Source organism: Capricornis sumatraensis, chromosome 13 (assembly GCF_032405125.1).
Source record: "Capricornis sumatraensis isolate serow.1 chromosome 13, serow.2, whole genome shotgun sequence".
Taxonomy (NCBI): Eukaryota; Metazoa; Chordata; class Mammalia; order Artiodactyla; family Bovidae; genus Capricornis; species Capricornis sumatraensis.
Window position 1 is genome coordinate 74817799 of NC_091081.1, and position 576716 is coordinate 75394514.

The following is a 576716-nucleotide window of genomic DNA, read 5'->3' on the forward strand; positions in this document are numbered from 1 at the left end:
TGAAATTCTTAAAATTCGATAACAGAAACATATCTGGAGAATCTCCAAATATGCGAAAAATGGGCTGTGAGACATAGCTAAAGTGGTGAAATATAAAATAAAGAAACAACAGAGAAATTTAATGGAACAATAAGCTGGTTCTTTAAAAAGATCACTAAAATTGATACTTTCAAACTGGACTGATCAAGGGGAAAAAAGAGAGAACATACAAATTACCAGCATGAAGTGTAGAGAAAAGACATTAGTACATATACTACAGATATCAAAAGGAAACAAGATAATATGAACATGTTTAGTCCAATAAGTTTTACAACCTAGATAACTTGGAGAAATTCCTTGAAATACATAAGTTAATTATAGATAAAATGTATAAAATTAAAGACTGACAGCAACAACCATTGACAAATGTATGAAATAACGGAACTTTCATACGTTGCTGCTGGAAATGCAAGATGATACAATCATTTGGGGAAGTATTCTGGTGGCTTTTTATAAAGTTAAACATACACTTATAAATTCCACAATTAGGCATTTACCCAAGAAAAATAAAAACTTAGTGTCTATAACAACACTTGGACATGAACATTGATAGGAGACTTATTCATGATGATCAAAAAAGTGGAAGCAACTCATTAGATGAATATCCATCAGTAGACGAATAAACAAAATATGGTTTTAATTCATATACAGAAATACTAGTTAACAATAAAAGGCAATAAAGTATTAATACACACAACTTTCATTAATCTTAGAATCATTATACTGAACAAAGAAAGCCACAGATGGGTATATACTATTTGGCTTTATTTTATTAAATAATGACAGGCAAAACAAACTTATAGGGATGGAAAGCTGATCCATGTTTTCCTGGTATAGAAAATGGGAAGCAATTACTGTAAGGGGGAAACAAAACTTTGAAGTGATGGAAATATTCTGTATCTTGAGTAGGTGGGAGCTACACAGGTGTGTACCTGTCCAAACACATGGAGCCTAAAGTGGTACATTTTATTGTAGGTAGATTATACCTCAATACACTTGAATTTAAAAGATGAAAAGAATGCACATTGAGATATTGACACACATCTGCTGGAATGGCTAAAATTAAATTTAAAAAAGCACTGACAATGCTAACTGCCAATAAGTATGGGAACAAGTGAACTCTCATCCATTGCTGATAAGTATGTAAATTGGTAAAATCATCCTGGATAGCTACTTTGTATTGATCATATATGTAACCTTTGACACAGAAATTCCTGTTTAAATACATCTGACAGAAATGTGCACATATACGCTCCAAAAGAATGCTCATAGCATCCATATCTTAAAACTGGAAACAATCTAATTGTCCATAAATCATAGAATGGACTAAAAACTAGTGGTATATTCATGATAGAATACTATCCAGTAATGGAAATGATTGAGTTGGGTATACACACAAAAAACACGGGCAAATCTCATAAACCTTGTATTGAGAGAAAGAAGCCAGACACAAAAGACTGCATACTGTAAAATTTCATTTATATAAAACTTTTAAATATGTAAAATTAATCCAGGATGTTGAAAGTCAAAAGAGTGATTTCCTTTGGCAAAAAGAGAAGGGAATATGAGACGAGCTTCTGAGAAAGTGGCAAGCTGTTTCATGAATCAGGTGATTCCTGGAGTGTATCTACTTTATGATGACTCACTGAATTATACACTGGTGATTTGTGTCCTTTTCATTGTGTATGTCATATGCATTTATACAAAAAGCTTTTTAAAAAGGACTTATAAGTGAATGAGAACCAAGGAAGCAGAAGAAGAAATATAGACTTTGTCACTAAGTTCATAGTAATGAAAGGATGCAAAAAGGAAGAAGCTTGGGGTGCAGTACTATTGTGCTAAAAGGTGTTTTTTGGATTCGAAAAGAGTTGCACATGCCTATATTCTGTTTTTTTTAAGCCAGTGAAGGGGAAGAATTAATGCTATAGGAAATAAATGATGAAGCATAGTTTTAAAAACTTTATGAAGCTGTTCATAAGAAACTCACTGTTCATGAGAAACAGTGGTTATATATAGAAGTGCAAATCCTGTACTTGTATATCTTGTAAAAGAGTGATTATTTTCCCTCCAAGTCTTAAAATAAAATAATTTAAATTAAAATAAAAACATGGAGCCACAGAGGGAACTCATAAAAGAGTGATGGGAAAATTGGGAAGCTGTTGGAACAAGGCTGAGGAAGTTTATATCTGACACAAGGCATACCACATGCTGAGAGGCTAGGAATCAGGATCTGCATCCTAAGGAAACAGTGATGAAAGTGGGTACCTCCACTGCAGGAAAAGTGAAGAATAGCTGCTTAAGGATAAATGAAACAAAAACTGAGCTATATGGAGGGGTCAGCTTAATTTGGAAATTACACATTTCTTGTTGTTTAGTTGGTACACTTGTTCTCTTGGGTACTCAGGCAGGAAACCTTGACGTAACTGATTTATGACATTGTCTTCTCTTCCTTCGTTTCACAGTCATTTTACAATCCAGCACTCTTTCCCTTTCAGTTCAGTTCAGTCGATCAGTCGTGTCCGACTCTTTGCGACCCCATGAATCGCACCACGCCAGGCCTCCCTATCTATCACCAACTCCCAGAGTTCACCCAAACTCAAGTCCATCAAGTCAGTGATGCCATCCAGCCATCTCATCCTCTGTCATCCCCTTCTCCTCCTGCCCTCAATCCCTCCCAGCATCAGAGTCTTTTCCAATGAGTCAACTCTTTGCATGAGGTGGCCAAAGTACCGGAGTTTCAGCTTTAGCATCAGTCCTTCCAATGAACACCCAGGACTGATCTCCTTTAGGATGGACTGGTTGGATCTCCTTGCAGTCCAAGGGACTCTCAAGAGTCTTCTCCAACACCACAGTTCAAAAGCATCAATACTTCAGCACTCAGCTTTCTTCACAGTCCAACTCTCACTTCCATACATGACCACTGGAAAAACCATAGCCTTGGCTAGACAGACCTTTGTTGGCAAAGTAATGTCTCTGCCTTTTAATTTGCTATCTCGGTTGGTCATAACTTTTCTTCCAAGGAGTAAGCATCTTTTAATTTCATGGCTGCAGTCACCATCTGCAGTGATTTTAGAGCTCCCCAAAATAAAGTCTGACACGGTTTCCACTGTTTCCCCATCTATTTCCCATGAAGTGATGGGACCAGATGCCATGATCTTCGTTTTCTGAACATTGAGCTTTAAGGCGACCTTTTCACTCTCCTCTTTCACTTTCCTCACTTTCCCTTTCAGTCTTTGGCAATCCACGCCCAGCAGGGAAAACCTAAACCACTGTAACCTTTTCCCAGCAGAGTTTCTGCCTCCAGTCTCTCCCTTCAATACTTATTTTCCTAGTACAAATATTTAGATGTCTGCATGCCCAGAGAGATGGTTTCTAGCATTGGATGTCAGTTAAACTAAAAACTTAGCTGAATCTCAATTACATTTCAGACCGTGATAGAATCTGGGGCACATGGCCCATCATGGACTGGACATTAGCCCAGCACAGCCAGCCCAGCACACAGTCAAGCCTTCACCCGGGTAAGTATAAACTAATGAGTACTGACATTTATTGAGTACGTATGATGTGGAAGATATGTTCAAAACTCCTAGCATATACTAGTCTGTTTCATTCTCATAACAACCTCTGGGGGTGGTGATAGTTTTCACATTTAATAGGCAGAGAACTGAAACATAGGAGGCCAAGTAAATTGCTCCACTTAGAGTTAGTAAATTTAAAGCCAGTTAGTTGGATCCAAAATTGTACATTTAATCCTTGCACTAAAAACAGGCACTTGTTTGGCTTCTAACACTGCTGTCTTTGGGTCTACTGGGCCAAGTCAAAAATCTTGGTTCTGAGACCCACCTTCAGCATGGCCCTAGAGATAGTTGGTTTTCCTTCTGGTTTCAGGAGCCCCTACTCAGTAGTGAGAAATGGTCACTAATTTTTAAATACTGGAAATAAATATTTAAAAAGTTTAAAAAGAAATAAAAAGGAAAAGGATTGGAGGGTGAATTCCTATCCTTGTAGTAAGTAAGTGGTCCTCTTAAAAAAGATTATTTTCTGTAAATCAATTACATGCCAATAAAAAGTAATTAAAAAAAAGAAACAAGCTACATAATAAACTTAGTTCAGAACCTGCCCCCCCCAAAAAAGTAATTTAAGAATAAACTATTTTTCGTACAGAAATAAAAAGATTTTTTCATCTCTCCCTTTGCCCCACCACCATGCACTGTCATAAGAATTTCAACGTAAAATTATCTTTAGCTATTTTATGAATAGTTTACCCTATTCTGTTGGATTGATTCTTATAAGCAAAAAGACTCTTTTATTCCATGCTTTTCTTAATGAAATGATCATTTGAACAAAGAAATATTTCAAGAATTGGTTCACCTTCCCCCCCAAAGTTTGCTTCCACTTCCCAAACTAAACAGTAACCCCATTTTTCCTCAACCCAGAACATTTTTTTTCCAGGCTTCTTTAAGCAAGTTCGAGGTTAGAACAATCTTTGCTGAGACACTCTTAAGATTCCATTGTAGATATAATCCTTATCAGTTTGACTGTGATTACCAAGTCGCCTAGTTCTTATACAGAGTCACAGATAAAGGCTTTATTCTACAGACTAAAATGCTGCAGGCTTTGAAAGTTAAGTTTTCCAGGCATAGCTCTGCCACTTAATGTACTTCTTTCTAACCACTCAAGACAGAGCGCAGGTTCTCTTCCTGAATAGCGGGAAACCTCTACCTTCCCACGCTCGCGTGTGAAAGCCCTACGGTAAAAACACGTTACATTATCCTTGAAACAAATTTCTCTCTGACTTCAGTGACACTAAAATGCACTGCAAACAATGGTTCTGGCACAGTTCCAGTATTTCTGGACACTGCTTCTTAACATGAAATGAGTTCGCAAAGGCTGGAGTTTCATTTCTGAGGATATCAGATGCTTTAAATACTGTACACTTTTGTATTCACACATACAAAGTAAAGTAGTGAATCGGGGCAATTATCCTTGTAATTCAAATGCACTCTTTCCTCCCCACATACATATTTTGACTTTAATCATCTGAATGTTTCAAATGAACAGTGCCTTTTCCCCCCATGGATAATGGCTTCATATCTCTATTTTGTACATGTAATTTTAAAGTATTCTCTATTCCGTGTAGAGAGATGAGAGAAAGGTTAGCAAAGAAATCATTTCTGAAGCAATACTTTTCCTTTTTCTAATGGAGAGCCACATGCATGCCCCTTCATGTCTAACTCTGCAACCCCTTGGACTGTAGCCTGCCAGGCTCCTCTGTCCATGGGATTTCCCAGGCAAGAATACTGGAGTGGGTTGCCATTTCCTTCTCCAGAGGATCTTCCCGATCAATAGTGTCTCCTGCATTGGCAGGCGTATTCTTTACCACTGAGCCACCCGGGAAGTCTAAACTATGGTTCAACAGGCAATAGATAGTTGACCTGTGAAGTCAGAATCCCACCCAGGCAGGGACATCCTGTCCCTATCCTTTAGTCCCGAGGAGCATAGAGGATAGTAGAGGCCCTGCCACCAGGGAGGTGACAGAAGCTGTCATCTAAGAGGCAGGAACACAGTTCACCTGTGGCCTGAGAATTATCATCAGACGTGTTGACAGGCATGGGGGCTAGAGAGGGGGGCGAGGTCTGTGCCAGCAGCTGGAAGGAAGGCCTGTCCCCCTCTTCTCTTCCAGCAGGTGTGAGATACTGCAGCCAGCATCACTGATGGTCTGAACCTTCTAAGGCATGGACGTAACATTCCTAGACACTTTGTGGAGATCCTGGTGGGGCCTGAGGGCGGGGGTAAGAGATCTGAAGGATGGGTTTGGAGCTTGTGCAGCATCTTCTACGCTGAAGCACACATATTATGTGACTCGCTGGTGCCCCAAGGGCCCGGATGAATCACCCATCCTAATGCACTCACATTAATTTAAGGACAAAAACGCTGAGGTTCGGCAGGTGAGCCAAGTAGTCCTTGACTGCTGTTGTTTGTCGTTTTCACTCAGCCATGAAAGGAATGTGTCGCCTTCTTTCCAGATTGTGTAGACAGAGATCAGGACTTTGTCTCAGGAAACCTTAACAGACTACAATTGAGTAAAAGGAACATACACTTAAAAATACATATTAAATTCATCCTCAGAATATTTAGAATAGGCCAAGATCTCTGAAAATGATGGATTTTTAGTATTATGAGACATAGGACAGGGGGAGAGCCACCCTAAAAGACCTCGCATAACAGAAGGAGAAACTGTATGGTTTTTATTGTCTCATGGCTATGATTCCAAAAGACTCTAAAATGTTCTTGGTATTGAGCAAGAAATTTTGTGGATTTCAAATAAATGCAGAGTGAGTGAGCATGGGTGTGTTCTGCCCGGAAGTCAGTGTCTTTGTACAGCAGCAGATAATGGAAACAAGATGCTTTCTGGAAAGGGGGACCTATGAAGCCAGATAACCAGGAGACATCAAGAAGCTTGACTCATGAACATTGTGAAGGATGAGGTGACTGACTGGAGTCATTTAAGATGAATGGCCCAGAAAAAGGTCAGTTTGCAAGTCCTGGGACTTGTCAACCATTGATGAGATGTGGCCACAAGGATGAAGGCAAGATAATTTCCTAATACTATGATTTTCATTTTCTGGTCATAAATCAATATTTGTTTATGTCTGCTTACCTTAAAAGCAATGTGTTTAGCCTGGCCCTCAAGGTAGGTGGCTTCTCAGGTCGTACTAGTTGTAAAGAACCTACCTGACAGTGCAGGAAAAGTAAGAGATACGGCTTCAGCCTGTGTTGAGAAGATCCTCTGGAAGAGGAAATGGCAACCCACTCCAGTATTCTTGCCTTGAAAATCCCATGGACAGAGGAGGCTGGCGGGCTACAGTCCACAGAGTCACAGAGTCGGACACGACTGAAACGACTTAGCACTCAAGGTAGAATCCCATCCCCAGGTGATCTGATTCCAAATACGTACTTCTCAACTCATGAGAGTCCCTTGTACAGCAAGGAGATCAAACCAGTTATTCCTTAAGGAAATCAACCTTGAATGTTCACTGGGAGGACTAATGCTGAAGCTGAAGCTCCAATACTTTGGCCACCTGATGCGAAGAGCCAGCTCCTTGGAAAAGACCCTGATGCTGGGAAAGGTTGGGGGGAGAAGGGGGCAACAGAGGATGAGATGGTTGGATGGCATCACTGACTCAATGGACATGATTTTGAGCAAACTCCAGGAGACAGTGTAGGACAGGGAAGCCTGGAGTGCTGCAGTCCATGGGGTCACAAAGAGTCAGACACGACCTAATGACTAAACCACTACCATGTGGCACTAGGAAAGAACCGGCGTGCCGGTGCAAGAGACATAAGAGACCCAGGCTCCACCCCTGGGTCAGGAAGATCCCCTGGAGGAAGGCCTGGCAACCCACTCCAGTATTCTTGCCTGCAGAATCCCATGCACAGAGGAGCCAGGCAGGCTACAGTCCATAGGGTCGCAAAGAATCAGATATGACAGAGGTGACTTAGCACGCACCAAGTTCATTCCCTGGAGGAATAAACTAACTTCTTAGGTACAATATCTGCACACCATACTCCAGAAAAAGGCACCCAATACAACTGTGAGCCCATCTCTCAACTCTGAAATCCACATAGCGGCCTCCTGCACTTCCAGCAGGTTTTTGTCAGAAAAGCTTTCTTAGTTGCCCTCTTTAAAATAACACTGCTCCATTGTCCTGCTTTAATTTTCTTTCTGGGGCTTCACACCACCTGGTATGTTATAGCTTCATTCTCTGTCCCTCCTGCACCTAGAATGCAAGATCAGTGAGAGCAAGGACTTCGTGTGTTTAATTTACTCTTGGATCCCCAGCACCTAGAACCGTGGCTATGCAAAGTGGACACTCAGTGACCATCTTTCATTTCAATCAATCAGTCATAATGAGGTTTCTTGTCATTTACCACCTCCGCATTCTTATCCAGGCAGCTCTTTCTACCTGGAATTTGTGAAGTGTCCATTTTCCACCTGACCCTGCAAACGAATCCAAAGTCACGCCACCTCAGTCCCACCCAATTCCTGAGCCAACTTTTGTCCTTCTTGCATGTCCCCAATCTCTCCATCTGCAACTGGGCTCACTGTCATCTACACCCCAATAGCAACATCCTTGTGTCTCTTTTATAGCACTCATTGCATCTTATCTGTGGATTGGATATTTGTGTGCGTGTCCCCATTGTCCAGCCAGGCCAGGCCACATTCTTCCAGAAGCAGAGACTTTGTATTATACCAGTTCCGGGTACTCACTTAGACACATATTATTTCTGTAAGTAGAATAATATTTATAAATATTATATATTATAGCATATATTATGAAGGCTTCCCTTGTGGCTCAGACAGTACAGATTCCACCTGCAATGCGAGAGACCCAGGTTCCATCCTTGGGTCAGGAAGATCCCCTGGAGAAGGGAATGGCAACCTTCTCCAACGTTCTTGCCTGGAGAATTTCATGGACAGAGGAGACAGAGGGTCTAGGGAGTCACAAAGAGTCAGACACAACTGAGAGACTGACATTTTCACTTTCACTTCATATGAGGGTATGATGGCATATTCAATTATATATATACATAAAAAAGTAAACATACATGAAAGATGATAGGCAGGGTGTAAGATTACAAGTCACAGAGGGAAGAGAAAAATAGAGGGGGAGAAGACCAAGAGCAGCACACATTTGTGATTCTTCCCCAAAGTGTAAACGGTTTTTTGTGTTCAACCCTATGCTTAAGAAAATGATCTGAGGATGTGACTGGTTAATTTAAGATGCCTTTATATCTGGGAAAAAAGTATAATTCAAACACATGCAGTCCTATATTCATAGCAGGAATCAAGACTTGGAAGCAACCTAAATGTTAAACAGTGTAATGGATGAAGAAGATGTAATACATGTATACAACGGAGTGCTCAGTTCAGTTCAGGCGCTCAGTTGTGTCCAACTCTGTGCGACCCCATGAACTGCAGCACACCAGGCTTCCCTGTCCATCACCAACTCCCGAAGTCCACCCAAACTCATGTCCATTGAGTCGGTGATGCCCTCCAACCATCTCACCCTCTGTCGTCCCCTTCTCCTCCTGCCCTCAATCTTTCCCAGCATCAGGGTCTTTTCCAATTAGTCATTTCTTTGCATCAGGTGGCCCAAGTATTGGAGTTTCAGCTTCAACATTCTAGTGAACACCCAGGACTGATCTCCTTTAGGATGGACTGTTTGGATCTCCTTGCAGTCCAGGGGACTCTCAAGAGTCTTCTCCAACACTACATTCTAAAGCATCAATTCTTCAGTGTTCAGCTTTCTTTCTAGTCCAACTCTCACATCCATACATGACCACTGGAAAAACCATTGCCTTGACTAGATGGACCATTGTTGCAAAGTAATGTCTCTGCTTTTGAATATGCTGTCTAGGTTGGCATAACTTTCCTTCCAATGGAGTACTACTCAGCCATAAAAAGAATGAAATATATGATACACTTACATGCGGAATCTAAAATGTGGTACATAGGAACCTATCTGCGAAACAGAAAGAGACTCACAGACACAAAGAACAGACTTGTGGTTACCAAGGGGGAGGGGAAATGGGAGGAGGAGGGACTGGGAGTTAGGGGTTAGTAGATGCTTCCAAGGTGGTGCTAGTGGTAAAGAATCCGCCTGCCAATGCAGGAGACATAAGAGACGCAGATTTGATCCCTGGGTCAGGAAGATCCCCTGGAGGAGGATATGGCAACCCACTCCAGTATTCTTGCCTGGAGAATCCCATGGACAGGGAAGCCTGGCAGGCTACAGTCCATAGGGTTGCAAAGAGTTAGACACAATTGAGATGACTTAGCACAGCACAGATGCAAACTACTACACACAGAATGGGTAAGCAAAAGGTCCTACTGTATATAGCCCACGGAACTATATTCAATATCTTAGGGAAGACCATAATGGAAAACAATATAAAAAAGAATGTATATATGCATGTAATTGAGTCACTTTGCTATATAGCAGAAATTAATCCAACACTGTAAATCAACTATACTTCAGTAAAAATTCCTCTTTAAAAAAAAGATACCTCAGCTTCAGTTTGCTCATTCAAAGTCAATAGCCATCATGGAAGCTGAGATGTGGACAGATAGCCATCAGTCTCCCAGGCGAGGAACCTGCTTTGCCGATGCTCACAATTGTCAGCACTTCCCCACTGGCCTGTGGCATTGTTCTGACAACCTAGTCACGCCAGAAAGGTCACTGACCCTCAACAAGCTGAGACCCTGGGTCTGCTTCCCTGTGTCACCAGGGATCACTCCAGGCTGTGCACTGACCCAGCTCAGAGACCAGGGTCAGCGAGATCAGCCGGCAGGGGAAGGGCAGGGGACAGTGACCCAACCAGCATCTGGCACCTTTACTGCAGAGCCCTGCCTCAGAGGTGAAAAATCAGAAGCCTGAGGTGGGGGCAGAGGTGGAATGTCTCCGAGTACTTAGGTAACAGCAGCTCTGGGCAGATGGGCTCAGAGTTAGGACCCATAGCGGGGAGCCGGCTGGAGTCTGCGCTGAAGGTGAACCGCGGGCGCTCAGGCAGGCCTGTCCAGGAGGCCTATGGTGGTTGCGCTGGCTGTGCTGGCAGCCGGTCAGCACCTGTCCCGGCCTTGTCCCCTGCTGGCCCAGTGCCAGCAACCTTCTACATTCACTTCAAGCTCGTCTGAAGCCCTCTTCTGTTCACTTTTACCCCTCCCTCCTTCCCATGAGAAGCAGAAACAGTGTGTGTGGCATCTGTAAAAATCCAAGGAGAGCCAGATTATATTCCCAGACGACAACTTTCCCATCTGCAAAATGGGTAGGGTGTTGCATGTCTGCTCCACGTCTCAAATAAAATGCTTATTTATGAACAATCACCTGGTAAACTCTTGGTTATGAGATTGCTGTTGGCTTTCTTCATCCTCCAATTAATTCATTCATCACTTTCCTCCTCTTTACTTTCCTGACCCTTTATAAATCAATTCTAACATCATCAAATCATATCTGTAAAAGTGCAATTAAAGCAATTATAAAGGTACCAATCCATCAAATGGGAGAGCTTTGTGCTCATGAACATGCCATGGTATGGCACTTGAGTCGTGTCTACTCTTTGAGACCTCATGGATTATAGCCCGCCAGGCTCCTCTGTCCATGGGGTTCTCCAGGCAAGAATACTGGAGTGGGTTGCCATGCCCTCCCCCAGGGGATCTTACCAACCCAGGGATCAAATCTGTGTCTCTTATGTCTGCTGCATTGGCAGGTAGGTTCTTTACCAATAGTGCCACCTGGAAAGCCTGCTTATGAACATAGGGGAACTTTATTTTTGTTCGAAATCTCAAGATATTATAATATCTTTAGATATAGTGCTTTAGAACATAAAAATGCGAGTTACTTAAACTTGATTGAAATGAAGTGGCACTCATTTTATTTCAAACCATCTTGGTGGGTGCAGGAAATGGAGTGTGTTCATTTGGTGGACCTGAGACCCAGAGTGACATTCACAACAGTGAAGTCCCAAGTGGCCTTTGTGCTGGCAGGAATGGATCTAGACCAATTTCACACCGCCTGCCCTGAAACTTCTCTCTCTCTTCCCAACACGCAGCATGAAAATGTTGCCACCATTTGGATGAGGCAAGAGCTCCAGGCTAGAATGTGGAACTGTGTTAACCCACTGACTGAGTTCTAGCTCCTGTCCAAATGAGAACACCTTTCCAGTGAAAGTGAAAGTCGCTCAGTCATGTCCAACTCTTTTCAACCCCAAGGAATTCTCCAGGCCAGAATACTGGAGTGGGTAGCCTTTCCCTTCTCCAGGGGATCTTCGCAACCCAGGGATTGAAACCAGGCCTCCCACATTGCAGGTGTATTCTTTACCACCTAAGCCACAAGGGAAGCCCATGCCTTTCCAGAGAACAACCCAAATGATAAACAGCTGTTTGTGCCCCTGACACAGAAGAGGGGGTTGTTTTAAAATGTTTGTGAAGATAATAAGGGAGGTAATTAGATACAGTTTTTGCTCTCAAAGAGTTTCTCAAGTTTTAAGGGTGTGTAGATAGGTGCTGCGGAGGGGGCAGTGGCACCCTACTCCAGTACTCTTGCCTGGAAACTCCCATGGATGGAGGAGCCTGGTAGGCTGCAGTCCATGGGGTCGCTGAGAGTTGGACACGACTCAGTGACTTCACTTTCACTTTTCACTTTCATGCCTTGGAGAAGGACATGGCAACCCACTCCATTGTTCTTGCCTGGAGAATCCCAGGGACGGTGGAGCCTGGTAGGCAGCCGTCTATGGGGTCGCACAGAGCTGGACACAACTAAAGCAAATTAGCAGCAGCAGCAGCAGCAGATAGGTGCTGTAATCAGGCTTTGTCTGGTGTGGCCATCTTTAGATGGAGACCCAGGAGCAGGACTTACCTGATCAGTCGAGCAGACTACAGAGGGGCCTGGACACTCCAGACTGGTGAGATGCGGCCTCAGCTCAGAGAGGAAAATGCACCACCAAGTCAGGGGGCATGCCACCTTGTCAGCGGCTGAATTTGAACAAACTAGATTAGAGGAAGGAAATTCGATAGCATATTTATCATGTCCTACTCTCATAAAGACAGCCACCATTTTTTTTTAATACTGACTCTGTGCCAAGTGCTTCTTTGCATGTAATCCTTTTTAGCAACTCTACTTACAGTTCCCATTTTACAGATGGAGAAACTGAAGCCCAGAGCTGTTAAATCATCCACCGCAGGTCTCCCAGGCAGTAGGTGACAGAACCAGGCTTTGAATCTTGGCCCTTGGGCTCCAGGGAGTATTCTCTCAGTCCGTTGCCTGCCTACCCTGTACAAGAGGGTTTACCTGAGGCCAATGGGAGCTTTCCCTCTCCTCAGGACATGGACACAGCCAGAACTCCACCCATCCCATTCTTGCCCTCACCTGCCAGCTCCCTGGGGCACAACAGAGCTCCAGCTCTTTGCCCTTGCTTTCTTCTGGAGGCTCAATGTGTTTTCCAGAGTGCCAAACACAAGGAGCTGGTCAGGGGAGGCTGCCTTCTCCATCTTGCCTCCATCCTAAGCTGGGGGCCAGTCCTTCAAGCCACAGGTAGGCAAGGACCCACAGGACCCAGAAGAGTCCTGTTTCTGTGGCCAGAGCCAGGTTCCTTCAGCCTTTCTAGCAAGGAAAGTGGGGAGAGGACCCAACAGCTATTGCTCCTTACACATGGACACAGGTAGGTTACTGATTTCTGCCTGCATGGTTGAATTGTTCATCTCGGTGTTAACTCTCCTCTCGGTGTTAGACTCCCCTCTGGGGTTCTAGCCTGGCCCATAGGTCCTGTGCAGAATGACTCTCCCTCCCAGCTTTGAGACACAGAGTTTGCAAAGAAGTCAGGCTCTCATGTTCCCAGAGCAGCTTAGTGCATGGAGACAGTCAGTATGGAAGCTGGATAATTACCAAACTTGTCAGGTAAAGACAATGGGCCCCAGGCTTCCACACCAACTGTCTCCACATGCTGAGCAGCTCTGGGAACACGAGAGCCTGACTTCTTTGCAAACTTTCAAATGATGGTGCTGGAGAAGACTCTTGAGAGTCCCTTGGACAACAAGGAAAAGACACTGAAGTTGGGAAAGATTGAGTGCAAGAGGAAAAAGGGGAGACAGAGGATGAAATGGTCAGATGGCATCATCGACTCAATGGACATGAGTTTGAGCAAACTCTGGGAGATAGTGAAGGATTGGGAAGCCTGGCGTGCTGCACACCACAGGTCACAAAGAGTCGGACACAATTGAGCAACTGAACAAGTAAACTATGAATTCCAGGAGCATAGGGACAAATCCTTGACCATTTTAATGTCTCCAGATTCTAGAATAAGGCCTAGCATGTGGGAAGGAAGGAGAGAAGACTTGTGTAACACACACCAGTTGCCTTTGAGGGCTCACACCTTCTCAGGGAGGATGCTAAATGTGTTTCTAACTAGACTTAGGGAGCCTTCAAACGATGGCAGGGGTCGGGGAAGGAAGAGATGGCATCTGGTTGGGTGAATTCAGCAAGACTAGATGAAGGCCCTGGCCTTGGAGTCTGGCCATGGAGGAGCGATAGGAGGCGGAGGAATCGGCGTGAACAAGGCAGGCTCCCGGAAAGCACGGGAATATTCAGGAAGCAAGGTGGTTTCCTTTGGCTGGAGCATGAGGTACATGGAACAGAGTGGTAGGAGCCAGAGGGAGGGTGGGGGATGGCCAGGCTGGGGAGGCCTGGGCACCGGCAGCAGCTCAGGCTGCTTCGGGAAGCAGGAAGGCCAAGGTGAAAGGGGCTGGCTGCCTTCCATGTTGTCCCGCCTCTATTTCTCATCTGGTTCCGAGAATCAATTGTTCAGCGTTAAGTGGATGGAGGGACTTTCCTAGCCTCCTATCTGTGTTCGTAACTAGACTCAGTGGAGCCTGTGACAATGGCTTTCTATTGAGAACCAGAAGTCGGGCTTTGTGATGGCCTTCTCCAAAGAGACGGGAGAACGGACTGTACTCTCCTTGCGGAGCGACCACAGGGAGGATGCAACATTTCTATCAAACGCTGATAGGCCGCATTCTTTTATTAACCACATAATCCGTTGGTCTAAAAGCACATCCTCAATGCCCCAAACCTGAGTTATTCAACTGGACTCAAGTGGAAAATGCTGAAGTGTAAGCCTGCAGAGGGTTCTAGGAATAAGGCAAATGAATAAATAATATTCTCCCTGCTCATGTGCTCATTTGCTTCAGTCATGTCTTACTCTTTGAGACCCCATGGACTCTAGCCCTCCGGGCTCTTCTGTCCATGGGGATTCTCCAGGAAAGAATACTGGATCGGGTTGCCATGCCCTCCTCCAAGGGCTCTTCCCAACCCAGGGATCGAACCTGTGCCTCTGAAGTCTCCTGCATTGGCAGGTGGGTTCTTTACCACTAGCACCACCTGGGAAGCCCATGTGAAATATTAAAATGTTAGAACAAATTCGGCTAATATCTCCTTTAACTAGCCATTTCTCCAGTCTTGTCTATCACCTTCCCCATCCCCTCTCCTGAGTCAGCCATTACTATCATTCTGTTGAATACATTTTCAGAACTTTTTCGTATGTGTTTACATATTTAGAAAATGTATTCTTGTGTTTTGTGTCCCCCTACCTAGATGCATGACTTCATGTGGCTTTGAGATTAGTTTTCTGAAAGCCCGAAGTAGCAAGTGACCAGAACTCTGAGTACGTGCTGCAGCCTAAATAGGAAGCTCTTCATATTCTCTAAATAAAGCGATTGTCCACTTGGATTTGGATTTTCCTTCCTTGTTCAGGAAGATGTGAAAGGACAAAGTTGATACTGCAATTCCCTGCTTCGATTCCTTACCTGCTTCTGAAAATCTATGCTAGATTCCCCACCCCACACAATCCTTAGCACCTCTGACAGGGGTAAGCAGAGTGAGAAAGCCAAGGATGAACAGGGCTGTCACCCATTCCGCCCAAACAGAGGTGGAGAACCCTTCCCCAATAACTGCCAGAGAGATACTGGCTTCCAGGGTCTCTGGACACTTTTACTTACCATTTATTTCAATAAGGAAACTCCATCTCAGCCCAAGGATGTGAGAGCTGTCTCTGTGGTTTTCTTAGATCCCCCAGTTTAATAGTGAGATTGTACAAGTTCTCTTGCTTTAAAAAAAAAAAAAAAAAAACCTCAAAATCCCCTTCTTACGCCAGGAAACACAGGATTTAAAAGCCTTGCAGATGGAGGCTTTCGTCGAGAAGGACAAGCAGGTTAGTTGGATAACTCATAGACTGGCAACATTTGGGTGAATTACTTATAAATTTAACAGTAAAGAAGATTTCTTTACTGAGAAGATAAAGCTCACTGCTGGAGCACTTTTGAGTTCTCTTGCACTTCCTGTGACCCTTAAGAGTGTTAATACTCATAACATAAAGCATGGAAAGTCAGAATGCATTCTCACATCACCTTTGCCAAGGATCAGCTCTCCCTCTGGCTGAATTAACCACTGATTCTTAGTCTGCTCTCCTAAAGTCACAAGCTAAAATTTATCCTGTGATCATTTCATTAGAGGGCAACCTAAGGCCACATCACCCTCCTGCCTTTATTTCCACGTAATGCACAGGGTCCATGTTGGTTATTGTCAAATATAACAGCAGTTTCTCCTGCTCTCATTGCAAAAGCAAATGACAAATTGCTCTGGGGTCAGGTTTTATGAAGAAGATAAAATCCTCTAATGGGTTTCAGGTGCATCTTGAAGTCACTGTATGGACATTATCAGAGCTCAGTTATGTTGAGCCTGATGTTTTGCTTGTACATATCTTTTTTAGGATCTCCATTAAAATTTGCCAACAAAGGTCCATATAGTCAAAGCTATGGTTTTTCCAGTAGTCGTGAATGGATGTCAGAGTTGGACCATAAAGAAAGCTGAGCACCAAAGAATTGAAGCTTTTGAGCTGTGGTGTTGGAAAAGACTCTTGAGAGTTCCTTGGACTGCAAGAAGATCAAACCAGTTAATCCTAAAGGAAATCAGTCCTGAATTTTCATTGGAAGGACTGATGCTAAAGCTGAAACTCCAATACTTTGGCCACCTGATGTGAAGAACTGACTCATTGGGAAAGACTTTGATGCTGGGAAAGATTGAAGGCAGGAGGAGAAAGGGACAACAGAGGATGAGATGGTTGGATGGCATCACTGACTCAATGGACATGAGTTTGAGCAAGATCCAGGTGTTGGTGATGGACAGGGAAGCCTGGAGAGCTGCAGTCCATGAAGTCACAGAGTCAGACACAACTGAGTGGTTGAACTGAACTCACTGAAATTTGGAGGTCATTAGATGCTGAGACTTGCTGTACAAAGGGAAACTGACTTTACCTTCCTAACTTCCTCAAAGATTCCATTTCTGATGTGACCCTATCACCCTTAAGAGCAAATTTCTCCACCACCTCTCTTGTGCTATGAAGTGATGCTTCTCTGCTTAGCACCAAGCATGGTTCCTCATCAAAACCTGGATGATGCCTGATGACAGTATCCCAGTGGCCTGACAAAGGCAGCCTCGGCTTTGGGTACCAGACAGTCCTTTGAGCCCCTGGAGCTTCTCTCTGGCATGCGAGTGAGTTTTGAGACAAACTGCAGATTCTGGAATCTGAGGTCCAATCCAATATGACAACATAGGAAACCATATTTTAAAAGAGAGAGGAGTGTGCTATTCTGAAATAGCATTTTCCATGTGCCAGCTTTGTAAATGACAGTGTGTCCATTACATTCAGCAGTAACTTTTGCTTAATTTTTACAGCTTCATACTAAAATGTTCAAGATTTATACTCAAATAGTTAATATCCAGGGGGATATAATCCCAAAGAGTGAAGGAAACAGGCTTAGTGTTCACTTTATCATGCCTCAAGGTGACAACACACCCAAGGGATGCCTCACAAACATCTCAGAGACTGAAATGGTAGAACTCTACTAATCCTGGCATCACGCTCAGAGGACCGAGAAGGGGTGGTGTTGCAGTGCTCCTAGAAATCAGCCTGGGATTCTCCAACTCCTTCTGGGCAAAACATCACTCTCATCCCCCACGCTAGCCCCCCACCCACCCCACCTCCTGCCCAGGAGACTGAGAACCCTGTTCCCAGCAGCTTCCTCTACGTGATTGCCTGGCAGCCCCCTCTGTGGCCTCTACAGCCAGAAAGGACAGGCCCCAGGTCACACCTCATCAAGAGCTGGGTCTCAAGCAAGCACAGCCAAAGGGTCTCCGGATAACGTCACTAGTCTGTCTGGTGTGGTTTCCTCTTCTGAAGAAAAGGCCTTTCAGTCTGTTTAGCCTGCCTTTAAACCACAATTTCCCCTCTATCAGAAGGCTATGACATGCCCTACATGTTATGTTATATACATCGCCTAAGTCACATCACCACAGCATCAGTGTCAAGTAGAACTGCTGTCAGCTGTGGCCCCAGGAAAACTCCAAACCTCTCTGGTGCTCCATTGCTTTATCAGCAAGAAGGTGATGGTGATAATAATAATGATGATGATGATGACATGATATGTTTCTTAAGGCTCTTTGTTGAGCTTCCCTGGTGGCTTAGATGGTAAAGAATCTGCCTGCAATGCAGGAGACCTGGGTTTGATCCCTCAGTCAGGAAGATCCCCTGGAGAAGGAAACGGCAACCCACTCCAGTATTCTTGCCTGGGTAATCCCATGGACAGAGGAGCCTGATGGGCCACAGTCCATGGAGTTGTGAAGAGTTGGACAACACAGAGCACCTGGGCACAATAGAGAGCTAATATATCTCTGTGTTCTCCACATATTGTTGCATTAAATGAATAAAATAAGCACTTAGCAATACCTAGCAGTACAGACGGAGAAGGCAATGGCACCCCACTCCAGTACTCTTGCCTGGAAAATCCCATGGGCAGAGGAGCCTGGTAGGCTACAGTCCATGGGGTCGTGAAGAGTCTGACACGACTGAGTGACTTCACTTTCACTTTTCACTTTCATGCATTGGAGAAGGAAATGGCAACCCACTCCAGTGTTCTTGCCTGGAGAATCCCAGGGACGGGGCAGCCTGGTAGGCTGCCGTCTATGGGGTCACACAGAGTCGGATACGACTGAAGTGACTTAGCAGCAGCAGCAGCAGCAGCAGTACAGAAACTCTCAGTACATAGTAACAGCTGTTAAACTTTCTTTTCCAACTCTTATGTTCTTTCATATAATACATAAGGAATATTTTTGCTCTTTTAAAAACATTATTTTAAAAAAGACAACAGGACGATAGACCATTTATTCATCGTCTAATATTAAATAGACCTCAGTTAAGCAGATTAATTGTAGGTGTTTTGTGAATGGAGAAAGCAGCAAACTAAGAGAAAATTGGAAAAGACCCTGATGCTGGGAAAGATTGAGGGCAGGAGGAGAAGGGGATGACAGAGGATGAGATGGCTGGATGGCATCACCGACTCAATGGACGTGAGTCTGAGCAAACTCCTGGAGATGATGAAGGACAGGGAAGCCTGGCGTGCTGCAGTCTGTGGAGTCACAAAGAGTAGGATAAGACTGAGGAACTGAACAACGAGAGAAAATATCCTGTCAGAGGTGCAGGATATATTTTAATATAACTTCTATGATGAGGCCTGAGTATCAGTGCAGGCTCTTCTCAGCATGATCATCCTCAGTATCACACAATGAGAATTAATATTCAGAAAGGTAACCCTGCACTGGGCTTCCCAGATGGCTCATGGCAAAGAATCCTCTTGCCAATACAAGAGTCACAGAAGATGCCGGTTGGATCCCTGGGTAGGGAAGACTCCCTGGAGGAGGAAATGGCAACCCACTCCAGTTTTTTTGCCTGGTGAATCCCACGGACAGAGGAGCTTGGTGGGCTACAGTGCATGGGGTCACAAGAAGTCAGACATGGCTGAGCAACTGAGCATGCACACACACAACCCTGCACTACAAGGCGTGTGTCAGTGAGAAAAAGATCCAATTATTTGAAGCTGCTATTTTAAGGCATCAATATCTGCAGATATCCTACATTATGTATTGCAAAGAAAAGGAGTTCTAGTGACCTCCAAATTCAATAAGGCATAGCACTCCATTTCCCAAGGTTTTATTTAATCCAGACTTTACTGAACTGAGTGAGTGAAGGACGTCTGTGGGTTGGAAGATTTCTGGCTGCATGTGGTTGAACGAGTGCACACCAAGACCATGTCATCAGTGATTATCTCTGGCTTAGGCCTTGGCGTAGGGCAGAAAATGCATAATCACTAGATAAGATTCCACTTAAAGCTTTTTCATGCTACCATATGAACCCTGCAAATACTCTCATGAGTATGCAGAAATTACTAATTAATGTGTAGAAATTACTAATTCTATTGCTGGAGAAATGAAGGATCGTAAGCAGTTGAAAGTCCACTTGAAATTCAAAATAGGAGCTCCTCTTCTCAAGCTATTTAATACCAGTATTTAGGCCTATAGATCCTCCCATCACCTACCACATTGCCTCTGAAGATTTGTGGAAACTTGCAGCTCTGACTGCCTCTTAACCTCAATTTTACTGATTTAGGGGAGACTGGCCATTTGGGGAGGGTCGCACTCTGTCTCCTGGTTTGAAGCACAGTAGCCCATTCACTGTGCGGATCTTCGAGTGACTGACTCATAAGGCAGCTGCCTAGATTTATGGTCAGTTGATTGATTTAAGGGCTGTTGGCTCTTTTGTTGAAATTCATATTAATAAAAAAGAGGGCTCTATAAATACTTACTGTTGCATGGAGGGAATGCATGAAGCATCAGGAGCAAGGATTATGATGTCTTTACAACTCAAGAAGTAGGGTAGAACCATGCTTCCTTTCATCAGGTTTTGCAGTCTTAAAAGCAAGTAGGCTCTGAGGGAATTTACCATAAAATTGGCAAGAGAAACTAAACTCTAGCAATTATATATAAACTCCTATTTTCCTCTTACCACCAAGAAGTTACTTTTACTGCCAAGACATAACATGTTTTCTTTTTTTTTAAGATCAGACATAAACACTCAAAGGTTGAATTCTGGCAAGTTAGTCTCTTGTCCAAGTTCTTAATTTACGCCAACATGTAGCATATACATCAATTTTCAGCTACTTAAGAGAAAACAAATGTTGGTTATGTAATATAATAGCATAAAACTCATCCAAACTTATAAAGGAGAGGACCTATTCCTCCCCTCCCCCAGGCGACCCACTGTTCCCCAGGCGTATCCTGGAAGCCTAATGGACCTTCTTCCCAGTGGCTACCCCTTCCTTCCTACCCCTTTGTACTGGCTGCAAACTTTCCCTCTGCCAGGAACACTCTTTCTGCTTTGTCCTTTCTCCTTTGACATGTTGACTCCTACTCATTCCGATCTCAAAAGACAATTTTAGGGACATCACCCCTGAATTTCCAGAGTAGGTTATGGAAGGCTGTGTATCCATCCTCAGATGCTTTACTTTCCACACTGGGCAATTGATACTGATTTGGGCATTGAGTCATTGCCATGGATTCTCCCCATTATATGGCCATGAGAACTAGAGCGCCATCTCTTTTGCTCCTCTTTGCCCAGAATGGTCCTGGCACATACATGGGGCTCAGCAAATATCAGATGAGTTACTAAATACACTATGCCTTTATGTATGCATGAAGTAATGTAACTACCTTTCAGGTAGGCCGGCCATTCCATTAAGTCCCTCCAAGAGGTCAGCGAGTGAAGGGACTTCGACATTTTTAGACTACATCTTTCTACCTACAGTCTTCTCATGCCAAGCCCAAGAAGTGAGTATAGGGCCTTTCCAATTAAACAACAAAAAATTACATTCCCACCTCTTAAAAATTAAATCCTTCTCAGTCCTCACTGGAAAGTACCCTGTACCCCCTGAGCATTTCCTCCTTTTCATGGGCTGTTGTGGATGGTATTTCTCATCTCCTCACAATGACAGCTTTACTGACAGATCCTCTGAGAAAGAGCCATGCTCCCCTCCCCCAGGCGCCCCACTGTGCCCCAGGCACACCCCCCGGAAGCCGCTGTCTAGACCAGGAGTCTTATTTGACTGGTGCTATCTCTTCACGTGGCAGAATTCAGTTATAAAAACTACCCCGCACATTTAGTCATTCACACATAAATTGGCATTTTTATTTTATTTTCCTGACATGAGCTATTTGGGAAATGGATTAAAAGTCTGCACTAGACTGCTCCTTTCCAGTTCTGAAGAAGCCTTTCAGTCTATGATTCACTAGTTTCACAATTCAGATGTAGCAGCCGTAGATTCACAGCATCATCTTATTCATTGACCAGGGCTTTCCGATTCCAGAAAGTTCTATGGGGATGTGGAGAATGCCTTGTTCTATGAAGAGGGGCATGAGTAACGTACTAAAGTTACTCCTCATCTAGTGTGAGCTACTTAACTCCCATGTATCTACCAAATAGCCGTCTAGTAAAAAATATTTTAGTAGAGAGGTTCTGATCTTAAAGAACCCATCAGAGAATGATTTTATTAGATGAATAACTACCTTCAATTATATCAGTTTTGTTTGTCGAGGTTTTTTTTTTTTAATGCATGCATGCAAACCTGACCATTTTGAAATCAACTGTCGCACCTGTCTTATTCTATCATTTTCAATAATCACACGTTGAGTGCACACCCAAGAAAGTAACTCGGTCCTTGCTGCAGTTCAGGGGGAAGCAGGTGTAGGTAATGCATGGCTTGTATATTCTGAGTGGGGAACTTATCCCTGGGGTGTTTAGGAAAACCCAGTACAAAATGTGGAACTAAAACTTCTCCCGGAAGGAAGGTCATGTCTCCTCAAAGAACACAAGAAAGCACATCCCATCCACAAACACAGAAACTTATGTGACATCATACGATATAGATATACTACTTATTGGTAGATCTGGTTAATTGAAAAATTGTGGTGGCATAAGAAGTAGAAGACAAGGACATCAAACAGGGGCTAGATTAATAGGTCTTAAATATTGGACTAAGAAATTTGAACTTGAGTTGAAACTAGGGAGGTATTGAAGTTTGGTTAAGGGGTGGCTGACGTGCGCATGAATATGTAAACAAACTGCAAATAGTATGCAGACATCCCAGTAAAATGTTTGAGCCTCTTACTAAGAAATTTGTAAGGCAAATAAGACTGACGTTGTGAGGCTTCATACCCATCATCATCTTTTCAGACAAATATCTTTGTCCTCAGACTGTCAAGCTCTTCTTTTTTCATTTTCCTGATTTAGGATAATTTGGTGATCTTGTTAGGTACCTAACTGGGACACGTTCCATGATAATCCGCAATAGATTGATTATCTTCTTGCATGGGAGTTAAAACTGAATATAATTCAGAGATCAATTCCCAGTTAAGTTTGCATCTTCTCCAAGCTAAATGTGTAAGCAGAGTCACTCCCTCAACTATAAGCCTAAACTCCTTTTTTCCCCACTTTACTCCTGTGCAAGCCTGGACAACACTGACATTTAATGAGGCATGTTCTCCTTCAAAGAGAGCTCTTCAAAACCACTTCTCCCAGCTTTGAGTGACAGCTCAGGGAGCAACTTCCATTCTGGACAAAAATGCAGCATTTGGAAGGGGGCGAGTCTTAGATGCCTCATGACTTGGAAAGAGTGGTGATCAGGGGCTGGTGGGGCAGGGGAATGGTTAGTGCATAGAGAGAAACACAGGTTGCAGCCTGTTGGGAAAGTCTCCCTGCTATTCAGAAGACTCTAGTCTTTGACTGCTGTCTGGGTCAACACTCCAAGTCCTTCCCAGTCACACAGCTTGGCTTTGCTTTTCACCCTTTGGGGGCCCTTTCTGTATTGTTAGCTATGCAAACAGTGACCCTTTGAAAGCAGGCCTGGAACCTGCACTGTGCAGGGGGCATGCAAGCCTGTAAGTGGACTTGTCCCCATCAGGAAAGCATGTGATGAGGACTCGAACTAAAACCAGAGGAAGAGGACCGGAAAGAAGAAATAGATGATGATATATGATATATACTATATATATACACACATAAACTTAAATTAAAATAAATTTTATTTTAATTTTTATTTATATTAGAGTATACTTGACTTACAATGTTGTATTACTTTCAAATGTAATGATGTATGGTATTTTTAATTATAAGATTACAAGAGTAGATGTTCATTAATTGAATTAGTCCACATCAAGGTTGTCTTATTTTTTTTTTTTTTTTACTTGCTGAATAGCTTTTAAAGTCCCCTTCTGTTCTTGAAAGGTGAAAGGATACATTTCCTAAAAGAAATAGGAGCTCAAAACATCTTGCTAGGAATGTGGGAGTCAACTCTCAGGAAACTATTCGGTTGCTGGAAAGTGATCATGAAACTGAGTTCTTCATAAACAAAGTCCTTCTGTAATTACAGAAAAACTTACTTTGAAGCCAGTATCCTAAATGTGCCTGGAGTTAATTGTATTACAAAGGACTCCGATCTACACTGGCAGCCGAATCCATGTATGGTGAATGAGTTGAGGAAAATTATAAAAATGAAGAAACCAATTTTTAAAAGAAGGACTTTTCAGATAACAAATTCAGACAAAGCAGGCTGCTTCTTTGGCTTCTGGTTTAATTTGTTTCATCACAAAATTCTGAAGAAGAGTGCAACATCTCGGAATTCATAGGCAATATGTTGACACTATTTAATCAGGTTTTGCTGAATCAAGCTGGAAAGAAAATGCTAATGGGAATAAGGATTTTGATAATATAAATAAAGTTGACTTTTTGAGGAAAAGGGGACTCAGAAATGAAAAGAAGAAAGAAAAACGAAGTCTAGAAGAACAGAGCAGTACAAAGAGTATGAAATAGACTTGCAAGTGTAATTTTGGTGGGAAGGGAGATTTCATTTCTGTTCTGAACAGAGTAATTCAGATAAACAGGAAATATCACCAGTCTTTAATGATACAACACATGATTCTAAATATTCAAGGTATGTGTGTGGGGGGGTGCTTAGTCACTCAGTTATTGTACAACTGTTTGCGACTGCATGGACTATAACCCGCCAGGCTCCTCTGTCCATGGGGATTCTCCAGACAAGAGTACTGGAGTGGATTGTCATGCCCTGCTCCAAGGGATCTTCCCAACCCAGGTCTCCTACATTGCAGGTGGATTCTCTACCAGCTGAGCTACCCGGGAAGCCCTATTCAATGTATACTCACTGACAAGCATGAAGGTACTAAGGACGGTGTTCCCAGAAATAAAAAATCTTTATCTTTCTCCAGTCACTGCTTAATTAACCTTTGTTCCCCTTATCATCACACTTTTTTCAAAGACTGCATTTTATAAGCCTGCTGATAACTGCTTCCTCCAGTATTCAACTCTGTTTAAATTTCAGGTGTTTGTATTTTCAAGTATCAGTGTTCCCCATTCAAAATGAATTTTCCTGCTTTTGAGAATTTCATGGGGTTTAATTTTTAATATAAGTATTATGTAATTTACTCCTTTTCCATAAAGCATTTATTATTAAAAAAGACCTAATTCACTACCAATAATTTTAAGACAATACCCTCCAAAAGTCAAAACTTTTATGTTAAAATAAGTCAAGTCATAATACTTATACTCAGAGAACAGCATATACTACATGGAAAAAAATTTTAAAAAGAAGCCACTTGAACATAGAATTCTGAAGAAGGGGCGCATACTTGGCTTGGGTTACTTTGGGCCCAGAATGTTGTCTATAAAGCAAGCTCAGCAAGTCCAGGCATGCGCACGCAAACACACACACACACACACACACACACACACACATATAATATTTACATGTCCTTTTAATTAGGAACTTTATGAGAATGACTAAAGGATTGATTCATGACTAAACCCATATTCTATAACAATAGGTATTTATGTTTCTAATTTGTACTTCTATATAAACTAGCTATACAATATTTAGCATTCTGACATTTGTCTCCAGTTTCTCCTCACTGATAATCCTTATCTAGTGAAGATCCAGAAATAGTCCTTGCCCCCTCCAGATCATCTTTTGAATGTCTTGTGTTGTTTTTAATTTTGCAGTTGTCTTACAGGATTGAGCTATTTTTAAAAGTTCATATTTTAAGACATTCACTATTTAATATGAAAATTCAATGCCAGATCATTTTATTCCTATTCCGAAACATTTTAAACAACATTTTGCAGGTGATACAAGAACAGTCTTGAAAGTTTGGTTTCGTTGGGACTTTTCCTTCTATAATTTTTGCTTGAAATAGGGTATTTTTTATTCTTTGAGAATCAGCCTGATACCATTTAAAATGGAAATTAAAAAAAAAAAGAAGTACATTGTACTGAATAGCCAAAGTCTCCAAATTTGCCAACAGCTTCTAAAGAGTTGTTATAAACCTCAATACTGGCCCTGGATAATTATTTCTACGATGATGTGTCTGAAAGAGAACTGCCAATTTACAGTCTCAGTAACCATTTTTTGGCATTAATGAATAAGAATAATTATGGGGTTTTCCCCCTTTTCCGCTGATCATTTTGTTCTCTATAATTAGTTGCCTGGTTATTCCTTTCTACAGCATGTGCACTCAGATCTTGAATGTAAAATTCCTTTTCTTACCAGTAGTAGGGTGAAGTATGAAGTTGTGTGGAAGAAATGAAAACTAGATAATCACTAAACTCTATCTCAAGGCAGTAGAGCACAGGATGTGGGTTTCAGTGGGCTAAAAATCTCCTACTCCCTAATCTGTGTTAGCTCATGTACTAACTGAGCCTCACATGTGCTCTTCCTTTAATCCATGCACTCCGACTGGGAAATAAGGTCTAAACCACCTGCCCGGTTGGGTGAGAAGAGGGATGGGACCTGGAAATCCCTGGGGCCAGCACCACCCCAGAGGGTGCCAATCACTGGTCCTTTTTTCTGCCTCTGCCTAATAATGTTCTAGACCCTGGGTTTCCAGTGGCCTTCAGTGAAATATCATTGCATGATAAAACCTTAACCTTACTATATCCCATGTCTTCCTTTAAGCCCTGAAAGAGCTTAAATTTTAGGTGCCCAGTCTGAAGGGACTTCTCCCAGTGCTCTTCAGGAAATGCTGTTGGTATTCAGGATGGAACTAACTTTTGTGGTGTAGGACTGTCCCAGATTGTAGAAAGTTTAGCCACCCTGGCGTCCAACACCAGCAGACTCCCCATTCCAAGGTGACACCCAAACACTCCTCCCATTTCCAAACAATTCTTCCTGCGGTGACCTTCTGAGCATAATTATTTTGAGAAATAAAGTTGAAAGTAATTCTTTCCTCTAACACACCTGACATAGAGAAAACAGCTCAAAGGATACAATAAATTTCAAGAACTTCCAAACATATGAATGTGAAAATAAAGCTAATCCTAAAGCAGAAACATAAATTGTCCATTGTTGCTTTATTTAGATCTAACGCCACGAGAATGATCTCTGCTATGCAAATATTCAGGCCATCTGCATAAAATAATATTGGCTTTGGTTAACTTTTCTCTGCAAATATCAATATTTACAAAACATGTACACACACATCTTACTTTACTCTATTGATCAAAACTGAGAATGTTTAGGCAATGGGCTCCAAAATCACTGCAGATGGTGACTGCAGCCATGAAATTCAAAGATGCTTACTCCTTGGAAGAAAAGCTATAACCAACCTAGACAGCATATTAAAAAGCAGAGATATTACTTTGCCAACAAAGGTCCATCTAGTCAAGGCTATGGTTTGTCCAGTAGTCATGTATGGATGTGAGAGTTGAACTATAAAGAAAGCTGAGCCCTGAAGAATTGATACTTTTGAACTGTGTTGTTGGAGAAGACTCTTCAGAGTCCCTTGGACTGCAAGGAAATCCAACCAGTCCATCCTAAAGGAGATCAGTCCTGGGTGTTCATTGTAAGGACTGATGCTGAAGCTGAAACTCCAATCCTTTGGCCACCTGATGCAAAGAGCTGAATCATTTGAAAGACTCTGATGCTGGGAAAGATTGAAGGTGGGAGAAGGGGATGACCAAGGATGAGATGGTTAGATGGCATCACCGACTCAATGGACATGACAGTGAAAGTGAAGGGCACTCAGTCGTGTCCGACTCTTTGCAACCCCATGGACCATACAGTCCATGGAATTTTCCAGGCAAGAATACTGGAGTGGGTAACCTTTCCCTTCTCCAGGGGAATCTCCCCAGCCCAGGGATTGAACCCAGGTCTCCCACCTTGCAGGCAGATTCTTTACCAACTGAACTATAAGGGAAGCCCCAGTGGACATGGGTTTGAGTGAACTCCGGGAGTTGGTGATGGACAGGGAGGCCCAGGATGCTGCAATCCGTAGGGTCACAAAGAGTCGGACACAACTGAGAGACTGAACTGAGGCAATTGAAGGAATAGATAAAATTGTGACGGTGGCTGTGAGCTATTTACAGTTCTTATTATCACATGTGTCTGTTATCCTGGCACATTTCTGTCATGTTTTTTGCATCACTTGACGCTTCTTTGCTGTCTTCTTGCCATTGCTGATATCTGAGGTCTTCTTGCTCTTCAGGGGCCTCTTTAGCAGCAGTCAATCATGTTTAAAGAATCCAATGAGCTCACTATGCTAGTCCAATAGTGGGTGGGATAATTATACACTATATTTATTATTCCTGATAAGTAATGAATTTACACTTACCTCCTAGACACCAGATCTTAACCTACTAGGCTACTAGTAAAGGGAAATTTGGGGCTTTTCTGGTGGTTCAGTGGTAAAGAATCTGCCTACAGTACAGGAAATGCAGGTTTGATACCTGGGTCAGGAAGATTCCCCTGGGGGAAAAAAAAATGGCAACCCACTCCAGGATTCTTGCCTGGGAAACCCCATGGACAGAGGAGCCTGGAAGCCACAGTCCTCAGGGCTGCAAAAGAGTAGAATATGACTTAGCAACTAAGTAATCACAAGGGGAAATTAGGCACTCTGTTGCAAACCAACAATGGAGATATTCTGACATATCAGAATTTCTAGGGAAACTCAAATTCCTCTACCTACTTTTAAGCCCAACTGATGGCACCCCACTCCAGTACTCTCGCCTGGAAAATCCCATGGACAGAGGAGCCTGGTAGGCTGCAGTCCATGGGGTCACTAAGAGTCAGACACGACTGAGCAACTTCACTTTCACTTTTCACTTTCATGCATTGGAGAAGGAAACGGCAACCCACTCCAGTGTTTGCCTGGAGAATCGCAGGGACCGGGGAGTGGGCTGCCGTCTATGGGGTCACACAGAGTCGGACATGACTGAAGCGACTTAGCAGCAACAGCAGCAAGCTAGGTACTAATGATTGTGAACATTTCTTATTTTCTCTTTCACTCTTTGAAGTTAGTATAGCACTTTGACTTTTAAGTTAGCTGATTGGAGGCTTGAGACAGGAGTGGCGGAACTGACTCTGATCGACACTCCTGGCTGGAGAGAATTTGAGGCACGTGTCATCCTGTGACACACTTGCTGATCTTCTTGGTTTGCTGTCTTCCCTACATGAGACTCTGCCATAAGTCCCTTATCTTACCTCAAATGCTTTAACACTCTCAAAATGTTCTAGATCCTTTTCAAACCACATTTGAAATAGGAACAGCTTTAAAATTCAAAAAGAATAAATGTTACCTGTGTTTGTTTCTGAGGTGCTCCTGTAACCCAGTGGATAGGATATTTCTGGTCTTGGGTGATCATAAATCCAGTGCAGCCATCATAAGCACCATAAAAGTTGTCACTCTAAGTCATAAAATGAAAGTGAGGCGTGATCCAGCCTTTTAACTCTATAAGCTTTGCAAACATTAACTCCCACATGTGTATGGATCAGTGACCCTGAAATGTGATTCTATAGGAGACTCTGGTCGCACAGCTTTTCATTAGGAACAGCTGAGTTAGTGGAACAAATGGAGAACCTGAATGCAGAGTCCTGCCCATGTTTGTAAGCCAATCCACCATGTACAGTGCGTGGCCTTGAGCGAGTCACTGAAACTTCCTGAATGGCAGTGACCTTGTACATAATTTAGAGGTTATAGGGCTTATGGCCCTGGGTTTGTATGAGGGATGAATGAAATGCCATAAGAGACAGTCAATGATCTGAAAAAGCAAAAACATTTCGTCTAGACTCGATCTTATTGGAGTGAGAAAAGGGTATGACCTGAGGGATCTACTAGGTCTCGATTGGTTGCCTTCAGATTTTTCTTACCCTTTTCCTGCTCAGTGTCACAGGATTGCAGGGGTGGCCTTGGGAAAGTCCCTGCAAACTGAATGTCCCAAGTTTCCGGTCAGTTGGATTCAACCAATGCAAAGTATTGGACTGGAGGGTGAAGGAAGGGAGAAGCCAGATATTTCCCCCCTCCCTGCCAGTGTGTAAGACAGTGGCTATTTCTCAGGCTCCCACAAAAAGTTTCCATCTGTAGTATATCCCCCCCCCCCCCCCCCCCCCCCCCCGCCGACCCTCCTGCCAGGGGTGATAGTGGCTTTTGGCTCTTGTGAATTTCTGGACTACCTCATGGTCTCCTGTTGAATTCTTGGTTCTTCCATCACTTATGGAGACAATCCCCTGCATAAAAGTCTCTCTTTATAAATACTTTAAGTGGTTTCTGTTTCCCTTCTTTGACCTTGACTGTTAGAAATAACGTTAGGAAGACCTTTCACAAAAAAAATTTTCCTAATACCGAATACATCATTAGAAAGCCATTCTTCGGATTCCATTGGATTCTTTTCCTCAAAGGGGGAGAATAGTATATTACAACATGGAATGTTACGTTGTATAACAGCATTTTCACAACTCTTATGTTATCATTTCATCCATCCATCCACCCACTGAACATTTCATATCTACTGTGAATTAGGAACTAAGCTTAAGTGCTGGGCACATATGATAAACTAGATACACAAAATGTCAGACCAGGTGATTTCAAGGCCACTTGCTAATGACCTGAAGGGCAGAGTGCACTTACTTGGGAATCAGGCATGATAATGTGGGTTAGGTGCCTAATGCTACACTTGGCACTCAGCATCAATAAGAGATTTCACAATCCTGTTTCCAGGAGCCACCTCCCACCTCATTAATAAACTGAGGTGAAATGAAGAGGTCTGGACAGGAAATATAATAACCATTACACAGATAAGGAACCAAAGTTCAAAATTGTTATCTGCAGCTAGCAGGTGGCAAAGTCTGCAGCTGATGGTCACGCCGCTTCACTAATAGCTTTAGTCAAAAGCTTTATTCAAAGTCATCTATGCTAAGAAAGCATGTGACTCTGTGGGCCGGGGAGAAGGTAGCAGAGAATGCATTTGAAAGAACCAGGAAAACCTGCTTCTCCTCCCTTCTTCTCCAAGCTGTCCCCAAACCCCATCTGTCAGGCACTAACATGGTCATCATTTATGCTCTTTGAACCTAAGGTTGTTGAGTGAAGGCCAGGACTAACTCAGATGATCGATAGAGACCATCAGTGAGGTCCATGCTGTATGGTAAGGTGTTCCTGCTCACTTCATGGGAAGTAACAGCATAGACAGACTGGCGAACAGGTGGGGTTTTGGGTGAGCTCCTGGTGCTAGAGAAGGTCTGATTCAGGCTGCCGAGTCTCCATATCCTGTGAAAGAACACTAGCCCCTGTCCTGCCGACATCACAACGGTACTGCAAGAGCAACTGAAACAGTGCTTTGAAGATGGCAAAAATCTGTTTGAGCTGCACTGCAAATCTTCCGTGGTAAATGCACCCGGAGCATAACCCAGCCTCATGGCTTGAGATAATACAAGTCAGTTGTGAAGACAAAATAAATTGTAAAACAGAATATAAAGTGCACGTTGCAGGGAGAGAACTGTGACACTGTGTGGCTCTGCTGCTCAAAACCTTATTTTATTTCAAATCTTTATGATAATTTCTATACATGCATCGGAGCAGATAAAAGGGGGATATCAACAATAATAGCTAATATTTATCCAACAAGTGTGCCAGGAACCTCCTAAACCTTTCCTGGAAATTGCCTTATTGAAATCACAAGAAGCGACTCTGTGAGGTAGGCACTATCCTCATTACCCCCATTTTACAGATGAGGAAACTGAGGCACAGAGAGGTCACATGATTTTCTTAAGGCCACACAGCTCCTAACTGCTAAAACTGAAATTCTGTGAACAAATCATGTAAGAATGTATTCTTACAAATCTAATGGACTCAACAGGCAAATACATATCGGTGCCTTGGAAAGGAAATGAGTGTTGGGAAATCACTGCTTGCCTTTGACGGTCACCTTAGGCACCTTCAACTCATCATCACACTACACACACAGCCGGGGCCTTTAACACCTCTCTCGATATTTCAAAGGTTAGTCTTGGCCTCCTTTTTTCACTTTTACTTTCTCGAAGCAAAGGTTAGTTGGTACATTAACTGAGGTGATTAGAGTAATGACACCTGAAAAACAGCTAGCTTCCTCCCTCAGTCCATAAGATTACCCCAGAGCTTCTGTGTTAATACTAAAATGTCTAACTAAAAGAATTATTTAGGGTACTCTTTTTACAAAATCATATGCAAAGTATCACGTTCAAGAAAGCTAAACCTGAGGATCCCGGGAAATGAAGAAAAGTGATCTGTCTGCGAAAACAGTAGCAGGGATTTTTTTTTTTTTGGTAATTTTTTTTCCCCCAGGGGCTGTAATTTGACTGCTCTGTTTGGCAACCCTCCAGAGACAAGTCCAAGTGCTTAATCTCTTTCTCTTTCTCCCGCTGCTCCCCACCGTGCTCGCCCCGGCCGAGGGGAGGAGGGACCCAAGATCCGCTGCTCGCGGCGACGAGGCCCGCAACCCTGCGCCGGGAGGGGCGGGTCGGGGCGCGGCCGGCAAGCGGGGAGCGCGGCCGAGCGGCGGGGCCGAGAGCGAGGAAGAGGAAGTCCGAGCCTGGCGGCGGTGCAGGGCGCTCGGCTGGCGCCGCAGCCGGCGCAGCGCAGCCGCACCTTCCCCCGGCCGACCTGCGAGCGCGGCCCGCGCCGGGAGCCGGCCCTCCCCGGGTAAGTGTCTCTTTCGCTGGACACCGGGTCCTCTTCCAGGAATGGGAGAGGACGGGAACGCCGGGATGGGGGGGACGGGAACGCCGGGATGCGGGGGACGGGAAGGGGACCCCGAGGGGAGCCCCAGATCCGCAGGTGGAGGCGAGCGGACCGGGGTGCCGGGTTCCTGTTCCCCGCGCGCTCCCTCCCGGGTGGGGGCCAACGGGGCTGGGGGAGCGCCCTATCGCCGCGACCCCGGCCCGCCGCTGCCCACCGCCGCCTGGAGGGGGCGACCCACGGCCGCCACCGCCCGGCTCCGGGGGCCCGGCTCCGAGTCTCCGTGCTCCCGGCCCTCCACCCGCAGCCGCGGGGGCCGGAGCGTTGGCTCCTCGGAGAAAGGATTCCTCAGTGCGCTCGGGACTGTTACCAAGTCAACCCTGCAACTCAAACGGGACAGTCCGAGAACGGGACCCGAGCGCCCGCCGCCCTCGGTCCGCTCCCGCCGCGGATCCCCGCTCCTGGCCCCCCAGACGGCGGACCGCGGTGGGAGTCGGAGGCCCCGGCTCTGTGGCGCGTTTGGTTTGGAGGGTCCCAGGAGGGTCCCAGCCTTTGTAGAGCCTTGGTGGAGGCTCTGCAAATATTTCCTGGGGCGGGGGTCGAGGGAGGGGACGTGCAGGGGGGCTTGGAGTCGAAGCCGGTGGCCGGCCCGTCACGGCGATCAATGTAACCGTTGGTCCACGGGGACTTTGTCGACGGTCCTCGCCTCGGAGGACCGCCGGGGTTTGCGGTGATGCCCGCAGCCCGCTCTCCCAGCCTTTGTGTCCTCTTAGTGAGAGTCTGGCTGTTAATCCAGAAGCCTAAGGAGGTTCTAATTGGGAAAAGTCGTTAAGCTGTGGCATTTCATTGCGTTTGGGAAACAATGAGGTGGATGACTTTTTAAACGCTCCAGTGGAGTCTTGCTTGTAGGGCTGGTATTTCATTAAGTTCTGGTCCTTAACCCTCCCTTTGTACCACCCTCAGGTGGCCACGGCTACTGCACATACTTTTGAAATTGTAGAGGGTGAGTCTGGGGGAAGGCTGTTTGCAGTCAGCATCACCCAAGACAAGGTCAGTCACAGAGCGAGAGTGGTTTGGGGGTTTTCCGAGGACTGGGTACAGAACTTCCTTGTGTTTCGTATTTAAACCAGGAGACCAGCATGTTGACTCTGGGTCAGATTCGCCTTCGAACAAAATCCCAGGCCTAGATAGATTGTGTAATGCCATAAAAACAGTTATCAAGTGTTAAAATCAGCGTCTTCGGGCTGCTCAGTTTCTGTGGCTGGCATACCTTTAAAGAATTTACAGGCTTTGGATTTCGATTAAACACTATTAAAACATTTCCAGGCCCATCGTGTCTGGGAGTAAGAAACTCCATCCTAATTTCGTCTTTGCCAAGTCAGACCGGAGCAAGCGGCTCCACCTCGGGTGGCCTTGGCTTCCTCCCTTAAGAAATGATTTAGAGAAACCAGACAGTTTCTGAAATTTCAAGCTCCCTCCTTGCTGCCCCTCCCCAGTAAGCAGTACTTATTTGGTCTACTATATTTAAGATTTAGATCCTAAAGGGATGATTTGGTATTATGGTCCTTTACCGTCCTTGAGTCTGACTTTCCAGTTCCTCATGTTGCTCCTAGTCCTATTTGAAGCCTTGTGTCTGAGCCGCCAAGCCACCTGAAGAAACATTTCCCCAGAGTTCTCTCTCCTCTTTGGTCCCATCCTCACTAGGTCATCAACAGCTGTCACCTCTTGACCTTCCTTTTCCCTGGTGTAGCTGCTCCCTGAAGCTTTCTGCTGAAGGGCAAAGCACAGTGAGAAAGTTACCTGGCAGGCAGATCCATGCCCGAATCCTGCTTCCCTTGATGGTTTTTTCCTGCTTATCTCCATCTTCACAATGGGCACCGGCTTCCTTCAGTGATGATGGTACCAAATACAAACAAATATTTCCCTGGGAGACTCAGTCTGTGCTTCAAAAAGGTTAAATGGTCACCTTTTAACAAATCAAGAGGAAGTGGCAGTGTAAGCTTTCAAAAGCAAGAATAACCAGTACTCTTTTGTTCTCCTCCTTTGAGGCTATGATTTTTTTTAAGTGACATAATTAAGATTTAATGATTTGTAGTCTGATACATAAATGTGGGAAATGCTTGAGCAGCACTAAATCTTTAGAGCCTTTAGTAAACTGGAAGCAATTCCTGGATCTACAGTCTGATTCTTCAAGGCTGCAGTCCACTTATCACAGATTTCTCTTCCCTCCCACCTTTCCTTGTGGATAGCTGATCTTTCACACAGTTGCCATCTTTGAATCCTCCTGCAGGCAAATTATCTCCATGGAATAGTAAAACTAAAAAGGCTCTTGGAAGATCTAGCCCAGCCCCTACATCTTAAAGATTTGGGGAAGCACTGGTGATTAAGAACAAGTGCTCAGAAACTAAGCTGACCTGTGTATCATTTGCTCAATAGCACTTTGACCTTGATCCCTCTAAGGAAATTCTATAGACATAGATTCTTTTATAATTGAGAAAATGTAACAGTCATAGTTGATCATTCTCTCTGGATTGTCTCACCTTTGCTCATTCCTTCCTCTGTCAATTTAGGAAATGGTAAGCCTTCTTCCTTTTTAAGTGGTACTATAGTAAGTGTTGGACACATTGTACGCTTCCAAGATGACTGCTTTTGATAAACCAAGTCCCGCGAGTGAGTGATTTTCCTGGTGATTACACAACTCTCAACTGAAAGAGCTGTGATTTAACTCATGTTCATGTCTCTTAGTTCGGAACAGTACTACCTAGAAATGGTGGTGGCATGGAGGCATATTTTAAATTAAATGTAATGATTCTTTGTTTCAGAAAAAAGAAAAAAGTCCCTTGCCTCTTTTGACCTACAAAGAACATGGATTCCAAATCAAAATATTCATTTTTTAAGTAGGAATGGGAATAGAAATATTTTCTAGACAAAGACCCTAACCAAGCCAGTACTTGTGTGTGGCAGGCTTCTCAAATATTAGTGTTTCATCACAATGTACATCCATCTTGCTTTATAAAATGAAGAGCTGACTCCAAACCATTTGGGCATTCAGGGCCATGGGCATCTGTGCCAAGGAGAACTTACTGACTGCAGGGCCCGGTTTCAAGTAATTATGAGAGGACTACAGGCTCTGCTTCGTGTTGCTTGTGCTAATGAAAAGCAACAGATGCTTTAGCAGAGATGATAGAAATATAGGCTGGCCATCCCAGTGAGGGGGCCTGGGTTTGCTGTCAGAGTAACTAGGCCCCAGATCATCCAGATGCTGTGGAACAACTTCATGGATGCCTGAGTGACCCCCATCCCAGGGATAAGGAGGTGCTGGTTGATCTAGCATAGTTTCCATATTCGAGTCATATCGGAGTATCTTTTCAATCTGTATGCACAAGAGTACCCAAAAATATTTCTCTGCTGAGATGCAAGGCTTGTAAAAATTTCCAACCCTAAACATCTCCTTTTGGTAACTATTGAATTACTGTTTGATGGAAAGCAAAAGTAGGCTGGATTCATGGATACAAAATGTCCCTAACTCTTGTCTGCTGTTTCCCTTCCCATATAATCCCAGAGGAAGGGCAACTTGAGGAGTGTTAATGTTAGGCTAAGTTTTACAAAGGTTCCAGCTACGCCCACTGGATGTACTAAACCGATGTCTTTAATTAAGAAAGCTGTTTGGGTGAGCTTTAATGACCAGGGTGCTGCCGAGCCTGTAGAAACCGCTTATCACCAGCATTAGGAAGATCAAACCATTGCAGCATTTGGCCGAAAGCTAGCAAGCCCTTAAGTGTGAGAAGGACATCTTTTTAAAATATCAAAGCTGAAATGGGTGTGAGTGTAATAATAATTGAGAACATAGACAAAACACTCTCTGACATAAATCACAGCAGGATCCTCTATGACCCACCTCCCAGAATACTGGAAATAAAAGTAAAAATAAACAAATGGGACTTAACTAAAATTAAAAGCTTCGCACAACAAAGAAAACTATAAGCAAGATGAAAAGAGAGCCTTCAGAATGGGAGAAAATAATAGCAAATGAAGCAACTGACAAACAACTAATCTGAAAAATATACAAGCAACTTATGCAGCTCAATTCCAGAAATATAAACGACCCAATCAAAAAATGGGCCAAAGAACTAAACAGACATTTCTCCAAAGAAGACATACAGATGGCTAACAAACACATGAAAAGATGCTCAACATCACTCATTATCAGAGAAATGCAAATCAAAACCACAATGAGGTACCATTTCACGCCAGTCAGAATGGCTGCGATCCAAAAGTTTACAAGCAATAAATGCTGGAGAGGGTGTGGAAAAGAGAGAACCCTCTTACACTGTTGGTGGGAATGCAAACTAGTACAGCCACTATGGAGAACAGTGTGGACATTCCTTAAAAAACTGGAAATAGAACTGCCTTATGACCCAGCAATCCCACTGCTGGGCATACATACCAAGGAAACCAGAATTGAAAGAAACACGTGTACCCCAATGTTCAATGCAGCACTGTTTATAATAGCCAGGACATGGAAGCAACCTAGATGTCCATCAGCAGATGAATGGATAAGAAAGCTGTGGTACATATATACAATGGAGTATTACTCAGCCATTAAAAAGAATACGTTTGAATCAGTTCTAATGAGGTGGATGAAACTGGAGCCTATTATACAGAATGAAGTAAGCCAGAAAGAAAAACACCAATACAGTATACTAATGCATATATATGAAATTTAGAAAGATGGTAACGATAACTCTGTATGCGAGACAGCAAAAGAGACACAGATGTATAGAACAGTCTTTTGGACTCTGTGGGAGAGGGAGAGGGTGGGATGATTTGGGAGAATGGCATTGAAACATGTGTAATATCATATATGAAACAAATCGCCAGTCCAGGTTCAATGCATGATACTGGATGCTTGGGGCTGGTACACTGGGATGACCCAGAGGGATGGTACAGGGAGGGAGGAGGGAGGGGGTTCAGGACGGGGAACACGTGTATACCTGTGGCAGATTCATGTTGATATATGGCAAAACCAATACAATATTGTAAAGTAATTAACCTCCAATTAAAATAAATAAATTTAAATTTTAAAAACAATAAAAAATCAAAGTTGAAATGGATGTGAGTGTAATAATGATTGAGATTTAGAATTCTCATAAAAGGAATCAGTAAATCAATGTCATTACACCCTTCAGCCGGCTCTAATGTTTGAAGTGGCAAATAGATCTTACCACTGTCCACTCTGTGTCCAGTCACATTAAACACTGACTTAAATGACTTGAGTCTGAATAAAGAGGGATGAGGAGGAGGAAGAGGAGAAGTTCTAGATCATGAGGTGGTGGACCTTTTCTTGTAAAGAGCCAGATAGTGAGTGTTTCAGGCTTAGTGGTCCATGTATATCCCCACTGTATATTCTTTGATTTGTAGAAGGGGGACTGGTTGTTTACATAAGCCTTGTTGTTTAAATATGTAAAAACCAGCCATTGCTTGAAAGCCATACAGGGTAGGCTTTTTCACTGGGAACCTAAATAAATGTTAGTAAACCAAAAAAGGGGCGGGGGGCGGCGGGAGGGGGGAAACAACCTATGGCAGCCATTGTTTTCCAGTTCTGTTCTAAGTGAAATATTCTGTTTGAACTATCATTCCCAAAATGACAAATCCCGTAGGCTCTATCTAAGCTGTCTGGCTGTAGACTGGCTTATAATCAAATCTCCTATGTTAATTTTTTTTTTCCCAGTCACCCTTCGTTATTTGCTCTTTTCACTTGGCTTAGAAGTCTCTGTTAGACAGTGATCAGTTGACAGGATTCTCAGCACCAGATTTCAACATTCAGTCTTGAGTGAGGTACGGAACAGGCAGAGAAGTTCAGCTGGGATGTAAGAAGTTCCACAAAGAAACAGGTCATTGATGAAGCTCACTGATAACATGAAATAAAGTTCACACCCACTAGGATGGTGTTCTCTTTTCTGCTAGTACCTTCCCATGTACACTCTATGGCCCTCTCATCCAAGATGACTCACAGAGCCCTAGATGGGCTGTGCTGTCTCTCACCAAAGGTGGGATCCTTCCATACAAAGTTTAACTATGTATCTCTTTCTGATCTTACTGGGGAGAAGCATGGGCTCCTGAATCTCTGTGCTAACACAGGACTTTATATGAGACTCAAGTAGGACAGAGAAATGTAGTGATCCCGAATGGACACACATTACCTTTCAAGGTTGCAGGGACTGTTTTATTCCTCTCTGTAGCTTTGGAGATCTTGTCTTATGTCTGTGGACCAGTCACTGAATCAGAACTGTTTCCGGGCTTTATATGTGATACCGAGTATAGCATGGCGCTGATGTGTCTGGATTTGAAGTCAGGCTGAGCTGACATCTAGTCCTGGTTTCTCTACTTCACCTGCTGCACCATCTCTCAAGTCGAGAATAAGACCTCTCAACTGCTAGGAATACAGAGTCTGACATGTAGTAGTGGCTTAGTAAATGGCAACTTTTGTTCAATCCATAATCATTTATTGAGAACCTGCTGTACCTGGAATGATGTTCAGTCCTGCTCTAGGCATAGCAGGGAATACAAGAGCCACAGTTTGCACAGAGATGTGATCAGGAAGTGGGGAGGAGTCGGGGTGAGGGATGGGTCACCTTAGATTGGTGTTTCAGGAAGCTGGTCAGATAAGGCAAGGTTTGAACGGCAACCTTAGTGATATTGATGAGTCCCTGTTTCATCTAATCTAAGATACTTTTGAAAATACTTTTTTAATACACCATTAAGAAAAAATTCTGTCAATAAAATTGACAGTCTCCTATAAGATACATCCCTAAGTTGTGAAAAATGTGCATCTTAGCACCAATAAGAGGCATGAATATTAGTGCTCCGTAAGTACCCATTGAATGTGGACGTGTATGCTAAGTTGCTTTAGTCATGTCTGACTCTTTGTGACCCTATGGACTGTAGCCCGCCAGGCTCCTCTGTCCATGGGGTTCCCCAGGCGAGAATACTGGAGTGGGTTGCTGTGCCCTCCTGCAGGGGGTTTTCCCCACCCAGGGATCGAACCCACGTCTCCTGTGTTGCAGGTGGATTCTTTGCCACTGAGCCACCAGGGAAGCCCACCCATTGAATAAGTTAGTGTTCCTCCATGCTTGCATACAAGGTTCAGCTCTGATGGTTTACATTGTGAGTTTGTCTCTTCTGTTTCTTAGTTCTGAAAGGTTGGGTTGGAGCTAGCAAAGAGTAAAATATGGTAATTTATTGTGAGATATTCATGATCCATTGCACTTTAAAAATAGTTTAAAATATTTGCTCTGGTCATCTCAATGAGCAAAGTGTGTTGGTGATTCCTGCTAAAGTGAAATTGGTCTGCACATAACTTGAGGAGGAGCAAAGTTGAGCAGCTCGTGCAGCCGATAATATTTGGCAGCTGTCCGTAGAGTTGTGTGAATCTTTAATGCACAGCAATGCCATCCTAAGGGCTGCGAAGGCATTAGCTGGAGCTTGCTTCCTTCTGTTCCCCAGATTTAATTGAACATTAATACTCCCCTCCTCTGTATCCCAAGGGACCGATCATTCCTCTAACCAAGCGGGTCCTCTGTGATAATGAAATGGGGGGAAGGCTCCCTTTAGAGCCACCGCCCTCCCCTCCTCTTGCAAGTCCCTGCACTTTCAAAGTCCGGGCAGTGTTCTCTTCTCTCCCTACTCCCTCCTTCCTGCTCAGAGCAAAAAGTACTGCTGAAGTCTTTGCTTCTGACCATCCTCTACACTCTGGTCCCTCATCCAGATCTTTTTCTGAACCCAGTCCGGAGCCTGCCCCAGCTCTCCCCTGCTGTCCAAGGTCTCAGCTTCTGCACGGATGACTCAATGGGAGCTTTGACAATACTCGGCTATTTCTAGCTGTAATGAAGTGTGCTTTCATGCTGTTTTGATTTTAATTTCGACATGTCACTCAAGGCCTGCGTGCATGTCACATGCAGGTCCCCCACATGTGGGGAGCGTGCCTTTCCTTCTGTCTGCCTGGAGTCTGTCAGCAACTTCCACCCTCTCCCTGCCCAGTGGGGAGGGGTCTATCAGCCCTGGCCTGGAAGGAAGCAAGTGAGCCACGTCCTCCCCTATCTTCTCCTGGGACTGAAGCCCTCGTGCTCTAGGAGTTCTTCAGGACCCACCGCATCTCCAGCTGCAACAGGAGTCCGTGGAAACAAGCAGATGCAAAGGAAAGGCCGTTTGGTTTGTAGGCATTCCGAAAATGCGTATTAACCACCATCTGGCCTCAGGGTGATTTCAGGCTGTCTCCAACCTGTGACTAGAAAGCTGGTTGAGGTGGGAGGGGTGTGTGAGGGTGTAAGGCCACGAGAAAGCAGGTGGGCACTGATCCAAGGCCATCACCGAGTTCCCCTTACTTCCCAGGGCCGTGTGATTACAGGCAGTCCTCAAACACTGACATCTGTGCTTCTCTGATGTGCTGGGAGAGAGGAAAAAACTGTAATCTGGGGCATAAATATATGATCCTGTGTTTGTTCCTTTTAACCAAGTAAACCTGTTATTAGGTTAAGCATCTGTGTTGCACTAAAATATTATAGCTGCTTCAAAGGAGGATATGGTTGCTCATCTGATACAGCTTACAGTTTAAACATTCAGCGGTCTCACACTGTTAAAAATTTGAATCAACTAAGAATATGAATTATGAAGCATATGAATCAAAATCCGGAATATAGGATTACTGAGTAGGGGGCAGAGGAGGAAATTAGAGGAGACATAGACTTAATATTTTTTACTTTTTATCTTGCACTAGAGTCTAGCCAATTAACAATGTTGTGATAGTTTCAGGTGGACAGCGAAGGGACTCTGCCATGCATATACATGTATCCTTTCTCCCCCAAACTGACTTAGACTTTAAAGAAAGACTTTAAAGTTTTTTAAAGAAAACTCTTTGAACGTTTGGGATTGACATGTACGCATTACTATATTTGAAACAGATAACAAACAAGGACCTACTGCATAGTACAGGGAACTCTGATCAATATTTTGTAATAACCTAAATGGGAAAAGAATTTGAAAAAGGATAGATACACGTATATGCATAACTGAATCACTTTGCTGTACTCCTGAAACTAAGACAGCATTGTAAATTAACTATGTAGTCATACTCCAATATAAAATACAAATTAAAAACAACAAAAAAGAGGAGAATCCTTCCATCCCCTTATGCCCTTCCCATCATAGATCAGTTTTAAGAGAATGACTTGCTAAGAATTAATGAGGGTGAGGCTGGAAGGGTGATGAGATGAGCAGGGAACAGGATGGGAAAGGGGCGCCCAGATGGGCGGATGAGGATTGGCTGTGTCTAGGAAAGTGCTTTGAGAGATATTTGCAAGCTTTTGCAATATAGTTATGGAACAAAATCTTGGTGGTCTTGGCCTTTTTCCACTTTTCTTAAATGTCTATATGAGATAAATGCTTCTTTCCCCTTCTTTTCTTTAACAGTTGTTAAAACTCTAAGGAATTGGTGCTTAATCACAATATTTAATGGTATCTGATCTTGACACTAAAATGGCAAGGAAAACAATGTGCAAATTATGTTTTGTGGCCTGTGGACCCCCTTTGGCCCATGGGTGTAGTAAGCACAAGGATGAATTACCTCGAGCAAGCTGGAATCCCTATGACTTCTTCAAACTGTCATTATTTGGAAACTCTCTTTCTTCCTTCCTTCCTCTCTTTCTTCTTATCCTGTTAGGAAAGCAAATGCTGAGAAGTTCTAAAAATTGAGTTGTGATGAGTGCTATAATAGCCATACCTCTCAGAATCCAGAATCTCCCTGAAGAGCAAAAGGAGACTTATTTCACTGAATGATCTAACACGTCAAGACATGAGACTAAATTTCCACATGGGAAGTTAACAGAAGCTTGTTTTTACCTTCTTACCAAATGAAGAAGAGAGCACATCTCTGTACTAGCTAAAGACAGAATAGCTAGCAGCAACTATTCTAAAAAAATACCTTTGGCTTTGGTTACAAATATGAGCAGAAAACATACTTTACAAATGTTCAGAAACAAAATGCTATGCTCTTAAGAGAGAAAATTCTTACTTGATGCTTCTATATGCATAACAGACGTAGCAGTCAAATCTAATACTCTTCTGCTTTCTTTGCGTGTGTGCGTGTGTGTGTGTGTGTGTGCACACAAGCACGCACTCAGTTGCTCAGTCATGTCAGATCCTTTGCGACCCCCTGGACTGTGGCCCACCAGGCTCCTCTATCCATGGAACTTTACAGAAAAGAATACTGGAGTGGGTTGACATTTCCTCCTCCAGAGGATCTTCCCCACTCAGGGTTTGAACCCGAGTCTCTTGTGTCTCCTGCGTTAGCAGGTGGATTCTTTACTACTGTACTACCTGGGAAGCCCGTTTCTTTGCTTACTTATTGTAATGCCAGTTCAAACACTGTTTCTGTGCCATTCATTATGGGAAAAATGGTGTGTAGAGGAGAGATAAGTTTGTTTTTCTAAGGTCTGAATATTGAGTTGAAATGTGGGAATAGTCTGAAATTAGGCAGTCTGTATATGTCATTTGAATGTTATTTGAAAATGCCTGCTAACCTAGGGGTAAAACCATGTAATAAAGATATTGTGAGGCTTGAATGCGTAATGTATATATAGCACCCCATACATAATAAACCCTTGATAAATAGTGGCTCTTTTACTGTGTTTACTGGGTGTCACACTTCAGTTTTATTCCCTGCTACTAGATGTCTGGAACAATAAACCAACATGAAAATAACTGAGAAAAAACATCTCAGTGGTAGAAGACAGCCTTTGTCCTGAGGCAGGGGTAAGAGAGAGGGATGAGGAACACTTTGTTCTGTTGGTTTTTACTATAGTAGAGACAGTACACATTGCACTTGGAAATTCAGATTAGAATGAGCATATCAACAAATATGGTTTCCTAAATTCTGGGGATGCAGTGATGAACAGAACAGACCGAATCTGGAGTGAAGGGAAAAACACTATGTGACAAGCACTTTAAAGAAAAAAGGGAAATACATGGCGGAGAGGGGAGGGCTAGTGGCTTGCCATTTGCTGGATGATCAGAAAGGCCTATCTGAGCTGGTCCTTGAAAAGTGGACCTTAAGATATGAGGGAAGAACATTCTAGGCAAACAGAGCGGGGGCGGGGGGAGGGGTGGGGAATAAGTATGGAGGCCCTAGGAGAGAAGTAAACTCTGTGAGCTCTTGGAAAAGAAAAGCAGGCTGTGTATATGCAGGGGGCGGGGGCAGAAGAAAGTGAGAAGTGAAGGTAAAGAGGGAGACAGAGCCCAGATCTCATAGCTCTTTATCACATTAAAGGTCTGTCAGTTCAGTTCAGTTCAGTTGCTCAGTTGTGTCCAACTCTTTGCAACCCCATAAACTGCAGCATGCCAGGCCTCCCTGTCCATCACCAACTCCCGGAGTTCCCCCAAACTCACATCCATCAAGTCTGTGTTGCCATCTAGCCATCTCATCGTCTGTCGTCCCCTTCTCCTCCTGCCGCCAATCCCTCCCAGCACCAGGGTCTTTTCCAATGAGTCAGCTCTTCGCATGAGGTGGCCAAAGTACTGGAGTTTCAGCTTCAGCATCAGTCCTTCCAATGAATACCCAGGACTGATCTCCTTTAGGATGGACTGGTTGGATCTCCTTGCAGTCCAAGGGGCTCTCAAGAGTCTTCTCCAACACCATAGTTCAAAAGCATCAATTCTTCGGCACTCAGCTTTCAGTGGATACATGTATATCAGCTATAATCAACTATATGCATTTGTGCTAAGTCACTTCAGTCATATTTGACTCCCTGCAACCCTGTGAACTGTAGCCTGCCAGGCTCTTCTGTCTATGGGAATTCTCTAGGCAAGAATACTGGAGTGGGTTGCCATGCCCTCCTCCAGGGGATCCTCCTGACCCAGGGATCAAACTGGAGTCTCTTATGACCCCTGCACTGGCAGGTGGGTTCCTTCTAGTGTTTGTTAACTGACTAGACCCCAATACAAAATAAAAAGGTGGGTTTTTTTTTTGTTTGTTTTGAAAGCATGATGCAAAGCCAGTGGAGGGTGTGGTGGAGGGGAGTGACAGAATCTGATTACTGATCATTCAGTTGGGAGCAGTGGTACCGAGAGGATGGTACAGAGGTGGGGGCGGGAGCTGCGGGTTGATTCAGAACTGGAACGTCGGCTAAGACAGTGCAGCTGAAGAAGAAGGAATTTATGGGACTCAGGGAGCAGCATGGCCTCTGTTATTTGTTTCAACCTACCTGCTTACCAGCCAGTCTCCATCTCCTACTTCCACTGCCCTCTCTCCTTCAGCTCCCGTAAATAAAGTAACTAAAGTAGCATGTGGCCGTGAGGAATGCTTTCCCTGAAGCCAGGACGGACCAGCTCACCTCCCCACAGCCCCCTCCCTTCTAGAACTCAGTGTTGCTGGTAACCATTAGTTGTCTGCCTTCCCTCACTAGACCACTGGCTCCTTGAAGGCAAGTGTCTGAACAAAACAAATTTCCCTTTTACTAGTTGAGATGAGCTTTTAAGAAGTCTGGACAAAAATCTCTGTTTTTCACAAATGAGTTAAAGAAATTTTGAGTAGGTGGCTAGTTGGAGAAGGACCAGGAAGAAGAGGAAGAGGAGGGAAGGAAAGAAGAGAAAAGGCTGAGAGAAAGAGGAGGAGACCCATTGGGGAGATCCAGAGGAGCTCTCATGAACACTTACAAAAGGTTTCTGCAGAAAGATGTTTTTGTTCAAAGGATTTTCTGTAAGAGGAACCTAGTAGCTACTGGTGTAAAACCTGTAGGGCCTGGGGTACGTGTGGTGCTTTAGGAATATGTAGGTACATGGTCTGCCTTGCCCTGGTTTGCAGGGCACTTGGAAACTCAGTGATGCTTATTCTGAAATAGGAACAACTGTAGAGAAATTGAGGTGCTCAGAATTCTTTCTGATGTTCCAAGTTGGGTGAGTGACTGATAATGCATTTCTAGACTGACTGACCCAGCCCTATTCCAACCCTATACCTATGCCTTCTTATGCATGGGGAGTGGGGTCACCCCAGACCCTTTGGTAGGTTTTGAGTCTCTAGGGGCATAGTTCAGTTCAGTTCAGTCACTCAGTCGTGTCTGACTTTTTGTGACCCCATGGACTGCAGCACGCCAGGCTTTCCCTGTCCATCACCAACTTCCGGAGCCTACTCAAACTCGTGTCCATTGAGTTGGTGATGCCATCCAACCATCTCATCGTCTGTCATCCCCTTCTCCTCCTGCCTTCAGTCTTTCACAGCATCAGGGTCTTTTCAAATGAGTTAGTTCTTTGCATCAGGTGGCCAAAGTGTTGGCATTTCAGCTTTGTGTTCCAGATGGGGAGTGTGGTCACTGACACACCCAACTATTTGACCTGAAGTTGAGTCCAGGTGTCTATTTCCACTGCGAAATGCACATGAGAAGTTTGATGTTCAGTGCTAGTGTGGGGGTTTTGGAGGAAAACCTTAACCTAGTTTAGCATCTTGAAGCTTAGAAATGTAAAAACGAATTTGAGAAGTCTATATTTACTATTCTCATATTCTGAATTTAGCATTCTTACTGGAAAAGAAAAGAGATGAATATAGCTAAACCACATTGTTCACTGTTATTTTTAAATGGTACAGTAATTGCTCTGTTCTTTGTAAATGTAGTTGATTAAGACCGGTCTTTCCCATCGCTTGGTGTCAAAAGGAAATGGATTCTGGTAGCCTAGTTTTAGTTACTACTCTTATTAGAAAATAATCAAATGAGAAAGCTCTCAAAATATTCTGATTTAAATTTCCTAGCTCCGATAGTGAGGCCCTATTGTGTTTCCAAAGAAATTCAGAGAAAAATCTTGCAGCAGCCGTCTGAGCCTCCCACTCTTACTCACACTCCTTCTGGGATTTATCTATTGGCTTTTGCACAATTGATTCCAAGTCACCCACCCAGAGCTGGGCTCATAATCTCCATTTCCAGACCCACCTCTAACTTCCTGGGGTTGTTTTTCTTTTCCCTCCTTTTCCAGTTCTTAGTTAATTCTTTGGTCAGAATAAGTCATTTTCCTTCCTTTCGTGCCTTGTCCAGTCTGTTAGCAGTGACTTCCTAAATAGCTCTCCATCCATGTTTACCTCTTCATGCCCCCTTTCCATCCTATGAGACGCTTCTCTCTTACCTAGCCCGTTAGCATGGCTGCTGAGCCAGCATGGATGGATGTATCTAGAAGACAAATCTGACCACTGAATACATTGTCACAGAGGCATCTCCTAATGGCTTAACCCAACAGAAAGGTTGAAGGTAGAGCACTGAGGGGAGATAAAAGTCTCCAGAAGAGGGACTTCCCTGATGGTCTAGTGGTTAAGACCCCATACGTCCTCTGCAGGGGGCACAGGTTCAATCCCTGGTAGGGGAACTAAGATCCTGCATGCTGTGTTGTGAAGCTAAAAGGTAAGGAATAAAGGGGAGGGGCTTCAGGTAGAGATCCTTTGGTGTTTCTGTGGTCATGTTCCTCCTCTCATATCTCAGGTCCAGTCCAGAGGCAGACTGGGCTCTTCCTCCAAAATATCCAGAATCCTAGGACTTGTCATGGTCTTCTCCACACTCACCTGGTCCAGCCCCTCTCCTCTGTCTCCCTGGTGCAGTAGGTTCCTAACTGGTCTCCTGGCTCAGCCTTGTTGCCCCCTACTCTAGCTTTCCCACACACCAGTCCAAAGGATCTGAATTCAAACATCTCCAATGATTCCCTTTTCCATTCAGAGTCAAAAGCCAATCCATGGAACAGTCTCCAAACCCCTCCCCAGTGGGGTCCCTGCCCATCCCCACGTGGTCACCTGGACCCAGCTCGCTGGCCTCTCCATTGGCCCCAGATACACCCAACAGGCCCCAGCCTTAGACTGTTATGCCCTCTGCCTGGAACGTTCCTGCCTGGGAATCAGAGCTTTACTGACTCACTTCTCTTTGTCCCCAACTCAAGTGTGCCCTTATCAAAGTCTTCCTGATGGCACTCCAGAAGACAGGAAGCCCACACCTTGGAGGCTGTAGCCTTCGTATCCCACTTCGTTCGTATGCCTAGCATTCATGAACACTTAACAAATATTTGTTTCTTGTCTATTCATCATGAGAAGAGAGGCCTTGTGCTGTTCACTCTGCATTTCCAGTGTTTTAGAACAGTGCCCAGTGTAGAGAGAAGCTTTCTTTTTCAAACAGATCAGTATCACCTTGGCAGCTGCCATCTCTTGCCTCTGAGTCAGGTAAATTCTGATTGTCTGATATTGTTCTATGTTCTAGAATGAGATCAGCACTTAAGGTGTTGAATGTGGACATGGATGCGAGGGTATGCGGGAATAGAAGTGGCGGAGAACCTGTCTTATGACTCCACCTCCCCCTTCCCTCCGTGCTCCATCACTGCCCTCATTCTCCTGGGCTTCAGAAGAAGCTTCCTTTGGAAGTCCACGTGGGCCTCTTGCCTGCAGTGGTGTCTGCTCCGTAGCACCATCCAGCCCGGAAAACCTGACTCTTGGCTGTTCTCTCGCATCTGCCTTATTCTTGCACAGTACCCACAGCACCACTCAGAAAATATCAAGGCAGTACTGGATATTCACCTTTCCTGTATCCAGATGCTACTTATCCATCAAGACAGCCAATGTCAGATGACACTTAAACATGCAAACTCTGGTCCTGGGCTACCTGGATTCAAACTGGGTAGTTTTCATGACCTTGGACAGACTTTTCACCTCCCTAAGCTTGGGGGCAGCCTCTTACAGATGAAGGAAACAGTACCAACTTCGGGGGTTGTGATGAGGACCAAAGCCAATCATTCTTGAATATGTTTGGAGAATCTAGTTCTAACATAGAGAGAAGTTAAGTCATATTCATCATTGTTTTCATTAACATTTCTTTGAAATGGGCATCTTTCAGAAAACTCAAATTGCTCTTATCTTTCTCGGAAATTATCTTTAATTATCACTGTATTCAACTTCATGTGAACTTCATGTGTATGAAGGTCTTATCCTTATGTACTTATCAACTCATCCAAGTTTTATTAAATTATGTGTATAAAATAAATATTGCCTGTGTGTAGAAACGCTATATTCATCCACCTTCCTCTTAGCATCTCTCTTCCCTGCTTTATTTTCCTGATTAGCACATGTATCTGCCTGAGAGATGCACCATAAATTATTGTTTATCTTTAAAGCTCCATGGAAGGAGGAATGCATCTTCTAATTAAGAGAATTTCCAAATAAACACAAATAGAGAGAATAGTGTAATGAACCCGCATGTACTCATCTTCCAAGTTCAAGAATTATAAACATTTTGCCAATCTTGTTTCACCTATTTCCCCATGCGGCCCCTCCCCCACCTTGTTGTTCAGTCGCTTAGTTGTGTCCGACTCTTTGCAATCTCATGGATCGCAGCATGCCAGGCCCCTCTGTCCTTCACCGTCTCCTGGAGTTCGCTCAGACTCATGTCCATTGAGTCGGTGATGCCGTCCAACCATCTCATCTTTTGTTGCCCCCTTCTCCTGCCTTCAATCTTTCCCAGCATCAGGGTCTTTTCTAACGAGTCAGTTCGCATCGGGTAGACAAAGTGTTGGAGCTTCAGCCCCAGTCCTTCCAATTAATATTTAGGATTGATTTCCTTTAGGATTGACTGGTTTGATCTCCTTGCTATAGAAGGGAATTTAAGGAGTCTTCTCCAACACCACAGTTCAAAAGCATCAGTTCTTCAGCACTCAGATTTCTTTATGGCCCAGCTCTCACATACATACATGGCTACTGGGAAAACCATAGCTTTAACTAGAAGGACTTTTGTTGGCAAGGTAATGTCTCTGCTCTTTAATATGCTGTCTAGGTTGGTCATAACTTTTCTTCCAAGGAGCAAACGCCTTTTAATTTCAAGGCTGCTGTCACCATCTGCAGTGATTTTGGAGCCCAAGAAAATAAAATCTGTCACAGTTTCCATTGTTTCCCCATCTATTTCCCATGAAGTGATGGGACTGGATGCCATGATCTTCATTTTTTGAATACTGAGTTTTAAGCCAGCTTTTTCACTCTTCGCTTTCACCTTCCTCAAGAGGTTCTTTAGTTCCTCTTCACTTTCTGCCATAAGGGTGGTGTCATCTGTATATCTGAGGTTATTGATATTTCTCCTGGCAATCTTGTTTCCAGCTTGTGCTTCATCCAGCCTGGCAATTTGTATGAGGTACTGAGCATATAAGTGAAATAAGCAGGGTGACAATATTCAGCCTTGATGTATTCCTTTCCCAATATGATGCTCTTGACAACAGGTGACCAAAATATTGGAGCTTCAGCTTCAGCATCCAGTGAATATTCAGCTTCAGCTTCTAGTAAATATTCAGAGTTGAGTTCCTTTAGGATTGACTGGTTTGATCTCCTTGCAGTCCAAGGGACTATTATTAGAAGTTGAAGCTCTTTAAACTGGCCCTCCAAAGGGCAGTAGGATTGTTCAGAAGTAAAACCAAAATACTGCTTTCCCACTGCACAGTGGACAAGAACAACAGTGAGAAAACCCGAAGCACCATCTGGACAGGAAGAGGGAGGGTCTGGACACAAGGGCAGGGAGGCCTGGGGAGGGCTGACATCCACTTGGTAAACCCTTGCCTCCATGCAACCTTTGAGGGTCTTCTGATGGTGACACAGACTCAATGGACATGAGTTTGAGCAAACTCAGGGAGATGGTAAAGGACAAGGGAGCCTGGTATGCTACAGTTCATGGGGTCGCAGAGAATTGGATGCGACTTAGCAACTGAACAACTTCTAACAAGGCCAAAAAAACCCAAACGCCCTCAAGTTCTACCTTCTCTTCTGAGTAAACACTAGACAAAAACAGTTCCATAAAAATCAGGTTTTGTGCCCTCCTGGCACTGTAGATGGTTGTGTCACGTTTCCAGAATTAGATCTCTGTTTCTACCAACCTCTGGAAGAATGATGGGGTAACACTTTAGATGCCTGTCCCATTAAGGTTACTGTCAGGCACATGGGGGACCATCATATATTCTGAAGTAACAACCGGTCTTATCAGTAACACATTGGTAAATCACTTCTCATAGTAGGTTTAGTTGCAAGATTGGTCTTCCTCTCCATCATTGGTCTGACATATGGAAGCACCGTCTCGACTTTATGATTTGAAGTAATTGCCTGTTTCCAAGGCCGCACCTTGCTCTGAGGCAGATTAGCCTGGAATTTGAGGTGAATAAAGCTTTGGATAACCCTATAACCTCAAGCAAAGTTCAGTGCCTCTCCACAGCACAGAGGGTTCCAAAGTGTTAGCTTTAAATCTGATAGCTTTGTACCTGAACATACACCCTTGAGCCCTTTTCTCTGTGACATGTCTGGGTCCCCACCTGTCCAGCCAGCCCCCAAGTCCCTGCAGAGTTCTGTTTGCTCCGGCTTGGCCTCCTTCGCCCCTCCAAAAGCTGTCATCTGCTTAAAGCGTCCCCTCCTTCTTCTTTCCAGATCTCCTCACTGGAAGTCTGGTCATATGCACGTCCTTGCATGTATGCTCAGTCGCTTCGGTCATGTCCAACTCTTTGTGACCTTATGGACGGTAGCCCTCCAGGCTCCTCTGTCCATGGAATTCTCCAGGCAAGAACACTGGAGTGGGTTGCCATCTCCTATTCCAGGGGGATCTTCCCGACCCAGGGATCTAACCCCCATCTCTTATGTCTCCTGCACTGGCAGGTGGGTTCTTTACCACTAGCACCACCTGGGAAGCCCTCTGTTTGCATACTCAAATTCTCACAATAGGAAAAATAATATAAATAGAAATTTATAGAGGCTAGAATTTTTTTTGTGAGAGGAAACAGATTGAAGAGGGTTTGCAGGGAGCAGTCTGCTGCTATATGACTAGAGGGGAATTCTAAATAAGGACCAAGGAGAAGGGAAGGGGCAGGGTATCTGGGATCAAGTATGGAGAGAATGAGAAGGCAAGGGTAATGGTTTTGAGGCTTTACCTCTGGTTCCCATTTGCCTCCTGTCTTATAGTTCCCTGTTGTATCAAGGAGTCCTGACTAGTTCAGGCAATGTTCTGGAGGCTTTGCATATATTTATTCATTTTGTGCTCACAAGCACTTTGAATACATGCAGTCATTCCCGTTTCATAAATGAGGAAACGGCTGCACATTCACTCGTGTCTGACTCTTTGTGACCCTGTGGACTGTAGCCCACCAGGCTCCTCTGTCCGTGGGACTTCCCAGGCAAGAATACTGGAGTGGGTAGCCCTTTCCTCCTCCAGGGAATCTTCCTGACCCAGGGATCAAACCTGCATCTCCTGAATCTTCGGCATTGGCAGGCAGAATCTTACCACTGAGTCAGCTGGGAAGCCCATAAAGAAGCTGAGGTGTAAAAACAGGTAAGGTGTCCAAAGACATTCAGCAGATCAATGGCAGCATTGGATCAGTGCCCAACAGACTGGCTTCAGATCTCATGCTCATAGTGTATGAGTTAGGACTGGATTCCACTGCAAGTGAGGGGGAGAGGGGCACATGGGACTCACAGGTCTGAGGAGGTCCGAGGCTAGTAGATATCTCTCTGCTCGTGGGTACCCAAGCTCCTTCTATCTCATTGCCCTGAGAAATGTCATCTTTATTATGGCTTCTATATCCCCAGGTGTTGTATCTATCTGTGGATCCACCCAACCAAGGATCGAGGTTGGCTGGTTAAATCTGAGGATGCAAAACCTATGGATTCAAAACATATGGATAGGGAGGAATGACAATATTAAATGTACTGCACTGTTTTATACAAGGGACTTGGGCATCTGGGAATTTGGGCATCTACAGGGACCTCCTGAAACCAGCCCTCCGAAGTTACTGAGGGACAAATGTATCTAGTTAAGACTGAGGATTGCATTACTGAAGAAGACTCTTTTCTCCTAGTGGCTAGTTGGGGTGCAACTTTCTTGATAGGAGAAAAGGAAAATGGCAGAGGAAAGGAAAGTCAACAGCCAGGGTCTCTGAACTCTACTGCTTGAGTACCTTGCAAATCTTGGCCCATGACAGCCACCAAAGCATTTGAGCGACTATTGGGGCATCTTCTCTAAAGGGAAAAAAAGACAATGTTTAACATCTGGCGGGATGCTCCACTTCATTACAGATAAATTAGATGCTGGTGTTTGATTAACAACTGGGCATTTCCATCAAACAGTTCATCCTGGCAAGGGCTGTTTACTAACTTAAAGTCAGAAGCGGTCTCTTGTGAAGAGGAAACTGCTAAAGATGTTAATCGTCATGGGATGTCAGTCATTCGTGGTGATGTCAGGAAGCAGCTGAAAACTGATCCGGTCGACTTGCCTCCTTCAGTTTAGTGTCTTGTAAGAACTTGCATTTCTGTCAAAGAGGTGTCCTAGTCAGACAGTTGCTTGAAGGACTTCATATTTGCACTGAATTAAAATCCAAGAGATGATTGAAGTTGCAATATTCTCAAGCTACTATGATAGGAAAAAAAATGGTAGATGCAAAGTTCTAGAAGTAAGACCTAAATTGAGGGAGGAATGATTGAAACATCAGTGAGAGGATTAGAAGGAAAATCAAGACATTGGATAACATTTTTTTTTTTACCAAGATTAAAAATTTGCAGAAGTGTAATTGAGTTAAATTATATATTTTTCAGAAATTTAGATTGAGTGAGTTTTCCTCTACTGCATGTTCCCAGAGAATTACAGGAAATCCTTTCTAACAGGGTATCCTGAGTCGGAGGGTTTGTTAAGTTTAAAAAAAACACGCATTTGGTGGTATGCTACTGGTGAAGATTATAGAATCCCTTATGCTTCACTGAGTTTGAAGAACTACAATCACTTTAATCACACTTGTTTTCACGGTGGCCCAGGGAAGAATTAAGAGACTTCCTTTTCAAAAAGTTTTTGCTAAGACAGCGCTTTTATTCTCCAGTTGAGTCAACGGAATTGTCTTCTATTGGAATTCCAAAATCAGACTTGATGTCGTAGTGAGGTTTAAAAGTAAATTGTTGAGAAGTAATTAACCAGTTAATTACTAGTGTGGCAAAATAAGCTTGTGCTTCAGAAGTGTTTTAACTACTCAGATGGCTGGGGAATTTCAGAAGAAGCCTGTTGGTTAATAGGAAGCCTTGGTAATACAGAACTCTAAGTCTCCCTGGCAACATTTCCCAAAGAACTCAGTTTGGGTCCAACTGGAGCTGCCCAAGAAAATTAAGAACGGTGATGCTGATGGTGAGTGGAGAATAAAGCTGCCAACTGGGGAGAGAGCCCTTGTGAGGCCAAGCAGCAGACCGCTCACCAGGGTTTATAAATGCAAAGGATTTCCTTCCATTCTCTGAGGACGTTTGACAGACAAATGATTGCAGTTTATTGATGGGCATATCAGCAAGCATTGTTTTGAGAAGGGCCTGGGGTGTGGGAACAGGTTTGAAAGGGTGATAGAAAGTGGTGTGAGTTGGTGAATGTTTAACGACCTTTGAGGTTGGGTGGCTCTGCGTGGGTGTGGGTGTGTTCACACAGGAGACACACATATACACATACATGCATATAATTTAGATAAATTGTACTGTAATAAGGGATGTAGAGCACACAATTTGCAAATAACAATAAAAACTGAATCTCATAGAATGTTTTTATTTGATGTTTGCTGAGCCTCTTATATTCATAACCAACCTATTAATAAGTAAGTGAATTTAGCCTCAACATGAATATTGTTAGATATTTTCTTTGACATTAATATGACAAAAGTGAAACCATGAAGACGTATGTCAGAGCTTCTTGCTGTTTGTCAATGACGTAATACTCCTCTGCTGAACTGAATGCTGGATGAATATTTCCTCACTTTTGGTGCTATTTTTTTTTTAACGGTATGACAGCTCCAGATGTAACACCCTTTTATGTTCTAATCTAGAGTATATGCATTTTCTCCATCCCTTTCTTAGACATAAAGAGAACAAATAAAAGCCCAGATTTGTAGTGTTTGCCAGCTTCCATGGTGTAAATATTCCTGCTGTGACTACTTTCAGAGATGGAGAGAAATGTTTAATACCATGACATTTTTAGTCATTAATATGCTATTTCGATCATATAGGGAAAACAGATGTCAACAGCCTCAAGAGCATAGATGACAGTAAAATAAGAAGTGAAGAGTTTGTGCAATGTCTATTTTTGTTTCTAAGGCATTTTGTTTAATTTTGATTACATTATTTACATTTTAATGATGACTTTAACAACTGGCTCACGAAATCCCTGAAATTTAATAGCTGGCTCTTGTGAGATGCTAAGGAACGGAGCATTGGGTGGGAGAGCGTCAGACCTCGCGATGCACAGAAGCATTGGGAGTGACCTGAGAGCGCACATCTGAGAGGTTTTTACCTGATGAAACATATTTTGAAAAGCAGTGGTGATTTCCCTCCATATATGGGCCAAATGCATTTAGGTACTGAGTACAGGGGGTCTCCAAGTTACTAAGGATAATTTCAGTCCAAAAGGTGGGGCAGCCCCTGCCCAGCCATTGCTGGAGATCTCTCTCTGGTTACCCCTGGCTTTTTATGTTCTAGGGGTGACAGGAGTAGCAGCAGAAAATGAGGAAAGAGGGGACTTCTCTGGTGGTTCAGTGTTTAAGACTCGGTGCTTTCACCGCTGAGGGTGTGGGTTCGATCCCTGGTCAGGAAACTAAGATCCCACAAGGCCTGGGACATGGCCACAAAAAGAAAAAAAGGAAAGAAAAACAAGGGAAAAAACTGTGGAGAGTGAAAATAGTTTAGACTTGTTTTGGGGACAGAGCCTGGACCTTTTGACTCAAATGATGATTTCTCTCAAAATTCTATCTATTGAGAGATCCATGTTGGTTAAAGACATGATGGGAGGTGGTTCAAAGGTCATCTCTACTCTGTGCTCAGGGTCCCTCTGCATAGCCTTAGCACTTCTGTTCGGTGGTCTATCCCACCTGTCCTCTAACCCTGTTATTGTTCAGTAGCTAAGTCGGACTCTTTGCAACCCCATGGACTGCAGCATGCCAGGCTTCCCTCTCCTTCACTATCTCCAACAGTTTGCTCATACTCACATCCATTGAGCTGGTGATGCCAACCAACCATCTCATCCCCTGTTGCCCCCTTCTCCCCCTTCCCTCAATCTTTCCCAGCATCAGGGTTTTTCCCAATAAGTCAGCTCTTCGCATCAGGAAGGATGTGAAAGATTGGAGTTCCTTCAGAGCCAAAGGATCGGAGCTTCAGCTTCAGCTTCAGCATCAGTCCTTCCAATGAATATTCAGGGTTGGTTTCCTTTAGGATGGACTGTTTTGATCTCCTTGCAATCCAAGGGACTCTCAAGAGTCTTCGCCATCAAGTGTGGTCATGTTCTTTCCCAGTCTCCCCTCTTCTGCCCTCACCAAGAGTTTTCCAGCTTTCTCCACCTTTGTACTTGCTCAGAGCCATCACACAGCTTAACAAGCAGAAGACCTCAGAACCCATGCTCCCTGAGAGACTCATGGAGGATTGTAATGGTAGACCTATTCTTCCGACACATTTTCATTTGAATTAACTCAGTGTTAATTAATATTCATTAATATTAAACTAGTTCAGCTTTATTCCCAATATCCACCGAGACCCTCTATACTAAGGGAGTGGATGATGAAGTAGAAAGGAAGTCAATTTGGAACAGGGAGCCTTTGAGGACCCAAGGGTGGCTTGTATGGAGCAGTGTTGTGTTAGTTGCTCAGTCATGTCCAACTCCTTGGAACCCTGTGGACTGTGGCGCACCAGGCTCCTCTGTCCATGGAGTTCTCCAGGGAAGAGTACTGGAGTGGGTTGCCATTTCCTTCTCCATGTATGGAGCAGGCAGAGAGATAAAATACTTGCTTCTAGATGCTTTGTTTCATCAGACATGAAGGAAGAAATGTTCTTTTTTTTTCTCCCTCCCACTTCACACTGCCCACAGCTCCAGAGACCCAAGGCTCAGAAAAACACCCATTTGCTTCTTGGACTGCTTGTAGTGTTTGGCATAAGTTGATTTCTTTTTTGAAAGATGTGTTTTGAGTTAAGGGGGTATTTCTGTTGTGTTAACACATGTAGGCTGTTGTATTGAGATTAACACTGACATTTAGGCTGCTGAGTCTTCTGTATAAATTCCATGTTTATTTGGTCACAGTCACACAACCATCTTTATATTTTTAGTGTATTTATTTTTGCCTTTGTGTTTATTCTTGCTGTTTATTTTATTGTGTATATTTTGATCATTTTATTGCCTTTTTAAAAGGGATGTTCGCATGCATGAAGAGAAAGAAAAAGATAAATTCCAGTTGGTTCATTAGAAAGAGTTCTAAACCCAGACTCCTTAAAGCTGTAGCCTGGCCATGGAGAGGAAGCCCCAAATGCTAGGCAGCCTGTTCGTGTTCTTGCCGCAGGAAGACACCTTGACTCAGTGGCCTGCCCAACTCTGCCTGTTCCCGGCCACACCTAGGCCAGATCTGGCAGGTCCCCATCCCTCAAGAGATTGCTGCAGGCTCCTGGCCTGTCCTTTGTCCCCCCAGACCCCTGCAGTATTTATGCAAGTGGGGCAGGACTCTGTATAAACACTGTCACTCCCTCTCTGACCATCGGGCACTCCACACCCTCTTAATCCAAGTGAGGGTGAAAAGGGCCAATTGTGTGTTCTGTTTTGCTTATCTTTTAAATTGCCAGATCTTTTTGACTGACTAAGCTTTTTTTTTTTAAGTTGTCTAGACTTCTGCTGTAATGAGGAGTATGTGTGTGTGTGTGTGTGTGTGTGTGTGTGTGTGTTCATTCAGTAAATGTCTATGTGCCTGCCTGTTCTGTGCCAGGCATCCTTTATTTGCCATGTCAGCACTTAGGATACAAGGGTGAACAAAACAGAGGACCTGCCCTCCTTCAGTCTGCATTCTCTGCAGGCGATAGATATCAAGTAAAGTGAAATGTTATCAAGAATGACCAGTGCAATGAAGAAGAGTCAGGCCAGGGTTACGGGGCAGAGAAGAAACTTGGATTGGAAGGGTGGGCACTTTCTCTGACTGTTGCCCAGGCCCATCTCATCTGTGGATGTTAAAAGTGAGAGCCAGAAGGAGAAATAAAACTCTGCTGTTTATTCTATTCTCTGTAAGGAAGAAAAAATCCAGCTTCTCTTTCTTGGAATGAATCTCCAATGTCCCTGACTTCAGTTTCTGGGCTTTAGTTTGCTAATGTTAAGATGCATTTAATAATAGTAACTGGCTCCTAGAATTGTTTCAAAGGGTGATGGAGTTAGTGCTTGTAATGGGCTTAGAACAATGCCTGGCAAATACGAGTCCTCAAATGGCAGCTCTAGTATGTACAGTAATGATATAAGTATCTAGCAGTTATGCCAGGAGTCTGTTCCAGAATGTCAGGACAGAGAGCTGCTCCTCTTCTGACCGCCCCCCTCCCCGCCCCCGCCCCAGGCCACAGTAAGTGAAGGACCTCAGCTTCCCTCTTTGTCAAATGAAATCCTCTTAGTACGCTAGCCTCACAGGGTTTTGTTGTGCAAATCAGTTTAAACAACATGAGATCCCAGTTTGAAAACTGGGAAATGCTGTTGGAAATACCACTACACAGGGTGGTATTGAGCACTAATAGGGCCCATAATAACCTACTTAAAGTCTCTAAATATGAATGCTATCAAAATACACATTGTAACCATTCATGCTGTACATCTTGTCCTCCTTCCCTTATGATGGGTTCCCCCTGGCTGACATCTCACCCCTGGTACAACCTCCCATTCACTATGTGGTTGTGGGGGTGATGCCTTATCACGTTGCGCTTGAATCCAGTTGTGCCGTTAGTGCGGTTGATCTTGACTTTGAATGCAACTCATGTTTGAGCCTCTCTTTCCCTTACTGGTCCCTCATATGAGTCTTTCCCCTGAGAACTCTGTCCATCTCTGGATCTGCTTGGTTGTGCCAGCCTGCACTTCACGTTATACCAGGTGGAAGGAAGCCAAAAGCCAGATGAGAATCATACTGTGACGCTGTCAGACGTGTATGTATATGTTGTGTGCACCTGCTCAGCCGCTCAGCTGTGTCTGACTCTGAGACCTCCCTGGACTATAGCCCACCAGGCTCCTCTGTCCATGGAATTTTCCAGGCAAGAAACTTCTGTCAAATGAATGAATCTCTTTAAAAGCAAAACTGTCATATGAACATTTATTATATGTATATAAAGCACTATTCCTTATGCTGAATGATGACTGGCTTTAGCCCCAAGACAGAGAATAATAGTTTGCTATTCTGTGTTCAGGGGCTTCCCAGGCGGCTTTAGTAGGAAAGAACACACCGGCCAAGGCAGAGGACATAAGAGAGGCAGGTTTGCTCCCTGGGCTGGGAAGATCCCCTGGAAAAGGACGTGGCAATCCACTCCAGTATTCTTGCCTGGAGAATCCCATGGACAGAGGAGCCCAGCAGCCTACAGTACATGGGGTCGCAAAGAGTCGAACACGACTGACACGACTTAGCACAGCACAGCACAGCATTCTATGTACAGAGACAAAGAGGAAGCATGCCCAGTGACAGACTTCTTTGGAAATGGCAAAACTTGAAGGAACTGAAGCCAGTTCTGCTGTGGGGGCAGCATGGTGGGGCAGCCCATCCTGTGTCCTGTCGCCTTAGCTCACCCCACCCCCGTGGGGCAGTCTTTGGTACCAGAACGTCTTAACTTCTCAGAAAGCATTGAGCTGTTTCAAGAATTCTTCCCCGACCCTGACCTTCCATCCCAGGCTTCTCTGGACCGCTGTTTTTGAACCAGGTAACTCAGTTGGACCCACCACAGAGACACTTGCCCCTCACTAGCTCGCCTCTCCCTGGAGTAGAGTCCACGAGACTCTCCCCTCTCATCCCCTCCGGACAGGTTTGTTACAGGGAGATGTGTCCAAAGGCTATGTTATTGAAGCTTCACTGTCACAGACATGCACATGGGGTTTTACCACCACAGGATGTCAGAAGCTTTTCCCTTGAATTGAAAAAAGAAATCAACAATTGTTTGCTTCAGTCCCTCCGAAGTGCCTAAAAACCAGCGAATTGTATCATAGCACCCTCCCCCTCCTAAGGATGAAGACCTTGTCAGCTGCATTGTTTCAGCCCCTCAACAAAGAGGAGGTGGCACTTCCTCTTGTGGCCAATAGATACGGAGTCTTAATTAGCATCTTTTGTTGTTCTTCTGTAGGAAATGAGTGATTCAGCTTGCTGAGGCCACTTCTGTCATTTGTTAGGTATCCTGTATGTCAGGGACATGTTCTTGAAGTTTCGCTTCTCTTTTCCTTGGCCTCGCCCTACCTAGTGTAATTCATCAAGTAGCCCTGAAGTCACATTTGATGTTATCATGCCTTAAACCACACAGGTGCAGCCGCAAAGAGGAAAACAGATGGGCAGGGTTTTTTTTTTTGTTTTTTTTTTTTGCTTTTTTCCCCACTTTGCAAGTTAAATAACCTGGCAAGGGGGGAGAGCATTACATAGTTTTGTGAGAGCTCCTGCCAATGGGCCAACGTCAATACCATCTTTGGTAGTACTCTGGGAGGATATAGGCACCAATTTAAACATTCTTCAGTAAAAAGAATGAGCAGGACTCATGGGGTTTCAGTCTTAGCTACATTTCCCCATCCCCCTCTCTTTAAAATTTAGGATGGGGCTTCCCTGATGGCTCAGTGGTAAAGAATCCACCAGTGCAGGAGATGTGGGTGGAATCCCCCATCCAGGAAGATTCCCACATGCTGTGGAGCAGCTAAGACCATGCGCCACAACTAGCCTGTGCTCTAAAGCCCGTGCTCCTCAACAAGAGAAGCCACCACAATGAGAAGCCCTCACACCGCAGCGAGGGAGTAACCCCTGCTCTCTGTATCTAGAGAAAAGCTCACACAGCAGCGAAGACCCAGTACAGTCAAAAATAAATACACGAATAAAATTATAGCATCTTTCCCTGGAGTAGGAAAGGGCAACCTACTCCAGTATTCTTGCCTAGAGAATCCCATGGCCAGAGGAGTCTGGTGGATTACGGCCCATGGGATGGCAAAGAGTTGGACACGACTGAGCGACTAAGCATAGCTTCCTTAGACTCTAGCACTCTTTCAAGTATGGTCCAGGGTCCCAGTAGGGGTCCCTAAGACCCTTTCATGGGTCCATGAGGCCAAAACTATTTTTATAGGAATACTAAGACCCTGTTTGCCTTTTCCCTCAGTTTTCTCCTGAGGCTGCAGCAGTGTTTTCCAAAGATGCCACGGCACATGAGAGTGCAAGAGACTGAGTGCAGAGTGCAGATGTGAGAACCCACATCTTTATCTTCGATAAAGCCAGACATTCAAGAGACTTCAGTTCAGTTCAGTTCAGTCGCTCAGTCATGTCCAACTCTTTGTGACCCCATGAATTGCAGTACGCCAGGCCTCCCTGTCCATCACCAACTCCCGGAGTTCATTCAACCTCACGTCCATCGAGTCCGTGACGCCATCCAGCCATCTCATTCTCTGTCGTCCCCTTTTCCTCCTGCCCCCAATCCCTCCCAGCATCAGAGTCTTTTCCAATGAGTCAACTCTTCGCATCAGATGGCCAAAGTACTGGAGTTTCAGCTTTAGCATCAGTCCTTCCAAAGAATGTCCAGGACCGATCTCCTTTAGAATGGACTGGTTGGATCTCCTTGCAAGTCCAAGGGACTCTCAAGAGTCTTCTCCAACACCATAGTTCAAAAGCATCAATTCTTCAGTGCTCAGCTTTCTTCACAGTCCAGCTCTCACATCCATACATGACCACAGGAAAAACCATAGCCTTGACTAGACAGACCTTTGTTGGCAAAGTAATGTCTCTGCTTTTGAATATGCTATCTAGGTTGGCCATAACTTTCCTTCCAAGGAGTAAGCATCTTTTAATCTCATGGCTGCAGTCACCATCTGCAGTGATTTTGGAGCCCCCCAAAATAAAGTCTGACACTGTTCCCACTCTTTCCCCATCTATTTCCCATGAGGTGATAGGACCACATGCCATGATGTCAAGAGACTTAGGAGACTGTAAAACAGTGACACTCTCCTCACGAAATGGTTTCGGTTTAAGAAATATTCAGTTCAGTTCAGTTCAGTTCAGTCGCTCAGTCGTGTCCGACTCTTTGAGACCCCATGAATCGCAGCACACCAGGCCTTCCTGTTCATCACCATCTCCCGGAGTTCATTCAGACTCACGTCCATCGAGTCCGTGATGCCATCCAGCCATCTCATCCTCAGTCGTCCCTTTCTCCTACTGCCCCCAATCCCTCCCAGCATCAGAGTCTTTTCCAATGAGTCAACTCTTCGCATGAGGTGGACAAAGTACTGGAGTTTCAGCTTCAGCATCATTCCCTCCAAAGAAATCCCAGGGTTGATCTCCTTCAGAATGGACTGGTTGGATCTCCTTGCAGTCCAAGGGACTCTCAAGAGTCTTCTCCAACACCACAGTTCAAAAGCATCAATTCTTCGGCACTCAGCCTTCTTCACAGTCCAACTCTCACATCCATACATGACCACAGGAAAAACCATAGCCTTGACTAGATGGACCTTAGTCGGCAAAATAATGTCCCTGCTTTTGAATATGCTATCTATGTTGGTCATAACTTTTCTTCCAAGGAGTAAGCGTCTTTTAATTTTATGGCTGCAGTCACCATCTGCGGTGATTTTGGAGCCCCAAAAAATAAAGTCTGACACTGTTTCCACTGTTTCCCCGTCTATTTCCCATGAAGTGATGGGACCGGATGCCATGATCTTCATTTTCTGAATGTTGAGCTTTGAGCCAACTTTTTCACTCTCCTCTTTCACTTTCATCAAGAGGCTTTTTAGCTCCTCTTCACTTTCTGCCATAAGGGTGGTGTCATCTGCATATCTGAGGTGATTGATATTTCTCCCGGCAATCTTGATTCCAGCTTGTGTTTCTTATTTTTCATTAAAATGTGACATATGAACTTGCCATGGGTTTACAGTGTCTCTTTTATAATTACTACATATTTTGAACTTTTTAAAGTTTTAGTTTCTAATATGTTCAATATTAGAATTTATAACCGTAAACTGAGGCATTTGGGGAGCCTCAGTCACGTTGAAGAAAGTAAAAGGAGCTTGAGAAGCACTGATGTCCCACGAGAGCCCTCTGTGGAGGAGTAGGAAGGTCTGGGTTTCCTTCCTCTTTAGGGAGGCAGCAGGCATTGCCCCAGAGAGTATGTCCCATGTGGAAACCCAAAGAAATTGCCCATGTCTAGAGAATTTACTGCAGATTCTCACTTGGCCCCTATGAGAAGACCCCAGCTTCTTCTTCCCACTCTTTCCCCCATTACTGTCCTGTTTGAAGTCCTATGTTGTGGTGCCTGGGACTTGGGGCCATCCTGCTCCTTGTCTTTGGGGTCCTGTCCCCCACCCCACCCCAAGGGCCCCCTGCTCAAAACCCTGCCTCCCTCCCCATCCCCTGAATTTTACTCTTTTCTATGTTCTGTCAGGAGAAAACAGTCCCCACCTCACAGAGCTACTGTGGTGAATAAGTTCATCTCCAAAATGCTCAGATGTTGCCTTCCATTGTGAATCAAATGATTTAATTCACTTCCATTCAGATTGCAACTCCCCATGGGTAAAGGTCTTCTATACTACATAGGGCCTGGTGACATGACTGCTGAGGGACAGTCTCTTTGAAAAAATTCAGCCAGGACAATTTTAGTTTGTGCGAAAAAAGCCAGAAGGTCTGTTATCATCCTCATCATTCTAACAGGTGTAGTCATCAGGGCTTCATCCTTACTTCACACAGAAACTGGGGGATTGGGAGGGACATTTACTGAAAGCTTTCTGTGCCCAGTCACTCTTCATAGTTTTATTTTCTTTTTCGGCCGTCACCACAAGCAGCCTAACTTCAACAGCATCAGACAAGGTTAGCTGTAGTCTCCATCCAGGAAATGGAAGCCCGGAAATAAGGAACTTGCTTACACCAAGGAGGAAATGCCTATATGAAATCAAGTTTGTCTAAAATAAAAGCCCATAATTTTTCCATAACAACCAAATATAGTGAGTGAGCCTTGACTGAGTTATAGATCCCCAAAATGTAGCATAATCTTAGGAGAGTGTATCAGTTTGCTTGGGCTGCTGTAGCAAAGCATCACAGACTGAGCGCCCTTAAACACAAGAAATTAATCTTCTCACGGAAGTCCAAGATCAAGATGTTGTCGGCACCAGTTTCATCCTGAGGCCTTTCTCCTTGGTTTGTAGATGGTCATCTTTCCCCTGTAACTTCACATGGTGTTTCATCTGTGTATGTCTCTCCAAACTTCCTTATCTTACAAGGACAAGAGTCATATTGGATTAGGACCCACCCTAATGACCTCATTTTAATCTACTTGCCTCTTTAAAGCCCCTATCTCCAAATACAGTCCCATTCTTAGGTTTTTGGGGGTTCAGATTTCAACATATGAATTTGGGGGAGATATGATTGAGTCCATAAAAGACAACTAGTTAACTTTGAACTTGGACTGGGTATGAGATGGTGTTATGGAACTCTTAATTTTCATGGATTGTGAATGTATAGAAAGTGCCACTTTGGGCGGATGCATGATGAAACCCAGAAGGATGGGGAGAGATATCTGTGCCTTACTTTCAAACAATTCAACGACCACAAAAAAAGTTGCAAGAGTGATTTAAAACACTGAAAAGATACCATGAAGGGGACAGATTGAGAGAAAGTACCAGCAACATAAACCATACATGGGTTTTATTGTCTAAAATATATATGAAAATGCTTGCAGTTCATTAAATAAAGACCAAAAAAAAAGGCCCACATTGTATTTCCAGGAAGGAAGGGTGTATAGAAACACTGCACATTTTCCCAGAGACAGGGTGTTATCCTCTGCAGAGGTCTTCAGGCAAAGGTTCACGGTTCCATGTCCTGGCTAAGTTTCAGTGTGGTCTTTCCTGAAGGCTAAGGCTTGAACATGCTGGCCTTGAAAGATCCGTCCAAGTCCTTGTGATCAGGAGTTGGTTTTGATCTCCTGTGTGTTTCCGTCTGTGAAGGACACTGGGAAGTCAGTTCTGTTCATTGCCTGGTGCTCTTGAGTGAAGGGGAAGCTCCCATAGCTGCTGTTCCTTCCCGGGTTACCTAACACTGCTTCAGACCTCCCAGGGCTCAGACATACTCTGTGGGCAAGTTGTCTTTTTTTTTTTTTTTTTTTTTGGAAGGGAAGCTATTTGTTTCTACGTTATTAAGATTCACCTATGACACCAGCCATGTATTATGGTATATATCTAAGGTAAATAAACCTTTGAATAGGTCATTAACAATTCCATTTCAAAAAGCTCAAAGGCACAATATCAGAGAAGTCAAGCCCTTTGGATAGTATGCTTGAGGAACAATATCCCATAAGTATTAGGAATAGTTTAAGTTTTATCCTGAAATTCTGTGTGTGTGTGTGTGTGTGTGTGTGTGTGGCATGTTTATCCTCAATTTACATCACAGCTATAAAAAATTATTTAAAGTTAAATGTCTTTGCCCTCAACTGTGAAACTCAGGAAAGCTTATGAATGAGAAGAAGCAAATAAGCCATGCTTTGTAGTGAATGGACACTTTGAGAGGCAGGGAAGATGGAAAACCACTGACTAGCCTCTCCAGTTCTCTCATCATAGATCAGGGAGAGAGTTTATCCCAAATCTTGTTTCCAGAGGTGTGACTGTTGTTGTTGTTCAATCACTAAGTCGAATCTGACTCTGTGACCCCGTGGACTGTAGCACGCCAGGCTTCTCTGTCTTTTACCATCTCCTGGAGCTTGCTCAAACTCATGTCCATTGAGTTGGTGATGCCATCCAACCATCTCGTCCTCTGTTGCCCCCTTCTCCTTCTGCCTTCAGTCTTTCCCAGCATCAGGGTCTTTTCCATCAAATCAGTTCTTGGAATCAGGTGGCCAAAGTGTTGGAGCTTCAGCTTCAGCATCAGTCCTTCCAGTGAATATTCAGAACTGATTTCCATTAGGATTGATGATTTGATCTCCTTGCTGTTCAAGGGATTCTCAAGAGTCTTCTTCAACATCACAGTTTGAAAGCAGAGATGTGACAGCACAAGTTAAATCAGGAAGTCCATGGACAGAAATGTTTGTTTATACCATGTCAAATTCTGGACAAAATATTTGTTTGAAGAATGAAAAACACTTATGTCTTGAAAGGCGTTGTTGAGACGGACAGTGATAGAAAGAAAATTTTTAATCATTTTTCTCCCTGAGCTGTATTAGAAGCTACAAAATTGGCTTTGAAATGACTCTCACTTATGAGAGAATGAGGGACATAGTTCTCACTACCCCTGAATCTTGCTAATGTGGCAACAATCTCTGATCCAAATTGAAATTTTTTCTTTGTTCAAAAGTAAGTTTATCATGATTTCTTCCATTAAGAAGAGTGAACATTTCAAGAGATTATTGTGGTGCAAATTTCAGGAGTGAGGAGAAAGAAACTTGAGCTTAAAAATAACGATAGTCTTAAAAAAAAAAAAAAAACCACTAACATCATTTTTGAGAAGAAAACTTAAACATCTGGTTTCCTTCTGGGAAACTGCACTTTTTTTCTTTTGGGGGGATCTTCATCTTTAAAAGAATAAATCCCTACTAGTCTAGTCTGCAAGTATAAAGTTAAGAAAATTACTACATACCTGAAAAATCCAACATTGGCACATTGATTTTGTTTATTAGGATTACAGGGTTAACAAAATTGGATATACATGTGTCCTGCCTGGCAAACTGAATATAAATATCTGTGTCAACATACGCTTGCCACAGTTAGAGAAGATTTCATCGGCACTGTTGCCTTGAGCATTGCTGGAGAAATTTATAACCATCTGCCATCATCAGGAACTTAAATCCTAGATTACACAGATAATGACAAACAATCGCTGCTTTTTTGCCTTCCAGACATGTTGCTCTGCACTGTGCAGGGAGTTTAATGGAATGCAGGCTTTATTCCATGTTTTAAGAACAGATATAGGCCTCCATTAATATTTATTTTAATGATATCCTTGTAACTACATGATAAAGGGATTTTTAAATAGAACCTGTTCTGGTGTAGGATCACTCTTGCACATTTAACTAGCCTTATGTCCACCATATGGGAAACAGAGTGAACCCAAAGTAAATGTTTTCAAGATTTGGTAATATTGGAATGATTGTCTGAAGGGATGCTGTTTCTGTAGTATAGCTGAGTGACGAAGCCATGATTTAGGCATTTGAACTCCCACTTTCAGAGGTTTGAAATGTAATATGTTTCAGGTTGTTTTCTTCTCTGAGCAGGATGTTCTGTTTTACTGTAAATTGCCACTGCCATTTAATCTGTGTATATTTTTCTTGGTGTAAACTTCAAAAGGGATGTTGACCTAGCAGAAAACCCCTTGCCTGAAGAATAGCATAAAAGTAGCAGCTTTCACACATAGCACTTCAATCCTGGTTTCTCTTTAGATTCCTTTGAGATCAACTTTCAAAGAGTCCTTAGCAAATGGACATTTGTTTTAGGGATGGTATGTAAGTAGGAAAACACACACACACACATACCTGTCCCTGCCTTGCTATGTTATACCCTCTCTACCTAGATTAGGTATTAACTTGACTCAGTCAGAGAGACTTGGGCTTGAATTCATCTAGTTCGACAGAGTTGGTTAATATTCTGCCCCTACTACTAATGGCCCTATAATCTAGCAAAGAGGACAGGATGATTGTGTAACCATTGTATTATTCTGTAGAATAGCAATCTTCGCTGTAACAATATCCCCAGTTGATTCACAGGCACATACAGTGAAGAAGTTCTGTCCAGTGGTGACAAGTGGTGATGGAACCACCACCCATGTGCAGGTGATGAGGCCTCAGAGGGGCTGGAAAGCAATGGAAATGGAGAAGCCCCCCCAAGAGAAAGCACATGTGTATGTGTGTGCACACGTGCATGTGCCCACATGCTGGGGGTGCAGGGAGACCTGCTGAGAGATTGATAGAGAGGAAAAAACTGAGGTTTCTAGCCTGGGAAACTGGACTGATGTGGGTCATGGTGGAGGAACTGGCCAGGGCACTGGCTTAGACACAAGGGTAGGATTCCTCAGCCCAGTTCCTGGCTTGTGATGATGTTAGTACATCCAGGGGGTATGAACTTGGCATAACTGGAGATAAAGGTTGAGCTCAGGGACATATTGCTGCTTGGAATGTAATGTATGTTCCTGCCATTTGACCATGTGTATCAGGCCTCAAATGTTCCTACCCTTTTACCTAATAATTCTATTTTCAAGATTATACCCTAAAGAAATAAAGCTTTCTGTACACCAGATTATGTGCAAGCTTTTATATTGCTGCAATAAACAACCTAAATTTTCAACAATGAAGAACTGAGTAATTGATGATATATTCATCCAAGGGACTACTGTGTATAATTAAAATTTCCCAAGATATTATCAATGATAAATGTTTAAGACATGTAAGAAAGAGGAAGACCAAATCAGCATAGAATAATCTACTTTTTGAAAAATGTCAATACAGCATAGAATAGAAAGGCAGGAAATTAGATCAAAATAGTAATGCTAATAATAGTTATCTTTTGGCTCTTTGACACTTTGATTTTTATTGTATTTATACTTTCCTTTTTTTTTAAGGATCTTTTGAGATGTCTACAATCATAAAAAAAATTAATTTTATATACGTAAAAATGAAGGATACTTATTCAGACAGCCTCTCCCCAGCCACAGTGGCTGGGGACATTGGAGAGGTTCCAGGCGAGACCATTCTTTATGTGAGACCAGTACTGCCCACTGGGTTGTCTTCAAAGCAGTCTCTCCCTTGTTCAGCTGGGAGGTGAATGGAGGAAAGGACCTCAGGACATAGGTCCTAATTAGGACCTTGGCTTTGCTCTGCATGTGATGGAAAGCCACTGGAGGGGTTTGAACCTGGGAGTGCCATGATTTGCACAGGAACAGAACTGCTCTGGCTTCTGTTTGTAGAATCAGCACTGGAGAAGCATGGTTATGGGCAGAGAGATCAGTGAGTAGGAGGTTTGTCCAGATGAGAGATGATAGGGTGGGAGTTGCAGAATTGGTGGACCACAGTTGGATGTCTGCCGAGCGTGGGCCCACTGAGGTTTATGGACAGCTTACTTGTGGGGCATCGGAAAGAAAAGGGTAAATGATGGAGTCAAGAATATTAGCCTGAACATCCTAGTGCATTTGGCATTAAGGGAGAGAAGCAGATTAGCAAGGATGAGAAGTTAGAAGTCCATGGTCAGGCTGGATCTTGAAAAGGCATCGCAGCTTTCAGGGGTGAAGCCAGGAACACACTGGGCATGTGAATCTAGTGTTTGGGACAGAGTTCTGGGGAGGAGCTGAACACCTGGAAACTCTCAGCAAGCCTGTGGCGTTTGCAATCTTGGGGCTAGGTAAGACTGCTTACAGAGAAAGTGTGGACAGAGAAAAGGCAGGAAGGTAGATCCTGGGGCATCCCAGCTTAAAGAATGGATGTGGGAAAGACCCAGCCCAGGATACTGGGAAGGAGCTGCCCATGGGGGGAGGAAAGCCAGGAGTCCTGTCTCTCAGCAGCCAAGTGGAGAAGGTGTATCACAATGGCTGGAAGGTCATTTGCACGTGAGCTACCATATACACCAAGAGTTACAGGGCATTATAAGCTCTAAGTGTGTATCTGAGAATACTTTTTGCCCTGCTCCAATGGATTCAGGGCCTCCTTTTTCTCCTACCAGCAATCACTCCCCGCTTGGCTAGCAGGAAGATTACAGAAGCTTCTGAGCATGGCTGGAGGCTCCTGAAGGTGGGCATGCAGGGTTGAGCCAGGTTAGTCAGAAGAACAGGATCTGGGCTGGTGGAGGAAGTGTAATGGGGAACAGGGCTTCGTAGGGGTCAGCTTCCTGCCAGAGTGAGCCTAGGGGCTGTCTGCTACTTTCTCTGCCACTGCCACCAGGCTGTCCACCGTGGTTCCCTGCTCTCTGGCCTACTTAGAATGGAAACAGTCTCCTAAGTATGCAACCTTTCTGACATTTTCTGAAGAGTTTTTGCTGCAAATAACAAACCATCCACAGTTTAAAGTTCTCTCCTAAGAAATGTCATTGTTATAATGCTTGGAGCAGGCGGGGAAGGTCAGAATACACTGAATTGTTTACCCTCCATTCTCTATTGTAAACAAATAAACTGGCAAGACTAGAAGGAAAGAACTGCTGTTTCTGTACCATGGTTCTTTCTGAGTTACAGGTGATGCTTTTTTCTTGCTTTCCTTTATTTACTCTCTAGGGTTTTTTTTACAGTGGGCATCTATTATATTTATAATATAAAATAAATATAATAACTAAAAATATATATATTTAAGCATTTCTTCCAAAGTTCAGTACGTTTTAACGTCTGCCTTGGTGAGTTGGGTACCCAGAGGGCTGTGGTCAGTCTGGGATACTGCAGTGGATGGTCAGACCTGCGGAAAGGGAGCCATAGACATACGAGGGTTAAGGTTCTACAACGTGTTTGGACATCCAGCCCAGCTTCCTTCCGCCAGCTCAGCAGGACAGGATTTATCTTTATGCCCCCCCCCACCCCTTCCCCCTGACTTGTCATTGGTCACAACTGTCCTCCCCACTCAACCACCAGCATCGTGTGTCTGGAATCTCAAGTGGGAGGCTGTGTGTTTGTGTGTGTCTGTGCACACTTCGACTGTGGGCATCCTTGACACCATCTAATCTATTTTTATTGAGCTCCCGATGTGTGCTGAACCCTTTGCCTGTTCCAGCTTACAAAAGTGATCAGTCTTTAAACTCTCAAGTGACTCTGTGGCTCCCTGGCCTGTTTTCAGCCGAAAGTCCCCCCAGACACCCCATCTGTGAAGCAACCAGCATGTTAATCATTGTCAGTGCTTTGGCCTAAGGCTGTATTAGCTGCTATGATCCCTAGTCTTGACGGTGGCCTCTCATGTCGAGCTCACTGCTGCTGCCTGGGTTCCCACAGGAGAGAGAACCCAACAGGCCTGCCAAAGGCCAAGTCCCCAGGGACCTCAGAGCCTGGGAGCCCAAGGGAGGAGGTCCAGGGCTGGGGCTGAGGCTGTGGGTGTCATACCTGCTGAGGAAGAAGGGAAAGCATCAGTGGACTTCCAGGAGCAGCTCTACAGAGAGTGCAAGGGAGGAGAGCTCCATGGCAGGCAGCGTGAAGGAGACAACTCTGGATTTCTAGAGAAGAGAGTAGATATTTGGGTGCACATGGCGGGATGCAGGTCTGCAAAGAAGGTTTGTTGGAGAATCTGCTTTGTCTCTAGAGGTCACAGATGATGCCCCGTCCTGTGTGGTAAAGTCTGGAGTAGCTTCTCTATTTCTCTCTGGGTAGGAATTACTTGTGGAGAAGGCAACGGCAACCCACTCCAGCACTCTTGCCTGGAAAATCCCACGGATGGAGGAGCCTGGTGGGCTGCAGTCCATGGGGTAGCGAAGTCGGACACGACTGAGCGACTTCACTTTCACTTTTCACTTTCATGCATTGGAGAAGGAAATGGCAACCCACTCCAGTGTTCTTGCCTGGAGAATCCCAGGGACGGGGGATCCTGGTGGGCTGCCGTCTATGGGGTCTCACAGAGTCAGACACAACTGAAGCGACTTAGCAGCAGCAGCAGTAGGAATCACTTGAGGCTCCGACTGCCTTTCCAGCAGCTCCTAGATGTCCCGCCTGGTGTCACACATTGAGTAGCAAGGCTGTGAGGGTGACCCAGGGTGGGGCTGAGGCCAGGGAGACCCTCAATCAGGCATATTTTAAGGTCCTCAATAAGCCAGCTGGAGCTGTCAGGAGTGATGGCTGAAACGGAAGTAAAGAAAGACAGAAACCCGGATGCGGAAGATGGGTGGTGCCACTGAGAGCCCCTCAGTAGGGACACACATTCTGAACTGAGTTGAGCACTGTGGGAACTCTTTAATGTTTGCGTTCTTCATCGTAGTCGTGATCCTTTCTTGACCACGAGTCTCACAGCAGAGTGTGTATGGCGCTGTATTATTTTAGTGACTAGCAATGCTTTGCTCAGAAGAGAGTCAGTTTGTGAGTATAAAGAACTTGTGATTTGCTAGAGAACAACTCATGCATACTGGCTATCAAATGTCCTGAATTTTAGACGGACCACTTGGCTGTGTGTCTGTACCATAGGCTTTGACTTCCAGAGCAATTATATATTTTTATACTTTATATATGTATTTATACACTTAAATATAAGTAATCTACATAATTGTTATGCATATGTATACATAAAAATCAAAGTAATTAAATCCTAGAATCCTGGTGCCAAACAGTAAAGATTAATTCAATACTCTTTTTTTTTTATGAACAATGATGATATAAGAAGAATAATTAATAAGTTGGCCATGTTCATGCAGTCCATGGGGTCACGAAGAGTAGGACACGACTGAGTGACTTCACTTTCACGCATTGGAGACGGAAATGGCAACCCACTCCAGTGTTCTTGCCTGGAGAATCCCACGGACTGGTGGGCTGCCATCTATAGGGTCACACAGAGTCGGACACGACTGAAGTGACTTAGCAGCAGCAGTTCATGTTTAGAAGTCTTATTGGTTCTTTTGAAATTTAAAGTACTAAGCTAGACCACATTATCACATTCTATTCTGAACAGGATGAAGAGGGCTCCTTTCCTTTTGGGAAAAGAAAAGTGGCTTTGGGCTAATAGTAAGGTCACATTTTGCATTTCATAGTCACCATCTGTCGATGGTATAGGCATCCAGTCCCTGGGAATAGTCATCCTTTGCATAAATAGTGTACTCAGGCTGTGATATTATAATTTTTAATATTAAAAAACTAACTATTCAGTCGTGTAAATACTTTTTCATAAAACCTCCCTTAATTATTACAAAACAAAATCGTCCTTTACTTGTGTGCAGAATGGACATTTGAAAGCTATGAGGATTCTGCTGGCCCTGGCTACTCTGAGGTTAGTGTCCACTCATGAGGGTCAGCTGCCTGGGGGACATGACTCAGAGAACAAGGTCTGTCTTTTGAATCATTTGCCTCTATTTACTTGCCTTTCAGTGATGGCAACAAAGCTTTTCATGTTTGCAAACACAATGTAAACTTGTTCTGATAAATACATGCAGTTCACTAAGTGAATAGTGAGGACCTCTGACTGTTTAGCTAGTGGAGATAAGGGGGGAGGTAAGGAAGGAGACCCCTCTAACAATAGATCTGCTAACACCAAGGTCCAGAGACCCGTGCAGGTCAATTCACTAAACCCTTAACAGGCAGCACAGGACTTATCATAGGAAAGCAGGGGTGATGGCCACCAGAGGCAGTACTTGCTCAGGTACTAAGCACCCCTTGACCCAGATGAGCCTGAAGTTGCATCCTTGACCAGAAAAATCACCCTGTCCACTGTTCTGTGCCCCACAGCTCCAGCACGGTTCTGTGTCTTCCATGTTAGGTGAGATTCTTGACAGACGTGAATCAATCCAACATGTTTGAGTACTACCCTGTGGATGGCACTTTGGAACTGCCCAGAATTAAAGTTATAGCACTGTTCTCTATGCTAGGATAAAGAACATAGCCTCATATCCATCTACAAAATAACATCAAGTTATGCAGGGTGCCATACACAATTTATTGTCAATATAGAAAGGGATCATTTACTTAACAGTAGGTAAAATCACTGTTGATCTGAACAGGAAAGATATATTCTTCCTCCCAGGGCCTCGATCTAAGAGGGACAAAAACAGAATAATGATGGTAAAGCTAGTGGAAGAGTTAGGCCAAGTGGGGAGAGTGGGGAAGTTTAGAGAGATGTGTGATCTTTGTCTAAACATACCATGTTTTTCCTGCCCCTGCCCTTGACCTCAGTGTTCCCCTTCTGAAAGTCTTGTCTTCTTTTTTTTCTCTCAAAGTTCTGCATGAACTTCAACTTACAACTTCCTGCTGCCTTCTCTAGGCTATCCCTGTCTAACTAAAAGGCTTCTAGACATTTTTCAGGCCAGTTCATTGAATATTCTGTCCCCACTGCTTCTGGGAAGGCAGGATACTGAATGTACATCATGCAAAGCTGAGCACCTGATGTACCTGGCATGGAGCAGAGTACTCTCTATGGGTGGATTAATTCATTCTGTTGATGGTTGCTGAATGTCTGTTGCCTCGTCAGGCACTGTTCTCTTGCTACAGGTGATAAGCAAAGAAGGAAAGTGGCCACCCACTTGGAGCACAGAGTCCAGCTGGGAATACAGACAGGAAGATAGTATTACAATGCAGGGGAGAGGATGCAGAAGTGATAGACATGTGCAGAGTTCAAGAACAAATAGGAAGGCTTGTAATCGAGTCTAAGTTTCTACTACTCACTGAACAACAGGCCAATAAATCAAGAGGCAAGGTGTTGGAGCAAGAAATAGCCACTTTATTTGGAAAGCCAGCAGGCAGAAAAGATGGTGGACTGGTGTCCCAAAGAACCATTTTACCCAAGCTAGAATTCTGGCTTCTTTTAAAAGGGGAGAGGGTGTGGTTGGCTGTTGCAAACTTCTTGATGCCAGAATCCTTTGTTCTTGCTGGTCATTGTTCCTATAAACTTCCAACAAGACAATCACTGTATTCTGTTCTGCATCTTGTTATCTCTATACGAATAGTAAAAATCAGAGCTTTGGGAATGGGCTATCATGTATATTTCAGGATATAGGAAACTCCTTTACAAAAGGTGCAGAGTCAGCGTGACCAAGCATAGACAAGAGAGCACAAGGGTTAGAGCTAAAGGAATAGACCCAACATGGAGTCAGGTTATTCTTCTATTACAGGACCTCAGCCCAAATCATACCGATCAGGGAAGGATTCTCAGATGAGGTTACATATGAACGGAGTTCTGGAAGAATTGGGCACTAAGTATAGATGAGAAAAGAGGCCAAAATGCAGTACTTGGGTGCAATCTCAAAAAAGACAGAATGATCTCTGTTCATTTCCAAGGCAAGCCATTCATTATCACAGTAATCCAAGTCTATGCCCTGACCACTAACGCTGAAGAAGCTGAAGTTGAACAGTTTTATGAAGACCTACAAGACCTCCTAGAACTAACACCAAAAAAGATGCCCTTTTCATCATAGGGGACTGGAATGCAAAAGTAGGAAGTCAAGAGATACCTGAAGTAACAGGCAAGTTTGGCCTTGAGGTACAAAATGAAGCAGGGGAAAGGCTAACAGAATTTTGCCAAGAGAACACACTAGTCATAGCAAACACCCTTTCCAACAACACAAGAGATGACTCTACACATGGACATCACCAGATGGTCAATACCAAAATCAGACTGATTATATTCTTCGTAGCTGAAGATGGAGAAGCTCTATACAGTCAGCAAAAACAAGACTGGGAGCGGACTATGGCTCAGTCATGGCTCAGATCATGAACTCCTTATTACAAAATTCAGACTTAAATTGAAGAAAGTAGGGAAAACCACTAAACCATTAAGGTATGATCTAAATCAAATCCCTTACAATCATACAGTGGAAGTGACAAATAGATTCAAGAGATTAGATCTGATAGCATGCCTGAAGAATAATGGACGGAGGTTCATAATATTGTACAGGAGGCTGTGATCAAAACCATCCCCGAGAAAAAGAAATGCAAAAAGGCAAAATGGCTGTCTGAGGAGGCTTTACAAATAGCTGAGAAAAGAAGAGAAGTGAAAGGCAAAAGGAGAAAAAGAAAGATATATCCATCTGAATGCAGAGTTCCAGAGAATAGCAAGCAGAGATAAGAAAGCCTTCTTCAGCAATCAGTGCAAAGAAATCGAGGAAAACAATAGAATGGGAAAGACTAGAGATCTCTTCAAGAAAATTAGAGATACCAAGGGAACATTTCATACAAAGATGGACTCAATAAAGGGCAAAAATGGTATGGACCTAAGAGAAGCAGAAGATACTAAGAAGAGGTGGCAAGAATACACAGAAGAACTGTACAAAAAAGACCTTCATGACCCAGATAACCACGATGGTGTGATCACTCACCTAGAGCCAGACATCCTGGAATGCAAAGTCAAGTGGGCCTTAGGAAGCATCACTATGATCAAAGCTAGTGGAGGTGATGGAATTCCAGTTGAGCTCTTTCAAATCCTGAAAGATGATGCTGTGAAAGTACTGCACTCAATATGCCAGCAAATTTGGAAAACTCAGCAGTGGCCACAGGACTGGAAAAGGTCAGTTTTCATTCGAATCCCAAAGAAAGGCAATGCCAAAGAATGTTCAAACTACCACACAAGTGCACTCATCTCACACACTAGCAAAGTAATGCTCAAAATTCTCCATGCCATGCTTCAACAGTACATGAACCAAGAACTTCCAGATGTTCAAGCTGGATTTATAAAAGGCAAAGGAACCAGAGATCAAATTGCCAACATCCATTGGATCATAGAAAAATCAAGGGAGTTCCAGAAAGACATCTACTTCTGCTTCATTGACTACGCTAAAGCTTTTGACTGTGTGGATCACAACAAACTGTGGAAAATTCTGAAAGAGATAGAAATACCAGACCACCTGACCTGCCTCCTGAGAAATCTGTATGCAGGTCAAGAAGCAACAGTTAGAACTGGACCTGGAACAATGGACTGGTTCAAAATTGAGAAAGGAATATGTCAAGGCCAAATATCATCACCCTGATTATGTGAAATGCTGGGCTGGATGAAGCATATGATTGCTGGGAGAAATATCAGTAACCTCAGATATGCAGATGACACCACCCTTATGGGATAAAGCGAAAAGGAACTAAAGAACCTCTTGATGAAAGTGAAAGAGGAGAGTGAAAAAGCTGACTTAAAAGTCAACATTCAAAAAACAAAGATCATGGCATCCAATCCCATCACGTAGTGGCAAATAGATGGTGAAACAATGGAAACAGTGAGAGACTTTATTTTCTTGGGCTCCAAAATCACAGCACAGGAAGTGGCAAGCCGTCCAGTATCCTTGGCTGGAGAATTTCGTGGACAGAGAAGCCAGGCGAGCTGCAGTCCATGGGGTTGCAAACAGTCAGACACGACTGAGTGACTAACAAACAAAATCCCTGCAGACGGTGACTGCAGCCTTGAAATTAAAAGACGCTTGCTCCTTGGAAGAAAAGCTATGACCAACCTAGACAGCATATTAAAAAGCAGAGACATTACTTTGCCAATAAATGTCCATCTAGTCAAAGCTATGGTTTTTCCAGTAGTCATGCATGGATGTAAGAGCTGGACCTTAAAGAAAGCTGAGTGCCAAAGAATGGATGCTTTTGATCTGTAGTGTTGGAGAAGGCTCTTGAAAGTCCCTTGGACTACAAGGAGATCCAACCAGTCAGTCCTCAAGGAAATCCATCCAGAGTATTCATTAAAAGGGATTAATACTGAAGCTGAATCTCCAACACTTTGGCCACCTGATGTGAAGAACTGACTCATTAGAAAAGACCCTAATGCTGGGAAAAATTGAAGGCAGGAGGAGAAAGGGACTTCAGAGGATGAGATGGTTGGATGGCATGACCGACTTGATGTATGTGAGTTTGAGCAAGCTCCAGGGGTTGGTGATGGACAGGCAGGCCTGGGGTGTTGCAGTCCATGGGGTTGCAAAGAGTCAGACAGGACTGAGTGCTGAACTGAACTGAACTGAAAGAAGAAAAAGGCCTTTCCAGGTGGCTCAGTGGGTAAAGAATCCATCTGCAATGCGTGAGAGCAGGAGATGTGGGTTCAGTCCCTGGGTGAGGAAAATACCCTGGAGGAAGGCATGGCACTCCACTCCAGTATTCTTGCCTGGAAAATCCCATGGACAGAGGAGCCTGGCAGGCTGTAGTCTATAGGGTGGCACAGAGTCAAACATGACTGAAGCAACTAAGCATACACGTACACACACAGATGAAAAATATTCATTGAACATGTAAAATGCATTTAGAAAATCTTGTCAGGCACAAAAATGCAAATACCTGAGTTTCAGCACCTTTTCTGCATGATTATGTTAAGCCATCAGGCTCTCAGCAGCATTATCTTTGTTTTCTTAAGGATCTGGTTGGTCTCAGGGCTGAGCTCAGAGCTCAAGATGATGTCTCTGCGGTAAACAGTGTGAAGAAGACTTAGAGGGTATCACTGAGGTCTCTGACATGCTTCTCAGTTATTTATTATTTAAAGAGCTTTTTACAATAGGGTATGTTAGTGATACATGATAATTGGGGGTGGGAAGAAAAACTTCATAGACTTAAATTCTACCAGCCAGAGTGGCTACCACTTGTAACATTTTTGTTTTACATCCTTCTGGATGTTTTCTTGACAGCTTGTCTTTTTTTATTCCTTCAAAAATAGGATCCTACTATCCTATACATCCTGGTTTACAGCCTACCATTTGCAGCCAATATTTTGTGACGATATTGAACGTTGATTGAAGTAAAAGCTTTGTAGCAAAGTGATTCCAAGTGTCTCATAATACCTACAGTTTGCTTTGTGAGTCCAGTAGAGATAAAGAGAATCAGTTCTCAAGTTTTTTATTCTTACCTAGCTGGTATTGGTTGTAAGGATACTGGTGATTAAAAGACAAGGAAGAGGGGAATGAAGAGGAGCTCTACCTCAAAGCGGTATTTTAAAGAACATTTTCTAAGACATTTTGCCATGAGATGGTACGTGTCACTAACCATTGGTTTTATTTTCTAGAAAGTTCCTGGAGAAACTAGCTGACTTCAAGTTAGAGAATATCAAAGATTCAAATTTTCATGCCCTTCTAGGATGACTTCATTTGAATTTCCCTTTCTAACTTAGTTGATATTTTGCCAATGATGTAATTATTTATTTAGGCTTTTAAACTATTCTGTGCAAATACCTTATGCAATGCTTTCTTCTTTTCAAGCACCTTTTATTTATTTTTACTAAGCCAAAAAGCACACTTCACATCTGGGAACAACTAACGAATGGACTTGTTTTCCTTTGAAGACTCATAATTCACTTTCACATTTTTAACAAGTGACTCTGGGCCCGAGGTCCCACGGATGAGACAGAGTTGCTGCCCTTGAGGTCACAAGGGCATCTTCTAATGAAGAATCCAGGCCAGGGCATCACCTGGAAAAGCACTGTTCAGGGGCACCCTCCTGAAGGAGGTCATTGGCATTGGAGCTTGACCAGGTGACAAAGGGTGGGAGTGATGCACCAGGCAGCAGCGAGAACAGGATGGAATCCCGGGAGGCAGGAAGACGTGTATCCAGCAGAGGTGGTACAGGCGGGCAGCACCAGCCTACCAGCGTGTGGAGTGCTCTGTGAGGCTCACAGGAGTCGGGGTCGAGCTGGTAGTGATAGCTTACAGTGAGCGATGTCAGATCCGTGATCTCCAAAGAGGAAGATATAGCTTTGGGACCAGGGACTAGGCTTGATCACTCAAGAGCTTTTGTGTAGCAGAGTTTATTAAAGTATAAAAATGTACAGAGAAAGCTTCTGACATGGACATCAGAAGGGGGATGAAGAGTGCCCCCCCTTGCTAGCTTTAGCAAGGCCTTATAGACTTTTGTCAGATCCACTCCCACAACATACATCTTAAGATAACAGGGTTAGAACTAACAATAGAAAGATCTTACCAGACACACTGCCACAGTATACAAGTTTTAAGATAATAAGATTAGTCAGAATGTTCTTGTTAAGAAGAAACATATCCTCAGGCGAGATACATTGTTATACTAAGACAAAGCAATGTAGGAAAAAAAAAAAAAAGTTCGTCCTTTTTTCCTTCTTGAGAGCCTCGGACCCCCTTCTCCTTCTCAGGGACCCTGGACTTCTTTCTCCTTCTCGGGGACCCTGGACTTCTTATCAACCTTCCTAGGAATTGACTCTCTCAGTAGGATGAGTAATTAACCAAGAGACTATTCTGAGCTGTTCTCCAGGCAGTTGAAGATAAAGGTCTTAAAGGAAAAGGAAAGGAAAGTGAAGTCATTCAGTCATGTCCGACTCTTTGCGACCCCATGGACTGTAGCCTACCAAGCTCCTTTGTCCATGGGATTTTCCAGGCAATAGCACTGGAATGGATTGCCATTTCCTTCTCCAGGGGATCTTCCCGACCCAGGGATCAAACCCAGGTCTCCCGCATTGTGGACAGACGCTTTACCGTCTGAGCCACCAGGGAAGACTAAAGGTCTGAAGACTTTGCTTAAAGCTATAAATAATGAATGATTCAGGAGCCTCTGAAGACCTTTGCCCTAGTCATCTCAGTGGCAGAACCAAAGAAGCACAGATGGAGTCAATGAGAGATGAGGAAATGAGTGGATCATAAACAATTACAGTGAAAAATATGGTCAAGTAAGGAAGCTGGGGAGGAGGGGGAGGCACAGAGTCCAAAGGGGAGGTTTAGCATGGTTGAGGACCATCACAGGTCTAGGCGGAGAGAAAACAGCCAGTGGAGGGGGGAGCGTTCGGACATATGGGGGAGAGTGATGTATGGATGCTGTCAAGAATGGTGGTGATGAGATGTCCCTCCTCACTTCTGACCATCATCTCCTCTGAACCTGCAGGAAGACAGCAAAGAAGAGAAGCCAGACATGGATTCAAAATGCAGGACTTAGGAAGTGGAGAGAGACAGAGAGTTCTGATGGCCTCGTTTTCCTTAACATAGCAGACTGCTTTCTGAGAACAGGGGTTGGGGTGAGTTAGAAGGTTTGTGGGGCAAAGTGAATGATAAACCTGCTGCAGAGAGGAACTCTAGAAGGAGCGGATAAGGGTGGATGCAGGAACAGCTATCCCAGGACAGTCCCTGGCACACAGTAGGTGCTCAGGTAACATTCAATTAAAAACATCATGTCAAAAGATGGTTGAATAGCATCAAGAACCCAACTGAGGCTGGCAAACACGGACTTGTTGTATCATGATGTGTATTGTGGTTTTTGCCTCACAGATACAGCAGAAAGATGGAAAGGAGAAAGATGGACACTAGCCTTGTGTTGTTCTTTTCCTGGGCATCTGCAGAGTTCAAGAGTGGAAGAGAATGAAGGGTATTGTTAAGAGAGTGGGTGAGCCAGGAGTATCTGATCTACTCCACCCCTCAGTTTGGGGGCTGAGGAGTGGAGGCAGTAGGGGTTACGAAAGTGAGACTTTCACTTTTTATTATGTGTCCATAATAAATGCCATATGTACAAAAGTTTGCTCATTTTTAAATGATGATATTCATATATTATTAAAGTTTTCTAAAATTTAAATGATGATATTCATGTTATTAATTGTAAGTTTTTCTAAAAATAAGAAGCCATCTAAACTTCCAATAACAAAATATACTTAGATATTCAAGGTGGTAATGAGAGAAACCCATGCATAATGTTCCCGGGAATTTGTATGAAATATCACATTTCAGTGGGGTAAATGTGGCTGTGAGAAGTCTCAATGTCCAACACAATATTAAAAATCCGATCTGGTCCTTTCTCCCTTCTGAAAATATAGAGGGCCATGCTGAATTCATACTGATAGTTACTACACACATTCACCCATTCAGGGACTAGCATCGTTCCTGTGTGGGTACCGCTTATGCACTGAGTGCTGTGAATAACTAGGAGACATGGAAGAGACTGCCTGATCATCAGACTGGTTTTCCCTTTGGTTTAGGAGGAAAGGTCAACTAACCTACATGCCTTTGGAAACAAAGTATGCCATCAAGTAGCTGCACGAATAGTAGAGAGTAATAAATGTGAAAATGATTTTGCAGTGTAGGAAAAACGCATGGCCTAGGGTAATCTAAGAGAGCTTGATGATCTGGTGAAATTGTAAACAGTAGTTGGAGAGAAAAAGTATGAAAAGCTCAAAAGGCAAATGGAATAAGTTCAAAAGGTTACCCACTGCTGTCTTGACTTCTGCAATTGAACCACATTCAAGGCTAACCTGAAAACTGCAAAGAGGCCTGAAACATAGCTTTGGGGATACAGCTTTAATAAATAAATGAAGTAAATAGATATAAAGGTTTAAAATGTTTTAGCTAAAGAGTAAATCAATTTCTCCAGGACTGGGTCAACTGGTTGAAATTCAGACATATGGAGAAATTTAACTTTTAATTCCAGACTCTAAGCTTAATTCTGGGAGAAAATCCATTAAAGTAATGAAGTAAGGAAACAACTGAGCAATGATTCTTCATTTTGTAGAGAACCCAGTGAAGGATGGGAGGTACATCACCATTTTCGTGCTTTTGGCTTATTATAAAAACCAACATCTTTGCCCAAGAGTTGCCAGGTTGCGGTTTGTCACTGACTTCAGGGTAGGAGTGGGTAGGAATTTATAGGATGTTCTCCTTCCAAGAAGAGCTAGGAGAATTGTTTTTTGGATGCAGAAACTTAAAACTACCCAGGTTTTAAAATAATTGAGTGACTTTTCCCCTGGAAAAATAATTAGTACTCTATCCTTTTTAACTTGAATAGTCAATAGAGCTGTCATTGCGATCCAAAAGAAATGAAAATATAGGTGGATATGGTTCCCTCCCATAAAGGGCTTATAACAACAGAATATTTTGAATTTTCACAAATGTTTTGCATTATTTCGTTAAGCTTACTCCAGTACATTTCAATTAGTTTCCTGGAGTGCAAGCAAATTGCAGTTTTCACTGCTTTCTGAAAAAAAAAATTGGGGCAGGGAGGTGGGATTGTAGAGATTTACCTATGGCAAATTTCACTTTTAATAAGTGACTTTGAAATGTTTTCAATGCCCTGGAATAACTGAATGACAATTTGAAGAACCTTATAGCTAAAATAAAAAATAGGGAAGCTATGGATGGACATTAGAGGAATCACAGTTCTGTTGTTTTTTTTCTCTTTTGAAATTTGTGGATCCACTATGTCATTCGTTGTTCCAAAGAATTAAGAAATGTGTCTGTTTAGGTCTAATTTTGTCCTTTTAAATATTTCTGATCTCAGTTGTCTTCACTCAGAGGACAAACATCTCAGCTTATCTGGTGCTACATTTTTTTATATTCCTTTCAAACATGTTAGTCATCATCACACACATTTCCAGTGAGTTACGAATATGATATCTTTGGATTTCCTCAGTTTCTAGACTTTGGATTTTTAAGATACTCAATCGATTTAACATTTTAACAAGGAACCTAAGTAAACAAGTTGTGTTAAATGTTCATGTTAATTGTCAGCTACATCCTGATTTCAGGTATGTTTGTATGTGTATCTTAAAATAAGGAAACTTGATAAGTATGCAGTGATTTGACAGCACCAATTAAAGCTGTCAGGCATATCAAGGGCCCTAGTTCCATGCACTGCATAGCACTCATGATGGATTTTGATTACGTGCCTTGCAGAAGGCAGCACTATGGGCTTTTCCTATTTAAAATTTTAAATAATATCATCATCTTTGGGGTGTTAACAGAGGGCATTTTTAACTCAAAGGAAATGAAGCAATTATTATCTTTCATGCTTGTGTTATCATTAGTAGATAAGTTAGTGGCTTCCTGTGCAAATAATTGAGGATTAGTATATCTAAGATTTGGGTTCTCTTGAAGACAAAAAAAAACATTATCTATAGATATGAATCCCTCTTCAGGGTCATTAGATAAACGTCAGAGTGTTAAAGTGCATGAAAATATGCCCTGTTTTGAATTTTTATACATTGTGTGAATAATAATTTGGCATAAAACTCCTGGATCATGGTATGTCATTTATGGATTTGTTTTGAAAAGTTAAGGTGATATATAATATAGTACTCATAAATGTCATGCTGACAGACAGTGAGGGAACAGGGTGTCTTTTGAGTGTCCATTACATGGAGAGAGCAGGGCCATCTGGTTTACCCGGCAGCAGCTGTGGGGAGAGTATAGCATCTGTTATGTCAGGGGTCCCCAACTTCCGGGATCTAATTACTGATGATCTGATGGAACTGATGTAATAATAATAGAAATAAAGTACACAATAAATGTAATGTGCGTGAATCATCCCAAAGCCATCCCGCCCAGTCCATGGAAAAATTGTCTTCTATGAAACTGGTCCCTGGTGCCAAAAAGGTTGGGGCTTGCTGTGTTAAGTGATTAACTCTGTTCAGTTAGTCCCTTTTTTTGGTTCACTGAGGACTTCCTCCTGTTCCTTTCCTGTGACTATCCATTCTTCACAGACACTGCCTCCAGACAAGGGAACAGATCTTCCTGTCCTTGGTTTTGTTTATACTCTTGCTTTCAAATCAGTGTTTAGATAAAAATCCTTTGTTTAATCATTTTCAGTTAGCTCGCCGTGTCTGGAGCCCTAGGTTTTTCACACTTTGAAACATGCTCTTTGTTAGCAGTTAGATGCCTCCTGAATAAGACTTGGCTTATTCTACTCTAAATGGGTGTATTGTTTTAGAAATGTAAATCATTTGGAAGGGGCTGAACATAGAAACATCATTCCTTAAGTGGCAGCCACTGCTAAGAGTTGCTGTATTAGTGTTGGTGGTCACCAAGATATTCTTTTCTAAAGCATCTATCAAACTTCTGCTCCGCAAAGTGAGCACGTGAGCATCTCTTAGCCATCTCTTCTCCTCATGACTAATGTGACAAACTAGTTCTGGTTTACCCAGGACTTTCCCAGTTTTTTAGTACTGAAAGTTCCACATCCAAGAACACCCCTCGCTTCCAGGAGGGTCAGCCCTCACCTATTAGCTCCCAATGTGTTAGACCACAATTGTTACAGGATCATGTTAATACTTGTTGTTAGAGCATAGCTATGAATACTTGTTTTGTTTATGTGCTTAGTCGCTTGGTTGTGTCCCACTCTTTGTGAACCCATGGACTGTAGCCAGCCAGGTTCTTCTGTACATGGGATTCTCCAGGCAAGAGTACTGGAGTGGGTAGCCATTCCCTTCTCCAGGGTACCTTCCCAACCCAGGGATTGAACTTGGATCAACTGCATTGTGGACAGATAGTTTATTGTCTGAGCCACCAGGATTGTTTCTGAAAATCAAAAGCTAATATGCAAACAGTATTCACTCCGAGGCCACAGAATATAATAAGATCCATAGAGAAAGAAATTCCGTACTGAATCACTGAGTTTCGCTGCTTGAAGGACTTTGTTCCAGTGGTTTCTGTTCTTTATAGACACTCTTCTGTTTGGGGGCTATATTTGGCTCCTATTGTTTTTCTGCATCTGTGTTGTTCCCTTCCTTAGATTCCTGTTTTGTTTTCATTTGGTAGACTATTGCCTCTGAGTAACTTTTTACATATAATATGTATGGTTGGTGAGCTCTGTTACTACATGTTTGAAAATGTCTGATTTTGCCTACACACTTGATTGATAATTTCAGTCTAGATTCAAAATGATAGTTCCTCAACCTTGAAGGCATTGCCCTTCTGATACCTACAATCTAGTATAGCCAGTACGTCTGCTGTTAGACTGATACTTCTTAGTTGACTGTGTATGCGTGTGTTTTTCTGCCTACCTCTTTGAAGCTTTGGGAAATTTTTACTTTATTCTTAGTTCTGATGTTTTACCAGTGATCTTTTTTTCCCATTAATCCTTCTTTTTTTTTTTTTTTGGCCTTTATGATCTGAAGTCTCCTATAGCTCTGGATATTTTCTCCCTGGTGGCTCAGATGGTAAAGCGTCTGCCTACAATGTGGGAGACCTGGGTTCGACCCCTGGGTTGGGACGATCTCCTGGAGAAGGAAATGGCAACCCACTCCAGTACTCTTGCCTGGAAAATCCTATGGACAGAGGAGCCTGGTAGGCTACCATCCATGGGGTCACAAAGAGTCAGACACGACTGAGTGACTTCACTCAATCCTTCTGCGCTCTTCACCTAAAACTCCGGGGGATGAACCAATCCCACCTGGAATTGGTTCTCCCTATCTTTCAGATTTTTCTTTGTTTTTGCTGTATGGTCTGGAGATTTTCTTGGCTGCAATTTTCCCACCTGCTGGATGAGCCTTAAGCTATATAAATTCTATTATTTAGTCCATTGAGTTTTCTGTTTTGGCATTTATTTGTTTAATAATCTGAGGATATTCCCATTCTTGCTCTTTTTTTTTCCATGAGAGGAATGTGAATATCTATGAACATTGTGAGCCCATCACTTCATGGCAAATAGATGGGAAAACAGTTCAAACAGTGACAGACTTTATTTTGGGGGGCTCCAAAATCACTGCAGATGGCAACTGCAGCCATGAAATTAAAAGATGCTTGCTCCTTGGAAGAAAAGTTATGACCAACCTAGAAAGCATATTAAAAAGCAGAGACATTACTTTGCTAACAAACGTCCATCTAGTCAAGGCTATGGTTTTTTCAGGCACGTATGGATGTGAGAGTTGGACTATAAAGAAAGCTGAGTGCTGAAGAATTGACGCTTTGGAACTGTGCTGTTGGAGAAGACTCTTGAGAGCCCCTTGGACTGCAAGGAGATCCAACTAGTCCATCCTAAAGGAAATCCGTCCTGAATATTCACCGGAAGGACTGATGTTGAAGCTGAAACTCCAATACTTTGGCCACCTGATGTGAAGAACTGACTCATTGGAAAAGACCCTGATACTGGGAAAGATTGAAGGCGGGAGGAGAAGGGGATGACAGAGGATGAGATGGTTGGATGGCATCACCAACTCAATGGACACGAGTTTGAGTAAACTCCAGGAGTTGGTGATGGACAGGGAGGCCTGGCGTGCTGTGGTCCATGGAGTCACAAAGGGTCGGACACGACTGAGCAACTGAACTGAACTGAACTGATGAACATTGTTCCAGCCCTTAAGAAAGTGTTATTCTTGACAATGGTGATCTTGACAGATGATCTTCTTGGATTGCTTAAACGTTTTCTTTTCCAGCATCAAACTTTTCTTTAATTTGTTTATTTGTAGATAGAATGCATCGCTGTTTTCCACCAAAACTCTTGCTCTGACTAAGTTACCCATCTTAGTTCCTTGGAATAATTTAGGCTTTCTAGTTCCCTGTGCTGCTCTCCCATTGTTTTGGAATGGCTTTCCTTCCATCTCCTAACTCTTCTCCAAATGTTATTTTGATTGCCCGCTTTGCACCTCATTTACGCAGAAGGTCTGAGACCTCTCCCTCCCACCGCCCTCAACCAGAAGCAGTCTCTCCTTTCTCTTAACATTCATTGAGCCTTGAGACTTCCCTGGTGGTCCAATGGTTAAGACTCCATGCTTCTACTGCAGGGGGCATTCAATCTCTGGTCAGGAAACTAAGACCCCACATGCCACATGGTGTGGCCAAACCCTATCTGCAGGGAGGGAGTGGAGACATATGGAGAGAATGCACTTGATGACATGGTGAGGGAAGGAGAGAATGGGGCAAGTGGAGAAAGTAGTGTTGACATATCCTCACTATCATGTATAAAATAGATATCTGGCGAGAAGCTGCAGTGGAACACAGGGAGCCCAGCCCGGCACGCTGTGATGACCTAAAGGGTGGGATAGGGGGAGGCTCTAGAGGGAGGGGATATATGTATAATTATGGCCAATTCACATTGTTGTACTGCAGAAACCAACACAATATTGTAAAGCAATTTTCCTCCATTTAAAGTCTTTTGGACTCTGTGGGAGAGGGCGAGGGTGGGATGATTTGGGAGAATGGCTTTGAAACATGTATAATGTCATATGTGAAATGAATCGCCAGTCCAGGTTCAATGCATGATACTGGATGCTTGGGGCTGGTGCACTGAGACGACCCAGAGGGATGGTATGGGGAGGGAGAAGGGAGGGGGGTTCAGGATGGGGAACACGTGTATACCTGTGGCAGATTCATGTTGATGTATGGCAAAACCAATACAATATTGTAAAGTAATTAACCTCCAATTAAAATAAATAAATTTATATTTTAAAAAAAACTAAAAAAAAAATAAATTTAAAAAAAAAGTAACTTAAAAAAACATTCATGAGCTTTGATTAAAACTCTATCATTGCCCCTCTCTCACTCTTGTTGAGGGTCACTACTGCTAGAGCAGGATTCCTGAAATGAAGACAAATAAGAAGATAAGACAATTCCCAGACATGGAAGGGAGAACAGGGAGTTCTAGAGAGCAGGTGTAGGCTGCCCCTGCCAGGTACCTCATGTGAAAACCAGCTAGTCAGTGGCTAGGGGCGCACGTGCCTAGCTCTCAAGGTAGCTTGATTGAATGAAAACTTAATTTTTAAAATTACTTTTATGTTCCAAAAGTCTTTTAAGTAACAATTAGTTGATAGATGACCAAAATAGAAACTGTTAAAATTCTCTTTCTGTAGCAGGAAATAGAATTACAGGACCTGGATGCATTCCTAAAATTTCTTTGTGGTTTGGCTGCAGTAAATTACTACTTTACATATAGCTTTTAAAATATATTTAGACTTAAGTTTAAAGGGTGAGAACCACTTGTATAAACATAGTTGAATACCATTCTTTTAATGAATGGAGTAATGTTATTTATATTCTTTCTTTACTTCCTCTGGAAAGCCCACGTCTTTAGGGGAGGGCTTTAACTTATATTCCCCCTGAAAAGTGAAAGGCATTCACCTTAATGTATTTTAATTCAGCCACAGAATTCTCACTATTGTTACTGAAAACTGCTTGGCCCAGATCTCTTAGTGTGATGATTTTTAATTGGACTGTCATAAAATAGCACATGACAGTGCATAGATCCTAAAGTAGTAAATTTACATGCTTAAGTAAATTTATATGTTTAAATTTATATAGAATAACTCTTACTTTATGTGTGCTTTTATATTGAAAATCCTCCCTTTCTCTCTCTCTCTTTTTTCTTTTTTTGAGAAATTTTGTAGTTAGTATTTCAGTGAAGCAGTGAAATGAGGCAGGAACTAGTGATGGAGGGCATGCTGGGTGGAAGTGAGGAGCCTGGGTTCATCAGTTAGCAGGGAGGGCGTGGGCTTTTGAAGGATTGAAGCAAGGAAGCCACGTGATCACATTTATCATGTAGATGACAAGATGGAAGCAGGATTGGAGGCAGCCCAGAAGGAGGTCATAGTATAACCCATTTCAGAGAGTAATGAAGCCACAGACCAAGACAAGAAAAGCGTTTCTGTCCCACTCTAAGATTTTGCACTATATCAATTGTGCTGCCATTAGACTAATTTCCTGGTTATTTTGTTAAGATTTGGCCCTTTTAGAGCTAGAAGGGATCTTGGAGATTCTTATGCAGTCCTTTTATTTTAGAAATGTAAAACCTGAGGCCTGAAGAAATGAAGTGATTCCTCCAGGTCAGGCAACTCATTACGTGCAAAGCTTGGGCTTGGGCCCAAGTCTTCTGATTCCAAAACCAAAGCTTTTTGGTGATGCTTCCCACCTGTCCTACCTGCTCTCGGCTAGGCACTTGCCCAAGCCAGCATCCCACCAGAACATCTATCACCTGGTGCTTGATGACACAGTGTGATATTGACAACTATCTTTCTCTAGTTAGCTCATACCCCGACTCTTCTAAATGACTTATTTCTAATCTTTCTCACTCTTCCCAAGTGCTCATTCTTGCCCATCACATTCAAAGGATGGTCTGTCTCCTATTTTCCAGAGGAAATAGAAGTTACCCAAGAACACACTGGGCAACTGCCTACCATCAAATCTACTAACCCCCATCTGCCTGCCCTTTGTTGTAACAACAAAATTGTCCCGCCTTATTTAATGCCGGATCCTGGGTCCCAGGTTCTCCTATCTTTTCAAGGATATTTTTGATAATTTTCCCTGTTCTAGTGTTTTCAACCATTTCTTCCCTAAAAGATGTATCCTGTCATCATTTAGGTATTAAACTGGATTTTTTATTTTAAAATGCTGCTTAGAATACCCATCCAGTGAGCACATTTCACTCAGTTTTTAATAACTACTCATGAGTGACCTCTATGTGCTTGATGTTGGGTATCCTGTCATGCACAGAAGAAGTGGGGTCTCTTACCGTCTCATGGGAGAAACAGATGCTAAAAAGTATCTGTACTTGCTGGACATTCCAGATTGGACGGTGCAAGTCTAACCAATTTTATGGTAGTGGGCGCTATATTGCAGTTTTGCCATATGCTGTTTCAGTTTCATAGTAAAATTTGTGGTTGTGAGTTCACTGTAGCATATCGTGCATTACCAGAGGCCTGGCCTTTGCTCTGGGTTTAATTTTAATATCACATGACCAAATGCCCATGCTGTTACAAGCTCGTGCACACACCCAAATACGTTACCTGAATCTAATGAAATATTAATCTGCTCATGGAGTTGGAAACTTAAAAGCCACATATTTATCCTGAATAAAATTTATTCTCAAATAAAAATACTTAATATAATCTAAACCTGAAAGATAGGTTGAAAAAGATCTTAAAGGCTTTCCTTTTAAAATTAGTGAAATAACTGTGTAAGCACACACTAGGTATGCTAATGACAAGTTTAATCGAAAGAAAAAGACTTCTCAAGTACAGATGTAAAATGACATGGTTTCTTTCCATGTGTCAGTTACTACCCTCCAAGTTTCCTCAAGGGCTACATAACTTAGCTTTAGCATTTCCCCTCTTTTTAGAAGTAAAAGCAGTCCACATTAGCAAAACCAAAGATTTCCAGGAAGCACTAGTTGCTGTAATGGTGGGGAATGTGTAGATGAATGAATCACTGTTTGTTAGGAACTGTAAAATACTTTATTGGAAGTCTGCCTTCTATATTCAGATTTCCTTGAGCCTGAAAGCCTATAGAGATATCCTCAAGATAAATGTTAAATAAAAACACCGCGATATATTTGGTAGTTCATTTTTTTAAAAAACTGGTATGTCAAAGACTGTTTTTCTTGACTGATGTGGAAAGGTTGGGGAAAAAAAAGGCCTTCAGTGAAAGGAAATTACCTTTCTAAATATAACATTCTAAAGTGATGTAACAGTTTTTTCCATATGTTGCTTGAATAAAAGTAGTGTTTTTACAGAAGTGTTTTATAGTACTCACCATTAAATAAACCGGCAACCACAAATTCAAATTTATAAAGCTATCTCCCAAAATATTAGTTTATTAAATAGCTAGTATAAAAAAGAAACATGATATCTTTGGTCTCCCTGTACCAAAATCTATTTTACTTTTGAGCCAGTCCAACTTTGAAAACCACAGCCATATGAATTCTATTCATTTTAGGGGATTATCCTGTGTAAACTAACATTGTGTATTTTTGTTCCTTGCTAACACATTCTGAATCACGTAAAGTTATTGGTCTAGGTTGAAAGAAGCTCTTGGACTCAAATCTATATTCCTCTAATCTATAAAAGGTGTTGCTTATAGAATGTTTCTGCTTAGAAATGCTTGTCAATTTCTACAGTTTCCTCCATTTTATTAAGTATAGAATCTGCCAAAACATTATTAACTTTCATAGTCACCTTCCATCTTTCTGTCTAGACTTGAGGATCTTTGGAAAGTCTTATCTTACTCATAATAATATTCCTCCACTCAGTTCAGTTCAGTTCAGTCGCTCAGTCGTGTCTGACTCTTTGCGATCCCATGAATCGCAGCATGCCAGGCCTCCCTGTCCATCACCAACTCCCGGAGTTCACTCAGACTCATGTCCATCGAGTCCGTGATGCCATCCAGCCATCTCATCCTCTGTCGTCCCCTTCTCCTCCTGCCCTCAATCCCTCCCATTGTCAGAGTCTTTTCCAATGAGTCAACTCTTCACATGAGGTGGCCAAAGTACTGGAGTTTCAGCTTTAGCATCAGTCCTTCCAAAGAAATCCCAGGGCTGATCTCCTTCAGAATGGACTGGTTGGATCTCCTTGCAGTCCAAGGGACTCTCAAGAGTCTTCTCCAACACCACAGTTCAAAAGCATCAATTCTTCAGCGCTCAGCCTTCTTCACAGTCCAAATCTCACATCCATACATGACCACAGGAAAAACCATAGCTTTGACTAGACGGACCTTAGTCGGTAAAGTAATGTCTCTGCTTTTGAATATGCTATCTAGGTTGGTCATAACTTTTCTTCCAAGGAGTAAGCGTCTTTTAATTTCATGGCTGCAATCACCACCTGCAGTGATTTTGGAGCCCCCAAAAATAAAGTCTGACACTGTTTCCACTGTTTCCCCATCTATTTCCCATGAAGTGATGGGACCGGATGCCATGATCTTCGTTTTCTGAATGTTGAGCTTTAGGCCAACTTTTTCACTCTCCTCTTTTACTTTCATCAAGAGGCTTTTTAGTTCCTCTTCACTTTCTGCCATAAGGGTGGTATCATCTGTATATCTGAGGTTATTGACATTTCTCCCAGCAATCTTGATTCCAGCTTGTGTTTCTTCCAGCCCAGCATTTCTCATGATGTACTCTGCATAGAAGTTGAATAATCAGGGTGACAATATACAGCCTTGATGGACTCCTTTTCCTGTTTGGAACCAGTCTGTTGTTCCATGTCCAGTTCTAACTGCTGCTTCCTGACCTGCATACAGATTTCTCAAGAGGCAGGTCAGGTGGTCTGGTATTCCCATCTCTTTCAGAATTTTCCACAGTTTATTGTGATCCACAAAGTCAAAGGCTTTGGCATAGTCAATAAAGCAGAAATAGATGTTTTTCTGGAACTCTCTTGCTTTTTCCATGATCCAGCGGATGTTGGCAATTTGATCTCTGGTTCCTCTGCCTTTTCTAAAACCAGCTTGAACATCAGGAAGTTCACGGTTCACGTATTGCTGAAGCCAGGCTTGGAGAATTTTGAGCATTACTTTACTAGCATGTGAGATGAGTGCAATTGTGCAGTAGTTTGAGCATTCTTTGGCATTGCCTTTCTTTGGGATTCGAATGAAAACTGACCTTTTCCAGTCCTGTGGCCACTGCTGAGTTTTCCAAATTTGCTGGCATATTGAGTGCAGCACTTTCACAGCATCATCTTTCAGGATTTGAAACAGCTCAACTGGAATTCCATCACCTCCACTAGCTTTGTTCATAGCAATTCCTCCACTAGGTACTACTAAGCCCCATATTTTAATATTAGAATTGTATTCTTTTTATCCTCTCAGGAACACACCAGGTAGCATGCTGCCCCTGGGCGTCATTGCTAGCTAACTCTGACAGCCTATCCCACTGGCTGGAGATTCCCTGAGGGTAAGAAAGAGGTCTGTCCTAGTCCGGGCTGGGTTCCCTGACTAGGGGGTGCATCCTCGGTACTCAGATGTTGGGTGCCTGCGGGTCATTTAAAGCGTAACACGGAGGACTTCCCTGGTGGTCCAGTGGTTAAGAATCTGTCTTGCAAAGCAGGAGACTCAGGTTCAATCCCTGGTCGAGGCACTAAGATCCCACATGGCACAGAGCAACTGAAGCCCATGCACTACAACGAGAGCGCTCGCGTGCCACACGGGAGACCTGCACGAGGCAACAAAGATCTTGCGCGCGGCAACTGAGACTCGCGGCTGAGACTCGACACAACCGAAGAACAAATAAAGAGGAACACAGGTTGCCTGGTGAGCAGCAGGTGAATTAGAAAAGTGTGGATAACTGTATTACAGCCCTTGGAGAATAGCCACCATGCAATCTGTTGACTTCAAAGCCTGCTTTCTTGGGTAGAGGCTCAGTAATTTCCTTTGTAATCTTGGTACCTTTAAAACCACTTGAATGAAGCTCATTCATTTAAAAAACATTCCTCCCAATATCCCCTCCAACACTGAAAAGTAAAGGAAAATAGTGTTGTAATCTCCAGTTCTGTTTGGCCAGCTTTTTTAATGAAGAGGTCCACTTTGCCCCAGGAATGATAAACAGAGGGACATAAGGGGAATGTAAGGAAGGAATCATCGAACTCCTAATCTCCAAATCAGTGTTAAAATTAAGGATTCTTTGTCAAGTCATTAAGCCAGCTCCTAGTCTGTTTGTATAAACAGGAAATGACAGAATCTGAACTCTGGGTCATCAGAATCTGGTGTGCAGAGTTTGTTGTCTAGTTGCTTTAAGCTTCCTTTCTAAAACATTCATAGCCAACTTACGTTAAATAAAGCCTAGCATTTTTTAATAATGTATGTGAAAGTGAAGTCGCTCAGTCGTGTCCGACTCTTTGCAACCCCATGGACTGTAGACCACCAGGCTCCTCCGCCCATGGGATTCTCCAGGCAAGAGTACTGGAGTGAGTTGCCATTTCCTTCTGCAGGGGATCTTCCCCACCCAGGGATCGAACCCAGGTCTCCCGCATTGCGGGCAGATGCTTTAACCTCTGAGCCTCCAGGGAAGATCCCCTGGAGAAGGAAATGGCAACCCACTCCAGTACTCTTGCCTGGAAAATTCCATGGACAGAGGATCCTGGTAGGATATAGTCCATGGGGTCGCAAAGAGTCAGACACGACTGAGCGACTTCACTTTCACTTAATAATGTATAAAGAGCTTTTATCGCACAACTGGTGTGTGATCTTTTGGAACTCAGGAATTGATACAAACTGAAGACTGAACTTGTCCTTTCATCATCTTCTTTCTGTGCAGTAGGTAGTTCCTGATGAGTCATGCAAACCTGATGTATAGCTTCAGAATTGAGTGGGTAGAACCTTCCCTTTGACAGTTGCATTTCAACGTATCTATTAAAGTGCCACTGAAAGCAATTCAACTTATTAAGAACTGCTCTATGTACGTAGTGTTGCCAAGGATACACCCATTTTGTAATATGAGATGTTTGGAGACTTTGCTTTACTCAGTTTATAACCTCTGTGCCTGGCACACATCAGACATTTACTATAGAATTTAATCCAACTTGGTTAAAATGAATATATTTACTGGCTAAGAAACCAAAAACAAATAGTTATCGAAAGATGTGCAACTATTCTCCATAGATTCTACTTCCAAATTCTAGGGTGTTGTTGCTTTTTAAGTGGTTGAGACCCAGTGAACCTCTTAAGAAACATGAAGGGGCCGATTGGAGATATCAAATTAGAAATAGAAATTGACTTGAGTTTGCAAGGAAAGCTACAGAGTGTCTGTCTTTGGAGGTCTCTATGAGAATAGAAGTGTGTGTCTCTGCATAATAGATCCTGAATACTTGTTGAATGGATAAATAAAAATTGAGTCTGAGGTATTTAAATAATTATCTGCTTGGATGAAACATTTCTGTGATTGCTTAACACTCTTATTCTAAAATATTTAAATAAGACATTTCTCACCCATTGGAATAACTGTAATTAAAATTTTATAGTATCAGATGTTGGCCATAATATGGAGTGAAAGGAACTCATATAAAGACATATGTCAGAGATGTTGCAGCTTCCCTTCCAGAGCATGGCAACAATGTTAGTATCACAATAAATCAAGTCACACAAATTGTTTGGTGTCCCAGTGCATATAAGAGTTATGCTTATACTGCACTGTAGCCTATTGAGTACATAGATAGCATTATGCCTAAAAAACAATGTATCTACCTTACATTAAAAATACCATAGTGCTAAAAAATGCTAACCATTATTTGACAACACAAAAATGCTAACCATTATTTGACCATTTGATACCACAAACCTTCAATTGGAAAAAAAAGGAAAATGCCATGTGTCCAAGGTGCAATGAAGCAGAGCACAGTAAAATGAGGTACGCCTGTCCTGTGGGTGGAGTTTAAATTGGTACAATTTCTCTTGAAAAAAAAAAATTTGGCATCACTCAGTAAAGCTCAACGTGTGTCTGATGAATAACCCAACAGTTCAGATTCAGGTAAATACAATGCAGAACCGTGAACACAGAGCTATGTACAACACTGCTTTGTAACAGAGAAGAAAAATAGAAACAGCTTAAAGGTGCGACAGTAGAGCTTATAAATACACCATGAAGTATCCAGTGACATTCAAAGAAATACTGTCTCTCAGCACAGACAATAACACTGCAAAGCCACATGCAGGAGTCTCACATACTATCGAGCTGGAAAAAGAAAGTCACCTTGGCGCATGTATAAGTCTGTTTTATAGTTCAAAAGCACACAGAATTGATCAGAATGGGATGTTGGCTCATTTTCAGCCCTTACGTGTTTGCAGGACGGCTACGTCACCGTGGGCCTCTAAATCCTGTCTTGTTCATGTCTAGCAGGAGCAAGAAAAGTTCTGCTTCACTAGTAATTTTAACAAAATACCCCCAATTAGGTCTCATTGGTCCTGATTGGCATGACTTGGGCCACATGCCTATCTCTGCACCAATCACAGTAATCCAGGAGAGGAGATACTCTGAATGTTTAGCCTAATTGATATCATTCAGAGCACCTGGGCTGAGAGTAGGACAAAGGAGAGGAAAATAGTGATGATTGCCAGAAGGAGGATAGATGGATGCTGAGCTTCTAAAACTATAGACGGTATTATTTCTCCCCCTTTCAGCAGCCAATTTAAGGTTTATATTTCAGTAACTATTGTGACTTGCTTATTCTCTACAAAGGAAATGAGGTGGCTCAAAGAAGGGCAAGTGGAAGGGAGAAAGTGGTTTTTATGTTGTGGTGGACCTGAGTCCCAGGTTACCTGCCTTTTGAAATCAGAATGTATGGATGTAAAGTGGCCCCCCATCATGGCAGGTGTGGGGCAGAGGCTGGACTCCGGTCTGAATACAGAGATTCTTTTTGGATTTACAAGATCAAACTGTATTCCCTCAAAACTACTTGCTTTGGTTTTATCAACTTTATCAGTTTTGTCTGTGTTTCTTAACTAAGCAATACTTTCTAGATATTTAGGGCAGGAAAGTTGTCCTTTTTTGGCCTGATTAGTTTTAAGTATGTTAGTTGCACTGGCCTAAAGTTTTATGATTTCTGGGAGCCTCGTAAGTGGATTTTTACCCTCTGTTTCTGTGAAGTTTGTGTGTTTAACTCCAGAAATAAAGATTTCATGCTTATCAGCAGGGGCTTCCCTGGTGGCTCAGCTCGTAAAGAATTCGTCTGCAATGTGGGAGATCTGGATTTGATCTTGGATTGGGAAGATCCCTTGGAGAAGAGAACACCTACCCACTCCAGCATTCAGGCCTAGGGAATTCCATGAACTGTATAGTCCATGCGGTTGCAAAGAGTCAGACTTGACAAGCAACTTTCACCTATGAGCAGATCTTTGGGGCTCCTGTATTTCAAATGGGCTTCCCTGGTGGCTCAGACGGTAAAGCGTCTGCCTGCAATGCGGGAGACCTGGGTTCAATCCCTGGGTTGGGAAGATCCCCTGGAGAAGGAAATGGCAACCCACTCCAGTAGTACTCTTGCCTGGAAAATTCCACAGACCAAATAGTTGACATTTTAGGGAAAATGTCTATGCTTTGGATATTTGCACAGTCATTATCATAAGGAGAAGTGTTTTTATTGGACATGACTTTAAATCATTTCTTGTTTAAACTATGCCTAACTTAGATCATTAAATCTGCTTTTACCTGTTACCTCAATATTCTCCTCCAAAGCTAACAGGCCTTTAACTTTGTCCTAATATAAAGAGTAAGTGTGGTCCCTTTTGTGGATAATTTTTATTAACATTCATTCTAAAATAACTAAAACTGATCCCCTAGTTTTTGTCAGAAACACCTGGCGTTCAGTTTCTCTCCTCACCTGTTGTCTAAAATGAAAGGTAAGCTTGTTTTAGACACTGCTAAAATGATATGGTGACATATTGGACTTCTGTCTCCTTTTTATGAAACCAACCCTGACATTTTATTTATTTTTAGTCTCAAACTCACATTAGTTGTGGCTTGCATATAGAACTTATTTTAAACATCACCTTGCATGTACTCCTGACTATAAACCAAGTTTCACATTGTTCTTTGGCCAAAAGCAATAAAATATGGCCTGTTTTATCACAGTGAAATGCAATTAGGATTTTCTTTTCAGAAATACAACATCAATGGCTATTTATAACATTGCTCCAACTTTTAAAAGCCTGGCAAAGTGTTGAGATGTCTTTATATGAAATTCTATTTGTATTTAATGCCATGGGTACAATCTATCAGTGCATTTTGCATTTAAGGCCGGATAATCAAATATTCTTAATGTGTTTCTTTTTTCTAAAAGTTCTATTGTGAATTTATAGAACAGCCTCTGAGATCCGTAAGTATTCACCTATAAATAAGCCTCACTGATTGTTAAAGCCTCTTGCCATTCTCATATTCCATAATGGTACTTCAGTTTCTACAGACCAAAGATAGAAACTCATTAGTTTACCTTATGTTGAATTTCATGCCTTTTAATCTTTTTCTTAAAAAGTACATTTATACTATTCAACTTTTCTCATGAGGAAACCGTTGTCCTGAAGATTTCCTTAGACACTGTCTACATAGGTTCTTTAAGCATAATTTTTTTGAATATGATCTGTTTTTAAATCATCTCTGTTTTCATTTGTTTGTGACTGGCCATTGCTATCCCTGGACAGAAAACATTGCTTTTTATGTATTTCAAATCAACTGATGCCACCTCTATTATATCCAACAGGGCATCTTTAAAAGAGATTTTTCTTGCTATCAGCCTGTCATCTGCTGATGGTGGTATTTGGCCTTTTCATTTCCTTTCACTAACGCTTTGTGAGCATCTTTTTATTTTATTCCTGACTTTATAGCCAATGTTATCCGTTGGTTTTAGATCTTTTTAAAAATCACAGTAGGCGATCTGTTTCTAGATTACTGAGAGGTTATCAGGTATAAGTGCTGTTTTGTCATCTTTGAAACTGGGAGTATGTGTTGATTTGACCTATTGATAGAGCATAAGAGATTTATTTATGTAATATTTATAGAATAAATCCAGTGTATAATGTTGTTATTGTTTTAATATACTAGAAATAGACTATTCTGAGCACTTTATTTAACATTCTTCCATCTTATTTATCTAAGTCATACAAGCCTCTTGCTTTTTTCCTTTTTTGTGGGTTATCAGGTTAGGTTATCTGATAAACTTCACCAAACAACCTGGAGTCTCATTTGTCGTATATCCTGAAACTTTTTTATATAGCCTGGGAACTGTCTAATCCTTGAAGTAAACTATATTTCTCTGGAGAAGGCAATGGCACCCCACTCCAGTTCTCTTGCATAGAAAATCCCATGGACGGAGGAGCCTGGTAGGCTGCAGTCCATGGGGTCGCGAAGAGTCGGACACGACTGAGCGACTTCACTTTGACTTTTCACTTTAATGCACTGGAGAAAAAAATGGCAACCTACTCCAGTATTCTTGCCTAGAGAATCCCAGGGAGGGGGAGCCTGGTGGGCTGCCATCTATGGGGTCGCACAGAGTCAGACATGACTGAAGCGACTTAGCAGCAAACTATATTTCTTAGCTTTTCAGCTTTTATGTTTTTAGTTCAGTTTTTAATAATTAAATAGCACCTTATAAAACTGTTTCCACTGAAATGTTCAAATTTATTCACAAGGATCCTTTTGTATGGCATTCTTAAGTTTATCATCTGTTCCATGTCTGTGATATATTCTTCTAATAATTCAAGCTTCATGTTGGGTTTTAAAACTAGATTTGCCTAAAATCTGTCTATGAGGTATTTCATTCTATATTGAACCAGTAACTGTTTTTTAAATATCAAAATCACAAATTCCTACATTTTCCTCCGCCTTTCCTATACTACATTTATTGCTATTTTTGAATTTAAGATTGAATATGTAGTTTGTTTCTTTGTTCTCTCCACTATAGGAAAATAATAAAGTTACTAGTATCACAAATAAAATTCCATTTCTTATTCTTCATACTAAATGAAATTAACTCACTTTTACCATTTATCCCCACTCATTTCCCCATTTTTCGTAATATGATCCAGGATTTCAGGGACTTCCCTGATGGTACCATGGTTAAGAATCTGCCTTCCAATGCAGAGGGAATGGGTTCAATCCCTGGTTGGGGAGCTAAGATCCCACATGCCGTGATGCAAAAAAATTTTTTAAAAATTGAAAATTGACTGACCCAGAATTTCAGACTTTGATGAACTTAATTATTATAGTAATGTTTTTATTAGACATTTTTTCAAAAATTTGAAGTTTGTACTCTGGACTGTTTTTTAGAGTAATTAGTGTACTTTATTCCCTATTTACTGCTTTTAATGCTTATTGCCAGCGCTACTACATGACTACTTTTTCACTCTTTTGTTTGGATTCATTCCTCAGCTCAGTTCAGTTCAGTCCCTCAATCGTGTCCGACTCTTTGCGACCCCATAGACTGCAACACCCTAGGCTTCCCTGTCCATCACCAACTCCGGAGCTTACTCAAACTCAAGTGCATTGAGCCAGTGTTGCCATCCAACCATTTCATCCTCTGTCATCCCCTTCTCCTCCCACCTTTAATCTTTCCCAGCATCAGGATCTTTTCTAGTGAGTCAGTTCTTTGCATCAGGTGGCCAAAGTCTTGGAGTTTCAGTTTCAGTATCAGTCCTTCCAATGTATAATCAGGACTGATTTCCTTTAGGATGGACTGGTTGGATCTCCTTGCTGTCCAAGGGACTCTCAAAAGTCTTCTCTAACAGCATGGTTCAAAAGCGTCCATTCTTTGGCACTCAGCTTTCTTTATAGTCCAACTCTCACATCTATACATGACTACTGGAAAAACCATAGTTTTGACTAGATGGACCTTTGTTGGCAAAGTCATGCCTCTGCTTTTTAATATGCTGTCTAGGTTAGTCATAACTTTCCTTCCAAGGAGCAAACGTCTTTTAATTTCATGGCTGCAGTCACCATCTGCAGTGATTTTGGAGCCCAAAAAGATAAAGTCAGCCACTGTTTCCACTGTTTCCCCATCTATTTCCCATGAAGTGATGGGACCAGATGCCATGATCTTAGTTTTCTGAATGTTGAGTTTTAAGTCAGTTTTTCACTTTCCTCTTTCACTTTCATCAAGAAGCTCTTTAGTTCTTCTTCGCTTTCTGCTGTAAAGGTGATGTCATCTGCATATCTGAGGTTATTGATATTTCTCCCAGCAGTCGTGATTCCAGCTTGTGCTTCATCCAGCCCAGCATTTCTCATGATGTACTCTGCATAGAAGTTAAATAAGCAGGGTGACAATATGCAGCCTTGACATTCTCCTTTCCCTATTTGGAACCAGTCTTCTGTTCCATGTCCAGTTCTAACTGTTGTTTCTTGACCTGCATACAGATTTCTCGGGAGGCAGGTCAAGTGGTCTGGTATTCCCATCTATTGAAGAATTTTCCACAGTTTATTGTGATCCACACAGTCAAAGGCTTTGGCATAGTCAATAAAACAGAAGTAGATGTTTTTCTGGAACTCTCTGCCTTTTCGATGATCCAATGGAGGTTGGCAATTTGATCTCTTGTTCCTTTGCCTTCTAAATCCAGCTTGAACATCTGGAAGTTCACACACCATCCCTCAGTCAACTGGAAATATTTTCAAGTAGCTTTTGTTCATGATGATACCTACCTGATACACTTATAGGCACATTTTGTTTATCTGTGGTTCTTTCTTTTTTAAAATAGTGACCAGAAGAAAGAAAAGCAATCCCCAATTTTATCCCATTTAAGCATCACCCCATGAATTCTCCCTTCCTACCCAGGTACTTTGCAAAGATGGAAACAGAGGAATGATTGGTTACAGCCATAGAGAGGAATTCAAGGATAGAGTGACCATGGTCCTTAGGAGGTGGTTCCCATCCTGTGGAGGACTTGGGTTTCAGAGATAAGAGATCTTATTGAGGCTGAGAATACTATTTTACTGAGTTGAGACTGAGTGAAATAATCCATTCTCCTTCTGCTTCTTGGAGTTTCATCTCTCTTCCTGGTATGGGAAATGCTTGTTACTTCTGGCAAGTCAATGAATTAATTTAGTTTTTATTGCTATTGAAAACTCTAGTCTTTTTTAAAATTTTCTGAGTATTTCAAGGGAAAGGAAAAATCAAGGACTGGACATCAGTGCCTTTCTAACACCACACCCTCTGGGTTTTTTTTAAAACTAAATAGTTGATTATTGCTATAGGTCCATTATAGACCAGTAGCATGCTGTGCTGTGCCCAGTCATGTCGAGCTCTTTGCAATCCCATGGACTGTAGCCCACTGGGCTCTTCTGTCAATCCATGGGATTTCCCAGGCAAGAATACTTAAACGGATTGTGATTTCCTCCCCTGGGATCTTCCCAACCCAGGATCCAACCCACATCTCCTGCATTGGCAGGAGGATTTTTTTTTTTTTTTAAACCACTGCACCAACTGGGAAGCCCATAGATGTGGCATTTTCCTAGGAAAATTATGTGTGTTTTTTTTTTTTAATCCAGTCTTCTTTTTTGCCACTTAAAATTGACCCAGATATTTCTTCCATATTCCACTGAAATCATTCTGGAAAAGTAACATTTAAGTAAAAAGCAATTTATCTTTGCATTTCTCCTCCAGGTGGAGGCAGATGTGAAGAGTTAGTGGATGAAGACATTGGAAAGGCTTCAACCGTAAAAGTGAGCTATTTTCATTTTTTTGCCACTTGAGTATGAAATGCACTAAAAGATTAACAAACTCATGAGTTTGTTAGGTATTTTTATATAAGTACCCTCTGTGAGCAAAATTTTTCCTGTTTTTTTTTTTTAACTGTTTTGTAAGATGGAATAACAACTATAACCAAAGGATGAGATACAAAAGAAAATTCATATTTCGAAGGACATGGGTGAAGAATAAGATGGAGTCAGGAAAAGTAAACCATGGTGTGACCCAAATTGGAGTCATTTCTTCCCATTGGCTCTCTGCTGTTAATGAGTCACTCTTTAGGTAGCATTTTAAATGCTTTTCATTGGACGGAAAAGTGCTTCCTGTTCTTTTTAAGTTTCTCTCTTTTCTTTAAGATTTAAAATCTCAATCTAATTTTGTGATGGCAGTACTTGAAAACCACACTGAATGATAAAAGGGAAGGGAAAGGACTTTTCTAAGTCCTTTAATTTATCACAGTCAGACCACATTATAAGCTATTTTCAAGACTTGAAAATGTTGAATTGACATTATTCACTTCCATATTAAATAATTACCAGAATGAAAGAAATATATAAAGACACCCAGTCCTGATAAGTATAGCATTATCATTTTTACTCTGGATTATTTTTTTCTTTTATACTTTCAATTTTACGCCAGGCCTTTTTTTTTAACCAAATAGTAAAATAAAAATAAAATTAAAGCGTAAGTGCAGCAGTGGGTTAGAGTTTGCCTTTAGCCAGCAAAATGATCATGCTTTATTGGAATCATGAATATTTAATACGTTGCATTATGCTTCTTGAGGTACTCAAATTATTACAAAGACAAATGATATTTTAATGGAATAAAGATGTCCTTGCGTGTGTTGTAGTTTAGAGTTCATTGGTGTTTTGTTAGCTGGTAAAACAATGGTTTTCTTACCACAGATCTTCATTCTTGGCAAGAAAGTCTTCATTCCTGGCAAGAAAGGAGTTTTTTTTTGTTTGTTTAATGTATGATTAGAATTCTGAGTAGTTTAAAAATCAAGAGTCTGAGGTACAGAGTTGACTTATCTACTACACACAGATATGCCTGGAGCCATGATACTTTTAGTGGCCCATGAAAATGTTTTAATTTTAATTCTTTCCCCCCAGATGAATAAAATAGCCTGCCAGGCTCCTTTGTCCATTGGATTTCCCAGGCAAGAATACTGGATTGGGTTGCCATTCCCTTCTCCAGGGGATCTTCCCAACTCAGGGATAGAACCCTGGTCTCCTACATTGCTGGTGAATTTTTTACCTTCTAAGCTACCAAGGAAGGCTGGAATATATAATAACAAACCCAGCCTGGATTACATTTTTCTTTATACCAATGGAGTCATAAAATGCCATTTTTAATACTCCCTTTTATGGAGGAAAAGGCCAGAGTGCCCCACAACCCAAGAAAGTCATCACATGCACCTACCGAGGTCGCAGTCAGGCACACTCTATATATGTGACCAATTCAGTCTTTTGAATACTTTTTTTTTTCTTTTTTTTAAGAGAAATAATCATTTCTTTTGCAGAAATGATTACATTCTCTGTAAATGAGCTTATCATAGACTTGTGTGCTCATCAGAGAGAGATACATGGTTCTGTCTCCAAAGAAAGAAATGACATCTTGTGAGGTTAGGTAGCTGTGATTTTTTATGATGTTTGCCTAGAATAAAATAAATATTTTCTCCTCTAAGAGATCCACTGATTTTCTGTTTGCTTTGTAATATGATATAGAAAATAAGGGAAGGGAAAGAGAGACTAGCTCAGGATTCTTGGGTCCCATCCTGCAAAATGTGTGTTCCATGAGAACATGTGATGACCCTGCCTCCTCTCTGCAGGAGGTGTCTAGAACTTAAGTTCTTGGATCTTCCATGATTACTGATGTGTATTATGGAGTACATTTCATTCTCAGTTACTGTGACTGATCTGGTTTTGTTTCTGAAGCCATGATCTAATGTTGGAGAAAATATTAAGATCTTTGTCAGTCTTCAACTGCAGTAACCATGTAAGATTATCTTCTAAAAGTCACTTTGATTTAAAGTAAGTATGTTGAATGTCTGATGAACTTCTTTTGCAGAACTGGTACCCAGTCAGACAAAAGCTCCCTGAGAGCCAGATCTTTGCATGTTTTGCTTGTTGCTGTAGACTCTAGAAAAAGCCAGACATCAGGGAAGCCCGAATATTTGCTGAAAGATTGAATCAGCTAATTTCCTTCTTTAGAAAAGTCATGTTTCCCCTTCTTGAGGACAAGGGCTCCAGATCTTTGGTTTGAGGTAACAACTGTGGTGATCAGATGCTGGAAGGGCCCCATCCTCAATGCCCAGAGAGATGGGTGACGCTGCATTGGTCATCCTCCATCTCCAGACTCAGTTTTGTTGTTGTTCAATAGCTAAGTCATGTCTGACTCTTTGTGACCCCATGGACTACAGCACACCAGGCTTCCCTGTCCTTCACCATCTCCTGGAGTTTACTCAAATTCATGTCCATTGAGTCAGTGATGCCATCTAACAATCTCATCCTCTGTTGTCCTCTTCTCCTCTTGCCCTCAATCTTTCCCAGCATCAGGGTCTTTTCCAATGAGTTGTCTCTTTGAATCAGGTGGCCAAAGTATTGGAGCTTCAGCATCAGTCCTTCCAATGAATATTCAAGATTGATTTCCTTTAGGATTGACTGGGTTGATCTCCTTGCAGTCCAAGAGGCTCTCAAGAGTCTTCTCCAGCAATACAGTGTGAAAGCATCCATTCTTTGGCACTCAGCCTTCTCTATGGTCCAACTTTCACATCTGTACATGACTGCTGGAAAAAACATAGCTTTGGCTATACAGACCTTTGTCGACAAAGTAACGTCTCTGCTTTTTGATACACTGTCTAGGTTTACCACAGTTTTTCTTCCAAGAAGCCAGTATCTTTTAATTTCATGGCTGCAGTTTCCATCTGCAATGATTTTGGAGGCCAAGAAAATAAAACCTGTCACTGTTTCCACTTCTTCCCCATCTATTTGCCATGAAGTGGTGGAACCGGATGCCATGGTCTTAGTTTTTTGAATGTTGAGTTTCAAGCCAGGTTTTTCACTCTCCTCCATCACCCTCATCAAGAGGCTCTTTAGTTCCTCTTCACTTTCTGCCGTTAGAGTGGCATCATCTGCATATCAGAGGTTGTTGATATTTCTCCCAGCAACCTTGATTTTAACTTGAGATCCATCCAACCCAGCATGGTTTAACCCTTTCACAAAAATAGTTGGGTTAGAAGGAACATTTTCACTTTTCTAGAATTTCTTAAAACAACAACAGAAAAGGTATTCTGATGGCCTCCTCCACCTTGGTGTCCCTCTAGAGTCCTCTTACCCCATGCTGGTCTCATGCTGGTCCAGGCCACTCCACATGCGCCTTTTCCTAGCCCTCCAAAAGGAAAAAGTACCCCTGTATTTGTAAAACAATTATTTATTTTAAATGTAAATATATATATATATATATAAAACTTGATAATGCCCTCCCCCAAAAAAGTCATGTTATATCTCTGAAGTGTTTTGAAATTGTTTGAGGTATGTAAGTAAACTGCAAAACCTCTGGTTCTTAGATTAGCAAGTATCTGGGCATGTGAACAAAAATGTATATAGTACATCACTATAATAATAATCTACCAGTCTGTTACCCATCAACTATAGATATGAGCTGTTCTCTCCAGGTAGCAAGACAGAGGATGCCACTGGGTACCAACTGATCAGATTAAGCTAGGAAAGTGAGAGAAATCTAAGGAGAAGCTCTGCTGTCTCCAGCTGTTGAAAACATAGTCTGGAGGTGTAAACAGAAGGAATCAACTGATCTGAGTTAGTAGTATTTGGTTAGGTAATCCTGATTTACAGAAATTTTTAAAATTTCAGAGGAATATAGGCCTATTTTGCAGTTTTTTGACCCTAAGTTTTTTCCCTTAGTATGACATGTGTATGTGTACATGTGTGTGTCTGTTATTCTGCTTCAAGACTATGTCTTTGATGCCAGCTATTGTACATAGAAAGGATAAACAGCAAAGCCCTACTGTTTAGCTCAGGAAGCTGTATTTAATATCCTGTGATAAACCATAACAGAAAAGAATATGAAAAAGCTTGTGTGTATATGCCTAACTGAATCACTTTGCTATCCAGCAGAAATCAACACAACATTGTAAATCAACTATACATCAATAAAATAAATTTTAACAAAGACTACATTATCTTTGAAATACCACCAAGAAAATATGTGTGTACCGATACTCATATAAGCATATTTTTTTTCCCTGAATAGACTTGCCCATACATTTTATTATTGGTGCCTTCTTGTCCAAGGTTTCACCTGCCCTATTCTTGATGAAAGGGTATCAGGGATGCAGGTAGGAGCACACAGCAGAGAGCTGCTCAGGGAGCTGAGAGATGCCAATTAAATGTTCCAAGGCACACTCCAGGCACTGGGGTGCTCAGGACATCTGGATCTTTACAGTGCTTGCTAGCATTTTCTGAACCCAACTATGTGGTCACGTTCTTGTCTGAAGGGTGTAAACATTACTCTAGTTTCTTCCATCTCTATCTGGGGATTTTCACAGCCCTGGAAGTGACCTTACCAGTGGTTTCAGATCCCTGGAAGTGTTTTACTTAGAGCTGATAGATTTGTTGGAAGCCAGCTAATAGACACATTATCGGGACTGCAGCATAAATGATTGACATTAAGAACAAATAACTCATTATATTGAGCGAGTCATTGCTAATAATATACCCATCCGGTGCAATTCTTGGCACAGTTTGAGGACAACAGCTAAATGCGGTGAGATCTTTAAAAAGTCATTGAGATGCCTTCCTTAAGTTTCTTCCATTGCAAACTACCCTGATTATCTCTTAATATGGAGGTGTCATGAAAATAATTTTTAAATGTATAATCAAAAATTAAAAGTGTTATAATAACCAATGTAGCGGTTACAAAAAATATACCATATGTAGCCCATATGGCACAAGATTACACATTCAGAAAGACATAGGGAAGGACTCTCTGACTTTGGACACCTCTTCCTCTATTAAAACATATCTCCTTTGAAGAGTTGCAGGGATGGGTTGCATAACAGCATAAATGTACTTAATACTACTGAACTGTATGCTTAAAAATGGTTACGATGGTAAATTTTATATGCAATTGCTACAACTAAAAATTTTTTTTTAATTTAAAATATCTTCTAGAAGTCTGCATACCTTAAGCTGGTATGGAGATCAGACACCCTTTTGTGGGGAGGAGGGCGAAGGAAGAAGACTTCCTCATTGTAGATCTTTCATTTTAGCTGTGAAAAGTATAAAGGGAAATCCCCAACTGTTTTTTAGGGAAAAATGATGTAAGTTAAAAAAAAAAAGTATTTGTTTTCTTGTGAAGGAATGACTTTTGGAATGAGGAACTAGCTCTCATTCTTGGCATTGAGCATAAGAGGATTCTCAGGATACTATGTGAAACTATGGCGATAGGTTTCTGTCAAAAACAGGGATGGGGAGGGGGGCTTCATGGTCAAGTAGGTTTGGGATTTAAGCAAGGTTTTGGTGCATCTTCAACAAAGAGGTGTTACAGACAAGGTTCCCAAACTTACTGAAACAGAATACCTCCTCCCTCCTCAAAGCCCCCTGCCCCACCTGCTAGTTTTTTGACCTATTACTGTGTTGTTCTGTGGAAGGTAGCATGTGCATGCGTGTGTGCTGAGTGCTAAGTCGCTTCAGTGGTGTCTGACTCTGTGCGACCCTATGGACTATAGCCTGCCAGGCTCCTGATACTGAATGCCAATTTAGTTTGGAAAGAGGAAGTGACTAACAAACCCACAAATGGGTTAGAGGGTTATAGGAAGAAATATAGATGAATTGAAGCCGTAACTGCAACCTGTCCCAGTAGGAGGAGCCAAGGAGGATATTTGGAGCGCAAAACTCTATACAGTTACTCCAAGAGCTCCGCCTGGATAACCAGTTATGGAGGCAGCCCTTGAGTTTGCTCATGAGCGGTTCCCTCCTCTTCTTCTCTCCCCTCAGACTGACCTGTATGTTCCATGCATACAACTTGTGAAGCATCTTGAGGCATTTAGCTAAGCCATTGGGCTTCCCCGATGGCTCAGTGATAAACAATCTGCCTGCAATGCAGGAGACACAAGAGACTCGGGTTCGATCCCTGAGTTGGAAAGATCTCCTGGAGGAAGAAATGGAAACACACTCTAGTATTCTTGCCTGAAAAATCCCATGGACCAAAGAGCTGGGCTACCGTCCAAAGGGTCTCAAAGAGTCAGATACAAGTATAAGCCATTGGCTCAGGGATCAGCAAAAGATGACATTCAGTATTCTGAAATTGTAATGTGGAAGAAAGTTTCTTTAAATCTTTTGCTGTTAAGCTACTTCCAACTTAATAACATTTGATAGATTCTGATGGACTCCTTATTGGAAGAGAAGTAGCATAAAATTATTTAGCATAGGTTGTTACTGATACATCATCAAAAGCGATCTGTTTTAGGATGATCGTTTTATAAATGAATGCATACTTTGTGTAGAGTGCTAAGTATTGAGAGGGATCCAAAGGCAAGAAGACAAGGCTTCTATCCTTGGAAACATTGTGAAGTGAGTCAGAGAAGGTAAACACTTAAAAGAGTAACCTTTCTATGAAGCAGTATGTGATTAAAACGTAATAAGAGAAATTTAGAGTACCAAACCTCTTAGAAATGTGATCCGAAGAGATGTACTTCTCATGTCAATGTCCCATGTCTTTGAAAATAATGCTTATTTTCTATTGGATACAGAGATACCAATTAAATCAGAATGGTTTAATTGTTATTCAAATCATCAAAATCCTTACTGAACTTTTTCTCTATTTGACCTGTCAGTTTCTGAGGGAGCTCTTTTGGAGCTTAATTGTATGAGTGGATTGTTGACATTTTCTTTTAGTTCTATCAGTTTTTTCTTTGTGTGTTTCAAAGCTATACAAGTTATTCGCTCACTGTGAAGCTAGGTGCAAGATAATTGTTGTGTTTTAGAAACCAGATACTATAGCCTGTCCCCATGAAGTGTGGGATCATAGAGGATTATTCAAAGTCTCATGTTTTTAGCATGTGCCACTGAGGATGATCCTTGGATAGGTAAGGGGCCGTCTAATAGGCACAGAAAGGCCGTCACATAAAATGTCAAAAGAACCAGATACATTCAGTGATGCCAGATCTGTTTTCGGCAGCTGTAGATAATGAACCCAGTGTCTGGAGCAGACAGTTGTAATATCTGAGAAACTTGTAGAAGCACTGGGCCAGAGTCACCACGCTTAGGAATCCGTACAGCAGAATGATCCACCATAGCTTTAGGTGATCAAGGCCTATATTCATGTTGACTGAGTAAAGCCGACATCTCCTCTGCCTCTGTCTTGGCCCCTGGCTTCCTGTCCCATTCCAGATCCCAACCATTTCTGTTTCAGTTGTATTTTCCAAGGTATGCATACCTTTAGAAGTCTGTGTTTTATTGCGTTATAGCATTGTGCCTTTCCTGTGCCATGCAGAAAGCCCTATTCTGGAGAAAGATTACACTTGTGATAAAGACTTTCGAGAGTTAAGTCGGGTATTAAAGCAGTCATTGTGTTTTCAATCGAAAGCCTGGCTGTTGCAATTGATCTTAAGTCCTGTATTAAGTAGAGTATTTTCTTTTAATATTCTCTGTCTTAAAAAGTATGGGATTGGGTTTCTTAAAATGTTGTAACTTCATATATATTCCTTTGATTTCTAAAGCATAGTCATTCAAAGAAAAACAGAGTTTAGCAATTTCACAAGTCCTCATAAATGGAACATTATAGCAACCAGGCTGTTCGACAAATGATCACCAAATCATTTTTCTTCGGTTCCCCTTCTCTCTCTAAGCCCTCTGTTTCATTTCTAACTCTTTACAGATTGTTTTCAATTAGGGATCTCCCAGTCACCTCTAAGGTCACTTATTCCTAAAACCATCTTTTAACTCCTATTTGAGGAAAATGAAGATATTTTTGTGCAGGCTTATCATTTCAAGTACACACCTGACATCTCTCTCCCTTCCTCCCCACCATCCCATATCTCAGTTGTCACCAGATCTCAGTAAACTTACTTCCCTACCTGTCTCATCCCTTCTTTTCCATTTCCACACCCTTGATAGAGGGGGAATAAAATGAACATCTGATTGCTTCCTACGTGCTACACACTACAGTTTTTTTATTTCATTCTTTTAGTTTTGTGCAGTTATCATCATGAATTGATCTTCACAGGTAAGGAAACTGAAGTTCTCAGAAATTTTAGTCATCAACAAAAGTTATACAACCAGTGGTTTTAGATGTGGGATGAATTATAAATATCCAAGTTCAATTTCAAGTCCACTGTCTTCTCTGGAGTTTGAGATACTGCCCCGCCTAGCCATGCCATGTGCCTCCAGGGTACCACCTCTGGGCAGAGGAGCCAGATTCTCTTTCTCTCTGTTTTTTCCAAATTTATGAACCTCCAGTTCAGTCTCTCCTCCAGCCTGGGCCACTCCCAGGGCTGGATTAATTATGTCAGGTGTCTAGTCTGAAATTCACAATGATGCATTGTTGCTTGCTCCAAAAACTCTGACCTATTTTTTCATTCTGTCTTTAAGTCAACTGTTGTAGAAAAGTGTATTTTCTGCCACCCAAAATTGTCTCCACTCCTTGTAGTCGGTGTGACGGAAACACAGTGGGCTCTGGGGTCAGTTTGACCTGGGTGTGCGTCACTGCTCACCTCCTTCCTGGGAGGCCGTGGGCAAATTTTTTGCCATCATCATCTGTAAAAGCATGACAATAAACTCACTTCAGGTTAGCTGTTGGGAGTGCATGTACAATGCCAGCTATAGTGAGAGTCTGGCAGGCTCTCAAATGGAGCTGGAGGGCAGTTGCAGTAATACTGTTATCAGGACCTTATCTTTCCTCTTAAACTTAGTTCAAATTCCTCTTTCTTTATAAATGACTCCGGCCTGATTTTATCTGCCTCCTCCTATATCAGTTAGCCTCCGAACAATTCATTTAACAATTTTAATCATGTAGTGCCTCTGGACACTGCTTTGTGGTCTTAAAAATCCTTCTTGAAATGCCTCCTTGAGAGTTGTTAATTCCTGCTCTAATGGACTAAAGTAGTTCAAAAGCAGGGCGAGGTCTAATGCATGTGATATATTGCCTGGTGCCTGATATGTAACCAATTGCTCACACACTTTTTTGATTCAAAATTATAACTGTGTTTATTTTAAGTACAAAGATGCCCAGTGCTCAGTCACTTAGTTGTGTCTGACTCTTTGCAACCCCATGGACTGGAGCCCACCAGGCTCCTTGGCCCATGGGATTGCCAGGCAAGAATACTGGAGTGGGATACTATTTCCTTCTCCAGGGGATCGTCCCGACTCAGGGATGGAACCCACGTCTCCTGCATTGGCAAACAGATTCTTGATCACTGAGCCACCAGGGTTCGTAGTTCTGAATGTGAAATATATCGCAGAGTAAACTTTGAAGCTCCAAAAAATCTTACTATCCAGCACTTGTAATAAACCTGTCTATTAAACAGTGAACAATCTTAAAACATGACTGTGTATATATTCATGTTTTATTTTCTTAGAGTACCTCCTGGTTAGGAAATATTGTAATTTTCTTCATAACTATTATTTTCTAGGCCTAACTCTTTTTTTCTTGGGCAGATTTTCATTTTTCTTCATTGCCTCTTCAATCTCAATAACTTTTTCTCCCCTCCTGGCCAGATTTTCCACTGAGAGTGTTTGGTGGGGAGAATGTTGCTGTAAAATAAGCCTGAGGAAGAGTCAGGGATCTGTTTCAGAGACAAAAATGTGGTGGCACTTTAAAACTGAAGGAAACATTCTGTTAATTATGGGTCTTTTAGCTTTATTTAGTCACCCCATATTCAGAGCCAGTTTTTAAAACTCTATACTTTAACATTTTAACCAGAGGTTTGGGGACCTCCTCCTTCCAAAATGTAAGTATTGGTGAAATAACCGTTTGAAACACATTGTAAGCAAGTTTCACCTGCCAAGGTGTGTGTTCCATCCTGAAGTCACATTTAAATGCATTTGCAAAGTTTATTTCCGAAAAAAATGTGTGCTACTAATTTGGGCAATATTTTGCCTATATGGAAAAGTTATTTGTTAAAGTATTTACTTAAGGAAAAAAAAGGCTCCTTGGTCTGCAGGCTTAAAGTTGTAAAACTGAACTGCGTGAGATCCTTTGGAAGAAAGCTTCCCAGGGGAATGGCCTTATTCCTTCTTGGGTCAGACGATGGGGTGAAGGGTTGCAAACCACATCCCCCAGCTGTGGAATGCCCCGCTCAGTGTGTTCATTCTCTGCCCTGTGCCCTCCTCTCCCTTGTGTGTCTGGGAGGTGATGCTAGATAAAACCTCAAAAAGTGTAGAGGTGCAGGCTGACTCTGCACGCACCTCTGTTGGGATCCAGCAAGATGCCTCTCTTAGCAAAATGAACTTTCCAAAGAAAATTTTTAAAATTCAAACATTTTCAAGACTATTTGAACATTCAAAACTAGAATTCTGTAGGGAAAAACTGGGAACCAGTTAGGCTTCAGTCAGTAAAACCATGTGTATACACAACATACGTTACATGCAGGCAATCTTCAATTTAAGCCAGGGTTGTTTTCCAAAAAGTTCACTTGAAAAATATTTCAGAGTGTATTTTTTCCTCATTAGACATAAAGCTATGCGTGGGAAGTCCTCTGGCAAACAGAGCCTGTTTAACCCGTATTATACCTGAAAAGCAGTTCAGGTCATTTGGGTGGCCAGTTGCCAATACTAATATTCTTCCCCACTGTTCACATAAACAATTGAAGTTCCAATGTTTGTAGAACTGCTTACAACTAGAAAATGTAGAAAATGTGGCATAAACATTTTTATGAGGCCATGTATCTTGATATCGGAGTTTAAAGAGACACATTCGCTATTAGTATAAAGCTATAATCATACAGACTTGAGTAATCGTGCATAAGATTGAGTCAGGAGAGCTTCATCAACATATCGAAGCAATAATAGAAGCACATTACAATTATATAACACTTTCAAGTCTGATATATTTATAATTTATGCCAGTTTGAATTTTCAAACTCTAAGATCCAGGCATTTTCATTTACTTTGTGCAAGAGCTAAGGCGGAATGCTTTGAAATGAGCAGTAAGATGGGGCCTAGTACCCTGAGGGGAGAATGAAGAGACCATAGGAATGATGGCCTATGTGGTCCTCAGAGGAAGAGGAGAGACGAGTACAGAAGGATGGGCCAAGGACTTCCTGGTGGTCCAATGGTTAAGGCTCTGTGCATCCACTGCCGGGGGGTGCAGGTTCAATTCCTGGTCAGGGAACTAAGACTCTGCATGTTGAGTGGTTATGCCAAAAAAAAAAGAATGATTTGTAGAAAGAAGGAACATGTATATCATGATAGTCCTCCTTCCAAAGTGAAAATTGGCTGGTTTTGGTAATACTTGGTTGAAAGAGAGACAAAGGGGAGAGTAAGGAAATCTTTACCTTTCACGTTGCCACCTTCCCAATCAGGGTTACCTCTTGATCTCTGAGACCTATTCTTCTGTAAAAACCCTGATAACCTGTGATTATATCCCACATTTGAGAATCATTATAGCTTCAAAGATCCTGATGCTGGGAAAGATTGAGGGCAGGAGGATAAGGAGGTACAAAAACAGATGGTTGGATGGCGTCACTAACTCAATGGACATGAGTTTGAGCAAAGTCCAGGAGATAGTGAAGGACGGAGAAGCCTGGCGTGCTGCAGCCAGTCCATGGGGTTGCAAAGAGTCAGACACGACTTAGAGACTGAACAACAAATGGCTAGAAAAGCTTTTACAGGCAAAGTTGGGAACCTTCTATACCATTAGAACCTGGAACACAATTTCTTTTATGTAAGTAAACAACCATTTACCAGGACTTTTTTGGAACATGCTCTATTTTTAAATTGGTTCTGCTCATATGTGTAGAGTTGAGTGAGCCTGAGAAGCAAAGAGTCAACAGCCAGATTCTCATGGGGAGAGCTTCGGTAATTTTCCTTTGGAACTCAGAGAGCTATTGTACCTCTCATACACCTTGAGGTCAGTCTCAACTGTGTGTTTCTTAGACACAAAATAACATTGCTAATTTTTTAACATTTATGATTTTTATGAACATAGCTTTCCTATCTAAGAAACTTTAAACACTTATGAAAATAATTATGATGCTCTTGGGGTGACTTTAGAACACAAAAAACAGATGGTTAGAGGTTCATTGACATGACCAACTGACCTGCCGTGAGATATTGAATGCTTTAATTTATTTTTCTTCCTTCATGATCATTCTTCTGAATATCCTGAAAGACATCCAAGAGAACTTTCTCTTCTAATTATTTCCAACTATTTCTCAGAAGTTCATTCAGACGTACAATTAAACGAATCATCCATACTTTGGGAGTGCCTATTTAAACATCAAATGTTTACATGTACATATAGAAAGAAGATTAATTATCTCTCCCCACCACCAGATTTTAATCTTAAAGGCAACTTATTAATTTTGCTCCCTCTTGTATGCTGAGCAGTTGCTCAGTAAATGGGTTAAATAATATGGTATCTTGATTCAGGAAAATGTGGTTCCCAAATGAACCATTTAGAGAAAACAGGATGTGACTGTGAGTAGAAGAGACAAGGAGGTAGATATCTCAACAAAGCAAGTTGTTGGAAAGGAAGAAGTAGAAGGTAGATTCTGGGTAAGCAACCAACAATGCCCATGAAACAGGCTATTATACTTAATTGTTGCACTCTTATTCCAAATGAAAGATTAGTGTATATATAATCTTTCCATCCCTGCCTCTTATCCCTGCATACAATTGCAGACTGTCTCTACTTCTACAAACTTCCTCAAGTTATTTCTTGGCACCTTGGAGGGACAGGGGGCACAAATCTTATTATGAACAGCTGTGGTGTCTTCATCTTCTGATCTAAGTTGCTCAGCTCTCCATGACTGAGAGGTGCCCAAAATCCAGACAATACTGCCATCCAGAATCACTCATGCACAGAGCCTACCCTGGGACAATTGGTGTTTTGTTCTTTGAAGCATGTACCAGAGTCATACTATATTCTGTGCAGAATTGGGACAGATGCTTCTAATATCTTATGGAGTTTTAAGTGAAAATAACTTTCTGATCTTGATTTCTCTGTCTTTAGAACTCAAACATAAACTGTAGAGACAGGGCCTGAAGACAGTAGACCAATAATTGAAGGATGGCTTCCACATTTCTACCTTGGATAGCTAGGTGAGAATAGGTCATAACCAGGAGGGCAGACTCCTTGTGATATTTAGCATCCAAGCTACATGTAGGCAATTTTGTTCCCTATTTATCCTTTATAATGTTGTATCCATGGGAAAATAAGTCCTCTTTCCACCCTGCAGCACTCTGGGTAAAAGAGGCAAGTTATATGAATATAATGCGAATGTGTACCATGGACAAAATGTATTAAGAGGGCCAGATGTTCCACTTTCTGCAGCCCAAAAGAGTTATAGTTGTCTGAACTAAGCTAATATACTCAGATTGGAATATTGCCAAGGGAAAAAAGTGTAAGAACAAGGGTAAACTTGGCCTTCCTCTCAATAAGCTGCAGTCAGTACAAGATAACACTGGCTTTCCCCTTCAGGGGCCTCATTGGTCTGACTCTCTCATGCAAATCTCTTGTTACTTCTCCATCCCATAACCTCTCTGCTACATTGGTCCATTTGCTGCTGACTTGGGTCTGTCATCTTTTCTCTTCATGAAATGCTCTTCCTCTCTGCTTGGGGTAGAATTCAACCCTCCAGATAACCAATAAGCCTAATGTCTCCACCACTCTCTGTGCTCACCTCAGCCATACCTGGGTGTTAATTTTAGACATCTGAAAGATCTAGTCCTAAATATATCATGTTGCTTATGAGAAAATTGAGGCATGAAGAAAGTTGGCGTCACCACCAAATTTGGGCAGCAAGTTTATGTCAGAGACTGAACTAGAATCAAGAAGTCTTGTCTTCTAACCTGGTATAGTTACCATCATACCCACTGCATTTACAAAGTTCTTTACTTTTTCTGCAAAGAGGTATGTATATAGATACACACACACACACACATTTTTTAAACTGATGAGCAATAAGAAAGATGGACTTTAAAAAATTGACTTACTATACATGAGTCTATTTAGAGCTGAGAATGCCAACCATTTAAATCTTACAACATGAAAATTAAGCCTGTTTAAGCATATATTAACACTGGGTTTGTATTACCTTTGGTCACCTAACTACTAACATTTCAAGTTTCTAGCATCCCCAACTATGGGATCATCAGACTTTTAAAATCTTGCATTGCTGTAGACATGACTTTTAAAAAGAATTTCAACATGTCAACTTTATGGGTAGCAGGCAGGGATTGGCACTAAGAAGGCTGCTTGTTTCTATTATGTGTTCAATCACATCTTTGTGTTTTCAGCAAACTTATAAGAGACAGCATTATGGTGTCTTATTGTGATACTCAAATGGGATTTGGGCAGAACGGGTGGGTGTCTGCTTGTAACACACAATCTAACATTATAGAGTGTCTCAGGAAAGACTAGTTTGAAGCACAACTTCCAGTGACAGTCTCCCAGAGTATCATTAATTTTCCTTGTTCAAAGCAATCTAGTTTTTCCTATTTGCAACAGATGTGTCTAAACAATACATTTTATTCACTCAAGCAGAAATATTTTCCTGCCAAAATGACCTAATATCACCTGGTTTTCCTTGTGTGTAAGGAGCATATACTGCTTGGGAACATTTAGAGAAACCAAATTCAGATGTGTGGAAAGATAGGAAGTGGTGAAAAGCAGAACTGACCACCCTTTAGAGCTAAAGGTGATATGAAATCCACCAACAGTAACAAGTAAAAATTTTGTGCATTGTTGTCGAGTGCTACCTGTCCCTTGAAAAGATTTCTCAATCAATGAGTATAAAGGGTTGCAAGATCTCCAGGGTTTTTGTGAAATGTGTATCTAAAGAGACGTAGAGACCAAAGAAGTATTTGAAAGTTGACTTGTAGACAAGACTGACTAAAATATTTATACACAAATAGGCTTCTTTCCAGGAATATGGAAGGGAAGATTGATTCAAAATGCTATTTTTTTTTTCAGCTGGTTTTTGAGGGCTTTTCTGTGTATTGGAGGAGGCTCAGGGTACCTAGGTCCTGTTGTGTCCTGGTGCTTCCACAAGGGCTGAGTGTGAACCTCATTGCTCTCTGTCCTGCCAAGAAAGCATGTAAAGCATTGGCTGCCCTTCCTGCAACTTTTCTGAAAACAAAACAAAAAGTTATCCTGGGAGCATTAAACACCAGAACACCTTCTAGACAAAGTGCAAAATGATTTGCTTCTTTACGGCTCCCTCAATTATTAGTCAACTCCCTGAAGTCTAGTTCCAAAGAAGGAATTATGGTTTTCTCTAAGAGCCAACAGTTCCCTTTGTAAATTTCTGGACTTCATGGGGGTGATATTTTTGAGTTCTTCTACAATAAAATTTAATGGTCCATTTGAGAAATTGTCCCTGTATTGAGCGTAGTTTCTATTTCAGGGTTGTTAGAGGCAATTCTTGAGTGCTAACCTTCTCTTTGATGTGTGGAGACTCACTGGTTTCCATGGAGTCTCACTGGCTCATGACCAAGTGAGAGCTCAGCATTCCTGTCAGCTGGGGTGCAATGTTCCCAATCAGATCTGACCTGAACTACTTGGACAAAGGACTTTAAAATCAGAATGCTTCATACATCAGCCCGAAAATACGTTGATTATTTTGGGAGAAGAGTGCAGTAAAGGTTTAAAAATGTGTGTTTCTTTCATTTATTTAAATTTTGATGCATTTCTGGAAAACGGTTTTAGTCTTCTGATGACACAAAATCCATACTTTCTCCAGTCCTCCTACTTTGTACAAAATAATACAAAGCAGAATATCTTATTTGACCTTAAATGTAAATACGATGAGAGCCAAGTTATTGTGACCAATGTATTTCACACATCTGGCAATAATCTTTTTATTTTATGGCATTGATGACTCAAAGCAATTGTTGATCCTAATTTATTTTTAAACCTTTTAGCTTAAGCCTTCTTCTTGGGGCTTTTTTTCCTCTCCCCCACCTAGTGTTGTAGGATGGCTAAAATAAGATAACTGTAAACACCAACATTCATTTTTTTAAGTCAAACATTTGCAGGACTGCACTGTGGATTCAGGAGAGGTAGCGGGAGATTCCTGACTTAGAGCTTGCCTTCAAGTAGAGGAGGACGGGAGCCCACAAGGCTCATAATTGTAGACAGCTGGGATTGTCTTTAGCGTGCAAAATGAATAGGAGCAAAGAGAAAGAAAATATGACTTTGACTTGGGTTTGTGGGCGTTGAAGAGGCATTGATGGCATTTGTGCTCCTACAGAGAGCATTCTCTGACCTACTTTGATGCCTGGTTCCCTTGCAATTACCACTGCTCAAATCCACAAGGCTTCATTCTAGGGAAGAATTAACTCTTTAGCTAACGTGGAAAACCATGAGATGTTCTTTGAGGGAAATGTTTATCTAAATTACTTTCAACACTCTACTTGATGTCAGAGTTACCCAAACTGTTCATTTAGATACTTTGGCAGAATCCTGTGAAGCAATTATAAAGAATGAGTCTTATACCCAATCAGGTTCTTATCAAGGTGTTCTCCATGTTGAAATCATGCTAACTCAGATTTTGACCTTGAAATGTATTTCTAATTTCCTTTTGAAACCATGCCTGAGATTACTAAGGGATTTTTGTATTTAAGGAAAAACATGGCTTTATTAATTTTTATCCCTGCTCCGTCAATGAAATAGATGTTTATTTTTCTTCATAAACCCAATGGATTTTGATAGAAATATCAAGAAAAACCATCAAAAAAAGATTTATATAATATTTTCACATGTGCTTATGTTTTAAAAGTAAATAAACAATGAGGAATCAATTTTCAAATATCAGTGATGTTGGTATTTTTTTAAATAATTGGCTTAAATTAAGTAGCTTCACTTCTCATACCTTCTCGCTGACTTTTATTTCATTAACTGTATAAGAAATATGATCCATTTAATCATATTTTTAAAGACATGGATAAGATAGATGTTGGGTTTTTAACAAAGAATAAACCCAGGGCCAAAGCATAGAACTAGAAGAATAGTCCAAAAAGGCAACATTAAGGAAATGAGCAGGGCCACTACCTACAGCTACACAGACCCACTCTAATCTACATATACCCATGCTAATCATGGACCCACCAGGAACACAGTGCCCCCTGGAGCTGTGCCAACCTACCAGCCCTAGACCTAAGGGTTATTTTTTAAAGTTTTCACATTTGGGGGTTCATTTGGCAAACTTTTAGGCTCCCTAATTGTTGGAGAAACCCTGGGTCACACTACATTTTTAACCAAGGACCTTTTTATTGTTGACTCTCAAGAGTAGACCATTTGGCCGAGGCAAATGGCCTAATGTTACAGCTCCTACATTGCTGCTTTTTCCTCATGCTAGAGAGTTCTCCTTTAAAGAGGAAATGGCAGAGCCATTATGGGCAAAAAGGAACCAAAGCCCCAGACTTTTGAGGATCTGGTCGAGTCAGGAGTCCTCCACACCTCACTTAACTCAGGCTTTCATGCAGCCAGCACTTATGGACAGGCTCCATATTCTAGGCCCTGGAGCAGATATTGAGTTTACAGTGGTTACTATGGAAGTGATATCTGCAGGAAGCCTAGAGCCTAGGGGAGCCGAAAGATAATTGTAAAGACCGTCATTAAGTGTATAATTCCACATTGGGTGAATGCTATGAATGAAAAGAACAGGGGACTCTTAAGAAAGTGGATTTTCATCGACAGGAAGGGCAATCCTAAAGTTGGGACATGAATGAATGAATGAAAGCCAGAGCGTGTAGACGCTGGTGAGTGGTGAGGAGTGGTGCAATGAGATAGGGCTGCGTGAGGTGATGAGGTGAGGGCTGTGCCGTGCCCAGGGCTGCAGGCCATGTTGAGGAGTCTGGCTTTTATTCTAAATTCAGTGGGAGCATACTTAATAGGTTTTAAGCAGGGGAGTTGATGTAATCCAGCTTAGTTTTTTGAAGGTTTGCTCTTTTGGGTAAAGAATAAATGAATTGCAGATAAGAGTGAGAAAGGGACAACCAGTTAGGAGCTTCTTCTTTTTCTTTTTTAATTGAAATATAGTTGATTTACAGTATTTGTCAGTTTCAGGGGTACAGCAAAGTGTTTTATATATATATATATTTTTCAGATTATTTTCCATTATAGGTTATTACAAGATATTGAATACATTAATAATTCCCTGGGCTATATAGTAAATCATTATTGCTTGTCTATTTTAGGTGTAGTAGTTTGTATCTGTTAATCCCATCCTTCTAATTTATCCCTCATTCTCTCTCTTTCCCCTTTAGTGGGCATAAGATTATTTTCCGTCTGTGAATCTATTACTGTTTTGTATATAGGTTCATTTGGTTCATTTGTATTTTTTTAAGATTCTACATATAACTAACACTATATAATATTTGTCTTTGTCTGTCTGACAGTTCACTTAGTATGATAATCTCGAGATCCATCTATGTTGCTATAAATAGCAATATTTATTTCATTCCTTTTTAATGGCTGTTGTTGTTCACTTGCTCAGTCATGTCCGACTCCTTGTGACCCCATGGACTGTAGCACACCAGGCTTCGCTGTCCTTCACCATCTCCCAGAGCTTGCTCAAACCCATGTCCATTGAGTCAGTGATGCCATGCAGCCATCTGGTCCTCTATTATCCCCTTCTCCTCCTGCCTTCAATCTTTCCCAGCATCAGGGTCTTTTCAAATGCTGAGTAATATCCAATCTTAAACCAATCATCTGTTGATGGGTATTTGGGTTGTTTCCATGTCTTGGCTATTGTAAATAGTAAGGAGGCTTTTCAAATATACTGATTATATAATTATGAACTGATTATATAGTATCAGTTATATGTGGAATCTAAAACATAATACAGCTAAACCAAATGAACCTATATACAAGTAGAACTAATGGCTTAACTAATGGTAAGAAGTAATGGCTCCTTGAATCAGTGGGATCCCTGATATTAAAGAAATTGTGCTCTGGGGCACACAAAAACTGTGCAGATGTTATCAAGCAGCTACTATTTAAATAGTGGAAAGAGCATGTGACCTTAACTACCTTCCTCCTTCTTCTTAGCTTTGCTACCTCCCCTTGATAATGACGCTGTCTGCCTGGGTTCTCTCTAAACCATGGAGAAGATTAGACCTGAATCCAGCACGCCCGCATGAGTCAATCAGGGTTACGAGGCGCTTTGCAGTGCTGTACAAATTCTAGAAATTGACGCTGCCTCCTCCACTTTCCCCTTTGTTCCTTGAAGTTCCTGGGGGAAGCCAGAGGGCTTTTATATTGTTCGTTCATGGAGATGAGTGAACTTCAAAATTAAGGATGATTTTGTAATTGTCTTAGAAGTTGAATCCTTTGAAAACATCTAATTAGTTGCTCATTGTAACCATAAGCCGATATTAAGGCTCTATTTCACAAATAGTAACATTGAGGCGAAAAGAGAATACAGAAAATTTTAAGTCATTATTGCTTTGACACATGTGTAATATAATTAGTATAAACTACTTACTATATAAATATATGAAGTAAATATACATAGTAAACATATACATGCATTAAGTTTATTATAATGTATAAGACATATATGAAGAATGTTTGCAATTATTATTTGAAGTACTATTGAAGCATTGATGCATAAGATCTTCAGCTCTTTGTCAGTGTACTATGATTTCTTTGCATCTTATGATAGACAATCATATCAAGGACTTTAGAATTAGAAAAAAAAATTTAAGATTATTAACAGGTGTAATGCTCTTTTTTTCTTAACAGAAGTAAATGACATAAAAGCACTTCATTATTATGGACTCAAAAAGTCATTCTCTACCCCTTTCCAGAAGTGAAGTACAGGCACAGGCCAAAGTAACTACACTTCAGTTGATAATTCAAAGAATGAAAGAGAAAAATAAGATATTTCTTTGTAGATGCTTAAGTTCATTTCCACACATAATTTTATAGTGAAAGGTGGGTGAGAACTCCTCAGGTTTCTAGTTTGGGTGAGAGGAAAGAGCACACTGATGGATAAAAAGGAAGATCCTTCCTACAACCCTCCTTTCTCTTTTAGTATTTCTGCAGGTAGACATACAGCATGAGTGTCTGCTTCTAACCAGCAGGGGGTAAATAACTCAGCATTTTCTGCTGCATATCAACTCTCTGCTTATTTTCCCCCTCAAATTACATATTTTGGCAAGGTTTCTCACTTGTTAAAACATTTAATTATTATGTTTGGCAGTCATGGTTGGTTGCATTATATAAACAGATGCCAACTTCAAACATCGAAACTGATTTTTTTCATAGTCTGCCAGAAAGTGAGACTATTTGATGTGCAGTTTGAATGCTCTATTTCTGATTATATAATTTAGGTCTGGGCATAGAATTTTGGCATTTGTCTGCAGTCTTTATGACATAGAAAATTAACCTTTAGCTTCCTCTTTAAAGGGCAAATCATCTTGGCTAAAAGTTCCAAAACTACTATAAGGTGAGCTGCTGCTAAGTCACTTCAGTCGTGTCCAACTCTGTGCGACCCCATAGACAGCAGCCCACGAGGCTCCCCCGTCCCTGGGATTCTCCAGGCAAGAACACTGGAGTGGGTTGCCATTTCCTTCTCCAGTGCATGAAAGTGAAAAGTGAGAGTGAAGTCATTCAGTCGTGTCTGACGCTGAGCGACCCCATGGACTGCGGCCCACCAGGCTCCTCCGTCCATGGGATTTTCCAGACAAGAGCACTGGAGTGGGGTGCCATTGCCTTCTCCATAAGGTGAGCACAGTTTCATTAAAAGATCCTTTTGTCTTCAAGCATGTGCGCATCTGTCTAGGACTACAATGTTTGTAAACACTCTGGGTAATCTGTGACCTCTATAAAGCTGTGGCTAACTTAGCTTCCCATCCTAGTCAGTGTTTAGATGAAGAGTCTGCTAGAAAAACTTGCTTTTCTTCTGCCTGTCTGTAGCCACTGCTTGCAATTAGATGCTGAAATATACTTAAGAATACTTCCCAGGGCACTTGACTCTTATTTAAAGCATATATCCACCTGTAGTCAAATAAAATTTAGATATCCAAAGCCCTTAATGGACTGTTTTCTTTCTAAACTCAAGTTTCTAAAAGAAACCTTCCCTCCCCATCACAAACACAAACTAGTTAGACATGAGGGATGTATTTAAAGAGAAAAGATAAACCTCCAGAAGTGTGTTACATGGTTAGTTCTCATCCAACCCTCTTCACCTTCTTCTCCTCCCAGAGTTTAGTCTATGCAACTGGTGGAGTTGACCCTCAGGCAGAACAGAGTCTGACTCATCAGAGGGAGGCTAAATTATAGTTTGGACACCATGCTTACTTACTGAAGTGGGAAGCTGTATGACTTAGAAAAAAATTAGCAAGAGTTGAAAGAGTTTTTTATTGTTAACCCTAAAATGACCAGAAAGTTCAGTTAGATAGAACTTTTCATCTCTTGAGGAGTTTAGGTAATTGCTTAATAACGATGACAGAACTAATGACCTCAGAGGCTAAACCCTCTTCCCCCTGACTTCTCCAGAATCAGCTTGCTACTAGGAAATTACAGAAGCTCATGCGACAGTGATATCCACTGAAATGAGGAGTAGAGAGAAGGTTGGGTTCAATCTCTTGTTGCACATCAGAAATAGACTCACAGACTTAGAAAGCAAACTTGTGGTTAGCAAAGGGGAAAGGCCATTGGAGGGGAGGGGCGGGAAAAATTAGGAGATTGGAGTTAACAGATACATGACTATAGGTAAAAAAGATAAACATGGACCTACTGTGTAGCATAGGGAACTATATACAATACCTTGTGATAACCTATAATGGAAAAGAATATGGAGAAAAGTATATTTCATTTGTGTGGGTGTGTGCGTGTGTGTGTGTGTAACTAAATCACTTTGCTGTATACCTGAAACTAACACATTTGATGTAAATCAGCTATTGTTGCTGTTTCGTCACCAAGTCCTGTGTGACTCTTGCGACCCCATGGACAGAGGAGCCTGGTGGGCTACAGTCCATGGGGTTTCCCAGGCAAGAATACTGGAGTGGGCTGCCATTTCCTCTTCCCAGAGATCTTCCCCACCCAGGAATCAAACCCACATCTCCTGTGGGTTCTTTACCGGCTGAGCCACTGGGGAAGCCTATAAATCAACTATATTTCAATATTAAAAAGAAGAAAAAGAAAGAGGCTCTTGTTACAGATTATTGTAGAACTAGGTTTTTGGTGTCTGGATTTCACTTCTATTTAAATTACACGATGCCAGATTATTCATACCTCTCCTAGAAAAGGTACACACAAACTGGGAACTGTTTTCTATTTGGAAATGGGAACGTGAAACTTTTGTTCAAGTTGATGATGTGGGGTAACTGACACATGTAACAATCACGGGCAATATCTGAGCAGCAGGCAGTGTGGGTAGGGGCTTCACAAGCTTGTGATTTCCTGGGTACCACCCTGTCTGTGATAACAGCCCCTGGCAGCTCTTCTTGCTCATTCTTGCACGCTTCATTCCACAACCCATTACATGCTTAGAGAACTTGGCTAAAGCCACACAGCTCCTAAGTGGCAGAAACGGGGCTCAGCCCCTGCCAGACACCATGTCTTTCGCACCTTCCCTGTCTCCAGTGTGTGTTCTTGCCCAGAATCATGTGTTCTTGCCCCCTTCCTTCTTTCTCTCATGCTGTCCAGGTGGGACAACCTCATCTTTCAGTTTTTTATATTTATAACCCATTCGAGGGTTTTTTCTTCCCTTTCTTTTTCATGGCAAATTCATCTGTATTCTGTTGAACTTTGGTGACATTCTAGGACATCCTTGATGCATTTAACTAGGTTCTTAGCCGCTTACCATATACTTGATCCTGTACAAACTGTTCAGCCCTTCTGAGCCCCAGTTTTCTCCTCTGTAATGTGAGTGTAATATTATTTTTCACAGTGGTTTTATGTAAAGCACCTGGCGTGGTGCTGGTGTACACCCTTTCTGAGATAATTTTGTTTTAGCCTCTTGTCTGTAATGATAAAATTTATTTCCCTTAGTGGAAGGTTGAGCACAGGATAATTTCAATTTAAGACAATAAAATTAGATAGGAAAAATGAGCCCACATAAATATTTCTTACAGATATCATATAGATGAACTGAGTAAAAACTAGTAAAATTACTAACCACAGGCTATACCATGAAAGAAAAATTCTCTAAGATTCAGACCACATACCATAAAAAAGTATGTGTGCCTCAACAAACTCTCAGCAATTAAAGAATTATGGATTTGGAGTAGCACAATTTCAGCTACAAAGGGGAAATTTTTGTTGAAGGAAATGACTGTTGAAAGGGAAAGGTGGGGAAATATATATATATATACATAAAATTTAAAACCTTTAAAGATTAAAATAGAATGAAAGCCACAAAATGCAAAAATATGCATGGCAAACTTTAGAAACCTGATAACACAGACACATTTATGTCAATGTGAGCACAATATCAGATTGTAATTAAATAAGGAAGGGGTTCAAGGAAGCTTTCAGCTGTTTCACTCAAAATAAAACAAATAGAAAATTAAATTTGTATATTCAACACATTTTAAAATGAATTTTACCCCTACCAAGTAAATGAAAGTTCAAGGCCAAATCTGGAAAGGTTGTAAGGAAAAGAAAAATAGCCTCATGCATTATTGCTGACAATGTAAATAGATGATCTTTTTGGATAAGACCTGGCAGCGTATAAATAGTAGGAATTATCAAAGTCTTCCTCTTTGAGCCAGCAGTGCTCTTCCTGGGAATTTATCCCAAGGGTATCATGAGATAAGCACTTATTAAGCCACTGCAGTGTGAGAAGCTGTGAGAAGCAGAGATGGAGGAGATAGACTCTCATTTGAAGGAACAACTAATGCAATTTAAAGGCACTAAAATAGTACATGTTCAAAAAAAGTTCTCAAAGCATTAATTATAATGGGGAAAAATGCAGGGTAGCCTAATTCTGAGAATGGGGAACTCATCGTTTCCCTGAATCACCTGCCGTCCCAAGACTAAAACTCCTCTGTTTTATGCGTACTCCTGTGAGCCCCATGGTGCCCCCACCATAGGTCTAATCTACCACTGGTTCCTCTCTCTGCTCACTCCCAACCCCATGGAATCAATTCCCAAGCCACATGCATCCCCACTCCAGCTGCCTTTATCCAGGCCACCATCATCCCTTTCCCATCTGGTCTTTATCTCCCTACTTGCATTCTTACTCCCTCCAATGTGTTTTCCAACTTCAGTTAGTGTCTTCTTTTCAAAATGCAGATCTGGTCATGGTGAAAGTGAAAGAAAGTGAAAGTGAAGTCGCTCAGTCATGCCCGACTCTTTGCCACCCCGTGGACTGCAGCCTATGAGGCTTCTTCGTCCATGGGATTCTCCAGGAAAGAATACTGGAGTGGGTTACCATTTCCTTCTCCAGGGTATCTTCCCAACCCAGGGATCGAACCCGGGTCTTCTGCATTGGAGGCAGACGCTTTCACCTCTGAGCCACCAGGGAAGCCCTCTGATCATGGTACTTAGCTTCAAACCTTTCAAAACTTTGTCACTGCTTTGGTATAAAATCAAACTCTGTTTAAGATATTCATGGCCTGGTTCCTGCTTACCTCTGTAGTCTTGTCTCTTATTTCTCCCCTTCTTTACAACACACACACACACACACACCAGTTTCTACCTCACTACATTGCTTGCAGTTCCCCCAGACACTTGGGTCTTTGCAGGCGGCAGGCCCTATACCTGCTCCTCACCTCATTCTGAAATTCCAGGCTGTTCTATCTATTCCTGTTTGTTCTTCTGAATTCAATTCCTGTGTCATCCCCTCCAGGGCATCTTCATGATATAGGCCACTTTCTGATACACATAGACACAAGATGCAGAGCCCACCTGTGTTCACAGCCTCTGACTACCCCTTGTGTAGAATACTCTTTATTGGAAAAGAACTTCTGAATTCTGAAAGCTCATATCCGAACACTGTTTTCCATTTAACTTGAGGCAAAATATATTACCCTATTTAATCTCTAATATGGTGAGTTGTAATACTATCTTTTATACTATTTTGTTGATAGTGATAACTACAAACCATTTTAAATTATGTAAAAGAATTGTATTTAGCTTGGGAGGTGAAAGGGAGGTCTCCCCAAGAAGGAGGTGATCCGGTTAAAGCTGCATCTCTCTGAGACTGCCCAAATCCTGTTAGTTAGAAAATTTAGTAAGTCAACTGCTCATTAACTTAAAACTCTATTATCAAATGTTTCCAGTAAGAGTAAAGAGGGGAACCTTTTAAGGTTTTTTGAGTGTGTTCCCTTGTCTTTAATGTAAATAGTATTTGTGACTCCTTAAAAGTTGGTATCGGAGAAGGCAATGGCACACCACTCCAGTACTCTTGCCTGGAAAATCCCATGGACGGAGGAGCCTGGTGGGCTGCAGTCCATGGGGTCGCTAAGAGTTGGACACGACTGAGCGACTTCACTTTGACTTTTCACTTTCATGCATTGGAGAAGGAAATGGCAACCCACTCCAGTGTTCTTGCCTGGAGAATCCCAGGGATGGGGGAGCCTGGTGGGCTGCCATCTATGGGGTCACACAGAGTCGGACACGACTGAAGCGACTTAGCAGGAGCAGCAGCAGCAGCAAAGGTTGGTATGAGTATTATCTGATACTTAGAGACCAAATGGGGCCCCAAAAAAGGTAAATATGTTTTCTTACTTTTTCTAGTCTAATATTTAAAAAACTGCTTCTAATGGACATCTAAACTGAGCAGTGCCTGAGAAAACTTTAATAATTCTATATAGTGAGCATGGAGACATCTAACTTATTATGCCATTAAGAACTCTTCACATGTAAACAAGAATTATTTCTTAACAGAAAAAAGTCCACGCTAACTTCAGATGCCATAGTAAACAAAAGTTTTTTTGTGTTAGGTTCAGCCTAAATTATCCACCTTGACCCAATCAAACTGATGGAAGCAGCAGGAATTACTTTTGTGCAGACGGGGAAAAAAAACTAACCCTGGTCCATCAGCACCTTGTAATTAATCCACACACTCGTTTTAAAAGAGAGAAATGTTGGCACTTCTCCGGTTTAAGGTTCTACACCAATCTCATATAGCATTCTACAACTATATAGGGTTTGATTTCAGGATAGAATTACATATAACAAAGGTTTTGCTGTACCAGATGGTTATTTCCAACTGCCAAGTATTGAGGCTTTCTTGGGAATCTTTTCTAACCATCCATGAGCAAATTTATGAGTAAATGAATTAAAGACAAAACATGGAGTTACCTTTTAAATTTGGCTTGAAAACCTGGGCTTTAACATACTAGCTTAACATTGATATTGTGGCTTTTAAAACATGAAATCTCTGAATACCAACTAATTGTAAATTGGAAGTCAGTCCGAACAATATCGCCTTTCATTTCTGAAAAACAGGTAATAAACTGAAAAAAAGTACAACAGTGTTAATAATTTTATAAACCAGTATATTAAACAAATTCTTTTAAAGTTGCCTATATAAATGAAGGTACTACTCTGAGGGATAGTAGCCTCACTTTACTTTGATGCAGAGGAGAAAATAAATGTAGAAATCACTTTTGCTGTATATTAAGTGTTTGGCATGAGAAGGCTCCATTGCCTTTTCTTTATTCTAGTTGCTGTGTTTTTAATAAAATGCACATTTAGCAGTTTTTAATATATTTTCACCTAGGTTTTAATCTTGGAATGAATACTAAGCTGCAAGGAGATGCTTAGTCATTTGTTAAACTTCTTGAGCCTTGTGGCTATATTCAGCAGTATTGGTAGGATTTCTAGGGGCGCAGAAGATGTGAATCTTAAATCTAAATAGGAGATCAATGCCAGGAGCCCACCTTTCACCACAGTGCTCTCTTTGAAGAATCCATATAATAAAGTAGGTATCATAAAGTAGATCATACTTTCCCCTGGGAATGTTTTTATAATCACTAGCTACTTTTTAAATCAGATCTTAGCATGTAATTATAACAGTAGCATGTTTTTAAACATTACAAAAACTGTGATAGAAGTATCAGGCACACTCATTATACCAAAGTCCCCAGTGTTCTACAGTTGTTCATTCATTCATCCCACAGATGCTATTGAATATGTACTATGTTCCAGGCACTATTCCAGGCTCTGGGGGTTTGATATGGGCAAAAAACACATGCCCCCTCCCCCATCAATATTACAGAATAGACTAGTGACAGAGATGACTATAAACCAAATATTCATTGCAAAATATAAACGCTGGAAAGGAAAAAATATACAGGCATTGCCTTGAGGAGGTGGTCCTTGAAGAGAGCTCTGACAGATCAGTAGTAGCTAGGGGGTAGATCGTTATGGCAGAAAGCAATGTGGAGAGAGCATGAACCCCTAGAGAAACTTAGAGAAGAGTAATGAGACTGGAGGGGTACAGAGGCCAGTAAGATGAGTAAGGAGGCAGAGACTGGGCTTTCGAGGTGTTGGAGGCCATGTCAAAGGCTTGCTCATTGTCCTTGAAGACAGGAAAGAGCTTGGGAGAGTCTTCAGTTGAAGGGATAAGGGTGAGGTGACGTCAGATTCACAATTTTAAAAGTTTGTAGTGCAACAGTGGAGAAGGAAATGGCAACCCACTGCAGTAGTCTTGCCTGGAGAATCCTGTGGACAGAGGAGCCTGGAAGGCTGCTGTCCATGGGGTCGCACAGAGTCGGACACGACTGAAGCGACTTAACATGCATGCATGCGTTGGAGAAGGAAATGGCACCCCACTCCAGTAGTCTTGCCTGGAGAATCCCAGGGACAGAGGAGCCTGGTGGGCTGCCGTCAATGGAGTCGCACAGAGTCGGACACAACTGAAGCGACTTAGCAGCAGCAGCAGCAGTGCAACAGCCCTACTCTCTCCATGAGGGACATTCTATTAGTACAAATGATAGATGAGCAGGCTAAAGATAGCGGAAAGTAAGTGCCGTTTGAGAGAGAGTTGTGCATGCGTGCTCAGTTGCTTTGTTCGTGATCGACTCTTTGCAACCCTATGGACTGTAGCCCACCAGGTTCCTCTGTCCATGGGATTCTCCAGGCAAGAATATTGGAGTGGGTTTCCATGCCCTCCTCCAGGGGATCTTTCCAACCCAGGGATCAAACCTGCATCTCCTATGACTCCTTCATTGCAGGCAAATTCTAAGAAAAAAAGAAAAATGGAGGTAGTAATAGTTTGATTTTCTGGAGTAAAAGTGGAAAAGATGATTCCAGCATTTCTGGCTAGTATATCCCTGCAAATGGGAGTGACATTCACTTTACTGTGAAATTTCAAATCTCAGATATCAGATAGTCATTTAGATGTACTGGTCTATTGCTCAGGTGTTTGGGCCACAAGTAAAAATCAGTGATTGGATGGTCCTGCAAAGGAAACTGAGAAGGGTTGTCAGTACAGGTGGAAGGAAAAACAGGATTATAAGAAATTGAGGTCCCCAGGGGAATACAGAGCTTCGAGAAGAAAGGAGTGGCCAAAAGTGTCAGGTGCTGCCAACAAGTTATAGGAGAAAGAGACTGATAATACCAATGGGATTAGGAAGCATAATACTACACAGAGCTGTTCAGGTGGTTGGAGAGGGTGAGGGGAAAACTCGATTGGACTGAGCTGGGGAAGAAATGAAGAGAAGCACAGATAACCCATTTGTGATTTTTTTTTTTTTTTTTACTAACCCTAACTGTTGAGGAGAAGAGACCTATAGCTGAAGGAGGAGGACACAGGGACAGTCAAGGGAACAGCTTCTTGGATGGGCACGTCTGAGCAAGTCTTCCTACTCTTAGGGCGGATAGAGAAGAGATGCCTTGGACAGCTAATTAACATCTCTAAACAGCAAGACTTGCTTGTGTATATGAGAATCCAAATTCTATGTGAATTCACAAATACATTTTTGAAGGATTATCAGCATTAGCAGCTGATAATTAGCAACATGTGCTGAATTTTTTCCCCTGTGTTGAGCTCTATGATGCTGCAGACTATATATGGCACAGGGGATTTATATTGTAATGCTTGGTGGATTTGAGTACAGCATCAATTTAGAGCCATTCAGCCTAGCTTGTTGTTACCACTTAGAGACAGGAAATGAGGATAGAGCATTGCCCATGACATGAGGCTCAAATCTGCTCACCAGATCACCCAGAAGCCAATGGCATGCCCATAAGAGCTAACAGTGGCACAAAACAATTTGCCGTAAATTGCAGGTAAACACCGGTGGCCCATACTTCGTACAGCATCTGCCAGAAGCGTCAATCTCCAGGAGTTATTTTGTTTCCCAAATGCCACGTCCTAGAGCCAACCCCCTAGATGTTGGGACTTGGGGAAAAAGGGCAATTAAGACCTTCTCCTTCCATCCAAGTTCTGAACCAATTTGGAATTTGAAACAAAGGAGCAAGGCAGATAGAGTCTAAACCTTCACCTTTATTACCGAGAAAACCAATGTTGGAGATTGTGTCTTACACCTGTGAGCAGGTGAGCATCCCGATACTAAACTCAGCATCAAAAGCCTTCCCGCCAGTGGGCTGAACAGGGACAACCCTACCCACATAGAAGCGGAGCTTTCCTGCAAGTAAAGCAAAACCGGTGCCACCTGTGGGTAGGTAGCCCTCTGTCAAAAGAATTAAAATCTAATTCCTGCTTCCTGCCCCCAAGAGAAATGTCTGTGAGGAGTCAGAGAGACCAGCAGCTCTTGGAGCCCTGCTCAAATGGAAGAAATTCTCCACATAGCCAGCCCTCTGCCCAGCAGCTCCTCTTGAAAGAATAGTGAGAGGTAATATATTTGCTTGCAAAGAGTCAGACATGACTTAGCAGCTGAACAGCAACAACATATATTTGCTACAGAGATGGAAGCTATTCTTGGTTCTGGTCACTCAGTGCACATTTTAGTAGCTGACAGCCGTATCATCACAGCTTGTCGTGCCTTTACACAATCAGCAGTTGCCAAGACCCCTCTGTGTGACCAGAACCAGGTCCTGAGACCTTAGGAAGAAGCACGTGGCCTGTTCAGCCCTCACGCTCTTCAGAAGGCGGATGGGGATGGTACTGATGTTTCTGAAATTTAGAAAATAGTTGGTAACTCATGGACACCACAGGAAATTAGAAGCAAATATCCGTGAACTGAAGTTTATCATGAGACGTATATTGGCTTCTCCAGAGCCTTCAGTATGACTCTGGGTTTCTAGATCTGCTGTCTAAAGAAAAAGTGTGTTTGCTTCCCCGGTGTGCCCCTTTTCAGGAGTGGAGGGGGAGGGTGTCTTATAAGAAGTCTGAGGGGGGGAGATGACCTCATGGGCTCGCGTTGTCCTTCGCTTCCTGGCGGGTGCACGGTGGCCTCTGGCGGGTCTCTTTCAGGAAGTGGATGTGTAGGACCTGGGAAGGGTGGGGTTGCCCTCCACAGGCAGGACATTACTCTTCTTCCTCTTCCTGACCACGTTTCCCACAGCAGTCCTGGTCATTGCTCAGCTTCCCGTCGGGGAAAACCTTGGCTAGTGAGCGTCCACCTGCTACCACCAGCAAACTAAGGACAGAGAGTTCCGAGCTGTGGCGAAAGCTTGAGTCCACACAGACCCTTTGACAATGGTACCCAGGGCCTCAGACATCTGAAGTGAAGATGGAGCCGGTTTTTTGTTTGGTTTTGTGTGGGGGAGGGGGGCGGTGAATGGGATAGGAAGCTGCCGCCTGGGCCAATCGTGTTCTGGGCGTGGAGTGTGGGGATTCCGAGGGCCCTGAGGCGGAGAAAAGACAAGGCGGTGTCGTGGGACGGCTGCTGCAGCCAGGGTGGCCTTGGGAGCAGAAGAAGCAAGGGGGCTTCTCGGGAGGATGAGGGGGCGAGGCAGCCCGATGCGTGTGCAGATGAGGGGTGAGCGTTGGTTTACCATATCGAGCACACTATGAGCTGGCGACACACCTGGCTCCCCTGCTGTCACCAAGGTAATGAAGGTCCCAGACTTCGGGAAGCCTGCATTTACGACTTTCCTGGCGGTCCAGTGGATAGGACTCTGTGCTTCCAATGCCCAGGGCGTGGGTTTCATCCCTGGTTGAGGGACTGGATCCCACACGCGGCAGGACATGGCCAAAGCAAATCAGTTGATTAATTAAAAAAAAAGAAGAAGAAGCCCACATTCAAGTAAGTTTATTTCTTCGGACCTTCCTTCATCCATTTCAGGCTGGCAGGGAGAGCTAGGGAAAAGGCAGGCTCCCGGGCAGTTTTAGACCTGGGAGAGCAGTCATTTCAGGGTGAGCCCCGGGAATCTGTATTTTATAAAATGTTTCTGATACGCACTGGATTTGAGGCAGCTGGCTGAGTGGGACAGATGGATGCCCCAGAGGGGGACAAGCGCTATGGTTGTGAGCATGAGGATTGTCTGAGAACAGAGGAGCCGTATACCGCCTTGAACGTGGAGGACTCAGGGCTGGCACACGGGGAGTGTTATTTCAGGTATCCGCTGGCTCCGTGTACTGCTTTTCTCACAGGTCCCCGTCTCACCTCAGGGACTGACAGCAGCTGTGCAGGGACCAGGCAGGGCCTGAGGTGGAGCAGTTTGCTGTACTTCCGACCCTGGCCCCTGTGTCTCCCGCCCTGGACTTCTGATTGGCCCGCTGGGGACTGGTGGCTGCTGTCTGCAGGGATCTCAGATACGTGGCAGCACTGATGATCGAGCCCCAGAGAAGAGCTCCGTTCGGGGCCATTAGTGGCCCTTCATAGAGCTGATCACTTGCTTTCAGCATCAATGGTATCTCCACCACCTCACCCTGAGGATGAGGCCGGGCAGCTTCTGCTCATCCTGATGGGTTCCTGGAATCCCTACCAGCCTGCATTCCCAGCCCACCCAGCCTCCTACGACTGGGACAGCGTTCCACCAAGAGATGGTTCAGAGCAAACACACTCTGTGCTCCTGCCTCCGGACTCTGTCCCCTGAGGAATTCCGAGTGACACTGGGCCATCCTCAAGACCCCTGCCTCTCGGCTAAGACCAGACCCCAGGCCTGAGCACCTGGCTCCCTGCTGTCCTTCCCTGAGGTCATCCCACTGCCAGGGGGGTGTCCCCAGAAAAAGGCAGATTCAGCTGTCTTTGGGACTCTGGGGGTCACAGGAACTGAGAGACTGCTAAAGACCTCTTTGCTCTTTTCCCTGAAGGGCAGGTAGTGTTTCCTGAGTGCCTCTCCCAGCAGAACCCAGCGGGGCCCTCGGTGGTGGAGGGGAAGGAGCTGTCCAGGGCAGAGGGAGCCCCTGCTCCAGTAAGGAAGCGGGGAGGGCACAGGACTGGGCCCTCTCAGCAACCACGGTGCCTCCCCAGAGTGACCCCACCCTGTGCCTCAGATGTGTGTCTGAACTCCTCCTGAGGTCACGAGCAGAGATCAGAGATGACAGCTTCCTGCTCTCAGGCCATTTCACGTCCCTATCCTTCGTTTCTACATTCCCTCCATCTGCCATGATACCAAAGTTTTCCTACTGTTTGGAAAAGTCAAAATAATTAGCAAATGAGGGAAAGTTCAGCTAAACGAATACGTAAAATATGTATCCCCAAAGCGCTACTGCTTTTTAGTACACTGGAGGCTTTTTTTTTAAGTATTGGGATGATTGTGGAGGGATTTGGGGAATTTGCCTACTTCCTGCAAAAACAACCTTGATCTTATCAGATAAGGTGTAGCTGGGAAAGAGAAATAGAGCCAAGTCAGGGAATGGATCATTCCATCTCCATCTGTGTAATCCATAGTAGTCATAAGGACAGAAAATAATGTCAAAAGACCCAGCCTGCCTACAGTTAATTCAGGCTGAGTGAATATAGTGTACCAAGGGATTCTAGAATTTTCTACTGCCTGACACCCCCCCCCCCCCAGGTTTAAGGCAAGCATTGGTCTCTAACCAATGTGCACCTGGAATCTTAACCAGTAGGGGGCATAGGTGAGCAGTGTACTCTATGCCCAATACACAAGTCCTACCTTCTCAGTCTGAGGCAATTCCAACTAGCTCACCAGGAGACAGAAAAGAATTAGGTCATCGGAATCTATTCTTTTTTTTTTTTAAGTTCTTGAGTATTTACATAATTGTGAAATTTTATTAAATTCCCTTAATCAACTTTCCTCATCCTCAAAAGCTGATATAATTCTGTGGCGTGAACACTCAGACATTAGAAATACTTTTCACATTTTGTAAACAAATTCTGTTTATCTAGACGACTGGTTCTCTTTAGGAAAAACAATTGCCCAAAAGCTGTTCCAATTTAGGGGAGAAAATAAGCTGGGAAAAGAGAAATAGATAGACATGTTCGTGCCCCCACCCCACAACTAGTCACTTTTGTCTGTTTGCCTGTGGGTTTGGGTTTTTTGTTTGGTTTTGTTTTGTTTTAATTTTATGGAAGTGTAGCTGATTTACAATGCTGTGTTCACTTCTGCTGTGCCACAGAGTGACTCAGTTATATATATGTATATATATTCTTTTTCATAATCTTTTCTTTTATGCTTTATCTTGGGTACATTTAAATTAGTCATTTTTAAATGTTGAAAAAGTAGGCTTAATTTCTTTAAGTGAAAAATGAAGAGTCAAAAGAACAAAGCACTTCCCCGCAGGAGATCGGTGCTTCCGTCACACTGAGCATCCTCTCCTCTGGATGGGCTGTCTGCGTAGTGCCCGTCTCTCTTTATTCTGTTTTCTGCCCTTGCTCGTCTCATCTCCCACTTTCCCTGGGCCTCCTGAAGGAGGATCCGCAACACAGGATGAGCGTGTGGGTGGAGGCCGAAGGCGGGTGAACTGCCCAGACCTGTCTGTCTGGGGTGTAGTTCCATCACAGGTGGACGGTGTTCTCCCGACGGTGGCAGCCAGACAGGGCTGTCCATCCCGTCCTGGGCACCCGGCAGGGCCGCGGCCACCTGGGGACATGCTGTCCACAACCATGGTGGGGGCTCTGGTCAGAGGGTGGAGAAATCGAAGCTCTCCTCGAAGGGCAGAATCCAAGCTTCTTATCCCTCAGAGCCAAGACGAAATTCAGACTCCAGGTAGGTTTGTGACTTTGCTATGACTGCCTAGTTTTCTTTTTAAAGGGTTCAGGAAGGTGATAATGAGCTTAGGAGCTTCCCCCCACACACCCCCCTTCAAAGAGAATTGATATATCTTTAGTCTGTTTTTCTTCTCAGGTTATTATAAATTATGGCTAACTCACTGGTGGAAGGTTTATTTTCGCTTTTCCAAGTCAAAGACATAGGGACCTCCAATGGTTGCACAATGAAATATCATCATCTCACCTATTTTCCTTCAAAAGCTTTTATTTTAACATGTATCCTGGTTCTATGATATGTATATTCGACTAGTAGAACAGAAAAGGTTTACTGGCTTTTGGCAAATTCTGGTCCAAGTTGTATCATTTTGGTACTTCTGGTGTGGGAAATGGTAAAAGTAGTTAGCTTCTGGCTTTCCTCATTCATTATTTTTATTTTCTGTTACTCTTGTTTTGAGGCAACAATAGAACTCATGACCAAAATGTAGCTTGCCTGTTAACTTCACTCCAAAGGCTTTGGTGGCCTTCTTTGAAAGAAATTTCCCTTGGAATGAAACTCTTTGGAAATTCCTGACCTCATTCTGTTCTGTCTGGACCTTGGACTTCTTAAGGATACTTAGAAGGGAACTCTTTGGGCTTGCTGATGTTTGACCTATGAGAGAAGCACAGAGCCGGCAGAGGAAGCAGGGATGAGCTCAGAAAAAATCGACTCCCGGGGGCTTTCTGAGCTGGCCCGCTACTCCTCAAAAGGCTTCTACCTGACTCAGAGATCTGAGAGGTTCCAAGCAGTGATGGCTGACTATCCCTTCATTTCAACAAATGCGTATGTGCCGCATTTTTCTAGATACTTTCTCTGGTCTCTAGCTAACCTACAGTTGAGAGGTATGAAGATTCAGGTTACAGTTTGTTTTGTTCTGCTGGTGGTTTCCGACCATAATTTTCACGCTGACGGTATTCAAAGTGAATCAAGTCAAGAGGCTACTGTGAACACGGTCTTACATGTTTATTCATAGCAAGATAGTCAATTCGTTGTTTAACCGGATATGAAAAAGATAGAAGGCTCTGCTGTGTTCTAAAGTGCCGAAAGAGTCAGTGATCACTGGTGACATCTGGCAATCAGAAAGAAATGTGAACTGTAGTGTTTCAAATGTTGATCACCTTGTTGCACTCCGCGTACATTTATTTAAGAATATTCAGAGCTTTACAAGATGACAAACTAGTATGCTAACAAGTGAGGGATATTTTTTTTTAACAGCTTTATTGAGATATAATTTACATGCCATACAATTCACTCATTAAAGGAGGCAATTCAATAATTTCTGGTACATTATATTATTCATTTTTTAAGCTATAGAAAAATCTTATATAGCATAAAATTTGCTATTTTGACTATTTAGAAGAGTACAATTTAGTGGTATTAATTACATTCATAATTCTATACAGTCATGACCACTGTCTACTTGTAAAGCTTTCGTCACCCCAAACAGAAACTCTGTAACCATGAAGCAGTAACTCCCTATTCTCTCCTGCCCCCACCTTTGGTCACCTCTAAATTGGAAAAGACTCAGATGCTGGGAGGGATTGGGGGCAGGAGGAGAAGGGGACGACAGAGGATGAGATGGTTGGATGGCATCACTGACTCGATGGACGTGAGTCTGAGTGAACTCGGAGTTGGTGATGGACAGGGAAGCCTGGCATGCTGCGATTCATGGGGTCACAAAGAGTCAGACACGACTGAGCAACTGAACTGAACCTACTTCCTGCCTCTAGATATGTCCCTAGGTTAGATATTGCATATAAATGGAATCATACAATATTTTTCCTTTCTCATCTGACTTATTTCACTTAGAGTAATGTTTTCAAGAGTCATCAAACACATATCAGAACTTCATTCCTTTTTATGGCTGAAAGGATAGTATGTTTTAATTCTATTTTATTCTCCCTTCCTTAAATATATCTTAATTTCTAACCTGGTCATAGAAAAACCTTGAGATATTTTTTGGTCTACTGGTATTTTTATGTTTATTTAAAGTCTGAAAGGACTTTTAGAAAGGTATTTGTTTTCAGTTAGCTTTTTAAAGGCAGGGGCCATAGATTAATCTTTTAAAAATCCTTTTTATCCCCTCATGTCTAGTCCAAGAACTGGTCTAAACTATCCACAAATTTATCTTGAGCTGGACAAGATGAATAGTTTATAAGGTTTTACTTTGACGTGAGTGAAGTCGCTCAGTTGTGCCCGACTCTTTGCAACCCCATGGACAGTAGCCTGCACCAAGCTCCTCCGTCCATGGGATTTTCTAGGCAAGAGTACTGGAGTGGGTTGCTGTTTCCTTCTCCAGGGAATCTTCCCGACCCAGGGATCGAACCCAGGTCTCCTGCATTGTAGACAGACGCTTTACCGTCTGAGCCACCAGGGAAGTAGGTACCAGCAAAGAGAATTTAAATAAAAAGTAATATAATCTTTATGCTTAGTTCTTTCTTTACTGGAGCAATGGTATTTTCTTTTAATGTAAAAATTTCCAGCTGCAGTTATTTCACACACCTAGAATTTTATTTCACATGCCATAGAATCACCAAATACTGAGAGTAGAGTGTTGGTAGAGTAGCAAATATAATATGTTAAACTGTGACAAGTCCAAAGTGAACTCAGGAAATCTGACAATGCCTAATTCATACTAGTGTAGAGCCTATTAGAGAAGGAAATGGTAACCCACTCCAGTACTCTTGCCTGGAGAATCCCATGGACGGAGGAGCCTGGTGGGCTACAGTCCACGGGTCGCAAAGAGTCGGACATGACTGAGCGACTTCACTTTCACTTTCAGAGCCTATTTGGTGATTTTTTTTTTTTTTAAGGTGATTAGAGAGTATCCCAGCTGCTTAGTAGTGTGATGTTAAACAAGTCTTTTCAGCTCATAGCTGCTCTTGGTGCTGTTGACCTCATTACTCTTTCTTGGTGCTGGGCTCAGAAATTAAGAGCAGTCAGACTGAAACAGAAACTCTTGCAAGTTGAAGAAGCCTTTTGACACCTCCCTGAAGTAGGGAAACTGGAGGCAAGGGTGGATTGGGATGATTCACAGGGTTTATCTTTAAATACAAAATTTACCTCTGTTTCTTCCAGTTCTGTCCAGATAACTAAGGATGTACATGTATGCTTATGTGGCAGCCCACACTTAACTAAAATGTGCTCTTATTATGTGCTTTGACTGTTTCAAAAGTTGTAAAGGACATGAGAAGGAGGAGGGATGCGAAATGAAGCCCTTGATGAGGACTTGGAAATAAGTCATCAAAGGATACCTTTGCTGCAGATGATTCCCAGGCTACTTTCTCAACATCTAACCAAGAACAAACTTTTGCACATTCATTTTTTTCCCTAATTTTATTGCAGTATAGTTGATTTACAATGTTGTGTTAATTTCTACTGTACAGCAAAGTGATTCATTTATACACACAGATACACTTTTGCATATTCTTTTCATTATGGTTTATCCCAGGATATTGAATATAGTTTCCTGTACTATCCCGTAGGACCTTGTTATTTATCCATTCAGTGTACTACGGTTTGCATCTGCTAATCCCCAAATCCCACTCCATCCCTCCCCCTCCCCTGGCAACCACAAGCCTGTTCTCTGTCTGTGAGTCTGTTTCTGTTTCAAAGATAAGTTCATTTGCATTTGCGTATTTTAAAAATGCAACAAAGTGACTTGCACTGTTGAGTGAAATCATGTCCATTTTTGTGTATGCGCTATTTCAGAAGTTCTGTTCCTCAATGAAGTGCCCGTGAATGCCCGAAAAACTTGGCCGTGTCACTCATTTCCAGCATAGCAGAGGCCACACCCACCATCCACTGGTCCTATGGGCCTCCGTTAGGTAATGAGCCCAGTTAGAGCCCTCTGGCTTGATACTCTAAATCCCCCATCATCAGTGATCTGTGATTGGTGCTCAGAGACTCTTTTTGATGGGAGGGCCTTCAGAAACATGAACTGCAAAATGTTATCAAGGCAGGAGCCTCATTTTTGTGGCCAACCTATATAATCTATCTTGATGCCTTATAAGTCATACCAGGTGCTTAAGTTATTATTGCTTTTCACATTTCAAAGGCATACAGACTACCATTGGCCTCAATATAAAATAATAATTTCTGGCTGTAGGACTCGACACCCTATAGTTGAAGAGAAAGCCTTTCCTTCCTCATTTCTCAGTGACAGCCTGTAATCATCTTTGAGTAATTTTTAAGATTCTTTCTAAACCACCATTTCCCTCATCATGTCGGCTGGGGAACAGCTTCTCCGTGTATGAATGGAATGGTTCTCATTCCTTTCCAAGCTCAACCACCCAGCTAGTAAGAAAAGGTAGCTGTAAATCTCCGTCAACTTTCTTTTTTTCAACAGTTCTGCTGGGAGCAGAGTCAGATGATAAAGTTAGCTCACCACCAGATATTGAGGACCTGCCAGGGGAAGTTTCAGGTAACCACTAAAGAAAATATGATTTTACCCACACCTGATCCCCTCATTCAGCTCCAGCCTATGCTTGAAGGAATGGGGACCAGGGCTGGATCTGGGCTTCTAGTTAGCTGGCCCATCTCCTTCTTTAGGCCTTGGGCAAGTTTCAGGTAGTTTGTCTGGCTTCTTTCAATTCCAACTGGAATTCTTAATCATACCCCATGTGTTATTATTGTTGTTCAGTCGCTAAGTTGTGTCTGATTCTCTGTGACTCCATGGACTGCAGCATGCCAAGCTTGCTAGTCCTTCAGCATCTCCCAGAGTTTGCTCAGATTCGTGTCCACTGAGTCAGTGATGCTATCTAACTGCTTCATCCTCTGCCACCCTCTTCTCTTTTTGCCTTCAATCTTTCCCAGCATCAAAATCTTTTCCAGTGAGTCTACTCTTCACATCAGGTGGCCAAAGTATTGGAGCTTCAGCTGCAGTATCAGTCCTTCCAATGAATATTCAGGACTGATTTCCTTTAGGATTGACTGGTTTTATCTCTTTGCAAAGGGACTGCTCTCATGAGTCTTCTCCAGCACCTCAATTCAAAGGCATCATTTCTTCAGTACTCAGCCTTCTTTATGGTCTCACATCTGTACACAACTACTGGAAAAACCATAGCTTTGACTATATGGACCTTTGTCAGCAAAGTGATGTGTATGGTTTCTAACAAGTTGTCTAGATCTGTCTTAGCTTTCCTTCCAGGGAGCAAGCATCTTTTAATTTTTTGGCTGCAACATTAGGCAAGAGTAAAATGAACCCTGAGAAATCACAGCTTGGTGTATGTTTTACCTATAAGATGAAATTGTTTCATCTTTATAAACCAAAATTAAAATTAACTCCATTTTATAATGAATGGTAATGACTAAATATGACAGTAATGATTTAAAATAATTTACTGTATCTGTGACTGTTTTCTGATGGGATTTAATAGACTCTTATACTCTGAATTGTACTAATTTTACTAGTTTAGACAAGCTATGTATCCCTTTCCCCATATTTCCCCATGATTAACTATCATTACCATTTGATAAGAGCCCCTTAGTTTAATTAGAATAATCATAGGGCTTATGATTCAATAAATATTCACTGAACTGCTTATATGTAAGAATAATGGGCGTGCTAGAAAGATTAAAGAATTACTAAGGCTTCTCCTTTTTTAAAATTGAGGTATAATTGACATATATCATTGACAGACACCATAATGATTTGATTTTGGTATGTTATAAAATGATCACCACACTAAGTCTAGTTAACATTCAACACCACATGTAGTTACAGATATTTTTTTTCCTGTGTTGACAGCTTTTAAAATCTATCTAAAAAAAAATAATAAAAAAAAAATAAAATCTATCTAAGGCTTATCCTTGACCCCAAAAGAGCATTTGGGACCTAGAGAAAACAAAGATAAAGAAATGCAACAAATATAATATGAATAAACAGAATTAAATACATGGTAAATGGATATTGGAGGAAGGAATGATTAATTTTAAGAGATAGTACGGTTTCCCAAGTAGATAAAACTTGAGTTGGGCCTTCCAAACCATTGAAGGTATTTTTAACTCTGAAATTAGGGCTAATAGAAAGTAAATATTTGCTCCTGTTACACTTCCAACCTTTTTTCATGCATGAAGTTTCCCCTAAGTCAAACCAAAGGCCTGAAATTAATTTGGCTATTTACTGTCAGGGCAATTATAGTATAGAAGCAAATTCACTCAGAGGCCACATGTGCCATACTTAGAGAAGAGTGGGAAGAGCATCCCAAGGGCAGACACCAGCCTGAGCAAGGGCCCAGAGGCATGAAAAGCTGGTGGTGCTCATGGGGAGCGCTGGGGAGTCTCATATGGCTGCAGTAACTGGCCAGACACCAGGCTAACTACCAAGGTTAGGAGTGTGGACTTGAGCTGCAGACCTCATGAAACTATATCAAACTTTCTTGGCAGAGTGTAAACCTGCATTCTGAGTTTTAGAAGAGAGCTGTGTAAAGATATGGCTTGAGGAACCAAGAAATTGAATTCAACAAAATATATTAAGGAGGTCATTGTCATGACTCACCCCAAAACCCTGAAACTGACAGTAAGGAAAGGAAAGGTGGAAAGAAGATACACAGACATAACATTATGTTTATGGCCTTTGTAAAAGTTTTATAGCAATTGCTCATAAGGTCCATCATCTCAATGACTGTACTCATGGGATCTTAGTTTATGGAAGTGACTGAATGATAACATGGAGGGACTAATGCCACTAAAAGATTCTTATTACTCACATTTCCCAAGGATGGGGGTGCTGGCATGCCATGTAAGGCCACATGGGGACACACCAGTTTTGTCCAAGAGGCAGAAAGAAATGAAAGGAAAGCCGAGGTCAGACTTGATTGGCATTTCCGTGGGGTTGCCCATGCAGGGCAGGGTCCACAGCTTAGGACTGGCTAGTTTGAATAATTCTAGCTGGCCTTGGGACATACGGGCTCCCCCTGCTTGTCGGATACCTAACCCTGGGGTTTTGTGTGAGAGTTAGATAAAGGGGTGGTTCAGGGTATACTCTGGGTCACAGGGGAGATGTAAACAACTCTGGCTGTTTGTTTGGCCCTACAATTGTTGCTGTTCAGTCGCTAAAGTGAAAGTGAAAGTCGCTCAGTCATGTCTGACTCTTTGCGACCCCATGGACTATACAGAAGGGAATGGCTACCCACTCCAGTATTCTTGCCTGGAGAATTCCATGGACAGAGGTGCCTGGCAGGCTACAGTCGATGGTGTCGCAAAGATTCAGATATAACTGAGCGATATCTGCGGCCGCAGAACATTTGGATACATACTTTATTACTTAATCCTCTCAACCATGTGCAGTAAGTGCCAGATTGTCCCCATTTTACACATGAAGCAACTGAGATCCAAAGGGGTTCAGCAATTTGCCCACATTCACACTAGTGAATGACTTTTCCAGCCAGATTCAGTTCAGGTCATGATCAGCTTCACCCCCTGCTACTAAGCTCTATCCCCACATGTCCTTCTCTATTTGATTATACTTCTCACTCTGGACTCAGCACGTGAGATTAGTTCTGTTGAAAAAGTGGTGGGAACTTTTTGAAGCTCCCTCAGAGCTGATTAGACTAGGGAACAGAAGTGGATATATGTGCTTCACTATCTCTCTGTAATTCTTTATGGTTCTACTTGCTTTCTCAGAAGAGTGCGAAGATGTATTTTCATACTGGTGGCCTCCCATGCAGCACATTATAATAAGAAAATATTATTAAGTAAAATGTGTGACTTCAGCAGTGTCTCCTCCATTCCCAGAAACTGATTCTAGACTTTGACTTTTTTTTTCGATCTCTTTGACTCTGGGACTTGGAAGCTCTCGTGTCAGCAAACAAAGCCCTTGGCAGACTCTTTTCCTCCCCTGTGTCATGAGCCAGTGATCCAAATTGGCTATGGAAGAGTCTCTGAATTCCCTGGGATAGACTCTGAGGTCCTGCATCAATAACTACCCCATTTGGTCATTGTCCAGTACTTCCTTGGATCATCCCACCACTCCCCGTGAGGTCTGTCTCTTCCCAGCTGCCAAGGCTTTGTTCTCTAACATTTGGCTGCCTTCTCACCCGTTCTTTCCACACATCTTCATGCCTCATTTCCACGAAGAGCCAGCTTGGTGCTCAGCCTCTGTGGGAGGGTGGCCGCAGAACATGTAAATCATACAGCCACATCCATGAAGCATCTGCTTTGCAAAAGCCATGAGGGGGATACAGGACCATGAATGGCCCAGGTCAAGATCTCAGGGAGCTTGGGACAGCCTGAGAGGCAGAGTGAAATGGTGAGTGAGTGAGTGAGTGAGTGAAGTCACTCAGTCGCGTCCGACTCTTTGCAACCCCACGGACTGCAGCCCACCATGCTCCTCTGTCCATGGGATTTCCCAGGCAAGAATACTGGAGTGGGTTGCCATTTCCTTCTCCAGAGTATCTTCCCAACCCAGGGATTAAACCCAGGTTTCCTGTATTGTAGGCAGACGCTTTACCGTCTGAAATGGTAAAAGATGCAAATAACACTTTAAAAAATGAAGGCTATATCAAACAAGAGTTTAGAAGCCATTCCCCACCAAATTGGTACTGCTTTGTATATGTTTATTGCTTCACTCATCTTCACCTTTCCATGTGCTCCCCGCAGTTTAGCTAGGAGCTTTCACTCTTGAACTGGGCTGTGAACCATCAGACAGAGGTGTCACAAATCTAGTCTATATAAGAGCCTTTGCAGAAGGAACATGGCAGCTATGTCTGTTTCCTACCCACTACTAGTCCAATTATGTGGGGATAATCCCTGTCTTTACATGCAGAGCTCAGCTGCAGGGAATTAGTGTAACGGAGGGAGTAAACGTTTCAGCCCCAGAGTTAGACTGTCTGGCTTATATACCAGTTACACCACTTCATAGTTAGATGACTTTGAAATCTACTTCCCTCCTGTGCGCCTCATTTTTCTTAAGTGCAAAATAGGATAGCAATACCTACCTTTTGGAATTGTTATGAGAATTAAATGAGTTAATTTTTTGTTTTTTTGGTTCATGGCAGCTTTATGCAGATTAGCTCCAAACTGGAAACTATTATACATAGTTTATTATACATACTGTTATCCATAGTCCATCAGAAGGTGAATGGAAGCACGAATTGAGGTATATCCATACAGTGAAATGCTAAAAGAACCACTGATGCACACAGTACGAATGGCTTGTAAAATAATTTTTCTGAATAAAACCGGACACGAAAGATTATATACAAATTCAAGAAAAAACTAATCTTTTAAAAATCTTTTTATTTTCTGTTGGTGTATAGCTGGTTAACGGGGCTTCTCAGGTGGCTCCGATGGTAAAGAATCTGCCTGCAATGCTGGAGACCCAGGGTCAATCCCTAGGTCAGAAAGATCCCCTGGAGGAGGAAATGGTGCAACCCACTCAAGTATTCTTGCCTGGAAAATCCCATGGAAAGAGGAGCCTGGCAGACTATAGTCCTTGGGGTCACAAGAGAGTCAGACACGACATAGTGACTAAACAACAACAGCAACACAGCCAGTTAATAACGTTGTTTTAGTTTCAAGCGGACAGCAAAGGGACTCAGCCATACGTATACATGTATCCATTCTCCCCTAAAAAAAATGAGTTAACTTTTTTAAAGCATAAAAGTGGTACCTGGTACATAGTAAAAACCCATTTTACTATGTGGTCCTCATGACTGAGTGATTCTCATCTTTTAGAGGTTTTCGAGTCCATTCCTGGAACAGTCTTGTAAGTCATCAGTTCCTTTAATCGTCTCTGTAAATTTTATAAAAACAGAGTTTAAAAGCTTGAGCATAAGCATTTCCCCTGGAATACCAGAATTGTTGGTATTTTATTACTTCTCCATGGACATTTGAATAGCCAACAATGGCTTTGAAAATAATTGGGAAGACGTGCAGGGTCTGTCGGTCTCCATATTGAAGTTTCTGTTGTGTTTTTGTTTCCATGTGAACTTTATTTTTTTTCTAAAGTTTGTAAGCCTTTTGCTCCATGGTGAGATTCAGCAACAAGTTTCCGTTCCAAAGAACAATATTTGTCCTACTTGAAAAATCGACCTGGTTTCCATTTTCTTTACAAAGAAGTTGCTCAATGCTTTATGCTTCCAGACTTGGATTTAGCTTGATGTTTTCACAAACGTAACTTTTTCATCTTTGATCATTTTTGAAAAATGTTTTAAAAGCTGCCAATATAACACATTGTCCGCCTTTGGGTTTTGTTTTGTTTTCTTCTTTTTGATGTTTTTATTTTTTGTTTTGTTGATGCTAAGTTGCCTCTAGTTGATCTCAGTTTGAAATAAGGATGTTAGGTGTTGAAATGTTAGGAATTCATTAGAAATATAGCTCTGATCTATAGAGCAGGATCCTAGACTGCAGAAAGTATTTCTTCCTTGTAGAGAAAACTGTTGATTCTCCTTTCCTTGAAATGTTAAAGTATAAGGCAGTGGTTAAGAACACAAAATCCTGGCTCTTGGATTTCCACTTGAGTCACTTTGAACTTGTCACATAGCTTGCCTAAGCTTCAAATTGCCCAGCTTTGAAATGGGGACACTTGAGTTTTAGGGACCAGACGAGACCTTGTAATTCTTATAAGAACTAGCAAGTGTTCATTGTAATGCTGAACAAATACAAAGGCACCCAAATCCATGATTGCTATTTTGCAGATGTCCAGCTTGAGAGTTTCCATGAGAAACTCTATCTGGCTATTGAAGTTTTTTTTGAAAATACAATGTGACCCTCTTGAATGGAGGAGGTTTTGTGTGAGAATATCTATAAAGTGACCCAAGGTGCTTATTGAAGTCACTGTGATGTGAAAGAAAGTGGGGAAGAAACGTTGAAATAAGAAGTCAGGGGACTTCCTTGGCAGTCTAGTGGTTAAGATTCCCGATGTTGGGGGCACCCATCTGATCCCTGATCAGGGAACTAAGATCCCCACATGCCACACTATGGTGTAGCCAAAAAATAAAAATTTAAAAAAAAAAATAAGAATTCAAATATAGAACCTTCACCTTAAAAAAATGTTATTTTATCATTTTCTTGACCACTTTCACAGTCAGTCAAATGAATCTGGGATATGTTTGTGTAAGTTATGCAAAGACTGCAGAAAACTAGTATTAGCCTAAAATAGTGTCCAGAGCCTCTGCTATATATCAAGGTTGTGATGAGGGAGAATTCAGATCACAGAGAATATCTTAGAATGTCTTTCCTCTGTAAATATTTTTAAAAGCCCATATATCTTTTTAATTATTTCTTTGCTAGCTTAAGTTGAAAGTCTAGGGAGTCTGGCAGTGGAATTCAGGCTAAAACCCGGAGACCGAAGGTGATGCCGCAGGCGGTGAGCGCTCCGTGTGTGAAGTCTCTTCCCTCCTCTTCCGAAAGCCCTGAGCTGCTTTAAGCCCTGTGGTGATGGCAGGCTGCCAGCTCTGGGGGAAAATCTGCAGTTTTCATTTGAAATCAGAGGATGGAATTTAGACACTTCTTAATCTTGCACTAAACACTTTGACTATCTAGTTACACACACATCACACCAAGGCACACACACGTCTCTTTAATTCGAGCAGCACCAGTGCTGAGTCCAGGGTCTGTTTTTCCTCAGCTCTGTTGGATCTCTCTGTGTGGATTTGTTTCTGAACAACAGCATCTCTATGCAAAATGCACAAAAAGAGTCTTTAGCTAACCAGGATTTGAAAAATAAATCACCAATTCAAGAGCATCATTTTACAAATGCTTTTTAAGTCCCAGGGATATAAGAAATCATCTGTGCAATACAAGGGACAAAGGTCTCAGGTGAGTGTTCTTTGTATGTTGAGATGGAGTGTGTGGGTGATGTTTTAGAAATCAAACTTGGAAGCTGCTACAGAAGTGATTGTCTCTTTACTTGTGATCCATAAGACTGTTGTATTTCCAAGAATATAGTTACTTTTGAATTACCAAGAAAAGATGCAAAAATTATGCTATGGCCAATGAAAAAAAAATTTTTAATTATTTTAGTAGGTTCCAATTTTATATGGGTGTGTGTATGTGTGTGTGTGTACATATAAACTGTGCTAAATTTTGCTAAAGATTGTTTGGGAACCATGCTAGTATCAGAAATCCTTTTAATATCCTAACAGTTTAAAGCATTTAAAAATTCCTCCAGGATGGGAGGGAGTTTGGGGAGAATGGATACATATACCTGTGTGGCTCTGTTCCTTCGCTGTTCACCTAAAACTGTTACCACATTGTTAATTGGCTACACCCCAATACAAAATAAAAAGCTCAACAAAATAAATAAATAAAAATTCCTCCAGGAGATGAAACAAAATGTATGTGATGATTTGATTCTGCAAGAATAAAGATCATTACAATTTGTCAATTCTCGAGCTTAAAAATATGAATAAAATAGTAAAATTTTAATCACTTAGGCCAGAGAACAATTTAATGTGCTGTAGGTAATGGAAAGAGCACCAAACTTGGAATCAGGCCTCCAGCTCTCTAGCTGTGTGCCTTGGGCAGGTTATTTGATCCATGTCTTGGCATCCTCAGAATCTTTGAGGGGGGCTGAGCTTAGGGCCCCAGCCCTTGAAGGAAGGCGTCCTGGGTGGGCAGGCTTGGACCAGGGACTGGGGAGATTTCAGGACACTCAACTGGGATGTAAGTCAGGGTGCCTAGGGATGGGGAGATGGCCAGTGTGGTCCAGGACAAGCTTCCTCATATTTCAAAATCTTGTCCAAGGCTGGCCCTAGAAGGGAGGAGCCTTCTACAATAGTTCTGCTTGGTCATTTAGAATTCAGATGACCCCAGCAGGGGTTGTCAGCTCTTTGTGTACCAGTGGAGGCCAGTGTGACTTCTCCACCCACTGAAACATCTGTTTACTCTGGCTGGCCTCAGTGGGGGGAGATTGACACAGACAGCTCCGATCGTCAAAGGGAAAATGCTGTGGTTTGTTTTCTAATACCAAAGATGCTTTTTTAGGGTGAAGAATCTAAAATGTCATCACGTTGTTACCACTCAAGAAAGTAGTTCTCTGAACTTCGGGTTACCAAGGAGGAAGGGTTGGGGAGGGGATAGTTGGGGAGTTGGGGATTGACATGGCTGCACTGCTATGTTTAAAATGATTAACGAACAAGGACCCAGTGTGTAGCACAGGGAACTCTGCTCAATGTTATGCGGCAGCTTGGATGGGGGTGGGGGGGAGTGGTGAGTTTGGAGGAAAATGGATACGTGTATAAGTATCCCTTTGCTATCCACCTGAAATTATCACAGTATTGTTAACTGGGTATATCCCAATATAATATAAAAAGTTAAAAAAAAAGTAGTTCTAGTCCTTTTTGACAGACCTGGAGAATCTGTTTCTTATGAAATTTTGAAGACATTTTGTTCTTCTGGTGGGCTACTGATGCTTTTTCTCTTTTTATTTTTAGTTATTTTTATTTTATTTTTTATATTTCAGATAAAGAGCAAATGTTGGCAGGTCAGTTGTGAACTACCTTGTGTTACTATCAATTTTTAAAGATAGTTGATAGTTAAGGAAGCTGTTGGCTTATTAATGGTTTGACTCCATAACCTGACTATATATTATTCAAATACCCTATTCCAGCTAATTGAAATATTCCATTTTAATAGTTCCAAATACGTATATAAGAAAATAGAGTATGCTCAAGGAAAAAGAAGACTTATTTAGAGTGAACACAATATGGAGAAATGTAACAAAATCCAATTATTCAAAGCCAGGCAATATAGAAAGTTCTAAAGCTCCTCATTTATCCTCTTAAAGCAGTTGTACAGATGATGTATGTTTGGGCAGGGTTAGGGTTTGTGTCCAAGTCTCGAGTTTACCTGTCACTTTAAAAGAGACTAGGTGGCTTCACCCATTGTCGTTGGTTGTTGTCATTTAATCACTAAGTGTTGTCTGACTATTTTGCGACCCCATGGACTGTAGCCTGACAGGCTCCTCTGTCCATGGGATTTCCCAGGCAAGAATACTGGAGTGGGTTGCCATTTCCTTCTCCAGGGGATCTTCCCGACCCAAAGATCAAACTTGAGTCTCCCCTGTCTCCTGCTTGGCAGGTGGAGTCTTAACTGCTGAGTCACCAGGGAAGCCCGTCACCCATAAATGCTCGTATCTAGAAATAATTTGGAAAACAGTTTGATCTGATTACAATTGTTAAGCTCAGTCTCTGAAAAGAAATTTAAGTTTTTTTTTTTTCAGGGAGAGTCATAATTTATACAGTTTATGCGCTTAACATTTATCTTTTTCTCACAATTAGTACATGCAAAGGCAAATTTCAGAGTAACATCAGGTGAGAGGGATTGTGTTCATCGCCTTCACACCTCTTTCTTTGCTCTTATGTCCTTCACAACTAAAGTGTAACTGTCCTCAAAACTGACGCCATTTGGGTGTGCTCCGTGGACTGGCCCGATGTCAATGTCCTGGTCTCGCTACCGGATGACAGTGATGCAAGTTGTTGGCGCTGGGGGCCCCTGGGTGAATGATACCGGAGAACTCCTTGTACTTTTTTTCAGGAACTTCTTATGGATTTATACATCTTTCAAAATTAAAAAAATTATTTAACCTAACTCTTCTCTAGAATATTTTCCTGAGGTCTCTAATGCCTAGGCAAGTATTCCAATTAGATGCTTTGGCTCCGGAAGTGACATTCTATAAGGTTTTGTGGGTAACAGATAATTAACTTGTAAAGGAAGATGCTCCATAAGTGACTTTGAGGTCCACGGTCTCTAATCACCCTGCTAATGGGGAAGAGAGAGACTTGGTGATGAAGTCTGCTACTTACTCAGGCCATGCCCTTTGGCCCCATCTACTTGCCCAAGCAAATGGGCCAGTCCCTGGGCTCTTTAAATACCAGGAGCAGTAATGTTGAGCGCTAGCTGACTCTATGAGCACCTAGTATGTGCCAGGCTCCATCAGGCCTTACACTCATTAAGTCTCTTAGACCTCAGAACACCCCAGGACAGCAGGAAAATGAAGCAGTTTTAAATGTAACAAGTTTAAACAGTCATTAAATAATATCCCTACTTTCCAAAGAGTTCAGTCTATTAGGAATCTTAATGAAAGGCAATGGATCCTCTCAGCTAAACAAACAAACAGAAAAATTTCCTTTTGATTTATAATGCAAACAAAAGAAAACTTTGAAATTGTCTAATCATCCTTCTCTTCTGAGAATAAATACTGGCAATTATCCATGACCCCTGCTTGTTGCTAATTCCTGCTATGTTTAGCATTGAAAGAGCCAAATTTTAGATCACAAGTTTTGGTAAATAGCTCAGGGTGAGAATAATATTTATTATTGGCAGTGAGCAGCTTTGTATTGTTTCAGATTGGTGATGTGTGGGGGTGGGTGCAGAAGGTAAGAAGGTAAGAAGTTCCAGTATCATAATGAATCATGGTGTCATGTGCCTGCCAGCAGGAACCTTCCAGATGTTTCAGCTAAATTAGGAGGAGGACTGTATTCCCTATCTGTGCTCAGGGCTGCCTGAGCAAGCGGACCCACCACCCTCTGTCTCTCCCATTATAGGGCAGCTGGTACCCACTGTTTATTGGGAAGATCTGAAGAGAGCGGAAGCCTCATTCTGGCTCAGCTACTAACTGGCTCACTGATTCTTTTTTAAAATGTTTTACTGATGTGTAGTTGACTTACAATTTGTGTTAGTTTCTGGTATAGATCAATGATTCTTAAAACATGTTCCCAAGACCGGCAGCATCAACACCACCTGCTGACTTGTTAGATATTCTCAGGCCCTGCCCCAGACCCAAGTCGGACACAGCTGAGCGACTAAGCAGACACACACCCCAGATGCACAGAATCAGAAACGCTGGCAGCAGGATCAGCGATCTATGCTTCACTGGTCTGGCAGTTGCTTTATCTTGGCACATCAGTGTTTTCATGTTCTTCAGATAATTCCTCAGAAGTGGAATTTCTGAGTCATATGGTAGTTCAGTTTTTAATTATTTTGAGAAACTCTGTATTGTTTTCTACAATACCTGTACCAATGTACAGTCCCAGCAACATTGTACAAGGGTTCCCTTCTCGCCACATTCTCACTATCATCTGTTATCTTTTTTGAGGATAGCCAATCTGACATGTGTCAGGTGCTATCTTATTGTGGTTCTGATTTGCATTTCCCTAGCAATCATGCATTGGAGAAGGAAATGGCAACCCGCGCCAGTGTTCTTGCCTGGAGAATCCCAGGGACGGGGGAGCCTGGTGGGCTGCGGTCTATGGGATCACACAGAGTCGGACACAATTGAAGCGACTTAGCAGCAGTAGCAGCAGCAGCATTCTTGAGCATATTTTCATGTACCTGTTGGCCACCTGTTGCCATTTCCAAAGCAAAACTTTTTTTAATAAAATCATGGAAGGGGACTTATCGATGCAGAGGAGAAAAACAATCCTCTGCTCTCCAACACTTGTCATGGGGACTCCAGAGGAGCATCCCAGAAGACAGAGGTGGGTACGAGTCTGTCCTCTTTGGGGCTGAGTCTCAGTTTTCTAGGCCTTACTCTGCTCTGGTTTTCACCCCAAATGTCTAGGCTTACCTGTGCTGAAAGCATGTGGCCTCGTAAACACACCTCAAACCCATGAAGAGAAACATCAGTAAGTTAAGTAGCCTGAAGTTTGTTGGACTTGCTTGATCCACCTCAGTCTGGAGGAGCTTTTTCCCTCAGGGAAGCTTTTAGCTTTCTGCTTTTCTACCACATCAGGATTAAGGGAAAGTAGTTGCTTTTGTTTTTCTATTCCCCCTCACCCTTCTCTCCCCCAATCCCTCCTCCTCACATGTGAGGGAAGAGATCACATATCAGAGATGTTGCTTCTTCAAAAGGGTTTGGGTATGTTCGCAAATCCTTGTTGAGACCTTCTGTGTATTAAAATTTTTATCTCCAGGGTTCAGAAAGAAAGAAGCAGCGGGCTGGGGTACAGGATGGGTTTTTGCCCCTATCTAGGAAAAATGCTGACGATTAACTAGTGCCTCTGGGCATCTTCTTAAACGCTCCTTGTCAAAATGAATAAATGCTCTTCCCAATGAGGGGGACTGCTTATGTCTCTTTTTTTTTCTTGCTTATAAACAGTCTTACAGCCCTTGTTTATTTTGATGGGACCAGGATCTCCAGTTTTAAGTCTTAACTAATGTCCTATTATTTTTTTGAAAAGTACAACAAAACCAGTATTTTATGAGCTTAAGATACAATATGTGAATTTTAACAATTGTAGTTGATCCTGGCTTTTCAGAAGTGATTCAAAAACCAATCCTGACTTCAAATCCTTGGATGAGGGTTTGGGTAAGGGAGCCTCAAGAATTATCTGACAACTCAATGTGTCATTCTTCTAGGGCTGTCGTTTATGTCTAGCTGTCCCAGTATTTTTAAATGTCCAAAACTATGATACCGTGTTACCTGGGTGTTTGGTTTGGCAGAATTATCAAATCAACCGCTTTTCCACCGTAATTCTTCCGTAGAGACCCTGAGGAAATTCTAACATTTATTGATATGTTAAAGGTTTATGAAAGTACTAGTAAAATAATGACTGTAATTATTAGTAAGAGTGGAAAACGAAACTAAAAGTTTGTGGAATTAAATGGTGGAGACAGTTCCAGGCAGTCCAGTGATTAAGACTCCACACTTTCACTGCTGAAGGCATGTGGTCAATATCTGGCTGGGGAACTAAGATCCTGCAAGCCACATGGCATGGCCAAAAAATAAAGTAAAACAAATTTAACTCCGTTATCTTAAAAAAAAAGAAGACGAAGAAGACAGTTCCAATTTCCTGACCTGCAATTTTACTATTCTTCCCACCTGCTACTATAAACATTTTCCCTTTACTCACTACACTGAGTATTTCCATGATGGTTTTGGTTTTGTGGTACTTTTTTTTTTGTCTAATCTTGTATAAAGTAACAAACAACTAGTGATATATTTAATCCTTCATGCTTCATTTTTATGTGACTTACAAATTGAAGAGAAATAAATTGTTCTTAAAACATCATTTCTAGTAATCTGGTTGTTCCAAGACCACTAACCTAGTACACAGTGTAGTGTCCAAGAGTCCATGAGTGTGACCCAGTGTCAAATGCTTTCAGGCTCCAGAGTCAGGCACGTCCTACAAAAGAGCGATTGGCGACGAGTGGGATACTGATGGGAGTGGCGGGGCCCGCGGCAAATGGGGACGTGCACAGTCAAGACGCAGGGAACAAGCTGAGCTCCAGCCATCAGTGCCGAGTGGAAATACAAGGCTAGGGGTAACCAAGGCTTCCTGTTTCTTTGGCATATCCTCCCCAAGAAGGAAAATCTGTATTTTTATGTGAAATATCCTGGTTTTTCCTTTTTCTATTTTTGAAATAGCTTGATTTTTAAAATGTGTTTTATCAGTTCAAACAAGGTAAACCCAGTGTTGACAAACAACAAGTCTTCAGGTTGCACTCTGCCTACTCAGCCTTATATCACAACTTCCTGGGGAGTCTTCAGCTCACATCAGGCCTCCATAGCCTGGTGGGTCTGGGTTCCGTCACACTAATAAGGGCTTCCCAGGTAGCATAGTGGTAAAGAATCAGCCTACCAATGCAGGAGACACAGGAGATGTGGGTTCGATTCCTGGGTCGGGAAGATCCCCTAGAGTAGGAAATGGCAACCTGCTCCAGTATTCTTGTCTAGAAAATTCCATTGACAGAGGAGCCTGGTGGGCTCCTGGGGTCACAAAGAGTCAGACACCACTGAGTGGCTGAGCACTCATACACTAAAGACTAAACTTTACCAGCTCAGTGTCCCTTCCCATCAACACAGGGTCCAAACCTCTCTCACCTTCCCTCTATTCCCAGGTAGTCCCTCCCTGGCTCCCCAACTTCCCTGCCTGTACTGTCACTGCCCTTTGTTCAAGGATATGTACCCTCCCAGGGCCCCTGCCCTGAGATATTTGGGGTCTCCACACTCCCCTGGGAGTTCACCTGGGGACCACCCAACCCCACCCCCAAGATGCTGATGTTCACTTCTCTCTCTTTATGGGAAAAGGGGTGCCTTTCTTATTATGTTTTCTTCCCTCATAGCTAAGATGTTATAGCTATTCCCTCTCTCTCTCTCTCTCTCCCTCTCTCTCTCTCTCTCTCTCTCTCTCTCTCTCTCTCTCTCTCTCTCTCTCTCTCTCTCTTTCTCTCTTTCATCTTTTTACCTCTCAATCTCTTCCTTCTCTAAGATATTCATAGGCTGCCTGGTTGACTGGGATGGTGTTACTGAATCCAAGCTCATACTACTCACCAGACAACAGGCCAATAAATCAAGAGATAAGTTGTTGGGGCAAGGAATAGCAACTTTATTCAGAGAGCTAGTATACTGAGAAGAGGGTGGACTAATGTCCCAAAGAACCATTCCATTGGAGTTAAAAATTGAGGCTTCTTTTATACTAAAAGGGGAGGGGTTGTGGTTGATTGTTGCAAACTTCTTGGTGTCAGAATCCTCTGTTATCACAGCTGTTCACATAGGTCAGTCACAACACTCCTGGAAACCTCCAACAAGACATGCTATTCTCTGTTCTGCAACTTTTAATCTCCATATGAATGGAAACGTGTTATACCTTTAAAGGCTAGAGCCTTGAGAATGGGCACTTCTGTATATTTGAGGCTATACGCAACATTCTTGAATGTCGCAAAAGCAATAGAATACAAAGGTTAAAGTTAAAGAAACGGATCCAATATGGAGTCAGGTCTACTCTTCCCTGTTACAGGGAGGCCAGCCTGTGTAGTTATTTATCAGGCCTCACTTCCTTCCCCACCTCTCCCAGGGCCACCAACTCTTTCATTACCCTCAGATCTCTCACCTCCAGCCCTATCCTCTGCTTCCCACACAAAATCTGAGATGTTTACTTGAAAATAGAGCTGAATCCCAATTTTGGATATTGTTAGGATTCTTTCTTTAAGAATCAATTAAACAGACCCCTTGAAAATCAGTCAGTCAGTTCATTCATTAATTAAAACAAGTAAACTGGGTTGGGGGCCACTATAAAGATTCTCCCAGTCTTCACCCAGTTTCCATGGAGGCTCAAGCAGGACACCCATTACAGTGAATTTGTTCTAATCCTCATCATTGCGTGTGTCCTTAAAGTATAATGAGCCCCTAGGTAATTTAGAACGAGCCATTCTTCCCATTATCTGTGGGTTATAGAAGCATAATTTTTGCAGTTACTCAGTGATATCAACCTTTATGTTACCACTATTCTGGGAGTATATTAGGACAGGTACTTGCCTGGAGTAAAGTGCAACCCCAAATTATATACCCTGTGGTAAAATGAGCTATTCCGTAATCTATGTTCTAACCTGGTTTCCAGAATGCAATTTTGCAGAAAGTGGAGATGATGTCAGAGAATAGGTAAAAAGCATGACCTTGACACTAGGCATTGGTCTACTGTCAGATAATATTGTTAAAATTTTTTGTAGGGAATCTTTCTGTTGATATCAGATGAGTTAAGATGTCTTATCATAAGTTCTGCTGCATGAGAAATTATAGATAATTTAAAGCAGTTTCCCTTTAAAAAGCCATATGCTCCTGGTTTTTGTTTCAATTCATGGTTATCTGACTAAAATAGTGGGACCATATTTAAGAACCTCAAATTATATGAGAGCCTCAAGACTCTCGTAGCTCAGTTGGTAAAGAACCTGCCTGCAATTCAAGAGACCCGGCTTTGATTCCTGGGTCAGGAAGATACCCTGGAGAAGGAAATGGCAACCCACTCCAGTATTCTTGCCTGGAGAATCCCATAAACAGAAGAGCCCAGCAGGCTATAGTTCATGGGGTCACAAGAGTCAGAGACGACTTAGTGATTTAAACCACCAAGAAATATTGTGTAGTTCCAGAAATGGGTCATTGTGTCAATCCATCACCCCAAAGCATGGAAGCTTAGAGTTGAAGGTTTGGAAACTGTTCTTTTTTAATTAATTAAAATTTTAATTAATTTTATTGAAGTGTAGTTGATTCATAATGTTGTGTTAATTTCTGCTGTATAGCAAAGCAATACACTTTGCCTTACAAATTCACTCATACAGATATATTCTTTTTCATTTTGTTTCCATTATGATTTATCACAGGATATTGAATATAGCTCCTTGTGCTATACAGTAGGACCTTGTTTATCCATTCTCTATACAATAGTTTGCAAAAGCATCCTTGAATGCTACAGGTTCCGGAATTGTCACTTTACTAATCCAGAAAGCAGCTGGAACCCAGAAAAGTGAGTAACTTGCCCGAGGTGACCCAATTGTCTAGGAAATCTTCACTTCTACACATCCCAGCTCCAGGTCTGTGCCCTTTCCATGCGTCATGTTACAAGTGGTGAATGATGGCTTGGATTGAACAAAGTTCAGCTTTGGAGCTGGTTTTTACTATGGCTTCACTAGGATGGTAACCGAGTCTTACGAAAATCTAACCCCTCAATATTCTCAGAGAAGCTTCATTTTCTTTTAATTGGAGTATAGTTGCTTTACAGTGTTGTTAGTTTCTGCTGTACAGTGAAGTGGATCAGCTATGTGTATACATACATATATCCCCTCCCTCTCGGACCGCCCTCCCACCCCACTTCCATCCCATCCATCTAGGTCATCCCAGAGTACCTAACGGAGCTCCCTGTGCTCTACAGCAGGTCCCCACTAGCTATCTGTTTTATACATGGTAGTGTATCTGTGTCAGTCCTAATCTCCCAATTGGTCCTGCTCTCTTCTTCCCCTCCTGTGCTCACATGTCCGTTCTCTACATCAGAGCAGCTTATTTCACTGGTGGTTACATTTTGTTTTGTCCTAATATCCAAAATCACTGTGGATGATGACTGCGGCTATGAAATTAAAAGCTGCTTGCTCCTTGAAAGCAATGACAAATATAGTTAAGGTTTTTCCAATAGTCATGTACAGATGAGAGAGTTGAACCATAAAGAAGGCTAAGTGCCGAAGAACTGATGCTTTGGAATTGTGGTGCTGGAGAAGACTTGTGAGAGTCCCTTGGACAGCAAGGATATCAAATAAGTCAATCCTAAAGGAAAGCAACACTGAATATTCATTGGAAGGACTGATGCTGAAGCTGAAGCTGCAGTACTTTGACCACCAGATGCAAAGAGTCAACTCACTGAAAAATTTTTCCTGATGCTGGGAAAGTTTGAAGGCAATAGGAGAAGAGGGTGGCAGAGGATGAGATGGTTAGATTACACCACTGACACAATGGACATGAATTGGGCCAAACTCTGGGAGATAGTGAAGGACAGGGAAGCCTGGTGTGCTGCAGTCCAGGGGATCTCAAAGCGTCAGACACCACTTAGCGACTGAACAGAACAGAACCAAAGAATGTGCAGATTCCTAAGCAGATGTCTTATGTTTGGAGCTACAGTGGTACCAAGAAGTCATCCCTGGCTTTGGGTGTCCTGGAATAGGTGAACAAGTGGTCCTGAGCTGTACTCAAGGCTCACCTGTGCAGGGTCAGTCCCTAAAACCCCTAGAAGTAGCACCGCAGTGGAGTGGGGTGGCCCCTCCTCCGAGCTGTCCTTTTGTGACCACTTCTCCCCTTTGGCCTCCTTTGATGTTCATTTTCATCTGAACGGGCAGGAACATTTAAGTTGTGATTTACTGTAACCACACCTTCTAAGGGGCCCCATCCAAGTGGTTGCACAAGAACAGTCATGGTTACTGCCCAAGTGGCTCTGCCCAGTGTGTGGAGAGGGTAAAGGAAAAGCCCTGAAGAGAGAGGCTGATGTGTGCAGATTAGAAGGTGGGTCACCCCAGAGTAGAGAAGGAAATAGAAGATTCTTTAATAAGGGGGCAGAGTTTCAGTAAACATAGTTATTAACTGTGGTATGCAGTAGGATATTTGCAAACAAGATCACCCAGAGAAAAATCTAGGTCAAGTGGTCACCGTGGGCATAATGCCAGGTACACCAGCTGTCTACGTTTAAGGGAAGTAAAATGACCGGGACAATCTCGTCTGTTGGCTTGGCTTCCCCCAGCTTTCTTTCCTCTCAGCTTTCAAATGTCAGTTCACACACTCCTCTCATGGGGAGCCTTCTCTGACCTCCCCCGCCAAATCTAGGCTTGGTCCCCTTGGACCAAGCTATGTTTTCATAGCCGCTGCCCCTGCATACCTTCTCTGCAGAATCCAGTCTCAGGTAGAAGGAACACTGCTCTGTGTGATGGCTCAGTGTCTGTCCCCCAGTCACACCCTGTGCTCAATAGAACAGAGTGCTATTGCTGCATCTAAAAACCTGATATAGAAGAACATTTCTTTCCCAAAAGGCTTTCTCTAAAAGTGGTGTCTTTGCAGGATTTTTTAGAATGGTGAGTGGCATGAGGATTTTTCGAGATCCTGAAAACCTTTTGGTGGAAGCTGCAGGAAAGCAAGATCTTGAGACACCTGAAGCAGGTGTTCCTGGGGTTCAGCACTCTCCCATGCTCCCCATGGCATGAGGGGCAACTCCCTACCCCTACCCGTTGAACTGTGCCTCCAGAAATCACTTAGGGCAGTTATTCAATAAATATTTGAATGAAGGGGCAAGTATGAATGGGAGACCTGATGGCATCTCAAGTAATTAACGAACTTCAAGATGGAAGTGAGGTGTGATCTGTCTTGTTTTCCTGTAGTGGTCCTTGAAGAACTTCTCCATGGGAGAAAATACTTTGATGATTAGACAACTTTAATAAAGACTAGCTTGCCTAAAGTGTGATAGACTATCTGAGCAGGGGTCAGCATCTAGTTACTAACAGTCTTCGATCAGAGACTGGGCATACTTGGTGAGCTATTGTAAGTGATCATTCAAATACCAGATAAGGAATTAGATTGCAAGTGAAAAGTGAAAGTTGCTCAGTCGTGTCTGACTCTTTGCGACTCCATGGGCTATACAGTCCCTGGAATTCTCCAGGCCAAAATCCTGGAGTGGGTAGCCTTTTCCTTCTCCAGGGGATCTGCCCAACCCAGGGATCAAACTCAAGTCTCCTACATTGCAGGCAGATTCTTTACCAGCTGAGCCACAAGGGAAGCCCAAGAATACTGGAGTGGGTAGCCTATCCCTTCTCCAGCGGATCTTCCTGACCCAGGAATCGAACCGGGATCTCCTGCATTGCAGGCAGATTCTTTACCAACTGAGCTATCCAAAAGCTCAAAGTACCTTTCCAGTATTGAAACACTGTTATCACGGGATTTTCATCCAGCTAGCCCCTAATCACAAAGAAACTGTAGAAAGTTAGGGGTGATTACGCGTTTTCTTCACTGCTGTGTCTTTAGCGCTTATACAGGGCCTGACACATAGTAGCTGCTCAATAAATACCCGTTGAGTTAAATATATCAGTAAATATCAAATTCAAAATCTATTTCTAGCACAGAATAGGTTCTAATTGTTTATTCCTTTGACCTCAATCAAGCAGCCAGTCAATCAAAAAAGGGCTGAAAATTGGGCAGTAAACCACCTAGTGAAAAGCTGTGGTCAAACATGTGAACTAAGCACGTGAAATTGAACTGCTATCAGCTTTTCAGACCAGAGAGTCTGGGGTCAGTGTGAAACTGGATCAGCGGGGTCCTGGTAGGAAACTGGATTCACTCGGCTGGTTCAAATGAGAGGTTAATGAAGGGGCTGCTCCATGGACGGTGGTGTGGCCGTGGGAGCCAGCAAGGAATGCGTGGCACCCAGAGATCCCATCAACGGCAGGAAACCTGAGCCACTGTCCTCAGGGATAACCCACAGTGACTCCGATGGCTCAGGGAACAAGGAAGAGTTAGGAGAGCCCCATGAGAGCTGGAACCGTGGAGACCAGGGTGTCTTGGCTGCAGCCACTGCTAAACCCCAGATGCTTCATCAGCCAGGGCGTAGACAGAAAAGCGTCTCTTTCCTTCTCTTCCTGCTCATAATACTGGTGTCTACTGTCAGCCAAACCCAACTGGAAGCCAGCCAGCAGGGAGTAGGGCGGGTGGAAAAAAAATGGGAAAATGGGGTTGGGGGAGAGTCTGCCCACGGGGAATCACCTTCACATAAATTTTTATTTTATTTTTCAATTTTACTTTAAATTAAATCTAATTATTTATTTATTTATTTATTTAAATACTTCTTTAAAGTAGAGTCTAGATCACAGTGGATAGTGAGGGAATTCCCCCCACCACCACCATTTCATCCCACCTCTTCCACAGCAGCTCATATGAATGTGCTGGCTTTTTCTCCTTTCTCTCTCCCTTTTTTTTTTTTTCTTTTTTCTTTCATCTAATACCGGTAAAGGACTCAACAATTTTTATTCAGAATAAACCAAAGTAAATTTGGTGACACTTGTTTCTTGGCCTAATTAAGATTAACCCTGTAGCCTAACAGACAGGCCTATTTCCTTTCCTTTGTTCTGTTAACATAAACAAGTTACTTCACGTACCTCTGTGGGAACTGGGAATTAGGCAAGTGTTTAGACGCATAAAAACTCTCAGCAAGTTTGGCACTCAGCTTGGATACCAAGTAATTAAATATAAGATGAAAGATGAGTCCAACGGCACTCGCTCTCTAAGATTGAAAGGGAAATATGAGTGCAGGCAGCCTCAATCAGCTTGATGTTGCTGTCAGTGTGAAGTTACTATCAGCTTTTCATATTACTTGAATGGCAGCTTGAAAACAGTGGGAGAGACCAGTTTAGGAAAATAGAGCAAATGTTATGGACACAGTTCTTGTTACATATTAGCTGTTGCTTCATCATGCTCGTCACGCTTGTCATTGTTGATCTGATGCTTGTACAGTCTTGCCAGACAGGAGCTTCCAGAAGGCAAAGCCACATCCATTCACTGAGCTGAGCGTGGAACCTGGCATTAACTAGGTACCTGGTTAGCGAGGCTGAGTCAGTGATGGCTGCTCTTAGTTAATGTAGAGAGAAGGTGTGAAGGGAAATGGTCAACAGGTCATTGCTATGTGTGCCGAAGTTCTGAAAGGCAAACGCCAGGACACACATCAACAAACGGGTGTTTTGAGACCATTGTAATACCATAACGAAGATGGCAGCCTCATTGCTTTCTTTGGTTTAAAACAAACAAACAAACAAATAAATAAAAACCTAGAGAGTAATAAGCATCTCAACTCTGTTAATGGAGAGAAGTAAATTCTGCCTTCCTGGAGTAGACTCTGTACTTGGCCTTTTACAAATTTCTGCCTGAATTAGGATTGTCCTTGAGAATTGGTTCAGGAGGCCAAAGAAATAGAAGCTCTAACCACTCCACTTCAGTTCTGGAAGTTAAATAGCCTCCCCCTGGACGAATCCGTTTGCTCTCGGATCATACACCTAGAGGTTCAGCTTTCAGCCACTGTGATGTTGAAGGTTAAGATTAAAGAAGAAGACTGATGGTGGTGATTTTAAAGGGTGGCAGCTCCTGGGGCACAGATTCAGAATGAGCTCAGAGATGATTCATAGCCACCGTGGGTGTCTTGTCCATATCTCCTTGGCAAGCTTATGTCCTCGCCACTATTACTTTTGAGAACTATCGCTCTGAACCCACTATCTTGGAGTCTGCAGGATGGGGGTGCAACTGGAGATGTCCAGCTGAGCCCTGCCCATCACTCCATCCTCTTGGAGCTGTCAGAGGAAGCCTGGCCAAGGGGGCTGCCTCTCTCTTCTCTGCCAGAATGTGAAATGGTTTTGCAAGCTCACATAAAGGTTATGAACCTCCGTGGTTGTCACTCTGCAACTATAATAGATTCTTGTTTTAATTATTATTTTGGAAAATACTGCTGCAGGATTTCAAAAGAGTCTCCAAGCCCCTTCTAGAAGTTCAAGTACATTTTTTGAAAGAGTATTTTCAAAAGTATAGATTGTGCTGAATGCCTTTCATTATGAATGGATTAGATGTGCGTTATCTCCCAGAGAAAAATGTGTCTGGAAACAGTCTGCATTCTTAGGGGGATAATTAGTTCATTGTTCTTAGCACAGCGAGTCCTCCCATGGTGTCCTTAAAGATGGGACTGATTAGTATTGAAAGCAAAAGACCATTTGTAACATATTGCTTGCTTGATATCTAAAAATTGTTCAGTTCAGAAATAACCAAGCCTTGATTTCATCATCTCTGGACAGTAAAGACCAAAATATCCTAATAAAAGAACAGAGTGAAATACAGAGCTAATGATTATCACAGGGACAGAGAGAGCCCATGGAGGAACTCCTGAAACAACACGACTTTAGAGTCCCTGGGATGTGTGTCCCTCCAGGCTCCCTCGGTTGGTTTTCATGGCGAACTGGTATATGGCGGAGAAGTTGAACTGCAACTTGATAGGCACGGTAAGGGTGAGCCAGGACAAAGTGTTGTGAGTTTGTTGTTTGTTTGCTAAAGTTCTACCATTATGCCTCAGTAGGGACATTTTTGTGCAACAGAGGATGAGAAATTATATTTTCAGTTGTATAATTTGAGTACTGGTAATAATTGATTAGCCTTTTCAGGTGGAGCGAGTGGTAAAGAATCCACCTGCCAGTGCAGGAGATGCAGGTTCGATCCCTGGTCAGGAAGATCCCCTGGAGGAGGAAATGGCTAAACCACTCCAATATACTTGCCTGGAAAATTCCATGGACAGAGGAGCCGGGTGGGCTACAGTCTATGGAATCACAAAGAGTCAGACATGACTGAGCACACATCTCTATCTCTAACTATTGATTATTTATAGTTTGGTTTCTCTTGTTAGATTCAATACTCCAGGATTAACAAAAAGTACTCCTTTCATTTCATATCCCCTTGACTTGAGGGCTTTCGTCTGCCTTAAACCTATGTCTTTTGCTGAGGGTAAACGCTTCTTAAGTTTGTGAAGACAAAATTGCTTATCATTAAAGTTATTTCACTGTTAAAATAGTCCTTGAAAAATAAAAAACAGATTAGCTCTTTTGTTTGTTTAACAGTTTGGTTTATATCACAGTAGCGAGGCAGTTTATAGCTGGTGACATTTTCTGGGTGGAGAGTAGCTTGAAATAGTGTATATAGATATTTAATAAGCAAAGCCTGCAAGGCAGAAGGGTGTTAGTACATGATATCTCACTTTCATGAGGAAGGTCATCATCCTAAGGGACATCAGTGAGACACATGATACCTCTTGGCATGAAACTGACTTTAATGTTTAGCACATTTATTCTATGGCATGAGCCTAGAAAATGTAATTACATGCCTTTTTCTTCCAAAGAAAAAAGTTCTAATAGACTAAAAATATACATTTATTTGGAGTAGGGAATGGCAGCCCACTCCAGTATTCTTGCCTGGAAAATTCCATGGACAGAGGAGCCTGCAAGCCTGACGGCCTGCGTCCATGAGGTCGCAGAGTTGGCCATGACTGAGCACAAACACAGAGATATATATTAAGGCTGTTTTGTCAGTGGCCTGAGCATTAGTAAATGGTTGGTTTTACCATTTGTCTGGGGAAATGTCACAGTGGCGAGATCACAAAATAAATAGGTCTCCTGGCATCCAGCTTTTAAACTGTTATGCTCAATATATAAAATATTAGTTGTGATTTGAAATACTTCCTTATAACTTCTAGCACCTTTGTATCTGAAAATGTAAGATGATTGTTTAAACCTGCCTTACCCAGTATGGATGATATGAGGCAAAATCTTCCCTTGAATCTGAAGAATGTGTGCGTGTCTCTGCCCTTCCTTCTTTTTCCAGGCTGTTCTTTCATCCTTCATTGCTCAGCTTCTTGGAGCTGTTGCCTGGCTGCAAAGTCAGCAAAGCCTGTCCACTAGGTCAGACCCTGTTGAGTCCCCAGAGCTGCGTGTTATCTGCACTTCCTTCCCACAGTCTCCCAGCCCTGCCTCCCAACCCCCTTCCTGCCTCCTTCCTAAAAGACCTGCATGGATCCCAGAAGGAGGTTCAGGCTTGTGACGCCACTGTGGCACTGACTCAGTAACCCTTCCCGGGGAACATTAGAGTTTTAACAGACAACTTTTACCTTAAACCAAAAAGAATTTAAAAAAAAAAAATTTTTTTTAATATGGACGATTTTTAAAGTTTTTGATGAATTTGTTACAATATTGTTTCCATTTTATGTTTTGGTTTCTTTTGGTTGCAAGGTATATAGGACCTTAGCTCCCCGACCTGGGATTGAACCCACACTCCCTGCGTTGGAAGGTGAAGTCTTAACCACTGGACTGCCAGAGGTCCCAACCAAAAAGAACTGGTTTCTCTTAGTGGACTGGCAGACTGATTCTGGGAAAGGATGTTTTTAAGTAACGGGGCTTTCTGGTTCTCCTCCAGTTAGGCCACAAGACTGGCCTGCGCTTGGCTTGCTGGCTAGTGTGTGTCCTGCTGGCTGCAGGCATGCCCTGTGGGTGCTGCTCTCCTACCCCTGGGTCTCCACTCCTGGCAAGGACACCGCGAATGGCTTCCAAGCTGCCTATAACCAGAGTTGCAAGGGAATTAATAAGAGCTGCATCCCAGTGAGAGTGTTTTTTCCACCTTGTTGTTCTTCAGTCACTAAGTTGTGTCCAACTCTTTGCAGTCCTGTGGACTGCAGCACACAAGGCTTCCCTGTCCTTCACCATCTCCCAGAGTTTGCTCAAACTCATATCAATTGAGTCGGTGATGCCATCCAACCATCTCATCCTCTGTCGCCCCCTTCTCCTCCTGCCCTCAATCTTTCCAGCATCAGGGTCTTTTTCCAATATTTCTTTGCATCAGGTGGCTAAAGTATTAGAACTTTAGCTTCAGCACCAGTCCTTCCAATGAATATTCAGGTTGATTTCCTTTAGGATTGACTAGTTTTTATCTCCTTGCTGTCCAAGGGATTCTCAAGAGTCTTCTCCAGCACCACAGTTCTAGTATAGGATACTAGTATTTGTGCCTTTTACTTGTCTTGGGATTAATTTTGTTGCATGGACAAAAGTCTAGTGGCAAGACAATAGGGCAAGGACTTCGCCTGGTGGTCCAGTGGTTAAGAATCCATCTTCCAGTGTAAGGGACTAGGATTTGATCCCTGGTTAGGAAACTAAGATCCCACATGCTATATAGCATGGCCAAAAAGAAGCCAAGAGCCTCTGCATATACCATCCCATCCCATCCCATCCCTGAGTGTAGATTTCTGTGTCTCCCACATGAATATCAAATCTACAGCATAGGAAGCTTCCTTTCTCTCTAAAATAATAATCCAGGGTAGGATAGAGATGATTAGAAAATAAACATAAGACCACGTGACTCTCTAAGTGTAATAAACAGTCATTTAACGGATTGAAAGAGCAGTGTACTGGAGTGGTTGTGGAAGGTGAGATGAGGCTCATAACATTTCAACTGACTCTTAATTAGGCAGAAAAAGAGAACTTGTACACAGGTAGGGTGGACATCATTTTGGAGGGCAACAGAGGTCACCGTGGAGGACAGACAGAGGGTTAAGAGAGTCCGAACAGCCCAGGGAGGGCCCTTCCTCTCAAACTGCTCTTTTAGCATCAGTGATTTCCATCAAACTGGTAAATTTTGGGAGGAAGCGGACCATTCCAAGTTGTCTTCTGAACTGACTGATAAATTTCCATCAGAATGGCCCACTGAAGTAACCCTGTATATGTTCAGCTTTATTTAAGAGGAAACGGGCATTAAAACAAATTATCCTATTATGTTGTTAGTTTAAAATCACTTAATAGGTATGATAGAAATAGCTATATTAAAGATGATCAGCTAATGTTATTTTTCATAACCACAAATGAATGCTTTAAATGGAACTTCTATTTAAAGGATTTTGATGCTCTGAAGTAGTTTAGTTTTAGGTATCTATACATGGGCGTAATCCAAATCTTGAGTTTTAGCTCCACAGTGCAGTGGTATCAGTTTTCAAGAACATTTTTGTACTTCTGAAGACCTTCATCTAAAGAACTCAATATCTTTCTCAAATATGAACTTTTGAATCTTGATATAAAAATAGATGTAGCATTTTGAGAAAGATGGTAGCCTTAGGGAAATGGAAACCCAAAATAATTAGAAGTTCTTTCCTACTGAAGTGTGCGAGTTAGATCATTCTGTCTCTTCACTACTTAGTATTTATGAATATAAAATCACAGAACTAAACTGTTTGTCTAAGAAATGCCTGTAAGTTTACATTTTAGCTATTTGCCTTCAGATAGATTTCTCAGTACTGTTTTTAAAATACTCAAGCTTAAATGTATTCTTGTGTAACCTTGCTTACTTGACACTGTATTCATTCTCTGCTTAAGAGAAACTAAGGATTCAAACTTCTGTCAACGGTGTGTTATTCTCTGCCCCACCCCCACCGCGAAACTTCACTTTAAAACTTATGGGAGACATGTGTCCACTTCCTTTGAAACAGACTTAAAAGTCGGGGGATGCACTTGAAAATAGCAGAGCTCCGAGGTCTTGCTGCTTTTGTGGAGTTTAATGAGAACGGTGGCTGGAGCCAGGAAGGTAGAGCCTGAGCAGCTGTAGGCGAGTGTGGGTTGTATTTGATGTTCACAAAAGAATGTCAGTGGCAGGGTGTTGCTCAGCGAAGTGTGCATTTTCAAGTTACCCACAGTGGTGTCTATTGTCCTGTTTCTCAATTGAATGATGTCATGTTTCATTTAAGGCTCTTAGTGATGCTGAAGTCTGTGGTCTGCACACCAGGGGGAAAAAGGCAGGGAGAAAGTTGCCAATCAGGTTTTTGTAAAGCCTTTGTGTGTTGGGTTTTGAGAGATAAAAGCTGACTCATGCAATATTTCTGCGGAAGGAGCTGCACAGACTAGTAAAGGCTTCTGGTTTTACCTGACTGAGCTCCCAGTGAGGTCAGTGCATCAGCTGAAGTCAGACGATGTGGCTCCGCCTGGGCAGAGCCCAGGTAGGTGCAAACGTGGATGTGTCTGGGGAACCGATGCTCGACACCCTTGGTCCTTCCTGCTGGAGCAGCCGAGCCCAACTGCCTCGGTGAGAAACTGTCGTGGAGATTTTCTCCACCACACTGCGCAGGACCAGCTGCTCGCTTGAACATATTACAAGTGTTCTGTTATTACTGCTATGGACTGAAAAGAGTTCTCCAATAATAAGAATTAATCTAGAAGGTGATTTTTTTTTTTCCTTCCTCCGAACTGCAGTCTGCCTTCAAAGGTTTTTGTCTTGTTTTGGTTTGAATTTGATCTCCCCTTAAAGTTAGGTTGAAATAATCGAAAGAGCTTGATGTTGGTGACTCTGGGGAGAAAAGTAAAACCTAAGTGTTTCGTGCAGTGACTGCTGAGTATTTTCATGTGCTTTCTTTATGAGGTTCACGCAGGTTAAGCTGGGGAACAAAATAATGTTTGCAAGCTTTATACTTAGCAACTGTAGTGATGGAATCTAGTCTGAGTCTAGTGGTCACCAAAGTTGACGGAGTAAATGCAGTTTCCATGTTGAGTGCTTATTGGTAAGACATTCTTTTGTTAGGAGGAATAATTGGAGAGAAAAAGGCATGGATTGTAGTCAATGCTTTTGCACAGTTGAGTCTGACTTTTATTTTGTTTTTTTATTTTAATTTAGTGATACTAATATATTTGAGAGAAGATGTATATATTTGGCATTCCTTTTCATTAATCATATGAATGTAGAAATTAATTCTTTTAATTGAAAATATTTAAATATTTGTTACACTGATGTTGTGATTTTTAGCTTCTTTAAATAACTTTTGCAGATTATAAAAGTGGTACACATTGAGAAAAAGTAGTATTAGGAGGTAAATATCAAAGGAAAAACCATCCATTCTCCTACTTTGTAAAACCAAGGTCAATATTGTATTCTGCATCTTTTGAATCATTTTTCTAATGTGGATAATAAATAAGCGGCATTTTTAATTCAAATTTAGGATCACTTTCTACTTATGTTTTATAAACCACCCATTTTACTCAACTGTCTAGTATGACCATTTTCTGCCCTTAAGGATTTGAAAGGGCATGACATTCAATAGTTTTATATGGTACTTTCTAGATGGATTTATTTACTCAGATCTCTATTGTTAGACGCTTTGAATTCTCTTCCTCCTCTTTTTTCCTCTGAGAAAATGTTTAGTGTACTTTATGGATGGTTTATTTTCTCAGAGTGCTATTGTTAGTTACTTGGGTTTCTCCTTCTCCTTCCTCCTCCTTTTTCTTTAAGAAATGTTATTTAACCTAATCCTGCCTCTCAAGTGAGCAGAGATGTTTCGGAAACTGAGCATGCTCAGTGCAGAGGGAACCTGTGCAAACAGCTATCATTGTTGCTTTACTGCCTTGAGACTAATATTTCCACAGAAACAAAAAAGAAGCCAGAGCATAGATTGTGATTTAGTCTAAGTGAAAAAAATAGACGTTTTTTAGCCTTTAGCCAAGTCAGTGATATATATATTTCATCATTGAAGACCTGGCATTAGTAGAATGTAGAAGAAAATTGCTACTTTGTGGTTGCTGCTTGTCCTGTGATTCCAGCTAGGAATGGACCATGCAGGTGTGGCATCCATGCAACTTGGTGTTTATCTCAGGGCTGGGACTGCATCCCTGCAGTCGGATGGGACCTGGGGAAGTCAGCTAGTCCAGCTGCCCCACTAACAAGCGAGGAAACCAGAGACTCAAAGGCTGCAATACAGTGACTTCTCTGGCGGTCCAGTGGTTATGATTCCATGCTTCCACTGCAGGGGTGAGGATTCAATCCCTGGTCAGGGAACTAAGATTCCAATGCCAAGCAGCAGTACAGCCAAAAAAAAAAAAAATTGCAATACAAACCTCCATGGTACAGAGCCAGGGCACAAATGCAAATCCTCTATAGGAGAGACGCCTATAACTTGATTTTTGGCTGGTCCACTGAGCTCTTTCTGTACACACAGTTGGGCATGTATTCATTCATTCCTACACACACACACACACACACACACACACACTATTGGCACATTGGTATTGTGCACTTTATACAAGTAGCTTACATTTAGTGCATCATTTCCTGATCTCTAAGCTCTTTTTCTGCCCTATCCTGTGAATCTATGCTATGTGTGCGATACTTAGCAGCTCAATCATCTGACTCTTTGTAACCCCATGACTGTAGCCTCAGGCTCCTCTGTCCATGGGGATTCTCCAGGCAAGAATATTGGAGTGGGTTGCCATGCCCTCCTCTAGGGGATCTTTCCAACCCAGGGATCGAACCCAGGTCTCCCACATTGCAGGCAGATTCTTTACTGTCTGAACCAAGTATCAGAACTAACGGGCCAGAAATCAGAAACCATAGTCTCTGATTCACAGTTCAACTTTGAGCATGATGTAACCTAACCTATCTTTTTTTCCCATCCATAAAATGTTCCAAAAGTAATGACACATGTGAATGAACTGTGAGGCTTTGTGTGTAGGGTCAAGGGGAGGGACATGTGTGTTTTGTTTTGTTTTTAAAGGATAATTGTCATAGAGTTAAAGACCTGGCATATATGGTAAGGCTGATCTGTTATAATAGAGGCTGTTCGGGTTATCTCTTGCTGCATTACAAATCACTCCAGAGCCTAGTGGTTTGGAACAACAACAATCATTTCTAATCTTTCAAGGTTTATGTGAGTCAGGAGTTCAGGAGAGGCTCTGCCAGGTGATTCTGGCTCAGGGTCTCCTGATGTTGCAGCCAGATATGACAGGGCTGGGGTCATCTCTAAAGCTGTTCTTTCATACCGTCTGGTGCCTGGGCCAGAAACACCCAGTCTGTAGGGGCCAGATCAGCCAGGGTCCCTTCAGCTTCTCTCTGCATATCCATGTGGTCTCATTCCATGATTTCTCCAGCACATCAGCTTCAGGATAACCAGACTTTTTTTATATGGTGGCTCAGGGCACATCCAGACGCACTTATTGCAAGGCCCTTCTGTCTTCATGCTCTGCCATATTCTAGGGCTTTGGGGTCATGTTCATGGCTTGGGCAGGGTCCCCTGCCACATCTGGGTCCCAGTGGGAAGGGGAAGGATGTGGAGGAATAATGTCTGATGCTGGAAAAATGGACCACCGGGGGGCATGTGTCTTTTCCACTGGTGAGAACGTGACCACAAGGCCACATCTAATGGCAGGGAGTCTGGAAAGTGTGCTCAGCAGAAACTTTGTTCACTAAGGAAGAAGGGGAGTGGGTTTTTGTGGACAACTGCCAGTCCCCCTGAAAGTAACAACAACATTTTAACCCTGCTTTAACCCTGCTGTCATCACCATCACCTCCCACACTAATTGATCTTCCAAAGCAGATAATAAAGATGAAAAAAAGAGCCTTGAGGTCCCCTAGGTCCTCTTTTTTTTTAACTTTATGTTTTCTATTGGGGTAAGGCAGAATGGTTGTCTGAGGAGGACTTACAAATAGCTGAGAAAAGAAGAGAAGCGAAAGGCAAAGGAGAAAAGGAAAGATATACCCATTTGAATGCACAGAACAGCAAGGAGAAATAAGAAAGCCTTCCTCAGTGACCAACGTAAAGAAATAGAGGAAAACAATAGAATGGGAAAAACTAGTGATCTCGTCAAGAAAATTAAAGATACCAAGGGAATATTCCATGCAAAGATGGGCACAATAAAGGACAGAAATGGTATGGACCTAACAGAAGGAGAAGATATTAAGATGAGGAGGCAAGAATACACAAAATAACTATACAAAAAAGATCTTCACGACCCATATAACCATGATGGTGTGATCACTACCTAGAGCCAGACATCCTGGAATGGGAAGTCAAGTGGGCCTCAGGGGAATCACTACGAACAAAGCTAGTGGAGATGATGGAATTCCAGTTGAGCTATTTCAAATCCTAAAAGATGATGCTGTGAAAGTGTTGCACTCAATATGCTAGCAAATTTGGAAAACTCAGCAGTGGCCACAGGACTGGAAAAGGTCAGTTTTCATTCCAATCCCAAAGAAAGGCAATGCCAAAGAATGTTCAAACTACCGAACAATTGCATTCATCTCACACGCTAGCAAAGTAGTGTTCAAAATTCTTCAGGCCAGGCTTTAACAGTACATGAACCATAAACTTCTAGATGTTCAAGCTGGATTTATCCCATCAGAGGAACCAGAGATCAGATTGCCAACATCTGCTGGATCATCAAAAAAGCAAGAGAGTTCCAGAAAGACATCTGCTGCTGCTGCTGCTAAGTCGCCTCAGTCGTGTCCAACTCTGTGCTACTTCTGCTTTATTGAATATGCCGAAGCATTTCACTGTGCGGATCACAACAAACTGTGGGAAATTCTTCAAGACCACCCTGCCTCCCTCCTGAGAAATCGGTATGCAGGTCAAGAAGCAACAGTTAGAGCTGGATATGGAAAAACAGACTGGTTCCAAATCAGGAAAGGAGTACGTAGAGGCTGTATATTGTTACCCTGCTTATTTAACTTACATGCAGAGTATATCATGCAAAATGCCAGGCTGGGAATCAAGATTGCTGGGAGAAATATCAATAACCTCAGATATGCAGATGACATCACCCTTATGGCAGAAAACGAAGAAGAACTAAAGAGTCTTGATGAAAGTGAAAGAAGAGAGTGAAAAAGCTGGCTTAAAACTTAGCATTCAGAAAACTAAGATCATGGCATCCGGTCCCATCACTTCATGGCAAACAGATGGGGAAACGGTGCAAACAGTGACAGACTTTATTTTCTCGGGCTCCAAAATCACTGCAAATGGTGACTTCTGCCAAGAAACCTAGACAGCATACTAAAAAGCAGAGACATTACTTTGCCAACAAAGGTCTGTCTAGTCAAAGTGATGGTTTTCCAATAGTCATGTATGGATGTGAGAGTTGGACTATAAAGAAAGCTAAAGTGAAGTGAAATCGCTCAGTCGTGTCCGACTCTTTGCGACCCCATGGACTGTAGCCTGCTGGGCTCCTCTGTCGATGGGATTTTCCGGGCAAAGGTACTGGAGTGGGTTGCCATTTCCTTCTCTAGAGGATCTTCCTGACCCAGGGATCGAACCCAGATCTACCTGCATTGAAGGCAGATGACTTACCCTCTGAGCCAAAGAAAGCTAAGTGCCAAAGAATTGATGCTTTTGAACTATGGTGTTGGAGAAGACTCTTGAGAGTCCCTTGGACTGCAATGAGATCCAACCAGTCCATTCTAAAGGAAATCAGTCCAGAATATTCATTGGAAGGACTGGTGCTGAAGCTGAAACTCCAATACTTTGGCCACCTGATGCAAAGAACTGACTCATTAGAAAAGACCCTGAAGCTGGGAAAGATTGAAGGTGGAAGGAGAAGGGGATGACAGAGGATGAGATGGTTGGATGGCAACACTGGCTCAATGCACTTGAGTTTGAGCAAGCTCCGGGAGTTGATAATGGACAGGGAGGCCTGGCGTGCTGCAGTCCATGGGGCTGCAAAGAGTTGGACACGACTGAGCAACTGAACTGAGCTGAACTGATAGCCAGTTAACAAAGTTGTGATAGTTTCAGGTGGACAACAAAGGGACTCAGCCTTACATATACATGTATCCATTCTTCCTCAAACTCCTCTCCCATCCAGGCTGCCATATGACATTGAGCAGAGTTCCCTGTGCTATACTGCATGGCCTTGTTGGTTATCCATTTTAAATATAGCAGTGTGCATCTGTTCAGCCAAAGCTCCCTAACTATCCCTTCTCCTCATTCTCCCTTAGGCCCTCACTTAACCAAACTGACATACCTGTGCCCTCAAATGTAGAAATTCTGGAGTCACCACTTAGCTAAGGCAATTTAGCCAATGTACTAGCTGCGTTAATTAACAGTATCTATTACAACTCAGTTCTTGCCTAACTGCAGGAGCCATTGTACTTCTCAGTTTTCGCTGACTAACATAGGAATCAATTAGTAAATGATCTGAATATTTAGTAGCAGACTTTACAGCTCAAAGAATTTTTTGATCCTCTTTCAACCCCTCACCTCTTGTTTGAACAAGAACATTTTTGCAAAGCACCCCTTCCTATCCTTGACTTTCTTATCCAAACTTTGCTTTACTGACTCTTCAGCAGTAATAAGATCTTTTTTAAGCAGTAATAAGATCTTTTTAAATTATTTATTTTAGAAAACGTTTAAACTTACAGAAAATTTGCTAAGCTAGTTTGGAGTTTCTATACACCCTTCATCCAGCTTCCCCTAGTCCTCACATCTTGCATTACCAGAGTACACTGGTCAAAACAGAAATTAACATGGTAAGAAGATATTTTTTTTTTTTACCACTTTATTACCAGACAGCTACAAATAAGAATGAAAACCATGTTCCCTGGATTGAACACTCAGAGCAGCAAAGAACAGGTTTAATTGTAGTCCTGGATCTGCTATTATTAATAATACAGAATCATGTTATTTTAGAAAACCAAGAGGTAGAAATTCACATTGAGATCCAGTGGCTTTTATCTATTGAGCCCTCCACTATTATCTCAGAGATGGGTAGAGGAGGATTCCTCAAATACTTGGTACTATCTTTGACACATATAAATGAGTACCTTTTATAACTTTGACTCTTGAAAATGTGTGTGTGTTTTGAATCATGAAATCAGTTTGCAACTTTAGGCTCCACTGAAGACTCACTGGGTATTAAATGAACTTTTCTGGTTGATAGAGTAATTTCCTGCTTTATTCCTCTGTTTCCTCCTCTTCACAGACAGTATCATAAGGAACACAATTTTATTCATTGATCCTGAGCACTACACATTCTCTCGATGTCCATGACTGTCCTGCCAAGGAACTCCAATTAAGTATTTAAAGTCTAGAATAGCCATGAGCAGAATTTGAAAACTCTGATCACCCCTCCTCCCTCGCTGCGCATATAGCCTTGTAAAGCTCTCCTGGGGTCTGGTGACAGGGCGTGGTCGGTTATGACCCCTTGGGTTCCCCATGTAGCATGAAAATATGATCAGAGAAGCCTGGACTTTTCCTGCCAATGAAAGTTCTGCTTCCCCCTTAAATCAGCCTCAGAGGCAAGTTAGAGCCAAGAAGTGCTACTTTTGATTCTGGCAGTGACATTCCAAAGGAGGGCAATTAAAATAATGGAGGTTTGAGGAGCAAACAAAGAAAGGCCAAGGAATTTGAGCTCTTTCTCCTAGAAAAAAAATTAGAGATTTGCCATAAAGCAAAACATGTGGGAGCCGGACAGCCATATTGTTCCTTTTATTGAGGATGGCACAAGAAGGAATATTTTTATGTTGACGGCTGTAGACTACAGTGCTGCTGGTTGTAAGCGTCAAGCCCCACCCCCACCCCTGCCCCCACCTCCATCTCCAGGTTTACCAAGGGTCAGATGAACCAAGGCCCTCGCGCTGGGAAGATCAGCTTATTTAGGGTTTTCATGGTCAAAAGAGCCACTGACATAGGCCATTAGCAACAACTGGCAAGTTCTCCTAAGTTGCTATATTATTAGCCCTGCGTTTGAGATTTGGTAAGAAAAACAGGTTTTGAGAAGGAAAGCAAAGCAAAGCAAAGCATCACATTACCCGAGTGTTACCATAGGTGCTAACATCTTTCACGCACAGCAGACGATGAAGCTTTCTCGCTCTTCGGTTTTCTCTCTGGGTGTTTCAGTTTATCATGGGAAACCAGCCACCCCAATATCTAGTACACAGCACTTGTCTCCAAATGCTGTTGCTGCGAACTCATCACAATATTGTCTATTAACGAACAGAGTAAAAAAAGATAAACTTAAAACTGTACATACCTTTTCATTCACTATTATCGGGACAAAGATTGATAAGGAAGTTAAGTTTAAATATTAAATATATATAATATTTAAAATAGTGTTAGTTGCTCCCATTCTTTGCATGTCCCATTCTTTGCAACCCCATGGACTGTAGCCCGCCAGGCTCCTCTGTCCATGGAATTCTCCAGGCAGGAATACTGGAGTGGGTTGCCGTTCCTTTCTCCAGGGGATCTTTCCGACCCAAGGATGGAATCCAGGTCTCATACATTGCAGGCAGATTCCTCACTGTCTGGAAGTGAGCGTGTATTTCACACTTGTAGCACATCTCAGTTTGGATGAGCTGCAGTTCAAGCACTCAATAGTCACATGTGGCTACTGGCTACTATGTTGAACAATGTAGCTCTGGAGATAAATATTAATAATTGATTAATTGTATTAGGAAGAATAAGCCAGAGAGGGTGGAAATCTGAAATTATTTTGAAGGCGGTGAGAGCAAGACTAGACAATTTTTATGAAGAACATTTCCTTATGTGAGAAAACTATAATTATCTTCTAAGCAATGAATCAGCATAAACATCGTTATCCACCTGCAGTCTCCTATTATATGCCATTAAATGACCTAGCTTTAAAGGTTTCACTTCTGTCATTAGTAATTTTGGAAGGTATTTAATTTGGGGCCGTAAGTTTGGCTAAATACTAGCACTCCAAATACCTCATATATTCAATTTTACAAAATGTCTGGTTGGCAGTCTGAATAGGCTGATTCAGTGTCCTAGAGCACGTGGCCTGGTATTGAAACAAATGAAGTCTTCCTTGCTAGGGTCCAATTCATGTTGCCATGTAAGATTCATCCATGAAGTGAACCCTGTTGACTTGAGTTTCTTGTCCCACTTTCTCCTGCCTTTGAAAGTATGAAAGACACTAGCAGCCCTAGTAGGCCAAAGTGGATTCTCAGTCCCAGTACTGGCTGGCTAACTTCCAGTGGAAGTAAGTAAAACAAAACATGAGTCTCTCTGTTGTGTTCATTTTTCACCATCCTGATAATGAATATTTCCCAAGAGTTATGTAACTGTCAAATATGGTTTTCTCAAATGAGACTATGACTTAGGACCAAACAGAAGTTGGGGAGGAGGGTGGATACTACTCTATCTGAAAATCAGAGCATCTGGAAAGGGAGGATGAGATGGCTGGACGGCATCACTGATGCAATGAACATGAACTTGGGCAAACTCCAGGAGATGGTGAGGGGCAGGAAGGCCCGGCATGCTGCAGTCCATGGGGTTGCAAAGAGTTGAACACGACTGGGCAACTGAACAACAACAACAACAACAACACGGTCTCATTGGCCTTTTGGGACCATAAAGAATCCTTATATACTTCCCAAGTCAGCACCCATTCCAGAAAGGGACATCAACCTTATGGTTGTGATAGATACCAGTGTGTGTCTGCTCCTAATCTTAACTACCCAGGACTTTCTTTTAAAAAAAAAAAAAGTTATTTGTTTATTTATGGCTGTGCTGTTCTTTGTCGCTGTGCACAGGATTTTCGCTAGTTGCACACAACGGGGACTACTCTCTAGTCGCCACGCTTGGGCTTCTCATTGCAACGACTTCTCTTGAGCACAGGCTCTAGGGTGTGCAGGCTTCAGTAGCTGTGGCTTGTGGGCTTAGCTGCCCAGCGGCATGTGGGATCTTCCCAGACCAGGAATCAAACCTGTGTCCCCTGCATTGGCAGGCGGATTCTTAAGCACTGACCCACCAGGAAAGCCCTGCCCAGGACTTTCTTAACGCCAGTCCCAAACATGAGTAAGCATCCTTTGCTGCAAACACACCTAAATGCCTGGCTGTTTCTTGGATTTTCCAACATTCAAGTTGGCCCAGGATTTTTTGCACAAGTACATTTTAACTACTATAACCAATCCCAGTTTTATAGGCCATAAAGTTGTTACAGAGAAAGCAGAAAGAATATCTCAAAAGCTTTTAAAAAATTGTGGGAAATATACCATGTGGTAGTGGTTATACTGGTAATTTACTCATTTCCTACATGTTTCTTACCATGCCTTCTTGTTGATCCAAGTTAGTTCCTTTATTTTATATTCATAGTTTTACTATTTGCAGTCCACTCTTAACACTAATATTTGCCAAGAATATAAACCACCAAGAGGACTTCCCTGGCGGCTCAGAAGATAAAGCGTCTGCCTACAATGCAGGAGATCTGGGTTTGATCCCTGGGTCGGAAAGATCCCCTGGAGAAAGAAATGGCAACCCACTCCAGTACTCTTGCCTGGAAAATCCCAAAGGACGTAGGATCCTGGTGGGCTACAGTCCATGGGGTTGCAAAGAATTGGACATGACTGAGTGACTTCACTTTTCTAAACCACCAAGAAAAGTCTGAATGTTAAAGGATACAGACTTAATGGGTTCTTTTATATTCTAGAAATATTGGTACCAGCTGTTTGATGATCTTTATTATTGAGTCAAACCAAATTCACGTTCCTTTTGAAAAGACTGCCATTGATCTATATTCTCGTTATTGTGTTTGTCTTATTAAAACCTTCCATACCTGAGTTTCACTCTCCTATTTTTCTAACAAGGTCTAGAAACATGGATTTGGGGGAATTTTGCAATGAAGCAGATTTATCAGTCACACTATTGCAAGACATTTTGCGTCTATAAACTTGGGATCACATTACTAGGGAGATTAAGTGCAGATCCTGCCTTACAAATGAAGAAGATTGGAACTTTGTGTTTTGTCTGAATAGCTTCTGAAAGTTTAAATTCCATACCGGGCCTGTTTCGAACCCAAGATTTAAGTGCTACAGGCTTTAAATTTTCTCTTCTTATTCCCTTTTCTAAATACTAACAGCCCCATTTCTTTAGAAACCGTTCTGATGTTTATTATTTAATTGCATATGGTCACACTGTCATGTTATCTACCTGGACACATGGAAAGTAGTAGTTCATCAGATATACACTGTAACAGCAAATGGAAAGCCAGCTTTCGAGAAGCGATTTAGAGAAATGTTGTGATGATAGGATGATTAAGTTTTAAAGAGGATGTGGGTCTCAATATTTTGAGTTTTCTTGTCCAGTACTGGAGAATTATTGTCCACGGAACACTTTGTTTAATGCTATATACAAGTAAAGTGTAAAACTGTCAGCATCATTAAGTAGTGGTGTTTCCAGGTTGGTAAAGTTTTGTGGAATTGTAGTAGAATACTTAAAATCTAGAACAGTGGTTCTCAAAATACTCTAATATTTCAATATTAATAAATATTTTATTAATCTAATAAAACATAGGATGTGTGTGTGTGGGGGGGGGGTTTGTTTGTTTGTTTTTTAAATACATAAGCATCCCCTTGGTGCTTGTTGAAGCTGTAGATTCCTTGTGCCCTGAGCACTGAGCCTTGATTTAGTAAATCTGGACTAATCGCTCTATCCTCAGGTGCTCATACTTTGAGGCCAGGCACAGTGCTTTTCAAGCTTTAAAGCACTTGCACATGGCATTGGCGTCTTGGCAAAAAGCAGACTGAAAAAAAAAAAAGTAGGTCTAAGGTAGCACCAAAGGCTTTTAGTGAAGTGAAGTCGCTCAGTCGTGTCCGACTCTTTGCCACCGCATGGACTGTAGCCTATCAGGCTCCTCCATCCATGGGATTTTCCCAGCAAGAGTGCTGGAGTGGATTGCTTTTCCTTCTCCAGGGAACTTTCCCGACCCAGGAATTGAACCCGGGTCTCCCGCATTGCAGGCAGACGCTTGACCGTGGGAGCCATCAGGGAAGCCCAAAGGCTTTTAAGTCTGACGCAATTCCAGGCGACGCTTTAAAAACTCCGCCTTTGCCATTCAACGTCCTATGGGTATCTTTGCATTTCCGTCTATACCTAGCGTGCTTTTTGCTTTTGCCCGTGTCCCTTGAGCTAGGTTTTAAGCACCTTCAAACCTTTTCTGTTAGCTCTAATTTTAAATACTTGCCTATCTTGCTTATCTTGTCCGTTTTATTTTTCTTCACGTGTATAGATGCGCACCAGTTGTGTCGTGAAGTGCGGTCAGCTGTAACACAAGCTCCATATCTCAGAACCACAGCCAGGCACTCCTGCTCCGGGGACCTCGGGGCCATGGAGCTCTCCGACAGTGACCGCCCGGTCAGCTTCGGCTCCACGTCGTCCTCGGCTTCCTCCCGGGACAGCCATGGTTCCTTCGGCAGCCGAATGACCTTAGTTTCAAGCAGCCACCTGGGCTTGTTTCCTCAGGATAAGGAAGCAGGGGCCATAAAACTGGAGCTGATGCCAGCCAGGCCGTTTTCCAGCAGCGAGCTGCAGACGGACCGTGCGGCCGGGCAGCAGAGCACAGACGAGGGCGGCGAGAGGCAGCCCCGGGCACAGCGCAGAGTGGAAGTCAACGGGGCAACCAAAACAGGGGCCGAATCGGCCACCAGCCCCAAGCTGCTCTATGTGGACAGAGTTGTACAGGAAATTCTGGAGACCGAACGGACTTACGTGCAAGATTTAAAGAGCATCGTAGAGGTAAGATGCACTGTGGGGGGGGGGGGGGTGTTTAAAGATTGTCCTGCAGGATCAATATCCTCTCGAAATAAAGGGCAAGGAAGGGCTTGCAACAAAGGGCTTCTTAGGAAGCCCGCTGTTTCCTGAGAGGCAGAGATGGTGTAAATGTTTAAACAGATCATCACTTAAGAGGAAGCCCTAGGGCTGTTATCATTGGGTTAAGATCCTCAATGTTTGCATTCGTGAATCGATTACGTGTTGGGAGTAGGCATGATGATATCAGTGCCTACACTGGGATGTTGTGTTAGTGACTCCTGCCCCAAAGATCTGTGAGAGGGACAGACAGGATGCAAGCTTCCTGACTTGCAGGTGTCAGCGGTGTGTTGACTGACCTCCTTGGGTCATCTTCAGCTTAATCACAGTTGTCTCCTGGTGTCTAGAGCTTCCAAAGCTGCCAGTGCCTGTGTCTCACCTCCAGAGAAGGATTTCATTGGTTTGGGGTGTGGCCAGTAGGTGGGCGGAAGATCCCCAGGTGATTCTTCTGCACAAACAAGCATGGGAATTAGGTTTCAGGCTGTTTTCTGTGTTGGTTGCTGTTTAGAGGAAGGTGGTGAAAGGGAGAGAAGAACCCTGGACTTGGTCTTAGGTGTTTACCTTTTACTTTTATACTAAACAAATTCGTGTAAATTATTTGACTCTCTGCAAACTGAACTTAGCTCAGGTACCAGATCCAAGACTCTGGAAATTCAGTTATTAATTTGTTATGATTGTTGTTTCCCTGTATTATTTCTTTTTTAATTTTTATTTTACGCTGGAGTATAGTTGACTTATCCAGTTATTAATTTGACTTTGATTATAGCTAGGTTTTTAAGGATAAAATTATAATTATCAGAACAGTTCAGATGCTAATTCGTTCTCAATAATTTAAAATATTACCTTTCAAATTGATACATTATGAAGCTATACTCCCTACGCTGCCTGGTACTATCCCAGGTTCTTTCATGTGTTAGTGCTCATTCCCTGTTTTAGATTTTTAATCTAAATGTGTTTCAGAATAAACTGGTGGAATATTTGCTGATGAGGACATTCTCCACCAAACACATACACTCTTATAGCTTTAGGGGAAAAAAAATTCTAGGACACAGTTGTGTTTTCAGTTCCACAAATGATCAAACCAGACAGTCTTCTAAAAATAGTTATGACATAACTTCCCAGTAAAAATAGAAAAAAAATCAATTGATGCTCAACCAAAACAATATGTGATACCAAATGTAGAGTAAACCAGGCCAATTGTTTCTTGAATTTCAACAATGATGTCATTTGTACTTGAGAAGAAATACCTGTGAAACTGCCAAAATTTGTGAAACCTCTCAGGAAATTTATGGTTGTCAAAGCTTTCTTTGGCCTTTTTTTCTTTGTTTCTTGCTTGGAAACTTTACCACTTCATCGAAACTCACCATGCCTACAGAGAAACCTTTAGTGTCTGAGCTGGAATTCTATGAACACTTGTTTTTTTCTGAGGCCAGTTAACAAACTTTAGGTGAGAAGAAATACAATAAGAGATCTATGAAAGAAAATAGGTTAAAACAGGATTTTTTGCTTCAGTAAAATACCTTAAAATTTTTTTATTTTCTAACAGTTTCAGCAGAAGGTTTATTCTAAACTGTACAAATATTCTTGCCTTGTTTTTTCCCCTTATCAAGGAATTAGCCAATGTTTTGCACTACGGGTTGGTGGACTTTTGCTATGAAGGACCAGATGGTAACTCTCTTTGGCTTTCTGGGCCCTAAACTGTCAATCCTAACTGTTACTTGTGTCGCTATAGCCCAAGAGCAGCCCCAGACTCTACGTCAGTGAATGGGTGTGGAAGTTCAAGGAAAACTTTAGGGCCATTTTTGACCCAAGGACCATGGTTTGCCAAACCCCGTATTTGCTTATAAATCTGTGCTTTCATTTCATCAACTGTGAAATGAGACTAATAAATGATACTTGCCTAATAAGGTTGGTGTTATGATAATTAGATAATATATGAAAAGCTCATGCAACAGTGCCTGGCACATGGTAAGCAATTAATAAAGGGAAACACTTATCATCTCAGGCCTCTTCTGAATTTGCTGGCTGAGACTGAGCACCATTTATAGCTATCTTCTGTCTTATCTGAAGTATTTTACAAAAATAAATAGATTTAGTCATATACTACAGTAGAAATTTCATTAGGAAAGAGTAATTTTTAAGTGGGTGATTCCAACATTATTATTTTGAAGGCAGTTGGATTATTTATAAAGAACCCAGGGAAAATCTAAGGTGACACATAATTAGGGAGAAGAAAGATGAAGAAGGGTATTGGAAAGGAGGGTAGTTTGAAGAAAACGTCCCAAATAGAGAGGGAAGCACCTGGGCAGGAAGAAGATGCTGCTTTGTTCAGGAAGTCTCTGGAATGCTTTGAGTCACTTCCCCTCCCCACCTGGAAAAGTGCAGAATCTCTTCAGATCACGATTGGTCGCTGCAGCCTCTTCCTCACACACTTTTGTATGTGACCACCTCTGTTTCTCAAGATCACAGTTTTCACAGAATGGTTAGACTCGTTTTATGTAGTTCTTTGCCTTATGGAGGCTTCCCAGGTGGCGTCAGTGGTAAAACTCCACCTACCAATCAATGCAAGAGACTCGAGACATGAGTTCAATCCTGGGGTCAGGAAGATCCCTTGGAGTAGGAAAGGGCAACCCACTCCAGTATTCTTGCCTGGAAAATTCCATGGACAGAGGAGTCTGGCAGGATCCAGTCCATGGGGTCACAAAGAGTCAGACACAACTGAGCATGCACCCCTCCTTTATGGAGTATAACCAATTATTTTCCACCTTGCAGCAACTTTACCCAATAAGGACTGTTATGAGTATTCTTAAAACACAAGATGTCAACTCCTTTAAAAATCTGTTTTCCTTAATCTATTTCCAATCTTTTAAAAATTCTGTAGCTGATTGCTTTAGTATCTTTGATTTTTCAAGTGCAGAGTTAAATGGGGAAAATCCTACTTAGTAACAACCTACCATCATAAGTTCTTACCACACAAAGAGTTTGTTAGTTGACTTTCTAAGCAAGAATTATTTCTGAAGAAAAACCACCTAGTTATTTATAGAGATAACTTGGAAGTTGTTTTTCACTTACACAGTAGCATAGTTTCAAACTGTCTGAGTGACTGAGTGATAATCTCTCAGTCGTGTCCAACTCTTTGCAACCCCATGGACTTACAGACTGCCAGGCTCCCCTCTCCATGGAATTCTCCAGGCAAGAGTACTGGAGTGGGTTGCCATTTCCTTTTCCAGGGTTCAGACTGTGCACTCTGCTTTACTGAGTTCCCACTAATGAATGGCCTTCAGTAGTCATTCTTGGTTGTATTTATTTCCCTTAGTTACATTTTATCTGTAGTGTATCTTATCCATACATATCCTCACCACTCAGGTTTATATTCTGTCCTTAGAATTTATAAACAAACATTTTTGTGAAAGGCCATTGATATATACACTGATTTAAAAGATGTTAACAGTTAGAACTGGACATGAAACAACAGACTGGTTCCAAATAGAAAAAGGAGTCCGTCAAGGCTGTACATTGTCACCCTGCTTATTTAACTTATATGCAGAGTACATCATGAGAAATACTGGGATGGAAGAAACACATGCTGGAATCAAGATTGCCAGGAGAAATATCAATAACCTCAGATATGCAGATGACACCACCCTTATGGCAGAAAGTGAAGAGGAGCTAAAAAGCCTCTTGATGAAAGTGAAAGAGGAGAGTGAAAAAGTTGGCTTAAAGCTCAACATTCAGAAAACGAAGATCATGGCATCTGGTCCCATCACTTTATGGGAAATAGATGGGGAAACAGTAGAAATAGTGTCAGACTTTATTTTGGGGGGCTCCAAAATCACTGGAGATGGTGACTGCAGCCATGAAATTAAAAGACGCTTACTCCTTGGAAGAAAAGTTATGACCAACCTGGATAGTATATTCAAAAGCAGAGACATTACTTTACCGACTAAGGTCTGTTTAGTCAAGGCTATGGTTTTTCCAGTGGTCATGTATGGATGTGAGAGTTGGACTGTGAAGAAGGCTGAGCGCAGAAGAATTGATGCTTTTGAACTGTGGTGTTGGAGAAGACTCTTGAGAGTCCCTTGGACTGCAAGGAGATCCAACCAGTCCATTCTGAAGGAGATCAGCCCTGGGATTTCTTTGGAAGGAATGATGCTCAAGCTGAAACTCCAGTACTTTGGCCACCTCATGCGAAGAGTTGACTCATTGGAAAAGACCCTGATGCTGGGAGAGATTGGGGGCAGGAGAAGGGGATGACCCAGGATGAGATGACTGGATGGCATCACGGACTTGATGGACGTGAGTCTGGGTGAACTCCGGGAGGTGGTGATGGATAGGAAGGCCTGGCGTGCTGCGATTCATGGGGTCGCAAAGAGTCGGACACAACTGAGCGACTGAACTGAACTGAACTGAACACAGTATGCCTTGGTAGCTCAGTACAGTACCACATAGTATCTGAGTAGCTTATTTCTGAGAAGAGATCCTGCTCACACATTATCTGGGCAATAGGATTCTCAGCTGTTGGTGATAATGCAAAGAAGGATGTACATCTTTCACTACATAACGACATTGTACTAAAATTTTTCCCAAATATATTGGATTTTGTTTTCTTTCCCATGCCATTTAGAAATTTAAAAATGAATTCTGAAGATTTAACTGAGAAATGTTATTGTTCTTATTGCTTCTGGTCTTCATCGCAGGCCCTTTTCTCTGTCCCCTCCATTCCCTCCCCATGGCAACTCCCTCCTCTGCTCCTTTGCCTGACATCCTAGTCATTTGGTTTGTACACTTGACATTTTAGAGAGAGGTGAGGTCTTGACTATCGACCACACTGAGAGAAACAAGAGAGCTGTTATTTCCATTTCTATATATGGGTCCTACTAGCATTCACAGATAAAATGAGATAATAAGTATGAAAGCTAGTTTTAAAAGTTAAAAGTAAAATCGCCAGTGATACAATTTGTGGAGAGAGAGAAATTCATAGCTGGAAAGTAGGAAATAAGGGTTTCTTTCATGTTTAATAGGATCTTAGATTGACTGACCAGAGATTCTCATGGGCAGAGTGGGTTTCTTTAATCTTTATAAATGATCTATAAAAGAGCCTTTGACAGCCTCATGAGACTTGGCCCTGGATATAGTTCATGGCCTGTTTTAAACTTTTATGAAGGGTTTTAAATAGTTCATAACATTATCTAATACTGTGTAATTAGAAATTATATCCCTACTGCAAAATAGGATCTTTGAACTATAAGAAATCCTAAATTAAATCGTATTTGGGGATGTTGAGGACATGTACATTTAGTGAGGGGAAAGTAGGTAAAATATTAAAAGGAACATGTGAGTTTATTTTTTTCTATCATATTCTAAAAAGTTAAAATCCTTTTTCAAGCACCTTTATCCATACAGTGTGCTAAAAGCTAAGAAGTTATTATTATAGCCTTGCTGTGTAAAATTTAAAGAACCAAAGCTTTAAGCAATCCTTGTTAAAAGCATTCAGCATTATTCAAAAGCTGTAGCTACACAAGGATTAGGCTGCTGATCTCCAACCTCCAGCTCTTGTATTTCTTGATCGGCATGAACTCTTTGTTTATCGTGTGATAGTACAGATAGTTGGAGAAGGAAATGGCAACCCACTCCAGTAGTCTTGCCTAGAGAATCTCGTGGACAGGGGAGCCTGGTGGGCTGCTGTCCATGGGTCATGCAGAGTTGGACATGACGGAAGCGACTTTGCATGCATGGATTGGAGAAGGAAATGGCAACCCACTCCAGTGTTCTTGCCTGGAGAATCCCAGGGACAGAGGAGCCTGGTGGGCTGCCATCTATGGGGTCACACAGAGTTGGACATGACGGAAGCGACTTAGCATCAGCAGTACAGACAATGTTAGGATAAGGTGGATGAGAAAAGAGATGCTTTTCACCCACTTAGTGTTTCCCTGGTGGCTCAGAGGTTAAAGTGTCTGCCTCCAATGCAGGAGACCCAGGTTCGATCCCTGAGTCAGGAAGATCTCCTGGAGAAAGAAATGGTAACCCACTCCAGTATTCTTGCCTGGAGAATCCCATGGACGGAAAAACCTGGTAGGCTACAGTCCACGGGGTCGCAAAGAGTCGGACATGACTGAGCGACTTCACTTTCTACTTTAGTGACATAAAACATATTGAATACAATTCTTCCTGTTGCCATAGCTTAGAGAAGAGGCTGCCCTTAGCACCAGAGGTATCCACTAGCTGGAAGGTGAATTGTCTTACACTTGGGAAGTGAGCCTCTCCCAGATCTGTGCAGAGTGAATGAAGGAACCCAGTGATCAGGCCCAGGAAGTCTGTGCTGTGCTTAATTATGGACCCTGCCTAAAGACTTAGCTTTTAGGCTGATGAGGTGACTAAGACTTGGATAACATGGAATCTGAGTGGGTTTTTGTCCTGCGCCACCTCTCAGAGACAACACTATCGAACTTGGAGGTGTTTTCTCTTGAAGCCTGGTTTGATTCAGCTGGAGAGAGAAGATGGTTGGTGTGGAAAGGTCAGTTCATAGCTCTGCTACTCCTCTCTCTTGGCCATGGAGGGATATTTTTACATGGGTGTTCCCTGGACCAGCCACAGCTGCATAGGATACTTGACGAGAAAAGTTTTGAACCAAGGGAGGAGGCTGATGAGATGTCATTGCTTTTATTGTCTTTTTATTTGCACATGTCCTCACTCAATACTTTCCCTCCAGTGTAACATTTATTAAACTGACACTTTTTATGAGGTTCCTTCAGACTAACATTTCTTGAATACTGAGGGAATTATGTGTTCAATGCTAGAGTGTAGGACTTGGCAGGGATTGTTTTTAACGAAGGCTTGTTACGTGGGTGGATTTAATAAAGTGCTTACACTGTAGTACTTGGCACATTTTAATGTACTTTTCTTTTACATGGCATTTGAGCACTTTTATTTGAATGTGTCTCTTTATTTTTCCTTCCAGGGGCTTTTCTCATATTGGGTGAATGAGATCTTTGCTAAAACCGTTTGAGGTCTATGGTAATTTTGAAGCAAACCTGCTAAGTAGTTTTAGGCTTATGTATTGGATTGGCCAAAAAGTTTGTCTAGGTTTTTCTGTAACATAGGAAACCTGAATGAACTTTTTGGCCAAGCCAATAGGAGTTGGTCATCAAATAGCACATCTAACCACTGTATATGAGCCCCCCAAACGTCACTTTGACTCTTTGTTTCCATGCCTCTTTGTTGCTCTTATGCCCTCTCCTTCCTTGCTCTACCCCACTCTCACCTCTTGCCACCTTAACAATGACAGAAACTTAGAGGGTAAGAACATAGTGATTTTGAGTATTCGTCTCCTCTACTGGTTACAGCCTAATATTGGGGGGTGGGGGAGGTGCCTGGCCTTTCATGTCTTTTAAAAGTCCATCCTGTTCATACCTTCTGATTAACTGCTGCTGCTGCTGAATCTCTTCAGTCATGTCCGACTCTGCTTGACCCGATAGACAGCAGCCTACCCGGCTCCCCTGTCCCTGGGATTCTCCAGGCAAGAATACTGGAGTAGGTTGCCATTTCCTTCTCCCATGTGTGAAAGTGAAAAGTGAAGGTGAAGTCTCCCAGTCGTGTCCTACTCAGCGACCCCATGGACTGCAGCCTACCAGGGATTTTCCAGGCAAGAGTACTGGAGTGGGGTGCCATTGCCTTCTCTGGATTAAGTGCTAGTGAACATCAAAACTAGCTCAACATGGGCAGCATTTAGTAAAAGCAAAGTGAGTGGAGGTGTGTAGGGTTGCTGTGCAAAGGTTGTTGTTGACTGTTCACAAGAGTTCATGTATACTTAATAAATGATGTCAGTTTATTCCCTCCAAATGGTTCTAGCCAGATTTTGAGTCAAAACCTAGGAAAATTATTCAAAATAACTATATTGGTCAGGTTCTCCTGGGAGCATGGTAGATAGAAACCATAAACTTGGTGACCACACCCACCACCTCAATGAATCCGAATAGCTATAAACATACTACGTGGCTACTACTTCTAAATTTTCTAGATATATACCTTAATAGCAACAAAAACACTAAAACATAACATTAACAGTAGCTTGTATTTGGGTGCTTACCAGATTTCAGGCACTGAATTAAGCAGTTACAGCCTCACTCACAGCCCCACTATGTGGGTACTATTATAATTTTCTTATTTTTAGCATAAGACTATTGCATGTACTGAGAGTAAAGGAACTTGTCCAAGGTTTGTAAATGGTTAGTGTTGAAACAGGAACTGGAATGTTAGGTTTCACTCCAAAGGCCTCATTTACTACTACATTGCTGTTCAAATCTCCCCTTAGAGTCTAGCAGAGAGCTCGGAGGTTTGGTCATCTTCCTAAGCTCTCTGGAGCAGGGTGTTGCAACAGCAGCATGGTAGACATTCGGGACTGGTAGTGCCGTCTATGGGGTCGCACAAAGTCGGACATGACTGAAGTGACTTAGCAGCAGCAGCAGCAGCAGCAGCAGTGCTTGGTTATCAGGGACAGTCGTTCTTCGTTATGGGGGATAGTCGTGTGTGTTGTAGGATGTTAGCATCAAACCTGGCCTCCGCTCACTAAATGTCAGTAGAACCACCACCATCCCCACTCATGACAACCAAAACTGTTTCTAGATATTGCCATATAACCCCCAAGGGACAAAATTCCCTTGGCTGAGAAACACTGTTTTGAAAATTTGGAAGGCATAGTGTATAAGTGTAAGTAAAGCCACAGTAACAAATCGGCCCCCCAGTTTAGTGATGTAATACAACAGAAGCTTCTCCTTTGGCAGTCGTGTATGTGTGTGTTCAGGTTAGTGGACGCTGTGCCATTCCATGTATCAATTGATAGAAGGCAGGGGAAGGAGAGTTTTTGAGACAAGTGTAGAAATGGCTCACCTCTTCTCTCATTCCACATCAAGCTGTAAGTTTGGAGGTATAGTCTGTGTGCCCAAAGAAGGAAGGAAACATTTTTGTGAACATCTGCCAGTGTCTACCATGTATTATATTGGATTGGCCAAAAAGTTCATTCAAGTTTTTTCATAAGATGTTGTGGAAAAATCCAAATGAACTTTTTGGTCAACCCAATATGTAACTGCAATATTCTCTTTATAAAAACCTACACCTGGCATCCCACCACTAAAAGGTAAAAATAAAAATAAAAAATACATAAGGAAGAAAGCAGGAAAGATCTTGATGGTGCTTACTGCCAAGTTTATGGTTAACTCTACTAAATAACCCTATAGAATGTTTTAAATGGAATTCTTCATTTAGGACTTAGACTAAGATGTACCTTCCCTTATTCCTCTCTCCCCTCTTACACATTTCCATCACCTCTACCTCCTCTCTCTCCCATTTTTCCTAACTCCCTCCCCTCTTTTGTGTTTGTAGGTTTTCCTATCCATATGACCTGTCAATAGGGCTCTTTGGAATTTTTGAACACAGGTGGTACTATCAATATTTCAGTTTGAGAAGAGGGCTGCTGGGTCTAGCATAGTTCAAAGGCAGAAATTCTGCTTCTTTGCTTGTCTTCTGGAAACATTTTGAGTAGACTGGAATCAATGAGAATAATGGACTAATGCCAGAATACCCTTAACAAAATGATCATGCTCAGAAGCTTTAAGTTTATTGCCACACTGATGAAGTTTATAAGAAAATGGAATACCTTCCTTTTACTGCCCTGCCTTTCTTTTAAACTCATTTCTGTAGTCTCTCTGAGAAGCCAAAATGAGAATTGTGAACACTTAAAGAACAAGTAAACAATGTAAAACCTAATGGTTAAAACTGTTTTAATACATTTATACATACATAAGGCAATGGCACCCCACTCCAGTACTCTTGCCTGGAAAATCCCATGGACGGAGGAGCCTGGTAGGCTGTAGTCCATGGGGTCGCTGAGGGTCAGAAATGACTGAGCGACTTAACTTTCACTTTTCACTTTCATGCATTGGAGAAGGAAATGGCAACCCACTCTAGTGTTCTTACCTGGAGAATCCCAGGGACAGGGGAGCCTGGTGGGCTGCCGTCTATGGGGTCGCACAGAGTCGGACACGAGTGAAGCGACTTAGCAGCAATAATCTTAGGCCTTGCACACTTTAAATCAGGTGACATCATTATGGATGGTTTCCATAAGAAAGGGAAAGTGAAAGTTGCTCAGTTGTGTCCAACTCTTTGCGACCCCATGGACTATATAATCCATGGAATTCTCCAGGCCAGAATACTGGAGTGGGTAGCCTTTCCCTTCTCCAGAGGATCTTCCCAACCCAGGGATCAAACCCAGGTCTCCTGCATTGCAGGTGGATTCTTTACCAGCTGACCCATAGGGAAGCCTTGTAGAAGTCAACTTTCATCTTTCCAGAGGTGAACATGGAGAAAGTAAATTTGCCATTGATAAATAGTGGTCTATTTATGTCTTTAACCTTTATGCTTTTCAAATTACTAAGAACTTTATACAATAGCATAATGAACATCAGTTGGTATAATAGTAATAATTATGCATTTAGTGATGTTCTCATTGTCTCCTTGAGAAATAATAAACCTCAGGTAATAGTCACCCTTGAGTGCCTGACATTGTTGACTTATGACTTGCTTCCTTTTTTTTTTTTTCTTTGTAGACTTTTTTTGTGGCTTGCTTCTTTAAGCCTGGGTCTAGAATTCTTCAGGTCAGTCTAAGGATTTCCAGGGCATTGGAGGCCCTGAGTCCAGCTTTATAGGATATTCTTACCAGGTTTCAAGAGTTCATGATCAAAAACAAAAAAAAGTTCATGATCTCAGAATAGATTATAGTTATTTAATATAGTTAAATATATTATAGTTTTTAGCTTCCATATCACATGTCTAAGACCCAAGAAAGAGAGTACAGTTGCTATAGAAAAAGAGCAATATGAATTTCAAGTGCCTATGATCAATTTTGTTATAATTTGACATATGTGCTTTTAAAAATCACTGAACTTGCAAAATCATATGAGGGGAAAACGGGGGAAAATAGATTCCAAGTGCAACAGTCAAAACACCAGTCACACATTGAAAAAGAAACAAATGGAGGCAGTTTTATACGTGTTAAATGGTTAAGAACTAAATACTTACTATGGTAAATATGATACTTCAACTTAAAAAAAAACATGAAATTTCTTGTGGGAGCCACCTGGTACCCACAGCTCCCACCCCCTGTAGGAGGAAGAGAACAAAGGGAAGCGGGGGACAGAGTGAGAAAAAGAAAAATAAAGAGGAGAAAGAACAGAGAGGGGAAAATATAAAATAGGCCAAGAAGGAGGAGAGAAAAATTAAAGAGAAGTTGTGTGCAGGATTGTAGTCTGAGTTATAAAGTAGGGTTCAGTTCAGTTCAGTTGCTCAGTCATGTCCAACTCTTTGCGACCCCATGAATCGCAGCACGCCAGGCCTCCATGTCCATCACCAACTCCCGGAGTTCACTCAGACTCACGTCCATCGAGTCGGTGATGCCATCCACCCATCTCATCCTCGGTCGTCCCCCTGTCCTCCTGCCCCCAGTCCCTCGCAGCATCAGTCTTTTCTAATGAGTCGACTTTTCCCATGAGGTGGCCAAAGTATTGGAGTTTCAGCTTCAGCATCATTCCTTCCAAAGAGCACCCAGGGCAGATCTCCTTCAGAATGGACTGGTTGGATCTCCTTGCAGTCCAAGGGACTCTCAAGAGTCTTCTCCAACACTACAGTTCCTGACATCAATGCAAAATTGACAGTCCTGGCGTGGATGGGTGTGGCTTTAATGAGGTATGCAGGTGGACTGAGGTAGCTGGTAGGTGTTTGAACTGTATGTGTGTGTGTATTTGTATTCCTCTGATGCTCTCTGGAAGTGGCTATGCTTTTCTGTGTTCACCTGGTTTTTTGTTTGTTTTGTTTTATTGTGAATGCAATCCTGCCTAAGCAAAATTCAGAACTTTGAATTAAGTTCAAGTTACTCCCTAGTGTATTAATCATGTGGGAACAAATTCCTGCTTTCAAAGCAAATGTTAAAGCAGAACTAACTGTACTTACCTCTTGGGTGTTATGACTTGTTACAAATAGGTCTCACCTCTCCCCTGTCCCCTTTGTTCAGAAGATTAAAGAACACCCTACCTGTTGTCAAAAAACATGATTTTCCATCCCTTAGGCACTTTTTACTTCCGTCCTATAAGAAAAAAAATGGTTCAAAAGAATTTCAAGCTGTCTTAACAATTTGAGAGTTTATTTCTAAAAACTAACAAGTAGATTTTTTTTTTACCCAAATCTTGGACCAACAAATATGATTATTTGAAAAAGCAAATAGTTGTGGATTTTTCAAAACTTTCTGTCACTAAAAAGATTTGCACAATTTGGGTCAAATACTCTTATACAAGTGATAACCCTTGCTATCTCGTTGTTATTCAGTCACTAAGTCATGTCCGACTCTTTGTGACCCCATGGACTGCAGCACGCCAGGCTTCTCTGTCCTTCACTGGCTCCTGGAGTTTGCTCAAATTCATGTCCATTGAGTCAGTGATGCCATCCAACCATCTCATCCTCTATTGTCCCCTTCTCCTCTTGCCCTCAACCTTTCCCAGCATTAGGGTCTTTTCCAATGTGTCAGCTCTTTGCATCAGTTGCCAGTGTATTGGAGCTTCAGCATCAGTCCTTCCAGTGAATATTCAGGGTTGATTTCCTTGAGGATTGAAACTTCTGTTACACCAAGGAGATTTAAGGGGTAAATATTTGTGTGTTTATGCCATTAAAATTAGAATATTTTCCATCTACACGTGCATATTCTGAGTTAGACAATGTATCAAAGGAAAGGATAGACTTACTTACAGACATAACTGAGGACATTCATTAGTTTTGTGAGATCAAGTTCTTAGGGAAATACCTGCAACTAAAAAGTCCCTTCCCATTCTTCCAGCTTTTCTTTTAAGGCAACATTTTGATTTCTAATGAAAAGGTATTTCAAAAACTTCGGTTAACTCAGGTGATTGAGTAGCTATTATTACTCGTCTGCTAAAGAACTGCTCATATATTTCAAAGACTGCCTGTGGGCAGAACTCTATTGAAGATTTGCTAGAACAGGTTGTGTTCATTTGGGGGTAGAATTATGCTGCCTTTTGGGTGTATGCCATCTTGAATATGCAGTTATACTGAGTGGGTAGAAAATTATAGAATTCAGGAAATTGTGTTCTAAACAAACCAACCTTCAGTTGGGAGTAGTTTCCCATGGCTGAAAGTTTCTTCCAAAGAAAAATGTTGCTTCCACCTTGTGAAACTAAACATCAAAGAATCAACCTAGGTCATTTGATAAGCCTGAAGCAAGTTGATGTCAAACCAACCCTATTCTGTAACACCAAGAAAAAGAGGCAGCTTGAGCTGATGCAAGGTTTGCCAGCCTACATAGTTCAGTAGTTAACTATTTTCTGATCACTTATATTTGTAGTTTCTCCTCTGAGCATCAAGGCTACTCTGCCACTTAAGGCTGATAGCATTGTTCTCTACAGCAGTTCACATGGAATATTTTATATCTTTTTAAACCTGGTCAAATATACATGACATGTATTAATTTTTAACCATTTCAAGTATACAATTCAGTGGCATTAGGCACACTGACACTGTCATACACTGAACTACATAATCATTACCACTATCCATCCTGAGAATGTCTGACTCTTTGAGACCCCATGGACTGTAGCCCTGTCCGTGGGATTTCCCAGTTAAGAATACTGGAGTGGGTTGCCATTTCCTTCTCCAGGGGATCTTCCCCACTGAGTTATCAAAGCTAGGTCTCTCCCATTGCAGGCAGATTCTTTACTGCTGAACCACTAGGGAAGCCCAAGATATACATGACATGTATTATTTTAGCCATTTTAAGTGAATGATTCAATGACATCAAGCACACTGACACTGTTGTACATTGAACTGTATAACCATCACCACCATCCATCTTGAGAACTTGAGAACTTTTCTACCGCCCCAAATTGAAACTGTGCACCCATGAAGCAGTAACTCTTCATACCCTCTTCCCTCAAGCAGTTCTTTTTCGTTTTTAAAAATTGTAGAATACCCATAACATAAAATTTACTGTCTTAACCATTTTTAAAGGTACATTGCAGTGACATTAAGTACATTCACAGCGTTGGGCAACCAGTGTCTAGAATTCTTTTCATCTTGTGGAACTGAAACTTTGTCCCCGTTAAACAGTAACCCCCCTCCTCCCCTTCCTTCAGCTGCTGGTAACCACCATTCTACTCTCTGCTCCTATAAATTTGACTCCTCTATACTTCACATGAGTGGAACCATACAATACTTGTCCTTGTGACTGCTTTTTTCACTGAGCACAGTGTCTTCAGTATTCATCCTTCTCATAGCACATGTCAGAATTTTCTTCCTTCTTAAGATTGAATAACATTCCATTGTATGTCTATATAACATTTTGTTTCTCCATCATCTATTGGTGAATGCTTAGATTGCTCCAAATAGCACAGGATTTTTGATTGAGTAGAAATCACACAGAGTTTTGAACTGGAAAATAACTCAAAAGTCTTAACTGACTGTGGATTCTGAAAAGGGTGAAGTGTTTTGGTGAGTTTTCTACTTCTAGCAGTCAGCATTGCCTTTGACACTTAAGAGGCCATTAGTAAGTATTGGCTGAATGAATTACCAAGTTCTACACAATCATTCTTACTGAAATGGAGATGCAGAGAACCAAGTGATTTCTCCAACCAAATCCAAATCTTAGTTCTGGCACCTACTACCTTTGATTTTGAACAATTATTTAATTTCTGTAACCTTCAGTTTCTTCTTAAAATGAGATGAGAGCTATTGTGTACCTCATAGAATGTTGTGAGGACAAAAGGAAGTAATGCCTGTAAAAATAAGAAAGTCGCTCAGTCATATCCAACTCTTTGCGACCAGCCATGGAATCTCCAGGCCAGAATACTGAAGTGGGTAGCCTTTCCTAATGCAGAGGATCTTCCCAACCCAGGGATTGAACCCAGTCTCACACATTGCAGACGAATTCTTTAACAGCTGAGCCACAGGGGAAGCCCAAGAATGCTGGAGTGGGTAACCTATCCCTTCGCCAGCAGATCTTCCCAACTCGGGGGTCAAACCGGGATCTCCTGCATTGCAGGTGGATTCTTTACCAGCTGAGCTATCAGGGAAGCCCAAAGTGCTTTGCTGGGCTCGATGCCTGTAAAGTGCTTTCCATAGACCTGGCATAGCATAAGCTCTCAATGCAAGCTAGTCAAGCCCCAGACCCTGCAGCTAAGTATTGGTAGTGCCAAGACTGTACCCATTATATTTAGAAACATTGGAAAAAAAAACCACATTTATTGGGTGCCCCTTACTGGGCCAAATAAGGAGAATTCTCATACATACTTGTTAATGAAAATTTCTGAAAACACATTACTTTCACTATTCAGTTTTCTACATCTCAGTCACTGATGAGGATGAAATTGACATGGACACATGTGAAGGGCAGAGCTTGTCTCTCCTGCATCCAGGCACCGCATAGTGTAGACAAAACCAGAGCAGTGGTACAGAGGGGAAGTGGAAACAATTAAGATCACTTCCTGAGCAATTGCTTGGGACATGTCTAAAGAAAACTGTGCAATCATCTGTTTTTCCTCTAGCACAGATATAGGTAGCTTTTTGAGGATGAGAAATTGTCTCCTGTAAAACCAGAGATTCAGGGCTAGTCCACTTATGGTAAGTAAAAGACCAGCTGATGCTCTTGGACCCCTTCTTGTCAACTCCTGTTCTAAAGTTGGACCTGGCTCTGAAGTTCCAGGTCCTAGTCGGAAAGAAAGAAGGTAAAGAAAGTTACTGACAATTGTGTAAATTTACTTAATATTCAAAATTACCTGGAATATTCTAGGTACTAGTTTTGGCAAGAAATTCACTAGAATAGAATCCCCACTTCAAAGACAGGACAGAGTAAAACATCATAAAGATCCTTTATGAGAAACACACAATTAACTGGTCATCAGTGAGATTTATACCAAGGATAGTAAGCCCCCATAAACAGGTTCAAAGGGGCAGATAATAATATAATAATTTGAGCAATTAAAAGCTATCACGTAAGAAATCTGGTTAGGAAGAGCAATTTAAAAGTAGGATTTTTTTCAAAAGAGGTGATATATTTATACATATAACTGCTTCACTTTGCTGTACAGCAGAAATTAACACAACACTGTAAAGCAACTATATTCCAATAAAAATTTTTTTAATAAAGGAAAGAAAAAATATATAAGTAATATTTTTCTAGGGAATTCCCTAGCGGTCCAGTGGGTAAAACTCTGTGCTTCCAGTGCAGGGAGCATGGGTTCAATCCCTGATTGGGGAACTAAGATCCCACATGCCATGCAGCATGGTCAAAAGATTTTTTTAAAAAAAGAGGGTGCACCCTGGATTAATAAAATCTGTCTGAAACTCTAAAAGTGACATCACTTTTTATTAAAGCTCTGTATATCCCAATAAGCAATCAACATGGGCCCACTGTCCGAAAGGCATTTTCTTCCTTTGTTATAAAGAGAATAATAGACATTGAAAGGCAACACAAATTACCCCACCCAACCCATCCCCTGTGATGAAATAATGAAAATGAAGAAAATCTAAAATCTGCTAGAACTGAATCTAAATCCTGACTCTGCCGTCTCCCTTTGTGATCTTGGATAAGTTACTAAACTTTTCTTAAGTTTCAGGTTTTCACCTCAAAATGGGAATAATAGGATTGTTGCAAAATAAGACTATCCATGCAAAATGCTAGCACAGTGATAGGCATATAGTAAGCTCTCAAATGAGAATAATGATGATTATTGTTAATATACTTAGTATTATTTGGAAAGGCCAGTAATTTCTGGTGCATTAAAATATCATGGTATTGTTCTTGCTAATCTATGCTGAAACTGAAGTTCCAATATTTTGGCCACCTGATGCGAAGAACCAACTCATTGGAAAAGACCCTGATTCTAGGAAAGATTGGAGGCAAAAGGAGAAGCGGGCAGCAGAGGATGAGATGGTTAGATAGCATCCAGAATCAATGGACATGAATTGGAGCAAGCTCTAGGAGATAGTGAAGGACAGAGGAGCCTGGCGGGCTACAGTCCATGGGGTGGCAGAGTCAGACACAACTTAGCGACTAAACAACAGCAAAATCTGTGTTAAGGTATTTCTGAAAATTATTTAAATTTTGCAATTTAAAAAGGGTATACCTTGCAATTTTTAGTTTATCGGATATGCTTCCATGCAGTTGGAGTTCACAGGCCTGCTAGAGCTGCAATGGCAGAATGAAATTATTTTCAGAGTTTTGGTTCAGGGGAAGTTAAACTGAGATTGATTTAATGGACAGAGCACTGGTCTCAGCTCGGTCTCATGGTCATAGTCAGCCATGTGCCCATGGACAACCAACCGGGCTGACCTCCGCTTCATCCTCAGTAAATGATTCTAGTTCAACAAGCCAAAATCTAGAGATGACTAGAAGTCTCACCTTCTCCAGCCTCAGCTCTCAAGAATGTACCTAGGAAATAAGTGAGTCCTTTGAGCGGCCAAAACAGATATTTCAAACGCCAAACAGTAAATCCTGTGTCTTGACCCAAAGAGAGGCCCCTCTCACTGTGAGCCTATTTACTCTACATGTTTAAAGTAAGCTTAATGAGAGCATTTCCTGGCAGTCCAGTGGTTAGGACTCCAAGCTTTCACTGCTGAGGGCCCAGTTCAGTGCCTGGTTGGGAAACTAAGATCCCACAAGCCTCACAGCCCAGCCAATAAATTAATTAATTAAATAAGCTTAATTATTTGGTTTCCTAACCCACAGCAAGAGGATGGAGGGGGCAGAAGGAGTGGATGTGATTGCACTGAGGAGCTTGAGGAAGAGCTTCTTAAAGTAAATGAATTAACATAGGACCATTTAGAGTGGTGCAAACCCACCTTATCCCCCTGGTGAATTTCACTTGCGAATTATGCCCCAGAGCATAACCAGAGTCCTCACTGATGAACCTGAGTAGCAAGAACTTTTTTATTATGTTTGTTATAGCATCTAAAATATATTGCCTGATTCCTGGTCTTCATAAGCAAAGTGATCTTTTAATTATGATAATTGACTTATTGAAATATAAGTGATTTACAGTATTGTTTCAGGTATACAGCAAAGTGATTTAGATATATATTTTTTTCCAGATTATTTTTCATTATAAAATATTGACTGTAGTCTCCTGTGCTGTACAGCAGACTGTGTTGTTTTTTTGTATATAGTAGTATGCATTATGTTAATCCCAAACTCCTCATTTATCCCTCCCTGACAGCTCCTCCTACCCCGCCTTCTCCTTCAGTAACCATAAATTTGTTTTCCATGTCTGTGAGTGTTTCTGTTTTGACTTAAATGTTGTCCACTATTGTTAATTGTACATAACATAAAGTTTACCATGTGTAAATGTACAGTTCAGTGGCAGTAAACACATACACAATGCTGTACAACCATCACCACTATCCACTTCATCCCAAAAAGAAACTCTGTGCCCATTAAACAATAACTCCCCATGCCCGTTTCCCCAGCCCCTGGCAACCTCCAGTCTACTTTCTGCCTATGAATTTGCTAGAATCAAGCAATAGTTGGCCTCCTGCGTCTGGGTTCTTTCACTTAGCGTAATGTTTCCAAGATTCATCCATGTTATAGCATGTGTCAGAATTTCATTAATTATAATTAACTTTTAATTCTTAGAGGAAATTTTTGATAACTGATCCCTTAACAAAAGTGAGATGACCCTTTATAAAAAGTGAGCCTTGTCCTTACTGTGTAAGGAGGGCCTGATGAGAAATTACAAGCATCTATCCAACCCAAAGCAAAATGGAGTACTTGTCCTAAATGTGAAGATTTTTGTTTCGTTAAACTAATGTGAAAGAATTCATAGTGATTTTTGTGCTTAAATCATGGGCACACACATACACACACAACGCAAAGTAGGCCACATAAAAACTGGAGCGAAGCCGCAGTCTTAAGTCTTTGGTTTCAAATGGCAGAATCACTTTGAGGCAAAATTATTCCTGTTTTCTCAGAATGCTGCTTGAGGACATTGTGGGGTGTGTGTGTGTGTGTGTGTGTGTGTGTGTTTGGGGGAGACAGAGTGAGCCATTCTTTTAAAAGAACACTTTAAGATATTTTCTTCTGAAACAAGCCTTTTTTTTTCTCTTTGGACCAAGGAGAACTGCGACAAGTGTACCCTCAGTTTTATAATGGGGCTTAGAGTTAAGCTGTTAACCTTTAAGTGGGAGACGAGTTGAGGCGACTGCCACTCTGGCCACGGGGGCAGCCCACAGTCGACACAGGATGGCTGAAAAGACTGCGCTTTTGTCCTGTTTTCCATAAAGCCCTGCATAAATCACTCAGTCCAGGGGGCTGTATGTGGCCTTGCAAATGGGGTTCCCAATGCAAATGCGTATAGAAAAAAGAGTGAGAGTTAATCTACTTTTGATGAAGAAGCGTTTCGGGAGGTAGGTGGGCGGGAAGATAGTCAAAAAGGAATGCAAGAGTTTAGGATCCTTTGTCATCCTTGAGAGGCCCTGCTGTATAAAGGCTGTCCCTGAGATCGAGGGGAGGGGAGGGAGAGAAAGAGGAACTGGGTTGGGTTACATTCAGTACAACTTTTGCCACTTGGAGAGCTTGTGGGAGATCTGCCAGGGACTCGGTTAACCCTTTCTTTCCGAGGTCTGCTTTGCCCAAGTAGCAGATGGCCCAAGTTCACAGGAATTCACTCTGCAGCCATTTAGCTGGGAAAGCTTACAACAGAAACTCTGGCCATTGTTGACATCAGTTTTGTGGGACAGAAGGCGCTGCCAAGAGATTTTTAGAGCCCTAGGCATTGATTCCTCTGGCTTTGCTTTATTATGGAATTATAAATGTGAACGCTCTGGCGAGCACCTGACCCAGACTGGGGATGGGAGAATCAGAGAGAGATTCCTGGAAGGAGGAGTCAGCCAGGTTAGGACAGCAGGGGCCAGTCTTGGCAGTAAGAAAGGAATGTGTAATGACGGTGACCCATGAGAAGACAGGGCAGGTTGCCTCTCGCTCTCTCTCAGTTCTAAGTAACAAGACAGCCAGGGACATTGTGCTTGGATTGAAGAGAAGAGAAAAATTAGTTTTTTTTTCCAAATCACACATCCTACTCTCTGGGCCCTGGAATCAGAAGCAGGGTTCTGATTTTTGAATTTACCCCATTCAAGAGGCCGTGGTGGTTGAGAATCTGGCTGCAATGCAGGAGACCTGGGTTGGACGCCTGGGTCAGGGAAATCCCCTGGAGAAGGGAATGGCTACCCACTCTAGTATTCTGGCCTGGAGAATTTTATGGACAGAGGAGTCTATACTTAAGGATCTACATTTGGACTTCCTCAATGGCTAAGCGGTAAAAAATCCACCTGCAATATAGGAAACGAGGGTTTAATCCCTGGGTCAGGAAGATTCCCCTGGAGGAGAAAATGGCAACCCACTCCAGTATTCTTGCCTGGAAAATCCCATGGACAGAGGAGCCTAGCAGGCTTCAGGCCAAAGGGTCGCAAAGAGTCGGATACAACTGAGCAAGAGGCCCAGAGCACTTCAGGAAAGTCAAGTTTCTGGGGGCACATCCCATCATGCTGGCCCACCTGCACCCCATTTTACCCTCCACATAGCACCTCTTCCAGCTCCCCTGGAAGTCACCAAGCCCTTCGCTGTTTCTGTGTCAGTAAGTAACTGGTTAAGATAGTGCTGTGATGAGATCAACAGTGGTGTAGTCAGAGAAGCAATAAGATGCATCCTGAGGGCTGCTTATTGTTTTGGGTACAATGAACAGAACAGTTTCCCCTATGCATTTCCATATTTAGCAGTGAATTACCTAATGCTGCCAGGGTATAATCACAGTCATCCTCATAGAAAAACCACCCATAAAGAGGTCGGTCTTTGTGCAGGTTCTTTTCTTTAAAATATCCAGCCTCGTTGTACTGCAGTTTTCAAGTAGAAGAGCTTGACCTCCAGGGTCATCATCAAACTGTGTGACTCAGTAGTGGGAGGGAGAGTAATGTCTTCCAGCGTTTTCCTCTTGCTATTAATATTGTCCAGGTACCCCTGTCTTGGGGGCTTGGTTGAATCTTTATTTTGTTCCAGGGTTCGAGTTCCAAGCAAATTAGCATAAATCTAACTAGGCTTCTGTATCTAATGCCTTGTTTTTTCTCCATCGAGTGAACGCTATTTGAACACCTACTGTGTACAGACCAATTGCTGTGGAAATTACCTATATCACAGTTCCTGTCTCAGTATGAGACTGGAAAGTGCTCCAGCTCATTAAATAAGTCATCTGGTTAATTAGTGCCCTGCACATCATTAGGTCAAGCATACACTCACTGGTCACGTGTATGTGGCAAAACGGGCTGTATCTGTTTTAATGGGCCATTCTTTGGTGTCCTTATTTCCAAATGTCTGGTGCTCTAAAATTAAAAGCCCTCAGGGGAGGTATGGGTGATTTTTTGTTTTACTTGCAAACAGGAAATGTTTTGCTGACAAATCCATGGATGGCCACCTTTTGATATTTAGTGAAAACATTTAAGCCATCGGTGTAGGAAGTGATGTGTAGAGTTCCATGGAGTTGGTCATAGCACCGAGGACAAATATCCAGACTGACTGTTGTCAAAGGCTTGTTACTCTAATAAGCTGACTATGGTACAGGCTCCGCTGTGAAGCAGTAAAACCCCTTCCAGGGTCACTTACCCACATTCGTGAGGAAGCTATGCTATGCGGATGCTGCGCCTTGTTGTCTATTTCCTGTCAGCACGTCAACCCTTTCCTCTAAAGCCATGCTTTCAGAGCTGCTGTTTGTCTCTTCGTTGCTGATTGATCTTCATTTTATAGTGATTTCTGACTCTGTAGCTTTTAAACTCTCTGCTTTCCAGGCTCTCCATTGTATACTTTTTTTTTTTTTTTAATGTACTTAAAAGTAGCATGGTGCTGGGAGAACAGGAAAAATTCATTAACAGCATTTCCACATGATTGACTTTGTAAAGGAGTGCGTTCCTAAGGGGAGAGCTAGCTATGTAAAGTCATGCAAATAAAGAGGGGTGAAATGACCGACCCTGGGGGAGACTAGCAAGGGAAGCAGGACGCTTTGAAGGGGTAGAGAACCTTGCACTGAGGAGAGGAAGAGCACCTATGAGCAAGACTGGGAAGCATGAGGCAGTGTTGAAAGTAAAATGGCACGTGGCTGAGAGCTGGTACGCTTGGCTGATGGAAGCGCAGGCCTGGGGTGTGGACTGATGAACATGTGAAGCAAGTGGGTTCATCCTGTGAATATGCTCAGGGGTCAGTCATGCCCAGCCCTTTTCCACCCTATGGACTGTAGCCTGCCAGGCTCCTCTGTCCATGGGATTGTTCAGGTGCAAATACTGGAGTGGGCTGCCATTTTCCTCCTCCAGGGGATCTTCCCGACCCAGGGATCAAAGCTGCATCTCCTGTATCTCCTCTGTAGCAGGTGGATTCCTTACCTGCTGAGCCTATCCTGTGAATGGACTAATATTAATTCAGATACAGTACCTGACAGTCCTGGTGCACAGCATTCAGTGAAAGTTGTCATTTTAGTAGGCTTCTAACTCATACCTAATAAAAACTGTATGTAGTCCTAAAGTCAACAGCAAACTTCTACTTCTGGAGATACTGTCGGTACGTGCTCAGTTTTGTCTGACTCTTTGCAACCCCATGGACTGTTGCCCACCAGGCTTCTCTGTCCTTGGGTTCTCCAGGCAAGAATACTGGAGTGGGTTGCCATGCCCTCCTCCAGGGGATCTTCCTGACCCAGGGATCGAGCCCAGGTCTCCTGTGTCTCCTTCACTGGGAGGTGGATTCTCTACCCTGAGCTACCTGTTTAAGAACTAAAACCTTTAAAGCAGTGGCACGGGATTTGGGGGCCAAGCTGTAGTCAACTGGTACTGGTTTGAAGGTTTGAATGCAGCTAAGTCACTCACTCTCTGGGGAGCAATTGAACACTTATTTTTTTTTTAATTATTTATCTGACTGCACCAGGTCTTAGTTGCAGCAATGGAACTCTTAGTGGGATCTAGTTCCCTGACCAGGAGTGGAACCTGGGCCCTCTGCATAGGGAGTGGAGTCTTAGCCACTGGACCCCAGGGAAATCCCAACTGAACCTTTCTAAGCATCCAGCAAAATGGGATTAATAATGGGGCTCACCTCCTGGGGTTGCTATGAAGACTAAATGAGATAATGCATATAAGGTAGTGAGCTCAGTACCTAGCCCCAAACCAGATAATAATAGTAAAAAGAATGATAATAATAGCAGGAGTAGTAAATAGCAGTGAGGAGGAGTTAAACCTCAGATGATCTAATAACGTACATTTATCTTACCGGTCTTTTATTTTCTTTCCCATGCACAGAGCCCCTTGGGCTTTGTTTAATTTTTCTTAATTACCATGTTTCAAATTACAGCAGCAGTGCCAAGATTGTAATTGAGATGAATCAGGTTCTTATTTTCAGTACTTAAAGCTTTGCCAGGACACACATCCCTCTGTCACCTCATCAGCCTTTTCTTCATTTTTCCTCCTGAAGGATTACAGTCAGCTTTCTTACTTGGAGACTGAAAGGGAGGAGGAGCATATTCTAAGGAAGGGGCTTCCAGGTGGCTCAGCAGTAAAGAATCCGCCTGCCAATGCAGGAGACGTAAGAAACTCGGGTTTGATCCCTGGGTCAGGAAGATCTCCTGGAGTAGGAAACGGCAACCCACTCCAGTATTCTTGCCTAGGAAATCCCAAGGGCAGAGGAATCTGGTGGGGTACAGTCCATGGGGGTCACCAGGAGTTAGACATGACTTAGTGACTAAACAACAATGGTATTCCCTGGTGGCTCAGACGGTAAAGCGTCTGTCTACAATGCAGGAGACCCAGGTTCGATCCCCTGGAGAAGGAAATGGCAATCCACTCCAGTACTATTGCCTGGAAAATCCCATGGACAGAGGAGCCTGGTGGGCTACAGTCCACGGGGTCGCAAATAGTCGGACACGACTGAGCGACTTCACTTTCACTTTCACTTTAGTGACTAAACAACAATGCTACTACTACTACTGCTAAGTCGCTTCAGTCGTGTCCGACTCTGTGCGACCCCATAGACGCAGCCCACCAGGTTCCCTGATCCCTGGGATTCTCCAGGCAAGAACACTGGAGTGGGTTGCCATTTCCTTCTCCAATGCTAAGTCAAGTTAACCCAGTGAGAAGGAAAGCATGACAAGAGTCAGAAGAAAAACAAAAAAATAGGGTGACCAGAGGACTCAAGGGAGTGGTTAATAAACTTTTGCCCTGTCTTGTCAGCACCCACTAGGACCCTGGTGCCATGCCCTACCGCAGGCAGCCTGGCAAACTCTCTGGTTGCCCATTTTAAAGACTTTGAACATATTTTGTATTTACGCTCATTCGGTAAGCACATAGATTATACCAGAAATGCTTTGCTCCTTTTTTTGGTAGCTAGAAATGATGATCAAAGAGTACAGGGGGAAAAAAAAGGAATGGTAGGTTTCAAATAAGTATGGAAAGATATCTCAACATACAGCAGGACCTCTTCATGGGTGTGTGTCCATCTCTCTTGTTTTAAGAACTTTAGCGTATGAGAACATTGTCAATGGAACTTGGAAACCCTAAGCACACTTTTTAGAATAAAGATTTAATGAAGCAATTGAAAATTAAAGAGTTTTTGTTTTGGGGGGTTTTTTAGCTGTGTTTATTACAGAAGGAGCTCTTCTAAGAAATTTTCTTTTTTGTTATAACTGAAGGGTAATAGAAGAGATTAATTTTAAATTTGTACCCTGCTTCTTAATTGTAGCATGTTTAGATTTGCTTACACTCATCAAATTCTTCATCCTGGTAGCAATATGAAATAAAGACAATTGATTATTTTTAATTTTATTTGTTTATTTGTTTTCGGCTGTGCTGGGTCTTCATGGCTGCACGGGCGTTTCTCTAGCTGCAGTGAGCAGGGGCGCCTCTGTTGTTGCCGAGAATGGGCTCTAGGGACCACAGGCTTCAGTGGTTGCAGCACGTGGACTCAGTCATTGCGGCTCCCAGGCGCTGGAGCTCGGGCTCAATAGTTGAGGCACACAGGCTTAGCTGTTGCGAGGCGTGTGGGATCTTCCCAGATCAGGGATGGAAGCTACATCTCCTGCATAGGCAGGCAGATTCTTTGCCACCGAGCCACCAAGGAGGCCCTGACAATTTTTATAATGGTTGTCAGAAGTGTAGCCAAAGATGGGCCGCTATGTGCTTTAAGGACTTTGATATGTAAAGGGGAATCCTGTTTGTTGATATCTTGCTTCTATCATTAGATTACTGTCGGCTGCCAGTTCATAAGTATTTCCTGCTTACAGTTGTAGAGGAAAACCAACCAAATATTCCCCAGTGCTGTATTTGCTCTTACTACTCAGTACTACTGTTTGTAACAGAACTCCTGCGTCCCCACCCCTCCCCCAAGTTTCTGTTCCTGGACAAACTGCCTGAGCCTCCCCCCTTTGCAAGGCCAGCTGTCCTCCTCTCTCCTCTCCAGGGGCACCTCCTACTCCCCAGCTTCTTTTAGTAGGAAGAAGTGAAACAATAGAGGGGACTGAGCTGTCTGAGGTATCATTTGTCACCGCTTAGCATGAAGGCCATTCCTGACATATTTTACTGATGTCTTAGGTATTGAAACTATTATAGAAGGTAAATGAGGCTGAAAGTTCCATGGTTTTTTAAATTCTTCTTTTACTCAAATATCTCAGAGCATTAATACTGACTTCCACATATGGCCAATTAAGATCAGCCTCTATACCATCAATTAGGAAAACGAATGAAAACTGGTATCAGCGACAGAAGCTCCTTTTAACTGGAAACTCATTTGGGTTTCAGTCCTGCATGGGCCTTGTGTGTTTCTCTCTCTTCTTTCTCTTTTTTCCTCCCCTTTCACACTTTCTTCCCTCTTTTTCTTCCTGCCTCATTTCTTTCCTCTGCTTTTTCTCTTCTCTTTCCCCCTGGTCCTCTTCCTTTCTCTTCCCCTCCCCCGTTCTCTGCAACAAAGTTGGCAGAAAGATTTGTCCTGTTGATGATGTATTGTATTTTCAGTACAGTTCTGTAGGGGGAGGGGAGTTCTATAGGTTCAGGAACAACATTGTTCCCACAGTTGGAGCTTTTGTTCCCAGTCTAACGGGGTGGCCAGGGACACACCCCCCACCCCCAACTCCCGTTTCTTTAGCTCTATCTTCCTCCCTCGTGGATATCAATAGAGAAAGAAAAGAGATTGACATGAAGATTAGCCTTCTGGTGCTTTGTCTGCAGGCTGCAGCAGGAACTTTTACTGTAAGCCCCATTTGGTGGTTTATTCGGAAGAAAGATAAAAGGTTTCTTTCATTTGAAAATGTCTTCTTCTATACTCTCACAGCCATTTGTAAGTAACTCTTCTAACACTTAAGTTGTTAGACTGAGATTTCTTTCTTTCTCTCTTACTCTCCTCTGAGCCCCTGGAGGGACAGGGGTCCTATCTCACTCATTTCTGAATACCCTCTCACACAGTTACTACCACATAGGTCTGTGCCTCTCCCAAATCTTTATTAACTAGGTACATTATAATAAAGCTATTGTGGAATACAATGCAGCTGTTACAAAGAATGAACAGGAACTATGTTTATGTATAGGAGTTATGTATGTTTACGTATGCTGAATGGAGAAACAAAGCTGTGAATCAAGCATAGCATTTTTTCCAGATATAATTATGCCCCAGAACATAACCCAGAAGCATGCACACCACATCTTTAATCAGAGTGATCTCTGGAGAGAGACGGGGAGGCCCTTGAGAAGGAAGAAGGAACTTTTTATTTCCTCTGCTCTGACTTGTTAGAATTTTGTTTTCTACAGCATAAGATAAAACTGAGCAGTGTTAGCTTGGTTAGATAGAGAGTGCCCCCTGCCCAGACTTCCTGGGAGAGGTGTTTATCTTCCTGTCCTCTGCCTTTCATCTCGTCCCTTCACCTTGGCTCTGGGATCACCTGCTATCTTCTCCTGTGCTCACCCTTGCCAGTTCTGCCCTCCTGTCATTCGAGGTTTCCTCCCTCTGTCTTCTCTTTCCCTGCACCTCCCACCAGCCTGTTCCTGGATGCATGCAGGGACAGATGATAGATGGCAGGGACAGATGGGTGGATATATGTGTGGCACTGGCAGTTTTATAGCTAATGTTCCATTTTCTGGTGCTGGAGTGACCTTTGGTCTCATGGCATCCTTCCTAGTTGCCTCTACCTACAGAGCATGGAAGGTTCTCCGTGATCAAGCCTGTCCTGACTCTAGCAGTTCTCACCTTGCAGCCCCACCTCCTGGGTCTGTGCATGTGTGCTGTTTATGCCCTGTTCATTCAGCCCATCTGTGCTCCTTTCATTGATTGATTGATTTTTTTTGCGGGGGGATGGTGGGGCGGGGGAGGGATTTCATGCAGCAAAGAGGATCTTAGTTCCCTGACCAGGCATCCAACCCCGCGCTGCCTGCAGTGGAAGCGCAGAGTTTTAACTCCTGGAATTCCAGGGAAGTCCCTCAGCTCCTTTTAGTGTCCTTGCTGCACCTGCATTTTGCTACCCTGTGCCCGTTTGCTCTGTCTTCCTGGATATCGGGTCCAACTTTCTCTCCATTATAGTTCTCAGTCATCCTTAAAGACTCAGCTCCACCATTATCACCTCCTCTAGAAAACCTCCCTGCCCTGGAACTGCCCACTTCCTCTTCTGCCCCCTGTCTCCCATGCGCTGAATATTTATCAGTCACGCTGCCTAAAACAGGGTATTGTATTTACTTGTTGACATTTGTCTTTCAACTACACAGGGAGCTCCTTGCGGGGAGGGATCATGTTTTATTCATTTTATTTAATTCCTAACTTGTAAAACAGAATTTGACATGCATTCTTATGACCTCGAAAAGAGGCGGGGGGGGGGGGGGGGTTAGTATTTGTATGAATAAATATGAATGTGCTTTTAAACTGTAAATTGACATACAAAAAAGTTATTGTCATATCAACATCATCCCAAAGTAATACATGAAACTTGCAGGCAGGTTTTCTATAAACAAATGATTACTTTCTAGAAAAGGTGGAGGTGTTGGAAAAACTGAAAAAGAAGCTTCCCCCAAAGGAAAGACCGATAGTCTTGCATAGGCATTGTATCAAAGGGCTTGGAATTTGGAAATGCTACCACAAAAACTAGACCAAAAAGAGTAAGCCAAAGAGATGAAATTTTGAAACCCGAGCAAAAGGATTTATGAACAGAACCTTTTCTTCGTTTTATTTCTACAATATGACTATCTTCAGGAGAGAGACATAGTAGAAAAATTAGATGCTGATCTAAATAAATGTTTTTCTTCCTGTGGTTTAACTTCATTTTCATGTTAAACAGTTTGTAATTTTTAAACATTTTAAGCATTATTTTAGAGGGAAAGTGCGGGGGGTGGGGGGTGCTAGGTGCAGGGACATTAACTTAATTCTTTTAGGGCATCTTAAATAAAGCGAGCTTCTGAGGACATTGAGTTTGAATTCTGTCCCAGTTCTGGAAACATCCTTTCTCCAGCATCTCTGCTGGACCGTTGTCTAGACCAGACCTTCTCAAACTGTCTGAGAGAGAGAGAGAGAGAGTGTGTGTGTGTGTGTGTGTGTGTGTTCCTATCGGCCACACACTGACATTTTTGTAAAACACTACAAAAAAAAAAAAGAATTACTAGAAAAACAAAATAGAAGATATCAAATTAGCAAAATACAAGCCTGAATTTTCATTAGATTCAAAAAACATCATTCTGTCAAAATGCTATAGAAGTCTACACAGGCTTAGTCTCAACATCTGCACTTACTTTGTTGTAGATCAGTAGTAGTTTCCAAACTGATTGCTGTCCCTTTCAGTTCAGTTCAGCCGCTCAGTCGCGTCCAACTCTTCACGACCCCATGAATCGCAGCACACCAGGCCTCCCTGTCCATCACCACCTCCCGGAGTTCACTCAAACTCATGTCCATCAAGTCGTTGATTCATCTCATCCTCTGTCGTCCCCTTCTCCTCCTGCCCTCAATCCCTCCCAGCATCAGAGTCTTTTCCAATGAGTCAACTCTTCGCATGAGGTGGCCAAAGTACTGGAGTTTCAGCTTTAGCATCATTCCTTCCAAAGAAATCCCAGGGCTGATCTCCTTCAGAATGGACTGGTTGGATCTCCTTGCAGTCCATGGGACTCTCAAGAGTCTTCTCCAACACCACAGTTCAAAAGCATCAATTCTTCAGTGCTCAGCCTTCTTCACAGTCTAACTCTCACATCTATACATGACCACTGGAAAAACCATAGCCTTGACTAGACGGACCTTAGTTGGCAAAGTGATGTCTCTGCTTTTGAATATGCTATCTAGGTTGGTCATAACTTTTCTTCCAAGGAGTAAGCGTCTTTTAATTTCATGGCTGCAGTCACCATCTGCAGTGATTTTGGAGTCCCCAAAAATAAAGTCTGACACTGTTTCCACTGTTTCCCCATCTATTTCCCATGAAGTGATGGGACCAGATGCCATGATCTTCATTTTCTGAATGTTGATCTTTAAGCCAACTTTTTCACTCTCCTCTTTCACTTTCATCAAGAGGCTTTTTAGTTCCTCTTCACTTTCTGCCATAAGGGTGGTGTCATCTGCATATCTGAGGTTATTGACATTTCTCCCGGCAATCTTGATTTCAGCTTGTGCTTCTTCCAGCCCAGCGTTTCTCATGATGTACTCTGCATAGAAGTCCCTTTACCACACTTCAAATAGCACTGAGTTCAACTTTACTTGGATATTTTCTATAACGGACATCACAGAAATGAAAAAGTTATCGAGAGGAGGGCACACATGTACAAATCTTACAGTGGTGGAACTGTCAATTAGAGAAGAAATACTTTAGGCAAAATTCATAGTGCTATAATAAAACCTTTTTTGAATGGTGTAAAGCTGTTTTTTTGTGTGTGTATCTCTTCCTACCCTCCTCAGCATTGAGTGACTTCTTTGATCCTCTTGGAGAATAATTATTTTCAGTGCAAAAGTTTTAAATTGATCATTGTTGACTGTAGGGTAACCATACGTGCTGACATCCAGCCAATAAAATTAATAAGCAGCGTGACAGGCTCTAATAAATTTCATTGGTGTCTCCACCCTGTCATTTGAGCACAGAATGAGCTATTATTATCACCGAGCTTCAAACCTCTCATTTTGGCTTCAGATGCTTACAGCTGCTAACGCAGTGCATGCTACAGTAGTTTCCAGTAACTGGTTTGGGGTTAAAGTATCACATTTAAAAGACTTAGTTATGATCAGTGGGGGAACATGTTGTGGCCCTGTGGCTTTGATCTGTTCTGCAGTGGCCTGTGAAACTTTGGACTCCCTAACAATCTATTTCTCAATGAGTTCAGAAGGCAAGCAGCTTTTAAAATCTAGTTCCTCTACCAGGGACTCTGGGGTTTTGAAACTCTTTCATCTGGAGATTGGCCATCCCCTGTTTGAAGTGGGCCATGTTTCTTTGTCTCTCACCCCAGATGAAATTCTTCAACTCCCTCAACTTGGTCCTTCCTTGACATGAAGAATTTAGTATCAGGTTTCTGTACAATGAGCCAGCTTCACACTTGAAGTGAGGAAAAAGGATTCTTCCTTTTCTCTTTAAACCCCATTGCAGCCGTTCAGGTGAATCTGGCATCCCTGCATCATCTTTGACCCAGCCTTCATGCTGCTGTTGGGTGTGAGTCATGCCTGCCAATATCTTCCATTTTACTTTTTTAATTTCATACTCATCTGCAACCTTCTGTTTTACCTTCTTAATTTTGCATATGTTGTGTCTTTTTATTTATTTTTTAAGGCTCATTTATTTATTTATTTATTTTTAATTTTTTGGCCACTCTGTGCAGTGGGTAAGATTCTAGTTCCCCAACCAGGGATGGAACCTTCACCGCCCCTACATTGGTGACACAAAGTCTTAACTACTGGACCACCTGATGTGCCCTTTTAAAATGTTAATCAAAGTATTAAGAAGCTATCAAATATAAGCATTCAATGCTATTAGCTATTAGCATCCCATCTCTTTGGACCACATGTAATTTTATGAAATGTCAAGAAATATACATATTTGTTTTTTTGAGGACACCTCAGTTTGATTCATACTTGCTCAAAATGCCCTCTTCCTTCAACTAGAGCCTTCTTTACAATTTTTTATTTGGGCATTATCTCTGGAGCCTGTACAGGTACTGAAGCTCCCTATAATCGTTCCAGTCATAAAAGTAAGGAGGCCAGGTCTTGCTCTTGTGGGTTTTTAATGGCAATTACACACTTAAACCTTGTGAGTCTAATTTCTTATTGAGATGACCGCTTTCTGAAGAAGAAAAGATGTCGCCATCAAGCTTGTTAAAACATAAAAAGACTTATGAACGTCAGTTCCTGCATGACCATGATTTTAAGAACCAGAATGGTTAGTTGTCTGACGCAGCCTGTGAACCATGCTAGGGAGACAGTTCCTGATGAAGCCCTGCCTGGCTTTCATTTGAGGAGAGTGAAGGGCACCAGAGGGTGGCTGTGGCTTATTAAAAGACAAAAGCAACAATTATCTGACGCTTCTCACATTTCAGCTTCTCCTTTCACTACTTGGGCCTAAATATTTTTGAGTTTGTGACTGGCCATTGGAATGCAGTCCAGGGCTGGGATTTTCAGGATCTGGCTGACTTCCCCCCCCACCCCCCCACCGAGACTTCCCCAGGAGCTGCAGAGCTCCGGGTGACGTCTGGTGGAGAACCATCCTGCATTGTTCAGCCCAGGGTGGGGGACTATTTATTTTTGATTTTACGTTATTTCAGCTGTTTTCACTTTTTTCTTTATTGTTTTCTTGCCTCCTACAGAGTTCTCTTTTCAAGTCTGGCTGGGACAAGGGGGACACTCAGGGACTCAGCACACAGCATGGAGAACAGTTTTCCCCTCTCTCAGCAGTTCAAATAGTTTCTAAGCCACATCCATTTAACCCACTGTGGGCCTGAGCCCACGCCACGTTAGCTCAGTTGGGAGTTGTTGCCGTGTTAAAATGGATAAAATCATTTCAGTGCAGTCCATAGCTCCTTAACATGGTCTATTAGATAGTATGAGTGAATTATATGTTTATTTTAAAAAACATATAATGTTTAGAAACCATTTTTTAAACTAGCATTTGAGGATGCATTTAGTTCTATAGTTTCACAACAGCTTTCTGACTTAAAAAGGTAATGTTTAAAACAAATTCTTTGCATTTCACAGTTTTATTCCTGGCTTCCCACTGTATGAATTTTGTGGTATCTTTTTATCATATATTAATAAATCAGTTGAGGGGACAGCAGGCAATGTTGTTATGCCAGAAGCCTGACTTTATTGGTAACCATGGTCATTATATTATCCATCTAGGGACGAGCTAATACATTTTAGGTGTAGATATGTTAATATAGGGCTTCCCTGGTGGCTCAGACAATAAAGACTCTGCCTGCAATGCAGGAGACCGGGGTTCGATCCCTAGGTCAGGAAGATCCCCTGGAGGAGGGCATGGCAGCCCACTCCAGTCTTCTTGTCTGGAGAATTCCATGGACAGAGGAGCCTGGCGGGCTACAGTCCATGGGGCTCCCAAAGAGTCAGACACTACTGAGTGAGCGTGCACACACACACATGCGCATTTTAATGTACGTACACCCTTTCTCCTTGCTCAAACTCCTGCTCTATAAATAGGGAAATATTATCATTATTAATAAAAGAGATTCTGTATTCTCATCATAGAGTTAATGAGCACATTAGCATAATAATTACTTGAAACAGATATGAAAGGTTCATCAACATAACTAAAGATGCCTTGGAAAAGAACAAGAGTGTTTATGACATCTTTCTTGTTGATTTCACAGGATTACCTTGACTGTATCAGGGACCAAACAAAACTTCCTCTGGGGACAGATGAAAGATCAGCCCTTTTTGGAAACATACAGGATATCTACCACTTTAATAGGTAAGTTAATACTCAGAAGATTGTTCTCACATAAGAACATTATGAGTTTTTCTCAAATGAAGGTGGCCTCAGAAAACTTATCAGAAATCACTGATTCCTTCATCAGTCTGTGAGCTATCATGCCATGAAGTTTTCTACTTAGAAACATCCTGGTTTGTGTATGAGTCTCAGATTAATTCAGAATCCCATCCCATTCTATCCTCCTGTCTCAGAGAAGAAACCTATTCGCGTGACAGAACAGAGGCATCTTCGTTCCACAATGCAGGGTGATCAGGGCATCCAAAAATATATGCTGCCTCAGTCCCCAATATCTCCACTCCCACTGGACTTTCTAAAAATTTTTCTCTGCCTAAGGAGTAGGCAAGAGAGTAAACACACAGTAAATACTTTAATCATAACAGATATTAATGCAAATTAATAATTAAAATTTATAGTACTTAATTTAATTCAGACATCTATTGAGTACCTACTGTGTAGCAGGCACAGGGCTTAGAAAAGTACCATAGGAAACAAGACAGACAGGGAGCTGAAGGGGATGGAGTGAGCTTATTGGTTATTATATTCTTAGTACCTCTTGGAAGACCAGATAAAGAGCAGGTAAAGAGCACAGACTCTGGTTTCCAGCATATCTGGGTTTGCATACCAACTAGGTCATGCCTATATTCTTTGGGGAATTTTAGATAGGATACAGATGGTCCCCGACTTACAGTGTTTCAACTCATGATTTTTTTTTTTTTTTTTTTACTTTACATTGGTGCAAAAACAAGATCTGTTCAGTAGAAACTGTATTTCAAATTTTGAATTTTTATTTCCCCCACCCCTCCCCAGGTAGTGAGCCACAGCTCTCAGGCAGGCACACTATCACAGTGGTAAACAATCACTCTGTTTTCACTTTTAGTACAGTATTCAACACACATTGCATGAGACAGTCAACATTTTATTACCAAAGAGGCTCTGTGTTGGATAGTTTTGCCCAGCTGGAGGCTAATGTAAGTGTTCTGAACACATTTAAGGTAGGTGAGGCGAGGCTCTTGTGTTCAGTTGATCAAGTGTATTTTTAAAGCATCTTTAAATTTGTTATTTATTTTGGATTGGCTGCTTCTTCATTGTTGCTTGCAGGCTTTCTCTAGTTGCAGGGACTTCTCTTGATGCTGAGCACAGCCTCTAGAGCATGGCTTGGTTGTTGTGGCACACAGGCTTAGCTTCCCCGTGGCATGTGAAATCTTCCCAGACCAGGAATCAAAGCTGTGTCCCTGAAATTGGCAGGCGGATTCTTAACCACTGGACCACCAGGGAAATCATTAATGCATTTCTGAATTCGGACATTTTCAACGTATAGTGGGTGTATTGGGACATAATGCCCTTCCTCATTTCAAGTCTTGCTTACATCTTCCCATCTCTCTAAGGTTCATTGCTTGCCTGTGTGCTAAGTCGCTTCAGTCGTGTCCGAGTCTGTGCGACCCCATGGACTGTAGCCCCCAGGCTCCTCTGGCCATGGGAATTCTCCAGGCAAGAATACTGGAGTGGGTTGCCATGCCCTCCTTCAGGGGATCTTCCCAACCTAGGGATCCAACCTGTATCTCTTGTGTCCCCTGCATTGGCAGGCAGATTCTTTGCCACTGGTACCACCTGGGAAGTGCAGAGTTACAGTAAAACCTCCTTAGAGAGTTCTATAATGCCCCATCATGAGGTCACTCAACCGGAGTGTAAATTATAATACTGAAGTTAGTATATGTGAGGTCCTTAAGGGTAGGATCCACATCTCCTTGGCTTTCCTTAACATCCATGTGGATCCCAAACACCTAGCCCAAGCCTGGCCTCTGGGAGACATGTTTAAATTATCAACCTATCCCTTAATTTTGAAAGCCTGGGATGTGAAAAAAGCCAGTGTTGCAACATCTCTTTCGTTGGACTCAGTAGACTTTGAAAACCAGTTTGTAGGTTCCAAGAGAGTGGTTCTAAACCCCGGCTACACATTGGGATTTAGCAGCTGAACAACAAGAGATGTGCAGCCATGGTTGAGAGCCACTGTCTAGATAAAATAAATACAGTAATAAGAAAATAGAAGAATGGCATTAGAAAATGGAATTAGGGAATTTGGAATCTGCATGTGCATTAGTAACGTGCTGATGTTGGAGCAGGCTTCATTTAGCAGCTCTGAGGGTAGTAGTCCGAGGAACCGTGAGTGGCTTCTCCACCCAGAGCTCCCTGATGGTACAGTAACCCGGGAAGAGGAATCAGGCCTAGCGTTGGGAGGCCCTGGCCTCAGCTTTCTGGTGGTTTGGCTGTGTGTCGACTATAATGACTGTTTATCTATTGCTTGTCCATGCCAGAGGCCATAGAGCTTTATGTGCATTATTGCTTTATGTAAGTCTGGGCTTCTCTGACTCCAAGCCCCAGGCATTTAGCCACATTCCCTCCTGCCAGAACAGAGCCCTGCTTTTCAGGTCTTGATTTGTGGCATTGTGGCACAGTCCAGGCAGGCAGAGTTTTCTACTCCTTGGAGTTTAAACCTTCCTGTGTCTCCTAATTTAAAGGAAGAGAAGACAGTAGTAGCCCCCAGTGTCAACAAGAAGGGACCTCAGCTGCAAAAGATGGCAGACAGGTCTTTATGTTAGGTAGGTAGAATAGGGAAAAAGAGTCCAAAATGGAGGTGGCTAAAAGACAAGGAAGGGGAAAGCCCGCGAAAATAGAACAAAAGAAGGTCCGAGGACCAGAGTGAAGACTTCAGGTAGAACAAACAGCACTCCTGGCTAAGCCCGATTTGCATAGGGCAGGCCCGGGTGGAGGGAAAACATATAAAAGGAGGAGCCAAAGCGCTCTCTCTCCTCTTTCTCTCCCGCGTGCTTGCGCTCTTTCTCTCTCTCTCCCTCTCTCTCTCTCTCTCCTCCCCCACGCGCTCCTCCACTCTCTTCCCTTCAAGTCTTTGGGTTGGCATGCCCTCACGCTTCGAGGATGAATTCTCCTGCTATCTTCTAAATAAAATAGAGCTGTAACACTGATTTGCCTACGAGCTATAACACGGTTTGTCCAAGACCCGAGAGCTGTGATGCACCGAGGGCTTTAATGTCCGTTGCTCCAAATCTTTGTTGTGACGAGACAAAGAACCGAGGAACATACACTCGCGTGACATTTATATGCCTGAACTGCTCTCTGTGCTTCTCTCTTTGGTGTTTGCTGAACAAGGACATCAGACGTGACTAACGTAAGCCTGAGGCAGGGTGATGATGACAGGTGAGCCATCAGAAGTGGCACGATTCTAGCTGCTGGTGCTCATGCCCATCCCTTTGGTAGATCATGTTTGTAAATCTCCTGCACACACATTGTGTCCTTTCATCCCCTTAGCAGCCCTGAGGCAGATAAGATGCAAAATGTATGCACATTGTTTGGACAGAAGAAACAGTATAGGAAGCCCTTTGCTCAAGGACATAGAGCCAGAAAACCAACCTAGCCTATTTCGAGTTTTTTATTTTGTTTATTTTTAACTTTTTATTTTATACTGGAGTATAGTTGATTAACAATGTTGTGTTAGTTTCAGGTGTACAACACAGTGATTCAGTTTTATATGTATATATATGTATATACATATATATTTATTTATATACACACACATATGAATCTGTTCTTTTTCAAATTCTTTCCCCAGTTAGATTGTTACAGTATATTAAGCAGAGTTCCCAGTACTATACAGTAGATCCATGTTGGTTATCCATTTTAAATATGGCGGCCTGTACATGTCAATCCCAAACTGCCCAAATGCCCCTTCAGTTCAGTTCATTTCAGTCGCTCAGTTGTGTCCGACTCTTTGCAACCCCATGAATCACAGCACACCAGGCCTCCCTGTCCATCACCAACTCCCAGAGTTGACTCAGACTCACGTCCATCGAGTCGGTGATGCCACCCAGCCATCTCATTCTCTGTCGTCCCCTTCTCCTCCTGCCCCCAATCCCTCCCAGCATCAGGGTCTTTTCCAGTGAGTCAACTCTTCGCATGAGATGGCCAAAGTACTGCAGTTTCACACTCTAGTAAAAATCAGTTTGTTCTCTAAGTCTGTGAGTCTGTTTCTGTTTTGTAAATCAGTTCATTTGTTTCATTTGTTTTAGATTCCACTTATTCTGTGGATAAGTGGAATCATATGACATGTTCTTATGTCTATCTGACTTAATTCACTCAGGATGATAATCTCTGGGTTCATCCATGTTGCTGCAAATGGCCTTATTTTATTCCTTTTAATGACTGAGTAATATTCCATAGTATATATGTACCACATCTTCTATTGATGGAAGTCTATTTTAAACACCTGGTTTTGTTGATTCTCGACTAATATTTCTTTTTTTTTTCATTTCCAAGAATATTTTTCTGTTTAATTTTTACAGTTAATTGTCTGTATTATTTTGTTCCTATTTACTTTTATTTCCTTTCTCTTAACTCTGGACTAAATTTAGAGCTTAAATGTCTTTACTGTTATATTTCATTAAATAACAGTATCGATGTGACCTTTTATGTTAATGCCTCTTATGAACCCTCTGTTCTATACCCTACATCAATTGATTTCAAAGATACAACTATCTGGCAAATCTGTGGTTAAGGCTTGAAATGATTTTAAAGTTTTTACTAGTTTTACTAGTTTATACAGATTTCTCAATATAGTATAATACTATTGAACCCAACTCAGCAAGATTTAAATCTCTAAAACTAAAGAGGGCAAAAAGAAAATGGTTTTATGCTGTCCTGAAAATTTTTCTCTGGTGGCTCAGACAGGAAAGAAACTGCCTGCAATCCAGGAGACCTGGGTTGGGAAAATCCCCTGGAGAAGAAAATGGCTGCCCACTCCAGTATTCTTGCCTGGAGAATCCCATGGACAGATAAGCCTGGCGAGCTACAGTCCACAGGGTCCCAGAGAGTCGAACATGACTGAGCAACTAACACTTTGGAAAATTTTAGCTGATTAGATTGTTTTTCAGGAAGTATTTCCAAAATACGGGAAAGCATATGATAAACACTTATGAAGCACCCCTATTCCATCAGGGCCTTCCTTTATGCCATATTTGCTTTAGAAATGCTTGAAAGTGTAAAGCTTTTACCAGTAATGCTGAGCCCCCGCTATGCCCCTCTGATTTGCCTTCCACGCTGTGGAGAATGGCAGTGATGTGCTGGTGTGCCAGCTCTCCAGGGTGAGGACAAGGGAGAAGGGATCTGAGATTTGTGTCTGCCAATTTCTATGGTATAAACACACCTACAGCAGATTTCAGGCTACTAAGAAGACCTTACTGAACAGGGAATTAGGAAGAGATGTACAGAATTGGCTCAGAAAAGCCAGTATAATCTGGCTCAAAATACCACCATCACTGTAACTATCATCCAAGACTTGGTGTTTCACCCCCAAGTATGATCTTTTGTTGCCATGCTCTACGTATATACACATAGTGTGCTTTAACTTACTTCAAACACGGCATGCACTGTCTCAGTCTTTTATAAGTTTTTTTCACACCACAGTGCTTTTGAGATTTATAGTTCTACTTTGCTTACTTTCACTGAATGTAATATTCCATTATGGGCTGTATTACCTTGCATTTTGCTGATTGCAATAAGACAAAGCCTCTTCTCTTGTTTTTTGGCCACTTTGATTTCTTCTCTGAATTTCTGGCTCCTACTCATTGTCCAGTTTTCTGTCAAGCTGTTTCTTTTTCTTATGATTGTTTAGGAGTGCTTGATGAGTCTGTCTGGAGATCTTTATGGATTATGCAAATTGTAGTCCTCCATTAGTATGAGATTTGTCTTTTAATTATGGCTTCTTTGAAAAAAAGTTATAAAATTCGTGATTTTAACTACTCTAAGTAAATGTAATTCTTATAGGATGAGAATTTTGTGTCTGTTTAAAAACTTATCTCTTTAACAAGTATGCTCAGTTCATAAATATGCTCTATACTTGTTCCTAAAAGTCTTTAAATTTTTGCTTTTCACTTACATCTTTAATCTAAAATTGATAGAAATGTGGTATGTGATAGGAAATCGAAATCCTTATTTTCAGGGAATTCCCTGAAAGTCCACTGGATTAGGACTGTGTGCTTTCACTGCTGAGGGTATGTTTTGTCTACGGTCATACCACCCTGAACATGCCCAGTCTCATCTGGGTGTGTTTTCAATCCCTGGTTGGGGAACTTATTAACATAAGATAATGCGAGCCATGCAGTGCAGCCAAAAAAGAAAAGAAAAAGGAAAAAAAAAAACCCTCTTTTCATATAACCAGCCCATAGTCCCGTCACCACAGACTGAAAAATACATCTTTTCTGTGCTGATTTGTAGTTCCGCGTTTCTCCGAGGTGAAGCATACCTGTATGGATGCTTCTGTTTCTGGGCTCTGTTGTGCTGTGTTGGTCTCTTTGTCCATCCTTACCCCATACCACATCACCTTAATTATTAAACCCCTATTTCTCTTCTTCTACAGTGACTTAGCGTTTCTTAACTCTTTGCACTGTCAAGTGATTTTTTCATTTCTTTTTGCTTTAGTTCGTCAAGTTCCATGAAGGGAGCTCTCGGGAATTTTATTGGAATTTGATTTAATTTAGAGATTAATTTCAGCAGCAGTGATATCTTTATAATATTGGGTCATCTAACCCAATAATATCTCATTAATCAAGCTTTTTAAAAATACCCTATAATAACATTTTATAATTTCTCCATCACATTCATACATGTCACTTTTAAACACTTATTCTTTTCAATGTTATTTTTGACTAGAATATTTTCCTATTTTGTAATTCACCGTTATTGTCATGTAAGAATGCTTTCAATTTTTATATGTTGACACTATATTCAACCAACTTTTTAAACTGTCCCATCAGTTCTAATTGTTTATAGACCCCTTTAGGTTTTCTATGTAGACAATGGTGTTTGAAAAGGAGAATTTTTTGCTTTCCTTTACAGTTCTTCTGCCCCTTATATATATATATATTTTTCCTTGTCTTACTGCTTGCAGTAAGTCTTAAACAGTGCTAATTAGATTCTTGCATTCTTAACTTCTTTCTGACATTAGCAGGAATTCTTTAACAGTTTCACCATTAATTATGATGTTTGTTCTGAGATTTAGACGCTTACTTCTATTTGCTGAGATTTTAGTGTGAATGAATATTGACTTTTATTGAATGTGTAATCATCCTTTAAGAAAATTAGTATATGATTTTTCTCCTATTCATAACATGGCAAATTATATTAATAGGCCTTCTGATTTGAATCATATGTATACTACTAGAATAAACTCTGGATTTCCCAGGTGGCAGTAGTGGTAAAGAACCTGCCTGCCAGTCCAGGAGACATAAGAGATGTGGGTTCAATCCCTGGGTTGGGAAGATCCCCTGGAGAAGGGAATGGCAACCCACTCCAGTATTCCTTACTTGGAGAATCCCATGGACAGAGGATCCTGGCAGGCTACAGTCCGTGGGGTTACAAAGAGTTGGACATAACTGAAGCAACTGAGCCATATAGCACCAAGTGACTTAACACACGTGCAGCCGTAAGCCCTGCCTGGCCATGATGTTTCATGTATTTGTGCACGATGAGTTTAATTTGTGTTTTTTAAAGAACTTTTTCATGCATGTTCATAAATGACAGTAATGTATAATTTATTTCCTTGTAATGTCTTTGTTCTGTTTTGGCATATTACTAGATTCAAATTGTTATCTCATAAAATCTTCCAACATGAACTGTTTTGAAATACAATTGAGATTTCATTTTTGTTGTCTTTTTTCTAGCCAAATCTTTCTCTCATAATCCCTATGATAGCCTAGAAATTTAAGACTCTGTTTTGGTGTCTGAAAGAAATTCCCAAATGGTCAGGAAACTAGCTCAGGCCAAAGAAACCACTTTCCCCAGTTTAACTTGTTACCTAAACTTCCAAAACTTTTTTTTTTTCTTAACTGCATGTTAAAGAGATGTCAATTGTTTTTACACAGTGTCCCTCTCTTGAAATACAGAAGAGTTATCTAGACTGTAATTTGAATCTTTGAGGAAGTAGAGACCATTTCTCTACGTCAGAATTTTATTTTTAAATTATTTTTTAGCAAGTTACTATCATCTGAGGTCTCTTCTTTCCTTAAAAGATGAGAGGAAAATTTTCCTATTGCCTTCAACTCTCGCTCTCTTTTAAAATTTAATTATTTGACTACAGTGCGTTACTGTGTGCAGACTTTCTCTAGTTGTGGTGAGTGGGGGACTACTCTTTAGTTGCAGTGCACGGGTTCCTCTTTGTGGCGACTTTTCTTGTTGCAGAGCACGGGCTTTTGAGTGTGTGGGCTTCAGTAGCTGTGGCACATGAGCTTAGTTGCCCTGCAGCATATGGGATCTTCCCAGACCAGGATCTTCCCAAGATCAAACCTGTGTCCCTGCATTGGCAGGTGGATTATTAACTACTGGACCACCAGGAAAGTACTACCCTTTCTTTTTATTTGGTATACCTAAACCCACTCCAGTGTTCTTGCCTGGAGAATCCCAGGGACGGGGGAGCCTGGTGGGCTGCCGTCTATGGGGTCACAGAGTCGGACACGACTGAGGTGACTTAGCAGCATATTGAGTCACTGTTGCATGTCAGACACTAGGCTAAATCTATTAGTCTAGAGGTGAATGACATTGTTGTGTAGCAGAGGCAGTAAGTCATACACCCAAGGAATTAACAAAACTTTACTTCGAGAACTCTGAGGAGCAAGGAATTGATTTTATCTGAGGGATCAGTGAAAGCATCCCAGAGCAAGTAACTTACGTCTTAAGGAAATATTTATTTGGGTCATGCTTCTTTTCTCCTTTGAAATGTTGTTTAGAAAGCAAATCATGGGGTCAGTTCAGTTCAGTTCAGTCACTCAGTCGTGTCTGACTCTTTGTGACCCAATGAACTGTAACACCTCAGGCCTCCCTGTCCATCTCCAACTCCCAGAGCTTACTCAAACTCATGTCCAGTGAGTCAGTGATGCAATTCAACTGTCTCATCTCTGTCATCCCCTTCTCCTCCCACCCTCAGTCTTTCCCAGCATCAGGGTCTGTTCCAATGAGTCTGCTCTTTGCATCAGGTGGCCAGAGTATTGGAGCTTCAGCATCAGTCCTTCCAATGAATATTCAGGGCTGATCTCCTTTAGGATGGACTGGTTGGATCTCCTTGCAGTCCAAGGGACTCTCAAAAGTCTTATCTAACACCACAGTTCAAAAACATCAAATCTTCAGCACTCAGACTTCTTTATAGTCCAACTTTCACATCCATGCATGACCACTGGAAAAATCATAGCTTTGACTAGACAGACTTTGGTTGGCAAAATCACGTCTCTGCTTCTTAATATGCTGTCTGGGTTGATCATAACTTTTCTTCCAAGGATCAAACATCTTTTAATTTCATGGCAGAAGTCACCATCTACAGTGATTTTGGAGCCCCTGAAAATAAAGTCTGTCACTGTTTCTTTCCATTGTTTCCCCATCTGTTTGCCATGAAGTGATAGGACCAGATGCCATGATCTTAGTTTTCTGAATGTTGAGTTTTAAGCCAACTTTTTAATTCTCCTCTTTCACTTTCATCAAGGGGCTCTATAGTTCTTCACTTTCTGCCATAAGGGTGGTGTCTTCTGCATATCCGAGGTTATTGATATTTCTCCCAGCAATCTTGCTTCCAGTTTGTGCTTCCTTCAGCCCAGCATTTCTCATGATGTACTCTGCATATAAGTTAAATAAGCAGGGTGACAGTATACAGCCTTGATGTACTCCTTTCCTGATTTGGAACCAGTCTGTTGTTCCATGTCCAGTTCTAACTGTTGCTTCTTGACCTGCATACAGATTTCTCAGGAGGCAGATCAGGTGGTCTTATATTCCCATCTCTTTCAGAATTTTCCACAGTTTATTGCGATCCACACAGTCAAAGGCTTTGCCATAGTCAATAAGGCAGAAGTAGATGTTCTTCTGGAACCCTTTTTGTTTTCCTATGAGCCAAAGAACGTTGGCAATTTGATCTCTGGTTCCTCTGCCTTTTCTAAATCCAGCTTGAACATTCCAAATCATGAGATACATACAACAATAAGTCAGAGCAAGGTGGGAGCAGTTATCTTTTATGTTAATGCATTTTCATGCCATCAAAATGTCTGCAACTATTGCCCAGTGGTAGAAATATATTTTTACCCATAGACTTTTTTCAAGTAGACTTTTCAAGGCCAGTGGTAGCATATCAGTGAGTTTAATGGAGTGTTTGATACTATTAACCTCACTCCATTTCTGTTTCCTAACCCGTATGTGTCTCTGTAAATACCAGCTGACATGGAGCTTAGAGTCCATTGCAGACCAGAAGAGGAGAGGCCCCTTCGTGAGCCTTGTTCAGTGGAAGGCAGCAGAATCTTCAAGGTCTTATGGCAATTCCTGAATTCAAGTACACATCAGTGGTCAGAGAAAATCTTACATAGAATATGTTCTGTGAAAGAGAACTCTGTTTCCTTTAACTGTCCATCCAAACAAGGAATAGGAACTCTAGTAAGAAATAATATTTTCTTTTTTCATAATGCTACACAAAAGGGAGGAAATATTTGGAACAATTGCTGCAGGAAAAGGGAAAATACCCCAAATCTGAAGGTAGAATGACTCTAATTTTAGCTCTGAGTACAAAACACAACCTATGAGTCACTTCTTCCTGCTAACATACTTGCAGAGTTGTTCATTAGTTTCACTGATGCAATGAAAAAGCTAGTCTCCACCCCACTAGGCTGTAACTCTAGAAGGACAGCCTGTTTCTGGTCTTTATGGAGTCCTTGATATCCCTCTTTCCATGGCCCCATCTCTGTTCCCATAGTACATGGTGTACTGTTTTCTAGTTAGTTGTCTTCCATATCTCCCACACTCCCTGTTGTTCACCAAACAGCAGCTGGTGGGTTCCTTTCTATACTACCCACAAAAACACACTATGTTCATTCCGTCCTTAGACTCATGACCAATTTCTTAAATGTCTTTCTCTTCCAACCCTCCCCAAACTTAGATATCACCTCCTCAGAGAACATTCTGTGATTGCTCCAATGCTCCTTCAACCCACCCACCCAGCCTCAGGCAGATTCTGCTACACTGTCTTTATTTCCTTCATAACATGTTGTTGTTATTTAGTTGCTGAGTCATGTTTGACTCTTTTGTGACCCCATGGACTGTAGCCCACCAGGCTCCTCTGTCCATGGGATTCCAGGCAAGAATACTGGAGTGGGTTGCCGTTTCCTTCTCCAGGGGATCTTCCTGACCCAGGGATCGAACCCACGTCTCCTGCACTGGCAGGCAGATTCTTTACCACTGAGCCACCAGCCCTTCATAACACGTAGTACAGTAGTATATTCTGTTGTGTTTGTTTTACTTTTCAGTAAAACCAACCCTTCGCTATTTTTCACATAAGCATTCTTAGTAAGCAATATTGTACTATGGAGTATGAGTTTCTACTGGTAAAGGAATAAAATTTATTTTTCTTAATTTTTATTTTATTATAATAACAGCACTTAACATGAGACCTACCCTCTTAAGTTTTTAAGTGTTCAATACTTCCCTTGTGGCTCAGACAGTAAAGAATCTGCCTGAAATACAGGAGAGCTCGGTTCGATCCCTGGGTGGAGAAGATTCCCTGGAGAAAGGAATGGCTACACACCTCAATATTCTTGCCTGGAGAATCCCATGGTCAGAGGAGCCTGGAGGGCTATGTAGTCCATGGGGTTTCAGAGAGTCAAACATGACTGAGCCACTTTCAGACACATGTTATTGTTAACTTAGATACTATGTTACAGCAGATCTCTAGAACCTATTCATCTGGTTTAGCTGAAACTTGATGCATCTTAGGTAATAGCTCATCCATTTACTCTTACCCCCAGGCCCTGGTAACCACCATTCTACCATCTGATGCTATGGGTGTGACTGTTTTAGATTTCTAATATAAGTGGAATCATGCAGGATTTGTCCTTCTGTGACTTTTTTTCTATTTTTTCACTTGGCATAATGTCAAGGTTCATCCATGTTGTCACAGAATTCCTTCTTTTTTAAGACTGATACTTCACTGTATACATACACACACACACACACATGCACACACACACACACACATATACACACACAAATACATATACATACATACCACATTTTCCTTATTCATCTTCATCCATTCACAGACATTTAAGTTGTAGCCACGTTTTGGCTGTTGTGAATACTTCTGCAACGAATGTGGCAGTGCTAACAGCTCTTCAAGATCCTGGTCTCAATTTTTCATGTAAATACCCCAAGATTGGGCTTCCCCGGTGGCTCAGTTGGTGAAGAATCCTCCTGCAATGCAGGAGACCCAGGTTGGATGCCTGGGTGGGGATGATCCCCTGGAGAACGAAATGGCAACCCCTTCCACTATTATTGCCTAGAAAATCCCATGTACAGAGGAGCCTGGTGGGCTACAGTCCACGGGGTCACAAAGAGTAGGACACAGCTGGCCATCTGAGCATAGCATACCACAGGGCTGGATTGCTGGACCTATGTTAGTTCTACTCTTAATTTTTTTGGAGAACCTCCATTCTGCTTTCCATGGAGGCTGCACCATTTTGCACTCCTATCAGCAATGTATGAGGGTTCCAGTTCTTCACATCCTTGCCAACATTTGCTGTCTTTTGTTTTACGTTGTGTTCTTTATTTCTTCAGTTGTTGACATTTATCACCCCTGATCAGAACATAAGTACCGCAGGACAGAGCTTTTGTCCATGTTCTTTACCCCATCCCCTCCTGCCTGTAACAGTCCTGACAAATGAGGCTTTCAGTAATGACTGTGTTGAATGGAGAGCTAACAGGGTGGTCAGCCAGCTGTATCAGGATGGTTGCTCTGATGACAGGTGTGTGAAGGAAATCAGGCCTGACTCCTCACTGTTTCCATTATTTTATAAAAGGGTTGTAAAGGAAAGCTGCCCATGATGACTCACACAAGGCCTCCCAGGTAGGCGCTAGCAGGTTGAAGACACCATGATGTGGAGACTAGCCCTCAGCTTTCCTGAGTCAATCTGAAGAATAAATTTTTCCATAGGTGTGTTTATAATAGTGTGGGACTGGGATTCACAAGCCCTGATACTAAGCCCAGCTATGCCTATTAATTATTTGCTGTGTGACCTAAGGTAAGCCACCTCCCTTTTATGAGCCCTGGTTTCCTCATCTTAAAATTTGGGAGTAGGACTGGAAGGCATCTGAGCTCCCTCCCAGTTCTGGTTCTTGAACAATGAATGCCATTCGTTTACAGGTGAGCTATACTAGAGCCTGGGTGGGTCCTCAAGACACTTTGTCCTACCAGGAGATCCCAGCTGGAGTTGAAATTAAAGCTCCAAGAGGAGCTTAATGAGCATAACAGTGAGAACAGAGGGAGTTAAATATTGTCAAGGAGTATTTCTATTAAGCCTTGGAAGTATGAAAAATATGATGGATTCTGCTCAAAATTCTTCTCTCCTTAGAAACAGAAGAATATTGAAAGACCTGGTTACAAAACCTACATCCAGAGCACTCCATCCTCCAACAGTGGGAAACACTGGTCCAGATATGTTGCCTTTTTAGCTATTCTTTTTGTTTGACCTTTTATTTTACTTCATCCAGTATGTAGATCCCAGTGATGAAATTTCAGCTATCTTTAATTTAATCACAGCCATCCTTCTATAAAGGGCTTCCCTGGTGGTTCAGGTGGTAAAGAATCTGCCTGAAACGTGGGAGACCTGGGTTCGATCCCTGGGTTAGGAAGATCCCCTGGAGGAGGGCATGGCAACCCACTCCAGTATTCTTGTCTGGAGAATCCAGATGGACAGAGGAGCCTGGTGGGCTACAGTCCATGGGGTCACAAAGAGTCAGACACGACTGAGCAAGTAAGCACATCCTTCATAAAGGATATTGATAAAATTATCAGAACTATATATTCCAAACAAAAATAATCTTACAAATGGTATGTTTTGTGGAATAGTAGGGAAGAATGTTTGAAATTGGGTCTGTCCTGAAATCATGCATTGGTAAAAGTTCCTTTCAAAGTGCAAGCTAGATCAGAGGATTTCAATGTAGCAGGTATAGGATTATATGGTTTCAGACCCCAGCAAACCTCTAAGAAACTACCACTTGTTGAGTTTCAGTGTATTATCAAAGAAAGATATGCATAGAGGCTGCTAAAATACTCCTTCCTTTTCCAGTGATATATTTGTGTGAGGCTGTTGAATGCCGAGCAGACATGAGCAGCCATCTGTGTTCTATTAAGATAGGCATTAGAGATTTGAAAAGTATAAAACAATACTACTCTTGTCACTAAATTTTGTTTTATAAAATCTTATTTTTCACAAAAAAGGTACTTGTATTAACTTGTACTAAATATATAATTACATTAATTGATCTTCTAAAAATTATATAGCAACCTTAATTTTGAATAAGTATTGATATAATCCACATAAAGAATTTTTTAAAGGTAAGCAGGTCTTCACACCAACATGTTTGAGAATCGCTGGCTTGAGTAAGGAGCACGCTATGTAAAACTACACTTCTGTGCAGACCTTACGGCTGGCTGGTGGTATCTTACCTTCAAAACTAGACTCTTCCTTCATTGGCACGCAACTTCTTTAACTGAGCCACCAGGGAAGCCCTACCTTCCAATAAGAAAGAACAAATGAAAATCCCCAGATATTTGGGGTGAACCAGTAACATGAATGACAGAAGCCAGAATGATTAAAATGATTGTGGAGCAGAAAGCAAAGAGCAGGAAAGTTAAGTCCCAAATAACAACAGTCATCATTATCACCTCCTTATAAATATGAGAGCATTTTTGCACCTATAAAGTAATAATAGAAACGTAAGTACCCAAAGAACATGTAAACACACACACATACTTTGAAGCTGAAGATCAGATAGTAGAGATGAAAAAATTCAATAGAAGCGATAGAAAATAAAAGATGAAATCTGAGAACACAGAACAATAAACAAGAAGATGGAAACTAGAGAAAAAATGAGATAGTCTAGAGTATCTAATCTAATGGAGGGGAGGAGATATTAAAACTGTAATTCAAGAACAGAGGTTCCTTAGCTTTTTGGCCCCAGGATCTGACTTCTCTGGTGGCTCAGATGGTATAGTACCTGCCTACAATGTGGGAGACCTGGGTTCTATCTCTGGGTTGAAAAGATCCTCTGGAGAAAGAAATGGCAACCCACTCCAGTACTCTTGCCTGGAAAATCCCATGAACGGAGGAGCCTGGTGAGCTATAGTCCGTGAGGTCGCAAAGAGTAGGACACAACTGAGTGACTAAACTGTCACTTTCAGGATCTATATATGCTTAAAAATTGCTGAGTGCCCCAAAAGCTTTTTTTGTTTATGATTTATGATGTTTTTATCTACCATAATAGAAATTAAAACTGTTGTTCAGTCGCTCAGTCATGTCTGACTCTTTGCTACCCCATGGACTGCAGCATGCCAGGCTTCCCTGTCCTTCACCATCTCTCAGAGCTTGCTCAAACTCATGTCCATTGAGTCAATGATGCCATCCAACCATCTTGTCCTCTGTCGTCCCCTTCTCCCACCTTCAATCTTTCCCAGCATCAGGGTCTGTTCCAGTGAGTATGCTCTTCACATCAGGTAGCCAAAGTATTGGAGCTTCAGCTTCAGCATCAGTCCTCCCAGTGAATATTCAGGACTGATTTCCTTTAGGATGGACTGGTTGGATCTTCTTGCAGTCCAAGGGACTCTCGAGAGTCTTCTCCAACACCACAGTTCAAAAGCATCAATTCTTCAGCACTCAGACTTCTTTATAGTCCAACTTTCACATCCATACATAACTACTGGAAAAACCATAGCTCTGACTAGACAGACCTTTTTTGGCAAAGTAATGTCTCTGCTTTTTAATATGCTGTCTAGGTTGATCATAGCTTTTCTTCCAAGGATCAAGCATCTTTTAATTTCATGGCTGCAGTCACCATATGCAGTGATTTTTGAGCCCAAGAAAATAAAGTCTGTCACTGTTTCCATTGTTTCCCCATCTATTTGCCATGAAGTAATAGGACTGGATGCCATGATCTTAGTTTTCTGAATGTTGAGTTTTAGCCTGTTTTTTCACTCTCCTCTTTCACCTTCATCAAGAGGTTCTTATATTAAAACTGTGAAGCTATTAAAATATCAATGTGTTCAATAATAATAATAAATCCACAGATTTCTAGAAAAACTTACTACTCTTCCCATTAACTTTTTTGCATGTTGGAATTGTTTTACGTTTTTAAAAATCTCTTTACTGTTTGACTTACTGGAAGACAGCTGGATTCTCATATCTGCTTCTGCTTTCCATCTGTGATATCACAGGTCATGCAGCCTCTGGAAAGGCCACTGTACTCTCACGAGAGAATGAAGATAAAAAATCTGATACAGTCAAAGTATTTTTATAAAATATATTGGCCTTTTGGACTTCTGAAGGGATCTTAAGAACCCAGGCAGCATTTTGAGAACTGATGATCAAGAACACTTCTCAAATATTCAAACTGTTTCTGTGCATGAAAAAAAGACTCACCTCAAAACCTACCATCACAAAATTTCAGATCTAATGACCAAAGAGAAAACTCTAAAAGCTTCCAGAATAGAAAAACAGGTCATTTGTAACCTGGATCATGAATCAGAATGATGTTGGACTTCTCAATAGTAGCATTAGAATCCATACTACAGCAGATGTCTCCCTGAATACTCAGAAAATAATTTCCAATCAAGAATTCTATATCCATTGATAATGATTGGTCAAGTGTGAAGGGAGAACATTTTGAAGCAGAAAGAGACTCAGAAAATTGGCTGCCTATTACCCCTACTCAGAAAGCTGCTGGAGGGTAGACTCTCCCAAAAGAGAGATTATAGCTTAAATGCTATCTAAGAAACAGGGCATCCAACACAAGAGTTAAGGGAAGGACATCATAAGGATGGTGTTGAAGAGAGGACCCAGCAGACCCAGAGAGCACCTGTCCAGATGGAACTGGAAGGACAGATGGCTCTAGGAAGGAGGTCACTAAGAGAGAATGCATTCCATAATGATCCAATGTTTGAACTTGGTGAGACATGAGTTATACTTCTGGCACAAAGTATGAAGGTGAATTAGTAGACTGTACTTAGGAAATCAACCCTGAATAGTCATTGGAGTGATTGTTGCTGAAGCTCCAATACTTTGGCCACATGATGTGAAGAGCCAACTCATTGGAAGAGACCCAGATGCTGGGAAATGTTGAAGGCAAAAGGAGAAGAGGGCAGCAGAGGATGAGATGGTTAGATAGCATCACCAACTCAGTGGACATGAATCTGAGCAAACTCTGGGAGATGGTGAAGGACAGGAACACCCGGTGTGCTGCAGTCCATAGGGTTGCAAGAAGTTGGACACAACTTAGCAACTGAACAATAACAACTTTGAAAACCAAACAAATGGAAAAAAAAAAAAAGAGACCATTTCAACTCCAGGGAAAACATGGTTGTACAAGAAAGGCAGTGTAGCTATGGTATACTCCAAGGCTTAGCTGAGCATAATATTTACGTAGTCTTTAAAACGTAAGCTCTCACTTTTAATCTAATTAAATTTCCTAACAGAGTTTGTTGAGAAAGATGAGAAGAAAGGAAGCTAGGGGAAATTATGAAGTAAATACCTAAGACTGAAAAATAATGAAAGTTCACTGCCGGCATGTTTGGAAACCCAGATACCTACAGCCGAAATGGCTAAAAGTTGAGAGTGTTTCCTGGGGGTGGTAGTCGAGAATGAGAAACAGAAAGCAAGGAACTGTTGTAAAAATACGACTATTTTTATCATAATTCCTGAAGAACTAACTTTTTATTAACTATGTAATACACCGGTAATTAAAATAAACACTTAACATATTAAAATACACGTTAATACAACTTCCATGGAATATAATTTGGGAATGTATTAACGTTTGGAATGAGAATGCTCCATGACCCAGCAACCCCATTCATAGAACTGTGTGCGGCCATGGGTGATTAGTTACACTAATGATGCTACAGCCACACAGTGCAATGTCATTCAGTTAGTTACTTAATGAATCATTAAAAATAAATAATACAGATTTTCATCTGAGGAAAGAGATTTCCTCCCCCTGGCATATTTTTCCTTTAGAGCACTTTCTCTGTTTATAATTTTCTGTTTATCAGTGTGATTTTTCACTGCATGTCTGACTCTTCAGTGGATTCCAAGCTCCAAGAGACCATAATCTCACTTGGCTCATTGGTGTATTTGTTCTTGGTGCTTTGTGTGCTGTCTGGTGCCTGGAAAGCTATGGGATGAATAAGTAAGTGTGTGTGAGCATGTGTGCAGATTTTCACTAATGTCAGGCAGACTGAAACGTTGAGTAGGACTTATCTCTGGGTGGGAAGTTGCAGGTCAGACCTATGTTTACCCCTCTGCTCCTCCATGACCTCAGGCAAGTCACTTATCTAAGCCTTGGATGTAATGACAAGACCTCAGATATCCAATTAAATGGTTCCTTATACGCCATGTAAATGTTTAAACTTCTAAGTTATTTAAAATGTCCTCAACCCTCAGACCACAGCCTAATACGTTCTTTTTTTTTTTTTTTTTTAGTGAACTTCTGCAAGACTTGGAAAACTGTGAAAATGATCCTGTGGCCATAGCAGAGTGCTTTGTGTCCAAGGTAAGCAGGGTTCATCTCTCTGAGCCAACCGAGACAGACACACACTGTTTTCATTGTAAAGTTAAGATGACCGATATGTTCTATATTGGATGAAGTTCACCACTGATCTCTCTCACTCTGAGGGGTTTTTCTCCCCACTAGCCAGGGGGAAAACAATTCAGTTCTCAGTAAGTTGTGTAGTCACTTCAGTTATGTCCAACTCTTTGCAGCCCCGTGGACCGTAGGCCCTAGGCTCCTCTGTCCATGGGATTCTCCAGGCAAGAATACTGGAGTGGGTTGCCATTCCCCTCTCTAGAGGGTCTTCCTTACGTCTCCTGCGTTGGCAGGCGGGTTCTTTACCACTAGAGCCACCTGGGAAGCCCAATAACTTAGCAGTTGTTTTAGAACTTGTGTAATAAATATTTAAGTGATGCTACATATCTGTCCTAAGAAAGACTTTAAGCTTGGGAAGAGGAGAGTCCAGAATAGAAGAATGTTAGGAAAATAAGTACATATAAAATATGACTAGATCAGTTATAAAAATCGGTAAGAATAGAAATACTTTACACATATATAAATATATATATTTAAGATACTGCCATATACATATATGTATACATAGATATATATAGATAAACATATATATATATATATATATATGGCACTGGCTTACTCATTTAGTGGAAAAACAGACCAGAATTAATATCCTGCCTCTTAAATATGCCCTTTAATTCTCCTGCTTTCTTCTCAAGTTGCACTGATGGCTTAGAAAAAATGCAAGGAGAGGATTTGAATTTTAAAGCTTAAATGACAGTCAGTTTATATTCTGTACCCAGGTAAGAGAATTCTGAAACATATAAGGGAATCCTTTACAACATTACTTTCTTGATGTTCTACTGTAAATAGAATCTTGTCTTACATTTCTCTAAAAATTCAGCAGCTTTTGTTTGGAAAACCTCTAGCAGAAATTGTTTTTCCAGCAAAACTTCATGTGATTTTTACAGTTGTGGTTTCAAATGTACAAAGGTTGAGGCAAAGTTCATGATGGCGCTTTTGGGTCAACTGAGAGTTAGCACCTCATTTAGAGTCTCGGAGGCCAGTGTGAACTTGGAGACGTCCTCCCAGCCTGACCGGGTTCCGGGGTTATTCCATAAGGTTATTTCTGATGATCCAATGGTTTTGAATCCAAACATAACACTCTTGGTTCTACTCAAGTGGGGCTCCTTAAAGGCAGTTGACGGACTTATATATAAAACACGCCTGACTTTGTGGGTGGCAGTGTATGTGTTAACATACAAAATGTTTGTGCACACATACTTACACACACAATTCTTCTCACAAGTGGCCTGTGTCACCGGGAAGGGTAAGAATTTGGAAAAGAGAAGGAAAATGAAAGAGGGAGAAATGGGTAAAAGATAAGGCTGAGTATATCAAAGAAGCTGTGTTAGCATAACCACAGTGAATAAACAACATAGAAGCTTTCGGAAACATTGGGGCTTTTCTGGTAACTGTAATCACAAGTTGATTAAAGACGGTCCAGCGTATGCTTAGCTCTGGCTTAATTATTCACATAAAAGTTTGTTTACGCACCAGGTTGCCAACTCCCAAATCTGATTTCTTGTTGTGATATTGCCAAGTTTAATTGGAAGACTGATTGCAGCACTCCACACTCCTGTGTGTGAGCAGGGAATAGCGAGGGGGTGTGTGTGGGTCTGGCACAGCCTGCTTCTCACTCAGCACCCTGAAATTTAGAAGATGTTACACTTTGTGAAACATAAGCAGCTGCTCACCTCTGGGGAGGAGTGGAAAATTGCTTTAATTGAGGGGCCTTTAATGAAAGAGGTGAAGCTGGCGGTTGCCAACTGCTTTTATCTGAGTCACTGGGGCTTACACAGAGTCAACTTTGACCTTGCTTTTGTGGTATGGCTAGGTGACCGAAATCCCTCCTGACAAGAGAACACAGCCCTTCTTACCTGCTGCCTAGAAAAGAACAACACAGCACTGCACAAGCCACTCTCAGGAGGGGTGAGCATCCCCGCCAGGCAGGCCAAGCGCTCGCCCCCCGAGCGCACGCCTGGTCTTAGGGCTCTGGAAACACCTGGAGCGGGTTTCCGTGGCTTCCTGCCTTCACCTCCACTCTCATTTCCGTCACTCAGCTTGACTGTCAGCCAGGCTGACCCTGGGTGACATTTAGGAGGGAAGTTTGTCTTCGGAGGCCCAACTTCCCTTAACCACCTTCTTTCACCTGATGCGTGGCCCCCTCCTCATTGGAGACTGTCTCCTTTCAGTGTCCAGGCATGTGTGTGTGCACGCACGCACGCAAACACACACACATATGCACATACACACACACACACACACGAGCCACTTGTTGAAATTATCCTCAGGAAACTGCTGGTATCAGATTAATAATATGATTAATATTAATATGAATAATATGATTAATAAGAATATGATTGGAGTCTATTCAAGTCAATGTTGTGGGCTTCCTGAATGGCACTAGGGATAAAGAACCCCCTACCAATGCAGGAGGCATAAGAGACACAGGTTCAATCCCTGGGTCCGGGAGATCCCCTGGAGGAGGGCATGGCAACCCACTCCAGTATTCTTGCCTGGAGAATCCCATGGACACAGGAGCCCGGTGGGCTATAGTCCATGGGGTCACAAAGAGTCAGACATGACTGAACGACTTAGCATGCACACACACAAATCAATGTCTCCTTACAGAGTAAGCCTTTCTCAGTACTGTCCTGTAAAAACTGCTCAGTCATCAGTGAGTGAGTGTGTGTGTGTGTGTGTGTGTGTGTGTGTGTGTGTGTGTGTGTGAAAAGTAGAGGGAGGGAGAAAGATGGAGTGGGGAGACATTAACATTATGGCAGAAGAAACCCTAAAATCATACAGATTTCTATTCTCTGATTGTTCATTCAGGAAACATTCAAACACCCTTCATGTTCAGTTGGCCCTGATGGCTATATTTTGGTTCTTTCATAATTAAATGTCTTATTTTGACATCATCACTAATTGCAACTTGAAAATGTTAAATAACCAGAAGAAGATATCTGTTTTTATATAATTTTCTCTCATTGCCTTCTTTCTCCCTAAATACTTCTGAAAAGGATTTGAGTGCATATCTCATAAGAAATAGTTATTCAGGGATTAACTAAATAGGAGTTACTGACTTTTGCGTAAAGCCATTATTTGAACTGTCCACAGGGCTTATAAATTTAAGATCAAATATGCATTTGGTTCTATATTAAGAATATATCAGAGATTTAAATCAAAACTGCCTAATTTAAGACAGAACAGAGTCATGATGTCACAGAATGGCCCAAATTCAGTTGTGCAGAGAAGCCTTGAGGTATTTTTAGGGTAGATGATGTAATTTAGAATGTTTTTATTGAGGCCATTGTGTTTGGTATTTCATATGCTGCTGCTGCTGCTGCTAAGTCACTTCAGTTGTGTCCGACTCTGTGCGACCCCGTAGACGGCAGCCCACCAGGCTCCCCTGTCCCTGGGATTCTCCAGGCAAGAACACTGGAGTGGGTTGCCATTTCCTTCTCCAATGCATGAAAATGAAAAGTGAAAGGAAAGTCGCTCAGTCGTGTCCGACTCCTAGCGACCCCATGGACTGCAGCCCACCAGGCTCCTCCATCCATGGGATTTTCCAGGCAAGAGTACTGGAATGAGTTGCCATTGCCTTCTCCGTCATGATGCTAAGTTTAAGGAAATCAGCCAAATAGCTGTTCAACCCCATACTGAGTGTGGCAGGAGGCAGGAACAGAGCAAGTAAGTGTGAGAGTGTGAGTACACCCAGAGAAGGGCTCCAGGGACTTCCCAGGTGGTCCAGTGGTTAAGACTCTGCACTCTGTGCTTCCACAGTGGGGGAATACAGCTCAATCCCAGACCAAAGAATAGAGAGAGGGGGGCACTCCAGTCTGATGTTAATTTCCTGGAAGACCTTGGGCAAGTCACTGTGCCTTTCTTATCCCTGGGGAAAGTGGAACACTCCAGTGCCTTCAGGAGCTAAGCTGATGAACACAGTGGGTGAATGGGCCCAGGCAGAGGCCAGAGCGTCAAGGTACTTATGCCTTGGGGACAGAAGTGTTATGTGAAACTGTAGGCCTAGGGCCTATGGATCTAATACTTTTTCAAGAGAAGGCAGAAATCAAAAAATTTTTATCTTCTAATTTTTAGAATTTGGCAACTTAGTGTTTTTTTAAATATTATGCTTAAAACTTTGGCAGCATACTATGTTGGCAAGGCCATGGGGAAATACACACTCCTTTAACTGTGGGAAAACAAAATAGACCCTGTGGAGGGGAAGTTGGCTATGTCTAGGAAAAGTACATCTGAATTCACCCTTCGTTCCAGCAATCCGACTTCCAGAAATCTGTCCTAAACATATAGTGACAAAATCTCAACAAAGGTGATGTTATACTTTACAGTACTAATTGTTACAATTTATAAATCTAAGGTACACGCGTGTATGTGTGCGTGCCCAATTGTGTCTCACTCCTTGCGACCCCATGGACTGCAGCCCACCAGGCTGCTCAATGGGGTTTTCCAGGCAAGAATACTGGAGTGGATTGCCATTTCCTTCTCCAGGCGACCTTCCTGACCCAGGATCAAACCTGCATCTCCTGCATTGGCAGGCGGATTCTTTACCACTGAGCCACCCACAGAAATATGCAATACATGGAAACAGCCCAAACGTTCATGAACAAAACCTGGTTGAATAAACTGTGGCATATTCACATAATAGAGTAGTACAAAGCAGTAAAAGCAAATAAAGAATATTGCTATATACTACTAGAAAGGGGATGGGGTGGGGCGTCTAGCACTGTGGTTCTCAGAGTGTGGTCTCTGGGCCACATCATATAGGAACTTGTTAGAAAGCAGATTCTCAGGCCCTACCCAGACCTACCAAATCAGAAACTCTGGGGGTGCAACCCAGTAATCTGTGTTTTAATAAGCTCTCAAGTTAATTCTAATGCTCAAGTTTGAGAATCACTGACATAACTTGCTTTTATTTATCTAGAAATGGGGAAAGTTATACTTATATTTCAATGTGTATGTTTAAAAAAATTTTTTTAAAGATAAACTGTAAGATTAGACATTGGTTCCTGAGGGGAGAGGCAGGGAATGGACTAGAATGAGAAGACATAGAAGCCAGACTTCTCTGAGTGTGCGTTTCTTTGGAGAGTTGACTTTGAAACCATGTATTTATTTTACATAATTATAAGACAAAGTTAAAGTTTAAAACAGCCTTCAAAAAATGAAAGCAGATTGAAACAATGAACCTAACTGTGAATCCAGTTTGTAGCTTGACCACACAGAGGAAAATGGCAATCAACCAAAAAATATGCTATGGGCAAAATACAACAAATACATCCTTAACCGTTTTCAGTAATGATATCATATATGATGGTTTCAGTATTGTTATTCCAAAATTGTGTGTATTGTGGGATAAAGCAAATGAATATTCACAGTTGTGTCATTCAGAACTGGAATTGGCAAAAGAAAGAAAATACAGATTAAGAATGAGGCTAATTAGAAACACTCTAGTCCTGAACCTGAATTGCAAGTATTAGCATCAACTAAGCATGTGTTTCTGTTAGGTCCAGACCATTTCTATCCTTTATCGAGCCCATCTTTGCATGAAATGTTCCCTTGGTATCTCTAATTTTCTTGAAGAGATCTCTAGTCTTTCCCATTCTATTCTTTTCCTCTGTTTCTTTGCATTGATCTCTGAGGAAGGCTTTCTTATCTCCTCTTGCTAGTCTTTGGAACTCTGCATTCAGATGCTTATATCTTTCCTACTCTCCTTTGCTTTTAGCTTCTCTTCTTTTCATAGCTATCTGTAAGGCCTCCTCAGACAGCCATTTTGCTTTTTTGCATTTCTTTTCCATGGGGATGGTCTTGATCCCTGTCTCCTGTACAATGTCACGAACCTCATTCCATAGTTCATCAGGCACTCTGTCTATCAGATCTAGTCCCTTAAATCTATTCCTCACTTCCACTGTATAATCATAAGGGATTTGATTTAGGTCATACCTGAATGATCTAGTGGTTTTCCCTACTTTCTTCAATTTTAGTCTGAATTTGGCAATAAGGAGTTCGTGATCTGAGCCACAGTCAGCTCCCAGTCTTGTTTTTGCTGACTATATAGAGCTTCTCCATCTTTGGCTGCAAAGAATATAATCAATCTGATTTCGGTGTTGACCATCTGGTGCTGTCCATGTGTAGAATCTTCTCTTGTGTTGTTGGAAGAGGGTGTTTGCAGAGACATTACTTTGCCAACAAAGATCTGTCTAGTCAAGGCTATGGTTTTTCCAGTGGTCATGTATGGATGTGAGAGTTGGACTCTGAAGAAAGCTGAGTGCCGAAGAATTGATGCTTTTGAACTGTGGTGCTGGAGAAGACTCTTGAGAGTCCCTTGGACTGCAAGGAGATCCAACCAGTCCATTCTAAAGGAGATCAGTCCTGGGTGTTCTTTGGAAGGAATGATGCTAAAGCTGAAACTCCAATATTTTGGCCACCTCATGCAACGAGTTGACTCATTGGAAAAGACTCTGATGCTGGGAGGCATTGGGGCAGGAGGAAAAGGGGACAACAGAGGATGAGATGGCTGGATGGCATCACTGACTCGATGGACGTGGGTTTGGATGAACTCTGGGAGATGGTGATGGACAGGGAGGCCTGGCATGCTGCAATTAATGGGGTCACAAAGAGTCGGACACGACTGAGCAACTGAACTGAAGCATGTGTTTTAGCTTTAGAAACACCATATTTCTAACTCTGTCCACTGAAAAGGCCTAGAAATGATAATTAACCTGGTAGCAAGAGCATCGCTAACGCTCAGATTGTGATTCCCACATACTGTTGCCTGCGTGAAGAAATCCGGGCTCCGGGAGAATGAGTGTGGGAGGGAAATGTGCAAGAGGATCTGAAACATCTTGTCACCCCAGAAAGGAACGAGCTACTGGAGGCTGTAGGTCGGGTCACAGATACTCAAGAAGAGGCTCCTATTGGCCAAAGATGGGATCGTTTGAGCATCAGTAAAAAGATAGCTAACTAAAAACAACTGAAAGTCATGAAATATGTTTATATTCATGAAATTCACAGTGATGTTAAAAAACCCAAGTCCTTTACACGATATTAGAGAGCTGATGCATTATTTTAAAAATTAAGGAAAGGAATCAAGCATTTATCCTGTCTTTCCCATACAAACCACAAACTGCAGGGTAACTAATCTAAGGCAGTTCCTTTCTTGGAAAAAAAGTCTGGCTAATGAATGAAGAAAGAATAGTATTTCCAATTATCACCATTTTGCAGCCCTTCATGAATTAAAAGACCTAAGCAGTAATTACCAATGATTATTAACATCATAGAAAGAAACAACCAGTTCCTATGCCTCTCAGTTTAAGTACAATCCAGTCTATGATGTACTTGGGCCAAATTATGGAACCTAAATCCAGTCAAGCCTCTTCTAAACCACAAGGAGTGTGGAAGACAGAGAAACGTAGTAAAGAAAGCCGTAGGGACTTGATCAGCAAAACTGAGACTGCAGGAGAAATCATCTGGCTTCTTCAACTTAATTGCAGGAGGGAAATAAGAGGGGGAATTTATAGATTAGAAGGGACTTAGATATCAACAATATCAAGTTGCTGTGTATGGATGTTATTTGGAATACAGAGCAAACAGAAAACTATAATTTTTAAAAAGAAAAGAAAAAATAGGAATAGTGATAATGAACCTTCGTGATATTATGAAATTATTTATTTACATTTTCTTGAAGTAAAGTTGGTTTATAATGTGTTTAGTTTCTGCTATATGGCAAAATGACTCAGTTTTTTTATACACACATATATATATATTTCTTTCCATGTTCTTTTCCATTATGGTACATCACAGGATATTGAATATAGTCCCGTATGCTATACAGTAGATATATACTACTATATATATTGCTGTTTATCCATGTTATATGTATAATAGTTGGCATCTGCTAATGCCAACCCCCCAGTCCTTCCCATGGAATTATTTAAAGATGATAATAGCATTGTGGTAATGTTTCTCTTTTAAAGTTCTCTTGTTAAAGATATATACTAAAGTATTTACAAGTAAGTGAAGTGATATTATGTCTAGAATTTGTTGATAAGGGAATCTGGAATCAATTTGCTGATAAGGGAACCATAGCAAAAGGCAAGAATCCCCCATTAGTTAGCCAAACATTTAATGCGTTTGAGGCATTGCTGCTGTTCTAGATGTACAAATGAGTAGACTTGGATCCTGCTCTCAAATAATTTCAGCTTCATAGGAGAGAGGGGCATTCATTAGTTCAAAAAACATTATGTGCCAGGCAAGCACGCGATGGCCCCTCTCCTGCAGAAACTCACAGTGTAGAGTGGTAGAAGATGCACAAAAAAATGTCATGCTCATTTGGCAAATGCTGTAAGATAGGTTGGTACTGAGCGTTGTGGGACCCCAGAGTAGGAGCAACTGGCTCAGTCCAAGAGCTCAAGAAAGTCCCCTGAGAGGAAATAAACCCTCCGTTCAATGTCAAAAGGTGCCTAGTGGCTGTCCAGTGAGAAAGGTGGGAAAGACCGTGGGCAGAGGAAGCCACACACACAGGGCTTGAAAGTATTCCCTTGCACATGCTTCCAACATGTTCTGACCACATAATATTTAAATTATCTGCTTATATTTCTCTCTCACCCTGCAAATGCCCCAGGGGACCATGAGCACCTGGGAACAAAAACCCTGTTGTCTTCCTCTTCCTATTTGCCTTCAGATTCATCTAACATAGCAGATGCTCAATAAGTATTTAATGATCGATCTCAAATGAGTTCAAGTGCATGTGGATTCTAGGTATAAATCAAGGTAGTTAAAATGGCACGAATGATTGCCACAGGGACTCAGAAGACAGGCCAAGGTAGTTAGAGAAACAACATATAAAACAGCATCTTTTAAAGGATGAATGATATATCTTTTATTTTTCATTGAATGTTGTTGTCTACTTTTTTTTTTTTTTTTTTTTAGCCTATTACATCTCTTTTGTTTCCTTGCAGAGTGAAGAGTTCCACATTTATACCCAGTATTGCACGAACTATCCAAGGTACGCCTGGTGAATGTGTGGAAATACTTTTGCTTACCTTCATGTTGCTTGAGGTCGGTCAACGCAGTATATGTGGTCAGTGGGCACTATGTGCCTGGCGCTGTGCAGAATACTGTGGGAAAACTGCAGAAATGCTGAGAACGGATAACAGGGGTATCCTGATACTGATCCATTCAGGCCTAGGGACTACCCGGCAGAGCAGCCTGGGGGGAAAATTGTGAATGACCTTGGAGGAGACCAAAAAGATTGTTAGGTGTCCTCCACTGGACTCCTAGAAGTGTTTGGCTAGAAGAAGGCTTATCTATTAACCCTTTTGTATGTGTGCTGTGTTTTTAAGAATGTGGGATGTCCTGCTAATGAGTTTATATAATCTATCTGGGGATAAAATAGGTTATATTTTTGCTATGTAAGTTTTAGAAGCTACGCAAGTTTTATGGAGCTCAGAGAAGGGAATGATCATGATAAGCTTCCTACCTGGACCATCAGTTCAGGTTCACTTACCCGAGAGGTGGTGGTAGGAGGGCCGTTGAAGGAGTAGCCTCAGTGATCATTCAGTAAGGGAATCAGGTCTAAGACCATGACTCACTCTGCTGGAAATCTTTTTTTCTGCAAAAGACATTTATTGAGCACTTAGTAATTTCAAGTGCTACTCTTAGTGCTATAAATACAAAATGTGGTTGAATTTCATTTTCCCAACAATCTAGAGATGTTAAGGGATTAAAGAAAGGCAGAATGCACAGACAACACAGGGCCTGGCCCTGATAAGCCCTCCAGAAGTGCTTGTTTATCACCATCCCTGCCCCATCCCCACTGCATGGATGAAATCATCAAGCCTCCAGTAGGTTTATTGAATTTACAGGAGTCACACAGCTGACATGTGAGCGGACCCAGCTGAGATTTAAACCAAGGTTGGTCTGGCCTCAGACCTCATGCTGCCACATCCTTGTAGAATTTCTGAAGCTTTATGATTCCCTCTGCCCCTTACCTTTCTACTGTCTGTCTGCCCATGACTAGCAAGACTAGCATTGTTATGTTAGGCATGAACCAGGAAGAGAGCTCAGGGAACTTTTATCTACTCTGTAGCCAGTCTTGGTATGGACGTGTCCGTAAGGATAAAGTGGGTGCTGGAGTCCACCTTGAAGAGAATCCAGCAGGCTGAGCCCCTTGTGCCACTGTGGTCAGGAAGAGCAAGTGGGTCATTCCTGCCTGGTGGTAGAAAGCCAGTGTGGATTAAAGGATGTGAAGCCAGAGGCTTGGGCTTACCATAGCAAAACTCTTTCCATTGAAGAATTTTCACATCCTCCTTTAAATACTGGTCTGCATATTGTGCTGTGGTGATTTATTTGGTTGGTGGCCAAGCAAGTTTGTCCCAGGTTTCTCTGAAAACAAAACAAAACCCCACATGCAGATTAGTACATTTATCCATCTCCTTATCTGTAGACCCACCCACACTTTACACAGTTTCACTTACACAATGCTGTCTCCTAAAACATTTGTTGCCACCTCGCTGCTAAAGATATCAGGACATTGTAGGATGCCCCAACTAAATCTGTGGTCCTTATGCCAAAAGCCAGCATTATACCACACCCTGATGCAGAGAAATCACAGAATCAGGCCTCAACTTCTCCATAGACCTTCCTTCTGAGAGAAATGGAAAACCTTTCCAACTCTGAAGAATCAGCAGAGCCCTGGACCCAGTTATCGGGAGCCAGATGCTAGAGTGGCTTGTGTGGAGGATTATGTCTGTGTAAATTTCATTATAAACATGTCATTGGAAGAAATATCTTCTGAATATTTAGTTTTGGAGGTTTATATTAAGATTTTCCTAACTTCGTAATAAGAATGGAGAGTGCAAAATGAAAGCAACTTTTATAAACTAGGCTGCTTCAGGGTGCAGACAGGCACAGTCATTTGTGCAAGGACATATCTGAGGGCCTGTCCTTCATGGCGCACAAGTCCACATTCTGTGTACACTGGCGGGAGATAGGAGCTAATATCCCATGCCTTCAAGCAGTTCATTTTCTTTTGAGGGTCAGAACTGAGCCAAATGCACTAGTGGGACAGCCGTTAGGAAAGAGCAAATCAGTGAAGATAAGTCAGCGCAGCACCACCTCAGTCATGTGTAACAGAGGCTAAAGATGTGTGAGATAAGGGAGGAGAAGTCAGGACAGTTTCCTGGAGGAAGTGTTTTGTATTTCAGATCTGACCTTAAAGAAGGAAAGAAACATGTTAGCAGGGATATGCTCCCAGGCCCTCTCAGTGAAGTGGGTACATCCGAGTCTTGCCCAGTTGTGTGGTTTTCATGTTCATAGGAAAAGATTTTTCTCTCATCCCCCTCCTAACCATTTGCTCTCTGAGGCCCAAGCTTTCCCTCCCCTCCCCTGTCTTCACAAGCCGTGAGCGCCAGGTGTTTCAGCCCATCTGACAACGTGTCTTCCCCCTTTGGACCTGGGCTGCTGATATTGTGTCTCCTGCATGCCTTGACAGGTATCCTTCTTCATAGCAGTCACGCCCCAGTGACTTCCCTGGGAAGAGGCTCAAGCCCTCCCTCTTGTCCCCAGGGAGAGGGCCAGACCCACTCAGGTCATTGTCCTCGAATGTCCCCACGTGGCCTCAATCTGGAGTTCAGTGTGCTTAGCATCTCCTGCAGGTGTCTTATCCTTGTGCAAGAACTCAAGACTTCAGAGGGTTAGACAGCCAGTGAGCAGCTAATTCTGACTCTAAAGAGCCTTAGAAAAGTCCCTGGGTTCCATGGTAAAGAATTGTTTTGAAATCTTGACTTGAAGGGAAAAATAAATCTGTTTGAATAGATATTTCTCCAAGCAGTCAGACACAAAAGGGATTCTGATCATTTCGTCAGGAGACCACCGTCCGTCACTTCCTTCCATGGAGTTTTATTTTGTTGTTTGGCTCCAATTTTCTGAATTAATTCTGAAAACCTATTAAGACTTGGGGAGAAAGGGGCTGAAGTCACTTCCACCTGCTTCTAACTTATGAGACCATGAGATTTTAATTTATGTGTGTGTGTGACCTCACAAGACCACCAGCTTACTTCATGGATAAGATGTGAGTGTTGTTTCAGCCATCTCTCTAGAATGTTTGGGGGCCAAACTTCTTGCCTTTGGAGTAGAGAAGGAATCCTGAGCCATTTTTCTAATACACTCTGTAAAGCACGGTCCTTGAGGACCAAGGTTAACCAGCTGTTTCAAAAACTGAATTTAGAATGAGGAGAGAGATACCTGGAGGTGGACAGAAAGGTCTGTTCAGAGATTCTCAAAGGGAAGTTCCCTGGGAAACGAGGTCTCCAAAGACCTGCATGTAACATCACACACGTTGTGCACTTACACAAACACAACCAGCAAAGCAGGCGACAGATGTCTGGCAGGGGGCTGGGTCTGCTGGAAAGAAGCCACTCCTTTTTCTTAGTACGATGGTGACCGCTCCTTGCAGTGTAACTTGTGAAAACTGAATGCAGATATGAAGTTGAACAGCGAACAAAGATGCTCATGTGTGTGCGCTCACTCAATCCACGTGTCCAACTCTTTGCAAGCCCATGGACCATACCCCACCAGGCTCCTCTGCCTATGGAATTTTCTAGGCAAGAATACTGGAATGAGTTGCCATTTCCTATTCCAGGGGAGCTTCCCGACCCAGGGCTCAGACCCGCGCCTTTTGCGTTTCCTGTATTGGCAGGCAGATTCTTTAAATTGGGGTTCCATCCAATTTAAATCCCCTTTGGCAAGTCCTGTGTCCTGATAGGGGCTTCATCTCCCTGAAGGACAGAGCTGGCAGCTTAGATGTCATGTGTCCATGTCTCACTGCCCTCTTATAGTGTCTTTTTCTAATTCACCCAGAGGTGAATCGGGACCAGACTCACCCAGTTCAACCAGGGGGACACTTTTTCCTCACCTGCCCAGAGGCCTTCTAGTCTACCTATTTTTCTACTGCCACTTTATCTGCTTTAGGGCCTTGATACACGCATTTAAAGGACTTGCCTGGCGGCTCAGATGGTAAAGAATCCAGCTGCAATGCAGGAGACCTAGGTTCGATCCCCGAGTCAGGAAGATCGCCCAAAGGAGGGCATGGCAACCCACGCCAGTATTCTTGCCTGGACAATTCCATGGGTAGACAGGCTACAGTCCATGGGGTCGCCAAGTTGGACATGAGTGAGCAACTAACATTTTCACTTTCACCGGCATTGATTTTAAAATATTCTTGCAGGTCCGTGGCCGTGCTAACAGAGTGTATGAGGAACAAGATGCTGGCCAAATTCTTCAGGGAACGGCAGGAAACTTTGAAACACTCACTGCCTCTGGGGTCCTATCTCTTGAAGCCAGTTCAGCGGATTCTCAAGTATCATCTCCTTTTGCATGTAAGTTTCTGCCTGCACTGGAAGGACTTTCTAGAGGCTAAGGGTTTTATGTGTATATATTAAGTTTAGGAGAAAAAAAAAATCAAAAGTGGCTGTGGACATATGGAAACATTTTCCACACTCATACTTTACAACTGACTAATCTGCTTTGAGGAATTAGAGATATTTATATGGTAGCCCTGCAGCCTCATTGATAACAGCCAAGTAGAAAGATTCATTTTAGCTCTAATGGTGAAAGGGCTTACAAGTCCTTCACTCCAGGCAGTGACAGTTTCAAGCAAGGAGCTGTCTTCTTAATGAACAACAGATTTTTTTGTGTATGCTTTATTTTACTTCCATGAGCCCGGATTCGGTAGGCAGCTGGGAGTAAGAGCTGTTTGTCAAAGACTGGCTTTCGTAGGAGCAAAGAGAAAGGGCTGAAAGGAGAGAAGACAGATGAGCAGTGTGATAAATGTCTTTGAGCTGGGCTTCACCTCACTCTGGGTTCTGTTCTCTTTATATCATTTCCCAGTATTTGTACAAAATTTAAGGAGGCTTTAGAAACAAAAGTAGACATAGCTCTCATACAGTCTCATTTCTTATCCTCTAAGGAAGCTGATAAAAATGGAAAAGAGTGTTCTCGAAAGTAATTTCATTCTGTCAGGAGGGTGAATTGCCTTGGCAATTTGACAAAGACAGGATAGCCCAGTGGTTAGGTTGAGAGCAGGGCTGTGGTCAAGACACTACCTGGGTCCCAGTTCTGGGCATTTCCCAGATTCACGGTGCCTCACAGGTAGACAATACAGAAAAACTCTTATTTTTATTTTGTTACTTTATTTTATTAATTGGAGTATAATTGCTTTCAATGGGGCTTCCCTGATGTAAAGAAACTGCCTGCAATACAGGAGACCCAGGTTTGATCCCTGTGTTGGGAAGATTCCCTGGAGAAGAGAATGGCTACCCACTCCAGTATTCTTGCCTGGAGAATCCCACAGACAGAGGAGCTGGTGGGCTGCAATGTTGTGTTAGTTTCTGGTGTACAGCAAAGTGAATCAGCTACATGTTTACAGATATACCTTCCCTCTTGAGCCTTCCTCCCACACCCCTACTTTATTATTTTTAATGCTACATTAAAAATCTTTTCTTAAAAGATTGAAATCCAGAGTTCCTATCTATATCAACATGCCTGCAGTATACATGTATCTCTTTTTAAATGATCCCAGGCTTCTAACTTGGTTAAGCATGCCAAGGTTGCCTAGTTCACATGCATTTAAAACTGAAAGCACTCTTTATGGTCCCTCTTTACCAAAAATTTCTCAGCTTTGTCTGTTTGCCTGTGTGGCCCATCTTGGGAGAGTCTTGTGTCCTATGAAACCACATTGTGGATATTACTTTAGTTGTTCGATTGGCTTTAATGACCCCTAAATTTAGTGGGATTAATTTACTAAATCAGTGCCAAATAATTCTTTAAAAAAGACTGGCTTTCCCACGATAGATCTTTGCTGGACTCTGCTAATATGGTATAGACTGTAGCCTGCAAGGCTCCTCTGTCCATGGAATTCTGCAGGCAAGAATACTGGAGTGGGCTGCCATTCCCTTCTCCAGGGGATCTTCCTGACCCAGGGATCGAACTCGAGTCTCCTGCATCACAGGCAGATTCTTTACCATCTGAGCCACCAGGGAAACCCATCTGAGTCTAGTGTGTCCCAATAATATCTACCTAATGGCTTTCTAGACAGTAAGTCAATCAAAAGAAAAGTCTCAGATCTCTGTCGCTTAAACAAGACTCCACTTGAGATTCTTACAAAGAGTTAACTGCTAGGAAGAACAGCCCTCACCCTCTAAATTAAAAGCTGGGATATTAGTACATGCTGCTATAACAAAATGCCATAGCCTGGGTGACTTGGACAGCAAACATTTATTTCTCAGTGTTGGAGGCTGAAAGCCAAAGCCCAGGGGGCGAGCATGGCTGAGTTCTCATTTGCAGCCGGCCTTCTCCTCTTCGTTTCCTCGCATGGTAGAAAGAGGCAGGACTGCTCTCTGGGGTCTCTTTCATGAGAGCACTAACCCCTTGTATGATGGCGCCACTCTCGGGCCGCTTGTTTGGTTGCTGAGTCCTATTCGGTTCTCTGCAGTCCCTGGATGGCAGCATACCAGGCTCCCCTGTCCTCCACTGTCTCCCGGAGTTTGCTCAAATTCATGTCCATTGGATTAGTGATGCCATCCAACCATCTCATCCTCCGCCACCCCTTTCTCCTTTGGGTTCAGTCTTTCCCAGCATCAGGGTCTTTTCCAATGAGTCGACTCTTCGCATGAGGTAGCCAAAGTATTGGCGCTTCAGAACCAGTCCTTCCAATGAATATACAGTCGATTCCTTTAGAATTGACTGGTTTAATCTCCTTGCAGTCCAAAGGACTCTCAAGAGTCTTCTCCAGCACCACAATTCAAAATCATGAATCCTTTGGTGCTCAGCCTTCTTTATGGTCCAACTCTCACATCCGTACATGACTACTGGAAAAACCATACAGACCTTTGTCAGCAAAGGGATGAATCTGCTTTTTACTGTACTGTCTAGGTTTGTCATAGCTTTCCTTCCAAGAAGCAAGCTTCTTCTAATTTCATGGCTGCGGTCACCGTTTGCATGGCCTGATACTGCTACTCCTACTGCTAAGTCACTTCAGTCGTGTCTGACTCTTGGCGACCCCATGGACTGCAGCCTACCAGGCTCCTCTGTCCATGGGATTTTCCAGGCACGAATACTGGAGTGGGGTGCCATTGCCTTCTCCATTGCATGGCCTAGTCACCTCCAAAAGCCCCCATCCTAATCCCAGCACATTAAAGGAAAGGATTTCAACATCCTAACTTGTGGAAGATACAACCACTAGGTCTGTTACAGCTGACAGTGAAGAAAAAAGAGACGAGCAGTAGTTAGATGAATTTAAAACTAACTTCCTGTTTCCTGGAGTATTTTTGCTTTCATACTTGGTTTAAAGTGTTCCTTCTAGGTCTTTCACATCCCTTCAAAGTTGTGTAGTCACCCGTGAAGATCCCCACAGGAATACACTCTGTACTTCTGAGTCTGTTTATGATCAACAGGAGTGCCTCTCGGGCTAAAAGAAGAAATGATTATTTTTTAAAGTTTGCTCTTGATCTTGCTGCTGCTGCTGCTGCTAAGTCGCTTCAATCGTGTCCGACTCTGTGCGACCCCATAGACGGCAGCCCACCAGGCTCGCCCGTCCCTGGGATTCTCCAGGCAAGAACACTGGAGTGGGTTGCCATTTCCTTCTCCAATGCATGAAAGTGAAATCGCTCAGTCATGTCCGACTCTTAGTGACCCCATGGACTGCAGCCCACCAGGCTCCTCCGCCCATGGGATTTTCCAGGCAGAAGTACTGGAGTGGGGTGCTGCCCTTGATCTTATCTGGAAGTTATTAGTGATATGGTTTCATAGGACCTTTCTAACAGCTGAGTCTGAGTGTAGAAAGAAAATGTAAATTCCTTGCCAGTTTGTAGCTGGATGGAAAGTTTGAGGATTCAGTAAAAGTGAACAAAGTGACTATAAAACAATGGAATTTTCATAATTTATACCATGAGATTCAACCTCTACCCTTGAGCTTAACATGTGTGCATGATAAGGATCGTAGGAACAATCTAATTGATCATAATATCTTCTTACTGTCTTAGATATTTACAGTGGAATTTAGATACCTACAAGGTATTGCTGCTCTTTTAACAAGATACAGCTTCAATTAAATAAGCATTTACTTACCACCTAGTTCTCTCGTGGGCACTTTTGAGAAGATAAAGGATTAAAGGGACTATGCAATAGTCCCTATCCTTAGACTCACAGAAGTCTAGGGACATGTGTCTTGTGTACCTGAAAGAACTGGAAAAGAACCCTGTCCCTTTCTCATCTGCCTGGGATTGTGGAATTCCAAAGCTTAGCTAAGTGCTGGTGTTACATTCTTCTGAGCATCAGAGAGTGAATACTTGAACTATAAGCTCTCTCTCAACACTCAGAAGGAGTATCTTTAGTGAATTTCATTTGGGCTTTAAAGCCTTGACTACATGAAAATACACTTTCTACATAGGTATTTTTTTTTGAAACATAATGTCCACTATGTTCTTTTTCTTCTTTAGTTTGTTATGTACTAAGCCCTGTGTGTGATGTTTTGCTTCCTCTGGGAGAAAAAAAAAAAATCAGTATATTTTCTGTATTTTAAGAGAGAGAACTATATACATTGGCCACCAGGAATTTCAGAAATCTCCAAATGCAATATCAACTCTCCTATCTCCTACAATCACCCGGATGTCTCTGTGAGACTTAATGGCCTATATACTTTTTTCATCACCCTTGTCAAATTCCTCCTTGTAAAATTCTAATCAACTTCTATCTTTTCTAACTCCACTTTTATTCATTCTTATCATTTCTTTGCAGGTTTTTCTGGTAGTTATCTCAAGATTTTAAGGAAAGATAGTAGTGTGTAAATAAATAAGCAAAAATAAAATGAGAAACTCATCTTAGAAGTACCATTTGTTTCAGTGAATATATGGGAAAAAAAAGAAAATAATTAGAGTGGTTTTTTGCTGTTTGTTTGTTTTTGTTTTAGGAAATAGAAAATCACCTTGACAAGGACACAGAGGGCTACGATGTGGTGCTTGATGCCATAGACACGATGCAGAGAGTAGCCTGGCACATCAATGACATGAAGCGGAAGCATGAACACGCTGTCCGCCTGCAGGTGAGGCCTCGGGGTGGCCGTGTCTGGTGAGCCCATGGGCCTATTGCTTGCTACCATTTCCCAAATCAGATGTTAAGCCTGCTCAGTCTTGCAGGCCACCCAGGGTCTTCATCACAGATCTCGCTAAGAAACATCAGGACCAAAAGAAAAGAGTAGGCCATCAATAATACTGATCATTGTTGAATGTAGTTATTATGACTCAGGGAACTCAAACTGGGGCTCTGTGACAACCTCAAGGGGTGGGATGGAGTGGGAGGTGGGAGGGAGGTTCAAGAGGGAGGGGTCATACGTACACCTATGGCTAATTCATGTTGATGTATGGCAGAAACCAACACAGTATTGCAAAGTTGTTATCCTTCAATTACAAATAAATAAATCCCTGGGTCAGGAAGATCCCCTGGAGAATGGAATGGCAATCCACTCCAGTATTCTTGCCTGGAGAATTCCGTGGACAGTGGAGCCTGACAGGCTACAGTCCATGCGGTTGCAAAGAGTCAGACACGACTGAGTGTCCGAACTGTGTAAAAGGGTTTTAAGCCTCTGTTCCTCTGTCACTGGTTCACAAAGTCATGAGATGGTGAACATGTGGTGATGCGGCGGGGGACTCAGGAAGGAGGACTAAGTCCAGAACCAGGTCCTTGGCAGCTTTCCTGGGAAGGGGACGTACTGTGGCATTTTAGACCCCTCACTTTTAAAACAAGACACGTTTGCTAATGTCCCTTCCATCGTCACCGTATTTAGCTCTAAATTCCTGCGAACTTTGGATGGATGCTAAGTCAGTGACCATGTCCTAGGCAGCTTAGAAGATGCGCTATTTAAAAACTGAAGGTCGTGTCTGCTCAGAGACTAGGCCGAGGCTCTTGGTTGTCCCCGGAGTAAAAAAAAAGCCCAATGTGACTCCATGCTATTCAGAGCACCTGTGTTCAGCTTGGGAGAAACCCATGTCCTTTGGCCCATACATTCGAACAGAGCTCTAGGTTTCATCTACGTGCAGCCAGAGGATAGTAATTGACTGTCAAAAATCAAAGGAAGAGGACATTCTAATCTTCCAGGCCATATCTGCTTTGTGTAAGCAATAATAAAGGTTTTAATGCTTCATCATTGAAGTGTTCTGTGGACATAATGTCAGCTAGATATTCAGAAATGGCTCAGTGACTGTTTTTTCATAGCTTAGGAGTCTGTCTGGCAGCCTGAAGACACCACTAAATCAGTCTCTGGCTCTGAATCACCTCTGTTTGTACCTTCAGCTTAAGAATTTTCGAGTGGTTTTGTGGGCTGCTTAATTCAGTGCTGTTTTTTTAATATTTTCATTTTCACAAAATAACAAAATCCATTTTCTTTAAAAAGTTAATATGGATATACAATACATCCCAAAGAAACTTCAAAGTCTGGTTATCCATTTCTATTTATCAAGTTCCATTAAAAATGCAATGGGGGTCTTCCCTGGTGGTCCAGTGGTTAATAATCTGCCTTCCAATGCAGAGGACATGAGTTTGATCCCTGACCGGGAAACTAAGATCCCATATGCCAAGGGACAGCTAAGCCCACACACAGGAACTACTGAACCCGTGAGCCACAATTAAGATCTGATGCAGCCAAAAAACAAAAACAAACAAAAAACACACTGGTGAAGAAACGTCCATTTCCTTTCCCCCAATGAATGGGATTAATGTCAGAAAATTTCTGGAAGATGTATCTCATGTGATCTTCTACCAGTTTTTATTATGGGTTACTTATATCTGGTGTGAATTCAGTTTCTGGAAGAAGGTTTTAGGTCAGTAGCTCTGAAGGTTTTTGTCCAAGATAAGGGATGAGCATATCTTGGGACAGATGGTGAGAAGGTCACACACTGGCAGCCTCTGTTCCTGGCTTTTGAAAGACAACCTCACTGCCTTAGAGGGATTATTGCAGGAGGGGAAGAAGTAATTAGCAACCTGTCAAATAACACCTTGGTTAAGTTCTATTAACCCTGAAGTGACACCAGCCCTAAATGTCGTGGACATCAGATACCACTCAGGACCCTGAGACCCTGCCGCAGGTATTTGGACCCCATTCCTGAGGCTCAGTGGGCTTCCCAGGAGGCACTAGTGGTAAAGAACCCACCTCCCAAAGCCAAAAACATAAGAGGCACTTTCGACCTCTGGGTCAGGAAGATCCCTGGAGGTGGGCATGGCAACCCACTCCAGTACTCTTGCCTGGAGAATCCTATGGACAGAGGAACCTGGCAGGCTACCATCCATAGAGTTGTAGAGAGTCAGACATGATTGAAGGAACTCAGCATGCACGCACCCATCAAAGCTCAACAAACAGGTCCTTGAAACAGGACCTTCCCAAGGTCCTCCCCACCTTGCCCTCCCACCTCCTGTTTAATCACAGGGCATGTTCACTCTTTCAGGAGATACAGAGTTTGCTCACCAACTGGAAGGGGCCAGACCTGACCAGCTACGGGGAGCTAGTGCTCGAAGGGACCTTTCGCCTCCAGCGTGCCAAGAATGAGCGGACGCTCTTCCTCTTTGACAAGCTGCTGCTCATCACCAAGAAGAGAGATGACACGTTTACATACAAAGCCCACATCCTGGTAGGTCTGAGTGGGTGTCCCAGGTGGGGACTGGGGGCACTGGTTCCACTCCCTTGCGAGCCTGCCTCACCCTCTCTGCTTGCCCCTCCAGTGCGGCAACCTCATGCTGGTGGAAGTGATCCCAAAGGAGCCCCTCAGCTTCAGCGTCTTCCACTACAAGAACCCCAAGCTGCAGCACACGGTTCAGGTACCAGCGTCCCTTTGCCTCCCTGTGAGGCTCACCCTCGTGCATGATGAGTGTCACGTGCCTGACGGCCTTTCCACGGCTTGCTGGCCACCCTGCGTGTGTCCCATCCGGTCAGAGGTCCTAGGGGTGGCCGTGTCTTGTGAGAGGTAGGATTGCGTGACTGTCTACCTCTCCTCCTGGTAGGCGAAGTCGCAGCAAGACAAACGCCTGTGGGTTCTGCACCTGAAGAGGCTGATCCTGGAGAATCATGCGGCAAAGATTCCAGCTAAAGTAAGACCATGAGGGCAACGAACAATAAAATGGAAGGGAATTCAGGTCTCAGGGAGACAGCCTGATGGGAATAAATGTACACTTTCAAAATGAAGACTGTTGAAACAGAAGCTGCATCAGGGAACAACTGCACCAGCCATTCACACTGAAAAGATTCATATTCAGAGAGACTCTGCAGAGAGTTTTTGGTTCATTAATGTCATTGTTGTTTGAAAGAAGAAAAATAAGGGAAAGATTGTAAAAAAACTTTTCTAGAGCACTAGTACAAAATAAGGGAGTTAAGAGAATTATTCAATACTGTGCTAAGCACCTAGGGTAAATAAAGCTGGCTTAGGTTCTGTGGGAAGCAAGACCCAGACTTGGCTGCGAAGGAATCTGCAGAAAAGGAGCTAGTCCTATAAATGATGAACTGTTTGCTAAATATGATTAATTAATAGAGAGATAAGCCAAGTATTGTGGACGAGTAAAGTATTCAAGTTTATGGTCGAGTGAGGAGAGGAAAGAAAATGCCTTTTACCTCAGTCTTGGCGGAGGAGGAATATTTTTATTAAATGGGGAAAAGAACAAGGGAAACCAAGCTGAGAGAACAGCATAAACAAAAATCAAAGAGGTGTGAAAAGGGGGGCCCTGTGTTCAACAGCACACAGACTGTGCTCGAATGGAAGTCCTCAGATTGAATGGTCAAGTTCTCAGGAGATGGAGTAGGAGGTAAGATTAGAGAAGTGGAAAGCAGTCAGCTGACCTTGGAAGGCTTTGAACACACATACACACACACACTGAGGAACCTGGATTATTGGAGGGGGAAGCTCCTGAAGCTTTTGGAGGGAGGGGATGGTCTGTGCTGTGTTCTGAGACTGTCATTTGGGGGGCAGTGTGACGGATAAGCTGGTAGAGCATCACTGGCAGCAGGAAAAGAATTGGCAGGTCTCCGTGGTGGGCTGAAAAGGAGAAGAGGGGCACTGCCGGGTGGCAGAAGAGGAGGAGGAGAGGCAGTGTGGAAGAGGGGAGGGAGAAGTAAGTCAGGATGAGTCAGGTGTTGGGCCAAGAGGCTGGTGTGAAGTTCCAAGACAGGCTGCCAGGGAGAGGAACCTGTTGGATGGGCCTGAGAGGGAGGTGTGGTGGCCCATGTGCAGGGGCAGTTCAGCTGCAGGAGAGACGCAGGTCTGTCCACCCTGGCAGTCACCAAAGCCCAGAGATTTGATAGGAGGGCCCACACAAATGCATAACGGGAAGACAGACCCTTGGGAATCCAACATCTAAGTGCTCGGCAAGGGGCGGAGGATTTGGAGAAGAACCAAAGAAGAAGTGGCCAAATGAGGCAGTAAGAAAACCGAAGGAAAAAGTATGGTAAGAGTGGAAGGAAAGAGCCTCCCTGGGAAAGAGTGGAGTAACCGTCTCAAAGGCCGAAGAGATGACAACAGATTCCAACAAAAGCAGATATTGGGTTTGGCAACCAAGATACAAGGGAGAGAAAGAGCAGTGGGTTGAAGAGAAATAAGGAACAGACTGGGTGTGGCCTTCTTTTTTTAAGCAAAGTTCAGAAAGGACAAGCAGTAGTAGTTTGAGGAGAGATAAGAGCAAAGAAAGATACTTTGCCCTCATGAAGAATGTCGTGAGCATGTAAGCTGAGGGGATGAGGAAAGGAAACAGGAGACAGGAAAGATAAGAGGTGGGGTACTCCTTGGAATGTAACTCTGGGGAGATGGAAGGATAGGGACATCCTTAATCCAAAATTTGGGGTGGGGGTGTGTACTGTAAATATAGTCTAATAAAAACATTAGATTGTGAATATAATGATGGGAACTCAAAACTTACTATTTACTGAAAAAATATGCAAGAACTGCTAATGCACACCTCCATATATAAAAACATGGCTTTTTCAAGCTTTTAAAAGCTAGAACGAATTCCCTTGGTCTTAGGAACCAAAAATTGGTGCAACTCTATATAAAATTAAGAAATCCATTCACCTTCTCTATACTAATTACACTTTTTATATTAACTTTACCAGTAGGTGTAGGGGTTAGTCTTGTCAAGAGTCAGAAACATCTTCCCTGAGCTAGGGGAAGAAGGAAAATAAAGACAGGATAAACTTTGAGGTGGACTTGAGAGAGCTTAAAGGGTGTGCCTTCACTAAGGTTGCTGGTAATAGCATCTGCTGGGTGAGTGGAAGCAAAGATGGGGCTAGGTGTCCAAGGGCAAGTGGAGAGATTCAGAGCACGTGCTAAAGAACATAGACTAGGGGCTTTCCTGGTAGTCCAGGGGCTAAGACTCTGTGCCCCCAATGCTGGGGGCCTGGGTTTGATCCCTGGTCAGGGAAATAGATCCCACATGCTGCAATTAAGAGTTCCCTTGCCACAACTAAAGATCTTGGATTCAGCAGTGGAGATCAGAGATACCATGTGCCATAGCTAAGACCTAGTGCAACCAAATAAATAAATATTTTTTAAAAAACCACGGGCTAGAGAGTCAGTGGGGCTGACTACAGCCATCTGTGAAAGGAATCCTGGACCCCACTGAGGCTGACCACCACGAACCAATGTGATTACTCAGCAGCTTTGAAACTAGTGTGAAGAACCCTGGCACACATGGGTTGCCCAAGGTTGGGGACCAGCAGAGCAGTGAGGGGAAAGGTCAACAGGGAAGGCAGAGTGCTAACCAGTATCCAACCTGCAGTGATTGAACATAATTCCCAGGCTGAGTGGAGTGTGAAACCAACCAGGAAAACAGGTGCATGAAGGATGAGTCAGAGAACTGGTTCAGCAAGAGTCTGGGTGGAGAGATGGAAATACAGAGATCTGTCACTGAAGGAGGGACTTCTGGAGTCCTACCTGCAAGGGAGGGCACTTCTAGGTGATGATAGGCTCTGGGGGTGGCTGTGATTATGTGTTGCTTGCTGTTCTAGAGTGAAGGGAAAGGTTAGATGTCCTAAAGGATATGAAGACCCACGTGTATGGGGAAGGGGTCTATGCTGGGGCAGGGAGGAGGCAAGTAGAGCGGTAAATGGGACGATGCTCATGAGAGTAGAACTGGGTGGGAAATGACGCTATCTGAGATTTCTGAGAAAGTCTGTTTGCTCTTTGCATACTTTTTGAAAAGTCTTTGAAGCTTGTCCTCAGGGGCTGTCAGCAGCGCTTCTGTGCCCAGGAAATGAATGTGCATGGGTGTGGGCTTTGACTGAGGCGTGAGTCTCAGCTCATCAGGGCCTTCCAAGGGGTCAGGTAACTCACGCAGAGAGGTGAATGCATTTTCTTCATACTTAATCATTTGTCTGCTGGCCTCGTCTCTTGGAATGCCCTTCTGAGCAATGGCAGGTGCCATTCATAAGCCCCACCTGTTGTTCACCTGTCCCTGGGAAAATCAAAACTGCCAAAGGGGTTCTGAAAGGCAGTTATTGGCCATTACAAAATGAAGCTAGCTTACGGAACTTCCTCTTTCTCCCACACTAGGGGGTGTATATTCCAAGCAGTGTTCCCTTTATATTTTATAAGGGTTAATAGAGTCACGGTAGAATTGTACTTTTTTGTCCCTGACCCTTTTAGGATGCAAAATCTATTTTTTCAGCTACAAATGCTTGAGCACCATACAGTGTGCTGAGTACTTTGTATGCTTATTTCTTCCTTTTAGCAAAATGCCTTCTGCTAAAGGTCTTGTTCTCCCCATTCTAGAGAAATAAAAACAGAGGCTCAGAGATGGAAAGTAAACTGCCCTAGTTTATGCAATTAGGACTAGTTTATGCAATCTGGACTGAGTCCAGATTCAAACCCAGTTCTGCCTGGCCCCAAAGATGGTCTTAACTACATTGTTCCCAGGGAAAATGAAAGCACTCTTATTTACTATATTATATCCACTATAAGGTTGTGATAATTTTCTATTTTATTTAAGCAGGATTTTTACTAATTTGAATTTTTCACTTTCCTAAAGACTATTTCTTAAATTATTTTCTTAAAGCTTTCAAAAGATATTTACTCTTATTAAATGAAATGCATAATGGGAAAAATATCAAAAAATGTATCATTGTTCTACTATTTAACACCTTAAGAAGTTAGGTTCCTCCTAAAGAGTCAACACAACTTAGCAACTGAACAAACGACAAAGAACAAAACCTCCTTCTGGTCCTTTAATTCTGTGATGGTCCTTGACTGACCTCTAGTGGAAAATGTGGGAATAGTACTTTTTGATATTAAATGTCAAGGCAAGAAAAAAAAACAGTTCTTAAAGTCAAGCTTATAAATATCAAGAAACTTCCTGGAAATTAGCCATATGGTCCATCTATATATGTGGTATATACACTAACTTTTGTCCAGATTAATTGGTAATAGGGTGCAGGTAGAAACTGTTGGATTTTCTATATACACATGGTTCTGCAAATGCCCTTCACAGAAATTGAGCTAACATTTGTGTCTAAAATTAACTTGACTAGTAACCTCAAACTCTAAATGTATGGTAAAAATATCAGTGTTATAAAAAAAGAATAAACACTTATTTTCTCAAAATTAAGGTGACTGCATCAAGGCTTTTGTTTTTTAATTGCCACTTAGCCTAGACATTTTTACTGTGATGTCACATACTGCAACAAAGTAAAATTATTTTGTAAGTTATTCTTAGCATAATATAGGCTTAGTCACACTACCTTGAAAAATGAAAATGACATTCAAGATGCAAGAAAGCCTACCTTATTTTTTTTCTTCTTTGAATCCTCTGGCAAAATAATTCATGTTAAGGCCATTAACTTATCTTTTTATAGTTCCCTAAACATTGATAACATATGACAACAATCATAACCAAAAGAAGCCTCAAAGCAATAAACTTCAGAAGCTCAGGGTTGAGGTGGGGAGAAGGATGTATGTATAGGAAACAAGAGTCAAGGTTATCGGGGTCAGTCCCCTGCCGGAGTAGATGGTAACTAACTGGGTGAAATGGCTGTCGTTTGCTACCAGTAGCAAGTACGAAAGGTGGATCCCATCTGACCATCTTCAGGTTGAGGGAAGTTATGCAGAAATGTGAAAGCACTTGTCTAGTTAAGAGCTAGAGCTGAATCGCAGACCATGTCCTCCAGGGCGCATCTCCCACACAGCTCTTTCTCCCCCTCGGGATATTCCAGGGCACACAAAAGAGACGGTGGTGCAGGCATGCTGCAGGGAGCTGGGAGAGTCAGCTGATAAGTGCATCATATTTGGAGGGAGGAAAACATAGGAACTATTTTGCATTCAGCTCAAAAGAGTTATCATGCCCCCATGATAGGAGGAGGTCTGATGGTGTAGGCTCTGTTCCTTGAACCTTTGATTGCATAGATTGAGATTGGATTCAATAGAACAGGGTTGCATAGAAGGAATCTAGATTGTGTGATAAGCTGCTCAGCCAGTATGGATCCTTTGGTGAAAGTGTCTTTCTCTCTTTCCCTCTTCTTTTCCCTTCCTCCTCCTCCCTCTATCTTCTCCCCCCTACCCCTACCTTCCCTCCTTTCTTCCTTCCTTTTTTTCTTGCCTGGTGGAGGCTGTAAGCTTAGCCCTGGGGCACCAAAGGGACAGCATCTACCACCCACATGAGGATGCTCAACTGTTTGAATCCCTTGAAATCGGTATTAGTGCCTAAAAGAAAGGAGTTTTAGTTCAATAAAAACTTTCAAAAACCACTCATCCCAGTGGGATAAAACATGTCTTGGGATTGGTAGTTTAAAAAAGGAACAAACAGAACAGGTCTTTGTAATTATAACTACATCTTTTTTATTTCAGGCCAAGCAAGCAATACTTGAAATGGATGCCATTCGTAAGTTCTGTTTTCTTACACAATTTGAAATCTCATTGTCCACTTGTATCTATCACATTTTCTATCTTCAGGTTTACAGATGTCAGTTGTCAATTATGAGATGTCAAAACCCAATTGTAAGAAAGTAGCAGCTCTCTATTCACTGTTGTAACAGACAGAGCCAGTTGGATATCTCTTTTTAACCCATTGGCTTCTTTCTCCATTGATTTCTCCTGGTTCATCTGTGAGCCCGCCAATGGCTCATCACATGTCTCCACATCAACTCACAGCAAGCTATGCTTCCAGGATCACCTCTTACCCCACCTCCATCACCACCAAAACAATGAAGGTCTCACAATGCATTTCCCACATCACCCCATGAGCGAAAAATATATTGATTATCTGTAAGAATCACACTAACTCGCTAGGTGTTGGTTCCTGATACAGCTCACATTTCAAGTTAAAACTGCCCCCACACATGTGACTGTGTCTTACACTTCTCATAGCAGGCAGAGAATACATACAAGTGAGGTCTTTCCAATAAAATAAGACCTGTTCAAAGCACTTACCACATCCTTGTTACTGCCCAGGTTAAACAGACTGTAAAAAGAAGCAAAGGCTTCAAAGACTTACAGCCAAGTCTGACAGAAACTTTTACTGAAAACTTCCTACTTTTGAGGAATCTTTCCCCAAGTACAAACACTAATTCACTTACACAACACCCTCTCTTCCTCCTAGCCTGCTGACTGATGGGGTCATCTTGCACCATTTCCTGGTGGGGTCCTGCTGGAAAAGAAATGAAACGTTACTGAAATAAAGAAATGAGCACCAGCAGTGAGATTCCCCATTGCATGCCCACTGGACCCCACCAGGAAATGATGCAAGATGACCCCATCAGAGAGCTAGGCTGGGGCTCACTGCCCTGTGTGCTCTGAAGCCACTTATTCAGTAAAAATCTCTTTAAGATTCTTTTTTTTTTTTTTGGAGGTATAGTTGATTGGTGGCTTAGACAGTTAAGAATCTGCCTGCAGTGTGGGAGACCCAGGTTTGATCCCTGGCTTGGGAAGATCCCCTGGAGAAGGGAATGGCAACCCACTCCAGTATCCTTGCCTGGAGAATCCCATGGACAGAGGAGCCTGGCAGGCACAGTCCATGGGGTCACAAAGAGTCAGACACAGCTGCGCAACTAACACACTTCCATAATTGAATTTCAGTACATCATTCCCAGGCATACAACAGTGATTCACAGTTTTAAAAGATTTTACTTTATTTGGAGTTATAAAATATTATCTGTATTCCCTGTGCTGTACAATATATTCATATAGCTGGTTTATTTTATCAATATGTGTATAATACAATGGACACTCTGTAGAGAAGGTGAGGTCATGGATGGGTGTGTGAGAATGAGGAGGAAAGATGGAGAAATATGAAGACCCAGAGGGGTCAGCTGTTCAGTCCCAGTCTCTGTGTCGCCATTGGTTAGTGAGTTCAGCTGTTAATCGAAAAGCTGGTGGTTTGAGCCCATCCAGGAATGCTGTGTTTGGGCTTCCCAGGTGGTGCTAGTGGTTAAAAAAAAAAAAAAAAACCTACCAATGCAGGAGATAAGAGACCCAGGTTTGACCCCTGGCTGAGGAAGATCCCCTGGAGGAGGGTATGGCAACCCACACCAGTATTCTTGCCTGGAGAATCCCACGGACAGAGGAGCCTGGCGGGCTACAGTCCATAGGGTCACAGAGTCAGACAGGACTGAAGTGACTTAGCACGCACAGCTGTTCAGCATGAGCCGCTACCTTTGACAACATTGTTTGTTTATTGCCAGGCTCTGGGTTAGCTCTTGGACACCAACAAGGACGCACTGCATAGCACGGGGAGCTCTGTGTTGTGTGGCAGCCTGGATGGGGATGGGGCTGGGGGCAAGGGATACATGGGTGTGTAGACGAGCATCTGTGCTGTGCACCTGAAACTATAGCATGGTTATACTCCAATCTAAAAAAATTTAAATTACAGATAAATTACACAGATAGTAACTACACATTCTTTATTTTTTAAAAAGTACGAGGCTTAAGATCTGAGTATAACTAACAAAGAAGAAATAAATAACACAGAAAAATAATAAAGATTCTCTGAGCACACAGAATGCTGGCAAGCCTCTAACTGGCATCCTGTGCCTCTCTTCCAGGCCAGGTCTATCCACAGCATCCCAGCCTAGGAAAATTACCCTACTTGCTGTACCCTGACTTTGGTCTCAGCTGGCTGTGAACAGAATAGGCCAGTCCATTGGACCAAATGACCTCATTTGGATACCTTTGACTCTGACATTGAAGTCTATGTGGTGTTTATAATCCTCAGACCTTTCTCACACTTCAGACAGACCTAAAGATGTTTAACCTCAATTCGAAGAATACCCGTCTATAGCTATGTCCTAAAACTGTTTATCCTTAAGCTTCAGGGTGCAGATGGTCACTGAATATGCTGCAATACTTTAGGGTCAGACCAGATTTTCTTAATCCAAAGTCTGTGTACCCCTTAGATGAAATGAAATGAAAATCCCTTTTCTGAGAAGAGAACTTAAAACCATTTAAAGCGTGTCTAGAAATACATGGAGGGCAGCTTCCACGGGGTCAGGAGGGCTTGGCACCCTCCACCACCATGCCAGGCAGAAATGCCTCTTGAAATTGCTCCCCAGATGGAATTCTCCAGGCAGTTGTACCTTGACAGGGTCTCTGATGTGACCCTTTCCTGCAGTTTCTCAGGGGCCTTGTTTCTTTTTTTTATTCTAATGGAATTGTCTGACCTCTGTGGGTCTCAGAGTTGCTGGTGAGTCTGAATGGGTGCCAGAAGTTACCACACCTTATACATTTGAACTAACTTTTTAAGAAGGGGAAAGCCAAAGGTTGTAGCTCTTTCTGCCAGAGTTAAAAAAGTAGTAGTTAGAATACTTGTGAGTGCCTGGGGGTGTGGGAGGGGGGTGGAAGTGAAGAATGTGGTTTGCCTTGCTAACACATTCCTGCGGGTCCCACAGTAACCACAAAGTCTTGAGATGCATATTCAACCCCGGTTATGGAAGGAGGGATTCTTCCATGTCTGATGAAAAAGAAATCTACAGATACCCAGGACGAGTCCTACCTGTTTTCTGAAAAGTCACGGAACACTGCATTCTTTTTTTTCTTTCTTTTTTTTTTTTTTTGATGTATTTATTTTAATTGGAGGCTAATTACTTTACAGTATTGTGGTGGGTTTTGCCATACATCGAAGTGGACCAGCATGGAGCACTGCATGCTTATAGACATCTGTGGTTCTTTGCAGATTACCCAGGCTTCTGTTACAGTCCTGAGGGACAGACTTGTGGCTCTCGAAATGGCTCTGCTCCGTATCGGCTGAGAAGGAAATCTGGTAAATAAAATATAATCAGATATAGTAAAAATTAAATAATTTGGAAGCACTAGTAATGAAAGTCCCTTTCGGTTAGACCAAAAAGTATTTTCTTTCTGGTTTTTGAACACATCGTCAGTTTGATTATCTTTGACGCTCTCAAGCTTTGGTTCTAAAAGTCTTTCTACTTAACTCTCAATTTTTCAATTACTATAAAACATGTCAATCAACTAAGTTCATTTTGTATAGCATTTTCCACTGGCATGCAGGTGTTTAAATCCTACTTACTGGCGCTGGTGAAAACTTGTATCCTGTAAATGCCATATACCAAAGCTACTTCAAATCTAAAATTTTAATACACATCTGCTAAACAAGACTTCTTGTGGTATCCCCTTAGCCCTCAGATTTTTCTTCATTTAAGTCAGCATTTACTAAGTTCCTGATTTCCTACACTGTGCTAAGAAAATGTAAGAATAATGCCCATGATTTCTGCTTGCAAGGAGTTGGTAGCCTAGTGGGAGAGTCAAAAAAGGGTTGAACAGATAGCAGTTCATACAGTGGAGTTTGTAGAGGTTGAATGGAAGTTTTGAAAAGGAGAGAGACAGAGAGGTGAGCCCTCTAGGAAGGACAGAAGACCACACAGAGCAGAGGACCAGGACCCCAGGTAGAATCTGGAGAGCCTGATGATATGGGGCAACACATTGCAGAGGCCCTGAGACTTGAGCCAGCGCACCTTAGGTCAGATGGCTATTGCCACTTATTTGGCCTTGGCTGCAAGGTAGGCTGGAGGTGCAGGTGAGCAAGGTAAACGGGAGGAGATGTGACTAGACTTGCAAATCAGGGCCTGATCATGAAAGCCAAGTAGGTCAGGCAGAGGGTTTGAACTCGACCTGCAAGCTATGGAAGGATTTTAAGCAATGAGATGTTTTCCTGTTAAAAAGAGAATTCTGGCTCGAGGTGGAAAATGAAGTAGGCAGGGACACTGGGCAGGAGGCTGTTCCTCTGGTCTGGGTGAGAGATGCTAAAAGTTTGGAATAAAAGAGTGGTAGCTGGGATGGAACATCAATAGGATCCTGCAAGATTGTGATGGATGAAAATGGGAAAAACTTAAAATGATGTCCTGGTCACTAAGTAGAGAAGATAATGTGAATGATAAACAAGATAAGAAATACAGATGGAGGAGCAGCTGTGGGGGAGACTGCTGAGCTGAGACGGGGATACGCTGAGTTTTCTGGGTCTGTGGGCATGCTGGGGACATATCAGATGGACAGTTGGCCTGTGAGGTCTGAGGCTTGGCATAGGGCTCTAGCAGAAGGAGATTGAACATAATCCTCTTTATCAGTTCAGTTCAGTCGCTCAGTCGTGTCCAGCTCTTTGTGACCCCATGAATTGCAGCATGCCAGGCCTCCCTGTCCATCACCAACTCCCGGAGTTCACTCAGACTCATGTCCATCGAGTCGGTGATACCATCCAGCCATCTCATCCTCTGTCGCCTCTCTCCTCCTGCCCCCAATCCCTCCCAGCATCAGAGTCTTTTCCGATGAGTCAATTCTTTGCATGAGGTGGCCAAAATATTGGAGTCAGCTTTAGCATCAGTCCTTCCAAAGAACACCCAGGACTGATCTCCTTTAGAATGAACTGGTTGGATCTCCTTGAAGTCCAAGGGACTCTCAAGAGTCTTCTCCAACACCACAGTTCAAAAGCATCAATTCTTTAGTGCTCGCTTTCTTCACAGTCCAATTCTCACATCCATACATGACTACTGGAAAAACCACAGCCTTGACTAGACAGACCTTTGTTGGCAAAGTAATGTCTCTGCTTTTCAATATGCCATCTAGGTTGGTCATAACTTTCCTTCCAAGGAGTAAGCGTCTTTTAATTTTATGGCTACAGTCACCATCTGCAGTGATTTTGGAGCCCCGAAAAATAAAGTCTGACACTGTTTCCACTGTTTCCCCATCTATTTGCCATGAAGTGATGGGACCAGATGCCATGACCTTTGTTTTCTGAATGTTGAGCTTTAGGCCAAATTTTTCATTTTCATCAAGAAGCTTTTTAGTTCCTCTTCAGTTTCTGCCATAAGGGTAGTGTTACCTGCATATCTGAAGTTATTGATATTGCTCCCAGCAATCTTGATTTCAGCTTGTGCTTCTTCCAGCCCAGCGTTTCTCATGATGTACTCTGTATAGAAGTTAAATAAGCAGGGTGAAAATATACAGCCTTGACAGACTCCTTTTCCTATTTGGAACCAGTCTGTTGTTCCATGTCCAGTTCTAACTGTTGCTTCCTGACCTGCATACAGGTTTCTCAAGAGGCAGGTCAGATGGTCTGGTATTCCTATCTCTTTCAGAATTTTCCACAGTTTATTGTGACCCACACAGTCAAAGGCTTTGGCATAGTCAATAAAGCAGAAGTAGATGTTTTTCTGGAACTCTCTTGCTTTTTTGATGATCCAGCGGATGTTGGCAATTTGATCTCTGGTTCCTCTGCCTTTTCTAAAACCAGCTTGAACATCTGGAAGTTCACGCTTCACATATTGCTGAAGCCTGACTTGGAGAATTTTGAGCATTACTTCACTAGCGTGTGAGATGAGTACAATTGTGTGGTAGTTTGAACATTCTTTGAGATTGGAATGAAAACTGACCTTTGGGATTGGAATGAAAACTGACTTTTTCCAGTCCTGTGGCCACTGCTGAGTTTTCCAAATTTGCTGGCACTTTGAGTGCAGCACTTTCACAGCATCATCTTTCAGGATTTGAAATACCTCAACTGGAATTCCATCACCTCCACTAGCTTTGTTCTCAGTGATGCTTTCTAAGGCCCACTTGACTTCACATTCCAGGATGTCTGGCTCTAGGTGAATGATCACACCATCATGATTATCTTGGTCATGAAAATCTTCTTTGTACAGTTCTTCTGTGTATTCTTGCCACCTCTTCTTAATATCTTCTGCTTCTGTTAGGTCCAGACCATTTCTGTCCTTTATTGTGCCCATCTTTGCATGAAATGTTCCCTTGGTATCTCTAATTTTCTTGAAGAGATCTCTAGTCTTTCCCATTCTATTGTTTTCCTCTATTTCTTTGCATTGATTGCTGAGGAAGGCTTTCTTATCTCTCCTTGCTATTCTTTGGAACTCTGCATTCAGATACTTATATCTTTCCTACTCTCCTTTGCTTTTTGCTTCTCTTCTTTTCACAGCTATTTGTAAGGCCTCCCTAGACAGCCATTTTGCTTTTTTGCATTTCTTTTCCATGGGGATGGTCTTGATCTCCGTCTCCTGTACAATGTCACGAACCTCCATCCATAGTTCATCAGGCACTCTATCTATCAGATCTAGTCCCTTAAATCTATTTCTCACTTCCACTGTATGATCATACGGGATTTGATTTAGGTCATACTTGAATGGTCTGGTGGTTTTCCCCACTTTCTTCAATTTAAGTCTGAATTTGGCAATAAGGAGTTCATGATCTGAGCCACAGTCAGCTCCCGGTCTTGTTTTTGCTGACTGTATAGAGCTTCTCCATCTTTGGCTGCAAAGAATATAATCAATCTGATTTCAGTGTTGACCATCTGGTGATGTCTGTGTGTAGAGTCTTCTCTTGTGTTGTTGGAAGAGGGTGGTACTTAAAGCTGAGAACATTGTGCTACTATGGGTTGGGTTGATTTTCTGTTAGGTGATTCCAGATTGCATAGCTTAGTGTTCATCCTACAATTTTGATAGAGTGAATGTCTTGCCAAGTGTCTCTAAGCAATCACGACTTAGGTCAATTTGAGTGGCAGAGAATGAGATGGGTAGCTAGCATCTCTGACTCAATGGACATGAATTTGAGCTTACTCCAGGAGATAGCGGAGGACAGAGGAACCTGGCATGCTGCAGTCTGTGGAGTCACAAAGAGTTGGATACGACTTAGTGACTGAACAAGAATAATTACTTATAAAGAAAAAAAATCTTGATTTGGTTTGGCAAATGATACTGGCCTTATTTTTCCTCCCAGAACCTTCCTCAAGATCACATAAAGTTTTGAAGACCAGCGGTAAGTCCTAGATCACTTTTTTTTTCCATTCCTGTTGATATCCACAAAGTCACACAATATACAGAAAAATCAACACCAGATGAATTACAGATTAGCAGGTTTGATTAATGTCTGTAAGTAATACTGTCCCATTATAAAATGTAAAGCTGAATGACATAAAATGTTTGTAGTATAGATAACAGTGGACATAAAAAGATTAATGCTTGTGAATATTGATGTAAGAAATCCCATTAATAAGAAAGACAAAGGACTTCTATTCTGAAGGCAGATAATATAATCCAGCAGAAATACAAACTGCCAATAAAATTTACAAATGGTCACTCACATTAGTAATCAGAAAATCATACATATACATGAGATAAACAGAGGTGAGAGAGCTGTGGGCTTGGCCAAAAGAAGAGAAAAACAGGCACTCTGAAGCTATTGGTGTATAAATTTCTGCAGGGATTTTGGAGCAAAATTTGTTAATGCCCACTTAAATTTTAAATGTGCGTTTTCCCTTGAACCAACAGTTTCATATTTTTCACTTGTATATGTTTCACAATGTACACTTCCTGTATAGACATACTAACCCAGGGTTCACACATTTATGAGTATTTGTGTTCTTTTGTTTTTAACAGATACCATGTAAAAAATATATCCATCTAGTGAAAAATGATTTGAAAAGTTATAAATCCCAGAACACTACATGGAATATTCTGCAGCTGTTAAAAAGAATGACGTACACATCTGTCTACTGATAGGCTTGTGCACATATATTCAGCAGGAAATGGGGGGCGGGGTGGGCACAGGACCTGGGAAGATGGACATCAAACTTTTTTGACTGGGGTTGCCTCTATGGGGTAGAATTTGTGGAGAGGGTTCAATCGCTTTTTACTTTACATGCTTCTGTAATTAACGTGTAAAGATGAGACACAGAGTATCAGGGCATCGTTAGGGTATCTATGAGGATGCAGCTAGTAAGTCTCCCCCCACAACTGCACCATCCTTAGCACAGAGCCAAGGTGGCCCGTTTGATCAATGCTATACCTTTCTGTTACAACCGATAAAATGTTTAAAATTAACAAATATAATCTTATGTTTAAATGATTTTCATGTGTATTGTTTTCCGGTTATATATATTTCGAGGGAAAGCTTTTGAAACTTAATATGAATTAGTCCATTGCTCTGTCAGGGATTAAGGAAGGTACTTAACACTCAGATGTATGTCAAGTTGTTATAGTACAGGATATGTAACTTGGGTAACTGAGTGGTATTTTCTGAAAATTAGGTCAAAAGAGCCTTGAAACTCTTGGGTTTCAGTGATTAACAATAAGTTCAAAAGTTCTATAAAATATCAGTGCTTAGCTATGTATGAGATACATTTTTAATCCTCAAACTTCAAAATGTTTTAAATCTTTTGTTTTTCAGAAACAGTACAAGACATTCAAAAGGTAAGTGTTACTATATTCCTTATTTTGAAATGTTTACTTTAGGCAGCCTTTATACCTACCTATCTTCTCCTTAAAAATCTAACCTCCAGTTTATCTTCCCAGTGTTAACAGTTACATGTTGAAGTAGATTTAAGTTAGGCCTCTTCCTTCTCAACCCTCCCCCCACCTCCCCACCCCCAGCTTCATCTCTCAGAACCAAGGCGATGATTTCTTCATCTTTCTGCCCTACCTCTCTGCTCAGAAGCTGTAAAGATACCTCAGGATGTAACACCAGCACAGGCTGTGGCCCACTCCATGTTGCCGTGTGCCTGTGTGCATGTAAGACCAAGGTTCTTGCATCCGAGTATTTGCTCCTTTTTCAAGGCATCAACCTTCAATCACAAACATCCCCTTCTAAGAACGCAGTCCTGCTGCTTGTGTGAGAGGTGTGATCATATGTGGTATAATAAAACTTCACTAGATCAAGTTTTGATTTTTCTTCCTCCAATGAAAGGTTAGGAGAAGGGGGAATAAAAATGGCATGTTTTATTGGAAGATGTATATTCATATTTATTACCTATGAACAATAAATATTGTATCCTGACCAGAGTGAACCATGTCCAAAATGCCTGCTGATAGATTGGCTTAACTAACAATCCTTAGAGAACTAATCTTGGCTTCTTGCTTTGTGTTCTGTAACGATGTGGCTGTGAACATCTCCCCCACAGCTCCACTTTGCCCTGCTCCTTGGCACAGGGCCAGAGGGATCATGTTAATAAATGATGGATCTTCCAGTCAGGTTGTCTAAACATCTAAAAATCGATAGTTTTTATCTTTAAATGATTTGCTTAAAATTGGGGCAGGTGGGTTTTTTTCAGGTGGTGCATATTTCTGTTTGGAAACTTTTGAAAATTTATTAACATGAATTGAATCACTGTCCTGAAATACGACATAAGAGATTTTGATTTTTTTTAAATGTACTTTGTTTTCATAAGCAAACAGAAGGTGGCTTTGCGAGAGCAGCCAAACTATGATCACAGAGCAAGCCTGGCTTGGTACCGGGTGGAGGAATCGCTTGATTAGTCCTAAGATACAATCTCAGGAGCTTCTTGGAAACTTTTCATGATAATGATCAAACCAAGTCTCCATATGGGAACTAACTAAACCTTATGAAACCTGAAGACAAGAAAGAAATAAAGCACCAATGTGCTTTTTTCTTAGTGGTAAAATTCCATCTCCTAACAAAAATGTATACTAAATGCAGAAAGAGACTCAAGAGATAAAGAGATTAACCTTTCTCCCCGAATATATACAGAATATGCATTCCAAAGCTCTGTGTGTGTGTGTGTGTGTGTGTGTGTGTGTGTGTGTGTGTAGAGAAGGAAAGAGATTTAGCTCATATGTAGACTAAGGATTAAAACATGGATACAAATCCATTTCTGCCATTTGTAAGCTGTGTGACTATAGGCAAGTTGTTAAACCTTACCAAGACTTCGTTTCCTAACTTACAGAATTGTTATAAAGATTAAATGTCGCCTGTTTTCTTTAAAATGTGATTAGTACAGTACTTGACCCAAATCAAGTGCCCCCAAAATTATGGCTGTTATCTTATTGCTAAATAGCTATAATGCTGAGAATGTGGAAAACTGGGAAGGGGGATGCTCATCATGCGGGACCTACACTGCCTGCTTCTGTGTTATGTCAAGTCCCTATACTGATTCTTCCTTTTTTGTGTGCTTTATTAATGAGTTATTTATTTTTTTAATTTGATGCTTATAGGTGTTTTTCTCATTCCCTAGCTTTTCAATTTTTATTGAAATATAGTTGATTTACAGAGTTTAGTTTCCAATGTAGAACAATGTGATTCAGTTATGCATATATATGTATATATACATACTCTCCTTTTAATTTTTATTTTATATTGTAAAATAGTATATTAACAATGTTTTGTTAGTTTCAGGTATACAACAAAGTGATTCAGTTATACATTTACATGTATCTGTTCTTTTTCAAATTCTTCATATATATTCTCTTTTTATCTTCTCTTCCATTACAAGTTATGATAAGATACCGAGTATAGTTCCTTGTGCTATACAGTAGGTCCTTGATGGTTAGCTATTTTCTATATGGCAGTCTGTACGTTTAAATCCCAAACTACTAATTTATCTCTCCCCCTCTTCCCCTTTGGTAACCATAAGCTCGTTTTCTAAGTCCCTGAGTCTATTTCAGTTTTGTAAATAAGTTCTTCAGTATCATTTTTTTAAGATTCCACACATAAATGATATCATGATATTTGTCTTTCTATGAGTATTTCTTAATCTAAGAGCTCCTTCCAGTCTCCTGATGATTTATTTGAAATAAAATTTCACATTCCACCATATTCCTAACTTCAAGTGTAGTTACCTTGAAAATAGACTTTGATATTAACCATTCAGGTTTACTAATTTTCTAAAATTTCTGGAAATTTTTTTGGAATGAAAGACTTCAAGAAGGTATTACTTGTGGCTGTTCACAAAATTGTTTTGTTACAATTCCACAATATTTTGTCATGATTTAACTAGCTAATACTGACATTTTTTAAAATAAAATATAGTTACTGGGTGCCTATATTATACCAGTGCTGTCTGAGTAAGAGGAGAAGAGAGAGAGATTAAGAGGCAAAGAAAAAAAAAAAAAAACAGAAAAGGCGTAAATATAACACGATTGATGTATTTGTGTATGTATACATATCCATGTGTGCGTGTATTTGTCTATTCCCAGTCCTCAAGTGGCCACAGTTTTACTATTTTTAAAAAAAAGTGAACAAAGGATTAAATGACTAATAAGACTTTTTATTGTTAAATCTTTAATAGAAAAATAACATTCAGGATAAAATTTTATTCTTGCCCTCCCTGATAGGCAGACAGACATATTAGTAGGTGGATACTCCAAGCTTCCATAGGCAGACAGAACATTAGTAGGTGGATACTCCAAGCTTCCATAGGCAGATAGAATATTAGTAGGTGGATATTCCAAGCTTCCATAAGCCTCTTATCCTTATCCATCAGAGGGCAGACAGGATGAAAACCACAATCACAGAAAATTAACCAAACTGATCACATGGACCACAGCCTTGTCTAACTCAATGAACTATAAGCCATGCTGTGTAGGGCCACCCAAGATGGACGGGTCATGGTGGACAATTCTGATAAAACGTGGTCCACTGGAGAAGGGAATGGCAAACCACATTAGTATTCTTGTCTTGAGAACTCCATGAACAGAATGAAAAGGCAAAAAGATAGGACACTGAAAGATGAACTCCCCAGGTCAGTAGGTGCCCAATATGCTACTGGAGATCAGTGGAGAAATAACTCCAGAAAGAATGAAGAGATGGAGCCAAAGCAAAAAAAAAAAAAAAAAGGCACCCAGTTGTGGATGTGACTGGTGATGGAAGTAAAGTCCGATGCTGTAAAGTACAGTATCGCATAGGAACCTGAAATGTTAGGTCCATGAATCAAGGTATATTCGAAATTGTCAAACAGGAGGTGGCAAAAGTGAATATCAACATTTTAGCATTCAGTGAACTAAAATGGACTGAAACAGATGAATTTAACTCAGATGACCACTATATCTACTACTGTGGGCAAAAATACCTTAGAAGAAATGGAGTAGCCATCATAGTCAACAAAAGAGTCCAAAATGAAGTATTTGGATGCAATCTCAAAAATGACAAAATGGTCTCTGTTCATTTCCAAGGCAAGTCATTCAATATCACAGTAATCCAAGTCTGTGTTCCAAGCAGTAATGCTGAAGAAGCTGAAGTTGAACAGTTCTATGAAGACCCACAAAACCTTGTAGAACTAACACCCAAAAAAGATGTCCTTTACATTATAGAGACTGGAATGCAAAAGTCGGAAGTCAAGATATACCTGGAGTAACAGGCAAATTTGGCCTTGGAGTACAAAACGAAGCACGTCAAAGGCTAACAGAGTTTTGCCAAGAGAATGCACTGGTCATAGCAAATATCCTCTTCCAACAACACAAAAGAAGTCTCTGCACATAGACATCACCAGATGGTCAATACCGAAATCAGATTGATCTAATTCTTTGCAGCCAAAGATGGAGAAGCTCCATACAGTCAGCAAAAACAAGACTAGGAGCTGTCTGTGGCTCAGATCATGAACTCCGTATTACAAAATTCAGACTTAAATTGACAAAGGTAGGGAAAACCACTAGACCATTCAGGTATTACCTAAATCAAATCCATTACTATTATACAGTGAAAGTGACAAATAGATTCAAGGGATTAGATCTGGTAGACAGAGTGCCTGAAGAACTATGGATGGAGGTTCATGATATTGTACAGGAGGCAGTGATAGAGACCATCCCCAAGAAAAAGAAATGCAAAAAGGCAAAACGGTTGTCTGAGGAGGACTTACAAATAGCTGAGAAAAGAGAAGTGAAAAGACAAAGGAGAAAAGGAAAGATATAAGCATCTGAATGCAGAGTTCCAAAGAATAGCAAGGAGAGATAAGAAAGCCTTCCTCAGCAATCAATGCAAAGAAATAGAGGAAAACAATAGAATGGGAAAGACTAGAGATCTCTTCAAGAAAATTAGAGATACCAAGGGAACATTTCATGCAAAGATGGGCACAATAAAGGACAGAAATGGTATGGACCTAATAGAAGCAGAAGATACTAAGAAGAGGTGGCAAGAATACACAGAATCATACAAAAAAGATCTTCATGACCCAAATAACCACGATGGTGTGATCACTCACATAGAGCCAGACATCCTGGAATGCAAAGTCAAGTGGGCCTTAGGAAGCATCACTACTAACAAAGTTATTGGAGGTGATAGAATTCCAGTTGAGCTATCAAATCCTTAAAGATGATGTTGTGAAAGTGCTGCACTCAATATGCCAGCAAATTTGAAAAACTCAGCAGTGGCCACAGGACAGGAAAAGGTCAGTTTTCATTCCAATCCCAATGAAATTGCATTCATCTCACACGCTAGCAAAGTAATGCTCAAAATTCTTCAAGCCAGGCTTCAACAGTACATGAACCGTGAACTTCTAGATGTTCAAGCTGGATTTATCCCATCAGAGGAGCCAGAGATCAAATTGCCAGCATCCACTGGATCATCAAAAAAGCAAGAGAGTTCCAGAAAAACATCTACTACTGCTTTATTGACTATGCCCAAGCCTGTGACTGTGTGGATAACAACAAACTGGAAAAGTCAAGAGATGGGAATACCAGACCACCTGACTTGCATCCTGAGAAATCTGTATGCAGGTTAAGGAGCAACAGCTGAATTGGACACAGAACAACAGAGTGGTTCCAGTCGGGAAAGGAGTAGATCGAGGCTAGATATTGTCACCCTGCTATTTAACTTATATGCAGAGTACATCATGCAAAATGCCAGGCTGGATGAAGCACAAGCTGGAATCAAGATTTCTAGGAGAAATATCAATAACTTCAGATATGCAGATGACATCACCCTTATGGCAGAAAGCAAAGAATAACTAAAGAGACTCTTGATGAAAGTAAAAGAGGAGAGTGAAAAAGTTGGCTTAAAACTCAACATTCAGAAAACTAAGATCATGGCATCTGGTCCCATCACTTCATGGCAAATAGATGGGGAAACAGTGGAAACAGTGACAGACTTTATTTGGGGGGGCTCCAAAATCACTGCAGATGGTGATTGCAGCCATGAAATTAAAAGACACTTGCTCTTTGGAAGAAAAGCTATGACCAACCTAAATGGCATATTAAAAAGCAGAGGCATGACTTTGTCAACAAAGGTCCGTCTAGTCAAAGCTATGGTTTCCAGTAGTCATGTATGGATGTGATAGTTGGACTGTGAAGAAAGCTGAGCACCGAAGAATTGATGCTTTTGAACTGTGGTGTTGGAGAAGACTCTTGAGAGTCCCTTGGACAGCAAGGAGATCCAACCAGTCTATCCTAAAGGAAATCAGTCCTTAATGTTCATTGGAAGGACTGATGGTGAAGCTGAAGCTCCAATACTTTGGTCAACTGATGCGAAGAACTGACTCATTGGAAAAGACCCTGATGCTGAGAAAGATTGAGGGCAGGAAGAGAAGGGGATGACAGAGGATGAGATGGTTGGATGACATCACCAATTCAATGGACATGAGTTTGAGTAAGCTCCGAGAGTTGGTGAAGGACAGGGAAGCCTGCCATGCTGCAGTCCATGGAGTTGCAAAGAGTCAGACACGACTGAGCAACTGAACTGAACTGAGTTCCAAGGTAATAGGTATCCCAGTTTCATTGATCAGTGATGAAAAGTTCTTGTTAATTTGACATTTCCAATAGGTTATGCTAGTGTTTTGACCAGAAAATATGTCCCTGGTAATAATTAGGTTGAACCTATCCTAACCCTTTCAACTCTTTGAAGCTAATCCCAATACCCACAGAGGATATCAGAGGGCAGTCCACTCCCTGCCTGCACAGTTGAGCTTCATCAGGAAAGGTTCCAAGTTATAAGAGACCCATTGTTCTCTCTAATTAAAAGTCATTAGTGTCACTCGTATTTACTTCCTAACAGTCATCTAAATATTAATTAAATGTATTCTGAAAGAAAGTAAGAATTTCATTAGTTCAACAGTGGATTAAATTAACTTCCTGAAACAAAGGCTCTTTTGCCTAGAATCTATAAACCAAGGCAGTGCAAGTCAGGGTCATGCAGTTTCAGAGATTTGAAAGAAACTCTCAGAGGGCATAGTCAGATCACTAACAGGGGTGTTTCTGGTACACCAGTAACCAGGATGAGACTGCTAAGGATCAAGCCCCAAAAAGAAACCAGATACCGTGGCCCTTGACACCTATATATGTTCATTAGTATAAGATTATTTTCCAAGAGCATATCAAAATGATTTGAAGTATCTGACAGCTTTCTGTATTTAGCTGATTCCCTGCAGTGGGGTAAGGTGACCTGGGTTTGCATCCTAGCCTTTCCACTGACGAGGGAGAGTTAAGTTACTGAACCCTAAGAACCTAAATGTGCTTACTGTGAAAAGGGTATGTGCGTGCCTGTTTGCTACATTGCTTCAGTCATGTCCAACTCTTTGCAGCGCTATAGACTGTAGCCTACCAGGCTCCTCGGTCCATGGAATTCTCCAGGCAAGAATACTGGAGTGGGTTGCCATGCCCTGCTCCAGAGAATCTTCCTGACCCAGGGATCAAACCTGCATCTCCTGCAACTCTTGCACTGCAGGCGGATTCTTTACCACTGAAACTGGTACAACCATATCCACTTCAAAGAGTGATTATGAACATGCAGTTTGGAGAACATCTTCAAATAGCTGAGCCTATTTCTCAGTAAACATCAGTTCCTGTCCTTTCTGCCCCTACTGCAAAATATCCGATATGCTTTCAATTCAGTTAAAAATCAACCAAGTGTCCTGATGATTTTCTTTAAGAATATCATGTGTAGGGGGAAAGACAATGTGTAAATACAGGAGAATATTCTGAATTACGTGGCCTGTAGGGTGTAATTCAATCGGTTATGTTTCTCTCCTCCTCAGGTTTCCAGAGAGGAAGGGTCTCCGCAGTTGACTTCAGCAGGGCCCTCTCCTGCCCAGCGGAACAGTCAGCCAAGCAGTTCTACCATCCTGAGTGTGCTTCGTGGGGGCGGGGCCGTCCGAAACATCTGGACCGACCACCAGATCCGCCAAGCCCTGTTTCCCAGCCGAAGGTCGCAGAACGAGGAGGATGAAGATGACTATCAGATGTTCCTGCCATCCTTCTCCTCCTCGGATCTGAACTCAGCCCAGCTGTGTGAAGATGGCACTTCTAGTCGACCTTGCAGCTGGCACATGGGACAAATCGAGTCCGCAGAGACCCCCAGCTCTGGCCACAGGATTGTGCGGCGGGCCAGCAGTGCTGGCGAGAGCAACACGTGTCCCCCTGACATAAGGACTAGGGACAGTGGTGGTTCTCAGTACAGCTCCCAAAGGGAACTGCAGGGTGACCCTAAAACAGAGGGGCAGGACGGGACAACTCCCTACGGGTCCTCTATAGAGTTGACTATAGATGACATAGACCATGTCTATGACAACATAAGTTACGAGGACTTGAAACTGATGGTTGCTAAACGCGAAGACGCTGAAGTCACTCCCCACAAACCAGTCAGGGACTCTGTTCGCCCCAAGAGCACCCCCGAGCTGGCCTTCTCCAAGAGGCCAGCAGGACCTGAGGAGGAGAGTGCATCGCACCCCAGGAGAGATGGAGCCTTCCCGGCCGGGGAGGCCTGGAATCAAAGCGTGCCCGACCTCCAAGTGATGGAGGAGAATGTCTATGACATCATTGCACTCCCGGAGGCGCCCTCCCGGGACTTCAGGGGCAGCAGCCCAAAGCGTCCTGCAAGGAGCACCTTCCTGGGCTTGGAGGCCGACTTGGGGTGCTGTGATAGTCTGCGGGCCTCTGCTTCCCAGGACAGCCTCCAGTTCAGCGAGGACGAGGCACCCTACCCGCCAGGCCCCTCTGATAACGATTATCTGAGTTTGCTCTATAACTCCTTCGGCTGCAACTTGGCCCTAGCAGATCGGTCCATCTCCGATAAACTGTCTGAAGAAGTAGATGAAATCTGGAATGACTTGGAAAATTACATCAAGAAAAACGAAGTCAAAGCCAGAGACCGGCTCCTAGCCGCGTTTCCGGTTAGCAAAGATGAAGTGCAGGAGCGGCCACTGGCGGGCAGCACCCCGGAGCTGAGCTCTCGCTCACAGCTCTCGCTGCCCGGGGGCCAGGCTCTCCTCGTGCCTCCCGGAGACAGGCCCAGGCCGGCCCCCTGTGCCCTGGACCGAGCCCCGGCCGCCAAAGACAGCTCCTGCCTGAGTCTCCACCGGCTGTCGCTGGCCAGTGACCTGCCGCCCGCAGAGAGTCCCTATGATGTGGCCAGCGGAAGCCTGTCCCCAGTGGACCTAGAGAACCCTGAGCCCGGGATGGACAATGTAGACAAGACCAGGAGCAGGGTTTTCCTGATGGCCAGGCAGTACAGTCAGAAGATCAAGAAGGCAAATCAGCTGCTAAAGGTGAAAAGCCCGGAGCTGGAACAGACGCTCAGTAGCCAGCCGCAGAAGCCCACGCCCAAGGACCTGGCAGCCATCCTAGAAGAGAAGAGGCAGGGCGGGCCTGCCATCGGTAGGTGCCAAGCAGCCCTTCTCTTTCTGAGGACCGGCAGAGAGGCGCGCTCAGGTTCTAAATGCCCCTAGCGCTGTGAGGATGCTGCCACCGTGATGTTCATTCTCACAGCGAGACCACAGGCTCACTGACACGCAGACAAAGCACCCACCCCATCACACCAGTGGGTCTGGAGGGGTTCCTGGTGTCTGTGACGTCATCACTCCAGATACACTGTTTGAAGCGGCTTTCTCTAATTTAATCTAAGGTTGAAAAATAGCCTTCAGTGTCACTGGTGGCATCTAGAGCTTTTCCCCTGTGCATCAGTGTGTTAGAAGGAGTAGCTGGGTAGCAGAGTGAAGAGTTTAAGGTTTAGACACACATGGAATAGGACTGCTTTTTGCTCCAGAATCCCAACAATAATGCCTACTCATCCTAACAAAGACAAAAAAGAGTCCCTTCTGCAGTTTTTTTTTTAAACTGTTCATACTAACCCAGCTGTTTCCATGTGTTTGTTTTTCTTTTTTTAATAGCTGCTATAATCCACTTGATACTATGTCATTTGGTATTCTCAGGTATGCTTCCAAGGAATTTAATTCTTTTAGTCAAGCCTCCTTTGGGGTCAGAACTAAACCAGGTTCACAGGTGTGATATCGGTACCATTAGGGTTGAAAGAATGAGATAATCAGGTTTGACTTTTTCTGTTATAAAAAAGTACAGGGAATTCCCTGGTGGTCCTGTGGTTAGGACTTGACACTCTTACCACAGGGTCCCAAATTCAATCCCTGGTCGGGGAACTAAAATCCTGCATGCCTCAGGACATGGGAAAAAATATACATATCCCCTGGCTAAATTACACAAGGTTCTCGGTGGAACCCAGGCATCTATGTGAATAAAGCACAGGATTGTCATGGAAAGAAAAAAACCTGAGGGTGCTGTCACCTGAGGAGTTTTTCCCCTGCAGATTCAGAGAGATTTCTGGGGTTAGGCTCAGGAATCTGAGTTTTGTAAACTGTGGACTTTCCATCCTATTTTAGGAATCCCTGCCCTAGATCTTCTGACTAAGAATTGCCTCTGTATCAAATGAGAGAAGACAGTTCTCCAATTAGAAGTAAAAACCAGATGGCTCATTATCTGGGCATGTCTTGTTAATTAGCTTGATGGCAACATGGCTCATCTGGCCAGCTTGATGCCACTGACTTCCTATCTTTGGGACTGCTTTCTCAGGTGGGAACCAGAGAATAAGAAGCAGGTATCAGAGTCCTAAGTGAACTCAACAAGTTGCATGACCAGAATCTGTAGGGAAAAATTTTTTTAAGTTTGGGAATGTTTAAGAATTATCACACGGTAAGATTTCTTAACATTTAGGGATGTTAGGCCCTGGAAATGTTATCTGAAGGATTTTACAAACTCTTTGACTTGTTCTTCTTTTTAAGTAAAAAAAAGGTTAAAAGTGATCTTTATACAAATATGATAAAGGCTGGATTGCATGTATTTTTCTCTTTGCAATAACATGCTTGAATTAATTCACGTCCCTTTTCCAACTCTAGTGTTGCTACACTGGTTTGTTGTTACACGTAGAACAAGTGACTGAATTCCAGCTGCAGGCAGACTGTTTTAGAGCATAAGTGGTATATTGGCAATGCAACCACTGACTGAATCCAGGCTAGGGCACCTCAGAATGAGAGCAAATATACAATAGTGAGGTTTCACTTGAGGATAGATTGATTAGGCCAGCACATTGTCCTTTAAAAAGAGGTAATTGCTTGAGGCACATTGTTTGGAATATGGACCATCCATTAGCCATACAAAGTTCTAACCCTGGTAGTAGCCAGGTCTCAATACTGAATCATGAGGACTCAGGACAACTTTGAATATTTCTTTTTACCCACCTTTGAGGGCTTCCCTGGTGGCTCAGAGGTTAAAGCATCTGCCTGAAATGCAGGAGACCCAGGTTTGATCCCTGAGTCGGGAAGATCCCCCTGGAGAAGGAAATGGCAACCCACTCTAGTACTCTTGCCTGGAGAATCCCATGGAGGGAGGAGCTTACAGACTACAGTCCATGGGGCCACAAGACAGGACTGAGCGACTTCACTTTCACTTTCACCCACCTTTTAAATATTAAGTAGATTTCCCTTTGGGGTTTGCTTTTGCTTTCACCCACCTTTTAAATCTTAAGTAGATTTCCCTTTGGGGTTTGCTTTTGCTTTTTTTTTTTTTTTTTTGGTTTGTTCTTTTTGTTTTGCCTACTGGTGACACGACTGAACGACTTCACTTTCACTTTCACCCATCTTTTAAATATTAAGTAGATTTCCCTTTGGGGCTTTCTTTTGCTTTTTGGGGGGTTTGTTCTTTTTGTTTTGCCTACTGGTGTCTTCCTGGGCTCCTGTAGGATCTTTTTATTTTTCAGCTCTGTGTCTGGGCCCTTTCTCCACGTGGTGGGCTACCATCAACGTTCTCTCTAAGAGATCTTTCCAGAGTCACCTTCTGAGAGTGATGTCTCCCCCTGTTGGCTGGCGGGAGTACGTCCCTAGGGCCGGCCTCCTCTCAGACCTGAGGACTCTTCCATCTGGGTGGATCGAGACCACTTCCTGTGCCCACCAGGCTTTCAATCAGTTGACATGATGACTCCTTTTCTCTCTCTTGTTTATCTGGGCACAGGGCATCGTAATCGAATGGACCGATTCTCCAGACTTCTCCGTATGGGCCTTGCCACTTTGCCAGGAGCTTGCTCTCGGTGTTGTGCGGAAGGAGGAACGCCCTATTCACCTGCTGAAACTCTCCAGCACCTTTATTGAACTCTCTAGCCGGGGTCTAGAGGCCCCGGGCCGGGCCACACTTCCGCCTATAAGTCACCCAACCAGGTCTAGTCCCTCCCACCTTTTGGAGCGTGTTGTAGCATGATGGCCATCTTGTCCCATCAGGCCTTCCTCCTGACAGTCTTAGAGACCAAAGCAGCTTTGGGTTCCCTCCCCACCCCCCACACACACTTTTTTTTTTTTTTTTAATGATATTTCACATGGGAGAAGATTCCACACAGGTTTGAGGAATTTGCCTCCTTGTATAAAGTAAGAAAGGCAAAATAACATTTTGTTCTCTATACCCAAGCAACATCAGAAGCATTTATTTTAATCCTGTCTTGAAAATATTCTATTTTATATTTCTATCAATAAGAATTACTTCAAATTTTTGTCTAGAATGACACGAATTTTCCCTTCTAAACTTACAAAAAAGAAATAAACCTGGGGTTGTTGAATAGTGATAATGTACTTGGTCTATAAGGACTCTTAATGCCAGAACTAAGAAAGAGGAAGGATGTTAATCCTGCTGACTTCTAAGTTTTCTAGGCTAGAGGTGTCATCTTGAGCTGGCTATTTCCTATATATCTGACTAAGGGACTCTATTTCATGACAGCCTATTGCTCTGAAAACTTGTCTCACATTCTTGTTAGCATCAGGCAAGTTATAGACTCTCTCAGAAAGTCAAGCTGAGACCAAAAAGACACACACACTTAGACAGTCACAGAAAATTGTCTACTTATGAGATACTTTTTATTCCAAATTTATAAATGGTCAGCTTGCTATTATCTGAAGATAAATTGTGCCCATTATGAGTTGTAGATATATGTTATGTAGCATATATGTTAGGTAGCATTTTACTAACACCTGTCTTTCTGCTTCTCCTTTTCCTGCTAAACCTGAATTCTTGGCTGCCTTTCCAGTCTTAGTGGTATAGTCTTAAGGAAGGCACCTTTATGTTTAACATATTTAGAATGAACAGAGGCTGTCCAAAAATTATCTGAGTAATTGAGGAGTTCTTGAGACCAATTTCTATCAAGAACTATGCTTGGATTTCTGTGGGGATTGTTCTGTGGCAGAATAGATGGAATAATAAACCAGCTTAGATAAAACAGCTAGCAACAAAAGATTGTGTGCACGAATGCGTATATACACACACAAGCAACAGCTAAGTATTATGGTGCATACTAGTAAATAAGACTTCAGAGAAATAAGTTAGAAAAGGATCTATAGAAGTGATAGGGCTTATAGAGGGTCTTAAGAGGTAAATTGATTAAGGACTTGATTAAGCAAAGGAAGAAGAAGAAAGTGTGATAAAGAAGAAAAAAGCATAAGAAATACTGTGACTATTTTGAATAATACATGGTTTGAGATTTTTCTGGGGTGTTTTTGAGATGTTCTAAAAATCAAGAGCTAACAGTTCTTATAAGGCTTTGGAGTTAAATTTTGGTGCTGCAGCAGTTTAACTGAATTTTTTTAATTAGCCCTCACTGCTGTCTCCCAAATTGTCATTCTCTTGGAAGCTTGTGAAAGTACAGAGCTTTCCTGATTCAGCTGTGGCACCAGGCTCAGAACCATGGTGTAGGTGAGAATGGCTCAGGAAGAACCATCTTAATTTTCAGATGGGACTGCTAACCAAAGACAGGCCTAAAGTTCCAGCTGACATTGGCTGGGTTTCATAGTTGACTAAACGTTGTATATTCAGGATGGCTAAGTCCATGTAGGTTTTCAGTCTCTAAAGGGGTTACCAAATCTTAAATTGGTATCAAGAGTCTTTACTATGCCCTTTAAGGAGTAATGGTTCAAGTTTTTGTTACTAGATATTCTAAGCTAATAATCTCTGTCCTTCAAAGGAATTTGGACTCAAAAGCCTAAAGGATCTGAATGAATTGCAGGGTCTAGAATGAGAAGATAAACACTATTTATCCTGATTCCGGGGCCTAAGGGGCAAGTAGTTTTGAGGAAGTCGCAGTCAAAGGGCACACAGAATATCAGTAGCTTGTTGTCTGTCCTCACGGAAGACAAACTTGAAAGAAATGGCAGGAACTCAACTAAATGTTTAGTTTAACTTCAAGGAATGATTTACTAGAAATAGCAATAGCTTCAAGTAGGAGATATGCTCTCACTTGCTGGTCCTTATATACGGGATAGAGAGCTTCCTTTCATGGAGACTTTCTAGATGTGGTCTGAGTGATTTATAGGATTCATGGAATTCTTGGATGCTACAGTGGTCATATGGGTACCTGGACCGGAAGGTGGGGGGAGACAACTTTTGAAATTGATGTCTCTGGGCTCTCCTAAACCATTCCTGGCCCAAGAGAATTCTCTATCCATATCTTGGTTCTGTTAATGTCTTTATAAATGTCTGTCCTCTGGGACTTCCCTGGTTAAGACTCTGGGCTTCTACTTCAGGGAACAGGGGTTTGGTCTCCAGGCTAGGGAACTAAGATCCCACATGCCACCTGGCAGAGCCAAAAAGCAAAAATTGATAAATGGAAACGTCTGCACTCAGAAGTGGAGCAGAGAGGATAGTGGCCTCATAGCTTAATCTGAAATAGCAATAGCTTTCATGGAAATAGTGGTAAAATCCTGTCCTGTAACCAGTACTAGAGAGCATTAGATTATGGATTATATGTACAGGATGATTCATTCTTAATGTCTTGAAAGCCAAGACATTAAGACTTGGAAGACTTGTCTTGGAAAACTCCAGTGGCCTGCTCCTCGATGGTGGGAAAGGAGACGTGGGTCAGTCGGGATGTGTGGTCTTGAAGTCCTGGAAGTGAGGACCTCCTGTCAACATGCCCAGACAGTGGCAGTGGGGGGCTGCCTGGAAACAGAAAGTACAGAAACAGCTACTAGAAGCATACTGTTTTGGGAGTAGTTGTCTGAGAGCAGCCAAGCCTGGTGAGGCAGGGTTAGTAGCCATTGCATGGTGGATGTGCTTCTTTTAATGACTACTTGAGTTATTTTTTGTTGACCAGGATTTAAGTGCTGACTTTCTTATTTTTATGATGCCTGTTTTTAGCACTGACACTATTCCATGCTTTTAAAAAACACTAGAAATTTTCATTACAAACAGGGAACCCTTGCAGACCTGTTGTTGAAATAAAATAATCCAGAATTAGGTCAAATTAAATGAAGTTTTAGGTGGCTTTTTTTTTTAATTAAACTGTGTTAGTTTAATTAATTTAATTTGTGTTGCTTAGCATTTGATGATTTCTCATCCTCAGACTTTAAAGTCCTGTCTACTGTTTAAATATTTTAAATATGTTATTAGAATGTTCTTAGTTTTTAAATCTTCACATGCAGAAATGATTCTGTGTATATTTATTGTTTTAATACTTGCCTTCCAGGTGCCAGGATTGCCGAGTATTCCCAACTGTATGACCAGATTGTATTCAGAGAGACCCCCTTTAAGACTCAGAAGGATGGCTGGGCCAGCCCTCAAGACCCCTCCAACCTCAGTTCTGCATCACCTTCCCACGCCCAGCAAGGTAGCGAGGACTGGCTTTTGCATTCAACCTATAGTAACGGAGAGTTAGCTGACTTCTGTCCCTGGCCAGAGCAACAAGACTTAAAGTCAAAATATCCCACCTTAGAGATCAATACGAGAAGTACCCCAAGACAACTGTCCACAGCTTGCTCCGTGCCTTCTCTTCAAACCTCTGACCCTCTGCTGGGCTCTGTGCAGAGACACAGCGTGGTGGTCAGCCAGCCAAACAAAGAGCACTCCTTCCAGGGCCATCTTTACAACTCTCTGGGTCGGAAAGGAATCAGTGCTAAATCTCAGCCTTATAACAGGTCCCAGTCATCTTCCTCCATCCTGATAAACAAGTCCGCAGACTCCATCAACTACCCTAGTGAAGTGGCAAAGAAGCAGCCTGTCTCTCTACACAGAAGTTCAAGGTGGGAGAGTCACCAGGACTTGCTGCCAAGTATTGCTGACTCAGGTCAACAGGGCCTTGAAAAACGCTCAGATCTCACACTCCAGGACTCGCAGAAAGTTCTAGTAGTGAATAGAAATTTACCTTTAAGTGCTCAAATAGCTACCCAGAACTATTTTTCCAATTTCAAAGAGACTGAAGGAGACGAAGATGACTATGTGGAGATCAAGTCAGAAGAAGATGAGTCAGAGTTAGACCTGTCTCGCAGTCGGAGGAGGAAATCTGACCCAAAGATTACAGACGCTGACTTTACGGATAACGTCTGCAGCCACACGACTTCTTACTCTTTGAATAGTCCGTGCACTCCAAAAAAGCCAGTAAGTGGCAAACTTGGGATTTCGCCATATCTGACGCCATATAATGATCCCGACAAACTGAATGACTATCTCTGGAAGGGGCCATCTCCCAATCAGCAAAATATTGTCCAGTCTCTAAGGGAAAAATTCCAGTGTCTTAGTTCAAGCAGCTTTGCCTAAAGGTTCTTAAGAGTAGCTGTTTCAATTAACTTCTTACTATGATCACGAGTTGCAGATTCTGAGAGGTGTTTTGTATGCACCAGATTAAAACAACTTTGTAATAACCAGAGACGTGAAATGTACTTTCTTTAATAGCACAATTTTTTGAAACGGCTGGCGATCAGCCAGGATTGTACTGTAGCAAATGTCAGCACGTAACAGTTTTCTGATGCTGATGATCTTCATGTTTCATGTAAGTCAATCTTCCTTGAAAATTTTTTAGACTTTTTTTTTTTTATTTTAACATGATGGCCATGCTATTTTTTTCTCCCCTCTCCTGACAATTAGTACTAAGACTTTAAGAAATGCAATAATCCTCTCCTATTATCTGGAAGCCACTAGTTAGCTTTATCCTAGGACTCAGAGGCGACAAGGAAGGAAAAAGAAAGGAAACTAAAGCTGTTTAAAGGATTATGCTTACCTGTGACATTTCTGTTAAATTCATGACAAGACCCTAGAAAACCTCAAATGAGGGATCTCTAATCAGAATATTGTCCAGATACCCATTTTAGGGTTTCTATGCTGACTTCCTTACATCAGTTTATTATAGTACAGAAAGTGTGTAATTATTGGAAATTAAAATGTAATATGACCAATCTTCTATAAGCAAAAATTCTTACCTGTATTCTTGAACAAAGCCTGAAGAAGGTGCTGCTCATCATGTATTTTATGTTCCATGGGGTTAAATGAATGATTCCCTTAATGGTTTAAAACCGAGTACAAGAAAATGCAAATCGACTCTTTAGAAAAAATGGGTTGACATCTGGGTACAAGTTGATTATCTCATCATGTGACGGTTGGGGATAGGGAGCAGATAGAAACCTCCACTACTTTTTATGCCTGTTTTTAATAAACACGAAGTAAACCATAAGCTAAAGCAATGTTCTTTAAACCTAGTCTTCCCAGAGCAGTTGTGCAGATGTCCTTTCATGAGTTTTGTGCTAGTCCGGATAACCTGAACCCAGCCTTGACGATTTTATTGATGGCCATGAAATTTATTTTCTAATCCAGACAAAATATGGCAGTCTTTTTCCATTGTTTGGGGGCATACAGAAGAGCAGAATCTTTGGACTCTAAGTTCTGACTAGTCGTATCTTACTTTCATGTTGTAATTGTGGCCTTTAAATAGCAGTTCATTGTGATATTACCTACTGATACTACTCTTTACAGAAGGGAACAGAAAAACAAAGTGAAACACAAAATTAAAGAAGCTGAAGAGAAAAATGATAGCGGACTTATTGCTGCTTTCTAAAATTATTTTATTGAAGACTCCAATCAATGAAAAAAGGATATTTTCTCACACAGTGGCCTTTGCAGTCTCTTTTTATTTTTTTTGCATTCTCATTTTAGCTACATTCTGTGGTCCCTTCCCCACCCTCTGTTTTCATCTTAAAAAATATGATAATCTGTATAGGGAAATGGGATCTGGGCTTTTCATTTAAAGATATGCAATGATGTTGATTTGAATCAGTAATTTGAGTCATTTTAGCATAATTCTTTTTTTCTCTTTAAGTGCTATGCCTCTTGTACTTATAAAATGTGACCATCCTTATACACAGGTACCTAACGCATTCCTTTTCTAAGTAACAAAAAAATAACCCATTTCTTCTTTTTCCATACTGTACTTCTTGCAGCTTATAAAACAAAGTCCATATTGACGAACAGTTTTCTGGAAACATTTCTTCTTTCATTGCCTTTCTTTAAACATAACATGAGTTTTCAAGATGATGCAGTATCAGAAAAGAGAAGCATTGTAACAGAGTGTGGATTCTCAGACTTGCTGAATATATTTGTAAATGTGTTTACAAAACAAAGTTACCTGACTTTCTTGTCCCAGGAACAGTTTCCCAGTTCTGCTTTTTAGTTTGTAAGACCCAAATTCTGTATTATCCATATACTCTGGTGTCTTACTCTCAGAAATTATCAATTCTCCACACCAGTCCTGTTGCACGACTTTGATATTACTTATAGGAATACACCCAGCTCTACGAAGGCTGCTGTCTTACTGTATAAAATGTCTGTATGGTTGTCTTTAGGTTCTAGGACAAATCTGTAGTTCTGTGCACCCCTTCTGTTAGCCAGGATGCAGATTTTGAGATCTGTGTGTACATATATCATCAGGTTCATATTTTCCCTCAAAGTTATCCATTGAGTGCTCTTGTTTAAAATAGTTTTAAAAAAATAAAATAGTTTCTTTGGGAGGTGGGGTAGGGATGTATATAATTGCAGGGAAAGAGTTATATGTACTTAAGTGTATGTCAAGTTCTTATTAGGTCTCTATACTGAAGATTTAATTGTTTTTATAAGTTCACTTTTCACCTACTTTGTTCTTTGTGCAAAAAAAAAACACACCAAACCCATGCATCTTGGAAAACAGTTTAAATACTGTATATAGTTAGTAATGCTCATTATTTAATAAAATTTGTAAAGTACAAAGCAAAATACAGTGTGAATTAGTGTGTTGATTCTAGAAAGATCAAGATTTGTCTGAATTATACTACTGTACTAGTTTGCCTCATCTTAGGTACTGGGTAGAAAATAATTCAGGGTGGAATTTCCTGGTGAATCAGTGGCTAGGACTCCGTGCTTCTGCTGCACTTGGGGCACAGATCTGATCCCTGGTCAGAGAAATAAGATCACACATGCCTCTCAGTGTGGCCAAAAAAAAGAGAGAGAGAGAAGAAAAGAAGTGTTACGATGATCTAACAGCAGCCTGAGACAGACCATTTTCTGTATCTTTTGATTACTTTTCTAATAGTAAATTTAGCCTGAGATTATCATACCTTTCTCTGAAATTCCCTTTAGGCTAAGTGCCTTTTCTAATGACTGGCTTTCACGGTGAGAGAAGATCCTAGAACAGCCTAGCAGGCAGCAGTGGGGTTGAAGGCAGGTGAGATAGAAGAGATGGGCCCAGAATGCTGGGATATTTTCAGTGCCAACAGGCAAACTTCCCTACTTTACTCTGGTGATGCAAGCCCATGGGCAAAGTCCACTTTGTGTATCTGTGATAAACAACAAAACTTGATTTTCCTGACCATGGTTTATTCACAATGCGTCATACAATAGGAAAGGAAGAGAAGCAAGCAGTTTCACATCATTATTTCTAAAACCATGTTTATTCAGCTCAAATATAAGAGAACAGGGTGGGGATAACAAGTAAACCATCCGCTGTATAGGGCAAACACAAGCCTTCAGGTATCTTACTGTTTGTATGGAAAGGTGTGCACGTGTGTTAAGTCACACTTCAGCTATGTCTGACTCTCTGTGACCCCGTGGACTGTAGCCCATCAAGTTCCTCTGTCCCTGAGATTCTCCAGGCAAGAATACTGGAGTGGGTTGCCATGCCCTCCTCCAGGGGATCTTCTCCCACATTGGCAGCTGAATTCTTTACCACTAGCATACCTTGGGAAGCCCCAAGGCAAGGTATGGCTGTCCCTACAAGCATCCCAAGACCACGGGCAAGCAAATTCCTTCTTGTATATACTAGTGAAATCTGAGGCTATAAACTGGTGACCCGGAGTCTGAAACTGGTTTTCACAATTTTAAAAAATTTTAACATAAAAATCCAAAGTTTCACCTTCTTTAAAATAAACAAACAATAGATCAAGTCTCTTTGGGCCTGGACTCTGATGAGGTGACTCTGAGATCTGAGGATAGAATTTAAAGGTGAGTATCATCCTAAAAGGTGGTGACATAAGCAGAAAAGGTAGCGTGTCCCCAGAGAAAGAGAAACAGATGTGGCTTTCTTGATATAAGAGAAGCCATTTTTGCCTAAGCCATTTTGGGATCTGAGCCCAGCCAAACTGCTTGCCCTTTAACAGGTCTCAGTAACTAATGCTCTCCAGGGAACAAAAGCGGGGCTTTCCAAGTGGCATGGTGGTAAGGAATCCGCCCGCCAATGCAGAAGACAGAAAAGACTCTAGTTCAACCCCTGGGTTGAAAAGAACCCGTGGAGTAGGAAATAGCAGCCCACTCCAGTATTCTTGCCTAGAGAATCCCACGGACAGAGGAGCCTGGCAGGCTACAGTCCATAAGTTCACAAAGAGTCAGACACGACTGAGCAAACACACAACAGGGAACAAAAGTACAGATTGTTATTAGGCAGGAAGAGTAACACTATCCAAGACAGTATGTGAGTTGTGGAAGGACTGCCAGTTCTCTTTCCATGGTAAAGATCAGCCTGAAGCACTCAACCACCAAAGCAGATCAACCAGAATATAAGGGGTGATGATATTGGCCTAGCTTCTTATCAGATGGTCTTGCTAGTCTTCCCCATTTTCAGACTTGTTCACCTCTATCCTCCTAAGTCTTAGCCAGCATAATACTTCTAAACACAGAACCAAATCTTGCACAAACGCCTCTAAATCTGTCTCAGCCTTTCCTTTTGCATGCATGGCCTTCCCACTACCATTCAGGACAGAACCTGCCCAGTCCTCAACATTCAGCTCAAAAATCACTATTAAGAACTGTGGAAGGTCTGGGATTTTACTCAGCTTGCACACTAACAAGTTAGCCTGCCTCTGCATCAGAGGTCATGACCACTTTCAGCAGGACAGGCAGCATGAGCTTCTCATTTGCATTGGTTCCCCTTGCTTCTTCAAGGCCCACAGGGACCTGCAGAGAAGCTACGCTCTGCCCAGATATGCACGGTGGGGTGGTTTTGTTAGGTAGTTAGACATTAACAAGGAGGTGACAGAGGCAAAAAAGAAAAGCAAGAAGGGAATAATCAAGCTAAGCCCCAACAATCTGGGGACCCTCCCCAGACAGTAGTAGCAAAGAAGTGATGGTGGCTAAAGAAGGGAGCGAAGCAGTCCAGCTAGTCCCCACCTTGGAGACCCTCCCCCCTCACCCAGGACAATGGAAACTGTGATCAGCTGGTGGACAATTTATCCTGATAAAGACGGAGCACAGTAAAAGGAGAGAACGTCTCTGGGCTGCACATGCTGCATGTGTGTGTGTTCTCAGTCATGATGTCTAACTCTTTGTGACTCCGTGGACTGTAGCCTGCCAGGCTCCTCTGTCCATGGGATTTTCCAGGCAAGAATACTGGAGCGGTTTGCCATTTCCTCCTCCAGGGGAATCTTCCCGATCCAGGAATCGAACTTGCGTCTCTTGCATCTCCTGTGTTGGCAAGCAGATTCTTTAGCATTGCACTACCTGGATAGCCCCATATGCACTCTGGATCGATCCCAGATCCCCCACATTGCAGGTGGATTCTTTACCAGGTGAGCCACAAGGGAAGTCCCATATGGTTTGGTGGTGGTTTTAGTCACTAAGTCATGTCTGACTCTTGTGACCCCATGGACTGCAACCTCCCAGGCTCCTCTGTCCATGGGATTCTCTGGGCAATAATACTGGAGTCCCATATAAACTCTAGTAAACACGAACTCATTATACCAACATCATAATAAAATCTACATGTGGTTTTGCCCTCCCTTAGGTGGGTTTCTCCTAGTGAATCAAGAGTAGGGGCATATGCAATAATGAACTTGTTACAGAACTTGGGACAGTCAATCAAACAGCAATCATCACCCATGATGGCAACCCACCTCCTCTCCCTGTCACTCACCCATGACCTGTCAGTCACCCATAAGTGCCTTCTGCCTCCTGGCAGAATAACTCCTTATAAACATACTGAAGCCTGTATGGGAGGGCTGGTTTCACTTTGCAGAAACAGCCGGATCTCCCTCTGAGAGTGTATCTATGCTTTAATAAACTTTGCTTTGTGCTGAAGCCTGAAGAGGTAGTTTGCAAATTTTTGCTTGCTATCTCTAGGACTGAGATAGCTGCTCTGGGTCTCCCAGTGACTTCCTTGGTTAAAGCTCTCTGACACAATGCATGCCTACCCATCTAACATCTCCACAGCTGAGAAATGCTGGATTTAGGAATCCTTTATCTTAAAGAGTTACTGGCCAACTTGTCCAAACTTTGACCTTGTTGGGAGGTATTATCTTAACTCTGGAGGCAGCAAACATATTTGCCTTCTGCCCTGGAGGGAGACACTATCTTCCAAGGTTGTTTACTCTATAAATATCCTTGCCAGGCAGTAGCCTAGAACAAGATTGACATAAGACAGAGATGCAAAATGCAGGAGATCCATAGAGACTGTCTCAGAGCAATCATATTGTTACCCCAGAATTGGTTTGCCTCTTGGTGGCTGTCAAGTCCAAAGACACAACCAGGCCAAAAATGGGGAGAAGGATTTATTACTTGCAACAAGTAAGGAGAATACTGGAGATGTTTCCCAAAGCAGTGTCTCCCCAACAGCAAAGTTGGGGGACATTTTAAGGTAAGGGTACATGCCTATTTATGAAGGGGTTTGGGTGGGATAACTCAGCATAAAATTTGGGTAAAGGTTGACACAGTCCAAGCTTGAGTTGACTGAAGTCGGAAAAGGTTAACATCATCATCGTTTAGGTTCCAGTTGATCTAATGGAAGCTTCTTATGACTCTCCAGGTCTGGGAAGGTGCCTCTTCTTAACACTTATAACACTAAACCTTCCTGCTTTATAGCTTTCCATCAAATGCTTGTGTTTTTTGTGCCAGTTATGCACAGAAAACTGACACCTGAGCTTGTGTCTATCTTATTAAGTGTTGATTCCTTCACTCTAGGATAGAGGCTGGTATAGGAATATTCACTCTAGGAATACTGGATTTAGTCTTTAGTTTTAAAGACTTACTGGCCAACTTTCCCAATCTTTGACCCTGGAGGGAGGCGTTATATTAACTCTGGAAATAAACTTTGTTTGATCTATGTGCAAATGTTATTTATTGCAAAGTGTTACAGGAAAGAGTGGGGTGAGAAAAAGGATGGTCACATCCCAAATCATGTCTGAGTCCCTGGGACAGCCGCCAAAAGGGAGTTCTTGGCTTTGTGCAGAAAAGAATTCAAAATCAACCCATAGTAAAGTGAAAGAAGGTTTATTCAGGGAGGAAACATACTCTGGGTGTGGGCCATCTCAGAAGGCAAGAGAGGCCCCAGGCAATGGGCGTTGTCAGTTTTTATGCATGCAGGCATTCTCAGATGCTCAGTCATGTCCCACTCTTTGGGACCCCATGGACTGTAACCTGCCAAACTCCTCTGCCCATGGAATTATGTAGGCAACAATACTGGAGTGGATTGCCATTTCCTTCTCCAGGGGATCTTCCTGCCCCAAGTGATTGAGCTCGCATCTCCTGCATTGGCAGGTGGATTCTCTACCTCTGAGCCTCCTAGGAAGCCAGATTATGAGTACCTCTCAGCTGAAAGGTAAGCACCTTATACTCAGGCCCTCCTGTTGACTTCAGGGTGGGGCTGGAGGAGAGTTAAAGTTGAGCGGAGGATAGAGGCCTCCATGGTCACCCACAAGAGGATTTGAAGAGGTTGAGTAAAATACATTAACTAGCTTGATCAGCCCAGGCATTTGTTGTTCTAGACCTTAAAGTGATTTTTAAAAATTATATCTAAGATCACAGTTAATCATATTATGAGACCTGAGTACAGTGTCAAACACCTAAAATTTTTTAAGATTAGAAAGTATAACTTTAACACAGTTTAAAAAAAAAAAAAACATGGCATTGTAACATGTATACTATCATGTAAGAATCGAATCGCCAGTCTGTGTCATGCAGGATACAGCATGCTTGGGGCTGGTGCACGGTGATGACCCAGAGAGATGTTATGGGGAGGGAGGTGGGAGGGGGGTTCATGTGTTTTTTTTAAAAAAAAAAAAAACAATGCCATGTTGAAAAATAGTGGTATGCAAATGGACCTGTGCAGTTCAAATCCTCATTGTTCAGGGGTCAGCTGTAATTTTGGGGGCAATGTAGTTATTCTGCATAAGAAAATGTTTACTACTGTACTTAAAAGATAAATAAATGTTTGATTATTGGCTATAAAGTGATATAACCACAAAAAAAAAAAAAACAAGGCCTCTAGGTAAACTTTACTATTATACTTTAACGTGAGATCTAATTTAAAGACAGAAAGTATCACTTTAAAGGTATGGATCATCATATGGTTTTGGTGATGACTGAAAACATTCTCCAAAGTGCCTTCCTCAAGGTGGCTTTGTAGCACAATATATGGCCTGAGTCATTTCCGTAATAGGGATTACAGTAACAAGTTAAGTTTTTTGGCTCACAGTTCCCAATCAGTTTAGCTTAGGAGTACTGGTTTTAACTTGTTCTTCTCTATTCAAATTTTCCTTCCATATAGAATATTTCATTAAGTGCCGGGAAGTTGTCTTTGGGACCTGCTGTGCCGTGCTGAACCATGCAGTTCAAAAACTGCAATTCAACATGATCAGGAGGGTTGCCTTTTTCTATGAAGATGTGGCTATGCTGTTTATCCTCCACTTCCCTGTGCTGTTTCTTTTCCTCTTAACATTTTCAGCAGTTATAAATTTTCTGAGAACTGCATCTGCAAAGGAAGGTGGGAAAATATTGCCACCACAGGTCTGACTCCAATTCAGCTTCCCACCCCTCCCCTGACACATAGAAAGCCTTCAACGCACAGCTACAGAACAAGCAAATGAATGTTATTTTTCACATCAGAACTGGAAACAATACAAACAATGTGAGGAAAAGGTAAAATAAATTATGGTCTATCCACAAAATAGGTTATAATATATAACCATTAGAGGTCATGATTTCGAATATTATCCTTTCCCAATTTCATGAAAACAAATACAGCAAGTGAAGAAGAGGCCTATGGTTGCAATTTTATAAAACAATTTCAAATAAAATTAAGAGATTAAAATGAACAGTTATGACTTGGCGATAGTATTGTGGGTGATTTTATTTTTTCCTTTAGGTTTTTCTATAAATATGTTATGAATAATAGTACATATATTGGAAAAACACATTCATTTCCAGCTTCAGATCCTCTGGTGTTTTCTCTTGATTCTCCTCCAGAAACAGCGATGAATTTCACTTTCATTATCTCAGAAAACAACCCTGTTCCATCAGCTCCGACCTCCAGCTCCTCCATTTCCCCTGCTCTCAGTTCAGTTCAGTTCAGTTCAGTTGCTCAGTCGTGTCCGACTCTTTGTGACCCCATCAATCGCAGCACGCCAGGCCTCCCTGTCCATCACCAACTCCCGGAGTTCACTCAGACTCACGTCCATCGAGTCAGTGATGCCATCCAGCTGTAAGCAAACCCTGGCATTTTATGTATCTATAGATTTGTCTATCCTGGACATTTCCTATAAACAAGATTGTACAATATGTGGTCTCACAAAGACAAAGACAGTTCACAGTCTTTGTAAATATCACAGTAGTCAGCACTCATCAGATGGACTGGCAAACTGTCACCACAGTTGTGGAGTTACTGTTGGAAACTCCTGAGGGTAGATTAGATAAGTTTCAAAAAAAAAAAGGCTTTTTTCTTTTAAGGACAATTTGCTGCTCACAGCAAATTTAAGAGGAAGGTACAGAGATTTCCCATAAATTCCCTGTGAACTGGGTGATTTTCGTTTTCATGGCCAGTAACCCATGTTCAGCAGCATCCAATGAATGTCCATTAAATGAAAGTGTTAAAGTCTTTCGGTCGTGTACAACTCTGTGACCCCATGGACTGTAGCCCACCAGGCTCCTCTACCCATGGGATTCTCCAGGCAAGAATACTGGAGTGGGTTGCCATTTCCTTCTCCAAGGGATCTTCCCCACCCAAGGATCAAACCCACATCTCCTGCACTGGCAGGCGGATTTTTTACCTTCTGGTAAAGAATATGCCTGCAACATGGGAGACCTGGGTTCAGTCCCTGAGTGGGGAAGATCCCCTGAAGAAGGGAACAGCTACCCACTCCAGTATTCTAGTCTGGAGAAGTCCACAGACTGTATAGTGCATGGAGTTGCAAACAGTTGGACACAACTGAGTGACTTTCACTTTCATGCTTTACCATCTGAACCACCAGGGCAATCTGTGTTTCTATGGACAATGTGAGTTATGACGTGGTGACTTTGATTGTGTTTCTTCAGCTGTAACAACAGCATTGTCTAGTGGTATTGTCAGTGTCTGGAGGACTTGTTCTGGTTTGCAGTGTCCTGACAGGTTATTTGACCTTGGGTCATTCTTTGGTTGTTCTGGATCACAGTTGCCTCATCAATAAAATAAAGGACAGGATCATTTTCCAGATCCTTTCCCAGGCTTTGTGTGAATCTTTAAGCGGTGTTTTGGGGCAGCTGATAAAAAAAAAAACTACCACAGGTTCTTTCACTGCTATTTCCATTAAATGATTGGTCCACTATTTATAATGAGACACATAAGCCTCTGAGGGTTTTAAGACTTGCCCAAGATTATCAGGACAGTAGCTGAACAGGCCATTCAGGTCTCCTTTCTGATGTTTATATGTTTTCGTAACAGAGCAGGATGCTATGGCGCATTCCTGGAACAGACCACCCCCCACCACCCCTATGTCCTCCACCTGCCTCTTGTTGTAGAAAAACTTTAGCCTCCCAGACTTTTCCCAAGTTCCAAAGAATAAACTTAATCAGAGAAGTGAGAAAGTACAGAAACAAAGCAAAACAGCCAAGTAAGACCAAAATAATTATTCAGAGTTTAGTCCTTAGACAAAGTCAAGGACCTTTTGTTCCTCCTCAAAGGCTATAGATAATATTCTGAGACATACCCTTTGAGCTGTTCTATGGAGAGTGAAACCCCCACTAGATCAAAGCAGTTAATTTATGTTGCCCATAAGAACATAGACCCAGGACCAGTTGAACCAGTTGGTTGATGATATTGACTCAGAATTACCTCACCACCAATCGATCAGAATGTCCATGAGCTCATCATGCGTTTTGAAACCCTCTTCCTCACCCTATCTTTAAAAACCTTTCCCTGAAAACTACTGGGGAATTTGAATCTTTTGCACCATTAGCTGCCAGTTCTCCTTGTTTGGCACCTGCATAAACCCTTGCACTTTTCCTTCATCACAGCCTGATGTCAGTAGGTTGTCTTTAATGCACCCTTGCGAGTGGACCCAGGTTTCATTTGGTAATACTTGTACAAGACACAACTTCTATGATTTTGTTTCCGCTTGTGTTAAAAGGTGGTAATACCCACCTCATCGGTTTGTGAAATGTTAGCTATTGCTGTGGGCTTCCCAGGTAGCTCAGTGATAAACAATCTGTCCGTCAATGTGGGTTTGATCCCTGGTTCCAGAAGATGCCCTGGAGAAGGAAATGGCAACCCACTCCAGTATACTAGGTGGAAAATCCCATGGACAGAGGAGCCTGGTGTGCTACAGCCCATAGGGTTGCAGAGTTGACACTACTTAGCGACTAAACAAACAAAAAGCTATTGGTATACCCCTCACATGTCAGATGTGGCAATTAGCCTTGCAATAAAGAAAATATAGACAGCAGTATAAGATTAAGACATGATCACTGAAGGCCTGCAAACCAAACTGATTTTTCTGGATCCCAACTTGCTCCAGGTTGAAAATCAGAACAAAACACATTAACCTTTTTTTTAGGACTAAATGCCGTGTCTCTCCAGCATCTCCTACAGATTTTAGCTGCTGGAAAAACCAGTGTCCATAACTTGTCCCTTTATTTCTCTTTTACCTGGGATTTATAAGATTTTAAATACAGTCTCATTTTTGAGGCAGTTAAACTTCTCAGAGGTTGTCACCTGCCTAAGGCTGCAAAGTCACCTTGTGAACTCCAAGGCCCACACACCCTTCACTGGTCTCCAGCCTGATAAATACCATCAGCATCTAAACCAACTGCCCTCCTAGGAAGCAAACTGCCACCCGCGGGCAGGATGTTATCAGCATCCTAGGCGGAGGAAGAACGTACGGTCTCCAGGCAGGGCGGGAGACCCATCCTCACGCCCCACCCTCCTCTGATTTTTATCCCTAATCAAATTTTGCCTGCGACTCAAAAGTGCCAGAAAGCCAGGCGTCCAAGGCAGCTCGAACAGCAGCCCCGCGCCCCGCCGGCCCCCGCCTTCCCCACGTCACAGCCATCGAGCGCAGTGCCCCCTAGGGGCCCCCGTTCGCCGAGGAAGGCAAGCCAGGTCCTTCCAGCCTCTGGCCCGCTACCGGCCCGCCCAGCCACCCCCGGCAGAGACGGGAGCCGCTGCCTCTCCGAGATCTGCAGCCGCATCTCCGCGTCGCGGGAGGACCCGCGCGACCTCCGGTTCTCGCAGCCGCCACCGCTCGCGCCTCGCCATGAGCGCGCTCCTGCCGCTCGTCCTGCGCCGGCTCGCGCGCCCGCAGCACCCTGGCCCGCCGCGCCGCCTCCCATCCCTTTGTCGCCCTAGCAGCGGCGGGGGCAGCGGATGTGGCAGCGGGGAGGGTCTCCTCGGGCAGCAGCGGTTGCCGGATACCCAGGCCGGGAGCAGCCGGGGCCCGAGCAGCCCGGCGCCCCCAGCGCGGGACTCGATCGTCCGGTGAGTGTCCGGCGCTAGCCGCCGCCCGGGTTCCTGGCAGTGGCGGGGTTTGGGGGAGGTTAGGAGGAAACCAGGAGGCGGGGCGGCTGCAGCGCTTGAGTCTCGGCCGACCCGCGGGAACCTCCGTGGAGGTTCGCTGAGCATGGGCTGTAGTATTTAGTGCCAACTTTTCGGGGTGATGGCGGCTAGTCGGGGTTTGGCTGGGGGGGCGGGTAGCGCGGGCATCCGGAGAATGGGCTGGGCAAGCGCGAGAACGGAGATTCCCCGAGCCGGCCTAGGTCTGGGGGCGGGGGAGCCGGAGGGCGTGAACCTCCACAGCGGGTGCTGCGTAGCCCACACCGCGTGCCGCGGTCCACGTGCGCCTCCGGCCGCCGGCTCTGATGCAACTGCGCGGGGCGCGGCCAGGGCAGGAAAGGGGCGGTGCGGCGAGGGTGGGCGCCTCCTCCACCTTCTGCCCCTCCCTTCAGCTGGTCGATTCCGGGGTCGGGGGCTGGACCGTTGCGGGGCTAGGATGGGGGAGTAGGGGGGCGCAGCCTGGGCCCGGCGATCCGCGCCCGTCGGCGCAGCGGCTCCGCCTTCTGGACGCTGTCTGGGCGCGGTGGACTGTGACTGCCGTTGAAGTCCGCGCTCTTCACCGCAGCCTCCGGCGCCTGGGAGAACTGCGGCCCGGCGCACCCGTTGACTCACTGGAGGCGGCCGAAGTCGGGGCCGTCTGGTTCCAGGCGTCGCTGCACCGTGGGCGCGGCATCCCCAGCGCAACTTGTTTCCAAAGTTATCTCTCGAGCCAGAGGCAAACTCTGGGAGCCCCGGGTCAGGCCTTCCGCTGTCCCCACCCGGAGATGTTCGCGAGTCCCCCTCCATCCACCCCCCACCCCCCCGACCCCTCACACACATCCTAACCGGTCTTCTTCGCCCTTCGGCGGGAGAAAGGGGAAGTAGATTTCTGTTTGGAGAAGTCTGTTAGCTGGGGACCCAGAGGGTGTAGAGCAAAGCGCTCCGGACGTTCCTGGGGGCCAGGATTCCAGTCAGCAAGCTGTTCACCTCCATCCATAGACATCCTCTTCTGTTTTCCTTCTGTCCTTTATTTAGAGAATGGATATGCCTGTTTCCAAAGCACTTCTTCCGAGAAGGCAATGGCACTCCACTCCAGTACTCTTGCCTGGAAAATCCCATGGACGGAGGAGCCTGGTAGGCTGCAGTCCATGGGGTCGCTAGGAGTCGGACACGACTGAACGACTTCACTTTCACTTTTCACTTTCATGCATCGAAGAAGGAAATAGCAACTCACTCCAGTATTCTTGCCTGGAGAATCCCAGGGACGGGGGAGCCTAGTGGGTTGCGGTCTATGGGGTCGCAGAGTCTGACACGACTGAAGCGACTTAGCAGCAGCAGCAAAGCACTTCTTGAATTGGCCTGCGACTCCAAGGACCCTTTTGTTTAGCTTACCCTGTCTCCCTGAAAGTTGAGGTTTCATCTCTTCCTGTCATTAGGTTTTAAGCAATGAGCTCACCTTAAGGGTTTGTTATCAAACCTAACTGGGAACGCTGGCCAAATGTGCAGCAAAGCCAATCTCCTGGACATGGGGTTGTGATGTAGGCAAGTACAAGGTTTGTTGTAGGTTACCAAGCAGGCGAGTCCAGGACAAGCCTCAGATCCACTCTAGCTTGGTCTTTGAGTTAGCCTTTTGTTTGTTTTTCTTTTTTTTTAAGGGGAAGAACTGAAAGGCTGGAATTAGTAATCTTGGGATGTTTCTGTGACGTTTCATTTCTTAATTGTAGCTTTGGCATTTGGCATGTCTTTGGTTTATGCTCCTCTGGCTGGCTGGTCCTTGAGTGGGAGTCTGTTAGCTCCTCTCCTGAGTATATAGTTAATGAGATCTATGATAGCAATCTTATTTATTTTTATGATAGCAATTTTAACACATTAATGAGATTACCAATAACAGTTTTAGTCATCTGGCTCTGGTTGATTGTTTATTTAGCATAGAATTAAAGTCACAGGGAACAGGAAACTGGACAAAAATTCTAGATAGGTTAATCATAAGTTGAATAAGAGGTTTTAGGGGAATTTGGTTTCAAGGTAAGAGTCTGAAGACAGTATAGGAGGCAAAAATCTCCTTCCAACTAGAAGTTGACATGACAACTTTTCTCACCAGGGCAAAAAAAAAATCTTGATTAGAAACATTTATGCTACTTTTTAGACTTATTGAACCTGATAACTCCTCCTTTGCTTTGTTTGGCACTGTAGGAATAATGAGTAACCCCAAAGAATGATACATTACACATGTAACAAGTTGTGGGGGGTTTAGTCAAGGGTTGGTGACAGATCTGAGCTTCTGTAGGCATACGCCCTTCATTTAGTGGAAGGGTAGGAACTGCAGATGTTTTCTGGGGAAAGTGCTTTTGGAAGGCATGTTTTCAGTGTTGAAGGGTAGCTTAGAGGTGCAGAAGAACATTTTACAATTATAAGAACAAGGATAGAGTTCTTGTCGTGCTCCTGCCCTACATTGAGGAAAGGGATTTGTTACGGTTCAGGGAATTGTCCACTCTGGTCAACCAAAGGCTGAGCTTGGGCCCGAGGCTATTTCCACTCAGAGCTTTAGAGCCACCCAGACACTTCTTTTTGAGAACATACATTCCAGGCCCCACCCAGATTTAGGGAGTCCAACTTGATGGGCTGAGGCGCAAAGCCTTTCTCTTTCCCAGGCTCTCTGGCTGATCCTTCTCATTGCCAAGAACCACTTGGGACCCACACTCCAGTGCCTTCCCACACTACGCAGAAATGAGGACCCAATACGGCCCAAATTCGTAGTCAAGAAAGGCGGGAAGGGACTTCCCTAGTGGCCCAGTGGTTAAGACTCAGCGTTTCCAGTGCAGGGTGCCTGGATTCCATCTAAGATCCTGCACACCAAGCAGTGTGGCCAAAATAATCATAAACATAAGAAAAGCGTGGAATCTGCATATAGCACATGGTCCTCAGCCACGTCTTGCTGCAAAGAAGATTCTGGCTCATTTATAAGGTGATCTGTGAATTTTCATATATAGTTCAACAGAACAATAGAATCATTTCACTGGGAATCCAGTTGCTTTATCCCAGGTAATTAAAAACAAACAAAAACTTGCCTGGTTTATAGACAGCTGTATGCTCATCTATTCCGTTTCTTTTGGCTCAGCTGACAGTGGAAAGGCTCATCTGGTTAAGTTTTGAAACCTTTAAACATTTTCCGAGGCCCCTTCTTTCCTCTTCCACCTAATAGGAGCTGTGCCCTCCAGTTACGTTCGTCATTTTCTTCTCTGAAAACTCGGAGGAGTTTTGTGTCGGGCTATTTTGCTCCGTCCGTTTGTCTGTGGCCACTTACTGCTGATGGGACCTGGCTGAGAGTTCACCCTGCAATTTTTGAAAACTGTTATGTGTGCAAGACTCTGGTGGAGATGGGAGGTAAAACTTAAAGGTGGTCTTAAGCCCTGAAGCTTGGGTACCGCCTCAACTAAGCCTCTTGTCTATTACTGTGAGAGGAAAATGAGCCAACTTTTTAAAAATATTCTTAATTTAAAAATTTTAATTGAAACGTAATTGGTTTACAGTGTTGTGTTAATTTCAGTTATACGGCAGTGACTCTGCTACATATATATGTCTGTGTATATATAGATATATATATGTGCTCAGTTGTGTCCGACTCTTTGCAACTCCACGGACCGTAGCCTGCCAGGCATCTCTGTCCATGGGGATTCTCCAGGCAAGAATACTGTAGTTGGTTGCCATGCCCTCCTTAAGGGGATCTTCCCCACCCAGGGATCAAACCCAGGTCTCCCGCATTGCAGGCAGATTCTTTACTGTCTGAGCCACGAGGGAAGCCCAGATATATGTATAGATCTGACTTTTTTTTTTCAGATTCCTTAGTTATTTCAAGATACTGAATGTATTTCCCTGTGCTATATCGTAGGTCCTTGTTCTTTGTCTATTTCATATATAGTAAAGTCTGTTAATCCCAGACTCCCGATTTATCCCTCCCCCTGCCCTTCTTCCCCTTTGGTAACCATAAGATTGTTTTCTATGTCTGAGGGTCTTTTTCTGTTCTGTAAATAAATTCATCCAAAAGAGCCGACTTTCTTGATTGTGTACAATTAAGGAACATTTCATGTGGATGATGGTGAAAAGTGGTCTCTGAAATGGCTCATCCCAGGAAGCTACAGAAAGAGAGCCTGCCTTGTACCACGTTTATCTCGGTCTGCCCCTGTCCCTGGAAGCTGACACCTGGGGGATGCTAAGGGGAAGGTGGCCCCTGCTATTTTTCAGGAGGTTCCAGTGCAGACTTGAGGGGCCCAGAGGAGTGAGAGGCTCCTTCTGTGAGAGGCCTCAGGAGAATATCAGATCCCTGCACCTCCCCAGTGTTTCTGCAGCGTTTGTTTCCCATCCCTTCTGTAAACTCTGTAAAAAGAGCTTAAAGTGTATCCTGACCCATCACTTCTTACCCCCTCCACAATCCCCTGTGTTAGTACCCTGCTCCCCCCCCAAGTTTGCTTTCCCCCTGGACCCAGACTCTTCTGGAGTGGAAGGATTATGGTTAGAGAAAGGGATCTTTGGACTAAGAAACCCAAACTTCTTACTACAGTAAACTTAGAAAATGCAGGAGAAAAAGTCACCCTTAGAAAATTACCATTCGCATCCAGCTCGTTTCTCCGCTTATTTTGAAAATTAAGAGGTTGTCGCCTTTTATGCCCGGTTAAGTAGTTCATGGTTGCTCTCCTGGGCACCCCCTGGCCCTGGGCATACCCGGAGGAGCACCCTTTTGCTGTCTAATTAGATAGGAAGAGACCTTCTAAGAAAATGTGTGGTACCTACGCTTTCTTGTCAAACCTAGATCTGACTGTGTTGTTTCTCTTTGCCAATGTAGAGAAATCATTCAGAATTCGAAAGAAGTTCTGAGTTTATTGCAAGAAAAGACCCCTACCTTTAAGCCGGTTCTTGCTATTATTCAGGTAAGCTGAGAATGTGGTTCTGTCTTGCTATTTTATGGTGGGTTTTTTTTTGGCCGTTTTGGGTCTTCGCTTCCACGCGTGGACCTTCTCTAGTTGGGGTGTGTGGGCCTCTCACTGTAGTGGTTTCTCTTGTGGAGCACGGGCACTTGATGCTGTGTTCAATCAGTAATTGTGGCCCGTGGGCTTAGTTGCTCTGCGGCATGTGGAAGCTTCCAGCCCAGGGACTGAACTTGCGTCCCCTGCACTGGCAGACAGACTCTTAACCACTGGACTACCAGGCAAGTCCTGGTATCTTTCTAGTCCAGGCAAGTCCTGGTATCTTTCTATCTAGATTGTACACAGACAACCACCTGCATTTCTTGTCGCAGACATCCCACTGGGGCTTAGGGGAGGAAGGAGAAGCCTCAGCTGGAAATGTTGTTGTTTCCGCCTTTATCTGGTCATTTTGCTGCTTCAGGGTTACAGGTCAGGTACCGCTCTGTTTGCGTCTTTTGGTGTGGATAACTTCCAGAGGTTGGGATGTAGATGCTCCCATAACTTGCATTATGCAGGATATACTGTGGCCAAGTATAAATTCTTATCAGATGTGATCTGAGGGGAAAGGGGAAAAACATGCCTCTTTGTTTCCACGGAATACAGACGCTTGCTGAGACACAGTATTTGGTGATCTTGCTACTTAGTCTCTAAAGCCTGCCTTGAGTCTGAAGGGCCAAAAGCCATGGCATGTCAGAAAAACTTCAAGTTCCACATCTGTCCTCTGACTTCGGACTCTTTGTTGCCAGCTGCGGTTGGCACTATTTGCCACCTGTGTTGGCACACCCAGGTGATACCAGGTGCGGGCAAGTGATGAGCTGAGTCAAGCCTGTAAGCGAACACAGCCCAACGGTGGAGCTGCCACTATTGTTCTTGGCATGGCGTTTAATGTATCAGAAGAGCTGCCTCATCAGCACTGTGATTTCAAGACCAGAGAGCTATGCTCAAGTCACTTGCATTCTTTGGAGTCTGTTCCTGCAAAGATAGGCAGGTGAGAAGAGTGGAAAGAGAAGTGAACCGAGGGCCGAGCCTCCTGGAATTCAGCTTTCTTGATAGCTTTTCACTGAAGGGCAAGTCACCTAAATCTCCCTGTTTGGCATTCCTCACTTAGAAGTGGGTTCTGGTTGTGGCTATATGTGCCCTGTGAGGATTCTTATTTTAAAAAGAAACATAACTTGAAAGTCTGAAAAATTGCCGTGTTAATGAAGACCAGCCATTAGCTCCCTTTTATGAGCAATAAGACTCTTATTGCATTTCCCTTTGATCGTCTTTGTTGTTAGATAATGCATAATCACAGAATTAGCGTTTGGATTGTGCTGTGCCTATTCAGGATCTTTTTATGTTGATCTTTAATACAGTCTCCTTCTGTCTCCCCTCTCCCAAGGCAGGTGATGATAACCTGATGCAAGAAGTAAACCAGAATTTGGCTGAGGAGGTAAGGATTCTTGATTTTCAAAAGTGCATTTTAATTTTTGGGTGGTACATTCATCCCCTCTCAGTGACAAACTCGCCCTGTGTACTCTTTGCAGGCTGGTCTGAACATCACCCACATCTGCCTTCCTGCGGAGAGCGGGGAAGATGAGGTAAGGCGGCAGGGCTCGTGACTCTTCTTTTGTGCTCCTCCCCCTCGGTCCAAGTAGACCTCTTAGCATCTCTTGTTGTGGGCGCAACTGACCAAGCCTTTTCTCAGGGCTGAACTTCTGGAGGGAAGAATTCACTTTTCCCACTAGTGTAAATACTCTGTGATCTGTCCCTTACCATGTTTCTTTCTTTTTTCTTTAAAGTAGAGTTGATTTACAATGTTTTGTTAGTTTCTGGTGTATAGCAAAGTGATTCAGTTATACATATATGCTTTATATTCTTTTTCATATTCTTTTCCATTATGGTTTATTACAGGCTATTGAATATAGTTCCCTGTGCTATATAGTAGTACCTTTTTTAAAAAATATATTTATTTATTTGACTGCACCAGGCCTCAAATGTGGCACGTCAGATCTTCGATCATAGTTGCAGCATTTGGGATATTTAGCTGTGACATACGAACTCTTATTTGTGGCATATGGGATCTAGTTCCCTGACCAGGGATCAAACCCAGACCTCCTGCATTGGGAGCTCCGAGTCTTAGCCACTGGACTATTAGGGAAGTCCCCAGTACCTTGGTTTTTATCTCCTTACCATATATTTCTGCTCAGTAAGGCCTCCCCTCATGGGCCCTGGTGGTAAAGAACCTGCCTGCCAATACAGGAGACTTAAGAGATGTGAGTTCGATCCCTGGGCCAGGAAGATCCCCTAAGGAAGAAATTGGCAACCCACTCCAGTATTCTTGCCTGGAGAATCCCATGGACAGAGGAGCCTGGTGGGCCTCAACCCATGGGGTCACAAAGGGTTGGACACGCCTAAAGCGACTGTCACACACCGTATGTTCCTGTTGACAGCATGAGCTGTGACATGGTCACTTTGGCTGTGCTTCTTCAGCTGTTGCGACAGCATAGTCTCACGGAAACTGTCAGTGTCTGGAGGACCAGTTCTGGTGTGCGATGTCCTGACCTGAGTTGTTTGACCTTGGGCCATTCTTTGGTTCTTCTGGGTCACAGTTGCCTCATCAATAAAATAAAGGACAGGATCATTTTCCAGATGCTTTTCCAGGCTAACTTTGTGTGAATCTTTTAAGTGGCGTTTTGGGGCAGCTGATAAAAACCATCATAGGTTCTTTCAGTGCTACTGTATGTGCTATAGGTGTTTCCACCAGCAGGGATACCAACCCTCCTGTGTGTCATCTCAAGCCTGGGAGAAGCTGCACTGCATTAATAGACACTAAACCAGGGGCCATCCTGGTATCTGACCCTTCTGTGGCTAGGTTTTCTTCAGACTGGCTGTGGCAGTGATGAAAAATGTAAATAATCGGGAATAGCACTGGAGTCTTTTGTAGGTGCATAAAGTTCAAAAGTAGAGAATTCCTGGCTAGTGTGGTAGCCACAAAGTCCTTAGATACTCAGGTTCCCAGGATCTTGCTTTGCTGCCTCATATCCAGGATGGCCCAGTCAGCTCTACAGATCACACCCACATTCTATTGTGGTGGTGTTCAGTTGCTCAGTCGTGTCCGACTTTTGGTGACCCGATGGACTGCAGCACACCAGGCTTCCCTGTCCTTCACTGTCTCCCTGAGCTTGCTCAAATTCATGTCCATTGAGTCAATGATGCTGTCTAACCATCTCATCCTCTATCACCCCTCTTCTGCCCTCAATCTTTCCCAGCATCAGGGTCTTTTCCAATGAGTCATCTCTTTGCCTCAGGTGGCTCAAGTATTAGAGCTTCAGCTTCAGCATCAGTCCTTCCAGTGAATATTCAGCATTGATTTCCCTTAGGATTGACTGGTTTGATCTCCTTGCAGTCCAAGGGACTCTCAAGTGTCCACATTCTAGCCAGCATCGGAGAGAAAATAAATCCAGACTCAGTGAGAAGTGATATAATCCAAAAGAATTACTGCAAGGTGGGGAGGGTACATTAAGGAAGTGTACTCTGCCCATAACTTCTACATACCTTTGAGAGGTAGGCAGAAGGCTTGTCTTTTATAGGGAGGGGGAGAGAAGGCTTGAAAGAAGCCAGTATGATGAAAGACAGGGTGGCTTGATGAGAGAGCAGATGAGCGAATGTTTTACCCTGAAGCCAGCCTCTTCTCATGAGTGGAGGGAGGAGAGTGCCGTCTGCCAGTCAGACTGAGGCTAGGTCAAAGTTTGGGCTTCCCTGGTGGCTCGGATGGTAAAGATGTGTCTACAGTGTGGGAGACCTGGGTTCAATCTGTGTGTTGGGAAGATCCCCTGGAGGGGAGCATAGCAACCCACTCCAGTATTCTTGCCTGGAGAGTCTCCATGGACAGAGGAGCCTAGCGGGCTATAGTCATGGGGTCACAAACAGTTGGACATAGCTGAGCGACTAAGCACAGCACAGCACAGGCCAAAGTTTAAGAACCAGAGGGAAGGAAAGAAGCTTACCTAAGTTCGATTTACAAGCAGTTTTATTCTGATGGATCAGTGGGGACAAGCGGTTCAGCTAAATTACTCATGGACAAAAAATGGGAATTTGGGGGGTCTGTATCTGGCCTTATTCCCAGGTAGGCAAGAAAGCATCAGATGGGCTCAAATCTGACTGTGGACAGGGAATTGTCTTTTATGGCTCTCGTTTATAGCATCTTATGTCTTTATTAATTGCTGAGCTTTGGTTTTGTTTTGTCCTGTTCTGGTAGAGAATAGTGATAAGAAAGACTGAAAGACACCAAAAATTCAGCCAAGCTTTAATACGTTTTGAGAAGGGAATATAGATTTCTTCTTTCTGCTTTACACCAGGTCTTCAACAAGGACAAAAAGAAACTAGAACACATACATTTTTATGAATCCATGTTTAATATAATCTGCTTTTTGTTGGGTCTTATATTTGCACATCTGACTATAGTTTTCCCCTTAGATTATAGATGAGATCCTGAAGATTAATGAAGACAGCAGAGTACATGGCCTTGCCCTTCAGATCGCTGAGACCTCATTTAGCAGCAAAATCCTCAATGCTTTGAAACCAGAAAAAGATGTGGATGGGTAAGAACATATAAAAGAAAACAATCAGCTCATTGCTAGTTTGTTTACAGTGAATTTTTGAAAACTCTGCTCTTTCAACTATGTCAGTAATTAAGACTTGAAAGGAATAATTTTAAATATTTCAGGAGTTGGAGGGTCTGTTAAATTCTGCATAAGAAAGTGCATGTTTGGGAAAATACATTTGCCCTTTTGTAGTGCTTGTGTGCCATTTTGGACTTAACCAGTCATATTCATTTGAGAAGTTCCTGTCTGACTTACAGAGTCCTTAGCCAGCTCTCCTCTTCTAATAACTTTTCCTTGATAATTCTACCAGACTAGAGAAAAAGCCCAAACACCTGTTTCACCAGCAATAGAATATTCTTCCTCAGTTCCAGGCCAGTAGAGAAGAACAAAGCAAGCCCTAACATTCATAATGCAGGGTTTTGTTTGAAGGGAAAAACTTTGAATAGCAGGAGCTTTGATATTGGTCTTGGATTTGTGTCACGTCATGATATAAGCTTCAAGGGACAAGGAACACTACCCACGCATATGGAAGTTCCCAATGTTTCCTAAAAGTTGAAAACCTCATTTTCCGACATGGAAACAAGAGATTTATGTACTGTGAGCTAAAAGAACATACTTAGCATTACAGGGTGGTAAGCAAATTTATCACATTATTCTTGTAGGGGCTGGATTGAGTGGATCACCACCTCATTGACACATTCAGATTCTGCCATTATCTTGGCCTTCTGTTGGGACTTAGGGCAAACTCAACCAGGGAGAAAAGTTGTCATGAAAATCTCTGATACTGTAGCAGACAAACCCCAAAGAGAGAAGAAGCTCTAATTAGTTAGGAAACCTCCAGAACCTCAAGGTATCAAGGTGTAGTTTTCAACCTTTCATTAAAAGAGGAGTATGAAACCTTTCCCAAGTATCCTCATTTTGTTGCTAACCTGTATTGAGACCATCAGTTTTAGCTGAACAGTTAGGGACTATGTTGTCCTGGATTTGACAAGAAAGGACACAAGGCATTGAAAGGACATGGTTCCTCCTTTTTTCTCTTGATTTCTACAGGAGATGAGTACTGATGTCAAGTGGGGGTCAGACCTTGAATCCAAATCTTGTGAAGTCACTCCCCAATTTCTAGAATTGATTCTGGACTTTGATACTGATGGAGATGTAATTCCCTCAGGGTAAAGTGGGCTTGGCTTTAGGACCATGGCGATGTACACATCCAGGGCCACCCTCCTCCATAGTCCACTGAAATGAGCTTCCTGGAGCTGTGCAGTGAAGCCCTACGTGGCTTCAAGCTGCAGACGTGCTGTCCAAGCAAGATCAGAACACCCATAGGGACCACATTAGCATTGCCTGAAGGGCCGCTCTAAAAAGCTGATGGCCTCTATTCCTGCCCTCTCTTTATTTTATATTTGTTTTTCTTGCCCACTCTTTAATTTCTATTTAATTATTTAATATATCCTATCTGTCAACAAAAATTCAGTGAACTATCAAGTTAAAAGGAATAAAAGAGAATTTTATTTGAGCCAAATCAAGGATTATAACCCAGCAAACAGATTCTCAGGAAGCTCTGAGAACTGTTCCTCTGTTAGAAGTCAGAGACAGTCATATAGTCATATAGATAGAAGTCAGATAGTCACAGGGATAGAAGTCACATAATCATACACATTGTTGAGAGAAAGGATAACACATCACAATGACACACTGATGCTAAACAACTAACAACTAAAGTGTTAGTTGTTCAGTTGTGTCTGATTCTTTGGGACCCCATGGACTGTAGCCCCCTACCAGGCTCCTCTGGCCCTGGAATTCTCCAGGCAAGAAAATGGGAGTGAGTTGTCATGCCCTTCTCCAGAGGATCTTCCTGAGCCAAGGACTGAACCCGGGTCTCCTGCATTGCAGGCTGATTCTTTACATCTGAGCCACCGGGGAAGCCCCATAGTCCAGATGAACCCCAAGTCACTCTGACCCCCTACAGAGCTGAGAAAAACGCTGTTCTTTTAAGAAGTTACATGGCTAGTGTCGGAATTTTAAAAAGTTATCTTTTCAGTTGAGCAGGCAGTCTTGTCTGAGGAACTCTGGTTAATGTGTCATGCAGGTACACACTGCAGAGCTGGGAGGGAGGGAGGCCCAAACGAGTACAGAGAGAGTTTTATAGTTAATTTTTTCTTGACCTGTTTTACAAAATAAACTTCTTTTCATTATATCAAATATTGACTTGGCTGTTATTTGGGATTAATACATGTACTTTACAGATGAGTGAGTTTGGGCCAAGTTTTAACTCACTTGTTCCCTTGCTTTTGGATTCAGATTAACGGATGTCAACCTGGGGAAGTTGGTCCGAGGAGATGCCCATGAGTGTTTTATTTCACCTGTGGCCAGAGCTGTAATCGAACTTCTTGAAAAGTCAGGTATAATGCTCCCTCAGAAACGTTGCTGTTCTATGTTTTTTGGTATTCACGTGAGTTTTAGTAAAGATTTGTTTCTGGAAGATTCTTATTGAAACACTGAAGTGATATTCAGTGTCAGCTTTTTTTGTTTCTCATCAGATACATACGACTATGGAAGATTTTCTAATAAGACTATTATAATTTTAAAGAGAAATTGGTAAAGGTAAATGATTAACCTTGTTAAACATTAAATAACACATTAACACATTACGTGTTAAACATTTTCTCAGTGTCTCTCATGAAACTCTCAAAATAACCACCGTGAAAGACGTTTCAAGTTTCAGCTCCTCAAATCTGTCAGTGTGTAGACCTAGATAAAATTTATATTTAAAGCTTAAATGACTGTTAGATATAGACTGTTAGATATATAGTTTAAATGACTGTTAGATATGGTTTAGGGTATAGAAACCTAGATTAGGATTTATCAGTGAATAGTATCGCTTTCAGTATCAGTATTTAATTTCCATCTTTCTCTCCTTTCATGTCAGTGATATAGAAATGAATAATTTCTTAGTTATCACATTTAACAATTATTACTGAGTCTTTCCTATAGTTAAGGACTTTATAACTGAATACATAAAAATTTAATAAACTTAATTTTTCTTTGCACTAGCTTGAGTAAAAAAGACACCAGTGTCCTTCCCCTATGCCCAAATGTGCAATGAGTAAACAAAAATTCTAAAATATATACCAAAGCTTTGTTAGAAGACTAAATTTCAAGATACACCTTTAGGACAATAGTCATTAACCTCAAATCTCTGAGATAATCCGAATAGACAGTGTCTTTCCATCATATGAATAATTAGATGATGATTCTGTATCACCCCACCATAAAATTTGCACAGAAAGGATAAATTATGGCTTATAGTCATTGTAAGTCTGGTGCCCAGAGGGCCAAGTTTTAAAAGGCTATTTTTTTGCAGCCAATTAAGCAGACAATGCTATTTTCGATGGGGAGTCCTGGTGTGCAGTGGCTGCAAACAGCAGGCTCCTGGGTAGTGTATGAAGCCTGTTGCCTGCATGGGTTGCCCTAAGGGACCTTGAAGTGAAAGTGTCAGTCACTCAGTTGCGTCTGACTCTTCGTGACCCTGTGGACTGTAGCCCGCTGGGCTCCTCTGTCCATAGAATTCTCCAGGCAAGAATACTGGAGTGAGTTGCCATTTGGAGACAGCCCTTTCCAGGGGACATTCGTGTCTGGCATGCTGTCCCCAGTCTAGGCTCCAGACATGTATGCATGGTGCCTTTGGAAAGCACCAGGGCGCGATGGCCAGAGTCTACATTGGCCAGGTCATAATGTCCATCCGCACCAAGCTGCAGAACATGGAGCAGGTCAAGTTCAAGTTCCCTGGCTGCTGGAAGATCCACAGAAGTGGGGATTTACTAAGTTTAATGTGGATGAAGTTGAAAACTTAGCGGAAAAGCAGCTTGTCCCAGAGAGCTGTGGGGTTGAATACGCCCCTATTCCCAGCCCCTGGACAAATGGTGGGCCCTGCGCTCCTGAGACCCCAGACACTGTCCCGTTCTTAACACCCACCAGTAAATCCTACTTTAAAGGCTTTTTCACCTCTTGCATTAAAGCTGTATGGGACAAAGACATTGATGTTTTGATTATAATACTGAATTTTCATTTGGTGGGTAGGTGTCAGCTTAGAAGGAAAGAAGATCTTGGTAATAGGAGCTCATGGGTCTTTGGAAGCCACCCTACAATGTCTGTTCCAGAGAAAAGGGTCCATGACAATGAGCTCCCAGTGGAAAACACCTCAGCTTCAAGGCAAGGTAAGCATCTTTCATGTTGGAAACATATCTTCAAATGCTTATATTAGAAAAGGAGGACTGGAAATGCACAGACCAAGCATTTTAATATAAGAGATTAGAGAAAGAACAGCAGAAAAATCTCAAAGGATGAAAGCAAAGAACAGAGATTTCTATTGCAAAGCCATAATCAGTTCTTGGAACAGTCTAATAATAGAGACACATCACTAGCCAATATGATTGAGAGGAAAAGAGAACACCAGCAATGTCAGGAATGAACAAGGATACATAAACACAGAAGCAATAACTATTTTTTTAAAAAGGCGAGTATGAGCAACTTTATGGTGATAAATCTGAAAACTTGTAAAAATGGATTCACATAAAATTGAATAGTATATAACATTGAAGACATTGAATCAGTCTCACAGACAAAAATCAAACAAGCAGACAAGAAGACAATAGTTTTATAAATAAGCTACCACAGTCAAACAAGATAGGAGAAGGCAGAACATTTTGTAGCTCATGAGTTCCCAATGCAGATAGTGACAAGATGCTAATGGACAATTACAGGCCAATTTCACCTGTGAAGATAGATGAAGTTACCACTAGAAAAATAGGAAATAAAATCCAGGTTGAAGTTATCATGAGATTGTAAACAGGGTTAATATCGATCAAAATGTATTAATGTAATTCATTACATTATCAGATTAAAATCTATACTTTCACCATAGTAGATACAGAAGAGTTATTAGATAAATTCTAATATCATTATGAGATTTTTCTAAAAAGTCATCTTAGACTAGGAATTTAAAGAAATTCCTTAATCAGATAAAATGTCTATAAAAACAGAGTGAAAATATCATTTAACAGTGAAATACGAAAAACTTTTTGGGGGGACTGCACTGCACAGCTTCTTCTTATTAATAGTTCTTAGTTCTCTGACCAGAGATCAAAACCAGCAGTGGAAGCACCAAGTCCTAACAACTGAACCACCAGAGAATTCCCTAGAAACTTTTTTTTTTTTAATTAGGAAAGACAAAGGTGTCTGTTATCAGTACTCCTAATTGGCATTGTGTGGGAATTCCTAGACAATGCAGTAATATGAAAAAAGAAAATGATGATGGGAAAGGAAAACACAAAATGTCTTCAATCCTGAATAATAAACTTATGTAAAAGGTACAGAAGACTCTATCAAGGTATCAGAATTACTTCACACACGCAAAAAAACAGATATCAGAATTACTAAGAGTTCATCTGGGTTCTTGGATATAAGATCGACAGGCAAAAGCTAATTGTATTTCTAAACACCACCCCCCACAGTTATAAAATTAATTTTTAAAGAAATACAACATATGATAACAATGAGAATATAAGGTACCTAGGAATATATTTCGGAGAAGGCAATGGCACCCCACTCCAGTACTCTTGCCTGGAAAATCCCATGGATGGAGGAGCCTGGTAGGCTGCAGTCCATGGGGTCGCGAAGAGTCGGACACGACTGAGCGACTTCACTTTGACTTTTCACTTTCATGCATTGGAGAAGGAAATGGCAACCCACTCCAGTGTTCTTGCCTGGAGAATCCCAGGGATGGGGGAGCCTGGTGGGCTGCCGTCTGTGGGCTCACACAGAGTTGGACACGACTGAAGTGACAGCAGCAGCAGCAGCAGGAATATATTTAACAAAGTCTATTTCTGACCTTTTGAAAGAAATTGTATAATTTTTATAAATGCCATTAAGAAGACTCAGTTAAAAGCAGAGATACCATTTCATGGATTAGAAGACTCACTCTCTTAAGGATATTGATACTGATTCCCTCCCAAATTAATCTCTATATTTGAATCAAAATCCTGACATAATATTATTGTGTAGCATTTGCCAAATTGATTCTAAAATGTACGTGGGAGATCAGGACAAAAACAAGACAATTTTGAAGAAGCATAGAGCTATAAATATCAATAAAGAATTTTTAAAAATTATTCGTTAGAATAAGGCAAGTTGCAGAAGGATGTATTTCATTTAACCCCATTTACATAAGATTTAAAGTCAATACCATGTATACCATTTTAGAGCTGCATACATATAAAGGAAAAGAATAAGGAAATGAGCAGAAACTGAACCAATTCAGGAAAACCACGACAGGACAAACATGTGGATGTAGATGGAGAAGAGACTAGGGGACCTTCGCTTGTGTTGGTCATATCTTTCCTTAAACCGGGCAATGGGCAGTGTGTCCAGGTATAAAAGAATTGTAATTCTTTTACAATTTACTGTCTGAAATAGTTTCATAAAGTTCTTAATTTCAAAAACTGGCTGTGAATTCCACAAATGTCAAGCGAAGTGAATTTACATTAAAAGTGCATTAAATAGCACATTAAATTACCAAAATCTGAAAATACATGTTCCTCGCTTTGCAACGTGAGGATGGAGACTAGCAAGTTGTAGTCCTGTCCTGGGGGCCAAGGCTGAGAGTTGTAATGTTTGAATGGCAAGTGTATGTATGTATGTATGTATGTATGTATGTATGTATGTATGTATGTATGTATGTATGTATGTAATGTTTGAATGGCAAGTGGATCTGATGTATCTTGTTCTTTCTTGTTCGAAAACAGTCCTGGAACATGATCTTGCAATTACTATGTGATTTTTCAGTGGTCACCACATGGTGGCAGGCTATTCAAGAAAATTCAGAGACAGTGTTTTGTACTTTAAAGCCCAGAGTTCTGGGTTGGGACGCTTAGTGGAAGAGGACAGTAAACTTGCCCTGAACTGAACAGCTGTGACGAAAAAGAGAAAAATGCCTTCATTGGCAATTCAGTGTTTTCACAGCTGTCACAGATAGTTTTGCTAGTTGTATCTGTATTTTGGAAAAACAAAGATATCTTTCAAAGTACTTTTTTATTATGGAAATAAATCACCTTGACTATTTGGATAAAGCTTATTCTAACTTTGAGAACCATGATTGCAAAGCTTTACTCTCTTGATAATCTAGAAATTGGGTAACATTCTGATTTTCCTGTATCTATGGAGGTTCTCTTTAAAAGCTGACATTGCACACACTTTTTTTTTTTTTTTAACTCCTTGGTACTTATAGCAGTACCACTGTGAATCTTAGAGACTGGCAACTTTCATTGCTTTTATTGCTTCGACTTTATAGCCAAAAATATGGCAAGAAAGATTCCAGGCTTTTCATTGTTTTTGTTTAGTTGATAAGTCTTGTCTGACTCTTTGCAACCCCATGTACTATAGCAAGCCAGGCTTCCCTATATCATGGAGCTTGCTCAAACTCATATCCACTGAGTCGGTGATGCCATTCAACTGTCTCATCCTCTGTCACCCTCTTCTTTTGCCCTTAATTGTTCCCAGCATCAGGGTCTTTTCCAGTGAGTCACTTTTTCGTATCAAGTGGCCAAAGTATTGGAGCTTCAGCTTCAGCATCAGTCCTTCCAATGAACATTAAGGGTTGATTTCCTTTAGGATGGACTGGTTCTGTCTCCTGGCAGTCCAAGGACTCTCAAGAGTCTTCTCCAGCACCACAGTTCAACAGCATGCATTCTTTGGCGCTCAGCCTTCTTTATGGTCCAGCTGTCATAGCCGTATATGACTACTGGAACAACCATAACTTTAACTATACAGACCTTTGTTGACAAAGTAATGTCTCTGCTTTTTAATACTCTAAGTTTATCATAGCTTTTATTCTAAGGAGCAAGCATCTTTTATTTTCATGGCTGCCGTTAACTGTCCGCAGTGCCTTTGGAGCCAAGAAAATAAACTCTGCCATTGTTTCCACTTTTTCCCTTTCCATGTGCCATGAAATGATGTGACTGGATGCCATGATCTTAGTTTTTTGAACACTGAGTTCTCAGCTAGCGGTTTCATTCTCCTCATCCAGAGGCTCTTTAGTTCCTCTTCATTTTCTACCGTTAGGGTAGTGTCATCTGCATATCTGAGATTGTTATTTCTCCTGGCTGTCTTGATTCCAGCTTGTGATTCATCCAGCCCGGCACTTCACATGATGTACTCTGCATAGACATTAAATAAGCAGGGTGACAACATACAGCCTCGATGTACTCTGTTCCCAATTTGGAACCAGTCCGTTGTTCCATGTCTGGTTCTAACTGTTACTTTTTGACCTGCATACAGGTTTCTCAGGAGGCAGGTAAGTGGTCTGGTATTCCCATCTTTTGAAGAATTTTCCACAGTTTGTTGTGATCCACACAGTCAAAGGTTTTAGCGAAGCCAGAGAAGTCAGTGAAGGAGAAATAGAGGTTTTGCTGGCATTGTCTTGCTTTTTCTGTGATCCAGTGGATGTTGGCAATTTGACCTCTGCCAAAGCTTCCTCTGACTTTTCTAAATCCAGCTTCTACATCTAGAAGTTCTTGGTTCATGTACTGCGGAAGCCTAGCTTGAAGGATTTTGAGCGTTACCTTGCTAGCATGTGAAATGAGCACAGTTGTATTGTAGTTTGAACATTCTTGGCATTGCCTTTCTTTGGGATTGGAATGAAAACTGACATTTTCCAGTCCTGTGACCACTGCTGAGCTTTCCCATAATTGTCCTTAAACTTTGTTTGGCCACCTCTACATGGTCCACTTACACATAGCAGGCTCCCCTCCCACCATGGAATAAAGGCTGTTTCTTTCCTTTCTTTGCACTAGCAGCTAGCACTGCCCTTGTCTCTCACTTCCCGCTGGTGTACCTCCGCGCTTCTGCCTGACATCTGACTTTTCACTATTCCTATATTTTGGACTCCCCTGGTGGCTCAGATAGCAAAGAATCCACCTGCAGTGAGGGAGACCTGGGTTTCATCCCTAGATTGGGAGGATCCCCTGGAAAAGGGAATGGCTACCCACTCCAGTATTCTGGCCTGGAGGACTCCATGGACAGAGGAGCCTGACAGGCTACAGTCCACGGGGTAGCAAAGAGTCAGACACAACTGAGCGACTTTTATTTCACTTCATTCCTATATTTTATTTCTAAAACACAGACCATTGCCGGGCCTGGTTTCAGAGGGTCATCGGGCCCTCGGCAGACCATGGTGATAGCAACTGATAATGGTGCAAAGAATATCCAGACACAGATTAGTGCTGGGAGACCTGAATGGGGCAGGCTGTGTCCACCCTTATCGCACACCTTGAAAGCTTTCACTGAAAAACACTGAAAGTATACATTTTACAGTAGATTGGTATTTGTTTTCTAATGCCATCAACAATGTATTTTAAGATTATAGTGCATTGTAAGTACATTTTAAGATGATGGCCCATTTAACTTCTCATTATGAACAGTCACAAATATCAAGGGGAGAAAAGAATGAGCAAAGGAGTATAGCTGTGAGGTCACACGATATTATCTTTGAAAAGCAATTATTTCCTGCCTGTTTGTACCTAACATGGGACAGGATGCCCTGTTGGCCATCTGGTAGGGCATTTCGAGAAGCAGAGGGGTGAGGGTTTTAGGGATAAGGTGGTGACTGTAACACTGGAGCCCTGTTTACCACTTCTGAAACTACATGTAGCCTTCCAAATTTGGGATGACCTCGAAGCAGTCATGACCTGCTGCAACCAGTAGGAACTGTCTTTGGAACGCTTGGATAACATTTGTGTTCTCAGGAAGCAATACAACAGGCTTTGGTGCAAACAGCTCTGGATTCAAGCCTTCGTTGTGGTTTAACTTCTCTGAGTCTGTCTCTTCATGTGTCGAACAGGGATTTTAATACTCCAGGCCTCTCGGGGCTGCTATGAGAATTCAGTGATCCTGTCAGTTTGCTTAGTGCAGGACTTGGCACCTGTTAACATCCCCAGTAATAGCTTGGCTGCGGCAGATGGTGAGTCAGGAAGGACACTGGCAAGTTTCACCATACAGATGTGCAGTTGATCCTTGATGTGGAGATGGAAAGGCCAGTGGGTCAATCGCTTGTAAGGAGGTAATAAAAATGTAGGACCCAGGGTTCCTTATTTAAAGCCTAGCACACATGCTTCCAGTGTATGGCTGGGTATAAGGAGAGAATCAGTCAGTCTGTGAGGTCTCCCAACAATACGTGGAGGCCAAGGAAACCAAATGAAAAACAAAACTAAGAGAAAGTGTCCCTGAGAGGGTGTGTCCAGCTTTGGCCAGTCCAGGCCTGCCATCTGGTCCTCAACTCTGCGGCTATGGACCTCTTCCTTCCCTGATGCCTGTGTCCCCTCAGAAGCCTCTTCACATCAGGTCACATACCCTGGGAATTCCTGGTTTACCAATCACTCTTTCTAGGAATAGTATGCCTTCCTGTGATTTTGAGGGATATTTACATCAAGTTAGTTAAATAGAAATGGATTTCGTCTCTATCAACAACCTAACAATCTAAGGATAGTCTTTGAATATTGTTGTTGTTCAGTTGCTCAGTCATGTCTGACTCTACAACCCCATGGACTGCAGCACACCAGGCTTCCCTATCCTTCACTATCTCCTAGAGTTTGCTCAAACTCATGTCCACTGAATCAGTGATGCCATCCAACCATCTCATCCCCTCTTGTCCCCTTCTCCTCTTGCCCTCCATCTTTCCTAGCATCAGGGTCTTTTTCAGTGAATCAGCTCTTCGCATCAGGTGGCCAGAGTATTGGAACTTACAGTTTCAGCATCAGTCATTCCAGTGAATATTCAGGGTGGATTTCCTTTAAGATTGACGGGTTTGATCTCCTTGCTTTGCTTACTGATTACATATAAAACTTTTGTGGACCCAGAATGTGAGGGACTGAGATTTGCCTTTTGAGAGAACTGCACAAAACAGAGTGGACTTCTGTGTTTGGAAGCTATCGTTTACGCCCTTCTGAGTGCATCATTGACAGTTAAGAATACATTTTCTGCTTCGTTCTGGAGCATCACTTTTGGGCTTTGAGATGCATTCTGCATTTACATGATGGGAGGAGAGGAATGTCTGGGCATTGGTCCAGATTAGCCACGCTCTGTAGAGTATCAGCTGTTGGTAAGCTAAAGCATTGGGTATGACATATTTGGTTTGAGCTAAGGAATCACCCTCCTTCCTGCACCCAGACGTAGGCCCTTTACTCAGCTCCTCAGGACCCTGGAGTGGAATGACACCCTGATGTAGGAGGTGACAGCCATCTGCCTCGTGAGAATTGGCCTGCATTTATAGATGTCCTCTTTCTCACCCCCAGAGAGTTCACCCTGATGCCAGAAAGAAATGTTCTGTGGTGAGTATTTGTGAGACAGAGTGGTTCCTCTCTTCAGGATAGGGAGGCTGGCTGGCACCTCAGGGCTGTGCTCTCCACCCTCTACACACACACACACAAACACGCACACGCGCACGCACACACACACGCACATAGAAACACACACCCATACGCTCTGCTGGCTGAAAAGCCTCTTCTGACACAGCTGGAGGAGGACGGCAAAAGAGCCTCCAGCTGCAATGAATCCGGTCAGTCCCAGCTGCGTGTATAAGAAATAACCCAGAAAGAAGAGAGCGGTTTTATTTTGTTTTTCTCAGAGGATCTTGTTTCTCCTTCTGAGCACAGAGATTGTCAAAACTAGCACTAACAGTAAAGGAAAAAATATAGGTCTTTCACACTTGAAGGATCAAAGTAGGCCAAGCTTTTTGAGCAAAAGTTAAATTATCAGAGTCATTTTCTACTTTAAATTCAGTACATTGCATGCCTTACAAAAGGCTTTAAAAAGTGAATTGGGAAATTCTAAATATATGTGTATTATACATAGGAGAGCTTGAAAAAATACTCTTTTCCCAAGATTGGTGGGGAAACGTTAGCTTTTAAACTGGACTAGATTAGCCATTTACATGAGTGCTTTTTCTTTTTTCTATACTTTTTTTTTTAATACAACTTTTAATACATTTGTCTTAAATCAGGTAGGAAATTACAACTGTAGTTTAAACCAAAAAAAAAAGAATACGGACTTTTCTGGAAATCTGTATTTCCTCACAGGGCTTGGAGTTAACTAACTAGTGTCTTTCCACTTCTTGTAGAGCAGGTCTAATGGCAAATGAACTCCTTCTACTTTTTTTAATATGCCAATGTATTAAATTTTCCCTCTTCTTTTCCTTTTTTTGGCTACACTGCATGGCATGTGGGATCTTAATTCCCCAACCAGAAGTGGAGCCCCTGCTCCCTGTGGTGGAATCGTAACCACTGGATCACCAGGGAAGTCCGTCCCCCTCTTTTTTTTTTTTGAAGTTCAGGTTTGCTGGATATAGAATTCTCAGTTGACAGATCTTTTTTTCTTCCAGCTCTTTAAACCAGTAACATATGGTAATGGCAGTAGGACATAGAATAATCATTGAGTTAGGGGTTACAGTGAACCAGGATTGTCCTTCACTCATGTTACCTTGTTGATTCTGCAGCCATCCTATTAGGCTGGGCTCTCACTCTTCCCATATCACAGATAGGAAACTGAGGCTCAGAGAAGTAAAGAGACTGAGCAAATAGATATATAATTTTAAAACATTAGCGGTGGCAGTACAACCAGTATTTTTAGCCATTGTCTCATGTCAGCTCTTATTCCAGATAGTCACAAAACCCAATCTTGAAAATGACCTTCCAAGTTTAACATTTATTTTAAATACCCCACAGCATAAGGGAACTTCATTCCCCAACCAGCAATCAGACCCGTGTGCCCTCTGCTTTGGAAGTACAGAGTCTTAACCACTGGACCACCAGAGAAATTTCCTAATGCCTGATAATCTTTGAAACCCCAAAGTATCCAACAGCTTGGGCTGGGGAACATCAGAGGGACCAAGGTCCAAGACACTTGACTTGGGTTGAGTTCACCATTTTTTTATCCCCCCACTCTTACTAATCCCACAGATAGCTTCCTAAGAAAAAGAAGCCATTTCTTCCCTGAGCTTTGAGCTTGTCACAACCCTTGCAAGCTCACTCTCCAGGAGGGATGTGTCTACCCTTTCGAGATGGCAGGGTAGGGGCCACCCTGGTCAGTTGTGTGGATTCACACTCCAGCCTATTGATGTGAGTCCCTCCCCTGACCCTAGCCCTGTGAAATGGGCGAGTGGAGGAGATACCACTGACTCCAGGGCGCCACAGATCTTGTGCCAAGTGAATCCTGAGGCTGTTGAGCAACGTGTGATGAAGTGACCTAGATAATGTAGGCCCCTGAATTTCTCTGTTTTCACTATTAATGGATTGAAAAACACCTTTGGATGTCAGCTCCCTTTCTTCTCACTCTTGCTTCTGCCTGATCATTGCGTTACTTATTAACACCAGAGAAGACGGTGAATAGAACTTTTGAAAAGCCACCAAATCAGGCCATTTATATTTAGCAGTGTTGAGAAAAGGATCAGTGAATCTATTGAAACTTGGCATAAGATCCGGAGGGGGCATGTAAAGTCTCAGATGGTTCAAGGCGTGTGTTGCACAAAAGGACACGGGCTCCAGGCTGTGTCTCTGCAGGGAACAGGCCGGTGGCATCCCCTCCTGTCTGCCTGTGGATCGTCCTTGCTTGCCTGTCCACACCATCAGCAGAGCCTGACTCCATGTTTCACTCTTCCAGCATAAATGCTTCCTAAGGGTGTAGAATTAGAATACTCCAGTGCGTAGGTCTTTGCATAGTCTATGAGTCTCCCCAAGTGGCCCTAGTGGTAAAGAACCCACCTGCCAATGCAGGAGATTTAAGAGACTTGGGTTCGATCCTTGGGTTGGGGAGACCCCCTGGAGGAGGACATGGCAACCCACTCCAGTATTCTTGCCTGCAGAATCACATGGACAGAGGAGCCTCAGGGCCACAGTCCATAGAGTTGCAAAGAGTCAGACACAACTGAGGCGACTTAGCGCACACACACAGTCTATAATGACAGAACACCTTACGCTTCTGTACAGATTTCATTTTTCAAAGCCTTTTCATGTATTTTCTTATTAGCATTAAACCCTGAAAATAAGGTGCTATGTGCAGTGCCTTGACCCTGGTCATCGATGACAAGAGCACAGCCTGGACTTGAATCCAGGTCTTGAAACCCCCCTGCTGCTGGCTCTTCCCTCTGCACCTCAGTTCCTCTCTATCAAGTGCAGTTTCTTCACTTCTCAGAGGAGGCAGCTGAGGCCAGAGAGTTACTCCAGGGAAGTGGCATGCAGGAATCTGTTAATGTGCGTCCCAAGGTTCAGAATCAGAAAGCGCAAGTGTGGCAGAAAATGCAATGCTGAATTACCCATTGTTATGCGTCAGTTCACATTAATAACACAGAATAAGCATAGACCACAAGGCTCTTCTGCTTCTGAATCGAGGCTCACTTCCTGTGGATCTAGGAACCATAACGATCTCTTACACATTTTTGTGCTACATGCTTCTGTGTCTCTATCATATTAGATTATCTCTCATCACAAACACACACACACACACAGGTGTGAGCACACACTCTCTCTTTCTCAGCCTTACTTTTTAGTTTTATTTCTTCCTAGGGTGTGAGAAAGGGAATTTTTCTGGATGAATCCTTCAAAGTATGTCCATTACTGGATTTGAGGTTGCGTTTTCCTTTTATCATCCATCATAATTTATATGAGAATCAAGTAAACTTGGAGAGGGATTAACTGTCTTTTCTATCATTTGGGACACAACTGACTGTCTTTGATACTCTCTTTTCATATGTTGAGCAGTAAGTATGTTAAATGATAAGGTAAGACATGAATTTTTGAGAAAAAGGAAGTTTATTTATTGGCCCTTTGAGGGTCGGGAAGATCCCCTGGAGGAGGAAAGGGCAACCCACTCCAGTGTTCTTGCCAGGGAAATCCCATGGACAGATGGACAGAGGAGCCTGCCAGGCTACAGTCCCTGGGGTTGCAAAGGACCGAAACCCTCAAGCATACCACTGCTCACTGGCTCAGTGAAATCTCCATAGGGAGGGAACACACTGGACTCAAAGGGCAGATTTTGCCCAGGCATGGTTGCCTATGCCCACTTCTATAATAAAGTCACTGAAGGGTTCCTAATTGCTTTTGGCTTGCTTAGCCATTGGGCATCATTTGGAACTGGTCGACAACACCCTTTCTCCTGAGGCTGCTTGAGACAACCCAGTCCTCCTCCCCTGACTCCTGGGTTGGGAAGACCAGACGTGTCCAGAGTCACATCACTTCTTCCTCTTCCTTTGTCATTTAAGATGAGTTCTGAGGGATGCCTTAGACACCTTTTTCTTCCTGTTCTACCTGTTTCCCTCGGAGATCTTATCCAAGCCTCAGCGTTTAGCTGCATCTCTGATGCTGGCTAATCCCACCCTGCATCCGCATCCTCCTTTCCTTTCTCCGTTCCAGGCATCCAGCTTCCTACAGAGGTGTCCTCAGCCTGCTGCTTGTACCATGCTTTTCCCTCTCACCTCCCCCAGCCCTTCTCAATCCAGCCTCCAGCGTCATCGTCCTAAAACACAGCAGATGCAGCGAGGGCAGGCAGGGTAGCCCAGTCTGACAGCTGCTTAGCTGTTGTCAGGAAAAGGCCAGCAAATTCAAGAATTAGGCCTTTATTGAAAGAAAGTGAGTTTTCATAAAAAAGCAAAACACCTCACTCTCGTTAGGACTTTGCCATGAGACAGCCATGGGGCCTCCAGGCCCCATGAGATTTCACAGACAGCCACTGTCATCACAGAGCACTGTGAAGACTCTTGTGCAGAACATAATGTGATCTATTAAGCCTCTTGGCGGCTCGCAGTAACTGCAGTGTCCCAGTTCATTGAAAGTGAAAGAACAAGGGCCAGATCACCTCCCACGCTCCCTCCCTGGGGACCCCTCCCTCCCTGGGGACCCCACCCTGTACTTAACTGTGACAGCTGCCAGGCCATTGCATGGGGGCTGCTGGATGTTAAACATTAGCCGGTTTTTTAAGTATTTTACCAACTGTGTGGGCAAAATACCTAGAAGTAGAGTGTTTCTTTTCCACAGTTCAGTGGTTCGTCCTGCCCCTTCATCGGGAAGATCCTAGCTCTCAAATCTTGTAGTCTGGGATCTTTATTTTCTGATCCTCAGCAACCTCAGTGTCTGCCCCAAATGGAGTACCCAAGTGGAGATGGCAGGTGAATGAGTCCATTCACTGAAGAATCCTGGGTCTCTTTCATTCTCTCCAGTCAGTGTAAATTCAGACGCATGTCGTTGACTGGAGAGAGCACCAGCTGATTTTCTCAAAAGTGATGTTTTTCATTTTGAACTTTGTTTACAGAGCTCTGTCCATAACATTTGAAGGATGTAGAAGCAAGTTTGTTAGGTCTCAGGTAGTTCAATCACGATTCTTCTTTTAAAACCTATCCCAGCTTTCTGTATGCATACAAACCCCGTACCTGAGGTTCATATATGCCCTTATAAAATCACTGATAGCAGAAGATAAATTCCTCTCTTCTGGCCAGAAATGTGCGGCTCTCTTTCCTATAGTTTCCACTTAAAAAATGCATTTCCTTTGCTAAGTAGGAAACTATGATGTTCCTGATAACATTGCGAGTCCTCTCTCTCCTATCCGTCCTCTCTCTCCCCCTCCATATTCTGAGGCTTGTTACCCCTACTTCCACCCCCCGAAAAGAAAAACTTCAAGAAAAATAGTTTTCACGGTATCTAAACCTTCCAGTATTCCCACATGCTCCACACTAAATGCCTGCATATCTGTGTCTGGCGATTGTTTTAACATTTGGTCTTCCGCCTGGGGAGTGGGCGGTACACTCTAAGCTGCTTCCACTCAGGCCTCAGCAGAGAAGGCAATATTTTGTTATGAGTAAAGTTTCAAGCCAGGCTTTGGCCGAGGTCCTTCCCATTAGGGAGGAAGAAAGTAGAAACAGCCAGTGAGATGATAATTCTCCTTGAATTGTAGCTCATTAAAAAAAACCTTGCCTGGGCCTCTGTGGCTTATTTATTGATTTAAGCATCTAGCACTTTTCCTTTCCAGAAAGAATTAGCATCTCCATTGCAATCATGACTGTGGGAGGAGGTTTTCCTCTTTTCTCTGGGGATTGACTGTCCTCCAGTTGCTTATTCGCACAGCCCGCTTTCGAGTTGAGTCTAGGTACGCAGTTAAGGGGTCGGAATGAGATTTCTGAGATTTATAGGTAATGAAAAGAACAGGTTGTACCGAAGATACCACGTGTAGGAAACTAAGCTCTCTTAGGGGACTCGAGTGAACCTGTGATCCTTGCTTTTTCCAAAATGAGCATTGCAGTCTTGTCCATATTAACTCCTTTTCTGTAGATAGTTTAACATGTCCTGTGTTTGCCACCGTTGAATGTGGAAATGGCATTTCTTGTCTGCTGATCACTTAAAACAGGTGTTAAACAATCTGCGTTACTCTCGAGTCTTACTGTGGTTGACTGTCTGCAGTGGTAAAGGAACTCGTATATTTTCTTGCTGCTGCTTAATCGCTCAGTTGTGTCCAACTCTCTGCGGCCCTGTGGACTGTAGCCCGCCAGGCTTCTTTGTCCATGAAATTTTCCAGGCAAGTATATTGGAGCAGGTTGCCATTTCCCACTCCAGAGGACCTTCCTGATCGAGGAATCAAGCCTGTGTCTCTTGTATCTCCTGCATTGGCAAGCAGATTCTTTACCCCTAGTGCCACCTAGGGATCCCATATGTTTTCTTATCAGCCATTTAAAATCCTCTTTCCATAAGGACACATTTTTCCCCTAAAAACAAAAGCACCTACAAGTCTAGCCGCTTTTCAGCTCCATCTGTTGAGAACCCACCCATGTGACCATAACGCACTCGGTTCAGTTCAGTGGCTCAGTCGTGTCTGACTCTTGGCAACCCCGTGGACTGTAACACGCCAGGCTTCCCCGTCCATCACCAACTCGCGGAGCTTGCTCGAACTCTTGTCCATCAAGTTGGTGATGCCACCTAACCATCTTATCCTCTGTCGTTTCCTTCTCCTCCTGCCTTCAATCTTTCCCAGCGTCAGGGTATTTTCTGAGTCAGTTCTTTGCATCAGGTAGCCAAAGTATTGGAGCGTCAGCTTCAGCATCAGGCCTTCCAATGAATATTCAGTACTGATTTCTTTTAGGATTGATGGGTTTGATCTCCTTGCTGGTAATACTGCTGTAAGCCTCTTAATTTGTGTTCACACTGTTGTGATTTTTCCAGTAGGGACCTCTTTTTGGATGTGGTTAATACTGACGCCTTGCTATGCCTTAATAAAGGGTAATGCTGATAAACAGTCAGCACCTTAAAAACTGAGAAGCATTTGGGTCCTTAGTGGTACTCAGTCATTGCTGTGCCCTATTTGCGTGATCGGGCTTCCCCGATGGCTCAGTGGGTAAAGAATCCGCCTACAATGCAGGAGACAGGAGATGCAGGTTCGACTCCTGGGTCAGGAAGATCCCCTGGAGAAAGAAATGGCAACCCTCTCCCGTCTTCTTGCCAGAAAAATCCCATGGACAGAGGAGTCTGGCGGGCTACAGTCAGTGGGGTCACAAAGAGTCAGACAGAGCTGAGTAACTAAGCATGAGCACGATTTGCATGGTCGGATTGACAGGTGTTTCTGGGATGTTACTTTGTAAGGATTGGCTTTGTTGGCTCTTGACAAGATGTGCGTTTAAGTTTTCACCCTGCTTCTTTATCAAGGGAGCTCAGAGCTGCTCTAGGTCTTGGCTTTTTTGTTTGCAAGATTCCTAAGACTCTAGCTGAGGCAGCCTCTTGCCCAGCGTTAGAGTCCTTAGCCTAGTCTGTAATGCTGTTTGGGCCCTGAAGCACTGTGACACTGGCCCGGTCCTGCCTGTACCTCTCAGCAATCCGCATGTCCAGGCTGAAAGTGGATGAGGGCCCCTGCAGCCGGCTCACTTCCTGGGCTTTCGGATGGATGTGTGAGGGTAGGAGCAGTGGGGGTGTTTTTGTGTTTTGTCTTCTGTTTCTGTCTGTTTGATTCTGAAGAGTCTGCCTTCAGTTGCAGGGTGTTGAAGTCTGGGAAAAGCAATGATGGAAGGGTTGTCAGTACTGGAAAGTGGAGGGCAGTCAGCCTCCCTCTTTCTGCCTCAGCAGTATTGTATATTCCAAGGCTGGGTCCACTGGGAAGACGGGATATATCACTGAGATTCTTGCACTCCTCGGTCTCAGTTTACTTGTCAATTAAATGGCCGTAATGACACTCACCTCATGTATTTATGAGCTGACATGCATAATAGTCACTATTTTCCCCACGGGTCTGGGATTCCTTCTTCAGCTCAGTCCCTCCACAAATGGATCCAGTTTGAAGTTATCAGGTGCTTACTTGGTACTGGGATAGGTGGTCATTCTTTTGTTGACACCAGAGCTAATGTTTCACCCTTCTTCAGAACTGTCCTACCAGACATGTTCCTCCAGCACTGTGTTATCAAAATACAAACAGGGCAGATGTGTCTTTTGTAGAAGGGGTTGCATTCCAACCTTTTTCTTTAAGAAAACAAAGCAAAGCAGTTTGACAAGACACTATAACCAGGACCTCGAGGAAAATGAGATTGTTTTTCCTAGACCAGCTCTCTCTCTCTCCTAAATCAGGGTGCTGCGTGTGTTACCCTGCACAGAGTACCATCTCCTCCTCCCAGCAGGGCAGTTTCCTTGACCTCAGCCTTTTTCTCAGTATTCCAGTTAGTGGTGAAAATGTGTCAGTGCTAAAAATACACACAGTATTTATGCTGGGGCTTCCCCGGTGGCTCAGTAGTGAAAGAATCCATTTGTAACTCGGGAGACACAGGTTTGATCCCTGGGTTGGGAAGATCCTCCAGAGAAATGAATGGCAGCCTACTCCAATATTCATGCCTGGAGAATCCCATGGACCGAGAAGCCTGGTGGGCTATAGTCCATGGGGTCGCAAAGAGTCAAACACAACTTAAGTGACTCAGCATGTAGTTTATATGCTGGAGTGACTACCTGGAAGAAATTTTTAAAGCTTCCTTTCCAGGGTATGATAATCACGGTCAGTTTGCACTTAGTTCGTTTGTTAGTAAAGTGATTCTATCAGTACATCAGTGAGGAGCTGACCTCTGAAACTGCAGTTGTCATCTGTTACATGGAAGGCATTTGATGCTGATCATCACATCTTTATGCTACAGTTAAAAACATGTGTGGTATTTCTTTTTTTCCTTCTAGCTACAGGAGGCTGACATTGTGGTCTTGGGCTCACCCAAGCCAGAAGAGATTCCCCTTTCTTGGATTCAAGCGGGAACTACTGTTTTCAACTGCTCACATGACTTTCTATCAGGTAAATGGCTTCAGATTGGTGCCAGGCCACGATCAAAACAGGCGAGATTGCTATGAGCAAGGTTAACCTTATTCAGAAAGAGTATGTTCCTGAAATGATGGTCACTGTCAACATAGGAACACAGTTAAGGTGACCGCCTTTTCAGTTACTTATATTGGAACCATATTGTTGGGCAAAGAGCAACCAAGATGCCAGTTGCAGTAGCAGCCACCTGCCTGCCTCCCCCCTCACTGAAATGTCCCCTGCTGTCCTCTAGCATCAAGCAGACAAGTCAGTTGTGACCTACAGCAGGCCAGTTTGTACATGTGTGAGGGAAACTAGGAATAGTATTTCTCACAGTCTTTCTAAAACAGCAGAATGCTTTCTCCTAAAGCAATCTTAGGTGAACTTCCACACATAAAAGTAGATGAAAACACAGCTGCCAGAAGGAGGGGAGTGGAGACCAGCTCCCCTGTGTTCATAATTTCCCTTTGCAGTGACCCCTCAAGCACTTCTTGGAGCCCCAGAGTCAATTCAGAATGCTGGGAAAGTCACCCTTAGAAACAGAAGAGGTCTTGGGATGGGTGGCGATATTTGATGGTATTTACTCAGGGATCCAGGAACGTCCTGGATCACATCAGGTCACTCTCAGAGTAGCTGAAGCTGTGTCAGAGCCAGGATGCCCACCCAGGGGGCCAGTAGGAGCTGATCCAGCGGGCAGACCTTTTTCTTATTCACAGGAAGACACTCAGGCTATGAAAGCTTTGGACCACACCCAGCCCACCCTCTCAAGTCCCATGACCTGTGTATGCAAGAGACAATGGCAGAGGAAGACAGAACCTTCCTTCCTTGTTGCCTGTGGCTCCCAATTTCAACATGGGGTGGGAATGCGGGGCTGTACTGAGCTGTCCAAGAGGATGGTGTTTTTTTTTTTTTTCTTTCCCCCCAAAGCGGGTCAAAGCTCGAACCAAAAGGAGTAGAAGTCTCCGCAAGTACAGGCGTTCTAGACCTTGAAACTTAGGCAGCCTCACAACACAGAGTGACATAGAGAATAGTATCAAGGAGAGAATAAATAGAACTTCTGATTCAGTCACCTTGGGGTGACCGTTTTACATTTTTCCACAAAAAAGGCATTAAACTTAATTGTATTGGAACATAATAGAAAAGAAAGGAATATGCTAAAAGCTTTACTGAAATTCGTTTAATTATTTCTTCAAAAAGAGAAATAATGCACCTTCCTCTTTAGGAAATGTAACTCCTCCCAGAATTGACCAATCAGATGAAAAGCCTCTTGGAGCTAAAGGGTGCAAGGTGGTTTGGGGTGTTTTGAAGGGAAGATGCTCAGGAATTTTTCAGAATGCTCGTGTACTCAGCTCACAAACATACACATGAATGAAGCAATTAGAGGTACAATATAATGTGAAGTGGAATTAATGGCTTCTTTTTTAATAAATAGAAAGCATGCTCAATTTTTTACTCAATTCTTTGAAATATATGTAGTTTGTGGATGTAACTTTTTTTCCCGAAAATAAAAAAATGCTTAGCCCATTCACAGCGTACGTGCACTGTTTTGGAAGGCAACTCTGCTCACCACTGTACCACCAATGCCATGCCCTGTTTTAATTTCCTCAGAACCCTAGTGGGATCAGGAAAGTCAGTTATGACTTTATTGTTTTTTTTTTTTAAGGCATGCTTCCCTGCTACAGTGTTTACTTGCTGTTTTTTATTAGAGTTTTTATGTTAGGGTGATTTGGGCACAACCCTGGTTGGAGATAGGAGTGTTGACTTCAGTGTTCTTTTGGAACCCTGTGAGCCCTATAATTACATGAAGGTTGACGTATGTTTTATGGTTGAAATGGTGCCCTATTTCTAATGTGTTTCTTTTTTTAAGATCATTATTTTTTTAAAGTATTTTAAAAACATTAAATTTTGGTGTAACAATTCTCTTTAGGAAAAAAAAAAAGGATTCTGTATGTAGACAGATTGCAGTTTATTTTTACTTTCTCTGGTCCAATAGTAGAAGTTTTATTGATTTTTGAGTGCCCAGGATATTAGCTGACACATTGGAAGGGCTTAGTAAATACTATGTTGAATGAGTAACTAAACATAGATTCAGAATTATCCTCTGGTTACAGTTTTAAGTTAGTTTCAGATATAAAGACATTTCTTTAAACTTGTTCTCCACTTAAAAAAACAGGGCTGACGAGGCAGAGGCAAAAATGAAAAACACTATGCTGATTAAACAGATGAACATTTTCCAGTCGGCACTATTTATAATAGCATTTCATTTCTTAGTAGTCAGAAGTTTTTGTTTTAACAACTTTGATGAGTATGAGAATTTAATCTCTGAATAAATTGAAGAAAGGCTTTTCCCTCTTTTATATATAATTTTCCACTTGAAGCAAGTGAAGACCTTTTTCAAGCATTATTAAAAAGAAAGTTGCTTTTATTTCAACTTAAGAGGAAAAGAATGTTCAATATACTTATAATTGGGTGAAGGCAGGGCTTTATAATGAAATTTTCCTGGTCATCTTAATGGTACAGGGTTCCCCTTCTCCTCCTTGTAAAAATAGATGGGATGGGGTGATTTATGATGAGGTAATTCTATAGGGGCATTTTATTGAATACGTAATCCCCAGAGAGATTTTCATGATGGCTGATAGCCCAGAGGCAGTGCTTGGAAAACAATTATACCTAACTTGTTGGATTGGGTCCCTCTTCTTCGGCATAAGTCTCATGTTTAGATTGAAAACAGGGCCATAGCTGGGTTCAGTTGTCTAGGTACAAGAATTTTATTTTCTAAAACATTATTTCAAATGAAAGAAATGGGCTCTGATTTTGTAATGCTATACACACTAAAGGTCAAAATTCATCCTCAGCAAAACCATTGTGTACCTAATATTCAGACTTAGTTTCTAATATGCCAAATGAGATAAAGGAGATACTGGTCTGGGGCCCAGAGAAGAGTGTCAAAATAGAAACTTAATGGGTCAGAGTAGTTCAGAGAGAGCATCATTTGAAGCAAAGATGATTCTATAGAGTGGAGTCAGGGGGCTACATCCCAGGACTCAGGCTAATCAGAGTTGCTCAGAGTCCCAGGGTGGTCTCAAAGCAGCTCCTATTTGAAAAGGGCCCTTCTAATTTCCAGGGAAACTATTGTAACACCTTAGCCTTAAATTTTCTCACTGTGGCAAGTTTGGTTACTGTAAGAAAAATGATAAGTGAAAGGCCATCTTTTAAAGGGATTCATGACTTGTCCCTGGAGGAAGGAGCTGTGAGTTAATGGGGAGTGTTAGTGGGAAGTGAAAAAAGCCATTTGGTTTGGGAGCCCTGCTCTACTTACAGACGGAGTGTGGACAGCCCTCCGGGTGGGGCCTGGCCTCTACATAGGCAGCGGGGCTGGTGAGGCAATGATTTCCTTTTTTGGGTCGCCTTAGTCAAGAAATTTATTAACCATGTATTCTAGATTCCCTGAGTTACCATTTTAATTGCTTCAGTTTCTCCAGATTCAGAACTTTCCATTCCATTTTAAGATTGCACTGATTCCTGCTACAAAAAGCAGCCCAGTGGTTATGACAGAAAAGGTTGGAAGTATACCATAGGGAAGAAAAAAAATAGCTTCTGACTCAGTCAACTTGAGCTATCCATCTTAGATTTTTTTCTCATTTAAAAATTACACTTCATTTTATTGGCTGGAATGTAATAGAGGGAAAAGCGAATAATACACTAAAGCATTACTGAAATTCTAATAACTTTCTTTAAAATGAGAAATGCTGGTTCCTACAAGAGTCTTCTAAAGTTTGAGATATGTGTGTCTTTTATGTTGTCTTTTAAAACTCTTACTTGAGTTTAGTTGTGTTCTATTGTATGCAAGACATAGCTGAGTGTGAAATCGTTCACTGTGTAATTCTATAGGTGAAGTAATCTTCATTCACATGGGTATTCCTAATTATACTCATGGAACATCCATTTATAAGTTGAATGCAACCTTTTCTTATTTCCCCATCATTTAAAGGTAGAGGTAAGAATGAGGGAAGCATATTTCTTTTCCATAGGGGTTGGATAAGACCTTTAGATCAGATCTCTAGTGGTTCCAACAAAACAGGTCTTTGTCATTCTCTAGACTCTTGGCTTTTGCCTAAATATGATGTATAAAACTGAAGCGTTGCTAATCTCTAAACAATACATGAGGGATATGATTTTCTAACACCTTTAGTACATTTGACAATAGAACATCACAAACACTTACTCCTAAGTGTTATGTGCTCTTTTTTGCAAAGGACTGGCAGGAAAATGGATAAATTTAAGAGTAGAATGGTCCAAAAAAGAATAAGATAGTCTCTTACTTCAAAAAGTTTACTGTTAACAGCATAGGCTAAAGCATTTTTACATGTCTGTTTACATTTCACAAACTTCCTAAGTGCCAACCACAGTAGAATTCTTCTAAACTGCTTCTCTGTGTTTTGAAATCCAGGTAATCCTCAAACTTAATATCCTAAAATATAATTTCTCAGTTTTTTAAAAAACATTTTATTTGGTTGCAGCAATTGGAATCTTTAGTTGGGGCACGCAAACTCTTGGTTACAGACTATGGGATCTAGTTCCCTGACCAGGGATTGAACCTGGGCCCGCTGCATTGGGAGCACAGAGTCTTAGCCACTGGATCATCAAAGGAAATCCTCATTTCTCAGCTTTGATGGAGAATTGGCTCTGTCATTTTCTTTTTTTAATAATTTCATTTATTTATTTCATTTGGGCTGTGCTGGGTCTTTGTTGCTACTCAGGCTTCCCTCTAATTGCAGCAAGTGGGAGCTACTCTGTAGTTGCAAAAAGCGAGCGCCTCATTGTGGTGGCTTCCCTTGTTGCAGAGCGCGGGCTCTAGGGTGCATGGGCCGCAGCAGTTGCTGTTCCAAGGCTCTGGAGCACAGGCTCAGTCGTTGTGGCAAATGGGTTTAGTTGCTTCATGCACGGTGTGTGGGATCCTCTGGGACCACGGATTGAACCTGTGTCTCCTGCACTGGGCACAGAGATTCTTTACCTCTGAGCCCGGCTCTGTCACTTTTAGGACAAGGATTTTATGAAGCCTGATCTGTCACACAGCACTTGACCTGGGCTTATTCTGTAGGCATTTATATCTTCCTTTTTATACTTGGCCAACCTAGATAGCATATTAAAAAGCAGAGACATTACTTTGCCAACAAAGGTCCATCTAGTCAAGGCTATGGTTTTTACCGTGGTCACATATGGTTGTGAGAGTTGGACTGTGAAGAAAGCTGAGCATCAAATAATTGATGCTTTTGAACTGTGGTGTTGGAGAAGACTCTTGAGAGTCCCTTGAACTGCAAGGAGATCCACTCAGTCCATCCTAAAGGAGATCAGTCCTGGGTGTTCATTGGAAGGACTGATACTAAAGCTGAAACTCCAGTATTTTGGCCACCTCATGCGAAGATGACTCATTGGGAAAGACCCTGGTGCTGAGAGGGAATGGGGGCAGGAGGAGAAGAGGACGACAGAGGATGAGGTGGCTGGATGGCATCACTGACTCGATGGACATGAGTTTGAGTAAACTCCGGGAGTTCGTGATGGACAGGGAGGCCTGGCATGCTGCAATTCATGGGGTTGCAAAGAGTCAGACACGACTGAGCAACTGAACTGAACTGAATCTACATGGAATTGCTTTGATTTTATATGTATTGTTTAAATATACATATAATATGCCAGGTACTTTACATACCATATCACATTCAGTTCTCACAAAACTCTGTAAGGTTGAACAACATTAATTAACAAGCCCAAAGTCACAATTGCCAGTAAGAGGTAGAGGCGAGATTTTAATCCAGTCGAACTCTAAATCTGTGGCCCAATTGGGAGACCCAAGGCTATGCCAGGACCCAGCTGGTAACCTACTACCTATAGCTGTGCCATGACACACTCATTTCCTTGGTTGAAAATGAAGACTCATTCATCATCCTGGCATTTTACAGGGAAAAAACAGTAGGCTACAAATGACGATATGCTGAAAGTCTTTCTGTTTTCTTTCCCCAGGGAAGGCTGCATGCGTTTCTCCTGGGGTCCAGGGTATTAGTCCCATCGCCGAAGATGTGAGTCTCCTTGCTGCCGCTCTGCGGATTCAGGTTTGTCTGACCCAGTTATTTGAGAATTTTTGAGTTAATGAATACAAAGTTTTTAAAATAGTACTTGGATCTCACATTTTCTTTTTTTTTTTTTTAAAGAAAAACCTACACATTTAATTACATGTGAGTAAAATTACTCCTGAGGCCCACTTGGATTATTTTGCAACTTTTGTTCCTTTCCATGACACAGTATCCCTGAATGATGCTTGGTATTTTCACAGTTTAGATATGCAAGCCATCAGCTTTTACTTGTCTAGCACCCTTTCCTTCCTACCCCTATTATAGAACATGGTCAACAGCGGAAGGAGATGGCTCCGTGAGCAGCAGCATCGCAGATGGAGACTTCACTGCTTGAAACTTCAGCCTCTGTCCCCAGTACCAAGGTATTTGGGTGATTCGTTTATACTGACATCAGCTCACCTTAGATACCCAAAGTTATCCACACTGGATGGGGGCAAAACTCATGGTCTTATGGCTTTGATGGTAGATAGCATTCTCTGATCAAATTGCTGCACTGTTTTTTCTGTCCTTTAATTCCTCCAAAATTAAATAATAGTGAGCATGTTTACCGTATTCTATCAATTCTAAGATGTAGATTTTTTTCATACCTCTGAGATCAGCATGCACCTTCCTATCAAAGATGTCTCTTGTATTCAAATAGTGTTTTTTCTTAAAATGATGGTACCTTATATTTGACAAAATATGGTACTTTTTGGAATATGCTTTTCAGTGTCGGAGATGCCCAACACACACAGTCAGCTTGGTCTGAAGGGCCTTGTAGGTTTCTATGCTGGGGGTAAATGGCCAACCAAACCAATCACTATTCCACCTGGGAGTGGAGCTCCGCTTTCTTCAGAACATAGTGGTATCTGCTCTCTGACGGGACGCTCTGGGACAGTCCAGATGGATATTTTCTTGAGTGATAGTTAATGAAGTGAAAGCTACATATTCCCTCTGTATGAATTTGGAAATACAAACTGTGGGACAGTCTCAGCATGTGATTTTAGAACAGTTCGTTAGATAAGCTGTCTCAGCCAGATAGATGACAGATGCAGTTTCCAGCCTCATAGTGAGTCCCCTGTGGTTGCCCCTCTATTACTGAATTGGCCCAACCCCCTTCCTGCAGGAGGCACCCTTAAGGCCAGCGATTAAACAGCTGATCCTGCCTGCCGACAGAATGTAGGCGGTAACACCACCAGGAACTGACTCATTTTTGACTTGATAACCAGTTGCTTTTCAGAACTGACCTGTTTCCTTGGGTCACAGCCAACCACTATGATTCGATTATACCCACCAGGCTGGTGAAACCCTCCAAGCTATGTTTTGCTCCTCAAATAGACTAAACATCTTAGTCATCTGGTTCGTTAATACATAAACTCCAAGGAATGTTCTTTGGCATAATCATCCCTATATTGGTGCTGTTTCATAAAATATTTTTTGATTACTTATTTTGTTATCTCACCTTCATTTTTAGAAGTCAATGAATAAATTCTGTTCTCAGAGAGCTTAGAAAAAAATTGAGAAGAACTCGGCCAAATTGTATACCAAAGTCTTTGTACAAATCCAAATAAATCCACTTGGAGGAGAAAAGCCCTTAAATTGCTTAAGCAAATCTGACTTCTAGAGCCGCTGGGGAAAGAAAGTCAGGCCGAGTAGTTTATAAATCACTCAGAAAATCAGAATGATGTCACCGTCACTCTTCAACTAGTGAAGAGAAAAGCTGGGAGATATTCCGAGAGTAGCCTATTCAATTTAGGAGGTTGTGGGAGGAGAGAGACAGAAAAAAAGGTGTAGCCAGGAGGGTAAAATGAAGTGGGACCATGGACAGTGAAGCAGGGGGGAGAACCAGAAAGGAAAATGCTAGGGGATCTGGAGGAGAGGTTAGATGTGGTGTGTAGTCACTCAGTCATTCTTGGTGACCCCATGGACTGTAGCCCACCAGGCTCCTCTGTCCATGGAATTCTCCAGGCAAAAATACTGCAGTGGGTTGCCATTCCCTTCTCTAGGAGATCTTCCCCACTCAGGGATCAAACCTGGTTGTCCTGTCCTGTGGGCAGATTCTCTACTGTCTGAGCGACCTACCTTGCTGCAGTCACAGAGCTCCACCCACATCCGGGCCAAGACACCCTTCCCCCTCTCCAGCTCAGGTGTGTGTTGGAATTAAGTTTATTGTGACTTCTTGCACGAAGGTCAGGTTTCACGGGTCATAGAGGAGAACACAAGATAATATGAGGACTGAGAATAGATTGTCTGCAGTAGCAACAGAAAAAAATAGAGCCTGCCAGTGGAGAGACCACTGTGCTCTAGAACTGGGGCTCCAGGCCCAATCAGGAGAGAGCTGCACCATCAGACATCAACCCCCCAGACTAAGTCACAGACAGGTGGATTGGACAAACTCCTGATAAGAGAAGCAGCTGAGCTCAGGAGCTTTCTGAGAAGCTGAGCACATATGAGTGACAACGTGTGCATCATCGTTTGCCCAGCGACACTCTGGAGTTCCTAAAATTTCCTGTGTCTAAAGTTGAGCTTCAGGGCACTAGCTCCATTTACCGACAGTTATGTAATTAATGAAATTTTGAAATGCAGTTTTGGACTTGAATTAGGGAAGCGATAGGAAAAGTATGGACACAGATGAAACACACGAACATTTCTACATATTTGAATTGCCAAGAGACACATGTGGCTAGCCCAGTAGGAAAGCATTATGCAATAAGCCCTGTATTCCTGGTTGAAGAATTCAGCGATGACCCATAGAAGACCTTGTGCTCTAATCATGGTATTATCTTTAAGGGTGGCCTTTGGGCACATTGTAATATGCCGTCTCCTTTCCTATGACAGAGGTGTATCCTTATACCTGGGCAAAAGTTTAGAATTAATGAGTTTTGAAGTTGTTTTTCTGTCTAAAAGGAATGTACTGTTTTCTCATCTACTTTAATTGTTAGCAGTTGCACATAATCCTACTTGGCGAATAGGACCACAAGGCATTTGACTTAATTGTTGGCGTGGTGGGTGGATGTTTTCTACACTAGCAGCGACCACCTAAGCTGAGCAGACTCTCTTACCTCTTCTGTTCCCCCCTCCCAGTGATATCGAGATTTCGAGAGCGCAGACTCCAAAAGCTGTGGAGATCCTTGCCAAGGAGATAGGATTGTTTGCAGATGAAATTGAAATCTATGGCAAAAGCAAAGCCAAAGTACGTTTGTCCTTGCTGGAAAGGTTAAAGGATCAAGCAGATGGAAAATACGTCTTGGTTGCTGGGTAAGAGCTATTTTTTAAATCTCTTTTACTAAGAATTCACATTTGTAAAACTCTGTACCCTATTTATATCGCCACACCCCTCCAATCCATCCTCTTCTCCAACTTGACATTATTTTGTCCATTTCACTTGGTACTCCTTCATTTGATGTGAGATAAGTTTTTATTTTCAGTGCAAACCAAATGAGCCCCATCCACCGAATGTAAAGTGTAACGAGTTCCTAATCCAGGGCTTGGCTTTCTGTTTCTCATACTATGTTTTGATCACCCTGGTTCTGCCTTGAATTTTTCATTCTGCTTTTCATAATTAAAATCACAGTAAGGATTGAAAGTAAAAATATTTTGAGCTGAATAGTGTGCTTCTTTGGGTTCTCCTTAGAAATAACATTGAAAAATGAACAGATACTTGTGTGAGATGTCAGACTTTTCAGTTAGTAACCTTAATATTTATGATTTTGCATTATAAAAACTCATTTTTCTTTCTTGCATTTCAGAATTAATGTTGGGTTGTTTACATTTATGTCACTCATTTTATAAAAGGCAAATGCATTGTTTTCTTGAGAAGGAGCATTGGCTTTATTTTGCCTCTTAAAAAAAAACAAAAACATTCACTAGCTGAAGAACGATAGAAAACAAGGGATTTCAAATATTTATTTAATGTGACCCGAGGGAACATCAGGAGACCGTATAAATTCCTTTGTTGTCTTGAAATGTCATTGCATTGACTTACTAATGATATATAGACCAAGGCTTGGGGCACAAAACCTTATTTATTAACAGGAAGAGACATTTCTGTTATAACTGGACTTGACTCATAGCTGAGTTGTTTTTTACATATCTGATCATTCATGTAAGTGCTCTTTTTTTCTGGTTATAAAAATCATGCATGCTTGTAAAATTTGAAAAATACGGAAAGTTATAAACAAGAAAGTATAAACAGCTGTTGACATTTGAGACCATCTTGACACAGATGCAGTCCATCATAAATGCAGTCAGGCTGCACACACTGTTCTGTAAGCAAGCAGATTATTAACAGTATGTTATATACCTATCTCCATGAGTCAGCGCAGAGCTATGTTATCATTTTGCATGACTGCATGACATGCTGCTGCTCACATCCAGGTTCTTCAGTGTGCTGGGGGATGGGACTGGGAGTGGTGGTAATACCTGGCATGAGGGTGGGTTCCATTTTACAATCTTCCCAGCATTGAGAAGCATAGCTGTGGCTCAGCCACTGATAATACAGCACGTTTCTAATTCTTCGAGTGTGTTGAGGCAGGAAAAAAGGTCTGAAAATATCATAGAGATGTCCCATAATTTATTTAACCAGTTCTCTGTTGATGGGGTCTTAAATTGTTTCCCATTTTTGGCCATTATAAACAGTGCTGAAATTAACAGTCATGAGCATGCATCTTTGTACTTTTATCCAATGATGTTCTTAGGAAAAAAATCCCTAGAGATAAACTCAATCTTTCATTCCTGCAAATAGAGATAAAAGGACAAATAAAGCAAGATAGCATCCTTAGTATCACCTCTTTAATGGTAGAGTGATTTCTTTATTTTCTTCCTCTGCCTCCTTCACCCTCCCAGCTCCTTGTCCTCTTCTCAGTCTTCTTTGGTTGTTGCTTTCTTAAAGGGATGGAGGGCTAGAGTCATTCAGTGACTGTTTGTTTTTAGGGATTCAAACCTTGCTGCATCTCCTCCATTTTGTGGCTTAAACTTCTCTCAGGCTTCCAGACTCACGACGGCTAGATTCCCAATCCTAGTGGGATCCTCTCCAACCTAGGAACCCCAACCCTGATGTCCCCATAACTGGGCTTCAGGAAACCTCTTCGAGAGCAGCTGTTGGCCCCATTGGAGGCACCCTCTGGAGCAGATCTGTGGAAGGAGCCAGCTGACTCGGGGCGGGGCGGGGGGGGAACTCCTGGGTCCAAGATTTTGGAGTAAATATCTAGTCATCGTTGCTTTTCTGGAAGTGTGCTTGATAAGAGTTTGTTTACAGTGAATACATTAACTCTTAGACATGAAAAGTGGAAGTCGCACAGTCGTGTTCAGCTCTTTGAGATCCCATGTACTGTAGCCTCTTCCATGGAATTCTCCAGGCAAGAATGCTGGAGTGGGTTGCCATTTCCTTCTCCAGGGGATCTTCCCAACTCAGGATCAAACCCGGGTCTCCTGCATTGCCGGCAGATTCTTTACCAGCTGAGTCACTAGGGAAGCTCTATTAGCCATGAAGAACTTCCAAAACAAATTGAGCATCTTATCCACATACTTGTCATCCCTTCTCCCAGGCTTTAAGTGGTTGCTGGTTTTTTCACCATGCTTAAGAGAGGAGGGATTAAGAAAACTCAGGAGGGTGCAGTCTCAGTTTATGAAGGAGGAATCAGGCAGCCATTTTCCACGTGGAGTGGCTCTGTGTTGAGCTTGTCGGTATTGGAAATGAAAGCACAAATCCAGACAAGACCCTGCCCTTCACTGGGAACACAGAACTGATATTTCTGAAACAAAGCCTCTGATGGTATCGTTATCAGATTCCTAACTTGAAGTCATACCATCAAGGCCTGGCCTCCAGCCGCATGCCGGAGGGTGCCCACCAGCCTGGCCATCTAGGATTGTCGCTACATGTTGGCCCATACCTAGTAGAGTCTTGTTCCATGCTGGCTCTGCTGGCCTTTTTGTGTGTCACTGAGCTGAAGAAGACTGGCTGCTATGTTGTACATGGAAGTGAAAATTAAACCTGAATTCTCAAGTAGAAATTTAATCCCAAGAGATCAACAGTTCTTTTTCTGAAACAGTGATATAAATTCCCTTACAGACCTATGAAGGAACCAAAATCCAAATTGTATTCCTTTCACCTGCATTGGAAAAGAAGCCATGAGTGTGGGACTTTGAGATGTATATATGCATCTGTCACCGAGTTTGATTGTTTTTAGAAAATAAATACCTCACTACATTCTATAAGACAGGAAGGAATAAACTCCCCTCACCAACTCAACAAGGGATACCTTCTTAAGTGTGTAAACTGCCTTTGTTATCTAATCTTTTAATAGCTGCATGTTAGAAATCAGTTTAAAACAGCAAGACAGTAATTTTATTTGTAGTCTAAAATGAAAACTTCATTTGAAATAAAATCGTCTCTAATTTTGGTCAGGTCAGTGATGGAAAAGTGACATTATCAAGCCATTATACACTAGGTTGCAGCTTCTTTAGAAATATAAATTACCCATCCATTAAATGGAGAATTTTTTTTCCTTTTCCTGAAAGGTATTTTTTTTTAATCTGAAAATTACTTTGTTCCAGTGACCAAAAATTTAGCATAAAGAAAAGTTAAAAGAAGACAGTCTCTCATTACTCAGAAGTATTCAAATTTTTTCTGTTTTCTTCCAGAATTTTATCTCTGCTTCTATCCTTTTTTACACATTGAAATCATGTCATAAATACTGTCTGTGTCCTGCTTTTATCCATGAATACTGTAAGTCTTTTCTGATGCTTTAGAAAAATTCAAATACCCAAGTAATTTTTCAATAGATCTAAATAACAAATATTTGTTATTGTACATTTGAATTCATGTGCAAATGTGATTTAAATATATCAACAGTGGGATTAAAATATAAAACCGTGGGATTAAAAAAGTCTTCTACTATTAATAACCCAAATGCAAAACAGATTAATTCGTTTTTAAAAGCTATCCTTCAAACTTCAGTATTTCTTATTCCATCAGAATCATCTGTATTTCATCAGCTACACTTCGCATGGTATTTACACCTACACATCACTTTATTTGCTCTGCCTGACAAAATGAGAAGTATTGGGAATTGTTCAGGGAAAAATGCCAAAAGAATCTTAGGGGCTCTTGAGTTTTACATATTTTCCCAGTTACACTAATGAAAAGGAATTTGTTTGAGAACTTGACTCAAGAGTGCAGCTGCAGGGCATTGAAAGTGTATGGGTCTCCATCCGTCCTTCACTGATTTCCATACAGAAGTTTTTAGAAATTCTCTGAATCGCGTGGACTGAGCATGTCAAATCTGTGAATACGCTGAATTTCACATTAAAGAAAACTTTTCACATCACTATTTTTTTCCTCTAGAGTGCCAAATAGCTGATTTGATTTTGTCTTTTAATGCTTCAAACAATTTTGGTCAGTGTAAAAATAACTCGATTGACTTTTCTAAAGTCTCAGTGTTCTGCTTTGGGTAAGTATTTAAAGATCTGTGAGTTTTTCTTCTGTTCTCATGGCTCGGAGAGCAGAACAAAATATTTAGAAGCAACTAGGGACTTTGAACTGTTGGCCTCAGTCAAGTGTGATGGGAAGCACAACCAAGTGAACCACGGTTATCCATTTTTATCATTAGGTTTAAAAAGGTTTTTAAAAAACCTTCCAAATCCCGCAGATGCCTGGGATGAGCGATATGTATTCAAATCCTCTTTAAGCAAAGATCTTTGGAGTTCACGGTTCAACCCATGGCTAATGGCAATAATACTGTCCAACAGGATTCTAGATCTCAAGAAACGGATCAATTTTATGACTTGTTTCTGCATAAGCAATCTCTTTGACCTTTGAGTAAATGGTAAGTCCAAAATGTCACAAGGACTTTCCAGGTAACTCAGTGGTAAAAAGACTCTGCCTGCCAAGCAGAAGACGCAGTTTGATTCCTGGGTCAGGAAGATTCCCCTTGAGAAGGAAACGGCAACCCACTCTAGTATTCTTGCCTGGGAAATCCCATGGACAAAGGAACCTGGTGGCCTACGGTCCATTGGATCTCAGATTCGGACATGACTTAGCAACTAAACAACAACACCACATTGTCACAGAGTACCTTAGTGCATTGTTTACTGGTAGTTGACAATGAATAACAGTTTGTCTTAGGAAAGGTGTCCTTTCTTTTCCTAATGTGTTTTGCTCATCTGTGCTTGGATGCGTGAGAGAAGTGCAATAGAAACAGTCCTTCACTTGTGGTAATAATGCCCTCAGAAAAGTTAGAGAATAAGCGCAAAATGGTTCCTGTGGGAGGGAGCAGGTGACCTCCTGGGAGGAGAAGAGAAAGATAATGAAGCAAACCCACAGTTCCATCTCCATAAAGTTCTTACAGAAAAGGAAATTAGCTTAACATGGTGCTTGTTCTTTCCTAAGTCAACTGAATCGTTGGGAACCTGAGCTAAAGATCGTGAGACAACAATTAAGCCAAATTTTGATGCCAAATGTAGGAATGAGGCAAAATAAAATTTTTATTGTAACCCTCTTTTGATTGCTCCCCATAAATACTTCCTACTTTCCGGTTTTCCTGAATTGTATTAGTTGGCAGAACACGAAGCAGTCCTGTGTTTCTAATTAAGAGTTGGATGGTTAGCTGAAGCTTTTGGGAGGTCATCTCTGGGCGTGTCTGCTTTTGGCTCTCTCCAGCAGCGATGTGAGTTATCCTTGGGGATGAAAATATAATCCTTCATGTGACATATTTAAGTCAAGCCTGTATTCAAGTAAAGCCCATATTCCTTTGCAGGCCATCAAGGCCACTGGAGTACTTAACCCACCCTGCGTGTGACCTGCATTTTCTTGAAGATCATGACCCCTGTGGCTTTTGGCTGGAGCTCTGCTTCTCCAAGCAGCATTCCAGTGGGCTCATAAGCTATGTTGTCGCTAAATCGAGCAACTGATTATCACTGAACCACATTTGAGGATGTGGCCACTTCCTTGGTTCCCCTGTCCCATCTGTGTCTCCTGTCAAGGCTTCCCTATCATTCTTAATTTCCTTTTGCTCTTTTCTGCTAACTGTTCCCTTAGAGACAGTGTTCTTAACAATTCTGTCTTTATCCCTTTTGTGCTTTGTTCACTGAGTGGTCATCCCCATTCCCATGCTTTATATGACTCACTGTCAATAACAACTTCCATCCATAGAGATAACCTAGTGAAATCAGACCATTTGCCTGGATTTAATTTCCTGGTTTATTAGTCCATGTGGCCTTGAGCAGGTTGCTTAAAATTGCTCTGCCTCAGTGTCCTCATTTATCAAATGAAGATAAAAATTAGCCCAGTAAATATAAAGCACAGGACCTAAGATATGAATTACCCCAAACTGACTCACTTTTATCTGACTAATGCTTATTCATTTGTCAGGTCTCAGAGATCACTTCCTCCAGGAAGTCTTCCTTGATGTCCCCAATCTAATTAGATCATCCTTCCATGTACTCTCAAAATACAGTCTTATTGCTGTTTCCCCTGTCTCAGCATTTCTCAAATTCATTGTAATTGCCAGTTTAGCTCTTCATATCTCCCACCAGCTATGGGGCTTCCTGCTAGCTCAGACAGTAAAGAATCTGCCTGCAATGCAGGAGAACCAGGTTTGATCCCTGGGCTGGGGAAAATCCTCTGGAGAAGGGAATGGCAACTCACTCGAGTATTCCTGCCTGGAGAGTCCCACAGACAGTGGAGTCTAGTGGGCTACAGTTTGTGGGTTCACAAAGAGTCAGACATGACTGAGCAACTAATGCTGCACTACCACTATCTCCCATTGGCTATAAGCTCTGTGAGGTCAGCAGTGGATCCAACATGGTTATCATTGTGTCCCCAGGGTCTAATAACCTGGACTTGGTGCTACTCAAGATATATTTGCTGAAAGAGTGATTGTATAGCCTTGATAGTCTGAGATAGTTACATTGCTTCTTTATGATCACATCATTGCATTTTGTGGGTCAGAAAACTCTGTCATCAGTTTTGTTGTGGTTGACTGTCCTAGACAGTTTGGCTCATAACCTCTAACTCATAGAAGACTAAACTGTAAGCCCAAAGAAGTTTTTTAAAAACTTGTAGCACTGATTAGTATATATGGTAAGGAACAATTTCATGGGTCTTTTCTTGGAAATGTAATACTCGCCTGTCCTGTTTCTTATACTGTGATGTTGTGACCATGTGATGTTTGGCTTTTTAGGGTGTGTGCTCAACGATGAGCACCCCAGAGCAGAGATGACTGCCTTAGTGTGTTTAGGGGCTGTGGACTTATTCCTTCTAAATGTTTGAGGGGTTATTGTTTAGAAGGGGAGTAGGCTAAGTGGGTCTGTAGGAATCCTAACATCTCTGCTTTAGGACAAAGAACTTGTCTAATCGTAAAAGTTATCAGGAAATGAATGGGACACCCTGGAGGTAATGAGCCTCCAGCCTGGTTTGTGTTCAAACACGGCTAGAAAAGCCACGGACACTGATGGCAAGAAGGAGACAGATGAGTGGGGACATTAGAATCCCATCTAATGGACAAGTCTGGCTACACCTCACCATGTATGGACCATTGACTTAGGCTTGGTGCCCACATAACCCCCTCAGTAAATGGCCCTGGAAGAACAAATGCCAAATTATCCATCAACAAGAAATGACATCAGCTTAATTATTAAATCACTTTGATAGATAAGTTTATGCCATTTCCTGAAGTTGATAATGTTATTGGCACTACTGCTAAATAACTTTTCTTAATTGGCTCTTTTCATACAGATGTATCTGTATCTTGACTTTTAAGTGTGGATTTTGTGATGTAAGTGAACCACAAAGGTCCAAGGAAGTTGAGTGACTGAAGGATTTTGGTGTGGCCTGGTCTCTACTGGTCTCCTTCGATTTGGTTCTTGTACCATAGATTGATTTTGTATAGATTGTCTAGAAAACATTATTAAAGTTACTGTTCTTTCCCCAAATCAGGATCACACCCACCCCTCTTGGAGAAGGAAAAAGTACAGTTACAATTGGGCTTGTACAGGCATTGACTGCACACCTGAATGTCAACTCCTTTGCCTGCCTCAGGCAGCCTTCTCAAGGACCGACTTTCGGAGTTAAAGGTAATTTATTTAACAGCTAGTATATACATTGGAAAAGACCCTGATACTGGGAAAGATTGAGGGGAGAAGGAGGAGGGGACAGAGGATGAGCTGGTTGGATGACATCATTGATTGAGTGGTCATGAGTTAGAGCAAACTCTGGGAGACATCGAAAGACAGGGAAGCCTGGCATGCCACAGTCCATGGGGTCACAGAGTCAGACACCGAGCAACTGAACGGCAACAAGAATAAATACTTTTCAGAGCAAAATTCATCACCAGCAAATGTGGAACTGGTACATTTCATCCCTACAAGCACGCCCCACTCCCCAACGCAGCACCCTGCACTTGGTAGGTAGAGGTCTCCTGGACTTGGTCCTCCCACCAAGACAGCTGCAGGGGGGAGGTCTGAGTGGAGCTCCCCAGGAAACCCATCCCCTTCCTTCACCCAGACGGTGGTCCATCCAGCTTTTGCTCAGGATTCCAGCCTTGAGCAGAAGCCCTCCATTTCAGCAGTTCCTTCTCTGCTGAGTGGTTTTAAAGTGCTGCCATCTATACTGGTGTTTTATCATCCCTGCCAAGGTAAAAGGTCTTTCCATCGAAACAGTTAGAGACCCCTAGGTCAGCCCGCAAGCCTCATCTCATCAGGGCTGCCATGTGGGGCCGCAGGAGCTCTGGAAGCTGACTGTGGGCTGGGGCATGAGATGAAATTCCTCTGTGGCTGTGGCTGTGCTGAGATCTGGCTCCTGCATGTTCACTCATCTTTTTTCATCGATTTATCATGAATCATTCTTCAGCTCACTGTGTAACAGCATTCATTGCCACAATTCTTGTTCTCAGTACTTATGGGTTTTAGCAGTATTATATTTATATTCCTGTTACAAATATTAATAACTCCTAACTTTAAGTACTCTTAGAATGTCATATATTATGTAGTGCAGTGAACCCTTGAACAAGAAGGCTGGGGTTTTATTTGTGGCTATCTTCCTCACTGCTGTGTGACCTTTAGCCAGTCATAACCTCTGTGAGCCACAGTTGTAAAAGGCATAGAGTACTAGGCTTACCAATTTGTTGTGAGGACCAAATAGTATATAAAAATAGGGCAAACTGAAATAATAATGGATGCAGAAGGTATTGTTTTAGGAAAGAGAAGTATTTTTAATGTGATAACTTTACTATTTTGAGGGATAAGCATTATGATAAATCATATATACTATTAACTAAAATAAACTGATAGAGTCTATAATATGTAAATCTGTTTATCAGGTAGATTTTATTTAGGAAACATTTTTTGGTACTTAAATTCATGAGCATTTTATTTTAAAATTTTTTTAAAATTCTTATGGAGTGCAGTTGCTTGATAATGCTGTGCTAGTTTCTACTGTACAGCAAAATGAACCAGCCATATATTTACATATATCCCCTCCCTGTTGGACTTCTTTCCCATCAGATCGCCACAGTGCATTGAGAAGAGTTTCCTGAGCTGTACAGAATGTTCTCAGTTAGAAAACTAACATCTATTTTCTACATAGTATCAATAGTGTGTATGTGTCAATGCCAATCCCCCAATTCATCCCACCCCCCCTTTTCCCCCTTGGTATCCATACATTTGTTCTCTATGTCTGTGTTTCTGTATCTGCTTTGCAAATAGGATCGTCTATACCACATGTGCATTTTAGATAAAGCATAGCCGCATCTAGTAATTAATGAAATAATCCCATATTTGGCGTAACAACATTTGTTACATTATGCTTGTGTGTGCTGTGTGCTTAGTCGCTCAGTCGTGTCCGACTCTTTGTGACCCCATGGACTGTAGCCCACCAGGCTCCTGTGCATGGGATTCTCCAGGCAGGAATGCTGGAGTGGGTTGCCATGCCCTCCTCCAGGGGATCCTCCCAGCCCAGAGATCGAACCTTCGTCTCCTACATTGCAGGCATATTCTTTACTGCCTGAGCTACCACCATGGGAAGCCCATGGATGCTGGAGTGGGTAGCCTATCCCTTCTCCAGGGGATCTTCCTGACCCAGGAATTGAACCGGGGTCTCCTGCATTGCAGGTGAATTCTTTACTAGCTCAACTACCAGGAAAGCCGGTATTATGCTTACCCTCTTCTGAACAGAGAGACCGAAGTCCTTCAGTTACAGACTGGGACATAGGGTGAACATTCCCCATTTCTGTTCTCCTTTGCCTTACCAGTAATGTTTCTCACTGCCTGTACTTCTTACGTCTTGGGGATACATCCCTCCCTGTTGGGTTTGGGGAACCGTTTCCCTGGGGCTCCTGTGTAGCTGTACTTGGCAACTCATCTCAAATGCTACCTGCTCTGTTGTTTAGGAGGAGCCGCAGGTGGTGGATATGCCCAGGTCATCCCTATGGAGGAGGTAAGATTTCAAAGAGATATGTGTCTTATGTCACTGTTTTTCCCTCCTGGAACCTTATAGACCCATAGTACGTTATCCTCCAACCCAAAGTCATAAAGGCTTTGAAAACCAGAAATGTTTGCATGACTCATTTGGGAGCAAAACCTGACATTTACTGTTAGGAGCTTCTTGTGGATTTTGTCTCTGCTGCTTGTTGTAAATATTCATATATTTTTCTGCAGAAATACTGTTTTTGATTAATGGATGCTGACTGGGACCTTGCTTGGAATGCTTTATAAATAGATTATGTACATCACACTACCTTTCTGCATTCCAAAAAATTCTGAGTCCCAAAACCCACCTCAGGGTTCTGGGTGAGAGGATGCAGGGCTATATCTCCATCTGTTATTTTGCTGAATTCAGGAAGGCAGGACTCTTCACCTTTGTGGATTGAGACTGCAAAATCAAATCCAGCCAGCCGTCTATATCCCCAGGTTCCACATCCATGGTTTTTAACAGTTGCAGCTTGGAAATAGAAAAAAAAAATTTGTCCAGAAATTCCAAAAAGCAAAACTTGAATTTAATGTACTCTGGCAGCTATTTCCATAACATTTACTTGGTATTGGGTATTTACGATAAGTAGTCTCGTGATGATTTAGATTATAATGGAGGAGGTGTGTATGTTTGTATACAAATATACCCTATTGGACATAAGGGACTTTGAGGGTCTGGTTTTTGGTATCTGCAGGAGTCCTGAAACCAATTTCCCATGGCGGGATGACCATAGTTCCAAGGAAGAATGGTCCAAAAGTGGCAATGGTGTCAATTCTGTTTTCTCCAAGATCACTTTCTTACACCCTGCATAACTCTTGCTGGTCCCCTGGATCTAACCCATGACCAGGTCCCATCAGTTCCACTCTTCGCATCAGCCTCTTGTGTCAGGTCCTAAGAAGCCTTCCTAAACCCATGTCTAAGCAGGTTACTTTCCTGCTGTGTTTGTCTCAACAGGGACTCCACTGTCTGTCCAGCACAGCATAGCCCCTCCCCGTGTGCTTATGTTCCCCAGCCACCCTCCCTCTCAACTTCCCACACACCACACTCTCTCTCTCCACCCTGTTAAGCTCCTTGGATTCCTGCTCTCCTGTCTCTTGGTTCCAAGTCTGGAAGGTTTTTCCCTTCCTTTCCTGCCCTCCCTGCCCAGCTCACACATCCAGCTTCTATTCCATCCCTCCAACACATCTCTTCCTTCTCCGCGTTTACTTCCCTGTGGTCCCCTAGCCACGGGGAGTTGGAGCCCACAGGCCTCAGCACTTAGCAGCATGCCCAGCACAAAGGAGTATGTGTTGTTTTTGCTGAAGGACAAAAATCTGTCTGTCTGTACTTAGTCACTGAGCTGTGTCCAGCTCTTTGTAACCCCATGGACTGTAGCCCACCAGGCTCCTCTGTCGATGGGGTTTCCCAGGCAAAAATACCAAAGGGGGTTGCCATTTCTTCCTCCAGGGATCTTCCCAACCCAGGGATCAAACTCATATCTCCTTCATCTCTTACATGGGCAGGTGGTTTCTTTACCACCAAACCACTTGGAAAGCCTTTTGTTGAAGGAATAGTTGTTTTTTTTTTTTTGTTTGTTTGTTTGTTTGTTTTAACCCATGGAGACATCAGCACCGTGGAAACTGGAGGGAAATTTTGGCTGGTCTCTAAATGTCGGGGGTGGGAATGAGAACGAATAGGCCGAGGTTTTGCAGAGAAGAGCCCTGGGCCCCACATCTGCAGGGGCATGAGTAATATTCACAAGCCGGGCATCGTCAGAGCTGGGGCCAGGTTGGGGGTGCAGTGTAAGGAATGTGGCCTGGCGAACAGCTGAGGATTTTGCTGTCGAGGATGGAAATAGCCTCGGTGTTCTCTGTCATGTGCCTATGCCAATGGAGGTGTAAGATAGTTAGGGCTATCTTATGATAGCTGAGTCGGTGAAACACGGGTAGTTTGTTCTTGAATTCAAGGACCTCCAGTGTCTTCTCCGTCTATCCATCCTCAGCTCTGAGCAGAGTGCCTGCTAGAGTACCTGTATTACTTACTCAGAAATAAATTTCTTTTTTAAAAAGCTACTTGTATATGTTTCCAAATGATTGCTTCTTTACAAAAGTGAAAATCTGGAAGCAACTTAAATAAAAAATTTTGTTATATATGCACGACTATACAGCCTGTGTGAACAGTAGCCATACATAAACAAGATGATTACACAATGCTTTTTTCTTTGCATCTTTATTTTTTAAATTATTAAAATATGATAGTACATTTACAGGAGACTTGGAAAATATTACAAACTTGGAACAAAGTTACATATAGTTCTACAATATAGTACAGTTATTTTTTAAGTAGATAAATTAAGGTTTTTAGTTGGAGTTTTAATATCAAACTCTCAAAAATTAATAGAATGAATATACAGAGAAGTAGAAGATATACTAGACCTGAAAAGCTATAAACCAGTTCAATGTAATTAAGATTTATACAATTTTCACACAACAGTAGGATACAAATTTTATTTAAGTTCCATAGACTGTAAACTAGGAGTTACTGGAACATATCCAGGGACATAACAGCAGGTGCAAAAATTTCATGGTGTGAAGGTATTGAAATCATACAAAGGTTCTCTTATCAACATAAAGAGATACTGTGTTGTAAAAAGAAATAATCAGGGAATTAACATGTGATGCAGTATTATTAACTAAAGTACAGATTTTGTTCAAATTTCACAAAATTTAATGCTGATGTCCATTATTTATTTTCATACCTCATTCAAGATTCCAGATCATATTTAATTGCATTGAGCAGCTTTCAGTTCAGTTGCTCAGTCGTGTCCAACTCTTTGCAACCCCATGAATCGCAGCACGCCAGGCCTCCCTCCCGGAGTTCACTCAAATGCAAGTCCATCGAGTCAGTTATGCCATCCAGCCATCTCATCCTCTGTCATCCCCTTCTCCTCCTGCCCCCAATCCCTCCCAGCATCAGAGTCTTTTCCAATGAGTCAATTCTTCCCATGAGGTGGCCAAAGTACTGGAGTTTCAGCTTTAGCATCATTCCTTCCAAAGAAATCCCAGGGCTGATCTCCTTCAGAATGGACTGGGTGGATCTCCTTGCAGTCCAAGGGACTCTCAAGAGTCTTCTCCAACACCACAGTTCAAAAGCATCAATTCTTCGGCGCTCAGCTTTCTTCACAGTCCAACTCTTGCATCCATACATGACCACTGGAAAAACCATAGCCTTGACTAGACAGACCTTTGTTGGCAAAGTAATGTCTCTGCTTTTGAATATGCTGTCTAGGTTGGTCATAACTTTTCTTCCAAGGAGTAAGCGTCTTTTCATTTCATGGCTGCAGTCACCATCTGCAGTGATTTTGGAGCCCCCAAAATAGCTGCATGCAACAAATTTTGATAAATTTTCTTTTCATTTTTCTACTGTGACAAATAGTTTCTAATTTTCCTTGTTATGGCTTCTTAGATACACCCATTATTTAATAGTGGACATTTAATTTCCAAATACATGGGATTTTAAAAGTATCTTTGATATCAATTTCTCATTTTGATACTAATTTCTCATTTAAAAGCTTTGTTCTCTTCTATCACCCCCTGTATTTTTTCAGTCTTCTGACTTTATTGACGGTTTCAATGGCTAAGTCAAAAATTTCCCTTCGTAAATGTCACATTACACTTGAAAATATGTGGGTTGTTTTCAAATATCTTTTGATATTGATCTCTACAATATGTTTTTAAAGAAAGAAGTTAACAAATTACAAATATGCTGATTCTACATGTAATCATGTGTGCACCTAAGATTAGAAGAAAAATAACAGAAATATGAAGTTACGATGGTGATACATTTTTTTCTTTTTCTTTGGCTGTCTCATTTTGTATTTTTTTTGTTTCTACTGTGTGTTTTATTCCCTGCCATATTACCAAGTACATTTGATATGATACTATTTTCCTAATTATAAAACAGTACATAAAATTACGTGAAAAAAGAAGACCAAAATAAGGAAACCAGTCATTAACTCCACCAGAATTGTTTCCCTCTTAACCTGAAAAAGGAAGGATTTCCAATAGAAAGTCTGTTCTTCGTTGTCAAGTGGAAAATCCCGACATTGGTTTTTCTGCTTTAGGCTTTGTAAAACATACCTAACCATTGTAGGGGTGTGTAATTAGCATATTATTTTGTTTATTCAGAAAGCCCTTCAATACTGCAGATGGTAGTTGGAAGCAAGTTAGATGTTTTCATTTCATTTTCTAGTTCAACCTTCACCTTACTGGGGACATCCACGCCATTACCGCTGCCAATAATTTGCTGGCTGCCGCTATCGACGCAAGGATTTTGCATGAAAACACTCAAACAGATAAGGTGAGACAGGCCCCTTATTGGCCATTTTGGGCATCTTACCCCAGGAGTTCCAGATTAAGGCGTTCATGGAAAAATTTTTGGAGTCTCCAAGTCGTCTGAAATCCTATTCAAAATTTTGTGAATTAAATATGTGTCTGTCCTTCTCAAGGAGAGAATCTACTTCAATCAGATTCTCAAATGAGTTTCTGACCACTGCCAAGTTCATGGGAGAATTCTACCAGTTATACTTTTTAAGCCAGATTCTCTTCGTTTTGCCCATAGGTATAATCTCTGGTCTGTACTAAGCGAATTGGAGTCTTTTTAAGATTCCCATGTTAGAGGCAGCTAGCCTCAATGCCCTATTAAACATGTCAGACCTCCGTTTTGGATTAGGGTGTACAGTCTGAGATGTAGCTCACACAGGGGACACAGTACCAGATGCTCATTCCTTATAGATGCTAGTTCCGCATAGACATAGGATGTGGATAAAAGTGGAAATTTTTGGCATATTTCTCAAAAGTCCTGATCCTTCAATTAAACCCACTCCTTAGTGAGTTCTTGAAGTTGAAGGCAGCTATAGAGATAAATTTTAATTTGATAGTTAAAAGGCTGTAGATCAAGAAATATTTTCATGCAAGCTCTTTACAATGTGCATTATTTCAGATCCAGTTTAGATTCAGTAAAATGACAAAACTTAAGTCTAAATTGTTTACATTAGCCAAGAATTTTAATAGGGTCTCCAATCCAAACATTTTGGTTATAAATGTAATGGACTTTATCATATTCTGTAAATTGTCCACATTCATGTTTGGCCCTTAAACTTGTGTGAGTTTTGTTTTTGTTTTGTGTTTTTAGGCCCTGTATAATCGACTGGTTCCTTCAGTGAATGGTGTTCGAGAATTTTCAAAAATTCAACTTGCTCGGCTGAAAGTAAGTTTCCAGTGAATGGTTCTTTAACAAAAAATACCCTGGAAACAAATAAAAAAATTGAAACCAGAAATCTTGAACTTGATTTGAGTTTTGGTTTTCAGATACCTTATACATATATATGTATTAATATATTATATATATATATATAATAGGTTATGTATATATATAACTCTTAAAAAGCCAGAACAGTGTAGCAGAGATTGCATGGAGCTAGATGCCTGAGGCCTGGATCCTGCACCAAAAAGCTGGTGAACAAATTATTTCTTGCTTGTAGATGTCAGCTTCTTCATCTATAAAATGAGAGGACCACTTTGCTGAGAACTCTTGTCAACCAACAAATGAGGATGGCCAAGAGTCTTTTCTATAACATGTTTTAACTTTCTAGGGAAGCCTTTGAAAATTCATCTATTTCAGTTTTTATTGCAGGAAGATACTAAGATTGTATTTGTGGATGTGCTCTTAATTCTTATCCATTTTGCCATTTTCTACTTGCTTCTATTTGCTACTTAACGTTCTACGAATCACATGGATTTTCCCCTTGCTTTTTTTTGGAAATGAAAAAATAACTTTAATTTACAACCATTAATTGGTGGAATTGGTTTAAAAAATTTATCCCCTAGCTTCTTGCTAAAACAAGTTCAATTTCTTGAGAATATACAATATACTATCCTCAGCAACTCCAACATTTATATGGTTTCTGTTTCCTACATTCTTTTCTTATACTTTGTGGTTGTCTAATTGCTAAGTCGTGTTAGGCTCTTTGCAAACCCATAGACTGTAGCCCACCAGGCTGCTCTGTCCAGTGGGATTTCCCAGGCAAGAATACTTGAGTGAGTTTTCATTTGCTTCTCCAGGGGATCTTCCTGACCCAGGGATCAAACCTGCATCTCTGTATTGGCAGGCACGTTCTTAGCACTAAGCCACCAGGGCAGCCCTAAGAAAGGCTTATCACAATAAATAATAGAAAGACAGGCAGTCTTAGACTGTGTCCCTTAAGCAGAAGTCAAAATGTTCTTCAGCCCGGAACCAGTCTACTCAGGTTCTTCTGGTTAGAGATTAAATTCCGCAGTCAGGACTAAGCTCCCAGTATTTCTTCTTAACTTAACCAGGGTGGCTGGCATGTGGCAGACTCTTATATACTATCAAAAAGCACTTTCTTAAAGTGTTTCCTTTGTAGAAAGAAATGCATTTAAAGTTTTCTAATGGAAATAGAAATGACTTGAAAACAGACATAAAACTTAAATTTGGGGGATTTGTATCAGAAAAGAAGAATTAATGGACTCAAGCATCAATTAGATGGACAGTTTACGCCCCTTCTGAGCACAGCATGAGGTGACCACATAACCTGAGGTCATGACAGGCAGCGCGACACTTGTTCTTTGTATATTGTCACCTGCACTGTCACCTCTTAAGAGTTTGAGCAATCTCCAGGAGATGGCGAAGGACAGGGAAGCCTGGCGTGCTGCAGTCCACGGGGTCACAAAGACTAGGACACGACTGAGCGACTAAACAACAATAACAATTACAAATATCCATGTCTTCCATTTAGGGCGTGCTTGGATTCCGACATTTATTTATGAGTTGGCCTAACCTGCAATTTACTGGCTTCCATGGTAGCTCAGAGGTTAAAGTGTCTGCCAGGTTCAATCCCTGGTTTGGGCAGATCCCCTGGAGAAGGAAATGGCAACCCACTCCAGTATTCTTGCCTGGAGAATCCCATGGAGAGAGGAGCCTGGTAGGCTACAGTCCACGGGGTCGCAAAGATTTGGACGTGACTGAGAAACTTCACTTTCACTTTCAACCTGCAATTTACTTGAAGTTCAGCTTAGTTTTTAAAAAGGTTGTCCTAGTTATGGAGGAAGTAAAAGTAGAGACAATCTGATTACATCTTGCTTTCTCTTCCTTCTAAAACCCATCGCATTTTGTTCTTAACCACTAGAGACTGGGAATAAATAAGACTGATCCGAGCGCACTGACGGAAGAGGAAATGAGGAAATTTTCCCGTCTTGACATCGACCCCTCCACCATCACGTGGCAGAGAGGTGGGTGCTGGTGGCCGGATGGGGAGGGTGACACGTCCTCCAGCGGGTGCCCCTCAGCTGATTTCACAAACGCACGATTGTATTTCTTCCACTGTCTTTCCAGCTTGCATTGCACAATCGCTCCATTAACTCAGTCACTGTTGTTTTACCAGCCTTTCTCATCCTCGCCTCCTAGTTGGGAGAAATATCTATGCCCTTAGCTCATCTCAGTCACCCTGCCTCTCCCAGATTTCCCAGGAAAAGTACTTTCTTCCTGTCTCTTCTCTGGGCTCTTGCCTTCTGTTAGTGGGAGGACTGTCTGTGGCTCCCACCGCCTCTCGACCAGGGACCCTAGTTTTAATTTCTTCCTTTCTCTCCCCTTACCAACCAGGTCTGAGCCTCTCAGAAATTTCTGTTTTCAGTGAGGAATTTTTTTCTCTGAGTATAATGCTTCCAGCCACTAATGAGAATCCTCTCTAACACTTGAAATGCGGCATGAAGGGACGTCCGGACCTAGCCTCCCTGTTTCCCTCTTTGCTGTGACATCCCCTCTCCACTGCCACCCTCACCCCACCCTACTGTCTGCAAGGGTGGGATGTGGGTGGGGTGGGCAGGAAGGCACCAAATGTGGAGTCAGGAGCCTTAAGGGGATGTCTCCTCCCGCCACTAACTTAACTGCGTGACCCTGAGCAAAGCTGAGCAAAGCACGTGCCTGTCCTGGCAAATGGAAATGGAGTTGATAATATATACTTCCAGGCATGTGGTACACAGCACCTGATAAAACCTATAGAAGAGTCAGATAGTGTGTATTCCTGATCCTTACTTTGTTGTTCTTCTCAGAGCTCCCCTCTCACCAACTTTCTCCATTTCTACACACTTTTTTTTTTAAGTTTATATTTTAATTGAGCCACCCTGGTGGCTCAGAGGGTAGAGCGTCTGCCTGCAACACAGGAGACCTGGGTTCAATCCTTGGATAGGGAAGATGCCCTGGAGAAGGAAATGGCAACCCACTCCAGTATTCTTGCCTGGAGAATCCTAGGGACAGAGGAGTCTGGTGGGCTACAGTCCATGGGGTCGCAGAGTTGGACACGACTGAGCGACTTCACTTTCAGTTTTTCACTTTCACTTTAATTGAAGGATAATTGCTTTATAGAATTTTGTTATTTTCTGTCAAACTTTAACATGCATCAGACATAGATATACATATCTCCTGTCCTTTTTGAACCTCCCTCCCATCTCCCCCATCCCGCCCCTCTAGGGTGATACAGAGCCCCTGTTTGAGTTTCCAAAGACATATAGCAGGAGAGGGTGAGATGTATGGAGAGAGTAACATGGAAACTTACATTACCATATGTAAAATAGATAGCCAACGGGAATTTGCTGTATGTCACATTTTCTTTTTAATTATGAGTAGATGCCTGATTTATTACAGTTACCTTTTAATACATTTTCTTACTTCCATTTCCAACCCCTGGCCTCGCCCCCACCTCTGCCCCACAACTCGGTGATTTCATAGTAGAGGGTGAGATGTCCCATCACCGCCTTTCTGAGAGCCTCCATCCTGGGTGGTTGGTGCTTCACCCCCTGGCCTGGCCTTCAGGAACTCTGCCATGTGGCCACCCCCATACACACCTTTGCTTCCTGTTTGCCTCTTCCCTCTGCCCGGCCCTCCGCTGGCCCATCCCACCCCATCTCCCATCCCACCCCATCTCCCATCTTGCCTTCCCAGAAACAGCTCAGGACCACCCCACCTGCATGAAGCTCAACTCCCGGGAATCCATTCAACCTGTTCACTACAAATTTAGCGAGATGGAAAAACAAAGACCAGAGAACCCGTCTTGTCTCTGTCATTTATGAGCTGTGTAACTCTGGACAAGTGAATTACTCGCTTTCCTCATCTGTAAATGAGTCATAATAGCACCCTTTCCCTTGGGCGGCTCTAGTGGGACATGAGAGTACTTTCCAAACCCTGAAGCACCATCCAGATGGTCATTATGGTAATAGCTGTATGAGGTACTTTTTCTGTGTGTCTGTGTCTCCCAACTCCTAACAGAGAGTAAAATCTCTTCAGAAACTTCTAAATGTTTTTTTAAATTACCAAAGTAGTAACATTATACAGATTTTAGTACTGTCTAAAAAAATCAGAAACGTCTTACTGTGCAAATAAAACTACTATTCATGGTTTTTCTGTGCACCTACGTTTTGTGTATAATTAGAATGGCAACCCACTCCAGTGTTCTTGCCTGGAGAATCCCAGGGAGGAGAGAGCCTGGTGGGCTGCTGTCTCTGGGGTCGCACAGAGTCGGACACGACTGAGGCAACTTAGCAGCGGCAGCAGCAGCAGCAGAGCTATAGAATTTGTATCCTACTAATTTCATTTATATCATAATAAGATATCATTTATATCATGTTCTATTTTGTTAGTGACTGTTTGGTCATTTTAAATGGTTCCAGAAGTCTTCTGTGAATGAACTACAACCTCCTTAAACATGTACCTATTACTGAACAGACCAACATCATTTTTAGTTTATTTCTTTATCTTTTTGGCTGTTCCTTGGGGCATACGGGATCTTAGTTCCCCAACCAGGGTTTGAACCCACACTCCCTGCAGCGGAACTGCACAGCCTTAACCACTGGACTGCCAAGGAAGTCCCACCATCATCATTTTTAATTCCTGGCATGAATATGTTTAGCATTTTATTGGGAATCTACTGGAAGGATTATTTATTCCAACACCATTGTATTCAAAAGTCATAGTCAACTTCTTCAAGGTATTTGTGAATTCGTTTTATTCCTAAAACATATTTGGAGGTGTACTTATAAATGAAAAATTAGGCAGGTGGAAATCAGTGTGTTTGAAACCGGGCATGGGGGCATGCTAAAATGAAATCTTACACAGGGGACAGTCTTCCACATCTGCGTTGTGGCTACAGCAGAGGCAGCCATCAGAAACAGGGCTGTGTTCTTGTTCTGTCTCTGAGAAGCATGAAAACACTGACGTGTACTGTGGCTGTGAACCATTTTTCATGGAAATGATGTTAAAAAATCAGTCCTGATAAATGTTAGAATCACATTATTGTTTAGGGCACTAAAGTCACAAAAACATCATTGCCACCTGGGTCCGAGGAGTTCAGAATGACATTTGACAGCTAGTTTGGCGCTTCCTCCCATGAATTAATATGAGAAAAAGGACTCTTCCATTAGATTGAGGTCATTTAATAGTTGGGCTTAGAGCTTAAAAGAGTATAACCTTTATGATGAGATTAGATGCTTTTATAATTTGATAACTAGAAAGGAGACATTCAGGGACCACGTGGGGCTAAGAACCTCCTCTCACACCATATGGATGTTGCCCATTTAGTGGTCACTTCTTTCCTTTCATCCTGTGTAAGAAATGTGACTCCTGGTGGTTTTATCCTATGCTTCCTATCAGAAGCTTGAAGGCCTCCTAATGCCTGGTGACAGGGAGGAACTGCGAGCTGATAGAGACACATGGTGTAAGCAGAAGAGACAGTGGACATTGGGTCATTTTATTGTTCCCTGGGATGTGAATCCCTGCCTTTCTGAGCATTGGGTCCTCCAGGGGCTCAAGGGCTATTAGGCAAAGGACCCAAAGCCTCGATCTCCAGGAAACTGATATCCAGTTACTGGTTGCCAGCACTGCCCTGCAGCTTTGCAGGAAATCAGTACCATTCTTCTGCTGAATCCAAAATAATGGGCCCGCCCCTGATGTCCTACCTTGTACCACCCAGTGCCTGAACCATAGCTGGTTGTTAATGAGCCTCAGGACACAGCAGTGTAGTCCTAAAGGGACCATCTAGGGTAAAGAGTGAAAAGACAGATCTCTTCTCTCTGCAGGAGCTCTTCACCTTCTCCACACCTACCTGCACTCTCCATCTCTCCCTTTTGCCAGCGAGTGCCTTCCATCAGAGAATGATGTCTTGTTCGTCTTTGTATCCCTGTACAGATGGCACAGGATCTGTCACAAAATTGACCCTAAGTAAAAATCTCTGAAATGAATAAATATGTTTCTCACCCTATCTTTAGCTCTATCACTTAGAGTCAAGGAATTCTGTATTACTAGTGTTACTTTCTGCTTTCCAGATGGCTCAGTAGTAAAGAACACACCTGCCAAGCAGGAGATATGGGTTCAGTCCCTGGTTTGGGAAGATCTCTTGAAGAAGGAGATGGCAACCCACTCTAGTATTCTTGTCTAGGAAATCCCATGGACAGAGGAGCCTGGTGGGCTACAGTCCATAGCGTTGCAAAAAGAGTCAGACACACTTGACTTAGCGACTGAACAACAAAGCGTTACTATCTAGTATGCATCTTTCTTGTCTATCAGAACTTAATCTTCACAGTTCTTGGCTTATGTATCACTGTCATTTCACTTGTGTCTTTCCACGGACATCAAAAGCTTGATGGACCGTGAGACGTCCTGCTCTACTAGGGCCATGCCAAACACACAGGGGGTTCTGATTCCCACTGATTATAGCTGATCATGTTAACTTGTTTTTTTTTTTCTGTTTCTTTTCTTTTCTTTGGGTTATTTGTGTTCTCTTTGCTAAATAAATCCAGCTGAATTTCCAATAAAAAAGATCACGTTGTGTATGCTTCGCATGAGAGTAGGAAATCCTTTTTCTTTATATGATTCTGCACCATTGGTCTTGGGAATAAGTGCTAGCTAGTGGTGATATGGAGAGGCATTCCTTTCTGAGTATAGGGCTCTGTGCCTTAAAGTCATAGAGAGATTTCCTTGTGCTTGGTGAGTGTTGCTTGGATGTCCTTATGGGTCTGTGGTAATGAGTGTGTATGCATGAATGTGTGAGACAGAGGAGGATTGTACATAGAGAAAGAGCCGACACGTAACAAGTCAAGGAACAATGGAGGCAGACGAGGTGAGCAGGTCGGCTCGTGCTTTGTGTATGAAAGGAAACGTTCGCGTTGTTTATCCCACAGATGATATTAGTCCCCAGATATGCGATTCCCATCACCATTTTTGTCAGCGCTGTATTAAACATTTAGTAAGTTGGATCTAAGTTGTCAGTGTGGGCTGCCTGCTATTTGATGCCATATGAATTATTAGTAAAGTCTGTGTCCTTCTGTCTTTGATTCCTGGCATTGTACATTTGGTTTTCACAAAACAAAGTGTGAACCAGTGCCATTCAGACAAGCCAGTGAAAAATGTAAAGAGAATTGATACCTACTCTCACCATCATTGACTTCTCCCCCTAAATTCTACTTGATTTATTTTAGAGGTGTTTTTTTTTTTTTCTGGTGGTAAAATATAAAATTATCATTTTAATTACTCATAAGTGTGGTATTTGTGGCATTAAGTGTACAATATATAGTTATACCAACAACACTAACTATATCCAAAATCTTTTTATCATCCTCAACAAAAACTCATTTCCTAAATAGTAACTCCCCACCTCCCTTCATCCCCTGTTGATCACCATTCTGTTCTGTCTCTATAAACAATTTGCCTGTTCTAAGAGACCCGTACAAGTGGAATCATACTGTATCCGGTTTATTTCATTTTGCATGTATTTTCCCTGTTCATCCATGTTGTAGCATGAGGTATCAAATATTCACTTATTTTATGGCTGTGTGGCATTCCATTGTCCATCTGTACCGCATGGTATGAGCGGATAAAACTGGATCAAATGGTTTAGTGGATAAAATTGGTTTATTCATTCATCTGTCAGTGGACACTTCTTGGCTGTTGTGAATAAATGCTGCTATGATCATGGGTGTGCAATACTTGCTTCCAGGTCTGTTGGAAGTGGTGGGTCATATGGTCATGTAGTGTTCACCATTAGAGGGACTTACTTGTCTTCTTCTTTGGCCTCGTGCTTCATTGTTAAAAAAAAAAAGGACACTGCTTCAGAAATGGTTTCCCTTACTGCCTGGTGAAAATGGCACGCCACCCTGACCCCTGCCCCAACACAGGCTCTCTTTTCCCCTCCTTTATTTGCTTAAGCTGGGAGACCGCTAGTTTCTTTGAGCCCTTTCTGTGCCCTCCCACGGGATCCTCTGCTCAAGAAGTCATGCCATGTTTCTTGCTCTCTACTACCTCCCCAGCATCCAGAACCGCTCCAGATACACACTGCACAGCCAGTTCCTACTTGTTCATCTTCTATTCTCTTCTCTTTCAGTTGTGGATACCAATGACCGATTTCTGCGGAAAATAACCGTCGGGCAGGCGAGCACAGAGAAGGGCTGTTCCCGGCAGGTAAGGTAGCGCTTTCTCTACGGACGGCTCTGCTCTTGCATTTTCCCTGCCCCGGAGCTGGTTCTCTGCATTTCTCTTCTCATTCCTGCACCTGCAGGGGCCAGTGGGTCCCCCCACATGTTTCCAGTCCCTCAGCAAGACTGGGAAAGGATCAGGAGGTGGAAGCTCTTGAATATTATCTTACCACCCTTTTCCTGTGTGATTTTAGTTGTATTTCTGCTAGAAGCCATTCAGGGTGTCCCTTGAATATACTTTCTAACATGTTTTATTGTCAGCCTACCGAGTTAAGTTGCATAACAACTGAAAAATGAAAGTCTCAGACGTATTATTCATGTTTCATAAACCAAAGAACAAACACCCAGTTATTTGGCTTAATAGCCTGAGAAGTCGTTAAGAATAATGTCCTATTATCCAAACCCAGAAAATGGGGAAGATAAATTACAATGCTCATCCTCATTTTAATAGGACTCTGGTGTGAAGCAACGGTGCTTAGGGAATATAAATCCATTCCATGATTTTTCATCCAGGCACAGCAGGCCTCTAAATTATTATTTTTTGTAGTAAACTTTATACCTTAAGATAGCTTTAGATTCGTGGCTTTTCCATTATGTTGCACATTTTCTGTGCTTATTTTTGTACTGTATCTTGGCACTAGAGAGATGCAGGATAAACAATGGCTGTAATCTGATGCTCACTTGGTGCCTTGGATTGGTAAGCCCGTTACATGCATGATGAGCACATTTAGTTTGTAAGTGTAGTTTGCAGATGAGAAAAGTTGGCATATTGTATTAGGTAACTTGTCCAAGGTTGTAGTCTATATTGCTTTATGCATACATATTTTTAAATTATAAAGGATTATATTTAAGAACTTTAACTGATTTTTTTTAACCTTAAGTTATTTTAACCTTGAGACATATTTTTATGTCAATAAAAGTAGATCTAGGTCATCATTTTTTAATGGCTATATAACATCACATTTTGTAGATGTTCCATAACTGGATTCAACCAGTTCACTGTTAGTGTAACTTGGGGTGTTGGGCTAAAATAAATAATAACATACATGTGTATGTTACAGCTTATTTATTTTATCCCAACATAAAATACATGACCCCTTCATGGATCGTGGTGAAGGGACTTGCGTAACAATGAAACTATGAGCCATGCCATGCAGGGCCACCCAAGATGGATAGGTCATAGTGAAGAGTTCTGATAAAACGTGGTCCCTTGGAGAGGGGAATGGCAAACCACTCCAATATTCTTGCCATGAGAACCCCATAAACAGTACGAAAAAAGCAAAGAGATATGACACTGGAAGATGAGCCCCCCCAGGTCGAAAGGGGTCCAGTATGCTACTAGAGAAGAGCAGAGAGCAATTACGAATAGCTCCCGAAAGAATGAAGTGGCTGGGCCAAAGTGGAAACAACACTCAGTTGTGGATATGTCTGGTGGTGAAAGTAAAGCCTGGTGTTGTAAAGAACAATACTGTATAGGAACCTGGAATGTTAGGTCCATGAATCAAGGTAAATTGAAAGTGGTCAAGGAGGAGATGGCAGGAGTGAACTTTGACATCTTAGGAATCAGTTAACTAAAATGGACAGGAATGGGTGAATTTAATTAAGGTGACCATTATATCTACTACTGTTGTGTCATCTCTTGTACAACATAGTATCATTAAGGCCAGGATCTTGAGGATGTTGTTTGACAGCCCCTTGTTTTGTAGGTTACTTTGTGTGTTGTACTTACTGCACTTCTTCCATTAAGATCAGATCTATTGTTAGTAAGTACTAAGGGTATATTCCCTGGAAGGAATGATTCTGAAGCTGATGCTCCAATACTTTGGCCACCTGATGTGAAGAGTTGACTCATTGGAAAAGACCTTGATTTTGGCTCGAGGAGAAGGGGGGGCGACAGGATGAGATGTTTAGATAGCATCACTGAGTCAATGGACTTGAATCTGAGCAAATTCCAGGAGACGGTGAGGGACGGGAAGCCTGCTGGGCTGCAATCCATGGGGTCACAAAGAGTCAGACTTGACTTAGTGACTGAACAACAACATACACACATTTTTGTGTAATCCTGCCTGACGATATCCTTACGACAAATTTCCAGATCCATAACTGCAGAATCGGAGGATACAGATTTAAATGTTGGTTTGCATTTCCCCATCACATTCCAGGAAAGCTATGTCACTTCACATCCTTGCCAACATGGCTTTTTGTCTTTCGTGTAAACATGTGATACACAATAAGGATATCTCATTTATACCTTAATGTGATTTGGAAATATTTTATTTGCAAAACAGAAACAAGTAGCCCTCTAATAGCTACACTATTTGGGCATAAAATGAGTAACTATTCTTATATTGATTCTTGCTTCGTTTTTGATTGTGCTTGAGATACAAAATTCTGAAATTGTAACAATTACAATTGAAGAACCTATAGGAGTGTTATATATTCCACTAATTACTTACACAGTTCATATTTTAAGGATATTTTGAACCTTGGTTTTTGTACAGAAAGTCTCATTATTTTTAGTCTTTTTTCATATGCAGTTTTTAATAGAACGGAGGTATAGAAAATCCTAAATTTCATACAATGAAAAACCACTTATGTTTGGAATGGCTTATATTGAGAATGTAATAATTGAGTATAGATCCATTTGACTCTCAGGTAATATGTTTTTGCTAAATCAATGACTACTGAAGTCTCAACCAGGAAGTAGCCAGAAAGCTCCTTCTTTCCTTCATTTCCTCTTCTGTTGGTGACCGAAATGGACAATAAAATATCTCCTGCGGTGATCCTGCCAGGGTGCAGCTATTTTCTATGTAAGACTGAACTTGTCTGGCTCCCACGCCCCTGGGGACGGAGGGTAGTAACCGGAGGGTAATAACGTGGTTTTGTCCAGTGGCTGAATTAGGAGGAGGAAGAGGGCGATCATTCCTTGTGTTCTTCTTGGATTGTGTCCAGGGTGAAATCCGAGCCAAGGGAGGGAACAGGAAGGCCCAGGGGCATTTCTCAGAAAGTAACCACTCTCCACGTTTGTGGCTGAACGGGTTCACCATTTGAGGTGGACAGCTCAGAATGGATTCCACATCACCTCGTGACTGGGGAGTGGGCGTGGAGAACATAAGTTGGGGGCCAACTCACTGCTGTGCCAAGCTCTAAGTCTACAAAACTGGCTTCAGACCATCTTCTTTCACAGTTTGCTGCTCATGTCTTAATGGGGCAAACACATGCAGCCCCCTCGACACACAGAAGTGACAGAGAGGGTAGTGGGCCAACTCTTTCTTTATTTTGCCAACACATTGAATCCTGCTTCATTTCACACTCAGTTCCCCAAGCTGGGGACTCAGGCACAAACCCTCCCCAAATTATCCCTGTCTTTGTGGCACTACGGTTCAGCGGTGGAGATCTGCATCCATCAGACCATCACATTAACAATTACAAGCCTGAGACGTGCCTCAAAAGCACATCTCATAGTGCCGCGAGCTGGGGTAATGGAGGGGCTTGGCAAACCTGTTCTGCTCAGCAGAGCAAATAAAGAAAGAGCACTAAGCCCAGGACTGTACAATTGCTGGAAATTTGTGCATCTGAGAATGGACTTTCGAGGACTGAACCCCAGGCCTGCAAGACCTGAGTGCTGCAATATAGCGCTCCATGGAAACGGTCCACTGACCAGGACCTCGACGTTTGTTGTTTCAGGCGCAGTTTGACATCGCAGTGGCCAGTGAAATCATGGCAGTGCTGGCTCTGACCGACAGCCTGGCGGACATGAAGGAGCGGCTGGGAAGAATGGTGGTGGCCAGTGACAAAAATGGGCAGCCTGTGACAGCAGACGACTTGGTATGTCCATCCCAGCTCGAGGTCCCTGACCTTCCCGAGCCAGGGACCGAACCTGGGTCTCCCGAATTGCAGGCAAATTCATGACTTTCAGAGCCACCAGGAGCCACATGTAATCAGGAGAATGAGAGTCTTCTTCATGTCACTGGGTATAATTTCTGTTCACACCGTTTCCTACTAAAGGTCCCGATTGTCCTACAACTTAATGTGGTACTCACGGGCCTTTGTAATGTGCTTATTATTCCTGGCTGCAATCAGAGTACCTGAAATCTATTTCATGTGCTTTTCACAATTCTTTCCAAACCTGATTTCTGCTGTACCTGGAGTGGAAGCCTGTGGCTTTTTTTTTTTTTTTTTTTTAAGGTAATCTTTGCCTGCTTTAAATTGAGGGCAAATCACCATTCCAAGGAATAAGAAGCAACTCCACTTTCATGAAAGGGAAGATTAAGTTAAAGAGGCACATTTTTGACCCCAGCCTGCTCCCTGGGCATGCTGCTGTGTTTGATTTTGTACCTTCGACTTGGGTTTCAGCTTATTTAAAAACAGATCTCCCCCGAACGATTCTTACTCATGTAGCTTTCTTTTGCATGGAGTGATGCTTTCTTACAAAACATTCATAGTAGCCTGGCACACCACCACCTTGCTTAGTGCTGATTGTAATTTGCACACTAATCTTTTTCTCCTCTTCCCTTTGATAGCCACCTTTGCTGTTCACCCCCCGCCCCCTCACCATCAGTGATGTAGCTATTTCATCTGCTTGTATGTGTTTATAAGCACACAACACTTGGTACAACATAGACAGCCATCGCTCTAAATTTAAGCTTACTTTCCCATGTATCTAGTCATGCACAATAATGAAATCTTAAATAAACACTGATGAGAAGCTGTCTTATTAATTCCGAGGGCTTGGGATGTAATTCTAAACCTTTGCCAAAATGTCTTGATTACCTTTTGGCTTCTTTTTGAAGAGCTGAATCTGACTGACTCATAAGTCTTGTAAAGTAGGTTAAATAGATATATTTATATCGGCCAGTCATGGAATGCTTAGTAGAAAGCTAAAAGAGAAAATCCAAATGCAAGTTGCTATAAAGATATTGCTTTTTAAAAATTATCAAACCTCAACATTTCTTTCTAGAATAGGATATTATAGTGTCTGTATAAATATTTCCTCTGTATTCTCTTAATGTTAGGTATCAGTAATATGTCAGGAGTAATTTGAAAGGGCTTAATCCACAAATATTTCCCTAAACTTAACTTTTTTTTGGTTTGTGATGAAACTCTTGGATCTGGGACAAAAAAACTCAAGAGTTGACTCTTTGGTGTTTCTTGCTTGCAAAATATACCTAATTTCTTCACATACCTGTAATAGGTAGGTTACAGTGACATTTATTTTGTCCAATAAAGTAGAAAGTAAATTTGATTTTTAAAGACATTTTAATGATTCCATATTACAAAAGTACAAAAACAGAAATTGATTATATAAGAGAAACATTTAATATTGTTGGTGAAAGAGAGAAAGTAATAAACAAATCCTTAGATTCTACCACCTGATCCGTTAGGATCTGTTGCAGGCCACCTTCATTTTTTCAAGGCTACATTCAGATGCATTTGCTCATAATATGGCCTTCCAATAATTTGACTAATTTGTTGAAAGATCATTCCCCAGGGTCTTTAGAAAAGGTGGAAAGGAATTTTTTTTTTTTTAATGCTTTCCCAGGACTTCCCTGGTGGTCCAGTGGCCAAGCATCATGCTCTTAATGCAGGGTGTCTGGGTTTGGTCCCTGGTCACGGAACTAGATCCAACATGCTACAAGTAAGACCCAGCCCAGCCAAATAAGTAAATAGAACAATATATATATTTTTTAATTCCCTCTGTGGGCTGCTTTAGCACACTTTCCCCAGTAGTTCTCAGACTTCATCCCTGTTTTGTCTCTTCCTTGTCCCGTTCTTTTCCAGGAATGCAATAGGGAGCTGCAAGAGAGCCTAATTCAAGCTTCATAGGATTGAAAGGAAGCAACCACAGCCACAAGTGGCTTCAGCTTCATTCTAGGCAGATGTGGAGTGAGAGATAGAAAACAAGGTGCCTTTCCAGTGTCCTGAGTACCTTCTGCATCTGGGATGAGATGCGAGAGAGAATAGAAACCGGCATGGGTGCCTTTAGACACACCCCCTTCGCTCTCCAGTCTCTTTCTGTAACCAGCCTTGTTTTCATTCTTCATCTTATTTCTCAGGGCAATATGATGAAAAATAATGTGCATAATTGCCAGAAAAAAACCTAGGTGAATTGAAAGGTATGGTAAGCCCCTTATTTCAATCAAGGAAGGTCTTGAGAAAAAATGCAGTGACTACTGCTTCCCCGTCACATCCTAGAAGGGTTGGCATCCATTCAGGTGAAGTGAGAGCACTGTCTTACCCATAGCTCAGAGTTGACGGCCGCCGGTGGGGTTACCCATGCACGAGGCAGGCTGGTGAGAAGCGGCTGAGAATTCACCCTCATGTGAATGATCTTTTGTCGATAATCTAAATAAGTGTATTTTTTTTTCTTCCCTTTTCTTTAGGGGGTGACAGGTGCTTTGACTGTTCTGATGAAAGACGCGATAAAACCAAATCTGATGCAGACCCTAGAAGTAAGTGATTTTGTTTCCATAGAAAGTGTTGACAGAGTTGCATTAAATAGACTGCTTTTGCATCTCTACATGTGAGCATTTCCAGCCAGTCTGAGCCTATGAGGAGCATCAGAATAACTGGTTGGTCATCCGGAAAGAAAAAGGTTCTTGATATGATTCCTGTCTTGGTTAATGAAGTACTAATTGACCAGAGTAGAAACTTAGAAACTCAATGAATGTCTTACATCTCAGCAACTTGTGTAGCCTTGGGTTAACCACATGCAGTGTAGACGGGAAATACCTGCTTGCTGCAGTTCTGTCCAGTATGGTACCTGTGGGCCCCTCGTGGTTATTTCAGTCTGAATTAGTCTAAGTTTAAAATTCAGTTGTGCAGTCCAGCTAGTTACGTTTCATTTATTTTTATCAGCTACGTTTTAAGTACTGTATAGCCACATGTGGATGGTGGTTATCATATTGGACAGAGCAGATAGAGACTATTTTGAGCCCTGCAGAAAGTTCTCGTGGCTAATGAATGCGCTTTTAGGTCTCTGGTCAGCAAGGAACAGTTGAAGCGTCAATCTTATGAAATGGTTGAAAAGTCCATTATGGAGAATATTCATAGCTTTGTCATCATAGAAACCAAGATAGTTCCTGTTATTACTTTGCTAAGTGATCTGCGTATAAAATAAGATATTGAACTCAGGATAGATATTTTTATGTCTTTGGGTTAGTGATAGAATTTCTTAGACAAAGTGTTAACTCGGTATACTGTGTCATATAAGTTGAGTGTGTGAGTCTGTGCTTGAATGTCCAACAATGATGTTCTAAGAATTTTTATATCTATTTAAACCACATCCTGGGAGTTCAAAAACCAGGGGTCTCATACTTAATGCTGCTTTAGTGATGAATCTGCTGTGTAGATTAATCTAATTAAAATCCAATGCTGCCGATCTAGTCCTTAGAGTCATTATCCCAGGAATAGCAGTGTGTTGATGCTAATCCAGCCACACCCTGTCACCTGTCGACCTGGAGACTGGTATCCAGTGCTTCTTAAACAGGTGGCCAGGGTGAGAGTTTTAGGGCACAGAGGAGTGAAGCCTACTGCCTACCCAGGGGTGGAGCCTGTGGTCTTGTCTCTTTAAATTTTCCTCACTAGCTCCACTCGCTTACTACAGGGCTACATCCTAGAACTCCCAAGGCTAGGAGGTGATGGAGACATTAAGATCTTAAACAGTGTTTTCTTCAGAGCACTTAAAAGGTTTCTCTGCATAGAAGTGAGAACTGTAGCTGGACAGTCAGATGGCAATCTAGACAATAAACGTGCATGTCTTCATTTCCATAAACACGGATCCCAGCATTATTTCACAGATATTTTTACTCTTCGCGATGAGTTTTCTTTTACTGCCTTTCTTCCTGCTTTTGTTCATTTTTCTCAACTTTGAAACATGTTCACGCACAGCCCATCCTGGTTCATGGGAACTTTCCATAGCCCCACCCCCTGCATTGCTCCCTGCCTCCCCCCATGTCAGTGGAAGGGCAGCCTGTATTTTCACAGGTGGAACCAAAGCTTCATACACACAGACCTCAGTGGCTCTGGCTGGCTCCGAATAAAACCTGAACATTTTACTGAATGTGCATAATTTTTTTAGATAGGACTACGGTCTCTTCTGTTTGACAAAAGTATAGAAATGAAAGTTAAAAAAAAGTAATGTCATTTCATGACAAATTTTGTTTAAATCATTAAAATCTAAAGTTTTTGAGAATTCCCTTATGTTTTTCTTTTGTCTTTGGAGTAACTCTGACATTTTACTATGAGTGAAATTTTTCTTTCATCGTCTTAATAGTTACCAGATTTTTAATAGGTAAGATAAACAGTGAGAAAGATGAAATTTTCAAAAATCAAAAGATTATTCTGTAAATATAAAAATGGCCAGTAATAATATGTACTTGCCCTGCCATGATTCCCACACTTCATTTATTGTGCTGATTTTATGATTATATTTTTCTTGAATTAGTTGATTTCTTAATGGGGAATAAAACATTTAAACAAGCTTCTTAGCCCATCAGAGTTTAATTCCATTCTTTTTAAGAGTATAATGCAGAATACTATGACATAAGGTTTATTTCATGGTCCCTGAGGCAGCTAACACAGTGGCTTATCAAAATTTATAATAGGAAATAACTGGTTCTCATAGCTTTTTTTTTTACTTTTTAGTTTGTATTGGGATGTAGCTGATTAACAATGTTGGAATAGTTTCAGGTAAACAGCAAAGGGACTCAGCCATACATATACACCTATCCATTCTCCCCTAAACTCCCGTCCGGCAAGACGGCTGCATAATGTTGAGCAGAGTTCCGTGTGCTATACAGTAGGTCCTTGTTGGTTATCCGTTTTAAATATAGCAGCGTATACATGTCCATCCCAAACTCCTTCACTGTCCCTTCCCCCACATCCTTCCTCCCAGCAACCATAAATTCATTCTGTGGGTCTCTTTGTGTTTTGTACATAAATTCATTTGCATCCTTTCTTTTTCGATTCCACATATAAGGGATCTCATAGCATATTTCTTCTCTGACTTCACTCAGTTTGATAATCTCCAGGTCCATCCACGTTGCTACAGATGGCATTGTGTCATTCTTTTTAACGGCTGCGTGATATTCCATTGTACCATACGTGTGGTGCCTTCTTTGTTGATGGGCATTTAGGTTGCGTCCGTGTCTTGGCTGTAAACAGTGCCACAGTAAACACTGGGGTGCACGTTTCATTTCAGATCTTGTTTTTCTCCAGATATATGCCCAGTCAAGGGATTGCAGGGTCATGGCTTTATAAGATTTGTTCTTCTGCTTCCACAGGGAACGCCTGTATTTGTGCATGCTGGCCCCTTTGCCAACATCGCTCATGGCAACTCTTCGGTGTTGGCTGATAAAATTGCCCTGAAACTGGTTGGTGAAGGAGGATTTGTGGGTAAGTCACTTCTTTTCAACTTAGTTGTTGCCAGAATATGAAAGAAATCTAACCAATGATGGCTGGAACAGAGTGAGATCCATTCTGAATGAGATATATTCTTGTATGTCCACCTTTCAGAGATGGCCTCAGTCCTGAAAAAGCCCTAACGTCTGGTCTGCACTAGTGGTGTGACATTGTGGTTGAGCCAGAGATTTTGATGCCAGGTGCATGTAGTTTAGAATATAAGCTCTGACACTTGCTGGTTATGTGACCTTGGGTACAGTATAGTGACCTCTGAGACTCAGCTTTCTCATCTGTTTAATGGTGATGACAATGTTGTATCAAACCTTCAACGGTTATTGTGACAACCAAATGAGATTATTTATTCATTCAGCAAATATTTATTAACAGCCTGCCACATACAACACGTGTGACTCAGCTGTGGCTATGCGGTAAGAGAAACAGACCTAGTCCTGCCCTCCTGGAGCATACTTTGTGTGTAGTTTAATAGGAGAAAGTGCTCTTTAAATGTCAGCTACTGTTAGCAGTAATAGCACTACTGATTACTTGAAATTAAATCAGTCTGCTCTTCCTCGAATGGAATGTGTGCTTTTGCAGCTTAATGGATGGGAGATGCCCAACCATCAGACTTGAACATTTTTGCTGGTAAGACTTTTTGCTGCTGTGAAGCTCTTTGTGGTACCTACTTCTCTTTGGCTCTTGTTGGATATTCCAGCCAGAAAGAGGGGGAGACCACCATAGAGTTTGCTCAGTCCCTGCCAGCCCCAATCCTACCCCTAATACTGAGGCCATGAGGAAACAAAAGACAAACAAGGATTCATGAAATGCCACTGTAATTTGACATTGGAGGTGTTCCACTGGCAGATTTTCACATGCCAAAATGTAATTTCCATTCACCATATGAAAGCCTGTAATCATCAAGTCTAGCAGTTGCTTCTTCCTCACCAATCATCAGCCTCTTATCAAACTCAGAAGTGAATTATTTTACTAGAAAAGATTCTGCTGGACAAACGAGCTTAGCTCTGCACTTTTATACTTAGCCATTACAAAGTTCATCAGGGTCACTGAGACTGTTTTAAGAATTCCTTATAGACATGCAGTCAGGATCAAATGAGGATTTATATGGCTCATGTCTCAAAGTTCTTATCATAGAGCTCTCATGTACTTGCTGCTTCAGTACCGAATCCACTCTGAAAGTGGCTAGATGCGCTGTCTAAATGGATTTGCTAGATTGATCACAGCATAATTGGAGAGCTAATGGACAAGGAGATTGCGTAGGGCAGGCTCTGAAAGTTTAGACACTTACGTGAAGTGCAGGTTCCAGTGCATCAACTCCACAAATAAAAGAACTTCTTGAAGAAAGCACTCTGTTTTATGCTGATAGGGCTCTCTGCCTCTGTACCAGCCCTTACTTTATAAACACGTATTTATAGAATATATGTTACTGTGGCGAAGGATCTTTAAAGGTATATGTTGATGATGTACCCTGAACACAGTAGCTCTCTGTGTGGCCTTGGAGAAGCTATTAGCATCTTTGGGCATTTCTCTTATAGACATTCTCATCTGGAAAATGGGAAGTTGGACCAGGCTAGGTGTTGGATCTGGATGGGTAGCTGTGGACCCAGAGTTAGAAGCTGTAGAATCAGAACCCTAACAGTTAATATGACTTGAAGCAATTTCCTTAACTTCTCTAGGACTTAGTGTCCTCCTTTGACAAAGGGAGCATACCTATGCTGCAGGTTTTAATGAGTAGTAACAAATGAGAAAGTGCTTCATAAACCTAACGTGCTTGCTAAGTCACGTCCGACTCTGCAACCCTATGGACTATAGCCAGCAAGGCTCCTCTGTCCATAGGATTCTCCAGACAAGATTACTGGAGTGGGTTGCCGTGCCCTCCTCCAGGGGATCTTCCCAACCCAGGATCAAATCCACTTTCTTAAATCTCCTGCATTGGCAGGCAGGTTCTTTACCACTAACACCGCCTGGGAAGCCCCTTGTAAACCAAAGTAACTACGTAAATATCAATAATTATGTGAATTATTTCTATGATCTCTTCTGAAAGGCCAAGTCCTGGAGTTGGAGAATCTTTCTCAACTCCTTTCAAGTTGTGTAGTTTTAGGCAAGGTAACCCATGTTTGCCTCAGTTTCCTTATCTATAAAGTAGGGATTTTAATAGGTCTTGTCTCATAGGTTTGAAATAAGGATTAAGTGAGATGATGGATACATTCTGGCATGGTACCTGACACATGGTAAGACTAGATAATTTTTAGTCACTCCTCACTATTATTTTGGAGAAGGAAATGGCAGTCCACTCTAGTACTATTGCCTGGAAAATCCCATGGATAGAGGAGCCTAGTAGACTATAGTCCGTGGGGTCACAAAGAGTCAGACATGACTGAGCGACTTCACTTTCGCTTTCACTGTTATTTACTGCATTTTTGATACCTGACTAATGGAGGTTAATTTTCCTTTATCTAGGTTTTACTTTCAACTGTTTTAAGATGCTTCTAACATAAAATTGATCATTTTAACCATTTTTAAGTGTGCCACTCAGTGAAATACTTTCACGTTGTTCTGAAGACCGTCACCACCATTCATGTCCAGGACTCTTCATAGTGCAGAACTAAGGCTCTATACCCGTTAAACAACAACTCCATGTCTCCAGTTCCTGAAACCACCCTTCTAGTTTCTGTCTCTGCACATGACTATTCTAGATGATTCATATCAGTGTTTTTCTGACTGGCTTATTTCACTTAGCATAATGTCCTCAGCGTTGACCCATGTTGTCATCATTTGTCAGAATTCCCTTACTAATTGACTTAGGCTGGACAGTACTCCACAGTATGTATATATTGCATTTTGTTTATCCGTTCATCTGTCAATGGACACTTAGGCTGCTTCCACCTTTTGGCTGTTTTGAATAATGCTGCTGTGAATATGAGTGCAAATATCTCTCTTTATATTATTTTTAACGTAAGATCATAGTTCATTATATGTCCCTGGTAACTCAGACGGTAAAGAACTCACCTGCCAATGCAGGAGACATAGAGATGCAGATTCAATCCCTGGGTCAAGAAGATCTCCTGGAGGAGGGCATGGCAATCCACTCCAGTATTCTTATCTGTAGAATCCCATGGACAGAGGAGCCTGGCAGGCTATAGTCCATAACGTCGCACAGAGCTGGACATGACTGAATGACTTAGCACACAGCACACATGTAACACGAGTGCCTTATATCAGTATACGCCACAGGACTCAAGATCTATGTTGTTAAACCTTCAGGAAGGTGGTAAATTGATGCTGTGGCTCCATGGAACTCTGGGAGCAAAGTCAGTGTCCCAAACAGAGGGAACAGGGACCATCATCACTCTTTCCCTGTTTCCTGATCGAGCTTGCTCTGTGGGCTGGTTCTTCCCTTGCATTTGGATGAAATTTGCAGTGTATTACTCTCACTCCCAGTTAATATCTGCATGTCCAGTCTCATGAAGATCAAAAACTAATTTGCATTCAAATGGAAGCTTCTCTCCAGCGTGAAAACTGGGTCTGTGTCTAGATGACAGTGGGGGTGGAGGGTGACTGCTTCTCTAACCCCCTCACCTTGCACTTAGGCTGCCTCTGGCCCCTCCAGGGTTGAAGCTTGGCCAGTTGATGATACCAGTCTGGCCTCTTCCACACTCTAGGCAGAAGACTTCTGGGCTGTATATTTCCCTTAAAAAAAATTCGACTGCTGGTTCCATACCTGGTCTCTGGGTGCCATAGGCCTTGGACGTCTGACAACCATCAGTGGGAGTGCAGTTCCATCTCTCACACGACCCTGCCGTGTGCTGTTTCTTTTCAGCTCACAGATATTTTTCTGGCCCCCCATGGCAGCATCACTGTTGAGCCTTTGCAATGGTTCTGCTACAGCCTCACTCACTGGCTCCAGAAAAGAGGGAGTAGCTGGCAGGCCTGGAGTGAGACCCGCATGTCCATAACTTTCTTTGAACCAACCCTTGCCCAGCTTCTACCCTTGTTAACCCCTTTGAAAGGTATCTTTTGGACAAAGAGACACAAAATGTATCTTCAAGCAATTCCTGTGCATGCGCTTCTAGGTTTAGCGTCATTCTTTGGCATGGGAGCAGTTGACATGGTTTTGGGGCATCACTGAAATGCCAAAGACCCCCATTTTAACATCCTTCTACTGAAGCTAAATTTAGTAGTACAGATTTATTTGACGTCTGAGAATGAATTTATGTCCATAGAAGTGTGGTTGTGTATAAGAGAGTGTCTCTCTTAAGATACAAAAAAGCTCAAGCTCGAAAGAGAAAGATTGATAACTTGGGTTATATTTTTAAAAATGAATTAGTTATGATAAAAGACACAAGACTGAAAAAGCACTTGACAGATTGGGAGGGGACATTTTCAAAGATAATAGGCAAATGACTGGCGTTCAGAATATATAAACCACCATGGACTACAGACTGATTTAAAAAAGAAAAAGGGAATAATCCAATAGAAAACCCAGCAAAGAATTTTTTTTAAAGGAAATTCACAGAAAAGCAGCAATTTGACAGAATTTCTGGTCCAAAGAAAATACATTTAAGTCATTTGAAAGAACTTATTTTGGTACACATTTATTGAGCTTCTGCTCTGTGTCAAGTAATACAGGAAGGAAGTGGGAATCAAAGGTCATTAAGATACGTCTCTTACCCCCAGTAATTTATAATGTGGGTGTGAGAGACAGGCCCATAAACAGAGTCTGAGAAGTGAGTACAATGGTTATGAGATTTAATACTGTATTGATTAACAAGGAACCTTAAGAGATAATGGGTATCTTGCTAGTAAAATTTTCTTCTTATGATTGGTTTTGCTAAGATACATTTAGTCTAGTTTTTTGTTCTGTCCCAACACTCACAAGGAAGGGATTATTTTATCTACTCTAAAATGATTAGTCTAAGATAATGAAATCAATTTAGACTTATAAAACAGAGTGGAGTTTAATTAGTTGCATGAATTCGTTAGACCAGAGCAAAAGGCTGCATGACAGTTTAGTGAAAGTGTTAGTTGCTCAGTCATGTCTGACTCTTTTGCAACCCTGTAGACTGTAGCCCACCAGGCTCCTCTGTCTATGGAATTCTGTAAGCAAAGATACTGGAGTGGGTAGCCATTCCCTTTTCCAAGAGATCTTCCTCACCCAGGGATTGAACCTGGGTCGCCTGCATTGCAGGAGTATTCTTTACTGTCTGAGCCACCAGGGAATTTCTATTTCTCTTACTCCTTTAGTCAATACTCTTTGTGGGAGTCCCCTTGACTTAACAGTTATTGCTATAAAGGCAAATATTTTTTTGGCATCTAACCCCAATCGTGTTATTTCTAAAAAGTGAAAAGAAAGTAAAGGAAAACAGCGTTGAGTTTCTAGGTTTTTAAAAATGATCTCATATTTAAACTATTTGTAGGGATTTGTTTTCTCCTCTCTTAATTTGGTTTTGATTCCACTTTCGAATGAATACCTTGCCTTTTCTCTGGAATGCAGCGTCCACGTATACAGCTTCATAGCCAGCGGTGTTAGTTGCCAGTCACAGCCACCCCTCCCATAATTAAATACAGAATTATATATAGGCATATATTTACTTTAAAAAAAAAGTCTCCACAATTCTCGTTAGATTTTCAAAGGAGTCTATGACTCGAGAAAGACCCATCTCGTACCCTGATGGATGTTGTATGTGGTTTAAGTCTACTCACTTTTGTGATCCATGTGAAGCTTTAGTGGCTTTTGATTTTCCAGCTGCATTTGGCAGTTCACAGCCTCGTCCAGACTCCACAAAGTCAAGAAGTCACCTAATTAGTCAGTCTTCTCCTTGCTAGCTGCAGAACAACATGCAGACCCCGGCTGGGCATTCCAGGTGCTTCCGGGGAGCATAAGCATAAGCAAACACTGCAGCAGAAGAGGAAGTCTAGACCAGTGCCAGTTAAATCGCGCACTGGAGCTTGGCTGGCTGTGAACGTTTCAGGATTAGGATTTAGAGATCAGAACACGTAGCTGTGGCATTTCCAAGACAAACTGAGTGGGATTAGGAAACAAAGCCTTGGCAATATTTTCATTATAAATCCTCCCATTCTCTGAGTTGTTCCCAAGCTCCAGACCTGTGCTAAAGCAGTCATGTACGTTCTCACTTAATCCTTAAACAGTTCTGATTATCCCCGTTTTACAGCTGATAGAACTAAAGCTTACCGAGATTATGAAACATGTCTGCCATCACTCAGCCAGTAAGTGGTGGAGGGTACAACTTTCCTCTCACTCAAACCTGTATAGGTGATCAGCCAGCTCTTCTGCCTATGGTGATAGTCTCATCTCTTTATCTGGTTCCCGTCCACTCTCATTAAACTGGTCATCATTTGTTGCAGATGACCAGCCTATAGTGGATGGTCACATTTAAAATGAGTACCAATATAATTATTCTGATACAGGATAATGTGTGCACACAGTAGTGGAATAAATTTGGTTGATTTTTTAATTCTTCTCTTACTACTTTAAAAGATCTTTTCCCTGAATATATTGTTAATTAAAGGTTGTTTTATTGAGTCACATTCTGATCTACTCACTGCTCCCCTCACCTGTGTCCACTGGCAGACATTCTTCCCAATATTTATGTGTGTGTGTATGTGTGTGTGTGTACATGCGTGCACTCAATAGTGTCAGACTATAGCCAGCCAGGCTCCTCTGTCCATGGAGTTCTACAGGCAGGAATACTGGAGTGAGTTGCCATGCCCTTCTCCCAGGGATCTTCCCCACCCAGGGATGGAACCCACATCTCTTATGCCTCCTGCATTGGCAGGTGGGTTCTTTACCTCAGGTACCACCTGGGAAGCCCTCCCAACATTTATATTGTATGGGCTTCCCTGGTGTCTCAGATGGTAAAGAATCTGCCTGCAATTCAGGAGACCCAGGCTCGCTTTCTGGGTCAGGAAGATTGCCTGGAGAAGGGAATGGCTACCCACTCCAGTGTTCTTGCCTGGGAAATCCCATGAACAGAGAAGCCTGGCAGGGTACAGTCCACAGGGTCACAAAGAGTTGGACACAGTTGAGTGACTAACACTTTATATTGTTAGACTGTTTTAAATCTTGCCAACCTAGTGGTAGTGAAATGGTAGTTCATTATAGATGTGAGTGTAGACATATTTATGGGCATATCAATTTGTGAATTGCTTATTTTCTTTGAGGCCATTTACCTCCTTCTTATTCATTTATAATATCCTTTACGTGTTCCAAATATGAATATTTTACCATCTTGAGCTACAAATGTATTCTCCCATGTGTGGCTTGTCTTTTCAACATGTTCCTTGTAGCTTTTCCTCTTCCGTCCTTTCTGGTTTGGGCCACACTGCAGAGCATGTGGGTTCTTAATTCCCCCAACTATGGGTTGAACCAGTGCCCCTGCACTGGCAGCCTGCGGCCCTAACCGCACTGGACCACAAGGGAATTCCATCCATTTGCTTGAGTTTATAAAGATCACCTGTATTGGTTCATAAAATGTTGGTTCTTATACATAAACCTTTAATCGTTTCAGAGCTTTTGCTTGAATACATCATCCCCTTTTCATTAGTCATAAAATTTGTGAAACTTTTCTTCCTCTGCAATTCTTGCAGAGGTGCTTGTCAGCTCTGGCTCAAAAAAAAAAAAAAAAAAAAAAACAAATAGCCAAAAAGTCTCAACAAACCTAAGTCAGCACTCAAGGCCATGCGTGTGCTGGTCAGCTGTTTGCTTTGCAATCCGCCTCTAGAGCTGCTTTTCAGTCCATTTATCCTGGCACTCTGTGTCCCCAAGGAAGAGGAGCCAAAGGATGGTTTCTCCAGCACTGCTTATCACTACAGAGCTTAGGGCTTTCTTCTAGAAGAGCTTCAAGCAATATCTCTTGCCAGCTCTTCATTTTTGATGGTGAGCTTTACTCAGCAGTGGTACCTGGTCTTTTATTTTATTCTTTTTAGACTACACTGTGTAGCTTGCAGGGTCTTAGTTCCCCAACCAGAAATTGAACCCCGGGCGCTCAGCAATGCAAGTGGGGAGTCCACTTTTGGGCATTCTCGATACTTAGTCTTTTAGGAGCCTGGTTTCTGTTTGTTTTGGGAATTTTTAATTTGGGATGGGAAAGGTATTAGAAGTCATGTTCTGCACCCCTCACCCCAGTCGCATGTCTCTGCCTCTCCACTAGAAGTGACCACCATCCTGGACTTTGGGAATTGACACTCAGGTTTTTAGTTATTGCTGCTAACTTATATATATTCTTTGGTATATATCAAGTATTTGCATAAACTTTTTTAAAATTTAGAAGTAAAATATCTTAGTTACAGGTCGCTAAATTTTACAGCCTGATCTTCCAATGCTTCAGCTAAATTCAGTTATAATATTAAGTTAGACTAATGGGGTCATTTTGATGCCAGTATGATTTATTGATCGTTTTCTGCTCTCATACTGAAACTTCAAGTAATGGAGGTGATTTTCCTTGGAGCAGCCACACATGTTAGTTTGCTGCCCAGATTTGAGTTGCTCTTTGCTGTGTGCTGACTATGACCTTGGGTAGTTTGAGTAAGCCCCCGAATCTTGATTTTTCCTTACCTAACTCAAGGCTTGTTCTCAAGTGCCATAATGCTGCAGAAGCCCAAACTGAATAGTGGTAACAGCTGCTGCTACCACCGTAAGATGCTAAGGATCCTTACTTTTAAGATAAACCTTCACAAATACTAACGTTTTCTTTTTAAATATTTATTTGGCCGCACCAGGTGTAGTTGTGACATGGGGGCTCCAGTTCCCCTGACCGGGGATTAAACCTGGGCCCCCTGCATTGGCAGGCAGGCTTTTAACCCCTGGACTACCAGGGAAGTCCCTAATGCATTCTTGCAAGTGAGGGATGAATGTGTTCTAACAATGGAAAACACTCCTGCTTGTTCCCTTCTCAGACAGAGGCGTTCAGGACCGATGTCCATAGCAAGGATCTGAGGGGATGCAATGACTCTTTTAGGTTGAAAGAATCCTTCTAGATAGACTTGTTTACAGTGCTGTGTAGTGACCAGGGAGAAAGCAGGCTGCCCTGGAACTCTGCACTCACAGGCGAATGATCGCACGCCAATCCATTTCCTTCTTGACATCTGAAACTCTCGTTTGCTCACTACTGAAATAACAGGAAAAAATATTTTAGAATTTTCAACAATAACGTGGCAGTGTATTTTCTGTAACCTGTTTCATCTGGCAACTGTGAATATACCACCTCTTATGTTATCAGCAGGTATTCAGGTTATTTCCCGTGGTTGTGTTATTATCAGTACATATTCTTTCTCCCTGCTGCCTTCCACATCAGGTCCTGTGGACGGGCTCTCACTCTCCAAGCCCCCTCATAACTACACGGTTTGCTCCCTTGCTTCACTCAGTCTTCGGCTTATGTGTCAGGGAGGCCCTCTGCATGCATTCCAACTGAAAGCAACCATCCCGTTGATAGCAGCCCTGGCCCCCCTCACGAGTACCCTCACCCCCTGTGTTGCTGCTAGCCATGCAGGCATCTGTGAGAACACCGTCTGTCTCTCCCCTGAAGATAAATCCTTTAGGGCACTGGGATTTGTCCCTTTTGTTCAGTGCTGTATCCTCAGCTTCTGAGTAGATGATCTAACAAATGATTTCCCAGGTCAAAGAACTCCAAAGAGGTCAGGAGCATCCTAAGTTTTCTACCGCAGAAGCAGAAGAACTGAGCAGATGCATCCTCGGGACAGCCCTGGCTCAGATACCAGCCCTGTTTCTTATCAGCTGTGACTTGAACAAGTTATGTAGCCCCCCTGTGTTCTCAAACTCATCCCTTCCCTCTTTTTATACCAAACACTTGACTATCCTGAAAGAAAACTCAGGCACTATAACCTTCTACAGATAATTTCAAAAAGTAACGTAATGTGATAGTTGTGACATAAAAGTATTTTATGGTAACACGTTATGTATTTCAATATGTATTTTTAATTAATTTATTTTTTTGGCTGTGTTGGGTCTTTGTTGCTGTGTGCAGGCTTTTTCTGGTTGTGGAGAGCTGGGGCTACTCTCCGGTTGTGAGCTTCTCATTGCGGTGGCTTCTCTTGTTGTGGAACACTGGCTCTAGGGTGCTTGGACTGAGTAGTCATGGCACCTGGGCTTAGTTGCCCCGTGGCATGTGGATTCTTCCCAGACCAAGCATTGAATCTGTGTCCCCTGCACTGGCTGATTCTGAACCACTGGACCACCAGGGAAGCCCTTCAGAATGTATTAATTAAAAGAAATATTTGGACTACACTAGAGTGGTCAGATGCTTGCATATACACAGAATTCTTATGCGACCATCACGAGTGCAGAAGGATTAGGTGTGTTTTTGGCAAGTCAGATGTCACAAGTGGTTATTGGCCCTGATGCAGTTTTCTGCAAAAGTGAATACCTCCTTTGCAAAGTTCCAAAGAAAACAAAGTTAACATTCTCTCATTTTTGCACTCTTGTTTACATTCCTTAAAAATGGGGTACACATTGATAGCTTGGAGTTTTTATGTAAAGCAAATTGGGAGGAGGGCTCTAAGTTCATATAATCACGGTCAGGTTTTCCCAACACAGGAGTGACGGGACAGTGGACAAATCTTTGTGGGGCTGTCCTGCTCAACGCAGCATCTCCTGTATCCTGGCCCTGCCCACAAGTTGAAGACCAGCTGTGTGCTGGGCATCTTGCTGGGGGCATTCTGTGTTACATGTATATCTTTAATGTCTTATACGAGCCCTCAATGTAAGTTGTCCTAATACTCCCGTTTTAAAGCTGAGGAAACTGGGCATCCCAGGGAGAGAGCAGGTACCCAAAGACAAACAGCTAATGCAGGCGAGGGGAGGGGAGGGGTGCGGCAGAGTCTAAGCCCCAGTCTAAACCTTTGGCTTTTATCACAGATCTTTAGGAAGCAGTAAAGCACAGTTTTCATTCCATATCGTCATCATCACATAGCCCTGTGCTTATTAGCACATAACCGGCACTGAATAAATGGTTTTTTAAATAAACGATGAATATTAGACATCAGTTTACTGAATAGCTTTATCTACTGGCAAAAGTCTGAATTTTCTCTAGGCTTTTTCTGGTAAACTCTGATATTTCTTTGTGTGGTGGTGTTTTGAGGTAGGAAGAGTAATTAAGTAAAAAGAGTAAACAGTTTGAAAAGGAGTTTGAACTTTAGGAATGTCTGACCTGACCTCAGTTTTTCTTTATGTGTTGCAAAATACAAATTTATTTTCGATGCGTTATCTAGCCCATCCCTACTTAGGATTTATGTGTATGCTAAATAATGCGCTCCTAATGTAGTTCTGCCTACCATCATAAAATATGGAGTTAAAATAAGACCCCTGTCAAAACACTGTCTTGCAGGGATTAGTGCTATGAATGTTAACATAAAATGATTTTTAAATGCATAGACTTTATAAGGATTAAAAGTAAAAATATCCACTATGCAATAACATTTAAATTTATATGGCTGCTATCTTGCCCCATCTTGGCTGTGAACTTTCCGCCGGAGGATGCTGAAAAGAGTCCAGTTACCCTTACCTCATGTATAAATTTAGAAAATTGCAATTATATGAGGTTTTGCGTAAACTTTCATTCATACCAATGTTTGATATTATTACAGCATTGTGCTGTTCTAATGCAAAGAAAACCGAATAGAATTTTGAGTAAGAAATAGAAGAAAACTGGCCCTCACTAAGTGAATAGTGTATTCTTATGTCCAATTTCTTATGCCTTTTGTGGGGAGGGGAGAGAAAATTGGATTATTAAGGCTTTCTAAAATTTTCAACCTCCTGTTAGCTTCAACCATAATTGTTCTTTTAGCCAATAATTTATTTATTAATTTATTTATTTGCTTGTCTGCTGGCTGTTAGTTGCAGCACATGGGATCTTAGTTGTGACGTGCGAAATCTTTTCACTGTGGCATGCAAACTCTTAATTACAGCATGTGGGATTTAGTTCCCTGCACAGGGAACGAACCTGGACCCCCTACATTGGCAGTGCAGAGGCTTAGCCACTGAACCACCAGGAAAGTCCCAGCCATTGATGTTTTCATGCAAGTAATATCAATTTTAAAAACTCCCTGAAGTTTAAAAGAACCACGTCCAGTTACAAAGTGCTTGGGTATCCAATTCAAATAAAGCAGAGAGAAGAAGTAACTCTTTACTTAAACACAGAGGTATCTCAGTGGAATGATAAAGACCTCATGTGATAGAAGAATTTGAATATATTTGAAAGACAGAAACTAACAGCCTCATATTAAATAGTAAAGTCCTAAAGGTGCACACATGTATTAAGTCCATGACAAAAATATGATCACCGTCATTAGTCATCATTATCCTGCAGGTGCTAGACAATGTAGTAAACAAGAACGATGTGAAAGTATTGACATTAGAAAGTGATAAATTTCCCTCCGTTTATATACAGTGTGATTGTATAATAGAAAGTTCAAGAAATTTATTTTAAGTAATAAGAGTTTTAGTTGGTTATTTGGATGCAATGTAAATATGTAATAGTTCCCTTTCTATCAGCAATAAGGAGATACTATAAAAGGGGAAAATTTCTATTTATATGTGTGTCACAAACTATAAAATTCCTGGAAATAAATTTAGCAAGAAATGAGAATATAGAAAGAAAATCATAAAATTTTACTGAAAGTCACAAAATAAGACTCTTGAGTCTGAATCATTGGTGAGACATACAACCATGTTCTTGAAAGAGAATAATCAGTATAAATCTTCATTTCTCTGTCAAACTAGCATGTAAATTACTATAAAATTGCTACATATTGCCAGAGTATACAGTTATGTTGGGGAAAGAAAAAATTTCCCCCTACCCTTGTAGGTATTTCTGGCTGGCCTAATAGTTACAGTGACATCAGACAGATTAACACGGGAAAACCCAAATTTAATTATGTACATACAGAGAATCAGAATATGAGATTCCAAAGACAGTCAGGTAAAATGAGGTATATGTGCCATCCCGGACTAAGGATTAGGGACAAATACAGAATCTAAGAAAACATGAGTTTGAAGATCTCTTTATGTATCTGAGGGCTTCCCTGGGGGCTCAGACGATAAGGAATCTACCTGCAATGCAGGAGACCCGGATTTGATCCCTGGGTCAGGGGAGAAGGAAATGACAACCCTCTCCAGTATTCTTGCCAGAAAAATCCCATGGACAGAAGAGCTTGGTGCGCTATGGGCTGTAGTCCATAAGGTAGCAAAGAGTCAGACACATTGAAGCGACTTGGTATACAGAGGAAGATGAGCGTCATAGTTAAATAGCAATGTTTGTCTGGATTCTAAAAGAGCAAATCATGAGGAAAGACAAAAAACTTTTTAAGAACAATGATGGATGATTTACCTAACTCTAGATATCAAAACAAGATAATACTGCCATAACAATAAAGAGGAATAAAACTGATATCAAAGGAGACCCCAGAGTGTCCTTAATTAGACTTATTCTACTATATTTAGAACTTTCAAATTAAAGTCTTGTATCAATTTATTCAGCCTAAAGACATACCAAATTTAATGTGAAAATTAAAACCTAAACCTTTAAGAAAAAAAGCAAAAAGTATGGTATTTTTGGTGTAATGTCAATGTCACTTAAAAAAATAGATGTACATGGAACATAGAAAGAAGTTCACGGTAAAATACATCAAATTTCCAAACAGTATTCCTATTTCTTTTATTTTAAAAATTATAAAATATTTACATTCAGTGAAAAGGTAGAAATGAAGTATGTCAAGTGATTACTGTCATTGACATGTGGGAAATGGGGTCATGATGATGTTCATGTTATTCTTTACATATTTTGGTGGTGGTTTAGTCACTAAGGCATGTCTGACTCTTTCGACCCCATGGACTGTAGCCTGCCAGGCTCCTCTATGGGATTCTCCAGGCAAGAATACTGGAGTGGGCTGCCATTTCCTTCTCCCGAGGATCTTCCTGACCCAGGAATCAAACCCAGGTCTCCTGCATTGCAGACAGAATACATATTATTCTGCAGGTAGAATTAGTATTTTATCTTAGTATTTTTGAAAGGTTTGCAATTAGTGTGTGTTACTTTTGTAATTTTATTTTTAATAAAGGAAAAACTGATTTAAAATCTGAAGTTATTTCACATACAGAGTTATGGAGAAATAGTATCTAAGCAGAGTGCTTAGAACACTGAACCAACAAATGAATATGATAGGAAAGCATTAGTGGGTTCTGAGGATAGTTTAGCTGAAGTATAAGACATGGGGGAAGTGAATGACAGTCAGAAGAGGTCATTGGAGGGAATAAGTGCTAGTCTGAAATGTTACACTTTCAATACTGGTGGAAATAAACGCACAATTCTTAAATAGTGGTTCCCTGTCCTTAAGACTCCCTGAGAAGATGGCATTTGGGGGTTGGTTGGAAGAAGAATTGAGATATAATCCAGTAAAACAAGACAGTGGGGAGAAAGGAGGGTATGTATTCAAGGAATCACCATAGTTCAGGTAGCTCCAAGATAAGGCAGACAAAACAGGTTGGAAGTATATTTTCAACATCCTCAAATATGGAGAAGAGCATATAGTTTCTGATCCGTGCAAACTTCCGGAATGATTTTGTAGAATTATTGTTGCAAGAATTCCACTTGAAGATGGGGTTCCTTTTCCACCACCCCTTCCCATCAGATAAGTCAGTATACCTTCCTGACGAAAGGAAGTGAGGATGAGAGGTTGAAGCCTTATTTAATGGGGCTCCCTCCCCAGGAAAGAACTCGTCAGCAGCTGTAGATATGAGTACCATGCAACCAGCAGCATTAATTCTGGGTATTTTTCACAGAAGGTAAGATCTCAGAAATAACAATGGTGAGTGGAAAAGTTGGTAGTAGAATTGTCAATACAGTCTAGCATAAAATGTAAAAATGTACAAACAGCACTATATTTTGTTTATGCCTTTAGACATGTGTAAGAGAATGAAAACATGACCCAGATAAGCGCCAAGTTAATAAGAACTGCTGACTCTGAGAAGACGGGAATGAGCCGAACTGGGTACCCGTGCATGAAGATAGCCTTCAACTCTATCCGTGCTGTGTTACTTCTTTGTAAAAGGAAAATAAGCCGTTGTGGCAAAATGTTAGTTTGTTATTTATGCATTGGGAGTGAAGAGTGTGGATGAGGAAATACAGGTTAGAATTTAGGAGAGGCTGAGGCTAGAGGATTGGCAGTTCTCATTAGTATATGGTCAAGTCTTTACTTTATTTGGAGCTAAGTCTGAAGGAGATCAGCCCTGGGATTTCTTTGGAAGGAATGATGCTAAAGCTGAAGCTCCAGTTCTTTGGCCACCTCATGAGAAGAGTTGACTCATTGGAAAAGACTCTGATGCTGGGAGGGATTGGGGGCAGGAGGAGAAGGGGACGACCGAGGATGAGATGGCTGGATGGCATCACGGACTCGATGGACGTGAGTCTGAGTGAACTCTGGGAGATGGTGATGGACAGGGAGGCCTGGCGTGCTGCGATTCATGGGGTCGCAAAGAGTCGGACACAACTGAGCGACTGAACTGAACTGAAGTCTGGATGTTGTTGTTGTTGTTCAGCCGCTCAGTCGTGTCCGACTCTTTGTCATGCCATGGACTGCAGCACTCCAGGCTTCCCTGTCCATCACCAACTCCGGAAGCTTGCTCAAACTCATGTACATTGAGTCGGTGATGCCATCCAACCATCTCATCCTCTATCATCCCTTTCTCCTGCCTTCAATCTTTCCCAGCATCAGAGTCTTTTTTAATGAGTCGGCTCTTTGCATCAGGTGGCAAAAGTATTTATTGGAGCTTCAGCTTCAGCCATCAGCCCTTCCAATGAATATTCAGGATTGATTTCCTTTAAGACCGACTGGTTTGTTCTCCTTGCAATCCAAGGGACTCTCAAGGGGCTTCTCCAACACCACAGTTCAAAAGTATCAATTCTTCGATGCTCAACCTTCTTTATAGTGGGTCGGGGGTTTTACTTACTTTCCAGCAGGACTGATGGTTATTTAGAGGCAGCCATGCTCTTCGTTTCTCTTGGTAACGGGAATGGCAGAGATGTGGGCAATAGCTGACCTGAGTGATCACGCAGCCTGAACCCTGGCAAAACTTCCTCTCTACGGACTGAACAGAGAGAAATGACCCATTGTAGCCTGCTGTCCAGAGGCGTAAGGATGTCTTATTCATCTGCTAAAAACTCCTTCCCCACTGTAGTGTTCAGTTATATCCTAACTAATGAGGTAGGATTGTTTAATTTTCGTATATTCAAGTATGTATGCATGCAGACATTCTCAATTTTAGACACCAGTGATAGAAGTACATTCTTTTGATTGCCCACCACCCTACCGGGCCCGAATCTTGTTTAGTTCTTTCTTGTTTGTCTTATAAAATTGCATGAATGTTTTGGTCGACTGGATTGTTTATATTTTTTAGGATCAAGCTGTAATTTAGTGATAAATTCTAAAAGTGTTTAAAGCAACTATAAAAACAGTGGTGCTTTGTTTTCCTTCTAAAAAACATTTCTTTGTTTAGTACATACACAGAGGAGATAGAATTTACAGTCAGATGAACAGGAAACCTACATATATATCCTTTTATACTGTACTGACATACTAGTTTCTGCTGTCTTGATTTAAATCTGTGTCTGGAAATTTCCGTTAGACCCTCTCTCACTTACCTGAAGTGGTATAGCTTTGGGGTAACTATCAAAGAGTTATGGCCACTCTTAGCCTCCCAAATTGTAGCTTTTTCATCAAGAAACTCTGAACAAATCTCACATCTTTTCTAAATTAGAAATGTAACCTTGACTTTAGTCCCAGAGTTACTGTTGTGCAAAGAAAGAAAACACTGCATAATGTTCAAATTATGTGCAAACTGAAATGATAGAAATGAAAAATGCTATCATATTTCTAAGTAGAATTTATTTTCACAAAAGAATTAGCTAGGATTAGGTTCACCCACGTATTTTTTTGTTGTTGTTTGTATGCATACGTCAGTTGCTCAGTTGTGTCCAACTCTTTGCAATCCCAGGGACTAGAACCCACCAGGATCCTCTGTCCATGAGATTTGTCAGGCAGGAATACTGTAGTGGTTTGTTATTTCCTTCTCCAAGGGATGTTCCTGACCCAGGAACCTAACCTGCATTTCCTGTGTCTCCTGTATTGTCAGGAGCCATCAGGGAAGCCCTTGGTTCACCCACACATAGCAGCAATAGTGAAGAAAAGTGATCCAAAACAAACATGTCTATTTCTCTGCCATTTAAGAGAAATCCAGGGTAGGCAGTTTGGACTGGTATGTCATCTACTCAATCATTAGGGAGTGCCTAGTAGCCCAGTATGGTTGCACAGGCCCCAGCCATCACATCTATATCCCAGCCAACCAGAAGAATGAAAGGCATATCACCATATCGCTGGTAAGGATCTTCCTAGAAGTCACATAGCACTTCTGTTTACATCTCACTAAACAACCTTGGTCTCATAGCCATACCTAGCTGCAAGAGGAGCTAAGACATTTTCTGGTTCTGTGTGGGCTCCTTTAAATGGAAAGGTGAGGTCAGCATGACATAGTTCAAGAGGTTTTACTAGACTTGGAATTGAGTTAATGCCGAGTCATCCATGTAACCATCTGTCTCTTTCTCTCTCTGTCCAACAACTGCCTGGTGGCCAGCCGTGGTTTAGAGAAATGAGACCTTTCACTTCTCTACACAAACATACTTAAAGTTATCTTCTGAATCAGCCAAACCAACTGGCTCACTTTCATTCTTAAGTGTATCAAAGATTAGTATTTTCCTGTGTAATACAAATAATCATTTTTATTATTGGTACTTTACCCAAGTTGGACCCACTTCTAGATATGAAGCCGTACTTGGACCATACCAAGAATGAGAGAGAGAGAGATGGCAAAATGAGTTTTTTGTTTATACAAAGTAAAAATGACATGAGTCTTTACTTTCAGCTCGTTCTGCTGTGCAGGCCGGGTAGAGGTGAGAGGTGAGAACAGGAGTATTACTCTTAACACTTTGTTACCTTTCTTTTATAAACTGGGTTTACTTGGACCTCTCAAGGGCATGTTCTCTGTCAATAGTACAGAGAGATCCAAGAACGTAAATTACAGTGAAATGGTTAAAACACCAGATACGTTTCTCCTTCACATCAAATATTCCAACAATATATCAATAATATGTTTCTAATCATATATATTTCATACTGTCACTTTCACTTTGTACACAAAAGATCATTTTTAAAATAAGCCAAAGAAAAAATATGCTCAGCTCTCCTTTTCAGGGCAGTTAGCTTCAGTTTGAGTTTTTTAGACACAGAAAGGAATGCTGGCTTTTTCAGTGGGCCCTCGTTTGCTCGGTTGTATCGAGTCCTTTTAAGATCTCACTGGACAGGCAGGGGGAGCTTAACTAGCACTAGTGACCAGAGCAGACACACTAAGGAAACACTGCAAGAAGGACCATGGAGAGAGGCTGTTCCTGCCTGCACACATCCAAAAAGACCTTTCCTCCCTACACGGCCCTGGATCAGTGAGAGTGACATCGCATATGTGCCTCTAAATATAATGATAATGGCTGATTACACTGAGGTCCTCATTGTCGTTCTTTTGAGCTGCCTGTTCTGTTTGTTCCAGTGCTGATTAGGGTGGGACCAGGCCTGGAAAATCATCACAGTGATCTTGGGAGAAACCAGTAGGCCTAGACAGGACTGTAGAACCAGCCAATCTATCTCCCTTCCTAAATAAGAAATGTACGAAGTAGAGTCTGGACCAGGGGCTGTTGGATGTTTTTTGACTGAAAGCCAGAGCGTAAAGTATATTTTATGTACAAAATGCATGTGCACACATGCACACACGTGTGCAAAAAAGGAATCAATGTCTTATGAATTAAGACTACTTCCTTTTATCCTATGTAGTGTATCCTAACATTTCTAGTATTTCCTATCCTATTTCTTTGTTTTTAGAAAAAGTTCTGTTTGCAACCCAATAATTTGATTATGTAAAACACTAATGGATTTCTACCCTCAGTTCACAAATTCCTGCCCAACCTACTTTTATTTAGTTGAATACATTGTAGAATCTTCCAACTTTCAAGTTTGAAATGTTTTCCTTCTGTCTTCATTTCTTTTTCTATAATAAAAATTGTTATAATAGGAATGTTGGTAGATTTGTTTTCAAGCTCAGGAATCTTGGTTTCTCTTGCTGGGTTTCTTGTACTTGCAGAAGAAGGCAGTAGAGGTTTGGGGGTGTTCTTTTTTCCTTGGAACCCTCAAGACAAAGTATATTTACCTTTTGACATTTATAGTTTTTTTCCTCCTTGGGTTGATTTTCATAAACTGCCTGATGCAAAATGTTCTATTTCATCTTTTCATTATTTTAGATTAAAGCATGGTGTTGGCACAGACTTTTAGAATTTGTTTCAAGTTAGTTTCCTAGTGTCCATTTCTCAGGAGCTGCAAGAGAACAGCTCTGCCCCAAGCAATCATCCAGAAGTCCAGAACTTTGGGATACCACAGTTTGCTAAAAACAGAAGGGTTAAAACCCTGGTCAAAACAGTGACCTTGTACAAATGCTCCTGATCCCTACAAGAAGATGACATCTATTTCAATAATGAATTTATAAATTTAATTCAGTTGGATTTTTATAAGGGAGGTAAAAATATAGCATGTATAATTTAATTTTCATCTAAACTTTTTTTTTTTTCCCCAAAATCAAATTACACTTTGGTCAGAATCATTTTACAAAACAGGATGATTAATGATAACGATGAGTTCAAATAATTGAACCAGAGTCTATGCTTAATTAATTCTCTGGAGGAAGGAAATTCTGGGTCCAGATAACAGAGTACATCTAAGTGGCATTACTGGTATTTTCAGAGTTTTTATTTTTGAAGTAGATTATTCATGGGGATCTATATCCTTTCTAGGACTTCCCTGGTGGCTCAGATGGTAAAGCATCTGCCTACAATGTGGGAGACCTGGGTTCGATCCCTGGGTCAGGAAGATCCCCTGGAGAAGGAAATGGCAATCCACTCCAGTACTCTTGCCTGGAAAATCCCATGGACAGGGGAGCATGGTACGCTACAGTCCATGGGGTCGCAAAGAGTTGGACACGACTGAGTGACTTCACTTTATGTCCTTTCTGTACTTACCATGTCTTCTCTTTCCCTTTTCCCTGATTAATCGCCCGTAACCTTCTCATGCATTCCATACAACTACCAGACTTCTCCTCATGTGTAAGTGCTGCCATCACCAAAAGGAAAGAAAGAAAAAAGCACAAGTTAATATTAATATTGGACTCCCTAGGTGGCTCAGTGGGTAAAAGAATCTGCCTGCAATGCAGGAGATGCGGGTTTGATCCCTGGGTAGGGAAGATCCATCCCTTGGAGGAGGACATGGCAACCCACTCCAGTATTCTTGTCTGGAGACTCCCATGGACAGAGGAGCCTGGCGGGCTGCAGTCCTTGGGGTTGCAGAGTCGGACACGACTGAAGCGACTGAGCACACGCACAATATTAATCTTGGATTCTCCCCGCCGCCACCTTTTTAGCTTTTTTTTCTCCCTGTAAGTCTCCTAATATGTGCCTGGTTGAATCTGTACAGCTGACGGAAATTTGACTCTAAGACATTTAAAAAACCCAAGAGCAAAGACAAATCCAAGAAGGCAGAAGTGATTTAATTTTTTGTAAAACTTCAAAGACTTAAGATGAGTTGGATCCTTTATGTTTAATAAGTTCTAAGCAAGTTCCTCCTTTTTTTCCCCCAGCTGTAGTCATAATACAGAGCTTTCTCTGTCATTTACTGATTCATCCTGGTTCACTTAGTCTCCTTCTAATCACTGAAAAAGTAATTAAAATCCTCGAGGGCCAGCCTACCTTGAGCTCCAATTCAGAATTTATGTGCTTCTGTGACTCTGACCTCCACTTTCCCTATTCAGCTGCAGCTGAATAGACCTGCTTGCACATGGCAGAAAAGGGCAATTTGAAGAGTCCAGTTTCCATTTCCTTTAGCTTTGTTCAGGAATTAGAGCCCACAGTGCTTCAGAATGAAGCCTAATCCGGCATATACCTTACTTCTTCCTGTGCAGAGGTTTTGTTTATTTTCTGATTTGTCATGAGAAAGTTAAGTGCCGACTGAATGAAAGTTACAGTTTTATTTCTCCCTCTGTTTTAGAAGAAATTCTTTTCAGGATTAAGTTAGCAAAATCTGTGCTGTGCCGATGTATTTCTTATCTCAACCTGTTTTGAGCTAAACTCATTGCAAAGGCTAGGTTTTCTGAGAGACCTGTAACAGTCCGTAAATTCAAGTTCATGTCCCAGAGTAATGGGGACTCACTTTGTTGTATATTTGATATACATGTCAGTTGCATGTATCATGGAGAGAAAAATTATTACCATTATAAAGTGGCTGCAAAATCTGAAAATTCTAATCTTCTGAGCACGCGCAGAATAAAGAGCCCTTAGTGACACAGCAAGGTGGAAATTCAATTTTGCTATGATGGTGATAACATTCAAGCATATCAAGAAGCCAGAAACTCGGGGACAACTTTTGGTGCCTCGATTTTAACTCTTTATCTGAGTGCAAGGAGGGTTTTCCTCAGAGTAAAAGTAGAAAGGAGAATTTCAGATCTAAAGTGTTTGCTGCTTTTTTTCTCCCACCGTGGTGTACGGTTTAGAAAAGAAAACCCAAGCTAGAGAATTGTGGTTACTCATTTCCCCAGCCAGTGCTGGAGGGTAGACGCCTGGCTGAATGAGGCTGGGAAGACAAGTCTTGGGACCTGACTCATCCAGTGAGAGGTGGTGACTCCCTGGCCCCCAGATTTCCATTAGGTTCTCAAGAGGCCAGCCTGCAGAGTGAGTATTCTCTGCCTGTGGCCCATTTCAACTGGGTGTTAGATACCAAGCCCAGATGGAGCTGGTCCTTGCAGCTTGCCCTCTGGGGCGTCTTTGTTTTTCACCAGTAACACTGCCTGCTGCTTGCTGCCCAGGACTCAGCACTGTAGGCTGAGAACTAAGAGAGGACGTGATTCCCTATCCCTAAATGAACTGCTCTAAGACAGAAAATAACTTTCTGCATAAAGAGAGAGAAAGAGGATGGAAGGAAAGAGGGCAAGAGGAGGAAGGGAGGAAATACCATAATGGAGGAGACTGCAGGTGACTTGCTTTCTTTTATCATATAGGGACCACATTGCAATTAGAAAACAAGTCTGGACTTCGGGAGAAGAATCTAGAGCTATGTCTTAGCTATCAGATTATTACTGAAGTACAAGGTGTTGAGATTTTCATCTTGTTGCACAACTTGCTAAGCAGCTGAGTTAGAGAAATGCTGCAGAATCAGTTATACACGGACAAGGCAGGATGGGGTGGGGCGTAGCCTGCAGTCAGATGGACCATAGTTTTCCATCCAAGCTCTATTGCCTTACTGTGTGACTTTGGAAAAAAACTATCTAAATCTTCATAATAACTTCATAATCTATAAGCAGTGGATAAAGGTGATGAAAAGTGGAATGAGATGGAGGATGTCTAATGCACTGGCGGGCACACAGACATGTCAGTGAATAGTAACACCTGTGCCTCTCTTGAGCCCCAGTCTCTGAACAGCTTTTCCCCACCATATATATTTCTTCTTAGTAGTAAGGTGGATCATGGCCATCACCTGTGTTGTTCTGTATTCCCTGCTTTCTTATGAAGTTGGTGCATCCGTCATCAGTGAGACACTACTTTTCATCACTAGGAACTGCTGTGTTGTAGTAAACACATCATTGACACAGAACATCAAACTTTGCTTAGCGGATTTTTTATTCATATTTCCATGTCTTATGGTATATAAGGTTATTGATAGCATAATCTTGTACAAGCTTTTGTTTTATCACAGGAAACACATTTGTAACATTCTCAGAAAGAGTGTCTAGAAAGTACAAGGCTCCTTTGTTATGCTTGAACTAGAGCAGAATGTCTTCCTCTGGGCATTTGGGATGAATAATTCTGGGTGGTTGTTTTTTTGTATTTTTGTTTTTTTTTTCAAGGGGATGAGTGTCTGTCCTCTGAATTCTATGGTGTTTAGCAGCATCCCTGGCTCCCACTTACTCGATGCCAGTTAGAGAACCAAAAATGATTTCAGATACTGTGAAATGTTCCCAGTTGAGGAGCACTGAACCACACTTAAGATTGTGATTTGACAGAAATGGGTTCAGTGAATGTATTAACCCATGAGGTCATCCAGAATTAAACATAGAGGAGAGTTGATTCAAATTTACCTACATGCTCGTAAATGATTAAACATTTTAAAAGTACCGAAGGGAATTCAAACAGGAAAGAAAGAATGAAAAGAAAGATCAGAAAGATGCTCCTTTGCCATTAGGTAATGAATGAATCTTTCTCATCTTTGTCATGTTGAATATGTGCAGACAGCCCTGTTTCCTCACTAAGTGAAGACAAGGGCATGTTGATAAATGTTTAGATGCCTGGCAGGGTGATAGAAGTTCATCAATTATTGAATGAGAAGAAACAAAGATTGTTTTAGTTCTGGGGTGTGTATGTTTAGTCGAGTGTGTTTGTGCAGAATGGCAGAGAACACATAATACAGAAAGGCGAACTCTGCCCCACGCATCAGAGTGACCTCAGATACCATCGTAGCTTCTGTGTTGTTATCTCAAGAAAAGAGCTTACCTGGCACATAGGAGGCCCAAGGAGGTCAGTGTGTGTGATCCCTAACGGACCCTTACAGACCTAGAATTTTTATGAGACCATAGCTTAGATAGAGCTTCCCTGGTGGCTCAGCTGGTAAAGAATCTGCCTGCAATGCAGGAGACCTGGGTTCGATCCCTGGATTGAGAAGATCCCCTGGAGAAAGAAAACTGTGCCCTCTCCAGTATTCTGGCCTGGAGAATTCCATGGACTGTATAGTCCATGGGGTCGCAAAGAATCGGACACAACTGAGCAAGTTTCGCTTTTCATAGCTTATAGGGCCTACCTATGATGTCATGATCGTAGCAGGGTTTTTGTGTGTGTGTGTTTTAAGATAGCAGATCAGTGATTACTATAAAATATGAGTCCTAATTGTCCCTGCAACTTCTGTGTACAGAGCAAGTAGGGACGTGATAAAATAAGTTACATACAAGCATCATCTCTCTGCCTCACTGAATAATTTCATCGGTAGCAAGCGTGCCTGCCAATAGTGGCTTTTTTGTTGCTGTTTTTTCTATTCCATTTGTACCACGTGACTCACAGTGTCCTAGCAGATAAGAACAGAGAGACCTGGTTGTCCAGTATTGGCTTTTGTGCAGAGCTCTTGTTTCCTGTGAGGTTACTAACAGTGTTTGTCCACATAGTGAGTCCTTTCCCAAAGCAGACCCACCGACAGTTCCCTTCGGAGAAGATTATGGGTTTCAAAGTTCAAATCAAACCAGGCTATAAAATGGCTATCTACTAGCTTCCGTGCTCACACAATCAGAGTATCCTTGTTTCCTGTTTCCATTCATGCTGTAAGTTGAATAGCTGTAAACTCCTCCCTGCTCTGCCCCCCAAAGAAAAGGGATTGCCAAGACAAATAATTCTTGTGACATGGGCAATTTCTCGCAAACCTTTTTAAAACATGCAGCTTTCAGAAGCCTACATTGTGTGCTTTTCAGGAATGCTAAATCATAAGTAAATGTATTTGCTTCATGACTGAAGACCAAGTCTGAGCTACAGTCCACATTAAATAATTCCTTCACCTGTATCTGTTTTTAAAATTATAGAGAGGACTTTTACAGGAAGGGAATACATGGCTTATTTCAGATCACTAACATTTTCTTCAGATCACTAAGAAAATGTTACTTACAGGTTTTCGATGTTGACAAGTCCCAGGAATTGGCTAGGAAAAGGAACTTGCCCCCACCTACAGCCAGATAACGTGCCCCCTCCCCAAGGGCCGAAGACACAGCAGCACGGCACGGTGAAACATCCGAGTTAGTTCTTGTTGATGACACCTTATGAAGCGGTCCTTAATTTTAAAGAATTACCCACCAGCATACCTTCCATTTTCTTACAGCAGTCTGATATTTGAAAACAAAAGCACAGTATTTCAGACGTTTTCAGCAGATGAGAATCTGGCACTTCTACTTGCTTGGGTTTTCTTCACATTCTTTGCCTTCATATTTCCTTTGCATTTAGAAGCCACAGTCCTGAAACTTTACCGTGGCATCCTGTTTCCTTCCCGAGCCGAAGTTCTTTTTGTTACAATTCCCCATACCTCCGTATGTGTCTATCTGCCATTTCCACTGAATGATAGCATTTACTTTAAATCACCACTGGCTCTTTCTCTGATAGCTTCTTTTCTTTGTTAATTAATTCTTCTTTTTTCTTTTTTTGCACCTGATGTTACATTGGTTACTAGTGATACAAAGATGATTAAGATATGGTCCCTTCCTCCACTCAGGCTAATTAGGATGCTACATGCAGAAATAGGTATGGGTCTGTGGGGCAGCAAACCAGAAGGCTAGGAGGGGCAGAGAGCAGCTTCCTCTTCCTGAGGTGATCAGAGGTGCCTACTTGGAGAGCATGGCAATCCACTCCAGTATTCTTGCCTGGAGAATCCCATGGACAGAAGAGCCTGGCAAGCTACAGTCCATAGGGTCGCAAAGAGTCAGACACAACTGAAGCAACTTGGCACGCAAACATGTGCCTTGCAGTGTTCATCTCTCCTACAGACATGGTCCCTATCCTTATGGAGTTTATAGTCTTAATAGGGGAGCTTCATGTGGAAACATGCACCCAACTGGAAAGACCTTAGAGATCATTTGATCAAACCATGTTAGGTGAATAATAGTCTACTTCTGACAATAGGATAACATTAACCAGTTTTTAAAATACCTTAGCATTTAAACATAAAACCTGTAAAACTTTGGTTACTTGAATCCCTATAACAGGGGTACCACTGAGATAGGGATTTTTGCTGTCAACAATCTCCTCTGGCTTTGACCTTTAACTACAATCAGCCCTTTGCATCCGCAGATACGGAAGGCTGACTACATTCAATGTACCACTCCATTTTATATAAAGAGCTTTATAGAAGCATCCTCAGATTACGGTGTTCGCAGGGGCTGCTGGAAGTAATCCCCCGTGAATGCCGAGAGTCAGCTACAGTGATCAAACCACCAAAATTGTCCTAAATTCTGCATTAAAGGAATGTATTTTATTTCTTCAAATTGTCCTGCTATGTCTCTTGTTCAAAGGAAGTATAGTAAAGGGGAAGAAAATGACTTGTAGCTATGTTCATTCCAAATTGAATACTTTCAAAGGAATATTTTTCAATATGTCAAAAGCATATCAACAGTCATAAAAAATTTTATATCCTCTGGCACCATACTCTTACCCTTGGGAATTTATTCCAAGAATATAATTTGAAACAAGTTAAACTCATATGCACAGATACTTTGCAGCATTCTTTATACTGGAAACAACTCAAACATCGAATAACAGGCGGAAGAATTTTGCAAATCTTGGTACATCAACTTAACAAAATTATAAGCTGCCACTTATAATCATACATTTTGAAAGTTTGTAGTACAGTAAGAAAACTGATAACTTTAAAAGAGCAGGCTACAAAATTCTACCTATTCTAAAAAATTACATAGTCATATGAGGCACTAAAAGGAAACCATAAAGAATTAGGATAACTGGTTGACTAAAGAAAGGTCAGAAAGCGTCTGGAAAAAAAAGGATCTGAAATTATTGGTGTTTTATTTTTATTAATTTTTTGAAAATATGTGTATTCAGTGAATGCTGGGCACAAATATCCTCATTTGTTCACAGGTTAAATAGTTTTTATTTTATCTTAGTAAATTCTTTTACTGTCTATTCCTGTCTCTGCCATAAATTATGGCTTTGTTGTACTGTGAGTATGTAGTACATATTCCATAAATATTTACCTTCTATTTACATTGATAGTATTTCTTTCCTAGAGCAGTGTGCTTCTCAAATCTTAATGAGCATTCATCTCACCAGAGGATCTTGTCAGAATGCTGGTTCTGGTTCAGTAGTTCTGGGATAGAACCCATGAGTCTGTGTTTCTAAGCCCCCAGGGGCTGCTCGTGTGTCTGGTCCAGCTCTCTGCCCTGTGTATGAAAATGCTGCTGCTGACGCAGAGTCAGGGGTTATCCTCTTGGAAGGCAGTGTTGGGATAGCCTCCCTGGTATAGCCATAACTGCCTCAGTAACATTTCTAGCAGTCTGGGGACAGGGAAAGAATGGTTACAGATGTCTTCTGTGGTTATGAAATAAAGATGCTATCTTACGAGGCTGATGATCAACCTTAAGCCACTCAACTAATATCAACTTTGTCCCCTAATAGAAATGGCATTAATGTAAGTGATTCTGTGTATGTCTTATAAAGAGCAAGAAAAGATTTTCTATGGTAATCATGCTAGCAGTGTTGTTTGACACTGATTGACTATTTGGAACCTGATTAAAAACTTGAAAATCCCATCTGGGTTAAGAAAAACTTTGCCTTGACATTCTACCCTGGAAGAAAAATCTTGTTAAGGAGCAGTGGTGTGAAGCCGAGTCAAGAGTCATATTTTTACAATTCTGAACATTGTAAACATAAGGAGCATAAAGAAGCAGAACATTTTCTAAAACCAGGGGAACATCTTTTTACCTTTGTGTAAGGCAGTGGCACCCCACTCCAGTACTCTTGCCTGGAAAATCCCATGGACGGAGCAGCCTGATAGGCTGCAGTCCATGGGGTCACCAAGAGTCGGACACGACTGAGCGACTTCACTTTCACTTTTCACTTTCATACATTGGAGAAGGAAATGGCAGCCCACTCCAGTGTTCTTGCTTGGAGAATCCCAGGGACAGGGGAGCCTGGTGGGCTGCCGTCTATGGGGTCGCACAGAGTCGGACACGACTGAAGCGACTTAGCAGTAGCATGAACAGGATATCATGGTGTATAGTAGCCTTGAACGTGGAGAGGAATTTGTCATCCTTTGAATTTGAACCACACCAATGATTGTCAAAACTTACCGTTGTTTTAGAAGATCATAGCAGGTTTCCAACTCAATTCTCCACAGTGACTGAAGCTGGCTTTGGTGCTGATATTGGCATGGAGAAATTCTTCAACATCAAGTGCAGAGCTTCTGGTTTGGTGCCCAACGTTGTGGTTCTGGTGGCGACCGTGAGGGCTCTGAAGATGCATGGAGGTGGACCAAGCGTAAGTTCCATGCTTCCTTTCTAATAAAACAGAATGAAGCCTAATTGAGTCTTCAAAACACTCAAACCTGCTTCATCACTACGGTTTTCTAAAATGTCTCCTTTTTCACAAATCACCATTTCAGGGCACTTAGAGTTCAGTAAGATCAAGTAATTAGTAACACCCACAAAGTAATTTCTAAGCAGTATTTTGGAAAGGAGCATAATGTAACCTCTAAGAGGCTAAACTGAAGCTTGTGTCAACATTTTATAACCCCATGGTAATGGGAGGATAGAGGCTCTGTTTCCTGAATGAAGAACAGAAGGGTAAGAGTGATGGCTTTTGTGGGTGGGTAGTTCAGTGTTTGTATGGATCATTTTTTGGTTCACTGATGCTCCATCTCATCAGATTTCATCTAGCACTATTTTCCTCCTGTTTCTGTTTATTATGATTTCACTTTATAACTAACTCTGTTAGAGCACTGGCTTATTTCTGAGAGAGCTTTGCTTAGAAATCTCAAATTCTGTTTTAACATTTTAAAAGACTTTATCAAAAGTCTCACATGTAGAATTCACACACAACTGAAAGGGAAATTTGTCTTTTCCATAGCAAAGGTGTTTTTTTTTGTTGTTGTTGTTGTTTTTAGGTATTTCCAAAAGGAGAATGAGAAATCTTGTGCTCGTTCATCATTTTTGAAATAAAATGATTTGGCGTTTCTTTATCACTTAAATCTTGATATACAACACAAACTGCCAAATCTGATCTCTTAACTGGCATGCTCTGTATGCAAACATCACACAATAATCAGTTACATAGCATAAAGAAATGTTTGCCATGATGAAACACCATAATATGTAGTATTTAATTGTCTTAGCAATTCTTTGTCCTAGGAGGGGCAGATGTTATTTTATGCCATTTTACAGATGAGGGTTTAGGGGATGTGAGCAGTATCACCAGATATGAAGTCTATGGCTGAGATCCAGTTCCTCCACTTTTTGTCCAGCAGACAGAGCTGAATATGAATAGAGGGGAAACTTTTTTGAATCCTTAATCCATTCATTGATACCAGAAATAAGTTTGAAATTCCCCCTCCCTATTTTACAACCTGAAAATTATAAAATCAAAGGGCTTTAATACTCAAAGGGCTTAGACACTGTCTAGTCTGGTTCAGATAAAATTACAGAGCTGCAGGAGGATTCCAGGTCTTGCTTAGTAATCTATTTAGGGGGCTAATCAAACATGAAGTCAAGGTCTCTTGACTTTAATTCCACACTCCAGTCTCGTCTTTGTCCTATAAAAATTCACTACATGATTTATAATCCTGTTTCAGTTCATCTTAATGTGTGTGCTCTGTTTTACAATGATTGCATTTTCTGCTCACCTTAATCCTTGGTACCTCGTCTACTTCTACTTACTGTCTTGGTTCCATGCTAGCGATGATTGTAACAGGACTCGAGAATTATAGGCGCAGATACAGTTGGAAAATGATAAAGGGGAGGGTCAGGGAGCCAAGTGAAGTGTAGCTTTCCTCTTCCGTAGTGCTTCTACTTTATATTATTTTATGAATGTCTATAGGTCTGTCTCCCTCTTTAACTCTGAATTCCTTGAAATTAAGGACTGTGTCTTATTCATTTGTGTATTCCTCATGCCTGGCATAGTCTGTATCAAGGAAATGTTTTCAGTAATTGAATAATAAATGAACTTTAATCTCCTTAATCCTGTATTCTCTGTTATCCACCTCATTCCTTCGTACTTGAATCAACTCTGTTACTAATGTTTTTGATCCTTTATCATTTCTACTTCCTTTTGATATCGTTACACAGATAACCGCAGCTGCCTCTTATGTTTATTCAGCTTGTTTTTTTCCCATAATTTGTACAGTGGAAAACACTATGACCCTTGAACTTGCCCATTTGAGCCCCAGTCATATCTCATCTTCCAAAATGCTGGTCATTCTTGATACAGTAAAAGAACGAACACTTTTGGATCCAAATATTTCTTTCATAATTAGTTTTTTAAACATGGTGTCATAAGGAGGGTTCTCCACAACCAATAAGATGTGTATTTATATTAAAAAGAGTTATTGTAAGGAATTATTAACACCCAATTATGGAGGCTGACAAGTCCAAAAATCTACAGAGTGGGCAACTGCTGGAGACTCAGAAAAGCCAATATTCCAGTCCCAGTCTGCTGGAGAATTTTGCACAGCTTCTTTTTGTTCTAGCAGGCCTTCAACTGCTTGGATGTGTCCTACCTACACTGTGTCATTCAAAAACACCCTCATAGAAATACCTGGAATAATCATGTTCCTTCACAATTAAAAAAAAAATTTCTGTGTTAGAGGTAACTTTTCAAAGGATTTCTGATATCCTCAAGACCTCTTTGCAGAGAGGAGAGTAGATCGCCACATCCTTGGTGAGTTAAAATGGCTAGGGTTTCTCACTGAAACCAGTTGCAGGGTATAGACCCCCCCAAAAAAAGAAAAAAAATGTGGAACTGTGAAAAGCCCCTAAATTGGGGTTTCAGAAGCCAGTTATAACGATTCATGCTCCTGTCCTGCCTCTCATTTGTTGTGTAACCGTGGGCACGACACCTGCCTTCTCTCAACTTCAGTTTCCTTATCTTTAAGCTGCCAACCCCATTGGTTTCTGTGAGAAATTAGGCTCAAAAGGGAAAAACTAATGGCAATTGTTTTATAATGGTTTATAATTTATTTAGAATGATGATGCACTCTGTATAAATCATATTGTGGGTTCCCTTTTTTGCTAGGATGATGGGCAACAGTATGAAATTTGAATTGCCTGAGGAGTTTTTTAACTGTTGCTGACCATGGGTCCCACTCCCAGAAATCCTGGTTTAATTGGTGAGGGTGGAGCTCAGGCTTCAGTGATTTTTTTAAAAGCACCCAGCAGACTTTATGTTCCTCCAGGGCCACCAATGATTGGTTTAAAGCACAAAATGTGCTTTTCAAGTGAACCTTCCCAGAAAGGGACCATGATTTGTTTTTCTTTCAGATCTTTAATCAGAGTTAACAGTGTGACAGGACTATTCTTAATTTTTATCTTTTCTTATCTCAGGTAACTGCTGGGGTCCCTCTTAAAAAGGAATATACGGAAGAGGTAAGAGTGAAGAATTATTCAAATCCAGTTAACCACTGGCTAGCAGCTGAGTCTCCATCAGGAAACTGGTTCTCTGCCAGTGGCCTCTTAGAAAAGTGCTTCTTTAATAGTCTAGTGGGTGGAGGAAGGGATAAAAATCCACTCAGTTAACTCTCCAATCTTAAGAAAAGAGGGGTGTAGGCTTTCTGTCTGGGCAATCATCAGAGCAGGCTTCCTGGTCTCCAGCACATAAAGGTATATGAAGCTTGTGGATTTAGTCACTAAGTCGTGCCCGACTCTTTACAACCCTGTGGTCTGTAACCCACCAGGCTCCTCTGTCCCCGGGGATTCTCCCGGCAAAAACACTGGAGTGGGTCGCCATACCCTCCTCGAGGGGATCTTCTCAACCCAGGGATTGAACACAGGTCTCCCGCATTGCAGGCGGATTCTTTACCATCTGAGCCATCAAGGAAGCCTATGTGAAGCTTATACCCATGTATTCTTTTGATGACTTGCAGATTTTGATTGACTGGCAGCAGTACTTCTTAGCTCCTACAGGTGGCACCATGAATTTGAGCAGAGAGTAGCTGGACAAGGCTGTCACCCTCCGGGGACCTTATGCCTTCTTGTCCACCAGCCCACAGAGCGTGGGCATGTTGCTGATGTATTGGCTGCCAGTCAGCAGCAGAAATAGCTGCCTGGCTGGAGACCCAAATATGCTATTGGATCTAGAATAATTTTAGACTTTATTTGGAAAATGAGCCTCCTCCTTCTGCAGCCATCTTTTCTTGGGGAAAAAAAAAAGACTTAGGCTTTCTTGCATAGCTTCCAGGACAATAAAGTAAGCATGTGCTGTGCTTAGTTGCTCAGTCATATCTGACTCTCTGCGACCCCGTGGTCTGCTGCCCACCAGGCTCCTCTGTCCATGAGGATTCTACAGGCAGGAATACTGGAGTGGGTTGCCATGCCCTCCTCCAGGGCATCTTCCCAACCCAGGGATCAAACCCAGGTCTCCTGCATTGCAGGCAGATTTCTTTACCGACTTAGCCACCAGGAAAGCTAAAGTGAGCATAGATGGAACAAAACTTGCCAGAGTGGGCCTGCTGTTGTCATTTGGCAGGTTTAATGGGAGGTGATACTATGCAGGGGTCTGGTTTTCTTACAGAACCTCCAGCTGGTGGCAGACGGCTGCTGTAACCTGGAGAAGCAAATTCAGATCGCTCAGCTCTTTGGGGTCCCTGTTGTTGTGGCCTTGAATGTCTTCAAGTAAGTCAAGTGTCCTACTTTAAATGTGGGCGTATCACTGGGCCACCCTGTGAAGTGCATTTGTGTTTTGAGGATGTTTGGGCTTTTCTGTGCTTCATCTAAAGTATAGAGAAATACTCTACTCATTCTATTTGTTTGTTTGGTTTTCTTTGGATTGGTTTTACTTTAGCAGATGTGTTCTCAAATATTAGCAGGGAAATGAAATCTGTAAAGTAAGTTACCATTTCTTTTGCTTTTATTATTATTATTATTATTATTAATTCTGACCAGCATTTCTTACTGAAAGACAGTGGATGATCAAAGGGATATGCTATGGAATTTTCTCAATAAAACCTTTAACAACTTGAAATATTTGAGACAATAGTTGGAGAAGATTTTTTCCCCCATGCTTTGCTTAAGATCTGATATATTTAAGCACAGTGTAACCACTTTTGATGTTTAGAATATATTCAGTGTTTGGGAGCAAAGTTCTGTATAAGCAGTTAGTCTTTCTTCGAAAACATCGCTAAATGAATACAGATGCAAAACCACAAACATTTTCATCACCAGGACCGACACCCGCGCAGAGATTGACTTGGTGTGTGAGCTTGCGAAGCGGGCCGGCGCCTTTAATGCAGTCCCCTGCTATCACTGGTCGATTGGTGGGAAAGGGTCAGTGGACCTGGCTTGGGCTGTGAGAGAAGCTGCAAGCAAAGAAAGTCGTTTCCAGTTCCTGTATGATGTGCAGGTAAGATCCAGCACAATGATGATGATATGCCAGGCCAGTGCTAAGAGCTTCACACAGATTGTCATGACAGCTCTGCAGATAAGGATTAACAAAAGGTTGAAGAGGCTGAACCATCTGTAAGGTCCAGCTCCTTGGAACCCCCAACTCTTTGGCCCCTAATGCAGAGGGGCTTTGCAGTATAGGGTTCAACAGGGTTGGCACAGGAACAAGACTTTTGAGCAACTTCATTGTTGTTCAGTCACTCAGTCATGTCCAACTCTTTGCAACCCCATGGACTGCAGCACGCCAGGCTTCCCTGTCCTTCACCATCTCCTGGAGCTTGCTCAAACTCATGTCCATTGAGTCAGTGATGCCATCCAAGCATCTCATCCTCTGTCCGCCCCTTCTCCTCCTGCCTTCAGTCTTTCCCAGCATCAGGATCTTTTCCAATGAGTCGGCTCTTTGCATCAGGTACCCAAAGTATTGGAGCTTCAGCTTCGGAATCAGTCCTTCCAGTGAATATTTAGGATTGATTTCCTTTAGGATGGACTGGTTTGATCTCCTTGCAGTTCAAGGGACTCTCGAGAGTCTTCTCCAGCACTGCAGTTCAAAAGCATCAATTCTTCGGCTTTCATCAGTTCGGTTTAGTTCAGTCGCTCAGTTGTGTCTGACTCTTTGCAACCCCATGAAATTCCAGTCTCATAATGCTTGGGAAATCATGGGCAGTTTTTTCCTTGTCTGTTACTGTTAAAGCCCCTTTGCATCGTGGTTTTCTTGAGCTATTAAATATGTCTAATATATATATTTTTTTTAATTTTTGAATTGTGGTAAAACACATATAACATAAAGCTGGCCACCTTTTCCATTTTTAGGTGAATGGTTCACTAGTGTTAAGTAGCTTCACATTGTTGTACAGCCACCATCTCTCTCCATAGGTCTTTTCGTCTTGCAAAACTCTGTACCCTTCAAACACTAACATTTCGTTTTTCCTTCCCCTTTATTCCTGGCTGTCTCATGCCAATGCAGCCATAGAATATGTCCCTTTTTTGACTGACTTATTCACTGTCTCAGTCCTTTCAGGCTGCTATGAGGAATATCATAGTATTGGGTGGACATGTAAACAGCAGAGATTTATCACTGATAACTTTTGGAAGCTGGGATGTCTGAGATCAAGGCATAAGCAGACTGGATATCTGGTGAGGGTCTTCTTGTTTCTTAGATGACAGTCTCCTCGCTGTATCCCCATGTGGTGAAAGTGGGGAGGGATCTTGTCTTTTATAAGAGCACTAATCCCTTGCATGAGGGGTGCACCCATATGCCCTAATCACTCCAGGGCCTAACCTTCTAGTAACATCAACCCAATCACTCCCAAAGGCCTCACATCTTAATACACCATCCCACTGAGAATTAGGCTTCAACATACCAATTTTGGGAGGACAGAAACATTCAGTCTATAGCCCTTACTTAGCATAATGTCCTCACGGTTTACCCATGTTATTGTGTATGTCAGAACTTCCTTCCTTACGGCTGAAGAACAGCCCATTGTGTGTTTATGCCCTTGTGTCTGTCAGTGGCCAGATGGGTTTCTTCCATCTCTTGGCTATTGTAAATAATGCTGCTTGCTGCTGTGGACATGCATGTCAAACTGTGCTTCCAGTTCTTTTGGGTAGATATGCTGAAAAGGAGTTGCTGGATTGTCTAGTAATTATTTAAAAACAGCTTCATAATGAGCATCTGTCAGCATACCTGAACTCCCCAGGATCTCAAATCTTCTCCATTCATCTTTGTTTCTACCCAACATCTCCATTCTGAATATGCTGGCTCCAGCTCTGGCTGTTGGACTTGTCCTCTCAGGGAGTCCTTGATTGCTGGAGTCCTCAGCCTTAACTAGTGGCTTCTCCCATCCCTTCATTCCTCACAAATTCTACTGGTCTTGAGTCTAGAGTTAAATCATCAAGAGTATGATGATAATTCAATGTCTGAGGAGGGCTTGTCGTGTGCCAGGCCTATGGGCACTTTGTACTTGTTAACTTCTTTAGCCCTTACTTCCCTGCTTTCCCCTCATTTTACATATAAGGAAACAAACCGTTGTCAGGAAATAGACCATCTCCCAACTCTGATCGAGAACCACACTGAGTGGCAATGGCAGATTTTAATGATTTCACAAACTGGCTCTTTCAGGAAAACCATCCAAGGTGAAAAAAAGGTCAATAAAGAGAAGCAGTATTTTGTGAGTTACACTGTCTTCGACATGCACTAACCCTAAGATGAACCCTTTTCCTTCCCACCAGTATTAACAGTTTTTGTTCTAAATTCCCATTCATTGTGAAGATGATGCGGTTAAAATGTCTGCTTTTCTGTGAAAAGCGGATTAATTTGATAACAATGTTGCCTCAATATTTGATAGGACTCTTGCCTCCTTTGCCCACATACTTTATAACACAGAAATTAGATTTGAGCTGCATAATTGCTTCTTGTGCAGTTCAGCCTTTTATCGCTTCATGACAGTTTATGAAAAGAGACTCTCTCCCTAATAGTTCTGTCCCTCATGCTGGCGAGTCCATTTTAGATCATAGAAGACCATTTACAATCTTGTAACAGTGTAGAAATCTGAGGTCACCATTGCAGGTAGTAACAGAATTTAAGCTTTCCCCACCCGCCTTCCACCAGATTTCTTGCATAATCAGTGTTGGTGAACCTTTATGGACTAAGTAATGCTTTTCTTTTTTAAGTTTTATTTAAGTAATAGTTTTTTTTGAAACCCTTTTAATTCCTTTCTTTTTTTCCCCCCATAACTAACCCTTTTGATGCTTGATAGCTCCATAGGGAGGTATAAGACTGCCCTACAGGAAAAAAGGAAGTGATAAAATACTTTTGGATAAAACAGCCTGATAAAAGAAACACCCGGCTGCCTTTGCTTCTTTGTACAAATGGAGTTTCTGTGTATCACCCCAGACTCTATTCCACCCAGAATGTACTGGGTGCAGGATTGATGGCATCTCATTTCCTGCTCCAGTCCCGCCCCTGTCTTGTGTTACGGAAGAAAGACAGCTGAGCTGATTGATGAATCAGAAATAGTGTAGGAGCGCAAGGCATGACTGCTTTCGTGGGGAGAGTAGAAACCATCTCAAAACCCCAAGCGGAAAGAGGAACAGCTCGAAAGAAAAAGAAACACCCGGCCTCAGAGACACCGTGAAGCCAGACAGCTCCCTGAGTCTGTGGCTTTCTGATGACCTGTCCATTAGTTAAAGCAAGAATCAAGCTGCTCTTCAGACTGGAGTCTGTGCCAACCTGTCAAAAATTGAGAGATGCAACCACTGTTCTTTACAGAACAATTCTGCATGTCTTTCACCAGAGTAACTTCTAATTCAAGAGCAGGCAACAGTTGTTCACGTTACAGAGAAAGCTGTTAATTAATTCAAAATTATAGTTTTTTTAAATATAGAATAACGGGCAGTGGCCTAATTGCTCAAAGGAAGTTTATCATGTAAGAATTAATATATTTAATATACTGTATCATTTCTTTTCACGCCTTAAGGATGATCACAGTATCCTGTCCTTTTAAGAAGCTGTTAGAAATCCCCACCAAAACCCATCTTCTCTTGGACTTTTTCTTTTCTATTATTGCTTTTGATAGTTTATCTTTACAGTTTACAGTATAATGTCTCTATATCTGTAAGCACCCAGGGAAATGCTATAGCAGATGAAAAAAGGAATCTGTATTTAACACTTTATAAGCTAACAAATTTCTCTGCCATGCATTATTTCAGGTATATCTAATCCATTTCCGTGGGATGTGTGAGCTCAATTCTACTTTTTAAATGGGCAAACGAGATCTTAGAGAAGGTGAAGGACTTGCCCCATGACGAAATGGACACTTGATGAAAGACATAACATTATAGTTAAAGGGGTAAGACTTTGAGTACATTAGGACTGAGTTTAAATCTTGGCAATGCCTTACCATGGATGTAAACGTGGGCAGTTCTTCAAGTCTCAGCTTCCTTATCTATAAAATAGTGTCTAATATTGACATCAACTTCACCCAGTTGCTGTGAGAACAAAATGAAATGTCCCAGAGTAAAGTGCCGGGACATGGGAGGCTGAGGATCTAAGTTAGCTCTTCCTTCTGTCTGTTTCACTTCAGAGGGCATTTCCTGAATTGACTTTCAGGACTTGTCTTGTAACTCAGGTAACTTTGTCAAACTCCAGGAATGGTGTCCTTTCCAAGTGGTTTAAACCCAGCAGTTAGAAGCTCCCAGGGCACCAGGAAAAAAGGCCTCCCCTAATTAAAGCCAGACATTTAGCCATCTTTCTCCATTAGAATTGGGAACTGTTAGTGATTTAATAAAATCTCAGTCGCTTTTGCAAAGGATGCATGGCACCGAAAGTCTGTCTGAATCTTGTTTGTTACATCAGGAGTGAGGGTTGAAAACTGTCTCCACATCCCTTCGCCTCCTTCCTCTAACCTCACAAACACTGTGAGGTGCAGCCTTGACACCAAGAGAGAATGGTGTTTGTTTTTGTTTAAAGGTCTTTCCTGTTCCTTGTGTGAAGCCATGCTCTTGATCACAGCAGGGCTGGAATCAGGGGAGATCAAAACAGACCAGGAAGACTGTCTAGGGCCATGCCAGCACCAGGGATTTCCGCCCTGCTGCACTCGCACTGCCTGTGTGTTTATGAGTGTTTTCTTCCCTGCTGGCATGCATTTGGGGGTAGAGGAATTGGTTGGTAATTGAGGAATTATGTATTTTCTATTTCTTAAAGATTCAGATCAGTTTGGGGGTAGGTATTTGACAGGTATTGTTGGACACTGGCCATTTGCAGCCAGAACCTCAAATTTTAAGGAAATGATTAAAAATACACGTGTATAAGTACTTGTATATATGTGTATAGAATGTATGTGTGTATGGTAGTGGGGTTTTTTTTTATATGGTAGAAAAAAGAATTCCTAATGTGAAGTTCCCTGTTTTTATCATTTTTAAATGTACCATTCTGTGTATTTAGAATATATAAAAATGTATACATTCATACTATATAGAGAGTTTTAATTCATAAAATTTTAAAATTTAGAATGATCGTTATGTGCATCCCTCTGTGCCTTTTGTATTTCACAGTAATTGCTCAACAAGTTTTAAGGAGACGGGATGGCCTTTCTTTTTATGTCCTTGTTTGTCCCTGTACTCTTATCTCCTTGTCAAGCCCTTGGCCTCCCTTGGCTCTCTCCCCTGTGTCCTCAGACCTGCCCTTGGTCTGCCACTTTCCACCAGACCTTTTTTCAGCTCTCTCCTTTATATCCCTTATGTGCAACTGAATATTTGGCACAGTTTACAGGAAGCTGCCCCTTGTATTTCCAGTCCCATGAGTATCTCCTTCAGAGTCCATATCTCTCCCTGTGTTCTCATGTTCTGCTTTCTTATTTATGGTGAAGCTCTGGTTCTCCAGCCTGAACTGCTTCTAGCCCCTCCCTCGTCAGCCTCTTCTCCGCTTACCTCTTCTTCATGATTCAGCTCCAAATTCCCACACCGCCTCCATGCCACACCCTTTTGCAGACACACCCCAGATCTCTATCAGAGCTAGATTCTTGCCCAGCACTGGCCTCTAGGTTCCCTGTCCAGTCTCCCTTGGCCTCACTCACCTCCTTGGCCTACCGTCTGCCACACCCATCATTGTTTGACATGTCTCTTCAGATCTGAATCTGTTGTTAGATACAGGCCAACTTTTCTCGATGCGTCCTACTCCGGGCTTTGTGATTCTGCTAGGCATCTCCCAGCTTAATCCCCTTGAGGCTAGAAATAGCACCTGATGAGAAAGAGTGGTCTATCCCCGTTTCACTTGTGCATGTCACAAGGATTCCTCTAATTTCACCTAAGTGCTTTCTTGTAACCCGAAAAATGGAATGTCACTGTGGTGGCAGCTTCTAGATTTGCGTTATAGCATCCAGAACTATGGGCCAAGCAAGAAAGACAGGGGTGTAAAATGGATCATCAGTGTCCCACCTCCAGTTAGCCAGTCACTTTCTGCCGCACTCCATCCATCCCCTGGATTTTCTGACCTAAATTCAGATGGCCTGAGACCACTCAACAGAGGTATGTGATCATTTGCTGAGTCGTCTCCAACTCTGTGGGCCCATGGGCTATAGCCCGCCGGGCTCCTCTGTCTGTGGGATTTCCCAGGCAAGAATACTGAAGTGGGTTGCCATTTCCTACTCCAAGGGGTCTTCCCGACCCAGGTAGCGAACCCACTTCTCTTGTGTCTCCTACATTGGCAAGCGCTTCTTTACCTGTGCACCACATGGGAAGCCCAGTAGGTACAGAATCCATTTTCTCAGCCTGAAAAGCTAGCAACATTATTTAAATGTCATCACAAGTGTATTAAAGACCACTTCAAGATTTGAGGAGGAAATCACTCAAAACTGCACAGGCTTCCAATCACCTAGAATCTGAGAGGTTTCAGAAAATGATTTCTTTTTCTTTTCATGAAAGTAGTTTACTCCCCCCTTGAGTGAAACTTTTAATCTTAGACTAGGAGATTTTTCTTTGGCGTCACAGCTCCAGTAGATGAATTAGGGAAATACAACTCCTTCCCATGAAAATGGAGCTGAAGCTTCGCCTCATGTCCATTCGTATGAGTCTCTCAACACACTGAGGTTTGTGAGTAACTTTGTGCAAGGAGGAATATCAAGTGTGTCATAAAAATACATGAACATCATTGGGCCAAGCAAGTGCTCCGGCCACTACCAGCCCTTCCTCCTCCTGTGGGTGAGATTATTAAAATCCTATGTTCCTGTTTTCCTTTGGTGTTACTGTTATGTTCTACATAAGGCTATACAAGCCCAGGAGACTACTCAATAACCTAGAAATAATGGAAATATGTATAAGTATAACTGAATCGCTTTGCTGTACACTTGAAACCAGCACAGCAGTGTAAATAAGCATATGGGCCTTCCCAGATGGTGCTAGCGGTGCTTTACCTAGAGGTTCTTTGCCATGCAGGAGACGTGGGTTCGATCCCTGGATTGGGAAGATCCCCTGGAGAAGGGAATGGCAACCCACTCTATTCTTGCCAGGAGAACCCCATGGACTAGGGAGCTTGGTGAACTATGGTCCATGGAGTCACAGAGTTGGACATTAAAAATTGAAAAGCAAAACAAAACTAAAATAATGAAATAAGCACTTTATTTTTAAATTTTTTAATTGTTCAAATACAAGTAAATTAAGAACTAATAAAAGAGAACCATAGTGAGGAAAAAATCCTCAACTAGTGGTAAAAATATAAAATTTTCCACTAGATGAAACAAAATTCAAATCAGTATTCAGTTAGCATATTTTAAAACAAGATGCTGTATTAATATCACTTGAGTTTGCGCTGTTAGACACTATGTTGACTCCTTTGCATATTTAGTTTTATGAGATATCATCCTCAAGATGTGCATCTACAGGAAATTGGACAGTCAGAATTCCTGTGACCTGAGATAAATCAAAACTGAAGGCAAAACAGACAAATAAGAAAGAGTATACAAAGTCACTCTTGTGATGTGAAAGTGAATTCCTTATCATCATCATTTCATATGCACAGATGTGGGCTTTCTGGCGATGAGCCTCTCTTCATTTCTCAGACCCCAGCTATCTCTACCTTGCATCCTGGTTTTCTTAGGAGAGTGAGTTTTCTCTGGGATTCTTCTGGACTGACCCGTTGCTCAGGACCAACAAGCCAGCAAGGCTAGCCACTTGGGGAGCTGGCTCATGGCAGTCAGCACGTACACCTTGGGTAGCTCAGATGTGCTGGTTTCCAGCCAAGGACATGCTTTGTGTTGAAGATAAAAAGCTCTGTTGTTCTCAGTCACAACGCAGAGCTGCTCCCATGACACTAGGGGGAGTGTTGTAATGAAGCTCCTGGTGTAAGGTGGGTTCATGTTATTTACTTCTATTGAAGTACAGGAAAGGCCATGTAGCAAGCTACACTTTATTTTCCCCAAGTCTAGCAGATTCATGTGTTTTTTTTTAATTGAAGTATAGTTGATTTACAATGTTAGGTTAGTTTCTGGTATACAGTGGAGTGATTCAAATATATACACGTGTGTGTGTGTATATATATATATATATTCTTTTCAGAATTTTTCCTATCATAGGTTATTATACGATGCTGAGGGTTTCCCAGGTGGTACAGTGGTAAAGAGTCCTCCTGCCAAGGCAAAAGATGCAGGTTCAATCCCTGGGTCGGGAAGATCCCCTGGAGAAGGGCATGATAATCCACTCCAGTAGTCTTGCCTGGGAAATCTCATGGACAGAGGAGCCTGGCGGGCTACAGTCCATGGGGTTGTAAAGAGCCGACACGACTGAGCGACTTAGCATGATTAAGTACATGCATGTGAAGGAACTCTCTGAAACCAGAGGAAGGATTAGCTGAGAGGATTAGAGAAAACAATACTTTAATTAGGATTGAGAATCATTTCTCTGGGGTCACAAAGAGTCGGGTACGACTGAGCAACTGAATACACACACACTTATGATGTTGAATATCATTCCTTGTGCTATACAGTAGAACCTTGCTATTTATCCATTTTATAAATAGTAGTGTGTGTGTGTGTGTGTGTGTGTGTGTGTGTGTTTATCCCAAACTCTTAATTTATTCCCTCCCCCCTTCCCTTCTCGTACCTGTAAATGTGTCTTCTTTGTCTCTGCCTCTTTTCTGTTTTGTACATGAGTTCATTTGCATCAGTTTTTTAGATTCCACATCTGTGATGTATGGTTTTTGTCTTCCTGTCTCAATTGCCTTACTTAGTACAATAGTCTCTAGGTCCATCCGTATTGCTGCAAATGGCATTATTTCAGTCATTCTGTGGCTGAGTGAGATTCCAGTGTGGGTCTGTGATATCTTTATCCATTCGTCTTTGGATGGGCCTTTAGGTGATTTCCCTGTCCTGCCTGTTGTCAGTAGTGCGACAGTGATCACTGGGGTGCACTTATCTTTTCAAATTAGGGTTTTTGCAGGATATACGACCAGGAGTGGGTTTCTGGCTCAGATAGTAGTTCTCTTGTTAGTTTTTTTAAGGAATCTCTATTCTGTTCTCCACAGTGGCCAGCAGCCTCATTTTTAATTTTTGTTCCATTTTACTTTTTGTCCATTTTCTTCTCACCAAAAATAAAAAAAGAAAAGAATTAAAATTTAAGCCACTGCTTTTCTGGAGTTCATACCACTAAAAAGCAGGTTTTAAACAAGGTAGTGATTCCAGAGGTCTTTTCAAGAAAGATAATGTCATCTATCTTTGAGTAGCTCAGCTTCTATGAGCCTGAATCACCCCACCAACACTATGAATGTGGTGAAGGGTGAAGCCTCCAGCCTTCCTTCCCTATGTCACTCAGCCAGGGTTCCAGGTGGACAGACTCTGAACGAAAAACTGTAGACATCATGACCCCTAGTCAGGGTTTCTTTCTAAAGCTCTGCTGCCCAAGCCATAGCCACTGGTCACAGGAAGCTATTGAAATTTGAATTAACTGAAATTAAGAGCTCATTTCCTCATTTCAGCTACTTAATAGTTACATGAGGCAGGTGGCTTCCGGCCTGGAAAGCGTGGTTGTAGACCATTGCCATCCTTATAGAAATTTCCATCAGAATACTCTGTTCTAGAGTATTTCAGCTATTTCTATACATTTTAGAGGTTTGGGAGGAAATTAATGTTGAATATGTTCAGAGTTATATTCTTGGTGAAGATAGAGATTTAACATAGTCTTAGTTTCAAAATGATCCAAGATCGTGGTATAGACGCCAGACTTTGTGAAGCAGCTTATGAAGATATTGAGAAATTGTGCATAATAGAATGGTCACTCTTTCCAGAAAAAGCCTTGTGTTTGCCACCATTCCCACCTTGAGGTGTGCCTTTCAGCTTGTGTGAAATTATCTTTCCTTTTATTGCTTATTAAAATCTTTCACATCCTTTAAGCACCACTGAAGTTCCTGCCAGCCTTTTGCTGATCTCCATGCCTTCCTCTGCAGTCTATGATCTTCTGACTTTCCTAGTAACATATATGCAGAGCCTTATCACTCGCTCCAATCTGTCATATTTTACTGTGTCATCGTCCCCACCCCAACAGGCATTCTTTGTACACAAAACCCCTGAAGTTCTTTGTGCACCATGATATCTTGAAAGTACTTGGCGTAGCTGGCTATTCATTTGGCAGATGTGTGTGGAGTGGCTGTGATTGCAGGTCACTATCTTAGACATCAGGGATATGAAGAGGGAAGAGGTGATGAACAGATAAATGTGTAGGTATTTAGGGAGTTGGAGGAATGCTAGGGATGATGAATACATATCCATGTATTATTTATTTTATAAAAGCTATCACTGAAAACAGAGCCGTACAAGTGAATATCAAGTTCAGATCAAGATCATTGGACTAAACTTGACTTTCTTTTATCTTTAAAGATAATACTCCCCGCCGCCCCCCAAGTCAAGCAGAGAAACAGCAGGAAGTTCCTTGCCTGCTGAAACAACATAAATAGATTATATGCAATGGAGCTGCCTTATTGGTGCAGTTTTTAGTTTGTTAAATGCAAAAGTTGTGTTAACGGAGACACGGGTTTCATCTCTGAGTTGGGAAGATCCCCTGGAGGAGGAAATGGCAACGCACTCCAGTATTCTTGCCTGGAGAATCGCATGGACAGAGGAGCCTGGCAGGCTACAGTCCATGGCATCGCAGAGTGAGACATGACTGAGCTACTAAACACACACACACACACACACACAATCTTCTATAACTGTTGCACCACCTGGAATCCTTGCTTCATCAACAGGAAGTTCAGAAAATATTTACTCATTTATTCAACTGTATATTGAGACCCTACCCCAGGGGCTCAATCCCACCTTTAGGTGAACAGGAGGTGGTCCTTGACCTCAAAGAGTTTATAGGCTATTCTCAATTCTTCAGCTAATAAATGTGAAATCTTTTAAAAATTACCAAGTTTTCTCTAACCCAATCTCAACTTGACACTCTTGCGGTCATTCTTTTGCAACAAGCCTGGAGCCATCCCAGGCTTACCCTGAACTCAGACTGAGGAAGGCAGCTCTGGTTATTATAGCTTTTCCCATTTCCCTTAATCATTTCTGTCCTTTCCTTGCCTTCTGCCTTCCTGGCAAGTAATTATCATTTCTTTCTAGATTTGTCCCATCTAGAGGTGAATATTTCTTTTCTCATTTCTCTTATGACATGGTTTACAAAAGGCCCTTTGCCATCCAGTAGATTGGGTGAGCTTGATCCTGGCACTGTTACCATTTGAGGTCCGTCGGTGTACCCCAAAAGAGTGTGGACGTTGCTAGTGGCTATTTGCTGCCAGGCCCTGCTGAATTTCTGGTCCTGTATGACACCTAGGTCAGTGTGTTACACGGCCATCACATGGCAAAGAAGAGAGCACCCACGTGTGCTTGAGGAAGGTCAGTGTAGGTTTCCTGGAGATGTTGGTCTTTGAGATAGATCTTAGAGTGAACCCTCAGGGAATTTTAGCAGAAGGTTAGACTTACTAGGAAGGTTAGACTTTCTGTAGAGGGTATATTAAGAGTGAAGAGGCCAGTAATGAAGCTTTCATGGTAGGTGAGACCATTAACATCCCAACCAAGAACTCTGGAAGGATCCTCTTCTCCACAGCCTCCCCTACACTTGATAGTCACAGACTTTCAGTTTCATTCATCTCATGGGTATGAATTGGTTTTTCATCATTTTAATTTGCTTTTCCTTGAATACTAATGAGATTGGGATTTTTCATATTGCTATTGGTTACTCTGTCAACCAATATTATGTATGTCTGTCTTTTCCTGAATTTGCAGAAGTTTTATGCATTCTAGTAACCAGTCTTTTAAGTATTTGCATGTATCTCCTCCTACACTATTCTTTATGCTTTGTTCTTATTCCTGATGTCTTTCTTAATATAAAAAATTTAAAATTTTGATGTCAAATCTATAAGTCATTTCCTTTAAGGTATATTCTGTCATTACCTTATTGAAGAAATCCTTCCCTCCTTTAGGATCATAAAGTTCCCCAGTTTTTTCCCTTAGTATGTAAAGTTTTCATTTAGAAGGCTTTGCCTTTGTTCCATATTGGACTCACCTGGGGGCCTGATGTGAGGTAAGGATTTCAATGTATTTCTCTCCAGCCAGACATCAGTTGCAGGGTCAGCCCTTGCAGACATCAGTTGCAGGGTCAGCCCTTGCCCTGTTTTTTGTCCCATGTCTACTATATGCTGTCCCACACCTGCTGAGGTGTCCTCCTGTGTTCTTTCTTATCTCAGCTTGATTAACCATCTTGTCCTGTGCCAATACCACATGGAATCCATTAGCATAGTTTTGTAGTGTGATCAATACCTGGTATGGCAGCTCCCGTACCTTTGTTCTTTCGGTTTTATTTATTTATGAAGTTATCTTACCTATTTATGCCATTACCCTTCATTACCAATTTTAAAATCAGTTGGCCAAGTCACACAAGTGCTTTGGGGATTTTTATTAGAATTGGATTGAGCTAATAGATTGTTTGAGAGACCCGACTCAATTCAGTGTTGCAGCTTCTCATCCATGAAGGAAGTTTCTCTCCTTTGATTCATTTCCTCTTTTATGTCCTTCACTGAAAGATCATAATGACCTGCACCTTAATTTCTTTATTCATAGAAACATTCAATATTTCAGCTCCAGACCACAGGGCACCTCTACAGTAATAAAAACTGTGGTTATGAAAAGCACATTTTAAAGCAGTTTGGGATTCTGTCCTATTGAGAAAGTAGAACAAGCTTTTATTTTCTCCTGTTAGGTAACTCTCCCTCCTGTGTATATCAACAGTGATTCATGCAGATGTACCATTTGCCCCTGTACAGCAAAGTCCTGGAGGGTGGCCCACAAGAGGCTTCTGCCCCTTGGCTGGTGTCCATTCAGTCAGCACTTGGTCCAGCAGCACTTTACCAAACAGTAATCCACCAACTACATCCGTTATGCCTATGCATTTCCTACCCACAGTAAAATTAGGAGCAGTTTCGTCAGATGCTTTGCTTGAATTAGGAATCACTTCATCTATGAAACATTCCCTTCCTAATGATTTATCCTGGTTTCTTTTTTAAGTCTATTTTTGGCCATGCTGGGTCTTCATTGCTGCACAGACTTTTCTCTGGCCGCAGAGCATGGGCTTCTCATTGCCGGGCCTTCTCTTGCGTAGCACAGGCTCTAGGACACATGGGCTCAGTGGTCGCAGCTCGTGGGATCTGGAGCACAGGCTCAGTAGTGGTGGCGTGCAGGCTTAGCTGCTCTGAGGCGTGTGGAATTGTTCAGCCAGGAATTGAACCTGTGTCTCCTGCACTGACGTACAGATTCTTTACCACTGAGCCCCCAGGGAAGCCCTCTTGTTTCTTAAGAACACTTTTAGTATTTTACCAGCAACCTATATCCAGCATTATGGAAAATCTTTCCATTTCCTCCCCACACACTTATTTGCCCATACCTAGTCTTCTCGGATTTCCCCCCTTCTGATGGCTCATCATTTGCTACAGTGACACTAGGTTCAACCTCTAGTTTTCCAATAAAATGTTTAATCACTCCAGCATTTATATTAAAATCTCAACTCATTCTTACTCATAAAAAACATATTTATTCCTTAGTATTATTACATTTAAGTACCATATAACCCAAGTTGAGACCTACTTAAACATCAGCACTGTTTAGTCAGGAGACTCATTCTGACATAAAAACCATCAAAAAACATAGTAAAGGTACATTTTTTATAAAGATGTAATGGATAAAAGTGGTTTAAGCAGATAAGTAGCCTCTGGACTGGCTGAATACCTAAGGCTTGTTATTTGTGAGTTAATCTCTGATTTCAGTACATTAAGGATGAAAGAAGAGAAAGAGGATGCTTCAAATACTACAGCTGATGAGAAGGGAATCTGGTAGTGAATTTTAAGCAATTACAGAAAATTTCACTAGGCTTTCTATTAATTTTTTAAGCAGATGAAACTTAACATTTTTGTTGTCATTTGTGTTTCTCCAGCTTCCAATTGTGGAAAAGATAAGAACCATTGCCCAGTCTGTCTATGGAGCCAAAGATATAGAACTCTCTCCTGAAGCACAGTCCAAAATAGATCGTTATACGGAACAGGTAAAAGTTGTACTCTTAGGGAAAAAAATCCAGGTTAAGCTTTTGAAATTATTCACCCTGAATTGAGAGCTGGCATAAGTTCCACCAGCTGAATTTGGCTTAATCTACTGTGTGGTCTACAAAAATTAAGTTAATATCCTTGGATAGGATATTGACTGTAATTATGTTGAGAGGATATACCCTCTGACATACACATCATTGACTTTTGTGGTTATAAATGTGTCTAATACAGGTTGTAGCCACATTTATCTGTAGTGTGTGATCCTTACCCCTACTTATCAGCCAGAAACACTAAAACTGTTCTTGGGTGTGCAGCTGTGGAGTTAGAGTTAAATGATCTGTAGTGCTTCCTCTTACTGTCTTAAAAATGTTAGCACAGTGCCAGGTTAGTCAAATAAGACCGCTGTGCATAAAGATGGGGGGTGCTTGGTGTCCTTTTTTATACAAGTGCTTCCTTGGCTTGGTGCTGAGATTGTCACCATGGGTGAAGGCTCTCTTCCCTTCTGCTGTGGAGGTGACCAAGATGCAGCAGGGTGAGTCTAGCCCCATAATGGTCATGTCAGACAGGCTCTGCAGAGTGTGTTCAGCCACCCTGACCAAAGGGGCCGTGCACCTCAAACGTCCCCTCCTGTTTACTATGATCAGTAGAACTCAGAGCACTTCAAGAGTTTGCTGGCAAAAGAGCTTCATGAGGAGTATCACTGATCTATTTTTTCATCCTCCCAGCTCCTAAATTCTATTTTTAATGCATATTTAATTTTTTATCCTATGCTACCAACTCTAACCAGAGTATTCTCTCAGATTTGGTAAGATAGTCAGCAATTCATTTCTTCTTAGAATTTTCCAAGAGCTTAAGAATGCTCTTGACTTTTTTTTTTTAATAAATGATTCCTAAAATTTGCTGTACACACTGAGATTGTTCTGCAGTGAAATTTTCAGTAAAATAAGGTCATTGTCATGAGGGTTTTTTTCCCCCATGAGTTTTTAATAATGCTATTTAAGGACTATTGTTAATTCTAATATTAGATCCTTCCTGACTTTTTTCTCAGGCTTAAAAACTTAGAAAGTAATAGGGTGATAGCACATAGCATGCTGGGTTTTTTTTTTTTAATATATTCTTAACTGGCAAACTTAAATTGGCAAACCCTTATCAGTTCACAAAAATTGTTTCAATGTTTGATTGATCTCTGAAATGCCAAATTCTGGGCACTGTTTCTGCAGAGCAATCTTGATTAACCCCAGCAGATTTCTGATCAACATCTATTAAGAGAATAGAGAACAGCCCCACCCCACCCCTCAGTTGATACTTTGATAAAATTTTCCAAATAGTCCTAGATTGAATCATAAGAAATTCTGTGTGGGTTACCTCTGGAGATTTCATTCCTTTTATCTGTCTGTCCACCCAGAGAATGTTCCTTAAAAGTTACGCATCAAGTGTGTGGTTGCAATTAATCAGCCAAGTCTCTGAAGAGACACTGTGTCCCCTTAATCGGGACCAGGCTGCAAGGACACTGTCCTTTTTGTGAGACCCCACATGTGTCTTCCTGCCCTTTCACCTTTGAAAACTCTGGGTCAAGCATCGCCTTTGGTCCTTAAAAATAAGAGGCTTAAATAGTGACCTCATCTCAGTTCATATAATGTAATCGCAGATCAAATAGCCGTGATTCATAAAGCAACACAAAGCGGCCCTTTGCTTGCTGACAGCCGCCAAGAATGAGTGAACAGTGGGACTAAAAGCCTCATTACGGAGCCTTTCTCCAGATTACCTTTCTGAGTCCCGGATATTAATATTCTTGGAAAGTGGTTTCTACAGCTGCTGCTGCCTTGCCAGCAAGGAGCCACCCTCCCTTCAGACACACACATAATAGTGTCTTTCTGTAACAAGAATTATCCAAAATAAGTAATAGACACCCTCAGCCTGCCAGGTGATGATCAGGTGTAGCTGAGTTTCGCTTCCATCTTCTTGCTCAGTGAACGAGCAATAACAAGCAGTACTGTGTGTGTGGATCTGAGCCATGGGGGTTCTGGGGGGTGCAGGTCAAACAAGTACAAAGAATATTTTTGCTCAAAGAACACTTTTTCTTGCCTTTCTTATAGGGATTTGGAAATTTGCCCATCTGCATGGCAAAGACCCACCTCTCCCTGTCTCACCAACCTGACAAGAAAGGCGTACCCAAGGGTTTCATTCTGCCCATTAGTGACGTCCGGGCCAGCATAGGCGCTGGATTCATTTACCCATTGGTTGGAACGGTGAGTGTGTAACATCCTCCCAGAACCTTCCCCAGTCTGTGTTGTTATAATTCCTAAAATCCTCAGGCTGTGTGAATGCCTTACAGACCAGATATTGGAAAGTAATTAATAGGATTTGCTATTTTCCTAAGTACTGTCTTCCACAATGAAAGAACGCACCTGCCACTGTGGTTTGGATTTTTATTTTCTTTAGATCATGTGTTCAGGGCTCCTTGAGTCATAAAATTGATTCTCCCATTATAGAACACAGAAGAGAATAACTGGGGAGAATCCAGTCTGCTGCTGAGATGGGGGCGGGGGGTGGCTTAGTATAGGACTGCTGGTTCTTCATGTCACTGTGCTCAGAATAATAAGACTTCACTGCAGTGGGATAAATGGAGGCCACCACCAAGTTCAAGAGACAGGACCAGTCTCCTGCCCCAGGAATGGAAGATCAGTCTCTCACCCTCCTCCTCTTTGTCAGGGCTGCCTTAGAAAATGAATGAATCACACGAGTTCTTGGTTTTGACCTTATTCTGAGGAGACATTGTTGCTATGGGATGGTTATTGTTATTTCAAAGCTTCTCTTTGGACAGAAGGGAGATAGAGCAGAAGTGAAAGCTTATCAAAGTACTTAAAACCCACGATGATGGCCTTAATACATAAAATGCCTCATTAGAGCTACTCAGTGATGTGGTGGCTTCCCTTGGTAACCGTCAGTGACTGAAGTTTGTTTTCTCATTGTGGGATGCTCTTGGATTAGATTGAGCAGAAAAATTCTCAATTGTCTCTGTTGTCGTCATTGTTGTTGTTACAAGCTGATCCAAGTCCAAGCAGGAAACATAACAATATTTTAAAATAAGCCAGGTGGCTCTGTTGTTTAAGCAATGGATGGGTAAAATACGCGTAACGAGGACAGAGTTGCTTGCCTTCATATTTGCGTGTTTCATCTGATATTGGGCAAAGTGTTTTCAATAAGTGTTTCTTGAATTCTTAATGCCTGTGAGGCACAGAGATACTACACGGAGTAAATGTGAGATGCATAGGGTTGAACAGCACAGAGGTGTGTAGAAAGTGTGATGATGATGATGTTGTTAAGTTGCTCAGTCATGTCTGACTCTTTGTGACCCCATGGACTGCAGCACGCCAGGCTTCCCTGTCCTTCACTGTCTCCTAGAGTTTGCTCAAACTCATATCCGTTGAGTCCGTGATACCATCCAACCATTTCATCCTCTGCCGCCCCCTTCTCCTCCTGCCTTCAGTCTTTCCCAGCATCAGGGTCTTTTCCAGTGAATCGGCCCTTCACATCTGGTGGCTTAAGTATTGGAGCTTCAGACCTGGTGTTAGCATCTTAATGCCCCCAGGGCATAGGAGAGACAACAGCTGTTTCTTACTGGTTGTAGGCAGGGTGTGTAAGGGAGAAAAAGAGAATCAACCTCCAACAGCTGTGGAAACAGATAATTTTGAGTCAAAGGCACAGAGATACATGGTAGCCTTCGTGGGTTAATCCAGTATGCCTGGAGTTGGACAGGGGTTGAGAGGTTGAGAAATGGGATTAGAGTAGCAAGATCAATTTAAACTGTTAAGGATCTGAACTGCCATCTGAAAGACCTTGGATTTTATCTCATGCACACTGGAGAGCTGCAGTAAGGTGGGTTTTGCAACTGGTCTTTATTCTTTTTCTTTCTTTCTTTGTCATATTTATGTATTTGTTTAATTGGCTATGCTGTTTGGTTTTCAGGATCTTATTTCCCCAACCAGGAATTGAACCCTGGGGGCCCCAGCCACAAACGCGCCAATTCCTAGCCACTGGACTGCCAGGAAATTCCCCTGGCTTTTATTCTTATAAGAAGGAAAAGGAAAATGTCTGATTTGTATTTTAGAGAAATAGCTCTGGTAACAGTGGGAGAGTGTTGAGAGGGAAGAGAAGCAGACCGCGGGAGACATGGGCCGAGTAAAGAGGTGCTCCAGGTTAGCTCAGAAGCCACAGAAGAGGGGCAGTGAATTCCAGACATATTGTGAAGGTGGCCACCTGCACGTGGGCTTGGGAGTCGGGTCACTTCCAGCCTGACCACAGATGGTGATGCTGTTGGGTGTGGAAGGAATGGTCAAGAAGTCAGGTTGACAGGGCCAGAAATGCATCTGGCCCGGAGACAGAGAGCTGGAAGGGCTCATAGGGTCTATGTAACATGATCTGTGAATCCATTGGAAACACAGACAGAGCAACCAGCAGAAAGGAACAGGCAGGAAGAAAGCCCCGAGAACTGTACGAATATACACAAGGGCGGATACTGGGGAGAAGCAAAGACCAGCACAAGAGAAATGAGAAGAGGGAGGGGATGGTACTCGGAAAACATCCAAGTTCACGGAGCTGACTGGATGGCAGGAGCCCCCGGGAGTCTGGGAAGACCCCTGGTAGGTGGCACAGGGAGGCCACGGGGTACATAGGAGCAGGTGATAGAGTCTCTCATTGAAGGAGGGGTAACACCAGTACTGGAAGAGGGAGAAGGGGTAAGGAAAACAAGTTCTGAATGGTATCCTGGAAAAGGCTCAGCTGATGGTAAAAAGTAATCAGATCAGTGGTCGGGGGGAGAGAGGAGGAGGGGACAGACTGCAGAAGGACACCAAGGACTTTTTAGCGGGTGATAGAAATGTTCTATATTTTAATTGTGGTTCCACGACACGTGTACATGTGTCAAAACTCATAGAGCGCCATGTTTTTTAAGGGTGAATGTTACTGAGTGTAATTTAGTCATACTACGACTTCCCTGGTGGCTCAGATGGTAAAGCGTCTGCCTACAATGCCGGAGACCTGGGTTCAATCCCTGGGTCAGGAAGATTTGGAGAAGGCAGCGGCAACTCAATCCAGTATCCTTGCCTGGAAAATCCCACAGACAGAGGAGCTATAGTCCATGGGGTCACAAAGAGTCGGACACGGCTGAGTGACTTCACTGTCTTTAATCATGCTTCACTTAACGTAACTACCAGGAGAGCTTGCTTTGTATTCCTTAAAATGGCCTCAGTGATAGAAGCCACTTCACCTTCAGTTGGTGAAGGCCTTTGCTTAGGAGAAGAGCACCCCTGGGTGGTCCAGGCTTAGACCAGGGAGCCGGGGCCATGAGGGTCCCAAAGAGCATGGAACAGTGGGTACCACCAAGGAGAGAATTAGCCAAGTCCATGACCTGTCCTGTCTTTTGCTGCACAGATCTGGGATCCCATAGTAGTTCTCCCAACCGTTTCGTTCATTCATTCAGGAAGTTTGCACATGACTCTGTGGTCCCTGTTATGGGAAGCCCCAAAATAAAGCATTTTTCTCCACCTCAGGCAGCTTACTGCCCCTAGTAGATAGACGTGAAATTAACAAAGGAAATGGTTTGTTGTAAAAATTGTGACTCAGAAGATGACATCTTCACTCGTTTCTGAGTATTTAATAGTCATTAAATATGGATTGTAATTTTAAATCTTTGGAGTCACTAAGCAAATAGATGCTATGAATCTCTTTGCACCTCAACTCATACCCCCACAGCCACAGCCTTGTAAGGTCATTTCTGGAAAGTCAGGTTCCGTCAGCTTGTGTGGGTGGATGACCACAAGTCCATCCCTCTTCCCCTGCTCCTGCTTGACGCCTGACCAGTTAGAAGATGAAGGTGTGACCAGTCCTTGAGAGTGACCTCAGGCTGGCTGGGTTCCCTGAGGAGGTCCCCCTGCCTCCACCCGGGGCAGAGCAGTGAGCTTGGGCCCCGGGGTAAAATCCTCCAAAACAATCACGAGGAGCGAGGAAGGAAGTGGTGCATGAGGAAAGAAGTTCCTGAAGGTCAGGAAGCATTGCATGGAGGCGGTGGCCTGGGGTCTGCTTTCTGTGACCAAGCCAGAAGCTGCTGTGTCCAGGGCAAACACACCGCAGAAGGCCAGGATCGCCTAATAAGGGCAGGTATTTACTTTTACTTGACCCGGTCCTGGGCCCTGCCACAGTCTGCAAGAATGCTTCTAATAGTCACCATCCGTGTGGGAGACATAGTGTAGTAATTTCCTGCTGAGATGACTGGGGGGAAAGGGGGATGAGGACGCTGGGGGGACTGGCTCCTGCAGGTGGGAAAATTCTAGTGTAATTAATCACCCTGACCCATGATCACTCCACACGTGCTTATGTGAGTGCCTTTGAAACAGGCGTCCAACTCTCCTTTCCAGGAAAAACCCCAGTCGGAAAGATCCTCAGTTTTTCTACATTGTGCATTCATTCATTCTTACTTGTGAGGTGCGAGGTGTTGTAAATCGCATGGAGATGAACATGCTCCAGTCCTCTTCATGCGTCCTTATGCTGGACACTAGTAAGTAAAATCACCCAGGTGCAGAATGCTGTGGGCTTTATAACAAAGGAGAAATCCTTTCGGTGTGTCCTGGAGGAAGGCATGTCCCCCTGGCTACCTAGTAGGTCTAAAAGTGGAGAATCCCCACATAAGCACGTCCCTCCTCAAACAATAAGTATCTTTAATGTTGCTGACTCTGGGACATCACAGGGTGAAGTGCTAGAGAGTTCAGTTTTTCCCCCCAGATTTAGTTTTTAAGTATTTACTTTCACTCTTCACCCTGGTTTATAAGCCAGAGTTTTCTGCCGCTGAATGATTTCATCGTATTTTATTTAGTTACTGCTTTAGCTGGAGTTGATCACCAATTAATGATCTCCAGTATGGGTAGCCACTTCATTAGTACATTTCACTTTATAGGAGCACCTAGTGGTTCAAGAGTTCCTCAGCTAAGGTCATCTAAGACTTTTTGCCCCATCCTTGCGTGCTCTGGCCGAGTTTTCCATCTCGCTGTAAATAATTTTCCCTTCCTGAAATATCTTCATTCCTGCTAAGCTCCATGTGTATCCTTGCCTCTCTTTAATGACATTATCCTTATATATTCTTTCCATCATATTTTAAAAGTAATTTTATTTATCTGGCTGTGCTGAGTCTTAGTCATGGCATGCAGGAGCTTCTCATTGTGATGTTCAGGCTCTCTAGTTGTGATTTAGTTGCCCCATGGCATGGAGAATCTTAGTTCTCTGACCAGGGATCAACCTCGTGTCCTCTGCATTGGAAGGCAGATTCTTAATCAGTGGACCACCAGGAAAGTTCCTCCATTGTATTATTAAAAGCTACAAAAACGTATAATATCCTAGACTAACACAGTCACCAGTTAGCACATCTCCTTATAAGAAATAATTTAGCAATACAGATCTTTGGTGTGGAGAGAGAAGAGCAGATTTTCCAACACTCTATTGTACAGATTAGCCTCTTGTGTTTCCAAAAATTCTTTCAAAGCTTATGGTTTATAGTGTTCAATAAACCTTGGTAGCTTATAAAACTTCTCTAAAACAATCTCATGCACACCCTTCCCACCCCGTCCCCCCAAAGTTTAGTAGGTGGTCTTTGTCTGGTGGTCCCATTGCTTTGATATGGTTTTTAAGTTTTTATAATAATTTTTCAGAGTTGTTTAATCATTTGACATAAATGTCATGGCATAAAAACATTAATATGTAAGCAAAGTTTACGAAATTATATTATTGGGATGTAAATTACATTCCATATAGAAAAGATTAGAAAGACACCAAAATGTCAACATGGGGCTGACATTATGAGCAGCTGCTTTTCTTTACATTTCTGCTTACTTCGGATTACTGCATTAAGCATATGTCACCTTCATAACATGAAAATACAATAAATAGAGAAATGATAAACTGAAAGGATTTGGGAAAATGTTTTGTGAGGGCCAGTTAGTTGCACGGGAGTCAGAACACATGTATGGCCCCTGGACTTAGGTGGGTAGAGTCATCTTGTCCTTCCTGGCTGCCTCGTAGTGTTTTAACACCTGGACTCTTTCGGACACCAAAGAGAGGCCCAAAGAGCCAGAATGTTCCTATAAGAAATCCACTCCTGAGTGTTGTTTGTTGACTGATGTTTGCTGGCCCCAAATTCAGCTAAGGGAACGTAGGATCATTTTGTCCTTGTTAATCTGTTTCCTCACTCCTGCCATGGGTTGTAGAGAGGCTGACCACTTCCTTTCATCTTACGAGGCTTCCTCACACAAGGACATATTGTCAGAACAGTTGGTTTGGAGAGGTATCCAACCAAGTGTGAATTCCTAGCACATGCCCATTTGAAGTTAGTTTTTGGTGTATCGGACTGTTTTCTTTTGATATCACGTGAGGCAATGAGGTTGGCTCCTGAAGAACTAGGAAATCTTCTTAAATATGAAGTCCTCTTTATTGACAAACTTAGGACATAAAATTAGGACATGTTGGCTATTGAAGACAAGAATCTGGACTAGAATCTTGGGCTTAAGCCATCCTGCAGAAGGAATTAAGAATTCCTGCAGCGTTCATATGGTGTTTGGTGCCAGTTAGAGCAGCGGTCCCCAACCTTTTTGGCACCAGGGACTGGTTTCACAGAAGACAATTTTTTGACGGATGGTGGGGTGGTGGTTTCAGGATGATTCAAGCACGTTACATTTATTGTAGGCTTTATTTCTATTATTATTACATTGTGATATATAATGAAATAATTGTACAATTCACCATAATATGGAATCAGATCATCAGGTATTAGATTCTCATAAGGAGTATGCAGCCTAAGTCCTTTGCATGCACAGTTGACAGTAGGCTTCGAGCTCCTCTGAGCTCTGAGAATCTAAGGCTGCTGTTGACCTGACAGAGGGCAGAGCTTAGGCAGTCACGTGGGAGACGGGGAGTGGCTGTAGATCCAGATGAAGCCCGCCTCTCACCTCCTGCCTTGCACCCTGGTTCCCAACAGGCCATGGACCAGTACCAGTCCATGGCCTGAGGTCTGGGGAACCCTGAGTTAGAGCATTTCTGGAGCACAGAGTGGCCACTTGAAACTGTAGAGAGGCTGCTAGTGCCTTGGCCTCACAGACTGTTGAGGGGAGAAAAGCACCTTGGCTGGAGGGCTGGGGTGGGCTGTAGGATGCAGTGGGCCAGAGTTCCGGGTCCGTTCAGGGCAGCTCCCCAAGCAGCTTCCCTGTCCCTTCCTATACCCTTCACTTTTGGTCCCTGTGCTCTCTTTGGAGCAGAAGATGTGATCCTGGGTAGGGCCTGTGTGTCCATGCCATTAGCAGTCTGGATCGTAACCCTGACAGCGTGGACAGTGCACATCTGTCCAAGGAAAGGGGATTGAAAACTCAGCAGTAAAACACGTGGCAGATTATGGAACGAGTAAAGGGCCCTGGTGTGGCCTTTGTGTCCGCTCTGTGACCCGACCCTCATCTCTGCCCAGGTGCCCCACTGACGGCCTCGGTCGGCCTGTCTCTGGAAAGCAGGAAATTCCCGGAGCATGTTTGCGAAACCAGTGATGTCATCCACAGCAAATGCTGGGTGGAGGGCTACTGGTCTGGAAGGAAAGGGGGCCCGTGAAAGAGTGAGCCTGGGCCCCACCCAGCCCAGTCACTGCCGCTTTCTTTCTCACATTTCAGTTAAGCTCACTTTGTTTTCCGTTCTACTCCCTCTCCTGTAAAAAGTATGTGCTGGATGTCTCGTTTCCGCTGGACCGGATTCAGGTCAGTGAAGTTATTTTGCAGCTCACCGGGGAAACGTTTTCTTCTTCGAGGATGCATGGTTATAAACCTGGTCCATTCACTTAGGCATGAATTCAATTCAGACCTTGTAGGTTTCAGCCCAATGCACTGCTCCCCACTTTTTCCAGAGACTCGTGGCCCAGTACACACACTTCCTCCCCAAGCTGCCTTTCAATGACGTGGGTAAGCAGTCGTGTTCTACAGAGCTCCCATCACCCAAGATCACTCAGAAGGTTGCCTCTGCACGTGTCCTTCCTAATTCCAGGGCTCCTTGACCCCAGTGAACCTGACACCTAAAATCTCTCTGATTAGCTTGAAGTGATCCAGACCCGCCTCACACGCTGCCCGAAGCCTCCCCTCCCCACCTGGCTTCACTTTCTTTGTATGGCTGTGTCCTTTCGCCCCAGTCCTGGGGACCTGGTCTGTTTCCTCTCTCCCACCCAGCTTGGGTCTCTCCCACCGCTCTTCCTCATCCTGACATCACAATTTCCTGCTTTCTCCCAAACATGCCCTTCCTCTGGCCCAGACGTCACTCACTTCCTCTTATCCCAGGGCGGCTGCAGCAAGCTGTCCCCTTCCGGGTGACACGTGTGTCTGGCCCGTCAGGAGAGAGCACGTCCCTGCCTTTTCACTACAACATGTTTCCAGCAGAGGAAGGTGACCAGCAGCATTCTCGATTTCCAGAAACTGTTTTTCAGATTGATGAGCCAGAGGAAGCTTCGTGACTCAGGAGAATGATATTTGCCCCTCGACCACATAAGGTTATCTAAGGTCCAGTCCATTAGTTTCAGGGATCTTGTCTCCCTGAGTTTGATGCTAATTTATTTTTAGCATGAATATAAAATGACTTCAAATGAAATCAGCCTGAGCTGGGGAAACATGCTGAGTAATAGCATTACCAGATATTTCTATTATTGAGTTAACCTTTTAAAATTGGGTTAAATTTTTAGCCCATTGCTATTAACCCTACACGTAGGCTCTGTCTTTCTTTCTACAAACCTAGAAAAAAAGGTGCTTGTCATGCTGAGGTATCCACCCCATCATCAATATGTAGATCTTTTGTTTTCTTAGGAATTGATGAGATACTGATCCGTTCCTCTTCCGCTTCCATCTATACCTTACTTGTTTTCTTCCGCATTGAGTAGTTTGGATTCAGGGCATAAAATTGCCAATCAACATATACACAAGTCAGAAAGCCATCCATAAAAGTATCTAGTACTCATGGCAATTCTCTTTACTCTGTGTCCCCTTGTTGCTTTCATTCACTTTGTTATCCTAGTCTTTACCAAGAAGCATATAGTCCCAAGCAGCTAAGCAGTTTAAGCAAGGGACATAAAATCAATATAGACCAAAATGTGTGCTCAGTTGCCTATTGTGCCCGACTGCAGTTCACCAGGCTCCTCTGTCCATGGGATTCTCCAGGCAAGAATACTGGAGTGGGTTGCCATTTGCTGCTCCGGGGGATCTTCTTGACCCAGGAATCAAACCTGCATCTCTTGTGTCTCCTGCATTGGCAAAGTAGCTTTCCAATTAAAGAGCCAGGTCACCCTCTGAGGCAGTTTGAAAAAGTTTGGTAGTGTAGCCTGCTGTTTCTGGATATCATTGAAAATTCAGAACATTTTATACCACTGAGTATAAGCAGATCTTCTTAAATCAGGCAATAAGTATAAAGTAGGTATTAGATAAATAATTTGTGTTGGGTTATGTGATCAAACGGAGGTATTTATGCAGACCCTGGAAGGCTCAGAATGAACATTCATCGTCACATTGCCACCCCTATGTAGGATTTCCAATGGTGTCTGCATTACGTATGTGTCCCAGGCCATTAGTAATAAAGGTACCACAGTCTGCTGCAGAGAAAACCTAGGGCCAGGAGTACAAGTTGCTGAATCCTTTGTGGACATCAGTCTCTTGTTTGAGACTCAGCCCCACCTCAAGAATCAGCTCTGAGGAGTGGAAGACTTGAAAAGTTACTTTCCATGCTTCTTTGCACCTTCCAAAATCCATCATACAGTTCCCAAATTTACCTGCATTTCTCCTCATAAGACTTAGTTACTCAACTTTCAAAACTTGCCCCCCAGGACTGAGTGGTAGCCCCTACTCACTTCCAAACACTGTTCATACTGCCAGCTCCACCCAGCTAAGATCTATTGCGCTTACGTCCTCTGGGGGTCCTATCCCGTTACCAAGCCGCCTTGCCTGGTGTCTCCTATTAATCCAGACCTCCCTAGGGTAGGGACCTGGGCTTCGGTTCCCCTGATCTGTCCACAGTTAGGAGTTCAGTGCAGACAATACTGCTACATATATACAATGTGGAACCCAGTGCAATAGGGGCCGGCCAGCCGCGCAGAAGACACAGGGCTCCTTACAGAGACCTCTTCCAGTGTGACCTCACAGAATTAGGATCCCACTCAAGTCCCAGTCTGGAAAAGCACATCTTTCCAGTGATGTGAGAGGACATTGAGAGGACAGGGAGAGGACAGGGCTCAAATGCCCACCTTTCTTATTTGGGTATAACTCCAGCCTTCAGGGGTCAGTGTTCTGACCCAACCAGTTATTGACCAGCAAGGCTATAAAACCAGGTCTAAATTCATTTTTCTTGGAACGTATTTAGATGTGCACTTACAGATCAAATATGCCACCAGGCTGTATCACTTGATACTATAGCAGTTGTTCTTAGTACATGTCAGACACTCTTTCTAATGCCTCATATAGACTAACCCTGTGAGCTGATGACGTGATAAATGGCCTCAGGGAGTTCTAGTGGTCCATGAGTATTAAGGCTTATGAGATCCTTGCTCGACAATAATTTAGATCTTCAACATCTTGACATTTTCTTTCAGTAGCTCAGGCAGTGTGTATTTCTGGGTCATTCTTACTGCCACTGAGGCAGAAAAGCAAAACTTCCAGCGGTTTCCCTCGCCCAGGCTGGTAAGCCCTGTTTCAGGATGGAGCTTGTACTAGGTAACCAGGAAAGCTGGAAGTGTTGAGTTGGGCTGCTCCACGCTATATCAGGGGACAAATGTGTTGTCTCTGTACTGTATGTGGTCACCTATAGTGAAATACTCTTTCTATGTCCATTTAGTCATTAAGCCTCAATAATTTAGTTTCTGAGTGGACTGTGATTTGCTGCAGCTCAAAGCTTTTAAAGTTATTTCAAGCTACATTAACCAATTAAAGAGAATTGTCCTAAAAATAAAGGAAGTGATCTCTTCTTATTTTGAGACACCATGCATTATTTGTCGGACTTGCACAAATGTTTCCAGCACATTAACATCGTCTATTGTCAGCGTGTTCTCTTCTCTGTCACAGTTATTATAAGTCCCTGGGGACCAGCAACCTGAGCTTCTGTTATCTTTGCCCTATTTTACGGTGAGGTTCAGGTTGCTTCCCAGTGGCAAAGAGTTAACTTGTCATCCACACTATAAAATCACAGTGATATGTGAAAAGTTCTCCCTGATGTGTAAATCCTGAGTATTTGCTCACATTAAGAGACAGTCTTTTGTTTGGGCCTGAAAATAATTTAACTATAACAAAGACTCTCCTGCAAAAGTTCGGTTCTCTACGTCGAATGTGGTCTGTCCAGCTCCCAGGTCCATGATATGGTTCACATTCCCTCCATAGTTCATAAAATAATGAATTTAGTAAATGGCTCATTTGTAGTCCTTTATGCCATCTAAAGACAATTTATTTAAAGAAATATTTTTTGTGTGGGTAAAAATCATTGCATAGGTAGCTATAATTTCTTTTATTATTTACAATAACCACAACTAGCTTTCTTTTTTTTTAAAGCTGTTTTGACAGCTGGAGTTTGTTATTTTAATTTTGATAAGTTTGTCACAAAGAATGGAATGTGCTCCCTTTTGAAGATGGGAAAGTTTGGGCGGGGAGAGAGCAGAGAGACACCACCTAACAATCAAATTCCAAAAGCAGATCTATTTGACTTCTTTGAAGTGTTTTCAGATTTCATTTAAGGCATAAATTGGAACCTGCTATCTTTCTTTGGAATAGAACACATTACAGAGGGGAAAACAAAAGATTGCTGCAACCACAGCCCTGGAAAAAGAACGGAAGAAGAAGGATATTAAGTGTATGGATTAGAACTGCAGAGTGATTCTTCCTGTCTTTGGACAGGACGTTAATGGTTAACTTAAAGTTAAATGGTTAATGGAATATGGAAACCATGATGGGGACTCTTCTGCGGTACTTCAAAAACAATGCCCATAAATCCCTCTTTAGCACTTCCGTGTGCTCGCACATTCAAGCGGAGAACAAGGATGGAATGTCCAGTTCATCTCAAGTGCAGCGGCTACTCTGCATCTTACTCTGACATCCTGTTCTCCTTCCTGTGTTATCAACATGCAGACCCTGCTCTCTATGTATTATTAAGCACAAACAAGCCAGAACTCTGCCTACAGTAGTTCAGGATGTTTTCACAGATCTCCTATTGTGATCTTATTTCTTCAGTATCTTCTCTATTGAGTACATAGACTGACATCTTTCTAGCACCCCCCACCCCCCTTGCAAATAGTCTATTCTTTTTCCCTAGAGGTAATATGTGATGCGAAAAGGATTCATTGAAAGGAGGGTTAAAGATACTAATGTCTGGATACTTTCAGGACTGGAATGATTGTCTCTATATACAATCTCTCTATATATACTCTCTCTGTATACAGTAGCTATATGTTTATAATGTTTAATGACTTGGAGGAATAACTCATTTGTTTAGTGGGAAAAATAAGTGAAATGCATAGAGCATGTCAGCAATGTAAAAGTGCATAGAACAAGCAAGTAGAAACAAAGAGATGTTTATTAAATTATAATGATAAAAATTAAAACTGTAATCAGTTTTACTCGAATTAGTTTAATTAGCCATCAGTTTAATGGTTGTAGCATCAGAGCCCTTCTGAGCAGTTCGTATATATTAATTAATTTAATGCTCATAGCCTCCTTCTGGGTAGGTAACATCAATGCCCTTGTTTATACAAAGGGAAACCAGGGGCAGAGAGATTAAAGGAATTGCCCTGATCATGGAGCCGGTAAATAGTAGAACCAGGATTCAACCCCAACATTGCCTCATTAGAGATATTATATAATCTTTCTGCTGATTATATGGTCTTATTTTTAATCCTACCCATTACTGGATGTGAGCCTTGATTCTGGTAACTATCCAATTAGAAATGGTGGCTTCAAGTGATTTATTCCAAAACTAATCCCATTACATGAGCTGATAGTATCCAAAACATTATTTGCTTGATAGCTGTTAATCCCATTATAGCTTTAAAATTGCAGTAACTTAGGATAAACTTTCTAAATATTTTCTTGGCTGTTTTGAGTAGAAAGCTGTGTTGCTCAAAAGGTAAACTTTTCATTGTGATGTGATGAGATTTTTCTATAGCTTTCCTGGTTGAAACTCTCATTTTGGATATCTTTCTAAACCAGAATAATGTTATCCACTTTTTTTTTTTTCTTTTTGGTGTGAATCTTTGTGTTTCTGTCACCAGTTAGTGTGCTTGAAAGAGGTTCAGGATTCTTTTCTACTGGGTTCTCTCTCTTCCTTTGAGATAGGTTGGTCATCTCTTTAGGTGAGAGACTTGATTTGGTTCCTTAATTTCACAAAATTATTATCAAGCCTATGAGCCAAATGACTACTCTGCTAGGCATAGGAACCTGTTGGCCAGCATAATAGAATAAATGCAACTCCTGCCATCACTGGAGACTACAACCCTGACCCGTCAGCTGCCTGACTTTCTATCAAATGCCCAGCACTTGGCACACAGGAGCTTCTAGTTATTGAATGAACTTCTTCCAATCTTAAGTAACAGTAATGTCTTGGAGTTACTGACTTTGTCTTCTGTGCTGCTTTCCTGGAGAATAAAATACCTTCTGAGGCGCATCCTTGACCTGAATGTCTTCCCCTTTTCGCTTTGGCTGTCAGGAAATTCTATAACAAATCACAGCCTAGCTGTCATGATCGTAGGGTGCCTAGACCATGCACCTACTTTCTAACTGGATCTTAACATTCATTTGGTATATATATTCCACAATTTTGATTTCTGTCCATCAAATCCTTCAGTTCAGTTCAGTTCAGTTCAGTCGCTCAGTCGTGTCCAACTCTCTGCAACCCCATGAATCGCAGAATGCCAGGCCTCCCTGTCCATCACCATCTCCCAGAGTTCACTCAGACTCAACATCCATCAAGTCCGTGATGCCATCCAGCCATCTCATCCTCTGTTGTCCCCTTCTCCTCCTGTCCCCAATCCCTCCCAGCATCAGAGTCTTTTCCAATGAGTCAATTCTTCGCATGAGGTGATCAAAGTACTGGAGTTTCAGCTTGAGCATCATTCCTTCTAAAGAAATCCCAGGGCTGATCGCCTTCAGAATGGACTGGGTGGATCTCCTTGCAGTCCAAGGGACTCTCAAGAGTCTTCTCCAGCACCACAGTTCAAAAGCATCAATTCTTCAGTGCTCAGCCTTCTTCACAGTCCAACTCTCACATCCATGCATGACCACAGGAAAAACCATAGCCTTGACTAGACGGACCTTAGTCGGCAAAGTAATGTCTCTGCTTTTGAATGTGCTATCTAGGTTGGTCATAACTTTTCTTCCAAGGAGTAAGTGTCTTTTAATTTCATGGCTGCAGTCACCATCTGCAGTGATTTTGGAAAACTTTCTTAAAAAGTAAGCCTCCTTAAGTTGTTTGCTGAAAACCTCCACCATCTGAAACAGATGTACAGAAGATTAGGGAGCAAAATATAAAGAAAGATACCACCCCGAATGCTCCAAGGCCAGAAAGATCTAGACTTTCCAAAACACATACACATGCACACACACACTTGCACACACACGTACACAATAAAATGTATACCTACCATATATTTCTCAATGAAAACTGCACAGAATAGTCTTACCTTTGAGAAAAGCAGTATACTGAATCCTTGTTTTCCTTGCCATTCAGGAACAACCCACAGTTTATAGATTAGTGGTTTCGATTTCTTCTTCTCTCGTTTCATTTCCGTACCCAGTACTAGCTTGAGCTGATTTACCACACTGACATTTTAATGAAATATGAATAGCTTCACAAAGAGACAAGAAAGTTGTATCTAGTGCAGCTCAGCACTCTGGAAGGGTCAGGACCTTGCTGGGGTCTATAAGGAACAGGTAGAGGGGGTGCAGCCTGATTTTCAGGGTCTATCAGGAACAGATAGAGGGGGTGCAGTCTGATTTTCAGGGTCTGTCACATCTGTATTTAGCCTTTGTCCTCGTGGTAGAGGCTGATTTTCTGATCCTATGGAAAACTTGCTGTTACTCTTTGCAGAAATGTGCTATTTGCTCACTTTTAAGGATGGCCAACCAGCTGACAGCCAGTGAATCTCATGAACTCCATTTACGTTTGCGCATTCTTCAGTGAGACAGAAGCCCATTTAACCCTTGAGGTAGAGCTGTACCATTATGTGTGCTATGGATTGTGGGGTACATGTAATTTGCCCACCCCTACTCTCAGAAGGGAGAGCCATGGCTCTCGAACACCCCAAAACCCATGCTTGTAACACAGTCCTGGTCCCTTCCCTTCCCCTGTCTCCACCTGCATGGCTAGGTGTGGCCTGGCCAAGTGAGTTGTTCAGTTCAATAGCTCAATCATGTCCAGCTCTTTGCAACCACATGGACTGCAGCACACCAGGCTTCCCTGTCCATCACCAACTCCCAGAGCTTGCTAAAACTCATGTCCATCGAGTCAGTGATGCCATCCAACCATCTCATCCTCTGTCGCCCTCTTCTTCTCCTGCCTTCACTCTTTCCTAGCTTCAGGGTCTTTTCCAGTGAATCAGTTCTTCACATCAGGTGGCCAAAGTATTGGAATTTCAGCTTCAGCATCAGTCCTTCCAATGAGTATTCAGGACTGATTTCCTTTACGATTGACTGGTTTGATCTCTTTGCAGTCCAAGGGACTCTCAAGAGTCTTCTCCAACACCACAGTTCAAAAGCATCAATTCTTTGAGGCTGAGTATGGTCCAGCCCTCACATCCATACATGACTACTGGAAAAACCATAGCTTTGACTAGATAGATCTTTGTTGGCAAAGTAATGTCTCTGCTTTATAATATGCTGTCTAGGTTGGTCATAACTTTTCTTCCAAAGAGCAAGCGTCTTTTAATTTCATAGCTGCAGTCACCATCTGCAGTGATTTGGAGGCCCCCCAAAATAAAGTCTCTCACTGTTTCCATTGTTTGCCCATCTATTCGCCATGATCTTTGTTTTTTGAATGTTGAGTTTTAAGCCAACTTTTTCACTCTCCTCTTTCACTTTCATCAAGAGGCTCTTTAGTTCCTCTTTGCTTTCTGCTGTATGGGTGGTGTCATCTGCATAGCTGAGGTTATTGATATTTCTCCCGGCAATCTTGATTCCAGCTTGTGCTTCATCCAGTCTGCATTTCGCATGATGTACTCTGCATAGAAGTTAAATAAGCAAGGTGACAATATACAGCTGTGACATACTCCTTTCCCAGTCCATTGTTCCATGTCGAGTTCTAACTGTTGCTTCTTGACCTGCTTGTAGACTTCTCAGGAGGCAGATAAGGTGGTCTGATATTCCCATCTCTTTAAGAATTTTCCACAGTTTGTTATGACCTACACAGTCAAAGGCTTAGGTGTAATCAGTAAAGCAGAAGTTGATGTTTTTCTGGAACTCTCTTGCTTTTTTGTGATCCAGTGGATGTTGGCAATTTGATCTCTAGTTCCTCTGCCTTTTCTAAATTAGGCTTGAACATCTGGAAGGTCTCAGTTCATGTACTATTGAAGCGTCAGAGAATTTTGAGCATTACTTTGCTAGCGTGTGAGATGAGTGCAGTTGTGCAGTAGTTTGAATGTTTCTTTAGCATTGCCATTCTTTGGGATTGGAATGAATACTTACCTTTTCAAGTCCTGTGACCATTGCTGAGTTTTCCAAATTGGCTGGCATATTGAGTGCAACACTTTCACAGCATCCTCATTTAAGATTTGAAATAACTTAGCTGAAATTTCATCACTTCCACTAGCTTTGTTTGTAGTGATGCTTCCTAAGGTCCACTTGACTTCGCATTCCAGGATGTCTGGTTCTAGGGGAATGATCACACTATCATGGTTATCTGAGTCATTAAGATTTTTGTATAGTTTGAACATGTCTTTCTCTTTTATGAAAAATGACAACTATTAAATGATGCAAATGTTATAAAAGTTATCAGGTACTTCCCAAAGTGTTAAGGCCCTTCTCTTACTATTTTGGTAAATAATTTTTATTCCTGAACACTAATCAAGATATTAAATGTTCTTAATAATCAAAGCGCATAGATTAGAATTTCTCAGAGTAGTTTCTCAAGTGTACCTGACCTTACATTTCAGACTCTCAGCCTGGAAGTTAGCTCTGTTCTCTGTCCTGTGGGCATGTGTGTATTAATAGATCCACGACAAGATGGTATGGAAGGGCTTTTCTTCCATGTGCCATGTAATGCACCAGAGAGTCATCAGTTTCCTTCAGGGGTATGTCAGTGTTTCCAATGAAATTTGGTTTTGCTTGGTTCCAGACTCAGATCCTTCCTGTACTGTAGGAAGGGAACAGGAGAGACTTGAAGAAGGACGTTAGGATTTAAGTGAGGGGCAAGGCAGATGAAGGTCATTGAGCAGACATCTCTAAGATAAACAGCATTGAGTTTGTGGGAAGCAATTTGGCAAAATTCTCTTGGAAACACTTTAGTCAGTATTTATATAGTAAAGAATCAAATGCATTGCTCCAGGGTGGGGTGTGGACAGAAGGTAGAGACCACATGCGTTTGAGAACAGGAGCTCTGGAGATGATTTTGTCACAACCAGGAGAGCCCAGGGGAGAGAGTTCTGTCCTTGGCAGTGACTAATCTTCTGCCTTTAGATGCACTTCAGATACTCAAGCCAACAGTGATGACTCATCAGGCAATTCAGGCTTAATGAACACATCGCTGTACGACCACACAAATGCCTTATTTCTGATTCACTCATTCACTATTTATTGAAGAGCACTGTGCACTGGGCCATGAGAAAAAACAAATAAAACAGCAACAAATGCCTTGCCCTCAAGGAGTTCACAGGGTAGTGAGGGGCAGCAGTTGACTATATTAACACCTCAAAGAGCCTAGGGCTCTATCCTTCTGAGAGACAGAGGGATGCAATGATGCTCCAGAGCCCGTGGGAGCAGATGGCACTGGGACTTGGCAGGACTGGGGCGCTCAGGCTGAGCCTGGGGTTGTGAAGGATGTGAAGAGGTTAGCCATGTGACATGGGATAGGAAAACAGCAACACATCTCTCATTACAGTGAGAGAGAGGCATGTGGGCTAACAAGAGATTTGGAAGGAGCGTGAGCAGTGACATTGGGCAGGAAGTTCAGACCCAGGACAAGCGAGGCCTTGAAGGTCAAGCTTAGGAATCAGAACTGATTCTCCAGGACCTGTGGATTTAAGCAGAGCAGTGTCATCATTGTGTTCACAGTTCAGAGCCATCAATCACGTAGCAGGATGGAGAGGAGGGAGACTAGAGGCATAAACACCCAGCCTAGGTGCTAGCTAGGAAGGCAAGAAGAACATCCCTAGGGGTCCAGTAGTTAAGGCTTCGAGCTTCCACTGCAGCAGGTGAGGGTTCAATTCCTGGTCATGAAACTAAGATCCTGCATGTCGTGTTGGACAGCCAGAAATTTAGGAATGCAAGAAGCACCCAGCCTTGACTATGGCAGAGGCAGTGGAGGTTGAGGAGGACGTGGGTACTAGAGAGATTATGGGCACAGAATGAGCTGGACTCAATAAGCAAGAGAGTTTTTGTTGTTTGGTTGTGAAGTCGTGTCCCAATCTTTGTGACCCCACGGACTGTAGCCCACCAGGCTCTGCTGTCTGTGGAATTCTCCAAGCAAGAATACTGGAGAGGATTGCCATTTCCTTCTCCAGAAGATCTTCCTGACCCAGGGATTGAACTCGTGTCTCCTGCATTGGTAGGTAAATTCTTTACCACTGAGCCAGCAGCGAAGCCAAGCAGGAGAGTGGAGGAGACAATTTGAAAATGGGTCCAAGGTCAGACTTGTTGCCCTGGTGGGTCAGATTGTCATTTACTTAGATAAGCAATAAAGGAGGAAAAACCAATTTAGGAGGGAAGTAATTGTGATGGGGGAACCCAAACCACCCCCGGGTTCAAGGTTCACTAGAGGGACTCAGCATATATAGTCCTACTCACAGTTATGATGTATTATAGCAAAAAGATACAAAGCAAAATCAGCCAGGGGGATAAGCACATAAGTCCAGAGTTACATAGGCACCCTCTGCCTGGAACTCACAGACCTCCTAGAACAAAGCAGGTGTATCATATAAACCCTTCCCAAAGCCAGGCTCCTGGTCACCAGCCTTGCAAACAGTTCTAAAGGTAGCATTCTCAGATCTGCTATGTTAGCTCTCCTCTGCATGACAGTACATTCCATTTTGTACATAGTCTGAGGCATTTGTTACAAGCATTTGTCAGGTGGAGTTGTCTACTGTGCAGTTGGGTATTGTGTCTGAAAAAGTAGTGAAAGTGTTAGTCGCTCAGTTGTGTCTTTGTGACTTCAGGGACTATAGTCCCCCAGGCTCCTCTGTCCATGGCATTTTGCAGGCAAGAAGACTGGAGTGGGTTGCCATTCAATTCTCTGGGGATCTTCCCCACCCAGGGATTGAACCCAGGTCTCCCACGTTGCAAACATCTGTACAGTAAATTAGAGGGTCTGGAATCATTAGCACCACTTCTGTTTCAAGTCTGTGGCTCTTTCCATCATTCTGCACTGCCTTCTCAAAAATGGCAAAGTCATACCTTAACCCAAAATGAGTAAAATGAGATTTAGATTATAAAACAGATTTTGTAAGTTTGCTTAATGCAACTTACTTCACAATGAATCCTTGGATCCTAAAAAGTCGAGCTGATCACATCGAGGCCCTCCACACAGAAGAGATTTCCAAGCAGCCTCTAAGCCAACCATTCATGGTCAATCAATGTGGATTATCAGAGGGCAATAAATTATTAGGAGATTTCCCATCTCTTTACTCTTGTGTCCATTCAGCAAAGTTTTATCTTACCCACTTTGTTCATGACTAGGAGTAAAAACATAAATATGGCAGAGTCCTTGCTTTATTCTCTAGAGTCAGGAAAATCACAATATATTAGGAGTGTGTTAGGGCAAGAGTAGCTGGGGTGACCCCTTGGATGTGGGAAATGAAGTCAAACTCAAAACCTGTTAATTTTTTGCTTGAAGCTCTGATAAAGGATAAAGTAGAATTTGGAAACTGTCAAATGAGGTTGCTGCATATTTACTTAGTTTGGGATTTCATTCCTGGGTGGCCTTAAACTTGGATAGGCAAGTACTAGAAAGCAATATGACTGTAGTTCTATAAGACCTCCATTTAGCTCAACATAGGTAAGTTGGCTTTGGTCTTAGAGGTAAACTTCAGTGCCTAAGAGATAACCTGCACTAATGCCCACTGGGGTCCTTTTATGGCTGGATTGAATGTGTGCACATGTGCTTGGTGCTCTTTTGTGTGATTATCAATAGTCGATTTTGCATTATTCTAAGTCGTCTCAAGAGATATCATGAAATATGTACAGAGTCGAACTTGATGGTAGAATGTCGATTTTAAAATAAGTTGCAGGTCACTTGTATAGTCTCAAAATAAATATTAAAAAAGAAACAATATTTCCCTCTCGAATCTTTATTCCTATCTCAGCTTCATTTACTGCCTCATTTATCATCTAAACAGTCTTTGTCCTTTCAGCTTTCAAACATGATTAATTGATGGTATGCAGTGTAGCATAAGGAAAAGGCTGAATATTTTGTAAGATGAGTAATCAAGTCAAATGCCCATCTTTTCTTTTATACTTTACCAACAAATATATCTTATGTAGATGTAAGGGCAGTTTGCTATTTCCCTGTTCAGAATTTTTGAGCTTTTAGCTTAACATGTTTCCTTTCCATTAACTTAGCCAAAAATAATATTGACAAATTCATGAAGCCTTCCATCTGATACTGTTGTAAACTTATGCAAATATATTTAGACAGTTAAGTGAATAGAATAATTAAACAGCCAAATGTCAAGAATGGGAACGGAGAAGTAGCATCAACTGTCACATCACATTATCTGGACTCAAGTTGGAAGTTACTGAAGTGTTTGAAAATATACCTTCAAAACCAATGATTTTGTGCTACTTTTTTTTTTTCAAGAGGGCAATAATTTAAATAAAGTACAGTGTAATATTATAGTTACTACAGGGAGTTATGAGCATTTCTGGGAGTGCTCATTTTCAGCGCATGCTACTTAGAATTTGAAAAGATATTCAGTGTTTCTTTGTCATGAATCTTTCCACTGGGACCAGGCCACTCCTGGATGAACTCACAGATTGAGAGTTTCTCAAAATACATAATCAAATTTTTGGTCTTAAAAATATACTAAAGTCTTAAAAAACTGAAGTGAAAGTAAGGTTAATATTTGGCAAAAATAGTCCATTTGAGGAGTTGTCTCTTAAAACTCTGATTTCACTTACAGAGTTTGCTTCCAAAGAAATTCACTTCGCATGTCATTAATTAAAATCTTTCCTCTTTATGCCATTTCTTTAATTCCTGATACATTTCCTAGAAGTGTTAAATTGCTTTTAACTTACTAGAGAGCAAAATTTGGTTGGTTTGGGATTTTTTAATAATGACTGTTGTTCCAAACAAAAACCTTAAAATATTAAACAAAATCATACCTTGTAACATTTCAAGGTAGCAGATGTTTGCTGATCTTGAAAAACATGTTAATATTCTTAAATGACCGCCTGCACATTTCTTTATACTTTTGTACCATGGGTGTGATTTAATTTAGAATGTCTGCAATGCCGCTCCCATCTCACAGCAGTACGGGGGGAGGGAGGCAAGCTAAAGAAGAGCTTTGGGGGCAGTGGGCAAGCAAAGGAAGACCTTTTCAGGCAAGTGAATGGACACAGACATGCCTCCCCTCTTTTCTGTAAGAAGAGCCAGCCCACCAGACTCAACCACCATGGTTCCACCTCCCAAACAGATTCTCACTGCTCTCCCCCAACTCCCTCTGCCCCTACCAGTACACCCCGTTCTCCACACTGAGAGCCTGGGCAAGGTCTCCTAGCCAGTGAGCTCTAATACACACTGTGCTTGTCAGAACTCGCTTTTGTTGCAAGTAAGAGAAATAGAGTACTAGAGATTCAGCTTCAGCATCAGTCCTTCGAATATTCATTGGAAGGACTGTTACTGAAGCTAAGGCTCCTGTTCTTTGCCTACCTGATGCAAAGAGCTGAATCATTAGAGAAGAACCCTGGATGCTGGGAAAGATTGAGGGCAGGAGGCGAAAGGGGGAACAGAAGATGACATGGTTGGATGGCATCACTGACTCAATGGACCTGAGTTTGAGCAAGCTTCAGGAGTTGGTGATGGACAGGGAGGCCTGGCGTCCTGCAGTCCATGGGGTCGAAAAGAGTCGGACACGACTGAGCAACTGAACAATAGACAGAGAAACTGAACTAGAGTCATGCAAAAGGAAGGACTGACCCAGATAACAAAGTTCCACGGTTGTCTGGCTTTAGCCACCTCTGCCTTCTGGCTTCTGCTCTCCATTTCTCAGCTCCACCTCCCTGGAAGGGATGCCCTCCGTATCACTTACTTCAAGCAAAACCCACTATCCCAGAGGAAAAAGAACCTTATTTCTTTCACCAGCTGTCTATCAGTACAGTTTGACCTTTGATCCTTGAACAACACCAGGCTTAGGGCCACCAGCCTTAACGCAGTGGCAAATTCGTGTATAATTGTAATGGGCCCTCTGTATCCATGGTTTCACATCCACAGCTTTGGCCAACCACAGATTGAAAAACCTCCCTGGACCTGCTGCAGTTCAAACCCGTGTTGTTCAGGGAACAGCGGTCTCCAGGACATGATGGCCCTATTTGCCCCATATCCCCGTCCTGACGCATCATTGTGTCCTGGCAAGGGGTAACTGTCATGCCCATTCTGCAGGCAACTCAGGGGCAGACCCATCTGTGTCACCTGGGACAGCCCTCGTGGTTACTGAGAAGCCAGCACAAGAATGCTGATCTACTCAGAGTACGGTCTGTAAAGTGAATAAATCGAGTGTCTCTCACAGGCCAGAACTACTGTTTGTTTAGTTATAGATAAAGGTTAGCATGAATGAAATACAAAGTTGTTTAAAAGCAGAACACTCAATTTATAGTTGCTCCGTCTCATGCATTTTCATGTTGAATATCAGATTCTGCCCCATGGGAACTAATTGTCTACTTTGGAAAGAGGTCTCCATACCCATAATGATTAGGTAGCATCGGGTTTGTTTTTTGTTTTTTTTTTCTTCTTTTTTTATAATGCTTTGGCTTGAAAATAACCTCAGAAAAAGTGGGTTGGTCCTTAGTCTATTGCTGGCCCCTCCCCAAAGTGCATTCTTTCTGTGGTTCTTGAGTCTGCCATCCTCAGCCCCACCCCTCACCCCCAACCCTGTTCTCTAAGGTTTCTCATTTTAGTCTTCCAGAATTTCCTTAGTTACTCATCTCATTCCTATTCAGCTCATTAAAGCAGGATATGTCGGTTTTGGTAGTCCATATTTAGAATTAAAAGCATATTAATTTCCTTATGATAAAATCAAATTATATTGACCATTTAAAAATATCAATAAATATTGAAGCAGTTCTTTAAGTCTTAATTTTTGTTACGTTTCTAAATAATAGATACCAGCTTATTGCCTGAGGACACCAGAAGTAAGATTGCATGTTAATATTTAAGTTTAAGGTGGAAAACATATATATGGGCTTTCCTGGTGGCGCAGACGGTAAAGAATCAGCCTGCAATGCAGGAGACCTGGGTTCAATTCCTGGGTTGGGAAGATCCCCTGGAGGAGGGTATGGCAACCCATTCCAGTATTCTTGCCTGGAGAATCCCCATGGACAGAGGTGCCTGGTGGGCTACAATCCATGGAATCACAAAGAGTTGGACACAACTGAGCGACTAAGCACACACACACACACGCACACATAAACACACACACATATCTCCATGGACTGGTACAGTGAAGCCTCTCTAACTTCTCTCCAGGAACTGGAACATGGTGGCTGCTTGCCAGCTTGGCATCACCGCTGATACCTTTTCTTTCTGCCAGTATTGTGCAGACACCAGCCAAATGAATTCTCCCATCACTTGTGTATTGCATGTGAACTTCTAGTGCATGTAAACAGTGGGCACTTATTCTTGACTGCACGTCTGTAAACTCCATGAGACTCTAAGTGGGACCCAGGAGAACTTGAAAGGATCATTTGAATAACAAGTATATTTCTCAGGCATGACGGCATAAAAGAGATGAGTAATGCTAATAAACTCAGAACACAATTACGATTAACTCCATTGGCAAGAGAGGCAGCTTTGGGGCAAATAAACCAAAATAATAGCTAGAGTTCAGATCTGATAGCTGTGTTTTGATTAAATCAAAAGATTTCTTGCCAGTCCTCTTGCAGCAACAGAGTCACGCCTCCCTGACTGCATGAAAGTAGAAGTGCCTCACTGGGATTCTTTTGGTCCCTGATGCCTTTTGTCTGGTGTCCCTTTAAGAGGAACTTGAGCCAAGATCTTATCAGTGGTGGAGATGGAGACACCTCAGGATTTTCAGTATCAGTTTTCACTGTTTCTTCTTGGACATGGTTATTAATGCTACCAGATCTCTCAAATCTTGAGGCATTTCCTCGTGGCTCCAAGTTGCTGCTGCAGGTCAGGTTCTTTAACTGAGCGTCTGGTTTCAACATCCATATGCTTCCCAGCCCACTCTCTGACCTTCAGTTCTTTTCTGTTCTTTTCAGACTTTTAACATTTCCATCTACTAATCCCAGGAGACTCAGTATTCTGAATACTCGGGTCTAATTTTTTTTTTTTCAAAAGTTAAATAGAAATTAAGGTTGATATGGGTTGCACACATTTTTTAGCTTAAAGATCCTTTGTTCACAACCTAAGATAGTTAATCTTGACAGCATATAAATGCTAAATATTTAGGGACTTTCTTAGGTAGACCAGAACCTTACCACCTCCCCCGACACTTCATGTTGTCAACAGTGATGCATTTGCAGGGGGAATCATCAAAATCCTTACAACTAATATCAATACATGTCCACAGCCTTATTTCTTTTGAACTCAGCTCCGTTTCTTTGAAGCACTGATCACAGTATCCAGCTTTGATTCCTTTCCTGTGGACTTATGCCAGCTTGCCTGATTTCATTAAGTTTTTGGAAAGGGCTAAGACATGGTATCGTTTTATGGCAATCCTCACATCAATCATAATTTAGGGCAGTCTTGGTGAAAGATGAGGCATTCAGGTGGGGAGGATGAAGAAGGCTGGTTTAGTGGTGAGGGGGCTGGGGTGCATTCAGGGAGTAATAATTTCATATCCAACTTCAGCCACCTCTACCTCAGGGTTTTTTAGCTGTGGGTTCATTCTAGAGTAATTGCAGTTATAAGGTCCATACCCAGGTATATGGAAACCATGCAATTTTTAGACATTTTATTGAAGTATAGTTGGTTTACAATTTCATGTTAGTTTCAGGTATGTAGCTCAATGATTATATATGTACTATATATTTTTTCAGATTCTTTTCCCTTATATATTATTACAAAATACTGACATTTTATAATAACATGTGCTATTTAGTAGGCCCTAGTTGGTTATGTGTTTTGCCATGGGGCAGCCGAAAAAAAAAGAGAGAGAGAAAATTAGACTCTAAGTAAAACATTTATCTAGACTCTACAAACTAGGTGTTAATGAATTTGATTCTGCCAACAAGAACTCTGTGAATTAAAAAACTGAAGCAGATTCTAATTTTAAAAAATACTATGAAGTCCTACCACTTATATTTAAATGACTTTTAAGCTGAGAATAACTCTCTCCTAGCAGTCTCCCAAAACACTGAGAATATGCCAGCCAGGTTAGTGCCCTCAATCTTTCACTTTTTTAAAAATGTGTGTTCTGTTGAACCAGTAATATCCATTCAGTCATCAGCACCAGCTTTTCCTTTCAGTTGACACCTGCACTTTACTAGTCACAAAATGTTTTTGGCATCTTTAGGGAAAGTTAAAGAATTCATTCACTCATTCATTTCAGTTGCTCAGATGTGTCCGACTCTTTGCAACCCCATGAATCGCAGCACGCCAGGCCTCCCTGTCCATCACCATCTCTCGGAGTTCACTCAAACTCACGTCCATCTAGTCAGTGATGCCATCCAGCCATCTCATCCTCTGTCATCCCCTTTTCCTCCTGCCCCCAATCCCTCCCAGCATCAGAGTCTTTTCCAATAAGTCAACTCTTCACATGAGGTGGCCAAAGTACTGGAGTTTCAGCTTTAGCATCATTCCTTCCAAAGAACACCCAGGACTGATCTCCTTCAGAATGGACTGGTTGGATCTCCTTGCAGTCCAAGGGACTCTCAAGAGTCCTCTCCAACACCACAGTTCAATATCCACAACCAAATTCTTTGTCTTCCTTGTTTCTTAGTAAATCCTTTTGTCTGTGACATTGTCTTTTAGAACAGAGATCAACAAACATTTCCTGCAAAGGGTCAGGTAGTAAGTATTTTAAGTGTTGTAGCCCATTCAGTCTCTGTCCTCACTACTCAGCTCTGCTGTTACAGTGCAAAAGCAACCACAGACAATATATAAACCAGTGTTGCTGTGTTCTAATAAAACTTTATTTATAAAATAGATAACTGGTCTGATGCGTGATGTCTGGACCATAGTTTTCCAACTTGTGATTTAGAAGAAAGAAGAGGTCTGTGAAATTTCATGTTGGAGTAATAAGCACATAAAACTGCCCCAGGACCCCCTAACTTCTTTCCCACTGGGAACTGTGTTTGGTTTCCCAGTTTCCCTCAGTACTGGTAGGAATGAAATGAAAAGAGCCAAGATGAAGCTCCCTGAGGCAGGTAGCCCTATTCCTTTCCCCCATGGAAATCTCCATGGGCTTCAGGAAGAGAAAGCAGCTGGTCTGGGAGCCCCAAGACATCCCAGATTTAGGGAGGGAATTCAAAGCTGTGCTTTAGGTCACTTTACCCCTACCCTAAAATACAATAACACATGAAATAAATGTTGTGTGTAGACGTGCCAGGTCTTGTAGACATACGTGCTTGAAATTAAATGTTTGCATAAGCACCAGATTCGCTTTTGGCTTACAGCAAATTTCATGATGAGTAGAATGGTTGTGGAGGTGGGAAGAGAAGGTGGAGGAAGTAAAACTGAAAAGTGAGACTGTAGTCAACGGGAGACGCCACACCAAGCTGGGAGGTCGGGGCTCGGGGACAGAACTCTTTGTGAGTGTAAAGTGTATCCTCAATGATACTTCGTGGTATTTATATGAAAAATTCAGGCTTTTTCTGTGGGAAAATAGCTCATAGGCTGATGGTATCACTTTCCTTCAACATGTTAGAGATTTACTCAAACGCTTGTCAGATGCCTGGGCCACATATTTATTTGAAAGTGTGCCATCATGGGAAGCTTTCATTCACCAAGGTCACTGAGAGGGCAGAAGAGGGAGGCACACTGAACTTCAAATGGTTCTGGCTGCTTGTGTCAGTAGCAAAGCAATGAAGGAAGGAGCTGACTTGCCAAAAGGAGAAAGTTCAAGAAAACTGACTTTGTTTTGATTGAGAAAAGCAGATAGCTGAGCAGTAAGTAAAGAATTCTCATTATCCCCATTTTTCAGTTTATGAACATAAAATGTATATTACCTTATTCCTAGTCATTGCTACAATTATCTGGGGGTTTTTTTCCAAGTTTTATTCTTGGATTACTTAACATCAAATTCTGTGATTATATGTATGTTTCCACTAACCTTGCTCTTTAATTAGGTACAGTGAGTAGTGTAGTCTTTAAAAGCTCCATCAGCCTATGAAATTCATACCTAAATTTATTACGTGATTATATCTTATCCAGTGGTATATAGCATTCTTTGTAAGTGGCAGTCTACTGAAGATGGTGTAATAGGGACCAGATTTACCCTCCTATTTTAAACAGTCAAGGAAACTGCACAAAGTATATGGGAAAAAATCACTCAAGACATTGGATAGTCAGTTCAGTTGCTCAGTCATGTCCAACTCTTTGCGACCCCATGGACTACAGCACACTAGGCTCCCTGTTCATCACCAACTCCCAGAGCTTGCTCAAACTCATGTCCATCGAGTCCGTGGTGCCATCCAACCATCTTATCCTCTCTCGTCCCCTTCTCCTCCTCCATAGAAGTTAAATAAGCAGAAGGACAATATACAGCTTTGACGTAATCCTTTCCCAGTTAGGAAGCAGTCTGTTGTTCCATGTCCAGTTCTAACTGTTGCTTCTTGACCTGCATACAGATTTCTCAGTAGGCAGGTGAGGTGATCTGGTATTCCCATCTCTTGAGGAATTTTCTACAGTTTATCGTGATCCACACAGTCAAAGGCTTTGGCATAGTCAATAAAGCAGAAATAGGTGTTTTTCTGAAATTCTCTAGCTCTTTTCTGTGATTCAATGGACATTGGCAATTTGATCCCTGGTTCCTCTGCTTTTTCTAAATCCAGCTTGAACATCTGGAAGTTCATGGTTCACGTACTATTTAAGCCTGGCTTGGAGAATTTTGAGCATTACTTTGCTAGTGTGTAAGATGAATGCAATTGTGCGGTAGTTTGAACATTCTTTGGCATTGCCTTTCTTTGGGATTGGAATGAAAACAGCTTTTCCAGTCCTGTGGCCACTGCTGAGTTTTCCAACTTTGCTGGCATATTAAGTGCAGCACTTTCACAGCATCATCTTTCAGGATTTGAAATAGCTCAACTGGAATTCCATCACCTCCACTAGCTTTGTTCATAGTGATGCTTCCTAAGGCCCACTTGACTTCACATTCCACAATATCTGGCTCTAGGTGAGTGATCACACCATCGTGGTTATCTGGTTCGTGAAGATCTTTTTTTGTATAGTTCTTCTGTGTATTCTTTCCACCTCTTCATAATATCTTCTGCTTCTATTAGGTCCATACCATTTCTGTCCTTTATTGTGCCCATCTTCGCATGAAATATTCCCTTGGTGTATCTAATTTTCTTGAAGAGATCTCTAGTCTTTCCCATTCTATTGTTTTCTTCTATTTCTGTGCATTGATCACTTAGGAAGGCTTTCTTATCTCTCCTCGCTATCTTTGGAACTCTGCATTCAGACTGATATAATCTTTCCTTTTCTCTTTTGCCTTTTGCTTCTCTTCTTTTCTCAGCTATTTGTAAGGCCTCCTGAGACAGCCATTATGTCTTTTAGGATTTCTTTTTGGGGAGATGATCTTGATCCCTGCCTCCTGTACATTGTCATGACCCTCCGTCCATAATTCTTCAGGTACCCTAGCAGATCTAATCCCTTGAATCTATTTGTCACTTCCACTGTATGATCGTAATTGATTTGATTTAGGTCATACCTGAAAGATCTAGTTTTTCCTACTTTCTTCATTTGAAGTCTGAATTTGGCAGTAAGGAGTTCATAATCTGAGCCACAATCACTCCTGGTCTTGTTTTTGCTGACTGTATAGAGCTTCTCCATCTTTGGCTGCAAAGAATATAATCAGTCTGATTTCGGTGTTGACCATCTGGTGATGTCCATGGGTAGAGCCTTCCCTTGTGTTGTTGGAAGAGGGTGTTTGCTATAACCAGTGCATTCTCTTGGCAAAACTCTGTTAGCCTTTTCCCTGCTTCATTTGTACTCCTAGGCCAAATTTTCCTGTTACTCCAGGTATCTCTTGACTTCCTACTGAAAAGGCAGAAAGATATGGCACTGAAAGATGAACTCCTCAGGTTGGTAGGTGCCCGATATGCTACTTGAGAAGAGTGGAGAAATAACTCCAGAAAGAGTGAAGAGATGGAGCCAAAGCAAAAACAACGCCCAGTTGTGGATGTGACTGGTGATGCAAGTAAAGTCCAATGCCGTAAAGAACAGTATTGCATAGGAACCTGGAATGTTAAGTCCATGAATCAAGGTATATTGGAAATGGTCAAATAGGAGATGGCAAGAATAAACATTGACCTTTTAGGAAAAATGGACTGGGGTGGGTGAATTTAACTCAGATGACCATTATATCTACTACGTGAGCAAGACTCCCTTAGAAGAAATGGAGTAGCCCTCATAGTCAACAAAAGAGTCCAAAATGTAGTTCTTGGGTATACTCTCACAAACGACAGAATGATCTCCATTTATTTCCAAGGCAAAGCATTCAATATCACAGTAATACAAGTCTATGCCCCAACCAGTAATGCTCAAGAAGCTGAAGTTGAATGGTTCTACAAGACCTTCTATAGAAGACCTACAAGACCTAGAACTAACACCTAAAAAAAAAGATGTCCTTTTCATTATAGGGGACTGGAATGCAAAAGACATTGGACATCAGGCAATAAAGGACATTGTTCTCTGAGAAACAGGAAACAAAGTGAGCCCTCCAGTTGCCCTGCTCTACCATTCAGCCTAGAAAAAGTCTCTAGACTGCCATGTATGGAGAGGGATCCCTGTAGGGAACAGTGCTTAGCTGTCACACAGGGCCAGGTGGTCTTACTTCAGTAATAAGGGAAAAATTAATCCTAGACTAAACACAGTTCTGACCCTACCCAACAAAGTTTTTAAAAGAAAAAAAAAAAAGCTCCAAAATCAAGTTGTTTCCAAGTAACTAAACTATATCCCAGGGCAAAGTATAAAAATATTTATAAATACAAAAAAATACAGTACACAGAAAAATGTCTGACATTCAATTCAGAATTAGCAGGCATGTAAACAAGTGGGAAAATACAACCTATAGTGAAACAAATCAACCAAAATTAACACTTAAATGACATAGATGATAGAATTACGAGATGGGCACATTAAAACAGTTATGACAGGTTTTTTTCTTAATGTTCAAGAAACTAGAGGGAAGAAAATAAAGAAAAAAAGATTAGCTAACTTGAAGTCATAACAATAGAAACTATCTAAAATGAACCAGGAAATGGCTGGAAAAAAATGAATGAAAAGAACAGTCATTGAGCTAGAATCCGTAGGAGACTGAGGAGAGGATTGCAAGTATTTTAAGACATAATGGGCAGATCTTTTTTCTAATTTTATAGAAACTTGTAAGCCCACAAAGTCATGAAACTTCAGGAGATCCCAGGTACAAGAAATGTGAATAAAGTTAGGGCAAGGCACATCTTAATCAAATTGCCTAAAACCAATGATAAAGAGAAAGAGAAAGTCATAAAGGATAAAAGATAATGCATTCAGAGGAACAAAGATAAACTGACAGCTGATTTCTTATCAGAAACAATGCAAACTGGAAGACAGTGAGGCAACATCTCTAAAGTACTGAAAGAGAATCTTAAACTTAGCATTCTCTAGCAACTTAAAAATGTCTTTCAAAAGCTAAGATGGAATAAGGAATCTTTTAGACAATTAAAAGCTGAAAGAATTTATCATTAGCCAAACCTGAAGTGTAAGAAATTATAAAAGAAGTCCTTCTGCAGAATGAAAATTATACCAGGCAGAAACCTGGATCTACTCAAAGGAATGAAGAGCACCATGAAATAGTACCTACAGGGGTAAACTTTTGAAGACTCTTTGAAAGATAAACAACTATGGACAAAAATAATAGAAATACAGTGACGGGTTTATACCATACATGGAAACAAAATATATTACAGCAATAGCTCAAAGTTCAAAAGGAAAGAAATGGCCCTATACTTTTTTTTTTTTTAGATTCTTACACTTTATGTGAGGGAGTATAACATCACTTGAAGGTAGACTAAAAAGTTAAATGTGTATCATAAAAACTGAGGACACCACTAAAATAACACCAGGAGTTATAGTTAATAAAGCAACAATTAAATCATTAAAAATACTCTATCCAAAGAAAGATGAAAAAGAGAAGAAAAAGAACAAAGAATAGATAAAACAGAGAGGAAAAGAATAGCAATAGCAAAAGATAGTAGATTTAAACCCAGCCATATCAGTAATCACATTAAATGCAAATGGTCTAAATATGCAAATTGAAAGACAGAGACTATCAGATTGGCTAAAAATTCAAGATCCAGCTGTATGCTGCCATCAAGAAATCCACTTTAAAGACATTAGTAGGTTAAAGAAAACAGGCCAGGAAAATGCTAATACCAATCAAAAGAAAGCTGGATTGGTGTCTAAATAGACCTAGAGCAAATAATATAGAGAAAAAGAGGGTTATTTCATATTTGTAAAGGGGCCATTTCGTCAACAGGAGATAACAATCTTACATGTTTATACATCTAATAACCTTGAACGTAAATGAAAGAAAACTACAAGGAAAAATAGACAAAGCCAAAAATATAGTAAGGGATTTTAAAACACCTCTCAGAACAAATAGACAGAAATGTAATAAGGATAATGGAAGACTTGAACAGCACTTTAATCCAGCTTAATCTACCTAACTGGATTAAACACACTACTTAACAACATTAGAATACACATCCATTTCAAATGCAAACAGAATATTTGCCAAATAGAGCATATTCTGGGCCACAAATTAATTCTCAGTAAATGTTGAAAGATTCAGATCATATAAAAATATCTTCCTTAACCACTGTGGAATTAAATTAGAGATCAACAATGAAAGACATAGGGAAAAGCCCCAAATATTTGGAAATTAAATAAGCCACAGAGGAGGAGAAAACATTTGCAGTTTGTCTATCTCATGAGGACCTGTATATGGATAATAAATACATGAAAATATGCTTATCATCATTAGTCATTAGAGAAATGCAAATTAAGACCATAATGGGATAAACTACATAGCTCTTAGAATACCTGAAATTAAAAAGACTGACCATGCCAAGTATTAGTGAGGATGTGAAAACAGTTGGAACTCTCATACAGTCCTGGTGGGAATGTAATAGTACAACACCTTTACAAAACAAGGTCCTGTCTTTAAAGGCTAAATATGCACCAACCATATGATCAAGTCATTCCATTCCTTACTCAAGAGAAATGAAATATATATCCATATAAAGGCCTGTACATGAATATTCACAGCAGTTTGTTTTGTGTACATGCTAAGTCGCTTCAGTCGTGTCTGACTCTTTGAGACTTCATAGACTGTAGCCTACCAGACTCTTCTGTCCATGGGATGCTCCAGGCAAGAATACTGGAATGGGCTGCCATATCTCCTCCAGGGGATCTTCCTGACTCAGGGATTGAACCCAGGTCTCTTTAAGTCTCCTGCTATGGCAGGCAAATTCTTTACCACTACACCACCTGGAAAGTCTTTGTTTTGTGTACTCTTACAATGAATTTTACACTTGAACATGTGCAGTTTATTGTATACCACACTGCTAAATAATGCAATCTGTTTTTTAAAATAAAATTGCTCAAAGTACAGAAACATGAGGAAAAAATTTTAAAACAGAAAGATAAATGTAATTTTAATTTTCTATGCTACATAACAACTTACCACAAATTTAGCCCTTTTAAAACAACAGATGTTTGTTATCTCACAGCTAACCATGAGTCCAAACCCAACTTAGCTAAGTTGCCTGCTTCAGGCTAGAGTAAGGGCTGTGGTCTCATGTGAGGCTAGGGATTCTCTTCCAAGCTTGCAGGGTGGTTAGCAGATTTCAGTTCCTTGCAATTATAGGACTGAGGGCTCAGCCTCTTGCTGGCTGTCACCTGGAGGCAACACTTCAGTCTCAGTGGCTACCTATGGTTTTTACCATCTGGCCTTTTATGCCCCCTCATACCATGGGCTTCCCTGGTGGCTCAGTGATAAAGAATCAGCCTGTAATGCAGGAGACTCGGGTTCAATCCCTGGGTCAGGAAGATCCCCTGGAGAAGGAAATGGCAACCCACTCCAATATTTTTGCAGAGAGAATGGACAGAGAAGCCTGGTGGGGTACAGTCCGTGGAGTCTCACTTGGACATAACTTACCCACTAAACAACAACATGATAGTTTATCAAAAGCCAGCATGGGGTAAAGTTGAGTCTGCTGAGATAGAAGAACCCTCTCACCTTTGCTGTGTGCTTCTGGTTAGAAGTAAGTCACAAGTCTCACCTGCCCTCAGGGAGAGGCAGCTACTGGGAGTCACCCAGTATTGTGAGTGAGGTATATCCACAGCTATTGTTGTTTAGTTGTTAAGTCGTGTCTGACTCTTTGCGACCCCATGGACTGTAGCCCACCAGGCTCCCCTGTCCATGGGATTCTCCAGGCAAGAATACTGGAGTGGGTTGCCATTTCCTTCTCCAGGGGAATCTTCCCAACCCGGGGATTGAACCCACATCTCACATCTCCTGCATTGACAGGTGGGTTCTTTACCCCTAACACCACCTGGAAAACCCATGTCCACAATGTGGCATAGCAAATGGAAATGGAAGCAATAGAAAGGAATCTCCAGGATCATGGCAAAGGGAGATCCCACCATCAGCAGTTTAGTAGGTCTACAGGAGGAAGGGCTCCAGCAGAATGGCTGTAAGGAAAACTAACCTCATACATCGGCAATGTGAAGGGATGATCAAGGCTGTCAGAGTGCATTAGTGCATGAATGATAGGTCTATAGAAAGCTAACCTAATAAAGATACACTGATTTACTTTAGGAGGAACAGGGGTTGTACAAGAATGAAAATGTAATCAGAATATGTATGGTGGCTCTCCTATGAGTAATATTTACATTGTCCTAATAAATCCTGATCTGACCAGAAGTAACAATAGCTCTATATTTGCGAGATAAAATGTGGAGGTGGGAAGAGAACAGGTAGCAGGATGGAAAAGAGTGTTCTGCTGATATCTGGTCTGAACCACCTAAAGGGGAAAAAAAATAAAGGTAGCAGAACAATGTAGGCCTCTAGTATTTAAAATGGTTAAACTAGGTAGTTCCTTGGACAGCACGGAGCTCAAATCAGTCAATCCTAAAGGAAACCAACCCTGAATAGTCATTGGAAGGACTGTTGCTGAAACTGAAGCCTTTGGCCACCTGATTCGAAGAGATGACTCATTAGAAAAAACCTTGATGCTGGGAAAGATTGAAGGGAAAAGGAGAAGAGGGCAGCAGAGGATGAAATGGTTGGATGGCACCACCAACACAATGGACATGAGTTTGAGCAAACTCCAGGAGACTCCAGGAGATAGTGATGGACAGTGAAGCCTGGCGTGCTGCAGTCCATGAGGTCAGACACGACTTAGTGACTGAACAGCAACAAAAACCAAATTAGACGGCAAGGTGGTCATGAATTGTTTCCTAATTCAGTTTCCTGGTCAAGCCTCGGCCAGCCAAGTGTCCAGTTGGTAAACAGTAGAGAAGACAACTCCTTTGCTTAAAATAATGGATACAGTTTGCCCCCATCTTACTATGTTTTCCTGGTGCAGCAGCTTATTATCTCTGGGGAGGAGCTTTGCCAGGGTCAAGGGGAAGGGAGTTGAAAAGAAAAGGGAAATTATGTGGGCAGCTATGTCTTCAATACCAAGCTCCTTGAAGAAAAGACCAGCTCAACTCAGTAAAGGAAGGTTTCGTGATCCCCCATGCCTTCCCCCTCCTCCTCTTTTCTTCTCCTTTATCTTCTCCCTTCTTACAAGAGTTCCAGAATAATTTAATTGCCAGTAGGACCTTGGGATAAAACAGATGTCCAGAACAGCACAGTTCGTTTTCAGAAGCTGAGGTTCTCAGAAACCAGAATTTGATTACTTAATAGTGAGTTCCCAAACAGTGAAACGTTATTAAATTGATTTGTTTTGTCAAAGCTGTCGGAGGTTCTCCTGGCCTGCCACCTGCCCATCGGAGGGCTGGTAAATGAATATACTGCAAAATTTCCAGCAGAGAGGAGCAGTGTGGGAAGAATTGAACTCGTTCACGTCGTTTTCTTTGGCTTGCACAGAGAGAGAAATCCTCTTTTAATTTTCATGAAGACTGAACTCATTTTAAAATCATACCTGTTTTTAGTTTTTCATCACACTTCTGAAGGTTTCTCTCTTAATATTTGCCATCAAAGGCCCTTGTTTGCTTGGTACACTGTTGTTGTTGTGTAGTCAACTAAGTCACTTCCGACTCTTCGTGACCCTGCGGACTGTAGCCCACCAGGGCTCCTCTGTCCTCAGCTCTCTCCCGGAGTTTACTCAGACTCGTGTCCATTGAGTCAGTGATGCCATCCAACCACCTCATCCTCTGTCGCCCCCTTCTCCCACCTTCAGTCTTTCCCAGCATCAGGGTCTTTTCCAGTGGGTCAGCTCTTCGCATCAAGTGGCCAAAGTATTGGAGCTTCAGTTTCAGCAACAGTCCTTACAATGAATATTCAGGGTTGGTTTCCTTTAGGATGGACTGGTTTGATCTCCTTGCTGTCCAAGGTTCTATCAAGAGTCTTCTCACTTAGGTCTCAGTTAATGGGTCTAGTGCCAGAGCTGATTGTCATTAGTAGGATTGACGGAAAGGGGCCTGTTTTAAAATTGCTTATAGAGCCAGGAAAATTAGGAGGAAATCTAATGAACCCTTTTTTCTTACCTGAGAAACGTATAATTAACATATAAAGAGCCAGTCCATGAAGATGACATTCTTTCTTGTCCTGGATGTCACACGGTATGGCTTTGTGGCCCAGAGCTGCCCATGCAGGAAGCCTGGGGATAAACCCAGGACAATAGAGAAGCCCGCAGGTGGCACATTCCACTGCCACCTCTGGTCTTCCAGGCACGGGGACAGGAAGGACAGTGTCTTACTGAGCAAGCCAGCATGGAGCTTTCCTGGCAACCACAATTGAAAACTGATTAAGGGTTCCATACTTCAAATCAAAGCCAAAAAACGAAAATAAATTCTTTAGTGTATGTCGGGGGGAGGGGGCAGGGGGAGACATCTCAAGTGCAGAGTGGTCTTTGAACTTAAAAAGCTGTAGTATTTGAGTTCTTTAGCTTATGCATGAAAGCTGCCCAATTTCTTCATTTCCTTTGTTGACATTCGGTCGGTCAGACCCTTCTGCTTCATATTTATTTTCTCTTTCTTCTAAAGCACTCTCCCTAATCCCTCATTTTCCGAAAGGCAGGGCCCATTGACTTTACATTATGCAGTTGATCCTTGAACAACAGGGGCTAAACAGGGCGGGTCCACTTCTACACAGATTCTGTTTTTCAGTTAAATATGACAGTACTACACAATCCAAGATCTGCATTGGTTGAATCCGAGGATAGGGAGGAACGGTGGATACTGAGGGCCAACTACAAATGATCCGTGGATTTTGAACCTTTCTGAACATCCGTGCCTCTAACGCCCACATGATTCAAGGGTCAAATTTAGAGTGTGTTGGCAACCACTCTCGAGTCTCCTCTCTCTAGCCACATTCCTTTGTTTAGAATTACCCTAGTTACCTCTTCTAAGTTTTCATCTTCCTGAGAATCAGATTTCAGAATTGTACATGTGGAATTATCCAAGTCCTGTATTTAACTATATACATACATGTAATATAATCACATGGCTTATATAAGAATAGAAAATTACCTGGGAGTTTCCATAAGAAATTGTTTACATGGGTCACCTCTGGGAAGCAGTATTAGGGGAGCAAGACTTGGGTTTTTACTTTTATTATTTTTTACTTCTTGATTGAAAGTACTTTCTTTTTGAAAGTATTTTGTTGAAAGTAAGGTTTTTTAAACTAATGGAAAAGTTAGTTTGGAACAGGCTTCTTAGCCCTAAGAATTATAGTTTCCTTTACAAAAGAAGAGAGAAATAACTGTGCTTGCTCAGTCTTTTATTCAAGGCCACTGAAATATGTTGGAATCATCTGAGCTCTGTAATACTGGCCCAATACCTGGGCACAGTAGGGTCATCTTTACAGCCATTGAACTTGACTTCTGTCTTTGAAAGTCAGACGTTAAGCGTTTATTATGTTCATTCTTTTTATATAAAAAGCAAAGAATGAAAAGATATGTTTTGAGGGTTTTTTTTTTTTTACCAAGAAATAGAAAGTGACTTGACCCAAATGATCCACTTTAATCGTCTCTTCCTCTGGAAGCAGGGACCAGGTCCTGGTCACCTTGGTGTCCCCATGGTGAGTGATCAGCAAAGGACTGTGGGTTGAATGAAGCCTCACTGTCCTTTCGCGTAGGAACAGGCATTCACTGGCCACCAGGAGAGGTAAATGCGCTCTGAAAACGCGCCAAGCACCCAGAACATCCCTGGCAGTCACGGGCTGTGCAGGAGGTTCTTACCTAACCCAGAAAGCAATCCCAGAGCATCCATCGCCACCAAGTCAAGCAGGTGGAATTCCTCTTCATTACCATGACTTGAAATACCTCTCTTCTTTCCTTTAACTCAATATTTATACTGGCCATTTTTCCTCGTGTATCATCGTAGAGTAGCTTGTCTAATTATCCACATGACCATGAGATATATACAGTTCTGCCCCTCACATCCAAAGACACTGGGGGGAGTAACAAAGAAAAAGCCTAGCCCTCGAGAAGTTTTCTTTCTGCTTGTTACGTAACTCTGTAATCATCCTCCATGTTACTCATCTGTTTTAAAATATATTTTTTACAGGCCTAATATTGTCAGACATTGTATTTACAATTCAGAAGATACTTTTACTCAATAGTTTAAATTTTTGACTTATTGTTTCATCAAAAAGAATATTTTTATTTAGATTATATCATCATGTAATTAATCATTGCAGTCATTTTTGTTGTTTTTAAATTTTTGAAATGAGATGATATGTGTGTTCAGTCATCAATTTGGTGGAGGAAAGATATAGAAAGGATTCCATTTCGGGTCATGAACTGAAGGAACAAAATAGGTGTGAATTAAAATGCTTATTTCTTTTTTTGAATTAAAATAAACTTGGATGGCTTATCCAGTAGGAAAAAGTAGTAGATTTAAGGAGAAGGCAGAAAAGAAATTATTTCACAAGCGCAACAAAATTAACTATGATAACATTTTGGCTAAGTGGTTGGTATATATGATTCTATCATTTTATGAAACAGATTTTTGGGTAATTTTTCTACTCATCTAAGAGTGTTCTACATTTACTTCTGAATGACAAGTTTTAAGTATATGAATATTTTCTCTTCACTGGTTTTAATGAACCTTCATAAAGGCTATTCCTACAGCTCATCATTTCTCTCAAATAAACTTAACTCGAAATCAAAGATTTGGAAGATTCATTGTGGCTAAAATTAGGGGCGTGAAGGGCAAAAACGCATGTTTTTCAGCCTTTGTAAAAGAATCCATTAATGCAGCGTGACAAGTAAGTACAATTTAGTGGCCCCTGGTTATTTTAAGCAGGAGGCCTTCTTAGAGGGCAAACAAATAAAGTCAACATAGATCACCACTGACCCCAGGCATGGGGCCAGAGGTCAACTCCCAAGGGCTGTCCACATTCTTTCCTGTCTTTCTGTGCTGACTCTTGTCTGGGGACTCCAATCCTTTGGTAACAGACTTTGCTCAGCAGGACTTTTACTTTTTTTAGTAGTCTTTTTTTTTTTTTTTGTCTGTGCTGGGTCTTGGATGCTGTGTCTGGGCTTTCTCTACTTGTGGCGAGCAGAGGCTACTTGACGTTGCAGCGATCAGACTTCTCATCACGGTGGCTTTAGGGGTTGCAGTGCACGGGCTTAGCTGTTCCACAGCAGGTGGGATCTTCCCGGATCGGGGATTGAACCCATGTCCCCTGAGCTGGCAGGCAGATTCTTAGCCACTGTACCATCAGGGAAGTCCTCAGCAGGAATTTTATTTTAAAAATCTCTGGACTGGAGGTGGTTTTGTCCCCAGGGCTGGGAGTAACCCCAGCTCTGCATGCTCCACACGCTTCCTTGTCTATTGTTCATCCCGAATAAACTGGATTCTTGATTCTTGGAAGTGACTATTGCATCATTGGAAAGAAACCCGGGAGTCTTCTGAAAATTCATTTTTCCTCCCATTTGAGTAAAATAAGTTGAAAATAGAGGAAAGACATTTTATACTTCCTGGCATGTAATATCTTGGCTACTCTGAAAAGCTCCCAGTCTTGTGACAGCATCAGAATGACCTAAAGACATGTGCGCTGATTCAGTGCAGCCGGCGGTTCAGCTCCAGGAAGCACACAAATCACACTGTCTTTGTCGATCTTGGTCTGGCACCAGCTAAACGTGAATGGTGGAGAGTTGAAGTTTCCCATCTGTAAAAATAGCATGTGAACAAGCAGACAGTGCAATTGTGTTGTCCATGATAGAAGATTCCGTTGTCACTTTGGCCCCAGATGCATTGCCTTCGGGGTTCTTCATGGGCTTTCTCACCTCGTGTGGATTTAGATCTGATCTGCCTCATACTGAATTCTGCCCTGGAGTGAATAGCGTTGCTGCCTTAGAAGCAGCAGCCATCACGTATGGGTCGGGATCCTCACCCGGATCCCTTCAACCTAGAGAGTGAATTAAATTAGAGGTGGAGCAGATTCACTGTGGCTGACTGTGACTGCTCATTGCTTCTTCTTCTTCTTCTTTTTTTAATGTTTTCAACTTTCTATTTTATAAAATTGGAGTATAACCAATTTTATAATTGGTTGTAGCAGTAACAGTGTTCCAATAGTTTCAAGGGAACAGCAAAAAGACTCAGCCACACATATACATGTATCCACGTGTGCATGCATGTTCAGTCACGCAGTCGTGTCTGACTCTTTGCAACCCCATGGACTGCTGTAGCCCACCAGGCTCTTCTGTCCATGGGATTCTCCAGGCAGCAATACTGGAGCAGGTTGCCATTTCTTTCTCCAAGGGATCTTCCCAAGCCAGGGATTGAACCTGCATCTCCTATGACTCCTGCATCAGCAAGTGGATTCTATACCACTGAGCCACCTGGGAAACCCATATATGTATCCATTTTCCCCCAAACTCACCTCCCATCCAGGCTGCCTTATAACATTGAGTGGAGTTCCGTGTGCTATACACCAGGTCCTTGTTGGTTATCCGTTTTAAATATAGCAATGTGTACATGTCCATCCCAAACTGTAAAACGTTGGTTCCTTTTTCCAAATCCATATCCCCACACAGATCATAAAGGCATCTTTAAATATTCATGTCAGAATGCAATTAGGTAGGAAAACTGCTGTGGAGTAACTGGTATGACTTTGTAGCCCAGGCAACTGAAAAAAATATGGACCGTTCTCACCAGCGTCCTTTGTGTTTGATGTCTCAGTGCTAAAACATTAAGCGTGGGTTTCTTTCTGGGTTCTCCTAGGAGAAGCCACTGTAGTAACCAGAGAAAAATGTTACCCCTTTGCTAGGAACAGAAACCTCAGGAGGATAAGTAGCCATCCGGATACCAGAAGCTTTAAAGTACGGGAAGTCCCCACCTACGAGCAGGTTGCGTGCCAGAAATTGTTTGTAGTTCATTGCTTGAAACCCAGAGCACATTTTCCTGGAGACAGGCTATCACTGGTGGCTCAGAAGCCTGTTTAGCCCATAATATACTGAAGAGCAGTCCTGTGCAGTCAGCAGGACAGGAGCCGGCCACTATATCACGGTGTTTTACATCTGGCCATGTAGACCCCTGTCATTCACTCACACAGTCCCAGAGGTTATGAGACCACAGGTGCGCAGGTTTCCTCCCTGACCTGCAGCTCACGCCAGGAAGAACTAACAGCCTTTTATCAAGGCTGAAAGGGCTTTCCTCACCGCTCCTCCTCAGCCCCTTCCCCTCGAGCTCCCTGTCCCAGGGCTAGGGGGAATGGTGGGAGAGACATCCTAGGCCACACTGACTAAGCCAGCACTACTCGGATGGTCATGTGCACACGAATCTCCTGGAGATGAGCCGAAATTGCAGGTTCTGATTCAGCTGGCCGAGGGTGGGCCCTGAGAGACTGAATTTCCCACAAGCTCCTGGGTGATAGCGATGCTACTGGTCTACAGTCCCCCCAAGTTTGAGTAGCAAGAACCTGTCAGCATCGTAGGAGGAAAGAGTGGGTGGCGGATAGGGAATCCTGCCACTGCAGAAAGAACCTTAAGAGTGAGAGAGCTGAGATCTGAGACAGAGGCTTTATCTGGGTTGCCTTCGTGTTGAGAACTTTTGGCCAGGTGGGGAAGAAGTGGGTAATGTTGAAGTCGACAGGGAGCACTCTCCAGGAGCCTCACTCTGGCTCCTGGGTGCGTGTTTAGTGTGTGAGCATCACCAGAGGGAACTGGGCCGCTTCCCCTGCTCACCAAGGGTCTCTGGTGCAGGTGGACAGAGAGGGCACTTTGCAAAACCGATCTGGACACAGTGCAGCAAAGCGGTGAGGAGCACGGGCCTGGTTTTAATTCTGTCTCCACCGCTGATGTGTCCTTGAGCACATCCTTTGTGCCTAAGTATCCTGAATTCAGGCTTCCCAGGTGGCACTAGTGGTAAAAAAAATCTGCCTGCCACTGCAGGAGACATAAGAGACGTGGGTTTGATCCCTGGATCAGGAAGATCCCCTGGAGGAGGAAATGGCAACCTACTCCAGTATTCTTGCCTGGAGAATCCCATGGACACAGCATCTTAGCAGGTTACAGTCCATGGGGTCACAAAGAGTCAGACACAACTGAAACAACTTAGCATGCACACATCCTCTGTCTCATCAGTAAAGTGAGGTTAAAATTAGTGCCTATTGCTAACGATAACATAAGACTATGAAGTGCCCATACGGTGGTGGTAGTGGTGTTTAAATGAGTAATTTGAGATTACAGGTATGGAATTCAATTTCTCGTTTTACTGTTTATTACTTGTGTGGTGGCGGGTTAGTCGCTAAGTCATGTCCGCCTCTTGTGACCCCATGGACTAGCCTGCCAGGCTCCTCTGTCCATGGGATTTTCCAGGCAGGAATACTGGAGTGGGCTGCCATTTCCTTCTCCAGGGGATCTTTCTGACCCAGGGATTGAACCTGGGTCTCCTGCATGGCCAGCGGATTCTTTACCAACTGAGCTGCCAGGGAAGCCCCTATTCTCTTTGCAGCCTTGGGCAAGTGACTTCACACCTCTGACCTTCCATTATGTTCCTTGTAACATGAAAATTATAAAAGTGCCTACTTCATAGGGTTTGGGGAATGATGGAAAAAAGTAAATCATTGGGAATTCCCCTTCAGCCCAGTGGTTAGGACTCCACACGTGTACTGCAGCAGGCACAGATTCTCTCCCTGGTTGGGCAGCTAAGTGCAGCCAAAAAGGAAAAAAAAAAAGTAATAAAAAAGTAAAGTGCTTGTACAATGCCTGGCACATAGTAAGTTCTCAATAAACAACAGTTCTAGCTGGTAAAGTAGACAAGTTGGAGAACAGGAGTTTTCAAACTATGCTCCAAGAGTTAATGATTTTACCAAAATGTGTCTTGGGGGTGATCAGCAGGCTGTCATTGGTCCCATCCACAGCCACTGTCCCCTTCAGCCAGAAGGGCTCATCTTTGTTGGGCTTCATCATCAAGATTTGACTTAGAAAAAAAGGTTCACAGGTCACTATTTGGGAGTTATGTTGTCTTGTGGGACCATGGGGGGATTTCCTTTCCTTGAACAAAGATTGAAATAGCAGATAGTGGCTATTCAGTTAATTCAGTGACTGCACTGAATTATAGAGTTAATTTCTGTCGTTGGATGGGCATTGTCTGGAGTGATCACAGTGCAGCATGGCTAATGATGTAACCTCCCGTTCTCTCCCCCAGATGAGCACCATGCCAGGATTACCGACTCGGCCCTGCTTCTACGACATAGATCTCGATACAGAAACAGAGCAAGTTAAAGGCTTGTTCTGAGTGAGCGAGATTTTCACAGGACCCAATTCAGGTAGGCTTTTGGGCTTTTTCTTTTTCCTTTCTTTCTTTCTTTGCTTTCTTTTTTCCCTAGTTCAGATCTCTTTTTGTTTTATTTTTCTTATATTTCTTACACAAATGGTCTGATATTTAATTTCCTCACTTGATTACTGTGAACCCCTACCTAGCTATAGTCATGACCGGGGTCACTCCTGAGTATGGATATGTTTTTAGATGGGCAGCTCCTTGGTTTGCCTGGATTCGATTCCAATGAAAGTCAATCACGCCATCTCTGAGTATAGATTTGTTTAAGACGTCTCTTGCCCTGTCAAAGGAGTCCTGTAAACTCATTACTCTTTTTCTAGAATTAGAACTAATATCTGCTCTCATCCACTCCACCAACTGTACCTTCTACCGCATATCTCTTAGTCCAGAGTTAGAAGCATGTGGTCAAGGACTCCCGGTGTGTTTCTGTCCAGGGTTGCCATGACAGTGTCAGAACTGGGCGACTCAAACAACAGATGTTTATGCTCCCACAGTTCTGGAGGTGAGAGGTCCAAAGTCAAGGTGTCATCCAAAGGCCGTGCATTCAGATTCTGGAAAAATCCTTGCTGGCCTCTTCCTAGCTTCTGGTGGTGGCCATCCATCCTCGTCATCCCTCTGTCTCCTCCCTGTCTCTTCCTAAAAAGACACCAGGCACATTGAATGGCAACCCACCTTACTGACCTCATCTTAACTTGATTTTATCTGCTAAGACCCTATTTCCAGTTAAAGTCACTGTCATAGGTACTATGTCAGGACTTCCGTGTACCTTTGGAGGATACAGTGTAACTCGTAGCACTCTCACACAGCAGGTGGTTGGGCTCTTATAACACTGGAAAGATTCAGAGATGGGACAGATCGAGCTCAAAGGGTCCTGTGAGTCACAGGAAAGGACAGGGCAGCAGAAATGAGAGCCCTTGATGACTCAGGAGCCACACAGGGTGGAGGGTTGGGCTTGCCTTGGAGCTGGCTTAGGCAGCCCAAGCAGGAAGGAGTGTGGGGCTTTGGTCTCATTTACGTCTGCCCCTCTGTCCTACGACCATACCTGCTGACTTCTACCCTGGCTTCCCATCAAGAAGAACACCCTCTTAATTCTCCTCCCTGGAAAACTCTCCATCAGAAGTTGAGAGACCTGGAGCTGCTCTTCCCTACCCATATATCAAACACATCCTCAGCGTATTCTCAAGATGCTTTCCTTCCCCCCAAACACCCCATTCCTTCTCCCACTCTCTCCAGTTCCTGGTCCTTAGCCCAGTACCCTTCCCTCTTGCCAGCATACTCTGAGCCTTCCAGATGAGCTTGTTTGACCTGAAGACCCTTCTTTCCAGTTGTCCCTGAGTTATGCCCTAAGCCAGTCACACAGGACTCTCAACTTTTGTTTGTTTCACCTGTTGTTGTGTTTGTTGTGTCCTCTCTTAGTCGTGTCCGACTCTTTTGAGATCCCATGGACTATAGCCCTGCCAGGCTCCTCTGTCCATGGAATTCTCTGAGCAAGAATACTGGAGTGGGAAGCCATTCCCTTCTCCAGGGGATCTTCCTGACCCAGGGATTGAACCTGTGTCTCCTGCTTAACAGATGGATTCTTTACCACTGAGCCACATGAGAAGCCTCGTTGTTTCACTGTCAGTAGTCAACATGGGGAATTTGTTTCTGGTTTTTGTTAAGTCTCTGTTACTGTTACACTGAAGACTTAGGCTAGGATGAGTAAAAGACAAATTAATAGGAGGTTTGGGATTTGGGTTGTGTGTGTGGTGTTCAGGGTTGTCCATGTGTGTTTTTTGCTGAGGAGTGAGAGCTGTATTTAGTTTTAACCACAACCACACTTCATATCCTTGTCATTACTGATGAAGAAAACTGCAGAAAGTGAACGAAGGGAGGCTAATTTAACAGAGAAACCCATAAACTTGAGCTTTGATGACAACAGTTCTTTTGGTCTTTTGATACAACAGTGCATGTGTGTGTGTGTGAAGGTCTGGGGTTTCCCAGCCAGGCCTTGGGGAAAATCACAGTATCATTTCTCTTAAACTTTGTGCTGACCCTGTCCAGACTAATCTCTCTTGTCATGTCAACCCATCATACCACATTTCTGCCACTTAATTGTTTTTCTCCAGAACAAGAATGTGCAGTTCTTTTCTCTCTCTGGGACAGTTCTGTTTCAGTCTCTTGGTCCATTTTTATTTGTTCTCCACATAGGTCATGTAAACGTAATTATTCCTTAATTATTGCAGTTAAGACTCAGGTAATGCCAGACAGCACGTGCTCAGCTTCGCCTGCACCTACACCAAAACCCTGGTGTCCTCATTCCCTTGACAAGTGTCCCTTTGAACTTTAAGGAAGGACTGAGCAGAGGTTTGGGGTCAGGACACTGGCCTGTGGGGATTCCCTCCAATGGGCCAGGCATTGTGCTAAGTACCCTTGCAGGCAGGTGTTGTCCCGAGAAGTTAGATCCTTCCTGTGGTCACTGAGGGGGGAAGCCAAGGGATGACCCTGATTCACCAGACGGCAGGGGAATCGTATTGCCTTTCCACTCTCAGCCCTACCTCTTGCTCCACAGCTGTGGGAATTGCTTCACCATCCCCGGCCACGTGTCACGCTGGCCCCAACACCATGCAGTGGGTTAGTAGTGTTAAGTCAGAGTTACGGAAACTCTGGCCCAGAAACGTCAGCCACTTGCTCAGGTCGCACAGCTGACCAGAGCCAAGACTCAACCTAGATCCTCTTACTCTTGGTCTCACCCCATCATTTCTGCCCCAAAACAAACCATTTTCATGGGATAAATGAATTTTGGCCCGTTCTGGAAGATGATAACCAGTTCTTTGAACAGACTGGTGATTTGGGGATAACCGGGTGAATTTTTTTTTAATAACAAAAGATAATTATTTGAATATTAAAAGCTATGACTTTGTCAAAATTCTTTTCAGTCAGAGTTATACTAGGGCTACCTCTTAACTCTCTCTTTGAATGGCTTTTCCCACTCACTTATCCAAGACTTCTTTCTTCGGTGTGAATTGCCAAACCCTGTTGTCGGCTTGGTGGGCAGTAGTTCAAAACCCATCGCTTGACCTTGCCTGAATAATTGCAGACGATCCAGTAAGAGAAAACCACTGTTCAAAGCAAACATTCCCTCTCGGGGTCTCCTTAGAACAAGGAACCCACAGACTAACAGTCAGAGGTCTTTGGCTATTAAAATGCATAAAATAAAAATGTTAAAGCTTGAATGATAACTCAGATTTGGGCATATTTGGGGAGAGGAAATGTTCAGTGGGTTGCTTTGCCCACACGGTGTTGAGACTCCAGATCTTTCTGTGGACTCAGCTGCAGAGCATCGCTCTTCTTACTCTTTGCAAAATGTGTTGCAGTCGTGACATATCCCATATGGAAGAAGCTTCTCCTTTCTTCCCTTCCACTTTCTCTCCTTCCCTGTTCATCTCACCTTCCAGGAAAAGGTGAGACTTCCTGCAATGGAGAGGTGTCAAGAAACCACCACAATTTGAATTCTTGCTTCTCCTTTCCAAACTTTCCCTGTCTTGCTTTTGCCATTGTCAGAATAAGGGCATCATTCATTCTTTTGAATGTTACCAAATGGAACTAATTAAAATAAGCTGTTTGTCCCGGTGAAACTGATCCTGTGACATTACTGGTCAGTCTTTTGTTAGATGATGACTGACTTTGAGGGTTTGACTTCCCCCCTCCTTTGGATTTCTTGTTTTGAATCTTTATCATATTTCTGAGTCTTGGCAGGATTCAAATGAATTCAAGAAAGCCTGGCAGATTTCCTGAAGGATTCAGACACTCCCTTACCTCATTCTGATGTGCAAAGTTATGATTAGTATGGAATCAAATTGACTCTGGGCCTGCTCTCATTGTTTTTCTTGAATTATACATGCAGGAAGGAGTATAATATTAATACCAGTTCATTTTCTTCCCCAAACTCTCTTCGGAGCAGAAAGTTTCAGTGATATTTAATAATCATAAATTAATCTTGATTGGCTGCTGCCTGCAAGCCTTCTGTGGACAGAGTCTCTTATCCCCAGACTGTAAACCATAGAGTTTTGGGGTTTCTTAGGGTTGCTCCTGAACTTTATGATTTTAATCCTGAAACTGTCTTTTCAAGAAGCAGCTCAAAAATTGTTCCTCATCATTGTGTTTCAAGAAAAAGGTCTTCAGTTCCTCACGCGAAGGCATCCTTTCTGGAGTAGAGTGAGCCCCTGTTTTCCACTCCCAGGCAGGCGCCAAAACAGGCTGGAAGCCCAAGCTACTTAAATAAAAGATTGTGATAATTAAATCTAAGATGACATCTGTAACATCTCTGAGAAATGGTGATAATTAACTCTCCCCCCTCTAACTGAAGGGGAATGTTTTGAAGCTTGACAGCTGTGAGATTCTTAATTAATTCGCTTTTAAAGGAAACTTTTCCTGGGGAGCAGGGGGTCTCATAATCTTTATTTTTTTTTTAATAAGGCACGGAAAATAGTATTTCTGAAAACTCTGGAGACATGATTTTTCTAATAACTTTAAATCTATATGTGGCTGCTGCTGCTGCTAAGTCACTTCAGTCGTGTCCGACTCTGTGCGACCCCATAGACGGCAGCCCACCAGGCTCCCCCATCCCTGGGATTCTCCAGGCAAGAACACTGGAGTGGGTTGCCATTTCCTTCTCCAATGCATGAAAGTGAAAAGTGAAAGTGAAGTCGCTCAGTGGTGTCCGACCCTCAGTGACCCCATGGACTGCAGCCTTCCAGGCTCCTCCATCCATGGGATTTTCCAGGCAAGAGTACTGGAGTGGGGTGCCATTGCCTTCTCCGTCTATATATGGATAATATATAAGAAATTCCTGGTCAATGAAAAGAAAAGTTTCAGTTATGACGTTAGTTATAATTGACTACTTGATTTAAAAGGGTTAGAACTTGTAAAGTAGAGGAAAAGTTTTAACTAAATGCTATGAACCTGAAATTCTCTCCATTTCACTGAAGCCATTTTTTAATCAGACATTCAGACTGGTTAATAAGCACCCAGTGACTGTTAGACACCTTAACTAATAAGAGATGCAGAGTTAATTCTCCTCAATTCAAAAGCAAATCTCAAACAAATCATGATACAAAAGATCCTAAATTTGTCACCCTCAGCTTTTAAAAATTGTCAAAATATCTCAGCATCAACTTTACAAATACTATTGAGGCTGAATTTTCATTTTTATTTTAAAGTCACATTGGTAGCATATTTAACTTTAACCTCTATCATTCAACAATGATAGAACCAATAAAAGATAGTTTTCAGCAAAGAAAAGCCAAGAGCCAAGTGTTATTACCAGTAATTGATATAAGGGTGTGTGCTTAGCACTTGGTCATGTCCGACTCTTTGCAACCCCATGGACTGTAGCCCACCAGGCTCCTCTGTCCATGGGGATTCTCGAGGCAAGACTACTGGAGTGGATTGCCATTCCCTCCTCCAGGAGATCTTCCCAAACTCAGGGATCGAACCCAGGTCTCCCACATTGCAGGCGGATTCTTTACCGTCTGAAATTTTCTTAGTTAAATAAAGAAGAGAGAGCAACTCGTTTCCTCTATGAGATGTATGTGTGTACCTGCGAGTGCGTCTTTTATCCCCAAGACTGCTATAGCAGATAGTTGGTGGTTTAAAATACCAGAAACATATCCTTTTGTGGTTCTAGAGACTAGAAGTCTGAAATCAGTATTAGTGGGCTGAAATCTGGAGCTTCCTGGTTGACACAAGTCAGTAACCCACCTGCCAATGCAAGAGATGTAAGAGACGATGATTCCATCCCTGGGTCAGGAAGTTCCCCTGGAGAAAGAAATGGCCCCCCACGCCAGTATTCTTGCCTAGGAAATTCCATGGACAGAGGAGACTGGCGGGCTACAGTCCATAGGGTTGCGCAGAGTCAGGCACGACTGAAGCAACTTAGCACACACTCACAGGCCGAAATCAAGGTGCCAACAAGGCCACCCTCCATCCAGCAGAGGCGCTGGGAAAGACTCTGTTTCTTGCCTCCTGCATGTTCCTGCGGCAGCCAGCAGTCTGTGTCTTATGGCCACATCACTCCAAGTTCTATTTTCCGAAAGATGTCTTATTAAGTAAACTTCTAGGATTCTTTTTTCCCCCACTGAATAAACACCAAACAACTGATTCATTTGCACCTTCGCTCTTGCATTTCTGATTTTTTGTCATGAATAATCAGACTTTCTATACCCACCCTTTGAGTTTTCTGAAAATATGGAACCACAGATTCTAAGCCCCTTTAAATACTAAGTCGTTGGTATAGAGGTCACGTGGTTAATCCAAGGGTCTTCCACCAAGCCCACCCTTATCCCCACCGCCCCCACAGCACAGCACCCCTCTTCCCTCCCCAGGAGTCACTATGCCTCCCATCTGGGGTCTCCAGAGCCATCGATGTGAGGCTGGCGTGGCACTGAGCAGAGAGGCAAAGTCTGCACCAGGGAAACTTCCCTTCCTAACATCAAAAATATTTTCATTTTGATAATGTTTGTTATGCTTGCGTTCCTCCTGTTTTCTGTTTACTTCCCTGACTTGAATCAGGCGTTAGGGGAGTATTTGGAATTCCTCGTCCCCTGCCTTCATCACGGTCCTCTGTTCTGAAGCTAATCAAGCATCCTTCTGGCTGCAGACCCTGCACTCAGCCGTGGGAGGCCGGCTTGCTGTATTCCAGCCGAGTTTGAACTCTTGGCCCAGTAGATAAATTCCTCCATGTATAAATTCAGATCAAAGGCCAAGTGCTTGTATTTACATTTCTCCTGGTGAACACTTTTTTAAAAAAAATGTAGATGTTTTCTTTGTTCTTTTTAAAATGTGGTTTGATCCCTTCTTTTCCTGAAAGACTGCAGGATTTACAGTGGCAGAGAGTCTTAGCATCCTTTGTGAGAAAACAGCAAAGCTTTAACAGTAGTAAGAAATTCCAGATCCACTCATTTCCATTCTTGTCCTAGAGGAATTTTTCAGACTGTGCTTTCTGAGCCTAAGATAAAAGCGAAACTGAAACCTAAGGCAACAGGCTTCCTAATCTAAAATCCTGGGATGTTCCCATTCAGCAGGATCCTAGAAACTTGTATGTAGATCCCAAATTTAGAAGTCAGAGGATTTCAGCCATGGCTCCCAAGCAGAATCTTTTTGGAAATTCAGAACTGCAACCTGCCATGTTCATGCTGGCTTGATCCTAAGTGATGCAGAATCGGATTCTCCACTGCTTCTAAGTAAGAAGACTCCAAGTGATCCCAGCCTTGTCTTGTGAATAGAATCACTTATCTGCTCTCAAATTTTCTTGGATTCTTCAGCTTTAGAGCTATAACATATGAACAGTTTGACACCAGAGGAAAAGGCCATTCTTAAACCACTGAAATTTTTTTTTTCTGTCTTTCAGGCTCCACAAATGCAAACTACTCCTTGCCTTTTTGCTGCAGTTGGAGAAGAAAGTGAATTTGAAATATGCTGTTACGCAATGCTGAGGAAATGGTGAAATAGGCCAAAGATTTATTCTTCGTTCAAGACAGATTCTGTTTGCAACAGAGTCTAGCATTCAGGAAAAGGACCTCCCCCAAGTCTTGAAAGAAACTAATTTATTTTCTATTTCTGCAGAGTTTACATGATTTCCCACTGCTTACACTTTAGAACGTTTATTTTATGGGGGCTGAGGGATTAAAAGAGTGTGAACGAACAGGTAACATTTTCCACGATGGAGTTTTCTATTTGGTCTTTGAACTGAAAATAAACATGTACGTAGAAAACCAACCAGCATATTTTCAGCGCCAGATAAAACTCCCTGCTCTCTAGAGGTAGCTATTCATGGTGGGGTTGTTACCTGACACCAATTTCCTGGAAAATTGTCAATGCAACCAGAGCTTTATAAACATAACAAGGGGAAAATAACAGACAGAGAAATATCAGGTCAATTATGAAATCTGACCGCTGGCAGGTCAGATATCCTTTGGAACACAGTGCATTTTATATCCAGAATGACTTTTGAGTGTCAGTGAAGTTTACATCACTTACCTAAAAACTAATGGGTTTATGCTAGTTTCTTCCACCGTTGATTGAATCTCAATGGCCATTAAGCTCCCAAAGGCCTATAGGGCAAGAGAAGTGACTCTTTAAGGTTGGGTGGTTGGCAAATGTTTTTCCATTTGTCTCACCCTTAAATTGGGCTAAAGAATGTTCTATGGCCTGTTTTTCCCCTCCTGGGAGTTCCTGACCCTTTCCTGTTTCCATTTTTTTTTTCCTACAATAATATAAAATTATATAAAAGTTAAGACAAAACCAAGGATTCAGGAATAAACAAGCAGCGATTGTCCTCTAAGCAATATAAGTAAAATAGTAACCATAAATGTCTTACATGTCCCCCAGGCACATCCTGCAAAAGTCTTTCTGCCATCAGATCCTGTACGTTCTTGCACTGTACCCTCAGTGACCCTGCTTGTTAGCTGCTCTGCCCATAGTGTATCTTTATGTGCAGTTTGATTTGTTCCAAAACACTGTTGAATAACTAAAAAGCCTCCCCATGCAAAGACTGCCCTGAGATAATTTTGCTTCGTGTTTCTAAAGTGTCACAGTCCCATTATCATCCTCCCCACCCACCTCTCTGTCCCGTTGTTTATTTGAGTGTCTGCTTCTCCAGATAGCCAATGAACTGGTATCTCAGGTATATAAACCTGTTTCAAGATGATGAGGATTCACAGTCAGCTTGTTCTCTGTATGAATGTTCCCAGTAAACAGTCTTTCTTTCAAAGTGAACCCTTTCTTTTTCTTTTTCTGAGGTTTATTTATTTATTTTTGGTTATGCTGAGTCTTCGATGCTGCTCACAGGCTTTCTGTAGTGGTGGCAAGCGGGGGCTGCTCTTCGTGGCTGCTCTCCATTGCGGTGCTTGGGCTTCTCATTGCTGTGGCTTCTCCTGTTGCAGAGCTGAGGCCTCAGTAGCTGTGGTGCACGGGCTTAGCCGCTCCACATCATGTGGGATCTTCCCCGACCAGGGATCGAACCCACGTCCCCTGCAATTGGCAGGTGGCTTCTCAACTGCTTGGCCCACCAGGGAAGCCATTTTCAAAGTGATTTTTAAGCAGTTCCCTTCTGCTTATTCTTTTCCTCTGCCATTTAAAGTTTCCATTTCTGTTTTTGAAAATGTTTTAGAAAACAAAAATCTTACAAACCTATATTCCAGGGACTGTAGGCCTGAGACTTCTTTCCTTACCCACTTTCACTAGGCAAGTCACCAATCCATTAAAAAAAAAAAAAAGGTGGGGGGACAAAAGCATCCTGAGCACAGATGTGGGAGAGCTTCACTCCCACTGAAGGATGTGTGCTCCAGGTGTTGCTGGGAATGCGGCAGTTCTCCCCTCATATGGGCTTACCTCCTCGAGATGCCATAACTCATGTCCCGATGGATTGTTTTCTTTTGTGTACCCTACTAGGATACACTCCTGCTGAGTGGTAAGCAGTCTCCACTGAGAAGAAAGGTCTTTGTCAGGTTAATTAATGGGCTTATCATATCATGGTGACTCAAGGCATCCACGGGCAGGAGAAGATGTTATTTTAGAAAAGAGCTAGTTACCTACCAACTCCTCTGAGGCCAAGGCATGACAGAAAATTAAAAAAAAATCACATGACCTTTGGCATAGTGGCATTTAGAAACCTTCACAAGAAGGGCAGACCCTGACTTCTCTCTGCCTCTGTAACTGAAATATAAGAAACTGTTAACAGACCAGAAATGTGAGAGCCCTGGTGACCCACTGTGGCACACAGACATGTGGTCTTGCTCCCTCTCCGCTCAGCATCCTGAAGTAACACCTGCAAAGGTTAAGACCCTGACCAGAAGGATCCTCTGAAAGCTGACAGAGGAACACACTACAGAGATTAACAAAAAGCAGGGGAGAGGTGACTGGGCACTCAGAAATGTAGCAGCAAGGTAATTAGCCAGCCCGTTCATTTAGTCATTGCAGGCTTTTCTTTACCATCTGAGCCATCTGGGAAGTCCCTAGGAAAGGCCACATCCACATATTTGCATGTTACTTTTGTGGCTCAGATGGTAAAGAATCTGCCTGCAATGCAGGAGGCCCGGGTTCGATCCCTGGGTCAGGAAGATCCCCTGGAGATGGGATTGGCAACCCACTCCAGTATTCTTGCCTGGAGAATGCCATGGACAGAGGAGCCTGGCAGGCTACTATCACAGAGTTGGACATGACTGAGTGACTTAACACTTTCACTTTTGTATAAATGTATATGTACAAGGGAGTAAAAAGTAAGTACAAACCTATAATCCACATTCACCAAAAAAGTCAAGCATTGCTGTGGGATAGTTTATCAGTAATCAGACCTTCACTGATTGCTTGAAATCTAACATAGCCATGGATAGAGAGTCAGAAAAGCTCAGTGGGTGTGTGAAGTCGCTTCAGTCGTCTCCAACTCTTTGCAACCCTATGGACTGTAGCCCACCAGGCTACTCTGTCCATGAGATTCTCCAGGCAAGAATACTGGAGTGGGTTGCTACACCATCCTCAGGGCATCAAACCCACGTCTCTTACATTCCTGCATTAGCAAGCAGGCTATTTACCCCTAGTACTACCTGGGAAACCCAAAAAAGCCCTGATAGCTACACTTGAAACAAAGGAGAGTGCTGAAATTCAGGAGTCTGTGAACTTGGATGGGGAGAACATACATGTTTGTTTGTATTCACTAACCTCTAACTGTACTGCAGCATTTCCTTCGATTGTGAATGTCAGCAGCAAACCACAGCTGCGTTCACAGTCCTGGTGACTGTCTCAGTAGAAATCACTAATGTTCTACTATTATAGTTTCTGCAGATATTCACAGTAGCATTTAGACGCATCACAGCAGCACATTATCGAACAACATGACTGTGATTAATTGTGCCCCTGTCCTGTTACTTCACGTGTAAAGAATTACATATATTGCTGTAATCAAATTTGATTACCATTTCAATATTTTAATAACTGCATTTCTATTGTGTGGTCTGCATTCTAATCATGTGGCATTGAAACATATTCTGAGACGAGATACACAGACTTCATCTGACTGTTGAAGGGATCCATGGCACCAAAAAGCTGATGACTCCCAGGGACTGGATGAAATTCTGGGGCCCGCTCTGCCGCTCTGGGATGTGACCTCGTCTGCATCTGTGCTCCAGGCCGTCCCTAAGCGTCCCTGCTCCAAGGCTCCTGGTCTGCTTCTGAGATTCTTGTTCAGGGAGTAGCCCAGCAGCACCTGTTACTGGATCCCTCCCCCGTGTAACTCGGACGAGACCCACGAAGCTCTGGAAACTGCAGAGTGCTGTGGCAGTGTACAGCCTGGTTAGCAACCCCACCCCCTGGGCCAGCTCCTGAGCATCTACCCTTGCCCTTCTTTGGGGTCAAAGTCCCCCACGTGGCTTTAGATGCTGCCCCTGACAGCCAAGGCTCCCCCTGACCTGGTCCTCCCACAGTGCACATGGCCTCAGCTTGTGGCATAGTTCTGGGGACTAGTGACTAACAGCAGCCATTAATGCCACTTCCATGAAATTAACAGGTTTTTCTGTATGGTTTTCCTAGAACATTGGTAATGGTAAGTGGTGTTACTCAACTCATTGGTAAGTGACCAAACTTCATTCATGTATCACCGTTGTGCCTAGCTGGTGCTTAACACCTGGAAGGTGCTAAGCAAGGACTTGTTGAAAGGATATTAGACAGTCTCCTGGCCTGTGGTGGCCCCACCTGTGTGTTTTGCATCACCCTGACAGCCTGATGCCCCTTTAGAGCCAAGGAGTTAGTTTTGTTTTTTTCGTGGCACCTCTCTCCTCCCTTCCTCAGTTGTGGCTTCTCTAGGTTTCTAAGCTCCCCCATGTCTAATCCTTAAACCATCTCGGGAACCACAGATCTCTTAGGAAGATTCAGTGGACAATGAAGAAATATCTGAAGCTGATCAAATTCAGGATCTTTCATCCCAGACTCATGTCTAATAATCCAGGATAGATTGATTGCCTACCCAGGCGAGGCCTCACACTAGACTCCTGGATTAACAAGGATGATCCAAGTGGGAGGGGTGCCATCGAAATGGTGCCAGAAGCTATTAGAAGGATCCCTGAGGGAGGGGCCGACTATGGGGGACGGCTTTCCACCATCTGCCAAGGGGAGTTTATACTCATGCTTTTGAGTTTGTTTTTATAAAATCTCACTCAATGGCTAGACTTCCTTTCTCTTTAGCACCCCAGGTCTGTATTTAAGCCTCCTGAAATGCCTTAAAAAATACAAAGTTTCAGATACATTGTCAATCACATTTCGTCCCAAGGTTAGAAGGAGATTCAACCTTTGCCTCCTCTGTTTTGGCAAGGCAGAGCTCAGAGGAGAGCAGTGTAATTGCCCAGACTGAGTTTGAGGTTAGAGTGTTTATGTAACAAATCCGCTAAACTTAAATATTTCTCGTGGTGTGGTCAGGGCCGCAAACCTTTGCCCGGGCTCACCACGGTGAATGTCATCTGTTTACTCAAGCCTGTGTGGGCATCTCTGTTTATGTGAAAGGACCCTGCTAGTTTAAAGCCAGTTAATATGTTCAATCATACATCATGTTGCTTACGTATTTTACAATAAAGATTGCAAAGACAATTTTTCAAAGCAATCAGACCGGTTAACATTTGTGTGTGCAGTGATGAGCTGACATATTGAATAAATGTTCGCTTGGCAAAGTCTTACAATTAAGGAATTTTTCTTCCCCAGATAATTACATGAGCCCTGACAGTGTTCCTCCAAGCCAGCCTCCCCATTACCTTCCCCCTTAATAGAGACAACATGTACCAGACAAACAGCTGAGACAGACACCCCGAAGGGACTGGAAAGGCTCTCCTGGGGCAGAACTAGCCAACTGCATGAGAAGTGATGCTTTCCAACTTCATCACGAAGCCGGGAGCCAAAAGATGTTTCAGGGGCCAGGGGAAAAGATGCTGAAGGATGCCCTCACTCCTTCCAAGGCGTTTTATACTGTGGCTTCATTACTGAGTTTGAGATGTGAATTCTCAGAATATCAGACATCCCCAAACTCAAATGTGAATACAGAAAGGCATTCCAAAGCCAAATGTGAATTATCTTTCAATTATTCATACCACCTAGATTGCCATTAGAACAGATAATTGAGCTAACTGTAAATACGTATAAACAGAAGTGACAGAAAGAGAAACATCGACAACAAACTGCAGATGAACAGAAAAATCTACTCAAGTGCTAAATAATTAGGGAGGAGGGAAGCCAAGGAAGGTGGGAGGCCACAGTTGTGGAGTGATGAGTGATTTGGGACTCAACTGGAGAGAGCCAGTGAGATGGGAGCTGGCTTGAAGAAGAGGGTTGGGACTTGGCAGAGAGGAAGCGGGGAGTGGTGAGGGCTGAGGAGCTAACCTTGTGCAGGGAAAGACAAGTCTGTGCTAGGTTCTGGTTTCTGACAAACCTGAGCTCAGCAAGGCAAACGTGACAGATGCAGCCCCAGCCAACAGGGAAAAAAGAAAAGTATTCTGTGAGATGTTTGAGGTCCTCTTGGAACCTCTGGACTCAGCACATGGAAATAACATTCCATCTGCAGCATTCCACCCCAGGACTGGCCCCTTTCTCTGCAGAGAGAGCTGGGGGTAAAAATGCTATTAAAAGCAGTACTCTGCTGTAGCGAGTTGCAGTTGATTTGGCAGTCAGAATGTGTTACCTAGCAAATGGTTTAAGGCTCCCTATTCTTAAAAATTCAGAGGGTTCAGAAATACCCTGGTGGTCCAGTGGTTAGGACTGTGCACTTTGATTGCTGAAGGTGTGGTTTCAATCTCTGGTCAGGGAATTATCAGCCCGCAATCCGTGCAGCATCTAAACTAAATAGGGATTTCTGTGGTGGTCCAGTGGTTAAGAATCCGCCTTTCCGATGCAGGGAAGGCAGGTTCGATCTCTGGTCAAGGAACTAAGATCGAGTATCTAGCCAGGCAATTAAGGCCTCACCTCAACCGCTGAGCCCAGGTGACTCAACTAGAAAGAAGCCCAGGCACCGCAAAGAAAAGTCCTACATGCCACAGCTAAGAACTAACGCAGACAAATAAAAAATAAAATATTTTTTAAAACTAAATAAATAATAATTTTTTTACATATTTTATTTTATTTTATTATTTTTTTTAATTTTAAAATCTTTAATTCTTACATGTGTTCCCAAACATGAACCTCCCTCCCACCTCCCTCCCCATAACATCTCTGTGGGTCATCCCCATGCACCAGCCCCAAGCATGCTGTATCCTGCATCAGACATAGACTGGCGATTCAATTCTTACATGATAGTATACATGATAGAATGCCATTCTCCCAAATCATCCCACCCTCTCCCTCTCCCTCTGAGTCCAAAAGTCCGTTATACACAGCTGTGTCTTTTTTCCTGTCTTGCATACAGGGTCATCATTGCCATCTTTCTAAATTCCATATATATGTGTTAGTATACTGTATTGGTGTTTTTCTTTCTGGCTTACTTCACTCTGTATAATCGGCTCCAGTTTCATCCATCTCATCAGAACTGATTCCAATGAATTCTTTTTAACGGCTGAGTAATACTCCATTGTGTATATGTACCACTGATTTCTTATCCATTCCTCTGCTGATGGACATCTAGGTTGTTTCCATGTCCTGGCTGTTATAAACAGTGCTGCGATGAACATTGGGGTACATGTGTCTCTTTCAATTCTGGTTTCCTCGGTGTGTATGCCCAGCAGTGGGATTGCTGGGTCATAAGGTAGTTCTATTTGCAATTTTTTAAGGAATCTCCACAGTGTTCTCCATAGTGGCTGTACTAGTTTGCATTCCCACCAACAGTGTAGGAGGGTTCCCTTTTCTCCACACCCTCTCCAGCATTTATTGCTTGCAGATTTTTGGATCGCAGCCATTCTGAGTGGTGTGAAGTGGTACCTCATTGTGGTTTTGATTTGCATTTCTCTGATAATGAGTGATGTTGAGCATCTTTTCATGTGTTTGTTAGCCATCCGTATGTCTTCTTTGGAGAAATGTCTGTTAAGACCAGAAACTATAAAACTCCTAGAGGAGAACATAGGCAAAACACTCTCAGACATAAATCACAGCAGGATCCTCTATGATCCACCTCCCAAAATTCTGGAAATAAAAGCAAAAATAAACAAATGGGATCTAATTAAAATTAAAAGCTTCTGCACAACAAAGGAAAATATAAGCAAGGTGAAAAGACAGCCTTCTGAATGGGAGAAAATAATAGCAAATGAAGCAACTGACAAACAACTAATCTCAAAAATATACAAGCAACTTATGCAGCTCAATTCCAGAAAAATAAATGATGCAATCAAAAAATGGGCCAAAGAACTAAATAGACATTTCTCCAAAGAATAATAATTTTTTTTAACTTATAGAAGGAGGCTTGTAGAATTGGTCAATCAAAATACTTAAAAATTCAGGGGATTCAAAGCAGCTAGAGAGAACATAGGTTTTAAGGATAAAGAAATGTGATGCTGTCCCCCTAAAAGGCCCCCATTCACTGCCATGAGGTGTCCAGTACACACACAGGAAGGTAAACAAGAAACTGTGTCCAAACCCTAATGAAGTCAGCAAACTGCCTGAGAAGGAAAGCTCAGAATTAGCTGGCGATATTGATCATCCCTAAAGGAGAAACCAAGCAAGAAAAATTCTGTTCTAGCAGATTCTGAAACAGGAGCAGAGACCTGAGCAAATGTCCTTCTTTTGTTGCTGGCAGGTCCCAGGTCCCAGGCTAAACCAGGTCAATCAACTGTCCCATGAGTACTGAGAGTGAGGAGACCAGTCCTGTATGGAGGGTAAGGGACAGTCTAGAAGGGTCACAGCAACCTGGATAACAACAGGCACAGGAAATAAAAGAGCAAAGGCCAAGTCTATCTAAGTGCCAGAGAGGCTGTCTCCAATGTGTGTAAGAAGACAGTAACTTAAAAAAAAAAAAGAAGACAGTAACTTTAGCATAGAACTTGTCACTAGCTCACACAGCCACCAACCCCTCCACACTAGGGCTTTCCCCTCAATGTTCCCAAAGAGAACAATTGTCCTAGAAGGCAAAGCTTTCTCTCTACCCTGTGATCAGCACCCCCACACGGAGTTTGCAAGTGCAGGGGATCCTTGTTTGTGCAAACCCACCGATTCCACACGAACTCCAAATAGACATCATGGGTGCTAACACTGGTTCTCGACCTGAGTGATGGGATCAAAACAGAGAAATTAATGGCAAAACTGGTGCTATTTCTTCCCAGATATTTTTAGGAGAATCTTGTTTAAAATTCTGTAGTCTTACAGAATTGTCTCTGAATTTCTGTACCTTGAGATGAACAGCATCTTTTATCAGATATTCAATTAAACTTCTGTGTTAAGTACTTACCTGTGCTCAATACCAAACCAGGCTCTAGGCAAATGCAGTCAGGATGGATAAGGACTTTACACAGCACAGGTAAGCAAGTCCACGGCAGAAACTTCATGCACAACAAAAGGATTCCTGATCATTATTACTGTTAGTATTGTTTCTATTTCTGCTGTCAAAAATCCAGAAGCAGCTAAATTCAAACCATCAGATCGATAAATAGACTGTAGTCCACCAGACTCCTCTGGTCATGGAATTCTCCAGGCAAAAATATTGAAATGGATTGTCGTTCCCTCCTCCAGGAGATCTTCCCAACCTAGGAATCAAACCTGAGTCTTGCATCGGAGGCAGATTCTTTACCATCTGAGCCACCAGGGAAGCCTCAAAATAGTAATTAGTAGGAGTTTATTGTGCATTTAAGAGCAGTTGACGAGCTGGGAGCTTTCAAACCAACAGTGGAATGAAGATCAGAGGTATGTGTTATACAGCACAGCTCATGAGGTGAATATTTGGAGGCTGTTTAATTTTTTACAATGGTTGGTTATAGCATTGAAGTTTTTCCTAATGTTTCAGGGTTGGTTAAAAGCGATTATCTTATGTCAATTTTGGAAAATAGTTTAAGTTTCACTTAAGATTTTCAAAGGCATTTACGAGAAATGACCCAAACTAATGTCACTTGTGTTGCAGGAAAAGCTTAATTATTTCATTTATATGGCTTAACTGGTTTTATCTGCTCAGGGAATTTTCAAGTCTAGTCTCTGTTTTATATTTTACTTTATCACTGCTCAGGAGGCAATAGGAGTAGCTGCTCAAAATTCTTTTCCATTGGATGAATGAATGAACCAATTCATTTTCAACATGAGCATGAACAAGAAACGGGACAGAGAGAAAAACCCCGAGTCAGCTTCGCTGGGAAAATTGCAGACTTGCCCTGGAAGTCAGTAGAAAATGGCAGTGAAGTTGGACATATTTGCCTCACCATGGCTGAGGCATGTCCCGGGGTCAACAGTAATGCGAAGTAAATAATTCACAAAGTAAGAGGAAAAAGACTTTTCCTTAAAGACCTCTCGTATCTGCTTAAATACAGCGGACCATTGAACCACATGGGTTTGAACTGTATGGGTCCACTTACATGTGGATTTTTTTTCAATAGTAAATACTACAGTACTACCTGCTCAGAGGCTGGTTGAATCCAAAGATGCAGAACAATGTATCTGAAGGGTGAATTGCTGCCCGGGAGGTTCGTTCGGACCCTGAGCCCCTGTTCCATAGTTCAGGGTCAACTGTACTGTACGTAGGTTGAGATTTGAAAGCCTGAGGGACAGAATCCAGTACTGTGCTGGGGTCTGAATAATGGGAAAAAGGAGCTGGAGCAAACCCTGCAAAGGGTCTGCCTGTTCTGGGGTCCCCACAGAGGTTGCCAGGAGCTATGCGTGCTGGTGTCACCAGGACCTACTAGGGCTACAAAACTCCCACACATGAAGCCAACCCCTGAGGAAAGAGTCCTACCTGCTCCCTCAGAGGCCTCATATTTTTAAAACACATTTTTTTAATTAATTAATTTGTCACACTGAGTGGCTTGTGGGATCTTAGTTCCCTGGCAAGAGATCGAACCTATGCCCCCTGCAGTGCAAGAGCGTAGTACTAACCACTGGATGGCCAGGGAATTCCCTGAGGTCTCACCTTTTAAATGTGAAGCCCACAGACTTGGACCAATGGGAAGGCCAGGCCTGGACCTCCAGGAAAGCTGGTGATGCCCTCCCCTGCGGCAGCCACTCTACAACGATCTCGTCCTCATCCGTCATCCATGGCTCCCTTAGAAAAGGAATGGAGAGAAACGCACTCCCTGGTGGGCTTTATGAATGAATTTAATCCGGTGTCACTTTGTTACCCATCTGCTGAGGGGGTTTCCGTTTTCACTGGTTAGGGCTACACAGGTTGATAGTGATGCCTTGGCACGGCCAGAGTTACAGCTGTGTCCCCAGAGACTCAGCCCCCCACCCACACACTGAGTCATTGCAGGCAGAAAAAGTGCTTTGAACTGAGCCCAAGAACAAAGCTCTGCCATGATATTTCCGAGGCAACAGAGGAATTTGAGGAGCCATCAGCCTTCAGAGTTTGGCCAGGATTGCTCTTAGGTGCCTTCAGCAATGAAAGCCAGGGTTTCCTAACAACTCTGATCTGTATAGTCAAAGCTATGGTTTTTCCAGTAGTCATGTATGGATGTGCTAATTGGACTATAAAGAAGGCTGAGCACCGAACAATTGACCCAGTTGAACTGTGGTGCTGGAGAAGACTCTCGAGAGTTCCTTGGACTGCAAGGAGATCAAACCAGTCAATCCTGAAGGAAATCAACCCTGAATATTCACTGGAAGGACTGATGCTCCAATACTTTGGCCACCTGATGCAAAGAACCAACTCATTGGAAAGGACCCTGATGCTGGGAAAGATTGAAGGCAGGAGAAGGGGGCGACAGAGGATGAGATGGTTGGATGGCATCACCAACTCAAAGAACATGAGTTTGAGCAAACTCCAGGAGACAGTGAAGGACAGGGAAGCCTGGTATGCTGCAGTCCATGGATGGCAGAATCAGACACGATTTAGTGATTGGACAACAACAGCTGCTTTTCCTGGATTCCAGATCACCTGGTGCTCTGAACTGTCATCTTTAATTCACTTGCACCCTTTGGGTGGCCAAGCAGTAACTAAGTCAGTGTTTTTGCTCCCCACCAGCCTCCACCAGAGTCAGGGTCTTAAAGTGTCCATTCCTTCCACCTTCTCAGAACCGTGCCATCAGCATGGCCGCAGTCTCCTAGGCTCAAAGCTCCTCCCCAGGCCCAGCATCTTCTACAAAACTTCTAGGTAAGCCGGATGGATTCTTCCAGCCTGTCTTTCAAACATCACTCAAGAACAGAGAGATTCTACACTTGGAATACAACCCAGGTTCATTCTAATAATGCTGAATTTTAAATACAGTTTTTCATAACAATCCAGGTACTTCTTAACATTGTGTTATCAAATGAAAAATATATTGTAAAGAATACCCTTGCCATTCTAAACTACAAATGGAATTGTTTTGTTTGGTTTTTAATCATAGCAATGAAATTTACTCTGCATTTGCAGTGTGTCTCCTTTTTAAAATCTACTTATTTCCATAACAGAACAAATCCGTTGTAAATTTAAGTATAGAATTACCATATGACTCAGAGATTCCACCTCTAGGTTTAGGTATATGCCCAAAGAATTGAAAACAGGGACTCAAACATGTACACCACATTCATAGCAAATGTTGAAACAACCCAACAAATAAATGGATAAACAAAGTGCAGAATATACAGACAAATGGACAAAATTCTGAAACATGCTCCTATATGGATGGATCTTAAAAACATGCGAAGTGAAATAGGCCAGATATAATAGAATGATAGTGCATGATTCCACTTGTATGAAATACACAGAATAGGCAAAAGTGGGTTGGAGACTAACAGAAAATGAATGTTGCTCAGTAATGTCCAACCCCATGGACTACAGCCTGCCAGGCTCCTCTGTCCATGGACTTCTCCAGGCCAGAATACTAGAATGGGTTGGCATTCCCTTCTCCAGGGGATCTTCCCAACCCAGGAATTGAACCCAGGTTTCCTGCATTGAAGGCAGATTCTTTACCATCTGAGCCACCAGGAAACCTCAAGAATACTTGAGTGGGTAGCTTCTCTCTTCTCCAGGGGATCTTCCCAACCCAGGAATTGAACTGGGGTCTCCTGCATTGCAGGTGGATTCTTTACCAGCTGAGCTACCAAGGAAGCCCATTAACTTCATTGGTTCAGAGTTTCTGTTTGACTGATGAGAATGTTTGGAATTAGACAGTGATAATGATGACCCAACACTGGGCATGTAATTAATACTGTTGAATTGTACACTTTAACATTGATAAAGTAATAAATATGTGTATTTAAGCACAAAAATTTTATTTAATCAGGCTTTTTTTTTTATTAGTATAACAGTTGTTGGCTACTAGAGCAATTATACATCTTAGTTTTCAGTGACTTCAGAACTTTGCCGACATGACCAGTGTAACCAGTGCACACTAGAAATGCACTTCTCAGTTACGTGGGTCCGGAAGGAGTGGCAGAGCTGGAGAAGCCTGGCCTTGCATCCAGCTCTCTGCTTCCTGCCTCTGTGACCTTGCAAGTCACTTATGCCTGTTCCCACATAGTTGCCCCGCGGCGTGTGGGATCCTACATGAAAGTGAAAGTGTTATTTGCTCGGTCCCATCCGACTCTTTAAAGTGAACAATGGTATGGAATGGAGAGGCAGGAGGAGACGAGGCTGGGTCATTCTCAGGGACCCCTTGGCCCGAGCCCCTGGAAGCCTCTGCGAATCACAGCTGTGGACAAATGGACCGAGAGTCCCTTTTGTTTTGAGAATTCTGTTTGCTCTGATCACTGGCACTGTGTCAGTTTATGTGCCTGGAACTAGTCGCCAGTTCTGCCAGTTCAGGCAGCTTAAACTTCTGTTTCCTTCAGCTCTCAGCCTCCTAGCAACCTTCTCACTCCAGACCCCAGCGACATACAGGGAGGTGTCCGAAATGGCCACTGGGATACTCTTGGTCTGGATCAACATCCACTTTGAAGGTGTCGGGCCTGATATGAAACTTTTCCAGGGCGGAAGGGAGCCTGTGAGCAGGGGAACCACACATCTCACATAAACAGACACTTCAGCCTCGGCAGCTTTGGATTCCCAGGGGCTCAACAGGTGGCAGGAGTTTGGTTACGAGATGTAAAGAGTTAGCTTGAACAGTTGGGTGGCCACTGAGTCCTGGCTACTTTCCTCTGTGTGAGTTGCCATTGCTGGTTGGGGACTTTTATTTTTTTCTGTGTGTCGTGGAGGATTCAGCCCTTTTCTGGAAAGAGAGAGCACATTCCTTGTTTCCCTTGATCATTACTTTGGCCTCACAAGGCAGGGCACTCCAGATGGGGGCCCAGAGTGCTGGAAGCATCCTGGAGAGAAGGGGGTAGTGGCTGTAAAGACCGGACCTCTCAAGAGTTTAGGGCTCCCTGCTAGCCCCCAGGGCAGAGCAAGTGCAACCCAGGCACAGGGAGCAGAAAGCATCTGCAGCCTGAAAATGAATGACATGTTATTAAGTAAAGATGACCCCAAATAATGCGATCCTCCACTAATAGCTGAAGGGGAAGAGAACGTGTGAGGGAGGGGCTTTTTAAAACAAAAAATTTATGGGAGTATAGTTGCTTTACAAGGTTATTTTAGTTTCTACTGCACAACAAAGTAATTCAGCTATAGGTATACATATATCCCCTCTTTTTTGGATTTCCTTTCCATTTAGGTCACCACAGAGCACTGAGAAGAGTTCCCTGTATATAGTAAGCTCTAATTAATTATCAATTTTATACACAATAGTGTATATACATGTCAATCCCAATCTCCCAATTCATCCCACCACCCCCTTCTCCCTTGGTATCCATACGTTTGTACTCTGTTTCTGTGTCTCTATTTCTGCTTTGCAAATAAGATCATCTATACCACTTTTCCTAGATTCCATATATATGCGTTAACAGATGATATTCGTTTTTCTCTTTCTTACTTCACCTTCTAGTATATCTAGTATGACAATCTCTAGGTCCATCCACCTCTCTGCAAATGGTACAATTTCAGAGGAATTGTGAGATTTTTTAAAATCATAACTCTATGCTAGGAACCCTGGAAGTTGATCTCCCCAATTCAAAATATTTTTTTCTGACTCAAAAGTATGTTAACAAACCTTACATGTATCAGTAGAGCTGATGTGCTATGAAATGAGAATCTGATGCAGCTGGAGTGAAGAAGCAAACAAACAACAACAGAAAAACCCCGTAGAACTTTATTTTTTATAATATGTATATAATTTTTTCAATGGAAATTAATGATTGTTTAATGGGTGCAGAATTTCAGTTTGGGAAGAGGAAAAAATCTCTGGAGATGGAGGGTGGTGGTGGTTGCAAAGCAGTGTAATTGTACTTAATGCCACAGAACTCTATACCTCAGTTCAGTTCAGTTCAGTTCAGTCGCTCAGTCGTGTCTGACTCTTCGCGACCCCATGAACCGCAGCACGCCAGGCCTCCTTGTCCATCACCAACTTCCAGAGTCCACCCAAACCCATGTCCATTGAGTCAATGATGCCATCCAACCATCTCATCCTCTGTCGTCCCCTTCTCCTCCTGCCCTCAATCTTTCCCAGCATCAGGGTCTTTTCCAGTGAGTCAGCCTTTCGCATCAGGTGGCCAAAGGATTGGAGTTTCAGCTTCAACATCAGTCCTTCCAATGAATATTCAGGACTGATCTCCTTTAGAATGGACTTGTTGGATCTCCTTGCAGTCCAAGGGACTCTCAAGAGTCTTCTCCAGCACCACAGTTCAAAAGCATCAAGTCTTCAGCACTCAGCTCTCCTTATAGTCCAACTCTCACATCCATACATGACCACTGGAAAAACCATAGCCTTTAGACTATACACCTACAAAAGGTTAAAATGGTAAATTTCATGTTATATATATTCTGCTATGGGCTTCCCAAGTGGCTCAGTCGTAAAGAATCCATCTGCCAATGCAGGAGACACTGGAGACTCGGGTTCGATTCCTGGGTTGGGAAGGTCCCCTGGAGAAGGAAATAGCAACCTATTTCAGTATTCTTGCCTGGGAAATCCCATGGACAGAAGAGCCTGATGGGCTATAATCCACAAGGACACAGAAGAGTTAGACTTGACTTAGCAACTAAACAACCACAACAAATACTTTGCCACACTGAAAACAATTGCAATGTACTTTCATTTATTTGGTACATATGTGTCTTCTCGCTTGCATCCATTTAATCTCTGGGGTTTAGGTAAGCTCTGGTTATGATTACCACTCTTAACTACTTACGTGACGTCAAACAAGTCCTCTCACCTTTCTGGTCTTCGGCTGCCTCACTTGTAATAGGAGAAATTTGCAAAGAGTTGCCTATTACAGCTCTGATAGCCGAGGATTAGTATTTCTTGAGGGTGTGCCATGTACCAGGCTCTCTGCTACACATTTTATCAGCATTACCTCATTTAATCCTCACAAGGATCCCTTGAGACTGGTATAATTAGCCTCATGAGAGAGAGAGGACTCAGAGGTTTAGAAGCTTTGGTGACTTGTCCACATAGAGCAAGCGAGTGGGTGGAGTGGGATTTGGGCTTAGGCCTGTGGGACCCCTGAGCAGGCTCTCAGCTGCTATTCAGTCCTGCAACAGGGAAGAATGTCAGAGCCAAATCACCACGGAGCTTTCTCCCTGGAAAAACTATTAGCTTGGAAAATAAGCTGTCCATGTCCAGCCAGGAGCCGGTTCTGCGGTGCTTTCTTACTCCACTGGTGATGATGTCGCAGCCCCCTCAAGACTGGAAGCTGCAGGACAGGCAAGCTGGTCAGCCCGTTGGCTCCTACAAAGTCAGGTCATCACAGTTAAGTTTCATTATTTTTCCCTGAAGTAATTAAATCTGCCCAAATTAGATGCATCTTATTCCAACATAATTAAAATACTTATGAGAAAATAGGACTTATTTTTAGATTACCCTCCACCACTGATACAATCAAGAGTTGGTCATAGACTTGCCTGGTGGTCCAGTGGTTGAGACCTGCTAGTGCAGGGGATTCATCCTTAGTCTGGGAAGATTTGGCACCACGGAGAAATTAAGCCCAATGTGCCACAGCTACTGAAGCCCACGTGCCCCATGCTCTGCCACAAGAGAAGCCATCTCAATGAGAAACTCGTGAACCACAGCTAGAGAAAGACAGCGTGCAGCAACAAAGATCTAGGGCAGCCAATAAAATAAAAGACGTAAGTAATTAAAAAAAAAAAAAAGTTGGTTGCCTACAAATCAGGGCCCTGAAGCAAACACCAGCTAACTCTCAGCTGGGCAATGAGAGTCACTGGCCTTCAAATATTCTCTAAGTCTGTTTTAACCACCATCTTTTCTGTCCCTTTTACCACAGCGCTGATTAGCGCTCTTAGCAAGAAGCACAGGGGGCATGTCTGTGTGTTACCAGTGACCCTCGGACAGAGCAACAGGAAAAAAAAGCAAGAAAATCCAGCAAAAGTACAACTGAACATTGGCTGTCCATGGGGTATTGCCCAACCATGGCATATTTGCATTTGTTGACTAAAATCATTGCAAATCAACCTAGGGATTATATAAAAACAACAACAACAAATCACAGGAACATCCGTATGATGACACTATGTAGACACTGAGTCAGATCTCTAGCAGAGCAAATCACTGTCCAAATTAATGGATGAAGCTTTGGAAGTTGAAGCCAAGTTGAGCAATCATCCTTGTGGACGTGGAGACAGATCTGAAAACAGTCATGAGATCCTTAAACAAGAAGCAACCAAAAACTCAACAAACAGCCTGCGGAAAGAGTCACAAGGATACAGTACAGAAGCAGCTCAGGTGCAAACGGCAGGAATCTAAACCCAAGCGTCCCTTTCTCCGCAACACCACAGGGACTGGAGCTCCTTACCAGAGCTCAGTGACAGCTTCCCCAGTGGCTCGGTTGTAAAGAATCCACCTGCAATGCCTGAGATGTGCAGGAGACATGGGTTCGATCCCTGGGTCGGGAAGATCCCCTGGAGAAGGGAATGGCAGCCCACTCCAGTATTCTTGCCTGGTACATCTCATGGACAGAGGAGCCTGAGAGGCTACAGACCCAGAGCTTGGAAAGAGTTGGATACGACTAAGCAGCTTGATAGTAATGAAGGGCTCAGTGAAGAGGAACTGAAGGCTGTAATTAGAACTCCACTGATCAGCATTTGTTCTGTTTATTTGTGATTCAGACACTAAACATACACACACATCCTTCCCATTGCTTAGTATTCAAATATTCTCTTTTTTTTTTTAATAAAGTCCATAATTCTAGGCCCTTTGGTATGTCTTTATATAGAAATTTCTACACTGGATTGGATACCAATTACCAATAACCAAAATCTGTTACTTGGTGTAGGTAGAACCCAGTAAGCAGCACTGTATTGGTTATGGTCACATAAATTAATCCAAACCCTTGTGACTTAAAGCAAAAATTATGTATTATCTCTCACAGTTTCTGTGAGTCAGCCATGTGCGTCATGGAGGAATACAGACTTATCTTGCTCTGCAAGGACTAGGGCCTCAGCTGGAAGGCTTTTGGGTGAAAGCTGGAGTCATCTGACGGTTTGTTCACTCACATATGTGATAATTAATGCTGGCTGCCAGCTGAGGGCCTGAAACTGGGGCTGTTGGTTAGAACCTCCCCACGTGGTCTCTCCATGTGGACTGGACTTCCTCACAATATAGCAGCTGGGATTCAGACAAGCATCCAACAAGAAAGAAGCAAACAGAAGATGTGTCTGTGTTAGGACCTAGCCTGGAAGTCAAACAGCTTTGCTTCCCCTGTATTCCATTGACCAAGGTGGTCACAAGCTTTTAGCCAAACTCAAGGGTAAAGAACACAAACACACATCTCAATGGGATGGATGTCAGCCACACACTAAGAGGAGCATACAGATGAGATGCATGCTTAGGGGTGGCCATCTTTGGAAGATACAATCTGCCTGTACAGAATTCTGTTTAAAGTTAACTTCTGTAGGACGGTACAGTATAAGCATGTGATTTCATGAACGAGAGAGTCTTAGGTGGGTTCTAACAGATAACTGGGGAATACTTGGTGTTTGGTGACATAGTGGGTGATAGGATTAGAAAGGTATGTTAGGGTCAAATTTCAGAAAGTCCTAAATGACATATTAAAAGTGTGGTCTTGGGACTTCCCTGGTTGTCCCGGGATTGAGAATCTACCTTCTAATGCCGGGGCCATGGGTTCAATCTCTGGTCAGGGAACTAAGATCCCACATGCCTCGGTGCACCTAAGCCCCCACCACAACTGGAAAGCCTGGGCCTCACAACTAGAGAGAAGCCCCAGGCCACAGTGAAGAGCCTGAGCATCATAGAGAAGGATCTATGTGCTGTAATGGAGACCCAGGGCCTGCTGCTCAGTCATAAGTCATGTCCAGCTCTCTGCAACCCCTGGCAGGACTGTAGCCTGCCATGCTCCTCTGTTCATGGGGAGTCTCCAGGTAAGAATACTGAAGTGGGTTGCCATGCCCTTCTCCAGGGGATCTTCCCAACCCAGGGATCAATCCCACGTCTCTCACGTTGGCAGGTAGATTCTTTACCACTGAGTCACCAGGGAAGCCAAACTGAGACCCAACACACCCAAAAATAATAAATATTTTAAAAATAAATGAATAAAATTAAAACGTGGTCTTTATTGTAGGGTCTCCACGGAGGCACAGAAGTATTCTTAGCAAAGATTTCCCTTAAGGCCCTGGAGAGAATGGATTAGAGAACAGGAAAGGCAAGACCAATTGGGAGCTAATTAAAGTGGTCCAAGTGAGGTATGTCAGAAGGCTGGACAATGACATTTACCTGCATCTTTGAGCCACCAGCCTGTACCATCTGTCCATTTCACTCCTCTTCAATTACACATTCAGGGAGGACCTCAAATAGTTTCAGCATCTATAAGAATTTTAATAGATTATAGGTCTTAAGACATACATTTGATATATTTGTAAACATTCACATACAGCACAAAGCAGGTTGCCTTAAAATTACATTTCATTTCTTACATGGCTGTGAAGTAGTATAAAGCATTGATTTTGCTAATAAACCCCCACAAACTTCCTCCTACACTTTCTTCCTGGACTTATTTTTACTGTCTTACTTAAATGTATTACTCTGGTCCCTCTGTCCTCCTTTCCTGGCTTTGCTTAACCCTTAGCACAAACCAAAATTACTGAGCAAACCATGGTTCTCTTTGTTGTTGTTCAGTCACTTAGTCAAGTCTGACTCTTTGTGACCCTGTGGACTGCAGCATGCCAGGCTTCCCGGTCCTTCACCATCTCCCGGAGCTTGCGAAAACTCATATCCGTTGAGTCAATGTTGCCATCCAACCATCTCATCCTCTGTCACCCCGTTCTCCTCCTGCCCTCAATCTTTCCCAGCATCAGGGTCTTTTCCAATGAGTTGGCTCTTTGAATCAGGTGGCTTAAGGAATTGAAGCTTCAGCCTAAGCATCAGTCCCTCCAGTGAATATTTAGGATTGACTGGTTTGATTGAAACCTTCAGTTCAGTTCAGTTCAATCGTTCAGTTGTGTCCAACTCTTTGCAACCCCATGAACTGCAGCACACCAGGCCTCCCTGTCCATCACCATCTCCCAGAGTTCACCCAAACTCATGTCATTGAGTCAGTGATGCCATCCAACCATCTCATTCTCTATCATCCCCTTATCCTCCTGCCTTCAATCTTTCCCACCATCAGGGTCTTTTCAAATGAGTCAGCTCTTCGCATCAGGTGGCCAAAGGATTGGAGTTTCAGCTTCAACATCAGTCCTTCCAATGAATATTCAGGACTGATCTCCTTTAGGATGGACTGGTTGGATCTCCTTGCAGTCCAAGGGACTCTCAAGCATCTTCTCCAACATCACAGTTCAAAAGTATCAATTCTTCTGTGCTCAGCTTTCTCTACAGTCCAACTCTCACATCCATACATGACTATTGGAAAAACCATAGCCTTGACTAGATGGACCTTTGCTGACAAAGTAATATCTCTGCTTTTTAATATGCTGTCTAGGTTGGTCAGAGCTTTCCTTCCAAGGAGTAAACATCTTTTAATTTCATGGCTGCAGTCACCATCTGCAGTGATTTTGGAGTCCATAAAAATAAAGTCCGCCACTTTTTCCACGGTTTCCCCATCTATTTGCCATGAAGTGATGGGACCAGATGCCATGATCTTCGTTTTCTGAATGTTGAGCTTTAAGCCAACTTTTTCCCTCTCCTCTTTCACTTTCACCAAGAGGCTCCTTAGTTCTTCATTTTCTGGCATAAGGGTGGTGTCATCTGCATATCTGAGGTGATTGATATTTCTCCTGGCAATCTTGATTCCAGCTTGTGCTTCTTCCAGCCCAGTGTTTCTCATGATATATTCTGCATATAAGTTAAATAAACAGGGTGACAATATACAGCCTTGATGTACTCCTTTTCCTATTTGGAACTAGTCTGTTGTTCCATGTCCAGTTCTAACTGTTGCTTCCTGACCTGCATACAGGTTTCTCAAGAGGCAGTCAGGTGGTCTGGTATTCCCATCTCTTTCAGAATTTTCCACAGTTTATTGTGATCCACACAGTCAAAGGCATTGGCATAGTCAATAAAGCAGAAATCGATGTTTTTCTGGACCTGTGTTGCTTTTTTGATGACCCAGTGGATGTTGGCAATTTGATTTCTAGTTCCTCTGCCTTTTCTAAAACCAGCTTGAACATCTGGAAATTCACAGTTCACATATTGCTGAAGCCTGGCTTGGAGAATTTTGAGCATTGCTTTACTAGTGTGAGATGGGTGCAGTTGTGTGGTAGTGTGAACATTCTTTGGCATTGCCTTTCTTTGGGATTGGAATGAAAACTGACCTTTTCCAGTCCTGTGGCCACTCCTGAGTTTTCCAAATTTGCTGGCATATTGAGTGCAGCACTTTCACAGCATCATCTTTCAGGATTTGAAATAGCTCAACTGGAATTCCATCACCTCCACTAGCTTTGTTCATAGTGATGCTTTCTAAGGCCCACTTGACTTCACATTCCAGGATGTCTGGCTCTAGATTAGTGATCACACCATCGTGGTTATCTGGGTCATGAAGATCTTTTTTGTACAGTTCTTCTGTGTATTCTTGCCACCTCTTCTTAATATCTTCTGCTTCTGTTAGGTCCCTACAATTTCTGTCCTTTATAGAGCTCATCTTCACATGAAATGTTCCCTTGATATCTCTAATTTTCTTGAAGTGATGTCTAGTCTTTCCCATTCTATTGTTTTCCTCTATTTCTTTGCATTGATCACTGAGGAAGGCTTTCTTATCTCTCCTTGCTATTCTTTGGGTCTCTGCATTCAAATGGGTATACCTTTCCTTTTCTCCTTTGCTTTTCACTTCTCTTCTTTTCACAGCTATTTGTAATGCCTCCTAGATAGCCATTTTGCTTTTTTGCATTTCTTTTCCATGGAGATGGTCTTGATCCCTGTCTCCTGTACAATGTCACGAACCTCCGTCCATAGCTCTTCAGGCACTCTGTCTATCAGATCTAGTCCTTTAAATCTATTTCTCACTTCCATTGTATAATCATAAGGGATTTTATTTAGGTCATACCTGAATGGTTTAGTGGTTTTCTCCACTTTCTTCAACTTAATTCTGAATTTGGCAATAAGGAGTTCACGATATGAGCCACAGTCCATTCCTGGTCTTGTTTTAGCTGACTGTCTTAATAATGGCTGAACTATGATCAGGACTTCTAGGTAATCTGTGGGATATGGGAGGGACAGGAGCATCCCACAGCCATCTCTAGAAATTTGATGAAAATTCACAGGGAGTAGGGGCATCCCCAAGTGAACTTGTCAACGTGAAGTAGCTTTAGCGTACTGGTCTGAATTAACAGGCGCCTGTGAATCAGCTGGCAGTCACCACCTGGATGAGGTCAGAGTGCTCATGGGAACTCTGGCCCCTGAAATGAGGGCTCTGTCTGACTTGAGACTGTTCCTCATCTCTTTGAACTTTGGTGTCTCCAGATGAAAATGGTAATGAAGACACTTACCCCCTGGAAGCAGTGTCCTGACATGCTGACCATCTGCTTGGAAATCTGTGTTCACTTATGAGCACCATCAGGGCAAATATAACCTGTCCCCTCAGCCAGCTCTGCCAAGGTTGCTTGTACAATGATGACTGGTAGTTTGGTTTACTGTTCGATTGCTTTATTTAAACTTGAATCTAGTTATATAAACACACCTCAGCACAATTTATAGGCTGGCGATTCTTCCTAGCATAGCTGGCTTGTTTTTCTTCTTGAAACAAACTCTTGAGTCTAGACTTTGTCAGGTTGATCCATGAGTGTGGGGACTGTTTATACCAAAACTGTATACACATTCCAGACACGTGCCTTGTTCCTGATCTGACATAAAGATGATGAGCCTTTGACTTGTATAGAGACACTCAAGATATCGTTTGAAGTGCAAACTCTTATCTGTTACTAAAAAGAGACATAAAGGGTTCCTCAAAACTTGCTTTGCTGCATTAGAAGAGGCAGGCGTTAGGGAGACAGCAACCTCAGATCAACATGGGAGATGACTTTCTCATGATACAGACTCTTCCACAATAAGAGGGGCAGAGAATCTCTAAGAAGAGACTTTCTTTATAGGGAAAATGCTTAAACACAACTGATCGGGACTTCCCTGGTGGTCCAGTGGTTAGGAATCCACCTGCCAGTGCAGGGGGCACAAGTCCATCCCTGATCAAGGAACTAAGATCCCACGTGTCACAGGGCAATTAAGCCTGTGCATCAAAGTACTGAGCCCAACTATGAGCTGCAACTACAGAAGCCCACACACCCTAGAGCCTTTGCTCACCTGAAAAGAACCCACTACAGCTAGCGAGTAGGCTCCACTCGCTGTAACCAGAGAAAGTTCACACACAGCAACAAAGACCCTGTGCACTGCATCAAAGACCCAGCACAGACAAAAATAAATAAATAACTCATTGACTTTACTGCAGTCCATGGGGTCGCAGAGTTGGACATGACTGAGCAGCTGAACTGAACTGAATTGACCATCTTCAAGAAATGATAGGAAAGGGTTCAATCAACTAGATGGATTTGAAGGTATCTTTCCATTCAAATATCCAGTTTAAGATTTCTCCAGGGGGGAGGGGAGAAAAAAAAAAGATTTCTCCATAAACCTAAAAGGATGAGGAGAGGATTGTGCTAATGACTCAGTCCTACAAACAGATCTTTGCAGATGGTGCATGTGGAGATCTTGCTGTGGGCAAAATGTTGGGGTGAGGATATGTGTGCATGTGTGCAGTGCAATGCTGGGTGTTTTAGGCCAAGGCCAGTCAAGGCTATGGTTTTTCCAGTAGTCATGTATGGATGTGAGAGTTGGACTGTGAAGAAAGCTGAGAGCCGAAGAATTGATGCTTCTGAACTGTGATGTTGGAGAGGACTCTTGAGAGTCCCTTGGACTGCAAGAAGATCCAACCAGTCCATTCTGAAGGAGATCAGCCTTGGGATTTCTTTGGAAGGAATGATGCTGAAGCTGAAACTCCAGTACTTTGGCCACCTCATGCGAAGAGTTGAAAAAAGACTCTGGAAAAGACTCTGATGCTGGGAGAGGTTGGGGGCAGGAGGAGAAGGGGACGACAGAGGATGAGATGGCTGGATGGCATCACTGACTCGATGGACGTGAGTCTGAGTGAACTCTGGGAGTTGGTGATGGACAGGGAGGCCTGGCGTGCTACGATTCATGGGGTCTCAAAGAGTCGGACACAACTGAGCGACTGAACTGAACTGAACTGAACTGATAGCCCAAAGCTCACATTTCTAAGCTTTCAAAATACAGATAAGTTGTGCTCAGTAAGTCAGTGTCTGATGGCTTCTCCTTTCTAGGGCTGAAAAAACAAACCTAGAAAGAGCAGTTTACTTTGCCAGCCTGTCAGAGACATCAGATTGTAGGGAGGGCAATTGCAGTGAAGGCCAGACCTCATACAGTGAGGTGGAGAAGAAAGGTCTTGGTCCTTCAGAAGTGAAGACCTTCACTGCGTGCTGACTGTCTGACTAGTGCGAAGGTGCATGAGATGGAAGTCATTCCCTGAAGCTCAGTGGTGATGGTACAGATTCATGACAGATTAGCCTGAAGGTCATTAGTTGGTCTCTTTAGAACCTCCTGTGGATCAGCACGTGAAGACTGATAAAGTTCAGAATCCATGTCTTCTCACATAAAGGGCAACGTACACATATATGTGTATATATATGAATATGTATATATAAATATATGTGCCTGCATATATGAGTGAGTATAAATGTACATATGTGAATGTGTACATGTCTATGAATAGGTATCATATAATGTATATATATTTACATTAAAATTAACTTCTTCTCCTTGCACTGCCAGAGAGTAAAAGCACGGAGATGGAATTATGTTCTCATTACTTCCTTCTATTTATTGTCAACTCACCTCCTAGTACATGGTGGACAGATTTTGCTTTTGCCTGCCCAGTACCCAATCCCCTCTTTCTAGAAACAATACCTTCTTTTCCTTTAAGAAACCATATATCTCTAGTCTTGGTTAATTCTGGAGGGACAAACCCCATCTGCAGGTCCAAGTATGAGCTAGTGACCCAAGTCTGCTAGTCACTAGGATTGGAAATGTGACCTAAATTAAGCTTTTGATGGCCAATTCTAAGACTTTGGGAAGTGGGGTCTCTGAAGGAACAAAATAAAGTATTAGTTTTTCCACTGAGCTTACCGGGTTGGTAGGAAGTAAGCCTGGAGCTGCCAGGGTACCACCTAGAGACTGACATCTTGAGAATGAAGCCAACAGAAAAGAAAGGAGAGTGAAAGAGATGGAAAGCATTTCTTGGTGGCATCCTGGATTCAAGCATGACTAAAAGAAAGTGAAAGTGAAGTTGCTCAGTCGTATCTGCCTCTTTGCAAACCCATGGACTGTAGCCCACCAGGCTCCTCCATCCATGGGATTCTCCAGGCAAGAGTACTTGATTGTGCTGCCATTTCCTTCTCCAGGGGATCTTCCCAACCCAGGGATCGAAGCCGGGTCTCCCACATTGTAGGCAGACGTTTTACCCTCTGAGCCACCAGGGAAGTCCATCATGACTAAAGCTGTTCAGTTACTGAGCCAATAAAAACACTCTTTACATCACACCAATGTGAGTTAAATTTCTATCACTTGCCATCTCAAGAAACTTAATAAATCAGAGTGAAAGTCAAGCAGCAATGGTACCCTATGAGGAGTTCAACTCTACCCCTCCCTACACCCCACCCTCAGTGGTATGTGCTGTGGTGTCTGGTTGGGCTGCCTTGAACAGGCCTAATGAGAAAGGTTCAACTTGGTGATAACGTTGAAACTTTTCGATTCACGTCTTAAACCTTTATTGTCTGAGCTTCAGAAATAATATTGCATTTTTTAAAAGTATTATTTGCTTTCCCGTAAAGAAAGCTCATGAATCACTGGGACTTGGGTCTGTATGATGACTGTGGAAATATAAGTGGTTCAGCAAGTGACTCCCAATGCATCCTTGAGGATTAACATTTTATAAGGAGCATTGAGATATAGTCATCTTTAAAAATATGCTCCTTTTAACTTGAGTTTTTGCATTTGCTAAAGCAAAGCAGGTTTGTGTGATTTCACGTGAATGGTTTGGGGGCCTGGGCTATCCATTTCTTTATCCTGTGCTAGCTCATGTTCTTTGTTCTCAATTTATGAATAAGTGCGGAAAACAAGAAAATCATCTCATGCTAAGGTCTAAGGGAAGCAATTGGCTATACTGAACACTTTGAAGTCGGTTTCCTCTGAGTAATTGTGGAGTTTCCAAGTTCACTTTACTAAATATAATTTGCATCCAATTAGAGGAAAGAGCTGGGTAGAACCTGGAGCTTAGGATATTATTTCATTAATGCAGAGATCTGAGTGGGAGGTTATGCACAGCCATCACCCAGATGAATGCATTTAAACTGCTTTAATCTGCAAATTGGAGCCAGTGCTCTGTAGTTTGCTCTGAAAGTTTGCAAATGTTTCCTTTACAACATATTTCCTGCAACACTCAGGATGACAGGCTAATGCAGTCCCATTTTGTAGAAGCATGCTTTTTTTTTTTCTCTTTTGCCACATCACACAGATTGTGGGATCTTAGTTTCCTGACCAGGGATTGAACCCTCGGCAGTGAGAGCGCAGTCTTATCCACTGGTCCACGAAGCAGTTCCCTAGACATATTCTTTTTAAGCAGGTATTCTTTTTAAGTGATATGATTGGTTTTCTGTTTCTGAAAGATTGCTTTGATGCTGCTCAGAGGATGAGCTAGAGGAGAGCAGCTGGGGGAAGAAGGGCAGTTTTAGGACAGCACAGTCAGAACAAGACAGCCAGGTGGCCCAGGAGAGTTGGAAACTTCACTTAGTAGGGTGCTGTTAGGGGTTTGAATAGCACCCCTCCTCCCCAAAAAAGATATGTCTACCTAGACCTGTGAATGTGACCTTATTCTGAGAAAGGGTCTTTGCAGATGGATTAAGGATCTCAAATGACATCCGGATTAGCCAGTTGTATCTGTCTATTTGGCATCTATTCATCACAAGGCAAATGACATTAACTATATTTTCTTATTTTCTGCTTTCTTGATGGTCTGGTATTTGGAGGCCTCTAGGAGGTCTGGTATTTGGAGGGCTCTGGGAGAGACTGCCCTCCCTCCTAGACAAAGCTAATTTCTAAAGATGATGATTACCTGCTCAGGACAGACCTTTCACAGGCAAACCAACCAATCCTGGTCTATAGCCCCAACCACCTCCTTATTTGACTTTCACACACCAACCCATATTTCCACTGCCCTGCATCATCCCAGTGCCAGGTACCAGGCAACTGGAGACCATCTCTATAGCTCAAAGCCTATAGGAATTCTTCAAACTAGACCATCTTTTTATTGTTTATTTATTTACCTGCATGTGGGACCTTCTATCTTCACTGTGGCATGTGGAATCTTTTGTTGCGGCATGCAAACTCTTAGGTGTGGCATGAGGAATCTAGTTTCCCAACCAGGGATCGAACCCAGGCCCCCTGAGTTGAGAGCATGGGGTTTAGCCACTGGACCACCAAGGAAGCCCCTAAACTAGCCGGTCATAACATTCACCCTGCCTTGCTTGGCCTTTGCCACAGAAACTGGGACCTCACTGATGATCATATTTGCAGGGCAGCAAAGGAGATGCAGACATAAAGGATAAACTTTTGGACACAGTTAGGGAAGGAGAAGGATGGGGAGATTTGAGAGAGTAGCATTGAAACGTATACATTCAGTTCAGTTCAGTTGCTCAGTCATATCCGACTCTTTGCGACCCCATGAACCACAGCACGCCAGGCCTCCCTGTCCATCACCAACTGCTGGAGTCTACCCAAACCCATGTCCATTAAGTGATGGGACCAGATGATCCTAGTTTTCTGAATGTTGAGCTTTAAGCCAACTTTTTCACCCTCCTCTTTCACTTTCATTCAGTTCAATTCAGTCACTCAGTCGTGTCCGACTCGGCAACCCCACGAGTCGCAGCACACCCGGCCTCCCTGTCCATCACCAACTCCCGGAGTTCACTCAGACTCATGTCCATCGAGTCCGTGATGCCATCCAGCCATCTCATCCTCTGTCGTCCCCTTCTCCTCCTGCCCCCAATCCCTCCCAGCATCAGGGTCTTTTCCAATGAGTCAACTCTTCGCATGAAGTGGCCAAAGTACTGGAGTTTCAGCTTTAGCATCATTCCTTCCAAAGAAATCCCAGGGCTGACTCCTTTATTTTGGAGCCCCCCAAAATAAAGTCTGACACTGTTTCCACTGTTTCCCCATCTATTTCCCATCAAGTGATGGGACCGGATGCCATGATCTTCGTTTTCTGAATGTTGAGCTTTAAGCCAACTTTTTCACTCCCCTGTTTCACTTTCATCAAGAGGCTTTTTAGTTCCTCTTCACTTTCTGCCATAAGGGTGCTGTCATCTGCATACCTGTGGTTATTAATATTTCTCCTGGCAATCTTGATTCCAGCTTGTGCTTCTTCCAGTCTAGCATTTCTCATGATGTACTCTGCATAGAAGTTAAATAAGCAGGGTGACAATATACAGCCTTGACGGACTCCTTTTCCTATTTGGAACCAGTCTATTGTTCCATGTCCAGTTCTAACTGTTGCTTCCTGACCTGCATACAGATTTCTCAAGAGTCAGGTCAGGTGGTCTGGTATTCCCATCTCTCTCAGAATTTTCCACAGTTTATTGTGATCCACACCGTCAAAGGCTTTGGCACAATCAATAAAGCAGAAATAGATGTTTCTCTGGAACTCTTTTGCTTTTTCGATGATCCAGCGGATGTTGGCAATTTGATCTCTGGTTCCTCTGCCTTTTCTAAAACCAGCTTGAACATCAGGAAGTTCACGGTTCATGTATTGCTGAAGCCTGGCTTGGAGAATTTTGAGCATTACTTTACTAGCATGTGAGCTGAGTGCAATTGTGCAGTAGTTTGAGCATTCTTTGGCATTGCTTTTCTTTGGGATTGGAATGAAAACTGACCTTTTCCAGTCCTGTGGCCACTGCTGAGTTTTCCAAACTTGCTAGCATATTGAGTGCAGCACTTTCACAGCAACATCTTTCAGGATTTGAAATAGCTCAACTGAATTTCCACCACCTCCACTAGCTTTGTTTGTAGTGATGCTTTCTAAGGCTCACTTGACGCTCATTACCACATGTTAAATAGATAGCCAGTGGGAGTTTTCTGTGTAATCCAAAGCTCAACCCAGTGCTTTGTGACAACCTAAAGGGGTAGGAGGGGGATGGAGGGAGGAAGGAGGTTCATATGTATACCTATGGCTGATCATGTTGATGTATGGCACAATATTGTAAAGCATTTCTCCTCCGATTAAAAATAGAATAAAAATCTTTTTTAAAGTTTTAAAAACAACAGCAAAAAAAACTGAGACCTAGGATCTCCTCTCCGGCTTCCCCTCCTACCTCCTGACCAAATCTCATTCTTTCCATATGACCCCTTCTCCTTGAAAATGTAAGTAATAAAATTTTCATCAGTACTTCTGACCAATCTCTCATCACTCGGTCTCCTAAATAAAAATACTACAAGTACAAACAAGAGTTGTCCTTAAATCCAAAGAAAAGTGTCCTCTCTGCTGTAATAGAAATGTTCTAGAATTCTCACTGTTCTGCCCAGTAGTCATTAGCCACCTCAGCTATCGTGCACTTGAGATGTGGTTAGCACAACTGAGAAACTGAATTTTAAACTTCATTTAAATTTAAATAACTATACGTGGCTCGTGGCTACGTGTTGAACAGCGTATATCTGTGGCCTGCTAGAAAAGAAACAGCTAGCAGGGAATAAGAGAAGGGAATAAGACACACTGGGGGTCAGGGGCATGTGAAGGAGGCAGAAACTGTGGTTACATTGCCACAACCAACGTTCTGGGATCCACCAAAAGCAGGAAGAGCCTTTAGAGGGAGTACCTCGAAAGGAACACCTCGAGTTCAGACTTCTGCTCTCCAGAACTATAAGACAATAAACTTCTGTTTTCTTAAGCTACCAAGTGTATAGTGATTTGTTACAACGGCCACAGGAAACAAACACAGCATCCTATCCAGAGGCGTTTCTAAAAATTTTATCTTGTTTTTTCTTGTCTTAAAAGAGGGTTGTTATCACCAGTTTTAGAGACTAAAAATCACCAGTGTACAGCGGTTCGATCTTGTTCTATGCGGAATTACTACAAAGAAAAGTTTCTCCCACTGAGCTAGAAGAAGATATAATAAAACTTCTTTCACCGGGGGGGTTGTGGGGGGGGGGGAGAGAAATAGCTTTAAAAATCACTCTCTTCAGGGCTTCCCTGGTGGCCCAGTGGTAAAGAGCCCGCCTGCCAATGCAGGAGATGTGGCTGCGATCCCTGGTTTGGGGGCTTCCATATGCTGGGGAACAACTAAGCCTGCATGCCACAATCGTGGAGCTTGTGCTCTAGAGCCTGGGAACTTAATTTAGTTGAGCCCTGGGCTCAACTACTGAGCCCATGGGCCACAGCTACTGAAGCCCACGCTCAGTAAATCCTATGCTCTAAAACAAGAAAAGCCACCGCAGAGAGAGCCCGGGCACCACAGCTAGAGAGTAGCCCCTGCTCACCGCAGCTAGAAATAGCCTGCACAGCGATGAAGACCCCCAGAGCCAAAAGTAAGCAAATAAATACAAATTTTAAAGGTACTCTTCTTTAGGATTAGAAAGGGGTGGGGCACAGTTATTAGGAAAAATAGGAGGGTTGGGGGTGGTGGACAATGTGCAGGTCCAGCTGAGGCTTAAAAATCTTCTTTAGCAGTAATAACACCTAAAATTCATTGAGCTGCTACTACGTGCTAAGCATTATGCTAATCACTCTTTGGCATTATCTCATTCCATCCTTCCAGTAATGTTATGAGTCCTATTCCTGTCATTGTGTTACAGATGAGAAGCGTGAGGGGATACCTGAATACCCTGTTGAATCGATTTTCCAGCTGTGTGGCTCAGGCAGGCGTATAAATGAAAACAGGTAGAAGGTAGGATTGATTTCATAGTTGTGCCGCTGCTGGTTGGGAGAAAGGAAAGGACCAGGAAGTAAAAAAAACCTTAAAGATTTTCATTTCATTTACTCAACAAATTGCATAAACTTGTTGAAAATCGAAAAAACAATTCAAAGGCCATCTCAGGAGATCTAGAATGGTGCTGTCCATCCATCATTCAGCTGTGATGCAAATATTCTAGAATTTGCACTGTTTAATCCAGTAGCCATCAGCCACCCGTGCTATTGTGCACTTGAGATGTGGTTAGCATGACTAAGAAACTGAATTTTAAACTTTATTGAAATTTGAATAACCGTATGTGACTCATGGCTACTGTATTGAATAGCATAGATCTGTGGCGTCCTGGAAAAGAAACAGCTAGTAGGGAGCTGGAGAGACGGGTAGAGGGAGGGACCAGAGGGGTTGTCAGCAGATTTGATGGGCATGTGGAGTGAGGGAGCTGAAAGGACCTGGGAGGGTGGTGTCAGAGAGGGAGATACCGGCTTTTAAGATTTCAGAGGGGCATCGAGTTTTCGTGTGGTTGCCAAACTCCAAACTGCATCCGGGGGGGCAGATCACAGAGCTAAAGAGACACAGAGGTGACGATCTTGGCTTTAGAGGGTGTCAAAGATGTGATGGGTTTGGGTGTGGAATAAGCTGTCCACACTCCATGGAAATCATCCAGTATGATCCAAATGGACATGGAGAGGAAATCTGAGGAGGACTGTCAAAGCCCGGTGTATAGGAGGCAATGATCCTTGTAGACAGAGCGAGAGGAGAAGAGCTGATGGCAGGGGTAGGGCGACAAAGAGGACATGAGCAGAATTAGAAAATCCAGCAAGTGGATGGTGGGATGTAGGGTATGTTTTGGGTAGAATCGTGTCCCCCAGCATTCACATGTTGAAGCACTAACAGCCGCTCCCCTACACTTCAGAATGTGACCCTATTTGAAGATGAGCCTTCAGAGAGGTAATCAAGTTAAAACGTGGTCCTAAGGGTGGACTCTAATCCAGTAAGACTAGTGTCCCTATGAAATGGGATTATTTGGAGACAGATGTATGCAAAGGAAACCAACGTGAAGAGACGCAGGAAGAAGACACCTATCCCCAAGCCCAGGAGAGGCGCTTGAAACAGATCCTTCCCTCTCAGCCTCAGAAGGGGCCAGACCTGCCAACAGCTTCGTCTCAGGCTTCCAGCCTCCAGAACTGTGAGACCATACATTTCTGCTGCTAAAGTTACCCGTTTATGACAATTTGCCAAGGAAGCCCCAGCAAACTAATACAGAGAGCCACAGAGCACTCTTCTGTCTAACTGGGATGCTCCCAGAAGCTTGGGGCTCCTACCAGGGTTAGAAGAATTAGCTTGATCTCCCAATTGGAGATTGGGATTGACATATACACACTACTCTATATAAAACACAAAACTAATAAGAACCTACTGCTGAGCACAGAGAACTCTACTCAATACTCTGTAGCGGCTTATGTGGGAAAAGAATCTTAAAAAGAGTGGATATATGTATATGTATACCTGATTCATTTTGCGGTACACCTGAAACTGACACAAAATTGTAAATCCACTACACAAATTTTAAAAAACAGAGAATTAGTTTGAGGGGAGAAATTGATCTGGTTCTCACACTGAGATCTTTTCCTCTTTTACTGCTCCTGGGAAATAAAGGCTTGTTTGCAACCAGCCAGCCTTTCAGCAATGCAGGGAGTGGGAAGAGGAGACATCAAAGTGGAAAACTGCACGCTGTCTTATTTGCGCGACAAGCTGTGTACATCAATCTTACCCTCCCGAGGGCCAGAGAAGTAAATGGCCCCCAGTTGTCTTTGGAGAGGGTTGAGTACGTAACTTGGGGAGGATTTATCCATTTGGTTAAGGAACACCCTGAATACCAGTGTCTAGGCAGATACCTCTGGAGTTTTTATTGCTGTAACCTCAACTGCTTCACCAGGTTTCAAGCATGTGGATTTCCTCCCACTCTTCGCTTCCTCCACTTTCTCCCGCCACCATAGCCTACCCCAAGTCAGCCATGCTTTATCTGGATTGTGGGCAAAGCAAATGAAGGCCCAGATCTGGGGCAAAACTCTTCTCTTCTGTTTGCTGTTCCTCACTCCCTCCCAGCCCTGCACTTCTCTCTTCCAGCCTTTTGCATCTCCTGTTGAAGGGAGGGCTCCTGAGAGCTTAGAGACCACCTTCAGATCCCAGAGGAGGACATCATAACAGCGAAGGATATTAGAACTCAATTAATCACTTCTCAGAGAAAACTGGAAGATTTAAAATCTGCATCAATGTGGCACCAGAAAACAGATTTTAGATGAACAGATCACTGCTTAGCGTCTTAGACCATTATTTTTTCATTGATTTTTCTGTAGTTAACATAACAGACCTCAAGGAGTTATTGGAAAATTGATAAAGGGGATTAAAATGCACTTGGAAAATACAAAGTTCTATATGAATTACGATCATCCTTCTTAGCTGAGGTTGCTCTTCCATATCGGCTTTTATCCTCCCTGTCTTTCATCATTTCTCATTATCTTTCACTGAATGCAGCTGACTATTCAATTCTGTGTTCTCTCTATCAGCTTTTAAATCATGGATACTATGACTATACAGCTGAGTGAGTTTGTTTTGCAAAAGATTTACAGAACCTTTGGGAGTTCCTCTGCTTCCTTAGAATCCTCTGTGGGATGAGGGAGGGAATAGATAGATATAAATATGATGATGGGTAGTTGCTCATCGTGTTCTACTCTTTGTGACCCCATGGACTATAGCCGATGGGATTTTCCAGCCAAGCATACTGGAGTAGGTTGCCATTCCCTTCTCCAGGGGATCTTCCTGACCCAAGAATCAAACCTAGGTCTCCAGCATTGCAGGCAGATACTTTACCATCTGAGCCATCAGGGAAGCCCAGATATGGATATATGGCCCAATAACTTTTTTTTATATTTATGGAGACCTTGATTAAATAATCAGGAGACCAGAAGGGAACACTCTCACATTCTGTGACAGTAGCAGAGCCCAGTGGGAAGAAGAAATATTCCTTTACTTTCCTAGCAAGGACTCACGCAATGAAGAGCCATGGGTCTTTGTTAACTCCAGCCCTCTCAACTTCCTGTCCCCTCTATAAAAGTTTTCTCCTTCCCTTACCTTCGGTGACTTGTCCGTGGCTTACCATGGCTACAGACCCTGAATTGCAGTTCTCTTGCTGAACCTGCACAGACCCACTTCTGCTGGAGAAATACCTGGCAGTATTTGTTTTGGGTCAACAATATAAAAATATCAATATAGACAAAGGCTCAGCAAACTTTTTCTCTAAATGTAAGCTTTGCAAGCCACATTCTCTGTCACATATTTTTGTTCTTATTAAAACTCTCATAAATGTAGTAACCATTCTGAGCTCTCAGCCCAAAATAGTTTATAGGCCATAGTGTGCCAATCCTTGAACTAGGACACCCAGATTAAAAAATTTTCCTGTATTTGGGGTTTCATAGAAAATGTTACCAATGGTAAACATGTGTCGTGAGTGAGAAACAGGAAAATAGAAATGTTTAAAATGTGATGCATAATAATAATCATGAATAATCTGATCTGAACATCTTAGGGCCAACTTTTTTAAAAAGCAAATGCTTTAAATATTAAATGTTTAATATTTAGATATTCCAAAGTTCACTTTTAGCCTGGGGGGGGAACCCTTTACTTGGCTTTTCTCATGTCAAATTGGAATTTTGCTTTCTTGTTTTCAAATGTATCTTCCTGTCATTTTCAAAGATAAAAATGGTCTTCATTGAAATTTCTTTCGTGATTGACTGAGTTGAATCAATGAAGGACTATGATTCATCAAAACTTGTTTATTCAAAGCGGAAAGACTCAAAGCCCAGAATCCCATGGACGGAGGAGCCTGGTGGGCTACAGTCCACGGGGTCCCAAAGAGTTGGACACGACTGAGTGATTAAATAAGGTCAATACTCATCAAATGGGCATGGAGTGACTACTGAGTGGCTAGTAATTCATTTAATAAGCAGCATTCAAAGGATACAAAAGAAGCACAGGTAACTATATTCAATATCTCATTATAAGCCATAATGGAAAAGATTATGAAAAAGAATGTATATAACTGAATCACAGCTGTACAGCAGAAATTAACACAATATTGTAAATCAACTATACTTCAATAAAAATTTTTTTGAAAAAAAAAAGATATGAAAGAATCAGCAATCAAAAGGCACAGTGCTGGGTCACAACAGTCGAAAGTCAAATAGGGTCCCCCTGGCCCGGATTCATGTCCACCTGGAACACAGTTGTGTGACTTTATTTGGAAATAGGGTGTTTGCTGCTGCAATCGAGCTAAAATGAGACTGTGCTGATGAGAGGGGTCTTTAATCCGATGACTGGTGTGCAAACACACAGGGAGAATACCTCATGACAACAAAGACAAAGACTGGATGGGAGTAACGCATCTGCAGGCCAAGGAATGCCAAGGACTGCCAGCTAGGAAGAGGCAAAGAAAGATCCGCCCCTAAAACCTTCAGAGAGATGCTGGCCCCACTGACACACTGATATCCGGAGGCTAGAAGTCTGGAATCAAGGTGTGGCAAGTCACGCTCTCTCTCTCTCCTTCTCTCCCAGACTCTGGGGTGGAAGTGGGGGATTCCCTCCAGCTTCTGGGTTGTCAGCCATTAATGTCCCTGGGCTTGAAGCCACACAACTGCAATCTCTACCTTCACTGTCATGTAATGTTCTCCCTGTGTGTCTGTCTCCCCTCCCTCTTATAAGCACCCGTACTACTCCTGTGTGATGTCATCTTAACTAATTAAAGCAACAACAACCCTCTTTCCAAATAAGGCTCCATCCTTATGGAAAGAGTGACTTCAGGGGCGACACTCTTCCACCCAGTACAGGTGGCAAATGTTACATGCAAGGAGAGTTCTGCAAAGGAGAGTGAGGAGAGTGAGAACCAGTGTACACACAGAACTGTGGGAAACTCTTCCGTGGAAGGGGAGAAAAGAGGATGTGGAGCCTACCCAGAGACCCGAGGAAGGGCGATCAGAGAGGCAGGAGGAGAAACAGGAGAGAGGGGTGTTCTGGAAACCAGAGATATGGAGGGCCAGGGAAGGGTTGACTTCAGTGAGAGCAGCTCTGTCAAGTGATGGGGCCAGAAATCAGCACAGTGGGTTGAAAAGCAAATAAAAGGTCTTCTAGCTCCAGTTGTGTTCGTGTTGTTGATATCCTGTCATCTGTTTTTCTTTGTATGAAATTTTTCCTATAATACGGTGCTAATAGTACTCACAGGGGGGGATTTAAGAGCTGTCCAGGATGTGTTTTCCCACATCACTGGCTGAGAGGTTAAGTGAACCTGGTCCCTCCTCTTCCCTGCACTCTATTCCCATAAAACAACCTGACTCTTAATGCCTTGGGTATCACAAACACCAGGCCTATAAATGTGACCCGGGCAGAAAACACTAAAAGTAAGAAAAAATGAATCTGGCCAGAACTTCTATGTGGCAGGTGGAACTTCTACCCCTGAGCTACCACTTTGATTTACGAAAGTTTTAACCAAGTTCTTTTAACTCTATACTCAGATACCAAAAAATTTTTTGCAATTTATAACACATGCTGAATTTTTATAGCTATTTTACAAATATCTTGTTTGACCCTCAACACGCATTTTTTAATCCCTAGTATTATCTTCATCTAAAAGCTGAAAAATTGAAACTCCAGAGATAATGTGAAATTGCTCAGAGTGAAATGGCAGATCACTGGGGGAACTGAGATAAAAGCCTAGATCTTTGAAGCCAACCTGTGTTCTTGAAAGAGCCAGGGCTGTTCAATGGTAGCTCTATGATTATGTGTAAAGTAAATGGAGTCCCAGTTCCATCTCTTATCTTTAGTCCTCACCTCTTCTTCTTCCTCCTCCTTTCCATGGAATATACCATGCTGTGCAGCATGTGGAATCTTACTCCCCAAGCAGGGATTGAGCCTGGGCCCCTTGCATTGGAAGCACAGAGTCTTAATCAGTGGACTGCCAGGGAAGTCCTCATGGAACTGGTATTTGATGAGTGACTGTAATAGGAATATTTGATGATGAGTGACTGTAAGGGATTCCCTGGTGGCTCAAATGGTAAAGAATCTGCCTACAATGCAGAAGACCTGAGTTCGATCCCCAGGTCGGGAAGATCCCCGGAGAAGAAAATGGCAACCCACTCCAGTATTCTTGCCTGGAGAATCCCATGGACAGAGGAGCCTCATGGGCTACAGTCCATGGGGTTGCGAAAAGTAAGACATGACTGAGCAACTTCACTTTCTTTCGCTTTCCTGTAATAGGGAAGGCCTGTGTTAATCTGGAGATACAGTGGTGACCGTGCCAGGCACTCTTTCCTGCCTCATGGATGTCAGGATGCCTGCAGATGGGCAGGAAGCTGGCAGAGCACGGTGGGCTCAGGACTGCATGGGGTGGGGGCGAGCCCGGGGGACCAAAAAGGCACCAGATGGGTATGCAGCCCAACCCAGACCTGGATGGGCTGAAAAGGCTCCCATATGTAGTCACATCTGGGCTGAAAGGTAAACAGTGAGGTGTGTCAGCCCCAGACACACACACACACTCCTGGGTCCCACACCCTCCAAGTCAGGAGGGGCGGACAGAATCCCTGTGAGTGGCACACTGGCCTCTTCCGCTGGCAGCTCCCTTCTTCCAGGAGAAACAGAAGCCAGGTCGGCAATACCTGTGTGGCTGTTATTTAATCCTCATCTTTCCCTGACTCAGAAGGGGAGGAACAAGAAAGCTGGGAGAGGCCTCGCCTTGTTCAGAGCTGTACCCCCGATGCCCAGTACAGGGCCTGGCAGAGATGGCATTCAAACCCTCCAGAGAGAAAAACTAATCGGACTGCTGCCCCTCCATTCAAAATCGACTGATTTGTTCATGGCAAGGAGGCCAGGGTAAGAGAAGTTCCCATATCACAGGAACTGAAAAGTCAGAACTATACCTGGGACTTCCCTAGTGGTCCAGTGGTTAAGAATCCACCTGTCAATGCCAGGAACACAGGTTCAATCCCTGGTCCGGCCAGGAAGATCCCAAATGACAAAGAGCAGAGCCCGGGCTCCGCAACAGAGAAGCAATGAGAAGCTCACACACTGCAATGAAGAGTAGGTGCTTTTAATCAATTAGAGAAAGCCCAGGCGCAGCAATGAAGACCCAGAGCAACCAAAAACTTAATTAATTCATCATTTAAAAAGTAATACACCCTGTGACTGCTCGGGGTCTGCTGTCTGCGTTTGATCACCAGTCCTCTTCTGGTGATACCGGGTGAACGTGCCTTCCAGACTGGCCAGTTCCTCCCCAGTAGAAGAAATTGCGTTAAACCCAGCTGACAGTAAATCGGGGCATTTGGTGAAATTCAACTCCAACAGCAATTTTCTCTATTTTGTTCATCCACTAAATGGAGCTCCTCTTGTCAAAATTATTCTTGCTCTACCCTCTTAGGCTGATTAGAGCAGAAAGTGGGCTGGGGCCCCAGCACAGACTGGGGGTACACACACCGGGCACTCCCCTGATGCCAAGTGCAGTCTAGAACAGTCGGCTAGGACCTCACTCTCTCTTTCTCTTCTGCTCTTCCTACCCTCACCATAGCTTATGGCCCCTGCCCACTGGGTGAGCCAGGCTTTGTGTTATGTGTGTGTGTGTGTTAGTCGCTCAGTCGTGTCCAGCTCTTTGCGACCCCATGGGCCATAGCCTGCCAGGCTCTGCTGTCCATGAGATTCTCCAGGCAAGAAAACTGGAGTAGGTATCCAGTCCCCTCTCCAGGGGATCTTTCCTACCCAGGGATCAAACCCAGGTCTCCTGCACTGCAGGCGGATTCTTTACCATCTGAGCCACCATGTGTATATACTGTGCTTTTTCTCATTGTGGCCTAGGGGTGGGAGGGGGTGGATTTCCATTGACAAGGGGGAGATGCCTATGGCTTCCTTGATGTGGAACCATTCGCTGTGATCCTGAATGTCGGTTATTGAATAATCACAGATTGGTGCCATTCCCCAGAAGTTATCTTTGCTCTGTGCACCAAGCACTATTAACTGACCAGTCTGACACTAGTCAGTTAGTCTGACACTAGTCACTAGTCTTGACTGACAGTGACAGGCAGGTGATATCAAGAGCCCTAAAGGAACTTTTAATCAGGAGTCCTTTCATCTTCGGGAAGATCTCACGTGGAGAGGGTCCCCTGTGTTCCTTGCTCTCCCCCACGATGCCCAGCTGCTCCTGCTGCATTTGCATTCATCTTGTCCCAGGTTGAGTGCCAAGACTGCTCTGGTTGAAACAGAACTTGAGAGTGGCTGATGTCCAAGCCTAAAGCTGTTTCCAGCTGGCCCTGACCCTCCAGATGTTCTCTACAACTGCTGAGCAGAGATGGGGAGTGGCCGGCATGCTGAGTTGCTGCTTCCTGATGACCCTGACTGTCCCGTTCACATGTTTATGACCCTACTGTGTGCGTCCTTGGTTAGAGATGCAGCCCTTGGACCACACCATCTATTGGCAGTGATATTTAAGGAGCACTTATTATGTGCCTGCTGCTGCTACTGCTGCTAAGTCACTTTAGTCGTATCCGACTCTGTGCGACCCCACAGACAGCAGCCCACCAGGCTCCCCCGTCCCTGGGATTCTCCAGGCAAGAACACTGGAGTGGTTTGCCATTTCCTTCTCCAATGCATGAAAGTGAAAGTGAAGTCGCTCAGTCGTGTCCGACTCTTAGCGACCCCATGGACAGCAGCCTACCAGGCTCCCTGTCCCTAGGATTTTCCAGGCAAGAGTACTGGAGTGGGGTGCCATTGCCTTCTCCGTACTATGTGCCAGGCACAGTTATTCATCCCCATTTTACTGATGCGGAAACTGAAACACAGAGAGTGTGAGTAACTCATCCAGAAGGTTCAGGGCCCAGCCTTGGCAGCCCTCAGGGAGCAGCAACACCGTGCTTATCTTTTCTATTGTGCCCATTTTGTTTGGCCAGCATGGAAAAAAAATGATTCACACTTAAAAAGGGTCTCAAGTGACTCTGTTACGGTAAGTCCCCTACATGCAAACAAGTGTCATTCTGAGAGAGTATTCATCTAAGTCCAATTTGTTTGTAAGTCCAACAAACTTAGCCTATGGACCCAGCTAACACAATCGGCTATATAATACTGTCCTGTAATAGACTTTCAAACTGTGGTGCTGGAGAAGTCTCTTGAGAATTCCTTGGACAGCAAGAAGATCAACCAGTCGATCCTAAAGGAAATTATCCCTCAATACTCATTGGAAGGACTGATGCTGAAGCTGAAGCTCCAATAACTTTGGCTTCTGATATGAAGAGCCTACTCATTGGAAAAGACTGCGATGCTGGGAAAGATGGAAGGCAGAAGAAGAGGGCAATTGAAGATGAAATGGTTGGATGGCATCATCGGTTGAATGGACATGAAGTTGGACAGACTCCAAGAGATGGTGAGCGACAGGCAGGACTAGCGTGCCTGCAATCCATGGAGTTGCAAAGAGTCATGCAAAACATGACTTGGCGACTGAACAGCAACAACAACTGGGTTTATAATACTTTCCACACAAATAATACATTAAAAAAACATGAAAAATAAAATATTTTAAATCTTACAGTACAGTATCTCAAAAAGTACAACAGCTGGTATACAGGGGCTGGGATCAAGTGAACAGGAAGAAGAGTTACTGCCTGGGGGGAGAGGAGGCGGGGGATGGTAGACCTGAAGGCTCATCTCCAATAGGAGATGGAGAGCAAGCTGCAATGCCACTCAACGCATGATGTTGATAGAACAAGTTTGCTGGAACCAGATGCACATTTTTATCATTGAAAGCTCCCATTATGAAGGTTCATATGTAGGAGGTTCATATGTAAGGGGTTCATATGTAGGGGACTTACTACACTCCCTTTAATTTAGAAATTAAAGATGGAGAAATTCTGATGAAGACAGAAGCTGCACAGAAACTCCTTTAAAATGCCAATGTGTTTGAGAGGAATGACTCTGGCCGGAGAGGGAGCTAGATGAGAACAGGGAGCTTCTTTATCTGCATGCCCAGCACTCAGCAGGATACCCAGTACTGTGTGCCCAGTAAGTGCTGATTGAATCCGGAGGAGAAATAAGTGGTATTGTGTACTTTGTTTTCTGGGGCAAACTTCTTGAGTAATTGTCTTGGCCTCCTACTAGACAAGCAGTGTCCAGTGCATGCCTGCTCAGTCTGACTCTTTGTAACTTCACAAACTGTAGCCCTCCAGGCTCCTCTGTCCATGGGATTCTGTAGGCAAGAAGACTGGAATGGTTTGCCGTTTCCTCCTCTAGGAGATCTTCCCAACTCAGGGATCGAACCCGTGTCTCTCATCTCTGGCATCAGCAGGCGAGTTCTTTACCACTGAGTCACCTGGGAAGCCCCCTACTAGACAAGCTAAGCCTTACATGCAGTAAAGAACAAAATCTAGTCCCTGCCTTAAAGGAGCTTCCAGCCTTCTAGGAGGATAGATAGACAGGTACAGACAATTATGGAAAATAGGGCCACAGAGTGCAGAGCATCGCACTATGGGGTAGTGGATGCTCTAACCCAAGCTTGGGGAACAGGGCAGTGGTCAGGGAAGATTTCACAAGGATTTAATGACTAAGCTAAGGCCTGAAGGAGGGGACCTGGCCATGTGAAGATGGCAGAAAGCAGCCTGATCAAGGCCCTGGAGGTAAGAGAGCAAGCGGAGAAGGCACATTAAGGAATTTCGAGTAGTATAGGGAGCCTGTTGTCCATGGCAGTGGAGCAAGCTGGGGACCCAGGAGGGGAGTCTTCAGAGGAGGCCAGAGAGGGGCCAGATCACGGAGGGCCTGCCTGCATCCAGCTTGGTCTTGCCTGTTTCTCAGCGTAATTATCAGTAGTGTCCCCCTCACTCACTAAAGTATTCTTGATTGGACAGTCAATTATTCAGACATCCTGTTACTTCCTATAGACTAAGGATTTGGCCTCTATCCATCCAGTTGCATTGGAAATGAAGAGAAGAGGACATACTTGAGAAACATTAAGTAAATGATACTATAAATAGGATTTCGATTAGACCTGGGGGGAGGGGAAGAATGAAGAGTCCAGCTGTGCCCATGTGAAGCTGATGACCTGCTGTCGGTGGATCTCCGGCAGAAATCACTTGGGCTTTGTTTTGTTTTAATAAATACAGATGCACTTTAACCTGGACCCCCCTCCATCACAGTCTCTGGGGGAGGAGCCAGGAAACTTCAGGGTTAACAAGCTGCCCAGGGACTTCCCTGGTGGCCCAGTGGCTAAGACTGCACACTTGCAAGGCAGGGGGCCCAGGGTTCAATCCCTGGTCAGGGAACTAGATCCCACATACCGCAACTAAGATTTTGCAGGTCCACAGCTAAAGATGCTGCAGGCTGCAATGAAGACCTGGAGCAGTCAAATAAATAAAAATAAATGTTTAAAAAAATCTGCCCAGGTAGTCTTCCTGCAAGAGCCTTGAATGAGGTGGGGGTGGGAAGGGCGCAGGGGTGCTCTGGGCCGGGGGCTGTGCTGGGTTTCTGAGCAGCAGTGGGCCTCAGCCCCCGGGGAGGATGGGGAGAACTAGAATTGAGAGCCATAAAGAGCCAAACACCACCTGCGCGAGGCACCTCAGCCGCCCTCAAGCTGATGACTTGTATCAGGCAGAGGGAAGGACAACAGGAAAGAGACCAGCAACAGCAGCCAGGCCTCTGCGGGGAGCGGAGCGGCAGGAAGTGAGAACCCAGCGGTGTCATCCGACGCAGGATGCCCCCTCGCACCCCGTGGGTCCCAGGCTCCCGCATCCGGTACAGGCCAGGGCTGAACACCCGGCCCCCACTGCCCTTTGTCCCCAGCAGCCTGAGATGGGCTTGCAAATATAGCTCAGGCCTTTGGGTTCCTAAAGGCTCATTTAGCAGGGAAAAGAAAAAAAGTGTAGAGAAAGAAAAACCAAACTCAGAACGACAGGCAGGCCTCAGATTTCAGGTCAGCTTCCAGACCACCGAAAGAAAGTAAATACTGCACTAAAGAGAGTCAGGTGAGTTTTTTGGTTTCCTGGTACATATACAAGTGATGCTTAGGCTGTACTGTTGTCTATTAAGAGTGCAATAGCATTATGTCTCAAAAACTATATGTGTGCCTTTATTAAAAAGCACTTCATTGCTTAAAAAGTATTAACATCATCTGAGCCTTCAGGGAGTTGTAGTCGTGACATTAAAGATCACTGATCACAGATCACCATGAAAGTGAAAGTGTGAAGTCATGTCTGACTCTTTTTGACCCTATGGACTGTATGTAGCCTGCCAGGCTCCCCTGTCCGCAGGATTCTCCAGACAAGAAGACTGGAGTGAGTTGCTGTTCTGTTCATAGGGTATCTTCCCAACCCAGGAATTGTATCTGGGTCCCTGCACTGCAGGAAGCTTCTTTACTGTCTGAGCCACCAAGATTGCCACACGTAATTAGGAAAAGGTTGAAATATTTCAAGAATTACCAACATGTGACACAGAGACACGAAGTGAACAAATGTCATTGGAGAAGTAGCTAGAATAGACTCACTCGACATGGGGCTACCACAGACCTTCCATTTGTACAAAACGCAGCAAAACCAAGTGCAGTGAGGTGAGGTACGTGTGTGTGGTCGACTCGGGCAGAAAGGGGAGGCCAGGTAAGTCAGCCTGATGGGGAGGCAGTATGGGAGCTACAGCTCCTCCATGAGGAGCCGAACACGTTCCTCCCTTTTCAGGAAAGGGCTGGCTGTCTCCCCAGCAGTCAGCACCAGGAAGGCAGCTGCTGGCGGGCTTCTTCTCTGTGTGCTAACACTTGGACTCATTTCACATTGGGCTGAGGCCTATCGATGCTTTCATTCCTTTTGGCTCATCCCTCACATAACATAATCGCCTGCTGTTTAAGGTTCTTAGGATTCTCCAAAATGTCCACATTCCTTCTCAAATGCAGAGCCCAAGCCACCATCCACGGCCAGTCCACTCCAGACTTCTCACCCTCATTTGTCAGACTTTTAATTCTGCCTTAGGACACTGCTTGTGTTCAGCTGATGGCTTTCAGGGAACAATCTGCCTTTCTCAGCAGTCTAGGAACTGAAACCTTTCTACCGCCTTTCTTATCTGGGTGGATTTTTCTCCTCACTTAATTAAACTGGTGTATGTCAGATAGTGTTCCAAATTTCCCCAGCTGTGCTTCTCAGAGCAGGGGTACTATCATATGCTCCTGGCTCAGTGATCAAATAAGGTAAGAGGGGAATTATAACCTCAGCTGTCTCTTGGAGATGTACAGAGTGTGAGCATGCAGAAGGTTCTGAGAAGTCCTACATTTGTCTGACTTAGCATCTTCTACTGATTAGCTTACTCCTGACACTCTTCAGTTCAGTTCAGTCGCTCAGTCGTGTCCGACTCTTTGCGACCCCATGAATCGCAGCACGCCCGGCCTCCCTGTCTATCACCAACTCCCGGAGTTCACTCAGACTCATGTCCATCGAGTCCGTGATGCCATCCAGCCATCTCATCCTCTGTCGTCCCCTTCTCCTCCTGCCCCCAATCCCTCCCAGCATCAGGGTCTTTTCCAATGAGTCAACTCTTTGCATGAGGTAGCCAAAGTACTGGAGTTTCAGCTTGAGCATCATTCCTTCCAAAGAAATCCCAGGGCTGATCTCCTTCAGAATGGACTGGTTGGATCTCCTTGCAGTCCAAGGGACTCTCAAGAGTCTTCTCCAACAGCACAGTTTAAAAGCATCAGTTCTCCAGTGCTCAGCTTTCTTCACAGTCCAACTCTCACATCCATACATGACCACTGGAAAAACCATAGCCTTGACTAGACAGACCTTTGTTGGCAAAGTAATGTCTCTGCTTTCAATATGCTATCTAGGTTGGTCATAACTTTTCTTCCAAGGAGTCAGCGTCTTTTAATTTCATGGCTGCAGTCACCATCTGCAGTGATTTTGGAGCCCCAAAAAATAAAGCCTGACACTGTTCCACTGGTTCCCCATCTATTTCCCATGAAGTGATGGGACCAGATGCCATGATCTCCATTTTCTGAATGTTGAGCTTTAAGCCAACTTTTTCACTCTCCACTTTCAGTTTCATCAAGAGGCTTTTTAGTTCCTCTTCACTTATTTAACAGCCAGCATCAAGTTCTGACCTCCCAAGAGTGAGGGCTCTCCTGGTGGTAGATTAACCCTTTCACATGTGCATCTTCCTAAATCCCAAACATGGCAAAATAACAACCTCCCACCCATGTGACTGATAACAAGTGTCAGGCTTTTTTCTTCCCCTAAATGAAATCTCTTTAATTGCTTCTTATGAGTATTGCTATTATTACAAATACTTTTCACTCTTATTATAAATTACATATTAATTACAGACAACATAAAGAAAAGAACCTAAAACACCTGCTTCCTCAAGGAAAACCACTGTTGACATTTCCTTCTAGATTTTTCTGTGTATTGGTATATATATATAATATCAACACATGCACTTCTGTGTTTTTTAATGAGATCATATCATAATGTATTTTTATACACACAAATTGGTAACATCTTTCCACATCAATAGTTACATTTCTGTAATGTTATTTTAATAGCCACATAGGATTCTTTTGTATGGCTGCACCACCATTTATTTAATTAATCCCCTATGGTAAGACATTCATATTGTTTCCAGCTTTCGTTTATTCCAAACAGCACTGTGGTAAATATATTTAGCATCAAATCCTTGCATGTTTTCTAGTTATTTCCTTAGAATAGATTTCCAGAAGTAGAATCATAGTGTTCCTTTTAACATGGGGCTAAAATCACTGGTGTACGCCAAGAATGGATAGGTCTCAGGGTTAGTAACCTGCAGGATTCACCACTCCCGTCTTTTAGGTATGCTCAAATGCCCCGTGATGGTTCTAACTAGTTTCCTGTGACTGCTGCAACAAACTTGGAGGCTTGTAAGCAACAGAAATTTACCCTCTCAATTCTGGAGGGCAGAGGTCCAAAATCAAGGGGTCAGCAGGGCCAGGTTCCCTCTGAAGTCTCCAGGGGAGAGAATCAATTGATTCCTTGTCTCTTCCAGTTTCTGGAGGTCAGGCATCCCTTAGCTTGTGGCTGCATCACTCCTATCTCTGCCTCTGTCTCTTCATGGCTTTCTCCTCTGCTCTCTACATCTGTTGTCTCTTCTGTCTTTTGTAAGGATAGTTGTCCTTGGATTTAGAGTCCACCCAGACAATCCAAGATAATCTCAGCTCCAGATTCTTAATTATATCTCCTAAGATGCTTTACCAAATAAGTTAACATCATAGGATCCAGGGGTTAAGGCAAGAGCATAGGTTTTTTGGGGGGTCATCATTCAATCCATTGCAATGTTCTTCCAGACCATAAGGACTGGTCTCCAAATTGGCACACACATTCAATTAGCATTGAACTATTATCCTCCTAACCCTGTTGGTGGCGAGGTAAGTTGGTGTGCCACTGTGGAAAACAGAATGGAAGTTTCTCAGAAAACTACAAGCAGAGCTACCATAGGATCCAGCAACCCACTCCTGGGCATAAATCCAGACAAAACTCCAATTTAAAAAGATACATACACCGCTACATTCATAGCAAAACTATTGGCAATAGCCAAGACGTGCAACAACCTAAATATCCCTGGACAGATGAATGGGTAAAGAAGATGTGATGCATACATAGAATGGAATACTACTCAGCCATAAAAAAACAATAAAGCCATTTGCAGCAATATGGAGGAGGCTAGAGATTACCATACTAAGTGAAGTATGTCAGAAAGAGAGCAAACACCAAATGGTTTCACTTACCTGTGGGATCTAAAATATGACACTAATGAACCTGCCTGTGAAACAAAAGCAGAATCATGGACACAGACAAGAAACTGGTGATTGCCTGTTGGGAAGGAGTAAGGGGAGGGATGGCGTGGGAGACCGGGGTTAGCAAACGTCAGCTCTTGTGTATAGAATGTATAAACAACAAGGTCTTACTGTATAGCACAGAGAACTATATTCAATGACCTATCTGACACCATCCTTATGGCAGAAAGTGAAGAAGAACTAAAAAGCCTCTTGATGAAAGTGAAAGAGGAGAGTGAAAAAGTTAGCTTAAAGCTCAACATTCAGAAAACAAAGATCACGGCATCCGGTCCCATCACTTCATGAGAAATAGATGGGGAAACAGTGGAACAGTGTCAGGCTTTATTTTTTGGGGCTCCAAAATCACTGCAGATGGTGACTGCAGCCATGAAATTAAAAGACGCTGACTCCTTGGAAGAAAAGTTATGACCAACCTAGATAGCATATTGAAAAGCAGAGACATTACTTTGCCAACAAAGGTCCATCTAGTCAAGGCTATGGTTTTTCCAGTGGTCATGTATGGATGTGAGAGTTGGACTGTGAAGAAAGCTGAGCACTGAAGAATTGATGCTTTTAAACTGTGCTGTTGGAGAAGACTCTTGAGAGTCCCTTGGACTGCAAGGAGATCCAGCCAGTCCATTCTGAAGGAGATCAGCCCTGGGATTTCTTTGGAAGGAATGATGCTCAAGCTGAAACTCCAGTACTTTGGCTACCTCATGCAAAGAGTTGACTCATTGGAAAAGACCCTGATGCTGGGAGGGATTAGGGGCAGGAGGAGAAGGGGACGACAGAGGATGAGATGGCTGGATGGCATCACGGACTCGATGGACATGAGTCTGAGTGAACTCTGGGAGTTGGTGATAGACAGGGAGGCCGGGCGTGCTGCGATTCATGGGGTTGCAAAGAGTCGGACACGACTGAGCGACTGAACTGAACTGATGATAAACCATAATGGGAAAGAATATTTTTTTAAAAAAGAATGTATATATGCATGTCTAAGTCACTATGCTGTAGAGTATAAATTAATACAACATTGTAAATCAACTGTGCTTCAATTAAAAATTGATTTAAAAATGCAATCTTATGTGGAACCTCAATATGTAATGTTCATTGGAAGGACTGATGCTGAAGCTGAAGCCCCAATATTTTAACCATTTAATGCAAAGAGGTGACTCATTGGAAAAGACCCTGATGCTGGGAAAGATTGACAGCAGGAGGAGAAGGCGACGACAGAAGATGAGATGGTTCAGTGACATCACTGACTCAATGCACATGAATTTGAGCAAACTGAGGGAGATAATGAAGGACAGGGAAGCCTGGCGTGCTGCAGTTCAAGGGGGCAGGACAAAGTCGGACACAATTTAGCGACTGAACAACAATAATATGAAAAGCGATGAAGTTGAGCTGTGGGGCCAAGGTGGGTGCAGGGAGGTGAACTGCAAGGACACACGCTGCATCAGGAACGCGGGGGACTGTAGGTTCAAGAACTCAAGCTCTTGCTGTCTCTTCAAGGAGGTCAGAGAGAGCACCAAGTCATACTTGCTTTTCTAGGGGAAGCCTCTTCACACCCTCCCTCTCTGGGTCTGGGTCCTAACCTATGCAGGGCCTGTCTGCTTCTCCCCTACCGAAGGAGACTCAGGCCCCAGAGAACCCCTGCGTGTGATGAGCTGCTCTTGTGCGAGAATCACATGGAGGTCCTGATTTACAGTTCTTTGAAAAGCAAATCATTCACTATCTCAGCAAAAGTCCTCCAAGGACATTCCTGAGTTTCAGTGGGAGGAAAAATGAGTTGCTTTATGAGCTCTTTCAGCATGTTTCTGAGCTGTTGAATGTTACAATATGCTGCAATGTTATAGCCTTATCTATAAATTGGGCCTGAGAGTCAAAGACAGGCTGTTCCTAAACTCACAAATGATCGTGTTCCCAAAGTTCACTTGCAGGTGAGTTATTAGCAATTCAGGATGCCTTTTATCCATATAGGCTGGGCTAGAGCTCCCAAAGCATATTGATTCTTACCATAAGCAAGACAGGATTCTGGTCGCTTCCTGAACTTGACCCTGGACCTCAGAGACCTCCCAAACTCTGAGTCCTGAGCTCTATTGGGCCTGAGAGCAGGACTGGAAGGAGAGGAAGAAACCTGGCATAGAGTCTCCCAGGGGTTCAGCAGCCATGGGAAATGCCGGGGGTGTGGGGCCACCAAGGACCAGAGCATCTGGGAATGAGATTGTCACCATATGGGTGGCTGCAGAGGGCCACAGATACCAACTGGCCAGACACAGCCTGTAAGGCAGGCCTATCTATATTATTGCTATCTGACTAGTAATGATTCAGAGACAATAAATAATTCAGAGGCCATGAATTTTTGAAAGGTATATTAAACACCCAGGCCTGCTGTCACAAGTATACAAACTAGGTGGCATAACACAACAGAATTTTATTTTTATTTTTTGACCACACCATGTGACATGTGGGACCTTAATTCCCTGACCAGGGATCAAACCCTTGCCCTCTGCATTGAAAGGTGGAGTGCTAAGTCCCAAAACAACAGAACTGTGTTCTCTTACAGCTCTCAAGGCAAGAAGTTTGAGATCAAGATACTGGCAGAACTGACTGTTGCCTGTAATCTTGGCCTTTCTTGGCTTGTAGCTGCATAACCTCCATTTCTGCTTCAGCTGTCATTTAGCCTTCTTCCCGCTAAGCATCTGTGTCTTCACACAGCCTTCTCAGTCTCTGCTGCTGTCTCTTCTTTATAAACCATAAAGTGATTGGAACCATTAGATTATGGTTCACCCTAATGACCTCATCTTAATTTTTTAAATTTTCATTTATTAACTTTATTTCATTTTGGCTGCACTGGGCCTTCATTGCTCTATGAGAGCTTTCTCTAATTTCCGAGAGCATGGGCTTCAGCGGTTATGGTGCACAGACTTAGCTGCCTCACAGCATTGTGGGATCTTCATGGACCAGGGATCAAATCTGCATCCCCTGCTTTGGCAGGCAGATTCTTAACCACTAGACCACCAAGGAAGTCCCTCATCTTAATTTGATTACATCTGCAAAGCGCTTACTTCCAAATAAGGACATATTTGCAGGTACCAGCAGTTAAGACTTCAACACATCTTAAAAAAAGAAAAGACATCAACATATCTTTGCTGGGGGAGCGCATAATTCAACCTATACTAAAAGGCATATACTCTATCATCCCATCCCCCCCCAAAAAATTTCCTCTCCACTGCGCAGGATACATAACATAAAGCCTCTGCTTAAATTCTGCCACTGACAGACAGGCAATCCATTCTATTTTCAGGTAACTTCATTCCTTAATATGATCCAAAATTTCTTCCAGACTTTCACGTATTGATTCCAGTTTTCCCTTAGGAAACTACATAGAATAAATCCAATCACTCTTGAGAGAATCCTTTTATATCTACTAAGCCCTGCCAGTGGCCTCCATATATTTTCTTAAGGCTGAATTCTCTAGATCTTCACATAACATGGGTTTAGGCTGTTCTTAGCATCATAGCCATGGAAATCTGTACCTGGTCATTGGTCTCAGCCCATCTTACAGGCTTTCAAATGGACTTCCCTGGTGGTCCAGTGGAGAAGGCAATGGCACCCCACTCCAGTACTCTTGCCTGGAAAATCCTATGGATGGAGGAGCCTGGTAGGCTGCAGTCCATGGGGTCGCTAGGAGTTGGACACAACTGAGCGACTTCCCTTTCACTTTTCACTTTCATACATTGGAGAAGGAAATGGCAACCCACTCCAGTGTTCTTGCCTGGAGAATCCCAGGGACAGGGGAGCCTGGTGGGCTGCCGTCTATGGGGTCACACAGAGTTGGACATGACTGAAGTGACTTAGCAGCAGCAGCAGGTGGTCCAGTAATTAGGATTCCACACTCTTACTGCTAAGGGCTCAGGTTCAATTCCTGGTCAGGGAATTAAGATCCCACAAGCCATGATGCCTGGCCAAAAAGAAAGAAAGAATAGGCTTTCCTGACCAAAAGCGCATAGTACAGGTATAGGAGTCAATGGGTTCATTTACCCTCCAAGATCTGAGTATTACACATCTGTTGTTGTTGTTTAGTTGCTAAGTTGTATCTGATTCTTTTGGCACCCCCATGGACTGTAGTCCACCAAGCTCCTCTGCCCATGGGGTTTCCCAGGCAAGAATACTGACATGGGTTGCCATTTCTTTCTCCAGGGGATCTTCCCAACCAAGCGATCGAATTCATCTCTCCTGCATTGCAGGCAGATTCTTTATCACTGAGCCACCAGGAAAGCCCATTACATGTCTAGTGAAACTCAGAATTGTGTTGAGATTTCTGTTTTGTCCTAGCTGGTTTGGATTTTATTTGCTTATTTGTTTTGCAGAAGGACATAGAGCTTAGGCACCAAGTTAGACTATTGACTCAGATCAAGTTTGCAGTCAGCTGAACCCTCTGAGCTTTTTCATAACAGCACATTTCTCACTCGTTACTGCATTGCTTCCTTCTGAACATCCTGCATATTGATTCCTGTTAACTTTCCTCTTAATTCTCTTGTTTCTTCAATACAGCACATTTAGACCTTTGCAAATTTTGATCTGTTTTTCCCACATTAACTACCCAACCCAGCTCTGGGTTGTCTGCCCTCCAGCAGAAAAGGAGAAAAAGGAAAGGCAACTAATATTTATAATATTTATCAAGACCCTACTAAGCTGGACTAGACAGTTGTTTCTTTTTCATTGACGTCAACACACACATAGCAAAGCACAAAAACATAAATACACAGTCCAGTGAATTATCACAAAGCAAATGCCTGTGTAACCACCCATGTCAAGAAGGAGAGCATTAAGCTGGAAATGTTTCAAGAAGCATTTTTCTCTTTAAATCCTCAGACCTATTTGGTAATTTTTAGTAAACCTGGTTTACAAATGATAAAACAGACTCAGAAAGGTGAAACAGCATGCCAGCATCCCACGGCTGGGAAGTAATGAAGCCCAGAATGGCTCCCCACAGTTGCTCTTCCCACAGTAGGTGGGACTTGAAGAATGAGAGATGTGACCAAACACTCACACGGGGCAGGCAGAGGAGCATCTCAGGCAGGAGAAACCAGGAGACAAAGACGGGTGGGAGGAGACATGCCCTGGGTCAGACAGTGCAACGTTCCCAGAGCACAGGCTCCTTCCTGGTGGGAGAGCAGTGGCTGGAGATGAGGCATGTTGGTTGATAGGCTCACAAATCTGGATGCTGTTTTGCATCAGTGAAAAAACCACTGAAGTTTTTCAGAACTCTGCTTTAGGATAAAATAGTTCATTTTGCAGAGCTTTGTCAGGTTGGCAGGCTATATTGCTCAATCAGATTTCTTGAAGTCTTGAAAAGCTGAGATTCAAATTTTAGGGGATCCCCTATTTAAGGGTTAAAGACAGCAGAAAGAAGCAACAGGACAAGCCCTTAGGAGACTGGCCAAAAAGGGCTGCTCAAGGGTCTATAGAAGGTGCCCATGGAATTTTTGCCTCCTTCCTGGAAGAACAGAGCTGTGACAAAATGGACTAGAAGATCCCTTTAGTGATCTGGGGCAGCTGACCATTTATCTATAGGCTGGTTTGAAGATTAGTCATTTTCTGTGTAGGTTGGGGAACTGATTTTTGAATGGAAAGAAATAAAAAGGCATTTCTTTGAATATACTAAAAATAGGGACCAGTGATACAATCGTGTATTTGTGAGTGTTTAACAATTTCACAAATTGTGGAAGTAGCCAATCAAATGAGAAAAGTGGGCACTTCTCTGGTGGTCCAGTGGTTAAGACTCTGAACTTCCAATGCAGCGGGTGCAGGTTTGATCCCTGGTGATGGAACTAGGATCTCACATGCTGTATGGTATGGCAAAAAAAAAAAAAAGAATGAGTAAATAAGCAAAGCAAAAGAAAGCAAAGGCTATTTATTAAGAGCTTCCTATGCCAAAAGAATCAGCCACCATCACTTACATTTGGCAGAGACTCAAAGGCAGGCAGAAGAGGAGGAAGGCTTCAGTTGTGCCCTGGTGGAAACTTTTGTTCCAAAGAAGTTGTAGGTGGCTAACTAGAGCCGGGCATCCGTGTGGTCAGCTAGGAGTACATATTTGGCTGTTTCTAGTAGATCCTAAGCTGGAAGTGGAACAAAAGTTAAAGATGCTATCAATCATCAGTGAAGTCCTGGCCACTCGGGGCCCATTGTTAAGAAGTTATTGTTCAGCTCCCTGAATTGTCACTAGAGATGACACTTGAGTTTCCTACAAGTCTGACTTACAGCAGGGTGGCTTCCTGGCCAAGCTGTTGAGACAAAGTGTTGGTTTCCTGAGCAGGTTGCTACAGATGCTGGGTCAGGGTTCTCGTTTTAGACTCTAATCTGGCCTTTGTGCGTTTGTCTCTTGAAATGAAAGGTGAAGAAACAAACTATTAAAAATGAGAGTGGGCAAAGGAATGAAGGCAGAAGAATAGGACAAAGGAAAACTGAGGGAGGAGGGGTGGGAACCGTCTTGGAGAAATGAGATCACAGCTTTTTAAAAGAAAAGCCCATCATCCACTGTGACCAGAGTACAGGAAGGGAGGAGAGGTGATGAGGATAAAGAGAGGCTGAATCACCAAGGACCTTGAACAGACGACCGCGGAGTTAGGAGCTGCTGTCCAAGACAGTGGAGAACCACCCAGAGCTTTCAAACAGGGCTGGCAGAGGTTCTGAAGCGTGGTTCCAAAAGAAAGTCTGGTAATAAATCTAAAACACCACTCTATTTGTTTTATTCCCCTGCTTACGTTGTCTAGAATATCCTCTCCCTTCTTCCCTCTCTGACAAACTCATCTTAATCCTAAATTCAGCTTCACTTTCTCTGGGAAGCTTTCCGAGTCCATCTAAGGTTGAGTCAACCAGTCTCACTTTGGGGGCCTCAGGGTACTTCCTATTCTCCTGGTTAGAGCACCAATCTCATGAACAGAACGTGATTTCCTGGATCATTTCTTGCGCTAAAGAGTTGTCCTGAGAGGAGAGATATGTTTGATTCATCTTTGAGCTTCCACTGATTGGCAGAGCGTCTGGGAAAAGTAGGCATTTAAATGCATGTGTTGTCATGCATGACTGGGTTAGACGGTGGATCTACGTGGGCATGTGGGACTAGAGCAGTGGGGGCTAAAAGAGGGTAGTAGCAGTGTGAATGGAGCTATTTAGGACTAAATCCTGGGAGCCACCCGATCACCTAGGAAATGTACTTTATTTATTTACTTTTATTTCGGCTGGACCAGATCTCCATTGCGGTACCTGGGTTCTTCACTGAGGCATGCCGGTTTTCTCTGCTTGAGGCACGTGCAAGCTCTCTAGTTATGGCTTCTCCTGTTTCAGAGCATCATGTGGGATCTTAGATCCCCAACCAGGGATCGAACCCGCGTCACCTGCATTGCAAGGTGGATTCTTAACCACTGGAGCCCCAGGGAAGTCCCAGGAAATGTACTTTAAAAGCAGATCTTCGGGCCACTTCTGGATCTACTGACTCAGAGTCTCCAGAAATAGGACTTCAAATCTAAATTCATTTAACACTCAACCAAGTTTGGGAACCACTGATACAGGCAGTACAATGGACCAAATTCCGGCAACTCACAGAAGACAGGGGGAGGGAAAAGAGTTGTCCCGGCCCTGGACTTGATCTTCAAGGAAGACAATAAACCCACATGAGGGAAGGATTCCTGGAGAAGGCAGAGAGTTATGTTGCTTCTGCGCAAGTTGGGTGTGGGGTGCCCACTTGGATCCAGATGTAAATGTCCCTTCAGCAGCTGGGATTCAGGTATGGTGCTTGCTGGAGATATCTGCCACTTATGATCTTGAGAGTTTGACTTTGGCAGGGAAACAATCATGCTGCCATAATCACTGGTCTCGGTTGTTTAGCAGAAGCAGGTTAAACTTGCTTTTCAGTTCAGTTCAGTTGAGTCGCTCAGTCATGTCCAGCTCTTTGTGACCCCATGAATCACAGCACGCCCGGCCTCCCTGTCCATCACCAACTCCCGGAGTTCACTCAGACTCATGTCCATCAAGTCAGTGATGCCATCCAGCCATCTTACCTTCTGTCGTCCCCTTTTCCTCCTGCCCCCAATCCCTCCCAGCATCAGAGTCTTTTCCAGTGAGTCAACTCTTCACATGAGGTGGCCAAAGTACGGGAGTTTCAGCTTTAGCATCATTCCTTCCAAAGAAATTCCAGGGTTGATCTCCTTCAGAATGGACTGGGTGGATCTCCTTGCAGTCCAAGGGACTCTCAAGAGTCTTCTCCAACACCACAGTTCAAAAGCATCAAACTTGCTTTTACCTTTTATAATTGATTTAGCCAAGAAACCAGTATTGATAATCTAGGAGGAAGCAATACATTCAGTGTGCTCTCTATAGTCCAGGAGTGAATTGGTATTTGCATAGCTGCTTATTTCTCACAGTTTAAAGCTTTAAAAGAAATTAAAGGAAAGATATCTTTGCTAAAATAGACTTTAAAAGAGATTGCTTTAAAACTATAGTGAGTGTTACTAATTGACTTGAAACTCTATTTTTACAAATAAATCTTGGATGCATAAATTGATATTAAAACTCCACCTTGACCGCAAAAGGACAAAAACCATGTATGCAAAGACATGTGACCTAATCCATTTTCAAATTAACCTGAAATTATTATTTGAATTCAGATTTTGTAAATGTCATGGGTCCTTGCCCCGGAGCACAGATAGAAATCTGATCTACTGAATGACATGAAATAGATAATGGAGTCATTTCTCTGGTGAATATGAACCAGCATTGGGACCCATCTGGATAATTTACATAAAAATTGGACTTTCCTGTCTTGAATTATCTTTTACAGTGGACATCTGTAATACCTCTGCTTGGTCTCATTCTCCACTTGTCCATATCTACATGGCTACCACAGGAACTACCTTATTTTTATCGAGACTCCATCCCACGGATCAAAGTTCATTGGTCCACGGCAAGAAACCCCTGTCCCCATGGGCAGTTGGCTCTCTCCTGCAGGGTGTCTGACCCTGACATCCAGCCCTGAAGGCAGTCCTTTCTAGTGCTAAAAAGTTGAAGGGTAAAACTTAAAAATAAACAGCAGCCATGTTACCTACCATGGGAGCAATACTTTTAATGGAAAGAATGAAACCCAAAGTGGAGAAAAAAAGAAATCCCCATGCATTCTAGCCCCTTCTTCCAGTAGCTTCTGAGATGGAACTGGAGCTCTGACCTCTCACAGTCTAGTTGGTTCAGTCCTCTTTCATCTCTATAAGCCAAGAATTCCTTTCAGCCTAATCTAGAGAAGGATGGGTTTCAAGAGTAGAAGATAATACAAATTTCCTGCAAGTTTACTCCCCAGCTCAACATCAGAGACGCTAACTTCCCTTAGAAACAAACAGCTGTAAAAGTTGGTGAAAAGATATGGCCTCTGTTATGGGTTGAATTGTATCCCCAAAAGATGCGAGCTCAGCTGTGTCCAACTCTCTGCAACCCTAAGGGCTGCAGCCCTCCAGGCTCCTCTGTCCATGGGATTTTCCAGGCAAGAATCCTGAAGTAGGTAGCTATTTCCCCCTTCAGGGGTATTCCTGGCCCAGAGATCAAAACCATGTCTGACTTCTGCATTGCAGGCAGATTCTTCACCTCTGAGCCACTGAGGAATCCCCCAAAGATGTCAAGTCCTAACACACAGTATCTCAAAATTTGACCTTCTTTGGAAATAAGGTCTTTGCAAATGTAATGAGTTAAGATGAGGTTATTATGGAGGAATAGTAGACCCTTAATCCAACACAACTCAAGTATTTGGGCTTCCCAGGCAACACTAGTGGTAGAGAACCCACCTGTCAATGCAGGAGACCCAGGAGAAACAGGTTCAATTCTTGGGTCAGGAAGATCCCTCGAGAAAGAAATAGCAACCCACACCAGTATTCTTGCCCAGAGAATCCCACAGATAAAGGAGCCTGGTGGGTTACAGTCCATGGGGTCGCAAAGAGTCAGACACGACTAAAGCAGCTGAGCACAAGCGTGAGCCAGGGACACACAAGGGAGGAGATGGCACGTGATCACAGGGGCAGAGAGCAGAGCGAGATACACACAAGTCAAAGGACACCGAGGGTTGCTGTTGTCCCAGAAGGCAGAGGAGCGGCAAGGAAGGATGCTCCCCTGCAGGTTTCAGAGAGAATATACCCAGGATCGTAATTTCAGATTTCTAACTTCAAGAACTATGAAACAAAAATTTCTGTTAAATCATCCAGTTTGTTTGGCAGCCCTAGGAAACTTGTAGTCTCTGAGATACTTTCTAAGTTCCACTGCGTCTGTGCTGCTATGAGGTTGAGAAGGGGCAAAAGGCACCAAGTTCTTTCCTTTTCCACGTTCAGGAACTGAAGACCTAAATCAATACGGCTGGACAGGAGCAATGTTGGGGGCGGGGAAGCAAGAGTGTGGGATTATAGACTTTTCTTATAATGCTTTATACCTGGGAGGTGCCAAATAGAGCTTGTGTACTAACACCTAGCTAGGGGGTACTTCTTGAAGAGATCTCTAGTCTTTCCCATTCTGTTGTTTTTCTCTACTTCTTTGCATTGATCGCTGAAGAAGGCTTTCTTATCTCTTCTTGCTATTCTTTGGAACTCTGCATTCGATGCTTATATCTTTCCTTTTCTCCTTTGCTTTTCACTTCTCTTCTTTTCACAGCTATTTGTAAGGCCTCCCCAGACAGCCATTTTGCTTTTTTGCATTTCTTTTCCATGGGGATGGTCTTGATCCCTGTCTCCTGTACAATGTCACAAACCTCATTCCATAGTTCTTCAGGCACTCTATCTATCAGATCTAGGCGCTTAAATCTATTTCTCACTTCCACTGTATAATCATAAGGGATTTGATTTAGGTCATACCTGAATGGTCTAGCGGTTTTCCCTACTTTCTTCAATTTCAGTCTGAATTTGGTAATAAGGAGTTCATGATCTGAGCCACAGTCATCCCCTGGTCTTGTTTTTGTTGACTGTATAGAGCTTCTCCATCTTTGGCTGCAAAGAATATAATCAGTCTGATTTCGGTGTTGACCATCTGGTGATGTCCATGTGTAGAGTCTTCTCTTGTGTTGTTGGAAGAGGGTGTTTGCTATGACCAGTGAATTTTCTTGGCAAAACTCTATTAGTCTTTGCCCTGCTTCATTCCGCATTCCAAGACCAAATTTGCCTGTTACTCCAGGTGTTTCTTGACTTCCTACTTTTGCATTCCAGTCCCCTATAATGAAAAGGAAGTCTCTTTTGGGTGTTAGTTCTAAAAGGTCTTGTAGGTCTTCATGAAACCGTTCAACTTCAGTTTCTTCAGCATTACTGGTTGGGGCATAGACTTGGATAACTGTGATAGTGAATGGTTTGCCTTGGAGACGAACAGAGATCATTCTGTCGTTTTTGAGATTGCATCCAAGTACTGCATTTCAGACTCTTTTGTTGACCATGATGGCTACTCCATTTCTTCTGAGGGATTCCTGCCTGCAGTAGTAGATATAATGGTCATCTGAGTCAAATTCACCCATTCCAGTCCATTTTAGTTCGCTGATTCCTAGAATGTTGACGTTCACCCTTGCCATCTCTTGTTTGACCACTTCCAATTTGCCTTGATTCATGGACCTGACATTCCAGGTTCCTATGCAATATTGCTCTTTACAGCATCGGATCTTGCTTCTATCACCAATCATATCCACATCTGGGTATTGTTTTTGCTTTGCCTCCATCCCTTCATTCTTTCTGGAGTTATTTCTCCACTGATCTCCAATAGCATATTGGGCACCTAATGACCTGGGGAGTTCCTCTTTTGGTATCCTATCATTTTGCCTTTTCATACTATTCATGGGGTTCTCAAGGCAAGAATACTGAAGTGGCTTGCCATTCCCTTCTCCAGTGGACCACATTCTGTCAGACCTCTCCACCATGACCCGGCCATCTTGGGTTGCCCCACAGGCATGGCTTGGTTTCATTGAGTTAGACAAGGCTGTGGTTCTTTTCATGTGGTCCATTTCATGCAAAGATGGGCTCGATAAAGGACAGAAATGGTATGGACCTAACAGAAGCAGAAGATATTAAGAAGAGGTGGCAAGAATACACAGAAGAACTGTACAAAAAAGATCTTCACGACCCAGATTGATGATGTGATCACTAATCTAGAGCCAGACATCTTGGAATGTGAAGTCAAGTGGGCCTTAGAAAGCATCACTATGAACAAAGCTAGTGGAGGTGATGGAATTCCAGTTGAGCTATTTCAAATCCTGAAAGATGATGCTGTGAAAGTGCTGCACTCAATATGCCAGCAAATTTGGAAAACTCAGCAGTGGCCACAGGACTGGAAAAGGTCAGTTTTCATTCCAATCCCAAAGAAAGGCAATGCCAAAGAATGCTCAAACTACCGCACAATTGCACTCATCTCACATGCTAGTAAAGTAATGCTCAAAATTCTCCAAGCCAGGCTTCAGCAATACGTGAACCGTGAACTTCCAGATGTTCAAGCTGGTTTTAGAAAAGGCAGAGGAACCAGAGATCAAATTGCCGACATCCGCTGGATCATGGAAAAAGCAAGAGAGTTCCAGAAAAACATCTATTTCTGCTTTATTGACTATGCCAAAGCCTTTGATTGTGTGGATCACAATAAACTGTGGAAAATTCTGAAAGGGATGGGAATACCAGACCATCTAACCTGCCTCTTGAGAAACCTGTATTCAGGTCAGGAAGTAACAGTTACAACTGGACATGGAACAACAGACTGGTTCCAAACAGGAAAAGGAGTACGTCAAGACTGTATATTGTCACCCTGCTTATTTAACTTCTGTGCAGAGTACATCATGAGAAATGCTGGACTGGAAGAAACACAAGCTGGAATCAAGATTGCCGGGAGAAATATCAATAACCTCAGATATGCAGATGACACCACCCTTATGGGAGAAAGTGAAGAGGAACTAAAAAGCCTCTTGATGAAAGTAAAAGAGGAGACTGAAAAAGTTGGCTTAAAGCTCAAAATTCAGAAAACGAAGATCATGGCATCTGGTCCCATCATTTCATGGGAAATAGATGGAGAAACAGTAGAAACAGTGTCAGACTTTATTTTTTGGGGCTCCAAAATCACTGCAGATGGTGACTGCAGCCATGAAATTAAAAGACGCTTACTTCTTAGAAAAAAAGTTATGACCAACCTAGGTAGGTTATGATCAACCTTTTCAACCTAGATTGAAAAGCAGAGCCATTACTTTGCCGACTAAGGTCTGCCTAGTCAAGGCTATGGTTTTTCCAGTGGTCATGTATGGATGTGAGAGTTGGACTGTGAAAAAGGCTGAGTGCCGAAGAATTAATGCTTTTGAACTGTGGTGTTGGAGAAGACTCTTGAGAGTCCCTGGGACTGCAAGGAGATCCAACCAGTTCATTCTAAAGGAGATCAGCCCTGGGATTTCTTTGGAAGGAATGATGCTAAAGCTGAAACTCCAGTACTTTGGCCACCTCATGTGAAGAGTTGACTCATTGGAAAAGACTCTGATGCTGGGAGGGATTGGGGACAGGAGGAGAAGGGGACGACAGAGGTTGAGATGGCTGGATGGCATCACGGACTCGATGGACATGAGTCTGAGTGAACTCCGGGAGATGGTGATGGACAGGGAGGCCTGGCATGCTGCAATTCATGGGGTCGCAAAGAGTCGGACACGACTGAGCGACTGAAATGAACTAAACTAAACTGAACTGAGGGGCTACTTCACACAGTACCCGACATGGAACAGACCCTCAAAAAAGATTATTCTCCTAGATACATATACTATACCAGGAATAGAAAAAATACATTCAAACAATTTCTATGAGCTTTACCTCCAACCCCATCTCACCCCCCAGCCCCAAGGATTCCACTTCTTTTTCGGATTTTTGGCCAAAGTTTCAGGATACTGAGGCCTCCTCCTTAAGAAACATTTATTCAGAATATCTCACTTTACCCCCAAACACAAATCCTTCTTTCTGTCTTAATCAGAAGAAAAATTAATTGGCAATAAATGAATAGATAGATAAAATCTTCTTTGGCTTCCATAGCTGCCACACTGCCCCACAAAGGGGCAATTCTTCACACGTTTTCCAGTGTTGAGAGACTGTGTGTGCTTGCAAGTAGGTTTTCACACAGCTATAAGGTGAGAGTGCAGTGGTTTATCTTCCTGTGAGCAATTTCTCAAATTCATGCCTTGTCATTGACTCTAACATAAAAAGTCAATTGTATTTATACAGGATAAATCTGTGTGTTTCAGAAAACTTAAAATTGTTCATTCCAGTTGAAAGTGGGTATGTCAGAAATATAGATCTCCAAAAAAAATGGGGGAATAGATGAGTAAAGGTGCTAAAAGTTTTAAAATATTTTAAAATAAAATATAAAAATATTTCAAATGTTTTCATTGAGATATGGAGTTTTACTTATACCAGAAAACTAACAAATGCTTTAGCTGTATTTTAATAGCATCAAAACAAACAAGCAAATAAATGCACTTCTTGTTCTATGCTTGCTATTTGTTATAAATTTGTTCATTTAATAAATATTTAAAGGACGTATACAATATATAATAGTGAAGTTGAGCTCCTCTGTCCATGGGATTTTCTAGGCAATAGTACTGGAGTGGATTGCTATTTCCTTCTCCAGGGGATCTTCCCGACCCAAGGATCAAACCCAGGTCTCCTGCATTGTAGACAGACGCTTTACCATCTGAGCCACCAGGGAAGTCTATATAAAACACTATGCTGTAATAGATATAAATTTAAGGTTCTTGCTCTCAAAGTGCTTATAATCTAATTTGAAATTTCAAGACAAGACTTGGGTAGTTAGAGACAATACAGAGGTTATTAGACTTACAGTGGGGTTACATTACCATAAGCCCACCATAATGTGACAATACCGTTAAGTTGAAAATGTATTTAATACATTTAACCACCGAACAGGGCTTCCCTAGTGGTTCAGTGGTAAAGAATCTACCTGCAATACAGGAGACAGGGTTTGACCCTTGGATCAGGAAGATCCCCTGGAGAAGGAAATGGCAACCTACTCCAGTATTCTTGCCTGGAAAATCCTATGAACAGAAGAGCCTGGCGGGCTGCAGTCTATGGGATCACACAAGAGTCAGACACAACGGTAGTGGCTAAACAACAACAAACACTGAATATCATAGCTTAGCCTCATCCACTTTATACGTGCTCAGAGCACTTCCATTAGCCTACAGTTGGACAAAATCATCTAACACAAAGCCTATGTGTTAAAATATCCATGCAATTTATGGAATGCTGTCCTGCAAGGGAAAAGCAGCATGGCTGAATGGATACAGGATGGTTCCAAGTGTGTTGGCTGTTTCCCTTCGTGATCACCTGGCTGACAGCTGTGGCTGCCACTGCCCAGCAACACAGGAGGGGATGTATCACACGTCTCTAGATCAGGAAAAGATCCAAATTCAAAATTCAAAGTACAGTTTCTACTAAAGGCATATCGCTTTTGCATCCCTGTAAAGCTGAAAAATGGTAAGTGGAGCCAGGATAAGTTGGGGACTGTCTGTGTATCACTCGGTGCCAAAGCAAGGGAGGGCCTACCAGCAGCGCTGGAGAGGCTGGGTGAGGAGCAACAGATGAGCAGGACTGGGGCACAGGCTCAGCTCACATCTGGAGGGGCGCCCTCTTCAGGCCAGAAGAACACTCCTAGCAAAGGCAGAGGGAAGAAGGCTCCGAGCGCTTACGAGATGGCAGAAGCAAGGCTTTTGGGATCTTAACGTACTGACTGGATCAGTAATTCTTCAAATAGTGTTAAACCACAGGATCCTTCATTTAACTGAAAGAGTATTTGCTTAGTCGTTAAGTCATGTCTGACTCTTTTGCGACCCCATGGACTGTAGCCCACAAGGTTCCTCTGCCCATGGGGTTCTCCAGGCAAGAATACTGGAGTGGGTTGCCATTTCCATCTCCTTGTTATCAGATTAATGTATAGCTTTCATGCCATTTCAACTCAAATCTCAATGGAAGTTTTGTACAACTTTATCTTTTCTTTTTTTTTTTTTTTTCAGAAAGAAGAGTATAAAATTAGGGGAATAACTCTAACACTTAAAATATATTGTAAAGCTGTAATAATTTTCATCCTATAGACTTTATAACACTATAATGCTTTATAATACAAAGCTATTAGATTTTATAACCTAGAAAGTATGATAATGGCATTCAACTACAGACTAAAAGAATATTACATAAAGTCCCATGATAAACTTTATAAGAAATTTAAATATATGGTAAAAAAAAATTTGTCACAAAAATCAATGGGAAAGAGAAAGATAGGATTTTCTTTGAGAGCAATTGGTAAGTCATTTGGGAAAAAAATTATATTAGCTATGGTATATACAAGTTTGCTCAAAAATAAATTCCAGATGATTTACGAGTTTAACATATTTAAAATATAAAATATAATAAAATAGAATTAATTAGATAGTAAACATCTGGATAGAAAAACGACATTCCATACTGAGAAGCAGTTTTTAAAAAATCAAAAGATGAACAGATTTTACAAGATGTAATGTTAAATTGCACTGAAAAGTGAAAAAATGAAAGTCGCTCAGTCATGTCTGACTCTTTGCAACTGTTTAGTCCATGGAATTCTCCAGGCCAGAATACTGGAGTGGGTAGCCATCGCCTTCTCCAGGGCATCTTTCCAACCCAGAGATGGAACCCAGGTCTCCTGCACTGCAGGTGGATTCTTTACCAGCTAAGCCACAAGGGAAGCCCCATAAATAGATCAAAAATAAAACACCAACAGGCTGGAAAGCATAAATAACAAATGTGACACAAAGTTAATAGCTGTTTTATACAAGTTCAGAAATAGATAAGAAAAATCACTAACACATTACCACTAAAAATAAATGGACAATTTAGAAAATAAACTTAGTAAGCACATATGTGAAAAGATAATCAAACATATTAGTAGTCAACACACATAAACTTAATCTTTTTCTTTCTAGTCAATTAACCTTTTTATAAAAATTACTATGAAGCTCCATCTACATGAAAATTAAAATAAATAATGCTAAAACTTGAGAATATCTTGATGCACAAATTCAGACTTAAATTGAAGAAACTTGGGAAAACCACTAGACCATTCAGGTATGACCTAAATCAAATCCCTTATGATTATACAGTGGAAGTGAGGAATAGATTTAAGGGACTAGATCGGATAGACAGAGTGCCTGATGAACTATGGATGGAGGTTCGTGACATTGTACAAGAGACAGGGATCAAGACCATCCCCATGGAAAAGAAATGCAAAAAAGCAAAATGGCTGTCTGAGGAGGCCTTACAAATAGCTGTGAAAAGAAGAGAAATGAAAAGCAAAGGAGAAAAGGAAAGATATACCCATTTGAATGCAGAGTTCCAAAAAATAGCAAGGAGAGATAAGAAACCCTTCCTTAGCAATCAATGCAAAGAAATAGAGGAGAACAATAGAATGGAAAAGACTAGAGATCTCTTCAAGAAAATTAGAGATACCTAGGGAATATTTCATGAAAAGATCAGCTCGATAAAGGACAGAAATGGTATGGACCTAACAGAAGCAGAAGATGTTAAGAAGAGGTGGCAAGAATACACAGAAGAACTGTACAAAAAGATCTTCATGACCCAGATAACCACGATGGTGTGATCACTCACCTAGAGCCAGACATCCTGGAATGTGAAGTCAACTGGGCCTCAGGTACCATCACTATGAACAAAGCTAGCGGAGGTGATAGAATTCTAGTTGAGCTATTTCAAATCCTAAAAGATGATGCTGTGAAAGTGCTGCACTCAATATGCCAGCAAATTTGGAAAACTCAGCAGTGATCACAGGACTGGAAAAGGTCAGTTTTCATTCCAATCCCAAAGAAAGGCAATGCCAAAGAATGCTCAAACTACCTCAAAATTGCACTCATCTCACATGCTAGTAAAGTAATGCTCAAAATTCTCCAAGCCAGGCTTTAGCAATACATGAACCGTGAAATTCCAGATGTTCAAGCTGGTTTTAGAAAAGGCAGAGGAATCAGAGATCAAATTGCCGACATCCGCTGGATCATGGAAAAAGCAAGAGAGTTCCAGAAAAACATCTATTTCTGCTTTATTGACTATGCCAAAGCCTTTGACTGTGTGGATCACAACAAACTGTGGAAAATTCTGACAGAGATGGGAATATCAGATCACCTGGCTTGCCTCTTGAGAAACCTGTATGCAGGTCAGGAAGCAACGGTTAGAACTGGACATGGAACAACAGACTGGTTCCAAATAGGAAAAGGAGTCCGTCAAGGCTGTACATTGTCACCCTGCTTATTTAACTTCTATGCAGACTACTGAGCTGGAAGAAGCACAAGCTGGAATCAAGATTGCCAGGAGAAATATCAATCACCTCAGATATCCAGATGACACTACCCTTATGGCAGAAAGTGAAGAGGAACTAAAAAGCCTCTTGATGAAAGTGAAAGAGGAGACTGAAAAAGTCGGCTTAAAGAAAAGTTGGCATTCAGAAAACTAAGATCATGGCATCTGGTCTCATCACTTCGTGGCAAATAGATGGGGAAACAGTAGAAACAGACTTTATTTTTGGGGCTCCAAAATCACTGCAGATGGTGACTGCAGCCATGAAATTAAGAGACGCTTACTCCTTGGAAGAAAAGTTATAACCAACCTAGACAGCATATTAAAAAGCAGAGACATTACTTTGTCAACAAAGGTCCACCTACTCAAGGCTATGGTTTTTCCAGTGGTCATGTATGGATGTGAGAGTTGGACTGTGAAGAAAGCTGAGTGCAAAAGAATTGATGCTTTTGAACTGAGGTGTTGGAGAAAATTCTTGAGAGTCCCTTGGACTGCAAGAAGATCCAACTAGTCCATCCTAAAGGAGATCAGTCCTGGGTGTTCATTGGAGGGACTAATGTTGAAGCTGAAGGTCCAATACTTTGGCCACCTGATGCGAAGAGCTGACACCTTTGAAAAGACCCTGATGCTGGGAAAGATTGAGGACAGGAGGAGAAGGGGACGACAGAGGATGAGATGGTTGGATGGCATCAGTTTGGGTAGGCTCCAGGAGTTGGTGATGGACAGGGAGGCCTGGCGTGCTGTGGTACATAGGGTCACAAAGAGTCAGAGACGACCGAGTGACTGAACTGAACTGAACTGATGCACAAAGACATTCAAGGCAATATTATTTACAATAGCAAAAAAGTCAAATATGTAAATAAATGAAAAAATTAACTCACAATAGAAGATTGATTAAGTAAAATGGAATATACCAACTTGATGCAGATCATGCATTCGTTTAAACTGTTAAATTAAATTAAATTTATATACATTATATAAATTTAAATTTACATAATGTGCAAAACTGGACTGTAAAGAAGGCAGAATGCCAAAGAATTGATACCTTCAAACTGTGGTGCTGGAGAAGGCTCCTGAAAGTCCCTTGCACAGCAAGAAGATCAAACCAGTCAATCTTAAGGGAGATCAACCCTGAATATTCACTGGAAGGACTGATTCTAAACTTTCAGTATGTTGGTCATCTGATGTGAGCAGACGGCTCATTGGAAAAGACCCTGCTGCTGGGAAAGACTGAGGGCAGAAGGAGAAAAGAGCATCAGAGGGTGAGATGAGTGGACAGCACCACCGATCCAATGAACATGAACTTGGGCAAACTCCAGGAGATGGTGAGGGACGAGGAAGCCTGGTGTGCTGCAGTCCATGGGGTTGCAAAAAGTTGGACATGACTGGCAGACAGAACATATAATGTAATAAAAATGTGGTAAGCTCCTTTTGGGCTTCCCAGGTGGCTCAGTGGTAAAGAATCTACCCATCAATACAGAAGACACAGGTTTGATCCCTGGGTCAGGAAGATCCCCTGGAGAAGGAAATGGCAATCCATTCCAATATTCTTGCCTGGGAAATCCCATGGCCAGAGGACCCTGGTGGGCTACAGTCCACGGGGTCGCAAAAGAGGCAACATGACTCAGTGACTAAACAATACAACATAAAAATGCAGTAAATAATTATTTTATATTTAATGGCAGCAAAGTTAATGATGTATGTTCCTAGCATATTCCTTAACACAGTGCCTAATCCACGGTAGGAATTCAACCCAAATTTGATAAATGAAGGAAAACTGTACACGGTATGATTTCTGGCTATGTGAAATAAAAACCTACTTAGAAAAACAAAAAAGAAAAGCAATATAAATAATGGTAGGAGCATTGCCTCTTTTCTCTATAAAAAAGAGAACAGGTGATATCTCCAAACTGCATGAGATACACTTATATTGTTTATCAAACTTCAGATTTAACTGACTATCCTGCATTTCAATTTGCTATATCTGGCAACCCTAGGAGACATCATATTTCATATCTTTAGTTACTTTTTTTAGAGTTAATTTTTAAAGTCTGTTGAACAGAGCAGTCCTTTTGACGAACACTTAATTGAAAGTAGGTGGTTATTCCTTTCTCATATATCATATGTGTACATGCACATTTTTCTGCATAGAAAAGTATAAAGAGAGAAAAAAATCACCCCAAGTTTCACAATGTAGTGATAATCTCCACTTACATTCTATGCATAGATGCTCATACAGATCTACGTATGTAATTTTACATACATATGGAATGATACTATATATGCTTTCCTATTATCCTGCTTTTTTGCAGCTTATGCTTTTCTGGACTGCCAATTTCACTGCCTATCCAAAGGTCTGACTTCCATAAATTCTCATTTAGTGACCATCCCCAGGAGGCCAATGTATATGGGCTGCATATGCAGATGATTAACTAGTAGTTTGTTATCTTTATGGCAAGCCACACGGTGCAGGCTCATAGAGAGGCCCCAGTAGAGAGGGCAAGTCCAGAACCTGTTATCTAAGCCCTCGAGGAGTCATGAAAAAAGACACAGTTTTGTGAGAAACACATTCACAATGATTGGCATTTACTAAGCTTTACTTCATCTCTCTTTACTAATTTTAATCTAAAACTTACTAAATAGCTATGAAAACATGAGACAGTGAAGACAGATATTTGGGAGAGTTGTTTATGACCCAGTGTGATCCTAACAGCTGAGTTCAATAGTTATTGAATAGCTATGACCAGCAAGGCCCAAGGGTTAGTCATTCAAAGATTATAAAGGCCAAGAAAATTCACTCCTGTCCAGGAGGAAGCTTAAAATTACCCAACAGGAAATGAAATAGACATCCATCCATGATTCTACCGCTCAGAAATACTGCTGTTCACATTTTAGTGTATGTCTTTCCAGATGCAATAGTTACAATAGTTAACTCTACTGAAGCGCTTATTGTGTGCTGGCTTTGTTCTAAGAGTTTCGATATTCACTCAGTTAATTTTCCTGTTTTTTTTATTTTCTTGCTATGCCGTGTCTTCATTGCTGTGCACAGGCTTTTCTGTAGTTGCAGCAAGTGGAGGCTACTCTCTAGTCGAGGTATGCGGGCTTCTCATTGCAGCAGCGTGTGAAGCACAGGCTCTGGATTGCAGTTCAGTTCAGTTTCAGTTCAGTCACTCAGTGGTGTCTGACTCTTTGTGACCCCATGGACTGCAGCACGTCAGGCCTCCCTGTCCATCGCCAACTCCTGGAGCTTACTCAAACTCATGTCCATTAAGCCAATGATGCCATCCAGCCATCTCATCCTCTGTCGTCCCCTTCTCCTCTCACCTTCAGTCTTTCATCAGGGTCTTTTCAAATGAGTCAGTTTTTCGCGTCAGGTGGCCAAAGTATTGGAGTTTCAGCTTCAGCATCAGTCCTTCCAATGAACACCCAGGACTCATCTCCTTTAGGAGGGACTGATTGGATCTCCTTGCAGTCCAAGGGACTCTCAAGAGTCTTCTCCAACACCACAGTTCAAAAGCATCAATTCTCTGGTGCTCAGCTTTCTTTATACTCCAACTCTGACATCCATACATGCTACTGGAAAAACCATAGCTTTGACTAGATGGACCTTTGTTGGCAAATAATGTCTCTGCTTTTTAATATGCTGTCTAGGGTGCACAGGCTTCAGTAGTTTTGGCGTTTGGGCTTAGTTGCCCCAGGGCGTGTGGAATCTTCCCAGACCAGGGGTGGAGCCACTGTCCCCTGCACTATAAGGTGGATTCTTAACCTCTGGACCATCAGGGAAGCCCTTCACTCATTTACTCTCAAGACAGTATTCTTACGCTGCAAATGAAGACACCTACAGCAAAGATTGTTTAACCTGCCTGAAATTACATGGCTAGAAAGTGGCAGGACCAGGATTCAAATCCAGTGTCTCTCAATAGATCATGATAGATAAATAGGTCAGATCATGTTGTTTTGGAAAACAGATTTTGAAACAAATTGTATATAACATTTATTATGTGCCAATCTGCCAGCAATGTGGGACAGCTGGGTTCAATGCCAGGGAGCATTTGCTGGAGAAGGGAAAGGCTATCCACTCCAGTACAGCCTGGAGAATTCCATGGGCTATATGTAGTCCATGGGGTCGCAAAGAGTTGGACACGACTGAGTGACTTTCACTTCACTTCATTTCAATCATGCTTCTACATATATTGATCCTACATGTGTTGATACATTTTGTATATAATGGTTCCCATATGCTGATTTATTTTATCCATCAAGTCAGCACATTTTCTTCATGCAGACATTTTGAGGGATGGCAAGTGACAGAATGCCAAGAAAACCTGGGGCTGCCCTGCATTTCATTAAAGCTTCTATCAGTAGGTTCAGAGAGTTCTGCCTCACCTGAAAAGCAAAGCTGCTTCAATAAAGCTATTTGAGTCTGCTTTCTCAAGCTAGAATTTCATGATCATATCTCAGTTCAGTTCAGTCGCTCAGTCGTGTCCGACTCTTTGCGACCCCATGAATCACAGCACACCAGGCCTCCCTGTCCATCACCAACTCCTGGAGTTCACTCAGACTCACGTCCATCGAGTCCGTGATGCCATCCAGCCAACTCATCCTCGGTCGTCCCCTTCTTCTCCTGCCCCCAATCCCTCCCAGCATCAGAGTCTTTTCCAGTGAGTCAACTCTTCTCATGAGGTGGCCAAAGTACTGAAGTTTCAGCTTCATCATCATTCCCTCCAAAGAAATCCCAGGGCTGATCTCTGAGTGAGTTTATTTCTGAACCCATCTCCAAGAAGGCTCCTGCACAACTGATAAATGCCCACAGCTCAGGTGAGCGATAGTCCCAGACCTTTAGATATAGTGTTTCATCCAGAGACCTGAAAAATGTGAAAAATTTTGCTCCAAGCCATGAGATAGTTTCATATTAGCCGACTCTCAGTTGTTGATGAGCCAAGAACCTTTGAAAATAAGATCATCAGCCTCTGGAGAAATGAGCACACTCTCAGAGAAGAACTGACCAGTGAGGGGGCGCTGTCTTGACCACAGGAATCCAAGTACATCAGCAGTCTTGACTGAGGCTCCACCGCACCGTCCATTGTGCCAGGGCACAACTTTAATTTCCTCTCATCCTTTTCCTTCCTCTTGGGCAAAATGAATCATAAAGTTTATATTCACTGTAGTATATACATTTTAAATATACTCCATAAAGCCATAGGCGTAATGAATTCAAGATGCCCACATCATAGAAATTCTGCATACAAGCTGTGTTTTATGATTTTGACCCAGGCTTCCTAGGATTTTCAATAGGGGCAGACTTCAGACTCCCAGGAACAGGAACGACAATGATAGGGAGCTTCAAATGACTGCTAAGTTTCAAACACCAGTGTCTCTGTGCCCTGGGCATTGTGACTGGTCCCCGGAGTGTGTGGCCCTGTGCATATTTCTTAGCTTCTGGGAAAGCCTCATCCTGCAGGTGCCAGAGAAACATTCTTCAGAGAGGACGGACTGGCCAGAAGTCCTGCTCATTATTGAAGAAAGAGAAGTGCCTTTGGGAAGAATTCCAGCGTGCAAAGGTGCTTTCAAAACATGGTGAGCTCAGATTGCTTACCACCACTTACATCTCGACCCCCACCCATGCCCCAATTCTTTCTCTGGGAAAATTCACTGTGAACCCAGAGCACCAGCCCTCAGAACTTCTTTGCTCGCACCAAAGTGGGGTTCACTTATTCCGTTTCAAGCAGCAGAACCATCTCCAGTCTAGGGGAGCCTTTAAGAAGCGGGGGCAGGGTGGGGTCACATTTTCAGCCTGGCTCTGGCTCTGCAGCTTTCTCATGAATGCAGACCAATTGTGCACAAATGTGGCCAGGACACATGCAGAATATTCACATGAAATGTAAGGATCTCTTGTTCTCTGTAACATTAGCCGAGGTTTCAAAACAGAGAATCCAGGCTGGAACCGCCAGGCCAGCAGCGGGAGGCAGGCTGTCTTAGAAGCAGATGGAACAAAAGATTGGGTTCCCGAGTTCCTAGGGTGAGGCAAAGGGCAAGATGTCAACCCAGGACCACCCAGGCAAAATTAAATACAGATCAACCCTTGATGGCTTATGTTAACAGAGGGGAGATGAAGTTTTGATTTTGGGGAAAAGCAACATGGTAAGCTGTACCCGGAATTGCTGTTTACAACACGCCTGCTCCACTGCAAAGAAGCCACAAACGCACAAGTGGATGGAGGCTTCTGTCTCTTGCTTCCAGAATCCAGCCTGTCCTCCGAGGGCTGGAGAACAAAGTGTAACACCAAAAGGAGGAGCCTCGGGATTTCCCAGCCTTTGGACAAATAGGAGAGAATGGGTCCTACGGGGGTCAGCTCCTCCTTCTCAGCTTCAGGTTGGGGCCAGAGGCCACCCTGACTCTGTCTAGGAATGGGGGCAGCCCACCCACCTCCATCAGATGCCCTCCCACCCAACCTACCTGCTGCCACAGCCATGTCACCCTGGGCTCTTATTTACCTGGGATTGCAGATGGAATCAACCTTTCAAACTCTGCTCTTAACCCCAATCTTTTGTCAGCTGTTATTTTTTTAAATTTAGATATTATGAAAAATGTCAAACCTACTCAGTAGAGAGTACATTGCAACAAACCCCAGATTAGCAGTCATCAAGATCTGTACATTCCCTCACCTAGTCCGTTTTTCCTGGGTTTGTTTTGCTTTTGTTTTGTTTTGTTTTTTACATCAAATCCTTTTGGCTCTTCATACTCCAGGAAATATCTTTCAAAATACAGACATTCTGTACATAACTACACCATTGTCACTCTTAAAAAAAAATAACATTAATTCCTCAGTATCATCAAAATCACAGTTCATGTAGTTTTTCCTTGTTCCACAAAACTGTCTTTTCTGTTACTTTGTTTGAGTCAGTAGCCAAAAAAAGAGCCAAATGGTTCATCTGATTGTTATGCCTCTTAAGACTCTTTTGATCTATAGCAGCTCCTCTTGCCTTTTTCTTTCTCTTTAAATATGTATTTATTTTTCTGGCTGTGCCAAGTCTTAGTTGTACCTTAGTTCCCTGACCAAAGATCAAACCCACATCCCTTGCATTGGAAGGCAGATTCTTAACCACTGGACCACCAGGGAAGTCCCATCCCTTGATTTTTCCTTAAATGCCACTGCTGCAGAAATCAGGAGAGCTGGCCCTCAGCCTGAATCCTTTGGTCTAGCTCTGTGATCTCCACCCCTAACTTCTACCTCTGACAGGTGGTTGGACTTAAACAAGAAGATGTTATTAGCACTGGGTGCAAACACAGCTTCCCCAGTTGAGAAACTTGGCAAATCTGGCCCCAACTTACCTTTTCCAATATACGTCCCAAAATAACCTATATGTAGACCTTCCAGTTTAACCAAGTAGGATTATTTAACATTTCTCGCCCACCCTTTACACTTTTCCACCTCTTTTCCTCTGCTTTTCCCATTTCCCTTACTTGAGAGCTACTTAGCACTTGCTTATGTGAATATATGATGGTTTTTTATGGCAAGGCCTTAACATTTCACACTTTTGGAACTCACCCTTGGACCAGAAGCGGAATTTCATTTCACTCTGCTCTCCCACCACCCACACTCTTGAACCAAATCCAGAGCTCTTGCTGTTCATTGCCTCAGTTTCCTCCCTTACCTGGCTGCTCCAGGTCTTGCTCCCTTCTCCTCCTAGCACTGTTTTGCTTGTTGCTGTCTAGCCCTCAGCTCCAGAGCCTCTAGTCCATCTGTTCCACACAGTATACAAATCCAGAATCTATTCACCCATCTATCTTCTCTGCTCGTACTACAGGCTGCTTTGAGAGAAGAGAGAAGCATACAGATGGCTGCCACTGGAACTTCATAGTTGCTGGTCCCAGCTAGGCCTCGTTATTCCCCATTGATCCTATGACTTGTCCCTGGTCAGCTCTTTTTGTCCCTTCTCTCATTAGCTCCTCCTTAGAAATATACAGAGAGGTGGTTGTTGTTGTTCAGTCAGTACGTCGTGTCCAGCTCTTTGCAACCCCATGGACTGCAGCACGCCAGGCTTCCCTATGCTTCACTATCTCCTAGAGCTTGCTCGAACTCATGTCCATTGAGTCGGTGATGCCATCCAACCATCTCATCCTCTGTCACCCCCTTCTCCTTTGGCCTTCAATCTTTCCCAGCATCAGAGTCTTTTCCAATGAGCTGCCTCTTTGCATCAGATGGCCAGAGTATTGGAGCGTCAGCTTCAGCTTCAGTCCTTACAATAACTATTCAGGGTACTGGTCAGGTACTCATAGAAAGTCCCCCAATTGGAATTTGTCTGATGTTTTTCTTATGATTAAACTGGAGTTATGTGTCTTGGGGGAGAAAGATCACAGCAATAAAATGGCGTGTTTTTTTTTTTTTAAATCACATCCTAGCAAGAGTACATACTATCAACATAACTTACTGCTGTTGATGTCAACCTTGATCATTCAGCTGCAGTGGTATGTGTCAGGTTTCTCTAAAACCACTCCCCACCCCTTTACTCTTGAGAGGAAGCCATGATCATGCAGCCAATGGTGAAAGTTGCATCCTACCTCCTTGAAGGCAGAATTTCTGTATAAATTATTTGGAATTTTTCTGCAGTGGAAATTTGTCTCTTCTTCCTATTTATTTATTGACTTACTTATATCAGTATGGACTCATGGATGTTTATGTCATACTCTAGGTTATAATTCCAACAGTATTTTATTTATTTTATAACTCAGATTGTTCAAGCTTTGGAAACTCTTTCCAATGGCTCTTTCGTCCCTTTGATGTTAAGTGTTGAAAACCATCAAATTATCTTTCATAAATGTTTTACTCATGTATATTCCCACCAGTAATACATGTGGTAGTGTCTTTTTCCTGATCCCTTGCCAACACAACTGTTGCCAGATTTTATACTTCTGTCAGTTGAAGGTAAGCCATGCCATCTCATTTTAGTTTCCCATGTATATCTCACATTATGAATCAGGTAAAGCACAGTTTCACGGTTTAGAATCCTGTGCGTTTCCTTTTCTGGGGCTTGTCTCTTAATAGCCCTTGCAACCTTTTCACTGGGAGGTTAGTCTTTTGCATTGATTTATAGAGATTCTTTATACATGAAGGAAATTGTGCCCTTGCCTATCTGCTTCCCCTACTCAAGTATTGATCTCTGGAGTCAAGAACTGTTCCACACATGTTTTTGGTCTCAGCCAAAGCAAAGAGCTTAGCAGGTGATCTCTGGTCAAGAAATATTCCTCTTTGAAAAGCTCTCATGTATCTTGGATTTTCATCATAAGGAAAACAAAGCTGTACACACTTTCCCATTTGGACACCAAAAGAATAGGAAATATTGGGCCTTGGGCTTCTGAGGAGAGCAGAAGGCAGAACTCGTGCCTACCTATACTCTAGGGTGGTTATTGGTTCTTGGTGGGAGTGTAATTTTAAAAAGCATCTTCGACATACCACTTGCTTTCTATTACCAACTTACCAACTATTGCAAATTGCCTGTCATATTTAGCCCGTGGGGATTTATCTCCTCTTTACTCTTTGGCAGGACCCAGACAGACATGATCAGTCTTTACCAGGGCCATATTTCAGATTCCAGTATTCACTGTTCATCTTTTCTCTCCCAAATTCATGAAACAAATCAGTTTGCAGTCAAGTTTCCTTGAAAAAGAGACCTTTCCAAGCCAATCCTAAGATGGTTTTCTCACCAGCTTCCTAAACAGGTTGGTGAGACGCAACCAGACAAGATGATTTCAAATTCCTTTGACACCACCCAGCTGACAGAGGATCTGAAAATGGGGTTTTTGAGCCAGAATGCTATAGAATAATATTGCTTTGGGGCATCATTAGGGAGAACATTCTAGACACAGAGGTTCAGCAGACCATCCACGCTGCCTGCTCTACTTCACCAAGGCGAAGTGTGCATAAACTCAAAGGCCACTGCATAAATATTAATATATATTCTATCTACTGTACGTCTGCCCCTCCAAGACCCTGAGACATTCTGCTTCGCTGCGTGGTTGAATCCAACAGAGACGTGGGGGTCAGCACAGTGCCAGATTACCAACATTTAGAGCAATCAGCCATGCACTGCCTTCTTAAAATTATTGTATTTATTTATTTATTTTAACTGTGCCTGATCTTAGTTGTGGCAAATGAGATCTGGTTCCTGGACCAGAGATTGAACCTGGGCCCTCTGCATTGGGAGTTCAGAGTCTTAACTGCCGGACCACCAGGGAAGTCCCTATCAGCTATGCATTTGTTAAAGTGAGAATTATTCATTCATTTATGTCCACATTTTTATTAAGCTCCTCAGATTCCAGGCAGGCTCTTGTTACCCGGTAGATGAGACAGATGACATTCTCTGTCTCATGGAACTTACATTCTAACAGAAAACAGAAAATCTAAACAACCAAACAAAAAATACTCAAAATAATGGCAAATAATGATGAATTCTGAAAGAGGGGGATACAACAATAATGGTGGGAAAAGCATCACTTTAGATGAGAAGGTAAAGCAAATCTCCTCTAAGGGAATATAATCTGAGCAGACATTTAAATGACAAGAAAGAATCAGCTGGGAATTCCCCGGTGGCCTAGTGGTTAGGACTCCATTGTCTCACTGCCGAGAGCCTGGGTTCAATCCCTGGTCGGGAAACTGAGGATTCCACAAACCACACAGAGAAGCCAAAGGAAAAAAATCAGCTGAATCTGTATCTGGGGAGAGGGGCTTCCAGGCAGGCAAACAGCTGGCACAAATGCAGGACTGAGCTCAATGTGTCCTGGGAACAGAAGACTCAACACATAGTACCCTGAGAGAAAGAGAGGGTGTGCCGAATGATGTCACGGGTGGGCGGGGCCTGCTCATCTCAGCCTGATGGACTTTGTCTAGAGTGCCATTCATTCTGAGCGCAGTAGGAAGCCATCGCAGGCTTTCAGCAGGGTTCAGGTCTGTAGGGTTTGAGCTGTAGGTGGTAGTTATATTGGACAAGATGCGGAAGATGAAGAGAAAGCTTGTTTGTGAGTGGAGCGGTTAAGATGGGGAAAAAGTTCTTTTTTAGATCTCTTAAATTTGAGATGCCTATCAAATGGTCTTGGAGAAGTTCAGTCGGCCACTGAATTTATGAGTCTGGTGTTCAAGAGAAAGGTCAAGACTAGAGTTATAAATTTGAAGTCATCAGCTTATGAATGGCATTTACAGCCGTGACGCAGGATGAGATCATTGAGGGCAAAAATATAGAATAGAAAATGAGCTTCAAACTTTAGAATACCAGAGAAGCAGTCAGCAAAGGAGATCGAGAGAGAATGTCAAAGCCAGGAAAAGACACCAAAGGAGCCAAGAAAAGATGGTGCGTCAAGAGGAAGTGGTCACCACTAGATGCCAGAGTGAGGCCAAGGAAGGTGGGCACTGACCCTTGGTTTGGGCAAAGGGGGAATCACTAGACCTCTTGACACCAGTCATTTCAGCTGTGTGGTGGTGAGGGAGGCCAGATGGCAGTGGTCAAGGACAGAGTTGAGTAGAAACAGGACAGGCAGTTCTGAGTTGGGGCAGTTTCTGGAGGAAAATATGGCTTCAAGGTTTTTTGTTTGTTTGGTTGGTTGGTTGGTTTTCTTAATGATGAGGCCTTCATGGGTCTGCGGTTGGGAAAATAGAGAGGGGGACCCTGATGACAACAGAGACAGAAAGGAAACTCTTGGAATTGAGTCTCACTTTGCAACCTCTTTCAAGGATGTTTGAGAACAACTTTCTCCGAAGCAAGAATAAATTAAATATATGGAGGTGTCCTGGAGCATCAGTTATTACCTAAGAGCCAAGAGCGGGGAATGTGGGGGGTTGGGAGGGTGGGGTTAGAGAAGGAAGAGAAACTAGCATTTATTGAGAGAATCACTGTGTCAGGCAGATAAGGGAAATTTGTGGCAATTTTAAGTTTTGAGTACTACATTGCATTTTATTTTGTTTTTGGTTTTGACTGTGGCAAAATATACATAACACAAAATTTGCCGTTTTAGCTACTTTAGGTGTACAGTTTGGAGGCAATAAGTACTTCACAATGCTGTACAGATATCACAACTAAATAAAGTTTTTTCATTTTCATCACACTAAACAAAAGCTCTGAACCAGTTTTTTTCAAAGCAAAAGCACTAGCATAGCCATCTCAATTCTTTTTTGTTTCTAAATATTTCTTTTTATTGATGTATTTGGCTGGCCCTGGTCTTAGTTGCGGCATGCAGTGCCTTTTAATTGCAGCGTTCAAGATCTCGTTTTTAGTTGCTGCGTGCAAAATTTTAGCTACAGCCTTTGAACTCTTAGTTGTGGCATATGTGATCTAGTTCCCCAACCAGGGATCAAATCCAGGCCCCCTCCATTGGGAGCATGGAGCCTTAGCCACTGGACCACCAGGTTAGTCCCAGCTTTGTACATTAAACAGTAATGCCCCATTATGCACTCCTCACAGTCCTTTCTCTACTTTTTGCTATGAATTTGCTTCATCTAGGTACCTCATATGGGCTTCCCTTGTGGCTCAGACAGTAAAGAGTCTGCCCACAGTGCAGGAGACTCAGGTTTGATCCCTGGGTTGGGAAGATCCCCTGGAGAAGGAAATGGCAACCCACTCCAGTACTCTTGCCTGGAAAATTCCTCAGACAGAGGAACCTAGCAGCCTGGTGGGCTGCAGTCCATGGGGTCGCAATGGAATCATAGTCATCCTTTTGCATTTGGCCTATTTCGCTTAGCGTGTTTCCAAGGTTCACCCACAACGACAGTTAGATCAGAATTTCATTCTCTTTGGGTGGCGCGATGACACTCCATGTGTACACCTACCATGATTTGTGTATTCACGTGTCTGTCGACAGACGTTTAGATTGCTTCCACTGTTTGGCCCTCGGGAAGAGCCCAGCTGTGAACATGGGTGTTCAAGTGTCTGCTTGAGTCCCTGCTTTCAGTTCTTTGGGGCCTAGATCTAGAAGTAGTCCCACTGATTTTTTGTTTAAGGCTTACAGTAACCCATAGAGAGAGAGACTGGGGCTGATTTCCTTCTTGAGAACCCTCAGTGGGGATCTGTGTGCTCCCAGCTCCTGTGACAATCCTCCAACTGAACGCTGGCCAGTGCTTTTGCTCTCAGTCAGGCTCAGCTTCCAGGTAAACTCTCGTCCTCTGTCCCCATCTCTTAAGCTCTATTTCTGCAGAAGAGAATCCATTCAACACATTCTGGTGGAGAAGGACAGGGAGGCAGGCCATCTCTCTCCATCTTCCCATAGGGACCGCAGTGAGGGCTGGGGTGTAGAGTTACTGCTCTGGGGTGGTTTGGTGTAAATTCTCAATGCACATGCTTGTAAATGACCTTCTGTCTCCTTCTTCAGACCCTTTTAAATTGGAAAGAGCATTCTCTCTTAAAATTGTGCTCCTTTCTTTCTTCTTCTTTCTTTTTTTTTTTTTTTTTTCCACACAGTATGACTTGCAGGATCTTAGTTCCCTAGTCAGGGTTTGAACCCAGGACCCAGCAGTGGAAGTGCCGAGTTCTGACCACTGGACCATCAGGGAATGCCCCTGGGCTCCTTCTTTAAAAAGCTAAAAGCTGACTCTTCCAAGGAAAAACAAGTCCTCTGATAGCAAGCAAGTCACAATACTATAGCCATTGGTATATTTTAGACATGTTAAAGCTTAACACTTTATCCACCAGAAGATAAATTATCATAGTATCATGATAATAGACTGAGCTGAGGAAATTATTTGTAGAAAATAAGTAAAACAATAGAATTGCAACAATTTTTAATAGCTAGTATTTCCCGTCAGGGGCTATACAGGAAACAGAATAGTCTCTCCTTAAAGATATGAAAGTATTTTGTGATCCAAAAATAGCTGGTCTCTGCATTGTTTCAGCAAGTTTCCCTTAAAATAGAATTTCACTTTCCTTTTAAAATGTTATGATCTGCTTGATTCTACAGAGCTTAGTTCTGTCCAAACAAATCGTCCTGGAGGGAAGGGCAGCTTAGTGGCCCAAGGGGTGGGGATGGTGAGGAGAGTTTACGTTTTTTGTTAATGGTTCTGGCTCCCTTCTGGATTGCAACACGCTAGTGAGGACCCTGGGGAAAGTCCCAGTGCTGGGGGAGAGGGGGAGGGGTCAGCAGTTGGGACTTGAATCTCAGAGACCGGACACCCCAGCATCGCTTTCTCACACATCGGCAGGTGTGGTGCACTCGGATACACAATTCCTTTTTTTTGTTGTTAGGGGCTTGGTAGAGTGGCTTTCTCTTCTTTATTTTCTCTATATTTATTTCAATCTTTTCTCATAAACTTCAAACTGATCCTAAATGTATCTTTCTTTCCTAAAACAGTTTTGATATGCTCTGTTTCTTTGATATACACCTGTTTATCTTTTACAGGTGAGATATTTTCCCCATAGTTTTGTGGGGTTTTGTATATTTTGGTTATTGTTTGTTTGGTAACTCTTGTTGGACTCTGTCTATAGCTTTTTCTGACTCTGATCTTTTTTTTTTTTTTTTTTTTGCAGGTTTCCCAATGATCTTTCTAAAGTACTCTATTGAAGGTATATTTTTACTTTTTCTCCCACTCCTTTTAAATATTTTAGCTTTCATGTTATATATACATATTTTTTTTCAGGTTGTATTTTCTTGAAATTACTGCTAGATTGAACCCACATCTACTGTGTCTCCTGCATTGCAGGCAGGTTCTTTATCCACTGAGCTATTCTTAAGAGCATAAAGACTAAATCAGTCTTTAGATAATTATTGGCTTTATATTTCCATTCCAACTGTCAATCCTCTAGAAAATCTGTGGTGAAGATTATAATTGTAAAATAATTTGTTACACCCTTGTCTGGATCCATCCATTTACTTAGAAAGATCTTTTATTAATTCTGTAAATGTCTTCTTTGTTTTGGGGAGGAACCCAAATTACATAAGAAAAAGGGTAGAAAATATTCATTTTACAACATTTTGAAAATGTTTAAGTAGAAGAACTTCTTGGATTTCCCTGGTGGTACAGTGGATAAGCATCTGCCTGCCACTGCAGGGGACATAGTTTTGATCTCTGGCCCATGAAGATTCCACATGCCAGGGAGTGACTACGCCCATGGGCCACAACTACTGAAGCCCGTGTGGGCCAAGAGCCCATGCTCTGCAACAGGGGAAGCCACTGCAGTGAGAAGCCCCTGCACCAGTGAGCCCCAGCGCATCGCACTAGAGAAAGCCTCCACAAAGAAATGAAGCCCCCACTCAGTGAAAAAGCAAATAAATAAACAAGCTTAACTTTTTAAAAAAGAAGAGCTTCTTAATATTATGCGGATAAAGTTCTTATAGTTAGTTAAGTCACTCAGTTGTGTCCGACTCTTTGCGACCCCATGGACTGTAGCCCACCAGGCTCCTCCGTCCATGGGATTCTCCAGGCAAGAACACTGGAGTGGGCTGCCATTTCCTTCTCCAGAAGATCTTCCAGACCCAGGGATCGAACCCGGGTCTCCCACATTAGAGGCAGACGCTTTAACCTCTGAGCCACCAGGGAAGCCTAAAAGTTCTTATAATCCCCTAGAAATTAGAATCATTAGTATTTACATTTTTACAGCCACAAGTTAATAGGTACATAGACGTAAGCAAAATGACCTCTTTTCTCTAGATGCTACTGTCATAAATTAGCACAACACACCCCTAATATGTTCTTTCCTGCTGGAGTCAGGACTAAAGCAAGAATGGTCCCTGCCACTTATTACTCAATAGTCTTGTAATCCTGGAAAATGAAATCAGACCGAGGAAGCAAAGGCTCCTAAATATTCGAAAGTAAGAGTGATGAGGGACAGATAATAGGGACACAGACCCTGATGCCCAATTCTAAACCCTCAGAAGTTCCAAAATACAAAATTATTTAAAGACTCACTTGTTGGCAAACCTTGACCCATAATAATATGAGATTAATCAGTCTTCATTTACTCCCATCAGTGTTAATATCACATGCAAATATATCACTGCATTTAGTCACAAGAAACTTCCTGAGACCCCCTGGGGACTTTGATGCCCTGTGTCACCTTTCTAAAATTGAAAATATTCTGAATTCTGAAACACAAATGACCCCCAAGACTTTGGGTAAGGGATTGTGTATCTGCAATATACTGGGCAGTGTTCAGGGACACCGAAAAGATAGAAACATTCATGCTGTGATTCAAGAGCTCCCAGTCAAAACTGAGATGGCAAGATACATGCATAAGAAAAGCTTTAAAGCTTTCAAATTTGACTTGAAACAAATACATGGTCCTAGTCTGGCTCATGGAGAAGGCAATGGCACCCCACTCCAGTACTCTTGCCTGGAATATCCCATGGATGGAGGAGCCTGGTAGGCTGCAGTCCATGGGGTCGCTAAGAGTCGGATACGACTGAGCGACTTCCCTTTCACTTTTCACTTTCATGCATTGGAGAAGGAAATGGCAACCCACTCCAATGTTCTTGCCTGGAGAATCCCAGGGACAGGGGAGCCTGGTGGGCTGCCGTCTATGGGGTTGCACAGAGTCGGACACGACTGAAGCGACTTAGCAGCAGCAGCAGTCTGGCTCAGGGGTTGGTTGAAGTGAAGAGATACACAAGACTGCTTGTGAATATTTGTTCATTATTTCAGTGCCCCAACGTTGTACCAGCCTGTGTTTGATGGATAAAGACTTGGCCCCAAATATGGAAGAGATGTGCTTAACAAGGAGGGGAAAGATGATTTTAAGTCGTATATTTTAGAGTTTTCCTGTCATAAACATCAGAAACTTTGCTTAAAGTCTAGGCTTGGGTGAACCTCCTGCTGGTCGCTGAGCTCTCTCCTGCCTCTCTGAGCTGGCTGCCTTCTCCATTATTTCACTCTCAGGCAGGCTCTTTCTGCACAGTGGGAAAGATGGCCACTGCAGGTGTTCCATTTGTGATCCCTCCAGACTGCAATCCCAAAAGAGAAGAGAGAGTCATTCCTCCTGCATCCGTCTCAGTCCCTCGTAATGATCTAACCTAATCATTGGCATTTCGACCCAGACACTTTTCTCCTGGCCTGGAATAACCCTGAGCTGCTGACTTAGACACGCACAAAGCTGGATAGCGTCCAGCTGTAGCGAACCCTCAAGCTGGTATCACTTGCTGAAGATTAAAGAGCAGGGTGAATGAAACCCATCATGTGCTGGGCATTTAACATAAATCATCTTTGGAATTCTCACAACACTGAAAGGGAGGTATCACAGTTCCCACTTTAATAGATAGGCAAAATAAGCTTTTCCATAATCTTCCAGCTCCCGAGGACACTGACCAGCTTGAATCACATCTTAGGCTTTGTAATTGACAACCACACTATAGTCATGAGCCTGTCCAGTCTCCCTGGATGACCCCTCCCAGCCCCTGTAGCAGTGGACGCAGACGGCAGACCTGACTGCCTGGGGGGGGGTGATGCTGCAGACCAGCCATGGTGGCCATATGCCAGCTGGCCCACCTGCCCACCGTGGTGCCCGACCCCTGCCCAGAAGTGCTGAAGGGCTCAGCCCCTTTAGACCCCGAGGCATGTCCCTTCACAACTCCCGTCTTTGTATCTGGAGCCTGTGTCCTACCCAAAGCCATGGAAGGTATGTCTGTACACCACACTCCAAAATGTTGTTTGTTTTTTTTTAAATAAAGGAAAGAAACATTAAAAAAAAAAAACTACATTACACGATAGTATAGGCTTAAGCAATTACAAAAGCAAGGGATGCATTCTGTTTGAAACCACTGAAGATGAAATATACTAAAACTTAAAACTTCAGAAGAATACAGAGCCAAGACAATGGCTGCTGTTCCATTCATGCCAAATACATTTCCCCCTATTAAAAATGCAAAAAAACAGCAAGGAGTGCTGGGGCAGATTAATGTCTTAAAAAGGAATAGGTGTGTGCAGTCACCCTAGAGTCTTCCTCCTAAACAGGACTCCTTTGCTTTGCTGAGGAGGATGGGCAGGCAGGAAGCGGGGCCTGACCTGGAGCAGGGGTCACAGCATGACAACAGAGGAGGAAGGCTGTCAAGGAGCCTGCTCACTCTCTGGTCACAGGTGTTGATGTCTGTATATCTAAAACAGGGACAGTATTCACCGGTGGATGTCAGACAGGAAGCTTAGGATGCAAGCTTGGGAAGGAGCTTTAAAAGTGAGTGCTTCATGCTAAGTTAACAGACGCTTAAGATGTTTAAGAAGGGCTTCCCTGGTGGCTTAGACAGTAAAGAATCTGCCTGCAATGCAGAAGACCTGGGCTCAATCCCTGGGTAGGAAAGATCCCCTGGAGAAGGGAATGGCAACCCACTCCAGTATTCTTGCCTGAAGAATTCCTCGGACAGAGGGACCTGGCGGGCTACAGCCCATGGGGTCGCAAAGAGTCGGACACAACTGAGCAGCTAACACACACAGGTGTTTAAAGGAAAGAAGAGAAGTGCCTTGCTAAAAAGAATGAAACAGAGTATTATAGGAAGAAGCTGTAACATTTATTTGGATGAAGTATTTTGCTCCTGCTGAGTCTAGGTTGGAACATCCTTCCCATCAGTAGTTGCTTGCTTTTTCCTTCTAAATATAAGAAATGTCTGGGTCCCTTCTGAACTGAGGTAAGTGTGTGAGGACAGGCTTACGCTTGATGGCTATGTGGTAGTCATTCAGTCATGTCCTATTATTTGTGACCCCATGGACTGTAGCCCACCAGGCTCCTCTGTCCATGGGATTCTCCAGGCAAGAATACTGGAGTGGGTTGCCATTCCGTTCTCCAGGGGATCTTCCCCACCCAAGGATCCATCTCCACATTCCAGGCAGATTCTTTACCATCTGAGCCACCAGGGAAGCCTTTAACGGCTATGGTCCTGCCCTAAAATACAGGAGAGATGTAGGTGAAAAGGGGGGAAATATCATTTATAATTCTTATGTATCAAACTCTTACAGTTGCAAACCTCAGAAACTGAACTTAATATGAGAAAAAAAAAAACTGGACTTAATGTAAGCAAAAAATTGACCTATTGTCTCATTTAGAGAAATATTTTAAAAAAGCAGACTATAGGCATTTTCTGATCAGGAGTTGATCCTTTAGCAAATATGATATTTTGGGACCAAGTATCCTATATCCAAGTTGGAATAACCTTCTAAATAACTTGCTGAAAGTCGCCCAAGGATTGATTTGTCAGTGTTCCAGAAGAGGGAAGTACAAAGGCAAAGGAGCTGTGCCTGGAACTTCTCTGAATAATTAAGTTACAGTTGCTATTTGCAAGTCACTGCAGAGAAAATCTTCCAAAAGATGCTATTTATTCAGTCATGTGTGCAAACCTAGATACTTCTTATATTAACATTGTATATATTTTGAATCTTCCTTTGTTATCCTCTTCAAGGACAAAGATTGAGTCTTAAATGCAGAAGTCAGAGAAAGAAAAGGCACTTTTCTCCTGGCGGGGAGTAATCTTGAGCTGCTGACTTAGACATATACAAAGCTGGATAGCCTCCAGCTGTAACCAACCCCCAAGTCATTATCACTTACTGAAGATTAAAGAGAGGAGTGAATGAAACCCATAATGTGCTGGGTATTTTACATAAATCATCTTGGAATTCTCGCAACACTGAAGGGAAGGTGTCACAATTCCTATTTTAATAAATAAGCAAAATAAGACTCGGAGACCTTTACTCGCTTTTCCATGAACTTCAGCTCAAAGGAAGTAAAGCCAGGATTCTAAAACTGAACTGTCTGATTTCAAAGCCTGGGCAAGACTGTAGACTTGACTTCTTGCTGGGTGATGTCTTTGAGGAATAATTAAGCTGTATAACACCTAGCTTTTTGTTTCCTGTTAACAAATCTTTCTTTCCCTACAATATATCTATGAATGATCATCATGCTGCTGCTGCTGCGAAGTCGCTTCAGTCGTATCCGACTCTGTGCGACCCCATAGACGGCAGCCCACCAGGCTCCCCCGTCCCTGGGGTTCTCCAGGCAAGAACACCAGAGTGGGTTGCCATTTCCTCCTCCAATGCATGAGAGTGAAAAGTGAAAGTAAATTCGCTCAGTCGTGTCCGACTCTTCGCGACCCCATGCACTGCAGCCTACCAGGCTCCTTCGTCCATGGAATTTTCCAGGCAAGAGTACTGGAGTGGGGTGCCATTGCCTTCTCCGACGATCATCATGATATACTATAAAAAGCTCAATCCCAGGAGCCAGAGATGCAAAGAATTGAATACAACTTTAGCCCATGGAGAGCTCACAAACTATCTGGGGAAATGGAGCCCAAACATGAAGCAATAAACAACAACCTGGGGGTGGGACTGGGCTGAACAACCAGGGAGCAGAAAAGACTTAGAGGACCTGACCGAGGCTGGAATTACCCCTCAGTGTCCATGTCCCCTTCCTTGGTAAGACAGCTCTGCCTCCTACTAGCTGGGACTACAGCCATCCAGTACGTAGACTACATTTCCCAGTCTCTCTTGCAGCTTAGTGTGACTAAATTCTGTCCAATGGGACGAAAGCAGAAATGACAAGTGCAGCTTCTGCCAGGGATTCTTAAAGGGAAAAACAACATCCTCTCCTTTTCCCTGCCTGCAGGCGCTTCAGCAGCCATCTGGCATCATGAAGCAGGTTTGGGAGGAATTCACTGGTGGCAGAGCTACAAGCGGGGAGAAGCAGAGGTCTGGCTCTCCTAGCGGTGCCTCCACTTCAGACGGCCAGCCTTCACTCTTTCACGCAAAAGAGAAGGAAACTCCTGTTTCATTTATGCCACAGTTATTTGATTTAGGTCATACCTGAATGGTCTATTGGTTTTCCCTACTTTCTTCAATTTCAGTCTGAATTTGGCAATAAGGAGTTCATGATCTGAGCCACAGTCAACTCCTGGTCTTGCTTCTGTTGACTGTATAGAGCTTCTCCATCTTTGGCTGCAAAGAATATAATTAATCTGATTTCGGTGTTGACCATCTGGTGATGTCCATGTGTAGAGTCTTCTCTTGTGTTGTTGGAAGAGGGTGTTTGCTATGACCAGTGCATTTTCTTGGCAAAACTCTATTAGTCTTTGCCCTGCTTCATTCTGTATTCCAAGGCCAAATTTGCCTGTTACTCCAGGTGTTTCTTGACTTCCTACTTTTGCATTCCAGTCCCCTATAATGAAAAGGAAGTCTCTTTTGGGTGTTAGTTCTAAAAGGCCTTGTAGGTTTTCATAGAGCCATTCAACCTTAGCTTCTTCAGCATTACTGGTTGGGGCATAGACTTGGATTACTGTGATACTGAATGGTTTGCCTTGGAAACAAACAGAGATCATTCTGTTGTTTTTGAGATTGCATCCAAGTACTGCATTTCAGACTCTTTTGTTGACCATGATGGCTACTGCATTTCTTCTGAGGGATTCCTGCCCGTAGTAGTAGATATAATGGTCATCTGAGTCAAATTCACCCATTTCAGTCCATTTTAGTTCGCTGATTCCAAGAATGTCAATGTTCACTCTTGCCATCTCTTGTTTGACCGCTTAAATTGAATAAAGTAGGGAAAACCACTTGACCATTCAGGTATGAACTAAATCAAATCCCTTATGATTATACAGTGGAAGTGAGAAATAGATTTAAGGGCCTAGATCTGATAGATAGAGTGCCTGATGACTATGGTCTGTGGTTCGTGACATTGTACAGGAGACAGGGATCAAGACCATCCCCATGGAAAAGAAATGCAAAAAAGCAAAATGGTTATCTGGGGAGGCCTTACAAATAGCTGTGAAAAGAAGAGAAGTGAAAAGCAAAGGAGAAAAGGAAAGATATAAGCATCTGAATGCAGATTTCCAAAGAATAGCGAGAAGAGATAAGAAAGCCTTCCTCAGTGATCGATGCAAAGAAATAGAGGAAAACAATAGAATGGGAAAGACTAGAGATTTCTTCAAGAAAATTAGAGATACCAAGGGAACATTTCATGCAAAGATGGGTACAATAAAGGACAGAAATGGTCTGGACCTAACAGAAGCAGAAGATATTAAGAAGAAGTGGCAAGAATACTAAGAAGAACTGTACAAAAAAGATCTTCACGACCCAGATAATCATGATGGTGTGATCAGTCACCTACAGCCAGACATTCTGGAATGTGAAGTCAAGTGGGCCTTAGAAAGCATCACTATGAACAAAGCTAGTAGAGGTGATGGAATTCCAGTTGAGCTATTTCAAATCCTGAAAGATGATGCTGTGAAAGTGCTGCATTGAATATGCCAGCAAATTTGGGAAACTCAGCAGTGGCCACAGGACTGGAAAAGGTCAGTTTTCATTCCAATCCCAAAGAAAACCAATGCCAAAGAATGCTCAAACTACCACACAATTGCACTCATCTCACACGCTAGTAAATTAATGCTCAAAATTCTCCAAGCCAGGCTTCAGCAACACGTGAACCATGAACTTCCAGATGTTCAAGCTGGTGTTAGAAAAGGCAGAGGAACCAGAGATCAAATTGCCAACATCCACTGGATCATGGAAAAAGCAAGAGAGTTCCAGAAAAACATTTCTGCTTTTTTGACTATGCTAAAGTCTTTGACTGTGTGGATCACAATAAACTGTGGAAAGTTCTGAAAGAGATGGGAATACCAGACCATCTAACCTGCCTCTTGAGAAATTTGTATGCAGGTCAGGAAGCAACAGTTAGAACTGGACATGGAACAACAGACTGGTTCCAAATAGGAAAAGGAGTATGTCAAGGCTGTATATTTTCACCCTGCTTATTTAACTTCTATGCAGAGTTACATCATGAGAAAGGCTGGGCTGGATGAAGCACAAGCTGGAATCAAGATTGCCAGGAGAAATATCAATAACCACAGATATGCAGATGACACCACCCTTATGGCAGAAAGTGAAGAGGAACTACAAAGCCTCTTGATGAAAGTGAAAGAGGAAAGTGAAAAAGTTGGCTTAAAGCTCAACATTCAGAAAACGAAGATCATGGCATCTGGTCCCATCACTTCATGGGAAATAGATGGGGAAACAGTGGAAACAGTGTCACACTTTATTTTTTGGGGCTCCAAGATTACTGCAGATGGTGACTGCAGCCATGAAATTAAAAGACGCTTACTCCTTGGAAGGAAAGTTATGACCAACCTAGAGAGCATATTCAAAAGCAGAGATGTTACTTTGCCAACAAAGGTCCGTCTAGTCAAGGCTATGGTTTTTCCAGTGGTCATGTATGGATGTGAGAATTGGACTGTGAAGAAAGCTGAGTGCCAAAGAATTGTTGCTTTTGAACTTTTGTTGGAGGAGACTCTTGAGAGTCCCTTGGACTGCAAGGAGATCCAGCCAGTCCATTCTGAAGGAGATCAACCTTGGGATTTCTTTGGAAGGAATAATGCTAAAGCTGAAACTCCAGTACTTTGGCTACCTCATGCGAAGAGTTGACTCATTGGAAAAGACTCTGATGCTGGGAGGGATTGGGGGCAGGAGGAGAAGGGGACAACCGAGGATGAGATGGCTGGATGGCATCACTGACTCGATGGACGTGAGCCTGAGTGACTCCGGGAGTTGGTGATAGACAGGGAGGCCTGGCGTGCTGTGAATCATGGGGTCAAAAAGAGTCGGACATGACTGAGCGACTGAACTCACTGAACTGACAGTTATTTGGGGCTTTTGTCATTGTAGGCAAATTTAATTCTTATTGCTAAAAGAGCACAGTGGGCAGCCACAGTCACCAACACCCCCCAAATCCTACTATGTATCCTTTAGCAAGTTACTTCCTTTCCCAGGGGGCCTGGGAGAATCCAAAGAGAATAACCAATGAAAGAATAGGAGAAAGCACTTGGGGGTTTTCAGAGGGTCTGTTGTGATACAGTACGGCTGGGTGGGGAGGGATGAGGCTGCGGTCCATAGGGTTGCAAAGAGTTGGATACAACTGAAGCGACTTAGCGTGCACATACACCACTAATCACCTCACTATTTTCCTGAGTCTTTTTTTTTTTTTTTTTTGGCTGCACCATGCAAAATGTGGGATCTTTGGATGGATGGAACCTGCGCCCCTTGCAGTGGAAGCATAGAGTCTTAACCATTGGACTGCCGGGGGCAGTCCAAGAATTAGTCCAGTTTAGTTTGTAAGTCTTGACTCTCTTAGCTACAAGTTAAAAAAACTCAATTCAACCCTGCTTTAAAAAAAAAAAAAATGGGCAGGGTGAGCTTTCGTGGTTGGTTCATGTAATTAAAGAGGCAAGAAATAAGCTCAAGGAAGTCTGGATCAAGATCAGATGATGTCATTAGGATGTGCTCTCAGCCCTGCTTCCCTGAGCTCACTGCATTGTCATAAAGCTGCTGCTGCTGCTGCTGCTAAGTCGATTCAATCATAAGGCAAGTGGTGACCTCTGGCAGAATGAATTCTCAGCCTAGTCACTTCACAGCCCAGGTGGAAAACATCTCCTCTCCTAGGGCTGCAGAGAATCCCTCAACGTACCTGCCTCCCTGTGACTCCGCTTCTGCACATCTGTATGTCCCCATCTCTGGACTGGGTGGGGCATCCGCCCCAAACTGCGTGGATTGAGAGTTTGAGAAGGGTGGTTGTTTTGGTTTTCGTTTTTTGGGTTGTTTTTTTTTTGCCATGTCATTCAGCATATGGAATTTTAGTTTCCTGACCAGGGTCCAAACTCGTGCCCCCTGCATTGGAAGCACACAGTCTTAACCACCCAATTCCCAGGGAAATCCCAAGAAGGGTAATTGTTTAAAGAAAAAGTGAGGTGCAACTGTCAGTAGTAGATAAATGGATGCTGGGGAAAAATGTTCACATTTTAGGGCAGAGAAGAGGAATGGCAAAGATGTGAAGTCTGAAATGAGTGAGACAGGATGGACTGAATAGAAAAGAAAAGTCCTGTAGGCAGGAAATGCGTTGCAGGGGCCTCTGTTCATTTTCGCTGTATTAGTTTGCTGTACTGTGTTGTGCTTAGTCACTCAGTTGTGTCTGACTCTTTCAACCCCACGGACTGTAGCCCGCCAAGCTCCTCTGTCCATGGAATTTCCCAGATAAGAATCCTGGAGGGGGTTGCCAGTCCTCCTCCAGGGGATCTTCCCAAACCAAGGATTGAACCCAGGTCTCCTGCATTGCAGGCAGATTCTTTACCAGCTGAGCTAGCCTTAACAAAGCAGATGGCTTAAATAACAGAACTTGATTTTCTCACAGGTCTGGAGGCTGGAAGTCCAAAATCAAGAGCTGGCAGAGCCCGCTTCTCCCAAGGCTCTCTCCTTGGCCTGGCAGTTGGCTGTGTTCCCCCTGACATCTTTGCCCATGGCCATCCCCCTGTTCACTGACCCCCACCGTGCTGAAGCCAGATCCCCACTGTGACTGTATTGAGAGATGAGGCTTTAAAGCAGTACTTTATTCTGCCCTCATGAATGGGATTATTGCTCTTATGAAAGAGGCCCCAGAGACCACATTTGCCTGCCTGCCAGGTGAGCACACAGCAAGAAGATGGCCATCTGTGATCCAGGAAGCAGGCTCTCACCAGACACTGAATCTACTGATGCCTTGATCTTGGACTTCCCAGGCTTTAGAGCTGTGAGCTGTAAACTTCTGTTGTTTATAAGCTCCTGGGTCTATGGGCTTCCCTGGTGGTACAGATGGTAAAGAATCCACTTGCAGTGCAGGAGACTTGGTTTCAATCCCAGGGTCTAGACAGTCCCTGGAGAAAGAAATGGTACCCACTCCAGTATTCTTGCCTGGGATAATCCCACGGACAGAGAAGCCTGGCAGGCTACGGTGCATGGGGTTGCGAAGAGTCAGCCACAACTGAGCGACTAACACTTTGAGGCTATGGGGAGTGTATTATAAAGCCAGAGCAGACTAAGATAGGCCAGTACATAGCCAAAACCAAGCAAGTAAACAGAAGAATCCAACCAAGAGGCTCACAAATCTAGGTGCAATAGCACAAATTATTTGCAACTAGATGGTTACCTGTGGGGAAGGACCGTGATACTCCAAGCCTTACTAGGAAATGCCAAATGTGTAGAGTAGGGTGGAATGGAAGACCCAGCACCTAATAAAGTGTTCTGTCCAGAGAAGACACACAGGTAGTAATGGCTAGACTGAAGTACAAAAAAGAACAGGAAGAGAAAGAACATTTATGATTTTGATGAGTTGCCTTTATTCTAACTACAGCCTTAGAACAAAAAACCCTCAACATCTATGGCAGTTATATGGGAGAAAAGGGGCAAAAGCTACTTTCAACTTCATTCAGAAGCCCTTGAAGCTCTAGGCATGAAATAAGATAACCCCAGAGAGGAGCAGATGTGGGAGGAGGAGCAGGCAATGGATTATATTCATTGCTTATCAATCAAAACTAGTTCTCCCCCAGGCCTCATCCATGTACCTATTATCTCCCCAACCTATTTAGTTTTTCTTAGTACTCATCACTATATGAAATTGTCTTATATAAGTGTTCGATTACTTTTTTTAATAGTCTACCAACACCACCTCCAGATTATAAGCTCTAAAACAGAAAGAGCTTTTTGTGGTCCTTGCTGTGTCTTCAGTATCCAAGAAAGTACCTAGCACATACTAGGTGTTCAAAAAACATTGTTGAATGACTAAAGGAGAAAGAGTAAAGGATCTGAGGGTTTTAAATAAAATAAAGATATCAGAGATTTAAAAATAAAAGTGACTTCAGTTCAGTTCAGTCACTTAGTCATGTCCAACTCTTTGCGACTCCATGAACCACAGCACGCCAGGCCTCCCTGTCCATCACCAACTCCCAGAGTCCGCCCAAACCCACGTCCATCGAGTCAGTGATGCCATCCAACCATCTCATCCTCTGTCATCCCCTTCTCCTCCTGCCCTCAATCTCTCCCAGCATCAGGGTCTTTTCCAATGAGTCAGCTCTTTGCATCAGGTGGCCAAAGTATTGGAGTTTCAGCTTCAACATTATTCCTTCCAATGAACACCCAGGACTGATCTCCTTTAGGATGGACTAGTTGGATCTCCTTGCAGTCCAAGGGACTCTCAAAGTGACTACAGCCATGGTAATAACTTCATAGAAGCTGGGCAATTCAGAATGCTTCATTCCATAAAGATAATGCACAATCATGGGACTTTCCTTGTGGTCCAGTGGTTAAGACTTTGTACTCTCAATGCAGGGGTCATGGGTTTGGTCCTCGGTCAGGAACTAGCTCCCACATGCTGCAAGTAAGAATGTGCATGCCGCAACTAAAGCTCTTATGTTTCACAACTAAAACCCAATTTTTTTCTAAATTATGCTTTTAGGTCAGAAAATCTGTGGTTGCATCATGAAAAAATCAGCTTTAGTTGTTTCTCTGTTCTTTTGCAAAAGCAACAGTAAAAGCATAATCTCTTAAGTGACTTTATTTTTAGTGTATACTATATACTAACCATGGTTTTAATTTCCGTGTTCTGATGTTTTGACATCTGGGGCCTTGCTGATCCTGGAGGGACTGCCCCTTCAGGGTGAAGCAGTTCCTGGAGACAGTCAACAGCTTACTTGTAAGTGTGCTTTTTAAATGCAAACCAACCAATCCAGAATTCACACCCCAACACCTCCTTATCAGGCCCTCACACTCCAGGTCACAATCTCCCGCCATGACCACCTCAGGTCCAAGTAACCAACACCTACAGACAGCTGCTGTGCTCCAGGGCTCCCTGAAACTATTCACACTAACCACACTGACCTACGTAAGCTTGTGTGCTGTTTGAGGGGCTGACCATGCCTCACCTGTTCCTCCCACAGACACCATGATAAAGGCCCCTGTTCACCCCTCCCTCTCTGGTCCTGACCAATCCTGGTGCTTCCCCATGTGGACCCTCCGGGGGCAGCATGCCCCTTTCTCTTGGGAATTGTGAGTAACAAATTATATGTTCATGGCCATCATCTGATCTCCCAATCTTACTAACCCTCAGATTTTCTATGACTGTATTGTATTTAAAACAATATCTCAGTAAGTATGCTTTCATCTTTAAGTAACAGAAAAGCCAACTCAAACTATGCCTTCAGTCTTAAAGGAGATGGGCTGTGAGTGGAAAGTCAGAACAGCCTCCGATAGCCTCTGGGTTGGTTTTATTTCAGTCTCTGATGATGTCTGAGGGCTCACTGTCCTCCAGTCTCTCACCCATGCTCTGCAGCACCAGGTTCATCCATCCATAGTCAGTCCCACAGGCTTCCTAGTTTAAGTAGAGGGGAAGGGACCAGGTCTCTTCTGGAATCTTTCTTAGGAGAATGGGGCAGCTTTATCCCCAGGAGTCCCTGCAAACCTCTTTGCAAAATTGGGGCGTGTGTCTCTCCCTAGCAGAGAATGAGATTCTGTAGATGAGTTTGGACGTGAGCCTCTTCTTCTTCCTAGATTCAGGAGGGCTCAGGGTCCAGAAAGCACATGAACCGTATGGGGGAGAGGTGGACCCTGAGCAGTGTCATTAACAGGAAACGGAGTGAATGCCGAGTGGTTCCACCAAGTCCAGTGCAGTAATCTGATAGCAATACAAACATGAAAAATAAAGAAGTAACTTAAGGTGACAACCTGCATGGAGGTCAGCGGTGGTTTAAGAAGACGGAATACAACTGAACACATCTGCTGTAGGTCACACATTTGCAAGAAAAACCTCCTATCCTTGGTGGCTTTTACTGAGACGAGGAGAGAACTTCACTTCTTATGAGATATGATTCTGATTCTGAGATGACCGCATAAAGAAAAAAGTCATTAAATTTCTATGTTTCATTTCATTCTTACATTGGCCTGTCTTATCTTGTAGGCTGCAAACTTGATGGGGAAAGAGATTATATATTTTATAGCACAGTGGTATTTAAAATGTCAAGAAGCGGAAAAAAAAAAACCAGGGTACATTTTAGCCTGAGAATTTTAATGCCTGCTCAGTGCTTTTCTTCAACCGTTTCTCTCATTTTACACATGCGCACAGATATTGCTGCCCCTGCACGCCCTGCCCCCAGACACTCACAGTCTGAGAAAGATGTGACATCAAAACAGAAGCACAATTCTTTATAAGAGCATCAGGGTTAGAGAGCTAATTTAATTAGTGTCTAGTCTGGAATGAAAAAAAAAAAAGGCATCTGTAATGTAGAAAGGTTATTTGTGATCTGCTTCTTGAAAAAATGTCTGCCTGATTTGTGTCTTTCAGCAGCTTGCAACAATGGAGGTTTGCTCCCAGTCTCTCCAACAGACACATTTCCAATCACCAGGCTGCGGTGGATTTATGCCCTCTTCCTGACTTAAACAGCAGCTCTCAGAAAGCAATAGCTTTCTGCATTGAGAGCTGGAGGGTTTGTTAGACATTCTGCAAGCATATATCAGATGTATCACCAAATTAGAGATAATTGTGAGCAAAGAAGGAAAATTCTCAAATTCACAAATTATGAAACTGAATACCCCAACGACAATTATTTTTAATACATGCATTTTGCCTTGATTTTTGCATTTGGGGGAAGTAATATATAGTATGAAAACAAGACTAGCAAGCAACATTTCATTTGTTCCTTCTTATGAAGCAGAATGAGGAAATGCATCCGAAACCACTTTGTGAGTCCTAATGCATGTGCAGATGTGAGTTTCTGTTGCTGATTTCATTATACTAATAGGTTAAACTTTACTTAAGGGAAAAAAGCAAAATGTTCTTTTGAACGGCATAAGGTACTTTTACTGGATTAAATTCTAAATGCATTCAAATGATCTATTTTACTTTCTGAGCATTTTAACACCATTCAGATGGAAAATCCCACTCTAATGAATGTTTTCACAGTTCAAAAAGCGATCTGCTTGCAATTCAGTTCTTTAAATGGGCAAAAGGCTTGAACAGGCATTTCACAAAAGAAGTCAAGCAGGGATTTCCCTGGTGGTCCAGTGGCTAAGACTCTATGCTTCCAATTCAGGGGGCACAGGTTCAATCCTTGGTCAGGAAACTAGATCCCACATGCCACAACCAAGTGTGAGCCTGCCCAGCTAGAGGCTCCCACGTGCTGCAACTAAGCTCAGGGGCAAGCTGATAAATACATAAGTATTTAAAACTAGACAAACAAACAAGCCTCAGGATATGTCATTTGACCTCTAGCCTCAGTTTATAAAGAAAAAAGAAAAAAAATACAAACTACTATGTATAATGTTGTAGTGCACAGCACATGGAACGTAAGCAAAAAAATATATATATATATATCATTCTTTCCCCAGAGATGTCTCCTAATCTTGGGAACCCAAGACAATATTACCTTACACAGTAAAAGGTAAATTGTAGATATGATTAAGGTTACAGACCTTGAGATGGGAAGACTGAAAAAACAAAATGTGAAAGCCTTAATCCCTCAGTTGTGTCCAACTCTTTGGGACCCTGTTGACTGTAGCCCACCAGACTCCTCCATCTACGGAATTCTCCAGGTAGGAATACTGGAGTGGGTAGCCATTCCCTTCTCTAAGGGATCTTCCCAACCCAGGCATTGAACCCAGGTCTCCTGCATTGCAGGAGGATTCTTTACCATCTGAGCCCCCAGGGAAGCCAATGGGAAGATTAACCTGTATTATTAAATGGGTGGAACCAATCTAATCATGTCAATCCTTAAAAGCCAGAAACCTTTCCCACTGTGGTTGGAGAGAGCTGCCTGACAGAGACACAGAACAGGAGAAGGGTCAGAAGCCACCGCTGTGGTTTTTGAAGATGGAGAGTCATGAGGCAAGGCAGGCAGAGGTGTCTAGATGTTGGGAATGACTCAGCTGAAAGCCAGCAAGAAAATGGGGACCTCAGTCCTCCAGCAGCAAGAAACTGAGCTCGGCCTAGAGCCCGAATGAGCAAGATAATGGATCCCCACCTCCATAAAAGAAGAAGTCCTGCTGACATCTTGATTTGAGCCTGGTGAGGTCCACACCAGACTTGTGACCTCCAGAGCTGAATGATAATAAAAGTGTGTTGCTCAATGCTGAGCACTTTGTGATAATATGTTCCAGCAGCGATAAAAACGAATTCAATACCCAATGGAAATGTGTGTCTGGGCAGTAGTATATGTGTACAATGATGTTCACATCAAGATCATTTGTAAGAGCCCCAGGGTGGAAGTAGCCCATGCGGCCTTTACCAGGATAGATGAATAAATTGGCCTGGGCGTACGGTGGGCGTGGGGAGCAGTGGAGATAAGATGGTGATGGTCTCACAGCATGAGGGGTGTCGAGTGTGGGTGGAGACAGGCTGCGTGTTTCCATGGATGGCAAGTTCACAACCGGGGAGAACAGTATTCCCCTTACAGAGGTCAGAAGAGTGGTTGTCTTTGCGGAGGGGGAAAGGACTGAGATACCTTATCTCAGTTTGGGGAGTGCTGGAACATTCCATGTCTTGATCTAGGTGCTGTTTACAGGGTGTGTTTACTTAGATGATGAGTGAGTTTTTCTTTATGCATTTTGTACTTCAGCTAAAAAGTTCACATAGTAAGAAGTGGTCTGTTTGGATTAGTAAATGTTTACAAAGTTTATGCTGAAGACCACTTTGTAATGGTTATCTTTTTTCTATCATTTACTTTTTGGCTTCCCTCTAATTTTTCATCACAGAATATTTTCCTTAGTCCACGAGAGTAGAAAAATTCAGTGAAATGCCGCTAAACCTCATGGCATACTTGGATGAATTTAAACATACATACCTTCACACACTCTGAAATTTCATTTATTTATTAGTTATTTGTTCATTATTTAATTGAAGATCATCAGTTTCTTCTCCCTGGAAGCATATATTGTAATTTTCTTCTATTTCTTTTCAGAAATTTTTTATCACATTGTGTGTATTTGAGTTCATGTGTATGTGTAAAGTTTTTCTTTTTTTTCATGAATGACAGCAAACTATACGCATGAGTCTGTCCTTGCTTTTCTCAAACATGAACCAAAGTTATAATTTTTAATAGCTGAGTAGATATTTGGACTTCCCCGGTGGCTCAGACAGTAAAGAATCCTCCTGCAATGCAGGAGACCTGGGTTTGATCTCTGGGTTGGGAAGATTCCCTGGAGAAGGAAATGGCAACCTAGTCCAGTATGCTTGCCTGGAGAATTCCATGGACAGAGGAGCCTGGCAGGTTATAGTTCATGGGGTCGCAAAGAGTTGGACATGACTGAGCGACTAAGCACAGCACAGATACAGAATGATCAGTTATTTGACTAATTCCCCTGTTAATGGACATATAGGTTATTGCCAGTCTTTTGCTATTGTAACAGTGCTGCAATAAATCTCTCTAAATGCCCATCATTTTGCACGATCACAATTTACTTTTCAGTAATTTACTTCAAATCAGTAAGTATTGATGGTTACTTATAGATTTGAGATGATGGCAGATGTTAATATTTTTTTACTGAGAAGAATACTTAGTTCAGTTCAGTTCAGTTCAGTAGCTCAGTCGTGTCCGACTCTTTGTGACCCCATGAATCGCAGCACGCCAGGCCTCCCTGTCCATCACCAACTCCCAGAGTTCACTCAGACTCACGTCCATTGAGTCAGTGATGCCATCCAGCCATCTCATCCTTGGTTGTCCCCTTCTCCTTCTGCCCCAAATCCCTCCCAGCATCAGAGTCTTCTCCAATGAGTCAACTCTTCACATGAGGTGGCCAAAGTACTGGAGTTTCAGCTTTAGCATCATTCCTTCCAAAGAAATCCCAGGGCTGATCTCCTTCAGAATGGACTGGTTGGATCTCCTTGCAGTCCAGGGGACTCTCAAGAGTCTCCTCCAACACCACAGTTCAAAGGCATCAATTCTTCGGCACTCAGCCTTCTTCACAGTCCAACTCTCACATCCATACATGACTACTGAAAAAACCATAGCCTTGACTAGATGGACCTTAGTCGGCAAAGTAATATCTCTGCTTTTGAATATACTATCTAGGTTGGTCATAACTTTTCTTCCAAGGAGTAAGTGTCTTTTAATTTCATGGCTGCAGTCACCATCTGCAGTGATTTTGGAGCCCAGAAAAATAAAGTCTGACACTGTTTCTACTGTTTCCCCATCTATTTCCCATGAAGTGATGGGACTGGATGAATACTCAGGGCTCCGTAATTGCAGCTCCCGGGTTCTAGAGCGCAGGCTAAGCAATTGTTGTGCATGGGCTTAGTTGCACATGGAATACTCCCAGACCAGGGATCTACCTCGTGTCTCCTACATTGGCAGGTAGATTCTTTACCACTGAGTTACCAGGGAAGCCCCAAGGATGTATTTTTTTCTTAATGGTTTTTGTTTCCTAGGGCTGCTATAACAGTACCATGGACTAGGTGGCTTCAAACAGCCTAAAATTTTCATCTGATAGTTCTGGAGGTTAGAAGTCCAAAATCAGAATGTTGTCAGAGCCATGGTCTCTCTCCAAAGGCTCTAAGGACACGTCTTTTTATTTTGCCTCTTCCTGCTTCTGGTGGTGCCCAGCAATCCTGGCATTACTTGGCTTATAGACACATCACTACAATCTCTGCCTCCATCTTCACATGGCTATCTCCCTGTGTCTCAGTGTTTTCACGTGTCTATCTTCTCATAAGAACACCCGTCATATTGGATTAAGGGACCACCCTTCTCCCGCATATAACATCTTCTCTCTCTCTCTCTCTTTTTTTTTTTTTTTGACTGCACTATGTGGCATGTGGGATCTTAGTTTCCCAACCAGGAATCGAACTCATGACCCCTATAGTGAAAGCATGTAGCCTTAACCACTGGACGCCAGAGAAGTCCCAGAGGCAACTATTAAAGAGTTGAATGCAGGTACCGAGAAGGCAAGCAGGAGTCTGGAATCCAGGGCAGCCAGTCTGGCTAGAGATACACACTTTGAAGTCATTAGTCTTATGAAGAGAATTTAAAGCCACAGACTGTAGAAATCATGTCGGCAGTGAGCACAGGTTAAAAAAGGGAAGTGCATCTGGTTCCTGAGTTTGAGAAACTCATGACGCATCCAGGTGGAGGCTTAAAATACTTGGAAGAGCAATCTGCCTGAAAATATAGATTTGGAAGACATCAGCAAATAGGCAGCAGTTGAAACAACGAAGTGAATGGTCAGAAAAGTAGTGAGTAGAGAGCTCATGTCGTGGGTAGAGAGCCAGGAAGTGCAGACTCGGGAGTGGATGGGGAAGGAAGGGAGATGAGGGACCAGAGCAAGTTTCAAGAAGGAGAAAAGTATAATTCTTCAGAAAGGTAAGTGGGATGCAAACTGAATGGGGACCCCTGACTTTGGTAAGGAGGAGGTTTTGTTGACTTTAGAAGTCCGATTGCAGTGGATGGAGGAATGGATGGGAAGTGAGCAGGGTAATATTATCTGAAAGGAAAATAAACTTCATCTTCTGGCTTAATAATACGTTTCAGGTTGATAAATCATGGTGCTGACCTCTTTTCCCCTCCTGCTGTTTGGAGACGTCTGGGCCCTCATTTAGTGCTTCCTTTCGGAGGACGCTGGGCCTTCCAGGACTGTGTGACCCACACAGCATGGATGCTGATCTGCGCTCCTGAAATGACCTTATCCTTCACAGGTTTAAACACTACTCATGGCTCAGGTCCCAGCTAATCCTCTCCTGAAAGTCTTCCCCAGTCTCCCCAGCTGCAAATTATCTTCTGTTCCTCAGAATCTCTACAATGTTTATCTGATCATCTCTCTCTTTTTAAAAAAAATAATTCATTTTGTTTTATTTTTGGCTGCACTGAGTCTCCGTTGCTGTGTGCTCTTTTCTCTAGTTGTGGTGAGCAGAGGCCCCTCTTCCTTGGGGTGAGCAGGCTTCTCATCGCAGTGGCTTCTCTTGTAGAGCACTGATTCTAGGGTGAATGGGTTTCAGTAGTTGCATCATTTGGGCTCAGGAGTTACAGATCCCGGGCTGTAGAGCACAGGCTCAATAGTCATAGCTCAGTTGGTAGAGAATCTGCCTGCAATGCAGGAGACCCCGGTTCAATTCCTGGGTCAGGCAGATCTGCTGAAGAAGGGATAGGCTACCCACTCCAGTATTGCTGAACTTCCCTTGTGGCTCTGCTGGTAAAGAATCTGCCTGTGTTGTGGGAGACCTGGATTGGGAAGATCCCCTGGAGAAGGGAAAGGCTACCCACTCCAGTATTCCAGCCTGGAGAATGCCATGGACTGTATAGTCCATGGGATTGCAAAGAGTCAGACATGACTGAGTGACTTTCACCTCAATAACTGAGGCTTGAGCTTAGTTGTGAGACTGTATAGGGGATCTTCCCAGATCAGGGATTGAACCTGTGTCTCCTGCAGTAGCAGGTGGATTCTTTACCACTGAGTCACCAGGGAAGCCCTATCCGTATATCTCTTAAAGTACAGAGAAATATTCCCAGGTGGCTCAGTGGTGAAGAATCCATCTGCAATGTATGAAACGTGGGTTTGATCTCTGGTCTGGAAAGATCCCCTGGAGAAGGAAATGGCAACCCACTCTAGTATCCTTGCCTGGGAAATCCTATGGACAGAGTAGCCTGGCAGAGTACAGTCCATGGGGTCGCAAGAGTCAGACACAATTTAGCAACTAAACAACAACTCTTAAAGTTCACTTTGCTTTAACTTTTATTCCTCTTATTATAACTATTGGGTTATAGTTTCTTCTAGTGATGAAAAGTTTCTCATGGTTCTCAAGATCAAGGTGTCAAGAGACTGGATTCCTCTGAGACCTCTGGCTTGTGTGTGGCCACATTCTCACTAGATGAAAAGCATCAGGCAGGATCCACAGCTGATTCACCTTGATATTTCCAAGAATATCATGTTTCTTCATTTTTACACTAGATGTTCAGGTTTAACACACACAGACTGTTCAATAAATACTTTAGTGTGTTAATAAAAGGAGGCTCACTGGAACCAACAGAATGACATATAATGGAGTCCTACAATGCGACACAATGTGCATATCTTTAGTTTACATGCTCTTTGCATTTGCAGATGAAAACAGCAATTTTGAAGTCAGCAGAAGCAAAGTGTTAAAAGCCAAATATCAAGCCCAATCCGAAGCATCCAAAATTCAGGAGGGTAACTGTCAGCCAAGGGTGGAATTGCTGTAGTAAATCACATTATAGACTGAATTGTGTCCCTTTGAAATTCATGTGTAGAAACCATAACCCCAGGTACCTGGGAAAGAGACTGTATTTGGAAATATTGATTTTGAAGAGGTCACTGAGTTAAAATGAGGCAGTTAGGGTAGGTGCTGAGTGGTACTATTGTAAGAGGAGATTAAACACACAGCTGGTAAAGAATCCACTTGTCATGCAGGAGAACCCAGTTCGATTCCTGAGTTGGGAAGATCCCTTGGAGAAGAGATAGGCTATCCACTTCTTGAGCTCCCCTGGTGGCTCAGACAGTAAAGAATCCACCTGCAATGCAGGAGACCTGGGTTCAATCCCTGGATCAGGAAGATCCTCTGGAGAAGAGAATAGCAACCCACTCCAATATTCTTGCCTGGAGAATCCCAAAGACAGAGGGGCCTGGAGGTTTACAGTCCACAGGGTTGCAAAGAGTCAGACACGACTGAGTGACACAGCACAGCACAGACACCCAGAGACACCAAGGATGTGTGTCCAGAGAGCAAAGACCATATGAGGACAGGTGAGAATGTGGCCACACACAAGCCAGAGGTCTCAGAGGAATCCAGTCCCCTGACACCTTGATCGTGAGAACCATGAGAAAACAATTGCTGTTGTTTAGTTGCTGAGTCACGTCCAACTCTATTGCAACCCCACAGACTGCGGCCCACCAGGCTTCTCTGTCCATGGGATTTCCCAGGCAAGAATCCTGGAATGGGTTGCCATTACCTTCTCCAGGGGATCTTCCCAACCCAGGGATCCAACCTATATTTGTTGTTTAAGCAACACAGTCTATGGTATTTTGTTATGTCAGCCTAAGCAGACTAATCACCATGACAGTAAAACGCCATGTTGCATAGAAAGAAATAATGGCTTTGCAGTGGGACAGACCAAGACTTGGTCTACTACTTTCTATGTGATTTGGGGCATGTAGCATTGCCTCTCTGAGCTGCTTCTCATGTCACTACACTAGAAACAATAATTCCTCCCTGTTGCTATGAGGAATATGTGTAATATATATAGTACCTGAAACAGAAGGAACACTCAAGAAAGGATAACTTTTAATTGTCACAGATGTAATATTTCTTAAGTATGAAAATGATTATTTTGGGGACTACCCTGGTGGTCCAGTGCTTAAGAATCTGCCTTCCAATGCAGAGATGTGGGTTCCATCCCTGGTCAGGGAATGGAGATCCCACATGCCACAGGGCAACTAAGACAGCGAGCCACGACTACTGAACCTATGCACTCTGGACCTGGTACTCTGCAACGAGTACCAGGTGCCGCAACTAGAGAAAAAAAGTTCACATGCCGCAGGGAAGACCCAGCACTGCCAATTAAAAAAAAATTTTTTTAATGATCGCTCTGTATAAAATAGATAACTAATAAAGACCTACTATATAGCACAGTGCACTCTACTCAATACTCTGTAATGACCTACATGGGAAATGTGAAGTCACTCAGTCGCGTCCAATTCTTTGTGACCCCATGGACTGTAGCCTACTAGGATCCTCTGTCCATGGGATTTTCCAAACAATAGTACTGGAGTGGATTGCCATTTCCTTCTCCAAGGGATCTTCCCAACCCAGGGATCAAACTCAGGTCTCCCACATCGTAGACAGATGCTTTACCATCTGAGCCATCAGGGAAAAGAATCTACTAATAAAAAAGAGTGGATATATGCATATTCATAACTGATTCACTTTGTTGCACACCTGAAACTAACACAGCATTGTAAATCAACTGTACCCCCAAAAAAATTTTTTCTAAAATGATTACTCTGAATACCATGTAGCAGGATACCTTTATATTTTTACTGACTAGTTACTGTTAATGTATTAAGATATTTAATGATTTTAAGATATTTAAATATTTAATGATATTTAATGTATTTAATCTATTAATGTACTAAATATAATAATATAAATTTTTAAACATATCAAAAATTCATAACTATTAAATACTGGAGTGAGTAGCCTTTCTCTTCTCCATGGGGTCTTCCCAACCCAGGGGTCGAACCCAGGTCTCCCACATTGTAGGTGTATTCTTTATTAGCTGAGCCATAAGGAAAGCCCAACAACACTGAAGTGGGTAGCCTATCCCTTCTCCAGCAGATCTTTCCCACCCAGGAATCGAACCAGGGTCTCCTGCATTGCAGACAGATTCGTTACCAAATGAGCTGATATCAGGGAAGCCCTAAGTAAGAGAAAGCAAGATAAAAATTATATAAAGCTCCGCTAGTTACAACTGTATAAAAATTATGCATACTTGTTGACAAGGTTGAGAGGCAATGTGTAAGTAAGAATGTAATTTTTAATGTTAAATCAGTAGGGACCCTTTTTTACAAGGGGAAAAAAACTGAACTTGAGGTAACTTAGGCCACAACTGAAATTTATTTGCTCCCAGATCCCATGGAAAGATTGAGCAATGGAGCTGTAGAAGAACAAGAATCCAGCTGGCCCCTTGGAACAACTGGGACCAAAAGTTTCAACATCTTCAGGACTCTTTCAATCCCTAGGTCCTCTGTTGGCCTCATTCCTATTCCCCACAATTAGCTGTGTCTACATGCAGAAAACATGGCTCCCCAAGTAACGCTCAACAACTTCTGCCTCTGAAGAGGGACTCCCCATCTTCCCTAGTCTCAAACAGGGCTGTTGTTCAGCCAGCATGCCCTGGTTTTGGATACTGACGATCATCCCTGGAATTAGTTTCAAATATCCCAGGGAAGGGAATCGTTGGTGTTACCTTTCATTCAATAAACTACAAGCAGGGGGCCAGGTTCCTTAAGAGCATGGCTGCTCCCACAAGCATCACAGGTTTGATGTGATGGAAGATACACTTCCCAAGAATAAGGGTTGGTACTGGGAAGATGTCTTCTATATGTGCAGTTCTGGCTTTCATCTTCCAAAGTGGTAAAATACAGTAACTTTTTAAAGGAAAAGAAAAAATTGAGGGTGCTCAAAATCATCTTTCTTTCTCAATTTTATTTCTACACTGTCTGCATTAGAATGCATTTCAGCATGTGTGTGCTAAGTCACTTCAGTTATGTCCAACTTTGTGTGACCCTACGGACTGCAGCCAGCCAGGCACCTCGGGCCATGGGATTTTCCAGGCAAGAATCCTGGAGTAGGTTGCCATGCCCTCCTCCAGGGAATCTTCCCGACCCAGGGATCAAATCCACCTTTCTAATGTCCACCTGCATTGGCAGGTGTGTTCCTTACCGCTGGCGTGTCCTCGTTAGAATGCATTTCAGCATCTCTGTCTAATTCATGGTTGAATATGGTCACTATGTATTGGAAGTCTTTGCAGAAAAAGGGGGTGACTAATATCCACCTTAGGGTCACTTTTAGTTCTCTCCTGGTTGAATATGAAAATAATTCATTTGTTTGATGATAGAACAGGTTCATATATTATATTTAATTTCCTCCAAGATTTTTAGCATTTGAATCAAACTTCATTCAACTTTATACCCACACCTTAATTTCCCCAAAGCACCAACCAGAAGGAAAACAGGCCCCCAGTTTGCCGTATACACACACCTAGGCATCCTTATCTTCTCCCTCAGCATATGCAGATAAAATTTTAAAGAGAAATTTGCATACAAATGCAATAACGTGTTTTAAGGTCTTACATAAAGTCTTTTAGAAGAGCTTCCAAATTCTTCTCTTGAATATTCCCCTAGTAGCAGGAGATGATTTGACTCCTGAGATATTCACAGAAGAAATAAGAAAAAAATTATTAATTTCCAGACATGTTTAATTTCATACAATCTTAGGCTTATAATTGAGTGGTTGATTTCCAGTTCTTCCAGGTGCAACCACACCATGGAGAAACGATTTTAAAAGATGAAGCATTAGTGAGAACCTAATAAATTTTTCAGGTCAGCCCTCAAGATTCTCTCAATTTCCTATGTACTATTAAAGCGTAACACATGTCTAGTGGTTAGAATGCTCTGGTAGTGCACCTGGGGACCAAAATGACTGGATAACACAATAGGATCTGCCTAACAGCAAGCAAATAAAAACAGAAATGGAAACCAGCTGAACCGAACAATCCCAGGGGAGCAGCCCTGACCCACAGTAAGCCACTGCCATGGGGACAAAACGATCACAGAAATTTCCAAAGGGTGCTCAGTGCACATCTCCAGCAGAAATCCTTGAGCTCTCTGTGGTTTGCTTCTTTCCTTGACTCATGGTGTTTGTGATAGACTGCATCCCCAGGCTCAAGGGTCTTCTGCCTATCCATAGGGCACAGCCTGGCAGAGAAAGCATCCTATTGCACACTGCTAGTTTTAAATGGGACTTCCCAGCTGGCACAGTTGGTAAAGAATCCCCCTGCCAATACAAGAGACCCAAGAGATGTGGGTTCAATTACTGGGTCAGGAAGATCCCCTGGAGGAAGAAATGGCAACCCACTCCAGTATTCTTGTCTGGAAAATTCCGTGGACAGGAGAGCCTGGTGGGCTACAGTTCATGGGGTTGCAAACAGTTGGACGTGACTGAGCAAAGCACACACACACAGAGTTTTAAATGAAGGCTATTCTGGGACTTCCCTGGCAGGCCAGTGGTTAGGGCTCAGCACGTTCCCTGGTGTGGCCCCAGGTTCAATCCTTGGCTGGAAAACTAAGATGCCACAAGCTGTGTGGCATGGCCAAAAAAAAAAAAAAAGAACACTCTTCTAAAAAACATACTAAGAAGCAAAAATTGGAAATAGGTGCAATTGAACCTGCCATAGAAATGGGACCATAAATGTAAAGAAGAGTTATAAAATAGGGTCATTTTATAAACACTGAAAATTTCATTCAGAGCAAACTAATTTGAGATTTTTATAAGGTTCCCTCAACACTTGTTTTTTCCACTGTACTGGCACCTAATTCTCCTTGGGGAAAGGTGACTTGATCTTTCATGAGATGAAAGCACATACTGTATAGATTTCTAGTCAATACTCCAGAACGTTGCCTGAACACTCTAATTCTCCTAAGTGTTTGGGAATTAAAGTCATTAATCTTTTTCTTTTCTGTTTTGGTTTCGAATCACAGGGGCCCTACTGGCATAGTAATTAGCAATTGTAGCCTAAAAAATAAAAAGAAGTTTAGCACAGCTGCAAAAAAAAAAAAAAGAGAGAGAGAGAGAGAGAGAGAAACAGAACAGCTGGAAAGACCTGGTTTATTTTTATTTTCCATTTAGTTGGCAAAACAAAATTCCCTCTTGGAAAGAATTCCCCCACTCCCCCTCCCTACACTTTACTCCATTACATATTTCCTCTCTCTTTTCCTATATTTTTAATTTAATTTTGTTATTTCCTTAATGTTGCTGTCTTTCTATTTCTTGGGCATTTCCTTGTTTTTTTGTTTTTTTTTTTTAATCCGTTTAACAAATATCCATTGCATGCCCAGTACTGCTGAAGTACTGTGCTGGGCACCCTTTGGCCATACAAAGATAAATTAAACATGAGTATTGACATCAGAAAGTTTGTTCTGCTAGTAAAGCATGTGAATGGTACACAAATAAGTGTAAAAGATGGTAAGGAACAAAATAAATATAAAATGACTTAGAAACTCAGAAGGAGAGAAATTTCCTTCCAATTTGAAGGTTCAGCGAAAGTTCACAGAAGAGGTGTGTAGACAGAGTATTCATTTTTTTAAGAATATTTTTTGATGTGGATCATTTTTAAGATTAATTTATTTTTTATTGAAGGATAATTGCTTTACAGAATTTTGCTGTTTTCTGTCAAACCTCAACATGAATCAGCCATAGGTATACATACGTCCCCTTCCTTTTGAACCTCCCTCCCCATCCCACCCCTCTAGGTTGATACAGAGGATGTGAACCAGTTTTTAAAGTCTTTACTGAATTTGTTACAATATTGCTTCTGTTTTATGTTTCAGGGTGTTTTTTTTTTGTCTATTTTTGGCCCAGAGGCATGTAGGATTTTAGCTCCCCAGTTCAGTTCAGTTCAGTTGCTTAGTCATGTCTGACTCTTTGCGACCCCATGGAATGCAGCACGCAGGGCCTCCCTGTCCATCACCAACTCCCAGAGCTTGCTCAAATTCATGTCCATCGAGTTGGTGATACCATCCAACCATCTCATCCTCTGTTGTCCCCTTCTCCTCCTGTCTTATCTCCCCAACCGGGGATCAAATCTAATGTTCTGCATTGGAAGGCAAAGTCTTAACCACTGAACCACCAGGGAAGTCCCTAAAGGATATTCTGGGGAAAGAAGAACTGCATGAGGAAAGTTGTGATGGCATGACAGTAATTCCTAAAAAAACGTGAAGGAATTGAGTTTGACTAGTGAAACAGTCCTCAAGGTGTGGTCCTCAGACCATCAGCATCAGTAGTTCCTGAGAAATTGCTAGACTTGGCAATCCTCAAGATCCAGACTTATTCTATTGAAAACCCTGTTTGGAACTCAGC

The 576716-nt window shown here is 42.5% G+C and overlaps 2 protein-coding genes and 3 non-coding genes across 8 annotated transcripts; 4 read left to right on the forward strand and 1 right to left on the reverse strand.

The window, feature by feature from the left end:
- Nucleotides 1-126265: 126265 nt before the first annotated feature.
- TRNAW-CCA (transfer RNA tryptophan (anticodon CCA)) lies at nt 126266-126337 on the reverse strand. The gene has a single exon. It is a non-coding gene; the product is annotated as a tRNA-Trp (tRNA).
- A 53161-nt stretch (nt 126338-179498) lies between these two features.
- On the forward strand, nt 179499-283832 carry PLEKHG1 (pleckstrin homology and RhoGEF domain containing G1). Of its 3 annotated transcripts, XM_068984995.1 has the most exons (15): nt 179499-179906; nt 212856-212956; nt 231541-231610; nt 240661-240707; nt 244929-245079; nt 249669-249800; nt 252196-252378; nt 252470-252565; nt 252749-252835; nt 258568-258601; nt 261887-261973; nt 265948-265986; nt 267397-267419; nt 274925-276542; nt 282673-283832. In XM_068984995.1, exons 1-15 carry the CDS (start codon nt 179499-179501, stop codon nt 283737-283739), a joined length of 4143 nt encoding a protein of 1380 aa, XP_068841096.1. In that variant the 3' UTR covers nt 283740-283832. The 3 variants fall into 3 exon arrangements, with proteins under 3 accessions (XP_068841096.1, XP_068841097.1, XP_068841098.1); XM_068984996.1 differs by lacking the exon at nt 265948-265986; XM_068984997.1 differs by lacking the exons at nt 231541-231610; nt 240661-240707.
- Nucleotides 185906-185978, forward strand: TRNAW-CCA (transfer RNA tryptophan (anticodon CCA)). Its single transcript has one exon. It is a non-coding gene; the product is annotated as a tRNA-Trp (tRNA).
- A 12101-nt stretch (nt 283833-295933) lies between the features above and the next one.
- Nucleotides 295934-470232, forward strand: MTHFD1L (methylenetetrahydrofolate dehydrogenase (NADP+ dependent) 1 like). Of its 2 annotated transcripts, none has more exons than XM_068985301.1 (28): nt 295934-296154; nt 301049-301133; nt 302551-302601; nt 302696-302749; nt 305628-305752; nt 308057-308157; nt 309836-309972; nt 325984-326095; nt 332120-332208; nt 332494-332591; nt 335293-335466; nt 343145-343281; nt 345594-345640; nt 349904-350011; nt 350846-350920; nt 352860-352962; nt 359100-359176; nt 362878-363018; nt 365574-365642; nt 368475-368586; nt 396652-396791; nt 399848-399889; nt 401034-401134; nt 401684-401861; nt 415859-415966; nt 418064-418216; nt 461415-461535; nt 468937-470232. In XM_068985301.1, the coding sequence occupies exons 1-27, from the start codon at nt 295934-295936 to the stop codon at nt 461502-461504; spliced, it is 2928 nt and encodes a 975-aa protein (XP_068841402.1). In that variant the 3' UTR covers nt 461505-461535; nt 468937-470232. The 2 variants fall into 2 exon arrangements, with proteins under 2 accessions (XP_068841402.1, XP_068841403.1); XM_068985302.1 differs by lacking the exon at nt 295934-296154 and adding an exon at nt 299526-299592.
- LOC138090031 (small nucleolar RNA SNORA70) lies at nt 309114-309248 on the forward strand. Its single transcript, XR_011145854.1, has one exon. It is a non-coding gene; the product is annotated as a small nucleolar RNA SNORA70 (small nucleolar RNA).
- Nucleotides 470233-576716: the final 106484 nt, after the last annotated feature.

What these genes read in the sequence shown, in the direction of transcription:
- PLEKHG1 (XM_068984995.1), top strand. Translation starts at nt 179,499, where the DNA reads ATGGAGCTCTCCGACAGTGACCGCCCGGTCAGCTTCGGCTCCACGTCG. An exon ending in CATACAAAGCCCACATCCTG is followed by an intron (nt 252,379 to 252,469) that starts GTAGGTCTGAGT and finishes TTGCCCCTCCAG; the next exon opens with TGCGGCAACCTCATGCTGGT. An exon ending in CAGTACAAGACATTCAAAAG is followed by an intron (nt 267,420 to 274,924) that starts GTAAGTGTTACT and finishes TCTCCTCCTCAG; the next exon opens with GTTTCCAGAGAGGAAGGGTC.
- MTHFD1L (XM_068985301.1), top strand. Translation starts at nt 295,934, where the DNA reads ATGAGCGCGCTCCTGCCGCTCGTCCTGCGCCGGCTCGCGCGCCCGCAG. An exon ending in GCGCGGGACTCGATCGTCCG is followed by an intron (nt 296,155 to 301,048) that starts GTGAGTGTCCGG and finishes TTGCCAATGTAG; the next exon opens with AGAAATCATTCAGAATTCGA. An exon ending in AAAAGGAATATACGGAAGAG is followed by an intron (nt 399,890 to 401,033) that starts GTAAGAGTGAAG and finishes GTTTTCTTACAG; the next exon opens with AACCTCCAGCTGGTGGCAGA.